This window comes from Oryctolagus cuniculus, chromosome 3, assembly GCF_051225735.1.
Source record: "Oryctolagus cuniculus isolate XC-2025 breed Fujian yellow rabbit chromosome 3, ASM5122573v1, whole genome shotgun sequence".
NCBI classification, from domain to species: Eukaryota; Metazoa; Chordata; class Mammalia; order Lagomorpha; family Leporidae; genus Oryctolagus; species Oryctolagus cuniculus.
This window is the reverse complement of record NC_142869.1, coordinates 152,134,977-152,661,605: the sequence shown is the minus strand read 5'-3', so window position 1 is coordinate 152,661,605 and position 526,629 is coordinate 152,134,977. Positions and strand designations below refer to the sequence as shown.

General features: G+C 41.9%; 3 protein-coding genes and 1 long non-coding RNA gene across 27 annotated transcripts; 1 reads left to right on the top strand and 3 right to left on the bottom strand.

Moving 5' to 3' along the window:
- The first annotated feature begins 29,642 nt into the window (after window positions 1-29,642).
- On the top strand, window positions 29,643-73,996 carry WNT2 (Wnt family member 2). Its single transcript, NM_001171042.1, is given in 5 exon segments — window positions 29,643-30,005; window positions 32,097-32,323; window positions 38,075-38,352; window positions 58,219-58,483; window positions 72,820-73,996. Coding segments are annotated over 5 exon segments (1,083 nt in total). The 5' UTR covers window positions 29,643-29,922; the 3' UTR covers window positions 73,050-73,996.
- On the bottom strand, window positions 73,217-107,879 carry LOC149127558 (uncharacterized). 4 transcript variants are annotated; one of them, XR_016231722.1, is made up of 4 exons: window positions 106,506-107,864; window positions 101,367-101,485; window positions 100,060-100,213; window positions 73,217-75,911 (listed from the first exon to the last, which is right to left on the bottom strand). It is a non-coding gene; the product is annotated as an uncharacterized LOC149127558 (long non-coding RNA). The 4 variants fall into 4 exon arrangements; XR_016231724.1 differs by lacking the exon at window positions 100,060-100,213 and having other exon boundaries at window positions 106,887-107,872; XR_016231721.1 differs by lacking the exon at window positions 100,060-100,213 and having other exon boundaries at window positions 106,506-107,861.
- Window positions 107,880-135,359: 27,480 nt separating this feature from the next.
- On the bottom strand, window positions 135,360-432,519 carry ST7 (suppression of tumorigenicity 7). 17 transcript variants are annotated; one of them, XR_016230708.1, is made up of 17 exons: window positions 430,072-430,961; window positions 269,690-269,772; window positions 254,299-254,458; window positions 242,487-242,541; window positions 241,738-241,853; window positions 240,341-240,416; window positions 238,133-238,201; window positions 236,105-236,259; window positions 233,141-233,238; window positions 194,658-194,772; window positions 177,581-177,653; window positions 176,691-176,826; window positions 176,022-176,124; window positions 157,138-157,288; window positions 146,088-146,180; window positions 143,266-143,405; window positions 135,360-135,715 (listed from the first exon to the last, which is right to left on the bottom strand). XR_016230708.1 is itself a non-coding variant. In XM_089327941.1 (17 exons), the coding sequence occupies exons 3-17, from the start codon at window positions 269,765-269,767 to the stop codon at window positions 142,355-142,357; spliced, it is 1,602 nt and encodes a 533-aa protein (XP_089184067.1). In that variant the 5' UTR covers window positions 269,768-269,772; window positions 426,079-426,538; window positions 430,072-430,191; the 3' UTR covers window positions 141,418-142,354.
- A 20,517-nt stretch (window positions 432,520-453,036) lies between these two features.
- On the bottom strand, window positions 453,037-521,955 carry CAPZA2 (capping actin protein of muscle Z-line subunit alpha 2). 5 transcript variants are annotated; one of them, XM_089327944.1, is made up of 11 exons: window positions 521,817-521,870; window positions 489,695-489,758; window positions 480,741-480,792; window positions 472,902-472,965; window positions 472,535-472,631; window positions 467,773-467,979; window positions 465,519-465,598; window positions 462,664-462,742; window positions 459,861-459,932; window positions 455,225-455,287; window positions 453,135-454,545 (listed from the first exon to the last, which is right to left on the bottom strand). In XM_089327944.1, exons 4-11 carry the CDS (start codon window positions 472,910-472,912, stop codon window positions 454,405-454,407), a joined length of 750 nt encoding a protein of 249 aa, XP_089184070.1. In that variant the 5' UTR covers window positions 472,913-472,965; window positions 480,741-480,792; window positions 489,695-489,758; window positions 521,817-521,870; the 3' UTR covers window positions 453,135-454,404.
- Window positions 521,956-526,629: the final 4,674 nt, after the last annotated feature.

Genomic DNA, 526,629 nt, shown 5'->3' with positions numbered 1-526,629 from the left:
CTCTGCCTGTCATAAAATGAAAAAAAAAAAAAAAAAGAAAAAAGAGCAGGGGTCAGCAAACTCCAGATGATAGGCCAATTAGGCCTGACAGGTGGTTCCCAGAACTAGTCATTAGGGAAATATAAATTGAAACCACAATGAGATACCACTACACACCCACCAGGAAGAGGGAAATTAAAAAGGATGACACCAAGTGGTAGTGGAGATGGAGAGTAATGAAAACTAATACATTGACAAAACCCATTTTGGAAAACTGACCATTCTCTACTAAAACTATACATTTTCCTTGTGACCCAACAGTTCTAAATATATATCCTAGAGAAATGAATGCACACATCCCCAAAAGACATGTATTTGAAGGTACACAGTAGGTTTATTAACAGTTCCAACCTACAAACAGCCAACATATCCTTCAACAGAGTGGCTAAATAGAGTACTTATATAATGGAATACCACATAGTAATAAGGAAGAACAAACCTACCACACAAAAATATGGATAAATCTTACAGGCATTATATTGACCAAAAGAAGCCAAAGTTTTGAGCATACTGCATAATCATTCCATTTATATAAGTTCATACGACAGAAAAATGCATGGAGGTAACAGTCACAGTGGTAGATATGTTGGGGATGGAGACATTGACTAGAAGGGAGACAGATTTTTGGAACTATGCTGTCTTGACTCACTGGAGATTACATGGGGAGATAATAAGTGGGGGCATATGTGTGTGTGTATAAAAAAATTCTGTGACACATAATTCCAAGTTCTAAAATCCCAAGACTTCAAGAGGTTAAACATTTAGTATGTTAACAAAAGTGGAAAAAATAAACTAAAATGCCTTGTTGGGTAGGCATTTGGCCTGCTAGTTAAGAGATTGGTTAGGATTTCACACAAGTCCTGGCTGTGCTCCTGATTCCAGCTTCTTGCTAATGCAGACCCTGAGGCAGCAGGTGGTGGCTCAGGTATTTGGGTCCCTTAACACACCTACATGAGACCTGCATTAAATTCCTGCATCCAGCTTTGGCCTGGCCCAGTCCCTATGGCAGGCATTTGGCATCTGGTAAATGAAATAGCAAATGGGAATGTTGGCTCTCCCTCTCTCTGCCTCTCAAAAAAACAAAAAATAGCTCAGTACAGCCTGAATTGGGAACAATGAAGTTTAAAATGTACACATTATTGAAACCACTGCTGCATTTGTCTTAAAGAATTTTAAGTTTTTAAATCTAGTATCAGCAAGGTTAGTTTCCCTAGATAGTCTATATGGGATAGAACTAGAAAAGCATTAGTAGGAACAAATTTAACACATTAATTAAAAATGCAGAGTTACAAAATATAAGGATAAAGAACACTTCATAAAGGTTTCCTAATCATTTTTTAAAAATAGTACTATGAAACTATGCTTGATCTTTTCCTTTTTCCCTCAGTTGATGTTTAGCTTTCTTGCAGTAATTCACCCATTTATAGTATACATATCAGTGGCTTTTGGTATGTTACAATTAAGAACACTGTCCTCACTACTCTACCTCATGTAGTCCTGTGCAACCCCTAATCTACTTTCTGTCTGTATAAACTTGCCTGCCTGTTCAGATTGTTTCATAGCAATGGGATCAGACAGCTTGTGGTCTTCTGTGACTATTGCCTTTTGTGTAGCATAAGTGCTTTCAAGTTTCATATATGTTTTAGCATGTACCTACTATATTTCCTTTTATACTAAATATTACTACATTTATCTATTCATCAATTGATGACCATTTGAGTTGTTTTTAAATTTTGGCTATGGACATGTTTTCATTTCTCTTGGGTATATACCTAAGAGAAAACTATAGGATTATATGGTAACTCAATATTTAACCTTCTGAGGAACTGTCAGACTGTTTTCCAAAGTAGCTGTACTATTTTATATTCCTGCCTGCTATATGAGAGTTCTGATTTTCCCACATCTTTGCAAACACTTACTGTCTTTTTGATTATTGCCATCTTGGTATGAATCTTCATTATGATTTTGATTTGCACTTTTCTGACAGCTAATGATGTTGAGCATTTTTTCTTGTGCTTATTGGCTGTTTGTGTACATTCTTTAAAGAAAGGTCTATTAAAACGCTCTGCCCATTTTTTCAAACTGAGTTGTCTTATTCAGTTTGAGTTCTTTATATATTCTAGATACAAAACCCTTATCTTATAGCTGATTTACAAATATTTTCTCCCTTTCTGTAGCCTTCCATTTGAACTTTCTTAGAAGTGTCTTTGATGCATATAAGTTTTAAATTCTGATGAAGTCCAAGTTGTCTGTTTTTCCCTGATGAGCTTCTATATATCAAATAATCCATCACCAAATGTAAGTCATGAAGATTTACATCAAGACTGTCTAAGATTCTTATAGGTTTAACTCTTATATTTAGCCTATTGATCCATTTTGAGTTCATTTTTGTATATGTTTTAAGGAGTCAACTTCTTCCTTTTCCATGCAGGTATCCCGTTGTCCCAGAATCATTTGTTGAAGAAACTGTATTTTCTTCCAATTACTTATTTTGTCATCCTTTATTGAAGTTCACTTACCATACATGTGGGAGGGATTTTGATAGGGATTGGCTTGACTAAATCAACTTGGGGACTATTGTTATCTCACAATATAAATCTTTTGATCCATGAACATGGATGTCTTTTCATTTATTTTCTTTAATTACTCCCAATAATTTTTGTAGTTTCAGAGTATATATATATACAATCGTTTATCCAGTCTTCAGTTGATGGACATCTGGGCTGATTCCTTATCTCAGGTACTGTGAGCTAAACTGCAGTAAACATGGCATACAGATCACTCTTTCAATGCTGATTTCATTTCCTTTGGGTAAATTCCCAGGTGTGGAATGGCTGGGTCATCTGGTAGTTTCTATTTTCAGCTTTCTGAGGCATCTCTATACTGTCTTCCACAATGGCTGTACTAGTTTACATTCCCACCAACAATAGATTAGGGTACCTTTTCCCCCACATCCTCGCTAGCATTTATTGTTGTTTCTGTATGAGTGCCATTCTAACAAATGGGGAGAAACCTCATTGTGGTTTTGATTTCCATTTCCCTGGTGGCTAGTGATCCTGAGCATTTTTTCACGTGTCTGTTGACCATTTAAATTTCCTCTTTTGAAAAATGCCTGTTCAAGTCCTTTGCCTATTTCTTCACTCGATTGCTTTGCTGTTGTTGAGTTTCTTGAGTTCTTTATAGATTCTGGGTATTAATCCTTTATCAGTTGCATAGTTTGCAATTATTTTCTCCCATCCTGTTGGTTACCTCTTTACTTACTGAGTGTTTCCTTTTGGTGCGGAAGCTTCTCAGCTTGATGTAATCTCATTTGTCTATTTTGACTTTGATTATGATTCTGGGGTCATGTCCAAGAAGTCTTTGCCTAAGCCAGCATCTTTCAGACTTTCCCCAATGTTCTCTAGTAATTTGATGGCATCAGGTCATATATTTAAATCCTTATACATTTTGAGTTGATTTTTGTATAAGGTGTAAGGTAGGGGTCTTGTTTAAAACTTTTGCATGTGGAAATGCAGTTTTCCCAGAAGAGACTGTCCTAGCTGAGGGATTGATTTTAGCTCCTTTGTCAAATATTAGTAGGTTGTATCTGCATGGATTGATTTCTGTAGTTTCTATTCTGTTCCGTTGGTCTATCTGCATGGATTGATTTCTGTAGTTTCTATTCTGTTCCGTTGGTCTATCCATCTGTTTTTGTGCCAGTACCAGACAGTTTTTATTATAACCACCCTGTAGTATGTCTTGAAATCTGCTATTGTGATGCCTCCAGCTTTGTTTTTGTTATTTAAGATTGTTATAGCTCTTTGGCATCTCTCGTGTTTCCATATGAATTTTAGCATAATTTTTTTCTAGATCTAAGACTGTCCTTGATATTTTGATTGGGATCACACAATCTATAAATTGCTTTTGGTAGTATGTGCATTTTGAAATTAATTCTTCTAATCCATGAACATGGAAGATTTTTTCCATTTTTTTATCTTCTGTTTCTTACTTTAATGTTTTGTAATTTTCATTGTAAAGATGTTTGACATCCTTGGTTAAATTTATTCCAAGGTATTTAATTTTTGGTAGGAATGTGAATGGGATTGATTTTAACAATTCTTTCTCAGCCATGGCATTGTCTGTGTACCAAGGCTATTGAGTTTTGTGTGTTAATTTTATAAATGCCACTTTACCAAATACTTTTTGTGAGTTCCAATAGTCTCTTAGTGGAGTCTTTTGGCCCCCCTATATATAGAAAAACATGTCATCTGCAAATAGTAATAATTTGACTTCCTCCTTTACAATTTATATACCTTTGATTTAATTTTCTTGCCTAATGGCCCTGGCTAAAACTTCCAGTACTATTTTGAATAGCAGTGGTGAAAATGAGCATCCTTGTCTGGTTCCAGATCTTAATGGAGATGCTTCCAACTTTTTCCCATTCAATAAGATGTTGGCTGTGAGTTTGTCATAAATTGCTTTCATTGTGTTATAGAATGTTCCATACCTGATTTGATTAATTATTTTATCATGAAAAGGTGTATTTTATCAAATGCAATGTCTGCATCTATTGAGATAATCATATGGCTTTATTCTACAGTTTGTTAATGTGATGTATCACATTGATTGATTTGCATATGTTGAAACATCCCTGCTTACCAGGGATAAATTCTACTTCTTCCAGATGAATGATCTTTCTGATGTGTTGTTGGATTCAATTAGCTAGTATTTTGTTGAAGAGTTTTGCATCTATTCATTAGGCATATTGGTTTATAGTTCTGTTTCTTTGTTCTATCTTTTTCTGGTTTGGAGATTAAGGTGATGCTGGCCTCACAGGAGTTTGGGAAGATTCCCTTCCTTGTAATTGTTTTGAGTAGCTTGAGAAGAATTAGAATTGGTTATTCTTTGAAAGTCTGGCAGAATTCAGTAGTGAAGCCATCCAGTCCTAGGCTTTTCTTTATTGGGAGAGTCTTTATTACTGATTCCATCTCTGTCTTGGTTATTGGTCTATTTAGGCTTTTTATGTCTTTTGACTCAATTTTGGTAGATTATATGTCCAGGAATCTATCCATTTCTTCTAGATTTTCCAATTCATTTGGCATATAGCTGTTTGTAGTAATATGTGATGATTCTTTTTATTTCTGTAATTTTATCAATTTGGGTTTTCTCCCTCTTTTTTTCCTTTTGGTTAGTTGGCTCAATTGTATATCAATTTGTTTAATTTTTCAAAAACACACCTCTTCATTTCACTGATCTTTTTTATTTTATTGATTTCACTTTTGTTTATTTCTTCTCTAATTTAATTATTTCTTTCTTCTTTAGGGATGGTTTCTATTAGTTCTTTGAACATATATGGTTCTATTTAAGACTTTGTTAAATATGATATTTGGCCACTCTCATAGTTTTTGATACCTGCTCTTTTCTGTTGTGTATATGAGTGACACTTACCCATTTCTTTGCATGTCCATAACTTTTTGTTGAAAACTTGTTATTTTATAGAATAATCAGCAACTTTGAATACTGGTTTCACCCTTCCTCCCAACAAAAACTTGTTTGCTTACTTACTTAAGGATTTGGCCAGACTATTTTAGTGAAATCTATTTCCCGCAATGTGTGAAGCTCCTGCTATTGCTCCTCAGGGGTTGTAGCTAGGCAGACACACATTTGGCCATGCGTACATATAGTGGAGCTTCTGCCAAACTGAGTTTTCTTATGAAGGCAGTATAATGAAGGAGGGGATGGGTCATGTCTGAAATGCTACAGACTTCCTGTTCTTACTGTGTTTTAGTAGGTTTTCTAGAATAAATGTTTCTGTATTTGTTCTGTGCAATTAGGACTTTCCAGAGACTTGAAATGGTTATGTTTTTATAGTTCCCTCTCACTTTGCTTGCTTCTATGGGAAGTGTGTCCATAGAGCTCCTCATACTTCCAGTTTAGCAGTGAAACTTCTTAACCACTATTTTGGGGTGTCTGCTCAGGGTCTAGTGTAATATTTAGCCAAGAACAGTATACAAGATCCATTTCTAAAAGTGAGAAACAGCAACATTTTAATGTAGTTTTTACATAATCTATAAGTTAATACTATAGGATATTTAAATTTTAACTTTAGATTAATATGATAAGGGGTTGAAAAATTGAAAGAGCACCTAAAATTTACTGGAAGCAAAAGGAAAGACTAGCAGATTGATCAGGATACATAAGGCCTAGATAAATGATTCATAAAATATGTCCACATTTTCAGTTTTGAAAAATTTCCTGTGGAATGAATGTCAGGTATTACCTAGTGTAGGAACTGGCATTGTGGTTTAGCAGGTTAAGCTGCCATCTATGACACCAACATTTGACATGGGCACCAGTTCATGTACTAGCTGCTCCACTTCCAATACAGCTCCCTGATAATGGCCTAGAAAAAGCCAAGTTGGCCTCTGCCACCCATGTGGAAGACCCAGCTAAAGCTCCTGGCTCCTGACTTTAGCCTGGCCCAGTCCTGGGCTTTGTAGCCATCTGGAGAGTGAACCAGTGGATGGAAGCTCTCTCTGTCTCTCCCTCTCTCTCTGTAACTCTGACTTTAAAATAAATAAATATTTTTAAAAGCACTAATTTAATTAATTATACTTATTACATATGGGAAACAAGGTATTTGGAAGTTTAATAGAATATTGCTCAAAATAGAAACAAGTCATAATTCCAGGCACCAGAATCAAAATTGAGACTTTTCTTAATGGAAAGTTTTTATAGAGCCAACCTATTTTATCTTAACACTGTGACAAAAGCTAATTTTCAAGAACCCAGATAACCATGATGACTTCTGTTTTGCACTCCAACTCACTCTGTCACTGCTCAATAATCATTCATAGCTCTGTGGGGGTGGAAATAGGGTGGGGATTTTTCCTTTTGGCACATTCACTAGTGAGTAATACATTTATTTCAAGTGCCAATAAAAATGTTATACTGGACTTATGTGACACATTTGTTATTTGAGAAATTAATTCTAAACTGTTGGAGCAAATTTCTTATTGTGTTTCTTTACCAATAAATTGAGATTATGCTATCAATATCCTAAACAAAATGAACAACTCTTAAATTCTGTGTAACATTTTTTAAAGGAGAGTAAATGATAACATTTTCATGAGTGACCATCTAAGGACTTATCTGAATAGATAGTATTTTTCACCTTCTTCTCCTAAGTTGATCATTCATGATTATTTACATGAATTTCTTATTTTCTGGTCCTTTCTCATATATTGATTTTTTTCTTTTTTAGCTTTTGTCTGCTGTTGCATGACACCTCTTCCCTCTCAATCTGTCTTCTGCTTTACCTCCATAATGACAGTGAGATAAGATAGAAGGTGTCTGAGTGTATATCCCTGTTGTCATTAGCATGGGCAGTTTCTGAGATCTTGCTTGCCTCATCTGTATTTCAGATAATCTCTCAGACAAATTAAATCAGATTAGTGCTGAGCTTTATATAATGGGGCCAGCACTGTGGTATACTGGGTCAAGTCTTCACCAGCAGCGCTGGCATCCCAAATGGGCTCCAGTTTAAGTCCCAGATGCTCCTCTCCGATTCACCTCTCTGCTATTGCAGTAGAAGATGGCCTAAGTCCTTGGGCCCCTGCACCCATGTGGGAGTCCCAGAAGAAGCGCCTGGCTCCTGACGTCAGATCAGCTCAGCTCCAGCCATTGTGGCCATTTGGGGAATGAACCAGCAGTTGAAAGACTTTTCTCTCAGTCTCTCCCTCTGTCTGTAACTCTACCTCTCAAATAGATAAACAAAATCATATATATATATATATATATACACACACACACATATACATATATATATAATAGAATTCCAAAATTAGAATAAAACCACTAGAGAATTTATGTAAGAGCATCAATGCTTATACAAGTTGGACCCCTCTTAAGTAGTTTGGCTGTTAATCTCACAAAGAGTTATTCTTAATATGTGTTTGTTTCTAATACTCTATAACAGTTTTGTGAAGTTTACTGAATGTACAGACACTGCTGATATTGATTACAGATGAAGAAATCACACAGTGGTTACACTTCTGGGATCATATGTAAACAAAGGCAAAGCAATTGCCAAAATGACACCCTACATCCCATCTAAACAAAAAAAAGTATTTTCCAATTAAACCCACTTCAAATAGAAGCACTTTTTACAAAAGATGTGCAGATACCAACATAGACACACAGGTAATATGAAGAAGGAAGCATGATAACTATAAAGAAACATTATAGTGCTCTAGAAATAGATCTTGAGATGACTAGAGCCTAGGGAGATTACTGACGCCATAAACAAGAGTGTCAATTTGTTAAGTCAACAACAGGAGTCACTGTGCACTTACTCCTCATGTAGGATCTCTTTCCTTAATGTGTTGTTCAATGTGAACTAATGCTATAACTAGTACTCAAACAGTATTTTACACTTTATGTTCTATGTGGGTGCAAACTGATAAAATCTTTACTTAATATATACTGAATTGATCTTCTGTATATAAAGATAATTGGGACATGCTCAGGCTGACTTGCCCCAAGTGGTGGAGTTGGAAGCATACCAGGGGATTCCAATTCAATCCCATCAAGGTGGCATGTACCAATGCCATCTCACTGTTCCAGGTGATCAGTTTCAGTTCACAGTTGGTCATGGTGGAGGGACTGGGAGTCAAAGGGAGCACATAGACAAGTCTAGTACCTGCTAACGCTAACTGATGGAGTAAATAAAGGGGAGAGTGATCCAACATGGGAAGTGAGATACTCAGCAGACTCATAGAATGGCAGATGTCCTAAATAGCACTCTGGCCTCAGAATCAGCCCTAAAGGCATTCGGAGCTGGCGGAAAAGCTCATGAGAGTATTTCAGGCATGGAAAGCCAAGACACTCTGGCAAAAGATCTCTGCGAGTGAGATCCCAGTGGAAAGAACAGGTCATCAAAGAAGGAGGTACCTTTCTCTGAAGGGAGGAGAGAACCTCCACTTTGACTATGACCTTGTCTAAACAAGATAAGAGTCGGAGAACTCAGAGGGCTTCCATAGCCTTGGAAACTCATGACTGGAGCATAGGGAGATTACTGATGCCATAGACAGGAGTGTCAATTGGTAAAGTCAACAACAGGAGTCACTGTGCACTTACTCCTCATGTAGGATCTCTATCCTTAATGTGCTGTACATTGAGATTTAATGCTATAACGAGTACTCAAACAATATATTTCACTTTGTGTTTCTACGGGGGTGCAAACTGTTGAATACCTTACTTAATGCATACTAAACTGATCCTCTGTAAAAAAAAAAAAAGAAATTATCAATTCCCAACTTGACTCTCACTGGGATTAAACATGACAATAGGTCTGCTCTGATTTCATCATCATTTAAAAAATCATCTATTATTTTTCACTTTATGTTTCTGTGTGGGAGCAAACTGTTGAAATCCATACTTAATGTATACTAAGCTGATCTTCTGTATATTAAGATAATCAAAAATGAATCTTGATGTGAATGGAAGGGGAGAGGGAGTGGGAAAGGGGAGGGTTGTGGGTGGGAGGGACGGTATGGGGGGGAAGCCATTGTAATCCATAAGTCGTACTTTGGAAATTTATATGCATTAAATAAAAGTGAAAAAAAAAAGTTTTATTGGAACACGATCAGGTTCATTTGTTTAAAAAAAAAAGATAATTGAAAATTAATCTTGATGTGAATGGAATGGGAGAGGGAGCAGAAGATGAGAGGGTTGCAGGTGGGAGGGAAGTTATGGGGGGGGGGAGCCATTGTAATCCATAAACTGTACTTTGAAAATTTATATTTACTAAATAAAAGTTAAAAAAAGAAAAAAATAGATCTTGATTTGAAGGAAATTTATTAAATGCCTGAAAAAGAATTCAAAATGATGATCATAGGGAAATTTAATGATATATAAAAGAATATAGACAAGTTAAAGAATTGAGGAAAATAAATGAGAAATTCAATAGAAATAATTGAAAAGCAGAAAATTTAGAGCTGAAAAATTCAATCAATGAAATAAAAACTACAATTGAAAGTTTCAACAGATACACAACCCAGAATAAAGAATTTAATTTGAAGACAAATCTTTTGGAGTAGCCCAGACAAAAATGAAAAGAATTTGTAAAAACTAAGAAACCTGTAGGACATATTGAACACCATTAAGTGAACAAATATCCACATTACATGGGTACTAAAGGAAAGGAAAAGGGCATTGAGAATCTACTTAATGAAATAATAGTTATAAACGTCCCAAGTTTTGATAGAAGTATACACATATATACAAAGGCAGCTTAAAGGACCCTGTGGGGAGCAACCCGGACTAGACTAAGTTACTGGAATTAAGACTTATTCTATGCATCTGCTCTCCCACAATATGGCGCTGGGAGAGGAGAAAACAGCTTCTACGCAGCTGCCTCTTGCCAACTTGAGTGATGACCTCCAGGAGCTGATCCTGCTCCTGATTGGAGGAGAGCAGCGTACTCGGCGTGTGGGCAGCCGAGTTGGGATTGGCGGAAGAGGACTATAAGGGAGGAGAGAGACAGCATGCACCAGGAACATCTAAAGGGAACATCTGAAGGAACACCCGTGCAGCCCCCGAGAGAGCCGGCCGGCGGTGTGCCGCTCCCCTGCGGAAGTGGGGAAAGTGGCCAGGGGGAACCGCCCTTCCACGGAGGTGGAAGGGAAGGCAGCCAACCCGGGAAGAACCAGCAGCAAACCCGGGGAGGGCCGAGCAGACAAAAGAACAGCGCAGGGTCCTGTGTCGTTCCTCCACGAAGACGGGGAGCGACAGACCCCAATCAGACTCAACCAAAAAGAATTTCTCCAAGGCATTTTATGGTCAAACTGTCAAAAGTTAAGGAAAGAATCCTAAAGACAGTGAAAGAAAAACATCAATTTACACATAAAAGAAAACTCAATGGACTATCAGCAGACCTTTTAGCAGGAACCTTCCAGGTCAGAAAAAAATGAAATGATATATTCTAGGGTCTTAAAAAAAAATTCTGTCAACCAAGAATAGTATATTCAGTTAAGTTAGCCTTTAGAAATGACAAAGAAATATAGTGATTTTTCCAGAAAAGCAAAAACTGAAGGAATTGTCACCACCAGGCTTCTCCTATAAGAAATCCTTAAAGAAGTCCTATATTAGAATTCAAGGGATCTTAACAACCATCCTGAAAACACACAAAAATATAAAGCTAATTAACAGAGTGGTTACCTAAAAGAGAAAGAGAAGAGATCAAACCTTATGACAGAAAACTACCAAAGCACAGAAAAAAGTTAGGAGAGGTAGAAAGAAACAAAGCACAAGTAAATCAGTAAGCAAGTGACAAAATGAGAAGACTCAATTCTCACATATCAATGTTAACCTTGAATGTAAATTGATTAAATTTCCCAGTGAAAAGATTTAAATTTGACTGCATGGATTAAAAAAGGAAACAACACCCACACATATGTTGCCTACAAGAAGCTTACTTCACAAGCAGAGATGCAGTTAGACTGAAAGTGAAGGGTTGGAAAAAGATATTCCATGGAAAATTCAGACGTACTACAAGCAGGAATAGCTGTATTCATATCAAATAAAACTGTAAAAAGAGACAAAGTCATTGCATATTGATAAGATATATATTGCTATTGATTAAGGAAGAAGGTATGACAACTGTAAATATATGCACCCAACACCAGGCTACCACATGAAACAAACATTAGACCTAAAAGGGAGGGTAGATTCCAACACATAATAGTTGGGGACTTCAGCACCACACTGTCACCAATGAACAGATAATACAAACAAAAAACCAGCAAAGACACTACAGAGCTGAGCCATAATCTAGAACAAATGGCCAAACCAATATTTAGAACATATTTTCATCAGCCCATGGAAGATTTTCCAGGATATAACATACATGAGGTCACAAATCAAGTCTCAATACAGTATTTAAAGTTGAAATCACACCATTTATCTTCTCAGATCACAATAAACTAGAAGTTTACAACAGGAAGAATATTGGAAATTCACAAATGAATGGAAATTCTACAACATGCTCCTGAATGACCATTACACCATTTAAGAAATTCAAAAGAAGTTCAAAAATGTCTTGATACAAATGAAAATGAAAATACAACATATAAAAAGACAGAATATAAAAAGCAATAGGAAGAGGGACATTTAGGCAATAATACATACATTTAAAGACAGAGTTCAAATGAACAATACAATGGTGCACCTCAAGGATCTAGAAGATTTAAAAGAAATAAAACCCAAAATTAGTATCAGGTAAGAAATAATAAGAATCAAAGCAGAAACAAATGAAATTGTAACAAAAAAGTACAAAATGAAAACCTGGGGTGTTTTGAAAAGATAAAATAGACATTTATACAGAGAAAAAGGAGAAGAAAATACTTAAATGAATCAAGTTTTAGATAAAAAGGTAATAATATAAATACCATATAAATTAAAAATATAAAAAACTAACAAGAAAACTATATGCAAACAAATTAGAAAACCTTCAAGAAATGAATAAATTCCTGGACATATACAACTTACCAAAATTAACTCAGGAAAATAGAGAAAAACCTAAACTGATCAACAACAAGTAACAATATGAAAGCAGTAATTGAAAGTCTCCCACCAAATAAAAGGCCAGTGTTTGATGACTTTACAGCTAAATTCAAAAAACATTTTAAAAAAAGGATTAACTTGGGGCCTGGGCTGTGACATAGCAGGTAAAGCCACCACCTGCTGTGCCAGCATCCCACATGGATACCAGTCCTGGGTGCTCCACTTCTGATACAGCTCTCTGCCATGGCCTGGGAAAGCAGTAGAAGATGGCCCGAATCCTTGGGCCCCTGCACCTGTGTAGGAGACCCAGAAGAAGCTCCTGAATTCAGATCAGCCCAGCTCTGGCTGTTGCAGCCATTTGGGGAGTGAACCAGTAGATGGAAGACCTTTCTCTCTGTCTCTCCCTCTCACTGTCTGTAACTCTGCCTCTCAAATAAATAAAATCTTAAAAAAAGAAAAAAGAAAAGAAACGATAAACCAAGTCAGTAAGTTTCAAGTTACTAAATCAACATATAAAAAGTGGTAATATTTTTATAAAGCTACAACAATCCTGTTGAAAGGAGAATCAAGGAAGTAATACCATTCACAATAGCTACAACAAATTAAATAGTTATGAATAAATTTAACCAAATTTGTGAAAGAGTTCTACAATGAAAATAATAAAACATAAAGGACACAAAAAATGGAATAACATCTTAGTTCATTTGGGAGAATTCATGTTGTTAGAATATCCACATTTCACAAAATAATCTGCATATTAAATGCAATCCCCATCAAATATCAATATCAATGACACTCCATACAGAAGTGGAAAAAGCAATCCTAAAATTCATACATACACAGCATGACAAAAGATTCAAAATAGCCAAAGTGATCCTGAGCAAAAGAAATACAGCTGGAGGCATCATAATACCTGACTTCAAAGGAGCTATAAAGCAATAGTAATTTAAACAGGGTTGTACTGGTATAAGAACTGGTTGAATTGTACTGGTATAAAATCAGGGTTGAACTCGTATAAGATCAGTAGAACAGACTAGAGAACCCAGAAACTAACACACACATACACAGTCCACTGGCTCTTGACAAGGGGGCCAAGATCATAATCAAAGACATGATAATCCTGTCATTAAATAATGATGCTAGTCAGGCCGGCGCCGTGGCTCAATAGGCTAATCCTCCACCTTGCGGCGCTGGCACACCGGGTTCTAGTCCCGGTCGGGGCGCCGGATTCTATCCCGGTTGCCCCTCTTCCAGGCCAGCTCTCTGCTATGGCCAGGGAGTGCAGTGGAGGATGGCCCAGGTGCTTGGGCCCTGCACCCCATGGGAGACCAGGAAAAGCACCTGGATCCTGGCTCCTGCCATAGGATCAGCACGGTGCGCCAGCTGCAGCGGCGGCCATTGGAGAGTGAACCAACGGCAAAGGAAGACCTTTCTCTCTCTGTCTCTCTCTCTCACTGTCCACTCTGCCTGTCAAAAAATAAAAAAATAAAATAAAAAAAATAATGATGCTAGCAAAATTGGTTATTCATATGTGCAGAAATGAAAGTATATCCCTACCTCTCACCATATACAAAAATCAGCTCAAAATGTACCAAAGACCTAAATGTAAGACCTAAAACTGAAATTGTTAGAAGAAAATATAGGAGAAAACACTTCATGACATTGATGTAGGCAATGATTTTTTCGATAAGACCCCAAATGCACAGGCAACCTAAGCAAAACTAGACAAAAGAGAATCATCTAATTAAAAAGCTTCTGCATAGCAAGGGAATAAATCAACAGAGTGAAGAGGCATCCAATGGGAGAAAATATTTGCAAACTATGTATCCAATAAAGGATTAATGTCCAGAACTCAAAAACTCAACAGCAAAAAAATCAACCAACTCAGTTAAGAAATGGACAAACGGGTGGCAGTGTTGCAGAACAGTGGGTCAAGCTGCTGCCTCCAGTGCCAGCATCTCATATGAATTCCAGCTGCTCTACTTTTTTTTTTTTTTTTTTTTTGACAGGCAGAGTGGACAGTGAGAGACAGAGAGAGAAAGGTCTTTCTTTTGACGTTGGTTCACCCTCCAATGGCCGCCACGGCTGGCGCACTGCGGCCGGCGCACCACGCTGATCCGATGGCAGGAGCCAGGTGCTTCTCCTGGTCTCCCATGGGGTGCAGGGCCCAAGCACTTGGGCCATCCTCCACTGCACTCCCTGGCCACAGCAGAGAGCTGGCCTGGAAGAGGGGCAACCGGGACAGAATCCGGCACCCCAACGGAACTAGAACCCGGTGTGCCAGCGCCGCAAGGTGGAGGATTAGCCTATTGAGCCACAGCGCCGGCCACTGCTCTACTTCTGATCCAGCTCCATACTAATGCACCTGGGAAAGCATCAGAGGATGGCCCAAGTGCTTGGGCCCCTGCCACTCGTGTGGGAGACACAGATGGAGTTTCAGGCTAATGGCTTTGGCCCCAGCTCAGATCCAGCCATTGCAGCCATTTAGGGAGTAAACTGTAGAATGGTTGAATCTCACTTTTTCTCTCACCCCTCTAACTTTGCCTTTCAAATAAATAAGTCTTTAAAAAAATTTAAAACAAGAAATAGGCAAATGACATGAATAGACATTTCTCAAAAAAAGAATCACAAGTGGCCAACAGACTAGCTATCCTGGAAATGCAAATCAAAACCACAGTGAGCTCTCACCTTACCTTAGTTAGAATGGCAATTACCAAAGAGACAAAAAGTAAAAATGCTAGCCAAGATGTGGAGAAAGGGGAATTCCTATACACTGTTGGTGGGAATATAAATATTCGTATAGCAATTATGGAAAATAGTATACAGAGTCCTTAAAAAATGAGAAACAGAACTTCATATGATCCAGCAATCCCACTACTGGTATTTATCCAAGACACATGAAACCACTGTATCAGAGAAATACCTGTACCACCACATTTATTGCAAAACTATTCACTATAGCAAAGATATGAAATCAACCAAAGTGTTCCTCAACAGATGTAGTGGATAAAGAAAATGTGGTGTATACACACACACACACACACACACACATATATATATATAATGAGATATTAGTCAGCCATAAAAGTAAATAAATTCCTGTCATTTTCAGCAAAATGAATGGAACTGGAGATCATTATGTCAATTGAAATTAGGTTAGACAAATGCCACATGTTCTTATATATGGAAACTAAAAAAAAAAAAATCAGAACATAGAATACTAATTATTAGAGACTGCGAGAGGTAAGGGTAGGGGATGGGAAAGGTTGAATTATAGATGCCAAACCAGAGTTTGAAAGAGCAAGTTTCTATTTTTTCAATGCATGATGGAATCACTGTCGTTCACCATAACCTATCACATGTTTTCTGAGTATATCTAAGAGAAATGCTCTAAGGCTCCAATCATCAGGAAGAGAGAAGTGTTGCTTGCTCTGGGTTCATCAGTGCATGCTGTACACATCTATCAAAATGCCACATTACAGTACATCAATATATAGTTGTTGTTACTAATGTCAACGTTTTAAAAAGGTAAATAAAAATTATTGAGGAAAGCATTTGGTGCAGCAGTTTAGACACAGCTTGAGATACTGTATCCCCTATCAGGGGCCTAGGTTTGAGTTCCAGCTGCACTCCCACCTGCAGATTCCTACTAATGCTCAGCCTGGGAGGCAGCAGGTGATGGCTCAGGTATCTGGTTCCCTGCCTCTCGTGGGAGATCTCAATTGAGTTCCCAGCTCCGGGCTTTGACCTGCCCCAACTCTGACTTTTGCAGGCATTTGGGAAGTGAACCAACAAATGGGAGATTTTTCTCTCTTTGTCTTTGTGCCTTTCAAAATTAATTAACCTATTTTCAAAAATAACAGAAATATAAAGGCTAGATTATTCTTGCTTTTTAAAGAAAATTATGGAATGCTTAGTATGGACAAGCACCACACCCATATACATGCTTAATACATTTTTAATGACATCAGCCACTCTGAGGGCAGGCGTTGTGGTGCAGCACATTAAGTCATGGCCATGGTTGGTAACCCTGCCTTTCAAATAAATAAATTCAATCTTAAAAAATAAATTAATAATAATAATAAAGACAACTGAGTTCCTAAAACCACATCCTGTTTCCAGGCATGACTAGTCCACAGAAGAGTTCCAAGTCTCCAATTTCAGGGGCTCTCATTGCAACTCCATACAACTTGAAGGACTATCCCACCTCTGAATTCCCAAAGAATTCCTCACTGAGGCCTTCACTGAGATGGCATCACAGCCCATCTTTTCTGCCTAACCCCATTTTTCCTTTCCTTCCTCTGCACATGTGTTGCTTTCCAGAGTACTTTCTATCAAATATCCTGTATGTAATCTCCATCAGTATTTGATTCCCAGAGAACCCAGCTCTTGTCACTGCCAGCAATGGCCTTGCGTAAGTCATGACATACATGATCATTGTTAATAACTATCCTCTATGAAACTTAGTCTCCCAATCTGAAAGTATCATCCTGAGCTAGCTGTTGTGAGAGTGTTATATACAACAACATAGGTGACGTTGTAGTTTTATGATTAATGCATATTTGGGACAAGCAGACCTAAACTATTTTCAGTTCTGCCATGAACTAGCTGTAGAGCTGAGCCCAAGTCTTTGAGTTATCATCTGTAAAATGAGAACAGCAATAATAATAATTACGACATTTACTATATATGAGGCATTTAACAGATTTATTAAAACCTATATTTTAATGCATTTATAAGACCTATCCAGTTATTAGAAAGAATAGACAAACTAAAGCACATAAAATATTGTCTATAGTACCTGATAGACAGCATATACTAAGTGGCAAAAGTGTAATTTCTATTGTTATTATTAATAATAAAGCATTTATCACAATGCCTTGCACCAAAAATGATACTCTACATGAGAAGTCAGAGTTTTCCAATTTCAGGCTCTGTATTTTCAAAACAAATAGTTCTGTAATGTAGGGACATGATTAAAAATATTTAAGTTCTCTAAACTCACACAAGCATGTTCAGAATGTATGAAACAAGAAATAATGGGTCAAACAGAGAATAAATTGCGCAATAAGACTCCTTCTATTTCTCCTTCCCCCTTTTAACAAGTTAGACCTTACTCAATGCAAAGGTGAATGATCAACTGCAGATTAGAAGCAAAACTACTTGTCTATGAAGCCCAGTTTGTCAAACCCTCCGACAGTGTGGACAGGGCTAGAATCTATACACTTATTTTTCTCTAGATGAAGATTTGTGGTGGTGTGTGACTCAATCTTGTTCAGACTGTCTGCTGAGACTCGCTCTAATATTTAATTACACTTTCACCTGCCGGAGTCACAGAGAGGGGAATCTTATCTCTTCATCTTCCTGAAGTGTTTTATATTCATTCGTGGGCACTAGAGTTTAGCAACCTGAGATATACCCATTTTCTCTGCTTTCTCCCCCTAAATTTCTATGTATTAATTAATTTAAAAGCAAGAAAAGAAAGCCAGCTCCCAACCACTGGTTTAATCTCCAGATACCTGCAACAGACAGAGCTGGACCAAGTGGAAGTTGGTGTGAGCCTCCCAAGTGGGTGGCAAGGACCCAACTACTTGGGCCATCACCTACTGCATCCCAGGGCACATGTAGCAAGGAGCTGGAATCTGGAGCAGATTCAGGACTCCAACCCAGACATGCGGTATGTGATGCTGGCATCCCAAGACATGCCTTAACTGCTATACCAAACGCCCACCCCTATATTCTCAGTTTTTTATTCACTAAATCCCTCTGATTTTTAAAAATATTTCATATTTCCAAGTCAATTTGAAAACTAATACAAAAGATTTTGAAAAGCCCACATTAACAGAATTGCTGAACAAACTGAAGTGATTTTAAGCACAAATTGGGGGTAGTGCTAAACATCTGAAGAATGGTGAAGCTGCAAGAGCACCCTTTGTCTGCACCATGGGACAGCTGTACCAGCTCTGGTTGGCCTCACTCTGGACGGCTCTCTCAGTGCAAGGGAAAAAACCCTCTTTGCCTAAGTCACTGCGGTTGGGTTTTCCAGCCATGGTGCCAATGGCACTCCCAACTAATATGGGGTTATACTTATGTTGCCTCGTTCTGTTTACTTTTTCCATCAACACTATTTTAAATGTATCTATGTTAAAAAGTGAAGCTGTAATTAATTCCACTGCTCTAAGAGCTTTGCTGTCATGCCCATGCCACATTGTACCTATCCAGTCCCTCAATGATCAAATTTTGAGTGAATATAACTTGGTCTTCTCAACAGTCTTGTACTGTGCATACCAGAGACTTCATGGAAAATGCTAATATTTTAATTCCGTTTTCCACATGCGCCCTTGTGCATGACAAAGCTTCTTTTCTATATATAGAAGTGGAGTAGTTTTAAGACAAAATTGTTTTTAATTAATTAACTACTGATGTTGCCAGAGATGGATCTTTGGCTTGCCCCTCCAGAGCCTCCGTCCACCCTACCCACCCTAGGAGGCCAATTCCACGAACTAATTCAACGGGCACTTAAGTTCTGATTTGGGTCTATCCAATAAGTAACCCTAGCAGGATATCTGAGGAAGAGTTGATTCTGGGTATTTATTCACGTGGCTCCCTCTCGACAAGATTTTGTGGCTTACCTACGTCCCTCACTGAAGGGCACTGCTCCTCTATGGCAATTTCTACAGGATTTGCTCCTTCTGGGTTCCAGGAACCTTCACCTCTTCCTCTAGTCCCTTTGGATCTGGGGTGGTAACAGCTCCTCTGCTTACACCTTCATAAATAGTCTCTTTGTAAATCAAACCTCCTTGAATTATCCTGCCATCTGTTTCCAGCTGAAATCCTGGCGACATCACTGCTATGTAGCTTTGGAGGAGCCTGAATTAATTTACAGGCCTACCAGCAGTACATGTGAGTGTTAACTACCCCACAGCACTTACTGCTAACTGAATGAAACTGTATACGATGAGGACTCAATAGTCAGTATTAGCATTCTGCTTGTAGTCTCCTGACTACTAGTGAGATTGAGCCTCTTTTTAAGTCTATAATTTTCCCCATCAATTGTTTTTTACTATCATTTGCTGATATCTCTACTGGATTAGGCTTTTTTATTTACTTTTAGCTGTTTATTTTTATTTATTTTTATTTCAGAGACAGAGGAAGAATTCCCATCTGCTAGTTCATTTCCCAAATGACCAGGACTGGGGCAAGCCCAAGCCAGGAGCCAGGCACCCAATCTGGATCCTCCACCTGGGTGGCAGGGACCCAGTTCTGAACCATCATCTGTTGCCTCCTATGGCATGTACTATCAAGAAGCTGCAATTGAGACCAAGCCAGGACCTAAGCCAGGCACTCTCATGTAGACATCTCAATCGGTGTCTTCAACACTACACCAAACACCCCTGTAGTTCATTAATTTGAAATATCCTCTTTTTCCTGCTTAATTTTTGTCTGTGGTGTTCTTTGTTTCCCAAGCTTTTAAAATACCTCTATTTTCTTGTGTTTTAAAGTGTTGCTTTTTGGGGCTGGCACTGTAGCACAGCAAGTAAAGCTGCCACCTGCAGTGCTGGCATCCCATATGGGCGCCGGTTCAAGTCTTGGCAGCTCCACTTCCAATCCAGCTCTCTGCTGTGACCTGGGAAAGCAGTGGAGGATGGCACAGTTCTTGGGCCCTTGCACCTGCATGGGAGACCCAGAAGAAGCTCCTGGCTCTTGGCTTTGGATCAGCCAGCTCCAGCCATTGTGGCCATTTGGAGAGTGAACCAGCAATGGAAGACTTTTCTCTCTCTCTCTCTCTCTCTCTCTCTCTCTCCCCCTCTCTCCCTCTCTCTGCCTCTCTCTGCCTCTCTGTAACTCTGCCTTTCAAATAAATAAATAAATAAATCTTTTTAAAAAAAGAAGTGTTGATTTTCATATTATGATGCTTAATATGTCTGAAAATTATATGTGTGCAATGTATGAAATACTGGCATAATAGCATTTCTTTACTTACTGTGACTCAATTTTCCATCCTTTCCCTATTGATTTGAAATGGTACCAATTTCATATACCTAATTCCTAATGTGCTTATAGATCTACTTCTGAATTTTATACTTTATTTCATTCACCTATTTCCTGCTAACACCATACACTTAAATACTAAGATTTTATTATGATTTTTCATATCTAGTAGGTGAATAGTAATTTACTATTAGGCTTAAATTGCTGATTGCCGGTGTATAAATGTAAGTTACTTATGTGTTTGATCTTGAATTGCTAAATTTTACAAAATTCTCTTATTTATTCTAATAGTTTCATCCATTGATACTTATAGATTTTCTACATAAATGTTCTTACTGCCTCTGTGTAAAAAGATTTTTTAAACATATAATTCATGTCAGCTATTGAATTCTGTGAGATTTATTTTAAAGATTTTATTTATTTGAAAGGCAGAATTAGAAAGGCAGAGGGGGAGATAGAGAAAGAGAAAGATTTTTCCATCTACTTGTTCACTCTCTAAATGGCTGCAACAGACAGGACTGAGCCAGGCCAAAGCCAGGAGCCAGGAGCCAGGAGCCAGGAGCCTCACCCAGGTCTACCACATGGGTGCGGGGGCCCCAGTATTGGGGCCATCTTCTGCTGTTTTCCCAGGTGTATTAGCAGGGATCTAGATTGGAAGTGGAGCAGCCAGGACTTGAACTGGAGCCCGTGTGGGATTGCTGGCACCAGAGGAAGGGCTTAATCTGCTACACCACAATTCTGGCCCCAGATATTTTTGTACACTTTTGAAATAGTCATTTTTTTCCCATATTTCTTACATTGATGTTTATTTTTACTCTTAACTTGTTAGGGTTTGTTATACAGAATATAGTCTTAGAGAATGTTTCAGAGCAGTTGAAAAGAACATGGAGTCTTTTGTTGTAGAGCAAAGCATTCTTTTTTTCTTTTTTTTTTTTTTTTTTTTTGGACAGGTAGAGTTACAGACATGAGAAAGAGAGACAGAGAGAAAGGTCTTCCTTACATTGGTTCACTCCCCAAATGGCTGCCACGGCCGGCGCTACGTCAATCCAAAGCCAAGAGCCAGGTGCTTCCTCCTGGCCTCCCATGCAGGTGCAGGGACCCAAGCACCTGGGCCATCCTCCACTGCCTTCCCGGGCCACAGCAGAGAGCTGGACTGGAAGAGGAGCAACTGGGACCAGAACCAGCGCCCATATGGGAAGCCGGCACCACAGGTGGAGGATTAACCAAGTGAGCCACAGCGCCGGCTCCGAGCAAAGCATTCTACAAATATCAAGTAAATCTAATTTGTTGATGGTGTTGTTGAGTTCTTCTGGATCTTGCTAATTTTTCTGTAGAGTTTTGTCAATTACTGGGAAAGGAGTATTGACCTCTCCAATTATAGCTGTGCATTTGTTTTAGTTTTGTCAATTTCTGCTTCATACCTCTTGAAGGTCTGTTGTTGCTGCATACACATTTAAGACTGTATGTCTTCTTGGTGAATTCAACTATTTATCACCTCACTATCCTGCATAAATTTTTTGTTTAGTTTTCTATTTTAATTTTGATATAACAACCTATGCTTTCTTTTTAATTATAGTTTGCATCATTTACTATCCTTCTCTTGCCAATACTATTATATTTGAAGACAATTTCTTGTAGGCAGCATGCAGTTGGGTCTTGTTTTTTTAACCATTCACATCATCTGTGTCTAAGTTATTGGGTTGGGTTCATAAAAGTATGTTGTATACAGTTATTGATATGTTGGAACTTAAATCTACCATTTTATTATTTGTTTCCTCTTTGTTCTCTTGGTTCTTCATTCCTTTGTTTCTCCTTGCTTGGCCTTCTATGAATTATCTGATCACTTAATATTTTATTTTAACCTGCTGTATTTTTTGCTGTAACTATGTCTATAGCTTTAAAAGTGGACATTTTAGTGATTCTGTTATATATATGTAGTTTTTTACAGTATACTCAGAATTAACATTTCTGGTTTTTTGTTTTTGTTTTTGTTTTTGTTTTTGTTTTTGTTTGATAGATGAGTTAGACAGTGAGAGAGAGAGAAACAGAGAGAAAGGTCTTCCTTACATTGGTTCACCCCAAAATGGCTGCTACGGCCAGAGCTACACCGATCCGAAGCCAGGAGCCAGGCACTTCCTCCTGGTCGCCCATGCAAGTGCAGGGGCCCAAGCACTTGGGCCATCCTCCACTGCCTTCCCAGGCCACAGCAGAGAGCCGGACTGGAAGAGGAGCAACTGGGACCAGAACCGGCACCCATATGGGATGCCGGCACCGCAGGTGAAGGATTAACCATGTGAGCCACAGCGCTGGCCCCCCGAGTTAACATTTCACCACTTCACATGGAAGCTAATATGTTATCACCATAAAGTCCCTTTCACTCTCCCATTTTGTACTATAATTTATGTTTTGCATCTGAATATTGTGAAAACCCTACCAGACAAGGTCACAATTTTTGCCTTCAACCTCAAACAGAAAGAACTGAAGAGGTTTAGAATAGCCTATTTCTCCAGATATTTATCATTTTTATACCTTCCCTTCATCCAGATTCTCTCTTTTGGTTAGTTTCCCTTCTTGATGAACGCCATTTAGCAATTTTTTTAGGATACATCTTTTCTGACAATGAATTCTCTTTATTTTCCTTCACCTGAAAGTGTCTTTATTTCACTTTCATTCATTAAGGATATTTTCACTGGATTCAAAATTCCAGGCTGGCGGTTCTTAACAATGTTGTTCCACTTCCTTTTGCCTTCACACTTTATGATAGAAAATTATGAGGTTACTCAGGTCATCATTTTCCTTTTTTCTCCATAAGTAATGCACTTGTCTTTGCTTACAAGGTGTTTTCTTTACCTTTAGTTTGAAGCAATTTGCTTACATGGTTGGCATTAATTTCTTACCTGTTAAGAGTTTCCTGAGATTTCTGAATCTCTATGTTTGTGCCTTTTGTCAAGTTTAGGAAGTGTTTAGCTATTCTTTTGCCAACAATTTTTGCTAAATGGATTGTTTTCCCCTTTTCCAGGATCCAAACGACGCAATATTACACCTTGTGGTGTTGTTCAAGCGGTGCCTTCGGATATTTCCTCTTTAATCTTTTTTTTTCCTCTGTTGTTAAGATTAGATCTTGGGGCCAGTGCTGTGGCACAGTAGGTTAATCCTCCACCTGCAGCGCTGCCATCCCATAGGGGTGCTGGTTCTAGTCCCAGCTGCTGCTTTTCCAATCCAGCTCTCTGTTGTGGCCTGGGAAAGCAGTGAAAAATAGCCCAAGTCCTTGGGCCCCTGCGCCCATGTGAGAGTCCTGGAAGAAGCTCCTGGCTTTGGATTGGCACAACTCTGGCCATTGCAGCCATTTGGGGAGTGAACCACCAGAGGGAAGAACTTTCTCTCTGTCTCTCCCTCTCACTGTGTGTAACTCTACCTCTCAAACAAATAAATAAAATCTTTTTTTAAAAAAAGATTAGATCATTTCTCGTGCTCAGTCTTCAAGCTCAATCATACTTTCCTTTATTGTCTAAATTTTACTTTGTGCCCTAGCAAATGAATGTATCCTAAAATATAAGTGTCTCCTCTTTCCATTTTCTATTTATTTTCTGGGAATTTCTATTGTCCATTTACTTCAGGAGTATTCACCCTTACTTCCTGGAGCATTTTTATGGTAACTGCCTCAGAGGTTTTCATCTGATAAATTCAACATCTGTGTCTCTTGATTATCTTCTCCTATGTGAACTGGAATTTTCCTGACTCTTTTTATCTCAAGCAGTTTTGACTGTAGTGGACATTTGGAATAGACTGTTAAGAGGCTCTGAGTTGTGTATAAATTCTGTCTATTGAGAATCTTAGTATTCTTGTTTCAGCACACAATCAACACAGTAGAGTTCAGGCTACAAATTCTGAGCAGTCTTTTGTGGGTTCTGGTTCTGATGGTAGTTCCATTTTCAAAGCCTTTGAGATGTTGCTCATGCCAGTCTCATGTGGGTAAAATCCAATGACTTGCATGGAAACTGGGTGGTGGTTTATATAATCTAAAAGCCTTTAGTATGATCTTCAGAGATAGATCCACATATACACAGTTTAGGGGACAGGCATAGAAGTTCACTTATAGCTTTACGGGATTGCTTTCCCAAGCTCCATGTTCTCATAACCTCCTCAATCCTTTCTATGTCTTAAGGACATATATTTTTGTGCTCTGGATACAAATTAGGACTTCAGTTATCTCATTTTTCTATATACTTCCTGTGACTACACTCATGTCTGGAGCCACATGGTAGAAGGAAAAAAAAAAAAAAAACTTTTAAAGGCCGTGGAATTTTATCCTACTTCCTTGTTCCCACACTTCCTCTGAAGAGGAGTTTTCCCATCTCTCAGAGTTATAGGCACCCGTGAGATCACACTCTGGCCACTGTCACTACCAACGTCAACACAGGACTTCACAAGGGATGTAGAATGTGCGAGATTCTAACTTTGAGCATGCTAGAAATCCCTTTCCCCTTTCTTGAAGCCAAACTAAAGGGCTTCTCTAGATTCCCCCCCTGTAGGCCTCTCTGTCAATGCCACATATCCACTTAAAGGTTTTGGCTGCCTGTGTCTAAGATAAAAAAATCCAAATCCAAAGGAAAATGAACTTGGAATCCTACCACCACTTTGTAATAATTCAACTTTCAGTCTTCTCCGATCCACCTGCTACCATTTGCTTTTCTAAGTACTCAAATAGCTTCATGCATTCTGGCCAAAATACCTAGCCTAGCTGTTTTCAATGGGAAAGACTTGATAGTTTACTACATTTTATGCCAAATCAGAGCCCCCATGATGCTTTTTGTGCTAGTGATGTCACATATTTTTCTTCTACATGTTTTAAACTTCAAAATATATTATAATCATTATTTTTAAATTATATGTATTATTTTATGTTTTAACATATTTATCTCTCCCAATGTTTTTCATACCTTCTTGCAATTCCATAATTCCATCTGGGATCATTTGTTTCTCATAGTTCCATTTCTCTGAGATTCTCCATGTATTTGTTCATTGTGACCACAATTTTCTGTGAATAATCCTTTATGAAATAGCTACTTTACCATTTCTTTCTTGATAACTCCTTCATCTGGATCATCTCGAGGCAGCTTCTATCAACTGCTTTCTCCTGAGAATGGGACTCCTTTGCAGGTTCTTCATTTGCTAGTTTTTTATTATTGATGATACACTGTCCGTATCATATTATCTTCCTTTGATGGGGGTTTATTTTGGTTTTGTAAATCACCCTGGTCTGTCTGCCTTATTTTAATCCCTGTTTTGAATTTTGATCTAAGACAAGCTTTTGTGCACAGAAGTATGACATTACTTTCAAGGCATGGCCTTGGCAGCATCTGAGTTGAGAGCCCAAATTGCTCTATGAGGTCCCTGTTCCAGTGACTCTCTACAATACCTGACATGTGCAACTAGGCTTGAAGAATCTTGCCACAGGATCAGCTCAGTTCTTGGCCAAGGACTGAGAGTGAGTCTCCACGTGGACTTCTAGGTGCCCCCTTTTCATAGCTGCTAATCTCCAGAAATACTGTCAATTCCAGCTGCTCCAACAGCCCAAAACTCTTATTACCACACTTCACTGAGACCACCGTTCTGCTTGCAATTACCTTCTTGTACCCCAGAAAAGATGCTCTTTGGCAGAAACATTAGGACAATTGTGAAACACTTATGGAGCACACCTAATGTGTTCCCTTCTGTCAAGGGTCACAGCTAGGTGCTGCCTACTGCCTAATGGCTGAAAAGATACACCTCACATTATTTGGCCAAGTTTTATGGTTTGATACTCCTCCCCCCACCCACCAGGAGAGTTCAGGTACCTATTTTTCTTGAGCATTTCTCAACTACCTCTCCTGTCTCAAGGCTGAAAGCAATAGTCTTTGGTACACATTAACTTAAATGCACACTAAGGGGCTGGCATTCTGGCATGGTGGCTACCATCACCACCTGTGACGCAGTCTTCCCATATAGGTGCTGGTTTGAGTCCCAGCTGCTCTACTTTTGATCTAGCTCCCTGCTAATGCACCTGAGAAAAACAGCAGAAGATGGCCCAAGTGCCTGGGCCCCTGCCATTCAGGTGGGAGCCCCAAATGAAGTTCCTGCCTTTTGCCTGGCCCAGCCCTGGCTGTTGCAGCCACCTGGGGAGTAAACCAGCAGATGGAAGATCTCTCTGTCTCTGTCTTGCCCTCTCTCTGTAATTCTGCCTTTCAAGTCAATAAATCTTTTTTAAAAAATAAATGCACAGTAAGGTTTACATGACTGATATTAGAACTTCCCTTTTGGCTAGTGAGTGGCAATAGTGCAAGTCACTGCCTTAGGAAGAAGCCAGTTCAGACTGAAAGACAAATGTGTATTTGGTTGAACTCACTCTCCATTTTCAAAGGGTGGAGATGCTTTGGTAGTACATTAGTTCTCTCTCTTTCTCTGCCCTGGGAGATTAGACAAACAATGGATCTAACTAAGAAAATAGACTGACTCATTTGGCTTCAAGGCTATACTGAAGTTACAAGCAAATCAACATTAATCTCTAAAAAGAGAAGTGGGTTCTGTATACTGTAAATGAATTTCACAGTCATCTGAGATTTCTTGTTGAATTTTTTTTTAAATCAGATGTTAAAATTTAGACATAAGGGCACTCTGAACCCAGTCTTTCCTTACCTCATCATCTGCTATAGCTAAGCTGATGTCATATGTAATCCACTTCATTATCTGCTAACCATTCTTTAAGATGGCAGTTTTTATTGCAAGAGAATGAGGCTTGCTGCAATCTTCTTTGGTCCTAATTTTTGTTTGTTTGTCTTTGTATTTGAGCAAGTCTCAACTATCTCTCCTGTCTGCAAAGGGAAGGCTCTATCCAAAGAATAGAAACCCTGAGGAAGGAGCCAGGCCCTGCACAGGGAGGGAAGTCGCACGGACTAAGGAGTGGGTGCTCGGTGAACAGGGGTGGAGCGTGGGAGTGGAGCCGAATCACAGATCTGGAAGAGACAAGTCATCCTGGCCGCCCTGCCTCCAGACAGGTCAGGCAGCGGGGTTTGGGCGGACCTTCTTTCAGATCTGGATGCAGCTTTTCTTGAATTTTCTCAGCCTTTCACCAAAACTAATTTCTTCCCTGCATGTGACAATGAACCTCCTGCCCCAGGCTGGAGTCCTTTGGAGGGGATTTAATTAGCTTTGAGGATGGTCCTTGCCTTTTCCAGGAGGTCTGTTTCAGGTTTAGGTCATCCCACTGACCTCGCCATCAACTGAAGGGCAGGTCTCCTGGCCACTCAATAATTCCCGGGGCGGGAGCAGGGCTTCTAGGCTAAGGGTCACACTGCGTGTATTTCTGACACCCCTTAGCTGTGAGGACACGATGTGCTGAGATGGGTGGAACTTTGAGTGAGAGTTCCTTAGATGGCTTCAATTCTCTTTTTTCACGAGAGAAGCAGCCAACTGCCTACCTTTCCCAATGTATACACATCCACCCTCCTACTTTCTTGGCCAGTGGAAATGAAATTTTGGCAACTTCTGGTTCCAACAACGCCAGTCATCTCTTCTATCACTCCCGAGTGTCATTTACTTGGAGACAGACAAAGGAGGATGGAGGTGAAGCTTAGCATTTCCTTTGGGTAGGAGACGTGGGGCCTTAAGCACAGAGGTTGGCGGTACCGGGGTGCTGCTGTGCAGCGCTCGGCACACACCCTCCCCCAGCGAGCACGCACTCCGCGCACGCCGCAGCCCCGCGCGCCCCCGCACAGACCGAGCACAACTTCCCCCTGGGTCACGGCCCAGAGATATGCAGCGGCCCTGGCGCGGGGCCCTGCTCTTCCCGAGTCGTGGGTGGCTCGGTGCTTGTTTCCCTCTCCTCCCTTCCGGACCCAAATGGGGATGTATCTGGGTCAGCCTGGGAGGTGCCAGACCTGCCAGGGACCGGCATGGGGGAAGGGGTGGCGATGACAGCATCTTTCAGGTTTTTGGCGTCTCTGAGCTTTGCCTCGTCCAGACCCTCACCGCGCTCAGGGAGGGCTGGCCGAGGGGTGGGCGCGCAGGGCGAGAGCCTGTCCTTGCCATCTGGACGGCCACCCCTCCTGCGGCCTGCGAACAATGCGCCCCCCACCCACCTAAACACTCATGCATGCACACGCACTGCCTATTCCCAAGTGCAAGTTCCCGGGTGGGCGGACGGGCGGGCGACTGGTCCCTCCGCCCCAGGAAAGGAGCAATGGAACAGTTCACGGCCGCTGTGAGTTCCTGGTCTTCCTTCCTTTCCGGTGATAAACCGCGGGGCCGCACGCCAGTTGCTGCCTGAGATGCTCCGCCCGCAGGCCAAGCCCCTCTCGCTGGGCTCTGCCTGGCCCAGGTCTAGGGCTGAGGGTCCCTCGACCCCCATCCCTACCCCCGCCCCACCAGTCACGCAGCTCCAGCACCCAGGCTGCGGAAGGTGCGGCCAGCGCTGGGCGCAGCCTCTGGGTGGACTCCCGCCCTCCCTGTGCGATCTCGGCGCTCTGCAGCGCCAGAGAGGAGCTGGGTGTGTGTGAAAATCTCGTGGTCCCCAGTGCGCTGCTGAGAGTGCTGGGGAGATCCCCGGGGACTCCAGGCTTCTCGGCTCCCTTCTTCTGGAGTTCTGTGGTTAAGCCCAACACAAGAGGAACCTAGGCTACAGGTCTTTATTTCCCGGAGGTGGCCCAGCCCCTCCCTCCCCAACCTTGCAGCTCCAAATTCACAAGTGCTTTGATCCTTCCCAGTGGCAGGGAGAGAAGCGAGGCCATGAGTGGATTCTGGCATCTCGCACCCAGTCCTGTTGCAGTCCCTGCCCTCACGTTCCCATGTCGCCTGCTCCTTGGGGACTGCTGTGTGCCTGCGGGTAGCCTCGCCTATCCGGAATGCGCGCTCCTGGGGCTGAGCTGGCTTTTTGCTCCGGGCTTCCCCAAACGCTGGTGCTCTTTCCTCCCCGCCCCCTCGCCCCCAGACGTCCCTGGCAATCCTTCTGTCCACTCGCGTGCGAGACCCTGTGCCCCCCCACCCCCACCCACTCCAGCGCAGCGCCCCCTCCACAGCTGCTGCCGGTGGGGTGCAGAGCTGATCGGACTGGGGCGTGCGGCGGCCGCGCTCCTGCGCCTGGGGAATTGGGCTGTGGGCGAGGCGGCCCGGCTGGCCTTTATCGCTCCCCGGGCTTGTCTTTTGAAACTTTATCAGTGAGTCTTGCTGCTCGCCCGCAGACGCGAGCAGGGGGGGCGGGGGCGCGGCGCCGGCGGCCGTGACGAGGCGCTCCCGGCGCTGAGCGCTTCTGCTCCGCGCACGCATGGCGCCCGCACACGGAGTCTGACCTGATGCGGACGCAAGGGGGTTAATATGAACGCCCCTCTCGGTGGAATCTGGCTGGGGCTCCCTCTGCTCTTGACCTGGCTCAGCCCCGAGGTCAGCTCTTCATGGTGGTAAGTCCCCAACGCGGACACTTGGGAGAAGGGAGAGGGGAGCGGGGACCGCGCGGGTCCCAGATCCTGCGAGGCGGTGGCGCTGCCCCACAGACACGGATGCCGCCAGCCCGAACCCCACTGCTGCGCGCTGCTGTTGCCCCATCCCGTGCCCCTTAGCTTTCCGCGGAAGACCCTTTCAGCTTTGACAACTCCAAAAAAAAAAAAAAAAATCACATGCCCCCCTGTAATGAGAGCCCTGGTGTTTGGGTTATTTGGATGCAGCTGAGCGACCGCAAAATCAGCCAATTTGTGATCCTGTGGAGAGCCGCGCCAGCCAGTTCTCCAGCTCCACATGGGTGTGTGTGTGTGTGTGTGTGTGTGTACGCGTACGTATGTGTAAATTCACCTTGAAAACTACATCTGCTTCCCCCACCTTTTTCTCTCCCCAAAACGCCTGGAGATAAGCCGGCGGTCCATTCAGGCAGTCAGGAGTTGTGGAACCCACAGACTATTATTTCCCGTCCTCCCACATTCCTAATGCTTCCCTTCAGCGAGGCAGAAGAACGCCCTGCTGCCCCCAGGTAGACACTGTCGCCTTTCTGCCAAGCCACAGCCCTGTCCGAAACCCGCACCCCAAAGAGTAACTCCACCGGCGGCCTTTGTAGGGCGCTGACCTAATGCCTTTATTTATTTATTTTGCATAGTGATGTAACCTTGAACCGTGGCAGGTCTTAGCATCGGGGAAAGTTCCAAAGGCAGCTTCTGTCCCCATGCAGAAACTCTGCCCCATCTCCCGACTTCCTGATCTCAGAGAGAGATGGAGTTAGGTTCCGTGGAAAGTTCCTCACCGGTAGAAGTTTCAGAACAGATACTAGAATTCTGACTCAGAAAGACTGCTTATCGGGCTCTGGTTTTCAGAGTCTGGCAAAAGTAAGCCTCTCAGCCCAGTGAAAGACTGGAGAAGGGAACTTCTTAGGAAGATACTAGAGCCCCTCAAAGGGGTAAGGCAAAGAGTGCTGGTGGGAAAAAGGGTTCAATTCCTCCCTAAGCCGGCTTTGAACAGGAAGGCGTTTAGCCTTGACATTGCTGACACAGGATCAAAGATTGATTTATCAGACTGACCATGTTTCAATAAAATGACCATTTCTGTTTCCATGGGTGTATAAACATTATTTATTGCCCAGGCTTTTTGTCACATTGTCTCTCAGCTGTCACTTAAATATATTTTTTGGAAGTCACAGCTGTAGCGATTTTATGATCATATAAAATAATGAAAATACAAGAAAAAGACATTCTCCTTGTTTGATCCCTTCAAAAGACACCTATGGCAGCTTGGGTTATATAAAAGGTACCTTTCTAAACATTTCACAACTAATAGAGAACATCTGGGTAGGGATGATGATGTAATTTTTTGTTAAAGTTTCTTTTCAAAAAGTACTTTATGGAGCTATAACATTGTTTGATTCTTCCAAACATTTAGTGTCCTTAATAACAATAGAAAGAATTTTTTCCAAAGGTTTTCCATAAAAGCTAAAGAGAACTAGATAATGGAAATATGTAAGGGATTTTTTTTAAGTAAGGAAAGAATGGCATGCCTGTGAGGAGACTGTAGCATCAGATACCAGCAGGTGTTGATTAGACAGATGCAGACAGTTTGTAAGATATTAGGTTAAATAAATGGAGTGAGGGGCTTCCAGAGGTTGGCTTCCTCCAAAGTCAAGTCCAGACACATTGTGTCACTGAGATCAGAGCCTTCCAGGGAAGAAAGTCCTTAGGTGTCCTCCCCAAAACACATTTCCCCTGGAAGGCTGCAATCTCTTTCAATCCCCCAACTGCAGTCCTTGCCTCTACCTCCCTGCCAAGGGCGTCCTTGGGTGGCCCTGGCTTCAAGTGCAAAAGACAAGCACCACTCCACCACAGCGTGGCTTCTGCCAGATCCTGCCCCGTGCCTTCCTTCGCCTGCTTCTCCAGTGAATTAAAACCAGCTTAACATCACCAAAATGATAAAGAATCCATCCTAAGACAGTGCTTTTGCTCCAGTCTCCTGGGAAACGCTGAGCCAGGGCTGTCTGCTCACGTCTCTCTCCTCTCTGCATTGGTCCCTCCCAGGTACATGAGAGCTACAGGTGACTCCTCCAGGGTGATGTGTGACAATGTGCCAGGCCTGGTGAGCCGCCAGCGGCAGCTGTGCCACCGACACCCGGACGTGATGCGTGCCATAGGCCTGGGTGTGGCCGAGTGGACAGCAGAGTGCCAGTATCAGTTCCGACAGCACCGCTGGAACTGCAACACCCTGGACAGGGATCACGGCCTCTTTGGCAGGGTTCTGCTCCGAAGTAAGTCTCTCGCCTCCCCTGGCTCCACACAACCCTCACTGGGGCTGCAACTGCATTATAGTCTATCCATTTGTGCTATTGGGTGGCATCGTCTCTGTCTTGAAGATAAGGATGAGAAAATCATGGGACTTGTCTAAATAGTCTTACTGTAAGCCAGTCATGGAGTAGCATGTAGGGCCCAGGGCTGTTGTCTTCCCTGTCTGCTCTGTGCATTGCTTCAACCCTGCACGTCTCTCCTGTTTCAGATTTTGTTTCTAGGAGACAGGAGGACACAGCCACAGGGATCTTCTGACTTTTTCCTTATCTTTCTGGGGCTTGAACCTTCCAGGAGAATTTAAGCAGAAGAGCAGGGTAGAATGCTCACATCTCTTATCAGCCAAAGATCATCATGATTACAAAAACAGAGTGAATGTTATTGAGAAGTAGAGAAAACTCTTTACTGAGTGCCTTTGACCTCTCATTCAGCTCCTCAGCCTTCAGCCACTCTGTATCGAACATTTTTTACAATGGATTATATATTTGTAAGGGCAGGGCCTATCCTGCATTCCCTGTGCCTTTCCTGCAGCCTTATGTATTACCAGCACCACTCATTACGACCAAAGCCTGGATGAACTTACAGTGAGCACCTATTATTTTCCAGCAACATTTTAAGCAATAAGATTATTATGGAGGACGGAAGTAGGAAACAAGACTATATGAGGGTTTTTTTTTTTTTCCTTCAAAGGAGACTTCAACATTATCCAATTATAAAATAAACATCTGAACATGGGAAGGAGCTATTTAGCTAGTTTGCAATCAGAGAAAATCAATTGAAAATCAGGTTTTAATTCCAAATAATACCCATCTACTAAGCTGGCATTATTAGTATTCTCCAGGAAATAACACAGCCTATTTGCCATAGGGAGACCTGTTTGAAAACACAAGAGTTTATGTGCAAACCCCAGAGACAAGAACATGTACACTTGTTTTTAGCGCCCCCCCCCAGCCCCCATCACCATTCCTAAGAAAATCATCCAGGCTGTGCAACTTGGTAATGCTTAACAGAGGGTGTTTCTATCATGTAATCATCACAGCCCTAGGGTTTTATGAGGCCAAATGCATAACTGAATGTCTCTAAAATCCCCCAAGGGCGTAGTACTCTCACTCTTGGAGTATTCCTAAAGTTAATTTACTGCGATATTCTGCAATTTTATTCTCTAGTTTAAGAACTATACTCTTCTGCATTCTTTTTGGAGTTTCGATATGACATCGCAAATTTTTGAAAGGTTAATAGTAAATTTCAGCTTCATGGAATTTAAGACTTCACCTAGATTAGCTCACCAGTGAATCAATTAAAGTGCTGGACCTTGTCAAAGAGAGCTTGCAAATATCTAGCACAAGTAATCTCTGGATACATTATGTGCAGGCTCTCAGTGTTTATCAGAATCTTTCTTTTTCAAAGTACTCCCAACCATTTTCCAGTGATTTCAGTGTAGATGCATTTCTCATTTGCAAAATGACCACCTCTAGATCCATTAAGATATCTCCCTATTAAAAAAAAAATCTTTAGATCACAAATCAAATGAAGCAGTTTTGACCAGTGACCCTACAGATAGTACTCATATATGTGCCAAAGGGGATTCCTTCATGAAATACTGGATCCTGATCTTGGCAGTGTTTGCTTCTTCAGAGCTGTAGAGCTGCTCGGAAGGAGGAGGTTAGAACTGGTGGAAATGGGACTAGTTTGACTTAGCCCAAGGCCTCAGGTAAATATAAGATCCTAACGAATACTTCCTTCAGATTCCTTTCTGATGAAGCGGAACGCTTTGCCAATGTGCTTAGAACCTACAACACTCATGCTACACAATTTCGATTGTGCACAGAAGGCCCAATTCTTTCTCAAACATTTATGCAAACCCCTGTGACCATCAGTGATGATTTTGTATTGGTTATGGGAAGGCCAGATTTGGTCTACAGCAGCTTTTCCTGGAAATAATCAGGAAATTCCAATGAGGCAGTTTTAAATATTTTCACAATTAATTGCTTGGGTGGAAATTAATATCTTAGAGTTGTAAAGAACTCTCCTTAGGAAACCTAAATGTGCTTATAGACTAATAGGAAAAGCAAAGAGTAACACCATTTAGAGAAAACATCCAAGTTACTAAAAGACTGGATGGTCATGGAGACAATTTGCCTGTGTTGCCTTAGAGAGCCAGAATAAGAAAGAATAAGTCTTAGGGACATTTGTCATTTACTCTTTGAACAGACAGTTGCTAGTCACAAGCAGAGGAAAACCAAAAACATTCTTGCAAGAATATGCCTTCAGAATTCTAGAATAAGCCTTTATGACAGAGTCAAAAGATTATTAGGCTTTACCTTTGTAGATACATATGTTAAAATCAAATCGTTTTAAAGAGAATTCAGTAAACCACATCTTTCAAGAAACTCTAGTTTCTAGTGTTTGGCCTTCCCAGGTAACAAAAACAGAGATTGTGTACTTCATAGTACACTTGCTTTATTTTTCTAAGATCAAAAATGAGAGCAACTTCAATAGCCACACATTAGGAAGTAAAAACATCACCATTTAGATCTGAATGTTGTGATGGCTTTAAAAAGAATCAGTTTTTCTACAAAGAGGCCTAAGATCACAATTTATTTTGTTACAAAGCCAATTCTTGAAATGTGCTACTATTTCACACATAGCATTTTAGTGATTCATCTCAAACACTTAACTGAAAACATCTTAAGGCCATATCTTCGTGATATCAAAACATCTGGAGGTAAAATGAATAGCCAGTCAATGCGCTGTTTTTCATTCAAATAAATAAACATTTAACTATTTAGTAACCTGTTTGAATGATAAATCTTTAGAAAGGTGATGTTTTTGCTTTGAAAATTATTTCTGAAATGGAGCAGATTGTGATTTCTTTTTCTTTCGGCCAATAAGTCAATGCAGTTGTTTGCACCTCACAGCAGGATGAATTCCACACCTAGAGGACTGATCCTCAGTGACACACCGTCATCCACATCTCCCATCCCTTCCCCCTGAAAGACCACCTCACAAAATTGGTGTCTCCTTAAAATGAACACTGTTGCTAAATTTATTAGGCACTTAGGAGTTTTTTTCCCCTGTGTGGCATCTCTGATCATGGGCACTGGACTCCAAATCCAAGACCAGACTTGAGAAAATAAATGGGATAACTATGGGCAAGATGTTTTCCTGAACTATGAAATGCGGATGATAAAAATGTTATTGATCTGGAAGCTATGACCTGATTAAGCCATGCACCATCTCTCACCTTCCTTTACAGCACATGTCAGTTTCACTCAGAGTCCTGTGTCCTTGATAACACAAGCGGGGACCCTCTGAGACAGTTCCCATGCACCACCACAGACCTCTGAGACAGCTCCCATGTACCACCACAGACCTCTGAGACAGCTCCCATGTATCACCACAGACCTCTGGGACAGCTCCCATGTACCACCACAGACCTCTGAGACAGCTCCCTTGTACCATCACAGACCTCTGGGACAGCTCCCATGTACCACCACAGACCTCTGGGACAGCTCCCATGTACCACCACAGACCTCTGAGACAGCTCCCATGTACCACCACAGACCTCTGGGACAGCTCCCATGTACCACCACAGACCTCTGGGACAGCTCCCATGTACCACCACAGACCTCTGGGACAGCTTCCTTGTACCACCACAGACCTCTGGGACAGCTCCCATGTACCATCACAGACCTCTGAGACAGCTCCCATGCACCACCACAGACCTGTGAGACAGCTCCCATGCACCACCACAGACCTCTGGGACAGCTCTCATGTACCACCACAGACCTCTGGGACAACTCCCATGCACCATCACAGATCTCTGAGACAGCTCCCATGTACCACCACAGACCTGTGAGACAGCTCCCATGTACCACCACAGAGCTCTGGGACAGCTCCCATGTACCACCACAGACCTCTGGGACAACTCCCATGCACCATCACAGATCTCTGAGACAGCTCCCATGTACCACCACAGACCTGTGAGACAGCTCCCATGTACCACCACAGAGCTCTGAGACAGCTCCCATGCACCACCACAGACCTCTGGGACAGCTCCCATGTACCACCACAGACCTCTGGGACAGCTCCCATGTACCACCACAGATCTCTGGGACAGCTCCCATGTACCACCACAGACCTCTGAGACAGCTCCCATGTACCACCACAGACCTCTGGGACAGCTCCCATGCACCACCACAGACCTCTGAGACAGCTCCCATGTACCATCACAGACCTCTGAGACAGCTCCCATGTACCACTACAGACCTCTGGGACAGCTCCCATGCACCATCACAGGTCTATCTAGAGACCACTACCTGTTCCCTATGACAAATATTCATCTATTTGATTTTATTTGACTACGGGGCATGATTAACTTTTTTTCTGATGGTTAGAGGTTTCGAGAGAGAGATTTTCTGAAGGCTGAGGTAAGTGCCATTTAATAGGGCGTAGATATGTTTTCCTGATTTTTAATAATGAGACTTGCAGAGCAAATATTGCCAGGGACGTATAATAAATTTTAGCCATGAATGACAAACGGAAACAAGCAGGGCTTCCATTCAGAAAGGTGGTTTGTGCTCCTAGCTGTGTGGCTCAGAAAGTCACACTGCGCTTGACATCCTAACTCACCCAACGGTTCTGTGTTCTGCCTTGCATTGGCACTAGGTTGTCTAGCTTCTATTTTGATTGTGAATATATTTGCTGCAGCAACCATGAATAACAACGCATGCTAATAACAATGAAATACAGCTCCACTTGAGAAACAAGGTGCACAAGGACCCTAAAGAGCCTTATATCTGTCACTATACCGCAACACCGTGTTATGAGTTACTACAGATTATTAAAATAATTTAATGTAGTTATTGCACTGAAATATGTACCTTTCAGCCTGTAAGTGAAAGTAGCCTGTGGTCTAATAAAGAACAATTCTAAGAAAGCACCCCAAAGGGTTCTTGCCCAAGTCTAATTATAGGCGGTAAATTTGCTTCCTTCCAGAAAAACCAAAGAAAAGCTTTTCACTGTCTTTTACCCAATAGCAGTGATTAGTGCAGGTGTTCTAGAAGAAAGTACATTCACCTTAATGGCTAGACATAGTATGTAACTCAAGGATATTGCATATTGCCTTCAACAATCTTTCAATTACTTGTGAAAGTTGATGCCAAGCCAAAGCTCTCAGTGTTAACGCCAGGAGCTGGTTACTGCCGGAATTCTCGTCCTACCTCAGCCCCTAGGTTTCTCTGAATTCAGTCTTTCAATGTCAATAATTTAAATGCCTATGAATGTCTTCAGTAATGCCTGGTAGTTCAGAAGTTTGGTTTTTTTTTTTTTTTCCAACAGAAGCTGTGAATACTCAAAAATATCATGGAATGATTGAATTGTAGAATTCAGACTGTATTTTAAGATGAAAAAACTAAGGCTTAGCTAGCGATGCCATGTGCATGAGCTGGTTTGAAGACACAAGGCCATTTTGGGTTTTTATACTTGTCATTTGCTTTGAGGAGACTTGTTCTACAGATATCTATTACGTGGCAATCATTCATATTAAAGAGTGAGCCTTAGCTCTAGAAATGAAATAAATCTTCCCGTATCCCATCAGCCTTTTGTCTAGTGGCAATGGATGCCCCTAGCAGATCAAATATCATACAGTCACCGTGTGAAAGTTCTTCAGAGCTAGTGCTGCCAGACCACTTTTAAGAAAAGCATTTTTGTTTCAGGTAGTCGGGAATCTGCCTTTGTATACGCCATCTCCTCAGCTGGAGTTGTATTTGCCATCACCAGGGCCTGTAGCCAAGGAGAATTAAAATCCTGTTCCTGTGATCCAAAGAAGAAAGGAACTGCCAAGGACAGCAAGGGCACCTTCGACTGGGGTGGCTGCAGTGATAACATTGACTATGGGATCAAGTTTGCCCGAGCCTTTGTGGATGCCAAGGAAAGGAAAGGAAAGGATGCCAGAGCGCTGATGAATCTTCACAACAACAGAGCGGGCAGGAAGGTATGGAAATGCAATGGTGCTCATTTTGTACACAGCATGGTCCTATCAATCACTTGAGCAGAGCTTATCTAAAACTTTTCCTAGCGCTGATAAAATGCTGTAGAGTCACAACTTTCCACTGTCCCCCAGCACTGAGCTGTTTGTTCTAAAGAATACCACCGACTGGGTTAAAAGATCCCCACCCACACTCCACTTTCCTTCCCACAGCTGAGCTGAAGGAGTCCACCCATTGCTTTTGGCATTGTGTTGAGTCAAGTGTTTTATGGTCCCTCTGGATCCTGTATCATCTGGGCAGATAGGGTCTGGATTAGGATGTTACTTCCTCCCATATAGCAGTGGTACATTGAATGGTTGTGTCTAAGAGATAGCAATATCCACAGCATCTTCTCCCAGACTGTTCATGAAATTCACCAGGCACGGTTCATTGGCTTCTTCTGTATTCGGGAATGCTCTTTTAGAGCCAGACCCAGCTCTAACTCATAAAAGCTCTACCTTGTTTTTTGTGTTTTTTGCTGGAAGAGTAAGCAGACCAGGAAAGACTTGGCCCCCCAAGGGGTGCTCTGGTGCCTTATCTGCTAGTCTTCCTGGGCTGTGGGCCTGTGACACAGTAGTTACTCTCTACCCACTGTTTGCCAGATGGAAAACCAGAAACCCTCAAGGTCACGTGGTGAGTTGATAGAGAGTAAGGGCTAGAATTCAAGTTTCAGCTCCCAGCTCAGGGGTGAGCGGAGTCAGGATTAAACCATCTCAATACCAGTGCTTGGATCTATTGATGACACATCCCTTTCTTTAAGGTAGCATAACCAGAATGCTGCCCACTAGGTACACCTCTATATAGAAAGAATAAATTGGCTGGCCTCAGAAAATATTTGGTCAGAATTATTCTGGAATAAGCTAATTACAAATGGGAAGAGATAACCATAATTTGTCTTTTATCAATACAACATAGAAATGTACTGGATATTATAGAAAGGAAGATCAGTATAAAATTGAAAGGTCTCCAAGGGGGGCTTTAATAGGGAAAAGAATAGAAAAGAATGCAGATCTGTTTGGATGAAAACCTTTTTACTAGGCTCCTGGAGAGAGCAAATCTCATTTAAAGGAAGTCAGAAGGAAAGAACTCTTGCTTAGCACATAGACTAAGATGAGTGTGACCTGAACTGTTTACAAATAGTACCTTTCTTGAACTTGAAAAGTCAACATTCCTTATTTTCATGAATCTATGAAGTTAGGTTGACTACTGCCAAGGATATAGACTGTGGTTGTGCAATCCTACAGCTATGGGAAATTACTGTTTGTGCAATGATTTGGATAAAAGAAATTTACATTGACCTCTGTTTTGACACTGATAGCACGTGTAAAAGTTATGAACTGTGGTGTCTACAATAGGAGTGTGGTGCTTAATTATTCAGACAGGGAACACAGTTAGATTTCTCTGATCATTTGGGAGGATAAAGGCATGTGGTCATACACTGTATCCAAAGAATGTTGACTTACCAAAATAAATGTGAATTTTGCTTAATAAGTTATTAGATACTGAATGTTTCAACTCTTCAAGACAACAGATCTTAGCCATTATATTTTAGGCCCTGAATAACATGGCTTTTACTGTACATTACATGATTCTTCCCTGTGTAGAGGTGAACAGCTGTCAGGCCTCAGATACTCTCCTGCCTACTCTGCAAAACTTAGGAGGCTACTTTTGATTGGAATAAAAGTGCACACACTGACTTTTTAAAATGTGGCTTTAATTAATGGTGGGTGGGCAGGCTTTCTCAAGGAGATGCATGATGTCAGTGAATATGAACTTTAATGAGAGTAAATGTATTGAGATAAACATACGTCTCTAATTCTCTGCTTGCGGTCATCAGACCCCCCATTGCTCCTCCCCCTACTACCACCATCAGTAGGTCTGTGGAATCAAGATGTGAACAGGCTGGGTTGGCGTTTGAAGGTCGGCCTCCTGAGCTAAGCCTCCAACTGGCCTGACATGAGAACACCCAGCCTCCCATACTGAGAGCTTTTTTCTTCTTTGTTCTCTTTACGTGTTTCTCAAGTTGTCCAGTGTGAATGCTTTCCACGTTTTAAACTGGGAAGAAGGGTGGTAGAGGGGAGGGAAGACCGATACATTTGATTTAAAAGAAAAGCCATCTATTCTAAGGTTGTTCTGTTTAGCCAGTGCTAAAAGTCAGATGTCAACACTGCCATTCACAGTAGTCCCTCATTTCCCCCAATACCTGAACAGTTTAACTCATTTTTTTTAATAGCAGCTGGTTAGAGCACCCTCAAGTGTCTCTGTACTGTAATATCATTTCAGTCCCCCTTTGCTGTAATATCATGCATTTTAATCACAGTTTCAGGATTTATAACAACTTTTCCCTTCATGTTTACTTGGTAGAGTCTACTTTTCTACTTCCAACAGGACTATGAATAAGTCCTAGAAAGATAATCTACCCTGTTCTAAACAAGCATTCTATCAAGAAAGAAATTCCATAGCTTCCCTCAGCCTCACTTCTTAGGTCTAAAGAAACCATGCTACGAAAACTTCCAAATTATACTTGAAGATGGGTTTAAATTACACACAGGAGATACCACTGTTTGTCAATATTCTGTTTCCTTTCAATTCCTGGCAAATGGCTTTTGGAATTAGTTCATTCTTTCCTCTAAAGTGAAACAATCACAACTTCTTTAAACGTTTCAAGGAGTACCTATATCAAATAATCCTTGTATCCAATCAAATAATGCCCTTCAGTCACTCTGGAATTTTCCACAAGAGTAAGTGTTTCCATGAGAACAATAGGAATTCCATAGAAATACTTTCCCCAAATGGTGTCTCTGACCATAGTAAGGACAGAAAGAACATGGGATTCCAGATCAGAGCCACCTTAGTTTTCATCGTGAAGTACCTCCGGCTTTGTTCACTGAATTTCATTGTTTTCCTGTGTGGCACTATGGGAAAAACCAGTGTAAGGCAAAGAGCATAGCACTAGGTATGTAGCAGGGACTCAAAAATCGTCTTTTTCCCTTTGGTGAAGTGAAGGTTATTTTTAACACAGGTAATAGAACTTGGCATGAACCAATTTGAATGTTACTCAAGATTCAGTCTCATTGCTCCACAGTGCATGGACTACTGTACAATTTAACACACAAATAAATTACAGGCACGTAGTGCTTTCTAACTTACAAATTACTGTCCAGTGTTTTATAACTTGATCTTCCTAAAACCTCTATAGGAATCAAAAATGGTATTACTACTTCAATTTTTCTTTTTCTTTAAGGATTTATTTATTCATATGAAAGGCAGATTTAGAGAGAAGGAGAGACAGAGAGAGAGATGAGAAGAGAGAGGTTTCTATCTGCTGGCTCACTCCCCAGATGGCTACAACAGCCAGGGCTGGATCACATCAAAGCCAGGAGCCAAGAGCCAGGAGCTTCCTCTCTGTCTACCACGTGGGTGCAGGGACTCAAGCATTTGGACCATCTTCTGCTGCTTTCCCAGGAACATTAGCAGGGAGCCGGCTCAGAAGTGAAGCAGCCGGGCTCAAACTGGATGCCAGCGCTACAGCTGGCAGCCTTACAACCACTATGCCACAATGCTGGACCCCTTTATCTGTCTTTAAAAAAAATAATTTTTAAAAGAGAGGAAAGGGACTGGCACTGTGGCGTAGCGGGTAAAGCTGCTGCCCACAGTACCAGCATCCCATATGGCCGCCGGGACTTGAACCCAGATGTGGTTGTTCACATGCACTTGCTATATTGTCTCTGTTAAGAATTTCTAGGGAAACAGGCTTTCTATCTTTAAAAAAGAAAAAAAAATACCTTAGGAAGGTAGTTTTACTGACAACTTTTTCCCCTTGTATATCTTCACAAGTTATCTAAAATGTGTGTGTATTAGTTATTGACAACAGGGGAAATGCTGTGTTAAAATGCTGAAAAGGTGGGGCCCCACTGTGGTGAACTGGCTAAAGCTGCAGTCTGCATTGCTGGCATCCCATATGGGCACAGGTTCAAGACCTGGCTGTTCCTCTTCCAATCCAGCTCTCTGTTATTGCCTGGGAAAGCAGTAGAAGATGGCCCAAGTCCTTGGGCCCCTGCATCCACATGGGAAACCTGTAGGAAGCTCCTGGCTTCTGATTGGCGCAGCTCCAGCCATTGTGGCCATCTGGGGAGTGAGCCATCGGATGAAGGGCCTATCTCTCCTCCCCCCTCCCCACCTCTCCCTCTCTCTCTCCTTCTCCCTCTGCCTCTGCCTCTATGTAGCTCTGCCTTTCAAATAAATAGATAAATCTTTTTAAAAATAAATAAATGCTGGCCGGCACCGCGGCTCACTTGGCTAATCCTCCGCCTGTGGCACCAGCACCCCAGGTTCTAGTCCTGGTTGGGGCGCCGGATTCTGTCCCGGTTGCTCCTCTTCCAGGCCAGCTCTCTGCTGTGGCCCAGGAGGGCAGTGGAGGATGGCCCAGGTCCTTGGGCCCTGCACCTGCATGGGAGACCAGGAGGAAGCTCCTAGCTCCTGGCTTCGAATCGGCGCAGTGCGCCAGCCATAGCGGCCATTGTGGGGTAAACCAACGGAAGGAAGATCTTCCTTTCTCTCTCTCTCACTGTCTAACTCTGCCTGTCAAAAAAATAAATAAAATAAAATAAATAAATGTTGAAAAGGTAACTCTGGATCCTTCTGAGCACAATGCAACAGCCTTGGTTAGGGGTTCACAGAATTTCAATCCTGTCACTGTGAGTGTGAGAACACCGTTCTGATCTGAGTGGATTAAATTTGGCTCAGCAGGTAATCCATTAAGGAATCACTTTGGTAAATGCAGTGTTGTGGGTATAAAGTCAGATGTGGGAAAGAATAAGACCCAGCGGCCCCTGACCACAGGAAACTAGATTTCCAGCAGGGAGCCCAGTACCATGGCCGCACAAAGCAAACACGGATGCTAAGGAGTGTCGGAGAAACACGAGCCAGAGGCCCCTCAGCTGAGGAGATAAAGGCTGGGTCATAACTTTTACTGGTGTTTGGGCCAGAGATAAAGACTTCCCATGGATGAGATGGGAAAAATTGCTTTTCAGAGAAAGATACTGGAGCTGAGAGAACATCATAAAGTTGAGGAATGAGGAGGGCTCTGGGGCGCAGCTCAGGACTGAGAGTTCCAGGAGCCAGGATGCGGGTTTGAGTCTTGCTTGGACCTGCAGGGCCCGGATGTCACTATAAACATAGAGGAAGGCCTGGAACTGGGAAGTCCCACTGTTATGCATTTGTTGATTTCTCCAGTGTGCTGGGTATCAAAGTTCAATCCTATAAATGTTTGAGCTGATAACTTTAAAAATAGATTATGAAAATTATGAGAAATTTCTATCTCCAAGAATTTTATTTTTAACTTTAAATATGCATGGAAGAATTGATTTTGTAAGCTTCCTGATGTGTATTAATAATAAAAACTAGGGGAAGGCGTTGTGGCACAGTGGGTTAGGCCAACACTTGGGGTCTCCAGACTCCATATTGGAGCACTGGTTTGAGTTCTGGCTACTCTGCTTCCAACCCAGCTTCCTCCTAATGCACCTGGGAAAGCAGCAAATGATGACCCAAGTATCTGGGTCCCTGACACCCACATGGGAGATCAGGATAGAGTTTGGGCTCCTGGCTATGGCCTGACCTAGCCCTAGCTCTTACAGGCATCTGGAGAATAAACCAGCAAATTAAAGATATCTCTCTTTCTATCTTTCCCTTCCTCCCCCTCCCTCCCTCCCTCTGACACTCTGCCTCTCAAATAAAAAAATAAATCTTGAAAAATATAATACTTAGATTTGACAACTCTTAATGTTTTTATTTGAAATATATATATATACACATATATGTAAATATTTCATTTGAGAGACAGAGAATCTGCTGGTTCTCTCCTCAAATGCCTGCAGTAACCAGGGCTGGGCCAGACTGAAGGTGGGAGCTGAGAACTTAGTCCAGGTCTCCCACATGGGTGGCAGGAGCCCAACTCTTGAATCATCACCTGCTACTTTCCAAGGTGCTTATTTTCAGGAAGCTGGAATTGGGAGTGAGCCAGGACTCAAACCCAGGTGTTCTAGTGTGGGCATCTCAACTGGCAGCTTAACCACTATGCCAAATGCCCACCCTGATATTTATATTTTGAACATTATGGTTAATACTATTATCGGTTTACTCCTTAGGAGCTCTTAGATAAGTTTGTCATCTTGACTGAGGCAGTGGGCAGGGTAGGGCTGTGCAATCAGGAGAGCAGCTCTAATACTTGAATGTACCTTGGACAAGCTGCTGTGAAAAATAGAATGCACACACACACCCCAGACTTCCAGCAATTCCAAATGGTAGTTCTGTTACTGTCCGCATTTTGTATATGAGGAGACTGGGGCCAAATAGGATTGTGAGAATTAGCAAATCAATGAAATACATTTGCTCACTGAAGTTATCTGGAATTAGAATGTAAGGAGGCCTCTTGATCTTTGCATAAGAGAAGCTCAGGACAGGAGGGGATCCAGGGTTTCTAGCTCCATGCTCTGCTCATCAGAGCAGACCACCCAAGGTCGGTTCTACCAGCACTGGGGACAGCCACTGGGACAAAGTAGATACATCTAATTCCCAACTACAGGAAATGCCTCCTAAGTAAACAGAAAATACACACTGTACAAGATATAAGCATAGCCTAACAAGCAAATAAATCTAAGCTCTAATAAAGACTTCAAAGAATAGATCCTTTGATGCAACTTAAAATAAATAATAAATAAATAAAGGCTCTGCTCTGGGAACTGGGGTGTGATGAAACAGAAATCACACTCTTAAAAAGTAGGAAGTAGCAGTAGGAATGATGACGACGAAATGGAACCAAGTAGCAGAGCCGCACTGCCTTAACCTCCCTTCTTCCTAACCCTGCTTCCATAATCTTGACCATCTTTGTGGCCCACAAGTTTTGTTTAGTAGATACTTGTTTATCTTATTGGCATCCCTAGTTTATAAAATTAAATGCACTTAAAAAAATTAGATCACTCTGTCAGCCTCACCTCTGTCTTGTTGGACCCCAAAAATAATATGTGCTTAATACTGTAGCAAGTCTTTCCATATCACACGAATAAAAAAACTAGTTAGAGTGAAAGTCTCCAAAGAAGGAATAACTCTTAACAAAATTGTTACAGTTCCATGTAAAGTTTTATTATTAATGGGAAATGGTTTTTAGACTTGCCTCATTAGTCAGTAAGAATTATTATATATGAGGTTAGTCAACTGTAATGTTCCTGAATTCTACAAAAATAAATTCCACACCTTATATTTTCTAGCTAAGCCCACCCACAGTCACTGCTTTTTAAAAGAATGACAGTGCTCAAGAAATCATAATGTCCTATTGAAGTTAATAAATATTTGCATGAGCAAATCAGCTGCCTGGTTTGCTAATAAGTATTCCTTGTTTTCCCAGTCCAGGGCATGTATATTTGAAGGGTGTAAGTTGGTTCAATTTTCAGTAACTCCTAGCTTAGAGATGTGGACCTGTCAAAAGGGTTTAATTGTTAATAAATGTACTTGGCTTTAAGCCAGCACCTGAAAATTAAATAATATGTTTTTAATGTGTGTTTCCCCCAGGAAAACTGATATAGAACCAGAAATATGTCAACTGCTTTATGGAATACACCCAAAGTGAGGTACTAAACACGTCTCTAAATGCTCAAGTTTAAGTAATTTACTTAAAACACAGCATAGAAAGGGCTAAAGCAGACATTTAATAGGATTTCTGAGGCGAGATCAGTTGTGAAGGCAGCCCATATTCACACAGCATAAAGTGGATTGCCTTTCTTCTTATAGGGTAACCATCAGTATGACACAGTATGGGGTTTGGAAACTTAGCTAAATACAGTACCTGTAAAAAAAAATTATCATTTTCTACAAAGAAGTCTTATGAGGACTCCCTAACTGTTGCTTGGGCTCAGTTTTCAGAAAAGTTGATTTAAGAAACCACAATTTCATGCTCCTTGGGAGAAGTTTATCCTTATAACTGGCAAAACAATTCTTGTAGTCTATAATGAGATATGCAAACGCTAAGTGTATAAACTTATAGAACTCACCAAAGCCAAAGAACATGAGCCCAGGTGATTGGCAAACCCTGCTAAGAGAAACACCAGCCAGAGATTTCATGTGTAGACCCTGAGGTCAGGCAGGCTTGGGGTCTATCCTGTCAGCGTGGGTTATCTCACTTGCTGCTGGTGAGATCCAGAGTAAGTTCCTCTACTAATATCCTCACCTGAAAATGGGGATAATACTAGTACATACCTTATATGTTTATTTTGGTTAAGTAAAAGTGCATATAAAGAGCCTTGTATGATCTGACATATGGTAAGAACCTGGTCAATGTTCTATCTCATTATTATACTTGGAGAGTCATTTAGAGTGGAGAAATACAAAATGAAATCATTCCCACCTGCATGATGCACATATTTCCTTCTTCTATAGTTCCTTATTTTAACATTCAGACTTCTGTCTCTCTGGTGTAGACTGCTAATGTCTAGAAGTTTCTTTTATCTTTAAAGAACATTTAAAAAAAAAAAAAAACAAGTTTCTTAAATGATCAAAGTAGAAAACAGCCTGTGCAGATGGAAGGCTTAACATACTCTGCACCAAGAATGGAAGAAGAGCTACTTTAAAAAAAATCAGACAAGGTGTTAGCACTGAAGCAATCAAGGGGCTATTGAAGAACTGCTTTTTAATTTTCAAGATTTATTTTTATGTACTTGAATGCCAGAGTTAGAGTCAGAGAGAGAAATATCTTCCATCTGCTGACTCATTACACAAATGGCTGCAACAGCCATGGGTGGGCCAAGCAGAAGCGAGGAACCTGGAACTCCATCCAAGTCACCCACATGGGTGGCAGGGGTTCAAGCACTTGGGCCATCTTCTGTTACCTTCCCAGGTGCCTTAGCAGAGAGCTGGATCAGATATAGAGCATTTGGGACTCAAACCAGGGCTCATATGAGATGCCAGCATAGCAGGCAGTGGCATAACTCACTGCACCACAACACCAGACCCTATTGAATTTTAATGAGGAAAAGATATATTGAACCAAAAGTGGTTTCTATGAGTCTAAATACTAAAAGAATACTACTGTCCTTAGGGAACATCAGATTTATTTGCCTTTTTCAAGTAGCCTGATCAAATGAGCACATACGTACTGACAGGGTGCAACAGAGGAAAAATTAGATGGGGTGAAGGCACATGTTGAGAGTAGACAAGCTGAGCAAGAGGGGTGCTGACCACGGTGGCTGTGAGAATTGAGCAGAGGAGCCAAAGGGAAGGCTGGAAATGGAATCTTGACAGCAAACTTGCATTAAGAATCAAAGAAGAAAGAAGTGGAACTAGGGACATCTAGGAAAAGCTCAAGAAATAAAACAGAGGCCGGCGCCGCGGCTCACTAGGCTAATCCTCGGCCTTGTGGCGCCGGCACACTGGGTTCTAGTCCCGGTTGGGGCGCCAGATTCTGTCCCGGTTGCCCCTCTTCCAGGCCAGCTCTCTGCTGTGGCCAGGGAGTGCAGTGGAGGATGACCCAAGTACTTGGGCCCTGCACGCCATGGGAGACCAGGATAAGCACCTGGCTCCTGCCATCAGATCAGCGCAGTGCACCTGCTGCAGCGCACTGGCCGCGGTGGCTACTGGAGGGTGAACCAACGGCAAAGGAAGACCTTTCTCTCTGTCTCTCTCTCCCTCACTGTCCACTCTCCCTGTCAAAAAAAGAAAGAAAGAAAGAAAGAAAGAAAGAAAGAAAGAAAGAAAACAGAATCTAGGACCTAACAGTGTCATGGTATGGCCCGTGGGCATAGTTCTGAACGAAGCTTTCAGCAAAAAAAAAAAAAAAAAAACGCTGACAGAGACAAGTAGTCATGGTAATGGATTCTTCTTCCTGTTCTTCCTCTCTGTTGTCAAACAGTACTGGCCCACAGGAACAAAAACAACAAATTGGACAGTGCAAAAATGTGCAGCATAAGATGGGAAGATTTTCTTCCTCACAATCCTTGTCTACTCCCAGAACTTTTCAAAGGGCAATCTGACTCAAGGTTGCGGACAGGACATACAGGGGTGCTTCTAAAAGTTTGTGAGCAGTGGAATTAGAATGTAAGTTTATTTGGGTGCAAAAAAAAAAAAAATACTTAGAATCCATGCATACAAAGGATTCTTTAAAAACTCATGAAGTGAAATTAGGAAAAAACTATGCACGAGTTGCAAAGGTTTATTTGGTTGATTTTATTATCATTTTCTTTTTCACCAAAAACAAGTTACCTGTGAAATCCATTTTCCACAATTTTTTTGAAGTACCCCGAATGTTCTTCCTGCCAACTCACACCGACACGACAGTGATGGAATTAAAAGTGGTTTCTGTCGACAATAAGGAGAATTAGTCAATGAAATGAAAGCATTCAATGAGTTTCTGGAACATGGAAAGCAAATGAAGAAAGTGTAACTGATAAAGAAGGCTAGAGAAGCTAAAATCTAGAAAAGTAAAAACAGGGAAGGGGAAGAAGGCAGATCAGATGGGGTAACAACCAGGGTGGGAGCCCAGATTCTCTGAGAAAATTTCCCAGTGTAGGAAGGCACTGGAGAGAAGCATAGGCCTGAAGGTTGGGGTTAACTGACAAATCCAAGGGATACGGAGTCCCAGGTCCTTCCCCTGCACCCTTGAGTTTAACTCCTGGGAGTCTGGCATTGAACTTCCCAGGCTTTCCCGTCTCCTAGCAGGTGTGCAGTCCTCCCACCAGGAAGCAGCTCTCTCCCTCCGCAAGCCCCACCTACACAAGCAGAGTTTCCAGTCGCCTTCCATTTCATTCTTAAATATGAAGAGACTGCCAGCTCACTAGGCTAATCCTCCGCCTTGCGGCGCCAGCACAGCGGGTTCTAGTCCCGGTCAGAGCGCCAGATTCTGTCCCGGTTGCCCCTCTTCCAGGCCAGCTCTCTGCTGTGGCCAGGGAGTGCAGTGGAGGATGGCCCAAGTACTTGGGCCCTGCACCCCATGGGAGACCAGGAGAAGTACCTGGCTCCTGCCATCAGATCAGCGCAGTGCGCCTGCCGCAGCGCACTGGCCATGGCGGCCATTGGAGGGTGAACCAACGGCAAAGGAAGACCTTTCTGTCTGTCTGTCTCTCTCTCACTGTCCACTCTGCCTGTCAAAAAAAAAAAAAAAATTAGAGACTGTCCAAGGGCTGTCATCTCTTAGATTAAATTCAGCAGCATGAAAGAAAAAACAACACCAAAAATTGCAAGAAAATGACTCCAGAAGAACAAGCAGTAATTGTAGGGACGAGAAGAGAATTTTAAAAGAGCCTAATTAGTCTCCTCCCAAAGATACAAGACGATATTAACATTCATAAATAAGAATGGAGGCTTTGGAAAAGTGACAACCAGAGCACAAGAATGAGCTCGGAGGAGAAATCTCCCACAAGTAAGACAAAAAGCCCACAAGACAAATGGAGCTTAAGGGGGCCCAGAACAGCCCTCCCCTTTTCCACTTGAGTTTGAAACCCAGGAAAAAAATGGACAGATGGATGCAGTAAAGAATGGCATTTTCTCTACTGGAAAAAACAAGGCACTGCACTGGTGGGTACAGTGTCAAGCACCCAGCTTTCTGACACCCACTCCTGAGCTGGGCAGACGCACTCACACTGGCCCAAGCTGGGCACTGCAGCCCCTGCAAGGGAGGCCTGAGGCTGGATGGCAGGTGCAGATCATGCGCCATCTTTTCCCCAGTCTGGCAGAGTCCTAGAGAGAAGGAAGCCGGCCCATAAGTCCTGCTTCTTTCCCTGAATTCACCAGTCTCCTGCTCAGGGGAGAAGTGAGAGAGGGTGGAGAGAGCCAGCGGGGTTATTCTGATGGAATTTATCCCTCAAGAAGCCAAGGAGTGAGCATTGAAAAAATATGATAGAAAATGTAAGAGTCATACAGGATTGATTTGGAATGTTCAGCCACTGATTAATTAGAATGCCATAGAGATAGATTTCTAAAAGTGGGGAGGAGAAAACTATTAAAGAGAATGCAAAGAGCATGAGTGTTCAGATTAAAAGGACAGGATTAATGGGGGGAAGTATCACTGTGGTATTTCAGAACATTAAGAATAGGGAAAATTCTAGAAGCTTTTGCAGGAAACAAAATACAAAGTGAAATGAAAACAACCCCCCAAAATCTGTTTTCCAATGAATCGGTCAGAGATCACACTTCCCACCTGCACCACTGGAGGCCAAGAGCCTGTGGGGCTAGCCCTCCAATGTTTCGAGGGAAAATTCTTTCCAATCAGAATTCTATACCCAGCCAAGCTATTAATCAAGTGTGAAGGCTGGATGACGACATCTTAGACACGTAAGAATTCAGAGAATGTATCCTCGGTGCACCTTGGACGAGTTGCTCAAGAATGTGTTGCAGCAAAAAGCAGCAACAGGCCGAACAAGGGAAGCGGGGCTTGGAGCAGAGCAGCCGGTCAAGGAGGGCATAATGGTGGGGTTCAGCTGTGGAGCCAGGCCAGGTGGGAACAAGAGGATGCAGGTCCACAGGCTCCCCGGAAGTGAGAGGGAGGTGATGCGGCAGGTGGAATAATTGTGAGCAGGGTGTACTCAGTGGGACTGGTAGTAAACAAGAAAACCCCAAACATCCTTCATTACGTAGACTGTGTAATGGACCAGAAATAACTACATGCAGTCCTGGCACAGCATTAGGTCATGCAGTTAACAACACAGTCAGCCCTTGGCGTTCACAGGGGGGCTGGGTCCAGGGCCCCCTGCAGAGACCGAAACACAGAGGATGCTCTAGGTCCTTATATAGAAGGGTGCAGTATTTGTATACAACCTACCCACATCCTTCCACACACCTTAAATTATCTCTGGATTACTTGTAATACCCACTGCCATGCAGATGCTTTGTAAATAGCAGTTTTACTCTATTCTTTAGGGAGGAATGGCAATAAAAAAGAAGTCTGTTCATGTTCAGTAGGGCTAACTACACACAAGTAGGAAAGCACAGGGACAGGCAGGAGACAGGATCTGTGAAGTGCAAGCTACAGCAGGGAGCACCCAGGCATCACACCATTCCGGGGAGTCAGCACAGTGCTCAGGGAGCAGCAAATTCAAGTTTTGCTTTTGGAAACTTTCTGGAATTGCATTTAAACACTTGCAAGCAGCTCCATGCATTTGGGCCCTGCAGATACCGAGGCCTGACCAGATGGCGGATGCTTCTTGTTTTCATTTTTTTAAGAGTCAGCTTCTAGATGAATTGTGGGAGACGTCACAGCAGCTACAGATTAGAGGTCCTCACTCGGGCCTCTCCTGGTATAGCCCAAATAAAATGCCTCCACCCCCTCCATCAGCAGCTGTGGAGGAGGAACCACCACTCCCCACCCAGCGCCACTGAGACCACAGGGAAGCTGCCCACTGCTTTGCAGCTACTCACGACCCATCACCCAAACCCAACCACAACCCATGACCCATGACCTACCAACCCAAACACAACCTGTGACTTGTGACCCACACTAAAACACGACCCACCCACCACCCGCCACCCCACCCACACACCCAACCCACCACTCATCAGCTGCCACCCACCCTTCATTGCCCATAAAGCAGCTCCAGCAGAGAACACTGCTTGTGGCAAACATTTTCTGGAGGTTCAGACCTCTAACACGGGGTAGGAAACAACCAAGATTCCGTTTTCTTCATTCCTAGCAATGTCATGTCAGCGCAGTTGGCGGGATTTCTCACACTCCAGCCCTCCACGTGTCCCAGGACGCCTGCCCCTGGCAGGGCTCTCCTACCTTGTCCCGGGGGCTCCTGGGTTCTGAGGTCCTTCTCTCCCCGGCTCCTGCTGGAATCACCCTGGAGAACAGAAAGTGCCGTCAAGGCCTGGGCCCCACGCCCACTCCAGGGTTTGATTGACGTGGGCTGGAACGACCCCCAGGTGATTTTAATGGGTAGTCAGGAATGAGAACCATTGCTCCCCTCTCTCTAGTTGCCAAGGAGCAGTCTCAGATTCCCATTGTTTTCGTATGTGGAGCAGTTTGTACCTGTTTGTTTTCCCCTCACTTCCTAGACCAAAGGTACCCTAGGCTGCAGCCAGATTGTAAAACAAAGTTTCTTGCCTTCCTCCTCTGTGTGCTGGCACCTGCAGGCCTTTAAAAGGGGGGCGTGCCACATGCAGGGCCCTGCGCTTCGCTTGCATCTCTTGACTTCCTTTCACGCCTGTAAAACTGACCGTCCTCATTCTTCAGAGCCCCCTAATATTCCATTATTGGGTATAGACCACAATTTGCCTCATCATGTTCCTGTTGATCTCATCTGGGCTTTTGCTCATATTTTGCTATTGTTGATTGCACAGCAATGAACCTCCTTGTGGATGAGTGTCCTTCAAAACTTGAGCAGAGGGAAATAACCAGGCCAAAGGATACGAACATTTAAAATGTTGACAGGAGAGAGAGAATCTTCCATCTACTAGTTCACTCCCCAAATAAATGCCCACAACAGCCAGAGTTGAGTTGAATCAGGTCAAATCCAGGAGTCCAGAACTCTATGCCAGTTTCCAAAGGGAGTGGCAAGGACCCAGGTACTCGAGCCATCACCTGCCGCTGCCCAAGGTGCACACTAGTAGGAAGCTGGATGGGAAGCGGAGCTGCACTCAAACCCAGGCACTCAGATACAGGATGTGGGCATCCCAAGCAGCATCTTAACTGCTGTCTCAAATGCATTGCAGTATCACATTATTTCAGTCTGCACTTCTCTGATTATGATGAAGTTGGACATTTTTTGTGTGCCTTTTTATTAGTGCTTTGTATTTCTTCTGTGAATTCATTGTGTAATAAATTTGTGATGACTATTAGTTTGGAAAACAGTGTAATCCCTGCTGTTTGTCTTTCTGCTCTTCCCCTCCTCCCATTGTAACCAGGCTGTTAGATTATCCAGTCAATTCTTGATTATTCATGAGAATGGAGAGAAGTAGAGTATGCATAATTCAAACTTTCAGAAAATCACCATGCAAATTAAGATGTTAAGTATGCTTTTACAAAGAGCACAGAACTGGAGTTACATCCAGTGCTGCCGCGGTCCAGCTGAGTGACTCCTGGGAGCTTCCTCCTCCCCTCCCTGGGCCCAGGTTTTCAGCATGTTAGAATGGAGACAACAGCTTGCTTCCCCTCACTGTGACAATTGTATAAGACAACAGGTAAACAAACCACCGAGTGTGCATCCTGCACCCGTGAAAGGCTTTATAAATGGTTGTTACCGTTAGAGTGTTCTCATAGCATCTGAATATTGGGCTTGCTCTAAGCTAGGATGCCCAGTTGGCAGCATCTCAGTCCCAAATCATACCTATACTACGCTTCCAAAAGGGGCCACCTTCCCCTTGATCTCTGAGTAGGGTTTTTTCTGCTTCAGGGTGAAGTTCAAGTCTGCACATCCAACCAACAGAACAGGTGGAGGTCATCCCTGTGTGTAACTGAGCACGAGCCAGTCGTGTGTTAACAACCCGGGCAGGGGACATGAGCCAAGCCAGGGGCAGGGAGGATAGTTCCCTCTCTCCCAAGGTTAACGGTCAGATAAGGCCTGTAACGGATCTATAGTCAAGACCCGACTGTGATAACCGGTTGCAATGGTTCAGTTACAGTTTCAGAGCACTCGGTAATAAGGGAGGGCGGGTCCAAAGTGTGCTCCATCAGCAGCAGCACCACTGTACCCTCCAGAGCCTGGGTTCCTGCATCGCCCAACACTTCATCTGCAGCTGAATTTTGATTCTGCACCAAACTGCCCTCCTGGCCTGCAGTCACTACTGCAAAACATAGCACCTCAGACAGAGAAAAGATATTTGTCCTTTTGTGTCTCTCATGTATCCCCCAATTTAATTTTTTTAAAGATTTACTTATTTGAAAGACAGAGTTAGAGAGAAGTAGAGACAGAGAGAGAGAGAGAGAGAGGTCTTCTATCTTCTGGTTCACTTCTCTAATGGCTGCAACTGCTGGAGCTGTGCTGATCCGAATCCAGGAGCCAGAAGCTTCCTCCAGGTCTCTCACGTGGGTGCAGGGGCCCAAGGACTTGGGCCATCTTCTACTGCTTTCCCAGGCACATTAATAGTGATCTGGATTGGAAGTGGAGCAGCCAGCACTCAGATTGGCACCCATAATAGATGCTGGCATTGCAGGCTGGGGCTTTAACCTGCTGCGCCACAGCACCAACCCTATCCCCTCCAATTTTAGCAGTTGATTTATGTGAGAGGCAAAGAGAGAGAGAGCTTCCATCTGCTGGTTAACTCCCCAAGGAGTTAACAGGACAGGGCTGGGCAAGGCCAAAGCCAAGCATCAAGGTCTCTCCATGGGTGTCAGGGACTCAACTACTTGAGCTGTCTTCAGCTGCCTCCCACAGTGTTGGGAGTGGAAATGGGACTCAAACCCAGGTTCTCCAATATGGGATGCAGGTGTCTTAACCTGCCAGGCCAAATACCTTTTCCCTTAATTATCTATTTTAAAGAGTAAAGAAACCTTTCTTCCAAGCTTGCAGGTTGATTTCTCCTAATATCGTATCAGCCCAAATTGAATTACCACTTGCCCCATGCTGAAGAAATTCAATGGTGGGAGAGTGAGATTACTATTATTCATTTAGGCCACTGTGAGGTCAGAGAGAAGCTTGACCTCTCTGCTGCCCAACACCTGAACATAGCTGTTGGTAGGAAAGGCAGGAAATGGTGGCTACACACATGATCAACAGCATCTGTCGCCACCACACGTGTTTGTAAGGATTTATAAGGCCTATTTAGAAGAGTCATTTTCAAATCAGTATTTTCATGTTAAAATGTCAGCTTTGAAGTTTATAACATGGAAACTTAGCATGACGAAGAGAGTTCAGTAATATTTCCTGTCATTTAAAAATTTTATTTATTTATTTATTTGAGAGGCAGAGAGAGAGAGAGAGAGAGAGAGAGAGAGATCGAATCCACATCCACTAGCCCAGGCTAAAGCCAGGAGCTAGGAACTCAGTCTAGGTCATGTGCGTGGCAGGAACTGGAGTACTTGAGCTATCACTGCTGTGTCCCAGGATGTGCACTGACAGGGAGTTGGAGCTGGAGCCAAGGCTCAAACCCAGGCACTCTGCTGTGGGATTGTAGGCATCACAGCTGGTGTCTTAACTGGCAGGCCAGATGCCCACTTCTCCTGGGACTTTTAAAGCTGGGGGTATGACTTACGTGTAAATAACAGCTTTAGCAAGAATATGCTTAGAAGAGGGAGCACACATGAGGAGCTGCCAAGCACTTAGCACACTTAGGATGGTGTCAGTTCTGAATGGGGCTGCCACAGCCCTCAGGAGGGGCCTGTGGGGGGCCCAGTGGGGAACCAAGATGCCCCTGCTAGTGCCGTGGCTGTGCCAGAGGCCTGTGCTCCCACGCATCCTCTCTGCCCAAACACTTGGCATAGAAAGCCTAGAGGAGGTGAGCACATAGCGGAGTGCTGTTCCTGGGAGGACTTTGTTCTACGACATAAGACATCCTTTGAAGATCCTGGGGTGCTGTGAGTGGGAGACTTCTTCCTGCTTGCTTCTCTCTCCTTGCCCTTGCTGAAGAGGACAGATTTCGAATATAACAGAGTCCGCTCTAAGAAGCAAAGCCGGCACCAAGGCCGGGCCTGGGAGGACTGTGCATGCGTTCCCCTGAGTACACAGAAGGCCACCATGAGGTCGTGGCCATCCTTGCCCCTTCAGCTCTTGAATACTTCTGACACATTTCCAGGCACGGGGACCCATTGCAACTGACATTCTGGAATGAAGAACACCTCTGTACCCCTGGTTCTAGTACAGACTCAGACAGAAACTAGAGCCTGCGTAAGAGGCAAGACCAGGTGGAGCACCAGGGCAAAACCACCAGGGGGCAGGCCACTGGGGAGGCAGCTGGAACACCAGTGTCTGTGTGTGCCCTGGCAGGGCAAGGGGTGGGCACAGAAGCTGCGGGGAGCTCCCTCTGGCTGTATGCTCAGGCCATGTAGCCCACATCCAGGCCAAGTACAGCAGCAGCTCAGAGAATGAGCAGAGTTGAATCTCCCACCTTCAATTAAAAAAAAAAAAAAAAAAGTTGCCCTGGCTGGTGCCGCAGCTCACTAGGCTAATCCTCCACCTAGCGGTGCCGGCACACCGGGTTCTAGTCCCAGTCGGGGCGCTGGATTCTTTCCCGGTTGCCCCTCTTCCAGGCCAGCTCTCTGCTGTGGCACAGGAAGGCAGTGGAGGATGGCCCAAGTGCTTGGGCCCTGCACCCCATGGGAGACCAGGAGAAGCACCTGGCTCCTGCCTTCGGATCAGCATGGTGTGCCGGCTGCAGCACACCAGCCGTGGCGGCCATTGGAGGGTGAACCAACGGCAAAAAGGAAGACCTTTCTCTCTGTCTCTCTCCCTCACTATCCACTCTGCCTGTCAAAAAAAAAAAAAAAAAAGTTGCCCTAAGAATTTTGGTCAGAGCAGCACTTTGGAGAATGTCTGTCATCTAGGGGGTTTGCTGAGCTGTCCACCCTCATCCCAGAGACCCCCCTGACTGGGGGACACAAATCAAGATGATGGAGGCCTTGACAGGCAGGCTTTTCCCTGTCCTGTTACTGAGCCAAGGTTCAAAGCCGCAGTCCAGTGAGATCTCTGAGGTCAGTGGCCTGCAGCATGGCCCTTGGTTGCTTCATGTGGCTTTGGGTGTCTGATGGGCACTGCCCCTAACTGTCAGTGTACTAGCAAAAGCTCTTTTAATACTTAGCTGACTTGGGGGAACAGATGATCTGAACAAGGGATGATGCTAGCCATGCGGAGGGAAAAACACAATTCTGAAAGTAGTGGACCATGAAAAGGGACCAAGGGGTAGATTTGGGTCAGAGTGCTCTGAGCAGAATCCATTCATTTGTACAAACTGAGTGGGAAAGACTTCAGCATCCACGTGTGTATCCAGCCGTTCCACATTCCAGCCCTGGACCCCGGGCCAGTCACTCACTTCCCTCCCCAGGCCCTGGGTGCTCTGATTGATTCGAGGACCACCAGGTGCTTCTGCATGAAGGCAAGCCAGAGGCAGAGGGGTCAGGGCAAGGTTCATTCAAATCCAAAGCAGGACCCCTGGAGAGTTCTAGATGCCCTCCCCCCAATCCCTGCTCTGTCCACAGCGCTCACACCCCCAGGAGAAAGACTTCCGTGTTGGGAGCCAGCCAAGATGGGCTTTCCTCTACTTCCTCTCTAAGAATGGACAGCAAATTCAGCCCTGTCTTCTAAGCCGAATATCTGGGCCCAAGCTGAGCGGTATAGCCTCTATAACTAATGTTACATCAACCACAGGGCGGCTGCCTGGCCTCTGCGTGCCACCCAGCATGATCTGCCAGTAGCCAGGCACCCTTGGACAGCTGCCACAACCTCTCTAAGTCATGCTCCCTGACCATCTGCTGCCTAAGGCAACACAGGGCTGTTAGGAAGACTCAGGTCACTAAGACGGTGGGTGTAGAGCACCAGCCCAGTGCCTTCAACAGGGACAGCAACCCCTCAACAGTGACACTGAGTGTGCCTGGCGTATTGAAAGATCACTTAGCAATTCCTTTGTTAGTTTGAGAAAGGGTCTGCATTTTTGATATGATAAAGCTTTGATTATTTAGGAAATACTCTAAGTCACTCCCTCCCTCTTCAATTCAGCCCTGTCCTCTCTTCAGTCAGCAGGGGTCTACTCCTCTCTGCACGTAGCTTAAGAGAACTGGCAGCAACAAGTGATCCGTCCTCCTCGTCCCCCAGTCATTAGCCCCAGGATCCAGCATCCTGCTTGCTCCGTGGTAAGGGAAGTTGTAGCAGGTGTCACAGGCCTGGGGCCACCTCCTCTGACCTTGCCCCTGTCCTCTCTGGCAGGCTGTAAAGCGGTTCTTGAAACAAGAGTGCAAGTGCCACGGTGTGAGCGGCTCGTGTACTCTGCGGACATGCTGGCTGGCCATGGCCGACTTCAGGAAAACGGGCGATTACCTCTGGAGGAAGTACAATGGAGCCATCCAGGTCGTCATGAACCAGGATGGCACTGGTTTCACTGTGGCTAACAAGAGGTTTAAGAAGCCAACGAAAAATGACCTTGTGTACTTTGAGAATTCTCCAGACTACTGTATCAGGGACCGAGAGGCAGGTAAGTTCAAACACTTCCTTCACTGCCCCGCGTCCTTGTGGTGATGGGTCCTCCACAATTGGCATGAGGTTCTGTGTCATCAGTGCCGGCTCTCCAAGGGTAGCCTGTGGCCTTCAGTTTCAAAGTTCACATCCCTTCTAATTCATATTCAAAGTGTGCAAGGAGCTGGGTGGATCATGTGCAGATTCCAGAGAAATGGAAACCCAACAAGAATGTACGTACGCGGGCAAAACGTCAAACATACGCAGGTTAGCGGGACTCTTCACCCCAAGCAGAATTCTGATGAGTGCACTTGTGTGCTCTGTGTGGCCACCTGGCACCTTTCCTATAACCTAGAGGCCCAGAGGTGAGAGCTTTGCCACATGGCTTCCCACCTTCATGACCATGGGACAGGGTCCCAAGGCTTTCGGCGTAGCCTCTTCTGAAACGTGCCCTACTTCACATTCTCTTGTGCTAAGGGCTGTGTATGAGGCACCTCGTTCGTTAAAGCCACAACCCTGCCTTCCATTCGCCATCCTGAATGTGGAATGCGGTCAGCTTCGGCACAGCACCTGCTCCCCTTGTCTGGTTTCACACATGCGCTTTCTCTGCTTCTCACCCCTCCCGACTGACACTGAACCCCAGGCTTAGCTCATCCTTTGCACAGACTCCAGTACAAATAAGGATGAGTGCAAAGAACTGATGGGAGCCCACAGCTCACTGTGGCTCAAGCCAGTTTCTCAGACTTGGTAGAAAGCAAGAGAACTCATCCATCAGAATAAAAACTGCCCTCTCATCTAAATTCAGACTTCGTTTTCCATTCCAAAATAATTGCAGAGGGATCCAGTCACACAGAGCAGATGGCAGTCACTTCTAACAGTAGACTGACCAAGAAATAAGACAAACGGGGAATGTCAGAAGAATGCCCAAGCCTCGTTTTTGCCCCCGAGTGCCCGTCTTTGCTTCATGGTGCGATGAGCAGGTTCTCTGTTGCCCCGAGCAGGTTAGGACACGAAGCCTGTGGATTAAGGAACACAGAGCAGAAGGACCCGATGCTGTGCCCCCTGCATTCCTGACATGCTTTGGGACCACTAACGAGTGCTCCGACCTGTCAGGCCAAGCTTTCCACAGAACCACCGGGAAACCTGAACTTTGCTACAGGATTGTCCCAGTGGCCGGCTCCCCCTCTGCCCCTAGCTAGCAGTTTAACCCCGATCTCTGCAAACCAAGCGTGCGCTTGATGATACCTGGATCCTTATAGGGCCCAGGTGTTAAATAACCCATGCGCAGGTAGTGGACTGAGATTACGGTGTGCATGATCTCTTTTGAAAAGATTTATTTGTTATTTGAAAGGCACAGTGGCTGGGAGAGAAGCAGGAGAGACAGAGTGATCTTCTGTCCACTGTTTCACTCACCCAAATGGCAGCAACTGCTGAGGCTGGGTCAGGCCAAAACCAGGAGCCTGGCTCCACCCAGATCTCCTCCACGGGAGGTAGGGCCCAAGTATTTGGGCCATGATCTGCTGCATTCCCTTGTGCATTGGGAGGAAACTGGATCAGAAGTGGAGTAGCTGAGACTCAGCCCATACTCTGGAGTGGGATACAGGTGTCCCAAGCAGCAGCTTAACCTGCCCCTGCACGCAAGATCTTATGGAAACCTTGCGGTAGCCCCATGACATCACTGCACTGGAGTTAGTAACTGGACACACACACATGCATGAACAAAAAGAAAGTGGCTCCTGGATGATCTGCACCAACCAAGCATCAGACTAAGTTTCTGAAGTCAGATCAGCAGCCCTAGGCATCATCGTCCCCACCGTACAGCTCAGAGACGCGAATGAACCTTCCCAGAGCTCATGTGTAGGAGGGGACAGATACCTGAGCCTGTGCTTTGACCCTGACTCTGCACACTTGCCTCTCCCTGTCTTGCAAGACCTGGGTATGTAAAGACCTTGTGAAGCAAGGATTTTATTTCAAATGTAAAGGATATGGCTTCCCCAGCACATCATTTCTAGCTCATTGAATTACAAGACTTCACAGTGATGCAGTTATACTTTGTCATATCAGCTACCTCACAGGTAGTCAGAGAAATAAGGACCCTGTTTTTAAGGAACTCTGAGTAATCCTCACTGCCTCTTCACATTACTGAGTTATTCTTGCACACTCTGCTTCCTGTACGCCCTACACTAGAACGCAATTCTGTTTCTGGATCCTAAAGTAGCAGACATATCTGTAGACCCCACCCCGTGGCAAGGATCAGTCTACGTATTCTGACCCCATTTTATGGGAGAGGAAGGGGAAGCTGTGAGAGGTTCAGGACTATGCCCAATGACTTGAGGTTGGAAAGAGGCTGAGCGATAGTTTTAACCGGAGTCTGTCCTTATAGCCACTTTACTCTGTCTCCAGCTGTACCAGGCCCAAGGCACACAGCTCCAGAGACCTGCTCTCTGAAGGAAGCTGTATAATTTATTTACTCTCTTAATTGATTTTATTTTTGCTTATCTGACCTAAAATCATGTGCATTTGGTCTAGTCCACTGTTTTCTAAATCAGGGCCCCTCAGAGACCCAGAGAATCAGAACTTGGGGCTGGGGCGAGGCCTGGTCCTGACTTTCTCTAAGCTTTCCAACTTTAAGCCCATCAAAGTTTGAAAAATTCCTGAGTTAGATAGTCCATGATCCCTGGCTTTCCCTAGTAGATCAGAAGTTCCGGGAGACATTCTTCAGGCAGGGGGTGCAAGAGGAAGTACCTGATCTGTGACAAAGGAAAAAAAAAAAGTTTCTTTATTTAAGGAGCTCCAGATAACTGTCACCCCAAAAATCTTCCTGCCCAAGCTTGCTCAGTGTGAGGTTATTCTTTCACATTAACGCCCTAGATCTTCACGTGTCCTCCTCCCAAAACTAAACACTTTACAGTGATTTTAGCCATCAAAGCTTTTGCTGGAATTAGCTTGACAGAGGTCACAAAAATCAGCCTTCTAGCAAGTTCTTGAAATTTCATAACCACATTAGCTCAACTGACCAGAAGAACCTCAGAGTCAAGTCCTTGGGGGGTGTTCCGGGTGAGGACAGATCTAGCCGGGGCCGAATGGGGGCCACATTGGTTGAGATCTTTCTAAGAGTCAGGCTTTGTGCTGCACACTGTCAGTGCCTTTTCATAGCAGTGACAGAGAAGAGATCCTGAAAACTTACACAACAGCACGGCTTTCTCACCATGCTACTGACCTCCTGAAATTGAAGGTATATGTGGGAGAGGGAGGTGCCGTGTAATAAAGAGGTAACACTAGCACACGGCAACATAATGGGAGTGCCTATGGACAGAAGAGCCTAAGTGACCACAATCAGACTTCACCCAATCAGACTTCACCCACGTTTCCACTAGGTCACCCTGAACCCCTTTCCAAGAGCCCTTCAAGTTTTCAAGAGTTTCAGAGTCTTTAATTATTTCTAAGAAACGGTAAACCCAAAAATCTATTATGGAAGATAGATTATGGCAGGAGCAGCAGCAAAGCACATTTGCCCCTAGTCTTCAACTGAAGAAAGTGAGCCCTATGACGCTCAACTATAAATACTCCCCATGCAGCTCAGATCTGGAGTACATGCAGTCGTGTGATGTGCATGTGACATTCTGCAGGCCAAATCAGAGGCTAGATCTTGAAAGCTGGGCTCTCTGGGATGAGCATTCTGTGGTTCTGTGGTTATCTACTCTGGTCATTGCCCCAGGCATCTGTAAATCAAAGGAGCCCTTCAGTTAGAGATAGGTTCATCTCTCAGGAAGGAATGCTGCCTCCTCTCCAGAGAGAGCATCTGCACCTAATCACAGGCCACTTTCAACTGGCTACGATGCAAACACCCCGACCTAGGCCAGAGGTCACCCTGCGGTCTCCCCACCGGCTTCAGGAAGCAGGCAGCTCCACGTCTTCTTCAGTCAAGTTCAGAAAACAAATAGAACTCAACAGTTGTTGAACTCGTTGCTAGCTGAACACTTGATAACCAGCTAGTAGCTGAGGCTGCGAGTGGTGTAAGCTTTCTAGTCTGTCTGGTTGGTCCGCATAAGTCATATTTGGCAAACAGAACTCAGAACCCATGGCAACACAATCCCTATCAGGGTGGCCAGGGATGGGTATTCCACAGAGGCCCTATGGTGTGACCTGGTTTTCAGGCCATCACAAGCGCTGTGCTTGTGTCCCATGAGATGCTAAACATCAAGGAAACAGCACAGCAGCCAACAGGACTTAACTTACATAAAGATTCCTCCATTGATCTGAAAGGCAGAATGCCAGAGAGAGAGAGAGAGAGAGAGAGAGAGAGAGATCCTCCATCTGTTGGCTCACTCCCCAAATGGCTGCAAGGACCAGCACTGGTCCAGGCCAAAGCCAGGAGCCCAGAACTCCATCTTGGTCTCCTGTGTGGGTGGCAGGGGCCCACGTACTTGGGCCGTCTTCCATGATGACTGGAACTGTTTGTGCCATGTTCCCTGGAACAGCACGTTGAGAACCACACAAAATCTGCTCAGATCAGGTAAATTCCTAGGCATGTTGGTGAGGCACCACAGGTTACCGATCACTTGGTTTCTTTTGTGGGGAACTACCAAGTACCCCTTTCTCTCCTCATTGATCCCCTCATCACACACAGCCTAGGAACACTTCCGTTTACTCTTAATTAATTTGTTGAATGAAACTGTTTCTCATATTCACATGCATTAGTGGGCATTTACAGAACATAAGATGTTTGTTGCCGATCACTTCCTTGGATGAGATAAAAAAAAATTCTCAGATAAGTGTAGGAGTTGACTCGATTGCTTCTAGCTGCCACCTGTCACTCCGTTCTTTGAGCCTTGGAGGGGCCTTTTTTACTTACTGCTGCTGTCAGTGGGATCACTAGGTTGTTCATCTGAGTCCATTGTCAGCATAAGCAAAATGCATTTATGCCCAGTGCCGTTTTCTGTTGCCGGCGTGATCTGTAAATCTGTGCTATTTTTCACAATGTAGACTTAGTGGAATAACCATATTTTAAGGATTCAATAAAATGCACCCTAATTTGAATTAATTGACAGTGGCAGTCAGATTGAATCTGTGAACACGAAAAACAGGAAGTTTTTTTTAAGAAAAAATTTTCCAGAAAAAACAAGTGTTCATTTTTCTTATTTCCCATTCTTCATCATAATTTGAACTTCTAACAGCAAATCATTTACTAAATAGATGTCCTTTTATAGAAACATAAAGAAACTCTTCTCTAATTACCATATTCATGTGGTGCAAACAAAAGGGTGGCATACTATAAAGGAATGAATTTGCTTACTTTGTTGAAGCTTTTCCCCAGGAAACCCATTTTATACCAGCTAATCTTTTCTTTAAAGCTATGCAAATTTCAAGTTATTAGGGAAAGCCTTGCATTTTCAATGAGAAGACTTTGGTGCCACAGATTGTACCCATTACTATTTTTACTGATTACTAATTTGGCAGCCATGGACAGATTAACTTCTCTGGTTTATTAAGATATGGGTGTTTTCATCTAGTAATTTCTATGGTTCCTATAATTCAATAAGTGGAAGAATTATTAACTAATTTTGTTCTAAGTTTGCAATAGCAGGATGTTATCAGGATTCCACAAACTCCTATAAGCTGTTGTTCTGGATTTCTGACATTCAAAAATGAGCCACATTCCTTGTGTGTGTTCCCTGTATAACCATAGAGAGATCTGAATTGCAACAAAGGTTTAACTTGCCTCTCCCACTAAAGCACTCAAGGTCTGGACAGTCACTTGTGGTAGAAGTAAGAGTACCCTCATTGGGCAAAGAGAGGACTGATCTTAATTTTTTAGAAGTTGTTTTTAATTTAATCCAGCAGAAAATGCATGCTGACCATGTGAGCACTATGCCATGTACAGAAGAAAGGAGAGAGTCTAATGCCTGTCCTTGGGTAGACGAGACGCTTGGGAAATGACAGTGCATGGGCCCTATTGCATGATAAGCAGTAGGCGCATGGCGCCCTGTGGACCATGATAAAGAAGGCCTGGATCTGGAAGGATGGAGGGGAAAGGCCAGTGCAGCAGATGAGAATGACTCAGCTCTCTGAGGAGTCTGTCTCCATGGCTGTGACACTGGAGAGTCGTGTCAGGGGCAGGGGATAGTGGGAAGACAGCCTGGTCAGTGGGTGCAGGTGCAGGCGGTGGGAAACACACTGGGTAAGCTACGTGGTGCCAGATCCAGAAAGGCTCACAGGGTCTCATCATAATGACTTTCATTCATTCTAGGATTTGCTCATTTAATAGGACATGCATTCCTGTGCAATCTGGCTGCTCCAAGTTAGAAAAACACTGACTAGAAACACGTGAGATGAGTGGAGACAGTGCCTTTCCTAAGTAGCTTTTGCTGTGCAATCCACAGTGTGAGGAAGGCGAGAGTCTTGCAAGTAGATGGATATGCGGTCTCCCATGTTTGCTCTTTAACATTCTTTTGTTCCCCCAATAAATCTGTGTCATTGATGACAATGTGTAAGTCAACCAGAGGAGAAACAGCCTATTGGCTGACAGGCTTAAGTGAATCTTGCTTTATGCCCTAATGGTCAACATATGGGCCTCTGTCAGCCTGGAGTGGCAAGAATTTCCAGAGGCATGGGCAGAGAGAGAGGTTGGAGAGAGAGAGAGGTTGGAGAGAGAGAGGCCTTCCTCCAGGCCCAGGAGGTATGGTCTGGGAACTATTAGCCAAAGCCCCCTGCTCCTCCTCTGCTGTCAGGAAGATGCATGTCGGTGGAGACAGAAATGTTTTTACACTGGGAACCCTGACTCCATTGTTAATTCTATCGCTCTGTGGATGGGATGCTCAGTTCTGTAAAATCCCCTCGGCATTGTCTACAGCATAACAGTCTCAGCTCCTGCTCTTCGGAAGCGCTGCTTCTTAGGTCTTCCTTCTCCCCAGGCCTGGGCCAGGTGTTGTGCCAGGCAGGGTGGAGACAGCACACAGAGGGAGGAACCAGATATACTTGGCTGGCTGCAAGCAACACTTGCCACAGCACAGATGTTACTGAACCTTCCAGGCTCAGCCTGGATTTGTGGACTCTGAGTTTAGGCAGGTGATCTCCTAGGAGTTTGGGGTACAGATGACAAAAGTTGGGGTCTGAGTCTGCAACACTGCATCTGGAGTTCGGGTGGGTCCCTACCCCAGGAGGCCATGCATCTGGGCACACTTCATGAACATCAAGCAAAGGGAAGTCAGGCTATCAAGGGTCCACCGTGGTAGTATCTTATTAAATCAAAGTGCAGAGAGAGTGTTACAGAGCAACATGACTTGCGTTAAATGTGAATGCATTTATCCTTCTAAAAATATCAGTTGGAGAGACTTTAATGATTGAGCCATTAAGTGAAAATATTTTTAAATGTCTCCTGTGGAGTACTCCAAGCCATCACACGTGCTTTTTTTTAAAGTTTCTATGTGATGAAAATATTTACCCTCTCAAGACCCAGTCAGTTGTTGGAAGTGGCTCAGAGAACCTGAACGTTCAGAGAGTTAGGCAGGTGAGTAGGCTCAGTAGTTGCATTTTGGGTGAGAGAAAACTGGTGTGATTGGCTTCCCTGGGTTCTCTGTAGCGAGGGCTCTGCTGATGTCCTCACCCAGGGCCACAGCAGTGACAGATGTCAAAGCCACAGCGAGGGCCCACATGTGGTGAAGCTGTGCATCCTGGCATTTCAGAGGAATTATTCTCATTCTTCAAAAAGGATCCTGGAATCTGGTAGGAATATCTGTTCAGGAAAAATGCAGCATGAACTGCTAACACCGCCTTAATCAGCCTTTTCCCTTTTCTCACATAACTTAAGGTGTTTTAACCGTCTGCAGTATCTCGTGAGCTGGCAAAAAGGCCCCCACTCAGCAAAGCTAAATGACAGAAACTTGGCAAGTTCTTCATTTGATACAAGACTTCAGGGGCGGGTATTTGGTCTAGCAGTTACAACACTGATTAAGACTCCTACATCCCATATCAGAGTACCTGGGTCGAAGTCCCAGCTTTGCTCCCAACTCCAGCTTCCTGTTAATGCATGCTCAATGGGGCAGCAGATGATGGCCCAAGTAGCTGGGTCCCTGCCACCCACATGGGAAACCCACATTAAATTCCAGGCTCCTGGCTTCACCCTGGCAAAGCCCTGGCTGTTGGCATTTGGGGAGTGAACCAACCAATGTGAACACACACACTCTCTCTCTTTCAAAATACATACCTGCATACATACACATTTTTAAGAAGACCTCAAAGAGAGAGCAGGAAAGCTGCCAAAGGGCTGTCATGTGGTATTCCAAGGGAGTCAGCTCTGCAGCACCTGGCAGGGCCCAGGGTGAGCTCCCCACGGATGGGGAGAATGTCCCAGCAGCCTTGATCTTGACCTCGGCAGGCAGACATGCTTGGTTTCCAATTCTGAGCCTGCCACCTGCTGGCTGTGTGTTCTTGAGTAAGTTACTTAGCCTCCCTGAACCCCCATTTCCTCATTTCCATGTTGGTGTTGATAATAGTACCTACCCTAGAAAGCTTGTGAGAGTTAAACAAGATAATGCAGATAAAATGTTTATCACAGGACCTACCTCATGTAAGTGTAAGTGTAAGCCATAAATATTGGCTCTAGCTGGGAACTACGAAAGACAGGGAATAAGAGACAAAGGTAGAGGGAAAGGAAGGAAGGAAGGAAGGAAGGAAGGAAGGAAGGAAGGATGCATGGAGAAGAAGAGCACAAGGAGAGGGCAGGTGACCTTCTCTATCCATCTGCCTAGAGGTGAAAACTCACCCCACGGGCTTGCAGGTGCAACCCGGCTTATTTCCGCAGCGGTTCCATTGTGGCCCAGGCGGGGGTGAGTGACTCACCACTTAGTACCTTGGTATATTGAGGACAAAGCTCTGAAAGAGTGTATTGCAAATATTTAGAACTAAACAAATAGGAAAATTATAAAACTCAGTGGCTCCCTTTAATCTCTCTCTCCCTTCCTCCCTCCCTCCTTCCTTCCTTCCTTCTCTCTCTCACTCTCTCTCCCTCTCTCCCTCTCTCTCTCTCTCTCACACACACACACACACACATGCCACACACAGTCTTGATTCTTTTATTTGAAGCATAATTATAGTGCTCTCTGTTTTGGAAAGACTGATGGGAGGTCCTTAAGACAGTGTAGCCCTACTGCTGTCAATAATAATGGGTTTTTAGAATAATTCTGTTATCATAACAGACAATAATAATGGGTTTTAGAATAATGGAAGACCAGCCAGTTTAGCCTCGATTCTGCCCTCAGGAAGTGCTCTTTGCAGAGTGTGGATGGAATGGCTGCTAAAATCACAGCAGGTATCAGTCAGCCCCTCTGTTCCACGGCCCATCAATCGAAGGTTAGACCCAGGCCCCAAAGCAAGACCAGCTCATCGCCCATTGCCGGGCAGCCTTAGCCTCTGCTCCCAGCAGGGCTGCTCTTGCCCCCTCTGTGGCCCATTCCCTGGTGCCCCTTCCCCAGACCTCAGAAAGGCTTGGTGTGGCTCCAGGCTGTGACTTCACCACTGCTCTCACTTTGGTGGTTCTCAGTTCTCAAAAACCCTCTCTCATCTTGGGGCCCTTGTCACACTCTGTTTGGGTGGCCAGTGGAGAGAGGCATGTTCAGATGGATCGTGTTTTCCAGCATATACCAAGACTGGCCCACTGAGCCAAGTCCTTGCCCCAGTCTTTGTTTCCTTATCTGAAACCATGTCTGTGTTAAGCTTTAGTCAATGGTCATTGCACCTCCCTCTCTGAGCTCTGATGGCGTTGAGATCAACACAATGAGCACTCCTTCTGTTCAGAGTCTCGTTCAGTATTCTGTGTTTGGGGGACAAAAACCACCATGGCCATTCCCCAAGGCTGAATTGGACCCTCAGCTCAGATTCCACCAGGCTTCGGCCCCCAGTGGGGAAGAGCACCAAGTTAGATTGGTATAAGAACCCCAGCCTGATGCAGGAGTGGGGCATTTCACCCACATCTCACCCCACACCTCACAGCCCCAAGGGCATGAGGAATTCTAATTCATGGTAATAGGAAAGCATCCACGTGTCAACAAATGCACATCAGCGGAAATGAGAATGTCTGTTGGTGTGAGGAGCTTATATGGAACCTCAGTGGGGCCTCTTTGGAACCACATGGGTGCATCTTCACATCCACCAAGAGTCTCATTCACAGCCCTGGCACCATTACCACCTCTGAGCAGAAGACCCAGATCCCAACCTCTCTGCAGAGTCCCAGGACAGATTTTCCAGTGACTCTCTCTACCTGGATGGCCCGCAGTCAGTGCAAACTCCACAGGCTGAAAACTCAACTCATGACCTGCCTTCCAAGCCAGCCCTCCCCCGTGCTGCCCGCCTCAGGGAACAGCCAAGCCCCACACCTCCCATCCTCTCACCGTCCATCTGCTCAGTCACCTGCCCCTCACCTCACCTCTCATCCACGACTCCCCCCGGTTCTCACCACCGCCTTCTTCGTCCAGGCCACCTCCTGTGCCGCTCGGAACCCCTGAAGCCTCTCTAACTCATCCCCTGGCCTCACTCCAGCCCTGTTCACTCCACTGGGCGTGGCACTCACTCACAGTGACCCTCCTGAGCCCAAACCCAGTCACGCTGCCTTGTGCGTCAGGCCCCCCAGTGGCATCCCACTGCCCTTGGGTGAAAGTTTTTGCCCCTTAACCTGTCACACAAGGCAGCCTCCCCTCCCCCTCCAGCACCTCTCCTGCTACGGTTCCCAGTGGAGCCCTGCGTTCTAGCCTTGCTCCTCACCTACTGCACATGTGATGTCTTCCTCCTCCTCCTCCTCTCCCTCCTCCTCCTCCACCACAGGAAAGTGCACCCATCACACATGCCCAGCTCAATGAATTTTCTCAAATGAATGCACCGTAGAACCTGTGCCCAGGGCAAGCTGCTGAAGAGGCCCAGGATTCCAGAACCCTCCCTCACATTCCTTCTCTCTTCCTCCAAGAGAAGTCGCCACTCTGACTCCCAGCAGCCTTGCTCGGTGTCCCCATTTTTGTACTCTGTAAAAATGAAAACCCAATCTGAGATGGAAGCCCTGGACCAGGCACCTGTTGCTGCCTAACAAGCCACCAAAAGTCTCCGTGGCAGTGAGTAGCCTCGTCGGCCTTTGCGGCTGCACTGCCCTTTGCCTACACTCACTGTCCCCGGGTCCCATCCTCCCATTCATTCTTCAGCGCATTGTGTCTGTCCGTTGGTGCCCATCCAAGGTCACCTTCTTGCCGTGGAGACCATGAACATGTTGCAGTCTTTTCTGACTTGATGCCTGCACCCCAGCTCCTCCACTCAGTGAATCACCAGGATCTAGTGATTCTCTCTTTAGCATACCAGACATTTGTCCTTCTTCTATCTCCACTTACTGTGTCTGCCCCAGACTATATCAGGAACCTTGAGCCTCGCCTCCCTCCCAAACTCATCACTTAACATGTTTTCTCTCAATTTAAAATCTTGACTGGCCCACCACCCACAGAACAACAAAATCCAAATGGTAACAAGGCTTGAAGCCACTTGAACCTGTCGCTCCAACCTTTTGCATGCTGTTTGCCCAATACACACTCTGTGCATCAGCCACAGCGAACCTGCATCTTTTGTGAACTTGCCCTTGGAACATCTGCCAACAGGTTGGCTCTTGCCTGGGATGCCTTTCCCTGCAGATCCACTCATCCTTCACATCCTGTCTCTATTACCTCCTCCTCTATAGAAGTGAGCAGCTGCTGGCTCTCTCTCATCCTGTTTGCTGCTATGAATATGAAGAAATGTCATTGTTATACTATACTTGGCTCACACCTACCTCTTAAGACAAACATTTCTCCGGATCTTTGCTTTGTTCACTCATACATCCCAAGCTCCCCGAAGAACTGTGCTCGGCACATAGTAGGTACTCAGCAAGCACTTGCTAGGCAAGTGAATAGAGGGTCAAGGTTATTGAGCACTTATTATGTGAGGTATCTTTATGCATCATCTCATTTCCCCCTCACCATGAGCCCTGTGAGGAAAGAGCTGTCTGTCCCTATTTTGCATTGGATGAAACTGAACCTGACAAGGTTAAAGTCAAGTTGGTACACAGCAAAGCCAAGATTAGAACCCTGATTTGTCCACACTCTAAAGAATCTATTCAGTAGAGTTGAAGCTCAAAATCTTCAGCAAATGCACAATTATCCTGAAGCAGGGGACATCTCTCTTTCCGGATTTCTCTCTTGACTTGCTTGTGAGTCCCTGAGAGTAGGAACTGGGTCCCAGTTATTTTACCTCCTTCCCTGCTCCCCCACCACTTCCTCCAAAACCCTAAGCAACCAGCGCAGTGTCTTACACATGTTTGTGTTCACTAAATGTTTACTCAATGAAATAATGGGTGTGCTGTTAAGAGGCAGCATTTGGCAGTGCATCCTTTTTGCACAATCAGTGATTTTGAGCGCTGTCCTGATGGCTGTCCCGGGTGCAGGCCCAGCTGCTGCCGCTTCTCCGGCACGATGCAGGCTCGGGGCCATCCCTGGCTGACCCCCCCTCCACCCCGACCCCAGCCCTTTGCCATCCTTCCTGTCCTCGTGACATTCCCCGCCTGTCTTCCGGCTCTCGGCAGCCGAGCACACAGAGACGATCCTGCTCCACCCTCTCCTTCTCTTGACCCCACGCCCTGCTTGAACCTTGCTGCTTTCCTGGTCACTCTGGACAGCAGGGCAACATGACATTTCTGCAGATAGCTGCACAGAGCGGACTGAGATAAACACAGAGTCACGAGGGGCTGGAGGGCTGATGAGGAGGGAGGCAGGCTTCATTCCATGGTAGAGGGACTGAAAATGAACTGTCACTGTCTTTGCTTGTTGACTGCAAGTAATAGCAACTGGAACAGTTTAAGCTCCAAGCAGAAATGCACAGGGTCTCTAGTACGGCTGAGGTTGGACTGTGGCCCGGACTCCAGGAGAAATGGAAGCAGATGCAGAGGGCAGTGCAGGATTGGGACAGCGTGCTCTCTCTGAATGACTGCTCATTCCTGTCCCACTGTGGATCTCCTCGGGGGTCCACAGAACTCAGTGTGCTACAGAGATAACCAGTCTGTCTGTCAAAACCACATCTCTGCAGGGAAACCCACGTGATAGGCCAGCCTGCATCAGGTGCCCATCCTGCTCCAGGCACTGGTGAGCAGGGTGGTGGGGTCGCAACACAGCTGCCAGGCACCCAGCTCTGCAGCAGGAAGAAGTGGAAAGGGTCGTTGTAAGCTGAGCAAACACTTTAAAATACCCACTGCGCTTAGTTCTGTTGTGCGAGCATGTCCCTGTGAAAAAGCTCTGGTGCTTCCTCTCTTTGAAAATCTTCCCCAGATGGCCAGCGCCGCGGCTCACTAGGCTAATCCTCCGCCTTGCGGCACCGGCACACCGGGCTCTAGTCCCGGTCGGGGCGCCAAATTCTGTCCCGGTTGCCTCTCTTCTAGGCCAGCTCTCTGCTGTGGCCAGGGAGTGCAGTGGAGGATGGCCCAAGTGCTTGGGCCCTGCACCCCATGGGAGACCAGGAGAAGCACCTGGCTCCTGCCATCGGATCAGCGCGGTGCGCCGGCCGCGGCGGCCATTGGAGGGTGAACCAACGGCAAAGGAAGACCTTTCTCTCTGTCTCTCTCTCTCACTGTCCACTCTGCCTGTCAAAAAAAAAAAAAAATCTTCCCCAGAGTACATCCACGTGGACTGCCACTTAACCAATTTGACCCACGGATGCTGTTCCGTAGGGAATTAGCAGCAGCCTCACAGTCTCTGTGTCCTGCTAGACTGCTGTGGGTTCCATCGGCTGCGCTGCACCCTTCCTCCCCAGGGTCTGAGACAAGCGGTGCCCACACCTCTCCTTCAGCCACCAGCGGTCTGTTCTCTTTCTAGGAAGCCCATGTAATCAAATCTGGGGAGAGGGAGTTACCTCCCTTGGAGGGTTCCACGCCCTCGCCAATTCCAAGAGCGGTAACTATTTTCTTACTGTGGTTTGAGGTCAGGAGAGAGGAACCAGGCGAGAGCTTTCTTTCCTTCTGATCTGGCCTCATCCATTTGATGATCCATCCGGCCAAGGCTGGGCAAGGATAATGGGCAAAGTTTCTACCCCGGAAGTGGGAGCTGGATTCAGGATGCCCAAGGCACACCCAAAGCTTTGTGTCCATCCTTGCGGTCCTTGGCCCTCAGCTCTGCTCCGCTGGCTGCGGCTGGCACAGAGGATGAACACAGCGTGTGCCCCCCGATGGGTGTCACTGTCGCAGGCAGTGGAGAAGCAGAGCCCTGGGCTGGAGGATGGCCCTCATGACCTGCTCCTCCCCAGGCGTTTTGTATCCACCCCCAGACCTTTTCAGTGATACCTCCCCGGCTTGTCTTCCAGGCTCCCCGGGTACAGCAGGTCGTGTGTGCAACCTGACGTCCAGAGGCATGGACAGCTGTGAAGTCATGTGCTGCGGGAGAGGCTACGACACCTCCCGCGTCACCCGGATGACCAAGTGCGAGTGTAAGTTCCACTGGTGCTGTGCCGTGCGTTGCCAGGACTGCCTGGAGGCCCTGGACGTGCACACATGCAAGGCTCCCAAGAGTGCTGACTGGACAACCCCAACATGACCCCAGCGGAGGTCACCACCCACCGACCCTCCTGCAAGGACTCCACTGGATCTGCGAGGACACTGGACCCATGGGCTCTCTTAGGGGGGATATTTCTTAAGGCATGTGGCCTTTGTCTCAGCAGAAGCCCCTCCCCTCCTTGGCGGCCCCAGTACTGGGGGCCATGTGCTGCATACCACACATGCCCTGTTCTGTCTGCCGCCTGGCTCTCTGGGGTCCCCCCTCTTCCTGGGGAGTTCTCTTTGGAACCAGGCTGTTGGGGGGAGGGCGGCAGGCCCAGATCGCCATCTTCACCCTTCTAGACTTTCCTTTTTCTAGAGCTGTTGGCCAGGAGGACAGAGAGTGTCTCAAGGGAGCTTCCCCTGCGTCCTCCCACACACAATCGCCGTGAAGAAATCTCATCCTTCTCTCCAGGAGTGGGTGCGGGGCGGGGGGGGCAGTAAAGAAGACAAAATCGACTGTCATTGATTAACTTAAATTCTTGAAAAATCCAGCAAGGTTTTCCTGTGATCAGTGGATGCCAGGGGCCACCCCACCCCCTCTGCCCGCACCCTGGGGTGAATGGTCACTGCCTGGGGGAAGGATGGCTTTCAATAAACTTCAGGTTTCAAATGCACACTTTCAAGGGACTCATTGCCTTGGCCGAGTCTGACGTAAAAAGGTGGGACTGTGTATCCTTGGGGATGGTGATGTTTTGAATCTTTGTGCTAGCAAAAGGCTCATAATGGCGACTGCTTTGCATCGCTGTTCCCTCCATGTAAAGAATCTGTAGGGAGTGAACCTTCCCTCTGACTTGGGATCTGAAGGGAACTACAAACGAAGATGGGTGATCTGGCAATATTCTGTAACTATTGGGTGAACATGGTGGAAAATGATTTTGAGCATCAGAAAGTGTGAACAAATAAGAACACGGGGTGGGGGGGATGGGGATAACATTCCTATCTGGTGTTAAGGCATGTGACCAGGGAATGTCGTAACTGAGACAACTTTGAGAATGAAAACTTGGAATGACAGGAACCAGTGAACCCAAATGCTGATAGGGAGCTTTCTGGAGCTCAGTAATGCTCGGGACAGCCTTCGGGCAGATGCCTAAGAGAAGTCAGCCTCGTATGCCAAGGAACATCAGCTATGCCCATCACCCTTCCAGCACACTTTAAAGACCTGTCATTTTTAATTGTGTTTATTTGATGCTTATAAGATGACGTGATACTGTAGCCTAAAGCAAATGACACATTGCCTTGCTTAGAAGTCGGTAATCCTACTATATTATATTGCAAACAAATCATTAACTTGGAGACTATACTTAAGGGACCCAACTGTAATTATGGGAACATCAGTATGCAAATAGTGGTTGGCTTCTGCCATCAGCCAAAAGATGACATTCAGGGAAATCAGAGAGGCTGCCTACCCTGTGTGTGTGTGTGTGTGTGTGTGTTTTAAACATTAACTGGAAGTTAGGTGAAAGACAGGAAGTTATTTCTCATCTCCCTGTGCAATGGGTTTCTTGTTCTAAATATGATTTCTTCCCTGAGTTGCAGTCATTAACAGGATGCTTCATTATGTGCATCTGGTGTCAGATTACTGATGCTTGCTCATCCTTTCACACTTTGATCTTCAGTTTCCCTAGCCTCGTTCTGCACAGGTCATTTAGACCAGAGGCTCGTGGAAGACAGCTCACTGCCTCCTATTCCCTGTCACTCCTTCCCAAATCCCCAAATGATTTGTTTCATATTTCCATAGTGACACTTGCCCATTTAATTCCATGAGTGCAGAGGGTGGGGGCGGTGGAGCTGACAGTGGCTGCCCTGAGCATAGTTGGGGGGAAGGCCAGGCCTTGCTGTGAATGACTGCAAGGGAGGTGGAGGCACAGCCCTAGCATTTGCAAAGCCATCAGCCCTTCTTCCTGTGAGATCAGCCTCGACCCGGAAGATCCATAAGTACATTAAGAAATGAGTTTTAGAGGACATCTCGGCACCCCCTCCCCGCTCCAGCTTGGGGAAACTGAGACCAAGAGAGGCAAAGGAGTCTGTGCAAGTGTGTGCCAGGCACATGGGCCCATGCTGAGTACTTGAGAGAGTTAAGCCCCTAATCCATTCAATGAAATGGGTTGTTCTCAAAACAAGCTCCTTAGAGTCTATGTAAAGTTTAGCTTCCACTGGGATGCTTGGGGTTTCTTATTCCTGGGGTATTTCCATCTGACTTTCTGTTTCAATGGAGGTGTATCCTATTCTGTGGGGAGGCAGAGCACAGCCTATCCATGTGGACACCTTGTAAATCGCCCTATCTGTAAGGGGGACGATGGCAACTTTTAGAGTGGCCGTGGTGCTCACTGAGGGGGACATAGTAAAGCTGCCTTGACTTCCAAAAGAGGAACTTCCTGTTATATGGGGGGAAAAATTAAAAATAGGTGCAGATAATTTCAAACTCATTTTCTTTAGGGTTTGGTAGAGGGTGCAATGCCAGATTTCTGAACTATTAGGGTTTGGTAGAGGATCCATATGCTAGGTTTCTGAACTACCCCAGACTCTTGATTGTCTAAGGCTTTTGAGGAAATCCATGGCATGAATTACCTAAAATACAATAGTGGGAAAGCCCACTCAAGTGAGATCCACTTACAAACTCCCTCCTAATAGAAATTTTATTTAATTTTTTTCAAAGATTTAATTAATTTGAAGGGCAGAGTTACAGAGAGAGAAGTGGGGGGAGAGAGAGAAAAAGAGAAAAAGTTCTTCAATCCGCTGGTAAACTACCAAAATGACCCAAATGACCAGGGTCGGGAGCTTCATCCAAATCTTCCACATGGGTGCCGGGGCCCAAGCACTTGGGTCATCTTCCACTGCTTCCCCAGGCCATCGCAGAGAGCTGGATCAGAAGTGAAACAGCCGAGATTAGAACCAGTGCCCATGTGGGATGTTGGTGCCACGGGGCAGCTTAACCAGTTACACTACAATGCCAACCCCTAGAAATCTTAAAATAAATGAAAGTTGCTTGGCCCAAGATAATGCCATCAGCTTTCTAAAATATCCCAGAAAGCTCCTGCCACGGGAGATCTTTGAGTAGTTCATTTAAGTTTTCTACCAAGAGCAGTGTTGCCTACACGTGGGCCTGGGAACCAGCATGGGAGGGGTTTCCTCAACAGGTCTGCTTCCCTACAGTGCTTTGTGGAGCCCACTGCTGTCTGCCTGTGTTCTGAGAACAGCCTTTGTCAGGTGCTTTCTGATGCAGCACCCTGGGCTGGATGCTGGACTCACCACGTCTAGAAGAGTTCCTGTCTTGCCCTGGCCACTCATCCCCTCAAGTGGCTCCAGCACAACACAGCCCAGTGCTGAGGCCACACCCAGCACTTGCCCTGCGTCCCATAGGAATGAGGGCCCTGACGTGTCACGGATACAGAGGCCTCAGGACGGAAATGGGAAAGGCAAGCCCTCCCTGCCCCACACACCCAGATCACTGATGCTGTGCCCTCCCTTATTCAGGGGTCCCCAGATGGAAGCAAAGATCTGAAAAGAAGGATCTGCCAGGTGACAAGGCAGTGTGGTGGGTCAGATTGGGAGGGTGGGCAGGGGAGGGAGGTGGTGCCTGGTAGCTGTTGCCAGGTAGGTACCTAGCTGGCTTGGTGGGCAGTAGCTTTTTCTGCTCTTATTGACAATCCCTACCACTTCATTGATTATTATTGATGCCCTGTCCTTGCCAACCAGAACCTTTTCCTGAGGCCCACAAGGCTCAGGGTCCCCTGGCCATGGCTTCCGTTGTCCACGCCTGCTGAGCAGTTCAGTTCAAGGTGGGCCAATGTGAATTTCAAGAGCTGATTCGAAATTGTCACAGCTTTATTCCTTTTTCTTAGAATTATTACCAAGCTTGAAAAAAGCCAGGGGCCGCACGTCTTTTTCATAGAAGATTTTCAAGTCAGAAAGTCCTGTATCACCCTGACCTTCCTGAGCCATGTTAATTGGCTAAGGCGCCTCCCGTGGACTGAACGCCGGCGCAGGGCCATCCACCAGGCCGGCGTGACCATGCGTGTGCTCTGCCGGGCTGCAGCATCCTCAGGCCAGGATCTTGCTTGTTGTTACTCTGCGGTTACGAAAGGCCGGCTCGAGCAGCCTGCTGTTGTCCCACTAAGCAGAGAAACATTCATCCCCCTTCTCGCCTGCTCTCAAATAAAGGCTCCGAAGAGAATGCAATGGACCAGAACCATTCTTTTGTGCCTATTTACTGCACTTGAACTTGGGTTTCCTTGTCTTAAAAGCAAGAGCTGTACTCAACAAATAAGCCTCGCCCGTTCCAAAGCCGGTGCATACCTTTGGTCAGGTATCTGCTGCTTTTCTGAAAAGCAGGCTGCTGGTGTGAGCTGACAGCGGAGGCGTGCCCACTTTGACCTTCTCCTTACCTAGGCGGAGAAAATTCTCACTCATCCATGAGAACGTGCTTCACATTTTTCTGGGGATCAGCAAGGTGACAGGTGGTTTACAGAGCCCAACGTGATCATTATTTTTCTAAATCATAGTTCCAGCTTTAGCTTTTATTTCCCACTGATATTCACATGGATTCCTGTTTAACCAAACCTCCCACTTGCACAAGCTAATAAAAGTGTCACGCAGGTTGTTACAAAGAACTATTGTTATTTACAAGTCTACATTTTCTGTGAAATCAAAACATAATAAAGTGAGTTTTCAGTGTTAACTTTGTTATTTTAAACTCATGGTAGTCTCGCCAAACCCTCTGGTGAAGAGCAGCCCGTGCGGGTTATGGGAACTATTGCCCTGTCTTTTCTCAGGATCTCCCTTAAAAGAGCCCCAGCAAGACGCATCTGCCACATTTGTCAAGGTTTTCAAGGCAGGCCATCGACTTACCTTACCGATCACTACCGTTAGTGGGTAGGACATAGTCACGGCTGAGGAGTGATTCCAGATCTTCGCCCCATGTTTTCCTGTGGGTGCCAGCTCCATGGGAGTCCCTCTCAATGCTTGCGTGCTTTGGCAGTGTTTATAAATTCAGTGTCTCTCACAGCAGCAAGCGCCCTCCCATTGATCCCCTGAATTACTGCTCTCGCCGTTAAGTGCTTACTCTTGGCTGAAATGGCTTTTCCTCAGCTTGATTAGAAACATACAAGATCCCTTGCCCCGTTATTGAGATCCCTGCATCTTGATTACGAGGGCTATTTATACCATGCACTAAAAGCTCAGAAGAGAGGAATAAATTCTCTTCCAGCCAAACAAATCCAGCCCCCCATTTCCTCTTCCCTGGTGAGCTGTATTTTTGGGGTGAACTGACTCAGGCGCAGCACTAGTTCTGTGCTTTAAGCACCCCAACATGGCCCTGTAGTTGGGCTGCTAGCTCTCCCTCTGGGACTCCATTGACCCCTCTAGAAATCCCGCACCTGCTTGGAAGATCTGGAAAAGAGATGGTAATTAATGTATCTATGGGTGTTGTGCAAAGGACAATGCCCCAAAATATATTTGCCTAGGATTTGTCCTGTTATCTCAGCCTTTGTGCGAGAGGGCTGTCCTCTCTGTACATGATAGAATGTTTAGAAGGCACTCTGCTCTCTCCCCATGGCATGCCAGGTGTAATAACCAAAAACATCTCCAGATTTTGTCAACCCCCAAACAGGGCCCAGGGGTAGAACGAGTCAAGTCCAGGTAGGTCCCACAGTGTGGGAGAGCCTGAGGCTCTTGGGTGTTGGGATGGGTACCAAGTGCTTGCAACTGGGCAGGGACAGGGGTTAACAAGAATGAAAATGGGACTTTAGAAGCTGGAGGCAGCATTCTTGTTAGGAATCCCTCAGTTTCTTTTGCTCAATGTGGGGGAAGGGAAACCCCCAAGATTTGAGGGGCCAGGAAGGTGGAGGAAGGAGAGCATTCTGGGTCTGCATCAGAGGGGAGGAGACCCTGCAAGATGGAGAAGGTCTGAGCAAGAGAGGAGATGGTGAGAATGCCCAGCGTAGGCCAGGAAGGGTGTCACTTTCAGGCTGTTCCCTGCTGCCCACCCCCTGACTTCCAGCTGCTCCTCGCTGTTCCAGCCCTACCCTGGCCTCATGCACGGGATACGTCAGCAGAGCGAAGGAGCCGAAGTGCTGCCCAACAGGTGCCAATACAGAGCCGGAACAGGGAAACACATGCTGGAGGTGAGATGTGGTAGCATGGAGGAAAAGGCAGCCTGGGGGATGGGCGCCAGCAAGGGGGCCCCTGCTGGCCGAAGACCTCTGGATGAGACGACAACCGAAGGCGTTCTACCCAGACGTAAGCACAAAGCCCGTCACCGCTGACTTGAAGGTTTTTTTGTGGGCCAAACTGAATTCACATTTACACTGCCAGAAGAACAGATGAGAACGACTGGGGTGAGCATGTCGCTTGTCATCTGCTCCTTCATGGTATTATGCAGTCCTAGGTTGCAATGTGCTTAACATCTAATCAGCACAATCAATTTAACATTGAGATTACATTTTTGACTCTTAAGTTGATTGCGTAATTTCCAAGTAGTGACTGGCCGTGTAAAAGCCCCCGCCGTGAATCACACGCTCTGGATTTCCCCATGGAGTCCACCCATTCCCCTCTTAACAGCATCGCAGGCTTTCCTAAGTTCCACCGAGGACAGGAACCACATGACTTCCCACAAACCCAGATCTAGTAATTCAGTGACGAAGATGCAGCTGGTCCCCACTCAGCCGACAGCCACACTGGTCAGAGCACAGGCCGGCGAGCTGCACAAGCCCATCTGTCAATGTTTAGGGGCTTCGTGTTACAGGTGGAGGTCACACGCCAGCCAAACAAATAGCAGGAAATACAGCAAACATAACCCGAATTGGAGTCTCTGAAAGTCTCTCCGTCCGTCTAAACTCCGGCATCTGCCCGTTGATCATTACTCTCCAATAGGAAGGCAGGCTTCGTGAAAGGCCTTGAACCCTGAGTCGTCATCTTGGAATCATGTTTAATCAAGACAAATATTCCCAGCCTAAGAGTCTGATGAGGACGAGAAGGGAGTGCGGGATTAATTTTCCTATATATTGCTGTAACTATAAACAATGCCCTATCTTCTCAACAACTCGCATGAAATAATAAGCACCAGTGTTTTTAAAAGTATTTACACCAGCCCTTGGAGATTTTATTAGAATCATGATTCACAGATGAGAAATTTTCCTCCTCTACAGAGTTTAGTAACTAGAGTAAGAATTACTCAGTAGTCTGTCTATACAGACGCATGAATTTGAATGCTTCCTCTGTCTATTAACCATTCATTGGCAAATTTCATTTTTCCAAACTCACTGAATGGTTGAGTCATGATGATCCCTCCAGCTTACATCTTCTAGACAGATAATTAAACGGTTCCTGAAAACCATGTGGGCCTGTCGTGTGGAAATGGGACTTCAACAGCACAGGGACACTGGGGACACTTCCAGGGTTTTGAGAGGGAGGGTTCCTGGAATCACAGACATGCCACATTTGGAAGGAACCTGGCTGGTCATTTATTCCAGCCTTTGCATTTTATTCATGAGAAAACAAAAGAAACTTGGTGTTTCCGACTGATGTGAGCGAGACGCTGAATCATCCCGGGGGAAGAGCTACTATTAGTCAGTCAGTCTGCGTGAGAAGCGCCCAGAAGTCAGGCTCTGCACCACGCTCTGGCATGCAACAGGGACCCAGACAGACATGTCCTGCTTGGCATCATCACTTCTCTTCTGACTTCACAGGCACTGTCATGTGCGTAATTGGATTGAATGCTTGGAACTCCTGTTAGACGTGGATATGATTATCTCCATTTTGGAGCTGAGGCAAGTTTCAGAGGATTTAGTAATTTGCCCCAGGTCAAAAGAGGCTTAGAAGCTTTATAAGCGGCACTGCCTGGACGCAAAGGGACTGCCAAGGGATTTTCTATGACTTTTTATTTAATTTCTATGAAATCCAGACAGCAAATTATATGTGGATACACATTTAATAAAGTCCTACCACTAAGTGACTTTTAATTTCACACTTAACAAGGTACTTTTATCTCAAAATACTTTTGAGATTATCCCAGAAAATCTGAGATTTGTGGTTATAAAAAAAAATGACTCTTTCAGGTAGAGATTCAGTCTACAGCTGAAGATGGTTCTAGAATGTTACATATCAACTTCAACATGGACCCAGGCCCCTGGGTAATGCTTGGTTACTCAGGTTGAATGAACATGTCAATAAGTTTTTGAAATATCCTTCATAATAGCCTTACCTACTTGTACTAAAAAAGGAGATGGGGTTGCCTCAGCAACAATGTCCAAGAAATGTTTTAGTTGTATTTAAATGTAATAACATATTTTAAAATATTTTAAAGATACAAAGTACATTGACTATGATATAGGCACCTATTAGAAATAATATTTTACTTAGTTTAATGGAATATGGGTGGTATCTCTATCCACAAAGCAAACTGGGAAGATCTGTATAATACTAGATTGTTGATAATGCGTCTCAAAACAACAGATAGTGACTGCCCCCTACCTAAAAACAGTGCATGTGGGCAAGAGGAATACAACTTTCTGCCCATCTCTGACCTCCAATTGATCCTCACTGACTGCTCGCTTTCGCCCAACCTTGTGGTTCGGATCGTTTCTGATGGTGGCCACATTAGTAAAAGGAAAGCCCCTCGAGAAAGTTAGGAAAACAAGAAGTCCTTATAGGAATCTCTGAGGAGTGTAGGAGAGCGAGCAAGCAAATCCATGTCTAAATGGAATTTTAGACGAGGGGTCAGGGGACAGGGTGGAGAGTTTTTATTGCAATCATTTCGAAAGTGTATTGAGTAGATTTGCATTCATGTTTATTCATGATGGAAAAAAAAAACTGTCCCCAGATATGCATTTTAATTTGTGAGAAAGTTGCTAAGAAATGTGAGATCATGGAGAAGGCGGTACTAAATAAAATAAATAAATAAATAAAACCGAGGGAGTTTAAGCCTGCCTAGAATGTGATTCATTCTTTTGGAGCAATGCATAGAGTGAGATGATGTCCAAAAGTAATTTTTCTATTTCTTGGACATGTAAGCATTTTTCCTTATGGCAATGATAGTGCAATCAGAGTCCTAGGTAGATTATATTGATACCCACAAGGGGAACAGCGCACTCCCACATGTCATTTCCCTTTCACTATCTTTGAAAGGGGGCTAAAATTCTTATGCTCACCTCTGTTGCCTGAGGTGATGAATCTATATTCTGCAATTTTCTTGTAAAATGGAGGGATGCTACTCAGCTTTATTCCTTATTTCAACAACTACTTATTCAGCAACTATCTGGTACAACTTACTATCTGCCAAACATCCTCCCTGGTGCTAGGGAAAGAGGACTGAATAAAACAAATAAAATAAGCATCGATGACTTTGAACAGCCCTTGTCTCAACTGTTGAGAAACAGGTGTCTTTTTTTTTTTTTCATTCAATTTGCTGAACTCTTTACTTAGTATGGAGTTAATCTTCTGTGTATAAAGTTGATTGAAAATAGATATTAGTGAAAAAAAAAAAAACAAACAAGCCTGGGAATAGGAAAGGGAGGAGGAAGAGGGGTGGGACTGGGGGGGGGGGTGTTACAGTGGGAAGAATCACTATGTTCCTAAAGTTGTACTTAGGAAATGCATGAAGTTTGTATTCCTTAAATAAAAAGGTTTTTTTTTGGAAAAAAATAAGCATCTATTTCTGTTACTATGGTGAAACAAACATCCCCCCATATACAAAAAAATCTGCTACAACATGGATGGAAATTACAAAAGGTAAAATAAGCACCTTTTGAAATGTATGAGCTTTCCCACTGTGACCCTCCGAAGGCCAAAAATGAAGAGGAAGCTAAAAACCTAAGCGTTAGTACCCAGGGAGCATTTACCAACCCGTCTATAAGCTCGGATCTGAAAGATCACATTGCTGTGGGAAGTAAGGTCTTGGACTTCCTTGAGGTGGGGAATTGAAATTAGAACACAACAGTCCATTCCCTTCCATATAAAGTCAGAAACTCCAAAGAGCTATGTATCCAATAGAGGAAAAATCTGCCCACTAGCACTAGAAACCAAGGAACTAGATTCATGTGAGGTTTCCAAGGCCTTGCTGAAGGACATTGTGCCATGCTCTGGACTCCCACAGTCACTCCAGGGTGAAAATGTCCCTTCATTTGTATCTAAAATAACTCAACAGGGAGCTGCTGCTCTAGAAATTTCCGACCATCTCTGTGCTTCTTGGAGACCTCAGTCACTGGGTAGAGTTGAAAAGGCTAATCATAGTCTTAAGAAAATTCTAAGCTTTGCCAGGAGACCTCAGAAAAAATGGCTTAAACTATTGCCTACTGGCCTTCTCAGGATGAGAATGGCACCCAAAGCTACCTTAAGCTTAGTCCATATGAGACACTGTATGGAAGGCCTTTCATCACCTCTGACATCCTCTTTGAATCAAAAGCACAAGATCAGATAAAGTATATTCTCAGTCTAGGCCAGGTGCAGAGGGCTTTGGTAGAACACAGCAATATGGTTCTTCCAGTACCAGATCTCAAGACTTATGAGCAGCCCATCTCCCCAGGAGACTCAGTCCTGTTAGAAACTTGGAAGGATCCCCTTCAGATCAGTTACAGCCTAAATGGAAGAGCCCTTGCCAGGTGCTACTGAGCACGGCTACCTCAGCATGACCAGGATTAAACACCTACCTCAAGTCTTCACAGATAAACTCAAAAGACATGCTTGATCATTCCTGTGAGCCAACTGAGATTTTAAATACCTCTTCAAAAAGCAAAAAGATAAGTAAAGGCTTTGCTTTCATCACATCAAGACTGCTAGACCTTAAGACAGACATGCCGTATCTACATCTCCTTTGGTTCTCTTCAGGGGCTGTTACTGATCAAAAGACTCCTTAATCGGTTCTTCTATTACAATTCTCTATGCTCAGGCTAAATGGTTTTATAATCTGCAGAAGGGTAGCCTATCGCCACCCACTCTCTGGGAGTCTGCAAGATATGTTCTTTCCATCTTAAGGGGCACTCCAGTTGCAACTGGTTTTGTTCCAGTTTTGTTTGTGCTAATTAACAAACTTACATGTTTCAGAACTCAATGACTTCTGAAAGTAACTGACCATGCAGGGGACATAGCTGTTGGTGGTGACCAAAAATTCTCCAGCTCATAAAGCAAATTTGTTAGAGGAGATAGGCAGAGAGACTTCCAGACCTGGCAGAGGCAGGGCCTGCACTATGCCCCAGATAAGCAGGAAGCAGCTATAGAAGATACGATGATTCCATGCCCTTAAGCATCCCTTAAGATTAAGGGCTGGAATCTTTGAGGGGGGAATGATAGAGGTAGGCAGATAGGATCAAATTGATTAGATTTGTGAACTGGAGACCACGCCCACTGTATGATCTCAGGGCTCTTCCTGGGTGCCCACCTGCCTACCAGACTAAGGAACCACTCCCTTTGAAGTAAATACAAGGCCTGGAGCATGGCCCTCTCCCTTGTTGCCCCATGCCTTCAGACGCACGGCCTTTGCTGTCCTGCCTGCGTGCTTGCTCCATGTGGCACCCGGCCTGCTCTATGCCTGGTATGAACATAAATTAGCTTCTAGACTTCTTTCTCCCCTAAATAAAACTGTCAGTTTCCTGTGCTTTTCTCTTACTGAATAAAATCCTTAAAACTTACCATGTCACCTGGTTTATTTTGAGCCAATATTTAGAATTCTTACCTGAATAGATGGCAAGAACCCACAGGATTACAAATATTAAAATTATTAATAAGGCTGGATGATGATATCATAATGGTGACCCAGATGGGACAGCAACATGCCTTTTTTCAGCTTCATTTGATATTAGAATTTACATAATCAATATGCTCCAGGAATCACCTCACAAAGAAATTAACCTTAAAAAAAAGTTCTAGTAGGCCGGCGCCGCGGCTCACTAGGCTAATCCTCCGCCTAGCGGCGCCGGCACACCAGGTTCTAGTCCCGGTCGGGGCGCCGGATTCTGTCCCGGTTGCCCCTCTTCCAGGCCAGCTCTCTGCTGTGGCCCGGGAGTGCAGTGGAGGATGGCCCAGGTGCTTGGGCCCTGCACCCCATGGGAGGCCAGGAAAAGCACCTGGCTCCTGGCTCCTGCCATCGGATCAGCGCGGTGAGCCGGCCGCAGCGTGCCGGCCGCGGCGGCCATTGGAGAGTGAACCAACGGCAAAGGAAGACCTTTCTCTCTGTCTCTCTCACTGTCCACTCTGCCTGTCAAAAAAAAAAAAAAAAAAAAAGTTCTAGTTGAGGAGCCTCACAGATATGAGAGCAAAACCTCCTTGAGTGTCACATTTTCGGCCAGGTTGAAGAATATTCTCACACATGAAGTTTCAACAAACCTGAGTACATAATTCAAAATTGCATAACACACCACAAAATAAGCCAGCATGATCAAGAGTCACAGAAAAAACAAACCATAGAATTAGCCTCTCAAAAATATCAGAAAATAAAACTATTAAATATGGACTATATAAAAAAGTCTGTTTAGGAATGATGGGTGACCATTCAAATGAATAATGAGCATAATAGATAATACTTACAGAAAGAAGATTAAGCTAAAAGAGAACTGAAAAACACCAGAAAGAACACCCAGAAATTCAAATATAACTACTGATAATAAATACATAGTGATTCTCTGCCTATGACTATAGCTGTGGAATTGTTATTAAATAAATCTTTCCTCCTGCATGTCTCAGTCAAGCTCACACAGAAACCAAAGAACTGCAGAAGTTCTTCATGAGAAGATTTAACTTCAAAATCACCAACAAGAGACTAAGGAGGAAGAATGCTCACAGACTGTGTGGTAATGAAAACTCTGCACCCCAAGCATTCCAGAATCTTTGGAGTGTCACACCTGCCACTGTGGTGCCGGCAGATTCGGTCATGAAGGCAAAGTCACACATGGTAGAAGAGTTGTAAAACAAAGGAAGATAGCTGAAGAAGAAGGAGGAGGAGGAGAAAGGAAGAAAAAGACAAAGAAAAAAAGAAAATGAAAAATAAACAAGAAAAAGATTCTCAAAGACCAATTATCCAATGAGTCCTTTGCACACTGTTGGTGGTGCTATAAATCAGTATAGTGATTTTAGAAAACAGTATGGAGGTCTTGCAAAAAAACTAAAAATAGGACTACTATATGATCCAGCAATCCCACTTCTGAGGATAACCAAAAGAACTTAAATCAGTATATTGAAGAAATGTCTGTGATCACTCTTGTGATCAGTGTAGCACTATTCACAATTGTCAACCTATGTGTTCAACAACAGATGAATGGATTTTTCAAAAATATTTACTCAGTCATTAATTTGAAAGGCAGAATGAGGAAGGGGGAAGGAACTGGGAGAAATCTCAATCATCTGCTGATTCACTCCCCAAATGCCTACAACAGCCAGGGCTGAGCCAGGCTGAAGCCAAGAGCCAGGAACTCCACGTGGGCTTCCCACATGGGTGGCAGGAACCCAAGTACTTGGGCCATCAGCTGCTGCCTTCCCAGGTGCTTTAGCAGGATCAGAAGCAGAGTAGCCAGGACTTGAACTGAGACTGACATAGGACACAGGCGACCCAAGCATTGGTTTAAACTGCTGTACCACAATGGCTGCTCCAGAAGAATGGATTTTTAAAATCTGTGTATATGTGGTCCCCAATTTATGATGTTTTGATTTAACAATTGTTTGACTTTGTGATGTTGTGAAGATGATACACATCCAGTAGAAACTGTGCTTCAAATAGTGAATTTTGATTCCCCCCTCCCAAGGTGAGATATGCAGTGGGTTACTATCATTGAATGGTTGGTGATGGCATAAAATCTCAGCTCCCAGTCAGCCATAAGATCAGTAATGTAAACAGGTGCTCTACAGTGTAACAGGTTGCTAAGTAAGCTATGATATTTGGTATATAATGAGCACTGTGTGCATTTTCAGCTCACAGTGAGTTTACTGGGATGTCACTTCATAATAAGTGAAGGAGCATTTGAACACAAAGGAATACTTTTTTTCAGCCTTTTAAAAATCAGAAAATTCTATCATTTGCAACAACATGAACAAGTCTGGAGGACATTATGTTAAATAAAATAAGTTAGGCAAAGAAAGACAAATACCATATGGTCTCACTCTTCTGTGGAATCTACAAGAGTAGAACTCACGTAAGTAGAGAGTAGAATGGTGGTTATCAGATGCTGAAGGGCGGCAGAGTTGGATGGGGAAAAGGGAAGCATTAGTCAGCAGATTCCAAGTTTCAGTTAGATGTAAAGATTAAGTTCTCATGTCCTATTTCACAGAATGGTTATTATAGTTAAAAATGATATCGTGTCTATGTAAAAACAGCTAAGGAACTGCCAAGATGGCTGAGGAGGGTGTAGCCACACTAACTTCAGCTGCTCTGGGATACAAAAAGAAGAAAAGGAGGAACACATTTCCAGGGGTCTGATGGCAATTTTCAGTAAGGACTGAAAAAACAACAAGGACTCTGTGGGACAAGAGGAGGGAAGACAGAGACACTGCTGCAGCCAGCCGTGTGGTACAGCCAGCTGCCAGCTATGAGCCACCATCTTCCCACGTCAGGGTGGAAAGAAATTGCTGCACACCCCACCACTCATAGTTTTAGCCGAGACAGAATTCTACAGTCACCCACTGACTCTTCAGCCCAGGGAGCTGATGGGAGTCTCAACAACTGCTGGACTTGGAGCAAGGAGGCCAACTTGCTCCTTTCCACTCCATGACTCCCACAGAGCACCATACTTGGCAGTGAAAAGTTGGATAGTGACCTTTGTTCTGCTCCTACCAGCGTCAGAATCAGCATTGGCAAGAGACAACATCTCCTTAGAGAGAAGTGAGAGGACTCAGGAAACCCATGTTGTTGTTGATATTACCTGAGAGAGAACTCTGCAGTCCACACTGACTAGCCTGGAGTGCTAGGGGGCAGCAGGGTGTCCACCTAAGCAAGAAAGAAGAGCACATTGCCTACTTCCCTTCCCCCCGCCCCCGACAAGGGCTCCCAGCAAATATCGGGAAGGAGGCCCCATCTTGATAAGGCAACTGCAGGCAGCCATGGATTGAGCCTGTGCACATTAGGGGATGTTACCAGAGAGATAAATCCACAATTCCTACTGACTTTTTTTTTAATAAAAGATTTATTTATTCTACTTGAAAGTCACAGTTCCACAGAGAGAGAAGGAGAGGGAGAGGTAGAGAGGTAGAGAGAGAGAGTCTCCTATCTGCTGGTTCACTCCCCAGATGTCCACAACAGCTGGAACTGCTCTGATCCAAAGCCAGGAGCCAGGAGCTTCCTCTAAGTCCCCCACACAGGTTCAAGGGCCCAAGGACTTGGGCCATCTTCTGCTGCTTTCCCAGGCCATAGCAGAGAGCTGGATTGGAAGTGGAGCAGCCGGGTCTTAAACCAGCACCTATATGGAATGCCAGGACTGCAGGTGGCAGCCTTACTGGCTATGCTAAAGAACTGGCTCCCCTATTGACTTTCAGTCTGACCTGAAGGGTTGGCAGGGGGTGGGGCACCAAGTCTGTGCGTGCCCTAACCCTGTCAAGGGTGACCTTACTCCAACTGCCAAAGTGGAACACCAACAGGCAGCTGGCTCTGGGAATACCCCGGTTCTCTCCATGGATGGCACAAACTCATGAGGCTGAGAGCCTGTGGAAGTCTTGGGCACTATGAATGTGGGAATTCTGTGACTGCACTATAGAATATGGAGTGTAGCTGAGTCTCGGGCAATCACAGTATCTGGATTCAGAGTTCCCTGAGAGCTTGGGGTGGGTCATACAGAGGGTTCTGTGCTCACAGTGAGGACTGCAGATCCTTGGTGCAGTTCCTGTGCTGGCATGGGTGGGTTGTCTAGCCTCTGTGGGCTCAACCTGGGCATGATCACTTTGGCAGAGAGGAGATGAATCAGTGATAACACCAGCTGATGTGCTCATATCCTCCACACTGCTGATAATAGAGATCTACCATGCCCAACTTGGATGTCACCCTAGACTCTTGCCCTACTCCCACGTACTGACTGGCGCTCCCTGGCCCCACCCAGCACACACCTCTGAATATCCACTGAAGGAGCAGACACTCCACTAATCCACAGAGGTATATTACAAAGATAAAAGCCATCAAAGGAGAAAACTAACAAGTTATTCCACAAGTTCCTAAATATAAATGTAGAAATACAAGAAACATGAACAAAGAAGACAATATGATTCCCCTGAAGGTACACAGCACTTCAATATTAGAATATTATGATGAAGAGATTTATGAAATACCTGAAAAGAAATTCAAAGGGTGATCATAAAATTACTCAGAAACAATGAAAAGAAAAATCATGAGTTAAAAAATCCATAAACATGCATGAAAAATTTAGCTGACAGACATATTGGATAGAAATTAATCTGAAATATAAGAAAAGAGAGGAAAGCTTTTACAACAGATTTAGTGAGGCAGAACAAAGAATATCCAAGCTAGAAGATAAATTTTTGGAAATATCACACTCAGAACAAAAAGAAAAAATATAAAATCAGACACACTGAAAACAGTGTTAGTGATTTATGAGCTACCATCAACCGACCTTACATACAGGTCTTAGGAGTTTCTGAAGGTGTGGAAAGACAATGGATTAGAAGGACTATTAAGTGAAATAGTAACATAAAACTTCTCTAATTGGGAGAAAGAAACAGATATCCAAATACAAGTAGCACCAAAAAAGATCTTCACCATGACACATTCTAGTCAAACTTTCAACAGTAAAACATAAAGAAAAGATTCTAAAATGTTTAGAAACACCAGATTACCTTCAGAGGCTCTCCAATTAGACTTAACGACTGATTTTTTTAACAAAAACCCCACAGGCAAGGAGAGAATTAGAGAGACATAGTCCATAGTCCAAGTCCTAAAAGAAAAAACTGTCAACCCAGGATACTGTACCTTGCAAAGCTCTCATTTATAAATTAAGGTGAAACAAAGACCTTACAAAACAAAATTGAAAGAATTTGTCACCATTTGGCCAGACTTAGAAATGGCACTTAAGGATATGCAACACACAGAAAGAGAGAAATATAGTCATTATCATGAAAGAATGTGAAGGCAGAAAATCTCTGAGTAAAAGTACAAAGGAACTCCAAAGAAAACAATAGGAATATTTATGGGAAAGTGGCAAGACCAAGTCATTATTTATCAGTAATAATCTAGAATGTAAATGGCTTAAATTCTCTAATTAAAAGACACAGACTGGCTGAATGGAATAAATACAAGCTCCTCTATTTGGTGCCTGCAAGAAACAAACCTCACCAACAAAGTTGCATGCATACTGAAAGTGAAAGGATAGAAAAAGGTATTCCATGCCAACAGAAAGCAAAAAAGAGCAAGAGTAGCCATCCCAATATCAGACAAACTAGACTTTAATACAAAAATTGTCAAAACAGAAAGAAGACATTATGTAATGATTTAAGGGATCAATTCAACAGGAAGATATGACTTTAGTAAATGTATATGCGCCCAATGCCAGGGTATCTGGCTATTTAAAACAAATCTTAATGTTTCTAATGGGAGATATAGACTCCAATACAATAATAATGGGGGACTTTAACACCCCACTTTCATTAATGGACAGATCAACTAGACAAAAATAATAAAGAAACAGAGCTAATAAACACTATGGACTACATGGACTTAATTTATATCTTCAGAACATTTCATCCCATAGCTGCAGAATACACATATTCTTCATGTGTAGAACTTTCTGTAGGATAGAACATATGCTAGGCCATAAAGCAAGCATTAGCAAATAAAAAAAAAATCAAAATTATACCATGTATATTTTCTAACCACAATGGAATAAAGTTGGGAATTAACAGCTTAAGAAACTTTTGAAAATATGCAAACACCTGGGGCTGGTGCTGTGGCACAGCAGGTTAAAGCCCTGGCCTTAAACACCAGCATCCTACATGGGCGCTGGTTCTAGTCCTGGCTGCACCTCTTCCAATCCAGCTCTCTGCTATGGCTTGGGATAGCAGTAGAGGATGGCCCAAGTCCTTGGGCTCCTGCACCTGTGTGGGAGACCCGGAGGAAGTTCCTGGCTCCTGGCTTTGGATTAGCTCATCTCCAGCTGTTCCGGCCATCTGGGGGAGTGAATCAGCAGATGGAAGACCACTCTCTCTGTTTTTACCTCTCTTTGTAAATCTCTCTCTGTCTGCCTCTCCTCTCTCTGTGTAACTCTGACTTTCAAGTAACTAAATAAAAAAGAGTAAAGTTTACTTCAGTTGGTGCCTGCCTCAAGAAATTAGAAAGGCATCAAATAAATGATCTAACAATGCATCTCAAGGACCTAGAAAAACAAGAACAAACCAAACCCAAAACTGGTAGGAAGAAAGAAATCATTAAAATTAGAGAATAAAAAATTTAAATAAAGATATAAAATATAAGAAAGATCAATGAACTGAAGAGTTTGGTTTCCAGAAAAAATAAATAAAAATGATACACAATTGGCTCTACTAACCAAAAGAGGGGAAGATGAAGACACAAATCAATAAAAGAGATGGAAAAGGAAATGTAACAATGGATATCACAGAAATAAAAAGAATCATCAGAAATTACTACAAACAGCTATATATCAACATTTAGAAAATCTAGAAGAAATGGATAGATTTCTGTATAAATACTATCTACAAAAATTGAGTCATGAAGACATAGAAAATCTAAACAGACCAATAACTGAATGGAGATTGAATCAGTAATAAAGATCCTCCCAACAAAGAGAAACCAGGACTAGATGGCTTCACTGCTGAATTCTACCAGACTTCTAAAGAAAAATTAAATCCACTTCTTCCCAAAATATTCAAAACAATTGAAAGGGAGGGAATCTTTCCAAACTCCTTCTATGAGGCCAGCATCACCTTAATTCCAAAACTAGAAAGGGATACAACAAAGAAAGAAAACTATAGATCAATATCCCTGATGAACATAGATGTAAAACTCCTCAACAAGATACTAACTAATTGAATCCAACAACATATCAGAAAAATCACTCACCCAGACCTAGTGGGATTCACCCCTGGTATGTAGGGATGGTTCAACATACAAAAATCAATAAATGTGATACATCACATTAACAAACTAAAGAATAAAACTGATATGATTATCTCAATAGATGTAGAGAAAGCATTTGATAAAATACAACATACTTTCATGATAAAAACCCTAAAAAAATTGGGTATAGAAAGATCATTCCAGAACACAATCAAGGCAATATATAACAAACCCACTGCAGGCATCATATTGAATGTGGAAAAGTTGGAAGCATTTCCACTAAAATCTAGAACCAGACAAGGATGCTCACTCTCACCATTGATATTCAATGTGGTTCTAGAAGTTTTAGCCAGAGCCATTAGACAAGAAAAAGAAATCAAAGGAATTCAAATTATCCCTATTTGTAGATGACATAATTCTATATATAGGGAACTCAAAGGACACCACTAAGAGACTATTAGAACTCATAAGAGTTTGGAAAAGTTGCCGTATATAAAATTAACAACAAAAAAGCCCACAATAACCTTTGGATACACAGACAAAGCTGTGGTTAAGAAAGAACTTGTAGGATCAGTACCATTCAAAATAGCTTCAAAAAATGTAAATACTTTTGAATAAATTCAACAAAGGATGTGAAAGATCTCTACAGTGAAAATTACAGAACATTAAAGAAACAAATAAAGCAGGCACTTCGGCTCATTAGGCTAATCCTCCACCTGCAGCACCGCACACCAGGTTCTTGTCCTGGTCGGGGCGCCGGACTCTATCCCTGTTGCTCCTCTTCCAGGCCAGCTCTCTGCTGTGGTCCGGGAGCGCAGTGGAGGATGGCCCAGGTCCTTGGGTCCTGCACCTGCATGGGAAACCAGTAGGAAGCACTTGGCTCCTGGCTTCGGATCAGTGCAGTACGCTGGCCGCAGCGTGCCAGCCATAGTGGCCATTTGAGGGGTGAACCAACGGAAAAAGGAAGACCTTTCTCTGTGTCTCTCTCTCACTGTCTAACTCTGCCTGTCAAAAAATTTTAAAAAAAGAAACAAATAAAAGAAGACAACAAAAAATGGAAAAATCTTGCATGTTCATGATTGGAAGAATTAATATCATGAAAATGCCTATACTGGCATCAGCACTGTGGCATAGCAGGTAAAGCTGCTGCTTCTGGAGCTAGTATCCCATGTGATGCTCATTCAAGTTCCAGCTGCTGCACTTCCAATTCAGCTCCCTGTTAATGACCTGTGAAATTAATAGAAGATGGCCCAAGTGCTTGGGACCTTGCCACCCATGTGGGAGACCCAGAAGAAGCTCCAGTCTCCTGGCTTCAGCCTGGCCCATTGCAGCTATCTACAGAGTAGATCACCAGTGTGGGGAGCAACCCGGACTAGACTAAGTTACTGGAATTAAGACTTATTCTATGCATCTGCTCTCCCGCAATATGGCGCTGGGAGAGAAGAAAACAGCTTCTACACAGCTGCCTCCAGTTCAGCCAATAAACTGTAGGACTTGCTCCTGATTGGAGGAGAGCAGCGTACTCGGCGTGTGGGCAGCCGAGTTGGGATTGGCGGAAGAGGACTATAAAGGAGGAGAGAGACGGCATGCACCAGGAACATCTAAGGGGAACACCTAAGGGGAACACCTGTGCAGCCCCCGAGAGAGCCGGCCGGCGGTGTGCCGCTCCCCTGCGGAAGTGGGGAATGTGGCCAGGGGGAACTGCCCTTCCACGTAGGTGGAAGGGATAGTAGCCAACCCGGGAAGAACCAGCAGCAAACCCGGGGAGGGCCGAGCAGACAGAAAGAACAGCGCAGGGTCCTGTGTCGTTCCTCCATGAAGAGGGGGAGCGACACACCAGACAGAAAATCTTTCTCTCTCTCTCCTCTCCCCTCTCTCTTAAGTCTGCCTTTCAAATAAATATATATAAATCTTAAAAAAGGTCCATACTACCTAAAGTAATCTATAGATTCAATGAGATCTCAATCAAAATACCAATGACATTCTTCACTGATAAAGAATAAACAATGTTAAAATTCATGTGGAAACAGAAGAGACCAGAGATATCTAAAGCAATCTTAAACAACAAAAACAAACCTGAGGTATCATAATACCAGATTTCAAGATGTACTACAGGGCAGTGATAATCAAAACACCATGATACTGGCACAAAAAGAAACATGTAGGCTAATGGAACATAATAGAAACTCCAGAAATCAATCCACACATATATAACCAATTTTTCTTTGACAAAGGAGCTAATATCAATCCCTGAGCAAGGACAGTCTCTTCAACAAAAGGTGGTGGGAAAATTGGATCTTCATATGTAGAAGTGTGAAACAAGACCCCAGCCTTACACCTTATACAAAAATCAACTCAAAATAGATCAGTTATCTAAATCTACAATCTGATACCATCAAATTAAAGAGGAGAACATTGAGGAAATTCTGCAAGACATTGGCATAGGCAAAGACTTCTTGGAAAGGACCCCAAAAGTACAAGTAATCAAAGCCAAAATAGACAAATGGGATTACATCAAACTAAGAAGCTTCTGCACTGCAAAGAAAACACTCAAAAAAGTGAAGAGGCAACTGACAAAACGGAAGAAAACATATGCAAACTATGAAAACAAAAGTTAATATCCAGAAAAGTTAATATCATATGCAAACTATGAAACTAATATGAGTTAATATCCAGAATCTATAAAGAGCTCAAGAAACTCAGCAACAACAAATCAAACAATCTAGTTAAGAAATGGGCAAAGGACTTGAACAGCCATTTTTCAGAGAGGAAATTCAAATGGCCAACAGGCACATAAAAAAATGCTCAGGCTCACTAGCGATCAGGTAAATGCAAATCAAAATCACAATGAGTTTTCACCTTGCCCAAGTTAGAACGGCTATCATCCAAAAGTCAATAAACAATAAATGCTGGCAAAGATGTTGGGGAAAAGGTACCCTAATCCACTGCTGACAGGAATGTAAACTAGTACAAACATGTAGAAGACAATATGGAGGTTTTTCAGAAACCTGAAAATACATCTACCACATGACATCCCTCTCTTGAGAATTTACCCAAATGAAATGAAATCAGCATATGAAAGAGTTATCTGTACTTACTGTTTATTGCAGGTAAATTCACAATGGCTAAGATATGAAATCAACTCAGATTCTACCAATTGAGGACTGGATAAAAAATCATGGTATATACACACTTTGAAATACTACTCAGCTGTAAGAAGGAATAAAATCTTGATATTCTGCAACAAAATGGATGCAACTGGGAACCATTATGCTTAGTGAGATAAGCCAGTCCCAAAAAGACAAATATCATGTTTTCCCTGGTTTGTGATAATTAGTATAGACAACACAAAAATGTAATGTATGTGAGTAAATTGACATTTTGAGATTTAATTATTGTTTACAGCCCTTGTCGATACTCTTGATGAACAATGGTTTTTCTACTATTTGTTGAATTCTTTATTTGGTGGAGGATTAAGCTTGTGATTATAAAATAAATGGAAAGTATATCACTGCAAACATTGAAAGAAAAAATAAGAAAGGAAGGAGGAGGGAGAGGGGGAGCATGGGCAGGAGGAAGGATAGAGTGGGAAGTATCATTATGCTCCTATCTGTATATATGAAATATATGAAATTTGTTCACCTTAAATAAAAAATGAAACTGAAAAACTAAGAACTAAAAGATTTTTAATATTTACAACAAAAAATACTACTGTAACTGATTCATATTCTAATTAGCCTGATTTGATTATTCCATAATATATACATTCCATAATATTCCATAATATATACATGTATGGATACATCATGTGTTGCTTTCTATAAATTATACAATTATCATTATTGAATTCAAAACAAAATAAAACCAACCAGGTGCCCAGTTTCCTATGAAAATATGTTTTGCTTTTGGCATTATAAAAATGTTAGAGAACATGTGTAAGAGATATACTTTCAACAGTACAGGACGACTGAGGAAATTGAAATAATTACTCGTTAGGGCAGTAGCAAGAAGACAGGCTTTTTAAATGTAACCTTTGGCTGTAACTCCATTGATATTATTTTTTATTCAGAAACACCACACTATGAATGGCTGTAACTATGAGTAGGGAGGTCCTGGCTGAGCAAGAGATTGCCTGTGTTGTATCCTTGTCAGTCAACATAGCTTTTAAAACTTTGTCAGTGGCTGCTTTGTCAGTGGTTGTTTTAGAGCAATTACAACTCTAATCATGGAGGAAATGACAGTAGTTTCGACAGCTTTGGTGGCAACTGTGGTGGTGATGGATAGGATGGCAGTGGTTGTGGTTGTAATGGATTTGATAATGATGGGAGCAGTTTGAGGGGTGGCAGAAACTACAATGGATTTTGACAATTACAACAATCTTCAAATTCTGGACCCACAAAAGGAGGAAGCTCTGTCTTTATGGTAGTAGAGGCCAGTATTTTGCAAACCACAAAACCAAAGTGGTTATGATTGTTCTAGTATCACCAGTTGTGATGGCAGTAGCAGAAGATTCTAATTACCACCAAGAAAGCAAGCACAGCAGAAGAGGAGAAAGAGAGAAATAACAAGAAAGCTACAGGTTGTAATATATTTATGAACTCAGCCAGCCACATTGGCAGGGCCTAATTACTATAAGGAGGAAATATTTCTATGGGGCTGGTGTCATGGTATAGTAGTTAAAGCTACCACCTGCAATGCTAGCATCCCATACAGCTGCTCCATTTCCTATCCAGCTCCCTGATAATGGCCTGGGAAAAGCAGTGGAAGTTGGCCTAAGTGTTTGGGCTCCTGCCACCCATATAGGAGACCCAGATGAAGCTCCTAGCTCCTGGCTCCAGCCTGGCCCAGGACTAGCTGTGGTGGCCATCTAGGGAGCGAACCAGCAAGTGGAAGATCTCTGTCTCTCCCACTCTCTCCACAATTATTCCACATAAAACAATAAAACAAATAAATCTTTAAAAATAAAATAGTTCTATGGTTAAAAATAAAACAAAACATGAAAACTGTATTTTTTATTAATTGTGTATCCAGCATTTTAGTTTCTGTTCTGTATACAGTTCAAAGCATGCAACAAAATGTTTTAAGATAGTTCTTGTTTTGGTACCTATGTTGTTCAGAGCTAAATGTAATCATCTGGTCTTGATGTTAGTTAAATGTGTCTTTGTAAAAACTCAGCATGGGCAGGCCACATCTCATTCCAATGTCCCAGGGTTTAAGTTCCAACTCAGCTTCCTGCTAATGCACACCATGGGAGGAAGCAGATGATGGCTCAAGTACTGGTCCCCACCACACACAGGAGACACTTGGATTGAGCTCTGGTCTCCAGGTTTCCAGCTTGGCCCAGCCCAATCTGATGTGGACATTTGGGGAATATTACTAGTAGGCAGAAGTTTCTCTCACTGCCTTTCAAGTAAAAATACACTAATAATCAAAAAATAATAAAAACTCAGTGGGTATAATGAAGAGAAAAGGATACACCCAAAGAGAGAGTTAATGAAGTGGAAGATAGCACTAAGAATATTACCCAGAACACTGCTCAAGAAATAATGAAAAGGAAAATATGAAAGGAGTTAAAACACATGAAAGGGCCGGCGCCATGGCTCACTAGGCTAATCCTCCGCCTTGCGGCGCCGGCACACCGGGTTCTAGTCCCGGTCGGGGCGCCAGATTCTGTCCCGGTTGCCCCTCTTCCAGGCCAGTTCTCCGCTGTGGCCAGGGAGTGCAGTGGAGGATGGCCCAAGTGCTTGGGCCCTGCACCCGCATGGGAGACCAGGATAAGTACCTGGCTCCTGCCATCGGATCAGTACCGTGCGCCGGCCGCAGCGCGCCGGCCACGGCGGCCTTTGGAGGGTGAACCAAAGGCAAAGGAAGACCTTTCTCTCTGTCTCTCTCACTGTCCACTCTGCCTGTCAAAAAAAAAAAAAAACACACATGAAAGATCAAATGAGTAGGTCCTTCATGTCTTATAATAGGACTTGCAGAAAGAAAGAGGAAAAATAATAAGAAGGGCATTTTCTTGGAATGAATGAAAGACATAAACCTTCAGTTTCACAAAGTATAAATACCAAGTATTATAAACAAAATATACCTATACCAAAACACACTTCTGCAGGTATAAAGAGATTTGAAAGCTACCAGAGACAAAAGGCAGGTTGGTTATAAAAGAACAATAATCAGACTCACTGTAGACTTTTCCCAAACAAGATTGGAAACCAAAATGGAATTATGTTTTCAAAACTTTCAAAGAAAATAAATGTCAATCTATAATTTTGTATCCAACTAGATTATCATTAATGTATAAAGATAAAATAAATACATCTTCAGACAAACAAAATCTACCAAGAGCAAAATCTAGGTTTAGGAACTTCAGGAGAAAGGAAATAAATTCTACAAATGCTGAGATGAATGAAAAAAAAATTTGTACACACGTGGTTAAATTTCAAAAATACTGTTTAAAACTCGTATATATTAATTTGTGGAAACAAAGCAAAGTGCAATAAAGTATTTGCAACAATATCAAGATGGAAAGGTATTGATCTCATTTCAATATTTAAGTTTCTATTGTTTAGAATAAGGGAAGAAATTATGATAAACTTTAGACATTTCTAAGAAAGTCTTAAAATTTTAATAATCATTAAAACAAAAACGCATAATTTTTTAATCTCTTAGTGAGATGAAGATAATTTTCAAAGCTCTTCAACTGGTCTAAAAGAAGGTGCATATATCTGTAAGTATCGATGTGGGGAGAACTTACTCCAAATAGGAGAACTGGTTAGGATTTTATTAGACATAAGAGCAAGAAAAATATCTAGAAATAAATAATAATGACTATGAAGAACTATAAGAAAAAATACCTACAAAACTTTGGGGATACGTTGAATGTAGAGATCATTAGTAAGAATCATAAAATTACAAAATCTCAACTTTTCACTAAAATTAATTTCATCTATGAAGCTCCAGATCCGCTACAACAGCAGCCAGGGGTGACTATGATTGTTTCCTTTAGGTAGGCTCTCTCCCTCCCTCCCTTTCCCCATAACAGTTTTTCTTTTCACTTCAAACTCTGAAATCAACTACAATGCACCAGGCATGCTGCCGGGATTTGATAAATTAGTATTATTTTAGGATAAAGAAGCAGGTAAATGAATGCTTCAATTGTTCATCTGATATATACTCAAAAATTTTTCTCATCAAGCATGGTACACAACACATATGACAATAGTATTCAACTTTGAATCTCTCCCAAGAATACAAAGCAACCTCTTGCCAAATTCATTTTGTGGAATGCTTACAATCTGAAAATTATTGCAGGAGGTTGGCTGAGACACACAAATATAGTCATGTACTGTAGAACAACATTTCAGTGAATAACAAATTACATATACAATGGTGGTTCTATGAGATTATAATGGAGCTGAAAATTTTATCACATAATGACATCATAGCCATAAAATCATGATAATATAACAGTGTAATGCATTACATGTTTGTGCTGATGCTAGTATAAACAAGCCATATACATGTGTGTGTGTGTGTGTGTGTGTGTGTGTGTGTGTGTGTATATATATTCCTTAATATTGTTAACAAACAACAGCAGGTATGGGTAGAATAGCAGAATAGCAGTTAAGGAAGCCAGCATTGTGGTGTAGTGGGTTAATCCACAGCCAGCGATGCAGGTATCCTTTGTAGGCATTGGTTTAAGTCCCAGCTGTTCTACTTCCTGTCCAATCCCTTGATAATGGCTGGGAAAGCAGCAGAAGACAGCCCAAGTGCTTGGGGCCCTGCCATCCAAGTGGGAGGCCCAGATGAAGATCCTGGCTCCTGGCTTTGGCCTGGCTTAGCCCTGGTTGTTGCAGCCACTTGAAGAGTGAACCAATAGATGGAAGATCTCTCCCTCTCCCTTCTCCCCTCTCCCCTCTGAATCTGACTTTCAAAAATATATAAATAAAAAGAACAGCAGTTAAGACACTGTTTAAGACACCATATCCCATATTGGAGGACTGGCTTTGATACCAACCTCTGGCTCCTGACTCCAGCTTCTTGCAAATGCAGACCCTAGTAGGCAACAGTGATAGCCCAAGTCAATGAATTCCTTCCATCTACGTGGGAGACCTGGACTGAACTCCTGACTCCAAGCTTTGGCCTGCTCCAGTCCTGACTACTGTCGGCATCTGGGAGTAAAGAAGCAGATAGGAGCATGAAGAATACACAACTATGTTTCTGATTTACATATTTACTATACTTTTCATTATTATCTTAAACTGTATTCCCTCCACTTATTAAAAAAAAAGTTGGGTTTTGGGCCTAGTGGTCGAGATGTCTATGTCCCACACATTGGAGTACCTGGATTCAATTCCCAACTCTGACTTCTGACTCCAGTTTCCTAATACAGACCTTAGGAAGCAGTAGTAATGGCTCAAATAATTGAGTTTCCAGCTCCTACATTTGGCCAGGCCTGGCCACTTGGCTAGTGGGAACATTTGGGTAATGAATCAGCAGATGAGAGCTCTAATTTTTCTGTCTCTCCCTCCCTCTCTCTGCCTCTCAACTAACTAAATTTTTTTAAAGGTAACTATAAAACAGCCTCAAGTGGCTCCTTTAGGAGGAGTTCAGAAGACATTATCATAAGAGATGTCAGCTCCAAGCATGTTTTTGCCTATTAAGACCTTCCAGTGGGATGTGGATGTAGAAGATAATGTTATTGAGGATTCTGACCCTGTATAGGTATAGGCTAATGTGTGTCTTTATGTCTTCACTTTCAATAAAAAATTTTGAAATCAAAATAAAACTTGAATAGGCTATATCATACAGTATATATAGTAGCCTACGCTCTGTAGGTTTGTGTAAGTATGCCCTATGATAGTCACAAATGCAAAATGTTAACAATAAACTTCTGAAAATGTATCCCCTTCTTTAAGTGATATACGACTATAGACGGCAGTCTTTATATCTTGATTTAATTATACTAATGAAAATACAAGAACAGGAGATCATTAAGTACTGCTTTCAAGACACCTGTTTAAGTCCACAAAACTCTAATCTTATATTGTTACTTCAGTAGCTCCCTATTTGTCATGTGGCTCAAGAAGCATATTCAAGTAAATTTCTAGATGTTTTACACACACACACACAAATACACATATGGGAGGTATGGAGGTAGAGACTTACTCAGGAAAGCATCCAAAATTCACATTCTGATTAATTTCCATTAGATGATTTAAAGGATCTCCAAGCCCTAATGGTCCCTGTATTTATCAGCTTTCCATTACAGATATGAAATAAGAACCAGCTAATTTTGTAAGAAAAGAGGTTTATTTAACTCACTGTTGCAGAGATCCAAAGTCCAAGACTGGCTGGGCCTCCTGGGTTTGGCCACTGGAGAGGGCACAGTGGTGAACAGTGTCACAGTATGGCAGGACGTGTGCCAGGACGAGGGAGCACATCTTACATGGAAAGCCAGAGCGAGTGAGGTGAGAACTACTTCAATCTCTTCTCAGGGCAGATCCCACAGTGACCTAAGACCCTCCCTCTAGGTCCCTCCTCTTAAGGGTTTCACCACCTCCCATTAGCACCATCCTGGGAACCATGCATCCTACACATGAACCTTCAGGAAATGCTTAGACCATATCCAAACCATGGGAGGCCCTGTGAGCTGCTCATCTTGAAACACTTACTATGTCCCTTAGAATTCTCTCCTCCTAGTCTCTGTCCCTATACCCATTACAAGTGAGTAAATGGGCTTGAAAGCGAACATAACTAGTCTAACTATACCTAAGCTTTACCCCCCCCCAATTTACTGCTTATTCATCCACCCATTCTAATCTGCAGAAATCCAGCAGCTCTCTCCTGAGGTTCCCACTACAAATTGTCCAAGAAGTCCCAGGAGTCACTGAATTCAAAATAGCCAAACAGCAGTACTTCCAAACAGTAGGACTGGGATGTGTCTTCAGGCTACAGGTGCCTTCTGTGTACACCAGGCCTGCAGATTGGCAAGGACTTTAGCTCATAAATTGTCATCCTTGCTAATCCAGAAAGCTGCATGGCCCAGAGCTCATGCTTGGGACCCAAGGATACATATAGTCCTCTTAGTTTTCACTCACATACGTAGCTGCCATTCTCAAAGAGTGACAACATGCCTTGGTGTCAAGATCCAGGGGTTCTTCCTCCTCACCCACATATTGAGCCCATATCACCGACAGATTCCTTCATAAGGAACTCCCCTTTAGGGCCCTCAGAGTCCATTCATGCTGGCAGCTATTTGTTTGGGCCACACGCTTAAAAAAAAAAAAAAAAAAAACAGGTTTCTCTAATTCTGACTCTCAAGAAGAAGAGGGTGGGATCTTGCATTCATTCGCAAGCTGACAAACCACAGGAATTTGGAAAAGATTCTGCTACCTCCTCCCAACCCCCCACCCCAAAAGTCCAGCAGTGCTCTTCGATAGCATAGCTAAGTCTGAGCACACAAAGGAACTCCTCTCAGAACGAAATGTGGCTCCAAACAGATTTTATTCTTCATTTCCACACTGAGTAATGGTAGTGCCCAGCTACACAGGTTTACAATGCTCATCTGTGCCCCATGCTTTTAGGTAAATGGAATAGTCTAGATGCTGGGCAATCCTTTTACTGTCACAACTAGAAAAACCATGGTTCAAAAGTTTACAAGGGCCTTCAAAAAATTTCATGGAAAACTTGCATTGTGGAAAAATATGTATGGCTTTTAAATTCTTTTGCACCAAAATAAACTTAGCTTTTACTTATTTTCATTTTATTTAACAGGCAAAAAGAGTCAGAGGAAGCAAGACAGAGACACAGAGAGAGCTTGCATTCACTGGGTCACTCCCCAAATGCCAGGGCTGGGCCGGTCCAAAGCCAGAATCCAGGAACCCAATCCAGGCTTCCCACATGTATGGCAGGGACTCAAATACTTGAGCCATCAACTACTGCCTTCCAGGACGTGCACATTAGCTGAAAGCTAAACCGAAAGTGGAGTAGCCAGGACTTAAATCTAGGCTCTTCAATATGGGATGTGGGTGTCCTAAACAGTGGCCTAGCCTCTGTGCCAAACAACCACCCCCTAAATTTATCTTGTAATTCCATTTCTCCTGAACTTCTGGAAACTTTTGGAGCATTGTGGAAGCAACAAGGACAAGAAACACTAAAGTTTCAGCTAAGAAAAGGTCTTCTTAAGCAGACTCTGTTTTCTCCCCTGGTTGCCAATCCTAGGCACGGGCTGAGGGTTGGGCTAAGCAGAGACTGGAACCAGGACTGTCTTAGCTAAGCTCCCATGCTTCCCCTCGTACAGTCTACCACCCAGATCGCAGAATGGGAGTTTGGTGTTCAATGACATCATGCTAGGAATGAGGAGTGATTCGGAGCCATGGACAAAAATGACAGACATACACACAGAGCTTAGCCTGTGGAGACAAGGATACACATTAGAGATGCTAATTTAGAATGGGGGGGTGGGGAATTGGGAAAATTGGGAAGGGGAGGGACAAGCCTCACACTCCAAAACGCTGTCATCAAGCTCCCAGACGTCACAGTTCATGCTCCCGTATGGAGCTTCAAGTCCATTTGCCTCGGCCCAGCATGGCTGGAATGCCAGACACGAGGGTGTCTCAGGCATGTCCCATGTCTACCAGGGTGCTTAGCCCCTCCTTCAACCAGGGCTTTATGGATCCTGTCACTCCCAGGACCCTGCGCTGTTCTTTCATCTTCTCGGCCCTCCCCGGGTTTGCTGCTGGTTCTTCCCGGGTTGGCTACCGTCCCTTCCACCTCCGTGGAAGGGCGGTTCCCCCTGCCACATTCCCCACTTCCGCAGGGGAGCGGCACACCACCGGCCGGCTCTCTCGGGGGCTGCTCAGATGTTCCTCTTAGATGTTCCTGGTGCATGTTGTCTCTCTCCTCCTTTATAGTCCTCTTCCACCAATCCCAACTCTGCTACCCACACGCTGAGTACGCTGCTCTCCTCCAATCAGGAGCAAGATCAGCTCCTGCAGCTCAGTCAATCAAGTTGGTGAGAGGCAGCTGCGTAGAAGCTGTTTCTCCCTTCTCAGCGCCATATTGTGGGAGAGCAGATGCATAGAATAAGTCTTAATTCCAGTAACTTAGTCTAGTCCGAGTTGCTCCCCACAGATCCCACTAGAATTGGGTCCATTATGTGATCCTGACAGCCTTTAGCTGGAGCACAGTACTTGTAACATTTAAGGGATGGAGAGGAGGAGGGAAGGCAGATAGGGTAAAAATGTGAGCTAATGTGGCCATTTCCTCCGTGAGCAGGCATCTCCAGTGAGAACGAAAGGGAGGATGAACCCACTCATCCCTAAGCTGGTCTCCCTGCCTCTGGGCACAGCTTTCGATTTAAAGGCATTGTTTTCAGGCACAATTGACCCGTTTAAAATGCTTTTAAAAATTGCATAAGAGTAGATTCACCTCCTTTACATTCCAAATCAGAAAGATAGAACAGCAGACTTTTGCTATTAGAGAAGTCCAGGGGCCAGCTTGTTGCAGGAGGTTAAACCACCACCTGTGACACCAGCATCCTATACAGGTGCAAATTCCTGTCTTGGCTGTTCCACTTCTGTTCCCTGCTAATGGCCTGGGAAAACAATGAAAGATGGCTCAAGTGCTTGGGCCCTTGCCACCCAGCTGGGAGACGGGATGAGGCTCTGGATGGAAAATCTCTCTGTTGCTTTCTCTTTGTCAACTCTGCCTTTCAATCAATCAATCAATCAATCAATTTTTTGAAAGTCCAAATAAAATTTCAAGTGTGTTTTCATTTTTGGTTGAGGCTTTGAAAAGACAACTACCATCCTGGACTGTCTGGGAAGCAGAGGTTTTTTTCTTCTCTGGCTTCTTCATCTTGCAAGGCACCCAGCACCTTCCTGAATGGGGTAACACAGTTCTGGGTGAGTTCTTGTGCTGACAACTCTCAGGTAACAGTGGAAGTCTCTGAGCTTAGTCCACAACATATGCTAGGGGCGCTCAAACAGATAACCAGACTTGCTGCTTTTAAAAGAAAATAAAAAAGACTGGGCTCTACGCTTGATCCTGTCCTGGGTTCACCCTGTCCTTCCTGACCCAGTCCTGACTGTGATCCCCTTGGATCTGCCCTGGGCTGGGGCGCATGGTGGGGGGCCATGGGGGACGGGGGACAGATTGGATCCTATCCCAGGTTAATTGAGTCAGACTGATTGGAGTTGAGCCCAGGTGTTGGTTTTTAAAACCTCCCCAGGTGATTACAAAGAATACCAAAGGTTGGGAATCATTATACAGTATCCCAATGAATCCTCTTATCCACAACTTGGAGAAAGCTCCCAGTCTCCAATCGAATACCTTCCCTGGCAACACAGTAAATAGTTACCTCTACATCAATTCTAAATCATCAACTTTCTGATGATAATCCCAGACGAGACCAGTGAGTGTTGCAAATCCTATGCTACGGTGGTGCCCTGGGGGGCTGGGGCAGGGAGGCAGAGACCACCTTCTCAAAGGACAAACATTCCAGATTCTGCAGAATTTCTCTTTCTGAAGACAGTTCTATTATGCTGCTGATTGCCTGGACCCTCAAACTTCAGAATTATCTTTGAGACCTAATTTTGATGCAATAATTATGTAACCATTCCTACCGATTCTTTTTTCCAAGTGTTTCACCTCTTCCTCTTGCTTTTCATTATCACCCAAACCAAGACCCTGGTCATCTCCTTTCTAAATGGCTGCAATAATGTACAACCAGGCTCCCTAGCACCAAACTCTCCTTTTCAATCCACCTTGCTTACTCCTTCCAAGTAAGTCACTCTAAAATAGTGTTTCCATCACTTCACTGTGGTCTTCCAATATCTTTCTTGTTCTCACTGCCTGGAAGATCTAAATCCCTTAGCCTCCCTCCATCCAACCTTAATGCCCCTCTCCAAATCTGCTCCCCACCCCTCTAGTCTAATTACTCATTGTTGTTGAGATACACCAGGCTCTGAAATTGCACCATCCTGCTTTTGGATCCCTGTTCCAGTCCTCATGGGCAAGGCTGGAGCATTGTTTCACACTCTCTGAGCCACAGGCCTTCTTCGGCCACAGGTGAATATCAGTACTGCTTAGGAAGGTGGTTGTGAGGGTTGAATAAATAAATAGGTAAAATGATACAACAGATGGGGACATGGAATATTGTTACTGATTTGCCTGATTTCCCCTGGGCGTCTCCACCCCAGTTCCTCCCTTCCTGGCTGGTGATTCAACTGCAGTGTCTCAGCTCCAAACCACCCCTCCATGTTGTTGCATGGAGGCCGAAAGCTACATTTTTGTTTTGTCAGTGTGCCTTGGCAGGCCCTTCAAAGAGAAGACTGACAGGCCCGAGAAGGAAGAAGGCAGGGGCACTGTCATTCTGTCTGCTCCATCTGGGTTGGTGGTACCCCAGCACCAGCAGCAGGAGGTTCTGGTTTGCATTCCTCACCCCCAGCCCAGCCTCACCGTGGCTCCAGGAGACACAGATACCATCTGGCCAAGACGTTGAGTCTTCCTCCAGGGCCTCCTCTTCACCTTTCCAAATTTTAATAGGTCCTCCAATCTCTCCTCTGTGCCTCCACCCCTGCCGGTTGTGTCTGCTTCCCGCACCTCCCGTGTCTGCAGTTCCGCAGGGTTCCCTTTCTGTTCCCCAGTTAAGGATTCTTTCTACAGAGCTGTCTCTGTGACTGTCCCCGGGTGGCTCCAGCCCAGCTCTGGCTGTTAACCATCCCACGTTGAAGAGGCCCCTCACCACATCGGCCTCTGTGGCCGTCCTCTGCTGTGCGCCCTTGCAGAGCCCTTGCCTCTCCACGGAGCTGATACGAACAAATTTCCAGTAGGACACACCTGTCTTGCCAGGGCAGCTGCTGAGCCTCAGAAGTTAGGGTCAAGACCAGGACCTCCGCCTGGGTCTCTGCCTGCTTTCCATAAGCTGCCTACCTGCACTGTGGACTCAGCACTCATTCATTTGAGGCTCTGCAGCATCTCCTTAACTGTTCACCAGAGTATCATTTAACGGCACCGTTTAACTTGGCTTCAGGCGTCTTTCTAATGGGATGCTACTGTTTGATTCCCTGGGCTCTGGGGAGCACCCGGTCCTGAATTACAAACCCTGTGTGTGGACATAGAGGGAAGAATCCAAGCAAATGAAGTTTGGTGAATGAATTGTCGGATCCAGAACGTTGAGCATTCAGAAAGCCTGTCCCTACCACTCACACGCATACGTTCTGGATTAGTGCTGCCACACCCATGTGTTCTACATTATTGCTAGCAATGACCGACATCTGCGTCCAGTAGCCCTGTGCGAAGTGTACTTTTATGGCCTTCCTGGAGACTGAAAGGTCTTCTGAGTTGTTTACTATCTTAGATGTAGCAAAACAGAAACGTGAATTGAATTCTTTAAGAACTAATATCCTATTCATTAGACAGAAAGTGCATGTAAATACACAGCAATTTTATCAGGTTTTTCTCATTGGCAAAATTTTCATTTAATAAGTCTTAAGGAAGCAAAACATTTTCAAGATGTTCTAGTTTTTAAATCTCCTCCCGTAAAGTTGGCTATAGCATAATAACACCAAAGTATGCAAAGGGGAGCTTCTGATTCGATGAAATTATTTCATCCCCAGGAGTTACAGGAGCAGTGGTTGGCTGTGACAGTCTTACACAGGAGCAGAGATGAGGACTCAAGGCATGGGGTTTGACTGATGTCTCAGTCCTCGTTGCCTATGCATGCCTTCCCTGCAGAGCCTCAGCTTTGCTTCCTACGAAGGTTGTCGTGCCTGGGGATCAGTTTGTAGAAATACTTAATGACGTGAACCTGCTAGAACAAGGCACAAGAATGGGGTTGAAGGACACCAAGGAGGCAGGCATCTCTCACTGCAGAAAGGCCAACGAGGATCAAGGAAAGTTAGTTAGAATTTAACTTTGGGTTGAACTTCCTAATGTTTTTATAATAATTTGGGAAATTTCATTGGAAATGAATTCAGGGCTCATAATAGCCAGGCAACAAATTACTTTAGATTTTTTTCCTCCAAACTGTGGGCAGTTTTAGAATTGAAGGATGAAGGGTATAACAGACCAGATAAATGTAAGGAGGCCAGATTTAGGACAAGTGCTTACTGAACATCATGGGCCGGCACTGAGCGAAACCCTGAATGAGTAGAGTAACTAGGGCAGAGGTGTCCAGCCTTGCTGTATGGTAGAATCACCCGAGGAACAGACACCACAACAAACAAAAACCAGAAAATCCAGTTGCCCAAGTTACATCTGGGTGAAGCCATAGCTCCTAAAATCTCCCATGTGATTTCAATGAACCAGGAAGACTGGGATCCATTGGTCTTAGGGGAAAAAAATAAGCTTAGGAAAAAATCAGTATGGGTTCATCTTCTGCTTCCACAGCTCACCAGCCGAGTGCCCTTAAGAAGAAATTTAAACCTTTTGAGTTTTGTTTTCTTCCTTAGCCCATGAGGATACCAATACCCCTTTTATTATTATTTATTTGAAAGGAAGAGTTACAGAAAGGCAGAGAGAGCGAGAGAGACAGAGAGACAGAGAGAGGTTTTCCATCTGTTGGTTTACTCCCCAAATGGTACAATGGTCAGAGCTAGGTGGATCTGAAGCCAGGAGCCAGGAGCTTCCTCTGGGTCTCCCACATGAGTGCAGGGGTCCAAGGACTTGGGCCATCTTCTACCTTCCTCCCAGGCCACAGCAGAGAGCTGGATTGGAAGTGGTGCAGCTGTATCTTGAACAGGAGCCCATATGGGATGCCGGCACTGCAGGTGGCAGCTTTACCTGCTACACCACAGTGCTGACCCCACCAATACCTCTTTAAACATGATAAGAATGAAGAGCACATTCTACTCTCTAGTAGTTGTTATTAAAGAGCTTGTACATAGTAATGAAAATAATCACATTTCAAGGAAAAGTTAGTGTTAAAGGCAATGCACCATTTTAGTCCACTTATATTCTATAACTGAGTAACACAGGCTGAGAAGTTTATAAAGAATAAAGGTGTATTTGGCTCATGGTTCTGAAGGCTGTGAAGTTCAAAGTCAAATGGCCACATCTGGGGAGGGCCTGTTGCTGGCGTGCACTCTGCAAAGACCCAGGGCAGCATGGGGCTTCACACGGTAAGCCGACAAGTCCCAGCGCAGGTCTATTCTCATAAAGCCACAGCCCCAGTGATGAGAACCCCACCAGTATGGCCCTGTCTAACCTTCATGACCTCCCAAAAGTATCACCTCCAAATATTATATTTGGATTAACTTTCAGCTTCTGAGTACTTTACAATGGGAATTAAATTCAGCATGAGTTCTGCTGGGGACAGTCAGACCCCAGTGTGCACCAGGGGAATCAAGAGACACACTCACTAGTTCTTCTAGGAGCATCAGAGGAACTCAGAATAATGACTACTGATCAGATCTCTGGCCTATGGGAGGATTTGGATGGTTGAAAATGAAGATACAAAGGAACATAAGTGGAGTCATGCAGGTTGGGGTTAGTGAAGAGAAGCTGTAGCAGGAGCTAAGGGCTGGGGACGATGCCAAGGAGATGTGGAAGCTCCCTTCCACAGAGTCTAGAGTGCTGCATTGCCCTTCCACAGAGTCTGGGTCTTCCCTATACATAGTGAGGAATTAATGCAAACCTGAGATGGAAACGACAGGATTAAACCTGTGTTCTAAGTTTGAAAACAGAGGCGATTAGAGTTGGACAAGCCATGCAAAGGGGGATGAACACAAAATTCTCTGGCCCTCTGTAGTACGAGCTACTGAGGAATTGTGTGAATTCACCACCAGGGTGCTATGCGCATGGTTGGTTGGTGGTGTTGCTTACACAAGATGAGGATTCAGGAGATAGACCCTGAGTTCCATTTTTTTTTTTTTTTTGACAGAGTTAGACAGTGAGAGAGAGAGAGAGAGACAGAGAGAAAGGTCTTCCCTTTTCCATTGGTTCACTCCCCAAGTGGCTGCTATGGCTGGCGCATTGCAGCCGGCCCGCTGTGCCGATCCAAAGCCAGGAGCCAGGTGCTTTCTCTTGGTCTCCCATGCGGGTGCAGGGCCCAAGGACCTGGGCCATCCTCCACTGCCTTCCCGGGCCACAGCAGAGAGCTGGACTGGAAGAGGAGCAATGGGGCAGAATCCGGCGCCCCAACTGGGACTAGAACCCGGGGTGCCAGTGCCACAAGCAGAGGATTAGCCTAGTGAGCCACGGCGCCGACCCCTGAGTTCCATTTGAAACGTGTCAAGTTGAAGTTGGACAGGTGCTTAGACATGTAGATCAGGAGCTCAGGAAGTATGGGGTTAGAGTCATGGTGGGGAGGGGGCAGTTCCTGGCCTGGGGATGAGGCTGAGGGTGAAAATGAGACCATCTGGGGGAGAGAGTAAAGAAAGAAGATTCTCCACAGAATGAGAATATAGAGGCCTCCACGTAAACGGCAGCAAAGGAAGACATGGGCCAGGGGGTTTCGAGAAGAATCTGGAGGAAAATGTCCTGGAGTCCAAAGCAGAAAAGTTCCAAGGGCTTTGAAGTCGGATTTGAATTGGGAAATGAGCGAACATCCTTTTCCTTTAAAAAGACAGGTTGTTTCAGGACAGAGTTTGGGAGTTGAAGAGGACCGCGTGAAGAGAGAGAAGAGACAGAGCAGTGAGTCTAACCTGCAAGGAATGGAGTGGGAATATCCTGAATGGGAGTTTTAAAGAAGTAAGATTGAAGGGGCCGGCACTGTGGCACAGCAGGTTAAAGCTCTAGCCTGAAGTTCCGCCATCCCATGGGGGCACCAGCTACTCCTCTTCCGATCCAGGTCTCTGTTGTGGCTTGGGAAAGTGGTGGAAGGTGGCCCAGTCCTTGGGCCCCTGCACCCATGTGGCAGACCCGGAAGAAGCTCCTGGTTCCTGGCTTCAGATCAGAGCAGTTCCGGCCGTTGCAGCCATCTGGGGAGTGAACCGGCGGATGGAAGACCTCTCTCTGTCTCTATCTCTAACTCTCTGTAACTCTGTCTTTAAAAAAAGAAAGAAAGAAAGAAAGAAAGAAAGAAAGAAAGAAAGAAAGAAAGAAAGAAAGAAAGAAAGAAAGAAAGAAAGAAAGAAGATTGAAAAGGGGTTGATTTCTCTAAAAAAGTATTTGTCCATTAATTAGGTAAATGAAAAGGGGGGCTTGAAATGGAAACAGTAAAGAGAGAGGAAAATCCTGGAGCAGATTATAGCCAGGAGATTAAGAGTAGAGGTGAAAGGAGAACTGGATTTGGAAGAAGAATATGGAAATCGGGAGTTAATGAAGGAATCACAAAATAACTTTAAAGGATTGAAGGCCCAGATGAGACATGAGAGAAAGGAAGACAACAGATGGATGGATGGATGGTTGGAGAGCTGATGACAGATGACAGAAGACAGATGATAGATGGATAGATAGATAGGTGGATCTGAACAGTAAGATTCTGAGCAGCAAGGACAGGTATTAGTGGTCAGCAAGGCATGGGGGCTGACAAGGTGAGCTTGGTGTCCCTCCAGTGGTGAGGGAAGCTAGTGTTGGTCAGGAGGGCCTCAGGGCCACACACGGGCTCCTGAACAGACTGAGGAGGAAAGCTGCAGAGATCTGGGAGCCTATGAGATGGGGTAAGGGGACAAAAAAGGCCCCTGATGATTCCTAAGAGAAGGCTTACTGGGAGAAACTACAGGGGAAAATGTGAAGTCTAAGATTTTCTTCGTAAAAGGAAAATAAAGGCATCCAAGTTTTGGAAATAAGGCAGTTATAAAAGGTAGCTTTGGGAATGGATTCAAAAATCAAATCAAAATGAGATTGGGACTGAGAAACTATTTCCTGAGCTATAAAATCCTCATCATTTTAAATACAGTGTTTTCATTATTTGGGGGATGGATGGGTCAAGGAACTATAGCACTGGATCTCCCTTGTGGACACTGAGGGTGCCCAGGATGGTGGGGAGAGACAAGGAGGGGGAGTACTCTAAGTTTATCAGGGAACATGGAGAAGTGCCCAGGCATCCAAGAATGACAGGGAAGAGAATGATCTACCCTGCTCGTTGTGGGAGTGTGTGGAAAAGAGCTGCTACCCTTCTGAGGCCATGGGAAAACAATGTCTATTTCAAGACAGATCTTGCAACACTGTAGTCAGGAAGAATGTTCAAGAAATTCTCTTTTGGTGGCAACTAACAGAAACCCACTCAAAATGGGACCTAATCTGCAGCTTTTTGTAAGATGGAGATCTCTGACAGAATCCCTGGACAGGAAGCAAGGAGCATTAGTCGCATCTGTTTCTAGAAAGACGTTGGAAACCAAGGCAGCTACTCTCCACTTTCCATTCTCTCTGATGGTTCTTCTGCTTCACTTTAGGTCAGCTTCCTTTTCCTCTTTCTTAACTTCTTCCTTCATTTCTTAAAAATTTCACATGGCCCAACAAGACTGTGGCTTCAATTCTTCATCAACGACGTGTACTTCCCACACTCAGTCTCTCCTTCTCTCTCCCTTCGTTCACTACTAGGAGAAAGGAACATCAGGCATGTCAATGGCCCCTTTTGAACCTCTGGACCAGTTGTCTAAGATCAAATGTCTCTCCTGGCCCCATCCAGGGCAGCTTAGGGTTCAAGTTCACTCAGGAGAGACTTGAGTAGAAGATACGACAGCTGGGCATGTGTACCAAGATTTCATTAAATCCAAACATGCAGAGGGTATGAGAAGTCATGTTTAAGAAGTATACAGTGGAAAAGGCCTAGTACAAAGTTGGCAGAGGACAGAGAGCCCAAAGAGGAAGATATAAGCACCTGGATGATGGAGGCTACATCTGGGCTTGTCATGGTCCATCAGAGAGGAAGGGTTGGAATGCAGACTGGCAGCACAGGATAAAATGTGCACAAGCACTGTGTGGATGCTAACCCATGTTAACCCGCAGGCTCCATCTGCCACCTTGACAGAACCAGCTGGCCCTACCTCAGGGGATGACCTGGCTAAGCATCCCTGGCCTGGACAGAAGGTAGGATGTCTGAATTAGTTCATCTTTTCAAATTTTCTTTCTCAGAGGAGACCTGGTAAAGCCTTCAAAATTCAAACGTTTGGAAAATCAATCTGGGGAAAACCGAACAAAGGTGAAACAAGAACTGTAGTGCCCTCACAGTATGACATGGTAAGTCAACCACTGACACCCTTCCTCAGATATTTAAGCTCACTGAGGTGACACAGCTGGAGTTCCTGAGCTACGTTTCTCTAATCATGGCCAGTTGGTGGCCTAGCACACCTGCCAATAACAGGCTGATCTTTCTGAGGGTGGGGGCTGCCATTGTGTGGCTTCCTGCTTTGTCATAGGGTTTCTTTTTTTTCTTTTTCTTTTTTTTTTTTTTTTTTTTGACAGGCAGAGTGGACAGTGAGAGAGAGAGAGAGAGAGAGAGAGAGAGAAAGGTCTTCCTTTTCTGTTGGGTCACCCCACAATGGCTGCTGCAGCCGGCTGCGGCCAGTGCACTGTGCTGATCCAAAGCCAGGAGCCAGGTGCTTCTCCTGGTCTCCCACGCAGGTGCAGGGCCCAAGCACTTGGGCCATCCTCCACTGCACTCCAGGGCCACAGCAGAGAGCTGGACTGGAAGAGGAGCAACCGGGGCAGAATCTGGCGCCCCGACTGGGACTAGAACCTGGGATGCCGGCGCCGCAGGCGGAGGATTATCCTATTGAGCTGCGGTGCCAGCCTTGCCATAGAGTTTCTGCTTCCAAACATTGACATGGAAATAGGGTATTACCTGATAGGATGCACTGAGAAGAATTCAGACTCACTTTTGCCGTGGTCCTGGGAAAGATACAGAACTTGAATCTAATCATGAAGAAGCATTAGACAAGCCCATACTGAAGAACATTCTACAAATTTACCAACTCTCAATGCCCCAACATATTAAAGATTTAGAAATCAAGGAAAATCTGAGAATTAGTTTCAAAGAGAAGGAACCTAAAGGGACACCCAAACTAAAAGTGAAATGTGGCTGTGAAGTGGACCCTTTTGCTGTAATAGGCAGTGTTAGGAAACCTGCAGAAACTAAGACGGGATCGGAGTTGCAGAGGAGCGAGGGTGTGCTGGATCCAGGTGCTCCCAGTTTTGATAGTTGTGCTTTGCTTGAGGAGGGAATTGTGTGTGTGTAGGAAATTCACACTGATATCTTTGGGAGTGACAGGGCATAGTGTCAACAATTCAATCTCAAAATAAAGGGTTTGGAGATTACATTTCCAACTTTTCTAAATGTTTTGTTTGTTTCAAATCTTTAAAAAACAAAATATTAAAAGATGAGTATTTATGTTTAAACTTTGCTGTAGTCGATGTAATGGACTAAATAAGGGGCAGCCCCCAGTAAAATCTATCTGCATCCCAGAGCCTGTGAATGTGACTTTTTGGGAAATGGGTGTTTTGCACAGGTGATTAATGATCTTGAGATGAGATCTTTCCGGGCCCTAAATTCAGTGAAAAGTATCCAGCGACACAAAGAGGAGAAGGCCATGGAAGGTGGAAGCAGAGATCTGGAGTGATGCAGTCTCAATTCAGGAATGCCTGGCTTCATCCTAGAACCTGAAAGAAGATGGGATTCTCCCCCAGAGCCTCTGGAAGGCGCACAGCTCTGCTGACATCTGATTTTGCACTTCTGGGCTCCAGAACTGTGAAAGAACACATTTATGGTTTAAGCCACCCAGTATGTGGTAGTGATTATAACAGAAACTAACACCAAACACTTTTCTCCTCTTATTTCACCAGAAATAGAAAATTAGATGAAGTCAGAAAGCAAGATGTTCTTTGGCTATCTTCATGATTTTAGACTACAGAAGCCAGAAGGGGGATAGTCACCCTGTCAACGAAGCAAGCTGCACCCGTGGGGAGAATGACGTCACCCAGTCCAGAGCCACCAAGTACCCTCACCACTGACACTTGCAGTGCCACAGCTCTAGGCTTGTTGGGACCCTTCCTAAGGAAGTGGTTTTCACCCGGGTGTGATCTTGGCCCTCACAGGACATTTGATGATTTCTGGAGGTGCTTCTGGTTATATGGATGGAGTTTCTGGAGGTGTTTCTGGTTGTATGGATGGAGTCTGCCTCCAGTATCAGTTGGTGGGATCAGGAATGCTGCCAATTATCCTATAATGCACAAGACACTCCATCACCATGAAGCACCCGGCCTGAAATGTCCATAGTGATGGGGTTAAGAAACTATCCTAAGGGAATAACTTCCTTTTTCATTCTACAAAGAATGACACTTATCTGTCAGTCTAGGAACGGGAGAAGGGAAAAGGAGGTACTCTACAAAAATTTCTGGACTATTTTATTAAAAATCTTGGTAATAACAAATAACTTGAGTTATAACCTTTGTTTTAGATTTATTGTTTTATTTGAGAGGAAGAGCCACAGAGAGAGGGAGAGACAGAGAGACATAGGTCTTCCATCTACTGGTTCACTCCCCAAATTGCCGAAATGGCCAGAGCTGAGCCAATCCGAAGCCAGGAGCCAGGAGCTTCCCCTAGGTCTCCCATGTGGTGCAGGGGCCCAAGCACTTTGGGCCATCCTCCACTGTTATCAGCAGGGAGCTGGACCAGAAGTGGAGCAGCCGGGACTCAAACCTGTGCCCACATGGGATGCAGTGCCATAGGTGGAGGCTCAACCCACCATGCCACAGTGCTGGCCCCTCCTCTTACATTTTTAATTTGGGCATTATTAATTATATAAGCACAATATTATAAAGCAGAGTCTGTAAAAGTTATGTATCTTGCACAATTGGAAACTTTATACCAGTTAAAGAACAACATTTATGTCCCCTCTCCAGCCCCTGGCAATCCCCCTTCTGCTCTCAGCCTCTATGAGTTTGATACCTGGGATACCTCATACATCTGAATCGCACAGTGTTTGCCTTCTGTGCCTGCCATCCTTCACCTGGCATAATTTCCTCAATGTCCTCCAGGTCAATCCATGTTGTCGCAAGTAGCAGAATTTCCTTTGTCTAAGGTTGAGCAATCTTGCATTGTATGTATGACCACAGTTTTAAAATCCATTCAACTGTGGATGGATACTTAGGTTATTTCCAGATTTGAGCCATTGTGAATAATGCAGTCATGACCATGGGAGTGCACATACCTCTTTGAGATTCTTTTTTTTTTTTTTTTTTGATAAGTACCCAGAAGTGGGATTGCTGAATCATATGCTAATTCTATTTTTAGTTTTTTGAGGAATCTCCAAACCATTTTCCACAGTGGCTGTACCCACTTAGATTCCCACCAAAAACAAACAGCAGTTCCAATTTCCCTTTTTTTTAAAAAAAGTTTTATTTACTTATTTGAAAATCAGAGTTAAACAGATAGAGGGAAAAACAGAGAGAGATTGGGAGAGGGAGAGATTTTTCATCAGCTAGCTTACTCCCTAGATGACTGCAATGGCCAAGGATGGGCCAGGCCTAAACCAGGAGCCAGGAGCTGCTTCTGAATCTCTCATGTGGGTGGCAGGAGCCCAAACATTTGGGCCATTTCCATTGCTTTTCCCAGGCCATTAGTAGGGAGCTGGATCAGAAGTGGAGCAGCTGGGACATGAACCAGTCCCCATATGGGATGCCAGTGTCACAGGTGGTAGCTTTACCCACTACGCCACAATGCTGGCCCCTACCAGTTCCAATTTCTTCACATTCCCATAAACACTTACTATCTATTCATTGTAATGTGAAGTGCTATTTCATTGTGGTTTTGAATTGTGTTTCCTTTGGGGATTAGTGGTGTTATATATGTTTTCGTATACCAGCTGCTGATTTGTTGCTCTTCTTTGGAGAAATAACTACGCAAATCCTTGCCCATTTTTAAATCAGGTGATTTGATTTTTTTTGCTGCTAAGTCTATGAGTTCGTTATATATTTTAGACATTAACCCCTTAACAGATATATCGTTTGCAAATGTTTTCCCCCAGTCTGTAGGATGCCTTTTCTCCCTATTGGCTGTTTCCTTTGCAGAGCATATTTTTAGTTTGATGTAGTTCCATTTGTCTATTTTTGCTTTTTTCACTTGTATTTTTTGATCTCTTTTCCAAGAAATAACAGTCAAAACGTATGTTGTGGAAATTTTTCATCTGTATTTTCTTCAAGGAGTTTAATAATTTCAGATCTTGAGCTGGGCATATGCCGTAGCAGTTAAGTTGCCATTTGGGATGCCCACATCCCATAGAAGAGTACCTGATTCAAATCCTGGCTCCTCTGCTTCCAATCCACCTTCCTGCTAATACACACTCTGAGAGGCAACAGATGATGGCTGAAGTCCTTGGGGCCCTGCCCCAGATGGGTAGACCTAGATGGAGTTCCAGGCTCCCGACTTCAGCCTGGTCTAACCATGGCTGTTGTAACCATTTAGGGGAGTGAACCAGTGGGTGGAAGATCTTTGTCTTTCTGTCTCCCCCTCTCTCTGATTTTCAAATAAAATAAGAACAATCAAATAAAATTTTTTTAAAATTCATTTCAGGTATTATGTTTTAAGTATTTTTAAAAAGATTTATTTATCTGAGAGGTAGAGTGAAAGAAGGGAAGGAGAGAGTGCAAGAGAGATCTTCCACCTGCTGTGAACCAGCAGGCAAATGCCTGAAACTGCCCAAATACCTGACACAGGTGTGTCTGCACCAGGCAAAAGTCAGGAAGCAGGACCTCCCTCTGAGTTTCCCATATGAGTTGCAGGGATCCAAGCACTTGGACTACCTTGTGCTTCCTTCCCAGAAAACTAGCAGGAAGCTGGATCAGGATCAGCCAGAACTCAAACTGGCACTCCAATGTAGGATGTCAGCATTGCAAGTGGTGGCTTAACCCTTTGCACCACAACACTGGTCCCCATGTTTAAGTCTTTAGTCTATTTTTTTTATTTGACAGATAGAGTTAGACAGTGAGAGAGAGACAGAAAGAAAGGTCTTCCTTCCGTTGGTTCACTCCCCAAATGGCCGCTATGGCAGGAAATATGCCGATCTGAAGCCAGGAGCCAGGTGCTTCCTCCTGGTCTCCCACGCAGGTGCAGGCGCCCAAGCACTTGGGCCATCCTCCACTGCCTTCCTGGGCCACAGCAGAGAGCTGGACTGGAAGAGGAGCAACCGGGATTAGAACCGGTGCCCATATGGGATGCTGGCACAACAGGCAGAGGATTAACCCAGTGAGCCAAGGCACCGGCCCCAGTCCATTTTGAGTTGATTTTTTTATACAAGGGTCAATTCTACTTTTTTCATGTAGATAACCAGTTTTCCAAATGCCATTTATTAAGAGATTGTTCTTTCCCCATTGTATATTTTGGCATCATTGTCAAAGATTAGTTGACCATATATGTATTCATGAGTTTGTCTGTGCTTTCTATTCTCTTCCATTGGTCTAAATGTTAGTCTTTCTGCCAGTATCACACTATTTTTTTTGTAGATTTGTAATATATTTTAAAATAAGGAAGTGTGATACCTCCAAGCTTTGTTTGTCCTTCTCAAGATTGCTCAGGCTATTTGGGGTACTTTGCAGTTCCATTTGAATGTTGAGATTGCCTCTTTGATTTATGTAAAAATGCCATTGAAATATTGATTGGGAATACAGTGAATCTGTAGATTGCTTTGAGTAGTATGGATATTTTAATAATGCTGAATCTCCTAATTCATGAACATGGAATGTGTTTTCCATTATTGGTGTTTTCTTTAAACTCTTTGACTTACGTTTTACAGTTTCCAGTGTAGAAATCTTTTCCTCCATTTGGTTAAGTTTATCCCTAAGTATTTTATTATTTTTGATGCAACAATAAGTGGGATTTCTTTCTTAATTTCCCTTTGAGAGCTTCTTGTTAGCCTTCCTGATGCAGCTTCCTGATACAGCTACAGGTTCCAGAAACCTGTGTTTTATGGGAGATGAGGACTATGAGGGAGGTGTGGGGAAACAAGGAGATGGGGTTCCTCAAGACACCCAGACTCAGGCCTTGGTCAGGCCCTTCACCACTCACATGTGTAGAGAATTTTCAGGAGTCATTTGTTTCTAAAATACCTGATGCAACATTTCAGTTCCCACTATTGAACTGCACAGTACACAGTGACCCAGTGCCCCAGGCATACATACTGGGGCTGAATTCATGACTCAGCCTGGGAGAATAATCTCTCTAGGACTCTAACCAACCACCTCTCCCTGCCTCCTTTCTCTTTCCTTGTACTCAACATTTGCTGGTCACCACCCATACAGGCTCTGTTAACAATGGGAAGGCAAAGACGGATCTGTTCATAATCTAGTAAGAGGAATAGAGAGATATTATGATATGAAGTTCTGAGGGCTGTTATAATGGTGCTAACAGAGGGAGAATTTTTGAAAAAGCTTCCTATATATGATGGGGCAAATCAAATCAGATTTCAGGATTCCTATCCTTCATGAGAGAGTTAGTAAAAAGAGCCTGAAGAGATGAAGCTGAAATAAATATCGCAAAGCTTAGTTCAATTGTCTCTCCTGTGGCAGAAGACTGGTTATGGGATGAGTGGAGACCTATTTTTCAAAAACCCACGTGTTTCTTAAGTATCTGGCTAGATGATTTTTTTTCAAAGATTTATTTGCCTGAAAGGCAGATACAAAGAGAGAGGGAGAGGAGATCTACCATCTGCTGGTTCACTCCCCAAACAGCTGCGATGGCTGGGGCTGAGCCACCCCAGAGCCAGGAACCAGAAGTCAGGAGCTTCATCGGGTACTCTCATGTGGGTGCAGGAGCCCAACTACTTGGGCCATCTTCCTCTGCTTTTCCCAGGCATATTAGCAGGGAGCTGGATCAGAAGTGGCACAACTAGGGGGCTGGCATTGTGAAATAATGGGTAAAGCCACTGTCTGCAGTGCAAGCGTCCCATGTGGGCACTGGTTTGATTCCCAACTGCTTCATTTCTGATCCAGCTCCCTGCTAATGTATTTGGGAATGCAGCAGAAGATGGCCTAAGTGCTTGGGCCCCTGCACCCACGTAGGAGACCCAGAAGAAGATCCTGGCTCCTGGCTTCAGACCAGCCCAGCTCTGGCCATTGCAGCCATTTGGTTCACTAACCAGTGGATGGAAGATTCTCTCTCTCTCTCTCTCTCTCTCTCTCTCTCTCTCTGTGTGTGTGTGTGTGTGTGTATAACTCTGCCTTTCAAACAAAAAAACAAATCTTTAAAAAAATAAAAAGTGGAGCAGCTGGGACTCAAACCAGCACCCACATGCACTAACTGCATTGCAGGAGGCAGCTTAACCCATTACATTACAATGCTGGCCCTTCTGATTAGACTTTTAAGAAACAAAAGGCTAGTAGAGATATTTTTGAAGGAAAATATACATGCATCTTAAAGATCTACATGTATGAAAACATTTCTAACTGAGGCCCAAAAGGAACTTGTTGGTCTGGCTATAGATGCTGTAGGGTCGCTTGGGCTTTGGAGTTGAACATGGATAAGATCACGGTTGAACAAGGCAGGTAAATGAAGAGCAGGTGCAGCTGTCTAATTCACCTTCTCTTGTTTAGATCAAATAGGAAAAGAAGGTTGGTTCTGAATGATCTTTTTGGTGCATCACTGGCCATCATGGTGATCAACGATCATTGATATGATTTGATTAAAATACCTACTTATCAATAGTCCAGCTATTTTTATATGCTAGTATTCTCTGAAGTCCAAGATCCTATGCAAATATTTGCAAAGATGCTCAGAGGAGTTGAGAGGAAATGGTGCCCTTTGCAGCCCCTGCACAAAAAAAAATTGCAATAAAAGTGCCATTGGAAGAGCTCATCCCCCCTCCTGGTGACAGCTGCAGGCACATCAGAGCTGGGGACTGCTCAGCTAATTAAAGTGACCTGTGGGTTCTCTTTGCCCCCAAGAACCCCTCTGATAAACAGCTCCTGGCCAGTTCCTTATATGGCTACAGACAGCGCCAAGAGGCTGAGCTGTATTTTGGACGCAATCTGATTCTCATTTGTCAAGGGTCTCCGGTCTTCTGCTTTAGGAGACAGCAGTGAGCTCCACAGACTCTTGTGTCCTGGCCCTGTGGCAGTCGCTTCTCCTCTGAAGATTCCTCCTTATCTTCTAACACAGAGGTGCCTGGGGCCTCTCCCGGTGTTGGGCAATAGCTAAGATCATTAGAAAGAAAGCTGAGGAGTAAATCAGAATTGGCCAGTTGCACAGGAGAAAAGTGGCTCCAAGTAGCTCACCTTTGAGAGCCTCTAGGGTCTGGGAGGGTCATTTCATGAGCCCCTGGGCAGGACAGGCACATGGGCTGTCTAATGTGACTTGCTTCCTACTCCAAAGTCCCGCACCAGGGAAGTGGGTGCTTGCTGTTGGTGACTGGCATCAGCCATGTGAGGACTGCCCCAGGACCTGCACAGGCGGGACACTTTCCCCGAGGACTGTGGACCTCACCAGAGGCCACAAGGATGATGAGCACTCTGGGGCTGCACTTGCTTACTGACATAGTCCCAGAGTTAGGTGGAGCCCAGTGCATAATGTATGTTGAATGAATGAATGAGTGAAGGAAGCAAATACAGAACCAAGTGACTCACTGAGCTTTATTATTGGATCCTGCAGCAAGCAAAAATAAAAATATGTATGGTGGATTCTATTGCAGTGACAACATAGGGGGCATCCAGCAAAACTCCTGAAACTATCAGTAATGCTCCCACGCCAGTGATCAATAGCATGGTAGCTGCAGAAGAGAAACACTGGATGACAGCAGAGCACAAAAATCAAGTTAATGTTGCAGAAGGAAGGTACTGTGGCTTTTTGCCAATGATCTTGACGATTTCAGGCACCCCCCACTCTGCCTCCCCAATCCCGTGTTAAGCCATTGCCGGCACCCACCGAAAGCTGCAAGCATTCAACAGCTGCCACCCCTGGCTTCCCCTCCCCAAACCCTGGAGCAAAATCCTGCCCACCCGCCCCAGGTAGACTTCTTAGCAGAGGGCACATCTTTCCTGGGGAGAATAAAATAGAAGGGGAAACCACTTCCAGGGAAAACAAGAAGCCAGGGCTGTAAGAGACAACTTTCTCAGGCTGCAGCCCATATTTAATGTGGAACTGTGACTGTTGGAGGGAGAGCTATTCAGAAATGTATACCCAGGAGTAGAACAAGCTGTAATATATGAACTGACTTTGGAGTAACATGTAATATGCTTAACATAACATTGCAACCAGGGGAGCCGTTTTTTAAGAATAAAACAACAAGGGAGAATAAATATCATTAATACAAAATGAGTGACGTGGGAGTTCCCAGTGAACAGGGGATTTTCTCACTCTGACATCACATTCTAATTGCAGAGGGACTGTCCTGGTTGTCACTAACCTGCTTCCAAAAATAATCAGGTAAAATGTGATTTGGTAGATTTAAGACCCAAAGGCCTTGGGACTTGTGGGAGGGTTTCTGAACACCCCGCTTCCAGGGGCTTCTGCTTGGATCAGGCCACAGGGGAGTGGTGGGTACCCACTGATCACCGCAGCCAAAAAGCCAGCTCTTACGTTCCCTCAGAAATGGCCCTTGGATTTTTCTTATATGACTAGAGAAAGAATGCTTAAATTGTACCACTTCCCAGTCTTTAATTTCACCACTTTGTTTTCCACTTTGTATTGGGATCTATGCACATTTTAAAGGCTTTGAGATCTTTTGTGTTTCTGTACCATTTTACAATTAATTTTTCTACTACTGTGAAGAATGTCATTGTTATTTTGACTGGGATTACCTTGAATTTGTAGGTCACAATATTAATTCTTCCAATCCATGAGCACAGGATATCTTTCCACTGATGGGTATCTTCAATTTCTTTCATCAATGTTTTTTAGTTTCAATGTAGATCTCGTTCACCTTCTTGGTTAAACTTGTTCCTAGGCATTTTTTTTTTTGACAGATGTTATAAACGGGATTGTTTTCCTGATTTCATTTTTTAGTTGGTTCACTATTAGTATATAGAAATACTACTGATTTTTGCATGTTGATTTTGTACAGAGCAACTTTACTAAAATACTTCATTAATTTTAATCATCTTGGTGGAGACTGAGTTTTCCATACATAAGACAATTATCCTTCTGCATTTACAGCTTGCATGCCTTTCTCTTGCCTAATTTCTCTGGCTAGGATTTCCAGTGCCACAGTGAAAAAAACAGTAAAAGTGGGCATCCTTGTCTTGATCCAGATAGTAGAGGAAAAGCTGTCAATGCTTCCCTATTCATGGCGTTAGCTGTGGGTCTGTCGTGTCCAACCTCTATTGTGTTGAAGTACATTCTATAAGATTTTGCTCAAAAGCACAGACAACAAATCAAAGAGAGCTGGATAGGAATTCATAAAATAAAAGTTTCTGCACTGCGAAGGAAAGAAGCACCAGAGTAAAGAGGCAAACTCTGCACTGGGAGAAGTATTGGCAAACAATATATCTGACAGGAGTTAATATCCAAAATATGAATATCAACTGTATAGCAACCCCCCAAATAATCCAGTTAAAAATGGGCAAAAGACTTGAAGATATGTTTCTCAAAAGAAGATATACAAATGGCCAACAGGTACATGGAATAATACTCACCATAACTAACCATCAGGAAAATGCAAACCTAAATCCCACTGAGGTATCAATTTACCCTACTTGGAATCGCTACTGTAAAAAAGACAAAGGTAAGTGTTGGAGAGGGTGTAGAGAAAAGGGAATACTTACATACAGTTGGTAGGAAAACAAATTAGTGCAACTATTATGGAAAACAGCTTGGAGTTTCCTCACAAACTTGAAAATATTACTATCATATGAGCAAACAGTCCCTCCATTGAGTTTATGAGTGAGGAAAGGAAGTCAGTCTGTTGAAGAAATATCTGTGTTCATTGCAGCACTATTCACAATAGCCAAAATACATAATCAACCTAAAAATCCATTGACAGAATGGCTCAAAATACAGTATATGAACACAATAGAATATGATGTATTCATAAAAGTGAAATACTGTCATCTGCAACAACATTAACCTGTTAAGTGAAATAATCTAGGCATAGAAAGACAAATACCTGATCTCACTCATGTGAAATCTCAAAAATTGATTTCTGGGAGAGTATTTGGCATGGCACAACAGTTGAGACACCCCTTACAATGCACATGTCTTATCAGAATGCTTAGGTTCAAGACCCAGCTCCACTTCTGAGTGTAGCTTCCTGCTAGTCTACACCCTGGAAGGCAGCAGGTGACGACAGGTAGTCGGGTCCTTGCCAGCTATATGGGACACCCAGTTCCAGGCTTTTGGCATCAGCCTGCTCAGCCCTAGCCGTTGTGGCCATCTGGGGGCTGAACTAGTAGATGGCAGAATTGTCCGTGTCTCTGTCTCTTTGCCTTTCAAATAAATAAAAATAAATGAATTAAAATTAAGAAAAAAGGTGGTGATTATGATTTTAAAAACAAAAGCTGATCTCACAGAAGTAGAAAGTAGCATGATGGTTACCAAAGGCTGAGGCAGTTACAGAGGAGGGCAAAAAGGGGAGACACTGACCAAAGGATCCAAAATTCCCATTGATAGGAGGAATAAATTCAAGAGAACTATCACACAGCAAGGTGACTGCGATTAGTGATGATTGCATATTCCTGAAGAATGCAAAGTAAGTGGATATTATGTACTGTCACCACAAAACTGATGCATCAGGACTTGGCATTTGGTGCACCGGTTAAGATGCTGCTTGGGATGCCCATAGCCCTTTCTGAAGTGCCTGGATTTCAGTCCCAGCTCCACTTGCGATTCCAGCTTCCTGTTAATATGCACCCTGGGAAGCAGCAGGTGATGGCTCAAGTAGTTGGTTCCCTACTGTCTACATGGGAGACCCAGGTTGAGTTCCTGGTTCCTGGTTTCATCCTGGTCCAGCCCTGGCTATTGCAGACATTTGGAGAATGAACTAAATAGAAGATTCATTCTCCATCTCTCCCTTTCTCTCTCTCTCTCCCTCCCTCTCTCTCCCTCCCTCTCTCTCTCCCCTCTCTCACTCCATCTTTTTTTTTTTAAAAAATTAAGTGATGTGCCAAAATAAACTTATCTTTTCATTCTATTTCCTATAAACCTTTTGCATTGCCTGTTATAATTCATTTTAAATTAGTTATATTTAACTATTTTGCAATACATATACTTTGAATATATACTTCAAAATATCAACTTGAAAACAAACAGTTGCACATGAAAAAACAACATACAAAAACCTGTGGCTAGACCTCCTAGGCAGGCCAGAGGAGGACACAGAGCCCACTAGGCCCAGGTAAGAAGCACAGCAGGGTTTCATGCTGATGCAGCGTGGGAGGCCTCTCCGATTTCTGTCCAGCCGGCCCTGACCTGGTCAGGACAGATGAGGTCTCAGGATGAACACGTGCCTTGTTGTGAAACCATCCTTTTCATTCAGCACGCATCTGGTCCAGTGTTTTCCAATGTGAGATGTTCATGAGCATTCTTTACTAAGGGAGAGCACATCCTGTGATCTTATAAGCAGAGGAACTGGGTTACGCAGGTGCCTTTATTATGAGACTTCTCCCGGCTTTTGACGTTGGGAATTTGCAACAGTATGATGAAGACACAGTGCATCCCCCAAAAGCATTTCAGTGGGCCAGTGTGTAGAAGAAACTCGGGTCTGAATTTTTCTCTGTCTGGTCCACAGCATCACACTTGTTTTTAATGCCTAAATGATTTAATCTATAAATGTGAGTTCCTGATCTCCTATCATAACACACATGGCCACAATATGGAAACAAATGTAAAGTGCATTTTTTTGAGATCTACCCAGCTTTGAACCTTTCTGGGGTATTTGAGGAACAGCACCCCCTCCGAAGGCTTAAAGTTCAGTTGAGACATAATCTGCTTCCAGCTAGAGGTGAAATAGTCGGGGAGTGAGAAGCAGGAGACGAGCACCCTGGGGCAATGCTCTCTGGCCACTGCCCACGTGTGCAAGGGCTTCCAACCCAGCTCATGACTCACCCCTGCCTGCCCTGTACAGGGTGATGACATTAGGTTCAAGGAATTTTGCACATGTGATGGTTAACTTTATGTCTACTTGAGTGGGCCACGGGGCCCAGAGCAAGCGTTTCTGAGTGTGTCCAGAAGAGGTGAGCACCTGGATCAGAGGACCTGGTAGACTGCCCTCCCTGACATGGCTGCGCACTGGCATATCCAAGGAGGGACAGACAGAGCAGAAGGCAGGGCAGAGACTGGAAGGCACCGTCTTCCCTCTTCTGCCTGCCTGCGTGAGTGAGGACATCTCATTTCATCTTCTCCTGCCCGTGAAGTGGGCTTTGCATCGTGGGTCTCAGCCCTCCAGTCACAGACTCAATTATACCACTGGCTTTCCGAGGTCTGTAGCTTGCAGACCAACAGAGGGGTGTGTGCATGTGTGCGTGTAAGTGTGTGTATTGATTCCATTCCACTGGGGAACGCTAACTCATACAACATATCAAGTACCTCCCAGACAAAACCTTATTTGGCAAAGTTTCTTTCAACAAAACTCCTCATGGGGCTGCCCTTTCAATAATTATACTAAATATAATTCCTGCACTTCTACAGAAATGTGATGGTTTCACATCATATCCTATCCTTAGCATCTTGTCGGTTCTACCTTCCTGCCAACGTTTATTGAGCTTTATGTTCTAGAACACAGAATACAAAGTTCTAGACCACAAGGATATGAAGATGAATTCCTATATGGTGATACATATATAGATATAAAACCATGGAATATGTAAATATGTACATATACATGAAGATGATATATATGATAATATATAATGTGAAGACAATATATATTACATGGTTATTATTAAACAAGGGATATATTAAGCATGTTATATATTACATGGTTATATATATCTTTATAGTCTCATATATGTGTGTATATATATGTACACAATATATATATGCACACACAATATATATATACACATACACACACATATAATATATACAGGGCTTTTGGGGGAGAGTCCATGGTTTCTGGCACGTAACTTCTTTGGCCCTAGTTGTTTGCTAAATGACTAGAACAATGAGCGTATCTTTTGTTAAAGTCATAGCCTCTTGTGTTCCTGAAGCTTTTATGGGACTTTTTCAAAGAAATAAAGGGTAAAGATGATCACGCTGGACACTTCAGGCCTCAGAAGGAAAGACCACTTTCCTTGACTGTCTCCCACCCACTTTACACCTGCTCCTCTTCTTTCCTGGGGAAGGTGATAGAAGTTGGAATTTTCTTCCCCAAGGTAGGTCATAGAAACTAAAAATATACACTAATCTCCTGCCTTTGTGTCTTGAAGCAGACTGTCAAGAAATTCTCTGACCCACCTTGCCTGATCCTAGAAGATAAGACCCTCATTTCAGCAAGGCTTGTGCTCCATACCTGCTGGAAGGAATGCTGTCCAGAGAGGCAGAGAAGAATCTGGACAGACAGGCCTCGCTGGGTGGCCACACTCCTTCTATCAGCTTAGATCTCGGCTCTGTGTCCAGTCCCATTTCTACACAGCAGTCTAAGCCTCTATCAGGCTTAGACTATCTAGGCCGTGAAGTCTCCATTGAAAACCAAAAGGAATGCTTGCAGGAGCTTCTGGACAGCTGACCCCAAATAATGGAGGCCACCAGGCCATCATGTGGATTGAGAATTTCTGGTGGTCCAGTGGAGGACGAATAAATGCACACGGAAAACATTGTGAATAGCACTGCATTTGAGGTCAACTGGGAGAGCGTAATGCTATCCCAAGCTCACAGGAAGTCCTCAATAAATTCCAGCCAAATAAAGGAAAGAGTGAACAAATAAGTCCAATTTGCTCTGGATGTGAAGAATATCTCCTTTGTGGGGCCAAAATATTGTTTGATGTGTTAATCATATTTTCTCCCTGCATCTTCCCTTTTGACATTTCAAGCAGGAGTCCCAAGCTTGTAGTTATCGGCCCCAGTACATTTTCTGGGAGAAAGCGGTGGCAGCCTGGAGGAGTTTGTGATTGGAGGGGTCTGTCTTCATGGCAGGAGGCCCTGTGTGTCCAGAACAGGGGCAGGAGAGGCTGAGAGGCAACACCCAGACCTCGGGAAGGGTGGCAGAATGTGGTGCACATGGGGGGCATGGCGTGGGAGCCTTGAGGTCCTGGGGCCTGCGTGTGCCGAGAACTTCAGATAAGTTGGGAGCCTGGAAACTGTGCTGTTAGAAGCAACCAGAACACTAACCTTCCAAATGCTCACCCGCTTGGAGGTGGGCAATCCTGCTCAAGCTCGAGATGAAATTTCCTGCTGCCTTGGTGACACAGAGTCTTAGAGCAGGAAGCATACAATTTTAAAGAACACATTTAAAAGTTATAATCCTTGTGCATCATATAAAATTGTAACTACCCTTCTTGGATAAACACATACCATCTTGAGGCTGGCTTGCCGTGCAATGATGAAAAATTGAAATTTTCTATTCCAGAGGTTTTCTTCCAATGGTTGGTCACACACAAGCCTCAAGGACTCACAAGGCTGTGATGTTGACAGGAGACTAGTTGGAGAGAAGGGAAGAGAACTTGCCTCCGTTCTGCCCTCTTGGCTCCTGCTAGAGACTTGTAGATATCCCTCTGGAGGAAATTAGAGAGATCACCTGCTGGTTTCTTGTTCTCCTGGACCCTGCAGTTTTCCTGAGCCCTCCTGATGAGGGGCAGCCACCTTGGCTTGGACATTCCTGGCTGCTTGGCTTCACTCATCCTTGGCCCTCAGCACCCAGAACTATAAGACTAGACCTTTCAAGGCTGGTCCTAACTGTCAAGATCTCCCAAACACCCAGTTCCTTTTAGAATCTCAATTTCCTAGTATACCCAAGCTGTCACTATTGCAGAGCATAAGACAAGGATGTCATTCAGCCTCTTAGAGCTTTTCCACAGTCCTCCTTACCTGTGTCCACTCTGTTCCCTGTCAACATGGCCACACCTGTGCTTCAAGTTGAAGTGTGTGGCCCTAGGGCAAGGAGAAGAGTAAGAACCAGAGGAAGGGACACAGACACTTTTGAGTGTGTGACATTGCCCCCAAAGTTTCACACTGAAGAAAGATGGAGGTTTTTTTTTTTTTTAATATGGAAATAAGACAGAAAAGTTTACCCAGGAGTAACTCACAGATGTGACATTTTGGTATTTACTGCCCTTGGAGGCAGGCAGTTGAGCATCTTTGAGGTTTTCAATAGATAGAACAGAGTAACATTAAAAATTAGTCCCTAAGAGGCAATAACAGAGAACCAGTTACCAGGAAACATCCAAAAGCAATCACTCCTAAATAAAAGGATAACCAAACAGAAATTTCCAGAAAAGAATGAGGAGGAGAACCCTTGATAGCAGAAGGTATGGAACATTCAGGAAAATTTATAGGCTTACATATGTTCCTTATCAAAAAAATTTAATGCTTATAAACAAGAGACACCAGGAAGAGCAAATAGGTAAAAACTGAAAATAATAAAATAAAATATTACAGCTCAACTCACAATAGCTAAGACCTGGAATCAACCTAAATGCCCATCAACAGTAAACTGGATAAAGAAATTATGGGATATGTATTCTATAGAATACTATACAGCAGTAAAAAAAAAATGAAATCCGGTCATTTGCAACAAAATGGAGGAATCTGGAAAACATCATGCTGAGTGAAATAAGCCAGTCCCAAAGGGACAAATATATGTTCTCCCTGATCAGTGATAATTAACTGAGCACCAAAAAGGAAACCTGTTGAAGTGAAATGGACACTATGAGAAACAGTGACTTGATCAGCCCTTGTCCTTTTTTTTTTTTTTTAATTTTTGACAGGCAGAGTGGACAGTGAGAGAGAGAGACAGAGAGAAAGGTCTTCCTTTGCCGTTGGTTCACCCTCCAATGGTCACTGTGGCTGGTGCACTGTGGCCGGCGCACTGCGCTGATCCAATGGCAGGAGCCAGGTACTCATCCTGGTCTCCCATGGGGTGCAGGGCCCAAGCACTTGGACCATCCTCCACTGCACTCCCTGGCCACAGCAGAGAGCTGGCCTGGAAGAGGGGCAACCGGGACAGAATCCAGCGCCCCGACCAGGACTAGAACCCGGTGTGCCGGCGCTGCAAGGCAAAGGATTAGCCTAGTGAGCCGCGGCGCCGGCCCCTTATCCTGACTTTTGAGGAACAACTTAGTACTTTATTCCTTTTAGTATTTTTTTTTGGTTCTACTTAATACTATTGGTTGAACTCTTTAATTAACACACAATTACTCTTAGGTGTTCAAATTTAACTGAAAAGCAATCCCTGTTAAATATGAGTGGGAATAAGAGAAGGAGGAGATGTACAGTTTAGCACATGCTCAATCAGACTTGCCCCAAATGGTAGAGTTAGAAACGTGCCAGGGGATTCCAATTCAATCCCATCAAGGTGGCATGTACCAATGCCATCTCACTAGTCCAAGTGATCAGTTTCAGTTCATAATTGATCACAATGATAGGATTAAGAGTCAAAGGGATCACATAAACAAGACTAGTGTCTGCAAATACTAACTGATAGAATTAAAAAGGAGAGAACGATCCAACATGGGAAGCAGGATACACAGCAGACTCATAGAATGGCAGATGTCCTAAACAGCACTCTGGCCTCAGAATCAGCCCTTACGGCATTTGGATCTGGCTGAAGAGCCCATGAGAGTATTTCAGGAATGGAAAGCCAAGACACTCTGGAAAAAAAAAAAAAAAAAAAAAACAACAACAACAACAACAAAAAAAAAAACAAAAAACAAAAACCTAAATGAAAGATCTCTGCAAGTGAGATCTCAGTGGAAAGAATGGGCCATCAAAGAAGGAGGTACCTTTCTCTGAAGGGAGGAGAGAACTTCCACTTTGACTATGACCTTGTCTAAATAAGGTTGAAATCAGCGAACTCAAGAGGCTTCCAAAGCCTTGGAAACTCATGACAAGAGCCTAGGGGGATTACTGACGCCATAAACAAGAGTGTCAATTGTTAAATCAACAACAGGAGTCACCGTGTACTTACTCCTCATGTAGGATCTCTGTCCTTAATGTGTTGTACAATGTGAATTAACGGTATAACTAGTACTCAAACAGTACTTTACACTTTGTGTTTCTGTGTGGGTGCAAACTGTTGAAATCTTTACTTAATATATACTAAGTTGATCTTCCATATATAAAGAGAATTGAAAATGAATCTTGATGTGAATGGGATGGGAAAGGGAGCAGGAGATGGGAGGGTTACGGGTGGGAGGGAAGTCAAAGGGAAAAAGCCACTGTAATCCAAAAGCTGTACTTTGGAAATTTATATTTATTAAATAAAAGTTAAAAAAATAAGATATAACAAAAAGAATTGTTGACTGAATTAATAAGCCAAAATTTGTTTCTTTGAAAGATCCAGATTACATAGATAAATCTTTTTTAGGGGGCCAGTGCTGTGGCATAGCGGGTAAAGCCACCGCTTGCAGTGCCAGCATCCCATATAGGCACCAGTTCAAGTCCTGGCTGCTCCACTTCTGATCCAGTTCTCTACTATGGCCTGGGAAAGCAGTAGAAGAAGGTGCAGGTCCTTGGGCCCTTGCACCCACATGGAAGATGTGGAAGAAGCTCCTGGCTCCTGGCTTTGGATCGGCACAGCTCCGGCTGTTGTGGGCAATTGGGGAGTGAACCATTGTATGGAAGACCTCTCTCTCTCTCTCTCTCTGCCTCTCCTTCTCTCTCTGTGTAACTCTGACTTTCAAGTAAATAAATAAATCTTTAAAAGAAATCTATTTTAAAAGGGGAGAAAGACAGCAAAAAATACACACAATTACAAACGAAGAGAAAACCCTGCAAATGCAGAGAGATTAAATATATAAGTTGTATATTCATTTTACTCTGATAACACATTTGTATGCCTACAGAAAATGGTAATTTTCTAGAAAAATATGCAATCATGGGGGCCGGCGCTGTGGTGCAGCGGGTTAACGCCCTAGCCTGAAGCACCAGCATCCCATATGAGCGCCGGTTCAAGTCCCATCTGCTCCTCTTCCAATCCAGCTCTCTGCTATGGCCTGGGAAAGCAGTAGAAGATGGCCCAAGTCCTTGGGCCCCTGCACCCGCATGGGAGACCCAGAAGCTCCTGGCTCCCGGCTTCTGATCGACACAGCTCTGGCCGTTGTGGCCGTCTGGAGAGTGAAACATCGGACGGAAGACCTCTCTCTCTCTGCCTCTCCTCTCTCTGTGTAACTCTTTCAAATAAATAAATAACTAAATCTTAAAAAAAAAGAAAAAAACGCAATCAACTGAACATCAGAGGAGGAAGGTTTGCATGGACCAATCACCACACATAGTGAAAGGTGATCCAAAATCTACCAGTAACAAAGCACTAAAATCATATGCTTGATGTCTGAGTGTTACTTAATCCTGTAATATAAGTAATTTCAGTGTTTCATTATTCCAGACCGTATAAGAAGGTGGAAGTATACTATTCCACTTTCTGTTACATTTCTATAATAGAATACCGGAGTCTGGGAAGTTGGTAAAGAAGTTTATTTTGGCTCACAGTTCCGGAGGTGCAAGGTGGAGGGGCTATGTCTGGCTACAGCCTTCTTGCTGACAAAACCCTGAGGCCTGAGGTCACCACATGGCAAGGAACAGGAAGCACATGCGTGTGTCTCCTGGTCTCTTTCTCTCTCTTAGAAAGCTAGCAAGTCTTCAACCACAGGGGCTCTACCCTGTTGACCTTCCAAAGGCCCCACTTCTAAGCAACGCAGTCAAATTAAGTTGTCGCCCTCTTGACTACCTCACAATTGGGATTCAGCTACTGCATGCATCTTGGAGGGCGAGCCATTCAAACGCTGGCAGGCAGGCTCCCCGATTCTTTTGTGAAGCCTGACTAACCTGGATATTGACAAAAACTGATCAAAGAAGTTAAACCAACCCAGAGATCATCCCATTTGGTCCTACTGTATCATTTCCTGTGTACATTGCGAGACTCCATTTGCTGATATGTAATTCAGAAAGTTTGCATTTGGATTCCAGCAAAGACACACAAGCTGAGGCTAAGGGACACTCAGTGCCCTGCTAGCAGCACAAATGTTCCCAGAAAAAAGCCTATCAGAATGGATTTTGATGCACCCTCAAGTGGAAATAAAAGCAGAGAGGGAGAATGAGGCATGGTTTCCAGTTGCCATCTCATTAAGAAGTCAGGAACCACAGACCATGAACAGAGTATAAGAAGCCTATAAAAATGATCATCATAAAACCAACTTTACTCCCGTTTTGGTTTCTTCTGCTCCATGTCTCTGCAGATTTGCATGGAACCCTTCAGATAAAAGAGGGCTTGCATGCTTTTCCTTTTGGACAACAAAGCAAGGCAGAGTGGGCAAAGGAGCACCCTCTCTGGTATCAGGCCCAAAGATGCCAGACCTGCAAGAGTGGGCGGTGACGTGCTCACGCATTGGGCAGAGGAGTTGAGGGGGCAGGCGGAAGAAAGGGAGCATTGGGGTCACAACATTTTAGTCCACAGGCCCTTCCTCCAACAGTCTCTATTATGCGCCCATGACTCATTCTGCCCCCATATTTCTTCCACATTCATCCTCCAATTCCTTCTACCCTTGAAGTCTAACTGCCACCTCTCCTTTCCATGAAACTGTCTGAGGTCCTGATTATGAAATTCACTAGGCACTTTTAAATCTTTATCTTACACTTCTTTGCTGCATTTCTGGCAAGCTGGGGTTTGTAACAACTTACTTTGACCCATTTCTATTTCCCATGCCTACAGGTTCTTACACCTCTCATCTAATACTTATCACAACCTGGAGTCGCAGCTCAGCCAGGTCAAAATCTCTTGGTTCCCTCATCTATTGAATCAAAGAGTGTGCCCTATAGCTCCTCTTGCATGCACCTCAGAATTACAATCCTAGGCTTCCCTGGCCCTTCGCAGCTGGGACCACTCTTTCTCCTCTGGACATGGGCAAAAGTTTATTTGTACCTATCATACCTCTCTCACACATTCATTCCAATCATTTGAGCATCTGCTCCATCAAGGGCTGTGTTGGGGAACGAAGAGATAGAGAGGTCAAGAAGGCAGACGCGGCCTCTGTCCTCACGAGCAGCACTACTGGACTGAAAAACGGGGTTCAACCTCATGCTAGGAGCTTTCCTGAAGGGCAAGAGTCAGAAGCACAAAGTGGGTACAAAAAAAATTTTGCCAAAAGTTTAAGAAGCCCTGGCGCACCTGAACATTATCTCCCACCTGACTTTCCTCTTGGATAAAACTAGGAGCTTGCAGGAAGTCCACAGGGAAGGTGCTTGTTTCACACGGGTGGGCAAAGCTTTAGGATTCAGAAGAAAAGAGGAAATAGACTGTGTAAAGGACAGTGGTTTTTCTAAGGTATTGCACTGAGACTTAAATAGAGCTACGTTTCACTTCTAAAATAGAATTCAAGTCTATTTCTTTGATCTTTCTCATTTTTTGCTGAAGGAGAGTCAGATGCTAAGCAAGGTATGACTCATGGGCAAGGCTTTCAAAGGCGTGAGGACAAACAATCATTTTGGTTTAAAATACTCAAAGAATGCTAACATTGGAGCATCAGGAATGCAAACATCGAAAAAATAAATAAAACGTACCCTCATGGGAGGAGATTTTTAAAATGGCCACGTTCAGGGTCATCGCTGCTCTGGTTAAGAGGCCACCAGGGACGGCCACATCCCATACTGGAGTGCCTGGTTTGAGGCCCAGCTACTCTACTTCTGATCCAGCTTCCTGCCAGTGCTAACGCTGGGAGGCAGCAGGTGATGGCTCAAGTACTTGGGTTCCTGCCATCCACAGGGGAAACCTGGATTGAGCTCCCGGATCCTGGCTTCAGCCTAGCCTAGTCCTGGTTGTTGTGGGCAATTGGGAAATAGACCAGCGGATAGGAGATCTCTTTCTGTCTCTGTGCCTTTCAAATAAATTAATTAAATTGTAAAGATGGCAAGGTTGGAAAAGTGGTCGTTTTCTACTTGGACTGTTGGATTTGTAGTTTCTTGTTGGAAGTTTCCTTCTCGGGAGAAGTTTTCTAAAGCAAAATGTAAATGATTCCTGGAATGACAGAGTTGGATACTAATCCTGGATAGAGTCTCTGAATTGGGGCAACCTGTTAAGCCATATAAGTGCTGTCTGCCATTCATTTTGGAAGCTTCTTTTCATGCATTTGGCCTAGGAAGACATTCAGTTTGGGGGTGAAAAACAGAGCAATTTTGAACCCAAAATTCCATTTTCCAAGTCACTGACTGTGAGCGGTTCCTCTGGCCGGCTGAGATGAGTTCCATCAGCAAAGAGAACCTCGGCAGATCTGGGTCCCTGGCAAACAAAATGTAAATCTGTAGGTTTGACCTTGGGACACCAACACTTTGCAGGGTTGGAAGACACGGGAACACACAACTTGTTGCTGCAATACACAAAAGTTTATTTTTGACTTTTTTTTCTTCTTTTCTGAAGGCAAAATAAAATAGAACTGAACATGAATGAATTGTGTACAACCAAACAGCCTTTAATACGGAAGGGACAGTCCGTGAACACTCTGCCGTCTTGGGATGGCTTCCCCTCCCCGCCAGCCTCCCGCTCTCCCGCCGTCCGTGAGGAGTGGGCACGGAAGAGAGGAAGCAGCCAGCGGGGCGAGGTGAGCGAGCGGCGTGGGCTCCCTCAGATCCGTGTGAGCTGGTGCCACAGGCTGGATGGGAGGATGCTCTCCACCTTCTCCATGACAAAGTTTAAGGGGGCAAACAAAGTGCTGAGGAACTGCAAAGAAACCAGAAAGACAGGGCAGTCAGGGGTGACCTTGTCCACAAACATGCAACGCACCTCTCCGACCCATGCGTGCATCCCAAGTCTGTATTATGCAAGTCTGTAGGCTGCAATCTCATCTTGACCTTTATAGGAAGCACTGGTTGATGGGCAGAGCCACATTCCAGCCCCCGCCACCTGTCCCAGGAGATAAGGGAGCAGTGTCCGCAGACAGCTGGCCTGCGGTGCCCAGGTCGACCCACTCAGCTTTGGGATATGCTGGCTGCCCATGAAGATGACAGGTGTCATCAAACAGGCATGACAGATGGGTGGCAAGGTGGGCTGAAGACTTTGGAAAGACGACAGTTTAGACCACCTGCCCATGCATCTGAGTTTAGCGCTTTTAAGTGGAAGTGGCAATTTACAAAGTCAAGTTTGTTGTACGTAAATTGCTTTGGGATCCTGTTGTCTCTCAAACACCTGTGCAGCCCTGCTTATTTCCGAACCAGCTGTGTGGCAGCAGGCACCCCAGGAGCTGCAGGGAAAGCAGCAGGCTGGCTATTCCAGGCAGGACGTGTCTTGTTGAAAGAGCTGCTCTGAGCGACCATTCAGAGACCACCATTTGGCTACTAAATTCCTTCTTCTTTCCATGTAGAGAATAATGCTCATTAGCTACGGCTTTCAAGAGTCAGACTTCTCTTGGTGGTAGTAGGGGGTGGCCCCATCCCATTCAGGGAAGAGAAGGGTACATGGACGGTCTCCTTGACCTCTCTTCAGAACCAAAGTATCCCACTCTGGTTCAACACGTGGTTCAACTGTCGAATCCTCTCTCCTAATCCCCTGCTCACAGCACAGCTTTGTCTACACCTCCCAGAACTGCCCACAGGACAATACAGAGCGTGTGTATCACGTGCAGAGGGGATGTGGTTCTGCAATCAGACAAGTTCAGTGGAGAGTACACTTAATGATGCTATGTATGCTTGGTCACACATTTTATGGATCTTGGGTCCTCAAGAAGACGTATGGTGGGCAAGTTTCCCAAATTCACTGACTGCAGAATTTTTCTTTTTTCTTTTTTTTAAAGACAAGTAGAACGCATACTGAGAAGGCCTGTAACACATTATAGCTTGATCACCAAGTTTGAGATTTGCATGAAGGAAACTCAGGTTACTGTAAATTTGGAATCCACTTCCAATCTATCGTTTATGTCAATTAAATATATTTACTCAGTAAGGCACTTGAGCCCTGGGCAAGTGTAAGAGCCTGGAGGACAATGCCCCCACCTCCCTACCCTGGTGAAGAAGCTCAAGGCCCACTGGTGGAGGGAGCAGGGCCACTAAGACCTTGGCAGAGCCAAATAATGACCAGATTGGCCAAGCAGGATAGCCACACAGGACAGAAGCCCAAAGAAAGTACCAGGAAGGTTCAGAAAAGGAATGTTGAAAGATGTAAGTGAGGCAACTGCAAGAGATCCCAATGGATGGCTGGGGAATCAAGAGATAGAGATGGGGTATGGATGAAAAACATGAGCAGGGTGGGCCCTACAGGCTCAACAGACAGCCTCAACAGAAAAGGAGAAGCAAAGGAGATGACCAGCAGAGACAAAGTGGCTCTGTTTAGTTGATACACTTAGAGGTTGAGTTTAAGAGTGGGTCAGGAGGCGGCTGGGAGGGCCTTGACCGTGAGGCTGGGTTGCAGCTAAGGAGCAGACAGCCATGTTTGTGCTTGAGCAAAAGCAGGGAAGTCCTGTCTTCAGACGAGTGTTAAGTGTGTGGCAGTTTTTGATGTCCTTGGGATGCTCACCCAACTGGATGGACTACCTATCTCTTTACACATTTTAGAAGTAGACTGGGTACCATTGTTGAAGCAGTTAGGAGACAATGATGGAGACACTGAATCCAGAAATGAGTACTTACTGCCCCAGCTGCCTCTGAAAGTAGTTGTAAAATCCTGGTGATGTGAAGATAATGAATGTGGAACAAGCCTAGTGCTGAAATTTCCACTACGGTAACATTTTAGAATTAAGCATAAACATATATATATGAAGGTACTTCAAAAAGTTTGTAGAAGAATGGAATTCAATGATTTATTTCGGTACAAAACTAAAAGAAATTGCATATTTTCTATGAACTTTTAAAAGACCTCATATGCATGGATTTCAAATTTTTTTGCAGCAAAATAAAGCTATCTTTTAATTCCATTTCCCATGAACTTTTATCCCTTGTGTATATACACAGTTATGGATGTGTTGTATTACATGTCCCTTTCAAACACATACACACACATATAATCAGAAAATGACAAGGCTCAATAAACCATAGCATTTGCCCATAATACTCAACTCTATTAAGAGGAGATAAGTGCTTAAGTGGTCTGGATAAGCCAGAGATTCCAACAGGTGTTAGAAGATGGGGCTCAATAAACAAGGAGATACTGCTGGTGAAGTTATCGTATCCTAAAGACTTGACCAAAAACAGATTCAGAACTGCTGAATTTGTGACAGAGTGGGGAAGGAACTGCTGGATATGAGGCATGAGCCAGTGCAGTCAGAGGACAGGTGTCCCTCAAAGTCATCACACACTAGAATGTGGGGACATCAGGCGCCTCAACCTCAGGTGCAGAATAAATGGGAAGATGTTACAGGGTTAGTTCAAGATAAAGGCATTTTTTCTTGATTTGCTTTGTTTTGGGCACTGACTTAACTTGAATAAAAAAGCCCCAAATCAAGAGGAGTGCTCCACTCTCTTTGACATCCATAGCTGCCAGCTCTTCCCACGCTGCACAGTGAGACGCAACGGACTGTTCTGTCCTATATGACACTTGCTATTCTCAACAAGGTTTCACAAGAGAATTAAGTCCCAATGTCTAAAATGCATGGAATGCATTACGTCTCTCCTTCACATCCAGGATGCTCCATTCTTTGGGGAATTGGGCAAGACTCCTTTGAACTCTATCCTAGAGAGCCTAATTTACTGTCTTCAAATAAGCCGCCTTCTTCCTAGCACACTGCCCCACGTCTTCCTCTCCGTCCCACACCACGAGGAGGAAGCGCACACGCTAGTAGGGCATCCGAAGCTCCTAAACACTTCCATTTGGTAACCAGATAAACACCCACGGCCTTCATCTGGTAGCATTTTTAAAAGTTTGAAGGGGCATGCCTTGCTCGCTATGCTTAGTTGTACTTTGTCACACGTTTGAAAATTAGTCATTACAACTTTGCCTGAGACCCAACCAATACACGAAGAGAAACGGCACATACACTTCTGGACTCGGGGAGAAATTTATTGCCTGGAAAGTTAAGTCTGAATGAGCAACACCAGGCAACCCTGAAACAGCCCATCTATCTCAATGTCGAAAACTTCTGTTCAGAGGGCAGAGACACACGGTCAGATCTCTAACCAAAGCGCCCCATAATTCAATCAATGTCGTGTGGTGAGAAAAAGCAACTCAGCTAATAAAAAAGAGAGAGTGACACTTCAATCGCCTGATCCTCCTTTTCCTGAAACAGCATCACTTAGAAGGAGGTCAGGGCTCCCAACAGGCTGCATGCACGTCCGGAATGCCTCTGCTTATCTGAATACGTTCCAGGTGCCCTGGTGCCATCAGACAATTGACATTTCACTGTAATCAATATCAGACTTCAAAGAGGTCAGGGCCTATAAGTGAAGATGAGAGTCAGAAGTCAGGGAGCTCAATCTCCGGGGAGGAGAGAGACCAGAGGGATAGGGACGGGGCCCTTGAGAGCAGAAGGTCAGACTGGGACCTTCCTGCATTCTGTGAGGGGTGAGTTGGGTGTAACTTATTTATATGAGCAGCCTTATCTAGGTACCTAAACATTCTAGGAAGAGTTGGTCCTAAGTCATTGAAGTTGATCATGTGGGGGCGGGGCGGCCGTTGAAACCTCTCCTTTGACTGTTTTCCAGTGGCTCTCCCGTCACTGTCAGCTTCCTTGCTGGCTGCAGACCAATGTATAAACACACTGCAGGGTTCCCAGGCTGCGCAGCCTGGCGGGTGGCAGTGCAATCTGCCTGCCTCTACTCCAAGTCATTATCCCAGGGACATTATCTCGGGAGAAGGCTGAGAAAATCATTTTCACAAGCTGCAAATGGCCTTTAGGGCAGCTGTGATAACCCGTGGGGTGCAGGGTGGGGGCTTCAGGATGGGCCTGATGCAGTGACAGTGAGGAGGATGCGGAGAAGATGCTGGGGGCGGGGCCGGGGTGTGGCTTGTCTCTCTCAGGCCATCCATCTTCCTTCCCCACAAGTCTCCCCAGACCTGCTGGAGACTGCTAGACCCTAACGAGATGAATGGGAGCCTCCACTCAGAGGCTCCAGAGCAAGCCTACTTAAATGACCTTTGAAACTTACGGACAACTGATCAAACTATCACAGAGAAACATGCAGACCCTAAAGGTGGATGTATGTTTCATAAAATCATTTGCTCCTGGAGTGAAAAACCAAAGGCTTGGAAATAGTAAACGAGGATAATGGCCTCTCCTTTAACCTCCATTACAAACGTGCCTATCCAGGACTCTGGAGAGAGGGCTGCACACCCACGCAGTTTTCTACTCACCAGCTGCCCCACCCCAGCCCCTCCCCTCCCAGTGCTCTTGCTGCTTAAACTCCGGGGCGATCAGTGATGTCATTCAGTGTGCTGGTTCTCAGCCCTGGTCACACAGTCTGAGTCACTGCCCAGCCTCTGACAACCTTAGGCTGTGCCCTGGACCAATCAAGTCTGAAGTGGGAGCAGGTATCAGTCACTGTGAAGTGCCCTCAGTGGCTCCAAGGCACAGCCAGACTGAAACCACTGTGTCCCGTGACGCTGTCACCGAGCAGCTCTGCCAGCACATGGCTGCCAACGGTTGCTCTAAGGTTCGGCGTTGCTGAGACCAATCACCAACCTCCGTCCTCAGAATCCCCTGGGCCTGGTTATAAATACAGCTTCCTAGGGATTAACGCTCAAGATTCTTGTTTTCTGGTGGCATGGCCAGGTGAAATCTATGCACACTGGAGGCTGTGAATCTCTGTACTTAACCCAAACTCCCAAGTGCTACACCACTGTTGGACCTAAGGCATTCTTACACAAATATGCTCTAAAACATGTGTAAGGGAGAAACAAGGTGGAATGGTAACTGTCTAATGTACATATATTCGTATTCACATTCCACTGAGCTTACACTTTAACTTCAGAATTTTGGCAACTATTTTTACTCAGAGATTGGTAAGAGAGTAGATGAAAATAACAAACAGTGCAGACCCATTAACTAAGCAACATCCAAGGTGGCAATCTGGGTGATACTGAGGTTAGAAATCCATCACATACAGAAGACTTAAGGAAATTTAAAATATTCAGCCTGGACGAAAGAGAAGGGGGCTGTGAATAGATGAGCTGTCTTAAGAACTTCAAAGAGAAAGTTGAATTATTTGGCAGAATAAAAATAATAGGTAGAAATGTAAGAGAGGCAGATTTTAGTAGTATCATGAAGAATTCCAAGTAATTCAACAACGAAATGGCTTTGCTGTTAAGTCAATGAGCTCCCCATCACTGAAAGTATTCGAGATGGGTCTAGAAGGCCTCCACTGGGCGTTCCTGTTGAAGGCAATCTGTTTAAGGTCCTTTCAACTCTAAGAGTCCATGACTCTAAGCGCAAAAAAAGAAAAGGAATGGTGAACCTTCTCTGATCTTGACATTGGTTCTTTCTGCAGAGACCACTACCGTTTATTTATTGAATCATCATTTATTAAAAATCTATGTGCAAGGCACTGTGCAAAGCTTTGGGGATACAGAGATGAGGAAGACACAGTTCTGCTCTCAAGGAGCTCACATTCTATAGATGGACACACAAGTTTTCAACAATTATAATACATAGTATAATAAATGTGATAATATACGTATCCATGGAATACTGTGGGATCACACAGGGACACCTGCCTCAGCTCAGGAGACATTTAAAGAAAGCTGAGTATGAAAGAACGAAGAGGTGTTAGTAGAGTGGATGAGATGGGGTGGTGACAATGAAGAGCATTCTATGCAAATAGCACGTGCAAAGGCACCGAGCTGTGCAAGCTCCTGGTGCGGCTGAGGATGGTGAGTAATTCATTTGCTCGAAGAGCAGTGTCAGTGCAAGAGTTGGGAGAGAGGAGGCTGAAGACGCAAGCAAGGGCCAGATGATAAAGGGCCTTGGAGGCCATGCGAAAGATCTGGGACTTGATCCTGAAATGGGTGGGAAACCATTGGAGAAATTCAAGCAGCGAAGTGACATGCTCAGATTTTCAATTTAGGAAGATCATTCTTCTGTCAGTATGGAAGAAAGACCTGCAAAGAATAAGCCTAGAAGCAAGGAGATCAGTGAAGACCATTGGGGGAGTCCAGGCAAGAAGTAACAAGGACCTAGCCTGAACGAGATGCAGTGGGGCAAGGAGGAGAAAAGGAAGAGGGAAATCACACTCGTCGGATGCCTAGTTGCTTAGGAGGTTAGAACTGACAGCTGGGAAGGCCGAGAGCGATGGGATGCAGGGATTGAGGGAGGGCAGAATTTGGGAGGCCTGCCGAGGTGCTGGCTTGACTAATTGGGTGGATGGCAGGGCCACTGGTAGAGGTCAGGAATACGGGAGGAGGAACTGTTTTGGTGGTGGGGGGAGAAGGGTGATGAGTTCACTTTTGGAAATGTTGAGATTGAGGAGCCGGCGGCATTTCCAGATCATCTTCAACACGCATGAAAATACTCTCGCAATTCCAGTCCCTGAACTCTGCCGAGCAGAAAATGTCAATCATCTGGAAAGGGATTAAATCAACCCAGCCAAGTTAGAAATGATCATTTCTGAGTACACTCACCTTGAAATCTGATTGGAATTCCAGGGCAACAACTGTAACTCTCTGCCATATTCCTTCTGTTTGAAACTCAGCTGTGGCCACATCAGCACACTTACCCTCACTGCACAGCCAGGTTAAAATGGGCAGTATTCAACAAGGGGACAAAGGCTCCTGGCTGTCCAAGCAGGTGGCTTTTCTTACTAAAGCTCCTCTCTGCATCCCTCCGTAGAGCCTCTTGATGCATTTGCTCATGTCTGATTGCCATGAAGCATAGCACTGACTACTAGAAGCCTTCATGCCCTCCCAGTTCATCCCCCAAATAAGCTAAATGGTTGTGGCCATTTAAAAAAAACTATTGATTGAAAATATAAATCTCATCCTTCATGAAGGAAAGACCCACAGTAGCCAAAGAATGTCATTCAATTTAAACCAAGCTGAACAACTTCCTACAAATTTTTCATGAGCTAACATTCTTTAAATTATTCTATCCATCCTTTTGGACCTTGAGCATTTTTTAAGAAACTGCTGGGAACTGGTTTCATGAAATGAGGCAAGGCATGCACTCACAACTCCCACTTTATCTCCTGACCCTTAATTTTGCGGTTCCATTGGTGATAACGAACATCGAACAGTGAGCAATGGATCTCCACGGGCTCATATGCACGCCTGTGTGGCAATCCCCAATTTCTCCAATATGCCCCCTTTGGCTTCCCTGTCTGTTCCCTGAGGCCTCCCTCGTGGCCAACACTCACAGCCTTCGCGAAGACTCCCATGAGTTCCGGGAACTGATGTGTCAGGAGAGCCAGCATGGCCGTGAAGGAACACAATCCAGCAGTAAAGAGAATGAAGAAGGGAAGCTCCTTCTTTGGGTAAACTGAGACTTCATGGAAAGCTGTGGAGAAGACCAAAGGGGACATATTAGAACTGCGAAATGCATCCCTGGGGAATTTCTATATGCTGGGACTGACTCTTTGGAGATTTGGCTAGCCCTGCTGGGAATGAAAATGGTTGGATACTTGGCAAACTATAGCCATCAACTGACCCAGCTTTAGGCTACCTATGTGGTTCTCCCAAGTCCACGGCCAACCTTCAGCACTCTAGCTAGAGGCTTGATAGGGACAATGTGTGATGTTGCACATGTATGGGCAAGAACAGTAGCGCCATCTACGCCTAATACACAATCTTTCTCCACAAAACAACCAAACTTTATTCAAAACACATGCCCATTGTACAAAACCTAGAAAATACAAAAGCAAGTATACTGGGGGAAAAAATCCCTGGTCTACATTTTTACCTTCCTGTATTTTGTCATGTCATTATAATGAGGCAATGCTAGTTTATCTTGTATTTTTTTCCTGGCACACTCTAAAAATGTCAGTGGAGGTTACTACCCTGACAGAGACATTCAACAAGGACCTCACATGCTGGCCTATTCAACCTGCAAGGGGTAAGGGTCAAGGCTGCTCAGGGTTATCTGGCCCAATTGAAGGAGACTCTTGATGATAAATATACTTCCAACAATCACCCAAAACAAAACAAAACAGGTGCTCTTTAGGGTGCCTTTCATGACTTTTAAACTTCAAATATTGGGTTTGAGGGAAATCAAAAAGCTATGGCACAAAAGCCATGAGAAGCAACTCCTCCTTTCTGCTCATTAAGTGGCTGCCTGTGACTGTAGTGTGCTGTGCTGTTTGTTGGCCAGAGGAGAAAGGACGACCTGCTGGGGCCGAAACCCTGGGGGAGTGGCTGGGAAACGGCAGGTGGGCACCAGCGCCACGCTAACCGAAAGCACCTGAGGGACCCACGTTCCCCAGGACATACAGGCTCCAAAGGCCCTTCCTCCAACACGCAGCTCTCGTTAACTAGAGCCTTAACTAGTAACCCATACTGCCCAGCACAGAGCAGACGGGATCTGGGAGGGACAAAGCACAGACCAGGATGCCTACTGGAATCCGGGTGAGGATTCAAACCCGGGATGGAACTGCCCTCAGAACTGAACGTGACCACAGTTGTCCTTTCCGTGTGCCAAATATAGGAAGCAACCTGCCTCACAGCCTCACCCCCAAGCCAGGAAGGACGTGGAGGGCCACAGATTTGCACCACTGCCTTCACTGACATAAATGGGAGCCAGGATTCCCTGGTTCAGGCTTCTAAAGGTTATCCTTGTGGAGTTTCTTTTACAAACTCTGTAATCTTGTTCTAATAGCTAATCTATCTCCATGGAAACTTCGTGGGACTCAATTAAAACATTTAAAAACACTGTGCTTTTCAGAAAACTGTCTTTCTTAGCGGAAAACTGAAACTTCAGCAGGGATCTCCCTGAAGAGGGAGTCAAAAGGTAAACTCTGGGCCCGTAGCAGGGATTTCGGAAAGGAAACATGATGTCGTGAGAGGCACCAAGCCTTTTTACTCTACAACCGGGACAATGAGGAGCACGTTGCAGAGAGCACCTCTCACATCCAGTCTGACTACCAACCCAACGAGGGGGGCATCTTCTGCTGCCTCAACCTGATGACAGCACACTAGTTTTGTACCCAGATGCTACCACTCCGGGGGTTTGGGACTGGCTCCAAACTGCTGGCGTCTGAATACTTACTACACTCGCAGGGCTCCAAAGTTCCACCGTTTCTCAGGGCAAAGTACTTACATATGTGATAGCTATGAGGTGTCCCCATAACTGGGGCTGGGCACAGGGAAGGGGTGGCAGGAGAGAGGACAGGGGACAGAGACATAGCCCAAGTGTGGAGCTTATTATCTGAGGGAGAAAACTATGTCCTACGTCAGGGCCAATGAAGAGTCTGGACCTGCGCCTTACACACAGTCTGATCTGATAATAACTATTTAGCCTGAACTGTCAAAACAATGTTGTATTACAGAAAACCAAAATAATATTTTCCACATGTGGTATGGGCCATTAGACTGCTAGCTTGTAAGGTTCTCGAGGGCAGGGTTTTCTTCGTGTGTGCTTTTACACAGTGCTGAGGCTGCACGTGTGCTCCGCACATGCTACGCCAACTCGTTATGTGCAATACACGAGAGGTTCCGCAGAAGCCCCTCCGGCCAAGAGTGTTGCATCACCGCAGGGAGCACCCCCGCCCTGCCCCGTGACTCCGCCTCTGCCGGCCATGCCAGCGGCCTGGTGCTGCCCTCCCACCCCTGACTCATCTGCAGCTCCCTCTGAAGTCAGCGCTTCCTCTGCAAGCTGCAGGCAGTGCAGGCCACCTCTGAGCAGCTGGTGGGCCCCGGCAGAACCCTCCATGAGGGACCAGCCCGGGGACAGTCTACCCCAAACCCGGGGTCTCTGTGCTCAGGCCCATCAGTCCACGGTGCCTCTTCCATCTCAATTTCAGTCTTTTGGCATCTTTCCCTTTGATGAATTTGGAGAGCTTGAAGCCAAACCCACTCACATAACTCACTTTAATACATATGCTATCAAACAAGGACAGGGGTTGGGAGGAAAGCAATAAAAGACAAAGAACATTATAGACATTTATCATTCCCACCTCTTCCCATTGCCCCCTCTGGCCACACCACCCTCACCGGCTGCAGAGAGGACTATGAGAGGGGGACTTACATGGGAGCAGCTCTCGGTCTGCTGTTTCTGTACAGATAGGGTAAGGATAAAATAGGTGCCCCTTTTCCAAGGGATAAGGGATCATCCGAAAAGCTGAAAAAGAGAGACAAGGTGGTAGAAGTTCAGTGTTTGTCTCCCAACCTCCCCACTTCAAACAGGGGCTTTTTCACATTTTTGTGATGGTGGAGAACACTCCTGCAAGGGAGGTGCTACTTACCCAGCCGAGCCCTGTGCCAGATAAAATGTCAGAGATACATTATGATGTATTACTCACACATTAATCTCACACTATATATTCTGGGCAAGCCTCGCAAAACTGGGTGGGGATAGGGGCGTAAAGGGGTAGGGAAGCCATCAATTTCAATGCCCAGGGTTTCATCATGTATAAAATATTATAAAAATGTTATAAGCACTAATTCAATATAGCTCAGCCAATGGTAATCACACAAACCTGGATTGAAATGCTTCCCCAAGAAGCGAATGTGGATTGACTTGTTGGAGCTTGTTACAGATGTACAAATATGAAAGGCATTCTACCATGTCTATTTTAAAAATATGTCTAAGTGGATTAGGACTCCAACCAAGATGGATAAAAACAAAAATGTAAAAATGCATGACTTGGGAGGTACTTCTGCACTTTATGAAACTTTTAAATCTTCAATATCATGTGGGAAAAAGTGGAGCTGGAGAGATTGATTATCTGTATCTTGATGATGTCAGGCCACCTAAACTCTGCTTTTGTGGCATCGGATGACATTAGCCCCACACTGAATTATGGCTTCCCAATCAATCCATCCCTCCCCATTATCAAGTGTGTTACTCTCCCTGTTACAATGTCATCAGCATGTTACTCTCACTGTTCCTATGAACAGGGCTCATGGAGGTCATTTTTCTTCAGCAGATGGACTTTTACTCCAGCATGCTATAGACATAAAATACAACAGCTATATCCTACACTAGAAATGTCAGATAACAGTCCTTGCCTTCTTCATAGGTGCCAGGGAGGGATGGTGGCAACACACACCAAGCTTTTTAGTTTTAAATGCTACATTTCAAGAGATTGTAGCCACATCCTCAGATGTGTGATTACCAAAGCCTTCTCAAAATGCTGTCAATGTACATGTTTATCTTTTGCATACTTATTTCAAACAGGAATCAGAAACAAAGAACGTTCTCTCTCACACACAAAAAAAAATATGACAAGGTTCTGTTGTACCCAGCATCGGTGCACATATGGTATTTATTCTAGTGTCTGAATATTATTTAAAAGTAAAAACATTATGTATGTGATTCCAGCATTTGGAATGCAGTCAATCCACACCACAGTGGTATCACTCTGAGGTTACAGCACATTGCCACGGAGACTATAAATCACTATAAATGTGGGATTAGAGCAGAGCCAGTGTGCTGGCAGTTTGCTGAGGTAAAAATGTTATCAATTTTCTCGTAGCAGAAACCTCTTAAACAGAGATTAAAACATTAAAAAACACCCCAGACTTTAGCTCTTCTTAAAATGAAAGGCTCACCCTAGTTGAATCAGACCTTTCCTTTGACGCAAACAAAAATGACTTTTGCCACTAGAACAAGCAAGAGGAGGTTCCTTGTGCACACTGTTAACACACAGAGATCACTTGAAGGAACCAATATCTCTTTCAACAGAACCAGACTTCCAAGAGGACTGGGGGGAAAGCATAGAAACCTTTCAGTGCCTCCATAAGGTACACTAGAATCTCTTCTAAGAAGCATTGACTTTAAACTTAAACTATAATATGGCAGGAGTTTCATAGCATTTCCCATAAATGATGCTGCTATAAAAGCTCTAAAAAATGTGGGAAAACCTACATTAAAAAAAAAAAAAGAAATCCAGATTCTCCATGTGCAACCAGACTGGCATAATTAAGAATCTGTTCAGGTTCTTACAATATAAATAAACCCTTAGTTTTCAAGGTGGCTATAAATTTGAATGCTAAATTTTATTCAAAATTGAAGTTGGTTCACACTTCAGGGAGCAATTTTTGCAGTGAAATATAGGTGTACATGATCTTGTGAGTGTTCAACCATGGAAATCTAATGGTTGGCTGGTGTCTTTTCAGTCAAATGAGGTTCTTTACATCAGCACTTGGCATGCATACAGAATTTTGTGCATCAAATTAGTCTTTTTCTTTTTTAGTTGGTTTTAGTCTTTATTAAAGAGGGTAAAGACATGGGTTATATACAACTTTTAAAATACACACATATGCATATATATAAAATATGCTTCCTGAGTTGCCCTACTTCCCACCCCCAAGATAGCGAAGATGCCTACAGAGCTCTTCAAATCTCTTTGTCATGTCATTGTCATTTACACTGAGCTTATGAAAATCATATTAAGGCTTCTGGCTTCACTAAAATCAAATTTAATATCCCTTGCCCACCCTGCTGTGCAGGGCCTAGCAAAGTGTGATATATGGAGGTCTGAGAGAGCCAGAAAGAGGCACTGTATAAACCTGGCCATTCCACCTCCTACCTCCCGGTCCCTTTCACTATAAACACACATGACTTCTGCAAGAGAGCCTCATGCCTTTAGCTAATGTCCAGAAATTTTGCAAGAGAAACTACTAACACTGTGATTTGGTAGTACAAATAATGCAAAAAGGTCATTTGAACAGATCTATTTTATGAATGACTACAGACTCAAAATCTTTGAGAAAATGCACACTTCAGAGAAATTAAAAATATACCTGTATTTGGCTAAAAATGACCAAAAAAGCTTGGCCACTCAGAATTAATGCATGCTTTACCAATGACATTTGTGTACTCCCTTCTGTGTGCTATCTCCTCCACCACCCTGATTTCATTTGTGCCTTGGAGGGTCAAAACCAAACTGGGACTTAGGTCATGAACACCTTACAAGATCAAGTATGAGGTAAGACACTGCCTTCTCCCATCCCTAACCAGACCCGCATTCTAAGTTCCACACAGAGGCTTTCCACTGATACTAGGGAAAGAGGTGATAGAACCAAAGAATGGACTGAAGGATTAACAAGCTAATTCCTAATTTTTTCAAAGACTCCTGATAACCTCTCACACACCTATTATAAAGAGAGCGCTTAGGGGGTACTTTTTGTCTACACTGCCTTTTCAGAGTATCTCAGAGAACTTCATTCATATTATTTACAACAGAGAGACATGACTTTGAATCCCAGCTCTCTTAGAAACAGCCGGTCATCAACTTGTGAGTGCCTTCTAATGTAATAAAGATACAAAGATGAGCCCAGCACACACTGCCCCTGCGCCCAGCGTGGGAAACATGATCCGATAATCCTAAAAGTATGAAAGTTCCCACTGTGCTAAATGCTTGTCTTGAAGGAGAGACTCTTAGTGGTGTGTTCATTTAACAAAGGAGGGGCAGAGGTGACATCTAAAGGATGAGCAGGACTTACGCTAAATGCTAACGCCATGAACCTCATAAGGTTGGTAAAACTGGGTTCAGTGTGACAGCAGAGGTCAAAGTACCTACACATGGTACCTGGCTGCTCAGGAGAGGTTGGGTTCCTCCTTAACTGGCTTCTGTTTCCATGGAACCTCAAGCTCCTACATCCTCTATCAGGTCACGCTCTAGCATATGCAAAAAATGCTGCTTTTTTGGTTAGTAATTAGAAGTGCAAATGGTAGAACAGAAAATTATCATCAAAATTCAAATTTTATGTTCTCACTTTTCACTGCAATGTAGGTAACCAGCAGGAAGGCCATCTGTCTTTTGTGAATCATTTTAAAGAAAATTCAAAAGTCAAAAGCCTGGGTGATGATCCACATTTTTTTTTTCACTGTCTAGTTGCACAGCCTTGGGAAAACAACCTTCTCTCTCTCTCTCTCTCTCTCTCTCTCTATATATATATATATATATGTAGTTTTTTTTTTTATTTCATTTATTTATTTGAGAGGCGGAGTTACAGACAGAGGAAGAGACAGAGAGAAAGGTCTTCCATCTGCTGGTTCACTCCCAGTGGCTGCAAGGGCTGGAGCTGAGCCAATCTGAAGCCAGGAGCCAGAAGCTTCTTCCAGGTCTCTCACGTGGGTGCAGGGGCCCAAGGACTTGGGCCATCTTCTACAGCTTCCCCAGGCCATAGCAGAGAGCTGGATCAGAAGAGGAGCAACTGGGACACAAACCAGTGCCCATATGGGATGCTGGTGCTGCAGGCAGAAGCTTAGCCTACTACGCCACAGCGCTAGCTCTAACCTTCTCTTGACTGGATTAAATTCCAATTTTGAGAAGAAATCCTAAGGTTTTATTGTCAAGTCACTAACTTGTCAGTGATCCTCAACACGCTAACACATTGCCCCTGCTTTCTTGATAGTACTGGCTGTATCCTCCCTCTCTTCCTCTTATTCAGCACACACACACACACACACACACACACATATATACTGAATATATATATATATATACACACAGACACAAAAATTAATGTTTCTCCCAAAACACTTCAGAGCCTCATTCACCTCGGTATTTGCAACACAATGGTTGGTATCAGAGAGGGACTCTACATTTGTTGAATAAAATGTAGTACACAATCAGGAAAGTTAATTTCCCTTTATTAACTCAGGTGGATCCAAATTACAGCCAGTCCCCCAGACCCAATAAATAAACAGAGTGAGCTGGCTCTATTGGGCAGTCGGTGGGGAAGCATATGATATCTGGATACTAGCTTTTAAGATAAGTTAGCTATGATCAGGGTCAAGCTTTCTCTGAAATTATAACATTTGGCTTTGAATCTATTGAAGGGGTGGAAGTGGGATCTTGCTTTAGTAGTTCAAAAGGTGCCAGCCTTATGGAGGAAAGGTTTGGTTAGAGGAAATCCCTAAGAACCACATCTTACAGTGAGGAACATTTGCCATTAGGTTCAAAGAGAATAAATTAGAATCACAATCTCATCCTATGCTTCAACAATGGGCCGTTTTCTCTTCTCAAAGAAAATATTCTGCCTAGTCCCCCTAAAAAAAATGCCACCTTCAAATCTTATACATTATTTAGTGGATTCTTTGGGGAAAACGTGTCTCCAGAAAGAAAATAAAGAGGCTTACTTGGTAGGAGGAAAAAACTGAAACAAAGACAGGCTAAGTGATTTACCCCATGGCATACTGGTCTTCTGATACACAGAACTAGAAAGTTAAAGTTCACAGTCACAGTCAGGAGACAGCACTGATTGATAACATAAATGCAGCCAGAACAGAGGCTTGTACAGTACAAGGTAGGAGAGAGATAAGGCCACATCAGTATTTATTACAGGTAAAGCAGGGGCTGTGCCATTTAAGGTAGGGCCCATCAGGCACAACATCAGTATAAATAAGACCCAGATCAAATGAGGCTTTCCAGCCAGATATGTTTTTTTATACTCAACTCATATGTGTAGTAGTGTATATGAGGATAACCAGAAACTACAGTGTTTAAAATAAGTATAATTCAGATAAGGTGGCAGCTGTGTAATGAACTAAGAAACATATTATAAAACCTTGTAAATTAAGACTTTTCCCCTTTCTTAATTATCTTGACTTTGAGGAACATATTGTTTAATCTCAAGGGCTGGGGCAGTGATGAATCAAACATTTTGGAAACCTTTGAAATGCTGATGTATTTGTGGTTGAGGAGTCAAGTTTTTTTTTTTATAAACCACCATATGTTTCAAACCCAAACAATCTCTGCCATGCATCAGCTAGACTTCAGGGTTTTATCAAAAAAAGGGGGATTTTTCAGCTTGATTGGTGGAAAACTCAGTTCCACAAGATGACTAATGTGTCAACATAATAAATTCATTAACAAGCAAAACAAAATGTTTCCACCCCTTCCCCCAAGCAATACTTTTTGACAGAACCAAGAATCTTTTTTTAATCTCCAAAAGCTAGACTGAATAATAATCATTCAAAACATGGAACCTGGTGAAATTAGGTACTATTACCTTCCTCTCTGAATGCTTTTTCAAGTGAAAAAAGGAAGTTGGAAAACAGCTGGGGAATGGTCTTAAATTCAGGATGAAGAAAAAAAGATTCAATGGAGAAAACCATGAGGCTGGAGATGTCAAAAGGCACCACCAAGTGGTAGACTGCGGGAAGTGCAGCCTACTCTGCTTAGGCCCAGGCTGCCCAGCTGGGGCCATTGAATTTGAACCGGAACTGGGATACCTGCCCTGAAGCCACCAACCTGGGGAGGACACAGCATTCAAAGTTTCCAAAACCCAGGTCAGTTATGTAAAAACTGCTCCAAATAGCTGGGTCAGAATTCTAATCCAAGTCCTCTGATTTGAAATCCAAGGCTCTGAACCTCCATTTAATTCAACTTAGAATGGACACAGATCTACAAATGATTTCAAAAGATTGAATGCAGTTTTTGGGTTTGCAGTGGTGATTCTTCTAAATTACATGACTTTTTTTAACTTTTATTTAATAAATATAAATTTCCAATGTACAACTTTTGAATTATAACGGCTTTTCCCCCCATAACCTCCCTTCCACCCACAACCCTCCCATCTCCTGCTCCCTCTCCCATCCCATTCACATCAAGATTTATCTTCAATTATCTTTATATATGGAAGATCAACTTAGTATATACTAAGTAAAGATTTCAACAGTTTGCACCCACACAGAAACACAAAGTATAAAGTACTGTTTGAGTACTAGTCATACCGTTAATTCACATAGTACAACACATTAAGGACAGAGATCCTACATGGGGAGTAAGCGCACAGTGACTACCGTTGTTGATTTAACAACTGACACTCTTTTTTTTAAAGTATATTTATTTATTTATTTATTTATTTTGGACAGACAGAGTTAGACAGTGAGAGAGAGAGAGACAGAGAGAAAGACCTTCCTTTTCTGTTGGTTCACCCCACAAATGGCCGCTATGGCTGGCGCACTGCGCTGATCCGAAGCCAGGAGCCAGGTGCTTCCTCCTGGTCTCCCATGCGGGTGCAGGGTCCAAGTACTTAGGCCATCCTCCACTGCCTTCCTGGGCCACAGCAGAGAGCTGGACTGGAAGAGGAGCAACCGGGACAGAATCCGGCAATCCAACCGGGACTAGAATCCTGGGTGCCAGTGCCGCAGGCAGAGGATTAGCCAAGTGAGCCGTGGCACTGGCCACAATTGACACTCTTATTTATGGTGTCAGTAATCACTCGAGGCTCTTGTCATGAGCTTCCAAGGCTATGGAAGCCTCTTGAGTTCACCAACTCCGATCTTATTTAGACAAGGTCATAGTCAAAGTGGAAGTTCTCTCCTCCCTTCAGAGAAAGGTACCTCCTTCTTTGATGGCCCGTTCTTTCCACTAAGATCTCACTCACAGAGATCTATCATTTAGGTTTGTTTTTTTTGTTTTTGTTTTTGCCAGAGTGCCTTGGCTTTCCATTCCTGAATTACTCTCATGAGTTTTTTAGCCAGATCCAAATGCCTTAAGGGCTGATTCTGAGGCCAGAGTGCTGTTTAGGACATCTGCCATTCTATGAGTACATGACATATTTATAGTTTTGCTTTTATTTTAAGATTTATCTTATTTATTTGAAAGACAGAGTTATGGTGAGAGAGGAGGGAGAGATATCTTCCATGCCCTGCTTCACTCCCCAAATGCAGCAACTACTAGGGCTGGGCCAGGCTGAAGCCAGGAGCCAGGAGCCTCTTCCAGGTCTCCCATGTGGGTGCAGGGGCTCAAGCACTTGGGCCATCTTCTGCTGCATCTTTCCAGGTGCATTAGCAGGGAGCTGGATCAGAAGTTGAGCAGCCAAGACTTGAACTGGCACCAAAGTGGGACACTGGTATAGCAAATGGAGACTTTACCTGCTACCCCACAAAGCTGGCCCCAGCTTTGTTTTTAAATAGAATCAAATTAATCTGTAATGAAATAAAGTTTTATCTAAATACAGGTATTTACATATATTATAAATAGAAAATATGATTGTGCCTGCTGTAGAAAATTTGATAAATACAAATAGGAAGAAAAAAATCACTTAAAATCCACAATTCACTAGTAACTGCTTAAAACAGGTGTATTTATTACTAGTCTGTTTTCTTTGTTTATACATACATATTATTTATTTTATGAAATTGATCTCATTCTATATATAAAATGCACAAATCAATACTAAACAACCAAATACAATTTTTTTTTTTTTTGACAGGCAGAGTGGACAGTGAGAGAGAGAGACAGAGAGAAAGGTCTTCCTTTTGCCGTTGGTTCACCCTCCAATGGCCGCTGCGGCCGGCACATTGTGCTGATCCGAAGCCAGGAGCCAGGTGCTTCTCCTGGTCTCCCATGCGGGTGCAGGGCCCAAGCACTTGGGCCATCCTCCACTGCACTCCTGGGCCATAGCAGAGAGCTGGCCTGGAAGAGAGGCAACCGGGACAAAATCCAGCGCCCCGACCGGGACTAGAACCCGGTGTGCCGGTGCCGCAAGGCGGAGGATTAGCCTATTGAGCCATGGTGCTGGCCCAAATACAATTTTATACTCAACAATTAACTTTCTAAACACCAGGAAGGGGCCAGGTGTAAAAAGCACACCATGTAGCATGTAAGCAATGATGTCATCTTAAATTGTGGCCTTCTGAGCCCATGTTTCAGGGATGACTAATCCTCTTGTCCTTCCTCAAGTCAGTGGATTGAAGGAAAAGGGCCCTTGGCTTTGCATCCTGGCTTCAGCACCCAGGGCTGCAGGACCTTCAGTGAGTCACTCTCTAGTCTCCATGAGTCTGATTCCTCTTCTGAAGCTCCGAGATGGCCATCCCTGTCCTGACTGCCTCAGAACGTTACCAGGAGGAGGAAGTGAAAGGATATAAACACAAGCCTCTGTAAATTACCCACTTACACAAACACTCTTCAAGATTCTTGGCATTCTTAAGCACTTGGTATATAGTAGTAATAAGCATTCCCAAAGTTCTCTTTTCTCAAGTTCAATGTCATGACTCCCTTTCAAAAAGTAGAATGGTGTTGTAACAGATTTTGCATGGGGTCGCAGTTACCTGATTTTCACGACTACTTTCCCAGAGTGGTTCCTCTTTTACTGCAAGGATCCAGTGTAGAATTTCCTCTCCTGTGGTACCTGATGGCCTTGCCACACTGTTCTGCGTCTAGAAATCCACCTTTCTTCATGTCCTGATAGTGGCTTCTGCCAGTCTAACCTGAGGTGACTACATCTCCCAGTGCTACTCCCCTGTGGCACTGCACATTTTTCTCAGTCTCCTTGTGTTCCTCAGGTGATTCAGGGCACCTCCCATTGTTATCTGATTACTAATTTCCAAACACAAGTTCCAGTCATTCCTTACAGGATTGTTATTGTTTTACAGTGATGCTTCTCTCAACACCAAGTCTTTACCACCCCTTGCCCTGCCCTTTCCATGTCCTTACTACAGAGACTGGTGAATTTCTTATTAGAGCAACTTCCATTACTCTTTCCAAAATTCTCGTCTACCAGTATGTTCTTGTGTGGTAAGCCAACGTATCTATTTAAGTTTTCCACAACCAGCGCTCAGTGAGGCCTCTCATATTCAGCTCTGCTGGACTTGTTGGTTTCTTTCTCATGCTTCAGTAAACATTTCTCTTGTCTCTTCCTGAGAAAACACCTTACACGCAGCAGTAAATGCAAGCCAGAGGGGACTGTTCACATGCATAGTGGAGTGTGCTACATCGTAACACAGCCACTCTCAGTTGCAGGTGCCATAACCAGACAGTTGCAGTGTATAGTACACTTACTAAGTAGCAGTGGAGGCACCAATCAAATCAGCATTCTTCAACTTATAAAGAGTAAATTACATAAGGGCACCCGCTATTAATTCTCTATAGAGAAACATTCTAATACAACCAAAACAACTTTCAGACAACTTTGAGTCTCATTGCTGTCAACTTGGCGTTACCCCATTCTGTCTTGCTCCCTCTCCCCTCCCTTCCTGAACCAACTTGGATTCCTGTTGGGTTAGGGAAGGGCAGGAAAAGGGAGGAGCTGAAGATTATCAAAATGAAAATGGAAGCAGCAGAGATAAACAGAGAAATGAATTAGACAGACACTTGTTTGTGGGGCTGCTCAGAGTAGGGGTGAACTGGGAAAAAATTATCAGAAGACTCCAATATTTACTGTTTTGTTTCCTTGTGAAAGGAAAAAAAGCCCATATTTTTGTTATACTTGTTTGGTTTAAATTAATATTAGCAGAATTTCAATGCACATGATACCTAATAATCTACTGTGTTTTTAACAATTTTAAATTTTCTCAGACACCCCCACTACTCATTATTTCTTCACACATGACTGCGTACAACACTGTCCTGGTTCTTTAAGGCTTGGCTCAGATCTCGTTTGACTCAAAGTTGCCCATGCCCATGTGATTCAACAGACCACTCTCTTCTGCAAAAATCACCAGGCAGTGCCACATGCCACTGGTTACTACTCCCAACTAGATGACAGGCTTCTCCAGGGCAGGGAGCGTGTCTCACCTACCACTGGGGCCTGCTTTACACAGAACGATTGGATCTATAGAGAGCAATTACTCGCATCTTGACATCCATCCAACAGGCACCTACCGACCAACACACAAATGCCACCTCTCCCGCCAAGCACTAGGTCCAGCGCCACTATTCTTGTTTTATACATAACTGCTCTTGTATATGACCAGTCTGGCTCTGCTGAAGGCTAACTGTGGCCTTTAGCTACCCTCTGAGAAAGGCCATCAAGAAGTGGTAATTCGAGTCCAGGACTAGGCTAATCCCATGCCAAAGATTATCATTATCAGAGCAACATGTGGCTGAGCCCCCCAAAGAATGTCTTCTGGGTGGCAGGATGCTCCTCTTCTGGAAGAGTGCAGATCCAATCCATCTATTCTGAGCTGTGGACACGGCAGACCCATAGGAACACCCACCACCAGCAGGGAACTGGAGAGCCAAAGTCACTAACGTCTCAGTGAGGGGCCACCAGAGAAAATAAGAGCTGTACACAGGCATGTCTTCATTGCTCATCATGAATACTCCCAGCAAAAACAGCTTTAGCATATTTTTTATACTTTTAAAAAGAAGTTTCAAAGAAAGAAAATTACTTACTGCCTTCCCACGTACAATGCAAAAGGTTCAAAGCCCCTTCCACCCTCTTCCAGTGGGCAAGATGAAAGAATGCATATGCTATTGCTTCACTGTCTCCTCTCTTCAGGATATGTTCTGGGGGTAGGATTAAGCTTTTCATTTCTAGTAGGTACTGAAACAAAAAAGGCAGAACACAGATGTGTTAATACAGGGTAATTTGGAATTCAATATTGAAATAGACAGGTTGATTTCCCCAAAGCCACCATTTATAAGCATTTCATCAAACCTGTAACTTCATTCCTGCATTTGAAGGCAATTACTAAAACATGCAGCAACCCAAAGTTTGCTGACAGATGATCGGGCTTACACTAGTATCCTACAGTAGGCTTTCAGGCTATGATCCTAATCAAAGAAATATATATAGACTCCAACAACATAAAGGAAAATGTAGAAGACAGAGTTTGGTACAATTTTGTGACCAGCATGGAAATACATACAACAGACACATGAATGCTATGGCTAAACCAGCTGTACCACAGAGATTTGAGATTAACTAGCACTGCCCACTGTTTCTTTCTATATTTGCCACTCAACTTTGAAGGACCTTGTCCTGTGAAAAGAGCCCCCTGTACAGCTGCTCAGGTGCTGATGGGAGTGACGGTGGCAGCCTGAGCGTCAGAAGACCCAAGGAGGGGGACAGTAAAGAACCCCGAACAGCAATGTCCCTCTAGATCCTTTCCCAACGATGGGAAGGTGTCAGCGTATGCCTCTTTACTCCTATCTTCTATAAAGGGAGTGTGAATACAGGACAAGAGGGGGTATTCTTTCTGGGAGCTGAGAGAAGACATTTTCCATTTTTGCTCTTTTGTTTGTTCTGATTATAGAACAGAAAGGGAAGCAAAATTAGAAAGGTATTTTATATTTGCAAATGTTAATCTCTCTTTGCTGGCTGGCATTCTCCCTGCGCTCTGCTCCTCAACTACTTCCCCTTGCAGACTCATCCCCAACACACACACATACCACCACCACCACCACTCCCACAACTTTCACAACCATCTGTGCATCTTCTTCAGAATGGAGATTGGCAAGTGATGGGGGAGGGGGGCTATATGCCTAGCTAACATTAGATAAACATAGAAAAAGGGAGTGCTATGAGAAGAGATGGTCAAACATTTTTGTGTCCAAATTCATTGCCTGTGGGTTTTGCTGTCAGTGGAAGTTTATGAAAAAGGGTGAAGGCTGAAGAGTCCTGATGAACAGAAAAGAGATTATGACCCAACTGTCCATGTCTTCATCATTATCTAGCTGAGGATTTGTATCCTTTTGGGGATCCCCAGGCATCTGCCTTCAACAAGCTTTCTCTGCTGTTGGTGCACCTGGCGCAGGGTACACAGACCAGCAGGTGCCAGGAGGACACATGGAGGGCTCTAGGCTCAGCAACTGAAACTCCTCTCTCTGGCTCTGATATGTGAAGAAACCTGCAAGCCTCTGGCCTCATTGCAGGAAGAAGAGGAGAGAGAGAGAGAGCAAAAAAGACAGGGAGAGAGCAAGTGCGAGAGCGAGAGACAGAGAGATTTCCAGCAAGTATAGGAGCACAGTGACAGCATCACCACATGTGGGCTGCAAGGGGTACAGAAATTCTCCTTGATGGAAGACCTGGGCAGAAGGACCTCTTTCCAGGCTGCTCCGTGAGAGGTGTTCACTGTGTTGATGGGAACTTCTCAAGCACGAGTTCTGAGAGAACTCATTTGCCTTTATGAACTCTACAAGCCAGTGCTTTCTTCCTGTACCTTGTTTTAAAATAGTGCAGAACAAAAATCTTCTGAGAAAAGCAACAATAGAGAATTATATAGAAATACAACTAGCACTATATTTATAATGAATATCAACCGCAACACAAACATAGAAGTTGCACTTTATACTCAGAGATAGCTGGTATCTTCTCTTGATTTTGCTGCTTTAATGGAAACCATTATAATGTATGTTGCTACTGCCAGCAATGGTCTGAAAAGACACCAAGGTTGTGAGTCAAGAGAAACATACAAACCTGTAAAGTGCTGCAAACTGGATTGTTTCAGAGCAAGTTCGAGGAGACCATTTGGTTTACTCCAATCATCAGGAAAAAAGGGGGAACTTTTCTTGCCTAATGAGAGCCTTAGAATAAAATTTTTATCTGAGTATCTATCAAACAGTTTTTTAAAGATGAATTTTGAAACTAAACATGAATACAATTGGCCCATAGTCCTAGGTATAAAGAATCTCAGATGGTAGTCATAAGAAATGTGCAAGCTACTATTCCTTTTATTTCAATGGTTAGGAAAGACTTACATAGGCATTTCATTAGATATCTATGAAAGAACTCTCCCCTTGGCCTAAGGAACCTTCAGGAACAGGGGCATGAGAAGAAGTGAGCATTGGGAGTTATCCACATTTTTGAGTAGAAAACAAATTAAAAGGAGGTGGGGCAGAGAAAACTTGGCTGGGAGCAAGGGGTTCAGAAAATCCCCCACAAAGGGATGCTATAAATCTGTGCTGTCTGTCCAATGTGGTAGCCTCTACCCCATATGGTTATTTACATCTAAATTAATTAAAATCAAACACAAGTAAAAATTCAGTTCATCTGTCCTACTAGCCATATTTGAAGTCCCAAACTGCTGCAAGTGGCTGATGACTATGGTAGTGGGCAGTGTAGAGAGCTTCTCCATTATCAGAGAAAAGTCCCTCTGGATGGCACTGCTGGAGACACAGTTTTCAATCTTCAAATAATTGGAGTGATGTTGAACATGAACTAATCTTAGGCATCCATCACAGGAGTCATCAGTGTAGTATCCACTGACTGAAACCATACCATAACAGATGCCTTAGTCAGAATGCAGGTTGAATGGGATGTGGATGGCTTTAAGGACATTATCGGTGGCCCCCAAGGGCAAGCTGTAGTTAATGCTGTTTCTCCTCCAAGTGCTCTCTGATCTTGGTGCACACGTACTTTTCACATACCACCCTATAATATTGATTATCCGTGTGTCTGTCTTCTCAGCTGAGTCTAAGACTGACATGAACCCCGGCATCTTACCGTCTTAATGTTCCCTACTGCACCTCCTACAGTGTCTTGCAGACTAAAGTAACACAAACACACACACTCAAAAGCTGAATTAAACTGAAGCCTCTCTTCCCAAGAAGAGTCTGAAAATGAGTATCCCCTGGTCTAATCAGCCTCACGAGGTTGTTCATGGAAGCAACTAACCAAGAAAATAGTGCTGCCTTCTTATCCTATCTATTTTATGGCAGAAATAGGTTATGCCTATAAAGGAGATTTATACGCTGTTATAGTTCCAAACAAAATGTTGGCTCTAACCAAATGATGAAGGCTAATAACAACAATGTGTTATGTTTTTGGCCAAGCTTAAAATGGCTGGCGAGATCAGTTCTCAACATGTGCAACATTTAAATTAGAAAGGCATGGAACAACATTTCACATCTTACTTGTCAGGAGAAAAATAAATGGAAGAGGGCAGATTCCTATCCGCAAGTATGCAGAAATCAATTAGAATAACTGTAGCTCACAAATCAGAGAGCACGCTCTGCCTGTCTATATTAATGGCTTGGCTTCTATTAGCTAAACCAGAATTCTGCGCTGTCTTTGCCCACCATCCTGCCTCGAACTTCCTCCCCAGATTTGCAAATCATGCTGATCTTGAAGTGCAGTGCATCTAGTTTTCGGAAGCAACTTTTCAAAATCTATTTGTGTCAGAACCCAGCTCCTTGTGCGGGATTGGAAGCATTCAAGTCAGGAGCTGTAAAAAAGAGCAGAGGGCTGTGGTCTTCAGTGAGCAACACCCACTCAAGGTCAGAGGCTGGATCACCTGTCAGGAAAGCTGCAGGGGAGATCTGGCCAACGGAGGCTACCCTAGGTGACTGTTAAGGTCTCTTTTGTTAAGGTCTTAAAATTCTATCAGTCGAGTGAAAATGATCTCAAAGTCACCCTTCACATAAATGCTAACACCATGGAATTAATTCATACCCTCTTTTGCTGAGATTGTCAATGCCAACGAAGCATAAGATACATCAAAGTCATTAGCAAAAATCCGAGTAAACAAAATGTGAAAGAACTAGTTAATTAAATTACAGCACCTGAGGAAGATGACTATCCACTGCTCCCCAAAACTGGGAGCAGAAGAATATTTCCTAGCATGGGAAATGTTCATGATACGTCTAAGTAAAAACAACAAAGACAACAAAAACAATGTACTATGTTATACATATAACATAATTGTCATGGGATATGTTTAACAGATTATTATTTTGATAATAAACATGTACATGTAGGCATTAAAAGACATGTGGCAGTCAGAAAGAATGTTATTGGAGGTTAAATATTTGATTTTATGAAAAATTAATTTCTTATTGTTCTTTCTATGTTTTTAGTAATAAGCATTTTTCTCTCTGTATATTTATTTTTTGTAAACACATCTATGTATACATAGATATGTAACACAAATGCATTTTCTAGACTTGCATCAAAAACACAAAAAACAGATTATACAAATGATAACCAGTTTAGCAACTTTTTTACATATATAATACTTTGGCATAAATAGCTCTAATAAAACAAATTCTAAACCCAGAAAATGCTTTTAAAATATCAATTAAGCATTCAGAGACTAAAACAGCATTGGTTGGAAGAGAAGCTACAAGTTCTGTTTTAATGTTGCCTACTCCCTGGGTTCCGTGAGACACACAGTGTAACAGGACAACAGTGAGTCAGCATGGTTCACAGAGATGATGCTGTGATGGACAATGAGGTACACATCCCCAGGGCTCCTTGCTTCACCTCCTCCCATGTGCCATCCGCCATCCCAAATCACTATTTTGAATCCTGGCTCTACTATTCAGCTATGAGACCTTGGACATGTAATTTAATTTCTTTGAACCTCAATTCACTCATCTGTAAAAATGGAACAATAAGAATACACATCTTGTTGGTTTAAATGTTTTCATGTGTCTTCCTGGTTCTCCCCACACACACACACCAAAAATGCCTATAGCAGTTAGGGCTGAGCCAAAGCCAAGATCCTGGAACCCCATTAAAGGTCTCCTACATGGGTGGCAGAAACCCAAATCCTTGGGCCATCATCTGCTGCCTAGTAGCAAGCTAGATTGGAAGTACAGAGGTGGGACTTGATCCCAGGCCCTCTGATTATGGGATGCAAGGCTTACTCCACAGTACCACTACACCTGCCCCCAGTTTAAATTTGTGAAGATTACATAGAGGTAACATATGTAAAGCATTCATTGAAGAGTAGCTGTTTTTCCTAACAAAGAGATGAAATGGGGGCTGGCACTGTGGTATATCGGGTATAGCCGCCGTCTGCAGTGCCAGTATCCCATATGGGCGCCAGTTCAAGTTCCGGCTACTCCACTTCTGATCCAGCTCTCTGCTATGGCCTGGGAAAGCAGTGGAAGATGGCCCAAGTCCTTGGGTCCCTGCACCCATATACAAGACCTGGAAGAAGTTCCTGGATCCTGGCTTCAGATTCCAACTGTTGGAATTCAGATCCTGGCCCAGTTCCAACTGTTGTGGCCATTTGGGGAGTGAACCAGCAGAAGGAAGACCTCTCTCTCCATCCCCCCCCCCCAACTATGACTTTTAAATAAATAAATCTTTTTTTAAAAAAAGATGAAACATTCATATCACTGGAGAGGTGAGTTGTATTTCTTGTATCTGTACATTCTACTGATGACTGAGTCTGCTTCTAGATAAAATACCTTAGCAGGTCCACGAAGGGTTCCTCATCAAGGTACCTGCTTCTTCTCAGTTCATTTATCTATTCATGTTACTTTGCTTCATTCGAAAAATGTGTGAGCTCCCACTTTGCATCCCAAGGAAAGATATGGGAGTGCCACGGTGCAACCCAAGGACACAGATATGGCAGTGCCCACAGGGTATCTTGGGAGTATAGGTGTGGGAGCACCTCCAGCTTACACAAGGACAGGAATATGGGGGGACTCACAGGGTTCCAAAGTTATGGAAACATCCAGGGTACCCTAAGGACACAGACATGGGAGCACTCAGTGTGGTCCAAGGGCACTGGTATAGGAGGGCCCCCTGGACCTCAAGAACAGATACGGGAACACCCATAATGTGCCTCAAGGGCACAGACATGAATTAGGCTAGGTCTGCACTTTGATGAAGCATCATCTTTGTAGTAAGGAAGAAGGAAGAAGAAGAGGGAAAGAGGGGCAGGGAATGAGGAAACAAGCAGCAGCCATAGAAAGACACAAGACCCAACGTGATGAGCTCCTCAGTAGCCGCACTGAGATTCTTTGCACCGAGGACACACAGATGGTGAGCGATGTGCCTAAGAAGATCTCACAGAAAAAGGAAAATACAAGCTGATCCTATCAAGTGCAGGACAGTTTACCCTCAGGGATGTCTTCCTTGGGGAGGGGAGATTGCAGGCCAGGAGCAAGGCTGGACCGTGTCCACAAAGCACCAAAGCGCATGCTGTACTTGTCGCCTGTGGCGCCCGAACACTCACACGACACTAATGGCCCCCTCACCTAAGCACTGACCTGGGCCACGTGTTATCTCAGGTACCTCTGGGAGGGACCTGATGTTATCATCCCTGTTTCACAGATGAGAAAACGGAGGCTTTGAGGAGCTGGGTCACTCGCCCAGGGTCGCACAGGCTGCGTGTGCCTGTGCTGGGGCTCCGGCTCTTTCCTACCCTCCCAGGGAGTAAAGCAGGGAAAGTGGTTGTCAAAGGCCTCCCATGACACGCTCCAGAGTATGCCCTTGGCCCGGAGTCTCTCTGTGGTTTCCAGGCTTTTAGATGCTTAATGATATGTTTAAAGGGGAAAGAAAAAAAAAAAGAATCTTAAAACAGAATCCATGAAATTGATGAAAAACAAAACTTCAGGGGAGGGACCTCAGGGAGGTCTGAGGAATCCTATGGCTCAAACACAAGGGAGCAGTTTGCAGAGCCCTGCAGTGGGCAAGTGGGAAGTGAGTTGGTGTAGGGCGTGGCATTGAGAGACAGGGACAAGTGAGTGCAGGGATACACGGCAGGGAGGAGATGGAAGAAAGCAAGGTCTTAGAAGACTCCTGTTGCAGTCCAGAGGAGTGTGAAGTTGAGGGGCTCCCCCAGGACCTAGTGCCCGCCTGGGTCTGAGGACAAAAGAAATCAATGGTGACTGTGAAATTCTTTCCCGAGGAAACTAGAATAATATGAGATCCTTGGTAGCATATAGACATCAGAGGAAGAAGAGGCTTAGCAATGAAAGGTACCAAACAGTCTTAAGTGCCTGCAGGGTTTCCCAGGACAAACAGCTTAGGGGCAGGGAGTGTGAAGTCTGGAGCCTGGGAGAAAAGCCAGAGACACAGATTTGGGTTTTCGGAGCTGAGGTGGCACCAAGCAGTGGGGGTTCCTGTGAGTTCCCAGGAGAGCTTTGTGCAAGAGTGGAGAGCCCAGCCGGCGCCGCGGCTCACTAGGCTAATCCTCTGCCTTGCGGCGCCGGCACACCGGGTTCTAGTCCCGGTCGGGGCACCGGATTCTGTCCTGGTTGCCCCTCTTCCAGGCCAGCTCTCTGCTGTGGCCAGGGAGTGTAGTGCAGGATGGCCCAAGTGCTTGGGCCCTGCACCCCATGGGAGACCAGGATAAGTACCTGGTTCCTGCCATCGGATCAGCGCAGTGCGCTGGCCGCAGCGCGCCGGCCGCAGCGCGCCGGCCACAGCGCGCCGGCCACAGCGCGCCGGCTGCGGTGGCCATTGGAGGGTGAACCAATGACAAAAGGAAGACCTTTCTCTCTGTCTCTCTCTCTCACTGTCCACTCTGCCTGTCAAAAAAATTTAAAAAAAAATTAAGAAACAAAGAGTGGAGAGCCCACTGAATGAAGCTCCGCAGAAAATCAACAAGGGGTGGGCAAGAGAGGGAAAGACGTGGGAGAAGACCGTGCAGAGATGCAGGAATAGTGCCAAGAGAGGGAGTCAGGAACTAGGTGGCTTCAAGATACCAAAGGGGCTGTCTGTGGGGCCACCTGCTTAGGAGAAATAAAAGAGGATGGGGGTTTGAGAAGAGAGCAAAGGGTCTAGCGGCCTAGGTGGACATGGCCTTGGAGGGGTGACCTTGGCAAGGTGACCTTAGCAGGTATGGCCTTGGTGGGGACAGCCTTGGTGGAAGCCATTTCAGTGCTTTTTGGTTAAGAAAGAGACTTAGAAGCTTTCTAATCCTGAGCAATGTGGCTAAAAACTGGTTTCTGTCCATTTTCCTCAGGGTCATATTTCTACAATACGTTCTCCCTACTCCAATCCAAAAAAGCTTTGGAACAAAATATGACTCAATTCAAAGAAACTTATATTGAAATAATATTTCTGAAATGTGCCATTGATATATAATATCACAGATAACTGCCAGGGTATTTTACATTTCTGCTTCCATGCTTCAAGCATTTTTAAAAGCTAAAACCCACTACACATTTTGTTTCCTAAATTGGATTAAAAAGCAATTTTATACTCTGTCAATCAGCTTTACCAAGATATAAAGTGAGGACTGCTTTAGTGTTTGCATGAAATGGAATTTCCATCTCTGTTACAATGCCCTGTAGATGCCCCATTAGCATACACGATTATCAGGATGTTTTCCCCCACAAGCCTCTCGAAATCCCCATGAAATTAGTTTCTAGATTTACAATAGATGAGCTTTTTTTTTTTTAAAAGGAAAATTTTAATGGAAACACATTTCTCTCATAACATTCCCAATTCACCCCTCTCTATTTTCACGTGACTCTATACACCTAAGTATCTATAAGGCAAGGTCCTGACTGCAATATGCCATCAACCCCCTGCTGCCCTATTGGTAAAATGAATTTTCAGGAGTGTGGCAATTCTCAGGACCCATGGGGGACCTGTTGTGTCCTTCACTGCCCAGGAAGGACAGCACATGGCTTAGTAGTCCTGAGATGTCACAAAAGATTAAGATGAAAGCTGGGGATTTTTCTTGATTTTTTTCCTTCAACAGCTCCACCCACAATACCCAGGCATCCCAAGGAGCTGGCACTGTCTCCCTCAGGCACTTCTGAACTGCTCAGAGTGGGACCGGGTGCCCAGTTTTATGGGTGGAACCTCAGGAGCTGATTCTCCAGTGTGGGCAGTGGGCCAAAGGTATCCGATCTGCTAGTTCCTTTCTTTTCTTTCCTTCCTTTCTTCCCACCTTCCTTTTTTTTTTTTTTTTAAATTTCTTTGAAAGAGTTATGGAGAAAGAGGAAAAGACAGAGAGACAATCTTGCATCTGCTGGTTCACACCCCAGATGGCCACAATGGCTGGGGTTAGGTCAGGCTTAAGCCAGAAGCCAGAAGCTTCATCTGGATCTCTCACATGAGTAGCAGGGGCCCAAACACTTGGGCCATTTTCCACTGTTTTCTCAGGCCATTCGCAGGGAGTTGGGTCAGAAGGGCAGCAGCTGAGACTTGAATTGGCTTCCATATGGGATGATGGCTTTTGCAGGTGGTGGCTGCTATGCCTCCCTTCTCTTCTTTACAATCTTATTTATTTATCTGAAAGGCAGAGTTACAGAGAGACAGAGAGAGAGAGACAGAGATTGCCAGAGAGAACGAGATTTTCTATCCACTGGTTCATTCCACAATGGCCAAGGCTGGGCCAAACTGAAGCCAGGAGCCAAGAACTGGATCCAGGTCTCCCACTTGGGTAGCAAAGGTCCAAGTACTTGGACCATCAACTGCTGCTTTCCCAGGAACATCAGCAGGAAGTTGGATGGGAAGTAGAGCAGCTGGGACATAAAATGACACTCATGTGGGATGCTGGCATCACAGGCTTATCCTACTGTGCCACAATGCTGGCCCCAGCACCTGTTAATTTCTCAACTGTATACAAAGGTGCCCTGGCGTTGCCGGGCTATTAGAACTTGTTATCTCAGGTTCAGCCAGAGCAGTGTGACTTTCACTTGCTTTATTGAGGTTTCACATGATCCTGCATGAGGAGTGAAAAATATTTATTGCTTCAGAAATAAGAAAGGATTATTTGTTTTTGGGTTTTTGTTTTTGTAGAAGCAAAAGCTTAATAATCAGTTAAGTCAGCCAGTGGGGTTTGGTGCTGGTGGTGAAGGGAATCTGTGACTTGGGGAGCCCTCTTTGTTGAAACTGACCAGGCTTGACTCTCTTATGAGCCAACACCCACTTCAGGAGACCACCATGTTCATGGTCTTCAGAGGGGAACAGAAGGTTTGGCACTCTGTATACAGAGAGGCCACTCCACGGTGATGCACACTTAGAGAAGGTTCCTAACAGCAAAGCGCAAGATGTGATTTCCAGGAGTCCCAGAACACTGGGCTGGCTGCCTTCTCCAGCCCCAAGAGCAGACTGCCCGGTCTCTCTTATCAACGACTGGGAAGCACTCACTCCTTGAGAGTACGGACCATGTTGTGAGCAGTGTCCCAGTGCCTGACAGTGCTTATTAAATGTAAATGAATTCGCTGTTGGGAGGGAAAAGAGGACTCTGCAATAGAAATGTACACTTTTGGAGAATATAAAGGTTGGTGGATAGGAGCAGGAAGATCGCTACTACACCTGTGATCAAGTAAACATCTGTTGGAGCAGATGTGCTGTGGCTGAGCAGAAACTGAACAAGGTATGCATCTTCCAGCTGAGAGAGGAACAGGAAGAATTCTTCTAAGGGCATGAAAGCCTTGACACCTTTGAGAAGGAGAACGGATGCCAAGCCAGAGTGTTCAGGGCAGCAAAGAGAGGGGAGAAGAGCAACCAAGGCCAAGAGACCCTAAGCCTGTCCATCCTGGTTTAAAAGAAGCACCTGAAGACCTTCAGCTGGGCCCCTGCCTCTGTGATTCTGCACACCTGGACCTGCTGATCATAGAGTCCATGCTAGGGAAGGTCTTCTATCACCTCTCTCTCTCTCCTGCTCACAGTCCTCTTCCTGCCTTGGGGTGGTAGTGAAGCATCATTCCCACAGTGCAACATCAGCTGGTAGGCAGAAGGAGCTACCACTAAGAAGGAAATGAGTAACTGCTCAGTTTTTCATGGGCTGAAGAAGGAATTCTTGGGGGAGAGTGAAAACTTTAGTAGAAACTGGAAACGCTTTGCTAGGGGAGCCAATAATAATGGTGTATGTGTGTGTCTGTGTGTGTGTGATTGCTCAGGTGGCTTGACATGGGAAATTTGATTTACACCACTGAATGAAAGGAGTAGTCAACCTCCATGACAGAGAGGTCATCCTGCTTCTGTAAGGAGGGACAATGAAGGTGGAAGAAGCACAGAGGTTTTCAGGCAACCTTGTTCATTCCTAGAACAGACCCGTGCCTGTTCCACCAGAGGAGGCAAGGGGATGAGAGGAATGGGTTTGGGTATGCGGTGGTGGTGGGGTTCATCACAGATGGGAAATGCTATGCTCTGGTGCAAGACCTAGTGGGAGGGAGAGGGCAGGACACAGGGATGGTACCATGCTCAGAATCAGAAATGCGTAACTCCTGCTCAGCCACAAGCAAAGGAATTACCAAGCAACTGCAGGGTGCAGACAACTGCGGCTAGAACATGCTGGAGCCTCGGTCAACCTGGAGGCTTGCAGGGCTCCTGAGGGCCCTGGGTCAGAGAACCTGTTCTTGTAGCAGCAAGCACAGAACTAGAGGTGAAGGTGAAAGGCAAGAGATGATGGTGCCAACATGAACTGAGCACGGACCAGATGAGTTATATAATGGAATTCCCTTTACTTGTCTTTAGTCCTACAAAGCTGTTACTTTTTATGTCCCCATTTTATCAAAAAAGGAAGGGCAGGAAGTTAATTAGCTGTCCCCTCCCATGGTTCTCTCTGGCTCCATGGACAGGAAGTACTGACAGTCATTATTTTGAATACCACTGAACTTTTTTAATGATATTTCACAGTTCTACCTACCTTTAGATTGCTATGCCTTGCTCTGTCATAATCACTGTAAATAGCTAACAACATTCTACTTTACTATACATAGCCAAAACTAGAACAAAATTCCATTTGTACTTAATAAATTCATAAATACATCTTTTTTTTGGAAAGAAACTGCTCAATGAAAGTAAGGGTATAATGAAATGATAAGGCAGCCACCTGCTGATGGGAGGGCAAACTACAGTGTTTTTGGGGTTTTTTTGATAAGCAATTTGGCAGTAAATATCAAGGACTTTCTACACATGACTCAGTAATCCCCATTCTATAAATCTACCCTAAGGAATAATCCTAAAGATTAAAAAATCTTTATATCTACATAAAATCTGACTCATACTGTCAACCTGATGTCTACAATAAAGGACTCAAGAAGTCAATCATTCTCTTCAACAAATGTTGCTGGGAAAACTGGATATCCATATGTAAAATGATGAAACTGGACCTCTATCTTATACCTTACACAAAAACCAACTCAAGGGCCTGGTGCTGTGGCATAGAAGGTTAAGTGTCTGCCTGCTGTGCTGGCATCCAATCTGGGCACTGGTTCAAGTCCTGACTGCTCTACTTCCAGTCCAGCTCCCTGATGATGTAACTCGGAAAGCAATGGGGGATGGCCCAAGTACTTGGGCCCCTGCACCCATGTGGGAGACCAAGATGAAGCTCCTGGCTCCTGGCTTCGGCCTGGCTCAGCCACAGCCATTGCAGCCATTTGAAATGCATTAGAGACTTAAAGGTAAGGCCTGAAACTGTCAATGTCCTAAAAGTAAATATGTAGGAAAAGCTTCATGATAGTGATCTTGGCAGTGATTTCTTGGACATGACACCCAAAGCACAGGCAACAAAAGCAAAGACAGACAGGTGGGATTATATTAAACTGTGAAGCTTCCACTCCACAATGGAAATGATCAACAGTATGAAAAGGCAACCTGAATAGTGAGAGAAAACATCTGCAAATCAAATGTCTGATAAGGGGCTGATATCTAAAATATATGTGGAGCCCCCTTAACTCGATGGCAAAACCTCTATAACCTGATGAAAGAATGGGCAAGAACATGAAAAGACATTTGTCCAAAAAAGGCAAATGACCAACTGATATATGAAAGAATGCTCAACATCAGGAATCATCAGGGAAACAGAACTCAAAACCAGTGAGATTTTACCGCACTTGTTAGAATAGTCACTATCGAGAAGCTAAGAAGCATGGGGAAGCATGCGGAAAAACCGGAACACTTGAGTGCTACTGGTGGGAATGTAAAATGGTGCTGCTACTAAGGAAAATCATGTGGAAATTCCTCCAAATGTTAAAAACCAGAATCATCGTATGATCTAGCAATTCCTTTCCTGAGTATTCACCTAAAAGAAGCGAGAACAGGATCTTGTTCAAGGCAACATTACTCACAATAGCCATGAAGTGGAAACAAATTAAACCTCCATGGACAATTGAATGGATAAAGAAAATATGGTCTATGCATACAATGGGATATTACTATCTTTAAAAAGAAAACCCTGATATATGCTACAGCAGTCCACATATTTTCATGCAGATGGAAGTTGAGAACATTAAGGTAAGTGACAAAGTCAGTCGCCGTAGGACAAATATTGTGTGATTCCGCTTATATGAGGTGGCTAATGCAGTCAAACTCACAGAAACAAAAGTACAGAAGTGGCTGCCAGGAGCTGGGGAGACGGACAGTGGGGAGTTGCTGCTCCATGGTAACAGTTTCAATCACGCAAAATGAAGAAGTTCTAGAGACCTGCTACACAACAATGTACATATAGTTAACAGTACTTCTGTACACTTAAAATGTTGTTAAGAGGGTAGGCTTGTGTTGTGTTTTTGCCACACATGCACACACACACAAAGAAATGTCTAAAAAACAATTACAGAGGATAACTTCAAAAAGTTTGAAGGCACATAGATAAAAGACTTGTACTTTAATGTTAGAGGATAATCTTTAAAAGAACTCTAAAACCGATGATTCTGCCCCAGAAATAATAAATATACCCTTAATATCCAACCATAAAGTACAACTTAAGAGCTTCCCACCAACATTTTAAAGTACAAAAGTATTTAAAATGCATACAAAAAAGGATAGAAGGAAATATGCTTTTTTTATATTTTAAAATATAAAATATTGTTTTATAATACCACTAAAGAACAAAACCATCTCCAATATAGTCTGTAGCATAATTTAGCCTATGTTTTTGGAATCTTTTCAGAAATGAAAGCTCTCTTTGGAACTCTGAAGGAGTTAACATAATCTCTTCTAAATCCAAACTTTGGCCCTGCAAGGAAGGGCTCGAGGTATGGCTACAGCGCACTAAGAGTGCTTGAGCACTAGCTAACTCAAACCTGTGCGAATACATCACTGATGGAAATGTCACCTCCCATCAGCCTGCCCCAATGCAAACCTTGAGATTGCTAAGGAAGAGAAGGGCAAGTAAAGCTCATTTACAGAAGAAAACAATGAATAAAGTGTAGCAACATAAAGATGAAGATACAGAATGGAGACGACCATAGCCCTTCATCTGTCCAGCATCGCGTGAGTTAAATGTTCCTTGAGAAATGGAGAATACAAAGCTGCTGGGGCTGGCGCTGTGGTAAAGTGGGTAAAGCCACTGCCTGCAGTGCTTGCATCCCATATGGGTGCTGGTTTGAGTCCCGACAGCTCCACTTCAGATCCAGCTCTCTGTTACGGCCTGGGAAAGCAGCAGAAGATGGCCCAAGTCCTTGAACCCCTGCACCTGTGTGGCAAGACCCGGAGGAAGCTCCTGGCCCCTGGCTTCAGACTGGCACAGCTCTGGCAGTTGTAGCCAATTGGGGAGTGAACCAGTGGATGGAAAACCTCTCTCTGTCTCTCTTCTCTCTGTGTAACTCTGACTTCCGAATAAATAAAATAAATCTTTAAAAAAATTAGAAAGCTCCTGTTGTAATACTATTACATGGAAAGCATCTCCTAATGGTTTAGAAATTTATTTTGTTGTGACTGACATTGTGGTGTAATAAAGCCACTGCCTGCAAAGCTGACATCCCATTTGGGTGCCAATTTGAGTCCTGGATGCTGTACTTCTGATCCAGCTACCTGCTAATGCACCTGGGAAAAACAGTAGAAGATGGTCCAAATGCTTGGGCCACTGCACCCAAATGGGAGACCCAGAAGAAGCTCCTGGCTCCTGGCCTTGGCCTAGCCTAGCCCTGGCTATTGTGGCCATTTGGGGGGTGAACCAGCAAGTAAAAGCTCGCTCTCTCACCCTCTCTCTCTCTCTCTCTCTCTCTCTGTGTGTGTGTGTGTGTGTCTCCTCTCTCTGTAACTCTGACTTGCAGGTAAATAGATAATCATTTCTAAAAAAATTCTTTTCTTAAGCTGTGTAATCAATTCTTGAAAATCACGGCATCATTAGGATCCTAACACCTCCATTGTTCTTAAAAGGGAATAAACAGTAGGTACATAATGCACTGGAGTGAGAGACCACAGAGGGCAGGGATTAATTCTGGTGCCAGGAGCTACAGGCTTCCTGGTGGTGGCTTTAGTGGCAGGGTGTGGTGGTGAAGGATGAGTAGAATTTCCTGGGAGGAAGCCGGGACAAAAGCGGGGTAGGATGCTTCTGAAGTGAATGAACCTCTAAAAGGAAAAGAACCTCCTAAGGAGTTTACACTGTCTCCAGCGGGAGCTGGGGACACTGCTGCGGTTTCTCCAGAGGGGAGTGACAACTCATTTTGTAAAGATCAGTCTATGGGCTTTCTTCCTCCTTACTAACCTGTGGCAAATCTAAAACTTCAGAAAGCTTAGTGGTTAGCACTCAGCAACTTCAATAGACTCTCCTTCAGAATAGAGTTGTGGCATTGATTTCCCGGGCCTGTGGTATGTGCAAGGACATCACTTATCCTGCTCCTTATGTTTGCAGGTGAAAGGAGTGCTTGAGAGTAATCTTCCTGGGATATTATCAGATGATGAAATATTACCTACGTGCCTTTGCTTAATGCGATACCCAGTGAAAATAAGCTGGAAATTTACAGAAGTTCTCAGCTACTGTTTGAGAGAGAGTTATATATAATTTTTCTCCCTCTGGGTAGACTATAATTAGGGAAAATAGCATATCGATACTAACGATTCCAATGGTAGGCCACTGAAAACCTTCTGTGACAGAGAAACAGGCCTTCCACGCGTCCAAGATATGACAGTATGTGTAAGAAATCTGAAATCTCCACAAGGAAGCAAGCGCCTTGGAAGCAACCTGCCCTCCATCATTAGAAGGGTTCAGTCAGGGCTAGTCTGCCCCCTGGTGGGATCTGGGAAGCACAGGAGGGTGATATTTAAGAGGAGATAACCCAAAACCAGTCTGAGCTCTGTCAGCTTTGCTGTGTGACCATGAGCGGGGTACTCAACCTCTCCAAACCTTCGGTGCCCTCATTCACGTAATAGGGACAATAATGTGGTACAGCTCATAGTGTTGTTAGGAAAAATAAACAAGAGGGGATGTGTAATTCAGTTAGTACTGTGCTGGCACAAGGAAACCTTCAACAGAAACCATTAACAAAAACTGATCATATTCTTATGAGCAGAGTCAAGTTCAGCATCAGGAGGGGATCCAGATGAATGCTAAGGCCCCTTCTTATACCAAAGAGAGTTTATATCCTGCACTGATGTCTTATTAGTGCTACAACTATCCTCTGCCTGCAAAGGCACCAGTGTATGTTTGCTTAAGAATTAGCAAGCAGTCCAACACATGATAGAACAGGTGTAAAAGAAGTTTAGGGGCTGGCGCTGTGGTGTAGTGGGTGGGGCCGCCGCCTGCAGTGCTGGCATCCCATATGGGTGCTAGTGCAAGTCCCAGCTGCTCCATTTCTGATCCAGCTCTCTGCTGTGGCCTGGGAAAGCAGTGGAAGATGGCCCAAATCCTTGGGCCCCTGCACCCGCATGGGAGACCCAGATGAAGCTCCTGGCTCCTGCTTGGGATCGGCACAGCTCTGGCCATTGCAGCCAATTGGGGAGTGAACCAGTGGATAGAAGACCTCCTCTCTCCCTCTCTCCGCCTCTGCCTCGCTGTAGCTCTTTCAAATAAATCTTAAAAAAAAAAAAAAAAAAAAAAAAAAAAAAAAAAAAAAAAAAAAAAAAGAAGTTCAGAGCACTGTCTACAGCACATGTGCCCCAAAGTGGTGGTTACTTCTGAAGAGAGGAAGCCTTTCCCCTGTGGAAATGTGACCGGATGACGAGGACCAGGCAACAGGACCCCCTCAGCACAATCACTAAACAGCCAAGTGGTGGGAAATCTGTTTACATGGGTACCCTATCTTTCCTCAGCTTCTTTTAGAAAGGACAGTGAAATCAAATATTTCAAGTGTTTCTACTTTTAGAGTAATTCCATTTTGTAGGCAGAATGCTAGCTGACCATGGCAGCCTTGAGTTATTTCTTGGGACTGTGAACACTCTTCAGAGACTCACTTAACCACTTCAGACCACCAGAGAAGGAAATAACTACTTCAATCAAAATATCTATCTCTAACCAACAATTATTGTATTGATTTTCCGTCTTGTACCCCAGGATTGCAATGCCTCAGTTAGGAAAACTAGAATAGTTAAGGCCTGGTTCTTAGACAAGTCAATAAGTCATCTGTAATAATCTAAAATTATATGGGGCTCAACTGTTTTTCAGGAACTTCAAGTGTATTTTCACTTGATCTTTATCAAAAAGGATAGGCACGGCTTACATTTTTTATATTTTTTGAAAGAGAAGGGAAAGCAAAAATTTGAGATTGAGATGCTAAATGCATGGTTACATGGTTGACGAATGACAGAGCCAGAACCTAAGCTCACGTTTTTTGCCTGAGAAGCCAGGATATCATTGCCTAACATTACTTCTAAGAGAGCCTTATTTATGCTCATAGAATAGCTCAGTAGTTAGAGAATGCCATTCGATAAATATTAATGGATGACCTAAGTTTACTGTAATTCAGGACAATATTTTCACAGTAAGCTTTAAATTTTGACCAAAGTTGAATGAACGCTTTTAGTTTAGGTAAAAATACATTACATAAAGCTATATATTTATGTACAAGATATATAAGTGACAAACAACATGCCAGTGTCTCTCCACTAGAGCTAGAGTGGATTCAAACATTCTTATGCAAACGTGGCACAGCGAACAACTCTTCAATTTCCCGTTAAGTGAAAAGATGATCTTGACTTGAGTAAAACCTCAGGAATGGTATTAGGTCACTCTTCTCTGTCACTCTGGATATCAACACAATAAAGTAGGTAACTCCACAAATCATCTCCAGCACACAAACAACACCCTTTTGCCACAGTTCTGAGCAATACAAGCAAGCAGCCTTCATTTGCCATCTTTCACTGGGGAGTCTTCACCAGACGCTTTGCTGAGAGAGTTATGCCTTGTAATACCTGATGTGAGTCACAGGGATAGTTTCTAAGAAGTCAGAATGTGCTCCCCATAGAGACACAGCTACACTCAGGTACCCAAATACAGGTACATCATCGGTATACCTCCACCTTTTGAACAAAGATTACAGAAATATCCTCTGCCTTGATTTGATTAATTTCTCCAGAAGCAACATTAAAAAAGCATGTCAGAAATATGTGGTATTTGTAAGTTGGTCAATCATTTGATTAACACCTAAGAGAAATATTTGCTACTCTGTATTCCTGTTAAAATGGCATTCACAAAGCAAAATATTTTTCATACACTGAGGTTTTCCATATCATTTTCTTCCCAATACTGTCATTTATTTATAGAGACATGGACTGTCACATTGGTCAGTTTTTATCAGTTTTATTCATAACCAGTATTACTGCCCAAGGTTTATTTGATCTACACAGATGATACCCGGCGTGGAGTTCCCATCAAACACATCTGTGCCTTGAGGATCTGCAAGTTTTGCCAGTTTCACGATTCCTGACCTGTCCCGCTTAAGCGCAGTGCGCCATATGAAGGGCCCAGGCTCACCTTTGGCACGTGAGGGTTGAACTCCACAGCTCTGTGAATGGCCTCCACTGCGTTCATCTCGGCTGTGCTCAGGCCCCGCCGCGAGGCAGCCTCGGGAGAGAATCTGCAAAGCAGAAAGACAAACAACATCCAGTTGGGACCGCTGCTTGGGCATCCGCTGGGAAAGGCATCTACAGAACAAGGGCCCATAAAAACATAGCGAGCCGATGACACGAGCTCTCCAAACTCCTTCTACATGGAACCTCTGAGTGACTCCTCGACCAAGGCCAACAAAATCCCCAGCAGAAGCGGAGAGCGTGCTTGCATCTAATCACAGCGGGAGTGAAGTTCAGCTGTCAGGTCTGTCTGTCTAAATAGCTAATCTACATTTTCTACAAGGAACCTGCTTGGATGAGGGGAGGGAGGAAGGCTGACAAGGGCAGACGGTGTAGGAAAAAGAGAAAACTAGGTTACAGAAGAGCGCACTTGGTTAAAAACAGAACTGGGGAGAATTTTAAAGGAGGCTCCCAACCCCTTGTCAGTGCTGCCACGGAGGGTTAAGTTGCAGCTTCAGCAGCAGGCGAGCCTGCTCAGGACCGTACAGGCAGGGGCTGTGCACACCCAAACTGTGGGTGAGACACCTGCCCAAGTGAATGAAAAAAAAACCAGACCATGCAATCTCTTTCTCACCTCACACCCAGGGCTAACTCCAGAGCTGTGCTTGGCAGGCAGACACCACAGGGGAAGCTGTGACAACCCTGGCCCTGCCCTCCCAAGCTGGAGTCGCTGTGTAGGGAGAAAAGATGTTGCAGTAGGTACTGGCGATCTACAGGATAAAAAAGAATGAAAGAAAATTACTTCGGTCTTGAAGTGCACACACACTTAACAGCAAACCTGTCTGACACAGCAGAGGCTGTTTTCCTTTCCTCTGCTTTTCAGCACTACAGAGGGTGGCACGGGGACATCGCAAGTGTTTATGAACTCAAAACAGTCAAGCCATCTCTATGCTTTTCACCTGCCAGTCATCCTTGGATGCTCAGGCAAATTCTAACTGCCATAGCCACCTGCCTGGATCAAACAGGCCAATGTCCCACTCAGCTGACATCTCAAAGCAGAGAGACCCTGGCTAGGCAGATAATTTGGAACTGAGGAGGCGGAGAATGGGCAGATGGCCATCCCCTCTACCACGTCACATGTCTGTACAAGGACCACTCAGTTACGGGCTGCTGCAGGAACAGTAGTATGCAAAAACTGAATTAGAGGACAGCATTTTGTTAAAGTCCTAAGCAGGCCTTTGTTATCTACTGTCTGGCCAAGAAAAAAGAAAAAAGAAGTCATCTCAGAGGCATGGAATTTCCTATAAATCTCTCTGTAGGGACCCATACACCCTTACAATACCTGGGGATATACGTTCCTTCCTTTTAGTACTGAAAGAAAAGATCAGCACGTTTTGGAAAATGCATGCTCATAAGCAGGGGTCTCCCAGACTAAGAGAAACTTCCAGAGAAATCCCTCAGAGGCAACACATCTCCTCAAGTCCTGTTGGGCATGCAGTATTGCACAAGTTATTACTCACTTACTTGTCAGAGACAGCTCTTGCTTTGAGCAAGGCAGCTGTGTAGCATATTGTTGCCGACTTTGGTAAGCTTATATCTGTTAGAGAAAAAAGAAAGTAGGAACTCTTGTAAGTCTGCAGGAACAAAAAGCAAAGATTTTCAACACACTAGCATTTTAATCACAGAAGTCCAATAAAGCACAAATTAAGAATTATGTAAGGCATACATTACACAAGAACTTCGGCTACATTACACTGCACCAAGGTGGAATGAAACAAAGTATAATTTGTATTTTTGTGAATAATTCAAGTTTATAATACACGAGACGCATACGTAGAGTTTAAGTGGAAAATGGCTCTTAATATAAAAATTTAAATATTACATGAAATCTGTGATACATAAAAGGCAAATAGGACCCCTTTGTAAATTACAAAAATTTCTCAACAATCATACGAAGTATCAATGTGAAGAAAAAAATAGATAGACTTTTGGGGCTGGCGCTGTGACAACAGGTTAAAGCCACGGCCTGCAGCATCAGCATTCCAGATGGGCATCAGTTCGAGTACCAGCTGTTCCACTTCTGATCCAGCTCCTTGCTATGGTGCCTGTGAAAGCAGCAGAGGATGATGGCCCAAGGGGTCCCCTATACCCATGTAGGAGACCCAGAAAAAAGCATCTGACTCCTGCCTCCAGCCTGGCCTAGCCCAGCCGTTGCAGCTGTTTGGGGAGTGAAACAGCAGATGGAAGATCTCTCTGTTTCTCTTGCTCTGTAACTTCGCCTTTCAAATTAAATAAATAAATAAATCTTTAAAACAGATAGATATATTTTTAGTAACTCTACACAGCTTAATAAATTAGTCTTTTTTTTTTTTTAATTCAAGGGGCAGAGAGATAGACACTGGCAAACAAAGCTCTCATCTGCTGGTTCACTTTTAAATGCCTGTAAGGGCTGGCTGGGCCAGGCTGAAGCTAGGAGCCAGGATCTCAACCCAGGTCTCCCATGTGGGTGGCAGAACTCAAGCTGGGCCATCATCTGCTTCTTCCCAGGGTCTGCACTGGCAGGAATCTGGAGCTGGGAGCCAAATCTGGGAATCACACTCAGGCACTCAGATATGGGATGCAAGCTTCTTAATCATTAGGTCAAACATCTGCCCAATCAATTATTGTGTATTGGTCAGATTTAAATGATATTTACATTTCAGGAATTTCAAGAAGTTCATATTCCGTTTTTAAGAATGTTTGTTAAAAATATAAAAGTCAAAATCAAGGAGAAATACATAAGTCATACATGTAATTTATAAAAGGCATGTATATAAAACCTTTATAAAAATATATAATTGAGTTCATTCAAACCAATGATAAATCTCCTTTCAGAAAAGCCTAATTGGTCATCCAGAAAATAAGTTTCCTTCAGTTTCATGGAAAATTTCAGATGGAGGGACAGAGGCAGGTAACAGATTCAGATTATGAGTTTACCAGGATTCAACACAGGGTATACTGACAATAGACACAAAGAGGTCAGTCCATTGGGAAATTTCTTTTCAAATTATGAGTCCATCCTTTCCAGAATCGGATGAGTTAGTACTTCTTTAACACTTGTAACCAAGTTCACACTATGACACAGAGATACCTTCTTAATTCAGAACAGGTGAAACTATGCCATCTGCAGGTGCTGCAAAATGCACTCTAGGTTAGAGGAGTTAGAGGAGCTCTTGGGATACCTGGCAAGTGTCTCTTAGGGCTGTTTTCAGCTGAGAAAGAATTATATTACAGTAGGAATAAAAAGGAAAGTCCCATAATTAGCAATAGCTAAGAGCAGAGGAAAATAATCTCCCAAAAGAAAACCACTCTTTTCCAATATCAAGTATTTGCCATCAACTCCAGCCTGAGATATTTCACTAAAAGGGAAATTTCAGTGACATTGACAAACTACAATGATCAAAAGTACTAGCACAGAACTGAAAGGGAAGTAAAAGAACCCTGATCACATAAATTATATGCAAGCAAAATTTTGCCATCACACACGTATGAAATAATACTGTGCTTATGACCAGGAGAAGAATGCCAGACACCTGTGGCTTTGACTTGCTGCTTTTCCAACATCTAAATACTCAACAGCTTTCCAGTGTGGAAAATCAGGGCAGGAACCAGATTATCTTGTGTAGGCTCTACTCAGTGACTGTTATTGAAAGTAAGAAGCTGTGGATAATACACGTTCTACTTAAAAGTTCATAGTTTTTACTGAAGTTCATACTTTTTATTGTTTCCACTCTTCCTGTATGATCTGTGTTCCTTCTGCATCAACATGACATATTTCTGTGGGGTGGGAACCAATGAAAAGCCCTTGTAGGGCTGAGGTGGAACACAATGATCACAGTACTTCAAGGTAGAACAGCAAGAGTCTCACTTTTGATAAAGTAATCAAAAATTCTTGTTACGTAAGAGTTAATGTCTCAAAGAGAAAGAGCAAATTGCCTTTCAGTGGTTACCTAATCAGACAGGCACTTTTAGTTGGAAATGAAGAACTAGATTAGAATTGAGGTGCTGCAACAAAATACTAGAGATGCCTAATCAAAGGTGACCCTGAATCCAGAACTATGCCCTTCCATTCCCATCCTCAACTAGAAAAATGCAACAGGATTCAGCAACATTATGACTGCTCTAGTACATGTTCACAACTTTTAAATTTTTCATTCCTAGAACGGGCCATCAAAGAAGGAGGTACCTTTCTCTGAAGGGAGGAGAGAACTTCCACTTTGACTATGGCCTTGTCTAAATATGATTGGAGTTGGCGAACTCAAGAGGCTTCCACAGCCTTGGCAGCTCATGACAAGAGCCTAGGGTGATTACTGATGCCATAAATAAGAATGTCAATTGTTAAATCAACAACAGGCGTCACTGTGCACTTATTCCCCATGTAGGATCTCTGTCCTTAATGAGTTGTACAGTGTGAGTTAATGCTATAACTAGTACTCAAACAGTACTTTATACTTTGTGTTTCTGTGTGGGTGCAAACTGTTGAAATCTTTACTTAATATATACTAAGTTGATCTTCCATATATAAAGATAATTGAAAATGAATCTTGATGAAGAATGGGATGGGAGAGGGAGTGGGAGATGGGATGGTTGCGGGTGGGAGGGAGGTTATGGGGGAAAATCTGCTATAATCCAAAAGTTTTACTTTCAAAATTCGTATTAAAAAAAAGTTTTCAAAATGTTTTGTTCCTATTCCTTTATTGTACATAAATTAAATGGTAGACATGTATAGGCATAATACTCTTAAAAATAAAAGAAATACTTTAATTAATATAAATTGGAGGAAGCAGGAAATGTAAAATCACATAGTGTCTAATGTTTCTTTCTTTTACTATTGCTATAAGACAATACAATCTCCTTCTCTTAAGGTTCCTCATTTTTGGTAAGAATTAAATCTAGGGTATTACTCGCATATTTTGTCTACTTTAGTGATAACTTTAGTGTCAGCAAGGCAAAAATTTATCAGATGCTTTTATTTTAGCAAATAAGACATACAGATCTACTTGGGTAGGCATTCAATATCAGGCACTCCACCATCTCCAAATTCACAATTTTAATATGAAGTATATAGGTAGACTCCATCTGTTCCCCACATTCCATATGTTTTCTCCCCATGTCATTGTTATGACTCAGCAGGTAGGCATCGTGTTACATGAATCCTGGCAACCTCTTCACTATGTCTTATACTCCCTCAAAATTTTCTGAGGCTTATGCTGAGTACACATTGCTCTCAATATCCTGTAATTAACAGAATACGAAGGAGCACACAACATTCAGTGAGTATGCAGTTAGGTGCCTGCCACATGTCATTCCATTCACTGATGGACTCTTCATATGGCAGTGAGCTCATACGAGTATAAGGGAGCTGGAAAATTCTCACTGCCCAGTGAACATATAGCTGAAGATTAGGCAAGAGGGATTTGCAGAAGAAAGAAGAGGCAAAAGGACACTTCAGGAGAAGAAAGAAAAGCCTCGAAGAAAATTTACAGGGAAGGTTTAGCTGAAATGCTTGCAGACTTCAACAGGTGCCTGTAAAAGTCTGAAAACATGGACCCCAACACAGAACGGTTTTTATTAATAGAGAGTGTTCATGGTGCATTACCCAATTACAAGCAAATCCATGCTGAAGAAACATACCAAGCACACCAACGTGAATTTATTTCTGCAAAAGTGACACCTCAAGAGGAGCCCCAGAGGGTCCTTCAGGTGTACAGAAGACGCTGTGATCACGGCAGGGGACAGTCCCATGTGTGTGACCGCCACCAAACACCCTCCAGCGGGACAAGATATGGAGGTGGGAGACATTGATGGTCCTCACCCGGTGTGGGCCCAGGCCAATATGTGTGCTTGTATCTTAGTTTTTAACAACAATGTTTGAAATGTTTAAAAAAGAATAAATTTTTAAAAGAAAAAATTTACAGATATAAATATCTTTGCACAGCTATCCAAGGTGATTTTGCCTTAAGTGTTATAAGAGTCAAAAAGTTAAATAATTTAAATATTTATAAAGTAAAAAAAGTTACAGTATGGTCAGATTATTACTGAAGCAAAAAATAATTTTTTTATGAATTTAGCATAGTGCTGAAGCATAGAGTGTTTTAAAAGTCTATGGTTGTGCCCGGCGCCGCGGCTCACTAGGCTAATCCTCCGCCTAGCGGCGCCGGCACACCGGGTTCTAGTCCCGGTCGGGGCACCGGATTCTGTCCCAGTTGCCCCTCTTCCAGGCCAGCCCTCTGCTGTGGCCAGGGAGTGCAGTGGAGGATGGCCCAGGTGCTTGGGCCCTGCACCCCATGGGAGACCAGGAAAAGCACCTGGCTCCTGGCTCCTGCCATCGGATCAGCGCGGTGCGCCGGCCGCAACGCGCCGGCCGTGGCGGCCATTGGAGGGTGAACCAACGGCAAAGGAAGACCTTTCTCTCTGTCTCTCTCTCTCACTGTCCACTCTGCCTGTCAAAAAAAAAAAAAAAAAAAAGTCTATGGTTGTGTAGAGTAACGTTTTGGCCTTCATATTCAGTCACCATCCATTCTCTGACTCACCCGGAACTGCCAGTCCTGAAAGCTCCACTCACAGCTAAGTTCCTTTTACAGGTACACTGTTTTTGATCTTTTGTACCATATTTTTGCTGTACTTTTTCTATGTTTAGATACACAAATACCGCCATGTTTTCATTTCTGTGCAGTTTTCAGTTCAGTGACATGCTGTACAGGTTTGTGGCTTAGGGGCAACTGGCTCTACCACAGAGCCCAGGTGTGTGGCAGGACAAGGCATCTGGGTTTGTGGAAGTACACTCAACCACGTTCCCACAATGATGATGCCCCCTAGTGATGCACCTCTCCGAACTTATCCCCATCATTACGTGACTTGTAACTATAGGTTAAAACAGGATGATTTGCTCACCTAGGAAAGAAACAACAAAAAAAAAATTCTGCGCTGGCATTCCCACTTGTTTAAAGAAGAAAAATCGAATTTACCAACTCTATTATGCTAACATTTAAAAACCCTACAAATGTCTCCCTGCTGGAGAAACCTGTGCTCACTGTAGTGCCTGAAACCACCACAATGGCGTTCCACCCTCTCTCAGGTCTGAGTGCTTTTGCTCTACGTGTTCATCACCATTGTCAAAAATAAGCTGAGGGTATGAACCCATCCATGGTGCTGCTCTCTTCACTCCGCAGCCAGATTTAAGCCATTGTTCTGCTGAAATTGCCTCCAGGTCGCAAGGCCTTCAGAATAAAACCTAAGCCAGGAACCAAAGCCCATAGAGGCTGGCGCCTCCTTATTCATTCAACTTCTCTTTTGCCCACTACTGCCGCCGTCCTCTTCTCCCCTGCTCTATAGGACCCAGAGCGTTCTTTACATAAGCCAGGTCAATTGTGCCCTCACACCTTTGGCTCAAGCACCTTCACCGTCTCGTTTAATTTAGATGCAGCCTCCACTGGGAAGGCTTCCCTCACTTCCCCTTGCTGGGTGAGGTGCCCCTTCCACCTTGCGTTAATGTCTATCACGGTCCTTAGACTTTATAGCAATTGTATGTGCCCTTAATGGTGTCTGCTCTGTATATGGTGTGCTTTAGGAGTAAAAGCCATGTTCTTCATCACTTTGGACCCATAGCAGAAAATAGAGTTTGTGGTCAGTATTTGCTGAATGAAATCCTAAAACAATGTAGTAACATCTCACACTTCTTAATATGTTAGCTTCCTTAAACTTGCAGCCATTTATATCCAATTTAGTTCCTGGAAGCCAAAAGTGATCAATGTTGATGGTGCCTTAAGAGGGAGTCTGAAATTTATTTCTCAAAATGTGTACTGCACCTATCTTGCTTGTGCCACTCCAGCAGAATGCATGAAATTGTGTTGCTGCTCTAATCTGGATGTCTATTTGAAACAGCGATGGATGAAATGTGGAGCAGTAAGGAAAAAAAAATGTAAAAGTTATAACAAGGTTGAAGAAAAATACAATCTTTGGCCAGAGACAAGGAAGGCAAACCACACCTCTTTGGCCACTTAAGGATACTTTATTGGAATGATGTTGCTAAAAGAAAAGGTCATATTAGGGAGAATGACTCTTAAAGCTTCAAAAGTCATAAATGGCTCATAAGAGCAAACTCTGAATGCAATAATCTTGGAAGAAATTTACGTTTTTATAACTGTTAATTAAAAGGGCCTTGGAAAACCCATTGAGCAAAAGTTTAGATAGATGTTCAATGATAATCTTCTTAACCTAATTTTCTTTTGTTCCTTTACCAATAGTAACAATTGAGATGTAGCTTTAAAAGGATCTTAACTGTTCCTATGCATGAGATGGATAGGTCAACGAAAGATCAAGTCTCATCACTACTATTCTAAAAACATTTCCAAGGGTAGCAGCCAGCAGATACATAAAGCCCTAACCACCTCAAAAATGAGGGCACTGTGTCACAGTGGTATCTCAATTTAACCATTCACTCACTGGGCACAGATGTTCTGAATGATTACCTTAGGACAGGAGTCCAAGACAGAGAGGACACAGGGCCTGCTCCCAAAGGGTTTCCCTTCTCTGCATGTTCCAAATTCACTGAGCACTGATTCATCTCACTCAACAGACTGTGGGTTTTGTTTGTTTCTTGTTTTTTGATATCTTTCTCTACTAGACTGAGAACTTCTTGTGACACAGAACAGAACATATTCATCTCTGAATCCAGAAACACCTGAAAGTCAGCAATCTAGACATGATGAGCTTGTTGTATCTTTGCTGAAGGAATTTGAAAAAAATTAACTGAATTGCCCTCTATAGTCCTTTAAGATCATGAAGCACCAGGTATCCCATTTCCTGCTCAGGCAACAAATTGATAAAATCTCTACAAGGTTTACTTGAAATTCATATTACTCCAACACATGGCCTTCCCAAATGTTTGTGGAGCCATGAATCAACCCAACAAACAAAAATGGAAAAAATGAACAAAAGAGCAGTCAACTTCTCCTTCGTAACCTGTTTGTGTTGTGTTGTTGTCCCATTATGTGATGCTATCCGCCATGCAGATGTCTTCAGTAAAGTTTTTCAGTTTACTCCTGCTCAAGACACAATGCAAAGAAAAGAGAAGAATCACAACTTCTGTCCATAGGCATTTGTTGCTGTTGGTGGCAGGTAGTATGAGGCCTTTTTGCCACATCTTCAAAAAACCAGTCCAAGGTCCCCCTTCAACGAAGGGTAAAAATGTCACCGAATAAATTAAAAGCACTGATACACAAAAACCTCAAAAAGATGTGTCACATGGGAGTTCAATGATTCAATCAGGAAATTCTAGATGACCTTAGTAATTTGGGGCAGGGGGAGGGGCAGGCAATACACATTCTACTACACCCAGAAAATTCATCTAATGCTACAGAGCCAAATTCCAGATGTTATTTGCAACTTTTGGACTGGATTACCCAGAAGGTCTGTGTCAGAAGGCCCTTCTGTGGCTCATCCCCTCGAGCCAAATGCAGCAGTTTCTGTGATGGTAATGGCTGGTTGGGGAGGAATGTTACCTTGGTAAATTATGATAACTGGGCAGTAAGGATTACTAAAGCCAACATAAATTTCGAGGGTTTGTGCATGTGCCAACTGTGTGAATTACAGATGTATGCATTCATAAAGGGTCTTCCATCATCAGAGACAGGAGAAGTTTCTCATGTGTACAGTCCTCATTGAAATGACATCTATTATCGGAACTCCTGCTCATTGCATGTGCGAGTCCATCCCCCTGACAGTCTATCATGTGCTTTAAAGTAACCTCAAAGGCCTAGTTCTCTTGGCAGAGCTACCTCTTGGTGTCCAGAGCAGCAGGGCATCCTGTGCAAAGCTATGCAGGAGCCATCATTTCTCAGTGACTGGTGCACACAGGCCTGAAGCCACAGCCCACGGTTTCAGTGCTGACAATTATTTCATCTTGGAAGCTGCAAAGAAGGATCACCTGCCCAACTTTTACGCAAGGATTCCCTTTCAGCACTTGCCTGGTATTGATCTTCTCTGTAGCAGCCAGCTCAGGGAAGAAATCTGGAGTAGGTTTAGGGTCTGTCACCAGGCACTGACAGCATCTTACACCTTCTTTGGCAAATGCAGCCTGACTTTGTGGTGGATGTTTCAGAAGCTGCTTGCGCTTGCGTTGTCAAAACTCTTTTAAACTTGCCTGAGAAGCACTGAGTTGGGGAATCTGACACTTGCAGTGCTAATGAACACCGATTTTATTCACTGACCCTCCTGACATCTCAATCCTTCCTATTCTCGCTCACTCCTCAAACATAAATGGAAAAGGCAGATTATCCAGTGACCATTTCAAAGTAACTGATGATAGCTGAATCATTAATGCTGGCTATAAGGCCTTGGGCAACGAACAAGGTTTACAACATTGTTGCTTACAACTACATGCTGACTCTGCAAAATAATATCAGCAAAAGGCTTATTCACAGGATAGTCTCAACACAGAGTGATTCCCTAATGGCTTTCTTTAGAACTTCTGCTTTCAATCTACTGAGATGAAAGTAATTCCTCCAGTGTTAGAAACATGTCCTGCTCTACAAAGTACACCCTCTGCACATTACCAGATGGCAGATAATAATGCTAATTTAGGATGGGCTTGATGGCATTAGTAAAAACGGTCTTGATATAGTTGCATTTATGTAACATTGGTGACTATAAAAAAGACCAGCTGTTCCTTACAGGGAAGTTTCTGCCCCCAAATTTAGGACAAGCACTGCATGACTTAATGGAGTAAATATCCCAAAGAGCCTGGATTTCTACTTCCATTGGTACAATCTGCTCAGAGCTAAGGTTGCTGTGAACCCAGAGAAACAATCTGTCCTTTGAACAGGAGTGAAAATACTTGACATTTCTCTTTTCAGCTTCCCAAAAGTTTAAAAACTGATTATAGGTAAAACTAAACATTTGTATTCTTCTCAAGTATCTATTGATATGTCCCATTAGTTTCATAATTAGTTTTAAGAACAGGCCAGAATACTGCCTTTTGGGAAGGCACAAGTCTTCTTATTCCCTCATTTCAAGTGACATTTTATGCATTTTGCATTGATGCAGGATTGATCACGAATGGTGGTGAAGTGCACAGGTGGCAACTGTGGCTCTTCATAACAGCTAACAGTTTCTGAGCGCCTACTGTGTGGCCCGCACTGATCTGAATACTTAGCATGGACTGAACCCCTTTCATCCTCACAATTAATTACTAGGTGTGTGATCTCTGGCAAGAGAGCCTTTCTAAGTCCCATTCCATTTCCAGAAGCTTAGAAGGTTAAGCAGTTTGTTCAACTTTACTCACCTAGTGAAAGGCAGAGCTGGGACTTGCTTCATGTGGTACCCCCACCCCCAACTAACCCCACCCCCAGTGACTGCCTTTTGGAAAGCACTGAGAACTTTAACTAGACACAGCAGAACCAGAGGTATAAGGTGTGTCTGCATATAAGCTACCTTGTAGCACTCACATTCACATTCACTTGCTCAGTCATGGAAGTGCACTAATGATAATGAACAAGAATTCATTCATGAATTCCTTCCCACATTACAACCCTAATCTTTGGAACTGAAGTTTCTACCTAGGTGGCCTACAAACTTCTCCTGGAAGGCAATCCCAAGCTTGTGACAATGTTCACATATTCTTGATGGCTTCTAAATGAAGGTTCTTGTGCTTAAATGATCTTGAAAACATTGCTGTCTTTTAAGCAGATATATGACTGAAGGAAAAATAAAGAAGATAAATCTCAAGTTAAATGAACACCATGCACAGAATTCCCTGTGTGACTAAAGAAATCAGGTACAAACCAATGGAAGATGGAAAATCATATTTTTAAGATAGCTTCAGAAAGAGAGACAAATGCAGATATACTCATTTCTTACAGAACAATTAGAAAGGAACCTTGAAAGACAGCGTGGCATCACTGAAGCCCTCACCATGCCTTTGTAAGAGAGAGACAGAGCACATCACTTTATAGCAAGGCTTATGTTTATGGAAAACACATGGGCTCTCCAGCCAGCTAGATCTGGACGTGAATCCCAGCTCTGCAGGTTTCTTGGAATGTGGACTTGCAAATTACTTAACGTCACAAAACCTAAGTTTCTGCTTCTGCTAACATGGAATAACTACCTCCTTGCAAGGTTATTGTGAGGGTTTAAGTAACCTGCATGGTAAGTTCTTCATAAACTATAACTAATAATAAGAACAATGATAGTATTAATAAAAACAATTTTTAAAATACTGCCAACAGCAGGGTGTGACGACTAAGAGCATCTGCCTGCAGTCACTTGTGTGACAACCTGCATTTTTCTACTTGGCTTTCCTTTACTCACAGAATTCACATTATAGTTAACAAAATTGTTCTCTAATAACATAACATCTACAAGACTTGACATCTTGGGCTCTTCCTGCAAGCAAGTTACTTGGTTGCTACAGCAGTAAAATGGGATAACAATAGTATCTACCAAATACACTTGTAGTGAGAATAAATGAATTCATCCATGTAAAGCTGAGAATCATGTCTGACACTGGTACATTGTTGCTGGTAATTGTTGCTATTTTAGTCAACATGAAGGACATTACAGAGCCAGAACCAATCACCTGAATAAAAACTGCCTACCTATAAGGTTGGCTAACAAATTGCAAATAGATGAGCACGAAAACTCCAGAGGATGGCAAGATAGCATCCCAGATTAATGACTAGAATAATAAAACCTGAGAAGTTGTCTCAGGGGCCAAATCAAAATTAGTCCACAGGTTACAAGGAGGTATGACCAATTAACTACTAATCCTAGGAGGGACCCTAGGTTTCTAAAGTACTTGACTGCATGAGGAGTTTGTGAATGTCAATGACATCCAATCTCAAAGCCGAACATATTCTTTAATAGTGATGAAGAAGCATGGGGAAACAGGAATACATTTTCCCTCCATCTTTTTCCTAAAACATGTCCCCACCACCACTACCATCACTGCCATACCTTGTCACTTTTTTGTTATTGTTGCTGTTTCTGTTTCTTTAAAGATTTATTTATTTGAAAGTTACAGATAAGGAGTGGCAGAGGCAGAGGCAGAGAGAGATCTTCCATTCGCTGGCTCACTACCTAAAGGGCTGCAATAGCCACTGTTGAGCCAGGCCAAAGCCAGGAGCCAGGAACTTAATCCAGGTCTCCCAGATGGATACAGAGGCCCAAGGACTTGGGCCATCATCCATTGCTTTCCCAGGCACATTAGCAGTGAACTGGATTGGAAGTGGAGCAGCCAGGACTTGAACCAGTCCCAAATGGCATGCCAGCACTGCAGGAGGCAGCTTTCCCAGGTATGCCACAGTGCTGGCCCTGCCTTGTCATTTTTTTAACAATTTTTATTTAATAAATATAAATTTCCAAAGTACAGCTTTTGAATTATAGCAGCTTTTCCCCCCATAACCTCCCTCCCACCCACAACCATCCCATCTCCCAACTCCCTCTCCCATCCCATTCTTCATCAATGTCGCTCCCCGTCTTCGTGGAGGAACGACACAGGACCCTGCGCTGTTCTTTCGTCTGCTCGGCCCTCCCCGGGTTTGCTGCTGGTTCTTCCCAGGTTGGCTACCGTCCCTTCCACCTCCGTGGAAGGGCGGTTCCCCCTGCCACTTTCCCCACTTCCGCGGGGGAGCGGCACACCGCCGGCCGGCTCTCTCGGGGGCTGCTCAGATGTTCCTCTTAGATGTTCCTGGTGCATGTTGTCTCTCTCCTCCTTTATAGTCCTCTTCCACCAATCCCAACTCTGCTACCCACACGCCGAGTACGCTGCCCTCCTCCAATCAGGAGCAGGTCCTGCTATTTATTAGTTGAACTGGAGGCAGCTGTGTAGAAGCTGTTTCCCTTCTCAGCACCATATTGTGGGAAAGCAGATGCATAGAATAAGTCTTAATTCCAGTAACTTAGTCTAGTCAGAGTTGCTCCCAGTTGCTCCCCACAATCAAGATTCATTGTCAATTATCTTTATATATGGAAGATCAACTTAGTATATACTAGGTAAAGATTTCAACAGTTTGCACCCAGATACACAAAGGATAAAGTACTGTTTGAGTACTAGTTTTACCATTAATTCGCTTAGTACAACACATTAAGGACAAAGATCCTACATGGGTAGTAGGTGTACAGTGACTCCCGTTGTTGATTTAACAATTGACACTCTTATTTATGGCATCAGTAATCACCTGAGACTCGTCATGAGCTGCCAAGGCTATGGAAGCCTCTTGAGTTCACCAATTCCGATCTTATTTAGACAAGGCCATAGTCAAAGTGGAAGTTCTCTCCTCCCTTCAGAGAAAGATACCTCCCTCTTTGATGGCCCATTCTTTCCACTGGGATCTCACTCACAGAGATCTTTCATTTAGGTCTTTTTTTGGCCAGTGTCTTAGCTTTCCATGCCTGCAAAACTCTTATGGGCCTTTTAGCCAGATCCAAATGCCTTAAGGGCTGATTCTGAGGCCAGAGTGCTGTTTAGGGCATCTACCATTCTATGAGTCTGCTGTGTATCCTGCTTACCATGCTAGATCATTCTCTCCTTTTAATTCTATCAGTTATTTTTAGCAGACAATAGCCTTGTTTGTGTGATCCCTTTGACACTTAATCCTATCATTATGATCAATTAGGAACTTAAACTGATCACTTGAACTAGTAAGATGGCATTGGTACATGCCACTTTGATGGGATTGAATTGGAATCCCCAGGCACATTTCTAGCTCTACCATTAGAAATAAGTCCAAGTGAGCATGTGTCCCTCTCTTATTCCCACTCTTATATTTAACAGAGATCATTTTCAGTTAAATAAGACTAATTATTAATTATATATTTATATATAAATATATATATAGATTTATATAATTATTAATTTTTCAGTTAAATAAGAATAATTGTGTGTTAATTAAATAGTTCAACCAATGGTATTAAGTAGAACAAAAAATACTAAAAAGAATAAAATAGTAAGTTGTCCTTGACAGTCAGGACAAGGGCTAGTCAAGTCATTGTTTCTCATACTGTCCATTTCACTTCACAGGTTTCCTTTTAGGTGCTCAGTTAGTTGTCACAGATCAGGGAGAACATAGGATATTTGTCCCTTTGGGACTGGCTTATTTCACTCAGCATGATGTTTTCCAGATTCCTCCATTTTGTAGCAAATGTCTGGATTTCATTTTTTTTACTGCCGTATAGTATTCTATAAAGTACATATCCCATAATTTCTTTATCCAGTCTTCTGTTGATGGGCATTTAGGTTGATTCCATGTCTTAGCTATTGTGAATTGAGCTGCAATAAACATTGAGGTGCAGACAGCTCTTTTATTTGCCAATTTAATTTCCTTTGGGTAAATTCCAAGGAGTGGGATGGCTGGGTCATGTGGTAGGGCTATATTCAGGTTTCTGAGCAATCTCCAAACTGTCTTTCATAGTGGCTTTACCAGTTTGCATTCCCACCAACAGTGGATTAGTGTCTTTTTCCCCCCACATCCTCGCCATCATCTGTTGTTAGTTGATTTCTGTATGAGAGCCATTCTAACTGGGGTGAGGTGAAACCTCATTGTGGTTTTAATTTGCATTTCTCTGATGCTAGTGATCCTGAACATTTTTTCATGGCCTTGTCACTTTTCTAAATCCTTTTTTGCAGAGATCAGAGAAGCAGCACTAATCCTATTGTGCTGCTTCCCAAAATACCACTTACAGAAAACAGAAAACAAAGATAACTCAGTCATCTAGCAAGTGTTATAAAGAATTGTGCACCTGGGGCTAGCGATTTGGCACAATGGGTTAACGCCCTGGCCTGAAGCACAGACATCCTGTGTTGGCGCCAGTTCAAGACCCGACTGCTCCACTTGCGATCCAGCTCTCTGCTATGGCCTGGGAAAGCAGTGGAGGATGACCCAAGTCCTTGGGTCCCTGCACCAGTGTGGGAGACCCGGAAGAACTGGCTCCTGCCTTTGGATCGGTGCAGCTCCGGCTGTTGTGGCCACTTGGGGAGTGGACGAGCAGATGGAGGACCTCTCTCTCTCTCTCTCTCTCTGCCTCTCCTTTCTCTGTGTAACTGACTTTCAAATAAATAAATAAATAAATAAATAAATAATCTTTTTAAAAAATGAGAAAAAAAGCATAAATTTAAAAAAAAAGAATTGTGCATCCATAAACCACCCAAGAAATAGCTACCCAAACAGAGAACTCCAGTTCACAAAGACAACATAATCCTGCGGCTTTGGAGGGGCTCCATGGAGTGGGGTGGAGTACCGTCTGCAGCATCTCATGGACGATAACGATGATGGAGGAGCCAGGGTGAAGAACAGGGCACCCCCACGAGCTGTCTGAACGCCACACCTCTAATGCACCCACTTCTTGACCCAGGTCCAGGTATGGGCTAACAGCTTCATCAAGGTCCCTCAGGCCTCCAGGAAAAGCAGCACAGATAAATGCGAAACGACCCATTTCATGGTACAGGGTGAGGAACAAGAAGCATGTTTTTCAACAGTCTTGAGTGGTTGCAGCTCACCCCTCAAGAACACTAACTTCAGCAGCCACTTCATTATATTTCTACTGTAAATGATACGGGCCTGGGCCAAGTCAGCACCAAAACTCCCTTCAGAATTCAGAGGTTAGGTCATCCACACTCTATTGACAATTACCGAACTCAAAACCCCTAATGAGGCATCTCAGCAACAACGTGTGTCCTGCCACTAATGAGGCTCTTTTTCCATGAATAAAGAACAAGAACATCATCTCTGTTGCCAGGTATACAACATAAACAAAGCTCAACACAAGGGCCTTGGTATGGCGGGTTTGTCCATTTGCAACAAAAGAATTTTTCAAAGTGCGAGCCAAGTTTAGTAGAGGGTGGGACAGCTGTTGTAACAAATAATGGGAACATATGTTATCAGAATCTAATAAATCAGCTTTTGGTTGTTGTGGAACAGAGGCTGTGCAATGGGATATATGGAGACAATGAAAAGCTCCAAATGAGTTCATTTCTTTATTTTACAATCAGTCTTAGAACACAAGGCTGATGATTTCTGTAATGAACTGAGATTTCCATGAAAGGAGCCTTATGAGATTTGTGATCCCAGAGGCTCCACTGGTTAAATCTTTATTTCTTAAGCCTCGATGTATCAGGTTGAGTACAGGTCAGCACCGGGGGTGAGAACGTTGGAATCCTGTGATACACTGGTGGCTTCTGGTGGCAAACGGAAAAGTGCACGGGCACCTGCAGCTATGGGCATGGGGCAGGATTCCTTGGTATTGCAAGAACCTCCATGTATGAGCCTCTTGTCTACAGGGCAGCCTCAAAGCTTAGAGCTCAGCTGAACAGTGAGATTCCAGCACATAAACAGAGAATAAAAATGAGCTGACATGAAAGCCAAACAAGTCTTTATTTTGTTTAATTTAAAGTGCTCTATACAAATTCTTTTCTCTCTTTCTAAAATCAGTTCCATACTAGGTAGCATATATCTTGTTTCAAAGCATGGTCATGTCTGCACAGGCATGATGATGCCATCGCCAGCTGGGGGCTTGTTTCATGAATTTGAGCAAGAGTTGGAAGAAAACAAAAACAAAGTCTCACAATGCCTCAGTACCCCCAACTGTAGAGAATAACAATTCTAACCCGCTTCAGAGACTTCTTATCAAGAACTACAGCCACAAATAAGACCCACACGGTATAGTTTGCTCTATATGTTTGAAAAATTTCTGGAAATTTGTATTCTGAATAATTCTTTAAATACACTGAATAATCTTATTAAAGAATATGTTATAAAGCAAGAAAGTGATTACGTGATACAAGAAACCACTCCCTACTATCAATTTTACAAACACATTTCTCTCAGTGAGAGTTTATCAAAATAAGGCAGATATTACAACGAGCTGCAGAGCCTAGCAGCTACACCACAGTGGGTAATTATACAGATAAGTTTTGTACAATTCATCAAATAGTGTGTTCACAAATAATGGCATTAGGAGTAGTAGAGCTTTTAAACCTCCAGGCGTATCAGTTTATTTTTCTGTTCTAACAGAAACAGGTAAAGTGAAATACATTCACTGTTCAGTAATCAGAATAGCAAAGGGATTTCAAGGCCTGCTGTGTAAAGCAATGGAGGTAATCTGCTAAGGAGGAAAAGACCTGAGAAGGGAACACTATTTTATGCCCAAATGCTTACTGATTTGTCACATGTGCAAGGGCTACACTGCTCCAAAGAATCAACAAACCCAACAGTTACTTGTCACTGATGTGGCGTCGCAGCAAAAATTCTAACAGCGCAGTCCCAACAAGGCACATGCTGCCTGCAGAAGTGCTGAGTGACTGCTGACCATGGAGGGGACAGAGCAGAGTTTGCATAACTGCCTGACAGAGAGGGTCAGGGGAGTCTGCGGGAGGAGGAGGAGAAAGAGGGCATGGCCTTCTGAAACCATCACGGTAGCACGGAGGTTAAAAATCCATGAGAACAAAGTCACCAAAGTGCTCTGCTACCTGAATTCTCCCTCTGATCTAATCACTGGACTATATCAAGAAGAAAGGAATAATCAAGTACAAAAAAAAAAAAAAAAAACCACAAACCCAAGCACTTACCATCATACTTTGCTAAGACGGCCTGGACGTCAGCATACGCTTGTAGCTCCAGAAGCGCTTCTAACAGGTTTTCATGGATGTTGAACATGCTCAGCAGAGGGAACTCCTTCATCAACTAGAAAATAAGAAACCAAGGAGTAGTTAATACACATATTTCTTTTATTTTATTGTACATATTTAGAAAACAAGATATACCTTTTGGTATATTTACATACAGTACAATGATTATGACACAGATTTTAGGAAAGAATTTTTTATTTTTAAAGTATTATTGATATTGAATTACACATATTTATATAATATAGACATACCATATGGATTTTTTTTTGAGATTTAAAAGTATTTGTTAGAATCAAGGACCTCCAGCCAGAGCGGCATGGAGGGGGGCTTCTAAGAGAGGAAAAATCCAAAAATCCTCATAACATTTGGGTTTTTAAGTACAATTTCGAAGGAAAAAAAACTTGACAATCAGAGTGGCATTCAGTTACTGTATTTTTCTTTAAAGATTTTATTTATTTATTGGAGAGGCAGAGTTACAAAGAGAGAGAGGGAGACAAAAAGGTCTTCCATCTGCTGGTTCACTCCCCAGATGGCTGCAATAGCCAGAGCTGAACCAATTCGAAGCCAGGAGCTTCTTCTAGATCTCCCATGTGGGTGCAGGGGCCCAAGCACCTGGGCCATGTTCCACTGCTTTCCCAGGCCATAAGCGGAGAGCTGGATTAGAAGAGGAACAGCCAGGACAGGAACCAGTGCCAATATGGGATGCTGGGCACTGCAAGTGGAGGCTTAGCCTACTACACCACATCATCAGCCTCTGATTCTTAAAAGTATAATTATACTAGATAATAAGTTGTCACACCAATTATTATTTTGTAAAGCATTAAATGCTTCATTTATCCCTGATACTTTGGGAAAAAAAGCAATTTTGAATTTGTGACCTTAGGTGAGAGAAAGTCCAAAAGAGAGAGCTTTTAATAAAAACTGAAGATGGGGACAGGTGTTGTGACATAGTGGACTAAGCCTCCACTTGCAGCTCAGCATCCTGTATCAGATTCTGATCCGGCTTCCTGGCAATGTTCCTGGGAAGGCAGTGTATAATAACCCAAGTAGCTGGGTCCACGCCACCCAAGTGGGAGCTCTGGATGGAGTTCCTGGCTCCTGGTCCGGCTCAACCTTAGCTGGGGTCACTATTTGGGAAGTGAACCAGAAAAAAAGAAGATTCTCTTTCTCTCTCTCTTTCTCTCTCACTCTCTCTCCTTCCCTCCCTCCCTCCCTCCCTCCCTCTCTGTCACTGTGCCTTGCCAATAAATAAATAATTCATTTTTTTAGAATGAAACTGAAAAAAATCCAATAATGATGAAATGCCGTAGAGAAACCAACTGAGGAGAGAGTTGATAGATGCCTCGCAGGCTTTCACAGTTGTTCCCTGGTCAGTTAGTCCAGGGCAGTCTAGATGGAAGCCAGTGAAGGGGACACCAGCGTTACTCTTTCAGGCAGTCTGGTGACAAAGAAGAGGTGGGAAAGTCTTAGAAGGCAATGTGGCTGAGGGAGGTCCTGTAGGTAATGACTGGGGGAGTAGTAAGAAATAAGCCCATGAGTTCTTGCCTGGTTGCCCCAACAAAACAGAAATAGAGGTCATCTTCAGAGACTGAGGCAGTTAAGGTAGAAGTGTAGAAAAGTCACAAAGTAGAGATCAAACAAGGATTGCAGAGGCCAGCTTGAGGGACTAACATTCTGGAGACTGAATTTTAAAAGGGGTGGGGAGGTCCAACTGCCACAGTTGTCAAGTTTTAGCTAGCAGTTGCAAGATGTCAAACTATAGGTCTGAGCTGAGGAAGATGGATTAGTTTCAATGAAAAGTCAAGAAGCAAGGGAGTTGACCACAGTGGTGATTGGCCCAAAGGTTCTAGATTGGATGGGAGGAAGAGAGGTCAATGAGGAGTTCAAATAAATAGCAATGAATTTCATTGGAAAGCAAGGAGAAAGAAGAAAGGACCAATAATTTCAGAGCAAAATCTGATTTTACAGCAAAGTAAAAATTTGGACAACCAAGCTCTTTATACAGCAAAAATCACATATTTATTCTCCACTCTTTCATCTGCTGCATGAGTAGCTGTTTTCTATGATAACACAATGACCCCTTAAAATGTGATGTCAACTTCTTTACAGTAATTACACTGAAAGAGATGATATTCAAAAACAGACTCACTGCTAAACAAGAAGCCAGTTGTATGGACTATACATTTTTTCCTTTAATAGGAATATTTACCATTTTTTGAAGCCAAGAATCATTTAACATGTTTAAAAACAATTTTTTGCTTCCCCAAAGAATATCATATTATCAGTGAAAACTCCTATCTAAATGATGATGTATTCAATAAGAATCTCTGACCTGCTGAATTTTCATTGTTAGTAAAGGAAGTGAATAAGACTACACCACATACTGTTGATATTCTGTAACCAATAAAAAAGTATTTCTTGTTCTGGTTCACTTTGATTCTGGTTGACATCACCCCTTTGATTTTTTTTTCTCTTTCTAATTAAAGCTTGTTAAAATTAAAACTCTGTCATTCAGCACTTGGCAACACAATAAAGACATTCCCTAAACTATAACATTTATCATTTTTAGCCAACTCCTCAGGTAATGATCAAACTTCAAGGACACAAGTCACATTCTGTAATTTTGAAACTGCAATCCCAAATATTATCTGCTGAAGCTTACAAACTCAGTCTCATTGAAACCCAAAGACTATATGCGGGCCGGCACCGCGGCTCACTAGGCTAATCCTCCGCCTTGCGGCGCCAGCACACCAGGTTCTAGTCCCAGTCGGGGCGCCGGGTTCTAGTCCCGGTCGCCCCTCTTCCAGGCCAGCTCTCTGCTGTGGCCAGGGAGTGCAGTGGAGGATGGCCCAAGTGCTTGGGCCCTGCACCCCATGGGAGACCAGGAGAAGCACCTGGCTCCTGCCATCGGATCAGCGCAGTGCGCCAGCCGCAGCGCGCTGGCCACGGCGACCATTGGAGGGTGAACCAACGGCAAAGGAAGACTTTTCTATCTGTTTCTCTCTCTCACTGTCCACTCTGCCTGTCAAAAAAAGACTGTATGCACAAACATGGAGGGCTCCACTGCTTTAAACAAAACCTGAAGTAAGATGCCAGGAGCAGGGCTGGTGCTGTGGCATAGCGGGTAAACCTGCCACCTGTAGTGCTGGCATCCCATATGGGTGCCAGTTCAAGTCCTGGCTGCTCCACTTCTGGTCCAACTCTCTGCTGTGGCCTGGGAGAGTGGTGGAGGATGACCTAAGACCCTGGGCCCTGTGGAGACCCAGAGGAGGCTCCTGGCCCCTGGCTTCAGATCGGCGCAGCTCCAACCATTGTGGCCATCTGAGGAGTGAATCAGCGGATGGATGACCTGTCTCTCTCTCTGCCCCTGCCTCTCTGTAACTCTGCCTTTCAAATAATTAAATAAATCTTTAAACAAAAAAAGATGCTAGGGGTTTGAGCAGCACTGCTTTCATTGGAATGTTGGAGAGGGTACACTGTGTCCAGAAAATAATCACCAATAAACAGATTTTAAACATGGCAAAAAGCAAATATTGCAGGGGTAATTGAAGTCATATGACAATTTGAAAATCTTGCTCTCCTCATTTAATATAAACAAGAAGAAAAAGAAAACCCTCCTTTTCATCCACCACCCTCTCCAGCCCTTCACAAAATCTTAGCAAAAAAGGCCACGAATACTGAACTTCTTTGCTCTATTTCCTCCTCACGACATCACCAGTCAGGCTCACCTTGCCCACAGTTCTGAATCTGTCCCACATTCACAGGTGACTTAAATTCTCCCAGGGACACCCTCCAGCCCTCTTCCTATTTGACTTCTGCTTCATTTGGCAGAGGATGTTTTTTTCCTTGAAATTCTTGCCACTTTCTTGGCTTCCTCAACACCTTTCTCGTCTGATCTTTTCCTATGGTGATATCTGATAGCTCCTTCTCTGATTACCACCTTGCCTGCTACGTAAGTCTCCTCCCAGGTTATGGCGCACATCCTTTCATCATGAACAGCCTCACCTCTAGCACCGCTTTTGTGCCCAGGGCCTCAGGACCACCATCTGTATGGGGCTAGCACTCATGTCCTAGCATCCTGCTCTGACCCTTCTCCTGGGCACTGTATCGACTTATAAACTATCTTCCTGACAGTTGTGCTTCCTGTCCTTAGAAGCAAAGCTTCTAATACCTATCTGGGAATTCCTCATTCCCAGGACAGCTCAGACTTGTTCTTCCTATCACCCTCTCCTTCCTCTCCACCACAGCCATCCTGGAAGCCCCTACCTCTGAAGTAATATGTAAAAAATGCTGATCACTTTGGCCAAGTTTGCAGAAAGCTCTATTATGCAAGCGAACACCTCAGGAATGATTACCATCTCCTGTTTTCTCTGATCATGCTGCCAACAACTTAGTTTATGCCTTCATACTTTCTCTAAATTACTCACATTCATCTGCTTGCCTCCAGATCACCTCTGTTCCAATCCACCCTTTACAATGCTGTCATAAAGGCCCTTTAAACATGTACACCGAGTCCATCATGGCCTTATTTAAAAGGCAACCACTAACATAGTTAGGCCTATCCCAAGGAGAGAGTCATGTGTGAACACAAATTTACAAACAAAGCTACTTATCACAATATCACTTATAATGGTGCAAACAAATGCATGGAACCTAAAATTGAACTCATTATGAAAAATTTAAGTATAATAAGATATAGTTATTTTGGGGCTATTATATGTAGTTATAGAAAGTTAAGTTCTTAAAAAAAAAAAGACATTTCAATGACATGGCCTGGGAAATGCTGGCATGCATTGCTACATTAGGATTTGGGGCTGACATTGTAGTGCAGTGGGTTAAGCCAGAGCTTGTGATACCAGCATCCATATCAGAATGCCAGTTAGAGTCCCAGCTCCTCCGCTCCCAAAACAGCTCCCAGTGTGTAGTAAAAGAACCTGGGAAGGCAGTGGAAGATGACCCAATCACTTGGGGGCCTGCCAACCATGTGGGAGACCAGAATGGAGTTACTGGCTCCTGGATTTGGATTGGCCTAGACCTTGCTGTTGCAGCCATTTAGGGAGTGAACCAATGGAGAATCCTATCTCACTCTCTGTCTCTCTCCCACTCTGTAGCTCTGCTTTTCTCATAAACAAATAAATAAGTATTTTTTAAAAAACGTATAGAGACTTATGAGCATTTTACAGTAAGTTCATGCTTTCACAAAACACACTTGGTTAGACATATACTCACCAAAATGTTTCCATGGTGGCTATTTCTGGTGAGGTTAAAGGTGATTTTTACCTCTTCCTTCATATTTTCTATATGTGCTAATATTGTTCAAAGGAGTAGACATACATTTGATAAACAGGGAGTGGTGATGACAATTTCCAAGATATTAGCTTCCCATCAAATTCAAGATACGACCCCAAATCCTTAGTACAGAAAACACAGCCCCTTGTGACCAGTCCTTGGCTACAGTGCCAGCCTTCCTTGTAGCCATTTCACACACACACCACACTCCTGCCACATCCCAGCTTCCAATGCTGTAACCAGGCTACAGCCACTCATGTTTCTGTCTCTGAGCTCTCCTCTCTGCTGCTGTGGTCAATCTGCCCAGCTCCTTGACCTCCAGGAAGCCTTACCTGCCACAGCTTCTGACCTCTTATTTAGCTTTCATCTGCAGGTTAATTATTCCCAATCTGAATTACCGAAATCCCGGTCCCCACAGTCTATGGATCCTCCTCTCCCGTGAGCCTGGGAAGTCTGTGAGGACAGGAACTCTGTCTCATCTGTATTCTTGGTCAATGACTGACCCATCATGGATGCTTAGCACATATTTCATGGCTGGAATGCTTCCTAGAAGCTTTTTCAAGTTCTTATCCTTTGGGGTGTGTACTATTACATACTGCATACTACCACAGGTCTACTGAACATTCCTAAAAAAATTTTTTTGAGATTTATTTATTTATTTGAAAGGCAGAATTAAAGAGAGAGAGACAGAGACAGAGAGAGAGAGAATCTTCATCCACTGGTTCACTCCCCAGATGGCTACTACTGCCAGGACTATGCTAGGCCAAATCCAGGAGCCAGGAGCTTCATCTGGGTCTCCCACACGGGTGCAGGGGCCCAAGCAGTTGGGCCATCTTCTGATGTTTTCCCAAGCACATTAGCAGGAAACTGGATTAGAACTGAAACAGCTGGGTCTTGAACCAGTGCACATATTGGATGCCGGCATCACGGGCTGTGGCTTAACCAGCTATGCCAAAGTGCTGACCCCTGAACATGGTCTTATACCATTGATAATCCTCCATTCTACACTCTGAAAAAGGTGTAACCAGAAACCATAAACTCTGTCTCAACGTACAGAAGATTTTTCTTCCACCACCTGCTGTCTAAAAACAGAATAGGTGGTCTAAGGAAGGCTCCTCCATCACCGGAACTATTTATATAGAGATAGGCTAGGTCACAGGACAGAGATACTTAAAAATAGGGCCAAGGACCTTTCACGTTCTCAATTCCAGCAAAGAAACTCCCAGCTCCTCAGCATAACTTCGAGGCCCTCAGCACAGTGCCAGATCCCTCTTGTCTCTCCTATCTTCTACAGGACTGAACTCTGGCCTTGTCAGACCAGACTGTTGCACACCATTCCCAAATTCCTTCTATAGTTCCTAGCCACTGTGTTTCTGCACAGATTGCTTTCACCACCTGGAATACTCCCCCCTGCATGTATAAGGCAGCCTGTCAAAATCACCACACCCTCCCAAGCCCAGATCAAATGCCACCTCCTAGAGTCACAGCATCCTAGAAAGTGAGAGCCAGAGGAGCCCATGGAGATTGTCCAAACACCCTCCTCACTTTACAGGCGAGCTCCCTCCCACCCCACCCCACCCCACCAAACAACAATGAAGGCTGCAAGCTTAAGTGACTCAGCCAAGGTCAGTGCTGGAACTATGATTCAAACCCAGTCATCAACACTGAGTCCAGATTTCAACACATCAGAACCCCAGTCTCTGGGCTGCCAAGTCCTGCAGAACTAAGCTATTTTGCTTATGCTTCCAGTATAATACTTGCATATCTGCTTTGTATTGTGTTTATACGCTTTTAAGAAATCAGTTGTATTACAGAGTAAAGCACCCTATATTTGGAGTTATTTCTGAGTTGAAATCCAGCCTGTGCCGCTTGCCACCTGTGTGATTTCATGCAGATTGCTTAACCTCTCTGAGCTTTGGTTTCCTTCTCTCTTGGGTCTCAGAGCTCTCAGGGCATGTCCTCAGATTCCTACCCCTTCCTCATGTTAGCACCCACCCGACTCACATTACCATTTCTACTTTCTGATCACATCCTAAAATCATCCTCTTCATATGGCTGAATATTAGGTAATTTTAATGCTTATTTAAGGGTAGTATAACACAGAAAGAGAAACAGAGAAAGAGAGAGAGAGAGAGAGACAGAGAGACAGAGATTGACCTTCATATGCTGGCTCATTCCCCAGACAGGCAGAAGCCAGCATAGTGGAATTCCACCCGGATCTCCCATCTGGGTGACAGATCTGCTGCCTTCTTGCATTACTGGGAAGCTGGATCAGAAGCAGAATAGCTGGGATTCGAACAAGGCACCGTGCCATGGGATGCGGGTGTCTCAAGCAGTGGCTTAACCCACTATGCCACAACACCCACTCCTGAATATTAGTTAATTTAAAAAGCAAAACAGATAAGAATTAAATAGAATGATGACAATACTATTACAGAAATTAGAAGCTCTTGCTATAAAGGGTTTTTCAAGCTATATGGTCTCTGTTACAACTACTACATGCTGATACTGTAGCTCAGACAGTCATGGATAGTACCTAAATGAATGGGCAGAGCTGTGTTCCCACAAAAACCTTATTTACAAAAACAGGTAGGAGACCAGATTAGCTTGTCAACCCCTGGTCAATATGAAAAAAATATAAAAACCAAAAGGTCTTCATTACAAGAGCTTCGTAATGAAATTATATTTTAAAAGTACAACATCTCTTAAACACAGCTGGTTTGGCAGATTCTAATAAATTGGGAAAAGGCCTAACCCATAACCCAGTACTTCCTCTTCCAGCTAAACTTCCCAGAGAATATTTGCACATATCCTTGAGGAGCCACACGCTGAGTTACACATTGGTGAGGATGTCTGTCATCAATACTGGCTGAATACATAAAATGGGGTATACGCATATGAAATATGATAGCAGACAAAATGAATGGGCTACAAATTAAGATATCTAAATGAGAACAGAAATCAAATGGCTCTGAGTGAAGTATTTTGCTGTGGAACACAGGTTCAAGCCAGATACCATTTAATTTAAAGTTAAAAATGCACAAAAGTAATACTACATGTAGTTCATGGGGGGCACATTATGGAAATGTAAATAAGGGAGGGTGGCTGGTGTATACATTGCTTTAGTTCTTTTAAGAAAAGAAGGTAAGGGCCGGCGCCGCGGCTCACTAGGCTAATCCTCTGCCTGCGGCGCCAGTACCCCAGGTTCTAGTCCTGGTTGGGGCACCAGATTCTGTCCCAGTTGTTCCTCTTCCAGTCCAGCTCTCTGCTGTGACCCGGGGAAGGCAGTGTAAGATGGCCCAGGTCCTTGGGCCCTGCACCCGCATGGGAGACCAGGAGGAAGCACCTGGCTCCTGGCTTTGGATCTGCCCAGCGCACTGGCCGTAATGGCCATTTGTGGGGGGTGAACCAATGGAAGGAAGACCTTTCTCTCTGTCTCTCTCTCACTGTCCACTCTGCCTGTCAAAAAATAAAAAAAAAATAAAAAGGTAAATCAACTGCAAAATTTTAATTAATTTGTTACTATGTATTATTTTTACTTAAATTTTAAATTCTAGGTAGTAGAGATATGTTTTATATATTATTTACGTATTCTTTGTATATTTTATACTTTAAAAATTTCTTCCACAAAACCATGAAATTTGTTAGATATACTTGTCAAGTGTAATTCTTCAAGCCACAAAGAGTTTGGTTTTCATTAGATCATGATTTTTCTAATTCCTAATTGCCTTTTGAGGAAAAATTGTTTCCTTCTCATTGGAGGTCTGACTCTGTGGCTCCTCAAATTGTTCCTAGCATCTAAATAGAAGGTATCTCTGGTTGCACAATATTTTGAGAAATTTCCTCCAAAATATCTGCTTAATAGATTTTCATATACTGTATTTGATTTCAACAATGGTATCGAGATAACAATTGCTAATCTGACAGGAAACATAACTTGGAGTGCCGCTTTTTCATCTATATCTGAATTCCAGAGAGTAGGTTCACTGATGGATGGGATATGAGGAACTACAGGAATTATTATTTCATTCCAAAGGGTAGCTCAGAGTTAAACCAACTATAGGGTAAATTCTTCCCCTGACTCTTAGCATTGGGATTAGGGTCGGAGTTAGGCTTTGACCATGTGCATTAATAAGAAAACATTTCCATCTAAAAATTCCTTCTTGCTTCTTCTCCAGAACCACATCAATGACTCCCCTGGCACCTTGTTTTCAAAACTGCAGAGGAGATACACACACAAGGAAAGTTCGCCGTGGGAGAGGAGGCCTATTAGAGAAGTCAAGAGCGCGTCCCGCTTCGCAGTCAGATCTGGTTTTACAGCCAGGGCCAGTGGAGTCTCTTAAACAGTGGGGTTTCTTAATGTCAGGGAGAGTGGAGTTTCCTAACACCAGGGGAGCTCATTTTTCTCCTCAGCAGGGCTGGGGTAACACCTCACTCACGGTGCACGTACAGCTCCTATCCAGATGTATCTGGGGCCACCATCTTTTCCTAATGCTGGCATAGCTAGGCTGCATTTTCAAAGGGCTATTTGTTTTGCTCTGTGTGCTTAGCTTCCTTTTTGTTTTTAGTTACACAATAGAGCAGATCTCCATTTACTTACTTTAAAATAATGTACAAAAAGTGGTTTGGTGATATAATTAGCCCTTCTAATAAGAAAAGCCCACAGTTCTCATATCAAGCTTGAATGAAAGCATATGATAAATATAGAGGCCTGTTTTCTATAAGCTAAGTCATTCTAAATAAATCTTTGAGCTCACTCACTATCTCACATAGTTTTGTTTATTTATTGCCCGCTATCTTCTCCACAGTGGTAATTGCTTTCTCCTGGCAGCAAGAAATTTATATGCCCTGTTTTGCCCAAATATTATAGTTTACATAGAATGAAAACACTAACTCTCCTACAATTCCTTTAATACCTATGGGGAAGAACATGGGATGGGCCAAGGATAGAATTTCAGTTTCAATTTTACATCATCTGGTTATTGTCAGTTCAAGTTTATTTCAATGAAAGAATTTGAGGCACTTCTGAGGTTAACATTTATGAGCTCAAATGGGAAAAAAAAAAGAGGAGAGTTAATTCACTGGATTTGAAATACTCTATGGACATAATTTAGAACTACAGTCTGCATGCTTTTTCTCAGCTGAATTACAGGATGAAAACAACAGTTTAAACCCTTCAAGTTTGATTTGTTTCTATTTAAACATTTGATTAGTTTAGCTATCCATGTATTGTTCCTTGAGTGAGAAAAGCAATGGGGAAATTCTTACATATTTTAAGGCAGAGGTAATTAAAAGAGATCCTCGGCCAGATTCCTACTGAGGTCAATGCAAGCTTGGCCTAATTAAAGTTTATAGAATTTGGCCTGAATCATATGCAAACAGCAGATACTATTTTGTTATAGTTGCAAGTTTGACATTACTTAATTATGGTTTCAAATAAAGGCATAAATAGAAAATAGAAAAGACACTCTCCATAGCATGGTTATAATTTTGCCAGTGATTTTTACTGACACTAAAGGCCATGAATGGGAAGAATGAGTCCTCAGAGACTCAGGAGAGCTCCCTTTACAAAAATCACTGTAAATGCCATCCCGAGAGGCTTAAAGCTACACTAATAACAAGATGTCATTTATCAGAACTAATCCAAAGGCAAATATTAAGCTACATCTACTGAAAAGTAACATGCACAATACAAGACTTGTGAGGTCAATTAGTTAAGTCATCAGTTCACTAGTTCTTCACTGAAATGAACATATTTTATAGACACATATATATATATATTATACATATATATATATATGCACACATCACTGAGAACTAAAGAGAGAAGTAACAGTTGTAGGCATGTGATGATTTTCCAATGACAGCTGGATGTCTCCCAAAGACTCAAAGGGCTAGAAGGCTATCTAAATAATTAATCTACTTTTTCTGTGAAAAGTATGCCTAGTTTATTCCAGAGAGGGAACTTTTCTCCAAAATTTCAGTGAATGAGACAATCTTCATGTTTATACAGCTTTTAACAAAAATATTTTCACTGTAAAACTTCCTCTTCCATTTCTGCTCAGTTAAAGATAACACAAGCACAACCCTGGTCAGAACATACAAATCTTCAAAGATTCTTTGTCAGCTTCTACTTCATATTTTTAACCTTATATCTCAAAAATATTTATTTATTTATTTATTTTTATTTGAAAGGCAGAGTGAGAGAGATGCCAGTGATCTTCCATCTACTTTCCAAATGCCTGCAACAGCAGGGCCAGATCAGGCTACAGCTAGGAGCCCGGGGACTCCAGGTTTCCTATGTGGGTGGCAACAAGCCACTGCCTGCTGCCTCTGCTTCCCAGGATGCTCATTAACAGGACGCTGGAATCAGAAGCAGAAGCAGAACTCAAATCCAGGGCCTCTGAGTCGGGTTACAGGTGTCCCAAGTGGCAGCTTAACTGCTGCATCTTCGCCTACCTCTACCTTAGACATCTAAGAACATGACTTTCCAAAACTAAAAACTTGACAGCACTACTTTTTTAAAAACATTTATTTAATTGAAAGTCAGAGTTACAGAGAGAGAGAGAGGGAGAGAAAGAGAGAAATCCTTCATCTGTTGGTTCACTCTCCAAATGACCACAATGGCCAGGGCTGGGCCAGGTGGAAGCCAGGAGCCTGGAACTTCATCTGGTTCTCCCACATGGGAGGCAGGGGCACACGTACCTGGGCCATCTTCCCCTGCCGTCCCAGGCACATCAACAGGGAGCTGGATCTAAAGTGGAACATCCAGGACTCAAACCAGCATCCATATGTAATGTCAGCACTATAGGCAGTGGCTTAACCCACTAGCCACAGTGCTGGCCCCAATAGTACTATTATTTTATCTGTGTTGGTATAGAGGAAATTTCTCTACTCTAAACTCGATGGTAAACTTCAGTTGCAGGAAGCACAAGGGTGAGGTTGTTGGAGTAGAGGGAAGAAGCTGGCCTCATACTGCCTTGAGGGAAAGAATAATTTATGCCCTCCTCAAAAGCAATGGGTAACACTTCGAGGAAAGCATTTCTTTCTCATCTTTAACAGCTTAAAATAGGTCTGCAACCTAGCCCTGGGATCATGAACAAACCTGAACAATTTGATGCACGTGTTGAATGGCTTGGAAGCTGGCCCACAGACAGGAGGACAGCACCACACTTCCCCTTGTGATGACGTGGCACTGCTCTCTTGTCCAGCAGTGGTCTCAACAAGCAGATAAACACACTGGCCAACAAGTACTGTCAGAAAGGACTTTTTGTGCCAAAACCACAATCACTGTGTTTGGCAGAGACTTCCACATTCACATGGGCAATGGTAAATAACACTATTCAGGAGATTAACTCATTTGGTTATCTGGGGTACAGTTAACAAAAACTCGCTTTGGCAGGCATCTCTCAGTAGAGTCAAGTGAGAGTTGAATGTTACGGGAGATTCCTCTGTGGCAACAGGAAGAGGTCAGTACCCCAACCTCTGAGATTCACCTGATATATGTGCTGCTGCATGATCACTCAGCCTTCCAGGGCTCTTTCCTCCCCAAGTCTTTCCAGGCTTTCCCCCCAAACATCCGAATGCTATTGACAGAACACTAGCCTGAGTTCACACCCTGTTTTGCAGCTGTTCATTTGCCCTACAGAACTTGTGTCTACCGTGCAGGATTAGAACTGTCTTCTAACTCTCCCAAAGCGCATCCCAACACAGCAGTTTCTGACCCTCAGAAGCCTGGGCTGCAATATAGCAGTACCTGTTCCCATCCTTTGGTCATGTGTTCTACCAGGTAGCAGACTTCATATACCAAAGACTGCAGCACTTGACTCCATAGTCCTACTCTGGACTTCAGTGCAGGTGAAAATCCCATCTAGTGAGTTAGACTCTTCTCCAAGCAAAAGACTGTGTCTCCATTATAGGTAAGCCATCCAAGATCAAAGCCAAACTCCAGACCTCCACACCATCTAAAATGCACTGTTTTGAATAGAACGTACTGCTCACCAGTAATCTTACACCATCTCTCCTACTAAACATCATCTTCTTAAAAAAAAAAAATTGGGGCCAGGGCTGTGACATAGCAGATAAAGCCACCACCTGCAGTGCCAGCATCCCATATGGGTACCAGTTCGAGACCCGGCTGCTCCACTTCCGATCCAGCTCTCTGCTATGGCCTGGGAAAGCAGTAGAAGACGGCCCACATCCTTGGGCCCCTGCACCTGTGAGGGAGACCCAGAGGAAGCTCCTGGCTTCAGATTAGCACAGCTCCAGCCATTGCAGCCAATTGGGGAGTAAACCAGCAGATGGAAGATTTCTCTCTCTTTGCATCTCCTTCTCTCTGTGTAACTCAAATAAATAAATAAATCTTTAAAAAAATTATTTGAGAGGCAGAGACAGAGAGCTCTCACCTGCTGGTTCGTTCTCTCAGTGCCTTACAGCAGCTGGGGCCAGGAACTCAATCCAAGTCTCCCAAGTGAGTGACAAGGACACAAATACCCGCGTCATCACCGCTGCCTCTCAGGATGCAAACTAGCAAGAAGTGTCTGTCAGAAGCCAGGGCTCCAGGGCATCAAATCCATGTACTCTGATATGGGACATAGATCCCAACAGGCATCTTAAACCTTTAGACCTCAGCACACACCTAAACCTCCTCTTTAATTTCACTGAGACCACCAATGCCTTGTCCTCTTTACTTTTTGGTCCCCCATTTTTTTTCTCAAATTCTTTATTTTTTCAGTTTCCATGATACCCCCAGTCACCTAGTTTTACTCCTAGCTTTCCAGTTGTTCCTTCTCAGATTATTGGATACATCTCCTTTACCCAGCTTGTCAATGTTGCAGACCACAAGGACTCACTTCTTAACCTTCCTTTTCCATCTCTCTCCCTAAGCTGGGTCTTCAAAAATTCATGCAAAATAGGATTCATGGAAAAATACTTTTGCACCAAAATAAACTTCTTTTAATTCCATTTTCCATGAACTTTTAAAAGACCTCTCATTTATGACCTCACTCATTATCATGGCTTTAAATCCTTTAAAATATATGTTGACAATTTCCAGACTCCTCACCCCTAAGTTCCAGACCCTATCCAGCTGCTTTCCTGAAATTTTCACCTAGCAGTAGGATAGGTATCTCAAGCTTCCCAGGCTTCTCAAAACTCCCGTCAGAACCCCTGCTTGACCACTGAAATTTGCTCCTCTCCCAGCCATCCTCCTTTCACTAAGTGGTAAGACCATCATCAAATTGATGAGGCTGAAAACATGGGCACTCCTACATCTTCCTTTTTTTTTTTTTTTTTTTTTTTTGACAGGCAGAGTGGACAGTGAGAGAGGGAGACAGAGAGAAAGGTCTTCCTTTTGCCACTGGTTCACCCTCCAATGGCCGCCGCGGCCAGCGCACCACGGCCGGTGCATCGCACTGATCCGAAGCCAGGAGCCAGGTGCCTCTCCTGGTCTCCCATGCGGGTGCAGGGCCCGAGCACTTGGGCCATCCTCCACTGCCTTCCCAGGCCATAGCAGAGAGCTGGCCTGGAAGAGGGGCAACCAGGACAGAATCCGGCGCCCCGACCAGCACTAGAACCCAGTGTGTTGGTGCCGCAGGCAGAGGATTAGCCTAGTGAGCCGTGGCGCTGGCCCTACATCTTCCTTGATTATACTGTTACTATTTTTTCCATATCCAGTTGATTCAGAAATTCTTCCTCCAAATAGTTATTGGGCAGTTGTTATTTGCCAAAAACTGTTCTACTGGGATACAGTGATAAACAGATTAAAAAAAGTTCTTGTCCTGAAAGTGACACTCTAGTGAAAGGAAACAAAAACAAGCAAATAAGTAAAATATACAGACTATCAGATGATGGTAAATTTCAAGAATACTAAACAAAATATAGAAGGATGTTGGGAAATGGTGGTGTAGCACAGGCAGAGGCAATTTAAAATATAGCAATCAGAAGATGGGATTGCAAAGGTGACATTTAATCAGAAGAAGGTGAGGGAACAAGTCATTGGGTATCTGGAAGAAGAGCATTCCAGATAAAGGTCCTAACACATTCTGGTACAGTCAACAGACAGCAATGAGGCCAGTGAGGTTGGAACACAGTGAGCACACAGCATCAGAGGGGGCTTGGTTATACAGGTCTTGTAGGCCACATTCAGAGCTCAAATTCTGAGTGAGATGAGAGGCCACACATCCTAAATGGCTCCATTGTCAATTCTAATGTACAGAGTAGATACAAAGGGCAAGAACAGCAGCAGAAAGGACAGTTAAAAAGGCTATTACTAGAATGCAAGTAAGTGATGGCAGTGGTTTGGACCAACAGGAGGTCTGTGAACACAGTGAGAATGGTAGGATTCTACATATACCTACATTTTAAAAGTAGATCCGCTGGCTTTTCCAATAGTCAACTCCTGTTGATTAAATGTCCAAATATATCTCATATCCATCCATTTCTTCACTGCCACTCCCAAATTCAAATCTTTATCAGCTCTTACTTGGACTAATGAAACTGTTCAACTAGCCTCTCTGCTTCCATTCTTGCCCCCATTCTAGACATCCTACCTAGTATCTTCTTTAAAAAAAAAAAAAAGATTTATTTACTTGAGAGGCAGAGTTACAGACAGAGAGAGGGAAAGACAGAGAGGTCTTCCATCTGCTGGTTCACTCTCCAAATGGCTGCAATGGCCGGAGCTGAGCTGATCCACAGCCAGGAGCCAGGAGCCTCTTCCAGGTCTCCCAAGTGGGTGCAGGGGCCCAAGCACTTGGGCCATCTTCTACTTATTTGCCAGGCCATCAGCAGGGAGCTGGAGCGGAAGTAGAGCAGTCGGGACTTGAACCGGTCCCCATATGTGATGCTGGTGCCACAGGCAGATGGTTAACCTACAGGTGGATGCTTAACCTACTAAGCCACAGTGCCAGCACTCTACCTAGTATCATCTAAAAACATCAGTAAGCTTGCATCCCTCTTATGTTTTATATATTTTAAAGGCTTCCTGTTGTACTTCTAATGACAACTAAACTCCAAATTATTTCCTGCAAAGCCGTGATTCACATGGCTATGGCTTGCCTTTTTAAGTTTTCCTCTGACCTACCCTTTACTTACCTTGGCCTTCTTCCTTTTTTAAAGATCTGTTTATTTATTTGAAAGGTACAGTATACCCGGGTTCTAGTGTCGATTGGGGCACCACGGTCTGTCCTGGTTGCTCCTCTTCCAGTCCAGCTCTCTGCTGTGGCCCAGGAAGGCAGTAGAAGATGGCCCAAGTGCTTGGGCCCTGCACCCACATGGGAGACCAGGAGGAAGCACCTGGCTCCTGGCTTCAGATCGGCACAGCGTGCAGGCCGCAGTGCACCAGCCGTGGCGGCCATTTCGGGGGTGAACCAACGGAAAAAGAGGACCTTTCTCTCTGTCTCTCTCTCACTGTCTAACTCTGCCTGTCAAAAAAAAAAAAAAAAAAAAGAAAGAAAGAAAGGTAAAGTATATAGAGAGGGAGAGACAGAGTTAGAGATTCTTTCTAACCACGAGTTCACTCCCCAAATGGCTGCAACAACCAAGGCTAGGCCAGGTGGAAACCAAAAGCCAAGAGCTTCTTCCTGATATCTCACATGTATGATGCTCCAAGCACTTGGGCCATCTTCTTCTGCTTTCCCAGGCCATTAGCAGGGAGCTGGATTGGAAGCAGAGCAGGCAGGACATTAATCACCAGCATGCTGGTGTTACAGGTGGCATCTTAACCTGCCATGCCACAACACCAGCCTCTGGCCTTCTCTAACTCTTTTCTAGCCTCAGGATCTCTGTATGAGTTCTTGCTTGGTCAGTAACATCTTCTCTCAGATCTCCATATGGCTGGTTCCCTCTTACCCTTTAGCTCTTAGAAATAGTGCAGCATGGCACATATGGCAGTTTAAAAAAAAAAAAAAACTCAGGCAAAAGACTTACAAATGGAAAGAGATGACTGAATAAACATAAATACTCTCTCCCAGGAGACCAACTGCAATTATAAGAAAATGGTACAAGGGATCAGCACTGTGGTGCAGTGGGTGAAGCCACCATCTGTAGCACCAGCATACCATATGGGTGCCAGCTCATGTCCTGACTGTTCCTCTTCCAATCCAGCTCTCTGCTTATGTCTTAGGAAAGCAGCGGAAGATGGCTTGAGCCCCTGCACCCATGTGGGAGACCTGGAAGAAGCTCCTGGCTCCTAGTTTCAGATCAGCCCAGCCCAGGTCATTTGGAGAGTGAACCAGCAGATGGAAGACCTTCCTCTCTGTCCTTCCCTCTCTCTGTCTATAACCCTACCACTCAAATAAATAAATTAAACCTTTAAAAACAAAACAAAAGCAAAAAAAATGGTACAAAAGGAAAGAAATTCTACCTGCAGTGAAAATAGCAAAGGGCATGGGAGAAACTGCTGGCAGCACCACTGAAAAGAGATTTTTGCAAATTTTTCCAAGACAAACTGTAAACGACACTTTATTAAACCACTGTTGAGGGGCCAGTGCTGTGGCGCAGTGGGTTAATGCCCTGGCCTGAAGCGCCGGCATCCCATATGGGCGCCAGTTCAAGACCCAGCTGCTCCACTTACGATCCAGCTCTCTACTATAGCCTGGGAAAGCAATAGAAGATGGCCCAAGTCCTTGGGCCCCTGCACCCATGTGGGAGACCTGGAAGAAGCTCCTGGCTCCTGGCTTCAGATTGGCACAGCTCTGGCCATTATGGCCAATTGGGGAGTGACCATTGGATGGAAGACCTACCTCTCTCTCTCTCTCTCTCTGCGCCTCCTCCTTCTGTGTAACTCTGAATTTCAAATAAATAAATAAATCTTTTTTAAAAAAAATAAACCACTGTTGAGGAAGCTGCAGCTGTTCTGAGAAGAGCCCCAGAGAACTTCCAAATTTGGAGTTGGCATAGACAAAACAGAAATGGGTTGGGGGGGGGGAGGGTAGAGGCCACATGTAATTAAACCCCTGGCTATAAGGCAGTGGGGATGAGCAGCCCTTCTCATCCCCAAATTTAATGGAAATCAAGTGACTGCCCATTCTGCAATCAGAGGGATAGTCACTAAAGACTTTGTTCAGAGCGGGAAAGAGCTTTTAGTATGGGGATGGGTAAATTCTCAGTTGATGGCTGGTGTTGTGGTGCAGATACCAGCATTCCATATCAGTGCACTGATTTGACTCCTGGCTGCTCTGCATCAGACCTAGCTCCCTGCTAATGCACCTGGGAAAGCAATGAAAGATGGCCCAAGTGCTTGTACCCCTGTCACCCACATGGGAGACCAGGAAGAAGCTCCTGGCTCCTGGCTCTGGCCTAGCCTAGTCCTGGCTATTGCAGCCATTTGGGAATGAACCAGTGGATAGAAGATTTCTCTTTTTCTCTTCATTCCTCTTCCTCCCTCTCCCTCTGTAACTCTACCTTTCAAATAAATAAATCTTAAAAAGAATTCTCAGTTGAGTTCTTTACTTTGGCATTTGATGGGATGTAGGGTAGAACTCCATCTATTCCCATCCAGGCATTCATCCATCCATCCATTCATTCAACAAAAATGAACTGAGTGATTATAATGTGCAATGGGAGATGAAGTTCCTGCTCTTTTACAGCTGATTTTCTAGAAGAAGCAGAAAAAAATAGGCAATAAATAAGTGACAAAATAATAAAAAGTTTAAAGTGAAATAACAACTAAAAGTAAGAAATAAATTCTACTGAGAATGACGTTGTGTGTGCATAGTAGGGTATGCACGGTGTTCCTGCAACTCAGTATCATGAAGGCTCTTCTACTGTTGGACTTCTTATATATTTCTATTTACTTATTTTATTTATTTGAAAAGCAGAAAGGCAGACAGATATTTTCCATCTGCCAGTCTACTGTGGCCAGGGCTGGGCCAGGCCAAAGCCAGGAACCAGGAACTCAATCTAGGTCTCCCTCATGGGAAGCAGGGACTCAGGCCCTTGGGCCATCTCTGTTGTCTCCCAGTACATGCACTAGCAGGAAGCCAGAGGACTGCACTGGGTTTAAGTCTATATCCATAGTGACCAGACACTGCAGTTTCAACTACCTACCTCAGACAACCAGAAAACTGGCAACTTACTCCCTACAGAAATTGCATGATTTAGACTGCAGACTCTGGCACAATGACAGGCTAAGTGAAGCCCCATGCCAAAAATAGAATACCTAAGGTGACAATATGGACACGGAATGACATAGCTCCCTAAGTCCAACCTACCCCCAAATCACTCGCAGTCAGACATATTTTCCCCAAGCTTAAGACCTGACAATCCTTCAGGAAATCCATCCAGGAAAAGGCTGAGATAGTAACATGTGGGATATGTATTAAAAGACAAGCTGGCTGCCTGGGTACCCGGAAGTAAAGCCCACTAATAACCAATCAGCCCTTGATATACACAGAGATGCCAATCAGCTTTCCTGTGCTTTGATTTTAAATATTAACATTCAGTCCAGCAACATCAGACATACTCTCTAAGTCCCTCCAATAAAAGAATAGAGAAAGAAAATTTCACAATGAAAGACACAGAACCAAGCTTTAAGAACAACAATAAAAAGGTAACTATCCATGCAAATTAGAGTAGAATTTCAGTGGGCTCAAAAAGCAATGCCTTCAAGAAAAAAAAAAAAAAAAGTAGGACAAGGACAAGTTGAGGTAATATAACAAATCAAAAGAAGAGATAGGGCGGGGGGGAGGAAGGAAGACAGGAAGGCAGGAAGGCAGGGCTGTCTCTACATACCTAAATGGACACCCCTGGGGCAGGAGCAGAGAGCATTTCCCCAAATAGAACTTGCAAGAGGCTGCTCCTGATCCTCCAGAGAATAGCAAAGGAGCCAGAGTCAGAGTGTGAAATACAGTAGTGATACATTAAGCTGGGGCTTATGGGGCAGCTCATTTGACTTTAAAAGATGGGTGTTCAGATATAGCCGGGGGTAGTAACTATATGTACTCCTAGGCAAAAAAAAAAAAAAAAATTTACTACTGGGAGAATATAGCAAGATACACTACAATAGAGAGGGGAGGGAGAGAGAGGGAGGGAGAGGAGGAGGAGGAGGAAGAGGAAAGAGAGAGCGTGAGCAAGCGCACTTGTACTTAAAGGAATTGGTGAGAAATCTCAGAAAGGAGCCTTGTGCACCTGAGAACCCTAGTGTCACAGAGTCAGTTTCCACAGGCCCAGGGAGAAGACTCTCAGGACTATCAGAGTACCTGCTCTGAACAAGTGGAAGATTCAACTGTCCAGGAAGGAGGATGCAATAATGCTTTTGCCTTGGGTATTAAAAAGGGAAATCAAAGAGATCCAACTCATTTGCCTGCCTTACTATCACATGCATTGCTGCAGGCTTTGCTTGCTTTACAGTTGCAGTTCCTGCTGACCCAGAGTAGCCATGTGACTGTCTCTAGTGATTACTGCTCTGTCACCCTGGGAGTCACCAGTTTCACTGGCTCCTGCTCATTGAAGCAGTCACACCACACCTGCAGAGGCTCAGAGCTCCCTGCACACTGCATGGGACAAACAGCTGTTTACAAAAGTTATTTGCTGTCTGAGTCTAGGAGTGGGACAGAGGCTAACTTAACTGTATCATTTGGGAAGAATATTGAGAAGCCTCACAAGGAATCAAGTAACATGAATATAAGTATAGAGAAAAACAAAACAATTTTAAAATGTTAGACCAGCAGGGGCCAGTGCTGTGGTGTAGTAGGCAACCTATAAAGGTGCAGATTCATGTCCCAGCTGCTCTACTTCCAATCCAGCTCCTTGCTAATTTGCCTGGGAAAGCAGTGGAAGATGGCCCAAGTGCTTCTGCCCCTGCACCCATGTGGGAAACCTGGAGGAAGCTCCTGGATCCTGGCTTCAGATCAGCCCAGCTCTGTCTGTTGTAGTCATTTGGGAAGTGAACCAGCAGATGGAAGACCTCCCCCCACCCTCTCTCTAACTCTGCCTTTTAAATAAATTAATAAAACCTTTTAAAAATAGGAAAAAATATTAGACCAGCAGGTCTTTTCAGTGGAAGAAAAGGAACAGGAGAACTTGTAGTGTGGCATAATGGGTAAAGCCGCTGCCTACAATGCTGGCATCCCTTATGGGCACTACAACTGGCATCCCAGCTGTTCCACTTCTGATTCAGCCCTCTGCTAATGTCCTGGGAAAAGCAGTAGAAGATAGTCCAAGTGTTTGGGCCCCTGTCACCCATGTGGGAGACTCAGATGAAGCTCCCTGGTGGTTGCAACCATCTTTGTCTCTCCTGTCTCTGAAACTCTGACTTTCAAATAAATAAATCTTTTAAAAAAGAAAAGGAACAGAAAAAGTATAATAGATATAACACAAAAAAGACAGCAAAAAGCCCAGCAATTATTCTCTTACTCTCTACAGAATAATGACAATAAACTAGAATGGACTAAGAATATGAATCAAAAGTACAAGATCCTCATATTTGAACAGCAAAAATAATCAGCAACATTTTTACAGATCAAAATTATTTTCAAAAGGTTACAGAAATCTTAAAACATTTTAAAATTTTTTAAAAAATATTTACTTCTTTATTTGAAAGGCAGAGTTACAAAGGAAGGAAGACACACACACACACACACACACACACAGAGAGAGAGAGAGAGAGAGAGAGAGAGAGAGAGAGAGAATCTTCTTTCTATCTACTGGTTCACTCCCCAAATGTCCACAAAGCCAAAGCCGGGAACCAGGATCTTTATCTGGGTCTCCCACATAGATGGCAGGGGCCCAAGTACTTGGGTTATCTACCCCTGCCTTCCCAGGCACATTATCAGGGAGCTACATAGGTAGAGGAGAAGCTGACACCGGAACTGGCACTCAGAAAGGATTCAGGCATTGCAGGCGGCAATTTAACCAGCTGTGCCACAGTCCTGGTCCATTGATTACACCGTTTTGGAAAAAATATACCAGGAGAAGGCAATTGGTATAGCAGTTAAGATGCCACCTGGGAAACCTACTTCCCATATTAGAGTGCCTGAATCCCAGCTCTGTTTCTGTTTCCAGCTTCCTGGTGATGGCTCAAGCTCCTGGGTCCCTGCCACCCACATGGGAGACCTGGATTGAATTCTAGGATCCTGGCCCAGCCCTGGCTGTTGAAGGCATTTAGTGAGTGAATCAGCAGATGGAAGATCTACCTCTCTCTGTCTCTCTGCCTTTCAAGTGAATGAGTAAAATTTTTAAAATACTAGGCCAATATGAATCTAAATAAACTAGAACAACTAACCTTAATACTCATTAAAAAATCAAGGGAGAAGAATGTAAGGGATAAAGGAAGAACATTAGATAGTCTTAATGTAAGTACATAAGAGAATAATTATCAACATAAATGCATCTAACAATATAACTTCAATATATATAAAGCAACAAATAACTAATCATGGAGAAATCAAACAATTGAAAGTGAACATTCTATCATATTCTTTTTAGAACTGAAGAGCTAAATGATATAATAAGCCAATATGCTTTAGATTTAAATAATATAGTAAATAAGCTCCACTTAATAAATATTAATAAATAATAATCCCTCAGACCCAACAGGGAATATATTTCTCTCAAATATGAATATAACATTTATGGAGACTGATCATATACTAGGCCTCAGGGGAAGGACTCATAAATGCTTCCCATGGCAGTATCACAGGATGTCATTCTCTAGGCATAATTTAAAAAAAAAAAGCAACCAATGACAAGGGGCTAGAAACATACTATATGAGATAAGAGGAAATTACAAAGGAATAAAGAAGTGCTTAGAATCAAATGTAGCTGTCATGAAAATGTAATAAATACTAAAGATAGGGAAGAGAATGAGAAGAAACTCAATAGTAAATATATGGAAAGATAAATTATAGTAAAAACAAAAGTTCAGAAACAAAAGCAAAACATAATTCTTCTTAAACAATTAATGAAATAGATAAATCTCTGCCAATACTAAGAAGGGAAAATAAAAGTAAAAAGAGACAAATAAAATACAAAAAGAAATACCTACATAGTGTTTTTAAGTTATGAAATAATGTCTTGAAGAGTATTAAGCAATAAACATTAAGATATGTATGATATAAGTTATAGTTATGGTGTAGTGCTCAAAAAATGTATCATTCTTGGGATCTTCTTTAAAGTTAATTAAGTTTCTCCAAAAAAAAAAAAAAAAAAAAAAAAAAAAAAAAACAAGTGAAATTAACTTCGAAATGCAATGGCTGAACAGCCCTTGACTACGAGGAATGTTTTTTCATACCATTTGTTGAACTCTTTAAAGTATAGAGTTAATCTTCTGTGTATAAAGTTAATTGAAAAATAGATCTTAGTAAAAAATAAGACTGGGAATAGGAGAGGGAGGAGGAAGAGTGGCTGGAAGGGTGGGGACAGTGGGAAGAATCACTGTTACTAAAGTTGTATTTATGAAATGCATGAAGTTTGCATTCCTTAAATAAAAGATTTCTTTGGGGAAAAAAAAGATGTGTTTGATATATACGAGGGTACCGCAACAAATTCATGACAGGGGCAGGCATGGGGCCTAGTGATTAAGATGCCCACATCCATACCACAGTGCCTGGGTTTCATACCCACCTCTGGCTCCTGACTCCAGCTTCCTGCTAATGTAGATCCTGGGGACAGCACCTATGGCTCCAGTGATTAGGCTCCTGCTTCCCATGGAGAGACCAAGATTGGGTTCCCAGCTCCTGGCTACACCCTGATCTTGCCCTAGTTGTTGAAAGCATTTGGGAAGTTAATCAGTAGATGGAAGTACATGTTCATGCTCTCTCTCACTCACTTTCTCTACTTCTCATAAATAAATACAAATTTTTGGAAGTTCATGGAATTAAAAGAAAATTTTATTTTAGAAATTTTGGGCTGGCGCCACAGCTCACTAGGCTAATCCTCCGCCTGCGGTGCCGGTACTCCAGGTTCTAGTCCTGGTTGGGGCGCCAGATTCTGTCCCGGTTGCTCCTCTTCTAGTCCAGCTCTCTGCTATGGCCCGGGAGTGCAGTGGAGGATGGCCCAAGTGCTTGGGCCCTGCACACGCATGGGAGACCAAGGAGAAGCACCTGGCTCCTGGCTTTGGATCAGCACAGCGCCGGCTGTAGCGGCCATTTGGGGGGTGAACCAACGTAAGGAAGACCTTTCTCTCTGTCTCTCTCTCTCACTAACTCTGCCTATCAAAAAAAAAAAAAAAAAAAAGAAAAAGAAAAAAAGAAAGAAAGAAATTTTGAAATCCATGCATAAGTTTTTCATAATATGCATTTTCCATGAACTTTGGAAGACCCCCTGCACATATAAATATGCACAACATTTAGTGCATGAAGCACAGTGTTGTATTGACCTACATGGGCAGAGTCATGTGTTGCTGATAAGAATTTAACAATCACAGACAGCCATTCTGGAGGGTGGAATGACGAGACACACTGAAATCCAGCATGTGGACATCAATCCTAATATCCACCAATCCCATCCCTGAGTTTACACCCTAGTGAAACTTTCTCACGTCCATACAGATGTCTACCACAGCACTGTTGGGATAATGGGGAGTTGAAGGCAACCAGGGTCTTCACTAGAGGACAGGTTTAGTAGAGAACAAGTGTATTATGGAATATGATGCAGTAGTGAGAAACTACAAACTACACACAAGAGGTACACAGAACAAAAACAGGCTTGAAAACTTCTGTTGAGTGAAAAGGTTAAGAAACAAAGAAGAAAATAACACATGCACGCCACTACATGAAATATTATGCAAGACTGCTTTAGCTGCAGTTCCCCTGAAGTCAATCAGCTTTTATCTTCCTGGCATTATAACAACAAGTGGTACTAAAATGGGAATTCCTCACCAGCTACATTTTGGAAGGAATTTCATCAAATCTAGATGTTCTCTTTCTTTCCTTCTATCTAGCAGTTTTCTCATTTCAATAAACAATGCTGGCATGACAGTTGATGTTGTGGCATAGCGGATTAAGCCACCATTTGTGACATTGGCATCCTATATTGGAGTGCTGTTTGAGGCCCAGCTGCTCTGCTTCTGATCCAGTTCCCTCCTAATATCCCTGGGAAAGCATCAGAGGATGGCCCAAGTACTTGGGCCCTGTCACCCATGTGGCAGACCCAGATGCAGTTTCCAGCTTCTGTTTCAGCCTGGCCCAGCTCAAGCCACTGCTGTCATTTAGCAGTGAACCAGCACATAGACAGACAGACAGACAGAGATCTCTGTCTCTCTATCTCTCACTCTGCCTTTCAAATAAATAGTTTTAAATATTTATTTTATTTATTTAAAAGACAGAGTTACAGAGAGAGGTAGAAACACACAGAGAGAAAGAATATCTTCCAACCACTGCTTCACTCCCCAAAAGGCCACAACAGCCAGAACTGAGCAGATCCGAAGCCAGGACCCAGGAGCTTCTCTTGGGTCTCTAACATGGGTGCAGGGACCCAAGGACTTGGGCCATCCTCAGCTGCTTTCCCAGGTGCATTAGCATGGAGCTGGATGGGAAGTGGAGCAGCTGGGACTCAAACCAGTGCCCAGATGAGATGCCAGTGCTGTAGGCCAAGGCTTTAACCTGCCACGCCACAGCATCAGCCCCAAAATAAATTTTTAAAAGAATCTTAGTATAATCCACAACAAAAAAATGAAGAAGTTAGTGTTTAAAAAAATGAACAAGTTGTCTATAAAATATAACATGTTCTAAATGTAATGTATTATTATTAATTAATTAATTTCAGAGACATACAGAGTCTTATCTGCTGGTTCACTTTATAAATGTCTGCATCAGCCAGGTTTGGGCAGGGGCTGAAGCCAGCAGCAAAGAACTCAATCCAAGTCTCCCACATGGGTGGCAAGAGCACATTTATTTCAGCAGTCACCACTGCCTGCCAGGGAGTGCATTGGCAGAAAGCTGGAATCGGGAGTCAGAGCCAGGAATCAAACTCAGGCACGCTGATGTGAGATGCAAGTGTCTTAACCGCTAGGCTAAATACCTGCTCTCTCAAAACGGAATTCTTACACTTCCCCCTTAAAAAATCTGTTTCACTCCCAGCTCCACCTCTTGGCTAATAGAAACCTCTATTTTTTCAAGGTAAGCTCCTTAGAATCATTCAGACGTCTGTCTTTTTCTCACATTGCACATATGATCAATTAGCAAATTCTGTGGGTCCTGTCTTCAAAATATCTAGAATCTGATCACTTCGCTCAGGCTGAGAACAGCAGTCTGCAGGAAGGAAGCTAAGTCAGTCTCAGATGTAGGCATCTGGCTAGAATGATCAGGGGCCAACCACACAAACTGAAAGCTCTACTTACTATTTGGAAAACTGAGGGAGGATCCTATGAAAAATCCTGATGGTGGCAGCTATATAGTTACTATGCCATGGGTAAGACAGGATCTAATGGCAAATAAAATAACACTATTTCTAGCTAAAACTCTCAATCATATCAGGGTTTTTTACCACCCACTTATCACTAGATACAGTGAATATACAGTATAAGGATAAGAAAACCATGACTCTCTATTACTGATGCAATTACCAATAGGTAAATCAGCAATTGATTTTTTTTTATAAAGCTACTATTTGCTTGCATTAATTAAACCTCTTTCCATATGATATACTAATTGCTAATGATTTCCTGAATAAGTAAACTTAAATAACAATATCAGGCAAATCCAGAAAAGCAAAAAGAAGGCAAGAGTTTATATTAAGTCTAACTTGGAAGGTCAATGAGATTTTACATGTTGCATTTACTTTGAAGATTCACATTTTCTTCATTTGTATGTACAGCAAAGAATCTAGAAACATGTCAACAAGTACTTCAGAAACACTTTAAGAAGTAAACATATTTTGGCCGGCGCCGCGGCTCACTAGGCTAATCCTCCGCCTAGCGGCGCCGGCACACCGGGTTCTAGTCCCGGTCGGGGCGCCGGATTCTGTCCCGGTTGCCCCTCTTCCAGGCCAGCCCTCTGCTGTGGCCAGGGAGTGCAGTGGAGGATGGCCCAGGTGCTTGGGCCCTGCACCCCATAGGAGACCAGGAGAAGCACCTGGCTCCTGGCTCCTGCCATCGGATCAGCGCGGTGCGCCGGCCGCAGCGCGCTGGCCGCGGCGGCCATTGGAGGGTGAACCAACGGCAAAGGAAGACCTTTCTCTCTGTCTCTCTCTCTCACTGTCCACTCTGCCTGTCAAAAAAAATAAAAAAAAATAAAAAATAAAAAATAAAAAAAAAAGAAGTAAACATATTTTACTATATTACTTTGTCTTTAGTTCAGTGATACATCTAAATATCTTAAAAGTTTTGAAAGGGGGCCAGTGCTATGGCACAGCAAGTTAAAACCCCTGCCTGCAGTGCCAGCATCTGATACAGGTGCTGGTCTGAGTTCCAGCTGTTCTGCTTCTGATCCAGCTCCCTGCTAATGTGCCTAGGGAAGTAACAGAGGACAGCCCAAGTCCTTGGGCCCCTGCACCCACATGGGAGGCGTGGAAGAAGCTCCTGGCTCCTGGCTTTGGATCAGCTCAGTTCCAGCTGTTTCAGCCATTTGGGAAATGAACCAAAGGATGGAAGACCTCTCTCTCTCTCTCTGTCTCTACCCTGTCTTTCAAATAAATAAAATAAATCTTAAAAAAAGCTTTGAAAGTAATTAAGTTATTTATTCAAGTGGTAACATGGTTGCCTCAAAGTAGTAAAGGTACTCTTCCCATCTTCTATACCCATATAATGCACATAATGGTACTTGATTTCCTCCAACAATCTAGTCTACAGCTAAAATACAATTCACCAAGTTACTCATAATAAACCATGATGATTTTAAGAAAAAAATAAGAAATAGTATATGAAGGAGAAATAATGTGACCTGTGGAATGGAAAGACAGAGAGAAGGAACATGAGGGGAAAAAGGAAATAAAAAAATAGAAATGCCCAAAATATTCATTTGGGGACAGGCATGTGGGCTAGTGTTTAAGATACCCTGCATCCCATGAGTCTAATTCCTGGCTCCAGCTCCTGCCTCCTGCAGTGCAGATCCTGGGAGGCAGCAAGTGAAGATTATTGTCACTGGGTCTCTGCCACGAGGTGGGACACCTGGATTGAGTTCCTGGCTCCCAGCTTCAGGTCAGCCCAGTCCTGGCGATTACAAGCATTTGGGGAGTAAACCAGTGGTTGGGAGCTCTCTTTGCCTTTCTCTCTGTGTCTCTCAAATTAAAAATATCATTTAACATGTTTCTTCCCAAAAATTTCTTTGCACCTTTGCAATGAAAGTGAAATTTCTGTTGCAAAAATATTCCTTAAAATGTGTTTTCACAATCAGTTTGAGAAGAGCATACTAGTTGTATTTTAGAAACCATTGATTTCACAGAGATTTTCGCTCATGAACATAAGGCGGCAAAACTGCAAGTCAACAGCCCTTGACGCTACAAAAGCTTTGCTTAGTCCCAGGTGTATACTTTCATTAGGCACGCTCCTCTTCAGAAATCACTTAAAAGGCATCCTGATACTATTAGTACTTCAAGCTAATTCATAAAGGTCAATTGCTCACATCCCATTGTACCTGTGAAAACCTAAAAGGGATAGACAATGAACATTGGCAATAATTGCATTAATTTTCCAAGTAGAACTCATTTTAACCTACATTAATTCAGAGAAGCCATATTACTACATTTAAGGAAGGTGGAAAATCAGAATTAAAGGAGTAACAAAGAGATAGCCTAACCAACAAGAAGCTGGGATCAAAGATCCCAGGAGCATGTGAACTGGGGATTTCTAAGGCATAGCCTGGATTTACCAACTCAAAACTTTAATTGATTGTCACTGTCTACATGACACTGTTCTGGGTGCTGGCGGAGGGGTGACACACAAGAAAAATGTCACCAGTATTCAAGAAACTCAAATCTAGTGGATTTAAAGTTTGACCAGAAAAAAAAAAAAAATCCTTGCTCATTCAGTCCTAATCTCTCCTTACTGAAGGGATTACAGAATAACTGATCTGAGATAAAAATTTTGAATAAAGACAAAGTAAGTATGAAAAGAAGTCAATGAAAATAGCACTGTAGTATCTCAAAACCTGTGTGTCTTATTCAGGGTGTGAGCCCTCACAGAAAATGCTCAGAAATTGAGTACCCACATGAAGACTTATGCCTCTGACAGAACCTTGCTGAAAAGACAAGTCAACCCTGCTTAAAATCCTCCCATGGCCAGGCAAGTATCTGTGTGAGACAAGAAAGCAGGGTGGAAAGATAGACTCCAAGCCTCGAGAGTTGATTAAATCAGACGCAATTGTAGGGATGGGTACTATAACTTCCTTATTCTTTGACTTGTTACAATGAGCATAAATTGCTTTTGTAATTTAATAGAACACTATGGTATGTGTGAATTAAATGAGATAGTATACAAGGGAATTTTAACACCTGGAATTAAAAGACAAATTGGGAGCAGGGGGTAGTCAAGATACCACTTGGAATACCCACAACCCACATCAGAGTCCCTGGGCTCAAGTCCATGCTCCACTTCTGATTCCAGCTTCCTGCTATAGCTCCCTGACATGCAGCAGGTTCTGGCTCAAGTACTTGGATACCTACAACTCATGTGAGAGATCCGGAAGGAATTCCAGGTTCCTGGCTTCAGCCTGGGCCAGCCCTAGCTGTTGCAGGCTTTTAGGGAGTGAACCTGCAGATGGAAGCTTCTCTGCCTCCCTCCTCCCCTTCTTCTCTCTCTCTCTCTGTCTCTCTCTCTCTCTGCCTTTCAAATAAATAAAAAGTAAAATCTTTTAATTTAAGGAAAAAAAGGCAAAATAAGTGGGGGACAGGCATTTGACCTAACAGTTAAGATACTCAAACCTCCTATCAGAGTGCCTGGGGTTAATTCCCTGCTCCACTCCCAATTCTAGCTTTCTACTAATATATACTCAGAAAGGCAGGAAGTAGTAGCTCAGGTGCTTAGATCCCTGACACATACAGGGAGACCTGGCTTTAGCCTATCCCAGCCCTGACCATTGCAGACACTTGGCGAGCAGATCAGCAGATGAGAACTCTTCGTTTCTCTGCCTCTGAAGTAAATAATTTTTTTTAAAAGATAAGCATACTTTGGTGCAAAAAATGTTGAAATTCAATCATTGTTTTTCATAATATATCTGTTCTATGAACTTTTTGAAGACCCTTCATATACATGGATTCATATTTTTTTTGCAGCAAAATATACTGATCTTTTCATTCCATCCTCCGCGAACTTTTTACCTGCTCTCACAAGTATTACTCGCTATAGAAATCACTGATAATAAAAACTGAAAACCCTCTAGTTCTCCATTGGGAACCCCAGTGATAAGGGTGAGGATGCAGGCAGGAAAGATAGAAGTCCAAGGATAGGGTAACTGTGACTCTTCATGACGATGTCTTATAACACAATGAGATAGTTAACAGTATAATCTTGACTAGGTTGAGAATGGGTTAAACATGGTCCAAGGCATATGCAGCATGCTTTCTATTGACCTAAATTAGCAGTGAAGGCTTAGAAAGAATGAAAGCATATATGGAATGTCTTTAAATGACCAAATATTATAGGTTAGATCGCAACACCCAGAGACCATACTTTAGGTGACATTACAACAGACAAAATAGAGAACTTGGATATGAAACACCATCTGCTTCCTATTCACCTGGACAGGTGATTGTCAATGTATAAAAGCAATGTTGCAGCCGGCGCCGTGGCCCACTTGGCTAATCCTCCGCCTGCGGTGCCGGCACCCCGGGTTCTAGTCCCAGTCAGGGCGCCGGATTCTGTCCCAGTTGCTCCTCTTCTAGTCCAGCTCTCGGCTGTGGCCCAGGAAGGCAGTGGAGGATGGCCCAAGTGCTTGGGCCCTGCACCCGCATGGGAGACCAGGAGGAAGCACCTGGCTCCTGGCTTTGGATCAGCATAACACGCCGGCCACAGCGCGTTGCAGGGTGAACCAACGGAAAAAAGGGAGACCTTTCTCTCTCTCTAACTCTACAAAAAAAAAAAAAAAAAAAAAAGAGGCAATGTTGCTCCTCCCACTGACGTTTTCCTTGAATAATAGTTATTTTTCCCAAAAATGTAATTTGTGTTAATATGTAATATATTTGTCATTGTTATTTTAATTAAATATATAATTTTTAATAAAATGGTAAATATCAATATATAAATCCATACATACAACCATTGTAAAGGAATTCTGGGACCAAAGAGTTTGCAACCCTCTGATCTAGATTAACACCTATTTTTATACCTTTGCTTTTCACTTGGCAATGTACTTAGATGATAATGGTAAGAATAACAATATTGAGTACTTATTACTCATAAAGTCTGTGCCAAGTGCTTCGGGTGAATTGTTCTATTCAATTTCTGCACTTACACTATCATGTGGGTGGTAAACTGATGCAGGCAACTGGCAAAGCACACTCAGAAATATTCACTAGCTATGGGATCTTGAACAAGCTCCTGTGTCAGGGATGTTAGGAGACTGAAATAAGTTTATATTTGTAAAGAACTTAGAATGACACCTAGGTTGGCCGGTGCTGTGGCTCAATAGGCTAATCCTCCACCTTGCGGCACCAGCACACCGGGTTCTAGTCCCAGTCGGGGTGCCGGACTCTTTCCCGGTTGCCCCTCTTCCAGACCAGCTCTCTACTGTGGCCAGGGAGTGCAGTGGAGGATGGCCCAAGTGCTTGGGCCCTGCACCCCATGGGAGACCAGGAGAAGCACCTGGCTCCTGGCTTCGGATCAGCATGGTGCGCCGGCCGCAGCGCACCAGCCGTGGCGGCCATTGGAGAGTGAACCAACGGCAAAACAAAGGCCTTTGTCTCTCTCTCTATCCACTCTGCCTGAAAAAAAAAAAAAAAAAAAAAAAAGAATGACACCTAGGACACAATAAACACCACAGAAATGTTTGCCAGCCTTTTGATGGCATTTAACAATCTGAGATTGAATATTGTCACTCAGGACTGACCAGTGGACGCTTCAAGTTTTGGAAGACAGAGAGATGAAGAGAATCCAGCAAAGAGCCTGTGAGATTTCAGGAAAACTATGAGAGCCTGGCTTCTAAAATTTAGTCAATAAACTATTTCATGAAGAGGGCATGATGAACTACAATATCAAGTAGCAGGTCACAAATGAAAAGGTGGGGTTGTAGGCAGAGAGAGACAGGACGAGAGAGAGAGAGAGAGATTGATTCCATTATTTGGTTCATTCCCCACAACAGCAAAGGCTGGGCCAGGCAAAAGGGAGCCAGGAGCTTCTTCCAGGTCTCCCATGACGAGGCAGGAGCCCAAGCACTTTGGACCATCTTCCTGTGCTTTCTCACCTACATTAGCGGGGAGCTGAACTGGAAGTAGAGGAGCCAGGACTTAAACCGGTGCCCAGTTGGGGTTCAGGCATCACAAGCGGTGGCTTAACCTACTAGGCCACAAAGCCAGTAGTGCCTGTGTTGAGACACCTTGCTCTAGACCAAATATCGGAGGCAGATGATCTGAGGCAGACTAGCTCATCCAAACCAATGCATCCACACCAATTCTCGTAGAGCATGTCTAAGGGGCTCGAACAGACCTTGGCCTCACGAATTCCATTACAAATCTATTAAAATCAGCCCAGGGAAAGACACAGAGAAAACTGGAGGCTGGCCAAAGGGCAGGAACTACATGGAAAACAAATTGTGTGTGTACAAATGTTTAAGGGGCAAAATTACCAAAAGTAAGAACATAAAGACTTTTCCTTGAATTTAATAAAGTATAAAATGCAAATCCTCTCCTTTTGAATAGTAAATAACAGTGAAGTTCAAAAGTCAGCAGGTGTACTTAGCCCTGTCCACAACCAAAATATTTCTTTTTTATAAAGATTTATTTATTTTTATGATTATTTATTAGAAAGGTAGAGTTTCAGGGAGGAAAGGAGAGACAGAGAGAGAAGGTCTCTCATCTGCTGATTCACTCCCTAGATGGCTGAAATGGCCGGGTCTGGGACTAGACGAAGCCAGGAGCCAGGAGCTTCGTCTGTGTCACCCACATGGATGTGCAGGCCCAAGCACTTGGACCATCTTCTGCTGCTTTCTCAGGCCATTAGCAGGGAGCTGGGTCAGAAGTGGAGCAGCAAGATTCAAACAAGCCCTAATATGAGATGTCACTGCAGGTAGCAGCTTAACCCGCTATGCTACAATGCTATGCCCTCAAAATATTTCTTTAGATTTATTTAGCAGTAAGGTGATTTCATGTTTCAGCAAAAGGAAACTAATTAAAGTGAGTTTGGAAAAAACATTCTGGGAATTCAAGATAAATGTGTTGCTTTAAAAAATGAGAAGCTATGAATCTGCACATTAAGGAATTGATGCTTGTTTACCTCATCAATAATTCACAGACAGTGTCAACATTGTTTTGATCCATGATACAGTCCTGAGCCATGGAAATAAAGAAATTATCTGCATCCTGGCTTGCCAGACTTCCCTTTCACTCTCTTTCAGGATATCTTACCAATTAACAGCTTTCCTTTTCTTACAGCATTTCCAGAGAAAGTTTTTAAAAATGACTGCTTCCTACAAGGAAGGTAATCTAACTCTGGCATTTCTATTTCTAATTTAAAATCTGCTCTAGGAAATTTAGAACCCGTGCATATGGGGAGAGGATGGCCATGTCTTAATGAAAAATTAGATCTTCTGGCCTAAGTGCTTTATCAGCAGGCCTTCCTGGAATCCACTATGCTGTGTTATCAAAGGAAGTTTTACAGCAAGACCGTCTGTGTGCATGTTGTTCAAGGAGTGAATGCCTCCATGAAGCCTGACCCATGACCTGAGAAGAGTCACACGCACAGGGCTGACCATCAGCTCTCTCCCACGAGGCTCAGAGCAGCTGCTGCTTTACTAAAGCGGGAGGTCCTCAACCTCCCTTCTGCGGGCTGGGGGCTAGGATGGATAAAAGGAGCTCCTGAAAGGAGGAGTACTTTGAATATTTCTCTCGAAAACCCATCTCCACCAAGTGTGACAGTGTCCCTCACAGGCCTGTTACAGCAGGAGGGTACACATCTATTGAATGCATCATAAACTGAGAAAAGGCAACAAGTATTGGTATTCTAGGAAATGTAAAATCTATACAGAAACATATCTATACAGAAACAAACGTGTGTAAATGCTTACACATGTGTATCAATACACATATGTGTGTGTATATATATATAGGATAGATTACTTGATTGGGTGATGAATTCATTCAAAAAAATAAATCAAGATCTCAAAATATCCATCAGGAGGACAGTCAAGCAAATTATTTAATAGCTTACAGAATAGAGAAAAAGTAGGGGAAAATTGTAGCTGTGCCTACTATATGTCAGGTGTTTCACACTGTCGTATATAATTTTCCCCATCCGTTACCATTTTATGTAAGAAACATTATTCCCAACTTACAGAAGACTAAATGAACCTACCCATAAAAGGTAGGTTGCCATGGATCTCAAAGCTAGTAAAGGGCAAAGCTGAGACTCTCATATCCAGGTTGTTTAACTCCCTGCCCACTGTTTCTTCCCCTGCATCCCAGACTTTCTCCCCAAGATCTATATCTGGACTAGGTCAATAAACATTTTATAAACAAGAACTTATGTTAAACAAAAAGAAAATCATAGTAGATATATGGTAGATAAGTTTAATCATGTGAAATTATAGGTATACATATAGAAAATGTTAAGTAAAATGAGACAGAAAAGCTAGAATTCAAATCACCACTTGTTTTTCCTATGAAGTTGTTTAAGCATGTAATAAGTAAAATCACCAAAACATGCTCCTCAGGCATACTTGTTCCTTAGTAAAGGTTAAGAAGAGGCAATACATATAATAAATCCTATTTAAAGGATGAATGTGGCTGGATCAGCTTAAGAGAAATACCCTATCTTTCATAAAATCCCCAGCTCCCTCAAAGCCAAAGTGATCGGTGGTTTCTTTGCCATATCAAGGCATCGAATTTCTATAAGAAACTACAAAAAGAAAGTACAAAAAGGCTCACTAGGTTTGCATAGCCTGTACTCAAACCCATGAGGTAAGAATTGGGCAAGATGCCACTTCTATCTTGTCCCTTGATTTTTCCACTTTTATAAGGGACAGCTACTTACATATGCAAGAATACAGGAGTAGAATGAAATATTAGCAAAGGTTTTCTGAGATTGTTTTAAAATAGAAAATTCCTTATAAATATAATTTACACTGCTGTCAGTTTATGAAAAGCATTTCTTACGAGCAACAACAACAAAAACATGAAAGTGAAAGGTCCTTGCTTAAATGGTTTCCCTGAAAAACATTGTTTTAAAGTTACATAATAACACATTAAAAAATGTTCAGGATCACTAGCCATCAGGGAAATGCAAATCAAAACCACAATGAGGTTTCACCTCACCCCAGTTAGAATGGCTCTCATACAGAAATCAACTAACAACAGATGATGGCGAGGATGTGGGGGAAAAAAGACACTAATCCACTGTTGGTGGGAATGCAAACTGGTAAAGCCACTATGGAAGACAGTTTGGAGATTGCTCAGAAACCTGAATATAACCCTACCACATGACCCAGCCATCCCACTCCTTGGAATTTACCCAAAGGAAATTAAATTGGCAAATAAAAGAGCTGTCTGCACCTCAATGTTTATTGCAGCTCAATTCACAATAGCTAAGACATGGAATCAACCTAAATGCCCATCAACAGAAGACTGGATAAAGAAATTATGGGATATGTACTTTATAGAATACTATACGGCAGTAAAAAAAATGAAATCCAGACATTTGCTACAAAATGGAGGAATCTGGAAAACATCATGCTGAGTGAAATAAGCCAGTCCCAAAGGGACAAATATCCTATGTTCTCCCTGATCTGTGACAACTAACTGAGCACCTAAAAGGAAACCTGTTGAAGTGAAACGGATACCATGAGAAATAGTGTCTTGATCAGCCCTTGTCCTGTTAAGGAACAACTTACTATTTTATTCCTTTTAGTATTTTTTTTTGTTCTACTTAATAACATCGATTGACCTCTTTAATTAACACACATTCTTATGTGTTTTCCCTGATGACTAGTGATCCTGAACATTTTTCATGTGTTATTAAATAACTTTAAAACAATATTTTTTAGGGAAACCAGTTAATTAAAATATTCTTAGGTGTTTAAAATTAACTGAAAAGTGATCCCTGTTAAATATAAGAGTAGGAATAAGAGAGGGAAGAGATGTACAGTTTAGCATATGCTCACTCAGACTTACCCCTAATGGTAGAGCTAGAAATATTCCAGGGGATTCCAATTCAATCCCTTCAAGATAACATGTACCTATGCCATCTTACTTGTTAAAGTGATCAGTTTCAAGTTCATAATTGATCATAATGATAGGATTAAATGTCAAAGGGATTACATAAATAAGACCAGTGTCTGCAAATAATATTTGATAGAATTAAAAAGGAGAGAATGATCCAGCATGGTAAGCAGGATACACAGCAGACTCATAGAATGGCAAATGCCCTAAGCAGCACTCTGGCCTCAGAATCAGCCCTTAAGGCATTCGAATCTGGCTAAAAAGCCCATGAGAGTTTTGTAGGCATGGAAAGCCAATACACTGTGGCCAAAACAAATGACCTAAATGATAGGTCTCTGTGAGTGAGATCCCAGTGGAAAGAATGGGCCATCAAAGAAGGAAGTACCTTTCTCTAAAAGGAGGAGAGAACTTCCACTTTGATTATGGCCTTGTCTAAATATGATCGGAGTTGGTGAACTCAAGAGGCTTCCATAGCCTTGGCAGCTCACGACAAGAGTCTCAGGTGATTACTGACGTCATAAATAAGAGTGTCAATTGTTAAATCAACAATGGGAGTCACTGTGCACCTACTCCCCATGTAGGATCTCTGTCCTTAATGTGTTGTACTAAGCGAATTAATGGTAAAACTAGTACTCAAACAGTACTTTATACTTTGTGTGTCTGTGTGGGTGCAGTCTGTTGAAATCTTTACTTATACATACTAATACTATATATATATATATATATATATAGTATATATAGTACTATATATATACTTATATATACTTGATTTTCTGCATATAAAGATAATTGAAAATGAATCTTGATGAAGAATGGGATGGGAGAGGGAGTGGGAGATGGGATAGTTGTGGGTGGGAGGGAGGTTATGGGGGGAAAGTCACTATAATTCAAAAGTTGTACTTTCAAAATTTATATTTATAAAAGTTGAAAACAAAATAAAGTTATATAATAATAACTTCTATTGGTTCTCTTTTGCTTTCAAACTCTCATCTATATCCTCTCTTCTTAATTCTTACAAATTGACTACTAGTAATAAAATACACTGGTTCAAGAATATAGGAAAATATTTTAACTGTAATAGGATTAGTTCATAATTTTACTAAATTTGAGAACAGCAATTTGACTTATAACCTATCAAATCTTCCTAAAAACTACATAGAGAAAAAGGCAGCTAAAATGGCTTATCTCATTGGCTTAAGCTACATTGTCAAATTTTAATAATAACATATCTTGAGGTTTTTTTTTTAATACACCAGTCTATTTTTTAAGGATTATTTATTTGAAAGAACATATAAGAGGGGATGGGGGGAACAGGTAGATCTTCCATCTGCTGGTCCATTCCCCAAATGACTGCAACTACTGGGATGGACCAGGCTGAAGCCAGTAGCCAGGAATCCATCCAAGTTTCTCCATATTAGTGGCCAGGAGCCTCACTATTTGATCCATCTTCTGCTGCCTTACCGGGCACATTGGCAGGGAGCTGGATCAGAAGTGGAGCAACCAGAACTCAAACCATTACTTTTATATGGGATGCTGATGTCACAAGTGGTGGCTTACCCTGTTATGCCACAACAATCAATCCCCAGACTATTAAAAGCTTTGCATGTATTACCTCATTTAACCCTCACAACAATCCTAAAAAGTAATTGTGAGGATTGCTACTGTTATCTCCAAACTGCAGATGAGAAAACTAGAGCACAGAGAATTTTTCTAACTTTCCCAAGACGGTTCATCTAGTCAGTTGAGATGTAGAGCTGAACCACAGATGGTCTGGCTCTAGAGTCTGTAAGACGACCAAGCTATCACTGCTACCATTTGCTGCAGCCACTCAGTGGGCTACGACAGCCTAAAGCCAGGTGCACGGCCACCATTCCCAAACACAAATGCAAACTCACATCTCTCATCATTTTCACTGCTTCCCTGGTCCTCCCGAGTCTTCTGGCACACATTGCTAGCCTTCTTTTGATGTAGACCAAGACATTGGTGTCTCGTCCTGAAGAGGGAGATATAAAACATCAAAATTTATTTAAAGAGAGAGAGAGAGCTTTCAGTAGAGTAGCAAGAAAAAAAAATGCAGAGGCCATTTGCCTCACCCTTAAAGGGAAACCTTAGCAAGAACAGAATGCTCTTTGGCTTTTCCTTATTGCCAGAAGCACTGACAACACTGTTAATAGAATGAATACAGAATATAGTAAAAGTACTTAGACTTGCAAAGGTCAAATCATGTGACTAATTCATGCTTTTGAGTTTGGATATTGAATATTTTATAACAAATAAAATCATCTGCCACAAAGATCTGGGAAAATGAACATATCCACGTTGCATTTGGTTTATAAGCAAGAATTTCACATTCTTCAAATGTGCATGCTTTTGGTAAAGATGCAGAGGTGAATCTCAGGTTGCATCCCAATGAACTATTCTTTTTCATTCTTGACATCAAGTCTGGAGAAGCCTCATCTTGAACTTCTGTTTTATATTATTCTTTCTCTAACACTAGTGACATCATAATCATCTCCAGGTCCCCAAAGCAGTGGATTTTAGATGGCGATATAACACATTCCAGATATGACAACAGAGTATGCAACAAAATGAAAAAGCTATTCTAGTGTTAGAGAAAGCACTGACAAGCTAAATAGTTTTAACAATAGTCACTAGAATTGTCTTTTAAAAGTACATTAACAACTTCTTATCTTAATCCTTAATTATATGTCTTTTTGGATATGTTCTCAGACCAGTAAGAACATGCACATGCTTAATCCTCAATAAAATTACCATGTTTGTGAAAAGTATGACACACCTGTTTTAGATTAAGTACATGTATAATATGCAGCTATTAAAAGATGTTAAGACCAAACTCCTAACATTTCAAATTTTAAACAATGAGAACAAGATGTGTGCTGAAAATTTGCCAAGTACCTACAAATTATTTTAAAGATGTGATTATATTTTTGGATAGATTTAGGCAATAGGTTGAAAAGATTTAATTTAGAGAAGAGAAAAATTCTTAAGTTGTATTGTAGGCTATGACTTTTACATATTAATTTCCATTAGTTCATAAAATAGACATTTAATACATGTCTTCAAAACACACTGCATTATACTTTCTTTTTAAAGGTAAGATATTGAGAGTGATTAGAGATTAACTTAACATATGCACTCACTGCAGAATAAATATAAAAATCTGAGTGTTGATGAGTGTTGTGGACATAAACATGAGCATGCAGGTGGAAATGCAAAGATCTTGCTAGCAACTTAGTCATATGGACTACTGTGGTTTCTATACAAAATCCAAGTTTAACATTAAAATTTGATTTTATAATCTCAAATATGAAGGAAATATACATTCATATACTCCAAGTTGCAGGACAGAATCAGGAAGAGAGAAATTCTATCTTAAAAAGAAACAACCAGGTTTGGGTTGTGGCGCAGCACTGTGACACCATCATCCCACATTGAAGCACCAATTCAAGTCATGGCTACTCTGCTTACTTTCCAGTTCCCTGTTAATGTGCCTAGGAAAGCAACAGAAGATGGCCCAAGTGCTTGGACCCCTACCACCCACAGGGGAAACCCAATGGAATTCTGGGCTCCTGGTTCAGCCCTGGCTGTTCGGGTATTTGAGGAATGAACTAGTGGATAGACGATCTCTGATCTCTCTCTCTCTCTTTCTCCCTGCATCTTTCTCCCCACCCCACTTTTCAAATAAATAAGGCAATTTTTTTTTTCTTTTAAAACAAACACCAAATGTTGGTTGTTTCATGAAAATACCCTCACAAAATGATGAGTCAAATGGCTTACGGAATTTCAGAAATGATTTTATTGTCTTGTTTCTATACTATTGTCCCAAACATAACTAACAGTTTAGTGTCCTGAAGTGAAAGATCTCAGATCTTTAAACAGTTACTATAAATAAAAGGTACTAATTTTAATATAAAGAGACAACAAAAGAGGAACTCATGGCTCTTTTATTCTGGAAGCCAGTATCAATATTCCTTAAATAAGAACTACATACTGATACAATCACCAATAACTGTTACTTTTTTTTTTTTTTTTTTTTTTTTTTTTTTTTTACAGGCAGAGTGGACAGTGAGAGAGAGAGAGACAGAGAGAAAGGTCTTCCTTTGCCATTGGTTCACCCTCCAATGGCCGCCGCGGCCGGCACGCTGCGGCCGGCGCACCGCGCCGATCCGATGGCAGGAGCCAGGAGCCAGGTGCTTCTCCTGGTCTCCCATGGGGTGCAGGGCCCAAGCACTTGGGCCATCCTCCACTGCACTCCCGGGCCACAGCAAAGAGCTGGCCTGGAAGAGGGGCAACCGGGACAGAATCCAGCGCCCCGACCGGGACTAGAACCCAGTGTGCCGGCGCTGCTAGGCGGAGGATTAGCCTAGTGAGCCACGGCGCCGGCCCAACTGTTACATTCTTAATTGTCCTATTTTCAACCTATGCTGTAGAAGACCTATAAGATAAATCCTTTAATAACTCTATGATTAATCTAAGTCCTGTTTCCTAACTCGGATTTAAAGTTATAGGACAGAGATGCATCTGAGGAACAGAAAAATGTAAGAATTCTGCATAGAAGAAAGATCACCATTAAAAGGCAACTGCTGTTTGACTTCTTTGTTTAGGAATCTATGGGCAAGAAAAGGAATGTGAAGGTAAACAGTAATGAAGCTCTAAGTTAATTGTTACTAATGAAGTACTCTTTTAGGCAGGAAAAAAATGAATAAAGACAAAGAAAAGCAAAAGCCAGTAACAGTTCCCTTCTAGGAGCATCATATTTTGAACTGGACTGGAAATGTGCTCTGATTAATCATTTTACAATTCAGATCCTGCAGCGCATCATCTGGAGGAAACCTTACTATGTTGGGCTTCGTACTGAGATCCATGATGCTGTAGCTGTTGAGAACGCCGGTAACAGCCGTCTCCAGCCTTCAGGGCCTGTTTAAACAGTTTTTCTGCTTCAGCAATGGTTGTTGCTTCCTCTTCAGCCAAAAGAATATAAGCAGTTGCACACCTGTTCATTCAGATAATAGCCACCATCAATTACAAATCCAAGTGTGTAGTAATGGACCATAGGAGTTCATGCAGAAGGGCAGGGAGTTATGCCAAAACATGCAGAGGAGCCAACTGGTTCATGCACCCCTCTTTATAGTTGCTGACACAAAATAATGGTACAAAAGAAACATCTGTATTTTAGCTTGAGAGGTCAAATGTGTCGTATTAGGAACATGGGACTTAACAGTTGGACTCCACCCCTTATTAGTTATTACTCTGCCTCCCTGATGGAGAACAACATGGAATCTATTTGCTCACAACATGTTGTGAAGGTTCAGTAAGGTGATGTATGAAAAGTGCTCAGTACAGTGCCCAGCAGTTCAGTGCACTCAACAAATGTCAGCTAATGACCGTGACAACAGCAGGGCAGTTAAGTAGATGTCTCCTTCCGATGCTCAAAGCTCGAGGAACTATGCATAAGTTTACTTTTGTGTACACAGCACAGATTCTCTTAAATCGAAGGAGTTCTTCGCAGTAAGAAATCCATTAAATCAAGTTAGTTGCTGTAGAAAATAGTGCTTCTGCATCTCCTAACAGTTAGCACTGATTTCCTGCTTCACAGAACACTGGAAGGACCTCCAAGCAGTGCCATTGCTGAGGAGCTCAAAATCTGCTTCATCCAGAGAAGCAAAGGTAAATGTCATGCCTTCAACCAGCTGCCTTTTGTTGCTTAGGCTACATTAAGCACTGTACCAGGCACTTCACACATATCATCCCCTATAATCCTTTCAACAACCCTCTAAGACAGGAAGTCAGAAAGGATAAGAAGTTAATGAACCTGGGGAACTCTTGGAAATGTAAACCTTCCAAATCATATAAGGAACAACCCACTGCAAAGACAGGAAAGTGATAGGGAAATGGTGAGGCCACACAGCCTGCACAGTTCCTCATCTGCACCCATCCCCTTCATTTTCCTTCTCCATTGTCTCTCTGTGGCCATTTCCCTGCTTATCTCCATCAGACCACAAGAGATAAAGTATACAGAAAGTAAAACCAAATGTCATTTTTACTATCCACAAACTACAATAGCCAGAGAGGAAACGGAGGCTGAACTGAATGACTGATGGGAGGTTTGGAGTTACCAGTCAATCTTTGCCTTGAGGAGGGGTCAGGTAAGTTCTTTAGCCATTCCCTCTAATTGCAGGCAGGAACCATCAACAGGACTTTAAACAGAATGTGGTGAAGTAGGGAGGAAAAGGCCCACCCAAAAAAAGCTGTAAAACCAGTTACTTAGGAGGGCAGCATATATGACTTGGAAAGAACAATAATGACGCAGAAACTGTCCAGTGATTCACTGGAGAAAATAACTGGGATAGGCAGGCATCAGAAGACATTATTAAGGCTTCAGATGCCAATGTACAAATATGGTTCAAGGGTAATGAGGTGAGAATTGAGATTATAATATTGAGTGGTAGATACAACATCAGAGGACTTAGCTGTAAGACAGCAGTTGGTGGGCTGGGAATTCAAGGATGGTTGTGGCTAGCTTGCTTGCTTTGCTTATTCATATTTCAAATAGTATTCCTATGAGGAGAGGCAGAGTAGCACTACTAGCCAAGAAACATACATCTAGGTGGAAACTCATGAGGTTGGGGTAGAAACATGCTAAGAGCTTGTGAGTGAAGGAAAAACGAGAGAGCAATAGAAGTGCTAATGGTTGGGGAATACGGAACAGACTGCTCAGCTCAATGGAAGATAGAGATGATGCATCCTTGTCACAACACAATACACATACAGAAGCAAGAAGTGTGGTGATGGGGTGTCAACCATCCAGATAGCCACTACAAGTCTCATTGGTTAGAATGAGGGCACCCAACAGGTTCTTGACTTACTTTGGTAACAATTTTATCTCCCAGATGGTAGAGGAAGCAATTAGGGGAACTTCAACTCTGGACCTAATTCTGACCAAGAAGAAAAAAATAGTTGGTGAAATGAGAACTGATAGGAACATTCAGAAAGACTTACGATGTCATTCTGGATAATCAAAGAGGGGAAGGTGGACTTCAAAAAATTCAAAGAAAAGAGGTATGATTCAATGGTATGAGACTGAGAAGGAAAAACGGTGGAAGAGGGTTGAACAGCTTTCAAATGTCCAATAGTAACAACAACCACAAATGATCCTCCCAGGAGGAAAAGATGGGCAGCACTTAAGTAACTACTGTGGCCTCACAGAGATCTTTCCCTGGTCAGATTTTTAAACGACATGTTTAAAAAAAAAAAAAAAAAAGATGGAAAGAGAGTATGTAATGAGGGACTATAAGAGAGTGGAATGAATTTATAAGAATAATGTCAGGAGAGCTAAAACTTCAAATTAGCTGAGACTTGCAAAAAATAAATAAATAAAGACAAAACAAAACAAAAATACTAAAGACAACCATCTATTCCCTGTTTTTAAATAATATTTAGGACCCTATATCTGACTCCAGTTCTCCAAAACGTAAACAAATAAGCCAAATGGACAAACAACACAGCAACAACACCAAAACAAGGAAAGTTTTTTGTTAATAGCAGTAGATAATAAAGAGAAAGCAAAGCTCCTCTCTTACTCCCATTTTGTTCCTGGCTTCTCTATCAAGGAGACTGATTGTCAGATTGAAAAGGGGAGAAGAAATTAAACTCTGAAATGGGTAAAAAGATGTAAGATAGCAAATAACTGATTCATTCTAAATGAGTTACTATACTGGGATGGGCAAATCACAAGAAGCCAACTGATCTTGGTAGGCCATGGAATAGCTCTATGGATAGTTGAGGAATCACAAAGAATGGAGAAGTACTAGAAGATGAGATGACAAATGCAGTACAAATCTTCTAAAAAGGGAAGAAGGCAGACTTCCCAAACTACAGAACAATGATTTGGAAAGACTTTCTAATGGATTATTAACAGGATAGTCTCCAAGCACTTTAAAAAGAATGTAGTAACCACTAGAGGCCAGCTTAAATTCACCAGGAATAAATAAATCAGATTTGCTAGCTTAATTTACTCTAATAGAGTTATTATAAATTGAAGACCCATAGCTATACCTGGTTCTTAAGATCAAAAGGGAGAAATCTGGATTGAAACAAAGTATAGTTGGGTGGCTTAGTAATTGGCTGAACTACACCAAAGGGTGGTGATTCATGAAGACATGAACCTGGGGGGTTGGGGGGCAGAGTTTCTCTTTGTCATGTCACAGGGTTCTATTCCTAGCCCTGATATTTTTTTCAGAAACATGGATGACACACAGAAGGCAGGCATATTAAATTTGTAGATGATAAGAAATTGAAAAATAAACATGTTGTATGACAGAATCAGAAACCAAACAGATCAATAGGTTACAATGGCGGGATTTCCAACTCTCAAGAGAATTTTTTTTCTGTTTTCTTGCTAAGACCTCTGAAGAAGATTCTGTAACCTTCTTCAGACAAATCACAAAATAGTTTAACAATGACCACTTGGCAAGGAGAGTGTTGAGGTGATTCAAGCAACAGATGGGTGGTTGAGCTAAATGACCTTTAAGGTCTCTGCCAACCCTGAATTTTTATGACTTCAACCTCAAGAATTTCTCATTTTCTGAGATCTCCAGAAAAGATTTCCCAGCCTTTGTTGGTAACCCACAGAATGTTTTATAATACTAAGCACAGCATTTCTTCTTATCTTTGTCTTGGTCTTAAAAAAATTTTTTTAATGTTATTTTTCACCTTAAGTCTTTATTATATTCCCTCTAACAGCAGAAGTTCTGCTTGGAAAATGTGAAAGATGAGTATTCTGTATTTGGAAAAATTTCCCCATCGAATGTTTTAGGTACATGAAAAATTGTATTTATGTCCTCACAATATCCCTAGAATAGCTCTTGAAGGATTTAACTTAGCATCATAACAAAGTCAATGAATTGCTTTCTAAAATGACTAAAATCACCTCCACATGGCTGTCCTTCACTCCAACAACAACAAAAAAAGCAACATCACCCATAATCCTTATTATAAGCATCCCATCAATGGAAACAATATATTCAGCAAAGGATAATGTATCTTTTTCAACAACAAGATTTACCCTGACTTACTCATTTATCTCCAAGGCTTCATGTGCTGCAGAAATCCTAGCTTGAGGGTTTCTCTCTCTCCAGGCTTTCTGCATTACTATTTTTAAAAAGAGAGAGAAGGAGAAAAGCAAGTCAATCAGTACACATAATGAAGAAGACTCAACATGCAACAACAGTTAAATTAATGGCTTTCAGCTTGAGTTACAAAAGAGTATTTCATTACCAAGATGGTCAGCCCAAACCTGAAAACATCGCCCAAATACATTCTGTCTATTGCACTGTTCCGTTTCCACTAGCAAACGTTCTTTGTGCTCATGAAACAATAGATGTAAATCTAATGGACTAAAGAAATTAGGAAAAGGCACTCTAACAGAGATTGTGTTATATTTCTTGGGGTACATTGAGGTCATCTGTGTTAGAGAACACCTATTATTTTACATATTTTGAGATTATATCACAACTTATCTCTTTATTCTACTTAGGTATAACATAACTTCTATTGGTCATTTTCTTGAGCACTTATTTCAGGCTGTGGATATTAGAACACTTTTAAACCATTTTAGGAATTATATGAATTGGGTCACTAAAAATGTAGTAGCCTTTTGCTTAACATGTGTATGTGTTCCTACAATTTGCCTGCAAACTGAGTTTTCATACACGAGAGCATATTGTGAATATGAGTACATTGTGGGAAGTTCAATCTTGGGAATATTTATTATACAGTGCTATTTCATTATGGCCAAGTATACCATTAAAAAGAGTAACAGTATCCTTTTTTGTAAAATAAACTTGTATTTCCCAACCCAATTTCTTAAAAATAAGTACATATCCCTTTTTAAAGATTTTTCCACCTATTTACTTTGCATAAGTTTAATAATATAAGAAATAATCACTAGGATTATTTGTAACCCAACTAGTGTGAAATACCTGCTAACCAAATCTTTCTCTAAAAAGGAAAATACATAAGAATTCCAATAGCCAAGGTCATGCCCCCACTGGAGTCTAATGAACTTATAAGTAGGCATATAAATCACTAACACGTAATTCACTAAAATATATTCATTATTCATTTGGACTCAGTGAATCCCAATTTTTAATTAGAACATCAGCAATATAAAGTCTTTCTTTCCAACTATGAATTTAATTAGCTTCATATACAATACTTCTTCAAAATATGTGAATCTTTGATATATTCTTTAAAATCATGTTTTCAATTATAACAAAGGAATTCATTTGTACATTGATACTTCAATGTGATAAAGCTTTATTTAAGTGTCAGAATTCGAGTTCTACTAACCAATCAACAATATTTTAATTATTGGGATTTTTAAAGAATAGATATTCTAAATGCAGAAATCTTGATACTTAAAGCAAAAAAAATCTTCCCACCCAGCAATTATCAGAGGGATTTTCCATACTTGCATCCGCAGGACGTAGATGGTCCGAGTCACAGGTAAAGAATGTCTGGTGGTCCTGGGCAGAAAGATTCATGTCATAGTAGGTGAGAGGTTCTCGTCCTGTCACCCACGTATATCTGTAAAGGGAAAATAAATGGGGGGACTTTTGAGAGAGGAAAGCAACTCTTATAAAATATTAAGTTGCAGAGAAGTTGAAACATAAATGATTAGCTAAATACTAAAATAATTTTGCTAATAAATTGTAAAAAAAGCTTTCAAAAAATCACCCTATTCTCCCTTTAGGAGTCACATCAGGAAGAAAGAAGTAAAGGTTTTCCCCTATATTTTTGTCTTAAAGTTTTATTAGACCTTGCTAATGAAAACTTTTCCTAATTAGCATTATGAATAGATTTTTCCTAAAAAAATTACAATATTCTAAATTATCTGATAACTTTACTAAATTAAAATTCCGACATAATTTCTCTGTCATCTTGATAGCCAGGCTTCAAGTAAGCATCACAAAATTTTAATTATATAATATATACAAAATATTATATAGAAAAATTCTAAAAACTATACACTTTTGCACATTATCCCAATTCCTATGCTAAAATGTTTATAAAATAGAATAATCAAAACAGTTGGGGATAGCATCAAAATACGGAAGCACTAAATAGGCTGTTATGTGACCCCTAAGTGAACCAACATTTGCTGTTGCCTTTGCTCTCTGAACCAGATCCATTTGTTTCCCAAGCTGTCAAAATCCTTACCGATTATATTCAGCACCCCTAAATAAATTTAGTGGATTTCGCCATACTTTGCATTCTGCAACGAAGAGAAATATGAAAATGTTATACATAAGTTCAATGACACTATGAACTAATTAATTCAGTGAAACACCCTTCCTGGCTATTTGATAAGATAATTTTATTCTCTATCCTTCACATGGGAAGCCACATGGAAAAACTCTTGAGTAGTTAATCAGAAAATGTGGCTCAGACACCAGGACTTTGGAAAGTTTAACCTAATCTCTCCATGTCTGAGTTTCCTCATTTAGAAAATGAAGGTTTAGGCCAAAATCAGTTAGTTCACAATTTCTGTCATTATTTAAAGGTCTCCAACTAGATTCTATGAATTTACTTTTTAAGTTATAGGTAAAAGCTATAGATAAAAATAAAACTTTACTTTCTGCTCCTCTAAAATACATCTCCAATAATGTCATACATGACAAGCTAAATTTAAGCTCTAGAGTACAATATCAAAAGAGCCTGACTCTAATTAGGGTTTATGCTAATTTACAATTTTTGATAATTCACTAGAGTGCTTTTTCCTTCCAGAAGAGGAGTGACAAGAAATTTAATTACAATTACTAAAGACGGAAACGCTATGAAAATAAATTCATGAGACATTTTAACATCATTTACTCACAGACACATGTACTAATCATCATAGTAATATTAAATATTGTTTGTACTAATAGACTGTACTTTTTCATTGTTCAAAGACAACAAAAACTCAGAGCCACATAACTTTAACTTTAAAAAGTCAATCATTAACTTTAAGACTGTTTTATAATAAGGGTGTGACTAATAAACTACAGTTATTTTAAAACACCCTATGATTAAGACTTTCTACTGATTCAGTATATTAGATTTATTTGGATGAATAAGGTTTTATTAGAAAATAAAATAAGTTAGCAATTTCAAAACATTAATGTGTGTGTGAGAGACCAGCCAAAAACACACCCAACAACATATACACACAGAAACGAGCCATTATTGCAGAAATTCAAAGGACATTAAAAGGCCCTATGGGGATTCACTAGGATACTACCCTCAGTCCTGTACGTACATACATACAACGGACATTGATCTGAGCACCCCAAATCAATTACAATACAGTGTGATAATAGAGAAAACAGAGCACTATGACAACACTGTGTGTAAAGCGAATAAATATTTGTTAACACACTAAATGAAGGTTATACACACAATAGAAATACATGGTTTCATTTAAAGATGAATTTATTTTTCAATGAGGACAGAATTCTATTTAAAATTTCCACAGTATTTATAAATAGTTACCCTAGGTGTTTTGTTACTTAGCTTAACTTGCCATTTAGGAAATAATCTTCGTTCATTTAGCTGAGCATCTCTGAATTCTGTTCTTGAGACACTGAGATCCAATGGCTATCACGTCACACAGCACTAACTAGAGAACCATGCCCTCTTTAAACAATTATTTTCCTACAAACACAGAAGCCTTTGGAGGGGTCACTAGCACACTGACTTGAGATCATAGCTTGAAACACACTGAGGAGCCAAGCAATCAAGACCTCTTCCCATGTGGCTGGTATAACTCTTAGAGCTATGCTACTGTCAGCCCTTCCCTGGAGAATCTTTTCCAGGATCCAAAGCGCTTGTCTTAAAGCTTCATGATTGGGTCAGTGTTGCGGCACATTGGGTTAAGCCACCAACTGTAACACTGGAATCCCTTATCAGAATGCCACCCCCATGGGAGACCCAGATGGAGTCCCAGGCCTAGACCAACCCTGGCTGTTGTGGCCATTTGGAAAGTGAACTAGCAGATGAAAGATCTCTCTCTCTCTCTCTCTCTGCCTGTCAAATAAAATCTAAAAAAAAAAAAAAAGCTTTATGAATATTGTAAGGATTGTATTTAGCTTACAATAAACATGCACCGGATTTATGTACAAGGAGCTTCATGGTAGAACCATTTACAATAGAACAGGGACATTTTGGAGATATGCTCTTTTATTGAATGGCATCTGAAATATAATAAAAAGATTATGGCAAATATTTTTTCCAATAAATACATTATTATACTGCCTGGAAAGATAGCACTACTCAAACATCAATTGACAAATCATAAAGAAAACTGCCTTTAGTTATGATTGACACTTCATTATATATCAGATGAAATTCAAATTATTGCTAAACGAAAACAACTCCAAAGAAAAATGTGTATACTTAACCACTAAACAGTATCTAAATATGCTCTTTATTTAGGAAATACCACAATATAGCCAGCAGGGGGTGCAGTAAACATTGTGAAATATTGCTTCTATGGGTTCCATTAGCGAACAGAACTTAAAAAAAAAAAATCCTTGTTAACACTTGTGTCATAAATGTGTTCTGTGCTTAGTGTTTTCAACTATCCTGATATTAGAAACAGAGATCTAAGTAGTTGTTAACAGATGTAAAATGTTTTAAGTGAGAAAAAAACACATGCTGAAGTACATAAGAAATGCCTTCATTATTATATTCTGTGAGTGGAGGATGCAGTTGTACTTCTCCTCTAAGGAGTGAGCAATCTAGAGGTCAAAGTAAGAACACACATAAAAGTTTCACTTCAGTCACTGCCATCATCTTCTCTTCACTACAAAACTCAGTCTGGAATCACTCTTAGGAACACACCCCGTAAGTATGAGGCTGCTTGATGGCTTCATGATAGGGACAAAGAGTACAAATGCCAAACGTATCATACTATGAAGATTTCAATCAAGAAATTGAATTCACTCTCAAGAGAGGAAGAGTTTTTCCACCTGAGGCCCCATTTCTTATTTGTGCCTTTTAGGAATAAATTCCTTTTTTCAAATCAGATAAAAAATTTTACCTCCAAAAGTTAATTTCCTATTTTCCATTTACACAACAAGTTTAGTGCCCTTGGGAAGCATTGAAAGTTGACTGGAACTTCACCAAGGACTTGTTAACGTCATTAATAGTTTTAGTTCAAAATATGTTCTGATGGAACAAACATGTTCTTTTTCTTTTACATTTATTTATTTGAAAGTCAGAGATACAATGAGACCGAGAGAGTCAGAGAGAGAGAGAGAGATCTTTCATCCATTGGTTCACTCCCCAAATGGCTCTAATGATTGGGGCTGGGTCATGCTGAAGCCAGGAGCTTCATTGGGGTCTCCCATGTGGGTGCAGGGGCCCAAAGACTTGGGCCATCTCCCACTGCTTTCCCAGGCAGATTAGCAGGGAGCTGAATTGGAAGAGGAGCAGCCGGGAATCACACTGGTGCCCATATAGGATGCCGGCATTGCAGGCAGCAGCTTAACCTACTATGCTATAGCACTGGCCCCAGAAACATGCTCTTGGTGGTACCATCTATAGCAGTCAGTAGTAGAGTAAATTGCTGACAGAATGCAATTCAAGAGAAAGAGAAGCAATAAATATTTTATTATTATTATTTTTTAATTTTTTCGACAGGCAGAGTGGACAGTGAGAGAGAGACAGAGAGAAAGGTCTTCCTTTGCCGTTGGTTCACCCTCCAATGGCTGCCGCGGCTGGCACGCTGCGGCTGGCGCACCGCACTGATCCGATGGCAGGAGCCAGATGCTTCTCCTGGTCTCCCATGGGGTGCAGGGCCCAAGCACTTGGGACATCCTCCACTGCACTCCCTGGCCACAGCAGAGAGCTGGCCTGGAAGAGGGGCAACCGGGACAGCCGGGACAGAATCCGGCACCCCAACCAGGACTAGAACCCGGTGTGCCGGTGCCCCAAGGCGGAGGATTAGCCTAGTGAGCCGTGGCGCCGGCTCGAGAAGCAATAAATATTGAAATAGCACTTGCTGAGTTCTCAAAGCATGCAACTACAGATGTCTATGTGAAAGACAAAAAAATGTGGGAAAAGAAAAACAATGCTCACTAGCATCAAGGGCTTGTAAAAGCAAGCTCAGGTCCTTTTCATTTTCAGTCCTCTGCCTCATCATTCACTACTATAACTTCGTTGCAGTCACATTTAATTCATGCCTTTCCATACTCAGTTACTCCTCTGGAGTGCCACCCCAGTGCTCACAGGACTGTGTGTTATAAAGGTGTATTGACTAGCATGCATTAATCCTTGCACTGGGCCCTAGGGTACAAAGAGGAACTCACAGCCTGGGTAGGAAAGTGAAGAGGGTACTTTATTGAACCACCATCTGGCCTCCACTTACAGAAGCTCTATCGAAGGAGTAAGTATACTGTGAGAACCAGACTTTCTTCTTGTCACAGTCTTCAAGGGAAAAACAAGAACCCAATTCCCAGAAAAACCAAAAGGCTCTAAAGTTACAGGACTTTTAATCACATGAAAGAAAATATTGTATGTCCTACTTAACTTTGAAGCCTTTTCCTAAATTTAAAAACAACAAAAAAGAAATGATGGCAACCCTCCCCCTGCACACACACACACACACACACACTTGTGAGACTTCCAAATATATCATGGAAATGACTAAGTTACAGCTTAGGGAATTTTCTTCTTCTTCTTTTTAAAGATTTATTCAATTTACTTGAAAGGCAGAGTTACAGAGACAGAGAGAAAAAGAAATCTTCCACCTACTAGCTCACTCCCCAAATGGCTGCAATGGCCAAGGATGAGCCAGGCCAAAGCCAGGAGCTGCATCCAGCTCTCCCATGTGGGTGGCAGGGTACCAAGTACTTGGATCATCTTCTGCTGCTTTCCCAGGTGCATTACCAGGGAGCTGAATTGGAAGTGGAGCTGCTGGGCCTTTGAACCAGTGCTCCAGTATGGGATGCCCGTGTTGCATGAAATGGTTTAACCCGCTGCACCACAATGCAGGTCCCAGGATGATACAGTATCATCTCTTCTCAGAATCTCAAATTTGATAAGGTTCACTCTCCAGATGACTGCAACAGCCAGAGCTGGGCCCATCTGGAGCCAGGAGCCAGGAGCTTCCTCACAGAGGATCTGGACAGGATCACTTATATGTTTCATTTAGTGCTTAAGAACTTGGATTCTGAAGTAAGATACCCAGACAGTCATGGGATTGTGAACAGGTGACTTGACATTCTTCAACCATAAAATGTAGATAACAAGAGTTGCTGTTTCATGGGTTTATTATAAGAATTAAATAAGATAATATCATGTAGAGCTGATAGCAGATGTCAAGAGTCTTAGTCTTAGAATTATATGGCCTTCCATGGGGAAAGTAATTTGTTCTGCTGGTATAAGAATCTGGGATTTTGGTTGAGGGGTTAAGCAATGCCAGCATCCCATATAAGTGCCAGTCTGAGTCCTGGCTGTTTCATTTCCAATCCAGCTCCCTGATAATGTCACTGGAAAGCAGTGGGAGACGGCCCAAGCCCTTGGGCCTCTGCCAAGTGGGAGACACAGATGAAGCTCTTGGCTTTGGCCTGGCTCAGCCCTGGCTATTGGGACCATTTGAGGAGTGAACCAGTGGATGGAAGATCGATTGATCAATCGATCTCTCTCTCTCTCTCTCGCTCCCCCTCCCCCTCCTCACCCCCCCCCTCTCTATAATTCTGCCTTTCAAATAACATAAATAAATCTTTAAAAAAAATCTGGGATCTACAAAGTTCTTAGAATTTTTCTTCCACTCATCATCTCCACTGCTTTTCTTTAATTTATTATCTTCATTAAATCAGTGCTTGAACTGTCTCTAGTAATATAATGAATTTTAATCAAGAATTTAATGTATAGTTAAATCCAATTATTAGAATTATTTAGAATTTGCAATATACATTTCTTACAAAGAGTAGATGGGATTAAAATAAAAGAGTAGATGGGATTTGTGACAGGAAGCCAGGTAAGTATCCTAGGGTTTGTTTAGAGATCTGGTTCTACCCAAGAAGCTGTTAAAGTGTCTTAGATCATTTAAATTGGACTTTGGCAAGGATATTCTTCATGTGATAGAGCATCTTGTACTTTTCCCAATATTTTTAAGAGGGTAAATGCTACAAACCCGTGTCTTTAAGGTATTTTACTTGAAAACTGGCCAAATTATCAAAGAGATGTTCCTATAAACTCAAAATTAAAGTGTTACTGGTGGGGTAGGCATTTGGCCTTGCAGTTAAAACACCATGTGGGATGCTTGCACCCTACATTCAAGTACCTGGGTTAGAGTCTCAACTCGACTTGTGATTCCAGTTAATTCACACCATGGCAGGCAGCTCAAGTAGTTGGATCCCTACCACCCACGTGGGAGGCCCACATTGAATTATGGGCTCCTGGCTCCAGCCTGACCCAGCCCTGGCTGTTTTGGGCATTTGAGAGAGTGAGTTAGAGAATGAACAATCTCTGTCTCATTTGTCTCTCTGCTTTTCAAAATAAAGGGGAAAAAAAGTTAATAAGCTCTGAAAACTCCTTCTCTTAAAACAGGAAGACATAATCACATTTTAAACCCCCATGTATCATTGGCAGCTAATTAAGTTAAATTAAGAGATGGTAAGAAACAGTCATATGATGAAATATATCAGCATGGTTATCAGAAAACAAATATTGGGAGCAGGGAGGGGGGAGGAATGCAATTTAGCTCTCAAACAAAGTAAAACAAGTAGAATGCTCCCAAATGGTAACCTCAACTGAATAAGCTGAAGTCTGGGTAGAGTAATAAACTGATCAACTCCATTTCTCAACTTGCTCCCAGATAAAGATCATTGCAAATTCTCAGAGCATCTGTAATTCAGTTACTCTTACACAGATGCAAAAACTTAAAAATATACACAATCAGCCCTGTAACCATAACTCCTTACCCCACCACCCTATTCCAAATCATTTGTAGGTAGGCCAGGATTTTCAGCTTTTAGTCAAAACCAATGATTTTTTTAAGCAAAGAGCAACAGTGAGTTTTCATATAGACCAATGTTTATAACTAAAAACTTTAAAAAAATTTTTTAGCCTTTTCTATGATTTTTCTCACATAAACGATGCCATCAAACTGCCTATGGCAATATCCATGAGATTTCATTAGACACATTGTATTTCATGTAAGGTTTAGCAAAGAGGTGACTTATGATGTTCCAGAAAAATAAGTAGATTCATCCTTCTGTTATTCAGCCTATACTCATTTTATTATTATGAAGGCAACAGGAATTTTCAAAACAAGCCTCTCTATTTTAAGGAAAGAGTATTGATTACCCTAAAGGTTTTTTAGTCTCCTTTTTCCATTATACTTAGTTGAAGTCAGACTATGAAATACAGAGTGCTTAAGGATAGAGATAAATGCAGACAATGCACTTTATACATTTTTATTTCAAAAATAAAAGTCATCACAGGAGAAATGGAAAACAGCATTAGTCCCATGATGATCTAGTACTTTCATACCATAATTTGTGTTTGTTTGAGTTAGCCACATATTAGAAGCCCAAGTTTCAAAAAGCAAGCAGATTGGGCCCTAGGTATACTTAGACAAGTTAATTTGCATTTGTCTTTTATAAACTTTATGAATTATTTATCTGAGAGAGAGAGAGAATCTTGTCCACTGATTCACTCCCCAAATGCTTGTTACAGCTGAGGCTAAGCCAGGCTGAAGCTAGCAGCCCAGAACTCCATCAGGCTCTTCCATGTGAGTTCCAATGACTGAATTATTCACACTATCCTCTGCTGCCTCCCAAGGTGTACAATAACAGGAAGCTGGGAACAAGAGTGGAAATGAAACTCAAACCCAGGCACTCCAATATGGGATGTGGACATCCTAAGTAGCATAACTGTCACATCAAAAGCCTACCTCACTGTCGCTCCCCCTCTTCGTGGAGGAACGACACAGGACCCTGCGCTGTTCTTTCGTCTGCTCGGCCCTCCCCGGGTTTGCTGCTGGTTCTTCCCGGGTTGGCTACTATCCCTTCCACCTCCGTGGAAGGGCAGTTCCCCCTGGCCACATTCCCCACTTCCGCAGGGGAGCGGCACACCGCCAGCCGGTTCTCTCGGGGGCTGCACGGGTTCCCTTAGATGTTCCCCATAGATGTTCCCGGTGCATGCCGTCTCTCTCCTCCTTTATAGTCCTCCTCCGCCAATCCCAACTCGGCTGCCCACACGCCGAGTACGCTGCTCTCCTCCAATCAGGAACAAGTCCTACAGTTAATTGGTTGAACTGGAGGCAGCTGTGCGGAAGCTGTTTACTTCTCTCCCAGCGCCATATTGTGGGAGAGCAGATGCATAGAATAAGTCCTAATTCCAGTAACAGTCTAGTCCGGTTTGCTCCCCACACCTCACTATTTTTCTAAAGGCAATTGGTTGAACATGGTGGTAAGATCATAAATGCTCTATTTATTCAGATGAACAGAATATAAAATATAGAGTTGGAACTCACTAAATACTAATGGAATTGAATTAACAATAATATTCAAAAGCTCAGTCTTAGCCAGGCAGAAACTCAATACAAATAAAACTGAAAATTGCCTGGTTATTAATGCTGAATAAATTTTTAAAAGATATAAAAATTAGGTTCTTCCTTATAAAGCTGCTATAACAGCTGAAAGAATGGCATCAAGATTCATATGAAGGGGCCAGTGCTGTGGCACAGCAGGTTAAGCAGGTGCCTGCAGCACTGGCATCTTGTATGGGTACTACTTCAAGTTTCAGCTGCTCCACTTCCAAACTAACTCCCTGCTAATGCACCTGGGAAAGCAGCAGAGGATGGTCCAAGTACTTGGGCCCCTGCACCCACATGGGAGACAGAGAAAGCTCCAGGCTTCTGCCTTCAGCCGGGTTCAGCCATGGACATCAAGGTCATCTGGGCAGTGAATCAGCAGATGGAAGCGATCTCTCTCTCTCCATACACACACACACACACACACACACACACATATATATATATATCCCTCTCTCAGTAATTCTTTCAAATAAAAAATAATTAAATCCTTTAAAAATATTCATATGAAGAATAAGGCTTAATCAGGCATCCACTGAGACAGAAGGCATAATAATTATGGCAATAAGAAGAGCATGAAGTCTTCATGGCATTACAGAACCATGTAAGAGATTTAAATTGGGCAGACGGCATGAGGAGACTGTAATGAAAATACAGATGTATTCACCATACAGAATAGCCTCAAATGAGGATGCATTCCGTTTTCAATCTGCTAATTTTCTATAATGTTCTGGGTCATCCAAAGACTGTAACTCGAGTCAGAGAAGAGCATATTTAATCTGTGGGGTCTTTACAGCAGATTCAAAGTGGTGGCAATTATCCACAACTGCTTTGGTTATATGACTGAATGATGGAGACTCCTCATTAGTATAATAAGCCATGTTTATTACAGTATCTGGTTAAGGCATGCGTTGCTTTGCCCGGGTCTTTCTTATTCTTTCAAAAAGTAAATGAGTTTACAAAATCCCAGATAATTTTACTTGGGTAGTACCATGTCTCATGTATGTACACTTTGGATGAAATAAGTGCGTCTAACAGCTGTCACATACTACTCACAGCTGGCTGGCAAAGTATGCATTAAAAGAGCATTAAGAGGCCAGTGTTATGGCACAGTGGGTTAAGCTGCTACCTACGATGCCGGCATCCCATATGAGTGCTGGTTCGAGTCCTGGCTGCTCCACTTCTGATTCAGCTCCCTGATAATCTGCCCCACTTCTGATTCAGCTCCCTGATAATCTGCCTGGAAAGTCACCAGAAGGTGGTCCAAGTCCTTGGGCCCCTGCCACTCATGAGGGAGACCTGGATGGAGTTCCAGATTCCTGGCTGAAGCCTGGCCCAGCCCCAGCCATTACGGCTATTTAGGGAATGAAGCAGTGGAAGATCTTCCTCTCTCTCCCTGACTCTCCCTCTTTGGCTGTAACTGATTTTCAAATAAATCTTTTTTTTTTTAAAGATTTATTTTATTTATTTGAAAGAGAGACAGAGAGCAGTAGAGACAGAGAGAGAGTTCTTCATTCCGATGATTCACTCCCCAGATGGCCGCAAGGGCCAGAACTGCACCAATCCAAAGGCAGGAACCAGGAGCTTCCTCTGGGTCTCCCACGAGGGTGCAGGGCCATAGCAAAGAGCTGGATCAGAAGAGGAGCAACCGGGACTAAGCCAGGCTGAAGCTAGCAGCCCAGAACTCCACCAGTTCCCATATGGGATGCCAGCTCTTCAGGCCAGGGCTTTAACCCACTGTGCCACAGCTCCGGCCCCTCAAATAAATCTTTAAAAGAACAAAGAGGATTGTCAGCTGAGCATTTGGCCTAGTGGTTAAGCTACTGGTTGGGATACCCACATCGTATATTAGAGTGCCTGGATTCAAGTTCTGGCCCCACTGCTGAATCCAGCTTCCTGCCAGTGCACACCCTACAAAGCAGCAGGTGATAGCTGAAGTAGTTAAGTCCCTCCCACCTAGGTGGGAGACTTAGATTGGGTTCCTGGCTTCTGGGTTCGGATGGCCAAGCCCTGGTGACTGTTGGTATTTGGAAAGTGAATCAGCAGATGGGCAAGTTCCCTCTCACTCCTTCCCTCCTTCACCCTCCCTCCATCCCTCTGAAATCCTCTGAAACTAAAAGGTTGTAAAAAGAACACTGAATCAATACCTGGAATGAAATCTCTGTACAAAGTTTGTTGATGTGTAGAACCCAGTCTGAAATGTAGATCGAGTTATTCTAGAGAAAAGGAGGAGGATCCTAACCTTAGGTCTTTCAATTTCTTCCTTGCTCTCCTTCAAATCTCAGAACTGGTTCCCTCTCATTCAAAAAGCAAACCCCTTCTACCAGTGTGGTCAAGGGCTCCTCACTGGTTCTCTAAAACACAGCCAGTCTCCCTCATAATAATGAAAGCTCTCATCACTGTGTCTCCTTCGGGACACAGAGAGTTCCATGGGGATATGGACTCTGACTTCTTAGAATCAAAATATTCATAAGACTCTATATAAAACCAGGCTCATACTAGGCACTTAGGAAATATTTACTGAACTGACACAGAGACTGAGCTAGGAAACTGTATTCTCCCTTCTTGCTTGATAAGCAGAGAAAGTACAGGACTTGCATGCATCCATGCATTCACTGTTTCAAAAATAAAGAAGACACTGCACAAGATGCTAGAGATACCACTGTACAGCAGCATCTTAAAAGTCACAGTGCAATTTGCTAAATGTTGCTAAAGGTAAAAATACCAAGGGGCAAGACAAGTGGAGAGAGAGTGTGTAATGTATCAGAGAAGGCTCTCAGGAGGTGACATCTGATTTTGGGTCGTGACGGCTGAATAAACAAATGAAGGGGGGAGGCAGATTTCTAGACAAAGTCACGAGAAATGTGGCATGCTCGAGAAATGGAAAGTAGGTTTCTAGGAAGCTGGACATACAGGAAAGGGACCGGGCTGTGCAGAAGCTGCAGCTGGCAAGATGGGCCAGAAGCAGTTCAAGCTGTGCTAAGGAAACTGGAACTTGGGCTTTATCTTCAGTGGGACGGGAACCAATGAATTCTCAGCAGAGGGGTAATGCGATCAGATCTAGTTGGACACAAGATTCTGCAACTGTCATCGAAGAAATGGACCATTCATGAAATCTGAGAAACTATGAACAAGGAGACAAAAGCCTCTAGTTGGAAACACTGACCTAAGTGACCATTTGCTATATAAAATGGGAGAAAAAAGTAAAATCAGCAATATAAACATTTTGTTTTCCTGGGATGCTTATCCCCTACTTCTCTGACAGGTTGTCAACACCCAGAGAAAAATGAACTGAATTTTTCTCTGAATTATAATCTTTTAGTAGCATCGTCTTACTGTCTTATAGTCATAACAATTTATCAATAATAATAATTTAGTAAGAGCAACAGTAATAGTTCAGTAAGAGTCAGGAAATAATGTTGGAAACTGAAGAACTTCCCATACCTGAGACACTTTGCCTGTTGGAATCTGAATCCCCATTACTGGAGTTAGAATTGTTGGAGGAGTTGTTGTCAACCCCTCCCAGAAGAGGGCGCAAGTGGCTTACTGAGACTTGTTCAATGAATGATGTTCCATACTTGCGAAAATACCACCATTCAAATATCTAGAACAGAAAAATAGTAAATGTATTAAGGGTCCTTGTTACTTTTTATTATTTCTGTAAAATTGCCCATGAAATATGTTACATTTACTAATTCTATTCCCATTAAATACTTAACTAAACAATTTTTATTCCAAAATGTGTATTCTAAAAAATTAATTTTAATAAACCGAAAATGTCATTAAGTTGTAAAATTTTCAATGTGCTTTTCTATGTGCAAGATTCATTTTTAAAAAAATCCGTAACTACAGTTATGGATAAAAGAACACCATTAAGATCTGTTCAGTGTTACTTTCTTCCAAGTTCGTATAACAATCAAACAAAATTGCCACAGCTGAATGACAATTCCAGAAACATTTGTGAGCCAGCTTTCAAAGTGCAGCTTATGAAACATTCCACTTTTGGCACTTTATATTTTGAATAAACCCTACCTGCCTAAATATTTTAAGAGCACACTCCTTATATTTTTTCTTTTTTAATAACAACTCCTTAGAAAACTGCTAGTTTTACAGAATGAAAGAAGGAGAGGCATCTCATTTCATGTATGGTTGGCACACAACTGCCGAGACGCAACAACATACTCCGTGCTAAGACATGCTTAATAAACACAAGCATCTGTTGTCCACCACCAGTGTTCCCGATACCAAGCTTACCAATTGTTACAGACTGTGGATTCCAAAAGAGAAAAGAAATAACATTCGTTAATAAAAGGAAAGAACAATGATGCTCATATGACAAGAATGAGGCCAAGACAGCCTATGCCCCCAAAAAGCAAACGACCTTCCCCAACCCGTCTTACTTGAACCCCTCTGCCACAGCGAGTGTTTCCCCATCACCACCGCTCCAATGTGTTCTCGCCCACATCCTTTCCTCCCTTCCTTGGGCATTTGTTCCTTCAGCATGCACAAATCATTTCACACGCAAAATTTAAGAATCAGTTATATCCCAGAGTGTTGAAGTATAGTTAAGTTCTATAATATATGAAGGGAGGAGAGAACCTCCACTTTGACTATGACCTTGTCTAAACAAGATAAGAGTCGGAGAACTCAAGGGGCTTCCATAGCCTTGGAAACTCATGACTGGAGCATAGGGAGATTACTGATGCCATAAACAGGAGTGTCAATTTGTAAAGTCAACAACAGGAGTCACTGTGCACTTACTCCTCATGTAGGATCTCTGTCCTTAATGTGCTGTACATTGAGACTTAATGCTATAACGAGTACTCAAACAGTATATTTCACTTTGTGTTTCTATGGGGGTGCAAACTGTTGAAATCTTTACTTAATGCATACTAAACTGATCTTCTATAAAAAAAAAAAAAAAAAGAAGAAGAAGAAATTATCAATTCCCAACTTGACTCTCACTGGGATTAAACATGACAATAGGTCTGATCTGATTTCATCATCATTTAAAAAATCATCTATTATTTTTCACTTTATTTTTCTGTGTGGGAGCAAACTGTTGAAATCTTTACTTAATGTATGCTAAACTGATCTTCTGTATATAAAGAGAATCGAAAATGAATCCTCATGTGAATGGAAGGGGAGAGGGAGTGGGAAAGGGGAGGGTTGCGGGTGGGAGGGACGTTATGGGGGAAAAGCCATTGTAATCCATAAGCCGTACTTTGGAAATTTATATTCATTAAATAAAAGTTAAAAAAAAAGTTTAAATAAAATCCTCCCCAAATCTCAAAATATATATATATATATATAATAGAATATGCAACTAACATTGAATTATCTTGATCCCTACATATTTCATGAAAACAAGATTTTATTATCTTTTATTTTATTATCTACTCTGAAATTAACTTTGGGGCATTATTTAAAAACTGCATTTTTTTTTTCTCTTGAAGACTTCTCAAAAGGCAGAAAGAACATTTGTATGACCAGAAGGAAGTAACAATCAAACTAAATGTTTCCAGTCCTCTAATAGGACACCTTGACTTAACTCCAGAGATTCACTCCTTCTGCCCACAGACATTATCACATGATAAAAAAAAAAAAAATTCAAGTGATTTCTCTTCACTGAGTAGGGACAGTATAGTATGAAAGTTAAGAAGGCACAACACGGGTTGGTGTCATGACACAGTGTGTTAAACCGCTGCCTGTGATGCCAGCATCCCATTTGAGCACCCAGCTTCTCCACTTCTGATCCAGCTCCCCGATAATGAACCTGGGAAGGCAGCAGCAGATGGCCCAAGTGCTTGGGGCCCTGCCACCCGCACATGAGACTTGGATGAAGTTCCAGGTTTCTGGCTTCAGCCTGGTTTAACTCTGGCCATTGTGACCATTTGGAGAGTGAACTAGCAGATGGAAAATATCTCTATCTCTCTGTAACTCTTCATTTCAAATAAATAAATCTTTTTTTAAAATGAGGGGAAAGGGAGACAGCACTAGTGTGTAACATTTTGAATCGCAGGAATAAGAGAGTGTCCTTGGAGAAGAAAGGAAGTTCAAGAATGGTAAATTTACAGACCATGGATCGAGTAGGGAGCCTATAACCCTAAGTGATTTAACTGATTGATTTGAACATCAGTTCCCTCAACTGTTAAGCAGAATATTATTTATCCTCAAGAGTCCTTAATTTTCATACCAATACCAATACCATGTAAACAGCTAGTTTAGCATATACTATATGGTTTTCAAATGAATAGCAAACCTTCCATTATTCTGTTAATGGTGCACAAGGCTCCCAAGAGCAATGCACCTCACACACTGCTATAAGGCATCTCTTTTCCCCAGTCTATAATCCAGGCTAGCACAGCATCTTGTCTGTGGCTAGACTGCTGGTGGAAAGCCCTGGAAATCATTGTGACAAAGGATGCTGCTCACTATACCATCCTGACCCCTCAGCAAAGCCTGGGAGCAGATTTACAGCTTTGCCTTTATTAGAAGTCTCCCAAGGGCCCAAAACATGAGCCACAGAACTGGCAGAGGCTGTCCATTACCAGTGGGTGAGGGATGCCTCCACTCCAAGTCTTTGCTTTCCATACTGTGCTGCTGCCAGGCCTTAGCTCATTCATTCCATCATACGGCCACACTGTTTTACACCAGTCATGAACTGTGTTGCAGGATTACAAAGATTTGGCCCCTGCTACCACAGGTTCGTGCCACAGATCCACCATGCTCCACACACAGATTGCTCCTAGCATACCTGTAGCCATCATACAAAATATCCTTAGAAGTCTTCAGATTCCTCAGCTCCTGTAGCACAATCATAGAGTACGAGCACTAAAAGGAACCTTACAGGAGTATGAACGGAGCTCATTTACAGACGAGGAATGAGAATTGTCCAACAAGGTACGGTGACCTGACCAAAGTCACACAGCTGATGAAATAATTGCTTAAACTGAAGCCCCAGCTCTCTGTCATTAATCTTATCAGCACTCTGTAATAAGACTGCTTTCTGTGGGGCCAGCATTATAGCATAGCAGGTTAAGCTGCTACCTGCAACGCTTGCATCCCATGTCTGTGCAAGGGTTTGAGTCTCTGTTGCTCTGCTTCCAATCCAGCTCCCTGCTAATCCACCTAGGAAAGCAGCTAAAAATGGCTCAAGTACTGGGCCCAGGCTATCCATGCCAGACCAGGATGGCATTCCAAGCTCCTGGCTTCAGCCTGGCCCCACTCCAGTTGTTGTGGCCAATTGCGAAGTGAACCAGCAGATGGAGTATCTCTCTCTCTCTCTCTTAAACAAATAAAATAAACCTCTGTTTTTTTTTTTTTTAAGAAGGCATCGGAATTTTTTTAGATTTATTTATTTATCTGAAAGGCAGAATTACAGAGAAGCAGAGGCAGAGAGAAAGAGAGAGGTCTTCCAATTGCTGGTTTATTCCCCAAATGGCTGCAATGGCCAGAGCTGAGCCAATGTGAAGCCAGGAACCCGGAGCTTCTTCCGGATCTCCCACGTAGGTGCAGGGGCCTAAGGACTTGGACCGTCTTCTGTTGCTTTCCCAGGCACATTAACAGGGAGCTGATCGGAAGTGGAGCAGCTGAAACTCAAATCAGCACCCACATGGGATGCTGGCACTACAGGAGGCAGCTTTACCTGCTATACCACAGCACCAGCCTCTAAAATAAATCTTTTTTAAAAAGACCCTTTTTGGTAATTTTCATTGCTTCCTGTAAACAAACAGACAGAAGCCTGTTATTTTGCTTTCCAAATCTTCCAAGTGCCCTCTGGCACTGTCCCTTTGTGTTTTCTTAATAAAAACTACTCCGGAAGTAGTTCATCAAACGGAACCAGATAGTTCTAATACGTGACTCACATTAACTAGATATTCTACTGGGTATTCCTGTTGTTTTTTTTTTAAGATTTTTTAAAATTTATTTATTTGAAAGACAGAATGAGAGGGAGGGAGGGAAGATATTCTCCAGGAGAATATCAATCTTCAGTGTGCTGGTTTACTCTCCCAAGTGCACACAACAGCCAGAGTTGGGCCAGCGTGAAGCCAGGAGCCACAAACTCCATTTGGATCTCCCACAAGTCGGAGGGACCCCATTACTTGGGTTTGCATCTACCTCCATCCAAGTGTATTAGTAGGAAGCTGGACTGGAGGCACAGGGCAGCTGAGACTCAAACCAGGCACTCCACTGTGGGATGTGGGTGTCCCAAGCACTGGCTTATCCACTCGTACTGAAGTGGTCGCCCTCCACCCAGTGTTTCTAATGCAAGAAAAACAGACCTCAATAAAGACCAGGGTATTTATACAGATGTATGGAGGGAAAAGGCAGGCCTTCTCAGGTCTGTGAATGAAGCAGTAGCTCAGCCCCTGCAATATACAGGGGACACTCATATAAAGAAAGGCCCAACTATTAGGGGAAAAAAGAACGTAGCAACAACAAAAAGAGGAAGGGAAGAGCTTGAAGTCTTCTGAAACTTCAAACAAGTCTTCTAATTTCAGGTCTCAGCAAACAATCTTTCTCTTATTCTGAAATATGTCAGGCTTTGGGCAAGTACTACACAGTATTTTCAAAAAGCTATGCAGATCCAAATGGGCAGATGGTGTTACTTAATGCGCACATATTTGGTGTCACTTTGAATTCTTTTCCCTGGTGCACACCTATAATGTAAACAGCAAAGCTCTCATAAACAAATTTAGATTTTAGAAGTAGTTCTCAGACATGCCCATAGCATAGGGGGCCTGCCACAGTGGAACAAAACAGGTTTTGATCTGAGAGGTAACCAAAAAATTAAGACAAAAAACCGTAAAATTTATAGTTTTAAAAACTAAATCTCTCTAGTGCTTTTTCCTCACACTCCAAACCAAGAATTATACAATCAAGTAAGAAAATACTCAATTGGGTTTGGCATTTAGGAAATCATCAGAGACCCTACCATCTAGTTAAAAGGCAAAATCCTTTAAACTACATAGCTAGATTGTGTGAACTTGGTTAGTTCTCTTTGTTCTCTTGGGTTCAGTTTTCTAATGAGTAAAATAAATTCTAGGGGTCAGCATTGTGGCGTAGTGGGTGAAGCCATTGCCCACAGTGTCAGTTTCCCATGTGGGCGCTAGTTCAAGTCCCGGCTGCTCCTCTTCCAGTCCAGCTCCCTGCTAATGCACCTGGGAAAGCAGTAGAAGACGGCCCCTGCATCCATGTGGGAGACCCAGAGGAATCTCTGGGCTCCTGGCTTTGGATTGGCCCAGCTCTGGCTGTTGTGACCATTTGGGGAGTGAGCCAGTGGATCAAAGACCTCTCTCTCTGCCTCTGCCTCTGCCTCTGCTTGTCTGTAATTCTTTCAAATAAATAAGTAAATCTTTTTTTAAAAAAATAAAGTTATAGTAAACACTCAGTTAATGTTGGATGGATGGATGGATGGATGGGAACTGACCAACAACTACAAGATTAGCTAGATGGATGGTTGGAAGACTGAATGGATGGATAAGGGCTGGCATAGTTGATGTAATAGAATATAATCTTTTTTTTTTTTTTTTTTGACAGGCAGAATTAGACAGTGAGAGAGAGAGAGAGACAGAGAGAAAGGTCTTCATTTTTCCATTGGTTCATCCCCCAAATGGCTGCCACGGCTGGCGTGCTGCGCCGATCCGAAGCCAGGAGCCAGGTGCTTCCTCCTGGTCTCCCATGCGAGTGCAGGGCCTAAGGACTTGGGCCATCCTCCACTGCCTTCCTGGGCCACAGCAGAGAGCTGGACTGGAAGAGGAGCAACCGGGACAGAACCAGCGCCCCAACAGGGACTAGAACCCGGAGTGCCGGCGCCGCAGGCAGAGGATTAGCCAAGTGAGCCATGGCGCTGGCTGGAATATAATTTTAATAAATAGCAGCTCAATGAAAGGTTTTGTGTTAGTTTTGTTACACAAAACAAAAGCTCACATATTTTTATGGAAATGGAAAGAGAGAAACTGAAGATGAGAAAGAACAGAAATAACCAAGAGTCACAATACCAAAAGCCAAGGAAGCACATTCATCTACCTTGAAAAAGTAACCTACCACTTCTTGCTCTAAGACAAGAAGAGGAGAGGCACTACTTTGGAAGGTAAAGTGTTTCTAAGTAAAAAGGCAACAAAGGGATAAAAATCAGCGACACTAGCAACAGCGGAGGTACGTATAAGGCTGATCTTCTGGAAATAAGGGAAGTATGGATGGGTTTGGATCTATCCTTGCAGGGCTATCCTCCAGGCCAAGACCATATTTAAAATAAAGATTCAACTGACCAGAACCCAGTTACCAATGCCCAGCAATCACCCCATCACTCTTCATAGAAGCAGAGAGGATGACCAAGGAGTACGGAGGCTGGGGGCTGGTCTAATGTGCAAACTTGTCTCGTCTTCATATGCAGGAAGAGAATGAAACTCTGACAAAGGGATCATAAACAAAACATTTCAAACAATCTTGTAGACCCAATTCTTTCCTAAAGATTCTTGTCTTCCCAACAAAAACTCTTCTTCTTTCAAATAGCACGTTCTATATAAAAAATACTTCTCTTCAAGAAGGAACTACTCTATATCCTGTTTCACAGACACAAAAATGCTTTAAGACATTCATTTGGCAAAATCCTAGCCATTTTACAACCAATTACATCAAACCCAGGGGAAATACAAAGATGGATAAGCTCAAAATTTATCAAGTGCTTCCTAAGGACACAGAAGATGACATCACAGAAGAAAACATACACGGCCGGCGCCGTGGCTCAATAGGCTAATCCTCCACCTTGCGGCGCCGGCACACCGGGTTCTAGTCCCGGTTGGGGCGCCGGATTTTGTCCCGGTTGCCCCTCTTCCAGGCCAGCTCTCTGCTGTGGCCAGGGAGTGCAGTGGAGGATGGCCCAGGTGCTTGGGCCCTGCACCCCATGGGAGACCAGGAAAAGCACCTGGATCCTGGCTCCTGCCATCGGATCAGTGCGGTGCGCCGGCTGCAGCGGCGGCCATTGGAGGGTGAACCAACGGCAAAGGAAGACCTTTCTCTCTCTGTCTCTCTCTCTCACTGTCCACTCTGCCTGTCAAAAATAAAAAAAAAAAATAAAAAAAAAAGAAAACATACAAAACATACACCTGCTGGTAGAGTTTGAGGGAATACAAAACTCTCTGGCAGTCTATTCCCAAATGGAAGGACTGCCAAATTGACACCTGTCGTAAGTTTTCAGATATAGCTGATGGTAAACAGGTTGTTGCCTGAGTTTTTTTATTTGTTTGTTTTGCCAAAGGGGATCAGCTGAGCATAAATAAGATAAACCAAGGCAGTTGGCATGTGTTATAGTCACATCTGTAGCTTCTTAAATTTCTGTGTGGATTCTCAGATATATCCTTTTCTCTGTATCTACTCACAATTCCTTATGACAGACACAACATTTTTGTGAAGTTTCAGCTTTTGTGTACTTTGCTTAGGAATACTGATTAGCTACCACATGGGTCTTGACCTCCTGCTCGCCTGCCAGATCTCAGCCAATCTCTCCTTAGCCAACTGTAAGCCCACAGTTGCAGGGGCTCTATGAAGGCTGCATTCACGCCCTTTCATTCCCTTTCTGGGCCACCTGATAGAAAGTGGAGGGGTGAGGTTCTCTTCAGGGTTAACAGCCATCCCACCTTCATGTTTGTGTGTTCACAGGATGAGACTTTGCACTGTCGCATTAATTACTATGGCCAGAAGGGGAGGGTCACTCTCCTGGAGTGAAGCCATGGAGACCACTGGGATTTGGGCAAAGCCAGTCTGTGCCATTTGTTGGATATCCTGCCAGCTCATACAGTGATGGCAGCTGTCCCCTAGGTTCCTCCTCAAGAGATTCTAATTCAGTTGTTCTGGAGTGATGCTTGGAACCCATCATTTTAAACAAAAAGCTCCCTGTAGAAATCTGATGCATTGTGTTAATTCATTCATTCACTGGAACTTCTGTGCATTCACTTAATACGTACCCTGACCTTATAAGCACAGGGTACTCAGTAGTGCACAGGAACACAGAAGTGGTCCCTGTCTATAATGATACATCTATCCAGGGATGAAGAAGATGATGCGTAATCACATAGAGAATATGTAATTATAAATTGTAGTCATTGTTGGTCCCTGATCTAGATTGGCCAGATCTAACCTAATCCATGGCCAACTGGCAAAAGAAAGTTTGTCTGTTTCAGAGAAGGTTGCAGCCTCCTTCTCTACTTCTGTTTTGTCATCATCCTTCTTCCCCTCTCCCTGCTTTCTCTTTCTTATCTACCTAGTCCATTTCTGTGGGTCTGTTGAAATAAAAATACTATCAACTGCTTCACTTGCTGCTATCCACCTTTCTAGATGCAGCAGGATGTGTGGGAAAGCAGTGGAAGTTTATTTTAGTCTTCACTCCATCCTTATCAAGACAAGTGACCTGGGTAAACTCCCTAGATCTTTATTGGTTAAAGTCTAGTGGTTCCAGCCAACCCCAGCAATTGCATCATTTTCAAGCCTCTCAATTCATGCTCAAATGTAAACTGAAAAAGACAAAGAGGCAGTCTGGTGCCTTGCTCTGCCACTAGCTCATGCATCCTCTTCATTTTTGCCCTATCTAAGCATCAATCTGATCCCCCTAAATGCCAGTGTTCACAATCAGTCCCTGACAGGCATTGATCCACCCTCTGTCTCCTGCAGAAGATCATTACCTTTTTTTCTTGGTGAAAGCAATAAGCTTTTCCTGATAAGGCCAAAAGAGCCTCAGTTTCTCCCCAGGTCTGCAGGGTCCCCTGCTATCTGGCCCCTACAGCCTCTCTTTCACTCTGTATTCAAGAATGAAGAGATAACTGCTTCATAACCGACACAGCCTGAAATCTATGTGCTGCTTCCCACATGCCAAGAACCCTTCTAATCAAGTTTCCCTTGTGTCTTTGCTTTATTCTTAGGTCCAGAATCACCATCATTTGGATGACCTTTATGCCTATCATTCAAAGTGCTACCTGAAGTTCAGGTCAGGTTTTTTAGATGAATGGAAAAGATCTGAGGGGCAGGCCTTGTAGCAGAGTAGGCTGAGCTGCTGCTTAGGACACCCACTTCTCATATGACAGTGTAAGTTTAAGTCCTGGCTATTGCACCTAAAATCCATCCCCCTACTAATGCACTTAGGAAGGCAGCAGATGATGGCCCAAGTACTTAGACACCTGCTACCCACATGGGAGACCCAGATGGAGTTCCTGGCTTCTGGCTTTGGCCTGGCCCAGGCCCAGCTGTTGTAGGCGTTTGGGGAGTGAACTAGAGGATAGAAGATTTCCCTGTGTCTCTCCCTGTTTCTCTGTCACTCTCCCTTTCAAATAAATTAACAATAAAACTTCAAAAACTGAACGGATATTCTAACCACACTCCTTTACTTTGGAACAGAAGAGAATAGAGGGCATGGTCACAAAGATCCAGTTTGAATCTCACCATTTATTTGCTCTATAACCCTGGTCAGATTATTTAGCCTTTATGTGTATTTTTACCTAGTGGCATTAAGGCACTGAATACATCTATCACTTAATATTTCAATGAGAACTCAATAAAATAATATATGCAAAGAACACAATAGAGTAATTGGCATTAAGATGGAACTCAATAAAGGGGTCTCTTGTTACTATGGATTGTGATCCAATCATCACCTCTTCTACCAATTTCCCCAGAACATAATTTTTAAAATGTACAGTCCATGAACTGATTATTTTACTTATGATTCTAATTTTCTCTTTTGTTCTTTATGCCCAGCATGCCATTTATAGATGCATGTCTGGTTAACATGTATAGGCACAGAACATGTCCATATATGAGTACATATTCATAGGGGTATGGGGATCTATGTGTAGATGTCCAAACAACACACAGCACTTTCTCCATTTACTAACATTTTGAGAAAATTAAAAGGAGTGTTTTCTGCATATCTTTACCTTACCATTCTCAAAAGCAAGAACAAAACCCAGAAATTTTCTCCACTGAAATAAACACTGCCGGCAGAGGCTACTTGAAGCAGATTGGGCGAAGCCTTCCTGGTAAATTAAAGACTAACTTGGCTGGTGGACTGTGATGACAGGTGTAGCTCCTGGGGCTGGAGCTGGACTGATACGAGAAGGCTTGTGCTTAGCAGACTGAGGGGCAGCTTGAAGGTAGGCAAAGGAAACAGTTGTCTACACAGGTACAGGCATGGAACCCAAAGAGAAGAGAGATGGTACAGCAAACTCACTAGTTTTCAATTGTAAGATTACCAACCACCAATGATATACAATACATGACTATTTGCATTTAAACAAATTAGTGTGAAAGACAGCAACACTTGCCAAATGAATTCTATTTTTAAGTGGGGGGGGGGGGGTTCAGTGAACTGACTCTCTTCACAGAGGAAATACTGGGTCTGTCGTTTTGACCCCTCTTCTCCTAAGAGATAATTTCAGTGTCTAGTATAGGAATCTTGAGGTCCCAAAACAACCAGTTTCCCTAGAGGCAGCCCTGTACTTTGAATGTTCAAAGCAGGCTCTCTGACTATTGCTCTGGGGAGGGCAGTTAGGTAATTGTCTCCCACGTGCCAGGAAACAAACCACTAAGCACACAGCTATTTGACAAAACACCTGATCCTCTGCCTGACTGCTGCCTCTCCCTGAAAGGCACACAGCAGAACAGTGGCTGACAGAATCCTCACTCGGAGTTCGTTGCAACACCCAGCCAAGTTTGTTTCCTAAAAGCCAGACAACTCCAACATCAACAGACTCCATAGGAGCCTAAAAGCTACCAAGAGCTATTCCTGCATTGTAGTTACTTTACCCTCAGCACACACCAGCATTCTGGAGAAAATCCTTTCAAAATCTTCCTATACAAGAGGTTTTCCTTTGTTTAAAGCTTCCTGTCAGTCAGGAGTATGCAGCCAATGCACAAGACAGTCCAGCCGAGATCAGCAGCTGCGCTCTACAAATACGAGAGCGTTTCCCCACCTCAGCAGTGGTCATGCTCTGGGGAAACCCCTTTACTGCTGATGGGACTTCGCCATTGCTGAGTTAGAAAGGAAAATGACCACTGGGCACAGCTCACCAGAGCGAAAAGGAAAAAACCCACACTCCAGTAATGAATCTACAGGCTACGAACCCACACCAAGACACTGCTAGAATAAAATTCAGACTTGCCGATTGTTCAGCAGGCTAGAAAACAGCTGAGAACTTACCCAGCGAGGCAATGCAATGAGTGAACACGGGCTGCTGGCTGAGGTGGCCTGTGTTCCAGCGGTACTGTGCCATTTCTAGCTATGTGACCTAAGGCAGGTTACTAACTTGCCTAGTCTGTCTATTCAGCTAATGTGTAAGTAAAATGCAAACAACACTAGCAATTACTAGCACAGTCAGTGCTTCAGGTCAGCACCCGGCACATAAATGGGCGAGGGCCTTACGTGGAATGCACAAACAAAAACCTGCCTTGAGGTATCAGAGGGGATCGCTGGCTTCAGCATAAAGTTGTCTCCAGAGAGTTCACATTTTGTTGTTGTCGTTAATAAAAAAAATAAAATCAAAGATATATTGGGACAAAAATGTTAATATGTTACTTTAAATGTTGATGATAACTACACATGGAGGCCTATAATACCTCTCCCTTCCTTCCAAAAACTGTATGTGCTAAGAGATTGCTGTGATTCCATCACACACTTACTAAGAATTCAAGAAGCTCGTGAAAGCATTTTCCAAGTCTGGGATTTCTTCAGTTCACTTGAGAATACTAAAGTAGGAACCTGAAGCCAGTAGGTTCTAGGCACAGCTTTGCTACAAACTGCTACGTGCTTAGACAAAACACTTCCTTTTCTTTTCCTTGGAAGGCTCACTTCTCTCTTCTGAAAAAATGAAGCACTGAGGCTGAATGACCATAAAGTCCTAGGAGATCAAAAACCCCTGTTCCCCACAGCGTTCACTTCGATCACCTGTGTTGCTGAAACTGACTTCCCTCTTTCATCATTTTCTCTTTTCATTTTCACCTGTCCTCAGTCCTTTTCTGGATAGTGCACAATTCCTGATATAGTAACAGAGCTTCTTACCTAACTCTAAATAGTAAGTATGTTGCCTCGAATGAAAATCTTCTATTTAACCACGCAAGTCAGAAACCTTCAGAGTGAGAGATTCACTCCTAAACCTTCAACATTCATCCCGATTTTTCTGTGGCGCTCTAGAAAGGCAGCTTCTGCACCAGTTTTGCTCCAGCAAATTCCTCCTCAACTTGTTTCCCTCTTTCCTGGATCCCTAGATTAAAGAGCTTTCCAGAGACAATCCAAAGCCTCTCTCTTCTCCCATCATTGCTCTAGGTCAGATTCAAATCTCTGTTTGCTTACTTTTCATCCTAAGAGAAGAAAATTCTTGAAGTCCTTGGCCTCAAAGGCCAGTGGTTTCCAGACTTTGGGTTTTCCCGCTGTGTTAAAATTTCTCCTGTCTCCCATCACATTTGACGATCCCCTCTGGGGTTGCTAAAGTTTTCTTGCCAATTCACAATAGTAAAATGATACCACCATACACTATCACCATAATTTCAGAAGGAAATTTTAGCATTAGAAACTAGGAGGGGCAGAATTTCAGAATAAAATATAATCCTTACACGGAATAAAGAAGTGATCAACTTCATGGCTTTATGAACAAATCTCGACAGTGTCTTTTGTTGCTCATGTCTTTACAGTACAGGAACGACTTCAGAGACATGCACAGGTGATTAGATCAGGACATAAAATGCAATATGGTACACGTTACCGCATATACCTTATTTCAATCCATTTTAAGGAGGAGCTTTCAAATGCTTCTCCTTACATTGGGTTGGACTTTACAGCCAGCACTGGGCTTTCTATATGGATCTCCACCAATGCAATTCTCTTGCAGGGACTCCTGCTGATATTCTTCACATTTCTGGATCAATAATACCAACCTGAAACAACCCATGTCTTGAATCCAGTAGCCCGTGTGATACAGTTCTGATATGGTCTCATCACAAAAACATGCACCCATACTGCCTCCATCCCTTTCATCTGTCTGCAGGCTGATGCGCTGCAGATATTTCTCTACCTTTTTATTCTGGCTCCTTACAAGCCTGCACTTCTGAATTCCTCCATTATTACAGGCCCACTTACACTGTTTGCTCCCCATGCCTGTGCCCTTCTCCTCTAAAACTCTTCTGTTTTCCTACGGATCTTCTGTTTTTTTCTTTTCTTTTGACAATCAGAGTTAGACAGGGAGAGAGGGAGAGAGGGAGAGAGGGAGAGAGGGAGAGAGAGAGAGAAAGGTCTTCCTTTTTTTTCCCGTTGGTTCACCCCCCAAATGGTCACTATGGCAGGCGCACTGCACTGATCTGAAGCCAGGAGCCAGGTGATTCCTCTTGGTCTCCCATGTGGGTGCAGGGCCCAAGCACTTGGGGCATCCTCCACCACCCTCCTGGGCCACAGTAGAGAGCTGGCCTGGAAGAAGGGCAACCGGGACAGAATCCGGCGCCCCAACTGGGACTAGAACCTGGGGTGCCGGCGCCACAGGCAGAGGATTAGCCTAGTGAGCTGCAGCACCGGCCCAATCTTCTGTTTTTCTTAACATCAACTCTATAAAATTTTTTCTTGTGCCTGTTCCTATAATAATTAATAATCACAGGATATTTACAGAGGAAAAAAGATTTCTAAAACTTCTTTCTCTTAAAGTTCACTTAATTATATTAACCTAGCCCCACCATGGTATATGGTCTTCAATTTAGGTCATTAAAATGGACCACTTCAAAACTCCTGGCTCCTGGCTTCCGTCTAGCCAGCCCTGGCCATTGAGGCCATTTGGGGAGTGAACCAGCAGATGGCTCTCTCTGTAACTGGGCCACTCAAATAATAAATAAAATCTTTTAAAAAAATAAAATGGAGGGGCTGGTGCTGTGGCACAGTGGGTTAACACCCCGGCCTGAAGCACTGGCATCCCATATGGGCACCAGTTCGAGACCTGGCTGTTCCACTTCCGATCCAGCTCTCTGCTGTGGCCTGGGAAAGCAGTAGAAGATGGCCCAAGTCCTTGGGCCCCTGCACCCACATGGGAGACCCAGAAGAAGCTCCTGGTTCCTGGCTTCAGATCAGCACAACTCTGGCTGTTGTGGCCAACTGGGGAGTGAACCAGCAGATGGAAGACCTCCCTCACTCTCACTCTCACTCTCTCTCTCTCTCTCTTTCTCTCTGCATCTCCTCTGTGTAACTCTGACTTTAAAATAAATAAATAAATCTTTAAATAAAATAAAATGGACTACTTGGGTGTTATAATTGAGTTCACATGTGATTATTATAGAGCAAAAGGTAATGGATATAAGTGGATGATAATACTGCTTTTCACCTATTTGTGATATTTTTAGGAAGTAGTAAAGAAATAAAAGTAAATTTTGACAGAAGAGAAGATGAAGGGACAAAAGCTTAAAATTGTCACAATTCATGTCAATACAGTCAAAGAAACAGAGCTTTATTTCTACTGATCTTGTTTATGTCAAATAATCCCTTTTGATGAGGAAAAACATTTTTTAGTTGATGTAAATTTTATATTAGTTTTTTAGACATTAGAATTTGACAGAGAATTGTGCCTTCTCTTACTTTCCATATTATATACATTCGTTTTTCCTTTTCAACAAAAGTTATATATGAATGTTCACTATGTTTTTCAATATTTTTTAGACATATATAACCTGGGTAGTGAAAGGCCTCTTAAGTGTGCAAGATAATCACTGTAAACTGCTACTGTTGATTCTTCCACACTTGTTTCTCATACATATACTATCATATGCATTAGTAAACAATAGGTTTACAAGTAAGAAAGATTCTACCACTTACCAAAATAAGCCCTGATATTAGTGAAGACGTGCCTGTCAGGGCCACATAGAACTTCGGTGTTAATGTGTTCAAAAACATGCTCACTGGAAAACAGAAAAGGGAAGAACAAAGAAAGCATTAGCATGTCAGTAAAACCAAGGGTTTTTTTTTCATGTTTTCTTTCTGAGGAAATCATTTGTCCCTGATGATAAGAATTCTTAGGGGCTGGTGCTTTGGCGCAATGGGTTAAAGCCCTGGCCTGAGGCCCTGGCATCCCATATGGGCGTTGGTTTGTGTCCCAGCTGCTCCTCTTCGGATCCAGCTCTCTGCTATGGCCTGGGATAGCAGTGGAAGATGGCCCAAGTCCTTGGGCCCCTGCACCTACGTGGGAGACCTGGAAGAAGCTCCTGGCTTCTGATTTCGGATGGGCGCAGCTCCGGCCATTGCAGCCATCTGGGGAGTGAACCAGCGGATGGAAGACCTCTCTCTCTGTCTCTACCTCTCTCTGTAACTCTCTTTCAAATAAATAAAATCTATAAAAAAAGAAGAATTCTTAGATTCACAGCAAAGTCACATTAAAATAGTTCACATCATGTAGGGTCTGATTACTAGGTGTCAAGTTACATATCCTGAAAGAAAAAAGTTATGTATAAGAACAAAGGGCAACTTTGTCATTTCTACCTCCCAAAATGATTGCTGAGAATACTTCTTATGGACTAATAACCACTGAAGAGTTTAATAAGACTGGTTTGTAACTGCTAGTCAAAAGGAAAAGGTGCTCTTATATTTTCTGTGGGACCTGCACATCAGAGCCCTTGAGGAGTCAACAGTAGTATTTCAGCCTTAGAGCAATTGGAAAAAAAACTATAGTGAATATACTAAATAGTCATTTAAATAACTGTATAGTTGGGGCCGGCACCATGGCTCACTAGGCTAATCCTCCACCTGCGGCGCCGGCACCCCGGGTTCTAGTCCCAGTTGCCCCTCTTCTAGTCCAGCTCTCTGCTGTGGACCAGGAAGGCAGTGGAGGATGAAGCAAGTGCTTGGGCCCTGAACCCACATGGGAGACCAGGAGGAAGCACCTGGCTCCTGGCTTCGGATCGGCCGCAGCGCGCCCGCCATAGCGGCCATTTGAGGGGTGAACCAGTGGAAGGAAGACCTTTCTCTCTGTCTCTCTCTCACTGTCTAACTTTGCCTGTCAAAAAAAAAAAAAAAAACTGTATAATTGAATAGTTACTTAAATAACTGTTTAACTAAATCATTATTTAACACTATGGTTACCCCTAAGGACAAAGCACAAACTAGCAAAAGGTAGCACATATCAGTAAGTTTTTTTCAACTCCTTCAAAATGTTGCTAGATGACTAAAAATGAATGTTCATTGCCAGGCACCCTCTTTACCAATCCTCATCACTCTTCACATCCACATCTAGTTCATCTGGCTGCTCATTAATTAAGCCGCTGATTTTTTATATATTGTACAAAATTTTGATTATTACCAGAACTAAAACAGATATAATGAGTTTTTTGCAAAGATATTCACATTTCTTGACTAAATCTGTTAGTGGAAGGAAACCACATCCAGTCTGGTTTCAGAATAAGGCTTTAGAGGAGGGCTGCCCTGAGCTGGGCCCAGACAGTGAAGTAAGATCACTGAAATGAACAGCTTCCATGTTCATTCATTCAACAAATATTTCATTCTGTTTATCAATGAGACCATGGATAAAGAATGAAAGAATGACTCACACACAGTTCCCGCCCTTCAGAAGCCCACAGTGCATCTGGGGAACACAGTACACAAACAACCACTACAAAGCTTGATATGTGCATAGATAGGCCCTATACACAGGACGTTATGAAAACACACAAAAGGGATGAACCCAATGTTGGGGGGGGGGGGGAGCAGGTGCAGGAGGATACTAGGGAAGGTGTCCAAGAGAAGAGGCCAACTCCTCTGAGTCCTGAGGAACAAGCAAGAGTTAACCAGACCAAAGAAGGGAGGAGGAAGAACAGGATGGCAGTTTGAGCAAAGGAAGGCACCTGCTTTAAGGTGCTCAAGAGAGAGACAGACACTTTTAAACAGATAGAAGGGATGAAGAGAGGAGTTAGGGCAGTAGCCCCATTGTAAAGACGCAGAAGCAGAAGGTTTCAATGATTCCACTTTTCCTTGCTACCTGGGCTTCCTGTTAATAAGCCCCACTCTGGGGGCTGGTGCGGTGGCACAGTGGGTTAACACCCTGGCCTGAAGCACCGGCATCCCATATGGGCACCGGTTCGAGTCCCGGCTGTTCCACTTCCAATCCAGCTCTCTGCTGTGGCCTGGGAAAGCAGTAGAAGATGGCCCAAGTCCTTGGGCCCTGCACCCACATGGGAGACCCGGAAGAAGCTCCTGGCTCCTGGCTTCAGATCGGCGCAGTTCCAGCTGTTGCAGCCAATTGGGGAGTGAACCATCGGATGGAAGACCTCTATCTCTTTCTGCCTCTCCTCCCTCTGTGTAACTCTGACTTTCAAATAAATAATAAATAAATCTTAAAAAGAAAAAAAGAAAAAAAGAAGCCCTCCTCTGTTAAATGAGTGAGTTTAACTTCTGGTCTGCCATTGGCAATCACGAGAGACTGGACTAAGGCAGTGTGCTGAATGAAGTCCACATTCACAACTTGGAATAAGTGGACTGTTCCAGAGAACTAGAAGATGGAAAAGAAGGAGAGATCAACCTCAAGCTGGAACAGAAGAGGGAGAAGATACAGTATAGTTGAGGAAGGTTTGCTCGATCATTTAAAATTGACAGTGATGTCATCTCTTGTGCAAGAGTTAGTAGAAGGAGGCAGATCTTTTTAAAAGGAAACAATTACACTATAAGAAATCCTCCGGGCTGGCATTGTGGTGTAGTGGTAAAGCCACAGCCTGCAATGCCATCATCTCAATATGGGTGCCAGTTCATGTCCCAGCTGCTCCATTTCCAATCCAATTTCCTACTAACAGCCTGTGAAAAGCAGCCGAAGATGGCTCAAGTGTTTGGGCCCCTGCTACCCACAGGGGAGACCCAGATGAAGTTCCTGGCCCAGCGCTGGCTGCTGCAGCCATTTGGGGAATGAACCAGCAGGAAGAAGATTCTGTGTGTGTGTGTGTGTGTGTGTTTGTGTCTCTTTCTCTGTAAGTTTGATTTTCAAAACTAAATAAATCTAAAAAAAATCCTCTAAATTTCTCAAAATCCCCCTCTTCACACCATGAATGGTTTTACATTTCCCATTATTGAAAAAAATCACCGTAAGACTATTTTCTTTGTTATTCTGTATTTATGAACATTCATATCTGTACCATATACTTTTCTAGGTTTTGGGGGAACAAATTGATCACAGAATTTAATGAAAATTTCTAAAAGAAAAGAAAAAAATTACCTGGATTAGAAATATTTCACTAGCTGCTGTTAAGTTACCAGCAACAAAAGCATAAAGCAATGGAAAGGAAAGGTTTTCTACTGAAATTTGCTGACTTTTAAAAAAGATCTATTTTATTTATTTTAAAGACAGAGTTACAGAGAGAGAGGTAGAGACAGAGACAGGGACACACACACAGAGAGAGAGAGAGAGAGAGAGAGAGATATCTTCCATCCGCTAGTTCACTCCCCTAATGGCCGCAACAGCTGGAGCTGAGCTTATCTGCAGCCAGGAGCTTCTTTCAGGTCTCTCACATGGATTCAGGGGCCCAAGGACCATCCTCCACCGCTTTCCCAGACACATTAGCAAAGAGCTGGATGGGAAGTGGAGTAGCCAGCAGTAGAACCAGTGCCTTTATGGGATGCCAGCACTGCTCCACAGTATCAGACTCAAAACCCACTGATTTGAAAGAGGAAAATGAATCAGAATTAACTGATAAGTGAAAAGAAACAATAACATTATTTGAGTTTTTAAAACAGATGAAAGATTCTACTAATTTGCTTTTAAAGTTTTACTGTCCTTTGGAAAATTAAAAAAATAGACATAAAAATTGAAAATATTTTTGAGGTACCCTGAGAGGTGTCAACACATATATATATTGTATAATGTCCAACCAGGGTAAACATATCTATATCCTCAAACATCTATTTTTATGGTGAAAACATTCAATTCTATCTTTCAGGGTTTATTTATCATTTTTTTTTTATTCTTGAAAGAAAGACAGAGATGTACAGAAATTGTCTATCCACTGGTCCACGCCCTAAATACCCACAAAGGCCAAGCAAGCCTGGGCCAGGCTGAAGCCTGGTGCTAGGAACTCAATCTGGGTCTCCCAAATGGGTGGCCGGGTCTTGACTCCATGAGCCATTACTGCAGCCTCCCACAATGCACATTAGCAAAAAGCCAGAATTGGAAGCAGAGCCAGGAGTCAAATCCCAGCACTCTGATACAGGATATGGGTGTCCGAAGCAATGTTTTAAACTGTTGAACCAAATACCAACCCCTGCCCAGGTGGTTTTTTTTTTTCACTAGAGAAATATAAAATATACTATCTGCTGTCACCCTAGTATGCAGCAGAAACCCAGAGCTTCTTTTTATATCTAACTATTGAAGAACCTTAAAAATCAAACCAAGATGGGGTGACCTAAGCCAATACCACTAAAAACAAGAAGTCACCTTTGCCCCAAATAAAAATTAAAGTTTAAAATTACAGCCCTAAACTTTTTCCCCAAAGCTAAAAATTAGGTGCAGCTATAAAACAAGGGACCCTATGCTTAGCTAGCTGAGACACTTGTGCCTGGCTGTGCTAAGACCTAACCCAGTTTGTATACCTCCTAATACTCAAATAACAGTGTGGGAAGCGGGACGCCGCTCTCCCACAAGGGGAACAAAGGGAGCGAGACGTCGTCCCCCCTCAGGGTGAACAAGATGGCGCTGGCAGGGAAAGGAACTACTAAAGAAGTAAACAACAAAATGGCGACAAGGTGCATGCCTCCCATGTGATCCTGTAGCTGATTGGATAGAAGATGCATGCCCTTCACAGGAACAACTGGCGGATTGGACTGCTGTGTGCATGGACTCTATAGTGCTTTTGATTGGTCGCTGAGGGTATATAAACCGTGTGGCTTGTACTGGGGGCGCTCTCTGGACTCCTGAGTTCAGGAGGTCCATCTGCGCAGACGCCGAATAAATCCTCTTGGTTTTGCATCAGCTGGTCCGTAGTCGGAGTCTTTGGGGTGTGCCTCTCGACGTCCGTGTTAGCATCCTCACTCCGAGGGTCTAACAACTATAACTTAGTGTCTGCTCATCAATCTTTCCCAATCCCTCTCTCTTGCCTTCCCTTCCCTTCCCAGCCTCTGGTAACCAGCATGACACTTCCAACTTCTTTTCTTAGGGTCCACATACAAGTGAGATGATGTGATGCTTGTCTTTCTATGCTGGGTTTCCCCTAACATAATGACTTTCATTTCCATGCATGTTGCAGCAAATAACAAGATTTCATCCTTTTTATGCCTTACTGGTTCACAGCATTCATGTACCACACTTTGTCCATCCATTCATCAGTAGATGGGCATTTGGGCTGTTTCCATTTCTTGGCTATTGTGAATAGTGCTGCAATAAACAAAGGACTGCAAACTTCTCTTTGACCACCTGATCTCATTTCCTTTGGATATACACAAAGTAGCAGGATCACTGGGTCACATGGGAGTCCTATTTTTAGTTCTTTCAGGACCATCCTGTTTCCACCATGGCTAGAAGGATTTAGATTCCCACCAACAATGGATCAGGATTCCCTTCACTCCACGTTCTCACCAGCATGTTATCTTTTGTCTTTCTGACAACAGTCAATCTAACTGGACTGCAGTAATACCTCATTGTGCTTTGGATTTGCATTTCCCTGATGATTAGTGCTACTGGGCATTTTTTTCATGTACCTGTTGGTCATCTGAATGTTATCCTTTGAGAAATGTCTGTTTAGAGCTACTGCCCATTTTTTTTATTGGATTCCTTGGTAATTTTTTGGCATTGAACTGAGTTCCTTATGTATTCTGGTGTTACCCTCTTGCCAAATACATAACTTGCAAATATTTTCTCACCAGATACATAACCTCTGACCCAAAAAATCCACTCCAATGTCCTGAAGCATTTACTCTGTTTTCTTCTAGCAGTTTTGAAGTTTCACATCTTAAATTTAGATCTTTAATGCATTTTGAGTTGATTTTTGTACCTAGCGGGAAACAAGGCTCTAGTTTCTTCTGCATGTTAATATCCAATTTTTTCTAACACCATTTATTGCAAAGGGTGTCATTTTTCTAATGTATGCTCTTACAGATTTTGTCAGAGATCAGCTGGCTGTAGACACATGGGTTTACTTCTCAGGTCTCTATTCTATTCCATTGGTCTATGGATCTATTTTTATGCCAATGCAATGCTGTTTTAATGTAGCTTTGTAACATTTTAAAATCAGGTAGTGTAAAGCTTCCTGCTTTGTTCTTTTTAATTAAGAAGGCTTTGGCTGGGGCCAGCATTGTGGCATAGCAGGCAAAGCCATGGCCTGCAAAGCTGGTGTCCTACACTGGCACCAGTTCAAGTCCTGGCTACTCCACTTCTGATCCAGTTCAGAGCTAATGCTCCTTGGAAACCAGAGGAAGATGGCCTAAGTGCTTGGGCCCCTGCACCTACATGGGATACCTGGAAGAAGCTCCTGGATCCTGGCTCCTGGCTTTGGTCCGGCCCAGCTCTGGCTGATGCAACCATTTGGAGGAGTGAACTAGTGAATGGAAGATCGATCTCTCTCTCTCTCTCTCCCTCCCTCCCTCTCCCCCTCTCACCCTCTCCCTCTCTCTCTCCCCTCTGTCTCTGCCCCTTTCTCTATAACTCTGCCGTACAAATGAATGAAATAAATTTTATTAAAGAAAAAAAGGCTCTGGCTTTGGCTGTTCATGGTTTTTTGCAGTTTTATACAAATTTTAATAGTACCTTTTTCTAGTTTTATAAAAACACCACTGGCATTTTGACAAAGATTGCACTGAATCTATAAATTACTTTGGGTGGTATAGAAAATTTAACAATATTGATTCTTCCAATCTATGAACACAGGATGATTTTTCATTACTTTGAGTCCTCTTCAATCTTTCATCAATGATTTAGAGTTTTCCTTGTATAAATCTTTCACTGCTTGATTAAATTTATTCCTAGGTATTTCTTTTTTATAGCAACTAGAAATGGGATTGCTTTCTTAATTTCTTTTCCCAGATAATTCACTATTAGTGACTAATAATGCTACTGATTTTGCACATTGACTTTGTATCCTGTAACTTTGCTAAATTTGTTTATTAGTTCTAATAGCTTTTTGGTGGAGGTCCTGGCGTTTTTGGCATATAAGGTCATGTCATTTGCAAACAATGACAATTTTACCTCTTCTTTCCCAATTTGTATGACTCTTACTTCTTTTTCTCTTGCTTAATTTCTCTAAAACTTACACTATGTTGAGTAAATGTTTTTATTTGGTAATGATTACATAGCAGTGGTGATTAATAATTTCAATTCACCTGTTATATCCACTTGTAGAAATATGGCTAAAGCTGAGAGAGATAATGGTGCACATTAAGAGAAAGATATAAATGGAGAATGAGAAAAGCAGCAATATAAACATTTAGCAAGTAGGAAGTTGTTATATTAAAATCTATTAATCTTATAGTTCTACTGAATATTATAGGACATAACATTTGGAAATTTTGGAAATAAATATCAACACTCAGTAATTTTCATTTCAATCTATTTATCTATGTATTTAAAGTTTACAACAAAACACTTCTAGATATTAGAGAGTTTAATTCTCACTTCAACTCCATGACATTAATATTATTGTCTATCTTATTTTGCAGCTAGAGGCTGGGTTGGGCAAAGACCTGACCGAGAGTTGACCTGCCCCCAGGCTCCTAACCACAGCATCAGAAAGCATACATGGATAGTAATGAAAAGCATTAAGCCACAAAAGAAAACAGGAAGATTGCATTCTTTCTTCAGAAAAGAGAGGAAGCTCTAAATAAATGATGCTACAGGATAGATGTTTGTAATATTATACTTATTTTTACCTCCAACCCTTAAAGGTAAGTCTACTGTAATTTTGTTACTTACATTTAAAGCACCAAGGTGGAGACAGGAAGCCACCATGGACAGTGGTGGGTGATCTAGTTAAAGATTATTCCATTAAATGAGGAAGACAGCAAACTACAGGATGGGCTGTCCTAAAACCAGGAATATTTTTGCCTATTTGTATCAGGATCACTAGAAACTATTTTTGAAAACATAGTAAAGACTATTAAAGTATCTAAAAATTGGACTAGAAAACTCTAGGCTATGTGCTTGGAGACAGAAAATGAATATTCCTAAAATTTCACACATTAATATTACCTTCAGGCCGCGCCGCGGCTCACTAGGCTAATCCTCCGCCTTGCGGCACCAGCACACCAGGTTCTAGTCCCAGTCGGGGCACCGGATTCTGTCCTGGTTACCCCTTTTCCAGGCCAGCTCTCTGCTGTGGCCAGGGAGTGCAGTGGAGGATGGCCCAAGTGCTTGGGCCCTGCACCCTATGGGAGACCAGGATAAGTACCTGGCTCCTGCCATCGGATCAGCGCGGTGTGCCGGCTGCAGCGCGCTGGCCGTGGCGGCCATTGGAGGGTGAACCAACGGCAAAGGAAGACCTTTCTCTCTGTCTCTCTCTCACTGTTCACTCGGCCTGTCAAAAAAAAAAAAAATGACCTTCATACCTGTTGAGGTTAGGGAAGCCATATAGGTAAAGACTAATCTAGCTATGAAGAATAAATTCATAAAATTTCACTAATGCTCTATTTCAATCCAGAAACAACAATGAATAGAGCGTGGAGCCTTCCGTGCGAGCCAGCTGGGTGCCTCTGACAGGTCACTGCTCACAGAATCCTGCAGCAGATATTCAGAGAGCCTCAGGGGCTGCATCACACAGAGCTCTGATGCTGAATTTTAACTTAGCACAGCCCTCTCATTTAATTAATGAGTAAATATGAAAGAATTTACCATGGCGCTGAAAAGAAACTATGTAGGAAGTGTGGTTAAATAGGTTGAAAATTAAATGACTTCTGTGGATCATAGAAGAGTGGGGGCAAGAAGATGATACAATAGGTTCAAATCCCTCCCTGGAGGGAATCAGAGCACCAGAAGGTGCACTTCGGAATCTTGGAATGGCCCTATGAGGTTATGTCTCTGAGCCAGCCACGTTTCTGGGTTGTTTATGGTGTTCTTCCTTCTGTGATTTTGCATCTTACATTACCATAGTTGCAGAAAGCAGAAGAGACCGAGTTGAACTGTGTAAATAACAACAGAGATAGCAGCTGTCACGCTAACATTTAATGAACATCTTCTATGTGCCAAGCCCTGTGCTACAGACTATAACCTATGAAGCAAATCATCTGCACTGTTGTTTGTCCTTATGCTGCGCATGGAAGCCATACAGAACAAATGAACGCTCAATTAACAGAGGGTGCTAGTAACTGGATTCTAGTTTCTTGTGGTGGTTACTAAACTTGAAAGCTAATTTGAAGGTAGCCATCTTAGAAGCAAAGAGAGGACTGAGTTCTCACGGTCTATCACATGGTCCTAAATCTCTGATTGCTACTTTACTAGATTCTGTGGGAAGAGCCAATTCAGCCATGGGCCAACACCAGAACCACCTGCAATCCTGTTCTTGTTTTGAGTCCCCAGGCCCATTGTGGCTTATGATATAAACCATATTAAAGCCTACACCACAACCCAAGCACACTGGTTTTCATCACTAGCGATGAACATCAGAGGCCACAGTTTCTTTCAGGCTCTAAGACTGGTATATCAAGCCGGACTAGGAAAACTGTCCATTTCTTGAAAAGGAATATTTCTGATTTAGTTATAGAAAGCACTTAAAGGCATGTAAGTCTAGCAGAAATCTAGTTTCAAACTTTTTTCTCAGACCTCCAAAGTGAATTAGGAAACACACTGGAATAGTTGAATTTTTTCCACTTTTTATTCTCTTCCTGTATGTCACTGTTCTTTCAACCTTGCTAACATCTCTCTTCCTTTCTCTCATCTTCCATTAAATAAGGTTGCAACTTCACTTCGGTTCTTCATTTATCAAAGAGCAAGAAAATGAAAAATGGAAATTTTATAAGCTTAGTTTCCACACATAATAATTTTCATCAAATATCTGGATTGCACAGTTTTTCAAATTAGAGAGGGGCCGATGTTGTTAAACTGTACCTTGCAATGCCTGCATTCCAGATGAGCACTGGTTTGAGTCCTGGCTATCTGGTTTCCAATCCAACTCCCTGCTAATGCACCTGTAAAGGTAGTGGATGATGGCCCGAGTACTTAGGCCCCTGCCACCCACAGGGAAGACTTGAATGGAGTTCAAGTCTGGCTCCTCGCTCCTGGCTGTGGAGCCTGGTTGTTGCAGCCATTTGAGGAATGAAACAGCAGATGAAAAAATCAATCTCTCTCTCTCTCTCTCCCTCTGACACTCTGCTCCACCAAATAAAAAATAACTAAATCCTTTCTAAAAAATTTTGAATTTATTATTTTCCCAGAATGATCCCGTGATAGGCAAACCCTAAAATGTCCCAGTGATCCCAGTCCTCCTGGTATGCACAGCCATATAAAACTCCTTCTCTTTCAGTGTAGTGGAATATAGACTTATTTTTTTTTCTGACAGGCAGAGTTAGACAGTGAGAGAGAGAGAGAGAAACAGAGAGAAAGGTCTTCCTTCCCTTGGTTCACCCCCCAAATGGCTGCTACGGCGGTGTGCTGCGCCGATCTGAAGCCAGGAGCCAGGCGCTTCCCCTTGGTCTCCCATGCGGGTGCAGGGCCCAAGGACTTGGGCCATCCTCCACTGCACTCCTGGGCCACAGTAGAGAGCTGGACTGGAAGAGCAGCAGCCGGGACAGAACCGGCACCCCAACCAGGACTAGAATCCAGGGTGGCGGCGCTGCAGGCAGAGGATTAGCCTAATGAGCCGTGGTGCCGGCCCTAGATTTCTTTCTAACAAAGAATTACATATGATTTCACCTTGGTACCAGACACAGCAGAGATCTTTATTACTAGTTTAATGAAGTAAGTGGCCATGCTAAGACAACTATGTGACAATGGACTTCAGGCAGCTTCTACAACAGCCAATAAAAAACTGAAGTCCTCAGTTCTAAAACAACAATTTTTGCCAGTAGCCTAAGTGAGCTTGGAAGTAGATTCTAATGAGTTCAACTTACAGATTGAAATCACAGTCTTGATCATAGTTTTGGGAGACCCAGAATAAAAGACCCAGTTAAGCTATGCCTGGACTCCCACAGAGGTAGGAGATAGGTGTTATTTTAAACTGCTATATTTATAAAAATTTGTTATTCATCAATATAAAACCAATCTGGTCATCAACATAATAATTCATGAAAGTGAAAGTCAGGGTGGACACCTAATAATGATGACTAATTGCAGTGTGCTCAGAAAGAATGCTACGACAGGCCACCTCTATGTGCCCCCAAGAGCTTCTTTCTTGGAGGGTCATAAATAAAATGTGACTTCCACCTCTACTACACTCATATGCTATTCCACCACCTGATATGTAAATGGCTTTACAAACTGGCCAATATTAAAGTATAAGCTTATGAAGAACTCTTTTTAAATCTGGGAATGAAACATCTTCATTTAACTACAAGTCTTTTTTCCAAGGCACAACTTATATATTTGCACATTTTTTAAAAACTCAGTTTACTGATAGGCATGCATGCATCAGTAAATTCAATTAAGGATTAAAAGCACCCCAAGACCAATTTTCTTTCTTATTTGTTGCTTATCCTCTTCCTGCCCTTCGATTCATTCTCACAATTCCCTTGGTAAGTCCTTGGCGTTTATTCTTGTGAGGGAAGGACAGGACATGGATGTATATTTTTAGACTCATTCTTATGGCAAGAAATCCTCATAAATCACGGTGTCCACTCCTGCTCCACCCTAGACGTCACCTCGGCAATTCCACACGTATACTGCTTCTGCTTTCGCGGGCATCTGACTGAAGAGAGGAGCTGAGTGCATTCTCTTTTCTCAGCTGTGATCTGGGAAACTCTATTGATGCAAACTGCACCAGTGTGAACACTACAGTGCTCAGTCTTCATGGCTCCTTCTCCCTTGTTGGAGGAAAGCCATCCATCAACCTTCCCTGTCACCATGAGAGACTGCCCAAACCCCATCACACACAAACCTTGATACACTTCAAGGACTAGTAAAGTGGGATCTGTTCCCCTTCATTTACAAATAGGCTCATAACGAGCAACTCTACACTGGCCTAGAGAAGACAGGGGGCTGAGCATTTGGTGCCACAGTTAGGACACTGCTTGGGGCACCCACTTCCTGTATCACAGAGCACTGAGTTCAAGTCTTGGCTCCACTGCTTTAATCCAGCTTCCTATTAATGCACATCTTGGAAGGCAGCTGCAATAGCTCCCTGCGACTCACGTGGCAGACTCAGATGGAGTTCTGGACTCCTCCCGTCAATATGGCCCGGTCCCAGTTGCTATGGGAATTTGGGGAGTAAATCAATGGATAGAAGATCTCTCTCTCTCTCTCTCTCTCTCTCTCTCTCTGTGTCTGTCTATCTTTCAAATACAATGAACATAAGTTAGAAAACAAAACTTACAGCAAAATTCCTGTATAAGTTCTTATTATATTCTTAAACATTTAAAACATGTTTAATTCGGGGTTGAAGACAATTTTATGAATGCTTCTGTTTCTCATAAAATATATAACAGCAGGGAGAAAATCTTGCCCATGGTTACACTGCAGAGAGATAGAAACATTGCCAAGACGAGGCACTCTGAGCTCTGGGCAATGCTGGGCCATAAGCATTCACACTGTATCTCAATCTGCCAGCACCCAGCACAGAGCCAGGTCCAAAGAAGCAGTCAGTATTCAATGGCTGCTGACTGACTGCATCGGGGCAGAGCTCTGGGTGAGAAAGTTCTAACAAGCATTCTCCCAGGACTTGCAATTATCAATTCCATATGAAAATATAAATATGGCAAAACTACACGTCTTTACTGGCTAAGACCTTGTCTTTGGGGGTCTGTGTGTGTTTCTAGCCCCAGAGTAACTGTACAGTACAGATTCATATTAGTAGACTCTGAGACTGTTGCTCATTAACAAATCGAGAAAGTCCCAGATAACACTCAGAAATCAGTTATTTAAGATAGTAAAGGATTTATCTTATTAAACACCAAAGACATTTTTTAGGTTGAAAGCAACTTCACAAGGAAATCCTTGCATGATACATTGCATACTTGACTGTATCCTTAAATGTCCTGAACATATTTCAATCTTTGATAGCTCAAAGTCATCAAAATTACTATAAACTCTACTACTACACTAGTATGCAGCAATGTTTTCAGAAACAATGGAAGTATTCTGGGTTATTTCCCTCCAAAACGAAGTGGTCTTGGACAGATGTGGGTTTTTTAAAACATTTTTTATACTACTTTTGTAATCTGACATGCTATCAAGTATTGATTATTATCTGTTGTTGTGTGCCTGCTTCAAACTCCTGTCTCTCCTTCCTAAAGCGCTACTTAAAATCATTGACTTCAAAGGCAAATAACCAGCTTTGGTGATTCAATAGACATTTATGTTTAAAGTGTGCCAGGAGGCCGGCACCACAGCTCACTAGGCTAATCCTCTGCCTGTGGTGCCGGTACCCCGGGTTCTAGTCCCATTTGGGACGCCGGTTCTGTCCCAGTTGCTCCTCTTCCAGCGCAGCTCTCTGCTGTAGCCCGGGAAGGCAGTGGAGGATGGCCCAAGTGCTTGGGCCCTGCACCCACATGGGATACCAGGAGGAAGCACCTGGCTCCTGGCTTCGGATCACTGCTGTGCGCCGGCCGTAGCAGCCATGTGGGGGGTGAACCAAGGGAAGGAAGACCTTTCTCTCTGTTTCTCTCTCTCTCTCTCACTGTCTAACTCTGCCTGTCAAAAAAAAAAAAAAAAAAAAAAAAGAGAGAGAGAGAGAGAGAAAATAAAGTGTGCCAGGCACTGTGTAAGATGCTGGGAATATGAAGATACACGACACAGAGTTCTTGTCCTCCAGGACTCTGCATGTGTGTGGGAGAAGCAGACATGGTGATAATGAACAGGCAGTTAGAATTCTGAGTGCTGCTCTGGAAATACGAAGCTGGTGCTCGTAACTCAGCCCTGTGCAGGTCTGGGGACCAAATGTGCATCAAAGAATGTTCCTTTGAGAAGGCTGCTAAGCACAGCCTCAAGGAATGTACACCGGAACTGTGTGAACTAAGAGCTGTGGTTGGAAACCAAAGTTCAGGGACTGCCTTGCTAAGTCTTTGATACTCAACCTGTATGAGGCCTGTTTTTTCTAACCTAGCACTTGGTAGCCTGGAGAGCTGAAATGCCTGGATTGCAGAGGTCTTGGAAGGTTCTCGCCGTAGTACTGTAATACATGCTTGCAGACAATGGTTGTGGCGAGAGGTTGAAAGGAAAACTGCTAGTGGTTCTCTGATTCACACTGCAGTGCTCCAGCAGACATGTGCCAGGGCTTTTTCATGATCTTGAAGTGAATATGGTCGCTGGCTTCTCATTTACTATTTCTTTACTGGCAGTTATACAGAAAAATATTACAGAAATTTTTGTGGTTGGATTTAGGAAATTTACATGCTGCAAAGCTGAATCAAGCAAATTCATTACTTAATGTGCTAAAACAGAGAAAACTAATAGAAGAGTTCAAAATACTGGTAGCAATCAGCTATTTGAACAGGTAATTGTTAGATCTAAAAATGCATGGAAATACCTAAGAAAGGTAAGGAGAATATTAACAAAAGAAAGATAACAAAGATCAATATTTTAAAGTATCTTCCAGTATATGCTCTACATTTATTAAATATTAGCCAATTCAATCATCAAAAATGCATTTAGCTTACAAAACTATGATTCATTGGCTGGTGCCGCGGCTCACTAGGCTAATCCTCCGCCGGCGGCGCTGGGGTTCTAGTCCCAGTTGGGGCGCTGGTTCTGTCCTGGTTACTCCTCTTCCAGTCCAGCTCTCTGCTGTGGCCCAGGAAGGCAGTGGAAGACGGCCCAAGTGCTTGGGCCCTGCACCCGCATGGGAGACTGGGAGGAAGCGCCTGGCTCCTGGCTTTGGATCAGTGTGGTGTGCCGGCAGCAACGCGCCAGCTGAAGCGGCCACTTGGGGGGTGAACCAACAGAAAAAGGAAGACCTTTCTCTCTGTCTCTGTCTTACTCTGCCTGTCTTATATATATACATATGTATATATATATATATATACACACACACACATATATATATAATTCATTGCGAGTAGGAAATAAGATAATAATGAGACTGATACTTCCTTTGAGAAGGGAAAATTAGAGACCCACCCAAATAACAAAGAACAGAATAGAAAAATATCAGAAGAGAGACACAGATAAAATCTAGAAGGGGCTGGCACTGTGGCGTAGCAGGTAAAGCTGCCTCCTGTAGTGTTGGCATCCCATAAGGGTACCGGTTTGAGTCCCAGCTGTTCCATGTCCGATCCAGCTCTCTGTTATGGACTGGGAAGGCAATAGAAGATAGCCCAAGTCCTTTGGGCCCCTGCACCAGCGTGGGAGATCTGAAAGAAGCTCCTGGCTCCTGGATTTGGATCGGCACAGCTCCAGCCCTTGCGGCCAATTGGGAAGTGAACCAGCGGATGGAAGACCTCTCTTTCTTCCCCTCCTTCTCTCTGTGTGTAACTCTGACTTTCAAATAAATAAATAAATTGGGGGGGGGGGGCGGGCAGGGCAGCTAAGGAGAAGCAGCAGAAGAGAACTTTGACTCAAATACCAGACAGTAAGAATTGTGCTACTTTACATAGCAGCAGTGAGAAGATACTTGACATTCATGAACAGATGTGTGACAAAGATGCATCTAGTAATAATACAGCGGTACATAAAATGTGTACCTGTGGGAATTATTTTGAAGGGGAGCACCTGTAATACCACTAGGCTAGGGAGTTGGGCACATCAGATGTTGCACAGGTGAATCAACATGGTATGGCTGTTGACAGTGTGACATCAAGGATAAGAGTCAAGGGAACATTGGCCAAGTGGAGCCAAAACTAGATTCCAAGCAAGAAAGACCAGGAGTGATAAGGCAGAAAGCACGGGCTACCTCCAATGGAAGCCTGGCAGTCAAAAGAAAGGAGTTTATCAATAAGTTTGACTTGAAAAATGTTATCAAATGAGTCAGTAAGTAAATTATGAATATAAGGCAAACCTTTATTCCAAGAGCAATCAGCTTTTCTAAGAGACACTGGTTAATTCTTTTTTTTTTTTTTTTTTTTTTTTTTTTTTGACAGGCAGAGTGGACAGTGAGAGAGAGAGACAGAGAGAAAGGTCTTCCTTTGCCGTTGGTTCACCCTCCAATGGCCGCCACAGCCGGCGCGCTGCAGCTGGCACACTGCGCTGATCCGATGGCAGGAGCCAGGTACTTATCCTGGTCTCCCTTGGGGTGCAGGGCCCAAGCACTTGGGCTATCCTCCACTGCCTTCCAGGGCCACAGCAGAGAGCTGGCCTGGAAGAGGGGCAACCAGGACAGAATCCGGAGCCCCGACCAGGGCTAGAACCCGGTGTGCCGGCACCACAAGGCGGAGGATTAGCCTAGTGAGCCGCGGCGCCGGCCAACACTGGTTAATTCTCACACCAAACTCTTCCTCTTCTTTTTTTTTAATTTTTATTTATTTATTTATTTGAGAGGTAGAGTTACAGACAGTGAGAGGGAGAGACAGAGAGAAAGGTCCTCACTTCCATTGGTTCCCTCCCCAAATGGCTGCAAGGGCCGGAGCTGCACCAATCCTTAGCCAGGAGCTTCTTCATGGTCTCCCACACGGGTGCAGGAGCCCAAGCACTTGGGCCATCCTCTACTGCTCTCCTAGGCCACAGAAGAGAGCTAGATTGGAAGAGGGGCAGCTGGGACTAGAACCGCTGCCCATACGGGATGTCAGTACCGCAGGCAGAGAGTCAACCCACTGCGCCATGGCACTGGCCCCTTTTCCTCTTCAAAAAAATTACTTGAAAGACAGACAGGGAGAGAGAAAAAGACAGTAAGATCTCCCATCTGCTGGTTCACTCCCCCCCTCCCCCAATGCCTGTACCAGCAAAGGCTGGAACAGGACAAAGCCAAGAGCCAGGAAGTCAACCTGGGTCTCCCAGGTGAGTGGCAATGACCCAAATATTTAGCCCATCACTTATTATCACCCAGAGTGCACATTAGCAGGAAGCTGGAATTAAAAGCGAAATCAGGACTTGAACCGAGGCACTCAAATATGGGATGTGGGTGTCTCAAGTTGTGTCTTATAACTTTTAAGAGAATTTCTGAAAAAGTAAACTCTAACTTAGAATTCAATTTTAATTTAACTATCCATGGACTACAACTTCTTCTCTAGCCCAAAATATCTTCCTCACAACAAATTTTTAAGATATAGTAAATCATTAGACGTGTCATTTCTAAGAGTCTTATTTTTATGTATGTCTTTAAGAAAAATTAAAACACAGTCAAGCATTTTGACATGGTTTTGAACCTGACCATCACACACAGATATAGTCTATTTTATCAGCTAGGATTACATGACAAAATAAATCTCTTTTCTGTTTTATTTATTCTGATTTTTTGCACTATTGCTTATTTACTTTGTATTGAAATCCCCTGCTAACTTAGAGCTGAAGAGTTTGCCTCAAAAGAGGATAATGTTTTGGGCTAGAGAAGCAGTAATAGGCCATGATAAATACAATTCAGATTTGACTCTAAGTTAGGTTTTATTTTTTATTAAATTCTCGAAGAGCTCAAGGACTAACTTACTTCTCTTCCGAGAAGAAAGCTGCTCTACAGAAGGCCGGCTGCTAGAAGCTGGGTTAAGTCTATCTCCCTCTGAGGACGGGTGCACAACCCCTAGAGATAAGAAGCCACATGGGAAACCACCAGGCAGGCCAGTAATTTCATCTTCAGCTGCTCTAACTGCCTGGTTGCTAAAAATAAGCCCTCGATTTTAAAATGTTCAATTCTAGTAGCTACATTTGCTTTGCATTTGCATCAAATGACTGGATACTATTCTAGAAGTCACCTGAAACTATCTCCCCAGGTTGGAGGCTGGCAGTAGGCTGTAATTCACAAATCTCAAATGTACCTGGTTTGCCAAGTGACAGTCAGTAGAAACTAAAGTTCTTTTTTAAATGGATAAGCCAGGTTTCCAAATATACATAGAGATAGATAGATGATATAGATATAGATTAGATATAGATATATAGATCTATAGATAGCTATAGATATAGACATGGATATAGATAGATGCTTCTAAATCCCAGATACTCTATGTGGTCCTTAATACAAATGCTCCCAGTCACTGTGGATGGCATTTTTCTCTTTTTCAGTGGCTTTCAGACATCGTCATCCCTCACTATGAATGATCCATTCATCTGTATTTCATGTTTTCAGTTAGCAATTGCCTAGATTTTTAGAAGCCTGGCAGTGTCCCTCTAAGTAGATTTGTAGTTGGTGAACACCCAAAGTTAATGAAGCCATAGTCCTGGGTCTGAATGAATGAATTAAACTCACATGGAAAAATTCTGTGCCACAAACTTAGAATGCCCCTGTGACCAGCTATGGTACAAACAAGTATCACTCCCAGGGGCCAAGCATCATATTAACTATAAAACAACCCCATTTTAATTTTTTAAAAGGAAGGGGATTGCTTTTCAAGCAATCTAAGATTTTATTTAAATACATGATATTTTTACAATACCATTCGGGGGGAAACCAGGAAAAAAGAAAATCAGCACACAAAAAATTGATAGTGATGACCTGCACAGGCTGTTTTTCTTAGAAACTGTTGCTAAGATCAAATCATACAGATACAGAGACTAAACCACAAAGAAATATGTAACATGATTACTCATTAAGCAAATATAGTAAATGATTTAGAAAATGCCATCTTCAAAATAAGGTCATTAACTGCAAAGTATCCAATATAATTTCTATGACAAAAAAAAAGTCTCATATGGCCACACTTTTAAATAATTGCTTCAATTACACACAGATACACATACACCCAGAGTGGAAAAAAGACCTGATCAATATTTACCAATATTTACCATGGGCTGGGTATTCCCACATGTTGGGCACTATTTCATGTGTTCACAGCATGTTTATTTATCATTTGATCCCCATCACAGCCTTGCAAAGTTAGCATTATTATCCCCATTTTTCAAGAATGAAACTGAGCTCTTCAAGGTTAAATGACTGACCCACAGGCATGCAGCTAGTAGGTGAACAAACTGTAATCTGAGCATAGCTCTACCTGACCCAAAGCTACACTCCTTCTGCCTCAGCATATCCTTCTGTTGAGTAACTGACAGAATATTTAAAGAGATAAAACAAGCAGAAATGTGCAACTTTCAGATTTGCTGTTCAAGCTTTGCAATGTTTACTACCTCCACTGAAACGGCAGTTTAGTGCTTGATTCAAGGCCAAGCTCTATGTGCTACCCCAAACCACACAGGCTTGGTCTAGGATACATGGACCCAACAATGACTTCCTCTTGATCTGAGGGTGAAGGAGAGTGGCTGATGACTGAGGGATTTTATTACCACACAAAACTCAAGTTAATGACTGCAAGGTTAGCAATGAAGTGTGAGGTCTACACATCCTGATGTTTGTTCTAGTCTGCCTCTTATCCAGTGTCAGATACTTCCCATAGGGAAGGGAGGCACTGTGTTCTGATCAGTAGAAGATCTGGATCCCCTCTCTGATCCTTTGTTAGGTACCTTTCATTTTTCTCTATTTAAAATTAAAATGCGAGTATTTTCTGATGCCACTAAGTGTTTCTGAGGGACCAGCGCTGTGGTACAGCAGGTTAAGCTACCATTTGTGATGCTGTCATCCCATATGGAAACGTCAGTTTGAGTCCTGCTTTCCCTGATTCTGATTCAGCTTCCTGCTAATGCACAGGGAAGGCAGCAGAGGACGACCCAAGTACTTGTGCCCCTGCCGCTCATGTGAGAGACATACATGGAGCTCTGGGCTCCTAGTTTCTGTCTGGCCTAGCCTTGGCAGATATGGTCATTTGAGGAGTGAACTAGTGGATGGGAAGATTTTTCTCTCTATTGCTCTGCCTTTCAAATGAATGAACAAATGAATGAATGCATGAATCTTTAAAGATATATACAAATTTTCTTTTAAAACATTATTGTAATGGGGGGCCGGCGCGGTGGCACACTAGGTTAATCCTCCGCCTGCAGCGCCAGCATCCCATATGGGCACCGGTTCTAGCCCCCAATGCTCCTCTTCCAGTCCAGCTCTCTGCTGTGGCCCGGGAAGGCAGTGGAGGATGGCCCAGGTGCTTGAGCCCCTGCACCCACATGGAAGACCAGGAAGAAGCACCTGGCTCCTGGCTTCAGATCGGCACAGTGCCAGCCATGGCAGCCATTTGAGGAATGAACCAATGAAAGGAAGACCTTTCTCTCTGTCTTTCTCTCTCACTGTCTGTAACTCTGTCAAATAAATAAATAAATAAAATCTTAAAAAAATTATTGTACTGGGTGTATAATAATGCTCTCTTAAAATTTTGTATAATTTATGTAACCATTTCTGTCACTGGAAATTAGCGTGTTTCAAAATTTTCTAAGGTTTCCAATGCTATTATAAATAACAGTGACTATCATTATGCATAATAGCATCTCTAATTATTTCCTTAGAATAGATTCTTGGAAGTGATACTACTGGGTCAAAGATTCCAAGCAGTTTAAGTTTATTTACTTGTTTATTTTTATTTGACAGGTAGAGAGACACAGAGATATATCTTCCATGTGCTAGTAAATTCCCACAACACCTGAGGATGGACCAAGCCAGAGCCAGGATCCCAGAACTCAATCCAGGTCTCTCACATGGGTGATGGGTACCTAAGGACCAAGGATTTTTAGTCTGAATTCATATTGCCACATGGCTGTCCAGAATGGCAGTACCACTTTCCACCCCAATAATGTGAGAGAATGCCTGCCTCATCAAATTGAGAAATACCTTTCGCCAATTAGAAAAAAAGAAATACACAGAGAAAGAGTGAGAGAGACGGGAAAGAAGGAAGGAAGCAAGGGTGGAAGGGAACGGAAGAAGAAATGGGGAGAAAGAGGGAGTAATTATTTCTTTGATTACTAGCTAAAGTAAAATTTTTCATGTTTATTTTCTCTAGCTTTTACTCTGGGAAATATTGGTTCATGTTATGGCTTGTTTTTTCTACTGGGATTTCACTGATATATAAATGCTTTCTTTAGTTCTATGGCATGAAAGGATATGTCTACCAAATGCATGGTGACCTTTAAACCCCAAAGTCATAAGTTGATAGCACTAAGAGGATGAAAACTGAATCCAATTATGGTGCACAGGAGATGGGCCTAGAGGGCTGTTCTCACGTCACTGAGGGCACGTCCTTGGAAGATAGCTCACGCGAGAGATGGTTATGAGTCAGGCCCAGCCACTCCCTCTGCTTCCTGCTCACCACGTGATTCTTCCTCCAGACTTGCCTGTTTTTGCCATGAGATACTCTGCACCACACTGGGGCTCTGGCACCATCTGTCCAAACAATGGGGTTGCCTGTGAACCTCGAAAATCATGAGCAGGCCGGCGCCACGGCTCACTAGGCTAATCCTCCACCTTGCGGCGCCAGCACACTGGGTTCTAGTTCCGGTCGGGGCGCCAGATTCTGTCCCGGCTGCCCCTCTTCCAGGCCAGCTCTCTGCTGTGGCCAGGGAGTGCAGTGGAGGATGACCCAGGTCCTTGGGCCCTGCACCCCATGGGAGACCAGGAGAAGTACCTGGCTCCTGCCATCGGATCAGCATGGTGCACCGGCCGCAGCACGCCAGCTGCGGCAGCCATTGGAGGGTGAACCAACAGCAAAGGAAGACCTTTCTCTCTGTCTCTCTCTCACTATCCACTCTGCCTGTCAAAAAAAAAAAAAAAATCATGAGCAGAAATAAAGCTCTCACCTTCATAAGCAGCTCGTGTAGGTATTTCATTGTAGTAATGAAAAGTTGAGAGGTCAACATACTTGCTAAATGGATCACTCATCTATCCCGTTGATGCAGTTTTCCCTATGGTATCTTTAAATTTATTTAATTTCCAGAATGCTTGCAGAATATTTTCTATATAAAAATTGAGAGGAAAACACTGGAAGAAAAACACTATATACAATTCAATAAAAACTAAAATGTATTGTAATGTCCCTTATCTTCAAGTTGTCTTTGATGCAACAAGAAGGAACACCTGGGAGGGTTTTATGACATGCCAAAAACAAAACAAAGATGAACCACTACATTGAATACACCGAGTTTCACAGCACTCTGGCAACTGCACTGCACCACATACAAACCATGTTATTCAGTAACAGAAGGAGAATAAGCAGAGAGGCATGTCGTCACAGGAGCTGGCATGATACGACGACTGGCTTAAATGCCTCCCAGAGAATGAAAAGTAAACAGACACAAAACACAGAAACCAGTAAAAGGAACTATTTCTCAGGCTTCAACACAGGAAAAACCAGATTTAGAAATGATGGGAATGTAATATGAGACAGACCAACAGCTGCAGAAAAATCAAACAGGAATCTAGCTGCTGAAAAGATATACGCAAGGGAAAAAAATCCCAGTTGCAGAGTATTGGGGAGAGTGTATTTTTAGCATAGAGTCGACCTTAATTTCTTGGGAAATAACCTCTTTCTGTTCTGTCGTAGAACATGAGTGACTTAATGTACTTCTTTTTTTTTGGGGGGGGGGACAGGCAGAGTGGACAGTGAGAGAGAGACAGACAGACAGAAAGGTCTTCCTTTTGCCATTGGTTCACCCTCCAATGGCCGCCGTGGCTGGCACGCTGATCTGAAGCCAGGAGCAAGGAGCTTCTCCTGGTCTCCCATGCGGTGCAGGGCCCAAGCACTTGGGCCATCCTCCACTGCTCTCCTGGGCCACAGCAGAGAGCTGGCCTGGAAGAGGGGCAACCGGGACAGAATCCGGAGCCCTGACCGGGACTAGAACCCGGTGTGCCAGCGCCGCAAGGTGGAGGATTAGCCTATTGAGCCACGGCGCCGGCCTAATGTACTTCTATTTTCCTTTTGCTGCTTCCTCCCACTTTCCCTTCCTCCTTTTCTGGTACAGAATTCTGATGTTCTGGTCTCTTATTTCCTCTGACTTTCTGAGGAGCAAATACCATGACTGACTCAGGCTTTACACAGACAGACACACACAAATGACAGAACAGGTAGCCACTGGTCTCAAACCAGGAAACAAACAAGAAATGACAATGTAAAATTGATTGGCTCCTATCACTTTTGATCAAAGTAGAACCTCCAACCTGTCCCTTTGATGCCATCTCAGTGTTGGTTAACTGAACCTCCATGCTGCCACCTTGGTCATCTTTCCAACACACAGGAACCAATCAACTCTTTTTTTTTTTCTTTAAAAAAAAAAAAGTTAGACAGTGAGGGAGAGAGACAGACAGAGAGAAAGGTCTTCCATCCGCTGGTTGCCCAAATGGCCGCAATGGCCAGAGTTACACCTATCTGAAGCCAAGAGCCAGGTGCCTCTTCTCGGTCTCCCATGAGGGTGCAAGAACCCAAGCACTTGGGCCATTCTCCTCTGCCCTCCTGGGCCATAGCAGAGAGCTGGATTGGAAAAGGAGCAACTTGGACTAGAACCAGGGCCCATATGGGATGCCGGTCCGCAGGCGGAGGATTAACCTAGTGCACCACGGCGCTGGCCCCCTCAACTCTATCTTAAAGAGCACCAACATAACGTTCAACTAAAACAGATGAAGAAACTAGTACCCAAAGATAAGTGTCATTCCTCATATCATTTGCCTTGTGACCAGCACAATCTCCTAATTTTGTAGCCTATGACTGAACTTAAATTTATACTATAGTATTACAGCAGAAAATATTTTTCTGCTACTGAATTTGGAATCTCAAACTCAAATATTTAGAAGCCTGTGATGTTTTTCCAAATGCCCACATCCTCTAGATATATAGTCAGATAATTCCTCTGCTTCTTTTCCCTCATATTATCATCATTAGTTAATAAAGAGAAGACAGAAGGAGGAACAAGCCAGGAGGCTGTCAGTCAGGAGCCTGCCCTACAGTGTTGCCTCCATATGCTCACAAAGCAGTCTCCATACTGAGTCTTGTTTATGCACTAAGAAAGAAAATGACACAAATATTTGCCTTTTCTTTTTCCTTTCTTGAAAGTTGAGGAAACATACATCATTGCATGCATCTAATAGAGAAGTCAAAATGTAGTATATTTTATAATCAAATATAATATGTAAAACTCATGACCCCACATTGCTAGCTAATAATTTCATAAATTTTAATTCCTAAAAAAGATTGGGCACTGCCTTATTCCTATATCTGCTCTGATTCTCTGATTCTTCCATCATTTTTTTTTTTTTTTACTTTATTTGACAGGTAGAGTTATAGACAGTGAGAGAGAGAGACAGAGAGAAAAGCCTTCCTTCCGTTGGTTCACCCCCCAAATGGTCGCCACGGCTGGCACAGCACTGATCTGAAGCCAGGAGCCAGGTGCTTCTTCCCGGCCTCCCATGTGGATGCAGTGGCCCAAGCACCTAGGCCATCCTCCACTGCCCTCCCGGACCACAGCATAGAGCTGGACTGGAAGAAGAGCAGCCTGGACTAGAACCGGCGCCCATATGGGATGTCAGCGCCGCAGGCGGAGGATTAACCAAGGGAGCCACGGCGCCAGCCCTTTCCATCATTCTTATTAAAAAAGCAGAAAAATAGAAGTTGACTAATAAATAGTTGACTAGTTCCAAACTTTCCGAATCGTGTTGAAATATATCGTGTTACTAAATATGCATAGTACTGTAAGCAGAGTATGGACTATTTTAACCAACATACCAGATTCAGCTTCATTAGGGACTGCAAACTGCAGGCTCCAGGAAAAATCAGGCCATTACCTGTGTTAGTAAGTAAGGTTTTATAAATACTTCCATGCTCCTTAACATGTCATCTAAGGCAGTCTTCACACCACAGCAGCAGAGCCAAATAGTTATGACAGAGACTCTATGGTCACCAACACTTGAAAACGTTTACTATCTGGCCCTTTTCAAATAGAGTTTGCTCGTGCCCTGGTTTACATTGAGTAAAAGCAGTGCTTCTCTGGTATTGAATACTGAAGAACTGCTGATAGCAGAAGAAAGTAAGTATCTACTTCAGATGATTCTAAGCCTCAATTTGAGAAGCACAGATTTAAATGATTGCTTTAAATCCCGTTGGGAAGTCATTAGTATTCCAATGATGCTGCCATTCCTCAAAATGTTTTTTTTTTTTTTAAAGACTTATTTATTTATTTGAAGGAGTAACGTGGGAGGGGGGGAGACGGGGCCCTGGGGAGGGAGGCGAAGGGTAGATATTGAGAGATCAATCATCCATCCACTAGTAAACTATCAGGATGACTTCAACAGCCAGAGCTGGGCCAGGGCCAAGCACGGAGCCAGGAGCTTCATCTGGGTCTCCCACATGGTGGCAGGGGCACAAACATTTGGGCCATCTTCCACTGCTTTTCCCAGGCCATTAGCAGGAAGCTGGATCAGAAGTCCAACAGCTAGGACACCAATTGATGACCACATGGGACATCACTGTTGCAGGCAGCAGCTTCACCTGCTACTCCACAATACCAGCCCCAAAATGTTTTAATTAATTGCAATTGTAGCCTGAGCTACTTTCTTTCCAGTGCTCTCAACTCATAAATATTAGTACTTCTATAGTAAATTTTATTTTTGATAAGATACAAAATTTAGTATGACCCAAACCAGAACCAGCATTGTTGTCAAATTTGGTATTCCTGGTTTTGATCATGGATAAACTATGTTTTCATATTAATAAACCTGACCTTTTGATATCACTGTGAACTATGAACTGATTCATATGTCAAGGGTGATGGTCAGTTCTGTGGTTAACTTGGCTAGGCAACAGTCTCCGGGTATTTAATCAGCACTAGGCATTGCTGTGAGGGTACTTTGCAGACGTGGTTAGAGTGCACAATCAGGTGACTTTAAGCAAAACAGATTATCCTAGACAATCGTGGCAGGCCTGATGCAATCCGGTGAAATGCCTTCTCAACAGAACTGAAGAAACTCCAATTATGGAGAGCAAGGGCAGACTGTGCCCCAGAGTTCCAGCCTGTCTTTCCCAGTGGTCTGAGTACACATTCCACACCGGTCAAGCCTGCCCTCACAACCACGTAAATGCCCTGCCCCCACCCCTCTCTCTTTCCTCCTGTGTATGTCCTACTACTTCTGTTTCTCTAGTGAAATCCTGATATATCAAGTTTCAATGGTAAAAAAATTTCAAAAATAAGTTTAGTTACCTCTTTATAATTATCAGTTACGGAACATTAGTCCCTTGGATAGAAACAGCTACACAGAACTAAAGCTCAGTATTTTATAGTCACACTACCATATAGCTACTCCTATTACACCTGAATTCTTCATTTCACTTGGGCAAGCCATATATTCTAAAGGAGTAAAATCAAGCTTAACCAAAACCGCTTGAAAGATAGAGTACTAAGGGGTCATTTAGATAATAGGAGCCTTCTTATCTCAGATAAAGCTTGGCAGTAAGATAAGTGAAATGATTGAAACATCTGCTACAGGAAGGTTTGGCTGAATTACACTGGAAGTAATTTCTAGAAAAAATGCTATAGTCTAAAGGAAATGATTAATATGTTGAAAAATTTTAAGAAGTTTTAAAGAGACATTAAAATATTTCCTGGATCCAAAAAACCAAAAAGATGAATAACTGGAGGAGCATTTAAACTGAAAACCACTCAGGCTTGCCATACACTGACAGTTATCCTGACTTTAATGAGGATTTATAAGAATGGCAAGAAGCTCCTAGGTCATGTCAGGCACCTGCTGTGAGCTCACTAAACAGCAGCTGTGACAATCATTACATCTATAATGCTGTATTTTCATTCAAATCATATAGTTATTGCTCTAATCAACAGCTGATAATATATTTTTTAAGTTATGCTAATTTTTGCTTTTATTCTGAAACAAAATAACTGATAAAACTCTATTAAAAATGAGAGATTTGAAACATCCTGGGAAGTCAGCACATCCTCTCTCCAAGAAAATCTAGCCACACTTCCTATTTCTATTTCTATTACTGAGCATACCATAAATCAGTGTTTACCTATGCTTTTCACTTTGAATTTGGATTTTGGTATACACAGCTCCAGTCAATGCGTATAAAACTAGTGACCTAAACAAAGGCTGTGTTAAAACACACACAAGGGCCAGCGCTGTGGCATAGTAGGCTAAGCCTCCTCCTGCAAGGCCAGCACCCCATTCGCGTACCAGCCGCTCCTCTTCTGATCCAGCTCTCTGCTTAAGGCCTGGGAAAGCAGTGGAAGATAACACAAGTGCTTGGGCCCCTGCACCCACATGGGAGACCCAGAAGATGCTCCTGGCTCCTGGCTTCAGATCCACTCAGCTCAGGCCATTGTGGTCATTTGGGAAGTGAACCAGGGAATGGAAGACTTTCTCTCTGTCTCTTCCTTCTCTGTAACTCTATCTTCCAAATAAATAAATAAAATCTTTTTAAAAATGCACAATAGTCATCCCTTACACAAATGTGGTGATGATTTGTTAAATGACATTATCGTAATACCTAAATCCAGAACGTTTAAGGCTAGAAGATTTAATATATTTTATTTAAATTAAAAACCTAAAACTTGGAATCTTCAAAAGTCATCAACTTTTCTAAGTCGACTTATCAGACTTAGAAGTTTACAGATGTAGCAGCAGAGGATGACCCAAGTACTCAGGCCCCTGCCACCTATGAGGGAGACCCAGATGGAGTTCCAGGCTCCTGGCTTCAGCCTGGTCCAGCCCTGGCCACTGCAGCCATTGAGAGAGTGAACTAGCAGATGGAAGATCTCTCTGGCGCTCTGGCTCTGGCTCTCTGTCACTCTGCCTTTATTTATTTATTTATTTATTTATTTAATTTATTTATTTATTTATTTATTTTGACAGGCAGAGTGGACAGTGAGAGAGAGAGACAGAGAGAAAGGTCTTCCTTTGCCGTTGGTTCACCCTCCAATGGCCGCCGCGGCCGGCGCACCGCGCTGATCCGAAGGCAGGAGCCAGGTGCTTCTCCTGGTCTCCCATGGGGTGCAGGGCCCAAGCACTTGGGCCATCCTCCACTGCACTCTCTGGCCACAGCAGAGAGCTGGCCTGGAAGAGGGGCAGCCGGGACAGAATCCGGCGCCCCGACCGGGACTAGAACCCGGTGTGCCGGCGCCGCAAGGCGGAGGATTAGCCTAGGGAGCCGCGGCGCCAGCCCACTCTGCCTTTAAATAAATAAAATTTTGAAAAAGAAAAGTTTATACATGTAAATTGATTACAGTTTTGTTGTCCTTTAAAAATCACTACACAGCTATGAATTAATCATAATAATGGATATGTACAAATATTTACCTTCAAGGATATTTAGCAAAATATATCTATGAATATATTATTTATAAAAGGAAATATACTCAATATCCAACAAGAAATAGTTAAGTATTGCATATTTATGTGAAAGAATAGTGTGTAGCCATTAAAAATCAAGTTATATGCATCCTGATTTTCCTTTATTGCAAAGTGTAAATAATAAGACAATGTTATACCTTCCTTATGTCTAATATAAACTGGGCATATTGACCTATTTTTATTAAGTCTTGAAGTTTTTTGTGGGTAATTTTTTCCATTTTAAATGTATAGTTGAGTGGTATCTGTGTATTAACTATAGTGGGATTTTGTCCAGCAAGCCTGAAATTTATATTTTAAAATAAACAACTGGATTCTTTTTTTAAAAAAATCAAGTTATAAATGACATGGGCAGATGATCACTAGTTTAGTTTAAAATCCATTATGTACCATCATCCAATATATAGGACACCTATAAAGACTGAAATTGAACAATAAATATACCACTTATGGTACATTTGAAATAAATATGTCATTGAAGTATCTGTGGAATTGAAAACTTGAGACATAATCTTGAAAAATTATATAGCTGTGTACAGTTTGACAACTTTTGTAAAAAATGCATAACTATACATTAGCTATCTATACGGGTACATAAACATGTACAGTTTCTGCAACATACATAGCACAGGAAGAAATGTGGAAGAGCACAAATATAGCAAACATTCCAACAGTGCCCATCTATGAATGACAGAATTATGAGTAACATTTTTTCATTGCTACAGATTTTAGATTTTCTGTAATATGTGAGGGTAGTGTTATTTAACCAGGAAGACAAAGGTTTTCAAGCATGACACAGAAACCATACAGCAGTTATCTTTGAAGGGTGGGAGTACATGAAATTTTCACTTCATATTATTAACATCTATATAGTCTTAAAGTGTTTCTAATGAGTGTATTATTTTGGTAATAAAAGCATAGCCTTTAAAATAACCAATACATGTTTTTTTTCTTCTATTAATAAGTAAATTTCTAAAACAGGAATTTAGGAGAACTTTTCAAAGAATATCTCAATTTAATTTAGTTTTAGACAAGGTATTTAGGAATGAGTTGCCAGAATAATAGCAAAAGCAAAAGTCCTCTAGTTCTCCTAGAAAAACCTTTAAAGATTAAAGAGAAAAGTGTTATATATATTTATATGCATCTGAATTTCAGTTTTAGACAGATTGTACATAATACCAGGCAATTTATTTTACTTATAGTAATCCTTTTTAAAAAAAAATTTTATTTCATTGAAAGAGACAAAGATCTATTGCCCATTCACAGGTTCACTCTTCAAATGTCCCCCAAACAGCCAGGAGCCAGGAACTCAATCCCGGTTTCCCATGTAGGTGGCAGGGACCCAATCACTTAAGCTATCACCTGCTGCCTTCCAGAGTGTGCATTAGTAGGAAGCTGAACCAGCAGTGGGGCTGGGCCTGGAACACAGGCACTTCTATATGGAATGTAGGATGGAATGTAGGATGGAATCTGGAGTCCCACGCAGCATCTTAACTGTGTACCAAAAGTCTTCTCCCTTAATAATTTCTAATGTTTACAATGCTACGATCACAAAATCTTACATGGAATTATTGGTTTCATTGCATTTATGATTTTATATGGATAACACAGAGATTTATGCAAGAACCTAAAAGACTGTTCCCAAGTCAGAGAAGGAGAGCCATTGAAGCAGCAACTCTGATAAAAAATGCGCAGAATGCATTGAGCAGTGTCATCTACTTAAGCACTATCATCACCCCTCAGTGTCACCGTGTGTTGATGTCATGACTGAACTGCTGAGCTACATCTAATTATAAGGCAAATGAAACACTGAGAGACAATTCATCCCAGCCAATTAACTAACAGAGTGGACATTAATTGTCTTGGAATGTTCTACATATCCTAATTTAAACTTTATCACCCATAAAGACATCCACACAACCATGGCACTTTTTGTTCTGCTCTTTTTCAAGGTATATAATAGCAGGACTGCCCCTAAAACAGAGCATCTATCTTGCTACCATGTAGCTGGCAGTCAGCTCTTCCCAGCTGAGCATGAATTTCAAGCTTCACCCTTAGGCTTTAGGTAGTATTGTTTAACGAATGTAAGTTATTGCATGGTAATAAATTGCTAAGAACACAATAATTCATCAGAAAGAATGAAAGTAACATGGCAACTCTGATTCACAATGTTTATATTATAACCCAATAAGTTGAATTAATTTGTGTCACCAGATGGCTGGACTAATTACCACATCTAATCTATAATGCTCCTCAAACTAAGATTGAAAAAACATGACTGCAGTCGCTGACATTCTCATTTTTTCTATTCTACTGTTAAATCATTGGAATTCCCAGTTGTATCTTTTCAACTTAAACAGCTATAAACTATGTTTTGAATTCTGTCACTGCTGGAAAAAACCTACCACATGACCATAACTGCAATGAAAAGTTCTTCTCTCTTTCAATCCACAGTGCTGTAGCAACATGGAACATATATTCTTATTTCCTAGAAAATCTCTAGGAGTCACATCTGCTACCTCTTGGGCCAAGAGCTTAATGTTTCTGGGCCAATTTTTCTCTTCTATAAATTGAGGGATTTGGACTGCAAGATCATTTTCAGCTCTATGACAAATGACAAATCTCTAATAACTAATCTATCACAGGCAACTTTTGCATCTTATATCACAAAAAGCTAATCTCACCAATAAATAAAGAGTTATCAGTTGCTTAATTCCTAAAAAGTCACCCCTTCTCTGGTTCCAGCACAGTCCTCTAGGACAGTGAATAAATTTGTGTGCTAATCACACCCAATCATAGACACACACACACACACACACACACACTCTTCCATCTTTCTCTAAGGGCTGTTTATAGAAAACAAGGAAATATTGCTAAGCCACTAATATTTCCTAGTAAGAAATACTTCAATGGATGTTAAAGGAGTTTTATGAATATGTATGTATATACATATTGGACAAGCTAAATTCTGAATTGGTATCTTGATTAATTAAATTCTAAATTGATAATCTGGAAATGAAAAATGTCCTTTCAGTTTATCACAGATTTGTCAAGATATTTTCTATCTTTGTATAATAGTTTATTTTTAAAATAAGATGTTCTGAAATTTTTTTTTTCTAAGAAAAATTAGGAGGAATTATTTAGTTAAAGGCATCCCATGAAATATATGGTACAATGATTTTAGAAAACTGTAAGGATTGAGCAGTATGAAGATGAATGTTCTGCTCTCTTTTCATACCTGCCCAGGCCAACAGACAGGCCAAGGAGTAAGAGAATGCACACATGGAGGTGAGCACGGAAACACACCTTTCTTCCCCTTACTCTGCCTAACACCCAAAGGAGCGGATTGCAGGCAAACAATAGGCTGTGTTGAGAGGCTGGACTTCGTAGTCTGCCAATTAGTCTAAATGCCTCAATTTTGATGCAAAGAAATGTGTAGTCCCCACACTACCAGGCTGTCCTTCCGATCCATTGTCTTCTACTCCACCACTTTATTTCTGAAGGTATGGCTCCTGCCATGGAACCAAGTAAAAACTGTCACTGTGATGACTTCAATGGATACACAATGTACATTCAAAATTAAATTTACAAATTTTGTTTATATACATATGTAACATGAAGGATACTAGTCATTGGTATAATTTTACATGGACAGGATTTATTTTAATAAATTTATAGTATGTTTTACAGTAACTACTTTCATCTGTATTCCAAAAATCCATTAGGAAGTGATAAGAATTATTTTTACCATTTAGCAAATCACTAGAACCAATTTATCACCATGAGATAATTTTTTAATGTTCAGTTCCTTGGAATTAAACTAAAGAAAATGAACTAAATATACTCAAAATTACTAAATACCCAATAACCCAGATTGCCCTATCATCTCATCATTCAGGTGCAATGCTAATTAATTTGAAAACATTCTAGGGGACTGTACATCTAAACCAAAAGGACTACAAACCAAAGACAGCACCATTCTCCATGGCATCACTACTTATTGGCAAACAACAAGTCAGCTAACTACAACTGAATGTCTTAGAAGCTAATCAAATCAGATTTTGCTCGAGTTCTAACTACACCATCACTGTTTACCTAGTGTTGGCTTCTTTATCTTAGAAAAGATTTAGGAGATTTAATCTCTCAAAATCTTATTAGAACAAAAGCTTATTACCCAGAGTCATTATCTGAAGTCTAATGACTTTTCTTTTCATGTACCTAACCATACATAGATATGTGAAAATTGTATCATCTTTTGTGAAGGTAGCTCACGGTGTGTTTGGGAAAGGAGAGAGGATGAACAGCTTTAGTGTGGTTTAATTTTCCTGTCAAAGCAACATCTATGAGATAAAAAAAAATCAGCCAGACAAACCAGATACTAGATTAACTGTATATGGAAATCATACAATATATACTCACCCTATCCTTAGAGTAAAATACATTGGGTAGCCAGCTATAAGTAACTAGTGTGATTTTCTTTCTTAAGAAAAAAAAAAAAGCCCACAAATTCAATGATCTACTAGAAACAATGCTTTTTGAAAATGTTAATGACCTAAGACAGAACATTCACAGGAATTGACAGAAAAATCCAAGGGTAGTTCTGATTCCTTGAAGCTAAGACAGTCATTGCTTTGTTGTTGTTGTTTATTTGCTTAACACATATTTGTATGCAACTAATTAGCCAGATACTGTTCTACAGGCCTCTCCAATATTAGCTTACTGAATCTTCATAACTACCCTTTAGGCTAATTACTTCTATTACCCCCATTCTACACATGGAGAAACAGGCACAGAAAATTTAAGTGATTTATCTGAAGCCATGCATCCAGGATGCTATGATCAGAGTTTTGCTGCCTACTCACATACTGCCCTCTGTGATAAGCTGCTGCTTTTTGGGAGTACTTGCAACATGTTAACATTTTGGCAGTTACTATCTGACAATTGTCCATCTTTCCAAGGCTAGACAGATGAAAACAAGAGGCAAAGTATCTGTCCCTATAGTGTGTTTGGATCATTCATTTGAATAAGGTTCTACCTTACCATGACCTAAAGTTCCTTTATCTATGATGGCATACTTTTTCAAAAAAATACATATATATTATATATTAAAATTTACATTCCACTTAACTTTTCATGGACATTTTTCATTTCCAGACCTATCCTATCCATTTCATTCATTCCTATTCATTCATTCATGCTACAGTGTTATATCTCAGAGAGGCCAACAGATACTAAATGGCTTATTGATGTCTCATAGTTTTTAAACTTTATCAATAAAGTTTCTTTTTCTTTCCAGGTTTTCTCCTAGCAACAGAAGCCCTGCCTCAATGCTCTCTGGGAGGTACCCACACAGCCTGCCTGGACTTGAGAGGCAGGCTAGCCTGAGAGCTTCGTTACCCTGTGCCCTCTTTCTTGGTCTCAAACGCCTTCTCACTATGGTTTATTATGTGCCTTGATTGAGCACCATCTTGGACTCTGGATGTGATCTGACACCTTTCACTTCCTTCACCCACACTTGAACCTGGAGTTGAAGTGGCTGCATCTCTTTCACAATTCTGGCTCCTGCTCACTAGCCTTGATCTGCTAGCAGGAATCAGCACTGTTTGGCAAGATCCCAAGAAGTGACAAATCAGATTTGCTCAAATAGGTGTGAATTAAACTTCCAGCTCAAAAGCTCAGAATAGGTTGTCAATGGGATTTCTCAGTGGATCACTGCCACTCAACAAGGATGCAGTTTTACATTTAGTTTTAAACCTTGAACTCTCTCCAATAGGATTCTTAGAAAAAAAAAAAAAACAGCAAAGAGTAAATAAAAGCAAAACTAAGAGTTATTTCATGAGGAAAATGAAAATAAGTGCAAAAGATAACCTGGTAAGGGCCTGATATTTCTGAAATCAAAACATCTACTACCAAAGTACATGGTGATAACTTGTTTTAGTTTCTAGCTGAGCTAAATGAAAATACCAGCTGAAAAACAGGGTATGTAATTTTCAAATCCAGTTTGGTGCCTTGTTTTTTTCTTTAGTACACAATCTTTAAGTAAGCAAAATATGATGTCATAGAATGATACTGAGGGAATATGAGAAACAAATGATGACTGAGGAAACTTTCAGAAAAAGGCCGGTAATTGTAAAATATGTTGATCTCATTCACTAATCTACACCACACTTATTCTAATCATGTACTAATATGAATTTGATTCTCCCCATATCCAATATGTGTCACTACACCAAAAATGTGAAGTTGGGAAAAATAATCCCCCATTACATGAATATTGTTCTGCTTATGACTTTAAAAATAATCAAATATTGGGGCTGGAGCTGTGGTATAGTGGGTAAAGCTGCCACCTGCGGTGCCAGCATCCCACATGGGTCAAGTCCTGGCTGCTCCACTTCTGATCTAGCTCTCTGCTAATGCACTTGAGAAAGCAGTGGAAGATGGTCCAACTCCTTGGGTCCCTGCACGCACGTGGGAGACCCAGAAGAAACTCCTAGCTTTTGGCTCCTGGCTTTGGATCACTCAATTCTGCCCATTGCGGCCATCTGGGGAATGAACCAGCAGGTGGAAGACCTCAATCTCTGTCTCTGCCTCTCTTTGTAACTCTGTCTTTGAAATAAATATTTTAAAAAATCAAATATTAAGCTGTCAGAGTCTCATCCTCTTGGAAACCTCTCATTCTTTACTCTCCCAACTAGGGGTTTCCAATTAGGTCTATTGACCAATTATAACTACAGCTGTAGAGATGGGCAGGTGAGTTCCTGTTGGCCTAACATGGACAATAAATTATTGCCAAAACAGCAGAGAGTTTAGCGTGTCCGCCTCTAGTGCCTCTCTCCCAGGCCAGAAGTGATAGTGTAGATCATCTGAAGAACACATTTTGTGTTTCCTCAGCAACTTTATAAACATTTGATGAACAGATCTCTACCCAGAGTATGCTGATTGAGTTAACAAGCTCCTTAACCCAGAGCCACCTCATCTATTTTCTCCAATATGCCAGACCAATATTGGTAGGATGTCTTTGAAAACTGACAGGTTGAGCTGAAAAAGATCTCAGATCACCTTTTATCAAATACTGCTCCTTCAAATGTGAGTTGCATGAGCTATTTCTTAATGTTAGTTGAATTGGGGAAGGGATAATTTGAGAAATACTGAAATACTGAGTTCAAGTTGAGAAGACTTTCTTGGTGCATGTTGCAGAAACTTGGATATGATGACTATACTTGTAAGTCTTCAGGGTGGGGGGCAGGGTACACAGGACAGAATTTATTTAAAAGTGGAGTCTTCAGACTATCTTTAAGAATGCGGTAGAATGCACATAGCATAAAGTTGACCATCTTGATCATTTTGCAGTATATGGTTTAGTAGAGCTAAATATGTTCACACTGTTGTACAACCCATCTCCAGCACATTTTCATCTTGCAAAATTCAAATTCTATAACCATTAAACCACACTCCCCATTTCCCTCTCCTCCCAATGTCTGGCTACCACCCTTAAAATATCTTTAGCAAGGACAGGCATTTGGTGCAGCAGCTAAGATACACCCATATCCTATATCAGAGTGACTGGGTTCAAGGCCCGGTTCTGCTTCCTATTCCAGCTTTCTGCTAACGCATACTCTGGGAGGCAGCAGGTACCTGAGTCCCTGTTACCCACGTGGGAAATTTGGATTGAGTTCTGGGCTCCTGGATTCAGGCTAACCTTGCCTCTAAGTAGGCATTTGGAGCATAAACTAGCAAATGAAAGATTCTCTCTCGCGCACACACGCTCTGTCTTTAAAATCAAATGTTTTTAAAAAGAATACATTTTGCAAGTGAAAATTCACAAAACACTTTGGAAAATGACACTTAATCTCCTACAGTTCATTCTCTCATTTTACAGGTGAGAAATAGACCTCAGGATGTTAAGTGATTTTTCCAGTATCACAGGATAATAATGAGCCAGGTCTAAAAATCAGGCTACTGGACTTTCAGGCTGGCCACTTTGACAACACTAAGTAGAAAGCTGAAATAAGCTGCTTATTATCCATCTACAACCATATGCTCTGAAATCATCAGCATCTATCAGGTCCATTTCAAAATGGAATGAAAATAACTTTTCCCAAAGCCAAGTTAAGTCCATAATTTCCCAAATCAGTCCTGCATATGACATCAGGAAGCCTAAACTGAAATGTGACAGGCCTTCCTAAAGTATCAATTTTATTTGATGATTAGAAAACTAAATATTTTATATTAAAATAATCAGGGATATGCTATGGGGTAGGATGCAAAATCGACTTGACTTAAAAGGACTTCAATGGGCTGGGTTTCAGCAAGGAGCTGCTTTGGCCTGTGGCCCCAGCTCCCTTGCACGTCCACTCCCATAACTGTCTCTAGACCTCTGACAGTGAGGCGTGAGAAGCATGGAACAGAGCAGGGAGGCCTAAAATCTGCAGTAGGACCCCAGGCACAGCTGTGGAGGAGGCCTGATAACCCATAAACCAAACCGTGACTCCACAGGCACCTGGTGGTTCACGTCCATCACCAAAGCTCTGAAGAACCTGTTTTCTCTTAAAAAGCATACGAAAGCTCCACAGAAAGACAAGCTACACGAGCCTTCTGTAATAACAATCAGCTGAAAGAACATAAAAATAAGTGACACTGTTTACTGTTGGATATCAGGTGTAGGATGAAATGGGAGCACTGGAAGCAGAGGAGAAGGATTAAATGGCATAAAAAGCTCCTGTTCTGAGGGTGTACCATGGGATGACGTTTAAATTTCAGTAGTTACTTCTGCAAATCTACATCCACGTAACTTTAAATAGTTACACTGTACCCATCCAAATTCATTTTTATAATTTACTAATTAAACTTCAGTTGTATCTAATCATATTAATGAAGAGTACAAACTATTTTTCCCGAGTCTTCTGAAAATTATCCAAGAAGGGAAGGCACAATCTTTTAAAAATAATTCTACAGAGGGAGGAAGGATAAGATAGTTTCCTTCTACAACTCTAAGGTTTTGGTTTTCTTCTAGATGCTACTGTGAATATTCTCAGCTTGACAAATTACTGGCAGGTTTTCAGACATAAAATATGGATTCAGAATATCCCTCCCTTCATTTTAGCTGTGCTTAAGCAGCTGGCTCGATGCAGCTGGCAATCCAAAAGCAAAATGCAGCAGAATGACGCCAGGCAGCTCCTTGACGGGCATCACGTGCCAGTGCGAGGTCTGCTTTGGTTCTACTTGGCATTTCCTTTTAACCTGCCTCAAAAGATCCCTTCTCAGAAGATCTACATCAGTATGTTAATCCTGGCACTGGGTCTGCATATTTATTCTTTCCCCAGCTGCTCTCTGCTTCACACCCTCCGAAATCATGGTTCCTCATGCCAAAATGAAAGGCAAAATGGCACATTAGTGAAACGCACAGAGAATAAGGACCATGTAAGGTAAGAGGCATGTGCCACGAATATTAATGAAGCTCAAGCAATTATCATTAGAATCCACTTCCTGTGATAAAAGCACATACAAAGGGAGCTGGCACAGGTTGGTTACTTACTGTACAGAAAAGGCTGCTTGCCCTGCCCTTAACCGTGGTGAAGGTTAGGACGCTCGGCTTTAGTCACTGAGAGGAGGCCTTCATTTTTCTAATTCAGTGAGTAACAGCTCTGGATTCCCAGCTTTCTAAGACTATTATATTCAGGAGCACTGCTAAGTTCTCAAAATAAACTTGAATTTGCATTAATCGAAGAAATGTGACATATAACAGACAGGTGGTGGCAAAGTAGAAAAAGATACAGGAGGAAACAGTGAAAAAGTTAACATTTTTAGCAATTGCTGGTTAGTTTGTAAAAAAAAAAAAAAAAACAGCTATGTTTCAGTAAGTGAGTTGGCATTGGTAATACATCTGAGCCAATACCAACCCTGAGGCATGGAAAGAAAATGCTTCTAACAGGAAAGAATAGTAAAAAGGGAAAAAGGAGAGGAAAAATTCTCAATTCATTATTTAAAATATGCTCTTATGGGGAGAATAGCAATTTACCTAAATGAGACCAGTGTCCTACTCCACAGTAATAAATGAATTGCTTTTCACTCTTAATAGCATAAATAAGATTTCCAAAGATGCCAAAACTACAGCTTGCCAAATATTCCCATAGAGATCTTTTAAAAGGGGGGGGGGGGAGCTACTAATATATAACTATGGAAAAAATGGAAGAAATTTTTCAAGCTTTAAAAAATACTCCATGGCACAGCAGGCTAAGCAACGGTGTGCAGTGCTAGCATCCCGTATGGGTACGGATTTGAGTCCTGGCTGTTCTACTGCTGATCCAGCTCCCTGCTAATGCGCCTAGGGAAAGCGGTAGAGAATGGCCCAAGTGCCTGGGCTCCTGCACCCATGTGAGAGATCCAGAGGAAGCTCTTGCCTCCTGGCTTCAACCTGGCCCAGCGCTGGTCATTGTGGTCATTTGGGGAGCGGGCCGATGGATAGAGAAGATATCTATCTCTCTCTCTTTCCCCTTTTCTCTCTCTGTAACTCTGCCTTTCAAATAAATAAATAAAACTTAAAAAAAAAGACTCCATAGATTATATCCCAGCTCAGCCAACACTATGAAAACAGTATATTGCTGGGTGCCAAATGAAATGAACTTCTGTAGAATTTAAGTGAAACTTTCTTGGTACCACAGTAGAGGAAAAGCACTGGAAAGAAACATGGGAACTTTCTGTCTGGGGCATGGCAAAGAATGTCTCCTTAGCTGAACTTTAGCCAAGCTCCTCAGAATCCCCTTCCCAAGCAGGCCTTGACTTTTGGACCTGTGTCCATCTTTGCACTGCCCAGTTTCAGCAAGAATTCTGTGAAGTCAATTTAGCCACAACCCCTCACCTAACCTCATCCCTCAAATCTCATCCCCAACCATTCCCCAGGTGACATCCGATTACCCTGGCTAGCCTTGATATAAATCCCTACTCTTCCTTATTCAAAATTGAGGCCAGTTCTATATTGGGTCTCTTTTCCCCAAGTAAGGAGCCCTGGATAAAAATCTGTTCTTACTGCTGTAAGTACTGGCCAGCTCTGGTTTTCGTAATCACTGTACCACACTGGAAAATAGTCCGGTAGTTCTTCAAAATGTTAAAAATATGAGAGTACTTAAAAAAGTTCATGAAAAATACATATTATGATAAAGTCATACATGAATTTCAAAAATTCTTGCTCCAAAATAAATTTATCTTTTCATTCCAGTTTTCAAAAATGTGTTGAGAAACTTTGATAGTTACCACATGATTCTGCAATTCCACTAATAGGCACACATGCATAAAAAGTTTAAAATATATGTCTATGCATAAATTTGTACAAAGTGTTCACAGAATTGTTCATAAACAAAAAGTAAAAATTAGCCAAATGTCCACCAACTGATGAACAGAATAATAAAATGTGACATATTCATATAATATAATTGAGTAATAAAAAGCAGTAGAGTTCTGATACATGCTACAGAATAGAGGGACTTTGCAAACACTGCTAAATGTAAGAAGCCAATCACAAAAGGCCATGTCTTGTGTAATTCCATTTACACAAAATTACCAGAATAAGCATACCCACAGAGACAGAGAGCAGATTAGTGGTTTCCAGGGAGGGGAAAATGGGAAGGAATTGCTAATCAGTATAGGGTTTCTGTTTGGGGTGATGAAAATGTCCTAAAATTAGATAGTGATGATGGTTGCACAACTCTGGGAATATGGCTAAAAACCACTGAATTGCCATTTCACTCTTTGTGAGCTATATACAAGAATATATATATTGCTTCTCGGCCTTTTGGCTAAGATCAAATGTAGTAAGAAGTTAGTTAGTTAGTTATAGATAGATAGATAGATATAAGAGTAGATCTTACTCTTTGTGAATTATATTTCAATAAAGCTACTACAAAAAGCAGTCAGTGCTGTGGGTTCATGTGTTCAACACATTTGTTGAGGGCCTACTATGTGCTAGACCCCAGGGACATAATAATCCACAGACATGGCCACTGCCCTCCCAGAGTCTACTCTTCTGCAGGAAACCTGAATTTATACCTTGGTTCACCACTTGCTGTAATGTAGGTATTTTACTTCCTCATTTACAAATAGGATTAAAGACAGATGATTGACACATTGGAAGGGTTTGTTAAATGTTATCATTATTAATTGAATATAAAGACAATTAGAAATATTGAGAAAGAAAGCACATGAATAAAAACAGAAGGACACAGGCTAGGAGGTGGCAATTGTGTTTCTCTGGGCTGATAGCTGAAGTCAGAAAGACCTTGCAGAACTGCAGAGAGAGGAAAGTGCAAGTGCTAAGGCCCTGAAGAAGAGCCTGGGACGTTGCAGGAGGCATGGCCATACGATGCTAAGCCAAGGAAGGAGAGACAAACAGAAGCGAGAGATGCTGGTCCTACAGACCAAAATAAGTCTTTGGATTTTATCCCAAGTACACTGGAAAATCACTGAAAATCTTTAAGCAGAAGGAGACACGATCCAAATTACATTTCAGAAAGATGGCTAGCTACTATGAGGGAAAGAGCATACAATCAGAAAGCCACTGCTGCGTTCCGAGGGCAAAATAATGGTGACTTGTGGTAGAGATCCTAATAACCTCGACAGACACAAAAATAAAAACAGAGAATTGAGGCAGAATTCATTCCTTTCTTGCTGCACACTCAAAGCCTGTTCTGAGTAAAACACAAAATGAAGAATGAACTAGTATAGAAAAAAGTATACCATACCAGACTTGAACCAAAAAGCCCTCAAATCACCAAGTTCTGCTCTCAACCAGCTATGGCATCTTGGCAAACATTCACTCACTGAGTCTGGGTGCCCTATATTGTAAGCAGAATAGCTCTACCTCCCAGGGTTACTTCAAGACTTAACTGACTTCACTCTGCTCAACTGACGGCAGAATTTCAGGCAGTGTCCTCAATAAACATTAGTCCATTTAGGGGATACAGGAAAGGAAAAAAAAATCCACAAGGTCAAGATGTGTTTTATTTTGTTTTGCTTAGTTTTAATGAGCATGAAGTTTTTTTTTTCAACATAGTATAGAGAACACAGCAGGAATCCACTACTCCTGTCCATGGCACGCACTTACTGGGAAACCCTTAGAGTTATTTCAGGTGCTCAACAAAAACTACAGGACATCATTGTTCTGGACTAAGCTCCTGAACAAGGCCCAAACAAATCAGGCTGAAAATCAAAACAGAGCCACTCAACACTAAAGTTCCTCGTCACCAAGATGTTCATCTGAACTTTGAGGAAATCAGGATTAGAGAGAAGAGCCCAATTTTCCAAACAGGCCATTTCATTTGGCTTGATAATATGAATCCTTGTACAGAAGAGGTAGCCTGAAGTAACCTGATGTTAACCAATCAGTTATTTTTCTATTGCCCTGTCTCCCTGTCCCCTCCCTATAGGGAGAGTAAATTTCAAAGGACCAATCTGCTTTTAGTTTTCAGGGTTTATTTTTTCCTTTCCCTCCCTGCTTTCTTCAGCTGTTTTCTGTTTCTAAAAACATCATCATAACTCTTACTACATTCTATGGAATGAAGTGTTGACAATGGAAAATAAAACCAATTAAGATTATTAAACTAATTGTTGTTAATTGTGTCCTTTGACACAGGTGAAGGACCTCTCCCATAGACACATCTCTGAGGATCAAACGGTATTGAGAGAAAGCTTTTCTCTAAGGCAGCTCAGGTCAGCAAATGTATTACCACATGGAGAGAAGCAGTACCATATTGGTTGTAAAAGCTTAGGAAGCAACGAACATGGGAACTGATTTTAGGGGACATTTTGTCAAAATTCATGACAAAACTATGTACCTTATATGTTGAAAATTCTGCTGAAATTAATGTGATAGCAAGTTCTATCTGCAAACACCACCACTTTGGTCTGGGTGCTGTCAAGACACCAGTGGACACATCGGAGTCACCACTTTTCCTGGAGCATGTTTGTAGGAAGGGTACATTTGGGACTTTTCTCAAGCTAATTAAATAGTTGTGAAAAAAGCAAATTCTTCTGAGACTTTCCTGAAAGCCCCTGGCAGAAGCCTATAGGGAAGTCATTTCTTTAATTACCTTGATAATTCATTAATGTTTTTTGCTTTTGATAATTACATCACATTTCTTCTTAAATTTTTTCTAAGAAAGCATTAACCAAATGGAAACACATATTTTTATTTACTAGTAAGTTGAAAAGGTGGTTCATGAAAGAGAAAAAATCTTTCCCAAGTACATTGTCCTGTAAATGTTAATCTTCAACAGAAAAAGGGACTAATTTTTTTGCAGCTTAATAAAATATCGTATTGAAAAAGAGCAAGATAAAAAACATTAAGTACATGTCATGTGCTTTCATACATAAAACTTAATTATTGAAGAAATATGAGGAAATCTAACCTCCTCCCTAAAGAGTGATTTACTGTTCTAAAAACTACTATACCTCATATCTTACACAAGGACACTGAAGCAGATTAATATCAATAAAACCTGTTGGGAATTGCTATGAATGACATAACTGCATCAAATTATAATCTCTAAGTGAAGGGGAAATTAGAGGATAATAATATCACAGGTATTTTCCAAGTTACCATATTTTTCAAAGATTTATTTATTTCTTAATTGAAAGGCAGAGTTACAGAGAGGCGGAGGCAAAGAAAGAGAAAGAATCTCCTCCATATGTTGGTTCACTCCCCAAATGGCTGCAATGGCCAGGGTTGGGCCAGGCCAAAGCCAGGAGCCAGGAGCTTCTTCCTGGTCTCCCACATGGGTGCAGGGGCCTAAACACCTGGGCCATCCTCCACTGCTCTCCCAGGCACATCAGCAGGGAGCTGAATTGGAAGTGGAGCAGCCAGGACTCACACTGGTGCCCATACAGGATGCTGACACGGCAGGCATCTGCCTTATCCACTACACCAGAGTGCCAGCCCCTAGTGTATGTTTTTTATTTTTATTTTTTTTAAATCCAGCTTTGCTCAAAGAAACAAGTAAACAATGCTTCTATAAGAGATAATAAACCAAGAAGGCAGCGGATGGCATTATGTTATACAAATGTAAACATAAGAAATCTTTCCCCATGATCCACCAATAGAAGGAAAAAAGGTGAATGCGCACAAAAGCTTCACTCTGAACAATTTTTAACTTTTTCCTGGACAAAATCCAGGAAGAATTGCAACTGTGTTTTATAATTCACATAAAATCATCACCTGTAAAAAGAACCTTATCACCCAGATTTCTTTCTAGTTTAATTCTGCCTAGGACGTCAAAAGAGAACAGAGTAAAATATAAAAACAAAATCAATGAATCCCAAAAAAGTAAACTCTCTATTTCCAGTTATCTCTGACTTTGAGATATTTTTCTATCTACAAAACAATACCCCATCACAGTATGCTTTAAAAACAATTCAGTACTTTAAAATATCAGTACATATTAATGAAAGAGTCTCCACAAGTCAAAACTAAGACATTTCTTCTTAACTTTCTCTTGAAATATATTTAAAAATAGGAGAAAGCTTTTTGCATTTTTGTGCTCCAATATTTGTCTACAGAAAGGACTAAGGCAATAATAATTCTAACTAGAATAACAGAACTAACTCATTTTTACTTTTTTGGCAGAGAATAGACAGACTGGGTTGGTCACAAAAAGTGCAAGCCAAGTTCAGGATGTACCATTGCTCATCCTGAAGTCCATCCAATGTTTGACATACAGAGTAGATAAATATAAACATCCACTTTTTTCCTACCAGGAACCTAAATGTAATTCACCCATGATAAACTACACTAATTGTATCTTTTGAGCAAACCACACAAGTTTATTATATCCTAGAACTTTTAGCATATACTGAATATATTAGTGTTCTAGAAAAGGAAATGGAAAAAACAAGCACAAGAACTGAATTCTTATGGCTGCTTAACATTCTACTGCTAGAAGGCTAACTCACTGAAATACACTTCAAACATTACTATGAAAGTGGGACTGAATTTCATACCACAAGGATGAAAAGATTAACAAGCTATCACCTTTAATCAAACAATATGGACTTAAATTCATGACAGTGAATGTGCTACAGCAAAAATGAGCTCTCTGCTTAGGGGTTGAGAAAGTGTAAGATAAGGTCCCTGTTGGTAAGATTACCGCCTGGGTATGTTTTAGCCTTAACTTCTAATGTGATGTTATTTGGGGCCTTTAGGGCAAATAGAATTGGATGTGGTCATGAGGAAGGGCCCTTTGAGACAGGTTGAGTGACCTTATTTGAAGAAACATCAGAGGGCTTGCCTCTTCTCTCCATTCTTCCATTGAGAGAAGACACAGAAGATGGCCTCTGTAAGCCAAGAGAGCCCTTCTGACTAGGTAATCAAATCAACTGGTCCCTAGGTCTTAGACTTCCCAAGTTCCATAACAATGAGTAACACATTCCTGTTTTATGAGCCACCCAGTCTAAGGTATTTTTGTTATGGTATCCCAAGCTGAATAAACACACCATCACATCAGTGACAAACAAGCTACCCTTTTGATTCAGGATAAATCTGAAATATAATCTGAAAACAAGCTTAGATTGTTAAGCTTCGTCCTACATATTCATTTGCTAGGTGATAACTTGTTTATAACCATTGTTTATTCCCTTTTTTGGCACAGCAACGGCCAGAGAATCACAGCAATGTCCATGTCATCCTGCAGTGCCCACTTAAGTGTAATCCTCCGTCTTTGTATATCTGTGGATTCAGACCTGCCATCTACATTCCTAATTCAATGTATTCTCTTCCCATACCTTTATAGATATAACACAGAGGCTTTAACCAATGCCTTCCATGAAGTGGAGCATTTACATCTAATTTTTTCATCAGTCTGAGATTCAGTGAATATAAATATCTTGTTGTTTTGGCATCTAATTATTTCACAGGATAAATACTTTGCATCAAACTACTTTTAAAAAGCCTCAGTAGAAAAAAAGCCTCATGAATTATGCCTACTACCCCCTCACCCATCACACACCTAAGTTGTAGAAATGAAGGTTCAGCTAGATTTCAGCAAGCTGGCCAATGACAAGGCTGAGCTAATAGGCTCAAATCCTGTGAGAACTGCTCTCCCCACTGCTCTCTGTAGTGCAGGCATCATTAGAGCTGAAGTGTATGACTGAGAGTGCAGGAAAAAAGCCAAATAGACATTCGGACTCCTCCCTTCTGCCCACTCACATCAGGGACCTGAATCTCCACATCCTGGAGATGCAGTGCCATGATGCTTTTAGGTGGTTTCACAACAGTAGGAACTAGATTTCTTTCCCCATATATTTGTGGGAAAGTCAACGTTACATTCAGCATTTCAATAAATTTTAAAATTCTGTAAACTCTCATTTAAAAGAATTACCTTGTTTTCTATTGGCATTCACACAAACTTATCCTTGAAATCATATTGTGGGCTTTATTCTATTTATCATTACACCTGAAGTGTACAAGGAGGCTTCTAAGAGCTCATAGAAAACACATGCTGTGAAAAAATTATGCATGGATTTCAAAACATTTTGCAGCAAAATAAATGTATCTTCCAATTCTATTTCCAGGGATTTTTGAAGGACTCTCTATTCTCAAGTATTCATTCTTTATGTTTTTCATGGTAATGACTACGAGATGCTGCCATGTTGATGTAGCATCACTTACGTAACTACCATTTCCATGCACGTTAGGGTTATTCTCCAACTTTCTGCTATAAGAGGAAACAAGTGTTTCTACATCACATGCATATATATTTCCTTAGAATAGATTACTACGGATAGAATTATTGGGCCAAAGGGTTTCAGCAATTTGGTTTTTTGGGTTTTTTTGTTTTGTTTTGGCTTTTCACTACATTTTCCTTTTTCCCCAGAGGGCTCTCCCAATTTTCTTCAACAGCATTAAATGAGCTTCCTTGATTCTTTTATAAATAAAAGTGTACAAATTTTACTGCAATTTTGCCAAAATATTCTCTTTCATAAAAGAAGAGAGGATGACCTTAGTAATTACAAAATGATATCGGTATGTCATAGGTTCAAGCAAAATCTTTAACAGTGACTTATAATAAGCATTTTTGTGCTCACTTTACTAACTGTATTTCCCTTTGTGTCAATTATCTGTCCTGTACATTCATCTACAAAATTCTGAATGTTTGGGGGATAAAAATGAACTAATACTGGTTCCTAACACATTTTAAATAGTTACCATATACGATGCAGCAATTTTACTTCTGGATATATGCTTAAAAGAATTCAAAACAAGGTCTCAAAGAAATGTTTGTACACCCACGTTCATAGCAGCATTAGCCACAAAAGATAAAATGTGGAAGCAACCCAAGTGTCCACCAACAGATGAAAGGATAATCAAAATGCAATTTAGACACATAATGGAATATTATTTGGACATACAAATAGAAGGGCAATGCTGCCATCTACAACAACATGAATGGAACTTGAGGACATTATGCTAACTAAAATAAGTCAGTCACAGAAGGCCAAATACTGCACAATTTCACTTAAATAAGGTAATTAGATAAATCAAAATGTTAAAAATAGGTGGGTTTTAGCCTAATCGATAGGATGCCAGTTAAGACATCCTTGACCCTTGACATCCTTGACTCAGAGTACTTGAGTTCAATACCTGCCTCCAGCTTGATGGTTAAGTAATTGGGTCCCTGGAAACCTGGATTGAATTCCCAGATTCCAGCTTTAATTTCAGCCTATCCCCAGCTATCATGAGCATTTGAAGACTACCAACAGGCCGGCGCCGCGGCTCACTAGGCTAATCCTCCGCCTAGCGGCGCCGGCACACCGGGTTCTAGTCCCGGTTGGGGCGCCGGATTCTGTCCCGGTTGCCCCTCTTCCAGGCCAGCCCTCTGCTGTGGCCCGGGAGTGCAGTGGAGGATGGCCCAGGTGCTTGGGCCCTGCACCCCATGGGAGACCAGGAAAAGCACCTGGCTCCTGGCTCCTGCCATCGGATCAGCGCGGTGCGCCGGCCGCGGCGGCCATTGGAGGGTGAACCAACGGCAAAAGGAAGACCTTTCTCTCTGTCTCTCTCTCTCACTGTCCACTCTGCCTGTCAAAAAAAAAAAAAAAAAAAAAGAAAAAAAAAGACTACCAACAGATGGGAGCACTGTGTGTGTGCATGTGTGTGTGTGCGTGTGTGTACGTGTCTCCCTCCCTCTCTTTCTCTATCATCTCTATCTTTCTATCTTTTCCAACATATCTGCTTCTCTAATAAAAAATCTCGGAGACAGAAAGCAGAAAAAGTGGTTTCTAGGAGTTAAGGGGAAGAAAAGAATGGGGAATTATTATTCAATAGAATCACAGTTTCAATTTTACAAGATATCAGGAGTTAAGGATATGGATAGTGGTGACAGTTGTACAAGATTATGGATTTTTTAAATGTTTATTTATTTATTTGAAAGGTAGAGAGAAAGGGAGAGAGATCTTCCACTTTGGGTTCTCTCCCTAAATGCCTACAATTTAGCTGGGGCCTGATACTCCATCCAGGTCTCCCACATGGGTGGCAGGGACTCCAGTACCTGAGCTATCATCTGCTGTTTCCCAAGGTGCCCACTAGCAGGAAGCTGGAATCAGAAGCAAAGTTGTAACTCAACCAGGCACCCCAATATGGGATGTGGGTATCCCAAACAGCAGCTTAATCCACCGTGCCCACTCTAATTATGAATTTGTTTAGTATCATGGAACTATGCACTTAAAAACAAAATTTGCTATACATACTTTACAATAATAAAAAACTACAAATTTGTATTGATATATAGTAAAAGATATTGATAAGCCTGCTTACTCTTCAAAAAACCTGCTACCCAATTTCCCAACACCACTGTAATTCTTGCTTTTGTTTTTGTGAAAATACAGTTACCAAATTAAGAATTTATTATTGTAAAATCTATTTCTAGATACAAATATTTGCCACATATCTGAGTTTATACTCATCATTGTTACCCATTTTCTTTTTCACAAGGTTCCGTGTTTACTTCTCCCTTAGCTAATCCTTTCAAGTTCCCCTGAAAACCTCATAATAATGTTGACTAAAATTGTGGTACATTCATAAAGTAACTTTGAAACACACTGAGAAATTAGAACATCGCCCACACATAAAAAGAATGGAAGAATGGTTTTCTTTTTTTTTTTTAAAGATTTCATTTATTTATTTGAGAGGTAGAGTTACAGACAGTAACAGGGAGAGACAGAGAGAAGGGTCTTCCTTCCGTTGGTTCACTCCCCAGATGGCCACAATGGCCAGAGCTGCGCCAATCCAAAGCCAGGAGCCAGGTGCTTCTTCCTGGTCTCCCAACCACTTGGGCCATCTTCCATTGCCTTCCCAGGCCATAGCACATAGCTGGATTGGAAGAGGGGCAGCCAGGACTTGAACCAGCACCCACATGGGATGCCGGTGCTGCAGGCGGAAGATTAACCTACTGCACCACAGCGCCAGCCCCAAGAACGGTTTTCTAACGCTTATTCTTACTTTCTCTCAGAGTGAAGAAGCCTCATTCTTGCCTATTTCTTAAGGCTGTTGAGGCAACATTTCTGTAATTCTATTTTCATATCCAGTGTTTACTTAGATCAAAAATATTTAAGGGCCCACTTGTCTCTTTTAGCTACAAGTACACGTGGAAAGAAGCAAGGTTTTCCACACACAGCCAGAATCATGAAAAACACAGAGGGAAATCAGTTCCAGCACTGTAATTAAAAATCTTTCCTTACACAATGGGTTTACAGTCACGAGTTGTCTGATATTCTGTTTGCCTTCTCTGCATTTCCTGGCTAACTGATTCTTCAGGTTTCAGGCTTGTTTTGACCTCCATGATTCACTGGCTCCTCACCTTTGACCAGCTGGTAACTAGCCCCATCCAAGGTCTGCTCAAGTGAACCTGACCTCCTTGTCCAGGCTGCATGGCTACCCCCAGACTTTCACAACAAAAGATCCCACTGTACTTGTGTCAACTAGCTATAATGATGAAATGGATATGAACTTTCAGAACAAAATTTTAATACTTAAAGAGTGGTGGGAGCCTAAGGCCCAAGGTCAGAAATGTATTAAAACATAACAGTAGGGGCCGGCGCTGTGGTGTAGCAGGTAAAGCCGCTGCCTACAGTACTGACATCCCATATGGGCACCAGTGGGAGTCCTGGCTCCTCCACTTCCAATCCAGCTCTCTGCTATGTCCTGGGAAGGCAATGGAAGATGGCTCAAGTCCTTGGGCCCCTGCACCCACGTGGGAGACCTGAAGGAGGCTCCTGGCTTTGGATCAGTGCAGCTCTGGCCATTGCAGCCATCTGGGGAGTGAACCAGCAGATAGAAGACTTCTCTTTCTCTCTGCCTCTCTGCAACTCTGCCTTTCAAATAAATAAATAAATCTTTAAAAAATAAATAAAATATTACAGTTGGCATATAAGAATTTGATTTACTATCAGATCAGATCCATAGTACTTTATCCAAGTGCCACCACTTGTATGAAATGTGTGAAGTACCTTCATATTTGTATAAAATATGTAGAATTTTTGGAACAAGCACATATACTCACATCCAGGAAATTCCTAGTAACTATAAGCCAATCTAGGTTTATTCTGGAGCTTAGAATTATGAAAGTACCTCACACTTTTTTTCATAATACACATTTCTCATGACTTTTTGAAGAGCCGTCATATGTATGGACTTCAAAATTTCTTTGCCCTAAACTAAACTTATTTTTTAATTGCATTTTCCACAAACTTTTTGAAGTAACCTCACATACACACATACATTTGTACTCACAAATGAATGAAACTGCTATCTGTTTTCCTAGGACATGTTAGATTTCAGCATTCTTTCCTTTTAAATAATAATCTAGTTAAAATGTACAAATCATATCTGATATTTTATTGATACCATCACACAGCAGCTGAACAATAAATACCATCAATCTATTGACTTAAAAGCTGAGTAAAGAGGTTGGCGCTGTGGCTCAGTGGGTTAAAGCCACAGCCTGCAGTGCTGGCATCCAATATGTGCACTGGTTCAAGTGCTCCACTGCTCTACTTCTGATCCAGCTCCCTGCTAATGGGCCTAGGAAAGCAGTGGAGGATGACCCAAGTGCATAGGCTCCTACCTCCCACGTGGGAGCCACAGAAGCAGCCCATTGCTCCTGGCTTTGGCCTGGCCCAGCCTTGGCTGTTGCAGCCATTTGGGGAGTAAACCAGTGTTTGGAAGATCTCTCTGTCTCTCTGTAACTCAGCCCTTCAAATAAATAAATACATCTTTTTAATAAAAGCTGAGTAAAATTTTTCTACATTGTGATTTTTCATAAAACAGAGGATGAATATGAAAATAGGATTTATAATTCTTAATGATTTCTCTTTTCTGAGACTTTGCTTCCTCTAAAGAATCACAATATTCAGTTTTACCACAATGAACTAAGAAGTCAAAGCAAAGTCTGCATTCAAGTAAAAAGCACAAAATATACCTTCATAAAAAAGAGGTCACCATCAACAACAGTAGGAAAGAGTTATAGCAACTTGCATTAAATAGAATGTATTTTATATTTCTTTTTTCAAATCAACTGGTTTTTATGCAAACCAATCATTTACTTCTGAAGACAGATGAAGTCAAATATTTATGTTTTACTTGGAAGCACTAAAAATAATCATCATGCAAACATTATGGGAAATAACTGTTCTTTTGCAAAGAAGAAAATCTGTTATTGATGTCTCTGTCTTATTTAGACAGATAGTCTGGTTGGCTAAAGAACAATCTATTCCAGAAAAGCAAAAGCTGGTGTTTCCAACCACTCACTCTCACAACTTAGTCAATATTCTTGACACTCTTGATGCTTACTTGCAAATATAAAGAATTTTAAAACTAAGTTTAAAAATTTTAAAAACTTGTGCAAAAATGAGTTTGCTTTCTAATATGTATAAATCCTAGAGTCTGTGGACCATCCACAAGAAACAGTCCTTGTCCTAAGTCAAGGAGTCAAACCAACTGAGGTTCTGCCATATCCCAATAGGATTGCTTCAACTGCCAGGCTTTGTCGATGGTCCAGGACTTAGAGGAAAACATGAATGCCTCTGGATTCATTGATTGATCAACTGATTGATAGATTTGAGAGGCAGAGTTACAGAGAGGCAGAAGCAGAAAGATAGAGAGAGAGAGAGAGGTCTTCCATCTGCTGGTTAACTCCCCAGATGACCGCAATGGCCAGAGCTGTGCCAATCTGAACCAAAGAACCAGAGACTTCTTCCCAGTCTCCCATTCGGGTGCAGGGGCCCAAGGACTTGGGCCATCATCTTCTGCTTTCCCAGGCCATAGCAAAGAGCTATTACCTAAGGAATGCTAAATCTAATTTTAGTTTAATCCTGGGTCAGCTTTACTCATAAATAAGGACAAAAGACAGTTATTCTGGGACATATTAAGAGGGAATAGAACTATTCTACTTGACTGCATAATGAAATAAATTAGGTAGCAGAAAACAGCTCTAAGTATGTTTATGAAAAGCTTTAAATTGGCCACAATTTAAAATCATTACATTTTAATGCGTCTACCTTGCAGATAATTAGAGAAAATAAAATGTAAGCAATCAATGAAAACTCAGTCTACATGCATCTCCTGTATTTACTTCATTTTGCTAGTGATCAAAGTTAGGATCCTGAAATATGCCACCAGATTCCTGTCCCCAAGGTGACCTGATGAAAAAGAAATGTAAGAAAACCCTTTGCATGTGTAAAGTGCTTTCCAATTTCCACTTTCTTCATTTCTTATCTCATTTAATCTCATGTATCTCTCACAATTCTAAGTTTAAAATATTCATCAATAATGCACAAAATCCTCTTTTTCACCTGCAACAAAACTCACATCTCACCTGGCTCACTAAGCTGGGACAGAAAGTCCTACTGCCAAGCTGAATAGAAAGAAGAAAAAGTACCAGGTAAATGTGGAATTTACCAAAATACAAACAGGCCAGCACCACGGCTCAATAAGCTAATCCTCCGCCTGCAGCGCTGGCACACCAGGTTCTAGTCCCAGTCAGGGCGCCGGATTCTGTCCTGGTTGCCCCTCTTCAGGCCAGCTCTCTGCTGTGGCTAGGGAGTGCAGTGGAGGATGGCCCAGGTGCTTGGGCCCTGCACCCCATGGGAGACCAGGATAAGTACCTGGCTCCTGCCATTGGATCAGTGCGGTGCGCCGGCCACGGGGGCCATTGGAGGGTGAACCAATGGCAAAGGAAGACCTTTCTCTCTGTCTCTCTCTCTCTCACTGTCCACTCTGCCTGTCAAAAAAAAAAAAAAATACAAATAACAGCACCAGATATTGTATCAGATAAATAAATTCCCTATGCCCAACACAGCTAATTGAGACTTAGAAAGATTAAGTGGAGTCTAGTGTTTGGAGTAGAGGCTATTGGTCACAATGATCTGAATGAAAAGCCTGGGTCCAGCAAAGACAGCCTACATGATCTAAAATTATTCACTCAACATCTCAGCAACACATTTTCTTAATATCCAAACTGAAGAATAACAACACTACCTACATCTCATAGAAGACTGAATCAACTAAATTTATTTCTTAGTAAATTACCTTTAGTAATGGAGCAATTACTAGGTGAATGTCAATTGATATTAAACATAATTATGAATATTGCTATTAAACTGTCCAAGGCTGTGTAATAAAAGGTGAAGTAAAAATGTTAATCAAAGATCAGTGAATGTTGCTTGTACCACTTCATCACTAAATAAAATACCTAGCATTCATAATTCACCTGCTTTTCCTTATATCTAGCCCATATGTCTTCATCATTGCTAAAATCCAGATTTATTTATCTGCTGCATTTCCCTGACTTGTCCAGAGTTCAATAATAAATATCCATAAGAAATATTGGTTGTTCTTAAGAAATTATTAATGTACTAGAAAAATGCTCACATACAACTTAGCAAGTGAAATCACTGAGTTCCTCAACCCATGAAGACATATTCGCCAAATTTCCAAATAAACTAAACCCAACAAAAGAAAAAAAAAGTCAACATTGGCCCACAAGTCAAGCATACAATATTTATAGTACAGATCAAGTATAATCAAGGAATGATCAGACAGAGGCAAAATTCACTTATATTCTATGTTCACGGGTCCTCCTCCAAGGAGGAAGGAATTACACAAGAAGAAATGTCACCTGGGTAGGCTGACACCCAGCTGTCCCCAGCTCCACTTTTAGCATGCAGCATGTATGCTATCACAGGCCCAGGAGTGGCAAAAACACTGCTGACTTCAAGGATAACAGACATGCATTGCGGCACCGAGGACCAGCCTGACAGCCCAGGAGTGGAAAAGGCTGGAGCCACAGCCCTGCTAAGCAATGCCCCGGTTCACTGTATTCTTTTGTCTTTCATGATGGGGTTTTTGTTTTTGTTTTTGTTTTTTTTTTGACAGGCAGAGTGGACAGTGAGAGAGAGAGACAGGGAGAAAGATCTTCCTTTGCCGTTGGTTCACCCTCCAATGGCCGCTGTGGCCGGCGCACCACGCTGACATGATAGGGTTTTAAGATAAGCTCATACCTAAAGGCATATGTGACAGATTCCGAACTACAGTATGTAGAGCGTATTCACAGTGTGTGGGAAAGCTAGTTAAGGTCAGAGCTATCTAGAACTCCATTTTAGTAATCACTCTCCTAAACCAAACATAACGATGTAACTCCTCCTGAGTATAACTTGCCACCAAGCAGAAACCGTGAGAGTTGCTGCTTCCGTCCTACGTTGTATCCCAAACATCTACTCAGTTCCTGTATCTTGCAAGATGTTCAGCAAACCATTATTGATCAGGTGGGTGGCTAGAAAGAGGAGACCTCCTGAGACTTGAAGGACCACCCATTGGGCTGGAGGCGTAGCACAGTGAAGTGGTAAGAGGGCTGTGCCTGTCTCTCCCTAGTTCTGGTCAGTGCTGCAAGACCAGACCCAGAGGTATCAGCAACAAATGGAAACACCAAGAAGCCTCAAAGCATCAGGGTGAAGATGCCTATGATTAATGGTGTTTTGTAGTCCAGCAAGGGAAGACCATGCTTAACTCCAGCACTTCCCAGAGTCCCCAAAAGATCTGCAAGAGGTAAGAGACCAAAACAACATACCAAGAGACTAGGGATTTACTGTTGTTGTTCTGATGCCACAATCATTCTTCTAAAGCTGTCTTTAGAGCACAGATTTTTGGTTTGAGTAGAAGATTCAGTTTCTTTTGTTAAAAAACGATATTCAATAAGACTTGTCTAGCTTTTTGTCCTGAACATAAAACTTCTTCATAAACAACATCAAAATCTAAATGCTCAACAGTAGGAAAATAATTAAGTACTCCATGGCACAGAGTATTCTACAGCCATTTCAAATGTTGCCTTTGGGTAACAGTTAATAAGCCACAAAAGAACGTTAAGTAAAAAAATGCAGGATACAAATTTACAGAGTATGAAGCATCACACTGATGGGATTTTTAAAAAGACTGGAAGGAAATATAGCTTCTCAGTATTGAAATCACAAGTGGCAATATAACTTTCTGTACTTTCCAATTTATCTACAATATTTTATTTGCAACAAGAAAAATTACTTAATATTAAAAGAATAAGACCTGACAATAATAATCACTTTCCCAAAAAACGTACTACCAATGTCAGAATGAAGGTTGCAAGCCTATAGCTCCAAAATCCTTTCTGGTGATGCATACGGAGAAAGAAAAGAGCAGCTGAAAGAAAACATATCAATCAATCTGTTAACTTTCCTATAAATAGGGTGCAGGTGTTGATACAACTGGTCCTGGAGGAAAGATCACCTTTCTAGTTAAATTACACACCTACAAAAAAGGAGAGTGACCCGTATGATTTAATGTCGCCCTTTCAAATGCACCAGGGGAATAAGTGATGTAGTCTCTTGTTTTTAAATCTTCCCTTTCATATCTGCCATGTGAAATATGCTGGGAAACCAGATCAGAATCACAAGGCCTTGGACACTAACGCTTTTACTTGAGAACACTGCATAAATTATGGATGACACAGAGGCTGCACTGTGTTCAAAGAGTCTGCAGCAGATGAAAAGCTTTTATTTTGGTAAAGAGCAAGAGAATGAGAATGAAAACATGTGGGTGGCTAGACTCTGCTAAGGGTTGCCAACCTTCAAATCCCCTTTGGCTTTTGTTGTGTTTCCTTCTCTAGCTTTGTCAGATAATTCCCTAGGTCAGTTTATGGCACTCCCCTCCACCCAGGTACTGAAACTAGAATACGTAGGAGCTATCCTTGATTTCTCTATTTCCTTCACTCTCCACACCCAATCCAACAACCCCCGCCAATTCTACCATGCAAATGTGTCCCGAATGCATCCCCCTTTCCTCTCCACCTGGGGAGTCTAGGCCATGGGCAGGTTTCTTTTTACACAACAGCCTCCTAATTGGTCTCCTGCTTTCATTCTTGCGCTATTCCCTCCAGTCTACTTTTCATATAATACAAACATTGAAACTTGTTGGATTTTATATCCTTACAGTGGCTTCCAATGCACTCAGAAGAAACCTCAGATTCCAAGCCATTACATGATCTGTCTGTTGCCTACTTTTCCAACCTTGTTCACCAATTTTTGTCATACTGGTCCCCTTTCTGATTGGAGAAGGACAACTTCTTTCCTCCAGGAGAGATTTTACACAAGCTGAGATCCTGCCTGAAACTCTCCCTTCACCATGCTCACTTCTTGAATCTTGCAACTTAACTCCCAAGCCTTCAGGAAGGCTCTCTCTGACCACTTTATTACCTGTGTTAAGTGAATGATCATCTGCCAGCTCTGAGGCTCACTAGGCTAATCCTCCGCCTTCGGCACCGGCACACCGGGTTCTAGTCCCGGTCGGGGTGCCGGATTCCGTCCGGGAGTGCAGTGGAGGATGGCCCAAGTGCTTGGGCCCTGCACCCCATGGGAGACCAGGAGAAGCACCTGGCTCCTGCCTTAGGATCAGTGCGGTGCGCCGGCCGCGGCGGCCATTGTGGGGTGAACCAACGGCAAAGGAAGACCTTTCTCTCTGTCTTTCTCTCTCACTGTCCACTCTGCCTGTCAAAAAAAAAAAAAAAAAAAGATCATCCCCAGCCTCTGCACCCTGGATGATAAATAAATATGATGGGTTGCACATTTGTTTACTGTCTGCTTTATCCATTAAATGATCTTCATGGAAAATATATAATAAAGAAACTATTCAGGGATTTCAAAAAAATTGTGCCAAAATAAACTCATACTCACTTGTTCTAACATGTCTGAACAAGATCTAGTTCGAGGCACTAAGAAGAATGAGACATCAGTTTGAAAACAGCCCCTATCAGAGCCACAAGAATTCTGCTAAAATTGAAGCAAGAACAAGTATCACACTTATGGTGAAATCACAGATGTTTTATGAGGAATCATAGATGTTTTAAGTTTTTGAGGAAAATGCCCCAAAATATATCAGCAGTTGACAAATGAATAACATTGTAAGAAGGGATGAGAAGATATAGAAGGTGAAATTTTTGAGGAAACAATTAATCTTAATTGTTCCCTAGTTGAAGAGGACCAATTACTCAAAGAAGAAACAACAGCTATCACACAGATACCTGAATTGATTCAGCTTACACAATTCTGACTGAAAAATTAAAGTAGAGCAAACGTTTTGTTCAATGAATGCCAAAACTGTTAGCTGTAAATCAGTTACAGACAACAGAAGAGCTTTCAATGTAAACTTTTAGCAATTGAGATCAAGATCCTGAAGCATTTCCTGCTAGAATTCTAACAGGAGATGAAACATGGCTTTACCAGTGCAATCCTGAAGACAAAACACAACCAAAGAAATGGCTACTAAGAGATAGAACTGGTACAAAGCAAAAACAAACAAACAAAAATTGGTCAAGAGTAAAGGGAATGACAACAGTCTTTTAGGGTGTTCAAAGCATTTTGTTTATTGAGTTTTTGGAGGTCTAAAAAAATGATAACATCTGCTTTTTTATGAGTGTGTTCTGAGAAAGTAAAAGCTTCAGCACAAAGTTGCCTGGGAAAATTCTTGACATAGTCCTTCTCCACAGTATTCCTACTCATGCATGGGCAATTTGCAAGATTTTCTATAGGAAATTTTTAGACATCTGCCATATAGCCTTGATTTGGCTCCTGACTTCTTTCCTGACCTTAAAATATCTTTGAAGGGCACCCATTTTTCTTCAGTTAATAATATAAAAAATAAATAAGAAAAAAGGCTGCATTGACATAGTTAAATTTCCAGGAGCCTCAATTCTTTAGGGATAGACTAAACTTGATAGAGCTTATGCTGAGAAATAAAGGACATAATTTTTACTTTTATTTTTTAGTTCTATTTTTTCATAAAATTTTAAAGTCCCAGTCCCCTTGTATAACTTCCATGCAGTCAGGAACATTTCCATCTTGTACACCTCTGTATCTCTAGCAACTAAAGAGGACATTTAAATAAATTGAAGAATACTTAGTTGCATCTGTAATTTATGGTATTTTATACAACTGCATAATAATTAAAGCATGACAGAGAGAATAAATCCCTGACTTCCCACCTGACTTAAGTTGTCGTTTACTTCTGCCTTTGATTTCTCAGAATGCCCTCTCAGGCCGATTTCTAAAATGAAATTTGGTATGGAGATAGAAGCACACACACACACAATTCCCAGCTTCCAAACAGCTGGTTTGAAGCTGGCTCACCTCCCTCAGAAGTCACAGACTTCACATTACATCTATTTAGCCCAAATGCTTTCATTATTGCCAGCCTAAAATGTTATTTGACAATGCAGAGTATGAAGTTCCAGACACTAAATTAATGTAAAATTTTATTTTAGCTGGATATGCACATTTATATGATTCTAAAATTTTCCTACAGGACCCTCTAAACATGATTCTATCATACAGAAACCATTTCACAGTGCCCTCCAGATGGATTCTGGGTAAGACTCAGTTCTTCCAATCAGATGCTCTGTTTGATAAAAACCTCCCCCTACCTTATCTCATAAACAACACAAAGATTATCACTGCCTGCAATTAAATTGCTCTGATCTACAGAACTCCCAAGTTCCAACTGTTTCCCCTGAGATAATACCTATCTCTAAACTCCCTTCACTTTTTAAATTTTTTAAATTTTTAATTTATCACTTCAAGTAGGACTCTATCTAGAAAAGAGACAGAGATCACTCTGAAAGATGAACCAAAAAAAAAAAAAACACACAAAAGAAATCTGACTTGCTGATTTTTAATGACTAATTTCATTAGTTGAACATTTTATTAAATGCAATTTTTATCTAATATCATGTAGTACAAATAACACCAGAAAGCTTTGATATAATTATGTATACTGATTTAGATTTTAATATGCAGTAGGCACTTTATATGCATTGTCATTGAATCCTCCTGGCAACACTGTTAGGTAGGAACTGATATTATCTTCCATTTCATGGATGAAGAAAAGGCTCAGAGAGCCAAGAACCCTGCAAAGTTAGACCTGAAATAAGTAACAGGGCAGAGTCTTGAACTCATTAAATCCATGTACTAATGACTCTACAGTGATGAACTATGAATGAGTGCTTTATCCACAGAGTATTTCCAGGTGGCATCTGGACTTTTCTCAGATTATACCTTTATTCCATTTTTAAATGTATAATGTTTGTGCAATTGCATTACCCATTACAGCTCAAGTCAACACTAAACCACTTGTAAGAAACTTTTATTTAGTACATGGTCTACTCTAGTCCCTGTTCTAGACACCAGTGGAAAAAAGAACAGAAGAAAGCCCATTGCTGATGGACTAACTACAACACGGTGGAAGATCATAGGTGGCATGCAGTGACCAGCCACCTCAAGAAAGCTAAAAAGGCCTCATGGAGGTCACATAGGAACTGAGACTCAAAATCAAATCACGGCTGGCGCCGTGGCTCACTAGGCTAATCCTCCACCTGCGGCGCCGGCACACCGGGTTCTAGTCCCAGTCGGAGCGCCAGAATGTGTCCTGGTTACCCCTCTTCCAGGCCAGTTCTCTGCTGTGGCCAGGGAGTGCAGTGGAGGATGGCCCAAGTGCTTGGGCCCTGCACCCGCATGGGAGACCAGGAGAAGCACCTGGCTCCTGCCTTAGGATCAGCACAGTGCGCCGGCCGCAGCATGCCAGCCACGGTGGCCACTGAAAGGTGAACCAACAGCAAAGGAAGACCTTTCTCTCTCTCTCTCACTGTCCACTCTGCCTGTCAAAAAAAAAAAAAAAAAAAAGGGAATCACACATTCCTTGGGCAGAAAGGGGATGAAAAGGCATTTCAGTCAGAGGAAAAACACTTTGCAGACGTGTGTGGTATGAAACTGCAAGCATATGACCTTTCAGGTGCAAAACGAGACTTTAAAGAGAAGCTGGAGCTGGCAGTGCCCCAGAGGAGAGAAAAACAACTAAAGCTCACCAGGCAGGCTGAATGCAGACTGGCAAGAGTTTTATGTTTCAGGGTAAGGAAATGTGACTCACCCTACAAGTGAGGTGATGGGGAGCTGACAGAAAAGCAGCATGGCAGAGTGGAAAGAGCACCAACACAGACTCTTCCTGTGCTACTTACAGGGAGGATGGTTTCAGCAAGGTGCATAATCCCCAAACCACAGTCTCCTCAAGTGCAGAGCACAGATACGGTCCTCACAGGGCTGCTCTAAGGGGTAAACGAATGTGCTATATCTGTAGGAAGCATATGGTATGAAACATGCTGGTGCCTTTTACCGCTGGGAGTCAGAACTTCTCTAGAATTTGGTTTTAACTGACAAGTAGAAATCCTAAAAACGGTAGAATCAACGAAAGAGCCAGGGATGGCATCTAGATCCTTCACTCTTAGCACAGAGCTTGATATATATCTGTGAATAAATTTATTCATTCCAAGATACTATTGATGTGCAACAATATGCCAGGCTGTAAGAAGACAGACCATATACATTAATAAATAATTGGCATAATCTATTAGAAAGAAGTGGGTGAGTGTAGTGGAGGAAAATTAAGGTAAGAGGGATGAGGAGGGTCAGGAAAGAAAGTGGGCAGCGCGTGCCTGCCTGAGAAGAGGTATACCATTTCCTCAAGAGCTTGAAGGTAATGAAGGAGTATGCCAGGCAGACATGGAGAGAGAACATCCCAGGAAGGGCAGACGCCAAGGGCTAGTATGGCCTGCTGTATTCCACAGATAGCAAGTGGGCCTGTGCTGCATGAGCAGATGAGTAAGACCAAATTTAATGGAAGCGGAGGTAAGTAACTGGGACAAGATCCCTTGGGGCTTTAACTCTGAGGGTGCAGAGGACCTGTTGGAGGGTTTGAGCAGAGACTGACAAGGTCTGAATAGGGTCTGCAGAGGCCCTCCCTGGCTGATGAATGGCTGCGGGGAAGCAATGATAGGAGCGCTGTCAGTAATCAGAACATCATGGCAATCCCGGCAGAGGATGGCGACCTGGACCACAGCAGGCATGGTGGAAGCACTGGGGGTATCTTCAGAAGGTAAAGCCGACACGACTTCTTGACAGAGTGCATGTGGAGTGTACAAAAGGGTCATGGATGACTTCAAGATTTTTAGCCTGAGTGGCCAGTGGGATGGAGGAGTCACAGCCTGAAAAGAGATGGCAGGTGGGGAAGGCATCAGAAACCAGCTGTGGCATGCATTCAGCTTCCTGTGCTGACAGCACATCCAAGCAGAGGTGTGGCACAGGATCAACAGGTCTAGAGTTCAGAGGAGCCGTCTAGACCAGAGAGGTCGAGACCAGTGATATGCATTTGTGAGATGTCTGCATCTAAATGTTAGAGAGGCAAGAACAGACAAGTGAACATTAACTTTGAAGTCACAGAGTCCTGGGTATGACTCTTACCACTTACAATGTTATGTGTAACCTCAGACAAGCTTCTTTAAGACTTTTCTGAATTCATTTCCTCCTGTGTGAAGCGGGATGATAAAACTACTACCGTAGGGATTAAATGAATCAAGTACACAAAACGTGTAGCTGGTACCTGATCCATGTCAAGCTGCCAAACAGTACCATCGCTATCAAGTTTTCAAGCAAATGAGTGATATTATAAAATGTGTTTTAATAGATATGATTCCTAATGTCCCTCCTTCTCTTTCTTCCACCCCCCTCAAGCTTGCCTATCAATTTCACTAAAATGAAACATTCCATCAAATACATCAATCAAACATGCAACAACCCCCTGTCTTTTCCTTATAAACTCAAGGAAAAAGACCTCCAAAAGAGAAGAAAAGGGGGAAGTGTTTTAGCATCATCCCAGTGCTATGTACCATGAAACAACAATGTATTTTGACAAGTAAAAAAACAATAAAAGCCAGGGTGGCCCATGAGGCAGAGTATCATAAAGTTCTCTTCTTCAGAGTCGCTGCCATCAGTGATAAAATGGTGGTTCTCTATCATCATCCCCAAACCTCCTGGACCCTAAGAAATGCAAACCTAATTAAAAGAAATGAGTTGGACAGTGAATTAGCACAGGCCATCATCTTCATCCTCAGACAGAGCAGGTGCTGAGGCTCAGCTGGAATCTCTGCCACTGAGAATGGAAACAGAACACACTATCTCACAGAGCTGTGCTGGTGGTATTTCCCCAGTCTGGACTTAAAAACCAATAGTGGCTGGCACTGCGGCTCACTAGGCTAATCCTCCGCCTGCGGCGCCAGCACCCGGGTTCTAGTCCCGGTTGGGGCGCCGGTTCTGTCCTGGTTGCTCCTCTTCCAGTCCAGCTCTCTGCTGTGGCCCGGGAGCGCAGTGGAGGATGGCCCAAGTGCTTGGGCCCCGCACCCGCATGGGAGACCAGGAGAAGCACCTGGCTCCTGGCTTTGGATCAGCGTTGTGCACCAGCTGCAGGGGCCATTGAGGGGTGAACCAATGGTAAAGGAAGACCTTTCTCCCTGTCTCTCTCACTGTCCACTCTGCCTGTCAAAAAATTAATTAAAAAAAAAAAAAAAAAAAAAAAAACAGTAGCACTGGCCAGCACCATGGCTTACTTGGCTAATACTCTGCCTGCGGTGCCAGCACCCCAGGTTCTAGTACCAGTTGGGGCGCCGGGTTCTAGTCCCAGTTGCTCCTCTTCCAGTCCAGCTCTCTGCTGTGGCCGGGATGGCAGAGGAGGATGGCCCAAGTGCTTGGGTCTCTGCACCCGCATGGGAGACTGGGAAGGAAGTACCCGGCTCCTCCTGACTTCAGATCGGCGCAGCTCCGGCCATTGCAACCATTAGGGGAGTAAACCAATGGAAGGAAGACCTTTCCCTCTGTCTCTCCCTCTCAATATCTGTAACTCTACCTCTCTCTCTCACTGTCTAACTCTGCCTGGCAAAAAATTTTAAAAAATAAAGAAATAAATAAAAATAAAAACCAATAGCACTAATAGTAACATCTGAAGAACTGAAGTCACATTTCTGAGATATTCTGTGAACAATCAATTTCCTTAGCCTGGGAGAGGAGGTCCGGTTCCCTGGAGACCCTGCCAGGGACAAGTCTTTTTTTTTTTTTTTTTTTTGACACTGACGTGCATTTATTCATAACTGACACATACATACATCCACATGGGGTCCAGTGCAGTACTCCAGTGCATGTACACAACATGCAAGGACCAGGTTAATTAGCATACCCGTCACCTTAAATGCTGATCACTTGTGTTGGGAACATGCAGAATCCCATTAGCTACTCTGAGACATACAATTACTGTTCAGTGAGTCACCTACCAAGTTACCCCTCCCACCCAGCTGTACCCAGGCACCCATGGCCCATGCTCCTCCTCCCAGCCTCTGGTGATCCCTGTTCTTCTGAGATCAGCTTTCTAAGCTTTCACACTGAAGTGAGAATATGCAGTAGTTTTCTTTCTGTGCTGACACCATGAGGGACAAGTCTTAAAGGCAATGAACCACCACAGGAAACTGCCTGCCCTCCTCAGAGAAGTCTCCTTGACTTGGGAATACAAGGCAGTCACCATGGAAGTAATGTATGTTTAATCAAGTAAATATTGCCTGACCCAAAAATTTAATTCATCTCAAACACATGACTTCTTTGAAAAGTAGAGTAGAATATCATTAGGCCACAATGGAAAAAGATTCATCACAAACAGAAGAGCATACAAATGCTTGCTTCATTAGTCATTATCTCTATCCACACCAATTTTAAACAATTCAAAGTCTCTAAAGCATAAATAATTTGTCCTTATTCCTCCACTGGGAGACTTCAAGTCAAAATAAAAAAATTACTAACATTGGATGTATTTTCCTCCCCCAAATTGCTATAACCAGATATGAGAAAATAGAGAGCTAGAAAACAGCAAGGTATTCCAAGGATTATTAATAGCATGCCTTTTGTAACAATTGAGTGAAAACTCATTCTTGAATGTCTGTTTTATTCTTTATGAGTTCCACATTAATTCTAGAAAAAAGGTGAATTGCTTGATGCAGTAGTAGTTCAAAGCATGACTTGTCCCACTCCTAAACAGTCATGTTGAAATTTCAAAAGTAAAAAAGAAATCACATTAATTATCAGGATGAAAGAACAGAGTGAAACCACTAAGTTAAAATATATCATACAGTTAACTCCTTGTGTAGGATCTCTATCCTTAATGTGCTGTACATTGAGATTTAATGCTATAACGAGTACTCAAACAATATATTTCACTTTGTGTTTTTATGGGGGTGCAAACTGTTGAAATCCTTACTTAATGCATACTAAACTGATCCTCTGTAAAAAAAAAAAAAGAAATTATCAAATGTTAGGTTTTATTAATAACACTATTAATGTAATATTTATTAAAATATTTATGTTATTTATTAACAAATTAATGCTTATAGTATCAATTTATTACACACGGATTTTTTTTTTGACAGGCAGAGTGGACAGTGAGAGAGAGAGACAGAGAGAAAGGTCTTCCTTTTCCGTTTGTTCACCCCCCAATGGCACTGCAGCTGGCACACCGCCCTGATCCGAAGCCAGGAGCCAGGTGCTTTTCCTGATCGCAGGGCCCAAGCACCTGGGTCATCTTCCACTGCCTTCCTGGGCCACAGCAGAGAGCTGGACTGGAAGAGGAGCAACCGGGACAGAATCTGGCACCCCGACCGGGACTAGAACCCAGGGTGCTGGTGCTACAGGCAAAGGATTAGCCTAGTGAGCCACGGCGCTGGCCTATTACACACTGATTTTATTAGTGTTTAATAATTATCATACTACTCATTGATATTAATTGTAATTAATTTGTTGATATTAATAAAATGTCACTAAATAACATTAATATTAAATGTTACATTTTATTAATAGTAATTTTATATTAGATTTTATTAATAAAAATGCTTTACTTTAACATTCTATTAACATTAATGTATTTATGATTTAAAATTAATGTTTATTAAATATAATTAACCCCATTTCTAATTACAGAACAAGTTAAAATGAGACATTATTTTCACCCTGCAGGTTGACAAAGATTATAGTAACATGATTGTGAAAATGTATTCATGCTCACTATATACTATTATCCTCATTTTGTAGATGACAAAGCTAGGTAATCTTCCTAACATTATAGAGCCAGGAAATTATCAAAATGCTATTCTTAAAAAAAGTTTGCTAATAATAGCATTGGTGAAAGTGAAGTAGAGAAAGTACCATCAAACGTTACTGCCGACAATGTTTCATGGAAGGGAAGATGTCGTACAGGGGACCAAAGGACCTCAAAAATGGTGCATGATTTTTCCTGCTTATGAGACTAACATCTTATTTGTTGTTGCAAAAATCAAGATTTGTACCTAAATCTTGTGCCCCTCCTGGAGACAAGTGGCATGTTTCCAAACCAGAAGAATTTCATCAAAAAGTCACATACACCAACGAAATGTGTTTCTGTGTCTACTCACATCCCCAAAAGTGCAAAAGACAAGGCTGGAGGTCACGTGACACCCCATCCCCACCCCCTCGCTTCCCTCCATTATGGCTGCACTGTCATGCCAAGGAAACAAAGCCGCAGGACATGGCAGAATATCCACATCCACTCATCCCTGCCAAAGGGATCATGCTGTCTGAGACCCAGATCAGCTAGACAACTGAAGAGTCCCTCCTGGCAATCCCACCACAATGTCTGGCACTACATTTAACAAGGAACAATGACACGGACAATCTCTGTCTCTCAGGGTCTTCTGCTTTGCACTTCATTGTAACTAAATGACAAGATATGATCTGGACCAGAGAGAGGCTATAAAACACAGTGCAAGTTTGATGACACCGTTGAAGAGTATGTGAGCAACATCCAGCTAGATTTTAAACTCATAAATTGATCTATCAAATCCATTTATGCTGAAGATATATTCATAGTTATTCACAAGACTTCTAATAGCCCAAATCAACCTAATAGAGCATCAGCAGAGTACTATTTAAATAAATTGTGATGTAACCATATAAAAAAAAAAACATATGAAGCTGATTTTAAAAAAGGGGAGGCGGGGGGCAGCACTGTGGCTCAGCAGGTTAAAGCCCTGGCCTGAAGCACCACCATCCCATATGGGTGCTGGTTCTAGTCCCAGCTGCTCCTCTTCTGATCCAGCTCTCTGCTATGGCCTGCGATAGCAGTAGAAGATGGCCCAAGTCCTGGGGCCCCTGCACCCACGTTGGAGACCCAGAGGAAGCTCCTGGCTCCTGGCTTCGGATCCGCATAGCTCCAGCCATTGCAGCCATCTGGGGAGTAAACCAGCAGATGGAAGACCTCTCTCTCTGTCTCTACCTCTCTCTGTAACTCTTTCAAATAAATAAAAATAAATCTTAAAAAAAAAAAAATCAGTGAGTCAAAATGACATTCTCTACATCTTTTTTTAAAAACACTTTATTAAATAAGCAAAAACTCAAGGACCAGTGTTGTGGTACAGCAGGTTAGTCACAACTAGTAACATCTGCATCCCATATTAGAGTGCAGGTTTAAGTCCTGGTTTCCCCATTTCCTATACAGCTTCCTGTTAGTGCACCTGGGAAGACAGCAGAGGCTATCCCAGGTATCTTCTTGGGCCCTTGGGCCCCTGCCACCTGTGTAGGACACCTGGATGGAATTCCCGGTTCTTGGCTTCAGCCTGGTCCAGTCCCAGCTGATGAAGCCATCTGGGGAGCGAACTAGTAGATGGAGAATCTTGCTCTCTGAAGTTCTGCCTTTCAAAATACCAGTAAATAAACAAATGTGTTTTAAAAAGAAAAAAGAAAGAAAAAAAGAATGGGGTAGGAAACTGCTTTGAGGGAAAAAAAGCAAAAACTCGAGGAATATAAATGTAAACTCCTATAAGGTAAAATAAAAGGAGAAAACATGTACATGTATTTATTATGTAAGAATATTTCTGGAAGGTTGGCATATTCCTTGATTTGTGTCCATTTGCCACCAACTTCAAAGCCTGCAAAGGTAGATTTGAGTTCTCGTATTTCTACTAAATTCCTCTTCTGCCTCTTCCTTCCACATTTAAGTACCTTTATGATTACACTAAGCTCACCTGGATAATCCATGATAATCTCTGTATTTTAAGGTTAGGGTATTAGCAACCTAATTCTACCTGATTTAAGTTTTTATTTCCTTTGCCATTTAATGTAACATATCCATAGTTTCCAGGGATTAGGATATAGACATCTCTGAGGGTTACTATGGTTTGAAAGTCCTTTCCAAAACTCACATCCATTTTTTTCTCTTTATTTGAAGATTTATTTATTTATTTGAAAGGCAGAGTTACACAGAGCAGCAGAGCACAGAGAGAACTTCCATTCATTCCCCAAAAGGCTGCAACCACCAGGGAGCCAGGAACTTCATCAGGGTCTCCCACTTGGTGGCAGTGGCCCAAGTACTTGGGCCATCTTCTGGTGCTTTCTCAGGTTCATTAGCAGGGAGCTGGTTCTGAAGTGGAGCAGCCAGGGCTTGAACCAGCACCCATATGGGAGGCCAGGGTCACAGGCCACAACGCCAGTCCCTCATGTCCAAATTTAATTGCCACTGTAACAATGTTGAGAGGCAGCACCCTTAGGAGGTGATTAGGTCATGAGGGTTCTGGCCTTGTGCATGAATTAGTGTCATTATTGCAGGAGTGGGTTACTTATCATGTGAGTGGGCTCCTGATAAAAGGGGAAGAAGTTCGGCTTCCATCTTCTCCCTGTCTCACTTGCCTTCCCATCTTCTCTCATGGAATGATGCAGTACAAAGGTGCTCACCAGATGTGTGGCCTGTCCAGCCTCCAGGAACATGCATCATATAAACATCCACTGTTTACAATTTACCCACTCCGTGGATAAATTTTCTGCTATAGCAACAGAGAAGTTGGACTGAGATGGGGGCTGTTATTCTGTTTACCATAAGCATGGGTATGCAGTTTAGGGGGAAAGACTTTCTTTTAAATTTTTTTTTATTTGAAGATGGGCAGTAGAAGCTATCTCCCATCTGCAGGTTCACTCTCCCAATGCCTCCAACAGCCAGGGCTGCTTCAGCCTGGAGCTGGGAAGACAGCCTGGGTCACTGGAGGAAAAAGGGCAGAATATTCCAGTAATCGCAGAATTTTATATGAAAAAAACCAATCTGTTTTCTCATCTACTAAAATCACATTCACCCTCAGTGTAGAAAAATGAATATGCAGTAATGATTCAGCCCTGCATTGCAACATGACACATTTCTAAACCCTTTCAATGAAATTAGCTAATGCCCTTGCATAGACACCGCCAGACTTCCTCGCTCATGTTCAGAGTCTTCACATCATAAAGCAGGTGCAGTCTCTGAGGGCTGCATCCTGGGGAAATCCTTGAACATCCCAGAAAGCATCCATTCATGTTAACTTTGACTTATCTCTAGATAAAACAGAAGGGAAGAGGTGGATAGTGAAGGGTGAAAAGTAAGGTTCAATGGTATGGATATAGGGTGGGGTGCCAGGGAAAAAGTATATATAATAAAATTAAGAATATCCTTCAAGACACTAGATTAATTCAGAGTTTGTTGTAGAGGCTTTTGGCGATGATTTTATTACAAGGTTTAGTTTAGTTTAAATGCAAATCTAAATGTCTATATCAAGAACTTGTCCTACCAGTGTTGGTTTTTCCCACAAGGAATTGGCACCAATCAGCACTTCATAGTGACAAATACGTCCACCATACTCACTGATAAAGAAATGAACTTCATCACCAGAGTAAGAGCCCATTATTTAGAATAAAGTTTACCTAGAAATATAGACTTATTTTGAAGCAGCTTACCCAGTTTAAATGTTTGGCCCAGAGACAGAATTTACTGCATATTGCAAATACAAAATAATAAAAACTCTTTTTCTTACACAAAAAGGACAAAGTAAATGATACTGCATTCCTCCATGTCCTTACAACTTCTGAGTTTACACAAAAATATTTTAATACGTATACCCAAGATGTTCAAATTCCCAGTGTAATCTGCTAGCAGGAATAAAATATTTTAAACAATTGCATGCCTTTTGTCTTTCAAGTCTACTTCCAGAAATTTATCCTAAAGAAAAAAACATTGTGATGGGAAATGATTTAACCACAAGAATGTTTGCCGCAACTATTTATGAGAGGGAAAAAATGAAAAAGAAGAAAAAATCCTAAATAATCACTAGTAAAACAGCTTAAAAAAACACAAAAAACAAAAAAACACATTTTGGCCTACAACAAAATACTGTGTGGCTGTTAAATTCAGTATTGTGGCAAAATACTTATGAAACATTATTAAATAAAAAAAAACAAATTTTAAAGTATCAAATACAAAATTATATCCTTTTATACAAATTACTCAGACCATATAAGGGATATTAAGAGAAATTATCATTGAGTGGGAGGATTTGGGGTACTATTAATATTCATAAAATCTCCCATTTCCCTGATCAGAGTGCTCTGTTTAAGGACAGGGCCAAATGTGTTCACTAGATTGTATACACACATATCTTTCCATTTATCTGCATGTAGGATAAATCTCTTAGTACTGTAGAGTACGTTCCAAGTACTCAATACATTTTTATTCACAATTAAACTCACATAACCGTGTACCCAACACTTATCATATATGAAACATTCTGTTAATCCATTTACCATACACTCTCTCATTAACACTTAAATCAACTTTATGGACTGGCTATTGCCCTCCACTGAAAGTTTATACAGTTGCCAAAAATTAGTAGCCCAGCTGAGGGTAGATCCAGATTCAATGTCGGGGCTGGCACCTTGGTGCAATAGATTAATCCTCTGTCTGCGGCGCTGGCAGCCCATATGGACACCAGTTCGAGTCCTGGCTGCTCCTCTTCCAGTCCAACTCTCTGCTATGCACTGGGAAAACAGCGGAAGATGGTCCAAGTGCTTGGGTCCCTGCAACGACATGGGAGACTGCGAAGAGGCACCTGGCTCCTGGCTTCGGATCGGCGCAGCTCCAGCCATTGCGGCCATTTGGGGAGTGAACCAACTGAAGGAAGACCTTTCTCTCTGTCTCTCCCTCTCACTGTCTGTAACTCTCAAATAAAATAAATAAAATCTTAAAAAAAAAAAAATTCAATGTCAATCCATCCAACTCCTAAGCTCAGAGCCTTCTTTTTCTTCTACTTCCTTTTTTCAATATTTGTATTATTTAAAATTCCCAAAATGAAGATACATTCTGATGTGTTAATGAAACAATAAATTACTTTAGACATATACTAAAAATATTAAAATGGTTATTGTATTCTAAATAATAGATCTCACTCTAATCTTGAGACATAAAAATGTCATTAAGTATCAATCAATATCCAATAGATGGGGGAATTATATTTATAAGGAGAACTAAAGCTGGCATACATAGATCAATGTAGGAACAAAGAGTGCATAAGCCTTTCTCAGCAGTAGGAACTGCCAAGCCCTACCCTTTGTGGCAGTCCCTTAGCTAGTGTACTGGGACTCTTCCAATTAGCTTATAATGGGTAAATTACAGAAAATTTTCCTTTAAATAGTTATATTATTGGATATCCTTTATCTTTTTTTAGTGTAGAGCATCTATTTTCAGATACATCTCTCAGCTATAGTAAAGAAAGCCCAGCCTTGTTCCCCACTGGTCTCCTTTCATCTACCTACAACTTTCCCACACACTAAGCACAATTATCTGAAACAAATATTTCACTGAAGATTTTTCTAACATAGCTCTTGTTCCTACATAGACCAACACTAATCTCCCCCAGAAGCCTCCTGCAGCATTTACTTCTCAAAGAATCCATTTGTCATTGAGTAGACAGCTTAAATGTTGGGAAGTGATGAGTTAAACCATGGTTCAATCATAAGATTCAAACCTATCCACAAATTCAAGATGATGCTACTTGTCTTTTGATCCCTCACTCACACATACAGAAGCACAGACCAGCAATAAAGGTTCTTGGGGAATATAAGGACAATAGAAAATATCTTTAAAGTAACACAGTATGCAGAACATATAACGGATTATTTAAACAGTTTCATGGTAATTGAATAAAATCATATTCCACCATCCCCAATAGGCAAATTTGAAGAGATCACAGTTCTTCATTGTACCAATTCTGAAACAGAATGACTACTCAAAATTCAGGTTATTGAAGGTAATGTTTAGAAGCTAAGGTCAACATTTTGGGGTCAATCTTTTGCTACTGCCTCATCTGTTTTGTTCCTTGTCCTAATCTATTACATTTAAGTGCCTTCTCAGTTAAATGGCATCATAAAATCCTTTCCTCTCCAGTTTGAAATTGGCTCTTCTTTGGGAAGCTTTTGTGGTAGGACTGTGTATTAAGGGCATGACATAAAAACGTAATGTTGCACGTTTTCAAACAAAAGATTAGATCTCAGGACCTTACTCCCAAATGCCAGATTCTCCTAATCACCAGCATTAAAATACCTACGTTTATGGGGAAGGCTGCCTCAGGAAACATGGCACAGCCAATAGCTCTGGCTGCCCTTGCGACTTCCATGGCCGCTGTTCAGAGCACAGCCACTCGCTCCACTCACACTGCCAGCCTCCCTACAGCCAGAACACTGGGTCTAACCAACAGTTTTAAATTCAGTTAGAAAGAGGAAACTGACAAGTGCCCTGCTGGATTTTGTAAGAGTACAAAACAGGCCATTAGGTGGAAGTGATAACAACAACCCAAAAAAGTCTGACACTGTAATCATGCCTACTCCTACTCCTAAGGAAATTATTTGAAACTGAATTTGGATTGGGAGGTTCAAGAAATTGGGACTTTTCCATCAAATGCAGGGTCTATTATTATTGGTATGCAACTGTTATTTCAAAATGCAACATCGGCAGCCAAATCCAAAAGTGTCTGAATATTAAATATGGTTGTCCCAGAGAAAGATAATTGCCACCTAACTTAATGTGCCTGCCCCTGCTTTCTTTGTTCAACAAGGTTTTCTGAGAAGGAGGCTTAAATGATCACGTCTCACTGTGCAAAACACTGGCTGGATACAAAACAGTACAGAACCTAGCAGCTGGTACTCGGCATTATTTCTACTATCAATTCTCAAAAGCAAACAAAAGTCCAGTTAGCTAAGTGAGTAAAATACCCAATAATTTCCTGTCCAGATTAACCAATTCCACTGACTCATGATAAAAGTCATGCTATCACTTATCCCAGATATGTTTCTGTGACCCCAAACAATACAAGTGACAACATATTCTGTATCATTTGGACTAAAATGTGGTCATGGATATATGGTGACTTTATTGTCTGTAGAGCAGGTCAGTGTTAGGGTGATGGTTCAACTGCATGAAAGTCGAAATGAAATGTTACTGCTTCAAGAATAAGGGGTTCTTTTAATAAAACACAGGACAGTCAAATCTTAACATGCAGAAGGAGCTTCCCAAACAGTAACAAACAATTCCCAGGGAGATTTATTAAGCAGCAAGTAACTATTTTACTTGTCAGCCTGAGACATCCGTAAATATACTCTAGGACAGAAAAAGAACATCTAGTATCTCAGGTTTAGAGTGCTAACACCCTAGGAAGAATCCAGAAAGAGTTATGAAATAGGCATGAAGCTATACACTTCTCTCTTCTCAAGAATTCCCAACCTTTCATTGATTATTAGACCCTGTATTAAGGAATTATTTGATGACTGCTATTCCCCAAAGAATTTACTCAAAAAGAAAAGAAAAAGGACTAGCCCTTAATTTTTTAAACTTATTTGAGACACAGATTGAACTGGTTCACTCCCTGAAGCCTCTCAACAGCCAGAACTGGGCTCTATTGAAATCAGGAGTGGGAACTCAACCTAGGTCACCCACATGGCTGGCAGAAACCCAGTTACTTCAGCCATCACTGCTGCCTCCCCCAGCCTGCATTAGCAGGAAGCTGGCGCTTGGTGTCAGACCCAGCTACTCTGATACAGTCTTAGTGACTTAACGACTGGGATAAATGTTCATTTATTTTATTTTAAAGGGTGTGAGTATGTGTGTGTGTGTGTGTGTGTGTGTATGAGAGAAAGAGAGAGAGAGAGAGAGAGATCTTTGACCTGCTGGTTCACCTTCCAAATGCCTGCAACAGCTTGGGGTGTGCCAGGCCAAAGCCAGGAGCCAAGAACTCAACCCAAGTCAACCCAACTACTTGAGCCATCACCTGCTGTTTATCTGGAGCATATTAAGCAGAAAGCTGGAGTCAGGAGTAGAGCCAGGACTTGAACTCAGGCACTCCTACTATGTGAGTGCCCCAAGAGGCATCTTAACAGCTATACCAAATGCCCACCCCAAACATTAATTTTTTTAAGGTACAAATTAGAGAGTAGATAATGGCTCAAGGACTTGAGTCCTTGCAACCCACATGAAAGACCCAGGATAAATTCCAGACTCCTGGCTTAGGCCTGGTCCAGCCCTGGCTATTGCAGGCATTTGGGGATTAAACCGGGGGATTTCAGTTCTCTGTCTCTGTGTCTGTGCCTCCCTTTCTGTATTCCTGCCTTTCAAATAAATAAAATCTGTTTTAAAACGTCAGGTAGAGGGGCAGGTGTTGTGCACAGCAGGTTAAGCCACTGTTTGCAACACGTGCATCTCATATCAGTTTAAGTCCCAAATGTTCCACTTTCAATCCAGCTCTCCAAATAATGTGTCTCAAAAAGCAGAAGATGCCTGCTGCTTTGCCACCCCTGTGGAAGACCCAGGTGGAATTCCAAGCTCCTGGCTTCAGCCTGGCCCAGCCCCAGCCACTGACACCATTTGTTGAATGAACCAGCAGATGGAAGATATCTTTATCTCTCCGTCTCTTTCTCTCTCATTCTACTTTTCAAAAAAAAAAAAATAATCAGAGAAAAATCCCGAAAAGCTTCATGTGAGAAAAAAGTCCTGATGCAATTAGCAGTAGATAGAATGGAGAAATTGGAAAACTCAGGGCCAGCGCTGCGGCACAGCCGGTGAAAGCTGCCGCCTGCAGTGCCGGCATCCCATATGGGTGCCAGTTTGAGTCCCGGCTGCTCCACTTCTGATCCAGCTCTCTGCTATGGCCTGGGAAAGCAATAGAAGATGGTCCAACGTGCTTGGGCCACTTGACCCACATGGGAGACCTGGAAGAAACTCCAGGCTCCTAGCTTCGGATCAGCCCAGCTCTGGCCGTTACGGCCATTAGGGGAGTAAATCAGCGGATGGAAGACCTCTCTTTCTCTCTCTGCCTCTCTGTAACTCTGCCTTTCAAATAAATAAATAAATAATCTTTTAAAAAGAATATATAAAAAAAAATCTAAAAAAAAAACCTCAAATAATCAAGTTACTATGAGAAAGGATCTGACAACTATGAAATTGATTCAGTTAACATTTCTTGTGTGTATATTTTATTTTAAGCAAATTAGCTGTATCAAGTAAAGTTTGAATTTGCAGATGCAAGTCTGCTCCCCATCCTTTGAAATGACTGAAAATAGAAAATGTTGCTCTCATTCATTTGGAAGTGTACTGACAAAAGATATCAATGCACAATTTCAGGAAACAAACGTGAGACATATTCTGCATCCCTGAATTATTGTTCCAAACTGATACCACACACAGCTGGTGTTATGAAGACTCCAACTTCCTCAACAAGGGAAACCGGAAAAGGTCAATCTAACATGAAAAACAAACATACAATAATCAGGTGTACAGCTGATGATTCCCCAGCAAGTGAAGACCCAAGGACTCCAAGGACTGACTATTTTATATCGTTAAAAAACAACAGGGCTGGGGCAGGGGCTCAGTGAGTTAAAGCCCCGGCCTGCAATGCCAGCATCCCATGTGGGTGCCAGTTGGAGTCCCAGTGCTCCATTTCTGACTCAGCTTCATCATGACAGCCTGGGAAAGCAGTAGAGGATGGCCCAAGTCCTTGGGCCCCTGCACCCGCATGCGAGACCCAGAGGAGGATCCTGACTCCTGGCTTCAGATGGGCTCAGCTCCGGCCATTGTGTCCACTTGGGGAGTGAACCAGTGGATGGAAGACAGCTCTCTCTCTCTTTCTCTCTTTGTTATCTACCTCTCTCTGTAACTCTGTCTTTCAAATATATAAAATAAATCTTAAAAAACAAACACAATGACAAACTCAAATGTAAATTCCGCATGCCTCTGCTTAGTGAGAGCCTGAAGTAAAATGAGGCATGTATAGCATGGCTGCAAAGGTTTTCATGATATGCACAAATAGTGGCAAGGCAATTCTGCTCACTGTGCTCTCTTATTTGGCAAATAAATCTCTGATGCATCTCTCAAAAGAAATTAACCAAAAAAGTACATATACCAGGAGTTTTAGTTCTATCCTTACATATTACTAACTATTCCGATTAAAATTTCAGAATAGGGGCCGGTGCTGTGGTGTAGCGGGTAAGGCCATCACTTGCAATGCCAGCATCCCATATGGGCGCCAGTTCGAGTCCTGGATGCTCCACTTCCAGTCCAGCTGTCTGCTATGGTCTGGGAAAGAAGTCAAGGATGGCCCAAGTCCTTGGGTCCCTGCACCCACGTGGGAGACCCAGAAGAAGCTCCTGGATCCTGGCTTTGGATCCGTGCAGCTCCGGCTGCTGCAGCCATCTGGGGAGTGAACCAGCAGATAAAAGATTCTCTCTCTCTCTCTTTCTCTATCTCTCTCTCTCTCTCTGCCTCTCCTTCTCTCTGCATAACTCTTTCAAATAAATAAATCTTTAAAAAAAATTCAGAATAATTGATCAGTACTGTCACAGGAGAAAATGCCACTTAATCCATCTGAATTGGAATTAAACCAAGCAAAAAAATATGCTACAACATCCATATTCAGGTATTGTAGATTTTTTAAAAATAATTATAAGCATGTATTACTTAAGAAAATCTAACAAACATATAAACCAGATAAGGTAGTAAGTGGTTATTTGTATTTAGGAAGAGTCTCCTTAACTATTGCAAAGGTCCCAAGCCCACTCACATAGCAGACATCTTCCTGAATAACGAGAAGGACATTGACACTATTGTGTTCAGTAAGACCACCACTCTAAGAAGAGATTAAGTTTAATTAATCATTAGGTGAGGTAAACAGAACACCCAGAAGTACTGATGTTTGGCCTTCAAAATAACTCAGTACCACTTCCCAATACTTCACAGACAGCAGACCACTACAAGAACAAACTACTTTTAATAATTAGTTTGGGGGCCGGCACCGTGGTGCAGTAGGTTAATCCTCCACCTGCGGCGCTGGCATCCCATATGGGCACTGGTTCTAGTTCCACTACCCTGCTTCCAATCCAGCTCTCTGCTGTGGCCAGGGAAAGCAGTAGAAGACGGTCCAAGTCCTTGGGCCCCTGAACCCATGTGGGAGACCCGGAAGAAGCTTCTGACTCCTGGCTTCGGATTGGCGCAGCTCTGGCCATTGCATTTATTTGGGGAGTGAACCAACAGAAGGAAGACCTTTCTCTCTGTCTTTCCCTCTCACTGTATGTAACTCTACCTCTCAAATAAATAAAAAAAAATAAAAATAATTAGTTTGGTAGGGGCTAGGGCTGTGGCACAACATGTTAAAGCCCTGGCCTGAAGTCCCGGCATCATTTCTAGTCCCAACTGCTCCTCTTCGGATTCAATTCTCTGCTATGGCCTGGAAGAGCAGTAGAAGATGGCCCAAGCCCTTGGGCCCCTGCACCCACGTGGGACACCCCAAACAAGCTCCTGGTCCTGACTTCGGATGATGGGCTCTGCTCTGGCCTTTGTGGCTAACTGGGAAGTGACCCAGCAGATGAAAGACCTCTCTCTCTGTCTCTACCTCTCTCTTTAACTCTTTCAAATAAATAAAATAAATCTTAAAAAAAATAATTAGCTTGGTAGGCCCTAAGATATGTAAATTCCAGCCCTATGGAAAAATGATGCAATCAGAAACATAAATCAATAACATAAAAATGTTAAAAACTGGTAAATTTTAAAACTAAAGAAAACTATTCATAGAAATGAAAAAACAGTAACATAAATGACTAATAATAATACCTGATTAAATATAGGCAACACATAAAAATAAAAATGGCAATACAAATTGAAACTGAATTAGTTAATATATATTTTAAGACAATTAAAACTCACAACAGCCCCATGACACAGTGCTATCTGTATCCTCATTTTTTTACAAAAGAAAAAACTGAGAAATTAATCTACCTTAAGGTCATGCAGCTAGTAGAAGAAAAATTCCAACCCAGAAAGTCTGACTCTAGAGTAAAAAAATCTACTGGATAGAGCGTGGATTCTGGAAAGAATAACAGGTCATTAAAAATGATGGATGCTTTGTGATAGAGGACAGTGATGGAAGAGGGGTGGGGAGGGCATATAAAGTGGCATAGATGTTGGAGAAGGAGCTGAAAAATCATGGTTCTGTGTGTAAAAGAGGTGTTTCTAATGAGGATCATGGGACAAAGTTTAATAAAAAAAAAAAAAAAAAAACAGGTTGAGAGTTGCACTAGTGAACTAGGAAGGTTCATACATAACTGGCACCTGAGATGAGCATCAAAGAGTGACAAAGTGGCTAAGAGCCGAATCTCTGGAAATAGGCCCAGATACAAATAGAAGGCCTTGCATGAGAAAAACACTCAGGAAAAAAGCAAATAAGCTTTGTTTGGCCTCAGTGTATATCCAGTAGTAGTGGGAGTTAAGCTGGGAGAGGAAAGTTAGGACCATATGGCAGCTTTGAACACCCAAGAGGAGTTTATATTTAGTTCAGAAAGCAAGGAAGAGTCACCGAGAGTGTTCTGAACAGGTGCTGGACGTGGAGGAACACGAGCAGCAAGCTAGATGACACCAAAGAATACAAACTGTGTAATTCCACCTATTACATGAAGTCAAAGGCAGAACTAATGTTAAATTATAAAAATCAGAAAATGGTTACCTGGTGGGGAAGGACACTGACTAGTAGGGGCACACAGGAACTTTCTGAAGTAATAGAAATGTCCTATATATCACTTTGTTAATACTGCCAGGAATGTGTACAACTGTCATAGCCCATAAAATCATAATGTTAGTTATATAGGAACAGAAGGAAAAAGAGAAAGGGAGGGATTAGGGGAGAGGGGAAGGAGAGAAAGAAAAAGAAAATCCACCTGTAGAATGGGGGGCGGAGGGAGAAAGGAAGGATGCGAGGGAGGGAGGAAGGGAGGGAGAAAGAAGAAAGGGATAGAGAGAAAAAAGGAAATAAAATGGAAAGAAGTAGGAAGGGAGAGCAGAGAGAGCGAGAGTGATAGAGAGACAGAGAACTCACCTTAGAATGGACCCACATATGGAGGAAGAGAAGCAAGGGAGACAAGTTAAAGTGACTATTATGGAAACTCAGAATACCGACTAAGGAGAGAAGACTATGGCTATAAAGAGAAATTAGAGGACTGTCGCTCCCCGTCTTCGTGGAGGAACGACACTAAGCCCTGCGCTGTTCTTTCGTCTGCTCGGCCCTCCCCGGGTTTGCTGCTGTTTCTTCCCGGGTTGGCTACTATCCCTTCCACCTCCGTGGAAGGGCAGTTCCCCCTGGCCGCATTCCCCACTTCCGCAGGGGAGCGGCACACCGCCGGCTTGCTCTTCTCGGGGGCTGCACGGGTTCCCTTAGATGTTCCCCATAGATGTTCCTGGTGCATGCCGTCTCTCTCCTCCTTTATAGTCCTCTTCCGCCAATCCCAACTCAGCTGCCCACACGCCGAGTACGCTGCTCTCCAATCAGGAGCAAGTCCTACAGTTTATTGGTTGAACTGGAGGCAGCTGTGTAAAAGCTGTTTACTTCTCTCCCAGCGCCATATTGTGGGAGAGCAGATGCATAGAATAAGTCTTAATTCCAGTAACTTAGTCCAGTCCGGTTTGCTCCCCACAGAGGACTGATCATATTCTAAATGTGTAAGAATACAAACATTATTCAGCTCAATATTAATGTGCATGAATTAGAATTTCACTCATTGTGTCTCCTTAAAGTGTTAGCTGCCAGATGGCAGGAACCAAACAAGGTTTTTCCATTTAAATCAATTTTTCTTATTCTTTTCTACTTGTTTATATTTGAGGCTGCCATTTCTATCTCTATACTCTATTTTATGCCAAATTTTCAAACACAATCAATGTGTTGATAATTCTGTGAAATGGGTTCCTGGTATGGAACACTAAGAGAAATTAAACAACTGACTGCTTCGCTTGTGCCATTAGAGTTTGCCAGTCTGCAAAGCTATTTCACTGAAGTATTACAACAATCCCATAAGGTTAATTAGTACCCCATTTTGTAGATCTAAAGCTAGGAGATACGATGCCTGAGGCAACTAGTGAAACCAGGCCCCATTTTCTGCTTGACGCAGAGTCCAGGTTCTTAAGCATTGTGCTATGCACACACACTAAAAATAACTGACAAAGTAAGACTGCCTGGGACTAATGCAGAAAAAGGGTAAGAAAGAAAGCACAGATTAACTCATAATCCATTAAGCATATTCATCCTGCAGCTTTCAAAATCTACATTAGTGGCAGGCACTTGGCCTAGTGATTAAAATACCGGTTAAAGCTGTATCCCACTTCAGTGTGCCTGGGTTCAATTCCCAGACAGGGTTACCAATTCCAGCTTCCTGCTAATGCAGACTGAACAGGCAGTGGTGATGGTTCAAGCAGCTGGGGTGCTGCCACCCATGTAGGATATGTAAACTGGGCTCCCAGCTCTGCTTAGTCCAGCCCTGACTGTTTCAGGCATTTGGGGAGGTAACCAGCAGACAGGACAAAGTTCTCTCTTGCTCTCTCTCTCTCCCCCTCTCACCTCCCACCCTCTCTATCTACCACTCAAATTAAATTTTTAAAGAAATTCTACATTAGTTAACTAAAGGTTATTGCAAGACATTGTTTTATAAGTAAAACAAGTGTAGATTATTTTCATGTCAGTTGCTGTAGGCATTAGACAATAGGTATATAGATTCATATTTAAAATGTATCTACGTAATACACTGTTTCAGGTCAATTCAATCTCTATCAAATCAGGATCAAGCTTCAGGTCTTTGAAAATTACTGTAATGTCAAATAATGAGAAAATATTTTTTAAAATATAAATTCAAGTTCATCTGAATTTTTTAAGTAATTTATTTATTTATTTGAAAGAGTTACAGAGAAGAAAAGAGAGAGAGAGAAATCTTCCATCTGCTGTGTCACTCCCCAAACAACCACAACAGCTAGAGCTGGGTCAGTCCGAAGCCAGGAACCTGGAGTTCCATTTGGGTCTCCCACATGGGTGACAGGGGGACCAAGGAATTAAGCCATCTTCTGCTAGTTTCCCAGGTACACTAGGAGAGAGCTGGATTAGAAGTGGATTAGCTGTGGTGGAGTGGGTAAAGCCATCGGCTGCAATCCCATATGGACGCTGGTTCAAGTCCCAGCTGTTCCACTTCTGATTCAGCTCTCTGCTATGGCCTGAGAAAGCAGTAGAAGATGGCCTAAATCCCTGCACCCTTGTGGGAGATCCTCAGATTGACCCAACATCAGCCGTTGCAGCCATTTGGGGGGTGAATCAGCAGATGGAAGACCTCTCTCTCTCTCTCTGCCTCTGCCTCTGCATCTCTGTAACTCTGCCTTTCAAATAAACCTTAAAAAAAAAAAAAAAAAAAAAGGAGTAGCTAGGGCTCAAACTGGCAACCATATGGGATACCTGCATTGCAGATGACAGCTTAATCCACCAGCAGCTTAATCCACTGCACCACAAAGCAAGTCCCCAACTGAATTTTTTTAAGTTGATTTTATTTAAGGTATAAAGTTCACATATCTCGCATATATAGATTTAGGAACATAGTGCTACTTTCTACCCTGCCATCCGCTTACCCATGTTCCTACCCTTCTTCCTCCTCCCTCTCCTATTCCCACTCTTAATTTCTACTAAGATCGATTTTGTTTGCTTTATACTTAAAAGATTAACCCTACACTAAGTAAAGAGTTCAAAAGTGGTAAAAAAAATTTTTTTTTTTCAGTACCTCTTTTGAAACACAATGGATGCAATTGGAAAGCATTACACTTGGTGAAATAAGCCAGTCCCAGCCGGAGCCATGGCTCACTTGGATAATCCTCCTTCTGTGGTGCTGGCATCCCATATGGGTGCCGGGTTCTAGTCCTGGTTGCTCCTCTTCCAGTCCAGCTCTCTGCTGTGGCCCTGGAGGGCAGTGGAGGATGGCCCAAGTGCTTGGGCCCCTGCAGCTGCATGGGAAACCAGGAAGAAGCTCCTGGCTTCGGATTAGCACAGCACCGGCCATCTCAGCCATTTGGAGAGTGAACCAACAGAAGGAAGACCTTTCTCTCTGTCTCACTGTCTATAACTCTACCTGTCAAATAAATAAAGAAAAAGAAAGAAAGAAGCCAGTCCCAAAAAGACAAATACCATATGTTCTTCCTGCTCCATGGTAACTAACAGAGTACCAACTGAATTTTTAAAAGTGACAAAAAGTCAGGCTGAATCTATTTTGAAAGACAGGTTTGGTTTCAAATCTCTTGAAACCACAAAGATCCACAAACATATCAGACTCAAAAAAGTAGTAACTCAACAGGACAACAGAACCAGTTTAATAAGGAGAATCCTGTTCTAATTAAAGAAATGTGAATATTTAGGCACTGATGGGAAGTATATATTATAAAGTAGTATTTGAAGGTACAATAAACAAGGGAAAGATATGTATTCCATATTTTTGGGAGAACAAATGTTTTAAGGGCCATTAAGGTAGCATTTATATGAATTTAATTTTAAGTGTTCTAGGCACAAAACATTCCTATGTATTTGTTAGAATATATCACCCTGGCTTTGCTCTTCTTTCATTACTGGTTTCACCATTATTGTGAGAAATTAAAGACATTAATGAAAGCAAAATATGCCATGTTCATGAACTGGAATAAGCAATATTGTCAAAGTGGCAACTCTCTCAAATTGTTCCACAGATTAAATAAATGCTCAATTAAAATTCCAGTGGCCCTCTTCATAGAAACTGGCAAACTTTCAAATGTATAGAGCTATGAAAGGATCAAGCATAACCAAAAGAACTCTGAAAAAGGACAGATTTGTCATGTTTACACTACTTGATATCAAACGTGATCATAAAGCAGTAGCAATCAAGATTATGGTATTGGCATAAGGATAAACATAAAGAGCTTTGAGATAAGACAGAAAGACTAGAAGTATGAGACCAACTGAGTTTTGATAAAGTTGCCAATGCAATGAGGAAATGGTCTTTTCAAGAAATAATGCTAGAACAATCTAATAATCATCTGATGAACAGCCGTTAATTCTTCACAGTATGCACAATTTACAACAGATCAACCACAGTACGCATGAATGCAAAACATGCAAAACATCTGCAAGAAAATGCAGAGGAAAATCATCACAACATAAAGATTTGCAAATTGTACTTCATTAAAATTAAAAACTTATTATCATGGCCAGCGCTGTGGCACAGTAGGTTAATCCTCCGCCTGCGGCACCAGCTTTCCATATGGTACCAGTTCTAGTCCTGGCTGCTCCTCTTCCAATCCATCTCTCTGCCATGGCCTGGGAAAGTAGTAGAAAATGGCCCAAGTGCTTGGGCCCCTGCACCCACGCGGGAGACCCAGAAGAAGCTTCTGACTCCTGGCTTCAGATCAGCACAGCTCTGGCCATTGCAGCCATTTGGGGAGTGAACCAGCAGATGGAAGACCTTTCTCTCTGTCTCTCCCTCTCACTGTCTATAACTCTACCTCTCAAATAAATAAATAAAATCTTTAAAAAATTTATTATCATTTATAAAATAATAAGGAAAGCTGAAGACTGTAAGAAAATATTGTCAACACATACATCTGACAACAGACTTGTATCAAAACACATGGAGAGGCTGGCACTGTAGCATAGCAGGTAAAGTCACCACCTGCAGTGCCAGCATCCCATATGGGTTTGAATCCCGGCTGCTCCACCTCCCATCAGGCTCTCTGCTATGGCCTGGGAAAGCAGTGAACATGACCCAAGTCCTTGGATCCCTGCACCTGCTTGGGAGACCCGGAAGAGGCTCCTGGTTCCTGGCTTCAGATCGGCTCAGCTCCAGCCGTGGCAGCCATCTGGGGAGTGAACCTGCAGATGGAAGACCTCTCTCTTTGTCTCTGCCTCTCTAACTCTGACTTTCAAGAAAATAAATAAATCTTTAAAAATCTCAAAATTCAATAAAAACACAACCTAATTCTTTAAACCAAAGTATTTGAATAAACACTTCCTCAAGGATGACATACAAATGGAAAATAAGCACATTAAAAGATGTTCAACTTGTTTAAGAATGAGTTAAATAAAATTAAAATCATAATATAGAACTAAACACCAACTAAATTAGGAAAAATTAAAAATACTGACAATACCAAAGTTGGCGAGAATATGAAGCAATTGAACTCCCATATACATTGCTGGTGGGAATGTATAATATAACCACTTTGGAAAACAATTTGGCAGTTTCTCATCAATAGCATTCCTAGATATTTACCCAAGAGAAATGAAAACATATGTCCATGTGAAGATTTATACATGAGTGATTATACATGCAGCTTTATTCCTAAGAACTCAAAACAGGAATCAACTCAGCTTCAACAGATGGGTGGATGAGACAATTCAGTTATTTCTGCTATCCAGCAAATAAAGGAACGGAACTACCAATAACAATGACATAACTGAAAACATTATGCTGAGCAAAACAAGCCTAACACAAAGACATATATACTGTAGGATCCCATTTATACAAAATTCTAGATGTGGGGAATGACTACAGAGAAACACAAGGGCTCTTTTTAGAGTGACAAAAATGTCCCGTATCTTGATTACAATTATGATGATGGTCACTTGTATGTATACATTTGTCACAATTCATCAAACTGTACATTGAAAGTGCATATATTTTGCTATATGTAAATTACTCATCAATAATAGTTATTTAAAGAAAAAAAACAGGTTTCCATTGCCACAGTTGGCATATTACACAATTCCTTAAAGGAACAAGAAACATAGCTTTAATATCACTACTTTTTCTGTTCTCCTTCTCTCACTGCAATGTCCCCATGCACAACTGAACTTTAAATTTCTTGAAAGCTTTTTGCTCTCTTTCTCTAGCTTAACACATGCTATTCCTCTTCATTCAACAAATATCTATGGCATTGAATCAAACAGGCCCCCACATGTCGTCTTACTTTTGTTACCTAGTGTTATTCTGAGAGCGGATTAGAACTGAAATCTCCTAGTGTCCTAGGGTTTGGTTTACTTTATTTTTTGTATTTTATTCATTTTAAGCAGAACATTTTTTGTCTTATAAACTATTATGTAAGAGTCTAGTAATAAAGATATATATGATCAAATATTGATATTTAATAAACATTAAAAACATAAGTTAATCTATCAGTAGTTCCCAATATATCAGAATGAGTTTTCATATGTGAATGTACCTATTATTCTTTTTTCAGTTTTTGAGTACCTGAAGTGAAATTTAAATAAAATGTTAAAGCATGGACCAGCAAACAAAGGCCCATGGGCCAAATCCTGGCTACTACCTGCTCTTGTATGGCCCTTGAACTAAGCTGTTTTTTGTTTGTTTTGTTTTGTTTACATTTTAAATGATTGGAAAAAAGAAAATTAAAAAACTAAAATATTTTGATATGTAAAAATGATTTGAAATTCAAATTTGTGTTTCCATAAATAGTTTTATTGGAACATAGCCACATGCATTTGCGTATGGCTTTTTTGCAGCACAATGGCAGAGTTGAGTAATTACAAAAGAGGCCATACTTGTATGGCCTACAAGTCTATAATATTCACTTTCTGGCCCTTGACAGAAAAAAGTTTCAGACCCATGATTTAGAGAATCCTGGAGAACCAGCCTCATAGTAGTGATGGCAAACTGTATTTTCCAAAGACAGCCACTATAATATTTTCCACAGTAAATGTTCTTCTACAATGTGACCTTGCTACTCTCTCACCTGGAGAAGTCTAATTCCCTTCCCTTTGAATTGGTATCTTAGCAACTTGCTTGGCCAGTGTAATCTGGTCCAAGTGACATCTGAGGCTGGCTAGATTATAAGAACGCTTGAAGCTTCTGCATAGGTCTCATGCAACACTCAGCCATCAGATGTCCCTCTGAGAACCTAGCACCATGCAATAAGAACCCTGAATCACATAAAGAAGTGTAGGTATGTTGGTACGGTTTCCATTGTTATAAGAAAATACCTGAATCTGAGTACTCATAAAGAAAAGAGTTTTACAACTTAGCTCATAGTTTTGGAGGTTCAAAAGCGTGGCACTGATATCTGCTCAGCTCTGGGAAAAGCCCCTCCTGCTGTGTCCCATTGTGGATGACATGATGGTGGGAGAAGAATTGACATGACCAAACAGGAAGCCAGTGTGCGGGGGGGTGGGGGGGGGTGGCAAGCATGGTCTTTTAAAACAAGTTGCTTTCAAGAGAATAACTAACTCACTTTGAGAGAGCAGTATAGATTTCTTCCCAGGGCCGCACACCCAATGACCTAATTACCTTGAACTAAACTCCATCTCTTAAAGATCCCACATTCCCATATTCCCCACACAGAGGATTGAGATTTCGATGCACAAACTCTCAAGGGGGACACAAATCACATCCAAACAACAGCAACAGGCATTCCTGCCAACAACCCCAGTTAAGTCCCAAGTCAACAGTCAGCCACACCTAATACCTGAGTGCGAAAGATATTCTCGCCTCCAGCTCAGGTGAATCTTTGATGTGAAGATAGCACCAACAGAAATATGACTGTGACTTCACAACAGACTCTTCACAACAGGGTCCAGTGGCCAACAAAGTGTCAAAGATAATAACAGATACTTGGGTTCTGTTTCTGTATTTTTTTTTTTTAAGATTTATTTATTTGCTTGAGAGATAGAGTTACAGACAGAGAGAGGGAGAGACAGAGACAGAGGTCTTCCATCCACTGGTTCACTCCCCATATGGCCACAATGGCTAGAGGTGAGCCAATCCAAAGCCAGGAGCCAGGAGCTTCTTCCTGATCTCCCATGTGGGTGCAGGAGCCCAAGCACTTGGACCATCTTCTACTGCTTTCCCAGGCCATTGGCAGGAAGCCGGATTGGAAGTGGAGCAGCCAGGACTCAAACTGGTGCTCATATGAGAATGCCGGCACTGCAGGTGGATGCTTAACCTACTATGCCATAGCGTGGCCCCAAGTTTCTGTGTTTTTAAATTTTTATTTGTTCATTTTCATTTTATTTGAAGGGCAGAGAGATAAACAGAGACATCTTCCATCAGCTGGTTCATTCAACAGTGAGAGTTGGGCCAGTCCAAAGTCAGGGGCCTGGAACTCAATCTGATGCCTCTCAGAGTGTGCATTTGCAGAATGTTAGATGAGAAGCATAGGAGCCAGGACTCAAATGAGGCTCTCTAATATGGGATGCAAGTGTCCCAAGCAGTTTCCTACCATTGTACAAGACACACACCCCTAGATACTTGTGAGCAATTACAATTTGGGGTGATTTGTTAGGTAGCAACAGAGAGCTCAAACACCATTAAATTAAAGCACCAGAGTAAGTTTCAGATGGGAAACCCCAGAGGTGAATCACCTGTGCTCCTCTAGCCCAAGATGTCCTAGAAGTAGCCAGGGGTGGCAGAAGAAATAAAGAATGCTCCAACTTGGTCATGGTGATTTCCTAATACATACTCACCCCAATCAGCCTCGCTACTGCCCAAATTGTTCCAAAACACCTGAATCTTAACTGCAAAATCCTCACAAAGAAATGGAAAATAAACTGTGGCAGTGCTGTGGCCTAGCAAGTCAAGCAACTGCTGGAGACACCCACACTCCATATCAGAGTGCCTGGTTGGAGTCCCGGCTCCTCTGCTTCCATTTCCGTTTCCTGCTAATGTGCCTAGAAGGCAGAAAACAATGACTCAAATGCTTGAGTCCCTGCCACCAATATGGGGTAGACCCAGACTGAGTTCCTGGCTACTGGCTTTGACCTGACTCAGCCCTGATGGTCATGGGCACTTAAGGAGTGATCTAAGGGATAGAAGATCTCCACCTCATAACCCCTGCCCTGCCGCTGCTTTCACTCTGTCATTCAAATAAATGAATGTTTTTTTTTAAAGAAATGGAAATAATTTTTCTAGTTGCTGAAATTATATGAGGATTACAAATAATCCTGTTTCCACACTATAAATAAACTCATTATACTGATTTTTTTATTTTAAGATAATAACTTTTAAAAATGATTAAGTGAACTTAGATCAGATGTGGTCAAGTTATCAGTACATGGCAGCTTACCCATTAACAAATCTGGGTTTAGGAATAGAAGTTCATATGCTAGTTTTATTCTATTTGTGTCACTCATTGCTGCTCTAAAGAATGACAGGAGTTGTTTACTCACATGTTTATGACATGTACCAGTACATGTGTAGATAAACTCCTTAACCTAGAAAAAATTTACTAAACTCACCTTAGGCCCCTAAAAATTCACATCACATTTTCAAATGATATTGCCTTAATCCACAGCAAATTCAAATTTGAAAGAATATCAGGGCTTGATATATACAATGTGCCCTGCTATGCTCTGGGGATATGTCTTCTTCTGGTATAAATTTAATTCAAAAGAGATCAGTGGTAATTGAATCATTATCCCATTGAAATTGCTGGGCACCATATGTGACACAGAATAGTGTATTTATTTTATATATACAGGGACATATTTTTTATTTATTTTAAAATTTTAAGGTAAACAAATTTTTGTATTTCACATATACAGATTTAGGAACACAGTGATACTTCCCATCCTACACTCCCTCCCCACCATGCTCTCACCCTTCCTCCTCCTTCCTCTCTTATGCCCTCTCTTATTTTTTATGTTTTACTATCAGTTTACTTTATACTCTTAAGATTAAACCTACACTAAGTAAAGAGTTCAATAAATAGTAAGAAGAAAAAAAAAAAAACACTGTTCATCAACAGTAAAGACAGGGGGCTGTAAAGCAATCATCAAATCTCAAAATGTCAGTTTCACTCATATATATTACATTTTTTGGTACTCTGTTACCACAGATCAAGGAAAACATGGTATCTATCTTTTTGGGACTGGCTTATTTCACTAAGTGTAATGGTTTCCAGTGTCGCTCCCCGTCTTCGTGGAGGAACGACACAGGACCCTGCGCTGTTCTTTCGTCTGCTCGGCCCTCCCCGGGTTTGCTGCTGGTTCTTCCCGGGTTGGCTACCATCCCTTCCACCTCCGTGGAAGGGCGGTTCCCCCTAGCCACTTTCCCCACTTCCGCGGGGGAGCGGCACACCGCCGGCCGGCTCTCTCGGGGGCTGCACAGGTGTTCCTTCAGATAGATGTTCCACGTGCATGTTGTCTCTCTCCTCCTTTATAGTCCTCTTCCACCAATCCCAACTCTGCTACCCACACGCCGAGTACGCTGCTCTCCTCCAATCAGGAGCAGGTCCTGCTGTTTATTGGTTGAACTGGAGGCAGCTGTGTAGAAGCTGTTTCCTCCTCTCCCAGCGCCATATTGTGGGAGAGCAGATGCATAGAATAAGTCTTAATTCCAGTAACTTAGTCTAGTCCGAGTTGCTCCCCACATTCCAGTTGCATTCATTTTGTTGCAAAAGACAGGATTTCATTCTTTTTTTACAGCTGAGTAGCATTTCATAATGTATATAGACCACAATTTGTTTATCCAGTTTTTAGCTGATGAACATCTGAATTGATTCCGTATCTTAGCTATTGTGAATTCAGCTACAATAAACATAGGGGTACAGATAATTCTTTCATATGCTGACTTCATTTTGTTTAGTAAATTCCCAGGAATGTGATGGCTGGGTCATATGGTATACCTATTTCTAGCTTTCTGAAGTATCTCCATACTGTCTTCCACAATGGTTGTACGAATTTACATTGCCACTAACAGTGAATTAGGGTATCTTTTTTCCCCCACATCTTCACCAGCATTTGTTTGTTGATTTCTGTATGAGAGCCATTCTAACCAGAAGAACATTTCTCAAACACTAATTTTCTTAATTTTTAATTCAGTAAGTGCTGTACATTTTTTGAATATTTATTTAGGTGACTATTACATGGACATGAAAAACACTTGTAACAATAAAGTGTTTTAAGTGGAGAACATCCCAACATTTAGTGGCTTATCCCAATCCTGTTGTGATCAATTAGTGATGCCTGCCTCAAAGGTGACTAGTAGAACTATGTAGGGCATTTGCCAACCTTGACCCATGTAATCCAGTTCCATGTAGTCCCCTCCCTTCAGGTCTCTTACTGGGTCCCTTTAAAGATCCCCACGATAGACCTCTCAAATTTCCACAAAGTCTTAGAAAGCATTACCTCCCTTCCTTCAGCCAGTCTTTACCACTGTTGGACACTACTCTCTACAGATGCTCCTTAATACAGGCCCCCTTAACAAGATATCCTGGCCCCACATAGCCAATTTGCCTAACACCAAGAGTTCATTAGATACACCGCACTTTGAGTTTAGATGATAGATGGCCAAACCCATACAGAATATGGTAATGCCAAGATTTGAGTCCAGGCAATCAAGAGCCACAGTCTATATTTAGTCATGGTATCTGGCATGTGGTCACTGTCCTTTCTATAACATGTATTGCTATGAATTGACAGGATTTGGCTTCCAAACTCATAAGCAAATGGTACTAAGAGGGTAGAAACTAGACGCTGTTATGGGGCCTAGGAGGTGGATTCAGTGGGAGGTCCTCAGATCATTGGGGGCTTGCCCTCAGAATGTAGTTCTCACAAGAGAATTGGTTCCAAAAGCCTGAGCTGGGCATACTCTCTCTGCTTCCTGGCTCACTGTGTGATCCTTCCTCTTAATTTAAAATACACATATTCTAATTAAAAACATTAGTGTGTTAATTTATACAGATTAGGGGAAAAAAGGAGGGATGTCAATACTCCTCAAAAAAGTAAAAAACCAACAAAAGGGACCATTCAGTTCATATTGTAGTATCTCCTATAGTCTCAAATTGAAAGCTTAACAGTATTTGAATTTAATTTAATGCAGTTACTATTATTGTTTAAAAAATACACATAAGTGACTTTCCCAGCTCAGAATGCATAACAATGAATCCTATTCACATCCTGTGTAACTCCATGGGGATTCAATGAGGAAAGTTTCCATATATGGCAATTTTCCCCAATAGATTCCCTACCGCTTATACAGGATATGAATCTGGTCCATTGTAACAATGAAAAAACAAATCACAAAACTCACATTTGATTTTCGCTAAACAAACTTTTCAGACTAACAATTTGGGAAGCCAATACTGAAATGAAAATAAGAAATCTGAGAATTTAAAAATAACCACTGGCTATTTTTATTCCATTTTTTGCTAGCAAAATAAGTATATTAAAAATCAGACTGAAAAAAATCTCATCTTACTTAGTTTAAAATATTCTCTTGATGCTAAAAGTTACAATGTCAGTTATTATCAGAGAAGTCAGAGAAGAAACTCAAAAGAAAATTTCAAATTAGTATGTTTCCAGAAGAAAGGGCAATATGATGTCTAGTCAGAATTAGTATATGAGCCTTAGATTCCCAAGTTCCCATGTCCCAACACATATCTTTATAATCCATAATTATTTTTCCGTATTTGTGACTTTAGCAGTATGTGATAGTCTACTTATCTAAAGTCTTATAATAATATTTTATTTTATATACAATACTCCAAGTGCAGACTTAGAGGTGAGGTTTTGTGTATACTTAAGAATTTGTTTTTGTGTGAAGATTTAAGTACCTAACTCCAAAAAAACTAAATACTAACAATCTGATTAAAGTTGTAGGAAAGGAAAGGCTGGTTTTCCTAAATTATGATCAGTTTTATATGATAAATGAGAAAACAAGTTATACTACTAAAATGTCAAATATACTAATAGCAGAAACAGTTGTCTCTGATACAATTATTTAATAATGACCAGGTATTTATATCGAGAAATGGCTCAGTGGTGAAACTGTCCAATGTGGACTGATCATAGTCCTATTCACATCAACAAAATTCACAGAAATTACACCAAAACAATAGACACAAGTTGAATCTCTCCTTTGAGCAGGTGTCAAGAAGGGTTCTGGGATGCACACATGAGAAGGGAGAGATACCATTTACTTATGACGTCTTTGAGATCCAATATCACTAGAATACATTCATGTGACTACCTCTCACACAATGGCTCAAAATTTGAGATAATTACCTTGTTCTTTGTAATGTGGCACATGCTCGCTGTTAATACTGAGAGGCTGTCAGTTACAACTCACTGCATTCACCAGTAATGCAAGTATAAGGCAACAGCTGAATTTGTGATGCCCATCACAGACAAATCACACGGGTCATCACACATAGACCAAATCCTATCCAGCCTCTGGCTTCCTACTCAACATGATGTGGGCATCAAAGGAAGGTGGGGAAGACACAGCTTGAAAGGTATCACTACTGCCCCTCACCACTATTTCCCCTTTTCCACTAAGTTCAGGTGGGTGGGTCCCACACTGCTGCCTGGTTGGCATTTGGTGATTTCTCTTCACCCCTCACAGATGGTCTAGATGTTCTCTTTATTTTAACAAAATGTTCCGAGGACAGATCAGATGATACTCTTTGCCCTATGGATACTGTTTCTCAGCAGGGAAGCTGGTGCTCTTATCACCAGACTAATAAGGTAGGTATACTGGAAGACAAGTCAATGTGTTAGAGCCTGGCATGATTCCCAGCACTACATTTTTAAATGATACCCTTGGGAATTGAAAAAGTTAAACATGGAAGGGGAAAGAAGAGGAGAAATGGGCCCAATAAATGCTAATTGAATAAATGTTCATCATACTTAAAATACCTTCTCTTTAGAGAATAACCGGCCTTATGAGGATGTAACTAAATGGTAGCAGGGCAAAGTAAGTTTTCCTTCCTCCACAGCAAGAAATGATGAACAAATTTCTTTTCTCCCTTTCTCCCTGAAAACTTTTTCTCCTTTTAAAAACTTTAATAGGCAGAACAAGTTTGGTGCTGCTTGGGACACCAACATCCCATATCGGAGTGCCTGGGTTTGAGCCCCAGCTCTATTTCCGGATTCCAGCTTCCAGCTTGTGCATACTATGGGAGGCAGCAGGTGAGGGCTCTGCCATCCATGTGGAAGACCTGGCTTGAGTGTCCAGCTCCTGGCTTCAGCCTGTCTCAGTCCCAGCTATTGTGGGCATTTGGAAAGTGAACCAGAGAACAGGAAATCTCTCTCTCTCTTTTTCTTTTTCTTTTCTTTCTCTCTCTCTCTTGCTCTCTCTCCCCCTCTGCATTTCAAATCAAAGTAATAAAAAATTTTAAGAAATACATTAAAATTTTAATAGTAAATTTCTTTTAATATGGGAGAATTCAAATGATTTTAAAATATAAACTATCATTAAATCAAATTAAGTATCCTCAAATACAAAATTAGATTGACCACCCTCCTCAAAAAATTTTGATAGTACTTTCTTCTTAGACCTAAATTATTCTGACCATAGAAACTAAAATTGCAAATCCTGGCATATGACTCCCACTTTTAGACTTGGGAAATTTCAGTAAAAGATAGTACAGCTCCATGAAACACATCCAGATGGTAGCATAGTTACAGAAGTCAAACTTCCTAGAGTATAATGCAATGATTAGTGTGTATATACTATAGAAGACTTCTGTTTCAAAATGGCCCAAAATAGATTGACTGTTGCCTATCTACATAATAGTGGGATATTCAGATCTATAAGTTAGAGATGTCAGTGGTAAAGCTGGAGATATTGACTAAAATGATGTCAGAAGAGAATTTATTAATTGGTGTGATGAAGCAGGGTCTACTCTTCCAGGTAATTTTTTTTCAGTCATCTAAAAAGATTCTGTTTTTCTGGTTGTTTGGGTAAAGTATATTTAAATCAAGCATTATTATTTCAGGCTAATTAAGGCTAATTCCTGAACTCAAAGTTCTAAAACGCAAAATCAAGTTACTTACTCCAATATATGAAAATAAAGATATTTCTTTCTCTTATAGGCAACGAAAAAGGAAGAAAGGAAATTAAGAAGAACCATTCACAATGTGAACCTGTGGCATCAGAAGTCACAACAGCAGTTATCTTTTGATGGAGAGGGGAAGTAACACTGACTGGGAAGCACCACAAGAGAACTTCCTGCAGAAATGGACTGCTGTGTGTTGAGATCCGGGCACTGGCACTGGACTGGGCAAACATTCTGAGTGGCACACGTAGTCTTAGGCATTTTCTGTATGTATGGTCTACTTCAATTTAATAATGGCTTCCCAAAAAGGTAAAAATCAAAGGCCTAAAAAGTTATGCTTCAGATCACACAACAAATACTTAACTCTGAGGGCAGACTTTGGGCATTTCCCCATCGGAGGAAGGCAGTCCATTCTCAACATCTAACATCTACTGAAATACAAAGCTGCCGGCGGGCTTCTTGTGGCAAGCAAGACACAAAACTCAATCCTCGGGAAAGGCAAAAGTTGCTGAAAACATCCATGATAGTATTCTGTCTCCAGAATGGTATTCTCTTCTGTTCCGTTAATTTGGTAGCTATGGAGACCAAAAGCAACCAGCACTTTTCAAACATACCCAAGCAGCACATGGGCGATTTCAAAAGATCAGGTTTAAGTATCAAGAATGGCTGTGTGTCTGTCTGATCAAACGGACAGGACGACATCAGTGGCCCTAGTTGGAGAACCCAAAGACTCCCACACTGAGTGTCAATTTCCATTTCCAGCTAAACAAAGTAACAGGATTAATTTTCCTTCAGTACACAGTGTAAATATTTCTGTCCATACCTAGGCTCCTACATAAACAAAATCTCATGACTGAAAGGAAGCTGGAAGGTCTTTGCCACTTAATAACCTATTTATACTTCTTGGATGACAGTAACTCCAAATTTACCATTAAACAAATTCAAAATTATTTTTAAATTATTAGGAAATAATTTTGTCCCATGCTGAATGGGACATTACATCTCACAGTTACTCTATCTTGACCTTGATTAGGCAGTCTGGTGGTTTCAGAGATGGGAAGTTTCCACAGTTAAACAACAAAAATAACTAACTCTTTTAAACATTCAAAAAACAACAGAACTGAGGGTTATTAGCTCCTGTGAAATGCACTGTTCTGGAATAACCATCAGCTATGCTAAGAGTCAAACTGATCACCTGAGATCAGAAAGAAATGGTCAAATTACAAATTTGTAAGAAACTGCTTTCCTAAATTCCTGCCCTAACCCCCTACTCCTCTGCAAAGATAGTGTCTTGCCAATGTGTAATGCTTTAGGCCAGAGGGTTGGGTCTCTTGAGAAATTCGTAACTGTCACCTTTGCTTATAGATGATGACAAAATATTCTGCAGAGCCTGTACTACAGCACTGACAAGTTACATTATTCTATACCTGACATTAAGTAATCCTCAAATAGTTAGTGGTCATTTTTTTAAAATACCAATTGTAGCTGTCTACAACTGCTGTCCAGCCCAGCCCATTGTGCAGGGCCTGCTCTGCACCAAAGCACTTTCACTGTGTAAGTTTTAAGAAGGATATGATGTTGCTAGGCTATGATGCTACTCGGAATATCAAAATTGAAGCCACTGTAGGAAAAAAAAAACCCATCTTCAAAAATAGAGACATTTCTTATTCTTTTTTAACCTACATACAAAGTCTACTCCTGATGTTTTTCTTAAAAATATGCAAGAAGAATATGTAATGATACGTTTTGCTCCCTTGAGATAAAAAATATGAGTTTGTCTTTCCTTTCTAATAAATGCTATCACCTCAGATCCTCCCAGTATCTATTTTCAGGCTTAAGCACCATCACGAAGCCCACAACAATAGATCAGTGACAGGCCTGATCCCATCAATTAGCACGTTCCAGGGAGGCTGCCTGGATCCTGTCTTCTTACCTCCCTCTTGGAGGCCTGGATTTGACCACAGTGACATCCCTGGCTGTAAGGATGAATAACCCAGTTAAGGGGAGTCCCTTCCCTGAGAACATTTCCTTTGTAATTAGAGCCAAAATACAAAATACAAACGACCTAAGGCAAAGTGATACGAACTCCAAGTCAATGAAACCATGACAGCAAGCAGATTTCTAAATAGCAGAGAAGAGGGATTCATTTACTTACATGAAGATTCAGTGCCAAACATGGCTGGCTGCAGAGGCTGCTTTAAAAAAAATTAGAAAAAGAAAGAAAAGGGGGGGTGGGGGTAAAAAAAAAAAAAAAAAGGAGAAAAAAAGCACGGAGCGTGTGCCTGTGAGAGGGAAGAGATGAGCTGGCTACACAGCAGGGGTCATGAAACCAGACAATGCAGTCCAAGCTGTGTCCAGCTGCCAGATTCTCCTCTCACGAGCTTCAGTTTTCTCCCGTGTTACTGAAAAGCAAGGTCTCCTACAGCACCGAAACCCGAAGAGCTGCTTTTGAAAATCCACTAGGCACAGGAAGGCCGACGTGGCTCTTCTGGGATGCAGCGAGGCAGGACTAGGTAGCAGCAGGGGCAGGACTGGGAGCAGCAGCAACAGCGGATACTGCAATCCCCAGCCCTGCTGTAGCAGTAAGACAATAGCAGGGCTTATGCATACGCTGGATGACGTCAGGGACACTGCACAGACCGATTGCGCTGCTTGAGCCAGAAGCTCCAGGGGCTTCAGGGGAGCAGCACGATTCAAAGGGGAATTCCTTTGTCATAAAATGCACAAGACCAAGAACCACACATATATTCTGCCTCCTGACAAGGTCTTCATCCTGTGACAAGGCACAGCAAGAAACCTCAAAGAAATTTAAATACTGGCTTTGTAGCAACTAACCATAAAAATATCATGCAGATCAGGGTTCTTGGTTTTATGCAGCAAATGCAACTTTTCAAGGCAAGGCTATCAGAAATGAGAAAGATAATCTCCCTTTAATCAATGGACAAATCAAAGTCTCCCCATATTGTCTTATTCTTAAAAATCTGCTTTAAAAAACACCTAGAAAAAAAGTAATTACAAACAAGTTCAATGTGATTTCTCTAAGCTTATGGTAGACTGACAGAATAAGGACTGTACATTCAATCACAAGTGTGAAAATATGCATTGTACATACATTCTGGACATATAAATACAAACAGAAGTAATAAAAATTTTAGTACAAGTGTTTAGAACACTGCTCAAAACATAGTGAGCACCTAAATGTCAGTGATTACGCTATTAGTTATTTTATCACAGTTATTCAGATGTGAAAAATCACTGCTCCGGGAATCTATTTGTGTACATACATTCATCCTACCCTTTTCCTTTTGCCTGACTTTTCTTTGGTTTACCTTATGGAAATTTCTGCCATTTTCCACAGTAACTCAGTCATTTTAAAAGCTGTGTGCATAGTGCATACCTATGTATGAATGGGTATTTGTAGCTAATATATTTCTTTTTAATTTATCCACTCAAAGAAATAACTGCAGATAATATTCTGTTTCTTGAATCAATGGACAAATCAAAGTCTCCCCACATAGCTTTATTCTTAAAAATCTGTTTTAAAAAACAGCTAGAAAAAATGTACAGACTTTCATTAAAATTAATTACTGGATGCAGCAAGCAAAGAAATTTTAATGTTTTGGAAAATGCTGAAATGCACAAAAAGTAAATACGAATATCTGTGTGAGTAAGTATGTTTATGGAATCCTATAATCCTATACCTTTAAGAAAATAAACAGAAGGAAGTTCAAGAATTCAAGTTTCCTCTCCACCAATTCATCCAAGGACATACCTTTTCCAAAAATTTGTGCTCACAAAGGCACAACTTTAAATAGATACAATTTTAAATATGAAATTCTGATATGAATGTGAAAGTGCGAATTATTTACAATCTGAAAGTACCAGTAGCATCTTTTCTAGTCAGTATAGGTAGATCAATCTCACCCTCTTAATGGACATATAATATTCCACTGAATGAATGTACTATAATTTATCCAAAACAAGTTGACCTTTAGCTTACTAAAAATGCTGAAATATTATACAAACAAACTTTTGTTATAGGAAAGAAAAAACAATAGCTAAAATTTTTTTACTATATTCTGAGAACTTTACATGCATTAACTCATTTAATCTTCATAACAAGCCTATGAGGAAGATACCATTTTTATTCACATTGGACAAATGGTTAAATGCTTTGTCAAAGTCACAGAGGTAGTAAAAGATTTGCTGGGATTCAAACCATTCCAAAGCATTCCAAAGCAATGCTCTCAACTACTCTGCCACTTGAAATATTTGTAAGTAATTGCCAAAATTATATAGTATTTTAAGGATTCAATGAAATGAAGGGAATATAAAAACGACAGAAAACGTGGTAGGAGAAAAATCCTTAAAAGATAAAGATGACTAAAGAAAATTAAAAATTATAGAAGACTACTGAAAATCATAGGAATTAATAAAATATAATCCCTTCAAAAATAATAGATCAAGTCAACACCAAGGGGGAATATCAATAACATTGTGGAGCCAGTGCTGTGGCATAGTGGGTAAAGCCGCCACCTGCAGTGCCAGCATCACATATGGACGATGGTTCTAGTCCCAGCTGCTCCACTTCTGATCCAGTTCTCTGCTATGGCCTGGGAAAGCAGTAGAAGATGGCCCAAGTCCTTGGGCCCCTGCACCCGTGTAGGAGATCTGGAGGAAGCTTCTGGCTCCTGGCTTTGGATCGGCGTAGCTCCGGCCATTGTGGCCATCTCAGGAGTGAACCAGCAGATGGAAAATAAATCCCTCCTTCTCTGTCTCTCTCTCTCTCTGTCTCTCTCTCTCTCTCTCTCTCTCTCTCTGTCTCCGCCTCTCTGTAACTCTGCCTTTCAAAAAAATAAATCTTAAAAAAAAAAATAACATTGCTGAAACACAATTGTAGGAAGGGGCTAAGGGCAGTGCACCTCAAACTGGTTGAACCCTAAGGCCAGAATTTTAAATTGCATATGAAATGTTGTATATGAATAGTCACTCACATGGTAGGTGGATGTGGCAATCAGAAAGGCAAGAGGAAATGTTGAATAAGAAAATGGTTCCTAGATAAGAGAGATTTTAAAAAGGAGACCGGGGCCATACACAGTAACTGCCTAGCTGACTCATTTCTTTGCTTCTTTTTCAGCTCACATATAAGAATGTATACGTGGGGGCAAGCGCCGCGGCTCACTAGGCTAATCCTCTGCCTTGCGGCGCCAGCACACCGGGTTCTAGTCCCAGTCGGGGCGCCAGATTCTGTCCCGGTTGCCCCTCTTCCAGGCCAGCTCTCTGCTGTGGCCAGGGAGTGCAGTGGAGGATGGCCCAAGTGCTTGGGCCCTGAACCCGCATGGGAGACCAGGATAAGTACCTGGCTCCTGCCATTGGATCAGTGCGGTACACAGGCCGTAGCGCGCCGGCCGCGGCGGCCATTGGAGGGTGAAGCAACGGCAAAGGAAGACCTTTCTCTCTGTCTCTCTCTCACACTGTCCACTCTGCCTGTCAAAAAAAAAAAAAAAAATGTATACGTGTATGTGAAAATGTATTTTTCTGGGGGCCTATATTTATTTCATGGCACAGACTTTGAGTAACTTACAAGCTGCAATATTTTTTGAGAAGTCTACTTTTGAGACAACTGTAACAGGACCAGTCCACATGCCAATAACATTAAACATTTCACTTGCTGGCAGAACTGACACAAATCACACCATCTGCCTCCTATGAAGGTTTCTGTAACCTGGAGGCCCGAACGGCAATTAAGAAATCACTTACATGCCATGTCAGAGTGCCCCTGGGTTTGAGTCCTAGCTGTACTCCTGATTCTAATTTCCTGCTAATGTGTACCCTAGGAAGCAACATGTGATAGCTCAAGATCTTGGATATCTGCTACCCATGTGGGAGACTTGGATTGAGTTCCTTGCTTCAGCCACACTCTGACCCAACTGTTGTGGGCATTTGGGAACTGAACCAACAAATGGAAGCTCGCTCGCTCTCTCTCTTCCTGTCTTTCAAATAAAATGTAAATAAATAAATAAATAAATTTTAAAGATAAAGAGAAATAAGAGGATAAGCAGTGATTAAATGGGTGAATAGGAGTGTGACTTCTGATAAATTATCAGGAAGACCACCCTACAAAGGCGATATTTCAACAGAGATCTTGAAGAAAAAAAAAAAAAGAATATGTATCTGCACAGTATGGAAATCATCTGATAGGAGGAGCATGGCAAAAGTCATAACCAAGAGTGTTTGGGGCCCCTTAAGAAATTTTTTACAATAAATCTATAGTCAAATATCAGTTTTCTAGTAGAAGATAGCACCTTTGGTGCTATGATAATGCCATTACTTCAAAAGTGGTTGTATTGAAATGAGCTGACAGCAAAATAAATTTTCATTTCTAACCCAAAAGAATTCATTCTCCCATGAAATGAAAACATGAGCTGTTCTCTTCAAAGTCTAACAGATGAAATTAAATATGCCTAGATATTTAAACAAGTAAATGTTTATAAAAATGGCTAAAGATGACAAACTAGGTTCCTATCATATCATACAACTAAATTACTTAATGTATTTATTAATGTGGCAAGATCTTAAACCATAAATTAGCTCTACAACACACACAAATTTTGAAATCGACATCTGAATTTCTTTAAAACAATTTCCTTTGTCCTCATTAAAGTTTTTTATAAGTATTACTCTTGATGTCTACTTAGCTTGTTAATGTTGTAGGTCGTAAAATACCAACTACATATAAATCAAACATTACTTTAAAAACAATGGAGAAAGTTCTAATGGTACAACCCAAGATACAGAAAAATGAAAAAATTAATGATTCCGTTCTTCTGGGAAGAAAGACAAAAATTTTTATAATTAAAATAAAGCTCTCTGGTAATTTTTTTTCTTTCTTAAAGTCTTCTATTTATTTACTTGAAAGGCAGAGCAACAAAGAGAGAAGCGGGAGAGACACAAAGAGATTATCCATCTGCTGGTTCACTTCCCAAATGCCTGCAACAGAAAGGCTTGGCTAGGACAAAGCTAGGCGCCAGTAACTCCCAGGCTCCCAACTTGGGTCGCAGGGAAGCAAATCATCCTCTGTGTCTTCCTAAGCACACTAGCAGGGAGTGGGATCAGAAGCTGAGCAGATGAGACTGCAACCAGTACTCTGATCTGGGATGCTGGAGTTGGAAGCAGTGCTTTAATCAACCGCACCACAAAGCCGGCCCTTGGGTAGGACTTTAAAAATCTGATTTATCTGTAAATGGCTATTAAGGTGTTCTTGCTTCAATACAGTAGCACATATAGAGTGAATTTTCTAAAATATAGGTACATTTTATTTCAGAGCCCTGCAACAAAAATCCTGGTGTATTAATCTTATAAAGAAAATCAAAACATACACACACATGAGAAAACTTCAAAAAAAGTTTGTGGAAAATAGAATTAAAAAATGTTTATTTTGATGCAAAAATTGAAATCCATGCATAATTTTTTTCATAATATTCATTTTCCATGACTTTTGTGAAGACCCTGCATATGGGTAAACTTGCTTTAAAGGAACCCTAAAATAGGAAATTATAGATTTACAGAACAAACATGTTTTTGGCAATCAACTGCTTTAAAGAATTTTACTTCCAAAAAGTATCTACCACAGAAGTTCTTCAGCAAGCTCCTAAAAGCTGCATTTAAATATCACTTTTGGGGCCAGCGCTATGGCATAATGGGTAAAGCTGCCACCTGTGGTGCTGCCATCCCATGTGAGCACTGGTTCAAGTCATGGCTGCTCCACTTTGGATTCAGCTCTCTGCTATGGACTCAGAAAGCTGTGGAAGATGGGCCCAAGTCCTTGGGCCCCTGCACCTGCATGGGAGACCCAGAAGAAGCTCCTGGCTCCTGGCTTTGGATCAGTGCAGCTCGGGCCATTGCAGTCATTAGGGGAGTGAACCAGCAGATGGACAACCTCTCTTTCTCTCCGCCTCTGCTTCTCTGTAACTCTGCCTTTCAAATAAATAAATTTTTAAAAAATAAAAGAATAAAAATAAATATCACTTTCACAAAAAACTATATACCACCATAATAAGCTGTCTTGCCACAATCCATCCATAGGTCTAAAGGGGTCATTTATAGATAGTATCATAGAGCTTAATCTGAATGCACTCTAGGATTTTCATTACACTAGTTATGGAAAGTGGGTTTTTGCCCTGGGGGGAAAATCTTCCAAAAGTCTTTAATCTTTAGTGTAAAAGCAACCTGTCAACAAACAGGGTCACCATTACCCTGATGCTCAAAGTAGGGCAACAGACTTCTGAACTGATTTCACAAACTTTGGGTAGAGACTGAGATCCTCAGTTCATCACAACTTCACCTGCCACTCACACTCTGACCCCACTAGAGCCAAAGGAATCCCCTGCTCACTCAAACACCTCCACCCAGTCTGTCTAACCTTAACTTTATTTCTGAATCCGTAGCAGTGAAACTAGACACTGGGAACACAGCTATATAGTTGTCAAAGGAAGAAGGCTAGTTGCCTAATGGAAAAATCTGGGTATGTCTGTACTCAGAAAATTTAGGATAAAAACTGAATTCTCCAATTCATCTCATTATGCTAACACCATCCAAAAGATAAGACCACACACAAGCAAAAAACCACAATAATGCCAAAAAACAGAAACTACCTCTCTGTGAACTGTATATATATGTGTGAATTTTATTCTCTGGGTAGTATAATCTGAGCTCCAATGTTTGTACTTCAAAGCTTTTGACCCAGGAGGGAAAAATGCAGACTAATTATGGGGTACAGTTGAAGTCCATTTAAGTATAACCCAAACTGAAATGGAAGAAACAACCAGGTTATATTTGAGAAACTCCCTTAAGTGTTTGTTCCAAATTAACCACATTTTATATACACAAAAATCCATACATGCTCAGGAATAAATTTGTTTAATAATTTTAAGGGACACACATGACATAATTTTATATTTAAGTTCAAATATTATACTCATGTCATTCTAATTGGCAGAAAAATAATTTAAATTTACTTTTACCTGTGTAGTCCATAATGAGGCAGGAGCAGGAAACTGGGTATTTTCCAAGTACAACTCTATCATCTACAAACGAAACAACTCCCTGGATAGGCAGACAGCTCTGGGGATGCCTCCTGCCATGTGACATTAAACACATGCACACACACACAGCACTTCTGCTTATCTCATCTTGAGCAGCAACGGCTGTGGCTCTGTCCTTTGCCTGTTCTTTTAAAATCACCCTTAGAAAAGCATCTCAAAAAAAAAAAACAAAACTGCCACTTCTTTCTATTTCCTTCCTAAATTAGCAGTTTAAAACTAGGCTGAAAATCAATTCTCTTATTCTCTAAGTAAAAAGAACACAAGATATCCATATTTAATTCTACTACTCAGTGTTACAAACCCACACAACCTGGGAGGAGTCAGCATCCAAATTTTTAGTCAAAATTTCATCATTGTCTTCATTCATTTGATGGTATATATGTACATATGATCCACTGAAACACAACTGGTTAATTTTAAAATAAACCCAATAAAGGTGATGAAAGAACAATGCTTTAAAGCACATCTAAGGCCTCCAACTCATTTATCAAAGTCCTGAAAAAGCTATTTACCAGAAAGCCCACATAGTCCTTACTGGGACAGAGTTATCTGACAGAATTTTTTTTTTTTTGGACAGGCAGAGTGGACAGTGAGAGAGAGAGAGACAGAGAGAAAGGTCTTCCTTTGCCATTGGTTCACCTCCAATGGCCACTGCGGCTGGCGCACCGTGCTGATCTGAAGCCAGGAGCCAGGTGCTTCTCCTGGTCTCCCATGGGATGCAGGGCCCAAGCACTTCAGCCATCCTCCACTGCACTCCTGGGCCACAGCAGAGAGCTGGCCTGGAAGAGGGGTAACCGGGACAGAATCCGGTGCCCCGACTGGGACTAGAACCCGGGGTGCCGGCGCCACAGGCAGAGGATTAGCCTATTGAGCTGCGACACTGGCCCTGATAGAATCTTAACACCACATTGCTACACATTCCTTCTTTTCTTTCATTGTCAATTGTTTTGGTCTTCAGTACATCCTGGCTAGAACGTTAAGTAATCTTATCAATGGCTACTTCATCTTGACATAACCATTCTTTATCTTGCCAAAAGACAAGACATAAATCAATAAAATATTTTTACCAGTTTTACCTTTTTTTCCCAATCAATCTGAATGGTTTAACAATTTCCAATTTAGAGTTCTATTAAATAATCCAGAAGCTCAGTGTTGTGGTGCAGTGCATTAAGCATGGTTTGTGATACCAGCATCCCATGTAAGAATGCAGGTTTGAGACCCATTTGCTCCGCTTCCAATCTGGCTTCCTGCTAATGCACCAGGAAATGCACTGGAAGATAGCCCTAACACATGGGCCCCTGCATCCATGTGGCAGTTCCTGACTCCTGGTTTCAGCCTAGCCCAGCTCTGGCTGTTATGGGCATCTGGGGAGTGAACCAATAGATGGAAGATCTCTCTCTCTCTCTCTATCTCTTTCTCTCTCTCTTTCTCTCTCTCTCCTCTCTCTGTGTGTGTGTGTGTGTGTCTGTCACCTCTAGCTTTCAAATGAATATTTTTAAGAATACTCCCCAAATTGTAGCTATTTGAAGAAAGTACAGTGTTGATTGTGGGGAGCCACTGAGACTAGACTAAATTACTGGAACTAAGACTAATTTTATGCATCTGATCTCCCACAATATGGCGCTGAGAGACAGCAAACAACTTCTACACAGCTGCCTCGCCAATTTGACTAACAAGCTGCAGGAGCTGATCCTGCTCTTGATTGGAGGAGAGCAGCGTGCTCGGCGTGTGGGCAGCAGAGCATGGATTGGTGGAAGAGGACTATAAAGGAGGAGAGAGACAGCATGCACCAGGAACACCTGAGGAACATCTGAGCAGCCCCCGAGAGAGCCGGCCGGCGGTGTGCCACTCCTCCACGGAAGCAGGGAAAGCAGCGGGGGTGCCACCCCTCCACGGGGGGGGGGGGGGGGGGGGGGCAGCTAACCTGGGACGGTGTCATTCCTCCGCGAGTGAGGGAACGGCAGCTAACCCGGAAGGGCCGGGCAAAGAGAACAGCGCAGGGTCTAGTGTCGTTCCTCCGCGAGAGGGGGAGCGACAGGTGATGGTTTGCAAATCTTTTTAGAACAGTGGAGCATTATTTGTTGCTTTCCTTTCCACTGAAAGTTTCTCCTTAGCATAATTACAGAGTTGACAATATTAGAAAACATTCCCATTTTAAATGCAATATTGGAAATATATACCACAGAAATCTAATGTTACCTTTTAACAGGTCTTCTCAATAATTTTACAAAATAAATGAGAAAGCATTTCATTCAATTATTATTTAATCAATGCTTCATTGCTATAAGCAAAGCATATTAGAAACCATAATGGGAACAGTCCAAAGCTGGTCATTCTCATCAACTTTGCCTGTCACTGCTGCTAAGAAGGTCCATCTCAGCTCTCTTTATCTTAATCTAGGGTAAGATTGGGTAGCTTTCCACAAGCTATGTCAATCTGATGCAGTTCTTTCCCAGTAATTAGGATGTGCAAATGGTTAAAACAATAACATAATAATTGTTTCAAAATGTTAAGCTCAAACTTTCTAATAACTACCTTAATTTCCCCAAAATTTATGAGTGCATAGAAACACTGACTGCCATTATCAGATGTCACATGTAATGCCATTTTATGCCTTTCACAATTTAGTAATGTTAATAAGGATTCTGAAAGTTCTTTTTCTTAAAAAAATTATTTATTTGAAAGGCAGAGTTACAGAGAGAGAAGAGACAGAGATCTATCATCCTGTGGTTCCCTCACCAAAAGACCACAATGGCTAGGATTGGGCCAGGCTAAAGCCAGGAGCCTAGAACTCCAGCTGGGTCTCCCACATGGGTTGGCAGGGCCCCAAATACTTGGGCCATCTTCTCATGACTTCCCAGGCAACTTAGCAGGAAGTTGGATCAGAAGCAGGGCAGTAGGAACTCAAACTGGCACTCTGATATGGGATGCTGGAGATGCAGGCAACAGCTTAACCTGCTGTGCCATAACAAGGGCCTTAAAAGTTCTTATTTGATTATTTGATTAGCATTATTTTAAGAGCGGTGTTACTTCTATCCTTTATGTTTCATAAAAAGATCCATTTACTTATTTATTTGAAAGGTAGAGTGACAACAAGAGAGAGAGAGAGATGGTCCAACTGCTGGTTCACTCTCCAAATGCCCACAACGGGCTGGGCTGGGCTGGGCTGGGCTGGGCAGGCTGAAACCAGGAGCCCAGAACTCCATCTGGTCTCCCACATGGATAGCAAGTACTCAATTATTTGCACCATCATCTGCTGCTCTCCCAGGCACATTAGCAGGAATAGGCAGCAGAACCAGAACAGGTGGGACTTGAACCAGACACTCTGATATAGGATGCAGGTGTCGGAAGCAGTGGCTGAACTCACAGCACCACAACATATGTATCATTCTTTAAATCACAGATTTTTTTAAAGAAGTGCACCTTACTAACAGAACGAGGACACAATGAAAAAAAAGTGTAAATTACAAAGCATAAGACAAATGGATAGATGGGTAGATAACTAAAAACCTACAACCTACTTACAATTAAGTGATCTGTCACACCTCAGAAATCCAGTAAAGAGTTTAAGAGTCAGGCTCTGAATCAGGCTGAAGATTTAAGTCTTACCCTAGCTGTTTATTAGCTCAATGATATTAGGCAGGTTTTAAAATCTCTGAGCCAAGGCCAGTGCTGTGGCTCAGTGGGTTAAAGTCCTAGCCTACAGCGCGGGCATCCCATATGGGTGCCGGTTCGAGCCCCAGCTGTTCCACATCATATCCAGCTCTGTTATGGCCTAGGAAAGCAGTGGAAGATGGCCCAGGTCCTTGGGCCCCTGCACCCACATGAGAGACCTGGAAGAGGCTTCTGGTAGCTGGCTTGGGATCAGCTCAGCTCTGGCCTTTGCAGCCATTTGAGGAGTGAACCAGCAGATGGAAGATTGATCTCTCTCTGTCTCTACCTCTCTCTGTAACTCTTCCAAATAAATAAAATAAATATTTAAAAAATAAAATCTCTGAGCCTAGGTATGCCAATAAATTGACAAAGAATGTAGACCAATGCCTGGAACATAACAACAACTAATACACAAGCAGCACTTCGTGTGAATCAGGCATTGTTCTAATTTATGTATTAACTTAATTAACCCTTAAAACAATTCTATGAGGTATTATCTCCATTTTATAGGTGAGGATACTGAGGCATGGAAATGGGTAACTAACCTAAGGTCACATGCTGTAATAAACAGAGCCAATACTCAACCTGTAGTAGCCTGGCACAGACACCTTGTGCGTTACTACTACACAAGTATATAATCAACAGTGGAAGCAAAAAAAAAAAAAAAAAGTCATTTCAAAAAAATAGATTCATTCTTCCCGATAAATGCAATCCCATGCCTGCCACATATTTCTGTTCAGAGTTTATAAAACTTCTCTTTTTATTCTATGTTCAATCCGAACTTATGGAAAAATTAAACAGAGTGAAAAGGACAATGTTTAAAGTCATTTTGATAGTTTAAAATGAGAGCTAGTCATGTTGAAATAAGTACTCAAGTGCAGAAAACTGTAACCACAAAAGGAGCCAAACTATCCACTAAACACCCAGCAACCACTAAGTCCCTCTCTACTTTTCAGTATCCAAATGTCACAGTAGATGCACTACTGACCTGCACTCTGTAACGACTTAGACTGCAGGTTCATCCAATTTTAACCTCAAGGCTCATTCAGGAGAGTCTTCAGCTAGATTCCTCTCTCCCTCCCCAAGAATCATCTCTATTCCCAACTCACCCTTAGCAAATGAGACTAGCTGATGTGCCCAGACAGCCTCTTCCCAAATAACCACATCACATTCCTCCCCAAATGTAAAACACTTCACCTAAGTCAGAGATCCTTCTTGGGTCACCTGCTGTAGCCTATGGGCCACAGACCACTGTCCTATGACACGTTCCTGAGCGAGCAGGAAGTTCCCCATCCCAGATTCCTGCTACAATTTAATCCTTCAGGAGCCAAGATGGAAGATGCATCACTTACAGTAGAGACCCGGTGTGTCACAGGTGTCTGTACTTTTATTACCTCTCTAATCTGCTGTAGGTGTCTTCCTCCACTTGTAAAATGAGGAGGCTGAACTAGAGGACACCTGAAATCTAATCTAATGATCTAGGATTCTGCTTCCAACTAACCACAGGCAGATAAGACTCAAGTACCTCTCAGCTGGTAACCACTCCTCCTCATCTAGCCCATACAAGCCCCACCCCCCACCCTGCTTCCTTCTGGCATGCCAGGATATTGGGAATAGCCCCTTCTGAAGGGTGAGAAACCAGGGAACCAGGGTGTCATACTGTCCTGATCCAACACAATTATGTTGCATGCTTATGTTCCTAGGTAGCCTCCTGCTGTATTCTAACATAGTATTTCTTTCTAGATTTCTATTTTCTTTCTAGATGGGTCCCCATAACTCAGCCTAGGGGTAAGTAAAGTAATATACACACACTTAGAAATAACTGTTGGAGATGCTGCCTACTGGAGAGGGTTCAAGGCCTGGTGGGGTACACATCTTTGGACAATACAGCCTGGGTGCTCACAATAAAGTTTCTGAAGGAGATGCCTCCTTCCAGGACTGGACAAGTGATAGTTGCACAGACAGGGCTGTCCCTGGTCTTCTGTCAATGACAAAGAGGGTCTGAGACATAGTTCTCCTCTCTACCTCTTTCACAGCTTCTTACCTGGAGTAGGTCCTACCACGTGAGTCTACAGCACCCTCCCCTACCCAGAAAAGTAAGAATGTGGCTCCTACTGCACTTTTTTTCCCTTTCAACCTGAAAAACTAACTTTACCAAAGCAGCTTTCATAGTGTTTCCAACTCATATATAATGATTCACTTCGTTATTGTACATGTTTTAAAATCTCAGAGTTGGATTATAAATGCTCACCCTGTTTCTCCACAATTCAGAAAAGATAATATGGGGCTTTCCCTGCAGTCCCAGTTCTCAGTCTGTTTACAAACATGTCAGAACTAGGTCAAAATGCCTTCCAGTTATGTCTCATTCCAATTACCTCTTTCTGCTACGTCAGAACAAACTTTACTAAGTATCTCATTTTGCAGCTCTTCCAGGCTTCTTCCTAGCCACTCCAGCCTGCCTCTGCCTCGGCATGTTGTCATCCTGCATTGACTCTGCTTACTGAATCCCAATGCTACTCCACAATGCGAGGAAACATCATTGCAAAAGGGATCCTCTAGATGAAGAAGATCCCTACAGAATGAACCCAACTCTTGCTATTAGTGAGCTCTACCTCCAAAAACCTAGAAACTTTTAAGTAAGCTAAGGTAGAGGAGCATCAACCATCAGCCAGATAATAAAGCATATGCTATGAAAAGAGGCAGGAACCCAGCTGTGAGCTCAACTCAATTCCACGAACCAGACCAGTGCTACCCATTATCCATGGCACAGTCCTAAGACAAAATTAAGAATCATTCTCGGCACATTTATACCAAAGCACAATCACAACCAAATGCGTAGCTGAACAGAAGATCTAATTTACCAACTCCAAACCTTTAGATAAAGGCTCTTTCTGAATAGACAGCACCTGTTTGTTATGCTTTAAAGAGATGATGGGAATAGCGGCAGGATCCAAGTCTCTCAGATGCTGCAAAACATGGAATTCTTATAAAATAGCAGATCTTGGGGTCAACAGTGTGGCACAACCAGGTTAAGCCTCTGCTTGTCATGCCAGCATCCCATATCAGAGTGCTGGTTCAAGTCCCAGCTATTCTGCTTCTGATCCAGCTTCCTGCTTAAAAAATAAGAGGTATAGTGTAATCTCCCATTTTTAGTTTTACTCTATCAGAAAATAACGGGGGGAGCATTGATTTAAGTGTTCAAGGTTAACCAGCAAAAGTCATTTTATAAACATATGAAGCAAACTCTAGTATGAGGAACAGAATCACAATCCAGGTTTCTATTACAAACAAGGAGATGCCTAAGAGAGAGATTTCCCTCCAAAGACAAGCTCCATTAGGCAAACCACAAACTTTCCTGTGTGGCCTTGTTCTTTTCCCCTGCTTGGCAAAAGGATCCACTGGAAAATAAGAAAGGGAAATCATGAAAAATAGCTGACTGTTGTGGGCTTCCCAAAGACCAAAAAAAGGTGGATAAATTCTTCAAGAAATATGGTAATGTTCAGGTGGAGTTCTAGGTAAGCAAAGAAGGTCGTAAACTTTCACAGCACTCCAAAATAAAAATGACTTTCGATGTTTTACAGAAAGTGAGTGCTTTTTATAAAGGGCAAAATAGTAATACTTTAGATTGTGTAGGGGCATCCAATCTCTGTCGCAACTATTAGCTCTGTTGTTTTAATACAAAAGTAAATATAAACAAAACAAATGAATGAGTGTAGCTGTCTTCCAGTAAAACTTTTCTTATAGACTTTGAAATAAATTTTTATAATTTTTACAAGTAATGAAATTTTTTAAGTTTTAGCCATTCAAAAATGTTTTTAAAAAGTCATACCCATGGTTTGACTATAGTTTGCCAATCTCTGTTCCATAATCTTTACAGTAGTTGGTTTGACCTATCTCTAAAAGAGCTCTGATCATCAATTAGGTCACTACCATTTAAAAGACTCACAAATGGTAATGAATCCAACAACTACCTTATGGATCAGAGCTGGCTGGGAATTAAAGAAAGTTTTCATACTTTGGTGCAGGCATTATGGCGCAGCAAGTTAAGCCATCATTTGGGATGCCCAAATCCCATATCAAAGGTCCTGGGATGGAGTCCCATCTGTGCTTCCAATCCAGTAGATGATGGCTCAAGTACTTGGTTCCTGCTATCTATGTGGCAGATCTGGATGGAGTTCTTGGCTCTTGGCTTTGGGCCTGGCCCAGCCCTGGCTGTTATGGGTATTCTGGAAGTTAAGCAGTGAATGGAAGACCTCTCTCAGTATCTCTCTCTCTCCCTCCCTCCCTCCCTCCCTCCCTCTCACTCTCTCTGCTTCTGTCATTCTGCCTTTAAAATAAATAACTAAAACTTAAAAAATAAAACCTTTCACCCCAATTCCATTCTTTTCCAATGATGCCATGAGGACACCTAGCTTTCTCATTCCCTATTGCATTAGAAGCAGTGATAAATGCTGAATTAAGTTCTATGAAATCCTCAACTACTTTCACAAGATAACAAAACTTTTCAACCCACATACATTTCAAGGCCTCAAATATTCTATAAAAATGTAAATTATAGGTTAAGATTTCCAAGTCTCCTCAATTATATTAGAGCCCAGAAACTTTCTACAAAACACACTCATTGCACAAAATACAAGTAATAGCTAATTTGGTATGAGAACACCTGGCCCCATTCACCAACAACAGCCAAAAGAGAATTCTTGACAAACAAGAACCTCAAATTATAATCCTAACTGCACAGTTAACTAGTTCGGTTGGGCATTTTACGACAAAACCTCATTTATGAAAGTAGGAAGTTTAGATTATTCTTGGGGTCTTTTCTAGTTCTAAAATGCAACAATTTTGTAGTGAGTTACACTAATCATTGCATTTGACCTGGCTCACTGAGAACTTCAGCATATTTCTACCAAAGTTCATGCTGATGACATTTTCACTTTTCATTATCCTTCAGATAAGTGGTAGATAACTTCCTCTCTGCTCTTTTATCTCTAGCTTTTCGGAAGGCCACCAAAAATGTATTTCTTATCAGGACAACTACTAGCCTCTTAGAAATAATCCATTCTTAACACAGACGTTAAGTGATTCTAAGGGAAAACGCAATAAAGTATAATACTTAAGAAATATTTCTAGAGAAAGAGATTTGTGTCTGCTGAAACTGTAATCTCCAAATTGTAGAGCTTCCCTACATGGAAAGCATAAATTCAGGCCCTTTATTTACCACAGAAATCTATCCGCAAAATCACTTCTTTCTTCACAAAAATCACAACTGTGAGCTATCTGAACCACACTACAGACTGACTAAAGATTCAGCAGACCTGGATTTATTCCCAACAACTGCTACTTAGAAACTGGAAATTGTTCACTTCTAAGCCTCAGTTTGCTTATCCATAGAACAGAGATTATATGCTTGGTAGTAATGGAAATTATATATACATGAATGGGGTACAAATATTAAGTAAGAAGGTACCTGCAATGCATTGTTAGGTGGGAAAATAACTTACAAAGCATTAGGAATAATATAGTAGCACCGTGGAGTTTTTCAATGCATACAGAAGAAAGATGTCCTTGAGGACATTATACTAAATGAAATAAGTCGATCACAGAAAGACAAATACTGTATGATTCCATTTATGTGAGATACCTAAAGTAGTCAAATTCATAGAGATAGAAAGTTGAAAGGCTGGCATAGGGAAAAATAGGGGGTTGTTTAATAGGCACAGAAACTCAGTTTCATAAGATGAAAAGCGATCTGGAGGCAGGTGTTTGGTCTAGTGGGTAAGAAGCCAGTTAAGACACCAGCATCCCATATAAGAGTGCCTGGGTTTGATTCCCAGCAGGGCTGCTGATTCCAGCTCCCCACCCTGGAAGGCAGCAGGTAATGATCCAAATAAGTGGCTTCCTACCAAACACGTAGGAAACTTGGACTGAGTTACTGGTTTCTGGCTCTGGCTCTGGCCCAGCCCCAGCCAAGGAGGTTAATTGGAGAGTGAAGCAGCCAATAGGAGCTCCCTCTGTCTCTCTGAGCTTCTCTCTCTTCCTCTCTCTCTCTCTCACACACACACACAGTCTCTCTCTCCCTCTCAAAATTCTTTTTAAAAAAGAAAGAGCTGAAGAGTGGCTGCATAGAAATGTGGGTGTACTCAACACTACTGAAGTGCACACTTTAAAGTGTCTGAGATGATAAACATCACATATTTTACCAGAATTAAAAACAAAATAAATTCTTTAAATAAATTAATTAGGTTTTAAAATTTTAAATATAAAATAGATATCTTTGGCAGAAGAATTACTGATGATTTTCAGTTTCTACGAGATACATTTCTTCACTGCTGCAAATGTAGTACAAGCTCACAAAAAAAAAAAAAAAAAAAACCACACACACTCAATCCAGGCAGGAACAACCATGTGCATTTTATATGTGAAGGAAGCCAAAATGCTGTGAAATTTAGCAGCTAACAGGACAGTCTTAAAATAAAGATGAAATATTCTAACTGGGAATTGCAATTATAATTAGGGTCAGAATAACCTGTTAAAAGAATTTTTAAGAATTAGGTATATTTCTGTTCTTAAATTTGTTGAGAAATACAAACTTTAAATGTCAATTATACGAAGTTTATATAAACTGAAATTGTGAAAAGACATTATAAAAATATATATAAAGAATACATATTTCATTGTTAAATCTAATCCCTAACTATGCTATTGAGGGAATAAATGAACAAGCTTGAGTAGAAAGCAACACCTCAAATTCTCAGAAAGCATACAGACCACTCAGAATAGGCGATGATGTTACACTGCTACCAACTGGTGGCAGCACGCTTAAAACACAAGCATGGTAAACAGGAAAGGAAGGTCAATCCTCAAAACTTTGAAAGTAAAGATGTAAGAAGATAACCTACTCATAACTACTCTCCTTTGCAAACTTTATTATTTCCAATAAAACATGGACACTGGGGCAGACATTTGGCACAGCGGTTAAGACATAGCTAGGAATGCCAGCATCCCTAGTGGAGCACCTGGGTTTCAGCTGCAGCTCTGCTCCCAATTCCAGCTCCCTGCTAAGAGGATCACCCTGGGAGGTAGCAGTGATGGCTCAAACAGCTGGGTTCCTGCCACCCACGTGGGAGACAAAGATTGAGTTCCCAACTTCTGTGCTTCCCAGCTCCTGGCCATGGCAGATATTTGGGGACCAAAAAAAAAAAAATTAAGATTTTTGTTTGTTTTAAAAACAGACACTGTCCTTTAGAAAGGCATATTGACACTACTATAAATCAACCATGAAAAAAGAACGAAGTGGGCCAGCGCCGCAGCTCACTAGGCTAATCCTTTGCCTGCGGCGCCGGCACCCCGGGTTCTAGTCCCAGTCGGGGCGCCGGATTCTGTCCTGGTTGCTCCTCTTCCAGTCCAGCTCTCTGCTATGGTCCGGGAAGGCAGTGGAGGTCCTTGGGCCCTGCACCCACGTGGGAGAACAGAAGGATGTACCTAGCTTCTGGCTTTGGATTGGCACAGTACGCCAGCAGCAACACGCCAGCCGTAGCGGCCACTTGGGGGGTGAACCAATGGAAAAAGGAAGACCTTTCTCTCTCTAACTCTGCCTGTCAAAAAAAAAAAAAAAATGAAGTGGGAAATGTACTGGAATTCAAGAAAGACCCCCCCCTTGAATCATTCTTTAGGCAACTGTGTGCCTCAGTTTTCACATACCTGAGACATAAATGAATGCACCCTATAAGTGGCAAAATATCAGGAGTTCATATTATTTATTATTAATTAAATTACTATTATTGACTTTTCCTCTTCAATAATTGAACATCTCTGAAACATTTTTATTTATGGTCTGTTTATTTATAACAAACAAAATATATGCTTTTGAATGACAAAATGTCTAAATATAAAAGAGTAACAAATAACCTCCTTTGAACCATTCTTTTATATGCACTCCATCTTCTCAATTCAATTTAGAATTGTTCCCTGGAATTTTTTTTTTCTTTTTAAGGAACATGCTGTACATTATTTCTCCTGAGCATATTTGTTTTTAAACTGTGAATTCAGCATACTGTATCTTAAAACAGTGTTCCCTGTCAGTTGTTTCCACAGCCCATCAGCACCCAGGAAGCCCTGTGATACATGAAGAAGGAACTAAATCCCCTAGCATCTATCAGGAATGCCTGGCAGCTTTTCATAAAAAATCTGATATACATAATTGTGAAAACTGGCAATGTTTTTAATGACAGAGAGGGAAATAGGGATCCTATATGGCTTACAAATGGACAGGAGACAAAGTGAAGTGGATTGAAACCCATGCTACTTAGGATCAACAGTCTTTAGATTGTCCTACTTTATACAATGTTAAAACCAAATTGGATTTTATATTTATCTAATATGACTTATTTGCATCAAAGACTTATTCTCATAACAAGTCATAAGCTAATGATGATAAAACAGGAAGAAATTTAAAGTTATCTTGCCAGCATTACAATTTATTAACAAATACAGTTCAAATCAATAAAATTACATTCAATGGACCTGTCTTGGCATTTCACTGAGAATGTAAACTATTTCAGGAATGTGTGTGAATTTCTTACAGCAAAAGTATACTCTAAGGACAGATGATATCATAATGAACAAAACACAAAGGCCAGTGAACTTCCAGGTTTATACAATAGACTCATTTTTAAACACAGCCACGTTTCAAAAATAGCTGAGGAAATAGATGAAAACAGAAACACAAGGTTCCCACACACCATTTAACTTAAGTATATTCCTATTTCTACTTGAATCAAATCTTTTTTAATAGAAATACACAAGGGGGCCAGCGCTGTGGCACAGCAGGTAAAGCTGCCTCCTGCAGTGCAGGCATCCCATATGGGCACCAATTCTTTTCCCAGTTGCTCCACTTCTGATCTAGCTCTCTGCTATGGCCTGGGGAAGCAGTAGAAGATGGCCCAAGTCCTTGGGCCCTGGCACCTGCGTGGGAGACCCAGAAGAAGCTCCTGGTTCCTGGCTTTGGATCAACACAGCTTCAGCCATTGTGGCCATCTGGGGAATGAACCAGCAGATGGAAGATCTCCCTCTCTCTCTCTGTCTCTCTCTCTGCCTCTCTAACTCTGCCTTCAAAAAAAAACAAAGAAATCTTTAAAAAAAAATAGAAATACATATTAAAGAGTTGTAAATATTTTATCCAAAATATTCTCATGAAAAATAAATCATTTTCAATCATTTCTGTGACTTATACAGTTTTTTTAAATTGTGTTTTTATAATTAATTTATTTATTTGAAAGTCAGAGTTACACAAAGAGAGAAAGAGAGGCAGAGAGAGAGAGAGGTCTTCTATTTACTGGTTCATTCCCCAGTTGGCCGCAATGGTCGGAGCTGCGCCGATCCAGAGCCAGGAGCCAGAAGCTTCTTCTTGGTATCCCACGTGGGTACAAAGGCCCAAGTCCTTGGGCCATCTTCCCCTGCTTTCCCAGGGAATAGCAGAGAGCTGGATCGGAAGTGGAGCAGCAGGACTAGAACTGGCGCCAGTGTGGGATGTCAGCACTGCCAGCGGCAACTTTCCCTGTTATGCCACAGTGCCAGCCCCCAGAATTAGATATTAATTTAACATTATACTAGAGTACTTATCTCTAAAACATCACAAGATAAAAATAAGGATTCATAGATATTTCTAACACTAGACATAAAGCAGAAATACACTAAATATAAAATAAGTACAAAAAGTAAGCTTGCTTTCTTTCAAAAGTCCATTTTCAGATACTATCAATTAGAATCAATGTTATTGAGAGACAGCATTCTTAAAGGTGGATATGTTATTCAGGTCACTGGGAGCAGTTCAAGCATAGCTTCTAAATTTTTCAAATTCGAACCTTGCCAGACTCTAAAAACACACCTACTGGCGCTGTGGCACAGTAGATTAATCCTCCATGTGTGGCGTGAGTATCCCATGTAGTCCCGGCTGCTCCTCTGACAATCCAGCCCTCCACTGTGGCCTGGGAAAGCAGTAGAAGATGGCCAACGTGCTTGGGCCCCTGCACCCACGTGGAAGATCCAGAAGGAGCTCTTGGCTCCGTGGTTTCAGATTGGCTCAGCTCCGGCCATTGTGGCCATTTGGGGGAAAAAAACACACCTATAGCATTTTCATTTCTTTTCAGCATATACAACATACCTCTGAATATTTAGAGATTATAAAAGCTGAATGCTTCATCCTTTCTCTCCACAAACTTGTCTATAATGAAATGATAAAACTCTGAGCCAAATGGATAACACAAAAGCAAGATCAAAGCATCCTTTAGGTTTCCCCCTGGACCCCTGACTACCATTGTGGGAGAAATCATTTTCAGAACATTGGGACTTTTATTCATAATTGAAGTTTTTCTGTTATATATCCAAAAGACAATCATTTTCCATCTGGATCAAGTTATTCTGTCAAAAATATTTCCATACTAGTCAATGCTCATCCATATGAGTGCAAAAAAATTTTAAAAAGAAAAAAGAGACTTTAAGGTGAGAAACCATAAAAGTCAGTCCTTTCAATTTAAAGAAGGGACAATAAACAATGGCCATATCATTTTGAGAGACCTTGACCTCACAGTTGTAGAAACAATTGAAGATAAGAGTTCCTGAACTGACTGTGGTTGCCCTGCAAAGCTACCCTCCATGCAACATGAATCGAATCAGCCACATCTGCAGCCTACAGACAACTCATTCAAAACCCCTTCATAAGAAACTTTTTTTGCAATGCTCTTTAGTGTACTACAGGCAGGAGGAAATACACATTCCAGAAAGCTAATCAGTAAATGTATCTGACATTATAAATAACAGATTTTATAATATTACTGATTTGCACAGCTTTTTCAATCCATGGTTCATAGTGAAGGATATTACCTTTAACACACACACACACACACACACATGCACGCACTCACACTCTCATGCTGCTGTCACAACAGCCCTTATAAAGTTAGCAGGTTCCATGTAGGTGCTTGGAAAAGCTAAGGGGAAAAATACAACTTAAAAAAAAAGTGTTCATTTTGGTACAAAAATATTTTGAAATCTGTGCATCTGAGGGATCTTCAAAGTTCACAGAAAATGCATATTATGAAAAAACTACATGGATTTCAATGTTTTGGTATGAAAATAAACTTTTAAATACCATTTTTAAATAATTTTTGAAGTACCTGAAATACAATGTGTTAAAAATATACAATGTTATCAGCTGTAGATAATTAATGAAGCTTATAAATATAACCAAATACTAGATAAAAACAATATTAGATTAGAACCTTGAAATCTCAAAATAGATCTCAGTTGATCTCCAGCTAAAATTTACTTAGACAAACTTCATTGTTAAAAGGGCTGGCACTGTGGTGTAGCGGGTAAAGCCGCTGCCTGCAGTGCCAGCATCCCATATGGCACCGGCTGCTCCACTTCCAATCCAGCTCTTTGCTATGGCCTGAGAAAGCAGTAGGAGATGGCCCAAGTCCTTGAGCCCCTGTACCCATGTGGGAGACCTGGAAGAAGCTCCTGGCTCTTGGCTTCGGATAGGCGCAGGTCCAGCTGTTGCAGCCAACTAGGGAGTGAACCAGCAGATGGAAGACCTCTCTCTCTCTGCCTCGCCTCTCTGTAATTCTGCCTTTCAAATAAATAAATAGATCTTTTTTTAAAAAAAAAGTATGTTCATAAAACATGTTTTTTCAGCTTTATGCACACTTCCTATGTTTTGGCTTTAGACAGAATAAAGACATCAGATTATATTTTGCTAAAACAAGATAAGGATTCTGTATTGGAGTCTGGAAGAATAAGGAAATCTGACCGCCTTTCCCTTCTTAAATACATCTGCTGTACTGACATTAATGCAATTATCGATCTGTCACGCAAAATTAATTATAAAAAAATGACAGTAACAGTAGACTGTATCAAAAATGGTTTCTGGATACCATAACTGTTATACAAGACATGCCTCCTTCCAAGCTTGGCCAGAACAATCTCAAAGGCTTATGGCTCTGTTACAAGTACATGGAATCCTTCTGAAAGGGCCATTACCTAACCTCTGTGACTCTACCACCTTACTACTGGTCCTTTTGCAATTAACACACACACAAAGCCTCTCCTTTCAGCTCATTTGTGAAGTGAATGTATCCTTTCTAGGAAAACAGACACCTGAGAGGCAGACAGCATAACAGAAAACAACACTCAAACCACTCAACTGCACTTAGCATTGGTAGTTCTCTTTTCTGTTATGTTCTTTCAGGAGGAGGATGGCCTTTTTTTTTTTTTTTTAAAGGTTCATTTACTTATTTGAAAGACAGAGCGACAGAGAGAAAAGGACAGACATTAAGAAAGAGATCTTCCACCAATGATTCACTCCCCAAATGCCCACAACAGCAAGGGCCAGGTCAGGCAGAAGCCAGGAGCCAGGACCTCCCACATAGGTCCAGGAGCACAAACACTTGAGCCGTCATCTGCTGCCTTCCCAGTGGGAATTCTCAGGAAGTTTAAACAGCAGCAGGGAATAGACACTCAGAAACAGGTGCAGGTATCCCAAGTGGCAGCTTAACCTGCTGTGTGGCATGACATCCACCTCAAGAAGGTGGCTTTTAGATTTGGAAATACATGCTCCTAATACATGCACTCTTCTATACAGTAATAATGGTAGCTTGATTTATGTATACTGCCTGGGTGAGATTTCAACTGACCATAATTAGACCTCCTGTTTTCTTCTGACCATTTGCAGGAGAATAGCTTTTCCACCATATTCATGAAGTTTTAAAAGCATACTAGATAGGGTGCCAGATTCACTGCTTCTACTCTGAACAAGCGTCCATAACTTCTTCAGTGTTTTTTCACAACAACATTAATATACTTGAAATGCTTGGTACTGAAAAGGAATCCTGAAAAGACTACAGTCAAAGAAAACCTCATGTCCAGACAATAGAGATTAGGTATCAGACTTCTGTTTTCAGAGAAGGATAACCCTTTAAATTCTAGGACCTTATGGCCGGCGCCGTGGCTCAATAGGCTAATCCTCCACCTTGCGGCGCCGGCACACCGGGTTCTAGTCCCGGTTGGGGCGCCGGATTCTGTCCCGGTTGCCCCTCTTCCAGGCCAGCTCTCTGCTATGGCCAGGGAGTGCAGTGGAGGATGGCCCAGGTGCTTGGGCCCTGCACCCCATGGGAGACCAGGAAAAGCACCTGGATCCTGGCTCCTGCCATCGGATCAGCGCGGTGCGCCGGCTGCAGCGGCGGCCATTGGAGGGTGAACCAACGGCAAAGGAAGACCTTTCTCTCTCACTGTCCACTCTGCCTGTCAAAAAAAAAAAAAAAAAAAAAAAAAAAAAAAAAAAAAAAAAAAATTCTAGGACCTTAAAGTTTTACATAACTCTTACCATCCAAAAGCTCCATGAATATTTCTCAAAGAGGGCATGGCACTATAGGTAGTGTAAACAGGATAATATTTCAGCTCACATACCTAGCCCCCAGACAGTATGGCCAGTAACAGTGACCAGTCATTGTGACACCACAAAGCCCACATACACATTTCCATGAGGCCCAGTGGGACAGTACTGCCCTCTTCACCATCACCTGTCTTCCCCTGCCATCTCCAGCCACACAAAGTACGGAAGAAGCTTGTTAACAATTCAACCATTTTAATAGACTATAAAAGTACCTGGATATGGAAAAGATGATGATGTGGGATATAGAACTAGCTCCTGCAGGGTTAGCTGTTTGAGCAAAAACACAAAAGGTCACCGTTTTTTGTTTCTCATTTCATGAAGGTATTGAGGTTACTTCCGAAGCCTGTACTGTTCACTAGATACTCAGTAGCCAGATATGGCTATTTATACTTAAGGTAGCTAAAATTAAAAATTCAGCCACACCAGCCACATGAGCTCAACAGACACTGCATTACAGAACACCTCAATCAACACAGAAAGTTCGATCAAAGAGCAAAGCCCTAAGGTTTCCTAATCATGTAGCCTGGCCTCTCATTTGAGGGTGGTCCACACTGCAAAGACAGAGTTCTTCATGGGCTATCAAAGTAGTAGTTACACAGTTGACAGTTCATCCACCAACTCTTTAACACGTGGCTTTGGAACACAATCCTAGGCACAGGCAACGTGACTAATAGAAATTTCAATACTAGAACAACTTGTTCAGAATCTACAGATTAGATATGCTCTTTCCTAAGTAAACTCTTCTACAGGGTGATATTGATCAGTGAAATATTAGTAGAAATGTACCTAACCTTTCTTTCCTCTCTAGATATCATCTACTATGGGCCAAACTTTCCTTTACTGATCAAAGAGGAATGTCCAGTAGCTGGTCCACCATTCAGAAGGTTCAGTGTCATCTTTCGAACCACAGAGATATTGAATTCTATTTGCTCCTCCCAAATTCACAGCTGTTCTATCTTCTGTCCTTCATTTGGGAATTTTCTTCATAGGGTTTGTTGCTCAGATACTTAGCACATCTTGTGATTTTTCCCAAGAAAGGGCCTAGAAGGCTGGACTCCAAGTATCTCAGATATCTAGTATATACATCCTTGAAAAAACATAAGACTACAAAGGTATTTTCTTATCCCTCTTCTATGTGGAGCTCTAACTTGAGGGCAGTAATTCTCCTGTAATTCCCTATAAACAAAAATTCTCCAATGTGGTATACCTAAGTTTCTTTGTAGGCCTACTGTTCAAAAAAGGAAAGGAGAGATGCTTCAATTTCAAGGAATTTGGAAGGCAGTATAACACAAGCATGCCTAAGTGCCATCCCTGTTCTACCATAAACTCACAAGCTCTGAGGACTTAAGCAGAGCCAGGGTTCTCATCTGTAAAAAGAGATGAGACAAGTGTTTCAGGCCAAGTTCTTAGCAACTAACAGGAACACAACATTTTGCTAGCATTAGTTTTGCCCTGGCTGTTTTCTTCTGCTTGAAACACTTTTCCTCTAATAGGGCATATAGAGCTCCTTCTCTTTCTTTAGGTCTCTATTTAAATGTGGCCTCCTTAGAGAAGTCTTCTCTACCCACTCAAGTGTAGTATATGCCCCTGTTCTTCTCTATCATAGCCACTGTATAGTTCCTTCCCACTACTTATCACAATCTATGAGGTATTTCTATGTTAGTTTAGTTCTTCATTATCTGTTTTATTCACAAGACCATTTTCATGAGGACAATATACCCTAGGAGAAGAGCAGTGTCTAGCACATGGTACATACTCAATAAATAAGTTGGCAGAAGGATAAATGAATGAATGTCTGGATTAAAGCAAGTCCTGCCTACAGGAATTGTCACACTTTTCCAAGCAAATTTGCCTATGACTCTTCTAGAGGACCTAAAGTTAGGCAGTATTTCTCCAACTTACTGACTATAGGAACCATTTCTTATAGAACATGTTGATGCTCCAAAACTAATGTTTTATGGGACATGAAATGGAAAAAAATGAGTATTAGATATGCATTTACATGTTTTCTGGAAAGTATAAATAATATTCAAATGTCATCTAGAGATATTCATCCCCCTGCCTTGGCAGGAGGGTACCTATTCATCTTAATCATAAGAAAACACCAAAGTACCTAAATTATATCAGGTGACATTCTGATCCCCTCAGATTAATAAATAACAGACCTATTAAGAAAATGACAACTGATGGAATAAAGGAAAGCCCTTGTATCCTACCTGATTAAGAAGAGATTGTATCTACATAAACAAACCTGCCATGAAGAAGCAGCACCAACAAGCACAAGTTATCTATCACCAAATCAACTTCCACAAGAGTTGGCAGAGTTTTTGGTTCAGTTCCCCAGTGTTTCCCAAAAATTCTTTACCACACATCTGGACATAAGTGTCAAACATAAAGAACTGGAATGTGCACAGTTAATATTGGAAGCCAAAAAATGAAAGATATATTAGTCAATTAAGGAGGTAAGAAGAAGTAGGGACCTTTAACCTAGAAGGTTACTAGGAAATTTGTAATGGCCAGGGGGTCATTTACGAACACTTAAAATTTTTAACCAGTTGCTAAATTTGCAAACTGGGAGACTTTAGCACACAAAAATGTTTCCTTGAAAAGTTGGAAGATCTCATCCAGAGATGACCTACCTTCCCCGATAGCAACTAATGACTAGAATAAATAACTCATTGCCTCATTTGATTTACCTGCCTTACCTTAGAAGTGCTATAGGCATTGTATGTGCAACTCCTTAATATATTCAGCAGATATGATCCACATCAGGAGCAGAAAACCAGCAATAAGGAAGACGCTAGCACAAACTAAGGAAAACTAGGTCTTTAGACTGTGCTGCATCATCCATCCCATTCCATAAAACAGCTTCCTTTTTACTCAGGGTCACTTTCCATGGGTTCCCAATTAAGTGCCTACCCTTGCCATTTAAGACTTGTAGCCCCCTTCATGTCATTTATATCCATTCACCAGGAAGGCATTTCATACTGTTCATGAGTATAATAATAATTATTATTATGCCTGTCCTGTTTTCCAAAAAGCTTTCAGGTAAATTAAGATCTATATACATGTACGTTACTGCAAAGCTACCTCAAGCCCTGGAAAGCTGTCTTGCACAAGTAATAGCAGAGCCAGCACTAACAGCCAGATCTCCTAGCTTGGTAGTTATTTCTTCTAACTATCCACAAAATGCTATTATGTGTGTTAGTTATGTCCTAGCAGAAAAGATACCATATCAAATGAGACATGCTTTGAGAATTTAATAAAAGAATTACTTACCAAAGTAAGCAAAGGGCATGGGCTCTGGTGAATGGACAGTCGGATAACTTACTCTCCTTGAGTACCCCATTCTCCTGCAAGGCTTCTTCCCATTGACTAAACCCAATCAAAAGACAGAGGCAAGAAGTCTGACCACAAAAGTCCATATTTGTCACAACTGCCACCACCTCTGGGCAGAAAGGAAGGCTAACAAAAGGTAAAAAATGAATCTGAAAGAGCTAATAGAAGATAACCAACACATCATTTATTCTCTGGTTATGTTTTTGAAAGAAGGGAAAAATATATTACAAATATTCCCAGCATCAATTCCCAACACAGAAACATGGATAGCACTTCATGTTCCAGAACTAAGTATTTACTTCTTTTTTAGATTGTGGTCTCTATGACAGATCTCCTCCATGTCAAAATATTCCCTGTAATGCCCTAATTAATTCATTATTAACAGTCTTGAGTATAAAAATATCACCAAGGGCAGGCATGTAGTCCAGTGGTTAAGATACCCATTAATATGCTAGCACCTCTTGTAGCAGTACCTCTAGCTCTGGCTTCCTGCTAATGCATAACATAGGAGGCAGTGAGGGCTCAAGTACTTGAATATCTACCAACTACATGGGAGGCCTGGATTGAATTCCCTCTCCTGGCTTCAATCCTGCTCATTTCTAGTCACCGCAGGCATTTGGTAAGTGAACCAGCACATGAATGCACTTGCTTGCTCACCAGCTCTTCTCCCAAATGTGTGTATTTATCACCAAAGGTTATCTTTTACTGTAAAAATCATTATACTCATTGGCTTTTCCTTGTTTGGAGGTAAATATACCCTCTCATATATATCTAGTTATTTCTGTTATAAAAATCAGGCTATGTTTCCTCCAAGGAGTACTAAGCACACTTAGTCAGTGTGCTACCATTTATTATATATAAAAATTACTAGACAAGTAGACATATTTTGGCAAGTAATTGTGCCCTTAATTTTCTGATACTTTTGGAAAGATAACTTTGAATCTCAGAAAGTCAAATATATTTTATTTACTAATATACCAAAACATCTTTCAATCTACATGCTTGAAAAGAAAATTTAGAATCCTGAAGACATTATGCTAAGTGAAATAAGCCAGTCACAGAAGGATGAATACTGTAACTCCTCTTACATCAGACTCCCTGAGTAGTCAAATTCATAGAAACAGGAAGTAGACAGATGATTACCAAGGGCTGGGGAGAAGGGTTCAGTTTCAGATGAAGGATGATAATGATGGTTGCAGAACAATGTGAATGTACTTAATACCACAGAACCATATACTTAAAGACAGTGATGGAAAGATACAAAGATATAGCTATTTCACCACAATAAAAAAGAAAATTGAGAAACTAAGTACCTACCTCCTAGCATTTCCTTTTTTGCTTATGAAACAAAAAAATTTATTGTTTTTGCTACCTATGCAGTACTATCTCAAAATATATTTTACAATACAGTCAAGAGTACTACTGATTCCTTAGCCAAAGTTTTATCTGAAGTGTATTTAGAACCCCTCTTACTGCTGGATTTGAAGTTTCTAGATGGTGAAGCTTAAATTCACCCCTGATCCTTTCAAATAAACTGTTTCCCCTATCCCTAGCATCCAATAAAAGCTTATGGAATCCCTCAGGAACAGTATTTAGATTATTATATACCTGGTCCATGCCAAATACTGCAAGTTCAAATATGATTAAGTCAAGATTTCTGTTATCAAGTAACTTAGTAGGAGAATGAGAAAATGGCTGAATAACATTTCAGCTTCCCTGAATTCAAGCACATGGTTAGTCCTGTGTATTGCCTCAAAGGAAGTATGTGTCAGGATGGAGAAAGTAGCTTAGGAACCCATGTGGCTTTTTCAAAACAAAAAATAACTATTCTTAATAGTTCTAGCTGTAAACCAGCCTAATAGACATTAAGAGTGGTTTGGATAGATAAATTACAGTCATACAATGGAGCACTACACAGCAAAGGGCATAAACAAACTACTGACACAACATCCTAGATGTAACTTACAAATATAGTGCTGAGGGGGTCCAGACAAAAATAACAGGTACTGTATCTAATTTCCATAAAACTTAAAATAGATAAAACTAACACAAGGTAAAAGAAAGTCAAGGAGTAGTAAGCTTTTAAGGAGGGTTCAAGTCAGGGTTAGTTTTGGTACAGGGCATATGGTACTCAGAAATGCTAGTAATGTTCTAGTTTTTTATTTTTATTTATTTATTTATTTATTTTAAGATTTATTGTTTGTTTGTTTGAAAGGCAGAGTGATGGGGTCCAGGGTTAGGTGGGGAGTTCCTCCATCTGCTGGTTCACTTGACAAATGCACAAAACAGTAGGGGCAGAGGCAGGCCAAAGAGAAGAGCCATGAACTCCATGTAGGTCTCCCACTTGGGTGGCAGGGCCCAAGTACTTGAGCCATCCTCCACTGCCTACCCAGGCACATTAGCAGAAAGCTGCATTGAAAATAGAGCAGCCAAGACTCAGACTGGCACTCTGATATGGGATGCAGCATCGCAAGCAACAGCTTAACCACATGAACCACAACACTGGCCCCAGTGTTCTAATTCTTTATCTGGGATACAGTGTCATGGGTATGCAATTTTGTGAAAATTCATCAAGCTGTAAACATGATTTTTCTTTTTTGTCTGAATGTTTTACTCAACATAAAAATCTACTTTAAAATTTTGCTGATTTTGAGGAGAGAGAAACAGAGGTGAAACTACAGGTGTCCTATGATGTTATATGCAATATAGAAAAATTTTAAAAAGAAAGGAAGGAAAATAGGGAGTGCCAGGGTATACAGATGGGTATGGAAGAGTAGTTACAATTGTTAAGAGCCAGGGAAGGCTGAACAGAGGAGGAAATACCTAATCTGGAAGCTGAAAAAGGTGTGGATGTGAGCCTTGTTTTTTACAGGGGCAGTGCACACAACAGACAGCTCAGGTGGCTGGCGTTGTACCACAGTGGATTAAGCCACTGCAGAGTGGATTAAGCCTGCAAAGCTGAAGTCCAGGCTGCTCCACTAACTATCCAGCTCCACTTCCTATCCAGCTCCCTGTTAAAGCACCTGGGAAACCAGTAGAGGGTGGTCCAAGTACTTGGGACCCTGCATCCACATGGGACACCCAGATGAAGCTCCAGGCTCCTGGCTTTGGCCTGACCCAGCCCCAACCATTGCAGCCATTTGGAGAACAAACCGGCAGATGGAGGCTTGCTTGCACGCTCACTATCCCCCCCACCCTGCCCCGTCTTCTTTCTCTGTAACTCTGCCTTTCAAATAAGTAAATAAATTTTTAAAAATAAAGTTCAACTTATGATTGCATACTGTAATTTACCCAACAGAATAAACTATTTTCCATCTTTCCTTTTTTAATGTAAGTATAATACTAAGATCAGAACTTTTTGTTACAAGATTTATTTATTTATTTGAAAGGCAGAGTTACACTGAGAGAGGAGAGGCAGAGAGAGAGAGGAAGGCGGGGTGGGAGGGTAGTCTTCCAGCCCTTGGTTCACTCCCCAATTGGCCACAACGGCCAGAGCTGCACTGATCCAAAGCCAGAAGCCAGGAGGTTCTTCAGAGTCTCCCACGTGGGTGCAGGGACCCAAGGACTTGGGCCATCTTCTACTGCTTTCCCAGGCCACAGCAGAGAGCTGGATCGGAAGTGGAGAAGCCGGTCTTGAACCGGGATGCCGGTGCTTCAGGCCAGGGTGTTAACCTGCTGTGCCACTGTGACAGCCCCAAGATCAGAACTTTTAGAAAAAAAGTTATTTCCTCATGTGCACACACAACAGAACAAAACAGGATTAAGCTCTTAAGGTAAGAAGATTCTGGGGCAGTTGCATAGGGTTTAAGCCTCAGCTTGGGATGCCTGCATTCTACATGGAAGTGCCTAGTGAGGACTCCCAGCTCCTCTGCTTCCAGATGCATACCCTAGGAGGCAGAGGGTAATGGCTCAACTACTTAGGTCTCTGCCACCCACGAAGGAAACCTGAATGGAATTTCTAATTCCTGGCTTCAGCCTGGCCCCACCCTCTGCTACTGCAGGCTTTTAGGAGAGTGAACCAGTGGATGGAAGAGATCTCCACCCCACCCCTTGGCGCCCCCAGCTCTATCTATCTATTTCTGTGTTGTTCTGTGTTTCAAATAAATAAACTTAAAAAAAAAAAAAGCAGTAGGCTGAGTTTATGCATACTTGGAAGAAACCAGGCCGAGGGGCCAGCACGGTGGCACTGCAGGCTAAGCCCCATTTGGAACTCCAGTACCATCAGACTGCCAGTTTCAGTCTCAGCTGCTCTGCTTTCAGGACCTGGCTTCAGCCTGGCCCAGTCCTGGCCACGGTGGCCATTTGAGGAGAGAACCACAGATACAAGCTTTCTCCCTTTCCCTCTTGCCTCTCCTGTCTCCTCTCCTCCTCTTCATCTTCTTTCTCCTCTTCCTCCTCCTCCTCTTCTTTCTCTCTCTTTCTCTCCCTGTCCTCACAGGGAGAAAGAAGGAGGGAAGCTGAGAGGGAGGGAGGGAGGAAGGAACAAACTGGTCCAAGCTGTATAAGAACTTAGTTGAAAGGGAAATTATTCGTTTTCACTCCCTCACTCCACAGAGAAATCAATCATCGATCTCTCCACCTTTGAAGACACCAGACACACACACACACACACGTTTTCTTTCAAAGATCACCAAACATACAAGGAAGAGTTCTAAAAGAAGAATGATAAAAACAGCAACCAAAGCAGTTTTTTTAAAAAATGTGAAAGTGAAAGACACAGCATCAATAAAAATGGAAAATTAAAATTAAAAATTAAAAAAAACACCTCACAGACAAAAGAGAAGATATTACATCCTTGGAACAATAACAGATGCTAGTTTTAAAAAGTGGTGCTGACAGAATTGCATGCTGTAATTGGTAAGTTTTTTGGACTACAAATGATATTGCAATAAAAATAGAGACGCTGCCACTCACATTTTCAGTGTGCAGCCTGATGAGAGTGCTGGACCCCACAGCCGCGCTGTCCAAAAAGGCAGCCGCAGGTTACACGTGGCTTTTGAGCCACTGAAAAGAGCCAATACAAGTGAGAGTGTGCTGTAAGTGTAAAGTACGCGCTGGATTTCAAAGTCTTAACACACACACAGCACGCACACACACACACACACACAGACTATGTCTCACTAAACATTGAACATCCTTAATCCAAAAATCGAAAATGTTCCAGAATCTGAAAATTTCTGAGGACTAACAGGACACCACAAGCCAAAACTCAGGCACACTAAAACAGCACATAAGACTACCTTCAGGCTATTGTGCATAAGATGTATATGAAACATGAATCAGTTTGTGTTTAGAATTGGGTCCCATTCCCCAAGATAGCACACATGTATGCAAAACTCCAAATCTGAAAAAATCTGAAAGACTTCTTGTCCCCAGTATTTCAGAGAAAAAAAAAAAAAACTCAACCTGTAATAATGTTTAAAAGATCAATATATTTCTCTTCTATTGCTTTAGAAAGCATAGAGGGGGGAAATAAAAAGAGAACAAGAGATAGTCCATCCACTGACCCACTCTCCATATCGTCCCATTAGCCAGAGCTGTGCCTGGCAGAAGCCAGGAGCCAGGAACTCCATCTGTATCTCCCTCATGGGTGGCAGGGGCTCAGGAACTTAGACTATCTTCCACTGCCTTCCCCAGCACATCGATAGGATGCTGGATGGGAACTGGACCCAGTGCTCAGATACGGGATGCCAGGCTACAAGCAGCAGTTTACCTCCCTATACGGCAATGCTGGCTCCCTGAAGTAACTTTTATATAGTACAATTTTAAAAGATAATATTTTGGATATATCAAGTTATATAAAAAGTATTACCAAATTAATTGCTTTAATTGTCAGCTGTTTGTTTTTGTTAATGTAACTTCTATAAAATGCAAAATCTGATATGTGGCTTATATATCATGTTTATATTCGAGAACACTACACTAGATTATACATTCACTGAGGACAGGATTGTATCTAAATCATTTTTGTGTCCTCTAGGGAGGCTACAGTGCGGTAAAATCTGAGTTGGTATTTGCTGAATAAATATATAAATAACGTAAGCTTTCACATGATTAGTCGCCAGGCATGTCATTTTGAATGTGTGCATTTCGGAAATTTATCCTGAGTCAAGGGAGATAGTCAATTCACTGCTCATTGCCTTTTGTTGTTTATTTAAAGTATTTTGGTATTTTATAGATCACAATTTGTTTACCCATACTTGATCAGAATTCAATAATCATTTTAGTCACTAACCTAAATTATTTCAACTAGGATCATAAAGAATTCAAAAACCAAAGAAATGAAGCAATCTACGCTTTATCTTTTCAAGAGTGCCCTCTAGTGTTCATATTATTAGACTAAGTACATTTATCCACAAACATCAATTAGCTTTATAATAAAATTTATAACAATTAGGATATCTGCAAATTGTAACACATTAAAGGACTCAGAAATGGCATTTGGGTTTTTATAGGTCAGAACAAAAGTCAAATAGCTAGCACCCCAAAGCTAGCAAGCGAGAAAAATAATTCATAGTATAAGATTGGCTAGGGGATGGGGCCAGCGCTGTGGCGCAGCAGGTTAAAGCCCCAGCCTGCAGCGCCAATATCCCATATTGGTGCCATCATTTGGGGAGTGAGCAAGTGGAATGGAAGACCTCTCTCTCTGGCTCTACTTCTCTCTGTAACACCTGTCTTTCAAATAAATAAAATAATTCTTTAAAGAAAAAAAATATTGACTAGGGGCTGGGGGGAGAGGGATAAGAAACAGTGTAACCATGGCGAGTGATTGCTGGTAGCAGAGAGACTGAATCTGGAAATGAACAAGAGAAGCTCCTGGTTAAGGTTTCTGGTGAGGTGTCTGAGCAAGTAGTTCAGGTCAGTAATGACTGCACAGTTGTGTGCCAGGAGCAATTTTACAGGAAATCAATATATATGAAACTCTGGAGGTGGTGCCAAGTCAGGAACCTAATGAGAGGCCAGTTTTCAGCAACAATAAAATTAGCCTCGGCCCAGAACATGCAAGCAGGATCAGTTTTCTTCGGCAGCCTTCAGCAGCCAGGCTGGTGATTACACAACAAGCCCAAAGGCCCAAAAGGAGGTTATGTGACCCCAAGTAAGTCTGCTCCTACCTGTCCTTCAACTGCATTTCACTGTCATGGTGACTTCCCCAAAACCTGATTAGATGTCTAAGAATGAAAAATGCTAAGCTCATTTAGATGGTTCTATGCAATTTGCCACCATGGATTTATAATTTTTAACCATTCTCTGGGGTACCTGAGAATAGTGGAGAAGAGGGGCCTGAAGCGCCAGCATCCCATATGGGTGCCCATATGGGATATCGGTGCTGCAGGCTGGGGCTTTAACCCGCTGCGCCACAGTGCCGGCCCCATCCCCTAGCCAATCTATGAATTATTTTTCTCCCTTGCTAGCTTTGGGGTGCTAGCTATTTGACTTCTGTTCTGACCTATAAAAACCCAAATGCCACTTTTTTTATTATTTTTTTTTTCCGACAGGCAGAGTGGACAGAGAGAGACAGAGAAAAGTCTTCCTTTTTTCCATTGGTTCACCCCCCCAATGGCCACTGCAGCTGGCACGCTGCGGCAGGTGCACTGCACTGATCCTAGGCCAGGAGCCAGGTGCTTCTCCTGGTCTCCCATGCAGGTGCAGGGTCTAAGCACTTGGGCCATCCTCCACTGCCTTCCCGGGCCACAGCGGAGAGCTGGTCTGGAAGAGGAGCAACCGGGATAGAATCCGGTGCCCTGACCAGGACTAGTACCCGGTGTGCTGGCGCCGTACGCAGAGAATTAGCCTATTGAGCCGCGGCGCCAGCCCAAATGCCACTTCTGAGTCCTTTAAAGATCCAGCTCCCTGCTGTGGCCTGGGAAAGCAGTAAAAGATGGCCCTAGTTCTTGGACCCCTGCACCTGTGTGGGAGACCTGGAAGAAACTCCTGGCTTCAGATTGACACAGTTCTGGCCGTTGCAGCCATCTGGGTACTGAACCAGCAGATGGAAGACCTCTCTCTGTCTCTACCTCTCTCTGTAACTCTTTCAAATAAATAAAATAAATCTTAAAAAAAAATTAGTGAAGAAGAAAAATTCTTCAAATAACACATTTTCTATATCTACAACCAATTGATTCTTGACAAAGACACCAAAAATCTATACTGGAGAAAGAACAGTCTGTTCAATAAATGGTGCTAGGGAAACTCAATATCCATATGCAGAAGACTGAAATAAGACCTCACTCCTACTCACTTTATATAAAAATTAACTCAAAATGAATGTAAAATATGAAACTACTGGAAGAAAACATTGGGGAAATACTGCGATATATTAGCATAAGCAATGATTTTTTTGTATAAGACCCCAAAAGCATAGAAACCAAAAGCAAAACTAGATAAATGGGACTGTGACAAATGAAGAAACTCCTACATAGCAAAGGAAACCAACAACAGAATGGGATACTTGTGATGTTGTGACACAGTGGGTTAAGCTGTCACCTGCATGATGCCAGCATCCCACATGAGTGCCAGTTCAAGTCCCAGCTGCTCCACTTCTGAGCCAGTTTCCTGCTAATGTGCTTGAGAAGGCAGCAGAAGATGGCCCAAGTACTTGGACACCTGACACACTCTTCAAATGGGAGACCTGGGGCCAGCGCTGTGGCGTACCAGGTAAACCCACCGCCTGCAGTGCTGGCATCACATAGGGGCACCAGGTCAGGTCCTGGCTGCTCCACTTCTGATCCAACTCTCTTCTATGGCCTGGGAAAGCAGTAGAATATGGCCCAAGACCTTGAGCCCATATACCCAGAAGAAGTTCCTGGCTCCTGGCTTCATTGTTGCTAACTGGGAGTAAACCAGAGGATGGAAGACTTCTCTCTCTGCCTCTCTTTCTCTCTATGTAACTCTGACTTTCAAATAAATAAGTCTAAAAAAAAAAAAAAGGGAGACCTGGATGGAGTTCCAGCCCTGGCTGTTGCAGCCATTTGGAGAGTGTACAGAATCTCGCTCTCCCTCTCTCTCTCCTCACCCACCCCACCCCAACTGTCCTCTTTCTGTAATGCTTTCAAATACATAAAGCAAATATTTTTAAAAAATAGTTTCAAACTATGCATCTGACAATCAATTAATATAGAGAATATATAAGGGACTCAAAAAATACAACAAAAGACAAGCAAACCCATTAAGAAATGGGCAAAGATCTGAATAGACATTTTTCAAAAGAAGAAATACAAATGGTGAACAAATATACATAAAAATGCTCAATATCATTAGCTATCAGGGAAATATAAATCAAGCCACAATGAGATATCATTATTCCAGTTACAATGACCATTATGAAAAGGCAAAAAATAAGAAATGACAAAAATGGGACCCAGGACTGGTGCTGTGGCAAAGTGGGTTAAGTTGCCACTTGTGACACCAGGGTGCTGATAACATACCAGGGGGCTACTTCACATCTTGGCTGCTTGGCTTTCCTTCCAGCTCTCAGCTAATGCAGGTGAAAAAAGCAGCAGAAGATTGGGCCCCTGTGACTCACAGGAGATAACAGAGCTCCTGGCTCCTGACTTCTGTCTAGCCCAGCCTGGGCCATGGACCATTTGGGGAGTAGACCGCCAAATGGAGGATTCTTTCCCTCTCTGTCTCTCCCCTTCTCTGTTACTCTGCCTTTCAAATAAATGAAACCCTTATACACTGTTGCTGGGAATGCAAATTAGTACAGACAGTATAGAGAACAATATAAAAGTTCCACAAAAAATTACAAATAGCTCTGACATATTACCCAAGTATCCCACTCCCAGGTATATACCTGAAGGAAATAAAATCAACCTATAAAGAGACACCTATACTTCCATGTTCACTGAAGCACTATTCACAATAGCCAAGATACAGAATCAATTTAGGTATCCACCAGCAGATAAATGGATAAAGAAAATGTGGCATACAAACATCATGGAATATTACTCTGTCAAGAAAAAGAATGAAATCCTGGCATTTGCAGCAAAATGGATAGAACTGAGTATCATTACGCTGACAAATAAGCCAAGTACACACAAATAGCACAATGTTCTCTTTCATATGTGGAAATTTTTAAAAAAAGTCCATCTGAACTTAAAATACTGATTACTAGAGACAGAGAAGGTAGGTAGATGGGGTAGACAGAGTTTGGATAGAGTATCAACATAGAGTAAGACAAAACTAATGGGTTCCATAGGTAGGTGTTTGGTAGAGTCATTAAGACACAATGTAGGATGCCTGCATCCCATATTGGAGGGCCTGGATTCAAGTTTCTGGTCCATGCCCGCTGTTTCCTGTTAATGTGCATCCTGGGAGGCAGAGGCAACGGGTCAAGTACTTGGATCCTCGCCACCCATGCGAGAGGGCCAGATTGAGCTCCTGGCTCCTGGCTTGTGCCCTGGTCTAACTCTAGCTATTACAGAATTAGGAAATAAACTGGTGGATGGGAGATTTTCTTTCTAGCTCTCTATCTATCTCTCTCTCTCTCATCTCTCTCTCTCCTATCTATCTCTCTCTCTCTGTCCCCCTCTATTCCTCCCCATCTTCTGCCTCTTCCTTCTTTGTCTTGTCTCTCTTTCTCAAATACAAACAATAAATAAATTTTGAAAGTAATATTGCACTTGCATCTTCTTGCTTTGCAAGAAAAGAAGGCTAATGAACAGAATAATTATCAATTAGTGGGCAGTGCCTATGTGCTAATGAGGAGGCAAAGATTTGAAGGGAGTACTATCCACAAAGGATTGGTGGCTAGGGGGTTGGAGATTAGGGAATGTAGATAAACAGACTATTTGAAAGGGCTTAGAGGATGAGAATACACACATGAATTCTCTCTGAGAGACCTGACTGCAGAAATTCTTAATCATTCTCTTCGTCTCCTTGGCTGTTCTTCCCTCTTCCCAATCTCTTCAGGTTGGAAAGCCCCAGTACGTAATTTAAGGTCTCTTTTGTATATTCACTCCTTTAGTAATCATCTCAAATCCCATGACTTTAACGATACCTACAAACTAATTATGTGCAAGACCGACTTCCCTCTCTCCTTCTCTCTCTCCCTTCAGACTCATATATCCAACTACCTCCCTGATGCCTCAATTTGAATGTCTGAGTATCTCCAACTTAACACACTGAAACTCAGTCCTCCCACGAAGCCTGAACTCCCTTTCCTCACACTAGCCGTCACCCTTCTATCTGATGCCAAATGGGACTGTAACCAGCTGTGCTCTCCAAAGAGACTGATATCTACCATGATTTTTTTTAAATAATAGATTAGAAAACTGAAGTGGCTGGGAGTCATTCATTGTGACCATGGCATACTGAGAAAACTATCTCACAGTTCCTGTTATCTAGATCCCTAAGATGGCCTGGACTTCATTCTTTCTAAAATCTAATACTTCAGCTTCCCATCAGATTCTGAAGTTTTTCACTTTTCCTTATATTAGCCAGGGTCAGTTTTTGCTGTTTGCAAATAAGACCACTTGTCCTACACAATCACAAGCTGTCAACTAACTGATTTATTTCCAGAGTCTTAGTCCACTTTGTATTTCTACAACAAAATATTTGTGACTGGTATATAAGCTTTTAAAAAATAAGCTTTTAAAAATTTTTGAGAGACAGAGATACAGACAGATACAGCAAAGCAGCTCTCATCATTCACTGGCTCACTCCCCAAATACCTACAATGATCAGAATTAGTCCAGATAGAAGCCAGGAACCAGGAACTTAAACCAGGTATCTCACATGGGTGGCAGGAACCTGCCAACCTGAGCCTTCCAAGGTCTATATTAGCAAGAAGCTGGAGTCAGGAGCTGAAGCCAGATATTGAACCCAGGTACTGCAATGTGGGATACAGGCATCTTAACCTGCATCTTAACTGCTAGGATGAATGCCAGCCCCTGGAAAGAGGTTTATTTAGCTTACAGTCTTGGAGGCAGGTGGTTCAAAATAGGACTGCTGCATTATAACGTGGCAGACAGCATTTCAGGGTAGGAGCACACACAAGAAGAATGGCAAGTAGGCATGTACATAAGAGCATGAGAGGTGGCACAGTGAGAGAGAAAGCAGACAAATGAGCTAAGAAAGCCAAGCATGTGTCGTAATACCTGCTCCGACAGTAACCAATCCAGTCTCCTGAGACCTAACCCATTCCCAGGAGGTGAGAAAGAATCTTCTGCGCGTGATGCCCCATGATCTAATTCTCTTCTCTAGGGCTCACATCTTAAGGTTCCATCACCTCTCAGTACCCTTACATTGGAGATCAAGCTTGGAAAACAAACCGTATCCAACCCAAACCACCACCAACTCTCAGTTGTCTTTCCACTTGCAGTTCAGATGAAAACGCAAAGTCACCTACTTTGACTTGTAACAGAGGTTGATCATACACGCATGCCAAAACTATTCTAGGAATCAGTTGAAACATTATAAAAGTTAAAATTATATTTCACCAAAGTATTTTTTTCCAAATTGCTTATGTCAAATATTCAGGGAAAACACAGTAAGTAAGAAATATCTAACAGTATTCCTCTTGCATCTCACCTAAAACAGCCCCTTACCACAAATTCTGACAACCCTTACTTCTGATCCCATACAATCTCTATTATAGCAGCTAACCTCAGTCAAACATGGTAATTATTTCTAACTTCATGAAGGGAAGGGACCATGTGTCCTCTCTGTATCATGATGGGAGGCTTGATAAATATCTGTTGAATTTTATCAAAAGTGATACAGAAAACACTTCAAAATTTTTTAGCAGTCACCATATTTCCAATGAGCTCTGAGTTCTTATAATGCCGATTATCTACTACTAGTGTGTCAGAGTATGAATGCTTTTGTGATCATATTGAAAAATCAGGAAATTATGAGTCTACAAATTACTTCATTGTCTTCATAGCTCTAATTCATGATTTAGTGCATGTCCAATTTCATATACCTCTATAAAACTTCAATACCATATTTATTCACCTGTATTCTTCCCATCTCATTATTTTCCTTAGTAAATACCTTGTGTTTAAATATAGGGGTTGGGAATTAGATGGGTAAAAAGAATGATCTAAAAGAACTGTAAAACTCTCACCAAACTTCTGTCCTTACCTCATGGTTTAGCCCTAAAATATCTCACCACCAGGGTGAGCATGAGTATCAAAACCACTATAAAATTCTGAAAAGTCACAAGATGTGTTTTTCCCCAAACATAACTTTATACAGGACAGCCTCACACATACATGGATAAGCGCCATCTGGTGTCAAAAAGAATTACTCCCAAACCTAGTTACCATTGACGAGATCAAAATTGAGGACTGAGACCCAAGCCATGGAGAGTTCTTACTATGATTAACAAAATTGAATCTTGAGCAACAGTCATGGGATTACTCAGTCAAGGAAAATTACAGTTTTTAGGTAAATATTATGCCTGAATGGTCATTAGGACAATGTTGGTTCAGCCATCTTCACTTTCTTGTAGGAGCCCCTTAAACTTGAAGTAGGGGAAGTAAACAATGCCTGCACTGAGAACCCACTCTGGCACAGGTGTTGGGCACATTTACATAGTTGTACCCCATTTAATCCTCACAGCAACTCAGTGAGGAAATTATTCAAATCCCCCACTGTACTACAGAGGAAACTGATCCTCCAATATTAGATAATTTATCTTAAGTGGCACAGGTGTTAAATAATGGAGTCACCTTCCCATCCATTCCCTCAGCTATTACTAGATCATTGGGAGGAAACTGGGGTCGGGTGGAGGTATTAAGTACTACAATAAGTAAATTGAAGTGTATACAAACTTACTGAACACTTAGTTTACACTACACAGAACTGTCTCCAACATGGACAAGAGGGACGTGCCGTTAGGTAACAGACTGTCCCTAGACTCTGGGATAACCACACCATTAGCTCAAAGCAGACAGAGCCCATCTTAGTCTGCATATGATGAAGTATAAAAGAAAGAGCATGGAAGCTGGCATTGTGGTGTAGTGGCTAAAGCCACCACTTGCGATGTTGACATCCCATTTGGGCACTAGTTCATGCCCCAGCTGTTCCACTTCCAATTCAGCTCCCTGCTAATGGCCTCAGAAGAGAAGCCAAAGATGGCCCAAGTGTTTGGGCCCCTGCCACTGACATGGAAGACCTGGAAGAAGCTCCTGGCTCCTGGCTTCAGCCTGGCCCAGCCCCAGCTGTTGCAGCCATCTGGTGAGTGAACAGTAGATGGAAGATCTCTCTCTCTCTCTCTCTCTCTCTCTAGCCCTTGCAAATAAATCTCAGGAAGGAAGGGACGGAGGGAGGGAGGGAGGGAGGTAAAGGACTTTGGTGTCGCCCAAGTATGCAGAGCACAGTGCTAGAGTTCCAGACCAGGTGTTCATAGCAAACACACTACTGTCACAGAGCCTACACTCCTGTCCTTGAATAACTTCCAGTGTAGTGGAGACGTTGTTAGACAAGTAGATCCTTCTGCCACACTGGGAGAGGCTACTTAATCTATAGCCTGTTGCAGACAAAAAGAGTTTTCTAGAAATTACAAATGTTTAAAGAATGCCCCTTCACAAGAAGAGCAGGTTTACAAGTTAATCATGCCAACTTTCAGAAATTTCTTCTCTCTCTCCCTCCCTCCATCCCTTTGACACACACAACAACTGTGCTGAGATAAATATGCACAAACTGGAGCTTGCACTGTGACTGCTGTTCTCCAGCAGACATGCTCTTTGCAATTAGGTTCAATTCTTCACTTTTTACACCTTCACAGAATGAGACCAATTCCACCTTAAGAAGTGAAGAATTTAACAGATAATGGCACAGCTGAATAAAAGAAGGCAAGAGCCAATAAGAGACCACTATCAAAATTCCAGGGCTGCAGTATCTAATATACTTTTTGGAAATATTTTTAATAGTAAGAAGGAAGAGGATTAAAATCATTGATAAAGGTGGATCTGCCTTTTCTTTCTCTTCCTTCCCTAAATAACTCATTTCTAAAGCCAAAGCAGGGCCAAGCAAGGTAGGTATCTTCGCTGGCTGGGGACACACAGTGAGGGAAGAAGGCAGCACTCTGACATGTAGAGTAGGGTGAGGAGAGCATCTATGCAGGTAGACAGCCCTGCACGGGGCATCAGGATGGAAGCAGTGTGTCTAAGAACAGAGAGCAGATAGGCAGGTGTGAGAGCCAGGGTTGTGAGGATGGTGCCCCTGCAGCACAGGGAGAAGGTAGAATATACTGGACTTTGGAGCCCAAACAGGAAGATCAGGGCCCTGAGAGGGGCTACTCAACAACTAGTGTCAGAGCCTATACCTGTCAGAGCCAGAGCCAGGTGAGAAGGGATTTTAAGAGGTACTGGCTACATAAGGGTGGAATGAACAATTAAGTAAATGTATTAAGGATAAAAAGTTCTAGGTTTCCCACTGTCAGGGAAGGAACCAATATAGAAAGAAGAAAAATGGAATGAACCCTGAGGATTAGACTTGAATTTGAGGTATCAATGTGGACTCATGATTTCAAGAGCACTGATAGATAAGCATTAAATATAAAAAATAATTTACATGAAAATGCATATATCTGTGTATGTGTACATATATTCCCTTGCTCTGTCCCAAGAAGACTGGGTGCAGCAACACCCAGTGGCAGTAAGCATACTTGCTGCCCAGATCTGGACTTCTATATATTTTTCTCCACTAAAAGGATAAAGGGAGCCTTGGAGAAAATGCTGGTTCCAAGGCCAGAGTGGGGAAAGTACAAATAAGTTTGGAACACGTTAAAAAGAAATCATGTCCTCAAAGAATGACAAGGATATTTCCCAAAAATTCAGATACCAGTTAGAAAGGCTTCCCCCAGGCCAAATCCAGCACAATTCAAATATCAAAATAATGTTGCTAGTAACAAATGGCAGCTCATTGAATAAAGCAGGAAAAAAGGAGCACACAATGTTGTAATGAAATCAAAGTTGATAAAGAATTTACATAGTTTCAAAGTGTCATTTCTAAGATACTTATTAACTACAAAAGGCAGCAGAGTAACTTTATAGTAGAAAATCCTCTCAGACACCACCTCGGTCAAGTGATCAAAATGAGGCTAATCAACAGCAGGACAAATAAAATCATAGGCCACCTGATAGGACACAATGAGGAAAGCACAGCATCAGGCCAATGACATGCTCACCAGGGTGTATATATAACCTGACTCAATCATGCAGAACCACTGGACAAGCCCAAATTCAAGGACATTCAACAAAATAACCGGTATGTATTCATCAGAAGTATCAAAGTCAGGGCCAGCATTGTGGCACAGTGGGTTAAGCTCCCGCCTGGGACACCAGCATTCCCTATGAGCACCAATTCGAGTCCCAGCTGCTCTACTTCCTATGTAGACCCATGCTAATCTGCCCTGGGCCCCTGCTACTGACTTGAGAAACCTGGGTGGAGTTCCATGCTCTTGGTTTCAGCCTGTCCCAGCCCTGGACGTTGTAGCCATTTGGGGAGTGAACCAGCAGACGGACGATCTCTGTCTCTCCCTGCATGTGTCTCTCTGCGTCTCTGTCTCTTTCTCTCTCTCTCTCTCTCTCTCTCTCTTTGTAACTCTACCTCTCAAATAAATAATAAATATTTTTTGAAAAAAGTATCAAGGTCATGAAAGTCAGGGAAAACTGGAGAAACTGTTCCAGATTGAAGGAATCTGGAGAGACTAGCAACTAAATGCATGGCATGATTGTGGACTGAATCCCTTTGCTATAAAGCACATTAATGGAACCACTGGTACTGGAGTACTTCAGAGTGATGGGGTACCATGTCAGCTTTGTACTTTCAAATAGTTCTGGAAGGAAGAAAAAAATGTACTGTTCTCTCAACTTTTCTGGAAACTAATTATTTTTATATAAAAATTTTACTTAAAAAAAAAAACAAGCAAATCAGGATTGTTTGAGGGGGCCTCCAATTTAGAGTGTCAGTCGTTCCTTGTGACCAGCCTCAAACAGAAGGGCTCAGCTTACACAAGAACAAGCACTAAAGGGGGAAAGGCCCAGGGACTTCAAGGTCAAGGGGCTGCCAGGCCTAGACACACCACAATGTAGAAGAATCTTTGGAGGGAGATTGAGGAGGCCATGGGCTTTACTGGTGTATTGAAGACACACAGCATTTGGAACAATTAGGACTCATGTAAAGAAGAGGGGTCCCACTGGAAGATGAATTGCCTAGTTCCATGACAACACAAGTGAAGAATGTGTAAGATGACTGAGAACAAAAACGTGATGGAAATGATGGTGTTGCATGAAGTATCTGAGTGGAGCATGTACTGTGTAGGACGCTACCGAGTACGTGAGTACAAGGCTAAGGAGGTTCATGGTAGCTAATGGTGGAAGGCCTGGGATTTTAGGTTGAGATGTCTCTGCTTAATCTGCTAGGCAACAGAAAGATATTAAAGGATTTGAAAACAATATCCTGGTTGTGGGAAAGATTAGGAGAGATTAGAGGCAGGAAGATCACTTGAGAGATTACTGTAATAAGATTATAAGGACTGAAATAAAGAGAAGTAAGAATTGAAGGGAGATTTATGAGGCACTATCTATTTGACAGCATTTGCAGCAAACACACATAAAGGAAAGAAATGATGAAGATTATTATGAGCCTTGAAATTACCCTCAAGAGAAAGTGAACTCTGTTAGGAAGAAGACGTGAGATGGACCTAGTAATCTATGTCTCACTGAAAATATCCAACAGGCAATGGGAGTCAAAAAAAGATAATGTATACATTCATGTACACAAACTTACTTCAGGGTGCAGCATAAGAAAGTCTTCCGAAGATAGCACATTGAGAATTTCTCAATTAGGAAGATACAATACAAAAAAAAGGCTCAAGTAGTCAGAGAAAATGCGTTATGTTATGCTAGATATTTTCCAGGTCCACTTCTGCCTTCCCCACCCTGCTTGCCCTCTGGCTGGTCTCCGCCAATGGGAGACCCCAACAAGGGATCAGAGGGCAGAACAGGAGGGCACATCTTCCCGCAGTTCCGGATGCAGAATCAGCACAGGTTGGCACACATGAAGGCCACAGCCTTTCTCCTTTCTCCACAGCTTGTTCTCCAGGGTCCAGTGACTGCTGCTTCTTCACCATCCCTTCAGGACTAAGGACAGTAGCCACTCATTTCTACTGCTAGCCTCTGGGATCAGCAAAGAGATCCTTCCTCACTCTGTTTTCCTGCCAACATCTTTGTAAATAGTCATTTCAATCAATTCTCCTTAATACCACATTGGGTGTATGCTCTGCTTTCTTCTGGGATATTCATTAACATGTCACAGCTTCACCCTATCTTTGATATACTTTATAGAGATTGTTATCGACAACAAAGCATTTAATGTCCACTGCCATCCTTACACAAAGCTCTAGTCAGCAACGTTTTCTGGGAATCAGTTGGTCCATTCTAGCATTGGTCTCCCTGTTTTTTACCTCTCCCTTATCTGCTGAGGGTTCTCCTCACTCCATTTATGAGTACACTGGCTCACCCTTCCCTCCTTATGGTTCCTCTCTTTGGAGATGTCTGCCAATGGCCCATAGGTATACCTGTCACACCAAAGGATGAGAGGCAGAAGGGGACAGGAACACTTCAAAGAATGAGTGAGCCAGTTCTAGCCTTGGCCTTTATGACATTTTACATATTTCCATGTGCCTTCCTATGTTTCTTAATAATTCCCATAAGATATCTTGGGGTAGATGTTATTCCAAGCAAATAAAAGAGATAAAGTATATACTTCAACCCAAAACCTCAATCCAACTTGCACATTGGAGCCCAGAGGAATCCAGTGCAGTTCATTTTAACTGCAACAATTCACAGAGGGACAAGGAAAAATAGATACTATTTTAAACCACTGAAATTTGAAGTGGGTTTTTGTTGTTGGTTGCTTGTTTGCTTGCATTTTTTTAATGTACGATTACTACACAATTGCTGACTGATAGAATCATTCTATAAAGGAATCTGCAACTCCCAAAGCTAGATGCTCACAAGGCACCTCCAAGTGTGTGCCAGAAAAAAGTGGTTTTCAGACCAATTATATATAATACTTCTTTTTAGAACAAATCATTTTAAACACCTTCTTTCAATACTATAACAAACTTAATCTACTTGTTACATAAAATTAATACATAATGTGATAACTAATATAAATGAGAAATAAACATAATTTGTAATCAAGGCAGCATTAGGATTGGGCAAGAAAAATGTTTAGAGTACAAAAAATGAAGCAAAGGCTGAGCCTGCATTTGCAGGACTCAGAGTATCTCCTTCAGTTTTACACCAAAGCAACCTCACTTGCCTTACCTTAGTCCTGGGCTTGTTTAAAATAATGTAATTCTAAAATTATAATAATAATTCTAAAAATATGAAAATGTGGGGCCAGCACTGTGGCATAGTGGGGAAAGCCACCACCTGCAGTGCCAGCTTCCCATATGGGTGCCCATTTGAGTCACAGCTGCTCTACTTTCAGTTCATCTCTATGCTATGGCCTGGGAAAGCAGTAGAGGATGGTCCAAGTCTTGGTGCCTATGCATCCACATGGGAGAAATCAGAAGAAGCTCCAGGCTCCTGGCTTCAGATCAGCCCAGCACCAGCCATTACAGCCATTTGAGGAGTGAACCAGCAGATGAAAGATCTCTCTCTCTCTCTCTCTGCCTCTGCCTCTCTGTGACTCTGCCTTTCAAATAAATAAATAAATAAATCTTTTTAAAAAATATTCAAGGCCAGCATTATGGCTCACTAGGCTAATCCTCCACCTGCAGCACTGGCACCCTGGGTTCTAGTCCCAGTCGGGGCGCCGGATTCTGTCCTGGTTGCTCCTCTTCCAGTCCAGCTCTCTTCTGTGACCCAGGAAGGCAATGGAGGATGGCCCAAGTGCTTGGGCCCTGCACCTGCATAGGAGACCAGGAGGAAGCACATGGCTCCTGGCTTCAGATCAGTGCAGCGCGCCGGCTGTAGAGGCCACTTGGGGGGTGAATCAACAGAAAAAGGAAGACCTTTCTCTCTCTCTCTCTCTCACTGTCGAACTCTGTCCAAAAAAAATAAAAATATTCAAATATTTTCATGACTTTGGTAGAAGGCTTAATTGACAAACATATGCATGCCTATACAGCATCATCATGAATGCAAAAATCAACATATGCAGGTTAATCCATGTGTGCTGCATTAGGAATTCAGGATATGCTGGATGGTACTACAATCATGAGTTTCCAAAAGGGTAAATAATTCTCAATAAAGTTCTGAACAAAGGTCTTTCACTGTGACAAAAAAATGACCTAAATGAAAGATCTCTGTGAGTGAGATCCCAGTGGAAAGAAGAGGCCATCAAAGAAAGAGGTACCTTATTCTGAAGGGAGGAGAGAACTTCCACTTTGACTATGACCTTGTCTAAATAAGGTCAGAGTTTGTGAACTCAAGAGGCTTCCATAGCCTTGGCAGCTCATGACAAGAGTCTCAGGTGATTACTGACGTCATAAATGAGAGTGTCAATTGTTAAATCAACAACAGGAGTCACTGTGCACTTGCTCCCCATGTAGGACCTTTGTCATTAATGTGCTGTACTATGTGAATTAATGGTAAAACTAGTACTCAAACAGTACTTTATACTTTGTGTATCTGTGTGGGTGCAAACTATTGAAATCTTTACTTAGTACAGAGTTGATCTTCTGTATATAATTGAAAATGAATCTTAATGAAGAATGGGATGGGAGAGGGAATGGGAGATGAGATGGTTTACGGGCGGGTGGGAGGGTGGTTATGGGGTGGGGAAGAACTGCTATAAGGCAAAAGTTGTACTCTCAAAATTTATATTTATTAAATAGAAGTTTTCCATTTAAAAAAAAAGCAAGGTCTTCCCTCAATTTGCACAGTAGTTTTGATGGTTAAAAACAATAGCACATATTAAAACCCTGCCAAATATACTTCGGGTTCATATACAGAATGAGATTAGAGGCAAATTTTTTTTAAATTTTTATTTATTTATTTAAAAGGCAGAGTTACAGAGAAAGAAGGAAAGACAGAGAGAGGTCTTCCAGCCACATTCCCCAGGCCAGGCCAGGCTGAAGCCAAGAGCCAGGAGATTCTTCCAGGTCTCTCACGTGGGTACAGAGGCCCAAGGACTTCGACCATCTTCCAGTGGTTTCCCAGGTACATTAGCAGGTAGCTAAATGGGACTTGGAACAGCAAGGACATGAACCGGTGCCCACATGGGATAGCTGGCTATCCCTCAGTTGCTAGGCCATAGTTATGTCATTTTATAAATGGAGTCTTTGTATGCAAGAATACTTGAGGGGCCGGTGCTGTGGCATAGCAGGTAAAGCTACCACCTGCAGGGCCAGCATCCCATATGGGCGCCAGTTATGAATATGAGCACCAGTTATGAATGCTGGCTGCTGCTCTATTTCCAATCCAGTTCCTGCTACAGCCTCGGAAAGCAGTAGAAAATGGCCCAAGTGCTTGGGCCTCTGCACCCACGTGGGAGATCTAGAAGAGGCCCCTGGCTCCTAGTTTTGGACCAGCCCAGCTCTGGCTGTTGGGGCCATTTGGGGAGTGAACCAGGAGATGGAAGATCTCTTTCTCTCTCTCTGCTTCTGCCTCTCTGCAACTCTGCCTTTCAAACAAATATTAAAAAAAAAAAAAAGAATACTTGAGGAGGATATTCAAAAATTATGTGGAACACTGGTGGGCACACATATTAGGGACACCAGGCATCCTTTGTCCTAGTCTTCTCAATGTCAGTAAGGCTAATTTATGATAATTTAAAATGTCCCCTCAAATTTCCAGACTTTCCCTAACACATACCATCGCCACTGACAATACTTTCCCTTAGGAAATTGTACACACATTGTTTATTCATGGTAGAACAGGTATGCTGTCGTATATTCACATGATGGAATACTATACAACAATGAATATAAATGAACTAGATCTACAAAATGAAAAATCTCATAAATTTTAATAACAGAATGAAGTTGCAGAAGGGTATAAATGTCATCTATCATGTAAATGTTTTAAACTCAAAAATTACTATTCATTGTCTGTGAATATATTAAATACGTGAGAACAATACCAATTTCAAGATCATGCTTAGCAATAGAGAAGGAAGGAAGGGCAGAGAGGATGCAGGAACAGCTCTCCATGAATAGGTAAGATTGATTTGTTTATCTGAAAGTCAGAACTACAGAAAGAGGGAGGGGAAGGGGAGGCGGAGAGACAAAAGGGGAGGGAGGGGCAGGGGGAGAGAAGGGGAGGGAGAGGGAGTGAGAGAAAGATATCAAGGTCTTCCATTTGCTGGTTCACCTCCCAAATGGCCACAATGACCAGTGCTGGGCCAGGCCAAAGCTAGAAGCTTTATCCCAGTCTTCCAGCATGGTGCAAGGACCCAAACACTTGGCAAGCTTCTGCTGCTTTTCCCAGGCCATTAGCAGGGAGCTGGATCATAAGTGGAGCAGCAGGACTCGAACAAGAGTCCATATGGGACCTTAAATCCCACTATGCTGGGTGATAAAAATGTTATCTTTAGTGTTAAAGTGATCATATTAAGTGTTAAAGTGAACATATAGATAGGATTAAGTTTAAAGTGACCATATAAATAGGATCAAGTGTCAGGTAATTATAATAGAATTTTAAAAGGAGAGAGCGTTCCAACATAGGAAGGAGTCCACACAGCAGACTCATAGAATGACAATTGCTTTAAAGTAACACTCTGACCTCAGAATCAGCCCTTAAGGTTTTCCTGATCTGGCTGAAAAGCAGGTGAGAGCATTTCAGGCATAGAAAGCCAAGATATTGTACTAAAAAATATTCTATATGAAGGATCTCTGTGAGTGAGATCCCAGTGTAAAGAAGTGGCCATCAAAGAAGGAGATACTTTTCTCTAATGGGAGGAGAGAACTTCCACTTTGCTTACAGACTTGTCTAATTACTGACAGTGTTTGTGGATTCAAAAGGCTTCCATAGCCTAGGCAGCTCATGTCAAGAGCTTTGGGTGGTCACTGATGTCATACATAAGAGTGCTAACTGTTAAATTAACAACAGGAGTTACTGTGCACTAACTCCCCATGCAGGACCTCTGTCCTTAATGAGTTGTATTATGAGTTAACTGTGATACTTGTTCTCAGTTTGTGTGTGTGTGTGCGTGTATGTGCAAACTGTTGAAATCTTTACTTCGTATAGAATTGGTCTTTAGTGCATAAAGTTAATTGAAAATGAAAACTTAGTTGAGAATGATACTGGGAAGGGGAAAGGAAGGAGTGGTGGTGGGAGTATGGGTGGGAGGGCGAGTATGGTGGGAAGAATAACTATATTCCTAAAGTTGTACATATGAAATCTGTATTCCTTAATAAATAAATTAATTATAAAAGAGCCTATATGGGATGTTGGCATCATAAATGGCAACTTTATCTGAAACACCATAATGCCACCGCCAAAAGCTTATTTTTTAAAAAAGAGAGATAACAAAGGAAACATACAAGTCTTGTAGTGCTAAAAAAATTTTTTAAATTTTCAGAAAAAAAAAAAAAACCTCACTATGATGAGAACCAAAGGCACATAGGAGTCACCCAGAAAAGTATCAAAGGCCAAAACTGAAATGATTTCTTCAATAAATAAAGCAGTTATAATAAAAAGTATAAGTTCCATGAACTCATATTGATATAAAAAATGATTGAGGGGTGGGCATCTAGTTTAGTAGTTAAGATGCTACTTGGGATACCTGCTTCTTGTATCGAAGTGCCTGGGTTCTAGCCCCATCTCTGCTTCCAATTCGGTCTTCCTGTTGGCAGATAGCAGGTGATGGCTGAAAGTAGCTGAATCTCTGTCACCTGCGTGGGAGAACTGCATTGTGTTCCTGGCTCCTTGGTCAGGCTCAGGCCTAGCTGTTTCAGGCATTTGGGAAATGAACCAACAGATATGGGATGTTTCTCTTTTTACCTTTTAAATAAATTAATTAAATAAATACATTTTTTAAAATTGAATTAGTAAATAATTAATAAGACACCCTTCAGGTAGGTGAAAACTTAAATACACAAACTGGAAATGACCAGACCATATATAAAAATAGATTTCTGATCCACAACCAGTCCAGAAAAGCCAACTTAGAGGACTATGGACTGAATATGTCATCTCAGACTTCATATATTTAAACCTAATCCTTACTGTGATGGTAACTGGAGATGAGACCTTAGGGATATAATTAGTTCATGTGGATGGAGCCTTCATGGATGAGATTAGTGTCCTCAAAAGAGAAGCAAAATAAAGTTTGCTACCTCTTTGGTCTCTACTATGTAAGGATACAAAAAGACAGCCACCTGCAAACCAACAAGGCCTTCACCAGATAACAGATCTGCTGGCATCTTAATCTTGGAATTCGCAGCCTCCAGAACTGGAGGAAATAAATTTCTGTTTTTAAGCTATTCAGTCTATGATATATTTGCCACAGCAACCTGAACTAACAAGTACGTAACTTTCGAGGAATTCAACTCAATGATCAGGCTTGATCAATAACTGATGGCTTCCCTGATTTTTTCCCCCAATTTTGGGACTGGAGAAAGCTAATTATACACCAAAAACCAAAGACATAGGATGCCCCACTTTTTTTAACTTTAATATTTTATTTGTTTGTATGGCAGAGAAACAGAGACAGAGAATGACACAGATATCTTCCCATCTGCTGGTTCACTTCTCAATTGCCTGCAATAGTCAAGACTGGGCCTGGCCAAAGTCAGGAGCCAGAACTCTGTCCATGTCTCCCACATTGGCAACAGGGATCCAAGTACTTGAGCCATCTTCTAGGTAGTTCACCTTCAGCTGCTTCATGCCAACAGCCTCCAAGCCACTATAAAGCTTTCTCACTCTCTGCCAAATGCAAGTAATGGTGGCTGAGTCCCTTATCACAAGCCCTGAATACATAACCTTAACTTGTTCTCATTTGGCTAGCCACCATTTGTTTCTACAAGTTGGGCTGTGCAAAGAAATGTCCTTCCAAAGAGTACAGTGCGGAAAAGGGGGATAGGGAAGGAACCTTACAGTAGAGAACCTGATAAATACCAGCTCAGCCAGATAAAGGTCAATGTCAACAGCAATAAGTTGATACTACATTATGACCAAAATGGCACTTTTCCTCTGTGATCTTCCTGTTAAGACTCATGATCCCAGAAAAATCATAGGAAAAGCATCAGACAAATCCCAGTTATGAGACAGTCTAAGAAATTCCTAGCCAGTGCTCCTCAAACCCATCGAAGTCACCAAAATCAAGGCAACTCTGGAAAACCACCACAACAAAGAACAGCCCAAGGAAACATGACTTGTAAGTGTAATGTGGGATCCTGGATTCTGGAATAGCAAGCAACATTAGATAAAGACTAAGGAAATCTGGATAGAGTGTGGACTTCAGTGAACAGTAATATGCTAATACTGGTTAATTTTTTTATAATTTTTTTTATTACTTGACAGAGTTAGAGAGTGAGAGAAAGAGAGACAAAGATCTTCCTTCCATTGGTTCACCCCCCAAAAGGCTGCTATGGCCGGTGCACTGCACCAATCAGAAGCCAGGAGCCAGGTGCTTCCTCCTGCTCTCCCATGCAGGTATAGGGGCCCAAGAGCTTGAGCCATCCTCCACTGCCCTCCCGGGGCCACAGCAGAGAGCTGGATTGGAAAAGGAGCAACCAGGACTAGAACCCAGAGCCCATATGGGATGCCGGCACTGCAGGTGGAGGATTAACCAACTGGGCCATGGCACCGCACCAGTCCCATTAATTTTAACAGTTAGTATGGTATAACATTTAGCATGCAAAATGGCAACAATATGATACACTAGGGATGAGGTTTATGGGAGCTCCATATTGTTGCCACAACTTTTCTGTAAATCTAAAGTGTTCCAAAAATATATGGTTCATTTTTTGTAAGATTTATTTTATTTATTTGAAAGAGTTACACAGAGAGAGGTCTTCCATCCACTGATTCACTCCCCAATTGGCCACAACGACCAGAGCTGTGCCAATCCAAAGCCAGGAGCCAGGAGCTTCTTCCAGGTCTTCCTCGCAGGTGCAAGGGCCCAAGGACTTGGACCTTCTACTGTTTTCCCAGGCCATAGCAGAGAGCTGGATCGAAAGTGGAGCAGCCAGGACTCAAACTGGTACCCATATGGAATGCCAGCACAGTAGGCGGCAGCTTTACCTGCTATGCCACAGCACCAGCCTCTATATGGTTCATTTTTAACCATACATATTTTTAAAAAACTTGAACACATACAGCAAAATGTTAACATATTTTAAATATGGGTAGTGGATAACCTTGTTGTTATATTTCCTGTATTATTTCCTATTCACTTTATATGGATAAAATATCAGAATTTTATTTTTAATTAGTTTATTTGAAAGAGTGAGAGACAGGACGAGCCTCAGAATTTCCATAGGGACTGGTACTGTGGCATGGCAGTATCGGGCGCCAGTATCACATATGGGCACTGATTTGTGTCTCCACTGCTCCTCTTCCAATCCAGCTCTCTGCTGATGGCCTGGGAAAGCAGTGGATGATGTCCCAAGTGCTTGGGCCCCTGGGCCCACGTGAGAGACCCAGAAGAATCTCCTGGTTCCTGGCTTTGGATGGGCTCAACTCGACTCGGTGGCTGGGATCATTTGGGGAGTAAACCAGTAGATAGAAGACCTTTCTCTCTGTCTCTTCCTCTCTCTGTAACTCTCTCTCTCTCAAATAAATAAATATTAAAAATCCTTCTTTAAAAAAGAATTTCAATTATTTTAAATCCTACAAACTTAACTCCAACCTAACCAACATATTCTCCCTTTTCTACCTCCCATCAGCCACTTCAGCAGTTTTCAGAAGGCACCAAGAAATTTCACATTCTCACATTCACCAAGCAGCCTACAAACTGCAAGGGCAAGGTCCAAATCCAAGTCCAGCACAAAGTTAAATCTTTCTCTCAGCCCCTTATTGATACCAGTTTATTCCTTTATGCTCTACACATTTTACTTTGAATCAAAATTGATTATGTACCCATTTCTCTTTCTATGTTCAAAACCTCAAGGTACTGAGAACAGGAGCCATATCCAGGTCATCATCCCAATCCTCCACACTCAGCCAAGCACTGTGACTTGGTAATAGAATGATTCAATGAATTTATTTGACAGGAAGAGACTATAGATATTCAACATCAAAAGTCCTTTTCTGCAGTGCAACTCATCAGTAAGAACAAGATCTGGGAAGCATCCGGCACCGCGGCTCACTTGGCTAATCCTCCGCCTGTGGTGCCAGCACCCTGGGTTCTAGTCCCAGTTGGGGCACTGGTTCTGTCCCAGTTGCTCCTCTTCCAGTCCAGCTCTCTGCTGTGGCCTGGGAAAGCAGTGGAGGATGGCCCAGATCCTTGGGTCTCTGCACCCCCATGGGAGACCAGGAAGAAGCACCTGGCTCCTGGCTTCAGATCGGGGAGACCAGGAAGAAGCACCTGGCTCCTGGCTTCAGATCGGTGCAGCATGCCAGCCGTAGCGGCCACTTGGGGGTGAACCAACGGAAAAAGGAAGACCTTTCTCTCTGTCTCTCTCACTGTCGAACTCTGCCTGTAAAGATCTGGGAAGCAATGAATGAATTAAAAGTACTCATGAAGTTTAAGGAGCTTCAGAAAAAGTGTTAAAGTAGGCAATAGAATACAAAAGGTTAATGAATGAAGTTAGAAAACAGATAATAAGGGGCTGGTGTGTGGCACAGCGACTTAAAGCCCTGGCCTGAAGCACCAGCATCCCATATGGGCTCCAGTTTGAGTCCTGGCTGCTCCACTTCCTATCCAGCTCTCTGCTATAGCTTGGAAAGTAGCAGAAGATGGCCCAAGTCCCCGCACCCATGTGGGAGACTCTGAAGAAGCTCCTGGCTTCAAACTGGCTCAGCTCCAGCCATTGAAGCTATCTGGGGAGTGAATCAGTCGATGGAAGACCTCTCTCTCTGTCTCTACCTCTAACTCTGTCTTTCAAATAAATAAAATAAATATTAAAAAAATAAAATCTTATTCATTTTCAACAGCAGTGGAACTCCTGTTGCTGTCATATTTCTCTTCAAAACTTAAGGGAACTAAAAAAACTTTAGGGGAACTAGAAGACACAAAGGATATATATATATATATATATATGGCTATGAAAAAAGGAAGATGGGTGCATTTATATACACATGAAAGAGCTTCAAAAAGTTCGTAGAAAATTCATAGTTTTTTTTTAAAGATTTATTTTATTTAAAGACAGAGTTAGAGAGAGAGAGAGACAGAAAGAGACAGAGAGGTCTTCCATCCACTGATTCACTCCCCAGATGGCCGCAAGAGCTGCAGCTGCGCCAGTCCCAGGCCAGGAGCCAGGAGCTTCTTCCAGGTCTCCCGTGCAGGTGCAGGGAAGCTTTCCTCTACAAGCAAGGTGAAGACAGAATCATTTCACTAACAGTCAGGCTTCCTCCTTAGGTGGATATATGAACTTGACCCAAGCTATTTTAAATCTCTAGTAAATAAATCAATCTGAAAGGACTAATTCTGGCAAGCTTGTCAACACTAAAAAGAAACTTCCATAAAATGAAGTGTCAAATTCATTCACATATGAACACAATACTTTAATGAAATAAACATAAATGATGGATATAATAAATGACTATAAAAAGGAAGTATAGTCTACTAAAAAGATAGTGTCTTAATGTCTAGGTATTTGTGTATCTTCATTTGTTTCTTCAAGCTACAAACAGAAGAAAGAACTTTATATTTTACTTCTAAGTCATGCTTATTCTAGAATGTCAGCTGGTCCTGAAACAATGCTACGGAAATGTTCAAGACACAGTAGAGAAAATCCCTGGCCTGAGACTATTGCTACACAACCCTACTCCCCTGAAAGTCCCAGCCTGCTCATCACCACACTCAGCAATATCATTTAGGTGTTCGCTTTGGACTGAGAAATACAGCTCTGTTTTCTCATAGCAGCTGGCCAGTTTTCACACAAGTGTAGAATTTAAGATCTTCTCCAGTCCAGATCAGCAGGTTATTTGCCCTTTTTATGTACAATATTACTCTTCTCCACATTTATTCACAGTTAAAACTGAAAATGTTTAAGTCATAGTTTCCTTTAACTGTCCTTTTAAAACTACAGAAAATGCTATATTATTTTCTGTAGGTAAGCTGTAAAAAATAACTCAGTGTAAAAACCAAACATTTATAGTAATACTTTTATAGCCCAAACTAATTGATGTCTGTATACCTGTGTTCACACTTAATTGCCATTGTCATCACTTCTGTACTTTTTCTCCTAAAACATAATTTGATTGTTCAAATAATGGAAGAGAAAGACAAGGTATTTTTTAGGAAAATGACTTTCTCTCATTGATTAAATTCATGAGATTTTTTTTATTACATTTTCAGACTTTTACTGAATGATAATTCATACACAACTGCCAGCTCAGAGGGAAAAATAGAGAACTTGGTTTCTAATGTTTTAAAAATTGTAATTTAGGCTCTCATGCTTCATCTCTCAAATAAAAATATATAATTTTAAGCTTTCCTGAAAAAGCCATTGTGAAAACAGCCAAACATTATATTTCTGTAACATAAATAAGCTAAGAAAACAAAAAGGATTCTCTCTAAACCATAATGTTAACTCTGAGACTGAACTGAAAAAAGTAGAATTTTTTTGTTTGAAATAAAATATGCTGATGACAGTGGATAGAATCCTACACACACACACACACACACACACACACACTTAAACCAAACTGCAGGGAGAATGAAATGCTAACCAGCTCACACAGTTCTTAGTCTGAGACACTACACAAACCTAAACATGTCACAGAAGAAGAATCAACTGAGTCAAGTGGGTATAATAAATTACAAAATATCCCCAATAGCATTATTTTATTAGTTCTATTAGAAATGCTCAATGCACAGTACCTATCAAAAAATGAAAAAGACAATTTAGTATGGAAGTAAAATCCATTCTTATTCCCCAGACAAGGAGACTAAAATTGGAAAAGCTCAACAAAAGGAAGAACTATAAACATTCCACCAGCATGTATTTCTACTAAAAGAGTACTTCAGAATAGTATTATAGCTGACTGCAAAATAAAACAAACCTCTAATTCTAGAGCACACATAAATCCAGACCCAAACTTCTTATGTGTAAAAGCTACTTCTTTAAGACTATTTTATGACTCGGGATGTTTCTACTGTTTGCACTGTTTTAAATTGTTAAGCTTTTTATAATAAAACAAATAGTCCTTTCTCACTGACCCAAGAGATCTCTTTAAAGTCCTCAAACATTTTATGGGCTTGCTCAAACTTTCTAAAAGACTGACACTTAACCAAGATCTTTTATTAGAAGTGGAGGTCAACTTCAAAACCAAGATTAGAGTTTTCCAGGGTATAACTATTATCTTTCAGTGTTCTAAAATTCAGAGGGGAAACTAAATGCTCTCCCATATGAATGCTTCCTTATTCTGCTGAAAGATTTAGTAACAGCAATTAAACAGTGACTCCTAACCACAGCCACATCTAACATAAAATACTGCTACAGCTAACTGGGCCTGTCCATTTCCTATTTTAGCACAGTAGGTAGTTCAGGAACGCCTGCTATATTTAAATAATGGGTAAGAGTAACACATGAGCAACTGTCTTGCTCTATTATAACATCAAAAATTAGTTTCATTACTTATTTTCTCTCTTCTGGAAAACTCAAAATCCTTTCTAGATATCTTTACAATGTTATCGCAAATACAATCAGGATGTTGGGAGATAACATTTCATGTTTGTAACATTCAGTAGTTTGGGTCCAAACCATCTAAAAGTCCATTCTCATGATTGGTGTAATGTCTGAAAGAATATTTAGAATAAAAACAGATCCCACTATATATTTATATATATTTTAAGAGTTATTTATTTATTTATTTGAAAGGCAGAGCTACAGAGAGGCAGAGGTAGAGAGACAGAGAGTCTTCCATCCACTGGTTCACTCCCCAAGATGGCCAAAATGGCCAGAGCTATGCCAATCTAAAGCCAGGAGCCTAGAGCCTCTTCTGGGTCTCCCATGTAGGTAGAGGGGCCCAAGCACTTGGGTCATCTCCTACTGCTTTCCCAGACCATAGGAGAGAGCAGGATTGTAAGTGGAGCAACCAGGACTTGAACCGTCACCCATATGGGATGCTGACACTGCAGGCGGCAGCTTTACTCTCTACGCCACTGCGCTGGCTCCCCCACTATATATTTTTACCTGTCATTTCACTATGAAACCAAGCCTATAAAATACACCCTTCTTGGGAAACAACCTAGTATAACACCTTGGATTTAAATAATACTTTGTAGTCTAAAATTCACTTTCTCATTCATGTTACCATCTCATACAAAGCTGCATTCTAATCAACAGACCAATTCTATCACCAAGCTGCAGGGCCAAAGGCAACTATGTGAACCACACAACCACTCACAGAATGCTGAGGGAGGTGCCAATTACAGGTTCTTTTAGGATGTATGAGCATTCTTTACACTGTGGTATTTGTCCAGCAAAACACTTTCTGTCAATGCTATTCCAGCCCCATATCTAGAAGATCTATGAGCTGTTCTCAGCCCCTCAGCTAGTCATATTTACACCACACTATTCCTTCTTCCCCATTCGTGTTCCTCCTCTGAATTTTTCCATTCGTTCTGACTTGGGCAGTCACTTTTTCTGAATGCACAAGAATGCTTTTTCCTCCCTTGTTTTTGGACTCTTGCCCCGGTTTCCTCAGGAAAATCCTTCCATGTCTCTGAGTTTCTATTGTGAGCAAAATAATAAGGCCAGGTTTCAGTGTGGCATATTCACAACACCCTCCTCTGAAGCAGGAGAAAGGAAAAGCTTAGCAGGTGAAGTAAAATAAGAAAAGGATCACCAGGGCCGGCACCGTGGTTCACTTGGTTAATCCTCCACCTGCGGCACTGGCATCCCATATGGGTGCCGGGTTCTAGCCCTGGTTGCTCCTCTTCCAGTCCAGCTCTCTGCTGTGACCTGGGAGGGCAGTGGAGGATGGCGCAAGTGCTTGGGCCCCTGCACCCCATGGGAGACCAGAAGGAAGCACCTGGCTCCTGGCTTCGGATCGGCACAGCGCCGGCCGTAGCGGCCATTTGGGGAGTGAACCAACAGAAGGAAGACCTTTCTCTCTGTCTCTCTCTCTCACTGTCTATAACTCTACCTGTCAAATAAATTAAAAGTAAAATAAAAAATAAAAAAAGGACCACCAGTACCTCCACCTTGGATGGACTTCAAAGCACCCCTTAACTCAAGCACTCATCCTTCCATGTACTGTCATTGAGCAATGACCACATGATGAAAATGCAAAGATGAAAACTCACAATCCCTGCTTTCAAGTTCTTCCGAGTATCCTAAGGAAACAGTCCCCAAAGTGCTCCACAAGTCTCCAAATTCTAATCCATATTCATAAAGGAAGCTGCTTCCCTAACAAAATGCATCTTTTTTTAAAAAAGATTTATTTATTTATTTGAGAGGTAAAGTTACAGAGAGAGAGGGAGAGACGGAGGTCTTCCATCCACTGGTTCACTCCCCAAATGGCCACAATGGCAGGAGCTGGGCCAATCTGAAGCCAGGGTTCAGGAGCTTCTCCCACGTGAGTGCAGGGACCCAAGCACTTGGGCCATCCTCCACTGCTTTCCCAGGTGCATTAGAAGGGTGCTGGATTGGAAGAGGAGCAGCTGGAACACAAATCAAAGCCCTTATGGGATGCAGGCACTGTAGGCAAAGACTTAACCTACTACGCCACTGTGCCAGCCCTGCAAAACGCATCTTAAAAGTGTTCAGTTGTAATGTTTCCTAAAATCAGACAATAGTATTGAGTACTCATTCTATTTTGAACAAATGTTCATTCCACATATACAAAGAGAATAATACCAGGTGTATTACAGGATATAAACAGACTTGTGAACAAGCCCAGGGAATCTAATAACCAATGATAAAGCACTATGCAGTGTTTGATTAATGTAAGAACTTAATAAAGGTTAATTCCCTGTCCCTTCCTAGTTCCAATTAACAGACTTACCCTCAAACCTATTTTTAAGATGTGACTTCTACTATGCATAGTCCTTGCTCATAGGGAGGAAGATAATATATGGGGAGGCACAGCGAACAAAGTGGTACATTAGTAATCATTCATCATGGAGAACAAGTGCTGAAACTTGGAAGATTATAACTGACAGGAGACTGCATCTCCAAATAATATCTGACAGGAAAAGTGCAAGCTTAATTTTACAGGCACTTGCCTCTCCAAATCAAAGAATAAACTAGCCAGTGGATTGATTAACCAATGGATGAACACAATTCAGAGTCAGCGAAATGGACTGGAACAGGCAGACAATATATAGTCCTGATATTAAATATGTGCTATACTCAAAACTCAGTGCTAAATTTTATGTCATCCAGACTTCAAAATAAACCAACAAAACAGAGATGCATTGTCCTCACCTTACAAATGAGCAAAGGAGCTTACAAAGAAATTTGCCCAAAGTTACTCCACAGTTAGCAACCTGGAATTTGAACTCAAATCTTTTAATTCTAAACCCACTGCTTGTTTCAGTTCATCACAGCTGGTATTTTTTTTTTCTCAGTAACTACCCAATATGGAGAAATATCGACAATAAACCAAATTTATGTAACACTAAAACTACTCTCATCAGTCTTCATCTTAAAATGGTTTCTTTCATTAGAGGGGGGAGGAGGCAAATACAACTTAACATTGTGATGCAGTATTTCTAATCACTTCAAGTTATGTTTCTTTGTGTTTACTAATTTTCATTATGCCTGACAATATCGTTCTAAAATGTTTCCTAATCAAGTATTTCTTCTATTGGCCTATCCTTCCCCACAGACAAGAACTTTTCCCATACTGGTAGAACCTCTAGCTCCATCGTAATATGAGGTAATATGAGGTACTTACCTCTAAATTCCTGTACTTGAAGTTCCAGGGTCTGTTATACAAACTGACTCACAAAGTGATCAATTTTTGACTCAACATTGTCGCTCCCCCTCTTCGTGGAGGAACGACACAGGACCCTGCGCTGTTCTTTCGTCTGCTCGGCCCTCCCCGGGTTTGCTGCTGGTTCTTCCCGGGTTGGCTACTGTCCCTTCCACCTCCGTGGAAGGGCGGTTCCCCCTGCCACTTTCCCCACTTCCGCGGGGGAGCGGCACACCGCCGGCCGGCTCTCTCGGGGGGCTGCTCAGGTGTTCCTTCAGATAGATGTTCCTGGTGCATGTTGTCTCTCTCCTCCTTTATAGTCCTCTTCCGCCAATCCCAACTCTGCTACCCACACGCCGAGTACGCTGCTCTCCTCCAATCAGGAGCAGATCCTGCTGTTTATTGGTTGAACTGGAGGCAGCTGTGTAGAAGCTGTTACTCCCTTCTCAGCGCCATATTGTGGGAGAGCAGATGCATAGAATAAGTCTTAATTCCAGTAACTTAGTCTAGTCCGAGTTGCTCCCCACAAACGTTGTTTATATTAAATTAACCTCACAATATGGACAAGGAAGATAGTCTTCCTTAAATTCTACTCCTAAAGAATGGATCTAAATGTATTAATATTTTAGAACATCAATAAACACAGCAGGGTAACCGTTACAGCTGACTTAGAGTCGGTTAACACAATTTCCAACCCCATAGGAAGTGACTACAAGGTAATTTCACAAATCATTTCCCAAAGGACAACGTTATTGTTGAGTCAGCACAATCAACTGACATAGTTTTTCATTCATCCTACAAATTCACACCTGAGCATATTAGGCCTGTCTACCAGATCCTGGATCCTACTAGATTCTAGATCCTGGAGACAGAAAACTAGACAGACAAGATAAGACAAACAAGGTTCCTACTCTCAGGGAATGTATATAACATGTGCTATACTCTGCACTCAGTAAAATTTATCCTGACAACGACACAGAATTCCAGGGCTAAAAGGAATCTTAAGGAGTATAAGGCCGTCCTTTTATACATACAGAAATTGAGGGTCTAGAAAAAAAAAAAAAGGCATTATTCCGATTCTTCATTATCATCACAAGTGCCACAAAAGTATTTTGTAATTTAAACAACTTTAAGGCTAGGTAAGGATAATATATTATATTTTTTTTCTCCAAAAGGAATGAAGAGGGATTTCAAAGATCTTTGAACACTTGCTTTTCAAGAAAGAGAAAAATAACTGGAAAAATCACTTAAACTTCTTGGTGCAAAAATGCTCAAGGAGCACATTTTAAGAAAATGTATACCATGAAGATTTGTATCTATTTTTATGTATTTGAAAGGAAGAGAGACAGAGATGTTCCATCCACTGCGACAGCCAGGGCAGGGCCAGGCTGAAGCCACCCTACACACACATTCTCATTGAAATAGCAGAGGTACTTGTTCTCTGTGTGCTTCTCCTTTTATCTTCCTTTATGACTAAAATATGCATAAAACTACGGGGAAAACAGAAGTCCAGCATTACTGAGAAAACAGCTCCAGGCTCCTTCTGCCATGTGTCTGGGGCTCCGTCCAGACAGCCCATTCTCCTTCGTATTTTCTCTGTTTAAACCTGAATGAGAAACACCCTTATACAAATTAACAAAGGCCTCTGGAAAATGCTAGAGTCAGAGTTGTTGGGAGAAGCCCCACCAAATTTCCTCCATAAAAACTACACATTTTTCCAGAAGGAATTTTGCTTCTTGCCTGTTCTGGATACGGCACTGGTATATGATGCATGTATGAGCACATGAACATACCTACATGGATAGTAATTTAACCTATTTAAGAAAATGTGGAGGGGCAGCATTGTGGCATAACAGGTAGAGGCACTGCTTGCAATACCAGCATCCCATATGGGTTCAAGGCCCGCCTGTTCCACTGCCGATCCAGTTCCCTACTGGTGGCCTGAGAAAAGAAGCAAAAGATAGCTCAAATGCTTGAGCCCTTGCCGCCCTTGTAGGAGACCCAGACGAAGCTCCCGGCTTTGGACTGTCCCAGTCCTGGCTGTTACGGTCAGTCACCTGGGGAGTGAACCAGGGAATGAAAGATGTCTCTCTTTCAAATGAATAAAAAAAAATCTTTAAAAAAGAAAATGTGGTACACCAATGTGTGTTGAGTTAAATATAAAATGCATATTAATGGGAGTTACATTTTTTAAAAATCCTACAAGGACTTTTTTGGAGGAAAATAAACCCACATAAGAATACATACATGATTCCACTACAACATAAATTCAAACAACTTCAGGCCACTGCTGTGGCGTAGTAGGCTGAGCCTTGGCCTGCAGTGCTGGCATCCCAGATGGGCGGCCTTTCCTGTCCAGCTGCTCCTGTTGTGATCCAGGTCTCCGCTATGGCCTGGGAGGGCAGTAGATGATGGCCCAAGTTCCTGGGCTCCTGCACCTGAGTGGGAGTCTGGGAAGAAGCTCCTGACTCCTGGCTTCGGATCTGCTCAGCTCCAGCCATTGCGGCCATTTGCAGAGTGAACCAGCGGATGGAAGACCTTTCTCTCCCTTTCTCTGTCTATAACTCTACTTCTCAAATACATACATAAAATCTAAAAAAATAAATTAAAAAATTTCAAACAAAAGTAAACTAGAGGGTATCTTAGAGATGTACTTGCCTAAAGCAAGGAAGACAAAACTGTGATAAGCAAACACCCTAAGAAAACTCAGAAAAGTCAGTCTCTGGGATGACTGAACCCAAAGGGCCAAGCTGCACTTCTTAAAACAGTGAGATTCTGGGGTGCAGAATCCCACCTGCCTCCTAGGGATAGTATCCAAGAAATACTATGAAACAACTGCAAATATGCACATGAGTGCACGTTAAAGTACAAGATGCTCAAGTTTAGCACCTGAAAAGCTCAAGTCCCTAACAAAACAAGAATTCATCAAGTGTTCTAAAAAGTGTCTCAGAGCCGTTAACACCGCGGGAAAGTGCGTTTCCAGACCTGGACTCCCAGAGTATGTAAATACAGAATACGAGTGACTGTCAGGATTTCCCAGAGTTCCGTGAAATTAAAATTAAAAAAAGAAAAAAGGAAGGCCTGTCTACCTTGAGTCCCACAACTATTCCCAGACTCGAGGACGGCTACCCTCGCTTCCAAACAGACGTGGTGTTTCTGAGCTGTCTCAGGAGTGTGGCGGGCTGGAGGGGCGCGTTTCCGCTCGGGTTGTGTGCGGAGGGCTGGGGGGCTGCGCGAGAGTCCATTCAGACCCTGCCCCGCCGGGCGGCGGCACTCGGGCCGCGGCTCCGCGCGGCGGGCACTGGCAGAGGTCATTCACAACCTCCACCGAGCCCCGTGTGGAGACCTGACACGTCATCACCCTGCCGGGGGCCCCTCGGGAGCGCCTCAGCCCCGCTCACGACAGCCAGCACCCAGCACCCCCAAAGGGGCTCACTCCGGACTCGCACCACCCGGCTGCAGCCCCCGGACTGCCGAGGCGGGGAGCGGCGCCTGCCCGGCGACACGTCGGACGTTCAGCGCCTGCGGCCGGGAAGCCTGCGAGGAAGGACTCGGTAAGCTCCGAGGAGCCCTGGGCGTTCAAGGGCAGACACCCAAGGGGGCGCCGCCGGGAACTCCCCGGCTCCTGACGCCCGTCCTCCTCCTCCTCCCCTCCGGCCAACTAGCACCGGGGGAGGGAGGCATCCGGCCGCGGTGCCGTCGCCAGCGACTGGCCTGCCTGGCGGCGGGCGCGACGCGGCTCCGCCTGCACCGGGCCACGGAGCCGGGCAGACCGTCGGTCTCCCGGAACGGCCACCTGAGGCGCCGCGTCCTCGGCGGGCGGGCGGCCGCGGGCGACGGTGCGCGCGCCCGGCGCGGCCCCGAGCACGCGCCCGGTCGCTCGTCCCCGCCGGCCGCGGCCCCGCGCGAGTTGCACTAACTTTCCGAGGCGGGGGAGGGGCGGGCGCGCCACGGGCCCGGCGGCCCGGGCCTTACCTGTGCTCAAATTGTCGTTGATTTTCAAGGGCACCCGCAGGATATAGACTAGGAAGAGCACGATGAAGAACCACACGGTCCAGAGATAAGTCCAAGACCAGACTATGCAGGACTTGAGCTGCTCCAGAAAGCCCGTGGCCGCTTCAGCCATGTTTCAGCGCTGCTCTCTGCTGCCGCGGCTCTCGGTGTCTGCCGGGATGATTCACCGGCCCCGAGGCGCCGCTCGCGCCGCCGCCGCCGCCGCGGCCCGGGCGCCTCCGAGCCCGCCCGCCGCCGGGGACGGGGACGCGGGCGCGGCGGGAAACCGCGCGGGCAGCGGGCGCGCCTGCTTTCCCTTTCGCAGCCTAAATTGCTAACTCTCGGGAGGCCCCCGCAAGTGGCTTTCGTGGAGCGATCACGTGGCCCCTGCCCGCTCTCGTTCGGATGCCACTTATATTTATTATACGGACTCTCATTTAGGGAGACAGGCCAAGTGGCCTGCTTCAGGGGACCTCCCGGAGATGGAGCGCTGGCTGTTGGCGGAGCACTGCTCCATGCTCCGTGTAATCTCAGTCCCTACAGCAATCCCCACCCTCGGCCTCTTTCTCTAAGTAGGGAAACTGAGGCACACAGCGGTTGCCGTTTGTACCTGAAAGGCGGAGCCAAAGTTAAATTGTAATCATGGATTGCAGGGCCCGAGGTCTGAAACCCCACGCACTACTCTTTGCCTCCGGAATCAGGCTCAGAGGAATGAATAAACCCAGGGCAGTGATGAAAAAGTAGGAGGTGTGCTCTTGTCACCGCTTAGTAGAGCTAAAGATAAATCATGCTGTTAGGCAAGATCTGGTTTGCACACGCTGTTATCTGTGTTCTGTGTCTTTGAAGTCGCAAAGGGTTTTCCAAAGAAATCTGGACAACATAAATGTTTATTTGTCCTCCAATCTTTTAGCCATCACAGTTGAAACAACTTTCAGCCTGCTTTGAATATAAACAATTCCCGTGGGGGGTGGGGGAGGGGTGGGGGGGTTGCTTTGGCTTATTCCAAGCAGGTTACGCTAAATGAGAGGTACAACTTACTTATTTTATTATAAAATATGTTATGGACCACCAGCCAGGTGCAGCAGGTCAAGGCACCCCCGGGGAAGTCACAGACACCCCACAGCAGCAGCAGGGGAATTCAGGGCTGCTCCACTGCTCAATCAGCTTCCTGCTAATGTGCCTGGGAAGGCAGTGGTAGACGGCCCCTGCAACCCACACAGGAGACCCTGAGGAGTTCCAGGCTCGGTTCCATCTGGCCCTTGCAGCCATCTGGGGAGTGAATCAGCTGACGGAAGATGGATCTTCTGGGGCCAGCATGGGGGCTTAACAGGTTAAGCCAATTCCTGCAATGCTGGCATCTTATATGGGCTTCAATTGGAGCCCTGGATGTTCCACTTCCAATCCAGCTCCCTGCTAATGCACCTGGGAAAGCAGCAGAAGCTGGCCCAAGTGTTTGGGCCCCCTTCCCCAACATGGGACACCAGGAAGAAGCTCCTGGCTCCTGGCTTCAGCCTGGCCCAGCCATGACATTTGCAGCCATCTGGGGAGTGAACCAGTAGATGGAAGCTCACTCTCTATCTCTCTGTAACTCTTAAAAAAATGAAACTCCTAAATCTTTCAAATAAATAAATCTTTAAAATAAAATATCAGTTAAACTTTCAACTCTGGTTCTACCTACAAATGATTTGACAATCTATGTAGTAGACGGTAATGAAGCAATTGCAGTTTTTCATTCTACAGCCAAGACAGTTTTAGAAGTCTGAGCATCAGCAGAATTACCGTATTTTAAATTTTGTTTGGCTTGTGTTGGGGCTCAGAACACAATATGCCAAAGTGTGGTGCTTGGGCATACTGGTAACTCTGAAATGAAGGAAATTGGAAAGGCCCCAGAAGCATGGCCCCTCTGACCTCTGTCCTCCCACCTCCAGCCTCTCTTTCTCCCTGAAGCAAAGCGAATTGTAGAAACCAGATTTCTTTGTCCCCATAGCAGGTTGTGAAAATGAGAACTCTCCTCCTCCAAAGCAAACCATGCAACCTAGAAAGGTCATACTCTTCCTTTTAGCAGATCCTCAGGCCACAGCCCCATACTCTTTGAGGAAGGAAAGCTACGCTGAGACCACGAAGAGCCTAAAGGCACAGTCCCTATTGGATTTCTCTCCCCACACTTTTTAAGATTCACTTATTTATATGAAAAAGTTACAAAAAGAGAGGGATAGACAGAGATTCTTGCATCCACTCACCTCCCAGATGATTGCAACCGCCAGGTCTGGCCAGGCTGAAGCCAGGAGCTTCTTCCGTTTTCCCACATGGATGCAGGGCCCCAAGCACTTAGGCCATCTGCTGCTGCTTTTCCAGGCACATTAGCAGAGAGCTGGATCAGAAGGGGAGCACCCAGGACAATAACCATACAGGATGCCGGCACCACTGGCAGCAGCTTAGCCCACACCACAGCACTGTCCCTGGATTTCCCCCTTCAGTCTGTTGTCCTTAGATCGTATCCTTACGCCCAATCACATTTCTTCACACTGTTCCTGCTTCACCAAACTTAAGCATAAGAATAGTTGTCCTTGGTTGTTGGATCTTCATTGCTGAAGGCCACCTTGTTGGGAAAAGCTTTGATTAAATACATATGCTATGCTTTTCTCTAGCTATAGTGTCAGCCATGACCCTTACAAAGGGTGAGGAAAGGGCTCACACCCATCTGTCCCTACATTTACTTGTTGTTCCCTCCATAATAAAATAAACTCTGTTAATTTTATATACCTAGGACCTATTTATGGTATACTTAACAGTCCTATTCTTACATTTTTCACTAATCCCAGCCTCACTCTCAGCCGCTGTTTGCTCTACACACCTGATCTACTACAATGAGATACAGATCAGGATAAGAGAAATTGGCCCACACATACATTTTTTAAAAAGTTGTTTATGGCCACAAATGGGTACATTCAAACACTGGATGTGGCATTGTCCATCAGATCTTTACTGGAGTCAAGATTCTTGAGATTTCTGATTCACTAATTTCAATGAAAAATGAAGACATTTTAGGGACTGGTGTTTTGGTGTAGTGGGTTAAGCCACTGCCTGCATCACTGGCATCCAATATGGGTACCTGTTCATGTTCCAGCTACTCCATTTCCAATCCAACTTCCTGCTAATGGCCTGGGGAAAACAGGGGAAGATGGCCCAAGTGTTAGGGCCCCTGCCACCCATGTGGGAGACCTGGATAAAGCTTCTGGCTCCTGGCTCCTGGCTCCTGGCTCCCGGCTTCGGACTGGCCCACTCCCAGCCATTGCAGTCATTATGGGAGTGAACCACTGGATGGAAGGTATCTCTCTCCTTCTGTTTCTCCCTCTCTCTGAGTGTAACTCTGACTTTCAAATAATTAAATAAATCTTTTTAAAAACTAGATTTTAAGGAAACAATTTGAAATACAGAAAAGCATTTTAATACAAACACTAATTTCAAAAGTATGTATAACAGTAAAAGCTGAAAACAACTTGGGTGAAAAGTAAATTGTGGCAGATTCATTGGACAGAATTTTTTGAAGTTTTTGAAATGCCTATGATGGAAGGCTTTTTGGATTCCCCAAAATGCAGTTTTTTATACAAGTATCTTTCTTTTAAATCTAATCTTCCCAGGATTGCTGGCATTTTTTTAAAAAAGATTGTTTACTTATTTGAAAAGCAGAGTTACAAAGAGGCAGAGAGAGAGAGAAATCATCCATCTGCTGGTTCACTCTCCAAATGGCCTCAACGGCCAGCACTGTGCCAATCCAAAGTCAGGAGCCAAGAGCTTCTTCCGGGTCTCCCAGGCCAGATCAGGGAGCTGGATCGGAAGTGGAGCAGCCGGGACACGAACCGGCTATACCACAGCGCCAGCCCCAGAGGTGGCATTTTACTCATCAAAGTTAAGGTAATTTTCCTGATAGTCTTTGTATGTGTCCACTTAAGCAATAATTTCAACCACTTCCCAGTATGAAATTAAAATTAGTTTAATTAAATAAGTTTCGCTGATAACCGAATCCTATTTTCACTCTAAAATCTTGACTTAGCCAATTGAGGATGGTTCTTTATTTTCAAAACCAAAGCAAAACAAAGCAAAAACATAAAAGAAATTGCTTTTGGAAACAGTGTAGAAGTCAACACAGCCTTCTCCTTTGTACTGTTAAAATGTAACCATGAGGAGAAATCAAAGGAATGTGGATGAAATTGTTTGTTTTTCCTTTAAGCTAAGGGGTAGGAATTTAGTGTAGTGTTTAAGATGTTGCCTGGGAAATCCTCATCCCATATCTGAGTGCCTGTCTCAAGTTCCAGATCCACTTGGGATTCCAGCTTCTTTCTAATGTGCATCCTGGGAAGCAACAGGTGATGGTTCAAGTACTTGAGTCCCTGCCACCTGCTTGGGAGATCTGGATGGAGTTCCTGGGTCCTGGTTTTAGCCTGATCAATCCCAGCTATTGTGGGCATTTGGGGAGTGAACAAGTAGATGAAAGATATCTCTCACTCGCTCACTCTCTGTCACTCTTTCAAATAAATTTTTAAAAAATCTGAGCTAGGGCCAGCATTGTGGTATAGCAGGTTAGGCTACCACCTATGGCGCCCACATCCCATATGAGAGCAGGTATGAGTCCTCACTGTTCCACTCCCAAATCAGCTCCTTACTAATGCCCCTGGGAAAGGAGCAGATGGTCCAAGTCCTTGGACCGCTGCTACCCATGTGCAGACCCAGATGAAGCTCCTGACTTCTGGCTTCAGCCTGGCTCAGCCCTGGCAGGTTGTGGCCATTTGAGGACTGAGCCAGTGGATAGAAGATACCTCTCTTTCTCTCATACTCTCTGTATTTTTGCATTTCAAATAATTTAAAAATCTGAGCTATAAATCCTCCGCCTGCAGCACCAGCACCCCAGGTTCTAGTCCCAATTGGGGCTCTGGATTCTGTCCCAATTGCTCCTCTTCCAGTCCAGCTCTCTGCTGTGGCCCGGGAGTACAGTGGAGGATGGCTCGAGTCCTTGGGCCCTGCACCTGCATGGGAGACCTGGAAGAGGCACCTGGCTCCTGGCTTTGGATCAGCGCAGCCCGCCGGCCGCAGCAGCCATTTGGGGGGTGAACCAACGGAAAAGGAAACCTTTGTCTCTCTTTCTCACTGTCCACTCTGCCTGTCAAAAAAAAAATCTGAGCCATATATATATATATATATAGACAGAGAGAGAGGGAGAGAGAGAATGTTTTTAACAAAAGCAATAACAACAAAATACCAGAAATAAATTTTAAGGAATGCTTTGAATTTCTGCCTGGTCCTGTTTCTTACGGTAAGTAATCATGAGAGGTAACAAGAGCACCTACTTCCTCTCCTTACTCTGTTCTTTACCATGGTATTCAATCACTTTGTCTTGAGAAAATACTTGAGATGCATTCATTTTTCAGTTGCATCTAAAATAGATAGCATAGGAGATGGCACTGTGGAACAATGGGCCAAGCCACTCCCTGAAGCGCTGGAATCCCTTATGGGTGCTGGTCCTTTTCCCATCCAGCTCTCTGCTGTGGCCTGGAAAAGCAGCGAAAGATGGCCCAAGTGCTTGGGCCCCTGCACCCAAATGGGAGACCTGGAAGTAGCTCCTGGCTCCTGGCTCCTGGCTCCTGGCTCCTGGCTCCTGGCTTTGAATCAGCTTAGCTCCAGCCGTTGTGGCCATCTGGAGAGAGAGCCAGCAAATGGAAGACCTTTCTCTTTGTCTCTCCCTCTGTCTGTAACTCTGCCTTTCAAATCAATGAATAAATCTTAAAATAAAAATAAAAAGCATAGAAATATCACACTTTTTTAATTTTTGAAACTTAAACTGAAGAGGTGTCTTATAACCTGTTCAATCAAAATAAAATTCACTTCCTGAACTACTCTGTGTATGTAAAATATCAGCAGCTATCTCAATTTTATTATTTTAAATTAATTTTTTTTACTGCAACTGGATAAGATTTCAGGAATTAGAGTCATATCTAGATATACCTTTGCTAGTATTACATGATTTAAAAATATCCAGCACTAGAAATAACCATCATATAGAATAATTCCAACCCAATTATAATTATATTATTTACTTCCAATATGCATAGCATGTTCAAGTTCATGTATACAAACCTGCAATGCACTTGACAGATTTATACACATCAATTAAACAATCATTTAGAATGAAAAAATTCATAAATCACCTTAGAATAATGTTAGAGTTATAAGAAAAATTAATAAAAATCTGATAGCCATGTCCTAGCCTTATTTGTTTTTACCGGGGCTAGTGTGGTTCAGCGGGATAGCTTGTTGACTGCAAAACTGCCATCCCATATGATCAGCAGTTCGAGTCCCAGCTGCTGTACTTCCAATCCAGCTCCCTGCTAACGTGTCTGGGAAAACAGCAGGGGATAGTCCAAGTTCTTGGGCCCCTGCACCAACGGGGGTGACCCTGATGGAGTTCTCGGCTCCTGTCTTGGGCTGGCCAAGGCCTGGCCATTTTGGCCATTATGGAATTAACTAGCAGATGGAAGATCTAGCTCTCTTTCTCCCTCTCTCTTTCTCTCTGTAACTCTGCTTTTCAAATAAACAAACCAAACTTAAAAGCAAAAAAGGGCCAATCCCTCCCTGTCTTCCTCTCTGTCATTCTGTCAAATAAATACATTTAAAAAAAATTGATACAGAGCATTTATTCTCAAATTTCTGAACATTGATTATATTCTTTTAACCAAGATGTACTCCCTTGCACTTATCAGTTAATTTCATTTTGTTCTCATTTCTAATGAGAAGCTATAATTAGATATGCAAATTAAAGTGGAAATTTCATAATCATCTAGTATATCTGGATGATGTAGAAACCTAGTCCCAAAAACAGGAAAGAAAGAAAAATCGGATTGTTTTTATCTTAACATATATTTCAGACTAATATTAAATAATTCAATTGCCCTTTCTAACCAAACTAACTATATTTCTGATATTAATTCTCACGTCTCTTCTTTACTTGGCATTGCAAATTTCATTTTAGGTTTTCATTTTATTCTGTATTTCAATGCTATTTGCACACAGCTGATAAATATAGCACATTATACACATCGAACTATAATGGGTTTTATTTCTTTGTCAATGATAGTGAATATGGATTGTCATTGAGTTTTCCTCCCTCTCAGAATTATAATGTTATCTTTCAGTACCATTTTGTCTCTGAATAAGTGTGTCATTTATCCTTTGAGCTAAAAATGTCCATAGTCGATGAAGCCAAATTGAGTCAGCTTGTCAAGTATGACTGATTGAGCAAACTATAGCAAAGAACTTGCTATAGTCTGGATTTAGTTATCTGCATTTTTGTTTGTTGTAGCCATTGTGTATCATAGTGGTTTTTTTTTTTCCCCAAAGATAAACTTATCTCAGGCTACCCTGTTTACATATATTTATTAAGTATTTTCTATAGATTCATTCATTGGTCCACATTTCCTTGCTAGATCCCCCCCCGAGCCTAGCACTGGGTTTGTGTGCCGAAGCGAGTCGATATGAACAGAGCTGGAAGAGTGGAAGGGGTATAGTTGTTGTTTAATTTTTTGACCGCTCAAAGAGTTGATTTTGTACACTTACAAAATGGAAACCATGTCTTTTTTTTTTTTTTCATGTAAGAAGGGACCAATGCATGTAAATAACAAGGCAAAATATTTCAATTTGAGGGGAAGGCATCCAGCAAAATCATTAGCGGGTTTCTCCTCACTGAGAGTATGCAGCATAACCACCTCGCCTCTCCTGTAAATTGAGAACAATAGCCCATGCTTTAATGTCGGAAGGGATTTGTACAGAAGGTGGGAAGTTGCATGACCAATTCATCTGGTTTGCTAGGACTTCCCCTGTTTAAAATGGAAACTTTCATGTCTGGGAACCCCCTCACTCACAGCTGGGCTACATGATGTCTGAGTTTCCCTTCAATTCAATTTCTTTTTTTTTTTTTTTTTTTTTTTTTTTTTTTTTTTTAAGATTTATTGATTTGAAAGAGTTACAGAGAGAGAGAAAGAGAGGGAGAGGCAGAGAGAGAGAAGAGATCTTCCATCTGCTGGTTCAAGCCCCAAATGGCCACAACGGCTGCTTTGGAACAGGCTGAAGCCAGGAGCCATAACTCCATCCAGGCCTCCTATGTGGGTGGCAGGGACCCAACCACTTGGACCATCTATCACTGCTTTCCCAGGCACATCAGCAGGGAGCTAATGCGAAGTGGAGCATCTGGAACTTGAACCAACACTCATGGGATTGCAGTGTTGCCAAGTGGCGGCTTAACCTGCTACTGTCTGTTTTATTACTCACTGAGACTCTAAAAGACAAATAGCAATAAGCAAAGGTTTAATAAAAATACATGAGAAAGAAAGTCAAGAAAATTATTCTCTTTCATGCAAATTATGGTTGCTATTTAAGTCTAGCTCATGAAACTCTTGAGTTCCAAGAAATTATAGATGGAGAAAATGGAGGCAAGTAAGTGAAATTCCAAATTCGGATATTCACCAGCTGTGGAGGGATTTTAATCATGCTGCAAAAGCAATAATAGAATTTAGTAAATGAATGTGTAGGTTTAGAAAAGCAAACTTTGTCTAGCAATAAAAAAAATTAAACACCCTCCCAAGGTATGTATACCAAGTTATTTATGTTAGTATGTTACACAATACCAATATACTAAGTACAAAATAAAAAATAAACACTTTTTTTTTTTTGACAGGCAGAGTGGACAGTGAGAGAGAGAAAGGTCTTCCTTTGCCGTTGGTTCACTCTCCAATGGCCGCCACGGCCGGCACGCAGCACCACGCTGATCCGATGGCAGGAGCCAGGTACTACTCCTGGTCTCCCATGGGGTGCAGGGCCCAAGCACTTGGGCCATCCTCCACTGCACTCCCTGGCCACAGCAGAGAGCTGGCCTGGAAGAGGGGCAACTGGGACAGAATCTGGCACCCCAACCAGGATTAGAACCCGGTATGCCGGCGCCGCAAGGCGGAGGATTAGCCTAGTGAGCCGCGGCACCAGCCAAACACATATTTCAAATATAAATTGAATACAAAACAAGTTTTAGCATTTCCTCCTGAAACCCAGTGGAGTGTTTACAAAATTCTGGACTATCTGAAACTCACTTTAAGGATGAATGATTTGGGAATTTATATAATGACTGTTTTTATTATTGCCAAGTTTCCTTAAATCACAGAACATTGCTGTTTGGTAGCTAAATCTAAGATAAATGTAGACCTCATTTTTCGGACTCAGATGAGTGCCTTATAGTTCTCATCTAACCCTCATGGCTTCCTTGAAATGGTTTCAGTTCATTGGTATTTGACTGCTTATGTCTGAATATTCATACCAGCTAAACCTATCCAGGAGCTTCCTTGGCTCATGTGTATATAATTGGATCCAAATAGATACCTGAAGTGGGGAGATTGTTACCCAAATTCACAAAAGTAAACTTAAAAAATTATTTGAAAGAGCAACAGAGGGAACAAGAGAGACAGAGATCTTCCATCTGTCCACTGGTATACTCTCTAAAAGGACACAATAGCCGGGTCTGGTCCAGGCTTAAGTCAAGAGCCAGGAATTGTATCCAGGTTTCCCCATAAGGGTGGCAAGGCGCCCAAGCCCTTGGGCCATCCTCTGCAACATTGAGTTACATAGCAGAGTTGGAAATAATTGTGCAACATGGTCCTGTGGTGTAGCTACCTAGTATATGTAGCACATGTGGTCCCATCAGTCTGATAGACACTGACTAAACTTCATTGAGTTTTCTTTTCATTTACACAAAACCATACCATAGGTATCATGGAAATAATTGGGGAAATATGACTGTGGATTAGATAAGATGAAAAAGTTTCCATTCTGTGTTTCTCAAAAAACATAACAGAAAGGAATTTAGATATCAGGGAACAATGGTCATCTTCTACCAATCCATTAGACAAATTTCAAAATTTGTGAACATAAATCATTCTATAACTCACTCCCACAACCAAGATTACACACCATGCCCTGTGGAAATGCCATCTGACTCTCAACGTCTTTATCTTATCCTTGGACAGGAAAGAGTCAATGAAGTTTCTCCTTGGAGCAACCCTTCACAGAAACAAGTTTTCCTGGTTAAACTACACTCTCTCCTTGTTAGTTTCCAAAGCTGCAAATGACCAGGACACCTGCCCTGAACGCTGCCTGGGTCTCCCCAGACACTCAGCAATGCCTCCTCAGCATGGGTCGTCTGCTGGGCTGCTCGCTCTCGCCTTTGCACGTGGGACCTGAAAACTCTCTCCAAGGGCTCACCTCACTTGTTCCCCAGCTCTTTTGGGGATCGCTGTTCTTTTTCATCTGGTTCTAGTGTCTTGAACATTGTTTCATTTAGCTGTTGTTTTAGGTGTAAGGTAACTCTGAGTAGCAGTCTCTAACGATGTCCCCAAAATAACTTTGATAGGATTTATAGTGAGTAGAGTGAGCCTTTTAAGAGAGGTTCAAACTCTAAATATTGCAAGGGCTCAAAAAAGAGAAAAAGAATTTTTGGAAAGCCTTTTTTGGGAAGGGATACCCATTGGATTGGGCCTTACAGTATGGATGAAATGTGGACTTAGAGAAAGAGCATACAAAGCAAAGAGAAGCTTAAGCAAGACACATTTCAGCAGAGGAGTGAGTAGGGGTGAAAGCGAGCTGCACAGGTACAGTGTGGAGAGTTTTGTGACCCTGTTTCGGAAGAATTCCACCTTCCGTAACTTGTGCTAAGAAGTATTGTTTTATGGATGAAGTAATCTATCCTTAGATGTAAACCACTACCCTTTCTGGACTACTTGCTCTACACAGTACAATTATATCGCCTTCCGCTCCAGGTTGCTCTTCCTTCATCAAGAAGGATGTGTTGAGTACCAGTGTTCCAGGTGTGTGGGTTACATTGGTGAACAAAGACCCCTGCCCTTGTGGAGCTTACAGCCTTGGGCATGTGGGCCGCAGGGGGTGGGAATACACACAACAATAATATACAATAAAGTCAGACTCTTCCCTCACGTCTCCATTTTCAAAGAAAATCTGCTTCCTTTCATGTACCTCCATAAGGTAAATGTTAACTTGCTGAGTGACCTGCCTACCAGTGTGCTTCTTGCATATTCACAGGTACCCTGAGGGGTGGACGGAGTCGCTTTTGAAGAGTACCTAGTAAAAAAAATAGTCTTAGTCTTATGTTCGGTATTTAAAAATAACTTTCTGTTATACCGCTGATCACGTGACTTCATGAATGGACAGGTAGGTTTTACCAGTTGTCAGTTATGTTATTGCTGAAAGTTGAGTGTAATTCTATTCTGGACATAAAACTTTGCCACCTCCTAACTCGGAAGTTGCCAAACACTTGGTAAGGGAAGTCTCTTGAAGTAACACAGTAAGGCAATAGCAATTAATGCTGGCAGCTACCAACACAAAGTGCTCAAGGGAGGTACTCGTCTTTCATGGGTTTTGTGGCCACTTCTTTGTGACTGAAAAATTTCAGACAACATTACCCTTCTGGATAGGCTATCTCAGAGTGGGATAGTCTCAGATATCTACGAGTTTTGCAAGAACTTCTTTTAAAAAGTATTTATTTATTTGAAAGAAAGAGCATCAGAGATAGGGAGAGACAGAGAACTTCCATCTGCTGGCTCACTATCCAAATGACCATAAGAGCCCAGGAGGCTGGGCCAGGTTGAAGCCAGGAGCCAAGAACTCCATTCAGCTCTCCCATGCCAGTGGCGGGGCCCAAGTAGTTGGGCTATCACATACTGCCTCCAAAGGTGTTCATTGGCAGGAGGCTAGATCATCAGTGGAGCAGCTGGGATTCAAACCATCACTCCAATAAGGGATGAAGGTGTTGCAAGCAGTGGCTTAACCCACTGTGCCACAACGCCCTCCCCACAAGAACTTTAAAATTGTGGATTTTTTGCATTGATAACAATTTGCATTGATAACCTCCACAGGCGGAGGATTAACCAAGTGAGCCACGGCACTGGCCCCAGGTTGTTATTGTCTTAAAACTGCCCACAGCCCTGAAGTTTCAGGGCTGCATTTGCATTTCATTCACTGATTCTACAAATGATTCTTGAGACTCTCCCACGGTGACAACCTTGTAGGATCTGGGGATTCAAGCCGGTATTCCTTCAGATTGTGTTCAGCTGATGTAAAAGATAATCTAAATACTAGTTATTTAATCAAACAGGAGATTTATTTTTCTCATGTAATGAGAATTTCAGAGTCCAAAGATCATCCACTTGCTTAAGGAAGTCATCAAAGTCAAGGCTTCTGTATTGTATGTGATGTTTTGAGATTTGTATACACTGTGGAATGCAGGCTTCTTAAATAAGTGATAGATGTCTTCATGATTTAATCCAGGGTCCTATGGGGTGAGTGAGTGGTGTAGAGGTTAAGTCACCTCTTGGGATATCTGCATCCCATATTGGAGTGCCTAACTTGGAGTTCTGGCTACACACACTTCTGATTCCAGCTTCCTGTTAATGCACACCCTGGGAGGCAGTAGATGATAGCTCAAGTACTGGGTCCTTGACATGCACATGGGAGTCCCAGATTGAGCTCTGAGCTCCTGGCTTCAACCTTGCCTAATCCGGGCTGTCGCAGACATCTGCAGAGTAAACCCACAGTTGGTAGTGCTCTCCCTCTCAGGCTCTCTGCCTTTCAAATAAACAATGAAAACAAATAAGAAAACAAAATCAAACCTGGGTTCTATAGACTTTTCCTGTAAAGGGTCAGATAGTAAATATTTTAGACTTTGTAAGGCAAGAGGCAAAATAAAAGGTATTATGTAGGTATTTAAAAAAGAAAACAAATTTTCACAATTTTTCATGAAAAAAATAGTGGGTACAACACAGGCCTACTAATGAAATGAAAGGGATTCTTTTGGAGGAGAGGTGGGTTAATGTTAGTTTTTGCTATCATCGTGGTAGAGACACGGCCATTTACTTACGCAGCTTGCTTCGCTTCCTGTGAACCCATAGGAATGTGTAGCCCGCATCTCTTTTTTGCCACGACCATACCTACATTTACAGGGTTGGGCAAGCAGCTGAAGAGCACAGGCTCTGAGCTACGATTCCTTGAATTCCAGCTGACCTACTCATTAGCTGTATGATCCTGGCTGATGAAGCATCTAGAAGCTCCAGTATGTCACAGGGTTATCATGCTTAAGTAGGCTAACAAGTTCCAAGATTTGGAGCAGCACATGGAATTCTTTAAAAGCCTATAGGACTATTCGTCATTCCATTTTTTTTTTTTTTTTTTTACCATTTAATAATGTGAAAACCTTTCTTAGCATCCCAGTTGGACAAAAACAAACATCAGATTAGGCCGTATTAAAGGAAAAATTATTCATGACACTTGCAGACTATTCCAGACCATCGTAAGTGTATGGGCCTGTGCAATGGGGTTTTGCTGTGGGGAGAGATTGGACTCAACTCTGAACACAACACAAAAAAGTGGGAGTAGCCAAGGAGCAGCGTGCGGGTCACTAAGTGTGGAAAATTACTAAGAGGTAAGGGGACTCTGGCTACACAAACCTAACAGGTTTCTTGCTAAAGGCAGGCCAGGGTGATCAGACATCACTTGGGAGATATAATCAGATATCAAGGGTCGGGGACTAGCAGAATTCTTGCTAAAATTGGAAAATGAAGAAACAAACATGGAAACCCCAAAGTCAAGGTTGGATTGAAAAAGAGTTCAGAAGAGCCTAAGCCTAAGTTTGGTCAACGTGAGCACCTTTGTGTTTGGCCCACGGTCACAGATCATAGACTGGCCTAAGCCTCTGATCGTGAAGTAACTGCTGCTGAAAGTCTGAGTCCCTAGACAGAACTAAGGGGTGACGTGAATACCATGAATTATTTAGTGCTCCTGTTTTATCTACACGTCTCTTTACCTTTAAACTAAAGAGGCAGGCTGGGCCCTTGTCAGGAAGGGATGTTGAGAAATTTTTAAGTCCGGAAGGGAAACCATTTCTTTGTGGTTCTATACGAAATAGGTTGGAGGGAGAGGGGAGCAGATGCAAAGTACCAGTCGGATTATCCCACAGGCTGGGCCGTTTGTATGAGTGATGTCATTAGGAAAAGAGAGAAGTGAATTTCAGATACATTTTGGAGATAAAGTTGACAGGACTTGCTGTCAATCAAATGTGGTTAATCAGAGAAAGGGAGGAATTGAGAGAAGCACCAGTGGCTCCAGCCAATCCAGCCAAACTCCTTCCCAGCCCAAGGTCTTCGTGCAAGCTGTTCTGCTGGGAGAATTCTTTCCTGCATTAAAAAGGATTCCTAGCCGGCGCTGTGGCTCAATAGGCTAATCCTCCGCCTTGTGGTGCCAGCACACTGGGTTCTAGTCCCGGTCGGGGCGCGGGATTCTGTCCCGGTTGCCCCTCTTCCAGGCCAGCTCTCTTCGCTTACATGAAGTCTCTTGCCAGGGGCCTTTTCCTGGCTTTCTTTTCTTTCTACCCTTACCAATATCTGACATTATTGTATTGACTGGTTTCATGCCTTTCTCTCCCCTAGAAAGTAAGGTACTTTACTGTTGATAATTCCCAAGTACTGAAAACTAGGTCTGGAGTCAAGGAGGAGTGAGAGAAAAGTTTGTAAAATGAATTTGATAGGTGGCCGGCGCTGGGGTATAGCAGGTAAAGCCGCCGCCTGCAGTGTCTGTATACCATTTGGGAGCTGGTTCAAGTCCTGGCTGCTCCACTTCCTGTCCAGCTCTCTGCTATGGCCTGGGAAAGCAGTGGAGGATGGCCTAAGTCCTTGGGCCTCTTTACCCATGTGGGAGACCTGGAAGAAGCTCCTGGCTTCAGATTGACGGAGCTCCAGCCACTGCGGCCATCAGGGGGAGTGAACCAGCGGTTCGAAGACCTCTCTCTCTCTCTGCCTCTCCTTCTCTGTGCAACTCTTTCAAATAAATAAATACATCTTTTTTAAAAAAATGAATGAATGATTTTGAAGATAATTAAACTGCAGAGGTCTGTGAAAATGTGTTCTGTTATACGCTACGAACATGTCTGGAATCAGTGGACAGTAGGGGCCAGGAACTCCCTGAAATTATGAGAGAAGTTGAGCGTGGGAGACAAGGAGAGATGGAGCAACAGGCAGACGAGCATGTAGGTTTTTTTTTTTAATTATTTTTTATTTTTTGCCAAGCAGAGTTAGACAGTGAGAGAGAGAGAGACAGAGTTATAGACAGCGGTTGGTTCACCCCCCAAGTGGCCGCCACAGCGGGCACTGCGCCGATCGGAAGCCAGCAGCCGGGTACTTCCTCCCGGTCTCCCAGAGCATGCAGTTGTCTAAGCCGAGGAATCAGCGTTTCCTTCAGATTTTCAGCCGAGTCCCTGAATTCAAAATCAGTTAAGAATCACTGTACTCTTGAATAACTCAGACTTTCCTACGCATGCTGATGGGCAAAACCCTACTTCCTGCTATTTCCACACCATAAGGGCTCTTTCTCTGGTTTCTTTCCCTGAGCAACAGCGTCTTTAGAGTGACAGCCCAGTTATGACAAGACCGAGCGCTCTACGGGGTGATACAGCCAGTCTAGGCCTCATGGTCTTCATTCAACTGCGATTGGCGAGAACAGTGACACCTGCTGGCTCATTCAGAAACTGCAACCTTATCCATTCCTCTGGTGAAAATGTTAGAAAAACAATCATACCCCACTCAAACATAAGCTCAGAAATATATTGTTTTTTCTTGAAAGAATAATTTTGAAACACTTGATGAGACTTAAAGTGACAATATTTATGACTGCAAAAGATGCCAAACACAAAATTAGAACACAGTTGGAGAGAAAAATGTTTACCTTCTTCTTTTTTTTTTGGACAGGCAGAGTGGACAGTGAGAGACAGAGAGAAAGGTCTTCCTTTGCCATTGGTTCACCCTCCAATGGCCGCCGCGGCCGGCACACCGTGCTGATCCGAAGCCAGGAGCCAGGTGCTTTTCCTGGTCTCCCATGGGGTGCAGGGCAGGAAGGTAAGGAGTGCACAGATTCTGATCCCTAGAGAAGACTCCAGAAGTTTCCCTATTACATTGTCAAGTAGCCCATTAGCCAGAACCTAGTAATACAGCCATTCACAGCCCTATGGGAAGATGGAAAATGTCTCAATTCTGCTGAGGCAATAGCATGAAAGTGGCATCTACCAATTTGTGCATTTACTCCTTTTATCTGTTAATGCACCTTTCTTACTACACAACCAGTTTTTCCTCCCCATATGATACAGCCCTGAAAACTCATCCCCCTACTGCAGCTACCTCAACCTCCCAGATATGTATTCAAGTGAATGCGCAGGAGTATATATGCAGAGAACACTCTACTGTCGTTTTAAGGTTAAATTTCTTACACAGCAATAGAAAACCACGACAATGATCTTGGGTTTGAAGGGCAAGTATGTTTAGTCTCATCTCTGCCTTCAATCTTATGCCTTGTTGATGTTACCAACTTTCGACCTACAGTCCAGATGGGTCATTAATATATGGCCATCCATACAAGATTCAAGCTCAACAGGATTCAGAAGCCAACACTTCACTTGGGAGGGATTCTGTGTAGCCATTAACTCTTTACATCTCTTTCCAGATTAGCCTGAGTGTATAAGGCACTATTAGGACTCTTCCTAAAACTAGCTTTCCTATTGCTAAAGCCTTTTCAGTTTACCTTTCAAGGTATTCAAGACAATTTCAAAGTTTTATCATGGCCTTACACAGGTCACCTGGCTTTACAAGGAATCCCAATACTCCCTATTCAGGGCTGACTTGTCTAGGGAGCATGTCTAGGGAGCAGATGCAGTAGACACACAACAGTGAGGCAGTCCTGCATATTGTACTGTTTTCAGATGGCAGTAGAAGCCCTGTTGACACTTTATTGCCTTTGCCTATGACCATACTTCAGGTTCTGTTATAGGATGCACCCCACCTCTGGCACAAAATTTTGCATGGGGTGACAGGCAGGAGTGATTTTAAACCAAACCAAATCAAACCAAACCAAACCAAGCCAAGCCAAACCAAACCCAAACAGCAGTGGCTTAAACAAGATATATTTATTTCTCAACAAACGTTCAACCAGGCAGTCCAAGACTAGTAAGGCTCTTCATTAATGTCTGGAATTCAGGATCCCGTCATAAGGATCTGCTTTTCAATTCTATTGTACTTTTTGTGTTGTAAGTGCCAGCGGACAACAGATAAATTAACCATCAGTTAAATGTTTTCCCTTTCAATTTTGCTTTGTCAGAGCATGTAGAATGTACTATGTACCTAATCTACTTATGAAGTCGTGTTAATTTTCATTGCATAAATCGTGAAGGTTTGGACTAAAAATTCTCAAACTATTCTGAGATTACTTAAATTTCCTCATAAACTTCCATGGTATTATTTTATAAACACTCTTACATCTTTGATTGAATTTTAACAAGTAAGGTATGGAGCACGGGTCCAAATTAACTGCCCTCCTGCCTTTTCCCCCCTCACCCCCCGACCACCAACCCACCACCCCTGCCACCACCTTGTGGCTACCCTGCTCTCAACCTCATTAACAATTCATCTTTATCCTACCTATTTAAGAAATCGCCTTTAAAATCAGAATTGGTACTATTTTACCAAATGCTTTAATGGCATTAAGAGGATTATGTTTTAACATGTTACTGTAGTAAGTGACATTAGATTTCCTAACGAGGCAATCAGAAACAATCAATGCAATCCACCGATACATAATATTTAGTCATTCTCTAGTATTCTTTAGTTATTTGTAGTAAGCAATTTTGCATTTTTTTTTTTTTTTGACAGGCAGAGTGGACAGTGAGAAAGAGAGACAGAGAGAAAGGTCTTCCTTTTGCCGTTGGTTCACCCTCCAGTGGCCACCGCGGCCAGCGTGCTGTGGCCGGCGCACCACGCTGATCCAAAGGCAGGAACCAGGTGCTTCTCCTGGTCTCCCTTGGGGTGCAGGGCCTAAGGACTTGGGCCATCCTCCACTGCACTCCTGGGCCATAGCAGAGAGCTGGCCTGGAAGAGGGGCAACCGGGACTAGAACCCGGTGTGCCAGCGCCGCAAGACGGAGGATTAGCCTAGTGAGCCGTGGCGCTGGCAACACCTATATACTTATCAAAGTTATACCCAAACTCCTAATTCCATTCTCTTATGTTCTGCCTCGTACACTATACTAATTCGGTCTATTGCATCACATTTTATCTATCACCTATATAGAAAATATAAGTCTAGATTTTTAAACTTATAGTATACTTACCTTTCTGCAGTTGTTCTCTCAATGTTTTTACAGTGTGATACTATATGATGCTCTGAATCCTAAATTAGAAGTTGTATGTTATCCCAATGTTAAACCACAATAAACAATTCTTTGTTGCTGGATATTTAGATTGGTTTAAGACTTTTGCCCTTACAAGTCTTTGGATGGAATTTATTTTCACTTGTATTTCCTTTTTCTCCTCTGTAAAGCTTCAATGTAAAGGAAAAATGAGTGCATGTGGCCAAGATTTTTTTAAACTTTTGAGAGGCAGAGAGACCACACACCACACACACACACACACAAAGTAGGAGCGGGAGAGGGTGAGAGGGCACTCTTATCTGTTGGGTCACTCCACACATGTCTGCAATATCCAGGGCTGGCATGGAGTTAAGAGTCAGAAGCTGGGAACTCAATCCAGGTCCTCAGTGTAGGTGGCATGGACCCAATCATTTGAGCCATCACCACCAGCTCCCAGGGCGCACATTAGCAGGAAGGCACTGATATGGGAAGTAGACATCTTGACTGCTAGGCCAAATGCCTGCCCCAAGATTTTCTTTTGCAATGTCCTGCAACACTGATCTCTTGTATGTTACTGTGCATTCTAAAGGAACTGAAGTCTTCACTAAGTGCTTAATTTATATGTAAGAGAGCTATAGCTCCTGGGTATTTCTCTTTAGTTTTCTTTTGGGAGTTGGGAGAAAAATCCTCATTTTCAGTCTGGAATGGAAGAGTTCCACATTAGTTTCAGACTGCGAAGCTCATAAGTTAACCAAAAAACAATGAAACCAAAGAGGAAGAAAATGACTTTCACTGTTACCAAGATTTTTAGGGTTATCCTTACAGTGCAAGAACTGTGTGGAAATTGAGATGGGCAGTTTATAAAATTTCTCCCAAAAGTCATCGATGTTCTAAAATATATCAATTTTGTTTCCTTAGCAATCTTCCAATCAGACTTCTCCGAACTCATGTAGTTCCACAAACTAAGGCATCAAGATTTATGTTTTTAGAATGAATGGCTGACTTGGCATCTGTCATGTCTTTCTAGTCAGTGTATGTGGCAAAATGTTAGTTTATACCAAAACTAGAGATAAAAGTATTTTAACATCTTTCTAGTCATACTATCATTTATAAGAACACTTACTAAGTCATTGATTTCATTTTGTACTATGGCACCTGTTAAAAAATAATCCGGATTTCATTTTGATCTGTGCAGCACTCTTAGACCTGTGACACTGGTATGCCAGAAACCTGTTACCTGTATTTTGATGCTAGCAGTTATGTGCGTACTTATCAGAAATACTAGGATGGCAAGGTAGTTTAAAACTTATCCTTCCAGACTCTTCCTGGGCTTGATATCCTTTCAAAGTTTCCTTAGGCATAAGTAAGGCTTAAAAGTTCATGTAGCAATCAATCTTTATTATTTTTTTTTTATTTTTTTTTTTTTACAGGCAGAGTGGACAGTGAGAGAGAGAGAGAGAGAGAAAGGTCTTCCTTTGCCGTTGGTTCACCCTCCAATGGCCGCCGTGGCTGGCGCGCTGCGGCCGGCGCACCGTGCTGATCCGATGGCAGGAGCCAGGAGCCAGGTGCTTTTCCTGGTCTCCCATGGGGTGCAGGGCCCAAGCACCTGGGCCGTCCTCCACTGCACTCCCTGGCCACAGCAGAGGGCTGGCCTGGAAGAGGGGCAACTGGGACAGAATCCGGCGCCCTGACCGGGACTAGAACCCGGTGTGCCGGCGCCGCTAGGCGGAGGATTAGCCTAGTGAGCCGCGGCGCCGGCTTATAAGTATTTTTTTTTAAGATTTATTTATTTGAAGGTCAGAGAGAGAGAGAGAGAGAGATCTTCCATCCAATGGTTCACTCCCCAATTGGCTGCAACAGCTGGAGCTGCGCGGATCCGAAGCCAGGAGCTAGGAGCTTCTTCCGGGTCTCCCACACCAAGGACTTGGGCCATTCTCTACTGCTTTCCCAGGCCACAGCACAGAGCTGGATTGGAAGAGGAGCAGCCGGGACTAGAACTGGCACCCATATGGGATGCCAGCGCTTTAGACCAGGGCATTAACTGCTGCGCCACAGCGCTGGCTCTATTTGTGGCACATACTCCCTAGTGGGTTCAAGGTGCACCAACCCCTCAACCCTACAGCAGTTGATAAGCAGCCACATCCATTCTCTTGCCCTATGCCTTACAAATTTCATCATTTTCTGCATGTGTTGTGATGTGAGACAGGAAAACAGTGCTATAGACCTGAGTTTGTAGTGTCTTCTAAGAAAGTGTTTTAACCACAAAAGGGGCCACCTAAATACTTTAACATAATCTATAGTTGTTCTTAATTATTTTCCCAAGAATACTACTTTTGAGGGACATTTGTAATGAATCAAACAATAAAGGAAAGGTCACCTTCCCTTTATGCTCCTGCTCCAATTTGTTTCCAAAACCCCAAATCAGGAAAAATCTCTTGAATATGTGTGTCACATACTTATCTAACTTACAGAAATGTAATAAACATGCGGTACATCCAGGTAGTCAGGAGAAGGTCCTCATCAGAGCCCCTACATCTATAAGCATTTGTCATTTCAAATCCACAGAGATGATCTTTCCATGTCTGGGCTTCACAGTTGCTCTTATTCCTCTCCTCTCTCAGCCAATCACTCTTTGGGTCACATTTGTCATTACTAACTCTCTCAAAATCTCAATTTTTAGCGCACAACTCTCATCACCACTTCCTACATTTCTAGGCCATTCCTTTCAGTCCCCTATAATCCACTGATTCTGCCATATTTTTCACTATGGCTCTGCCTCTCAAGTCCTCATTTCCCAGCTTGCCCGGCTTAAATTCCACAGACCACCATACCTCTGCTCTGCTTCATGAGGTCATAAACTCATGGAAAAACCACAACTTTGGTTAAATTCAATTCCTGCGCTCTATGACTGCACCATGCAGCTTTTATAAGGCTGAAGAAAAACTCACTGGTTTCACTTGACATTCACCATCACTAACCTTGAGGAGGCCTTCACTGCCTAGCTATCACAGTTTTCCAGGTCCACTCACTATCCCCTCTGCTAGCTGCTGTCTTTAACTCCTGTCCCTTGTCTACAATCTACCGTCTCTTCCCAGAAACTCCCCAAATCCCTGAAGTCCAGAATTTTCTTAGCAGTTTATTTCATGTTCCACAACCTCTCAGCAAACCTTGCTGATGTTTACCTTTAGGATACTTGCAGAACTCGGTGCTTCTTACCACCTCTCCAGCTACCAACTCCATCCAATCCAGCTTTTATTTTTTCCCCAAACTACTTTTCAAAGGGTTCTGTCTGTACTTATTTTTCTTAAAGATTTATTTTATTGAAAGGCAGAGTTAGAGAGAGAGGTCTTTCATCTGCTGGTTCACTCCTCAAATGGCTTAAGGAACTGGAGCTGATCTGATCTGAAGTCAGGAGCTTCTTCCAGGTCTCCCATATAGGTGCAGGGGCCCAAGGACTTGGGCCATCTTCTACTGCTTTCCCAGGCCATAGCAGGGAGCTTGATCAGAAGTAGAGCAGCCTTGAACCAGTGCCCATATGGGAGGCTGGCACTGCAGGCAGCGACTTTTCCCTCTATATCACAGCACCAGCCCCTCAACCCAGCTTTCTCTCTCAACTGCATTGCTACAACAGCTTCCTAGTTGTTTCCCTGATTGTGCCCTTGCCTTTGCTCTTTAGTCTTCACAGCAGCCGTTATAGTTCCTATTAAAACTATATTCCTGGCGGGCACCGCAGCTCACTAGGCTAATCCTCTGCCTTGTGGCGCCGGCACACCAGGTTCTAGTCCCGGTCAGGGCGCCAGATTCTGTCCCGGTTGCCCCTCTTCCAGGCCAGCTCTCTGCTGTGGCCAGGGAGTGCAGTGGAGGATGGCCCAAGTGCTTGGGCCCTGCACCCCATGGGAGACCAGGAGAAGCACCTGGCTCCTGCCTTCGGATCAGTGCGGTGCGCCGGCCACAGCAGCCATTGGAGGGTGAACCAACGGCAAAAGGAAGACCTTTCTCTGTCTCTCTCACTGTCCACTCTGCCTTTCAAAAATTAAAAAAAAAAATTCGCCCTTTCATTTCGGCCATCAGCCCCAGACTTCGTCCTGGGTAGAACAAGTTCCTTGGGGTCACTCTCAGTTGTAACACTCTGGCTTGGCTCTGTTCCATGCTCTGGTCTCTCTCCGGCCAGACTTACTCACGGATGCAAACTGGCTGCTGCAGAATCTGGGATCACATATTAAAAAAAAAAAAAAAAAACTATATTCCTGAGCTTTATGATAATTTTGGCTTCCATTCTTCTTTCACTTTCATAAAACACTAGAGTCTCTAAAACACTAGAGTATTGTGCAAGCATTATTTCAGGCTGTGTTCTTAATTACTTTTGATAAATCTTCCTTTTCACATGCAAATCACCTTAAACAGAGTTGCATGTATTTTCAAGAACTCATTCTAGGTTATAAAACAGAGCCAAAGTAATTGACCTTCATAGGATACAAAATGAAAACAGCTCAATGGACACAACTCAGTTCATCAACTACATTCTGATCTAGTGTTACCCACAGAATTATCATCATTCTTTGGAATGGGTCTTAAAAAAAAAGGAAAAGACAATTAATGTTACCAAGTCATTTTCTTTGGGAATCTCAACATGCCAAGACTTGTATTTTAAACTAAAGAGAAAATTATTTATCCAAAGTGTCATAATTTCATATTATTTTCTCAGTGCTTTAAAGGCCAACAGTGATTTTAAAAAGAAATGAAACATGCTTTCATTAAGTTTTTAAAAATCTATACAATTCAAGCTAATGAAATATTTTATTGTACATAATAAAAGTGGTGTCTTTTTAAAAAAAACATTTTCAGGCCCAGACATCTGCAGGAATACGTGAGGAATGGATTCCACTCAAGTATAATTAGCAATACTTTACTGAATGAAACCATAAATCCACCCCCATTTCCCATAGTAAATACTAACATTCACTACAGGCTTGAAATTCCTGTAGCATCAGTAAATCTATTCTTTAAAATATTACAAACATGCTTATGATGCATAGGAAGATGAAAAAATTTAGACTTTAACGGCACACCATATGTAATCCCAGCTTTTCTAATTTACAGCCAGTTAAGAATTACAATATCCAAAGAATGTATTTTAAAATAGTATTGACTCACTGGTAAGTGATTTTTCTACTCAATAAATAGGAAAATTTGCATTTTAATGTTACATTGAATTTCAGCACTTTTCAATCCAAAAAAAAAACTGAGACAAGATCATGAGTTTAGGATTATATATATTACAATTTGCCTTGTTATAATACATTTGTGGCTTTATGATAAAAATAACTCAGGGACATATGGAATTCAAGCTAATTTGCATAACTGTCACAAGAAAAAAGCATTAAATGCATTTCTGAAATAAGTATTTTCATTTAATTTCAGAATCTCAAAACAGCATTAGATCTTGGCCTTGTTTAAAAAAAGTTTAGTTAAACACTAAGCTAGCTAAATAACCTTCTTGAAAGGTTTAAACACAATGTATATAGAAAATGCTTTCCCGCTAATCTCGATCTTACAGAAATGGAAAAGTTGAGGGGAAAAGGTAGACAATTTCTTCAGCAGCATATATGGCTAAATCCATCAACCACCTTAAACTAGAATTTCTATTATTGACCCCATTTAAAAATAATTGGGCAAATATCAAAAATTACCCATTTCCTAAACTGAAGACAACAATTTTAGGGTTACAGTAAAATATTTTTGAAATACCTCAAAAACTAATAACCATAAACTAGAGGAATCATCTCTTCATTTTAAGAAAGGCTTAAAAGAAAGTAAAGACATAACAAAAAGTAAACTAAACCCATTTTCAACCCTCTCTGAAATGAAAAGTAATGGTTGATTAGCTAAGCTTTGTGCTCTAACCAAACTAATTAATTACAGTGATTTTAAATGGCAACAGCCCATCTGACTGGGCAGCCTGACAGTTCTGAATACTTTTGCAATAATTTTCTTTTTTTTTTTTTTAAACGCAAAGACACTAAAATGATCCGGTCATGCAATGTTCATTTATGCATTCTGCATCTCTTTGCCAATCTTGTAGCTAAGGATCTTGTTCCAATCAATCTTAGTGCGTGTAACTGGCAACTGTCGACGTAAGGCTTTGAAAGTAGTGTCCGACATTGTCTGATAATTCTCACTGATGGCAGTCTACAAAAAACAGTAGTTACAGGTTTAAGGAAAATAAAAGGAACAGAACATATAAAACACACAGATATTCTCAGAAAACAACCTGAAGTAGCCAGGTTCACTGTTTTTTAAATAGTCAAATAGAAACCTCAATATGATCTTAAAAAACTGATTAAAAAAATTAAAAGGAAATGCATATAATTAGTTTGAATAATTACATTTAATGAAATTATAAACTAAATATTTATATATCTTTGTTTTAAATCCATTTTACTATTTTCATCAGAACAAATTATGTTTTTAAAGGGTGTAAACTCATCCAATTCACAAATAAAATGTTTAAATTCAAAAGGGTTCACATGTTGATAATATAAACAGCAGAGCACAAAATCAAATCAGATCTAAGGAAATTACATGTAATTCAAATGGCTTAGGGAATACCTCAATTAGAATTTCTAATTGGAAACAAACCAGTCATTAAAAATTCTGGCATATTTTGGCCAATATTCACTATTAATAAGTTGTAGTATTTTTAAAATTCTAAATCTTAAATGAATTGTTTATTTGCTATTATTTTTGACTATACTTTCTTAAGTTTGCCCTTGCACTGTACTTAAAGCAAACACACATCAAAAGACTTAATATTTCAGTGCTGATTCATAAGTGAACACAGATTATACAGTATTTTTGAAAATCATACCTGGTACTCATTTTCTGCAGCTTCTACAATTTTTATAAATTCTTTTGCTGTTTGTGCCTCATTCTGAACGGGGAAAAAATTAAATAACATAGTAATTTAAAATTAAATCTATTATTTCTAAACATATATACGATTTATGAAATATTTTAATAAATAATGCAGATGGAAACTAAGACAAACAGGGGGAAAAATACTGTAAGATCAATTGTAGTTCTAAGGGAAACTAGGCAAAAATATTTTGAGTCAGCAGAATGAGCCTGGTCTTAGTGTGTAACTTGTTAAGGAAAGTGAAATCTTAGTAATATACATTGCTGGAAAGTTCAATTCTAACAACATATATTTCAATATACACCTTTATGGGAAAAAAGTTAAAGACATTGATTTCTGTTTACCATCTTAACAACATAAAAAATTACCAATTTGGAAGAACATATTTTAATGTTTAAGGTGCAGGCTGGTGTGCTGCAGCAAATTTTAAAGTTTAGAATTAAGCAACACTACTTGCAAGGCTACCATCCTATATCCAAGCGCTGGTTAGACTTGCCAAACTTGCTCCTGCTTCTAATCTAGCTCCCTACTAATGGTTGGCCCAAGTACTTGTGACCTTGACACCCACATGGGAGATCGGGATGGGGCTGCAGGCTCTTGGCTAAAGCCTGTCCTAGCCCCAGCTGTTGGCAGCCATTTGGGGAATGAACCAGTGGATGGGAGGTATCTTGCTTTCTCTTTCTTTGACTTTCAACTAAAAATATAAATAATAAAATCTTAGAAAGTTTAAGGTAGATTTACTCCACTGTTTAAATATTTTAACATGCCAACATAGGATTTTTTTTCAGTTTTAATAATAAAGTTAATAGAAATCTATTTTTTAAACTTTTAAAATTTATTTGAGAGGCAGTGTGACAGAGAGAGAGAGAGAACATAAGTGTGTGCAAGCACTCATCCACTGCTTACTCCCCTAATGCTTGAGATAGCTGAGGTTGGCCAGACTGCAGCGGGAAGTCAGAAACTCAATTCAGGTCTCTGCAAAGGGGCAGGTACCCAAGTATTTGAGCCATCAACTTGCTGCCTCCCAGGGTACACATTAACAGGAATCTGGAAATGGACGTGGAGTCAGAACTTCAAACCAGGCACTCAGGCCGGCGCCGCGGCTCAATAGGCTAATCCTCCGCCTAGCGGCGCCGGCACACCAGGTTCTAGTCCCGGTCAGGGCGCCGCATTCTGTCCCGGTTGCCCCCCTTCCAGGCCAGCTCTCTGCTGTGGCCAGGGAGTGCAGTGGAGGATGGCCCAAGTACTTGGGCCCTGCACCCCATGGGAGACGAGGAGAAGCACCTGGCTCCTGCCTTTGGATCAGCGCAGCGCGCCGGCCGCAGCGGCCATTGGAAAGTGAACCAACGGCAAAGGAAGACCTTTCTCTCTGTCTCTCACTATCCACTCTGCCTGTTAAAAAAACAAACAAACAAACAAACAAAAAAACAGGCACTCAAAATATGGAATGCCAGTGTTCCAAATGGCATCTTAATCACTAGGGCAAATGCTAGCCCGTGGAAATCAATCTTTTTTTTTTAATTTATTTCTTGTTTAGTAAATATAAATTTCCAAAGTACAGTTAATGGATTACAATGCCCCCCCGCCCCAATTTCTTAAAAGAAAACACAGTGTTCACATAAAATTTTCTAATATCTTACTTGGAAGAGTATGTGAATGAACTCTGTGCAGAAATAAAATCAAGCTAAAAAATTTTTTTTTTTTTTTTTAAGATTTATTTATTTATTTGAAAGTCAGAGTTACACATAGAGAGGAGAGGCAGAGAAAGGAGAGGTCTTCCATCTAATGGTTCACTCCCCAATTGGTCTCAATGAGGTGGAGCTGCACTGATCCGAAGCCAGGAGCCAGGAGCGTCTTCTGGGTCTCCCACGTGGGTGCAGGGGCCTACGGACTTGGGCCATCTTCTACTGCTTTCCCAGGCTACAGCAGAGAGCTGAATCAGAAGAGGAGCAGCTGGGTCTTGAACCAGCCCATATGGGATGCTGGCACTTCAGGCCAGGGCGCTAACCCACTGTGCCACAGTGCCGGCCCCTAAAAAAAAATTCTTAATATGTGGGTCAGCATTGTGGTGTAGGTGAGGCCACCATCTAGGTGCTGGTTCCTATCCCAGTTGCTCTACTTCCATTCCAGCTCCTTGTGTCCCTTCTACCCATGAGGGAGATCTACATGTGGCCATTTGGGGAGTAAACCAATGGATGCAAGATGTCTCTCTCTGTTTCCCCATCTCTCTCTGTAATTGTGTCTTTCAAATAAATTAATAAATCTTTAAAAAATTTTCTTGACTTTGAAAGCTGAAAATAAAGAAAAATGTATCACAATACAAATAGCTAGAGGAAAGAAACATGTATTATAGTTTAAAGGTTAGGTACAGGATCATAGACCTCAACGAAAGAACTAAACCTATAAAATTCTTTCAAGAAAACATTGGAATAAATACTTGTGATGCTGGAAAAGATAAAGGTTTCTTAAATATCCCAAAAGCAAAAATGATAAAAGAAAAAATAAATTAGACCAACCACATAAAAACTATAAAATCTTTTGTTCTGCAAATATAAGTATCAAAAAAGTGAAAACAACACATAAGTAGGTGAAAATCACATATCTGATACTGGACTTGTATCCAGAATATATGAACAATTACAACTCCACAAAAACATGAAAATTCCAGTAATGGGCAAAATCTTTATAGATATTTTCCCAAAGAAGATATACAAATGGCCAATAATCACATGGAATGATATTCAACACCATTAACTGTTAGGCAAATGTAAATAAAAACGTGGTAAGATACCATTTTCAGTCCCAATGGAATGGCCATAATCAAAAAGACAGGTTTTGGCAAGGATGTGGAAAAACTGGAACCTCATACACTGGGGGACTGTAAAATGGTGTAGCTGCTGTGGAACACAATTTGGCAATTCTTCAAAGGATTAAAAACAGAGTTATTATGTAGGAAGATAGTTTAAAAAGCTCATCTTTTCAAGGTTCATCTTTTAATTCTATTTTCCATGAACTTACCAAAGTATTCTTGTCTACACCAAATGGAAATTAAATGTCTACATAAAAAACGGTACTTTGAAGTGGGCATTTAGCCTAGAGGTTAAGATACTCACATCTCACAATGGAGTACCTGGTTTGATTACTGGTTCTAGCTCCTGACTCCAGGTTCCTGCCATTGCAGACCTTGGGAGGTAGTGGTGATAGCTCAGTTAATTGGGTCACTGTCATCCTCATGGGAAAACTGGATTACATTCCCAGCTCCTAGCTCTAGGTCTGGTGCAGAACTATTGTAGACATTTGGGGAGTGAATGGGGATGGGCACTCTCTTTTTGTTTGGCTCTCCAAAATAAATAAATAAATAAATAAGTAAACTGTATGAATGTTCATAGAGACATAAAGTAGAAAACAAACTTCGATCAATGATGAATGGATAAGTAAAATGTGATATATCCATACAATGAGGTATTTGGCAATAAAAAAGGAGGTACTGATCCACACTCTAACAAGACTGACCACTGAAAATATGCTCAAAGAAGGCAGTCACAAAGATCACATATATTTTTATGATTCCTTTTTACAAAATGTCCAAAATAGGCAAATCCAGGGTAAGGAAGTGGATTAATGGTTACCTAGGATAGAGAAGAGTTTGGGGCAGTAGGGCTGCGAAGAATAGGGAACTAATGTTAATAGGTGTAAGGTTTAAAGAGGATGAAAATGTTCTAAAATTAGATTGTTGTAAAACCCTGTTAATACACTAAAAAATTAAATTTTATACTTAAGTATGTGAATCGAATGGTATATGAATTATACCTCAAAGTTGCAAAAAAATGGGTGAATTGCTACTACTTACTATCTTTAACTGAATACACTTTGAGTTTTTTTATTAAAGATTTATTTATTTGAGGGACTAGTGCTGTGACTTAGCAGATAAAGCTGCTGCCTGCAGTGCCAGAATCCCATTTAGGTGCCAGTCCAAGTCCCAGCTGCTCCATCTCCAACCCAGCTCTCTGCTATGGCCTGGGAAATCAGTAGAAGATGGCCCAAGTTCTTGGACCCCTATACCTTTGTAAGGGACCTAGAAGAAGCTCCAGGCCCCTGGTTTCAGATCAGCCCAGATCTGGCCATTGCAGCCATCTGGGGAGTAAACCAGCGGATGGAAGACCTCTCTCTCTGTACCTCTGCCTTTCAAATAAATAAATCTTTAAAAAGAAAAAAAAAAAAAAAGATTTATTTATTTGAACAGCAGAGTGGCAGAAGGAAGAAAGAGTAGGGGATAAGAGCGTATTCCCATCTGTTGGGTCATTCCCCAAATGCCTGCAAATTCCAGGAACTTAAGCACTTGGGCCATCATTTACTGTCTCCCAGGTGCAATAGCAGGAAGCCAGATCAGAAGAATGGATAGGCACTCTGATACGGGATGCAGGTGTCCCAAGTGGTGGCTTAACCTACTGTGCCTCAACACTTGCCTCATGAATGAATACACTTTAATTTGAAACAGAAATATCACTTAAAATGTTAACTCTAAAATTGTTCTGGTTTTATAGAAATATTAGGTTGTCTAAATTTCATTATGGAATTAATTACTTACAGACACTGTTAGGGAATCTTGTATATCTTTATGACTCACTAGCTGAACATTACCATCTTCATAATAATGAACCTATGGAAAAAGAAATAGAAGACACTACATTATAGGAATCATGAATATTCTCACAGCTTTGGCAATTACATCAAGCAGATGACTACCAATTTCCACTCTAGCCCAGAGTTCTCTGCTGAGCTCCAGACCCTGTATACTCTAGCAAGGCTCTTCCTGACCCCAGTCTAGGGAGGAGTCTAGTCAAGATTGTTCAAGCAGGTCCTCCTCTGGCCTGATCGCTGGACATTTTTACCTCACAGCCATCTTATTGGTACCTAAACCTCAGATGTCCAAACAGCTCAAAGTATTTCCTCAGGAACACAGTTCCTCTTTCATGTATTTCTACTAACCATTTAATCCCCCAAATTCGTAGAAATACATTTATTCAACAAGTATTAACTGAATGATTACTATAAATATTTGCTACCATAGAAGGTTTTAGGGATAGAGGGCTTTCAAAAATGCACTATTCTGGACTTCCTATTTCAACACAACATGGTAAGAGCTATGTATAAAGTATACTAACAATACTTGACTCTCTCTGAGTTTAAAAAAGGACCTCAAGGCGTGCGCCAAGCCTCAATAGGCTAATCCTCTGCCTGCGGCACTGGCACACCGGGTTCTAGTCCCAATTGGGGCGCCGGTTCTGTCCCAGTGCTCCTCTTCCAGTCCAGCTCTCTGCTGTGGCCCGGAAAGGCAGTGGAGGATGGCCCAAGTGCTTGGGCCCTGCACCTGCGTGGGAGACGAGGAGGAAGCGCCTAGCTCTTGGCTTCAGATTGGCACTATGCACTGGCCATGGCGGCCATCTCAGGGGTGAACCAATGGAAGGAAGACCTTTCTCTCTGTCTCTCTCACTGTCTAACTCTGCCTGTCAAAAAAAATAAATAAATAAATAAATAAAGGGACCTCAAAAAAACAGGCAACACTTGGGCTTAGCAAAATAACCATTACAGTTAAGCCAGAGAATACAGAGCAATTAAGCTTAGAGAACATTGTAGTTCAGAAAGGACTGGAGGTACTTTTGGCTGGAAATGTATGTGGTGGGGAAGCAGACTAGAGAAATATACGGTAGTGGACACATATTGTATGTTCATAGAAACTATATCTGGACTATGTGGCAGGTGAGAAGTTACCACTAAATGGTCCTAGGTAGGCAAGTAACATATCCAGATTTAAATTTTTAAAAAATTACCCTTCTGATGACAATGTGAAAGATGGACAAGGGTGATAAAAGCATCATATGCTAGGCACTAGGCTAAGTACTAAAGGTAGAACTGTGAACCATACAATCACTGTAATCAACCAGCTTTGGTCCAATCAGAGGCATTATTTTAGAAATTGCTATAGTAACTATTCAGGTAAGAGCTGCTGAGGCCTTAAATAAATGGAAGAATAATGTTGACAATAACGGTTAATACACACTGAGCACTTTGTGTGTCTGGCTCTGTTCTGTGCATTTTATCCATATTAACTAATCATTATATAATCATAGGAGCTTCTTTGTTGTTTTTAGCAAACAAAAAAGCAAACAAAGTTTAAATGACTTCCTAATGTCACTCAACTAGTAAATGGCAGAGCTAGGATTCAAACTCAGGCAGTCTGGTTTCAGAATCCATGCTCTTAACTGCCATTCTCTCATGCCGAAGAGACAGATACCAAGACATAGAAATAAAGGAATATAAGACTAGAAAGGTATACTGGAGTCAAATGACAGGACAGCAGTATCTGACTCATCTTTATTTTTTAATAGCTCTTAGCCCTCTACCTTTTCTGGCAGATAATCAACAAATGGATTGAATAAATAAGGAAACAAAGGGAAAAAAAAAACCTAGTCTGTACTTTCCTTTAACTTGTTTAGTAATACCTGTACTTATATTCAAATACTTGGTCTTAGCTATCAAATGTTCTTAAGTCTACATAAACATCTGACCTTGTATTAAAAGTGAAAAAACTAGGCCGGCACTAGGTTCACTAGACTAATTCTCTGCATGCGGTGCCGGCACCCGGGTTCTAGTCCCGGTTGCCCCTCTTCCAGGCAAGCTCTCTGCTGTGGCCCAGGAAGGCAGTGGAGGATGGCCCGAGTGCTTGGGCCCTGCACCCCATGGGAGACCAGGAGGAGGCACCTGTCACATGGCTTTGGATCAGCGCAGTGCGTAGGCCGCAATGCGCTGGCCATAGAGGCCTCTTGGGGGGGTGAACCAACAGAAAAAGGAAGACCTTTCTCTCTGTCTCTCTCTCTCTAACTCTGCCTGTCAAAAAAAAAAAAAAAGTGAACAAATTCAATTCTAGAGGGCTTTATGGAAAAGCAGATATGAATACAAGAAATGCTTAAAATATTTATTTATATATATAAATAGCATGTATAAAAATATACACAAATAAACATTTATATATACACAAACATATATACTTTAGTATTATATGTCACCCAACTTCAGCTAGTTCAGATGGCAAAAGAACGTAAGGGCTACTTAGAAGATGCTTGGATAAATACACTGAATGGAGAGTGACCAAATGGTAGTATCTACATTTAACCATATTTTGTAATCTGTCACATGTCCTTGAAGATTTTTAACTATGGAACAAACTGCCAGCTTACTGAAGAGATTTAATACAGTACTACTTATTTATCCCATTACCCCAAAGCAAAGATCTGGAAAAGAAATGGTATCACATACCAAGAAAATGTAAACTGATTAACTATTTCTCTGATCAGAATAATCTAGAAAACAGCAAACAAAAAAATTCATACCTGAATTTTCAAGATGCCAACCACTTGAGTGATTGAAGGTGTGACTGTAAACTTCCACTCTGACCTCCAACGACCATTCCTTAAAAATAAAAACAGCAGCTGTAAATAAGGTAGGGAAAATAATTTGAATCAATTTTAAGTTTTAGACGTAATGCTAATTCTACAGTATGAGAGAATGTAGGGGGTAGATGCTGGACATTCACCCATTTTTTAACCACTGAAATATTCAGAAGGAACAAAAGTTAATTTCAGTTGTAAGACATATTTAATTTAATATTTACTTTACTGAGAGGACCTATATGATGTATGTCAGCTTCAGAATTCTGAAGCTAAGACTTAAAACACAATTCAATGTAAAATCACACAAGATACTTCTTGGAGAAAAATTTTAAGCTATTCTTTAATTGGATCCCTCTAAGAGTAAACTGAATAAATGTTCAGATTATCAGCATTTCACAGAACAGTTTAATATTTACTGAATGATACAAAGTATCAAATAATTTAAAAATGCCTAGCAAATGCTATATAATACTCTTAAGTAGGAACTGATATCTGTAAATAAAAGGCTATAGTTAAAAACATCAGATTATTTTTCCCTTTTCCAGTTTTAGGGTTAATGTTTTTACACAAAAGGTACATCTTTCTTTCTCCCCACTTTTGAAATGATTTCTGTATGCTAATAAATACATATTCATGGTAGAAAAGAGAGATGCTCATTTTTCTTGTCCAGTGAATCTCATTATATTTTTCGGATACCTTTTCACCTCTATTTGTTCTTTGCACACTAAGACAGTCAACCTGATAATGCAAATTTATAACTGTTTGTTCCTTCTGAATAGTCTGTATTTATAAAATAGTCACATGGCTAACAGATTACCATACTGGTTTTATTTATAATATTTCTGGCTTCCTTTCAATATTCTTAACAATTTAAATGGTAATATTCTTATACCTGAAGTTAATATCTAACATTTGAGGAATATTATATGTTCTATAAAATAAAAAATTTAATTTTACAACATGTCTTGATTTTCACAACTCATCCAGGATTATTCAAAGTAGCTTGGGTGACAAAGGTCTATTCATTTTTGTTTCATGATTCCCAAGGAAGTTATTTCTTTTACTTAGGTTTTAGTACCAAGCAACTAGTGAGTTCTAAATAGGATCTTATGAATATACCATCATATTATATTTTCATATTACATATGAATATAACCATTATTACATATGAATATATAACCATTGATTTTTTAAGCAAAAAAAGGGAATTTCAAACTAAGTAATGGTACTAATTTGGCATTATTTAAAAAGATTCTTCCAAAAGTATTACTATAGTATTAGTAAATGACACTAAATAGATAACATCCTTTCATCAATGGAGAAAATAGCCAAGATGTCTTATTATAATCACAAATATGTTTGCGATTAATTTTATTAGCTCTAATTACAAATATTTAACAAACATTTACTAATATTTATAATTAAATATTTATTAATATCTATAAATATAAATTAATATTTACAATTAAATTTTCAACAAATGTTTATTCCCCTATGTACTGGGGAAACGGAAGAGAAAAGTCTCTAGTGAAATCTAAAGAACATTCAAGATAAGTATCTTCTGATGTGAACTCAAGTGTATCAACAAGTGTATCAATTATATCAAGATATTCATGGAAAAACAGAAATGAAAAATTTATTTACTAGAAACTGAAAATAAAATTTTAAATTCAGTGATACAATGGTCATATTGGTGGTTTAAAAAAAACTGCCAGTATGTAAAGCAAAAGAGAAAACAAAATTCAAAGACAAAATTTTCCTCATTTTATCTATCCTAAAGTTCAAAGGAATTATAATTTCTAATGTAATTCCTAATTAGTAATTCACTAAAACGTCTCCAATATATTTTAAAGTAATATTTAATAAAAAGAAATTTTCGGGGCTGTAGCTGTGGCGTAGTGGGTGAGGCCACTGTGTACAGTTTGGGTACCATCTGTTCCATTTCCGATCCAGCCCTCTGCTACGGCCTGGGTAGGCAGTGGAGGACTGTCCAAGTCTTTGGGCCCCCGTACCCAAGTGGGAAACGTGGAAGAGACTCCTGGATCCTGGCTTCAGATCAGCCCAGTACTGGCCACTGTGGCCATTTGGTGAGTGAACCAGAGGATGGAAGACCTCTCTCTCTGTGACTCTGCCTTTCAAATAAATAATTAAATCTTTAAAAAACAATAAAAAGAAAATAAAATTTTCCTTTAAAAGTAGTTCAACCACAAAATATTGGTTTTATTGTATATTTCTTCACACAAATAGCATAAACTAATAATAATTTTATGAAGATTTGTTGGCTTAGAACTGTGGTAGATTAACGTTAAAAATTTTTAGATCTCAAATAAACTATATATTAAGTCTACAAAAGTAACTTTGTACATCAGAATCTGTAGGAAACTCTATAGGAAACTTTAACTTGTCCTTAAAGTGTATATGTTCATAACGGAATTGATTTTCCTCCAGTTATGAAGGCTCTGCATTTCTTTAATTACTCTTAGTTAACCTCACAATCTTGCATTTACTTCTAAGAAGGGTAAGCAATGGAACATTGGGCCAGGTACCAAATTGGTCCACAGGCTTTATTGATCCCTCATACTCTTCACTGAATGGCAACAGATTTACAGCTATCTTTAATGATTAGGCCGACTATGGCACAAATTCCTTTCTTACATCAAAATTTGAAGTTTTATAACCCGTTTAGATTGGTGTAGTCAATCACTCACAAACAAGGTATAGCTCCCACCACTAACACAGAACTTCAAAAAAATAAACAGTGTCAAAATTCCTCAGTACACAACATTTTAACTTACCAAAAGTTTTTTGCTTGGAACTGATGGCTTTCTATGCATGCAATAATGGTTTGCTGTCCATCAATTTTTTTACCATATACCTTATTGGCAAAGAAAACAGGAACAAGATTGAATTTAGGAACATAGAACATCCAACTTTAAACATCTTTAGAATACTTACATATACCACTTTGTAGAAACACATAAAAGATACAAAACAAGTCCATATTCCAACATTATAACTACAAAGTTCTCAAATTTATATACTTAAACTAATAGAAAATAGGTGATAAAAGCCTTCCAATTAATAAATTATAATTTATTGAGTAAAAATTATGTACTCTAAATATTCATAAACATCCTAGATGTATCATGCTTTCATTTCAATCACAGGTCATTGTAAGTAGAAAATTTGTTTTAAACAGATACCAACTTAGCCATCTTTGCAAGTAAAAACTGCAACTTACTTGTGATTATTTTTTTCACTTTACAATCTTAAGGGCTGTCATTTCTCTAGTCTTTTCAAGAAATTAATTTTGAGATTTGAAAGACAAAGAGAAATAGCGTGCAAGAGCAAGAGAGCATGTGTTCCTATCCACTGGCTCACTCCCAAATACCCACAACAGCAGGAGCCAGGCCAGGTCAAAGCCAGGAGCCTAAACTTAATCCAAGTGTCCCACATGGGTGGCAGGAAACCAATCACTTGAGCTATCATGTGCTGCCCATCAGGGTGTACATTAACAGGAAGATGGACTGAGGAGCATAACTGAGATTCAAACCTAATAGACACCCCAATATGGGATGTGGGTGTCCCAATCCATATCTTAACACACTATGCCAAATCCCTACCCCTCCAGTCATTTTTAAAAGTACTAGAATAAGAGTGAGAAAGTTGATTTATTTATAAACTGAAAAAGGTCATTGTGAGAATATCCATAATGTATGAAAATATTTCATCTCTTGCCTACTGCTTAAGAGTAATGAAAAAAATTTGCTTCTCTCAATTCTCCCAGAACCACTCTCTTACTCGTTGAGATATTCTTCCAAAATAATCCTGGTCAACTAATTATAATTCAAAGAATTTGTAATACATTTTACGCTATATTTTTTTTTATAATATTATTCAATTATTAGAGATTTTTAGCAGGCCTCATCAATTTCTTAAACAGGAAATCTCTAAAAAGGGGAGTACTATTGGATACATTGGTAGTTACGTTGGAAAGCAGGTATAAACTAGGACAAATGGTCACTGGTTGGAGAGGTAAGCACAGATCAAGGTTACAGAAGGCCTGTAAGCCAAGTTCAAAAGCCCAGCCTATATCCTAAGTACAAAGGGAAATCTTTAAAGGATTTCAAATAGGGGATTTTCCTGATCTCATTTGCATTCCAAAGACAACGCTGGCTATGGAGAAGATCACTGGAGCATAAACTCAGGGTGTTGTTATGCCTCTCTGAGTACTTATGAAAGTCAAAAAAAAAAAAAAAAAAAAAAAAGCACTGCACTATTACTATATTTCATCCTGAAAATACAAAAATACATTAAATCTATGAAAGAACCATATTTTAAGATACACAAGAAATCTCACTATAAAACACATAAGGAAATGATTCCATATCCAAATAATTTTATTTTCTCTGAACTTTTTTTTTTTTAAAGATTTTATTTATTTATTTGAGAGGTAGAGTTACAGACAGGGAAAGACAGAAAGGTCTTCCCTCCATTGGTTCACTCCCCAAATGGCCAAAGCCAGGAGCCAGGTGCTTCCTCCCGGTCTCCCATGTGGGTGCAGGGGCCCAAGGACTTGGGCCATCTCCCACTGCTGTCCTAGGCCACAGCCAGAGAGCTGGATTGGAAGAGGAGCAGCTAAGACTAGAACCGGTGTCCATATGGGATGCCGGCACCGCAGGCGGAGGATTAACCTACTGCACCATGGCTCCAGCCCCTTCTCTGAACCTTTTGTAATCTAGTTAAGAAATCTTAAGTTATGAACATAAGATTAAAGAATCTCATCACAACTTGCACCTCAAACCAAATTAATTAATTCCTACTTGGATTTAATTAGAGGTACACCCATTTCCTCACTTTGGGCTATTGCAAGATATTTATTTACTATTCAGACTTCCTTGAAAAAAATAGTAAACATTTTTAGAAGTATTTACTTCTTGGTAAAAAGAGTGGCAAGCTACAAAATATCAGTTCTGTAAGTTATTGTAAATTTCTAGAGATCATAAATACATTTGCCTAAGACATAAAAGTTGCCCATCAATGACTTACAGTGCAGACCCCATTCGGATAATGTTCTTTTACATAAGCACGAAGAGCAGTTTCTACTGAACTTCTCCACGATTCAATCGCATTTTCTGCTTCATAGGGTCTGGGATCAGTTGCTTCCTTTCTCAAGTGATCAAATTTGAAACAAATTCTGTTTTTTGGATCCAAAAACTTTCCATTCCCCAAGTCGCCATGTTCTGTTATCAATACCTTCAATGATGGAATGAATTTAGGAAGAAGTATTTAAAACAGCAGTTAAGTACTAATACATATTAATACACTCTTAAGCCTTTTCCTTAAAACTAACACAATTCTATTCCAAGCAAGTGGCTTTGCTACATGGTGCAACTATACTTCAGATGAGTCGAGGATAAAGATAATGCGGCCAGCTCATTGAATGCAGGTCAGATTTTCACCCAATGCAACTTTTGCCTATTCAATGAAAAAAAAAATGCACCCTCTAACCTTACACTGCTGGAATTGGTTTCTTTCTCTGAAACCTTTAAACAGTTTATTCTTTCTGAAACCAGCTCTAGTTCCTCAAAACTAAAAACAGGTAATAACATTCAATCACAAGGCTGCCAGAATGGCTTTAGTCTAGTGAGAAGCCTCTTTAGTGGGTCCCATCTTGCTCCATGGCCTACAATCTCATCTATTCTGAGGTGTCTTTTACTTGTTTCTTATACACTAGTCATTGAGTCAATGACTTCCACATTTTTAAAATCATAATTTTTTCATTTAAATTATAAAATGATATTTTGTTCTTTATTTTAAAAACTTTCCCCTTTTTCCTTCCATTGGAACTCTCCTAACTTTTTATTCCTTTCACATGCCAAGACGTCCCCCATTCCTCTGCAGCAAACCTTGCTAATACAGGACATATCCTTCTAAATTTTTTTCATTGTCATGAAATCCTACATTGAAAAAATACACACACTTGTCTGTATATGCATATACATACACACAAATGGCTTCTTGGGTTATTATGTTTTAATAATGGAATAAAAATGTGTATGCAAAACTCAAACACTTTCATGTATCTGGCTTTTTCAATGTAAGTATCTTGAGGAAGTCCCTCAAAGTCAACTGACAGACTTCTCACTACTGTTTTGAATGGTTACATAATATCCTGTAAAATGGATGTAATGTATTCACCAATCCACTACTGATGTGCTACGTCTTTACATTCAGTTTTCTTTTTTCTGGGGTGGGGGGATTAGGAGGAACAATAAAAATGGTGAAATAAGCATTGTTGTACATTTATTTCCATATACTTTCATTTCTGTTTTATTTCTATCCAATGCTTTTATTTCTATTTGATAGATTCCCAGCAAAGGTGGTAGGGTCAGCAAGTAAAGGATTTCTATTTTTCTCATTTTTTAATATGTATTTAGATTGGCCGGCGCCGTGGCTCAATAGACTAATCCTCCACCTTGCGGTGCCGGCACACCAGGTTCTAGTCCTGGTCGGGGTGCCGGATTCTGTCCCGGTTGCCCCTCTTCCAGGCCAGCTCTCTGCTATGGCCCAGGAGTGCAGTGGAGGATGGCCCAAGTGCTTGGGCCCTGCACCCCATGGGAGACCAGGAGAAGCACCTGGCTCCTGCCTTAGGATCAGCACAGTGCGCCGGCCGCAGTGCGCCGGCCACAGCGGCCATTGGAGGGTGAACCAACGGCAAAAAGAAGACCTTTCTCTCTGTCTCTCTCTCTCTCTCTCACTGTCCACTCTGCCTGTCCAAAAAAAAAAAGTATTTAGATTGCATTCTGAAAAATGGCCATGATCCACATTTCAATAAACAATATATGTTTTCTTCCATACCATCACCAACAGACATTATTTCTTTTAGTATAATGGATACATCATTATTTCAATTTTCTTAATTTTCTTTTTCAAAAAGATTTATTTGTTTGAAAGGTAGAGTAATAGCAAAAGAAGGAGACACAGAGAAAGAGGTCTTCCATCTGCTGATTCACACCCCAAATAGCTCCAACAGCCCAGTCTAGGCCAGGCCAAAACCAGGAGCCAGGAACTCTACCTGGGGTAGTAGGGGCCCAAGAAACTGGACCATTTTCTGATGCCTTCCCAGGTACATTAGCAGGAAGCTGGACTGGAAGCAGAGTAGCAAGGAATCCAGCTGGCACTCCAAAATGACTACTTGCTATACCAGCTTAACCCACTGTGCCATAACACTGGCCCCTATTTTTATTTCTCTGAATGCTGATAGATCTAAACATCTTTTCATGTTTGTTGGCCATTTGCTCCTATGTTAGTGAGTATTCTTTAGTATTTTTTATCTGGGTTTTTAATTTTTAATACTTTTGGAGTTCTGTTTAAGGTTAAGTTTCATTCTACAGTTAAAGACATGAATATGTAGTAAAATGTTTCCCTTTTCATTCATTTATTCATTCATTCACTTATTTATTTATTTTTGAAAGGCAGAGCAAGAAAGCTATCTTCCATTCACTGGTTTACTCCCCAATATCAGCAATAGCCAGGACTGGGCCAGGTCCAAGACAGGAGCCTGGAATTCCACCCAGGTCTCCCAAGTACATGGCAGGGACTCAAGTACTCAAGTACTTGAGCCATCACCTGCTGCTTCCCAGGAGGCACATCAGCAAGAAGCTGGATCAGAAGCAGAGTAGCTGGGCCCTAAACCAGATCCTCTGAAAAGGAATGCAGACGTCCAAAGCTGCAAACATCACACTGTGCTACTATGTTCCACCCCTGTCTTTTCTTTTATAGTTTCTAAGTTTCCAGTCTTATTTAATAAGATAGTCTTCCTGGCCCTACGTTGTATAGATAGGATCTTAGATTTTTTATTTCCATAAAATTGTAGTCACTGCTAAAAATTTTAATCTATCTGAAATTTCAGTACATTATGTGAAAACATGGGTCCATCCTAACTTTCTTCTTGAAGCACTTCTTTCTTGGAAGCAGTTATGCCAGTATCTATATAAAAATATTTCCTAAATGCTGGGACTAAATTCTGGTTCTCCATACTGTTCTACTGACTAATCTGTCTGCTCTATAAAATAGTACACTGACTTGATTTTAAACTGGTTGTAAAATATCTTCTTCTACGTAATAAGACAAATTTTTCTCACTCTTCTTTTTCATATTTTTCCTAGTTATTTCAAGCAAGTATTTTTTTCACATAAACTTTATAAAAATACTGACCAATTAAAAAATTGATTCAAATTACATTAAATTTAAAAATTAATTTTAAATAATTTAAGTCTCTAAGAAATAATTTAAGCTTAATAATTTAAGTTTCTAAGAATGTAGCAGCCCTTTTTAATGTTTTGATCGTTTTATCTGTTTCAAGAAGACAATCACTACTTTCTTTATAATCCTATGCTTTTCTTGTTAAACTTACTCTTATATTAATGTATAATTTTTACCATTATTTAAATGGAATTCACTTACTTGCTAGAAAGAGGACAGCTAATGAGTTCTATATGAAGTACTTACCTTAGATTTAGTCATCTCACCAAATTATTTTAATTGCAACTTTTTTTGGTTGAACAGTTACATTACTAGAATCCTTTGGTATCCCTAAATTTATAAACCATGTTACCAGAGTCTTCTCTTTCCAAGCTTTACAAGTTCTCATTCTCGTGTCTTAATTGCTATTTATCTCCACTTATGATGTAAGTAATAATCTTAATCAGGTGGTTTACCCTAATTTTTCACTTTAAAAATTTTTTTAGGGTTTGTAGTTTATTATATTTATTATTTGTTTTTCTTAAATAGTCAATTTTACCTAAGAGGTTATATCTATCCATATTTTTACTTAGGACTTTGTTTTTAATGAAAAATAACTGCTAACTTCTCAAATCCTTTTTGCAGTCCACTAATATAACATTTTTCTCCTTGAACTGCTGGTTATTGTAAGACAATTATATTGTCTCACGTGGAACCATTCTTAGATCCTGTGAAAAATCCTATTAGTCTTGATACATTTCTATCATCCTTCTGACATATTTCTATCTCTTATTGGTTAGTTTCCTATTTAATGTTTATATATTCATAGTCATATGGAAAACTTGTATATAAATTTTTTAAAAAATATTTTTGGTTTAAGTATTAAAATTATGCTAGGTAAATAAAATGATTCTAGAAGTTAGCCAATGTTTCATTTATTTTTTTCAATTTGTTATTTAATAATTTATTATTTTCAATTATATTTACAGCCAACATTTTAAAACCATGCATCATCTTACCCAGAAAATTTTCTTGTAGAAAACAATTAGTGTGACCAGAATTACAAAAATGTTCAATACAGTATTATTAATAACAGCAACCAAAGGAAAAAGAAGAAAAAAACCAAAACCCCCCAAGGCAGAAATAAAATAAACTTCGGAGATTAATACAGTGAAGCACTATATATCTTTATATATGTATATATCTATATATAAGCTTATGTCATCATCTGTCTAGTCCTATTACCTGCATTTAACTACAAGACTACATATTACATAATGAGCAATCCCAAACACCAGCTCTGATATAAATGGCCACTAAGAGCTCTCTCTTATGTTTGTTCTTAACCAGTCTCTCTTATATTCTACCTACAAGTTCCCTGACGATATTTTTTCATATAAATTGTACTTCATGCAAGCATGACTTGAATTAATACAATCACTGTTCAAACCAAAACAAAAGAAAAACCTGGATGATCTTTTGTGATTTTTTTTTTAGCTTAGCAATTTTAACTTGCATTTTGGAAAGAAAAGATTTAATAATTACTAAATGCTATATTACTCACATGAAGAACTGTAGAATTCCAGAGCAACCAAATTATGATATAAATCTTACTAATATATATTCTAGATTTTGGATTAATATAGGATTGATTTTTTTTCCTATAAAAAACAAGAAAGTTATTTAAAGCAATTATTTTCTAAAATCTTAAATGAATTACATCTGAGAATTTCAAAAGGGACTTTTCTGCTAATACCATTATAGTCTTAATAGAAGAAAGTAAATTTTCAATGACTTTGCCAGTGAGTGGCTATGATTAAAATGAATAATTTTTCATCTTTAAGCATATCACTTCCCAATTCTTGCAGGATACAGTAACCATGACAAAACAAAACAAAGAATAGCTAGGTCCTATGTTTATATAAACATACCTGATCTTCATAACCTTCAATTTTTACTGGAGTAAACTGGTCCAAGTTATACTGTGCAAATGCACTAAAAAAAGAAAAAGGCCAATTACTTAAAATTATATATCTAATGTTTTATAAAAAAGTGACAGCCAAAAATTCACTGGTCAATAAAATTTTATCCTGAACTGCACATGGCAAGATAGATAAAATTACAATTGTCTAGTATTGATCTTATACCACAATAAATATAATATAGATGTGGCCATTTTAAAAACTGATTAACAATATCCAGCTTTCAATGCTTAGCAAAATAAAATTAAATCAGTCTTGACCTTTTCATTCAAGACTGTGAAAGTAAAGGTTAGACATCTATGCTGTATATATCTAATTTTTCAAGTACATATGAGGGGGCTTCAAATAGTTCATGGAAGATTGACATTTTTTAAAATTCTATTCTTCAACCTTTCAGAAGTTCTCTCATATTTAGTATACAAAAAAAAAGGCTAAATGCTGTGAAAGCAGCAGAGTGATCATTCAGATTTTGTGAACAAAGGGCTTCCTGCTGAAAAGGAGAGATAACATAAACACAACACAAAGTAGAAAATATTATAAGAGAATTACCAATAAAGCATTATGGAGCTTTTTAAAAACTGAATTCTCTTGAGGCAAGAGTATAAGAAGGTAATTGGGGTAATTTCATTTTTGAAATGAGGGTGATACCGAGAAGTGGAATTGAAAAACTGAGTAGGCTTTGGTCTTGTAGAAACTGGAGAGATGGCAAGAAGAGTATTTCAAGTAGAGGGAAGAATATGAGCAAAACACATAAGGTAAGTCAGGTCCATTATCACAGGAAATATTACACTCAATGCTTGGCACATAGCAGGTGTTCAGTTATTTTACTGGAGTGAACTGGCAGGTCTTGAAGCATGGAATAACTACACTATTTGGAAAGCAAAGCAGAGTCACAGAAGCTTTTAGAGAAAGGAGAACATGGATGTACTTTTTTTTTTTTTTAATGTTCATTTATTTATTTGTAAGGCAGAGTTACAGAGACAGGAGAGAGAGAGAGAGAGACAGATATTCCACCTGCCCATTCACTTCCCAAATGGCCACAATGGCTTGGGCTGGGCCAAGCTGAGGCCAGGATCCAGGAGTTTCTTCCTGGTCTCCCATATGGGTTCAGGGGCCCAAGCACTTGGGTCATTCTCTGCTGCTTTCCTAGGCCATTAGCAGGAAATTAGATTGGAAGTACAGCAATGGGACACGAACCAGTGTCCATATGGGATGCCAGCACTGCAGGTTGTGGCTTAACCTGCTGCACCACAGTGCCAGCCCCAGAAAGTACTTATAAATAAGATTAATTTGGCAGTGGCATGTATGAAAAATTGGGTAGTGGAGCAAAGAGAGACAGAAAGAGCAATTAGGCTATGTAAACATTCCATGGTGGAACTACAGAGTACAGGCTAGGAATAGTGATAGGTTCAAGAATAGTCTCTTCCATTTTTACGGAAGTAAAGAATAATATATTACCAGGTAATTACATGACACATGTGTAGAAAAAAAAGGATGAAAATTATCTAAAAATTGTATAAAGATCAATATTGCATTTTATTCAATCTATAATCTAGGAAATTACTTGCATTTAACAGAAAAGATACTGAGAATTTTTAATCTGGGGCTCTAACTCTACTTAAACTATATGGTAGCTTTTCAGATTATGCTGGAGACCTATGTCCACTGAATTTCCAGGTATGAGCTCTAGAGTCTCCTCTAGAAAGGAGTATCTGGCTGAGAAGAGCAAACTGATGAGTTAACAGGAAACTAGTAAATGTAAAAATAGCAAAGCAGAATTAAATTACTAGGTGTCAAATTCCTGACATTGCATGTTCAAAAAAAAAAAAGGTAAGTGTGGATAGATAGAAGTACATGGAAGGGGAGGGCAAAAGAAGTAGCTGTTCACTTCTGCTTTTAATTCACGAAAACTGTAATTGTCCTAAGAATAGCCTCCAGGCATGTAGCAACTATTAAATGATTTGCCTCAAAAGCATGTCTGTAAACTAAATTACTTAGAATTTAGGATTAATCTTCCCAGTAAAACTACATTTAAATAATAAATTTAATTTTCAAATGGTAATTGGTTCCCAGGCTGGACCAAAAATCAAAAAAAATTTTAAAGATTTTATTTATTTATTTGGGAGGTAGAGTTACAGAGAGTGAGAAGGAGAGACAGAGAGAAAGGTCTTCCTTTTGCTCAATCACTCCCTAAATGGCCGCAATGGCCCGAGCTGTGTCGATCCGGAGCCAGAAGCCAGGAGCTTCTTCTAGGTCTCCCACGTGGATGCAGGGGCCCAAGCACTGGGCCATCTTCTACTGCTTTCCCAGGCCATAGCAGAGAACTGGATTAGAAGAGGAACACCAGGGACTAGAACTGGTGTCACATGGGATGCCGGTGCCGCAGGCGGAGGATTTACCTACCGCACCACAGCCTCAGCCCTGCAAAATTTTTAATGCCTACAATATCTAATCCCATTCATTTGTGACTTGGGAAGAGAGGGTGGAGAAAAGAATAGGAAATGTGTAAAGGAGAGAATGAATATAAATTTATCTTAACTGATTAAAGTTAAATGGTGACAGTTCCACAGAATAGTGGAAAAGGTATTCACACGTACCCACTCATCCATCCATGCAATTTTTTTTTTTAAGGTAAGCAGAGGCTGGAGGTTTTTTTTTTTTTTTTTAATTTTTCTGCTTATATGAAAGCCAGATTAGATTTACGGAGAGAAGGAGAGACAGCTGGATCTTCCATCTGCTGGTTCACCCCCCTAGATGGACACAATGGCCAGTGCTGTGCAAGAGCTTCATCTGGGTCTCCCATGTGGCTGGCAGGGGCCCGAACACTTGGGCCATTTTCTGCCACTCCAGGCCGCTAGCAGAGAGGAACAGCATATACATGTGGAGAGGAAAAGTATTAAAGAAATTCAATATTGGGGTCAGTAAAGCAGTGCCGGCATCCCATATGGGCACAGTTCGAGTCCCAGCTGCTCCTCTTCTGATTCAGCTCTCTGCTATGGCCTGGGAAAGCAGTAGAAGATGACCCAAGTGCTTGGGCCCTTGCACCCGCGTGGGAGATCTGGAAGAAGCTCCTGGCTCCGGGTCAGCACAGATCTGGCTGTTGTGGCCAACGGGGGAGTGAACCAGCAGATGGAAGACCTCTCTCTCTCTCTCTGCTTCTCCTTCTCTCTCTGTGTAACTCTTTAAAGTAAATAAATAAATCTAAAAAAAAAAATCAATATTAAAAAATCCAACGAAGAAGAAGGAATGTAAGGTAATACACTCCAGTGAAACTACCACAGGAATATATCCTAAATGTTTCTGCAAAGCCTTTTTTAGCTTATGCAATTTTAGACAACCTAAATTTTGGTGACAAAATTATCTTCTTTTGAGGGTAAAACCAAGTTTAGACATTTTGAAAATAATTCAGAACCAAGAAAGAGTGACAACACTCAAATTATTTCACAGTGGGGATGCAGTGAACCACAGCAATCTCACTAAAGGCAATCACTGATTTATAGTATATTTCTACTCTCAGATACTCTCTGATGTCTATTAATTCAAACCTGGATGAATACTCAGAAGCTGTGTATGAAGAATACTACTGTAAGCAACAAAATTATCAGTATTTTCTCTATTAATTCATCCAGTCAACAAGCATTTACTGAGAGTATAGCCACATGCAAGAAAATCTGAAATTTCCTGTGAAGATTCTTTCTTTCTTTATTTTTTTTTGGGTCCTGCTATAAACATGTTGTTTTATCAGAGTTATGTATTTCCTCAAATATTCATTTCCACACAAGATCAGAATATTATTAATACCTATGTTAGAGTACCTATCTCTTGCTGTGTAAATCACAACGGTCTCAGAAATTTGGTTTATAATAAAAGAAAAATACAGCTTACATTCAAGTTTCTTTTAGAATAAATCCAATTTATTTAAACTTTTTAACCTAACAATCACTTAACCATCATTATCATATAAATACTTCTGTGGACAAATAAAACTGTAATACTTTCATCTATTGTGAGTCAAATGTACTGACTCTTTCATAATTGACTACTTACATAATTAGGAGTATTTCTCTGACTCCTACTAAACTTTACTCTGAAAAACTCAACAAATCAAGTTTCTCATTTTTAACTTAAAAAAAATGACTTTGGCATCTACATGAAAACTACACACTTATTTAACAAAAAGAATGCTAAAGCTTACTCAAAAGCACTACTGTTAAAACTGGATAACTTTGTTTTCTTAGAATCCATAAGACTTCTGCCAACCTGCATTATATTTTTACAAAAAAAATTAAATCTTAATTGAACGTACAAAAATTCCAGTAAGCCTTGAAGAACTTAGGAGTAAATAGCCATTCATTCACTCAGAATTTGATAATTACAATCTAAGGTATAAATTAAAACTGATTCCTAGAGAACACTTTAATATAATTTATAGGAAGACAAAACAACCCAAGTATTCATTAAAATATGGACAAAAATATGGTATTATACATACAATGAAGTATTACTCAACCTTAAAAAGGAAATCTGAAACATGCTACCACATAGATGAACCTTGACAACATTATGCTCTGTAAAACATCCCAGTCACAAAAAAGAAAATAGTATATGATTCCACATATATGATGTATTGTGAGTAGTTAAACTTACAGAAAACAGAATGGTGGTTGCCAAGGGCTGAAGTGAATGGGGAGTCACTGTTTATGTGTCAGTTTGGGAAAATGAATGGATGCTGGCTATGGTTACACACAACATTGAGGCCACAACTGTACACTTAATGATTAAAATGTTAATTCACATAGCATGTATTTTTCCCAATGCAAATAAGAAAGTGACTACTAAAAAAAACAAGAATAAGACCGCCTATACTTTATCCAGTCTAATAGGTTTGGAGATTAAACCCTTTCTCAACTTACACTATTTATATAACCAAGGTTCCATCAATAAGACTGCATTGTGACTTTAAACATAATTTTCCCACATTCCAGAACTATAGGACATTTATTTTAAATGAGAAAAATTATTTGGAATAATAAAGCAGGAATTTTTCCTGAAGTTGCAATTTATACTGTATTGCTTCTTTTTCATGTTTCATCTAGGTTTTTAGAAGTATAGTAAATTTGGCTCACTAAATTGTGAAGGCACTGGAATTACATGAACATATTATTAACCTTATTAAAGGCAAGCTCTGCCTTTAATTGCTATTCGTAAAGTTATGCCTTCAAGCATTTCTAATGCTGTTGGACTTCATGTCCCCAACCTCACTTGGTGAGGGCTGTAACTGTTTCCAAGTACCTGTAAACTGGAAGTCTGAATGTGTAACGATATTTAATATATTCAGAGTTCTCAGCTGGAGAGTTAAAGAAACCTGACCTATGGAGGTCATGTGACTTTTCTATACTTTTTTTTTAATTACAATGAAGTTTTTCATTGTAATGAGAGGCAAGAAAAAAAGCCACAAATTTTTATCAGAAGAAAAATCAGGTATGTCCAGAATTATGTTATACCTGTAACTTCATCAGGGTTAACAACAAGGGCCTTCAAGTGTTACAAAAGCCAAATTACAGAACATTTCCCATATTAGTCAGAATCTCACATATTGCATATGTGTAGCTGACTGGATGGATATTAAACACCTTTGTAAAGCACTTAACTTTTTAAAAAAATTTATTTTTCAAGGCCGGCATTGGGGTGTAGAAGATTAGGCCACCTCCTGCAGTGCCGGCATCCCATATAGGGACTGGTTCAAGTCCCCAATGCTCCACTTCCAACTCAGTTCCCTGCTAATGTGCCTCGGAAAGCAGCAGAAGATGGCCTATGTCCTTGGGCCCCTGTAACCACATGGGAGATATGGAAGAAACTACTACGCTCTGGCTTTGGACTGGCCCAGACTTGGCCACTGTGGCCATTTGGGTAGTGAGCCAGAGAAAGGAGGATCTCTCTGTCTTGCTCCTCCCCCCATAGCTCTTTAAAAAATATATACATTTTTAATAAATTATTTTTCTTCTCTTTTTATGTGTATAAGGCAATTAAACATCTATATAATTATATGATTTTCAAATGAGTAATGGAGTTGGTTAGCCCAAAATATAGACCTTCAGGCACAATTTAGGGAGGTTAGAGTTGGGGAAAGATCAGTTATTTATCTGAAGTCCTAGGATAGTTGTGGAAAGTCACAGGCATGGTCACTGGTCCAACTTCAATGATTAGGATATAGAAATGCCCAATTGTTTAAAATATTAAAAAAATTCAGTAAAAATCTATGTGTCAGGTACTATGTTAGGTATTTATAGGTGAATAAAAGAAACTCCTAACCATCGAAGATCTTTTGCAAATATCAAAATGTAATATTAAATGAGTATACAAAACATGGTCAAACATACAATGAAGAGATTGTCACCTAATAAACCCTAAACCCCTCTGTGACCCAAAGTATTTCTCTTCTAGTTCAGAACACACACACAATTATATATAGTTGAGATTACTGTGCAACTACAAAGGATCTTCAAAAAGTTAACAAAAAATGTGTATTAGGAAAACATTATGCATGGACTTCAAAACTTTTTACACCAAAATAAACTATCATTTAATTCCATTTTTCCATGAACTGTTTTTGAAGTATCATGGATCTATGTCAGGAATTAGAGCTGCTCAGAAACCACTTTTAAAACATTTTCTTTCATGATGACATTTTTTTTAACTTTTATTTAATGAATATAAATTTCCAAAGTACAGCTTATGGATTACAATGGCTTCCCCCCCATAACGTCCCTCCCACCCGCAAGCCTTCCCCTTTCCCACTCCCTCTCCCCTTCCATTCACATCATGATTCATTTTCGATTCTCTTTATATACAGAAAATCAGTTTAGCATACATTAAGTAAAGATTTCAACAGTTTGCTCCCACACAGAAACAAAGTGAAAAATACTGTTTGAGTACTAGTTATAGCATTAAATCTCAATGTACAGCACACTAAGGACAAAGCTCCTACATGAAGAGTAAATGCACAGTGACTCCTGTTGTTGACCCAACCAACAACTTGACACTCTTGTTTATGGCATCAGTAATCACCCTAGGCTCTTGTCATGAGCTGCCAAGGCTATGGAAGCCCCCTGAGTTCACCGACTCTGATCATATTTAGACAAGGCCATGGTCAAAGTGGAAGTTCTCTCCTCCCTTCAGAGAAAGGTACCTCCTTCCTTGATGACCCATTCTTTCCACTGGGATCTCACTCACGGAGATCTTTCATTTAGTTTTTTTTTTTTTTTTTTTTTTTTTTTTTTTTTTTTTTTTTTTTTTGCCAGAGTGTCTTGACTTTCCATGCCTGAAATACTCTCATGGGCAACTCAGCTGGATCTGCATGCCTTAAGGGCTGATTATGAGGCCAGAGTGCTGTTTAGGACATCTGCCATTCTATGGGTCTGCTGTGTATCTCACTTCCCATGTTGGATCATTCTCTCCCTTTTTGATTCTATCAGCTAGTATTTGCAGACACTATTCTTGTTTATGTGATCCCTTTGGTTCTTAGTCCTATCATTATGATCAATTGTGAACAGAAACTGATCACTGGGACTAGTGAGATGGCATTGGTACATGCCACCTTGATGGGATTGAATTGGAATCCCCTGGTATGTTTCTAACTCTACCGTTTGAGGTAAGTCAGCTTGAACATGTCCTGAATTGCACATCTCTTCTCTCTCATATTCCCACTCTTATATTAACAGTGATCACTTTTCAGTTAAGTTTCCTGATGACATTTTAGTTATATCAATATAATATGCAAGGACTTACTGTGCTGCTCCTTCCCTGAGAAGATTATCATTATTAAGCAGTAACCGGACATCTGCAAAACAAATATTATGTTTTCTATATTATTTTCAATGTCTAAAGAATGTAATGAATACAGATTATTTTTGAATCATGTATTAGCAACCCCTATGCATGAGCAAAATAATCGCAAGTCCATAAAACAGTATTAAGAAACGAAATAGGAAAACATGCCACTTCATATTCTTAATAGTAAATCCTGGCAGACTACAACATATCTCCAATGAACTAAAGTGAGTTAAGCAGCACCAGAAAACAGCGTGATAAGACATTCAGAAGAATCTGGACTATGCCTCATAGTCTGACAGTACAATCATCAGTTTCAAATGAATTGACTCTATAGTAAAGTAATTAAACAGGAAATAGTTTGTGACTAAAGTTCAGATACAAGCATTTCTGTCCTAAGAAAGCTCACATTCCAGCAACAAAGAATGTTTTATCTAACTTTATGATCTCATTTTGGTTGACTCTTAAAACTGTCCTAATTTTAGATTTAATTCTTGTGTAGACATTTGGCTATTAATCACTGAAATGTGACTTCAAAAATAACACTTTTTTTTTTTTTTTGGAAAACCCAAGCACGTTTCAAAACATTAAAAAAAAATCACAAATTTCACCAGAAAATAAAATTAAATTTCTTGCCTTTTCTTTCATTATTTTTCCTAACACTCTGCTATTTTACACAGTTGCTACTATAAAGGACATAAAACCATGTACCCTGATTTTTTCAAGAGTTGAAAGAAACACAACCTAAGTACCTCCCATTAAGAAACTGTCTAGGGGCTGGTGTTGTGACATAGCAGGCTAAGCCACTGCCTACAGTGCCAGCATCACAGATGGGTGCCAGTTCAAGTCCTGGCTGCTCCACTTCTGATCCAGCTCCCTGCTAATGCACCTGGGAAAGTAGTGGAGGATGCCCAAGTGCTTGGGTCCTTGCACCCATGTGGGAGACCCAGAAGAAGCTCCTGGCTTCAGCTTGGCCCAGCCCTGGCTGTTGCAATCATTGGGGAGTGAAGCAGAAGATAGAAGACCTCTATGTCTCTGTCTCTCCCTCCTTCTCTCTCTTGGTAACACTGCCTTTCATATAAATAAAATAAATCTTAAAAAAAAAAAAAGAAACTGGCTAAATATAATGGAACTATACTTTTACGCAGTATAAAACTAGCCAGTCATTAAAATAATGTAGGGGGCAGGTGTTTAACCTAGTGGTTAAGATGACTGCATCTCACATCAGAGTACATGGGTTCAACTCCTGGTTCTGGCACCTGATTCTGACTTCCTGCTAAGATCCTGGGAGGCACCAGTGATAGCTCAAGAAATAGGATACCTAACAATCACAAGTGATTTGGATTGAGATCCCAGCTCCTGGTTTTGGCTTTCCTCACTGTCGCCCGTCACTTAAGGCATTTGGGGAGTAAACCAATGGATGAAAGGGCTTACTTTGCCTCTCAAATGAATAAATTTTTAAAATAATGTGTGTGTGTGTGTGTGTGTGTGTGTGTGTATATATATATATATATATTTAACCATATGGAAACACATTCCTAATAAACAGGAAAGGGAAAATTCATCATGTATAGCATTATCATATTTATGTATTGTTATACTTTATTATATACATTGAGATATGCATTAGAAGTAGTTTATTCAAAGAGTAGGAACAAGAAGGTAGGATTTTGTGTGATATTTATTTATTTATTTATTTATTTATTTTACTTATTTGAAAGAGCTACAGGGAGAAGCAGACACAGAGAGAGAAAGAGGGAGGTCTTCCATCTGCTGGTTCACAACCGACATGGCTGCAACTGCTGGAGTTGAGCAGATCTGAAGCCAGGAGCTTATTCCAGGTCCCCCATGTAGGTGCAGGGGCCCAACCACTTGGCCATCCTCCGCTGCTTCCCAGGCACATTAGCAGAGAGCTGGATCAGAAGGGGAGCTGCTGGGACTCAAACCGGTGCCCATATGGGATGCCGTTGCTGTAGGTTGGGGCTTTAACCCTCTGAGCCATAGCGCTGGCCCCATTTAGTTCTTCTTTGAGCTTTGGAAATTTTATGACAATCAATCATTTTCACAAAAATAATAAAGCCATTTCTAAAGAAAAAACACCGCCTATTTACATGATTTTTTTCAGCAATAGCTCCAATTTTAAGAATCTCTTGCTATGGCCGGCGCCGCGGCTCACTAGGCTAATCCTCCACCTTGTGGTGCCAGCACACCGGGTTCTAGTCCCGGTCGGGGCGCCGGATTCTGTCCCGGTTGCCCCTCTTCCAGGCCAGCTCTCTGCTGTGGCCAGGGAGTGCAGTGGAGGATGGCCCAAGTGCTTGGGCCCTGCACCCCATGGGAGACCAGGAGAAGCACCTGGCTCCTGCCATCGGATCGGCGAGGTGCACCAGCCGCAGCGCACCGGCTGCGGCGGCCATTGGAGGGTGAACCAACGGCAAAGGAAGACCTTTCTCTCTGTCTCTCTCTCTCTCACTGTCCACTCCTGCCTGTCAAAAAATAAATAAATAAATAAAAAGAATCTCTTGCTAGTTACTAAATTAAATACTAATTTCATTTCTAAATCAACTGATTTTAAAATATGGAAGTTTCTGCCTAAAAATTATTTTTAAAATGTAGGAATTTATAGTTATAGCTATTATGCTGTATAGCAATCAAGTTCTGTTTGATAAATATGATTCTTTTATCTACAATATTTTAAACATAATTAAGAGTGGTATCACATGGCAATGTGTTTTTTCTAGTTTCAAATGGGAAAATAATTGAAAAGCAAAATCTATTTGATCCTATTAGCCCTACTCTTACAGAAGGAATTAGGCTATGCTTCCAAGCCAGGCTACACACCAGAGCTACAGTGTGGTAAGTTGGATGATTAAAACATGTAAGAGTATAACAGTACAGATTTCAGAGCCCCAGTTCAGAACTACTAATCAAGTTTTGAGAATGAAGATTAGAAATTCATGTTTCAATGACTCTAACAGAGACAGCCAAATAAATAGCACAGAAACCATATTTTATGACTTTGTAATTCTAAGATTTTTGGCATTTCTTAGAATCACTAATGCTAAGGTCTTCAACAAAAATAGTCATGGAAATAATTAAACTCATAAAAGATTTTTCCCTTCAAACACTTAATTATTTTTAAGCTCTAAAGCACCCTCTCAGTTAAAATTGATTAACTAGGCTCTATATCCCACTTACACATATTCTATAGCTCACTACGCACCCCAGGCCTACTTATGGCTCACACTAAATGACCACATTTACTGTAACTCAACACAGAACATATCAATTCAATGTTAATTCCAAATAAGACTTAGAAAACCAATTTCTAGGACACAGACATTCCTCTAGGACCTTCCTGAATAAAAAATATCCAGGGCATTTAATCCAGTAAGAGAACAATAACAGGAAAACTTTTCTTAGAATTTCCTTTTTTTTTTTTTTTTTTTTTTTGACAGGCAGAGTTAGAGAGAGAGAGAGAGAGAGAAAGGTCTTCCTTTTCCATTGGTTCACCCCCAAAATGGCCGCTACGGCCGGCGCACTGCGCTGATCCGAAGCCAGAAGCCAGAGCCAGGTGCTTCCTTCTAGTTTCCTATGCGGCTGCAGGGCCCAAGCGCTTAGGCTATCCTCCACTGCCTTCTTGGGCCACAGCAGAATCCGGTGCCCCGACTGGGACTAGAACCCGAGGTGCCGGTGCCGCAGGTGGAGGATTAGCCTAGTGAGCCACAGTGCTGGCCCAGAATTACATTTCTTGGATCTATGAATTGCACAGGAGTTTGGAGACTTTATTGCAGCTTCATCAATTATATGCTAATTTTGAAGCTAGAGAGGAGACCTTCTTGTTTTTATTAAGATTTATTTATTTGAAAGGCAGAGTTAAAAAGAGACAGAGATCTTCCATCCACTGATTCATTCCCCAAATGGCTGCAAAGGCCAGGGCTGGGCTAGGCCCAAGCCAGAAGCCAGAAACTCCATCTAAGACTCCCATGTGGGTGACAGCAACTCAAGCACTGGAATCACATTCCACTGCTTTCCCAGAGGCATTAGCAGGGAGTTGGATTCGACGTTGAGCATCTGGGACTCGAAAAGGGGCTCACATGAGATGCCAGCATCACAGGTGACAGCTTAACCTATTGTACCACAATGCCAGCCTGAGATACTATCTTCTTTAATTATCCAATCATCAACCATATTAACATAGATGTTGGTTATAAAGACTGAATATTTAAAATAGAAGTAGGGGCCGACGCTGTGGTGCAGCGGGTTAACGCCCTGACCTGAAGCACCAGCATCCCACATGGGCATTGGTTCTAGTCCTGGCTGCTCCTCTTCTAATCCAGCTCTCTGCTGTGGCCTGGGAAAGCAGTAGGAAAGCATGTAGGAGACCCAGAAGAAGCTCCTGCCTTTGGATCGGTGCAGCTCTGGCCGTTGAGGCAAATTGAGGAGTGAACCATTGGATGGAAGACCTCGCTCTCTCGGTCTCTCTCTCTCTGCCTCTCCTCTCTCTGTGTAACTCTTTCAAGTAAATATTAAAAAAAAAAAAAAAAAAAAGAATTAAATGACAGGAAGCAGAAATACTTTTGAATTTTCTCCAATTCCTATGTTTACTACTTAAGATTTTACTGTTATCTTAAGTAGAATTATTTTGATTTACAGATATCTTTTACAAAGAAAAATTCTCCATTCATTCTCTATGTGTAGTTCAGGGCCTGGCTCAGGAGAGGACCAAATGACAGACCCTGAACTGTCATAAGTACTTGTATGGATAAATCATATATTATAGTTTGTGCATGATTCAACAGATTCCCAATGGTAATCTTAACTTTATACAACTTTTGCCTCATTTCTTTACTTTCAAATCTAATCTTTTCTGAGGTAAGATTTCATTACTTTTTTTTTTTTTAATGATTTTATTTGTTTATTTGAGAGACAGAATTACAGACAGAGAGGGAGAGACAGAAAGAAAGATCTTCCACCCACTGGTTCACTCCCCAAATAGCTGCAAAGGCCGGAGCTAGGCCAATCTGAAGCTAGGAGCCAAGAGCCCCTTCTGTGTCTTCCACGCAGGTGCAGGGGCCCAAGCACTCGGGCCATCTTCCACTGCCTTCCCAGGCCATCAGCAGAGAGCTGGATTGGAAGAGCAGCAGCTGGGACACCAACTGGCAGCCATATGGGATGGCGGTGCCACAGGTGGAAGCTTAGCCTACTGAGCAGCAGATCCAGCACCATGCATTATGTTTTATAGTATGAATGAAAACTAGAAATTAAAATTCATCAAAAATGTTAATATGAATAATCTTCAAAAGTTCATGGAAAATGTGTATTATTAAAAAAAACTATGCATGGATTTCAACACTTTTTAGCACCAAAAATATACTAACTTTTTCTACCATGTCTGAACAGGATCTAGTTTGAGGCATTAAGGATAAGACACCAGTTTGAAAAGAGTTGCTAACAGAGCAATACAAATTCTACTAAAACTGCAGCAAGAACAAACATCAAATGTATAGTGAAGCTTGGATTGAAGAATGGGTAAGTCACTGACACTTTATGAAAGGTTTATGGGGAACATGGCCCAAAGAGAACAGCAGTTTAGAAATGAGTAACTGGAGGGGCAAGTGCTGTGGACTATCAGGTAAAGCTGTAGCCTGCAGTGCTAGCATCCCATATCGGCACCGGTTTGAGTTCTGGCTGCTGAGTTCTGGCTGCTCCACTTCTGATCCAGCTCTCTGCTATGGCATGGGAAAGCAGTGGAAATGGCCCAAGTCCTTGGGCCCCTGCACCTGCGTGGGAGGCCTAGAGGAAACTCCTGACTCCTAGCTTTGAATCAGCTCAGCTCCGGCTGTTGCAGCCATCTGGGGAGTGAACCAGCAGATGGAAGATCTCTCTCTCTCTGCCTCTGTCTCTCTGTAACTGCCTTTCAAATAAATGAAGGAAGGGCAGAAGGAAGGAAGGACGGAAGGAAGGGAGGAAGGAAGAGTGTAACTGGGGCCAGCATTATAGCATAGTGAGTTAAACTTCTGCCTGTGATGCCAGCTTCCCGTTTGCATGCCAATTCATGTCTGGTTGCTCCATTTCTGACCCAGTTTCCTGCAAATAGCCTGGGAAAAGTAGTGGAAGACAACTCAAGTGTTTGGGCCCCTGCCACCCATGTGGGAAATCTGCATGGAGCTCCTGTTTCTAAGCTTTGGTCTGGCTCAGCTCTGGTCATTGCCTGGAGAATGAACCAGTGGATGGAAAAATCTGTCTCTCCATCTGACTTTGAAATAAATAAATAAAATCTTAAAAAATAAACAAGAGAGAAATGAGTAATTCATTTTAAGGTACAAGACAAGGTTGCAGATGAAGCTCACAGAGCAAACCAATTTTTGAGGAAAATATGAATTTTGTTTGTGCTCTAAAAAAAGAGGACCAAAGATTAACAGAAGAAACAACAACCAACACCACAGGAATTTCAGCTGATTTCAGCTTACACAATTCTGACTAAAAAATTAAACTCTTTGTTCAATGGGTGCCTGTCACACCCAGGTCAGCTGCAGACAAGAGCAGAGCTTTCAAGGAAGATTTTAAAAAATGAGATCAAATTTTTGAAGCATTTCTTCCAAGAACTGTAAGAGAGATGAATGATAGCTTTACCAGTATGGTCCTGAAAACAAACCACAATCTAATCAATGGCTACCAAGACACAAAAGTAGTCCACTCAAAACAAGAGCAAACTGTCAAGAGAACAGGTCACAGAAATAAGTTTTTGGGATGCTCAAGATCCTTTGCTTGCTGGCATTCTGGAAGGCCAAAGGACAGTAACAGCTGCTTATTAGTAAAGTGTTTTGAGAAAGTTAACCAAAGGTTTGGCAGAAAAACACCTGAGAAAGAGTCACTAGAGAATCTTTCCACTGTAGCAATGCTCCTACTCGTTCCTCTCACCAAACAAGAGCAATCTTGTAAGAATTTCAATGGGAAATTATTAAACATTTTGTCTTACAGTTCGGATTTGGCTCTTTCTGACTTATTTTTGTTTCCCAATCTTAAAAAATATCTTTAAATAGAACACAGTTTTCCTCAGTTAATAATTTTTAAAAACACTGCATAGACATGGTTAAATTCCCAGGATCCTCATTCTTTAGTGATGTGGATGATATCATCACTTATAAGTGTTTTAACTTACTCATGTTTAGAAATAAAGTTTATATCTGTTAATTACATTTTTCTATAAACCTTTTCAAGTCCCCTGGTAGTTTCTTCTACAGTAGAGTATTTTAAAAATGGAACTAAAGAGCTCTGTATAAATTTTCTTTAAATTTAAGACATAGTAAAAGGGGCTGGTGCTATGGTGCAGCAGGTTAAAACCCGGCCTGCAGCACTGGCATCCCATAAGGGTACTGGTTCAAGTCCTGGCTGTTCCCCTTCTGATCCAGCTTCCTGCTAATGCGCCAGAGGATGGCCCAAATTCTTGGGCCCTGCACCCACGTGGGAGACCCAGAAGAAGCTCCTGGCTCCTGACTTCGGATCTGATTGGCTCCCGCTATGAACCAGCAGATGGAAGATCTTTCTCTTTGTCTTTGTTTACCTCTTTCTGTCAATTAAGTAAAATAAATCTTTAAAAAAAAAAAGACGACACAGAAGGGGATGGCACTGTGGAGTAGTGGGTAGGGGCGCCATCTGCAGTGCCAGCATCCTATATGGGCGCCGGTTCAGGTCCCAGCTGCTCCAATTCCGATCTAGTTCTTTGCTGTGGCCTGGGAAGGCAGTGGAAGATGGCCTGGGTGCTGTACCTGCGTGGGAGATGCAAAAGAAACTCCTGGCCCCTAGATTTGGACTGCCACAACTCCAGCCCTTGTGGCTCTCTGGGGAGTGAACCAGTGAAAGGAATACCTTTCTCTGTCTCTGCCTCTCTGTAATTTTGCCTTTCAAATAAATAAATATTTAAAAAATAAAAAAGGACACAGTGAAGGTCAAATATACATGAAGGAGAAATAACACATTTATAGCACTTGCAGGAATTTATTAAGGAACTTCTATAGATCATTTTCTGGGTGATTCTTTCAGCCATCAACCTTACTCCTGAAGAGCAGTTTTTACAGGTTTTATGGCAACCAGCAGACTGCAGAGACTTTTAAATTTCTGGTCTATAAGTGAATAATTATAAAAATGTCTGCCAATAAGGTTTAAAGAAAGCTATAATGTTCTCCCCTCTAGCTGTTCATATTAATCTAACAGATTTATTTTTAAAGGAAACACAAAAATGTATTTAAAATGAAAAACTTGTCCTCATTTTATTTTTTTGTTTTATTTGAAAGGCAGAGAGACAGAGAAGCAAACAAAGAAGAGAACTTGTATCTGCTGGTAACAGCTAGGGCTGACCCAAGACAAGGCCAAGAACCCAGAACTCAATCCAGGTTTTCAGGTGGCAAGGACCCAAGTACTTGAGTCATCACCTGCTGCCTTCCAGGATGTATATTAGCAGGAAGCTGGATGGGAAGTGGAGTAGCCTGGCTTTGAAGTAGGCACTCTGATGTGGGATACAGCCATCACAAGCAACAACTTAACCACTGTGCCAAATGCCTGATCCCTACTGTTTTTCTAAACCATTTAAGTGTTCTACAGGAGAAATCTACTCTATGTGCTTACATTTTTACTTGAATCAAACAATTTACCAAAAAGAAACTGCTTTATCAAAAATGATCACAAAATTTATTTTATTCTTTTAAAAAGTAATTTACTTAAGAAGAATTACCCTATATATCATAAGGACATAATATTCTAGCCATTACAAAATACAGATAGACACAAATTTTCATTGTAATTCAGAAAACATTTTTTATGTAGTCTTCTCAGATTCCTTTAGTAATACAGTTGTAAAAAAATAAAAGAATGCTAGATATACCAAGCCTTAGTATTATAAATTAAGCACTCACCATTAAATACCTCATTAAATTCTCCAGGAGGGGCATGGATGATGAATTTTGCTGCTATACGCACCTGAAAGAGAAATTAAGATATGAATGTTTCACAGTATAGGCCTCTACTAAGATAACAAAACTGTTTCAAGGTTCCACAGAAAATAGCTTAAAATTTTAAAGACAGCGACATTTCTTCAAACACCTTAACTACTGCTTTAATCATTTAATATAATCACAAGACACAGAGTGAATATAGATAAAATATAATGCAGCTAAGGATTCAAAGTTGCTACAGATAAACATTTTCTTATTTATTTATTTATTTATTTGACAGGTAGAGTTACAGTGAGAGAGAGACAGACAGAGATAAAGGTCTTCAGTTGGTTCATCCCCTCCAAATGGCTGCAAAAGCCGGAACTACGCTGATCCGAAGCCAGGAGCCAGGGTCCTCCTCCTGGTCTCCCATGCAGGTGCAGGGGCCCAGGAATTTGGGCCATCCTCCACTGCTTTCGCAGGCCACAGCAGAGAGCTGGATTAGAAGAGAAGCAACTGGGACTAGAACCTGTGCCCATAGGGGATGCTGGTGCCGCAGGCAGAGGATTAACCCAGTGACCCATGGTGCAGGTCCCCAGATAAACATTTTCTTACAAACAACTTTCTTTTAAACCTAAGTGAAAAGACGTCAATCACAAAAATTTTTATGTGTAAAGAAATGAGATACATTTAGCTACAAAGAAGAAAAATGATTTATTTATGTGTCTATTATAAAGAAATGAGATACATTTAGCTACAAAGAAGAAAAATGATGTATTTATGTGTCTATAATGTCACTAATTAGTGAAAAATACAAAAAGGAGGAGAAGAAGTAAGGTCTAAGTTTAAAAGGTTTAATATAACACTTGTTACATCTTGGGAAATTGTAATTCAGATAAGTGACAAACAGAATACCAACAAGTGTACTGACAGGCACATTTTGAAAGAATAAAGTATAATCTGATAGACAAATCACTAATGAAAAGGAATCTGAGGTTAAACAACAGGTTCCCTAAGGGCCTTTTGGTGTTGACAGTCAATTCCCAACCACACTACTGAGGCAGTGTTCCTGAAACCATCGAAGGCACAAGACCTTATCAGAAATGCAAATAAATGGGCCTCATCCCAACCAACTGAATCATAACCTCTGGCGACAGAGCACAGAAAACATCATTTAAACAACCTTTCCAGGTGAACTTTATGGACATACAGTAGTCACTGAATTAAGGCACCATCCTTGTCAAAAACAAAAGCCTTGCTTCATCTGCACGTTAACAGCACTTCCTTTGGTTTGATGTAGGAACTAATAATGGAAAGTAAAAGAAACAGGTATGTTTGTAAATAATGTTGTATGTGTGTATATGTGTGTGCCCAAGGACCCGTGTATCAAGTAAAAGAAACAGGTAGGGTTTGAATTAAGATGTTTCTAGATGTTTTGTGTGACAAGGTCTTCACAAGGTTAGAAAACATCTATTTAAAACAAAAGAAAATGCCTTTGGAGTATGGACTAGGAAGAAGTCTGAAGCAAAATCTATGATTACTGTTGGTTACCAATGATAGGTAACAATGAAACGATGAAAACAAATGATTATTTAAATTAGTGCTTACCAGGGCTGGCGCTGTGGTGCAGCGGGTTAACGCCCTGGCCTGAAGTGCCAGCATCCCATATGGGTGCCGGTTCAAGTCCCGGCTGCTCCACTTCTGATCCAGCTCTCTGCAATGGCCTGGGATAGCAGCAGAAGATGGTCCAAATCTTTGGGCCCCTCCACCCACGTGGGAGACTCAGAAGAAGCTCCTGGCTCCTGATCGGTGCAGTTTCATCCATTGTGGCCAATTGGGGAGTGAACCATCGGATGGAAGACCTCTCTCTCTCTCTCTCTCTCTCTCTGACTCTCCTCTCTATGTGTAATTCTGACTCTCAAGTAAAAAATAAATCTTTAAAAAATAAAATAAAATAAAAATAAATTAGTGCTTACCAAGCACATTATATTCTTCACTATTCACAATAATCTTATGGTGGTGGTTTCTACAGCATATATGTACATTTCTCAGATGAGGTAACTTAAGCAGAAGAGGTTAAGTAACTGTCAGTCTGATTCCTGAACCATAAGTTTTATTCACTACATTATGCTGCTGCTCAAATTCAAAATCATTGCCTTCCTAAATACAAATCTTGGATCGGTATTTAAATTGTCAACAGCAACAATTTAAACAAAATGCAAAAATTTCTTGAAAAACTTTTAAAAGTCCACTCAAGAAGAAATAGTCTGAACAGTTCTCTATTCAAGAAACTGAATTTGTAGTTTAAAATTTTAAACCAATAAAGCTCTGTGTTTTTTTTATCCCAAACATCTAAACAAAAAATTATACTGATTATACACAGCTTATCCTGGAAATGAGAAGTGAATACTTCCCAACACATTTCAAGAGAAGAACATTATCCTCTATCAAAATCAGACTAAAATAGTACAAGAAACACAACTTACAGACCAAAATCTCAAACAAACATAGGTACAAAAATCTTTAATAAAGTATTAACAAACTGAATCCAGGAATATATTGCAAAGATAATACATCACAACCAACTGAAGTTTATCTTGTTTCAGTATTTGAAAATGAATGGCAATAATTCACATCAACCAACAAAGAAAATAGTATGACTGTCAATAGACTGGAAAGATTATTGACCATGTTCAACATAGGCATAACCAACAAAGAACACCTTTTAGCACACTAGGGCAAAGAAGGGAATGTCCTTAATCTGATAAAAGGTATAGCTTCCCCACCCCCCAAAAAAGCCTATAACTATCATCATCTTTAACGGTGAAAGACTGGATGGTTTCCCTAAAATCAGGAACAACACAAAAATGTCTGCTTTCACTACTCCTATTGGACACCATCCTGGAGGTCTTAGCCAGAGCAATATGAAAAGGCAGACACATTGTAAAAGAATACATAAATAAATACAACTTCCTATTTGCAGACAACATGATTTTTTAAAGTAAAAATCCTAAGGAATCTAAAAGATAAGTAAAACAACTAGATATAAATCTAATAACATGTGTTTAGGATTTGTACATTGAAAACTGTATCATACACTGATAAAAGAAATCACAAAGAACTAAATAAATGGAAAGACACCCTATGTGCATGGTTCGGAAAACATAGATGCCAATTTTCCTCAAACTATTCCACAAATTCAATATAGGTTGAATCAAATCACAAGCAGGATTTTGGGGTATAGAGCAACAAGATAATTTTAAAACTGATGTTCTGTATATTTTATTTATCTATGCTTGAAGAATGTAATTAGTGAAGACAATTTTGGTATTAAATTAATACATCCTTCCCCATCATGCTAGCCAGATCAAACTGTCACTCTGATGACCCAAATACACACATAAAACACACACATCATGGCATTTTTTTAAAAAGGTTTTTATAAGAACATATAAGTGGTAATGAAATGTATTATTTCATACCATTAACAGTAAATATAAAGCAGTGAAGACAAAGGAATTAGAATAGCCAAAACAATTTTGGAAAAGTACCTGATTTCACTACTCTATATAACTCTAAACGTAAAACTGAAAAAGTGAAGAAAATTTTCATGATCTAAGCTTAGGCAAAAAATTCTTAGACATGACATCAAAAAACTGATAAGCTGAAACTCATCAAAATTACGTTTTTGATTTGTGGACTTCTACTCTGTAAATAGAATGAAAAGATATTACACACTGGAGAAAATATTGGTAAATTACAATCCAACAAATGATTTGTATTGAGAAAATATAAAGTATTGTCAAGACTCAATAATAAGAAAATAGTAAGCAAAAGATTTAAATTGACACTTCACCAGAGAATAAGTAACATAAAACAGATTAAGTGCTCAATATCATTAGTCACCTTGGGAACAAGCACTAGAACCATGAAATATTAGAACATCCCTAATAGAATAAGTAAATTAGAAAATACCAACAGCACACACGTATTGCTAAGGGTTCAGAACCATAGGAACTCTCATACATTGTTGTGGAAATGCAAAACTGGACAACCATATGGATAACAGCTTGGATATTTCTCTTTTTAAAAAAACTTATTTTTTTTGAAAGTCAGAGTTACACAGAGGGAGAAGGAAAGGCAGAGAGAGACAGAGAGAGAGAGCTATTCACTCAATCACTCCCCAATTGGCCATAATGGCCGGAGCTGGGCTGATCGGAAGCCAGGAGCCAGTCCAGGTCTCCCACATGAGTGCAGGGTCCCAAGGACTTAGGCCATCCTCTAGTGCTTTCCCAGGCCATAGCACAGAGCAGGGATCAGAAGTGGAGCATCCGGAACTCGAACATGCACCCACATGGGATGCAGACGGCGGCTTTACTTGCTATGACACAGCGCCGGCTCTGGATATTTCTTATAAAGTGAAGCACACACCCTATGAGACAACGATCACTCCTAGGTATGGACACTACAGAAAAGTAAACTCCAGTTCACACAAAAACTTATTCACAATTGCTCAAAACTGGAAGAAATCTACAACCCAGACATCCACAAACAGGTGAACAATACATCTAAACAATAGAACAATACTCTGCAAAAAAAGAACTATTAATATGTGACTTCAATGAATCACAAATGCATCATGCAGACTTAATCAATCCCAAAAGGTTACATAGTCCAAAATGGTGAAATAGGGAGGCAGCTTACCGCTCTAGTCTAGGGGAAGATAGTTTCAAAAAAAAAAAAAAAATTGTGGAAAAGTGGAGAATGCAATCCCAGGGAAGTATTAGGGAAAAAACAGCAGAGGAAACTCCACACAAATTAGAGGGACACTGTAGAACTATGTGGAGTGTGTGGATGTGCAGAACTCAGGACCCCAGCAGCCGAGAGCCTTGGCACCAGCTTTGGAGCCAGGTGAGAACAGACTGCAGCAGCCCAAACCACTGGCGATAAAGCTGTGGGAAGAGCCTGGCTTGAGTAAGGCTTGGAACACAGTGGGGGAAATTGTGCCTGCTAATCTAGAGGAAAAAAAGAGGGAGATGGGCACATTTCTCTCTCCCGGAGCACTCAGAACCAGTGTCCTTTAATTATCTGCAAAAAAAATTAAATACCTTGAATAAATTTAACCAAGGATCTCTATGATGATGATTATAAAACATTAAAGAAGCAGAATAAGACATACAAATAAGGGAAAATCTTCCCTGTTCGTGGATTGGAAGAACCAATATCATCAAAATGTCCATACTACCGAAAGCAATTTACAGACTTAGTGCAATTACAACCAAAATATCAAAGACAATCTTCTTAGATACAGAATAAATGATGCTGAAATTCATATGGAAACACAGGAGACTCTGAATAGCTAAAGCAATATTATACAACAATAACAAAGCCAGAGGCATTACAATACCAGATTTCAAAACCTACTACAAGGGATTTAAAATCAAAACAGCCTGGTATTGGAATAAAAACACATGGACAGACCAATGGAACAGACAGAATCACCAGAAATCAATGGAAGCATCCACAACCAACTTATATTTGACGAAGGAGCTAAAACCAATCCCTGGAATAAGGATACTCTTTTCCACAAATGGTGCTGGGAAAACTGGATCTCTGCATGCAGAAGAAGTATGAAGCAAAACCCTTACACCTTACACAAAAACCCACTCAACATGGATTAAAGACCTAAATCTACGACTTGATACCTTCAAATTATTAGAGAACGTTGGGGAAGCCCTGCAAGACACTGGCATAGGCAAAGGTTCTTGGAAAAGACCTGAGAGGCACAATCAAAGCTAAAATTGACAAATGAAATTAGATCAAATTGAGAAGCTTCTGCAATGCAAAAGAAACACTCAGGAAAGTGAAGCGGCAATTGATAGAATGTGAGAAATTATTTGCAAACTATGCGACTGATAAAGGATTAATAACCAGAATATATAAAGGGATCAAGAAACTTAACAACAAAACAAACAACCCAGATAAGAAATGGGCAGGACTTAAAAGGACATTTTTCAAAGAGGAAATCCAAATGGCCAATAGACATGTGAAAAAATGCTCAGAATCACTAGCCATTAGGGAAATGAAAATCAAAACCACAATGAGGTTTCACCTCACCCTGGTTAGAATGGCTTTCATACAGAAATTAACAAACAACAAATGCTGGGGAGCATGTGGGGAAAAAGATACCCTAATACACCATTGGTGGGAATGTAAACTGGTAAAGCCACTATGGAAGACAGTATGGAGATACCTCAGAAATTTGAATACAGACCTAACATATGACCCAGCCATCCCACTCCTGGGAATTGACCCAAGGGAAATGAAATCAGCAAATGAAAGACTTGTCTGTATTCCCAAGTTTATTGCAGCTCAATTCACAATAGCTAAGAAATGGCATCAAACCAAATGTCTATCAACTGAAAACTGAATAAATTATGGTATATGTACACAATGGACATAGCAATAAAATGAAAAAATGACATTCTGTTGTTTGCAACAAAATGGATGCAACTGGAAAACATTATACTTACTGAAATAATCCAGTCCCAAAAGGACAAATACCATATGTTCTCCTTTATCTGTGATAACTAATAGAGCACCTAAAAAGTAATGTATAGAAGTGAAATTGACAATTTGAGATGTCATGACTTGAAGCAACCATTGCTGTGACTGTTGAGTAATAGGTTTTTTTCATAATATTTTTTGAACTCTTTACTTAGTATAATCTTACATGTAAAGAGTTAATTGAAAATAGATTTTAGTAAAAAAATAAGAATGGGAATAGGAGAGGGAGGAGGAAGAAGGGTGGGAGTGCAGGTAGGGTGGGAAGAATTACTGTGTTCCTAAAGTTGTATTTATGAAATGCATGAAGTTTGTATACCTTAAATGAAAGGTTTCTGGGAGACAAAAAAAAAGTTACATATTAGATACCACAGAGTTATACCTATATGACTTTCTCAAACAAGTACAACAAGGGAGAACAGATGAATGGTTGCCAGGGGCTGAAATATGGGTGGGGAAGGATGTGATTACAAAAGTATAAAGGCGGGAATAGAAGAAAACAGAAGAGCTTTTTGGGGTGATGCACTATAATCTGTATTTTGGTAGTGGTTACTTTCATCCATACAATGTTAAAAGTCATCCAAGCCGGCGCTGCGGATCACTAGGCTAATCCTCCGCCTGCGGCGCTGGCACACCGAGTTCTAGTCCTGGTTGGGGTGCCAGATTCTGTCCCGGTTGCTCCTCTTCCAGGCCAGCTCTCTGCTGTGGCCAGGGAGTGCAGTAGAGGATGGCCCAAGTCCTTGGGCCCTGCACCCCATGGGAGACCAGGAGAAGCACCTGGCTTCGGATCAGCGCGGTGCGCCGGCTGCAGCGCGCCGGCCGTAGTGGCCATTGGAGGGTGAACCAATGGCAAAGGAAGACCTTTCTCTATGTCTCTCACTGTCCACTCTGCCTGTCAAAAAAAAAAAAAAAAAAAAAAACCATAAAAAAAAAAGTCATCCAAAAAGAGGAGAGTTCTTTTACCATATGCTAATTAAAAATAAAATATTTTGTTTTCTCAAAAATTATTTTTCTTCAAAAATGTTTGAGAGTACTATTGCAATTAAAAGGCAACATATAAACACTAATTATTTTTTAAAAGGCAAAGGTTGGGGCTGGCGCTGTGGCATAGCAGGTAAAGCTGCCACTTGCAGTGCCGGCATCCCATTTAGGCGCCGGTTTGAGTCCTGGCTGCTCTACTTCTGATCCAGCTCTCTGCTATGGCTTGGGAAAGCAGAAGATGGCCCAAGTCCTTGGGCTCCTGCATCCACATGGGAAGATCCAGAAAAACCTCTTGGCTTCAGACTGGTGTAGCTCCAGCCGTTTCGGCCAATCAGGGAGTGAACCAGCGGATGGAAGACCTCTCTCTCTCTCTCTCTCTCTGCCTCTCCTTCTCTCTCTCTGTAACTCTTTCACATAAATAAATAAATCTTTAAAAAATAAAATAAATAAATAAAAAGCAAAGGTGGAGCAAGTGTGGAGGACTGTGCATGCTAAAACCACAGTGGCTTTATTAAGATTACATAAAATCTTCACCTTATAATCCCTCTCCTCCACTGAGATAAGGAGTTGTTAGAAAGCATTTAAATCGAAGTCTTAAACACTATCATAGGCAACAAAAATTATGACAACATGTTGATAAATACAAATACTTATTTGAAAAAACTTTAAGAATTTGAGGTGATTATTTTTAACATTCTTAATAATTTGTACACTACATTTAAATTGGCAAAATACTGACAGCATGCAGTAAACACTAAGTGATGTAGTTAATTAGCTGTTGAGCTTTAAAAATTTTAGTCGTTTCCAAAACAGGCATATAATATATAAAATTTTAGTTCTGATTTTTCACCAAGGAAGCAAAAATAATTTTTATCTTTTTCCAAAAAACTTCTTTTTGTCTTTGCATACATTTGCACTAAATGTACAAGTAATTGGACTCCCAAAATACACAGAAAGTAAACAGTGGTTCAGAAGTAGTGCCATTAAGGGTGGGAGGTCAAGGGAGCTGACTGGCTGAAAATCTAAAACACAACTTGCACTATATCAGCTATGCCTGAAGTACTGTGAATCTGGTCATTGCTAATTTCTTAAGAACAAATTGATCTCTGGGTTTCTCATAGAAAATAAAGTACACCTGTAAGGGCTTCGTTCTCTTCCTAAGGAGATAAAATGTTCAATCATCTAGGCATTTTTTTTGCATTGATATGCACTAAATGTTATTCTTCTATAATTTTAAAAATTATTTATTCTGGCCTACTTCTAAATCCTAGAAAGACAAAAAAAAAAAAAAAAGTCATACAAGAGGTCCCAGGCGTAAAAAGAATTTCTGAAAATAATTCAAAACACATTTCTTCAAAGTTTCTCTAACACACATGGGGGGATAAACTCTATTTACCCTGGGGAATTATAGCTGTTTTGAAGAGCACAGTGACTTTATTAGAGATATTCCCAGGCCCACTGCTAAATCTTTTTGTTAAACAGACTCTTCCTCTAACTTTATGGGGGTAGGGGGGAATGAGGAGGGTAAGCCTTGGTTTTGTTGGGAAGGGATGGCTAGGTGGGAGCTTAACTCTATTCCTCTACGTTGAAGTCACTGGCAGCTGACAGGTGTACCTCACGACAATCACATCAACAAGTAGACAGCAGTTTAAGAAAGCTCACAAATTTGGCCCCTGAGCTCATGTAGAAGGTTAAGTCTAAAGTCATAGTGGTACAAAGATGGTGAAAACTTAATCCAATTATGATATTCAGAGCTAAGACCTTTGGGAAGTGATTAGGTTGGATTAAGGAAAGGCCCTCCCCCTAACTGAATCCTGGTGGTTTTACAACAGCATACACTTAGACAGGCAAGCACATTCCCTCTCTGGTTATGTGCTGCACTGTGCCACCTCAGACTCTGTCAGCAAGAGTCAGACCCATGGGTCTGCCTGAGCTTGGACTGTGATCCTCTAGAGCCAAAATGTGAATAAACACTTTTATCAAAAAAAAAAAAAAAAAAAAAAGAGGCAGAGACACAGAAACACAGCCATCCACTGGTTCATTCCTCAAATGCCACAGCAGCCAAGTGTGGGCCAGGCTAAAGCTGCAAGCTGCGAACTCAATTCAGGTCTCTCAGGTCTCTCTGCCTGCGGCACCAACATCCATCCCATATGGGCACCGGTTCTAGTCCTGGTTGCTCCTCTTCTAGTCCAGCTCTCTGCTATGGCCCGGGAAAGGAGTGGTGGATGGCCCAAGTGCTTGGGCCCCTATGCCCACGTGGGAAACCAGGAGGCACCTGGCTTCCTGGCTTTGGATCAGCACAGCTCCGGCCATTGTGGCCATTTGGGAAGTGAACCAATGGAAGGAAGACCTTTCTCTCCATCTTTCTCTCTCACTTTAACTCTACTGTCAAATAAATAAATAAAAATCTTAAAAAAAAAGTTATTTACTCAGAAGATTTGTTGAACTCTTTTACTTAGTGTAGGGTTGACTTTACCATTATTAAGTAAACTAAGAGTAGATCTTTGTGGGAATGGGAGAGGGAGGAGGAAGAAGTGTTGGCACATGGGCTGGAGGGAGGGTATGGTGGAAAGTATCACTATGTTCCTAAATCTGTATATATGAAATACATTAAAATTATATAAGTAAATAAAATTTAAAAAATTAAAACAATGGCATATTCAAAACAATATCAAAAATATTAGTAAATGTAAGTCCTGAGAAAAAATAGCTCTATTTTTGTACATTGTTTTTTCTTATAAGCAAAAAAAGCATTCTACAAAAAGTATTTTTACCAAAAGAATTTCTTTTTTTAATTAGACAGGCAGAGTTAGTGAGAGAGAGAGAGAAAGGTCTTCCCTCCGCTGGTTCACTCTCCAAATGGCCACTATGGCTGGCGCGCTGTGCCGATTCGAAGCCAAAAGCCAGGTGCTTCCTCCTGGTCTCCCAAGCGGGCACAGGGGCCCAAGCACTTGGGCCATCCTCCACTGCCTTCCCGGGCCATAGCAGAGAGCTGGACTGGAGGAGGAGCAACCGGGACTAGAACCTGGTGCCCATATGGGATGCCGGTGCTGCAGGTGGAGGATTAACCAAGTGAGCCACGGCACTGGCCTTCTACCAAAAGAAATTTTACAATTCAAGCTTATGAGGGAAAAAGCATTCTACAAAAAAGCGTTTTTACAAAAACAAAATTCTATAATTCAAGCAACAAATTAATTATGGATACTAACAATACCAATCATTTTTGCAAGAAAGTCACACTGACAAGAAAGGAATGAATGAACAAATGAGGAAGACGGAAAGTTCTTTGTTATAGCACAATTCCAATTCATAAATGAAGAGAGAATGACCAAATTAAATCATCAATGGATCTAAAATCAGTGGACAAAAGTATGAAATAATAGGCTATCATTTGTAAGTCTCTCTCTACATGATACCAGATTAATTACAAAGGGATGAAAGGTAATTTACATTGAGGAAACCTGCCACACATCACCTTTGCTAAATGACGGGAATTATCTAAAGAAATAAGCAAACTGACATCATGTGTCTGTTGAGAGGATACTCTGAGAACACAGCACTCCTGTGATACCCCACTAAAAACTCACAGGCTGCATCTGATTAGGAGGAAACATCAAACAAACAAACTGAGGGAGAATCTACAAAATAACAGTTCTGTACTCTAAAAGAATTAAGGCCATGAAAGATAAACAGTGCTGAGAAACTACTCCAGATTAAAGACCAGAGACATTACAGCAAAATTCAACGGATCCCAGATGTGTGGGAAAAAAATAGTGACTAAAGTGACAACTGGCAAAGTCTGAATACAGAATGTAGACTAGATAACAGTATTATATGTTGTAACTTGTCAGATCTGATAATTATACTGTAATTAGTAAGAGAATGCCCTGAACATACTGATATATTTACAGATGGGGGGCAGGAGGCATTCCTTTTGAGGTTTTCTTCCCTACATTTTCTCTAATTTTAAAGTTTTGTCTTTAATCTGTCCAGGATTGATTATTTTTGTGTATTATTGGCACCAGGGATTTCTGTAGGGATCAGAATCCATTTTTTATTATACTGGCATATAGATAAATAAAACATTTTTTATTATTTGTTAAAATATACTTATTTATCCCAATGGATCAAAAACAATTCAGTCCTATTTTTAAAATGTGAGTTACTTCTTTATTTCAATCAGGATATAAAACGTCATAGATTTTCATAACTTCCAAATGTTACTCTGAAAAATAAGAACTTGATGGTCATCATTCAGGAAGTAATTCCAAGACTGTAGCTTCCTCAAGGAAGTTCTAAATATTAAACAATACTAATAGGCAGCAAGAAGGGAATGCTATCATAGTCTCTGAGCCTTCGGTTAACTCATAGAAATCATCAATGTTAAGTAATTCAAAAGCAAACTAGCATGCTGTTTCTTTATAATAACAATTTGTTTAAAGACATCCACTGGTTATCTCTGGAAGTAATGAACAATTCACTTTTATACACAAAGATTCTAGTTAGGTTATTCAGGCATTTTTGCTGTTCACAATGATTCATCATGTTCTTAACATTAAGTTAAGCAACTTTGGATTAAAAACAAGACCTTAATTAAGTTCTGATTAATTAAAATATGATCATATCTACCATTTTTGTTCATTTACAATTATATGAAACAATTCAAGACTTTGAAAAATCAAATACACATAGTTCCAGTTTTGACTTTATAATAATGAAACAAAAAAATTGTGTTTTGATATTTCATCTATGGTGAAATGTATTGAACTTAATTTACTTAAAAAAATGGCTAACTTTTCAGTCCCTTTCTTCCAAAATCTTCAGTATAGCATTGACTGGGAAGAAAAAACAAAAATCAGGAGAGACTTTCCTATATCCTGCCACATTTTAGCATTTAGAACATGCTGGCAAACAGCAAACTTGTAAATATTTTTTAAATAAACATTTAAAATGGCAAGATCTCCACTGCCTCTGCCCCACACTCTGCACTTAGTGGACAATTAGTACACGCTGAACAAATCCATAAGAATTAATTCCCATTTACTTAGATGGCCAGGGAATATAGGATTTCAATGAAATGAACATTCCAAGAGTAATCACTAATGCAATTCTGAATGTAGACTGTTAATTTTCACATAATGTACATTCAAAACCACAAACACCTAAGCTAGAAATATAGAAGCAATACAAGGTAATGCTTTAGAGTGTAGCCTCTACAGTCACACTGACCATTTCTACTACTCATTATTTATATGACCCTGGGTTAATCAATAATATTAGCTATTACTGGTAATAATAGCAGTCAATAGTAAGTGTACTGCATTATTATAATCTCAGAATTTTTTTTTTTATTTATTGAAAGTTACAGAGAAAGAGAGAGAGAGAGAGAGAGAGGTCTTCCATTCTGCTGGCTCACTCCCCAAATGACTGCAATGGCCAGAGCTGAGCTGATCTTAAGCCAGGAGTCAGGAGCTTCTTCCGGGTCTCCTAGGTGAGTGCAGAGACCCAAGGATTTGGGCCATCTTCTGCTTTTCCCAGGCCATAGCAGGGAGCTGGATCGGGAGTGGAGCAGCCGGTATGGAAGCCTTTTGAGTCTACAAACTCTGTCAGTATTTAAACAGGGCTATTAGCAAAGTGGAAGTTCTTTCCTCCCTTCAGAGAAAGGTGCCCCCTTCTTTGATGGCCCATTCTTTCCATGACCTGCAGTGTTACAAAGGTGATTCACCTACTGTCCATGCATTTCTGTGTTCTTTGCAATGCATTTACTTGCTGTACCCAACATCTGCTCCGCCTCCACTTGATCTGTTCACCTCAAACTATGGACAGCAACACAGGAGAGAAAGCTGCATTCCTAGCTGCATGATGGTCACCGTGCAGTTAAGATTTGGGTTTTCATTTAAATCAAGGCAAGTGCTCTGTAATCATATTTCTATTTTTGTTCTTAAACCTCCATTTTTTTAAGGTTAATCTAGTGGAGATGAAATATATCATTATTTCTTAACCTTTTAAAAATCCTGGCCCTGTTGGATAAAGTATTATATACAATTACTCTGAGATAGCTGTTATTACCCTTAATTTGTGCAAGAGAAAACAGATCCAGAATGAAGATTTGTATGAACTCTTCAAATGAAGTTGAGGGCTTTTCACAACACAACAAGCTACTTCGCAACACAATGTAATCTTTATGATGATTCAGACAGGCTGGAAACAAAAGAAATCTCTGGGTAATCTCATCCATTTCCATCGTTTCAATTATCAACCCACCACAGCTCTCATATCCCTATACCTCCTATCACAATCTCTCTCAAAACCAACCTACATCTTCAATTAGAACATACAGAAATCTCCATCAAGTTGCCTCAAAGATATCTAAGATTGTCACACCCAAACATACTCCTTCTTGTTCTTGACAAAATTACCGACACCACCTAGAAATCATCCACACTCTTCTCTCTTCCAGAGTCAGTCACATGATCAATGAGTGCCTGTCTCTTGCTCAGATTCAATTCTACCTTGCACCAGACTGATTTTTTCAATGGAAATCCTGATGTTTCTTCCCTGTGCAAAATCATTCAATGGTTCCCCACTTCCAGCAAGATAAAAGTCCACAGTCCTTAGCGTAACCTTTAAGGCTCCTCCAAGGCTGTAAAATAGAACTGCTAAGAGCCCAAACTCTTAAATAAGATTGTGTGTATTCAGACCACATCTACACTGCCTACTGCCTACAGCAAACTACTTTCAGTTTCCTCACTTGGTTGAATGAGGTATTAACCTTAGTAAAGTATTTGGCACATAGAAAGCACTCAAATAATTGCTATCACCTTTTTTATTCTTTCCAATACTTTCTAATGTCCACAATCTGTCCAGTCTTTCTCCTTCCACGTTACATAAAGTATTAGAGCCTTATTACTCCAGTTCTTCTCTCTTGTCTTTCATGCCTCCACACTCATTCATATCTAACTGAGCTTCAAAACGATTATGGAAAAAAGAAATGAAAGATAATGTGAATTTTCTATGAGCTTTGTGAAGCCCTCTTGCATATGATTTAGCCATCTTCTATTTACTATGGTGAAACAACAGCAGAGTATCTTAACCTCTATGAATTATCAGAAGAAAAGGTCAGACAGAAAGGAAAATTCTCAAATTTTACTATCAGAAATGTACTGATATATTATTACACCAATCTTTAGCAAACAGATTTAATAAACAGTAGCATTGAGACATGTGATGTAAGGCATAAAATTAAGGTCCAGTATTATTATGATGTATCTTGACAAGGCCTAATTCCAAGTTCCCTCCAAGCTTTGCTCTCATAGATAAGGTTCCCTATCCAAGCAACTCTCTTTATCACCAGAAACAGACACAGTTCCTTCTTATCCCTGAGTAGCAGGCTTCAGTTCCCTGCCAGTTGGAGGAATTATTCAAACAAACCAATCACATGCCCCCTCAGGATCCAGGGATCATCCCACCCTGGTGCTATTGCAAGCCCGCCTCCCACAGCCCTGGCTTGGTCACTCTCTTCCCAAGTGCAACTCCTGTGCATGGTGTGTTGTGCTCCCTCTTCTGGGCTGTTGAACTGTTTAACAAGCTCCTGTCAATCTCATCTGTCCAGTGACAGTGTGTGTGTGTTCAGTCAACTCCACAATCCCTCCTGCAGCAATAGTGAAGAGGAAGCAATCAGAAAAAGACTGCACTTAACCAGGAAGGTCCAATTTATATGTAATTGAGGATGAGGAAGGAAGGAGTTCAGCTATTTATTCAAATGTATTTTAAGTGGATCTGGCTCAGCGGTTAAGTCACCACTTGGGATGCCCCAGTCTCATACTGGCGTGCCTGGTTTGAGTCCCAGCCCCTTGCTTTCCATCCAGCTTCCTGTTAATGCATACTCTGGGAGGCAGCAGGTGGTTGTTCAAATAGTAAATCCCTGTTACTTGCACGGAAACCTGGATGGAGTTCCAGGCTCCTGGCTTCGGCCTGGTCCAGCCATGGAGGATGGAAGATCTGCTTAGCTGGCATTGCGGCTCACTAGGCTAATCCTCCGCCTATGGCACTGGTACCCCGGGGTTCCAGTCCTGGTTGGGGCGATGGATTCTGTCCCAGTTGCTCCTCTTCCAGTCCAGCTCTCTGCTGTGGCCCAGGGAAGGCAGTAGAGGATGACCCAAGTGCTTGGGCCCTGCACCCACATGGGAGACCAGGAGGAGGCACCTGGCTTCTGACTTCGAATCGGCGCAGCACGCTGGCCGTGGCGGCCATTTGTGGGGTGAACCAACGGAAAAAAAGGAAGACCTTTCTCTCTGTCTCTCATTGTCTAACTGCCTGTCAAAAAAAATAAAAAACAAACAAACAAACAAAAAAAAACCTGTCTAATACAATGGGGGAGAGAGAAAGTGGGGCAGGGGTAAAATATATGTAAAGAAGCTGATATATGGGCTCAACATTAGAAGGTCACATGTCACTCTTCACAAACATTTATTTTTCTTTCAGACATAAATTTAAGTGTGGTAATCTAATTTCCTACTCTTCAATGGATGTGAAGGGAGGAGGGGAAAGGATACTTTGAACATAAAAAGGGGGGAGGGATGGATCTGAGTTAACCCAAGAAGATTATAGAAAACAATGTCCTTTTATAGGACTGACTGAAATTCAGGAGCCAATCAAACCTCTTGAAGACAGCTCTGAACTTACTAATAAATTTTTATTAAAGAATAACTACAAGTTTACATCAATAACTCAGGAAAATACCAACCAGGATTTTAAGTCATAGGACGATACAGACTTAACACTACAACTCTCCAAACTTACTGCAAATGTGCCAATATTTTGGATGTGATCAACTAACTGGGAATGCTTTTCTAGGTGGCCAGTAAAATAGAAGATGAAATAGAGGTTCTGAGGCCACATGAGCCTCATTCTTATTACAAAGAAGATAAAATTAGCTTATTAGTGAGAAATAGTCTTTGATGGAGCAAATCAGATGACCTGAAATGGACTTTCTCAAAAATGAACACTGTCATCTTGGCAGTTTGTGACTACTCAATCTTTGGGTCAGAATCCCCACAAAGCCTCAGAAGACAGTAGATGAATCCAGTTGCAAATAGTACAGGAAAGAAAAAATTGGGACATTCATCTCTCAGATGACACTGATTCCACTGTTCTTACAAAGGATTCCCCCAAATCCTTCCCCTAGGAGATAAAGTGTGGGGAGCAACTGGGAGCAACTTGGACTAGACTAAGTTACTAGAATTAAGACTTATTCTATGCATCTGCTCTCCCACAACATGGTGCTGGGAGAGGAGAAAACAGCTTCTACACAGCTGCCTCCAGTTCAACCAATAAACTGTAGGACCTGCTCCTGATTGGAGGAGAGCAGCATGCTCGGCATGTGGGTAGCAGAGTTGGGATTGGTGGAAGAGGACTATAAAGGAGGAGAGAGACAACATGCACCGGGGAACATCTGAGGAACATCTATCTGAAGGAACACCTGTGCAGCCCCCGAGAGAGCCGGCCGGCGGTGTGCCGCTCCCCCGCGGAAGTGGGGAAAGTGGCTAGGGGGAACTGCCCTTCCACGGAGGTGGAAGGGACGGTAGCCAACCCGGGAAGAACCAGCAGCAAACCCGGGGAGGGCCGAGCAGACGAAAGAACAACGCAGGGTCCTGTGTCGTTCCTCCACGAAGAGGGGGAGCGACATAAAGGAAAGAATGCTACTTCTCCTCCATCAGTTGAAAACATAGTACTTTTTGATAAATCCACCAGGAAACTGCTTCCTGCTTTCCACCAGCACCACTGTCTTCTTGTCAGATGTCAGCAGGATCAGAAGTGTCTTGGGGCAGACAGTGAAAAAGTTATGGTAACACTGGGATGCTGCCTGTCACACATGGTTCTGCCATACTATTGGCAAAGACAGATGAACTGATGTCTCTCATATTGTGTAGAGCACATCTACATTCTGAGCCTACCAAGAGAAATCAGCTTCTCCACATTCTTATCAATTTGTTCTAGAGTCAGATGATCAGCAGAATTTGTACAATCATGGGAAGAGAGCAGACCAGGAAAAAAAAAAAAGACCACTAGTTTGGTAATGCCTAAATCCTGTAGAGCAATGGTGTCTTACCTTCCTAAAGCAGTTTCTAGATGTAAATGGAAGATAAGGCACACTTGGTATGAAGCTGTGATCAAAACTCTGGCATATTACAGGATACACTGATGAACCAGATATCATAAGTTTTTGAAATACTGCTCTTTGGCCTGGGGTGATTCCTCAGAAAGAGTAGTTAGGTAACACATCAAGTATTTTTACCAGTCGAAGATAACAGAACATGAATTCAGAAGTGCGCAATTTTATACTCATGCTGCTGATTTAAACTGAAAAACTTTCAGGGAAGGAGGGCTGGATGAACATATGTTTCTGCCTTGCTGGCCTGCCTCTCTTTGCATTAATGGTAACTGAATGTACCTTTCTCAAAGACTGGCTTCCATGGTAAAATGCCACAGATTAAAAGGGATTAGGGCTCCACAGCCTAGGTCACCTCTTAAACATGTGTCCAAAATAGGAAGTTAGAAGTAACTGGCAGTGCTACTACAGTTTTATGACTATCAGCTAAAATCTGAGGGTGTAACAGGTTGGGAGAGTTTACTGTAGGTTATCAATTTGTACCATCATTTATACAAAGAGCTGGCAAAATTAATATTAATTCAATTGCCTGTGTCCATGAATACTCTAGATTTTTCTGATGTCTTTGTTGGACATTTGGCAAAATTCCTACAAAGATGAAGGTACAACTTCAGTTCTAGGAGATTTTAATACCGTATGAAGAAAACAATGATTTCTTATCAGGAAATGGAGTCCTTACCAAAGTGGCTCTAAATACAGTAAGCTGACATAAAAAAAAGATGCAAGTATAAAAAGCAGTATATGCGCATGGAGCACTCACTCAGATACACACCACACACACACACACACACACACACGCACAAAATACAAAACAAACAAAAAACCCAGCCATCTGAAGGGCCGATGTGTGGCACAGTGGTTAAGCTGTAGACTGGGAGACTTGCATCACCTATCAGAATGCTTGTATTCAAGTTCTGGCTCTGGTTCCTGACTCCAGATTCATGCTAATGCACACCCTGGGAGGCAGAAGGTGTTGGCTCAAGGAATTAAATCCTGCCACTCACGTGGGAAACATGAACTGAGTTCCTGACTCCTGACTTCAGCCCTGGCCCAGCCCCAGGCATTACGGGCATTTAGTGAGTGAACTAGTGAGTGGGAGATCTACTGGTCTCTTTCCTTCTACCTCTCAGATAAATACAATTCTAAAAAAGGGAAAATAGCCAGGTGAAACCACTAAATTTAGACACAAACAGCCCTATACTCTCCAGGACCTCAAAGGGATAAGGCACAAGAAATACTTGCAATAAAAACAATTCACTGCTTACCCTAAATTCAAATCTAACAAAGTACCTGTATTTCCTCTCAGAACCCTGCCTCCATCCCAAGTAACTCTCACATGTTGGACACCATGGCTCACACTTATCTCCTCTGTGGTCAAGAAAGGGGACTTAACAGGTGGGAATTTCCCAAATATGGGACTTGTCAACAGTCACTAGGAAAGCGCGCGGAAAACGAAAGGAAAATAGAATTCCATATTCCTAAATGTGAATCAATCTCCAGATAATGGAACCCAGAAATCCATATTTTTTAAATCTCCTGCAGTGGTTCTGATGGGGGACCAGTATTTGCAACCTACCCCTAAAGGATGTATATACATCATTGGGAGTTTTTCGTCTCATGGAGAAAGGAATCATGGATTTTACCTGATTTTCAAAGAATGCATCCTCAAGAAGGGTTACCATCTTAAGGACTGATACTGATAGTAAAGTTACGGTAGCCATTCTACATTGTTTTACTTCAACTATAAGAATTATCTGAAGCTGCTTCCCATAGCTCTATTTCCTATGCTTTGTTGAGAACTTCAAGGCAAATAAGAATATAAAACACTCTTGAGCTTTATGATTTTAATTAGTTTATGACCAAGCAAACACTATTGTATGTCTGTGTTATGGCTAAATTAATATGAGTATAATTAAGGGTGATAATTTGTGTTCATAAGTTTTTTCTTAAGAAATTTTCCTTTATAATTATCATTTAGAACAGTAATTAAAAACAGAGTCCATAGCACTTAATATGAAACTAGGCTATTTGCAAATTCAACATCAAGTCTTCTTTAAATGTGTTTTTGCCATTTATTTAAAACATTAAGATCCATGGATCCAAAGTAGGCATTATCATTAACTGAAAAAGAAAAGGTAACATAAACTATTTTTTATCTTGTATTTTCAATTTCTTTCTCTCTTCTCAATTACCTCAATTCACAAAACACCTCTGAATTTTGTCTTATCTTTAAAAAAAAGTATTCTTTTATTTTTTTTTTGGGTCAGGCAGAGTGGACAGTGAGAGAGAGACAGAGAGAAAGGTCTTCCTTTGCCATTGGTTTACCCTCCAAATGGCCGCCGCGGCCGGCGCGCTGGGGCCGGCGCACCGCGCTGATCCAATGGCAGGAGCCAGGTACTTATCCTGGTCTCCTTAAAAGAGAAATAGTAAGAGGCCGGCACTGCGGATCACTAGGCTAATTCTCTGCCTGCGGCGCTGGTACCCGTGGTTCCAGTCCTGGTTGGGGCGCCAAGTGCTTGGGCCGTGCACAAACATGGTAGACAAGGAGGAAGTACCTGGCTCCTGGCTTCGGATTGGCACAGTGAGCCAGCCATAGTGGCTATTTGGGGGGGTGAACCAACGGAAAGGAAGACCTTTCTCTCTCTCTCTCACTGTCCACTCTGCCTGTCACTGACAGCAGGAGCTGAGCTGATCCAGGAGCCAGGAGCTTCTTCCAGGTCTCCCATGCAGGTGCAGGGGCCCAAGGACTTGGGTCATCTTTCACTGCTTTCTCAAGCCATCACCAGGGACCTGGATCAGAAGTGGAGCAGATGGGACTTCAACCAGAGCCTATGTGGGATGCCGAACTGGAAGCAGCAGCTTTACCGGCTATGCCACACAGCATTGGCCCTGTAAAACCTGTCTTTTCTGTTTCACTAATTTTTTTTCAAGAATAATTTGTATTACTGTCTCTCTTGTTTGTTTCTGATTTTGCTCTGTTAATGTACAATCTGAGAGGCAGCAGGTGATGGCTCAAGTACGTGGGTGGAGTTCTTGGCTCCTGGTTTCTGCCTGGACTAGTCTTAGCTGCTGCAGGTATTTGTGGTGTGAACTAGAGGATGAAGTGCTCTCGTTCACTCGCTCTCTCTCCCAAACTCACCCACTCTCTATTTCACATAAATATAAACAAACATTTAAAAACAATAAATTGGGGCCGGCGCTATGACACAGCAGGTTAAAGCCCTGGCCTGAAGCCCCGGCATCCCATATGGGCGCCGGTTCGAGTCCTGGCTGCTCCTCTTATGAGCTAGCGCTCTGCTTTGGCCAGGGAAAGCAGTAGAAGATGGCCCAAGTCCTTGGGCTCCTGCACCCTCATGGGAGACCTGGAAGAAGCTCCTGGCTCCTGGCTTCGGATCGGCGCAGCTCCGGCTGTTGCGGCCATCTGGGGAGTGAACCAGTGGATGGAAGACCTCTCTCTCTCTGTCTCTACCTCTCTCTGTAACTCCGATTTCAAATAAATAAATCTTAAAAAAAAATAAAATAAAAATAATGAATCATTTGGCAAGCTTTATTTTTACAAAAAGGAGACACTTCAGGTCTCATCCAACAGTGGTATCTGTATATCCATGTCTGCTCATCACCTCTCCAGCTGAATCTACAGTCAGAGCTGCAAACCAGTGGACCTTACATGTGCTAAGCACTCTGCTGGAATTACAAAATATGCCAAAGAGCTTGGCCCTGAAGAACACAGGAAGTAAGAACAGCTCAATATATTAAAATTGGGAAGTGGCCTAGCAAAGGCTAGTCAGGATCCAAAACAAAAGGAAGGGATGTCACTGTGTCTGGTTATTGAAGGATTAGTTTACAACACAGACAAGATTGAAAGGCCATTTCTGGAAGAGAAAAAACATATCCGTACTATTTAGACCTTAGTAATAGGGCTTTTCTCTCTCTACTCCTTGCCCAAAAACTTACTAAAATTGCTCCTTTAAAGACTACTAGGAATCCCTAGACCACCATTTAAATAGCTGGCTTGATCTGTAGTTTCCCCATCTGTAGAATGGGACAATAAAAAGGTCATTCTGAAAATTGAGAGAAGGCATGTTAAAGTGTATGGCATGCAGCAGATTTGTTTCTTGTTCCTTTCTCTTAAATTTAAAGGCTTTCTTCAACCTCATAGTCCTCCTTAATCTCTGGTGCAGTGTGCACTGCTCCTTCTCACAATTCTCTTTACACTCTGATACACAGGCACCCACTGTGCTGGGTATACAACATTTTTGACTCCAAAAGTTATTCCACACCTTTCTGTTTCTTTCCTCTTCTTTCTCCTTCAAATCAAAGTACAAACTGAGCATCCGTAATCTGAAATGCTCCATGTTTGGCTCAGGGATGATCAACTGGTAAAGCCTATGCAAATACTCCAGAATCTGAAAACTCTGAAACTTCTGGTCCCTAGCATTTTGGATTAGGGCTGCTCAACCAGTATGTTCAAAAGTATATGCTCTCTGCCCTTTCCCCTTTACTCCGTCCAAACCTTTTCTCCTCAAAGACTTATCCCATCTCACAGCTGGAATCCCAAAGGGAAGACTTCCCAATTTCTGATTCTCTGAGTCCGACCTCTTTTCCAAACTCCATTTCTCTGTTTATCATCTGATAGGCATTTTCATGCAGACACCCTACCAGCAGTTCATACTAAAATAACCAAAACTAAGTTCACCATTTTTTCCTCCCAGCAACATATCCTCTAGCTGTTAGTGGTGGTACTACTTCCCAAATTTTAACATTCAGTTATTTGATTGATGCCTTTCCCCTACACTCATTTACCCAGTTCAGTTGATTCCAACTCTAAAACACTATCAATATTTTCCCCTCCATTTTTTGTAAGACTACTTTCAGTCATGTCCCCAAATCTACTTGACCTACTTTCCCAACTGTGCCAGCTAACTTCAACTTGTCTAGACCCCAGGTTCTCAACTAGGGGAGGTTTTGTTCCCCAGGAGACATTTTTGATGGTCACGACTGGATGGTGCTACTGGTTATCAGGTTGGCCAACGATGTTGCTCAACACTCTACCATGAACAGGATGTCCCTCACCCAACAAAGAATTATCTGGCCCAATATGTCCATAATGCTTAGGCTGAACCACCCTATATGTGACCTATTCAAAAGCACATTCACCTTTCAATCTCTTCCTTCCAAAATACCTGAGATATTCATTTATTTAGCTGACTTCCCTTTACACTTAACTGATACTCCCTGCCACTGCCACCTTCTTGATATTTTTTTCTTCCTATGTTGTAGTCTCAGGTATGAGCCGCACTGTAACTCACATCTATCATGCCCTAGAAAAAAGTAATTGTTCCTTCTGAATTTCCACCCATTCACTACTCACTTAGCTATTGTAGAGTGCATGTTATATATGTCCACCTTTGAATCTGTGGTCTTGTACTTCCTGTACAACACAGGTGATCAGAACACCATCATTCAGTGAATATAAAACTTAAACTATGGTGTCATTACAACTATTCAGATTCCTAACTCTCTCTTCCCTGACCCCTCTAAAACTGTATTTATACATATAACTTGCTTTGCATGGTTGAAATCTGAGACATGAAGTGAGTTTAAGGCGTGGGGTAGGGGGTTGGGAGGGCTTTAAAAGCTCTGTGCTATTCATTCCATTTCCTTCCCACTGCTGCAGTGCCTGGGGGAAAAGTTTAGATCAAAATCTTCCAGCAGCCCGGAACTCTTAAGGAACTCTTAAGTGACTTCACCACACAGGGCCCTTCCACTGACCCACACTAGACATACACTGAATGAGCAGAGATGAGGTACAAAGCCTCCACCCTCACTCTTTCAGGCTGATTTTAGGTTGTTGTTACTGCAATTATATCCTTGCCTCTCCCAGTTAGCAACTAATGTAAAATTCATAATTATATGTACCACTATAAAAGGAAAACACAATTGACTGGCCTGATTTCAGAGATCTTAAAAAATGAAAAAATATGACTACTGGGATCAATGAAATGCAGAATACAGGCTGGGCATCCCTAATTCAAGATTTTGAAATAGAAAATGTTCCAAAATCTGACACTTTTGAGGGTTGATGTGATGCCACCAGTGGAAAATTCCACATATAACCTCACATGATAGGTCACAGTTTGGCACAGTAGTTAAGATGCTGCTTGGTACTCCTACACGAATTAAGGGAGTGCCTGGGTTTAAGTCCTGGCTCTGGTCCAGAGTCTAGTTCCTGGAAACGTATACCTTAGGAGGTAGCAGTGACAGTTCAAGTAGTGGGTCCCTACACCATGCGGGAGACCTGGAATGAATTCCTGGCTCCTACATGGAGCCTGTCCCAGCAACGGGTATTGCTAGCAGCTGGGAAGTGAACTGATCAATGGGAGACGGATGTCTTTCAAAAAAACACAACAATATCAAAACACTCCACAGAAACACAATAAAACTACTGTATAAAAAATTACCTTCAGGCAATGTGTATGAGATACATATGAAAAATAAGTTAATTTCATATTTAAACTTGGGAACTCATTATGTATATAAAAATATTCCAAAATTTAAAAAAATATATAAAACATTCTGGTCCCAAATATTTCAGATAAGGGATATTCAATCTACTTGTATATACAATTTCTTTCTTTCTTTTTCTTTTTTTTTTTTTTTTTTTGACAGGCAGAGTGGACAGTGAAAGACAGACAGAGAGAAAGGTCTTCCTTTTCTGTTGGTTCACCCCCCAATGGCCGCTGCGGCCGGTGCACTGCGCTGATCCGAAGCCAGGAGCCAGGTGCTTCTCCTGGTCTCCCATGGGGTGTAGGGCCCAAGCACTTGGGCCATCCTCCACTGCACTCCCGGGCCACAGCAGAGAGCTGGCCTGGAAGAGGGGCAACTGGGACAGAATCCAGCGCCCCGACCGGGACTAGAACCTGGGGTGCCAGCACTGCAAGTGGAGGATTAGCCTAGTGAGCCGCAGCGCCAGCCTGTATATACAATTTCAAAAAGATTTTGTTTTTTTAAAAAATAAACTTTTTTTTTTTTTTTTTTTTTTTGACAGGCAGAGTTAGACAGTGAGAGAGAGAGAGAGACAGAGAAAGGTCTTCCTTTGCCATTGGTTCACCCCCCAGTGGCTGCTGCGGTCGGCGCACTGCACTGATCCGATGGCAGGAGCCAGGTACTTATCCTGGTCACCCATGGGGTGCAGGGCCCAAGCACTTGGGCCATCCTCCACTGCACTCCTGGGTCACAGCAGAGAGCTGGCCTGGAAGAGGAGCAACCAGGATAGAATCCGGCGCCCGACCAGGACTAGAACCCCGTGTGCTGGTGCCGTAGGCGGAAGATTAGCCTATTGAGTCGCAGCGCCAGCCAACTTATTTCTTATTTGCATTTTTCCACTAAACTTTTGAAGGGTCCTCTTATTTGGTAAGCAAAGAACATGGAGGTAGGGGCCAGCTCTGTGTCACAGCGGGTTAAAGCCCTGACCTGAAGCGCCGGCATCCCATATGGGCGCCAGTTCTGGTCCTGGCTGCTTCTCTTCTGATCCAGCTCTCTGCTATGGCCTGGGGAAGCAGTACAAGATGGCCCAAGTGCTTGGGCCCCTGCACCTACATGGGAGACCCAGAAGAAGCTCCTGACTCCTGGCTTCGCATCGGTGCAGCTCCAGCTGTTGTGGCCACCTAGGGAGTGAACCAGCAGATGGGAAGACCCCTCTCTCTCTGTCTCTGACTCTCTCTGTAACTCTTTCAAATAAATCTTAAAAAAAAAAAAAAAAAAAAAAAAAAAGAACATGGAGGTAGACAGTTTCCAAGAGTTATTTTCATTAGAAACACAGAAAACTACAACATACAAGAAAAGTTCTATAGTGGAACATGGAAATAAATGTCATAAAAACAAAAATGTAAAGACTAAATATCTTACTTTTGAAATAAAAATTGTGATGGAAATTCTATATCAAATGATATTTCATAAATAAAAAGTGCAATTTGATTTTCTTAAATAAAGTTAATGAATGTTTTTTGACTACAGCTATGAGTGTTTTTATGTTACCTGTTACAGAAGTGATCTTGAGAAGACAAAAACTCTATTTTCTTGACATGTACAAATCACAGTAACTGCTAATGCGGATGACTGATTAGGTTTTTAGGTCATGGCACAAATCATAGGTCAACTTTTGCCTTCATATTTTTCAACCTTAAAAATTATTTTTTACTCTTTGCACTGTATCATTTTATATGTTCTTACACTGAAAATCAATATTCTATCTATTAAACTACCCTCTTTTTAAAATGGAAAATGGCTCCCAAATGCATTGAAAACACACTACAGATTTGCTTCAATGTGTAAAGTCTGAAAAACTCCACTTATGTTTCAGCTTCTATCAGGTTTCTGTAGGAGGAATTTTTACTTTTCATTGGTGCAATAACATAATTAACCTAGAGAAATAAAATTAGGAATATTTTTCAAATCAATAACTTACACATTAACTTTCTAGTTAATAAGAACACTACTTTTATATTAATTATGATGATATATAATGGCAGCTTATGTTTACTACACACAAAAACTTATGAAACCAGGTATGCTTCTATATTGAGGAAAACATATATAAACTGCTTGTAAAGAACATTTCACATTTGAACCCTACTTAATATCACCACCCTTACCTCAACTAGGAATTTCATTAGATTATCCGAATGTTTAAAATCTATAGCACTATTTAGATAAATGAAAAATTTAGACACACTAGACTTTCCCTCAAAACCTGCCATTACATACTACTTTACTTTTCATAAAGCTTATGTTCTCTTTTAATTCTCTGAGCTCATATCATGCTGATTCCCTCATTGAACTATTCTACTCATCACATGCAGAGAGTAATGACAGATGCTACAAAAAACATCATTTCTATACTTCGAAATTCCAACAGAAAAGGGAAAAAAGGTAAACAAATTATTATGCATAACTATAAAGTAAAAACTTTATACTAAGGTTGTGTTATAGAGCTCAGAAGAGATTAAACTAACCATGTGATCTGAGTAAAATTTTCCTCTTTCAAAAAAGTGACCTGACGTGGGAGTAGTATCAACACTATAAGTGGATGGGAAGTTGTAAGCTGAGAAAAATCAACATTCACTTTGTGCTTGCTTCATGCCAGGCACCACATATACTTAAGAGCATCTTCACTGAGAAGGTACTTCCTGTTACATCCTCACCTTTCAGGGAAAACTGAGGTTGAGAGATGAAATAATTTACCTAAAGGTACTGCACAGGTATCTCTACACTCAAAGCAGGATTAAATGACAGTATGGAAATATCACAAATATTTAGATTAGACTGGAATACAAGACCTAGAACACCATTTCAAGAGTTGGGCTTCTTTGCCAAGGCAATGGGAGATTCAGGCACCAAGATGTTAGAGCAGAGAATCTGGCTCAGATGCTGCAAACTGAAGGGATCAGTGTCAAGACTTTGCTAATCAAAGTCCAACTGTGGCAAATGCAACTGCTGCAGGGAAAGAATGGACAAGAGACACTTATTCTAATCCTACCTCTCCTCCCTTAACTTTTTTTTTTTTTAAAGATTTATTTATTTATTCAAGAGGCAGAGCTACATAGAGAGAGAGGGAGAGACAGAGAAAGGTCTCCTTCCATACACTGATTCACTTCCCAAGTGGCAACAATGACCAGATCTTGGCCGAACCAAAGCCAGGAGCTTCTTCTGAGTTTCCCAAGTGGGTGCAGGGGCCCAAGTACGTGGGCCATCTTCCACTGCCTTCCCAGGCCATAAGCAGAGAGCTGGACTGGAAGAGGAACAGCAGGGACACAAACCAGCGCCCAAATGGGAAGCTGGCGCCACAGGTAAGAGGTTTCACCTACTACGCCACAGCAATGGCCCTGATTTTCTTTTTTAACTGTTATCACAGAATAGCCAAAATCAATTTGTATTCTGTTTGTTTGGTGACATTTTGTTACCAAACAATAGTTAATTTAATAATCTGGTCAACTGAGAGGCAATTAACCAAATATTAATATAAATAACTTTTCAAGTGAGAAATAAAGTATTTGTAAAAGGCACATTTTGATGATAAAGTGACAAAATTTAGAAATGAATTTTAAGGAATGGGGAAAAAGGAAAATAAAATGTTAAAGGTGAAGTTAAAACTTGATGACAGGAATAATGAAATAAAGAGAAAAATGAGTAGTTTATGTGGGCAAAGAAGGGGGTTTATAATTTACTTTTAGACAGGCTCCACTTGAACACATCTAATTAATGCCTGTAAACACGACCAGCAGGTAAAAATGTGTGATCAGTACTCAGGAGAGAAGTTTCTGCTAGAGACACATCTACAAAGACATGAAAGCTAATGTTATGGGAATAGACTATCCAAATTGCTGGGGGAAGATAGGAGGGGTTACAGAAAGAAAAAAGAAAAGATCCTCTTCTATCAATAACTATTTTCCTTCAGGAAGATTTTCTTATCTAGAGAGGCTTGGGAAGGCAATGGTTCTTTTCATTTAAGCCTTGGATCACAATTTCAAATTCACAAAAATGCTTAACTGTGCAATATAATTGACCCAGGAACAGAAAATGTAAACTGGTTTTGGCCCAGAGTTTCTCCATGTAAGAAGTCTGTGGGACACATCACATCAAATTAATAGCTTTAAAGAACTTTACTTGGGGCTGGTGCTATGGAATAGTAGGTTAAACCTCCGCTTGCAGCACTGGCACCCCATATGGGCGCCAGTTCAAGTCCACGCTGCTCCACTTCCAATCCAGCTCCTTGCTGATGGGTCTGGAAATGCAGTAGAAGATGACCCAAGTGCTTGGGCCCCTGCACCCAAGTGGGAGACCCAGAAGAAGCTCCTGGCCTCACAAAGGCCTACCTCTGACCATTGCAGCCATCTGGGGAGTGAACCAGTGGTTGAAAGACCCCTCTCTGTAACTTTGCCTCTCAAATAAATAAAGTCTTAAAGCAAAAAAAAAAAAAAAAAGGAACTTCAATGTGCTTCTTCAGCTAAATATTATTAACCTGATGGCCAAGAGAAAAGGTCATTAAGTTTTGTTGTTGTTGTTGTTTTTTAAGATTTATTTATTTATTTGAAAGGCAGAGTTACAGAGCGGCAGAGGCACAATGAGAGAGATCTTTCATCCACTGGTTCATCCCCTAAATGGCTGCAACAACTGGAGCTGGGCCTAACCGAAGCCAGGAGCCAGGAGCTTCTTCCAGGTGTCCCATGCAGGTGCAGGGGCTCAAGCACTTGGGCCATCTTCTACTGCATTTCCAGGCCATAGCAGAGAGCTGGATTGGAAGTGGAACAGCCAGGACTTGAACTGGTGCCTGTATGGGATGCCAGAACTGCAGGCTTTACCCGATACAACACAGGGCTGACCCCAGGGTCATTAAGTTTCACTAGTGGTATCCTAAAAAGTAACTGTACATGATTATTAAAAGCAAAGCTCTTATTCTAGATCAGTTTCTAAGATGCTTCCTACTATAAGGCATATATGAAATTATACCAGTAATAAAAATATTTAAATGTGCTAAATAATAAAAAAACAAACCAAAAAACATATTAGAAGTCATCACTATTTAATCTTTGGTATCTACAAATTTTACTTTAAAAGAACCATTGTTTCTCCTTTTTAAAAAATTGTCAACAAATTAAAAACAGAGACAAACCCAGAAAAGGATCGCGTAACCAATTTTGTTTAAAAGAACATGGTATCACAAGAGCATGGAATTTGAACTCTGACAAACTTGGATCCAACTACCATCTTTGCCACTTTCTACCTAGTTATCCTTGGAAGAATTACTTAAAGCTCTTAAAACCTCTCTTTACTCATCTGTGAAATGGTAATAATAAAACTACCCACCTAGGCCAGCGCTGCGGCTCACTAGGCTAATCCTCCGCCTAGCGGCGCCGGCACACCGGGTTCTAGTCCCGGTCGAGGCGCCGGATTCTGTCCCGGTTGCCCCTCTTCCAGGCCAGCTCTCTGCTGTGGCCTGGGAAGGCAGTGGAAGATGGCCCAAGTACTTGGGCCCTGCACCCCATGGGAGACCAGGAGAAGCACCTGGCTCCTGCCATCGGATCAGTACGGTGCGCCGGCTGCAGCGCGCCGGCCGTGGCGGCCATTGGAGGGTGAACCAACGGCAAAGGAAGACCTTTCTCTCTCTCTCTCTCATTGTCCGCTCTGCCTGTCAAAAAAAAAAAAAAAAAAAAAACAAAAACTACCCACCTCAAGTTCATAACAAATTTAAGAATGTATTTGTCTATATACAAAGGGTTTTACACAAATCTTAACAGCTCCCTTCCCTTAGATCTGCCTTTCAGAATGAAAATTTCAAAGCTTAAGAGTACAAAAAGGTTGTTTTCGAAGCTTACAAATAAAGGAGCAGAAAGAGTAACATGATTTAAATTTAAGTTTAAAAATATCACAATTTCTCATCCCTTACCAACATCCCCAAAGATTGAAAAAAGCATTTTCATAATTCAAGTATTAAAATTCCACTGACTGAGCTGTTTTTTCCTTAAATTAGCATATACAGGGATGAAATCTGTATGTAAAATATCTACAGAATATTTTCATAAAAGTCTGAATAAAAACAGAAACACCAAAATCCAAGCTGGAATTTTCACTCACTCATCCAATATTATGCTGGGCAAGCTGGATGGCCAGCTTCTGCCCCTTCTGGAACTTGGTGCTCCCAGAGTGCCAGATAATAAGGGATCTTGGCATCTCATTTTGCTATTCCGGACCTTTGCAACACATGGCAGGTCTGTATTAACTCCCACACTGAGTACTCTCTCCCCAACTACATTTTTAGCCACTTGAACTACTAACAACCACTTCAGAATGATTGAGTAAAGGCACAACAATCTCTTCGAGAAACCGCACTACTGAACCGTGTATGCATGTGTTTGCTCATGTCCATTTTCAGTTGCCACCTCCGGCCTGTTTACCAATACCACACATATGAACAGTGCCCAGTAACTTTTGCCGGATCTCCGACAGGGGCCTGTCCATTATGGAGAATCTTGTTGCTCTCCCCTCCTCTTTTTTTTTTCTGTTGTTGTTTCTTTATTACCACTTCATAGACAGAAAACACTTTTAAAACTGAAGACAGAGCTGCCTTCTGCACACTCAGCTGGGGAAAGAGAATCTTACATTTTGATGCAAGAACACAAGAAATAAAAGTATCCTTAGGCTGATATTAGGGTTTGTGAAACATCGTAATGTAACTTGCCTGTGTTTCCTACAAAACCTTACTATTTTGAGAACATAGGCACGCAGCATGGTTACAGACGGGCATTTCCAAAACGGTCACACTATCTTATTCACGTCGTGTTAGATACTTTTAAGTCTGAGAAACATCAAGGTCCTCTCCAGGAAATATTCAAAAATTATTAGGGTTCCTCCCCACCCCGCCCATCCCCGAGAACCAGGCCTTCCCCTGCAGCCAAAGGGAACGGGCGAATAAGAGAGAATTAGTTCTACAATCGGTTTTCTTATTTCACACGTCTGAGGACTGAAGTCTCTCATCTGGTTCCATTGCTGTCACAGCATCGAACACACGGTTAAAAGGAGTTGCACCGCCTAGCTTCGGAAGAAGTCCCAGCAGGAAGAAACGGGGTGGCACCAGGTCGCCCCCCGCCTCCGGAGGCTGCTGCCCACCGGGGCAGAAAAGAACTACGGGAAGGGGTCTTTTTGTGAGCAACTCGGATCCCTCTCAAGGAACACGGAGCTGCACGGCTTCCAGCGAAAGCGAAGCAAAGAAAAAGCAAGGAACCTCCGTAGGCAAAAGGGAAGCCGGGGAGGAGGAGGAGGAGGAGGAGGAGGAGGAGGAAAGGCAGCCTTCTGGCGATGGGGCGGGGGAAGTGGAAGGCCCAAGTGCTTCCTAAGCGATTTTCCCCCTTCCCCCTCACCCCCGGCGACGCTCCAGGCCAGGCCGCCGGGCTGGGCACTGCCCTTGGGCCTCTCCCAGGCCGGAACACAGACCCCCTCTGCAGTCCCCGGTGCTCCGCGCAGCGGCCCCGCGGCCGGCGCGGAGGAAGAGGGTCCCGCGCAGCCGCCGCCCTCCGCTCGCGCCCCGCGCCCCCCGCCCCCGCCCTCCGCGCCGGGCCCGCAGCCGCCGCCCGGCGCCCGCTTCCTATTTTCGGAGCACACACCCTACAAGGAGCGGCGCGAGCAGGCCCGTCAGAGACGGGCGCCCGCGCGGGGGCCTCGGCTGACTGACAGGGGCAGGCACTCGGGCACAGCGAGGCGGGGGAGGAAGGGCAGCCGAGGGCACAGCCCGTCGGCCAAAGCCCGTCGCCACCGTCCAGACTCGGCGGTGACACGCCGAAGCTCTCCCGGCTCCGCACCGACCCTCGCCGCCGCCGCCCCCGCGGCTCTTACCTTCTCCTCATCAGACAACTGCTCCTCCAGATCCGCCATCTTCCTTCTGGCGACAGACCGTGGCGGCGGCGGCAGCGGCCACCTGACTTCCCCCTTTCGGTGCGGTCCTCCGTGTCGCGCGCCCCCGCCAAGGGAGGGGCCCGCCGCCCAGGCCGCCGCGCACGCGCCTTGGGAGCCCCGCCTCCCTCAACCCGGCCCTGGGGGCCCGGAGTGCGGCTGTGCGCAGGCGCGGGTGCCTCGGAAGCCGGGAGAGGGAAGCGTTTCCGACTGCCGCCTGCCGCTTGCTGCCTGCCGCAGGCTTGTCAGTCTCCGGAGAACGAACGGGGATTTCTCCCCACCAGTGACCATATGGGCCCCGTCTGGGACGAGTACATTCTGAGCTCTTGATTCGTTCCCATCCAGTCCTGAACTCTGCCGGCTCCACTGTGAAAAAGCGTACAAATAGGATCCTTAGATAAATACTCGGCTTTAATTAAAACAGGCACACACAATCCCAGTCCGTAATTGTGAGATTGTGCTAGGTAAATTCGTTTACTCGTTCAACGTTTATTGGTCTTTTATTGTGCACCGGGCATCGTGTTAGTCTCGGGATTTTCAATGTTGCGCAAAAAAAGGCAGAAATCTCACTTTTTTAAAGGTTTTATTTATTTGAGAGGTAGTTACCGAGATCTTCCATCTGCTGGTTCACTCCCCAAATGGCCACAACTGCCAGATCTGGGTCTATCTGAAGCCAGGAGCCAGGAGCTTCTTCCAGATCTCCCACGCAGGTGCAGGGACCCCAGGACTTGGACTGTCTTCCTCTGCTTTCCCAGGCCATTAGTACGGAGCTGGATAGAGAAAGGAGCAGCCAGGACAGAAACCGGAGCCCAAATGATTTGCCAGTCTGGCAGGCAGAGGCTTAGCCTACTATACCAGTGCTGGCCCCAAAACCTCTCTTTTCAAAAAACTCACTTCCTCTATTCTTCAGACACACACTGAGCAGTTGGGGGAGGCGCTGCACTTTTGCCAGGGAATGGATCCTACCATCCTTAATAGGGTGGCCAGATTAAATACAGGACAACTAGCAAAATACGAATTACAAATAAACAATGGCTTTTTAAAAGAAAGTGTCCAAGGAAGCATTTGAGATACACTGAAAAGTTACCCGTTTCTAATTTTACTGGATGTTCTTTACTTTCATATGTGCAATTTGGCAACCCTTCTGAGACTTCAGGATTTTATTTATTTATTTTTTGAATGTCAAAGTTAGAGGGAGAAAGATCTTCCATCCTTGGTTCACTCTCCCAAGTGGCTGTACCTGCCGGTGCTGAGCCAGGCCGAAGCCAGGAGCTTCAGCTGGGTCTCCCACATAGGCAACAGGGGCCTGAGCACTTGGACCATCTTTTGCTGCTCTTCCCAGGCCATTAACAGGGACCTGGATGGGAAGCAGAGCAGCAGGACCGGAACTGGCACCCATATGTGATGGTGGTGTCGCAGGCAGTGACTTTATCTGCTATGCCACAACTCCAGTTTCTGAAGCTTCAAGTTTACAAGGGAGTAAAGATATAGTTGATGTGCCATCAGCTGGGGATTTTGTTAAATTTGCTGGGGCATTGCTGAACCAAGTGCCAGCTCCTGATCTAGCTCTCTGGTATGGCCTGGGAAAGCAGTTGAAGATAGCCCAAGTGCTTGGGCTCTGCATCAGCATGGGAGATCCAGAAGATGCTCCTGGCTTCTGGCTTCAAATCGCCTCAGCTCCAGCTGTTGCGGCCATGTGGGGAGTGAACCAGCAGATGGAAGACCTTTCTCTCTGTCTCTCCCTCTCTCTGTAACTCTACTTCTTAAATAAATAAATAAATAAATAAAATCTTTAAAAATAAGTTGTGAAAACGGAAAATTTGAGAGTATCATTGATTCAATAGTCCGGGATGGGGCTGTAGAATCTGCAGGTCTAACAAGCTCCCAGGTGATGCCAATGCTCCTGCTTTGGAGGCCATACTTTAAGTAGCAAGGCATTAGTTTAGGTTGGAGTTAAAACTTCATTCAGTAGAAAAAGAGAAGCTGTTGAAAACTTTTCCACAGTGACATGATATGCTCAGAAATAATGCCCAGCAAGATGAATCTGACAGATGCACGTGATATCTAAGGGTTCTGTAAAGAGCTTAAGTAACTATTCAGATGCAAGACATTATGATTATTTTAAAGATTATTTATATATTTCAGAGTCAGAGTTACAGAAGAACGGGGGGAGAAAGTGAGAGAGAGAGAGAGAGAGAGAGAGAGAGAGAGAGAGAGAGAGCTATCTTCCATCTGCTGGTTCACTTCTCAGATGGCTGCAATGACCAGGGCTGAGCTAGGCTAAAGCCAGGAGCCATGAACTTCTTTCAGGTCTCCTGCTTGGGTGGCAGGGGCTCAAACACTTAGACCATCTTCTCCTTCTTTTACCAGGCCGTTAGCTGGAAGCTGGATCGGAAAAAGAGTAGCCAGCACACAAACAAATGCCCTGGCAGGATGCCAGCATTGCAAGTGGCAGCTTCACTGGCTATGCCACTGTGCTGGCCCCACAAGACATTAAGGAATTTACTGAATGTTCATTTAAGGAGAGTTCAGGAAGTGGAAGCTTGCTAACATGTAGGAAAAAGCAGGTGTCCTATTGAAGGCAAGACATTAGGGAGAAGACACAAAAGAGAATAAACCATTTGGTTTGGCCAAGGATCTCACTGGATACAATCAACAGCATGTTTACAAGCCATTGCTTCACTGCTTTTTCATTGCAACCTCATGGAATAAGGTGCTTATCCCTAATATTATACTCATTTCACTGAAGGAAAAAAACTGAGGCTAAACACTTTGTTCAAGGTTGCTCAGTTTCTAAGTGACCTAGCTGGGATTGGAACCTAGGCGTTTTATTCTATATCTCATGTTCCATCTACTCTAAAATTTTTCTTTCTCCCTGTCTAAAGTCCAGGTGCACTCCAGTAAGTGAACTTAATGAAAGTGATAGTTCTCATGTTCCACCAGTTCCCATTTACCACCACCTGCTATCAAAAGTGCTTCTGGGTTTGGGTGTTTTCTCCCCCTCTGGTTTGATTAGCAACAGCTAGTATCACACTGTGGAATTAGTAAACAGTGAGTCCTCAGTAAATGTTGCTGGATTAACTGGCTGCTCTCTTCCTGTAGAAACTTCACTCAAATCTGATAATGCTTTGCAATAATTTAACTCAAAGTATGTTTATAATTGTAACCTTGGTGATACTTTACATGTGGTTTCCACAGTGATACAACCAGCAGTTATGTGTAATTTCTGGTAATCCTTTCAGTAATCTCCCAATACTTGCTTCCTGATACAATGAAAAGGACTAACAGAATTATGAAACATGTAACCTATGAATTCTGCAAGACTTCAAGCCATCACACAAATAGATACAAGTAGAAAATAATCATAATATGACTGCAAGGAGAAATGCACTGGAATTCTTGTAAATGGAAACTTTTGAGATTGACAGAACCCTGATATGAAAGGGTTTACAGAGCTGTCATAGATGCTGGTCAGAAAAAGACCAGGTCCCGGGACAAGTTCTGCAACTACGAGCAGCAAAGCTGGATGTGGGAACCAAGCATAATTTTATAACAAAACTTTGGAGAAGGAAAGCAGAAATTGTTTACATTGAACCTACATTGGCTACAGATAAAAGAGGTAGGATAGCACAGAGCAGCGACAATTTTCAGATAGGAGGGAAGTTCATAAGGAGAAACATTCAAAGCATTTATTGCTTCTAGGCTGGTTGAGGTTTATAGTCCGGAAAGTTCATTCATCAACCACAGGTAGTGATGCCTGGTGGTCAGTAGGCTAGAGTATGAGTTTAGGTTTCGTCATGTATTCAAGAGTATGGGAAACTTAAAAAAATTATTTATTTATTTGAAAGGCAGAGTTACATAATGAGAGGAAGAAACAGAGAAAGAGAGGGATCCTCCATCAGCTGGTTCACTTCCTAGATGGGTCAAGCCAAAGCCAAGAGTCAGGAGCTTCTTTTAGATATCCCATGTGGGTGCAGGGGCCCAAGGACTTGGACCATCCTTTGCTGATTTCCCAGATGCATTAGCAGGAAGTTGGATTGGAAGTGAAGCAGTCAGATCTAGAACTGGCGCCCATATGCAATGCTGGCATCACAGGCAGCAGCTTTACCCGCTATGCCACATGCTGACCCCTATGCAACACTCTTGTTGGTTTGGCCCATAGCTGTTAGCTGATCAACTTCCCTTGGCTCTTCCCTTCCTCCACCCTCCAACTCTTATAATTAAATTTTTAACATTTCATAAATTTTATTTTATCACTTGATAATCAGTTATTTTCTAATGAAAAGAAAAATATTTATCCCACATACAATTGTTAGAATTCTACTCTTATTTTTTAAAAAAGTATTTATTTTTACTTTGAAAGGCAGAGAGACAGAGAGAAACAGGCTTAAAGAGATCTTCCATATACTGGTTCACTCCCCAAATGCCCACAATGGTCAGGACTGGGCCAGGCTGAAGCCAGGAGCCCAGAACTCAATCTAGGACTTCAGGACCCCAGGTACCAGAGCCATCCTCTGCTGTCCCCCAGGGTCCTTTTGCAGGAAGCTGGATCAAATGTGATGTAGGCAGGAACTGAACCAAGTACTCTACTATAGGATATGGGTGTCCCAAGCAGTGACTTAACCACTTGGAAAAACACCCACCCCTACCCATTTATTTATTTATTTGTTTCTTTTTATAGAAAACTTTTATTTAATAAATATAATACCCTTTTATTTTTAATTTTCATTTTTTCTGGTTTTTAGTGGTATGATCT

Bases quoted from the DNA above. Each gene is read 5' to 3' on its own strand.
- ST7 (XM_051847996.3), bottom strand. From the start codon at position 430,222: ATGGCTGAAGCGGCCACGGGCTTTCTGGAGCAGCTCAAGTCCTGCATA. The intron at 236,260-238,132 runs GTAAGTCAAGAA...CTGAATGAACAG, and splicing joins GAGATAAAATTGTTACCAAA to GTGTGCAACTGCTTATATTC. The intron at 177,654-194,657 runs GTAAGTGCTTGG...TTTCTCTAACAG, and splicing joins CGTCTTAGCAAAGTATGATG to ATATAAGCTTACCAAAGTCG.
- CAPZA2 (XM_089327944.1), bottom strand. The intron at 467,980-472,534 runs GTGAGTAATATA...CCATCATTGAAG, and splicing joins GGAATTCTACAGTTCTTCAT to GTATTGATAACAGAACATGG. The intron at 455,288-459,860 runs GTAAGTAATTAA...TTCCCCGTTCAG, and splicing joins AAGATTCCCTAACAGTGTCT to AATGAGGCACAAACAGCAAA.